The sequence below is a fragment of the Durio zibethinus genome, chromosome 11 (genome assembly GCF_047325235.1).
Source record: "Durio zibethinus cultivar Kanyao isolate XHJ-2024 chromosome 11, ASM4732523v1, whole genome shotgun sequence".
In the NCBI taxonomy this organism is placed as follows: Eukaryota; Viridiplantae; Streptophyta; class Magnoliopsida; order Malvales; family Malvaceae; genus Durio; species Durio zibethinus.
In genome coordinates, this window is record NC_143172.1 from 26829897 (window position 1) to 27376456 (window position 546560).

The 546560-nt window shown below is 34.0% G+C and overlaps 79 protein-coding genes, 5 non-coding genes and 13 pseudogenes across 191 annotated transcripts in view; 54 read left to right on the forward strand and 43 right to left on the reverse strand.

Moving 5' to 3' along the window:
- Positions 1-5822: 5822 nt before the first annotated feature.
- On the forward strand, positions 5823-14429 carry LOC111289271 (protein MEI2-like 4). 2 transcript variants are annotated; one of them, XM_022880171.2, is made up of 15 exons: positions 5823-6796; positions 7112-7283; positions 7450-7558; positions 8703-8990; positions 9475-9899; positions 10030-10188; positions 10347-10463; positions 10552-10700; positions 11028-11110; positions 11215-11610; positions 11876-12527; positions 13001-13085; positions 13209-13277; positions 13394-13573; positions 13729-14429. In XM_022880171.2, exons 2-15 carry the CDS (start codon positions 7206-7208, stop codon positions 13891-13893), a joined length of 2955 nt encoding a protein of 984 aa, XP_022735906.2. In that variant the 5' UTR covers positions 5823-6796; positions 7112-7205; the 3' UTR covers positions 13894-14429. The 2 variants fall into 2 exon arrangements, with proteins under 2 accessions (XP_022735906.2, XP_022735905.2); XM_022880170.2 differs by having other exon boundaries at positions 5823-6277.
- A 65-nt stretch (positions 14430-14494) lies between these two features.
- APO3 (APO RNA-binding protein (DUF794)) lies at positions 14495-17417 on the forward strand. Its single transcript, XM_022880180.2, has 4 exons — positions 14495-14772; positions 15676-16148; positions 16296-17161; positions 17273-17417. The coding sequence occupies exons 1-3, from the start codon at positions 14641-14643 to the stop codon at positions 17140-17142; spliced, it is 1452 nt and encodes a 483-aa protein (XP_022735915.2). The 5' UTR covers positions 14495-14640; the 3' UTR covers positions 17143-17161; positions 17273-17417.
- Positions 17418-18523: 1106 nt separating this feature from the next.
- LOC149516238 (DCD domain-containing protein NRP-like) lies at positions 18524-19348 on the forward strand. The gene is made up of 2 exons (XM_089768562.1): positions 18524-19000; positions 19169-19348. Exons 1-2 carry the CDS (start codon positions 18665-18667, stop codon positions 19175-19177), a joined length of 345 nt encoding a protein of 114 aa, XP_089624688.1. The 5' UTR covers positions 18524-18664; the 3' UTR covers positions 19178-19348.
- Positions 19349-21934: 2586 nt separating this feature from the next.
- On the forward strand, positions 21935-28323 carry LOC111289272 (protein BONZAI 1-like). 5 transcript variants are annotated; one of them, XM_022880175.2, is made up of 16 exons: positions 21935-22238; positions 22524-22571; positions 23499-23647; positions 23738-23786; positions 24113-24169; positions 24360-24548; positions 24645-24779; positions 25092-25153; positions 25233-25335; positions 25420-25534; positions 26817-26893; positions 26967-27104; positions 27190-27354; positions 27629-27742; positions 27871-27967; positions 28070-28323. In XM_022880175.2, exons 1-16 carry the CDS (start codon positions 22095-22097, stop codon positions 28162-28164), a joined length of 1737 nt encoding a protein of 578 aa, XP_022735910.2. In that variant the 5' UTR covers positions 21935-22094; the 3' UTR covers positions 28165-28323. The 5 variants fall into 5 exon arrangements, with proteins under 5 accessions (XP_022735910.2, XP_022735909.2, XP_022735912.2 ...); XM_022880174.2 differs by having other exon boundaries at positions 24360-24779; XM_022880177.2 differs by lacking the exon at positions 24113-24169.
- Positions 28324-31685: 3362 nt separating this feature from the next.
- LOC111290393 (ethylene-responsive transcription factor ERF113-like) lies at positions 31686-33686 on the forward strand. The gene is made up of 2 exons (XM_022881682.2): positions 31686-32073; positions 32983-33686. Exons 1-2 carry the CDS (start codon positions 31929-31931, stop codon positions 33564-33566), a joined length of 729 nt encoding a protein of 242 aa, XP_022737417.2. The 5' UTR covers positions 31686-31928; the 3' UTR covers positions 33567-33686.
- Positions 33687-38805: 5119 nt separating this feature from the next.
- LOC111291302 (mitochondrial import inner membrane translocase subunit PAM16 like 2-like) lies at positions 38806-40913 on the reverse strand. Its single transcript, XM_022882959.2, has 5 exons — positions 40807-40913; positions 40655-40708; positions 39678-39765; positions 39399-39529; positions 38806-39303 (listed from the first exon to the last, which is right to left on the reverse strand). Exons 2-5 carry the CDS (start codon positions 40655-40657, stop codon positions 39175-39177), a joined length of 351 nt encoding a protein of 116 aa, XP_022738694.1. The 5' UTR covers positions 40658-40708; positions 40807-40913; the 3' UTR covers positions 38806-39174.
- Positions 40914-41776: 863 nt separating this feature from the next.
- LOC111290337 (E3 ubiquitin-protein ligase ORTHRUS 2-like) lies at positions 41777-46882 on the reverse strand. Its single transcript, XM_022881626.2, has 9 exons — positions 46206-46882; positions 45091-45626; positions 43783-43908; positions 43470-43569; positions 43317-43378; positions 43135-43237; positions 42737-42881; positions 42386-42600; positions 41777-42282 (listed from the first exon to the last, which is right to left on the reverse strand). The coding sequence occupies exons 1-9, from the start codon at positions 46848-46850 to the stop codon at positions 41977-41979; spliced, it is 2238 nt and encodes a 745-aa protein (XP_022737361.2). The 5' UTR covers positions 46851-46882; the 3' UTR covers positions 41777-41976.
- A 2871-nt stretch (positions 46883-49753) lies between these two features.
- Positions 49754-52693, reverse strand: LOC111289786 (uncharacterized). The gene is made up of 5 exons (XM_022881104.2): positions 52478-52693; positions 52232-52351; positions 51991-52074; positions 50773-51393; positions 49754-50277 (listed from the first exon to the last, which is right to left on the reverse strand). Exons 1-5 carry the CDS (start codon positions 52622-52624, stop codon positions 49957-49959), a joined length of 1293 nt encoding a protein of 430 aa, XP_022736839.2. The 5' UTR covers positions 52625-52693; the 3' UTR covers positions 49754-49956.
- A 93-nt stretch (positions 52694-52786) lies between these two features.
- LOC111290338 (glycine--tRNA ligase, mitochondrial 1-like) lies at positions 52787-56724 on the forward strand (annotated as a pseudogene). Its single transcript, XR_016346610.1, has 9 exons — positions 52787-53120; positions 53299-53668; positions 53748-53850; positions 54273-54466; positions 54549-54775; positions 54990-55049; positions 55126-55206; positions 55576-55981; positions 56150-56724. The product of XR_016346610.1 is annotated as a glycine--tRNA ligase, mitochondrial 1-like (transcript).
- An 8-nt stretch (positions 56725-56732) lies between these two features.
- Positions 56733-59603, reverse strand: LFY (floral meristem identity control protein LEAFY). The gene is made up of 3 exons (XM_022881105.2): positions 58697-59603; positions 57842-58203; positions 56733-57115 (listed from the first exon to the last, which is right to left on the reverse strand). The coding sequence occupies exons 1-3, from the start codon at positions 59163-59165 to the stop codon at positions 56753-56755; spliced, it is 1194 nt and encodes a 397-aa protein (XP_022736840.1). The 5' UTR covers positions 59166-59603; the 3' UTR covers positions 56733-56752.
- Positions 59604-61895: 2292 nt separating this feature from the next.
- On the reverse strand, positions 61896-64332 carry LOC111290850 (uncharacterized). Its single transcript, XM_022882345.2, has 6 exons — positions 64099-64332; positions 63183-63441; positions 63035-63071; positions 62709-62814; positions 62440-62550; positions 61896-62291 (listed from the first exon to the last, which is right to left on the reverse strand). The coding sequence occupies exons 1-6, from the start codon at positions 64228-64230 to the stop codon at positions 62175-62177; spliced, it is 762 nt and encodes a 253-aa protein (XP_022738080.2). The 5' UTR covers positions 64231-64332; the 3' UTR covers positions 61896-62174.
- A 3210-nt stretch (positions 64333-67542) lies between these two features.
- On the forward strand, positions 67543-71552 carry LOC111290988 (putative beta-1,4-xylosyltransferase IRX10L). Its single transcript, XM_022882511.2, has 4 exons — positions 67543-68138; positions 69677-70065; positions 70287-70528; positions 70875-71552. The coding sequence occupies exons 1-4, from the start codon at positions 68030-68032 to the stop codon at positions 71386-71388; spliced, it is 1254 nt and encodes a 417-aa protein (XP_022738246.2). The 5' UTR covers positions 67543-68029; the 3' UTR covers positions 71389-71552.
- A 143-nt stretch (positions 71553-71695) lies between these two features.
- LOC111290993 (Rubredoxin-like superfamily protein) lies at positions 71696-73356 on the forward strand. Its single transcript, XM_022882519.2, has 4 exons — positions 71696-72265; positions 72364-72422; positions 72751-72868; positions 73042-73356. The coding sequence occupies exons 1-4, from the start codon at positions 72036-72038 to the stop codon at positions 73124-73126; spliced, it is 492 nt and encodes a 163-aa protein (XP_022738254.2). The 5' UTR covers positions 71696-72035; the 3' UTR covers positions 73127-73356.
- Positions 73357-73479: 123 nt separating this feature from the next.
- Positions 73480-76405, reverse strand: CRL (crumpled leaf). 2 transcript variants are annotated; one of them, XM_022882516.2, is made up of 9 exons: positions 75845-76405; positions 75713-75762; positions 75333-75393; positions 75202-75237; positions 74970-75020; positions 74606-74698; positions 74160-74264; positions 73915-74007; positions 73480-73820 (listed from the first exon to the last, which is right to left on the reverse strand). In XM_022882516.2, exons 1-9 carry the CDS (start codon positions 76022-76024, stop codon positions 73680-73682), a joined length of 810 nt encoding a protein of 269 aa, XP_022738251.2. In that variant the 5' UTR covers positions 76025-76405; the 3' UTR covers positions 73480-73679. The 2 variants fall into 2 exon arrangements, with proteins under 2 accessions (XP_022738251.2, XP_089624692.1); XM_089768566.1 differs by lacking the exon at positions 74970-75020.
- A 421-nt stretch (positions 76406-76826) lies between these two features.
- Positions 76827-78147, reverse strand: LOC111290991 (uncharacterized protein At4g14100-like). Its single transcript, XM_089768567.1, has 2 exons — positions 77249-78147; positions 76827-77109 (listed from the first exon to the last, which is right to left on the reverse strand). The coding sequence occupies exons 1-2, from the start codon at positions 77705-77707 to the stop codon at positions 76909-76911; spliced, it is 660 nt and encodes a 219-aa protein (XP_089624693.1). The 5' UTR covers positions 77708-78147; the 3' UTR covers positions 76827-76908.
- A 152-nt stretch (positions 78148-78299) lies between these two features.
- SDHAF2 (succinate dehydrogenase assembly factor) lies at positions 78300-80303 on the reverse strand. Its single transcript, XM_022882518.2, has 5 exons — positions 80141-80303; positions 79957-80064; positions 79750-79876; positions 78700-78768; positions 78300-78616 (listed from the first exon to the last, which is right to left on the reverse strand). The coding sequence occupies exons 1-5, from the start codon at positions 80224-80226 to the stop codon at positions 78470-78472; spliced, it is 537 nt and encodes a 178-aa protein (XP_022738253.2). The 5' UTR covers positions 80227-80303; the 3' UTR covers positions 78300-78469.
- A 387-nt stretch (positions 80304-80690) lies between these two features.
- Positions 80691-83651, reverse strand: LOC111290989 (short-chain dehydrogenase/reductase 2-like). Its single transcript, XM_022882515.2, has 4 exons — positions 83276-83651; positions 82550-82808; positions 82177-82371; positions 80691-81462 (listed from the first exon to the last, which is right to left on the reverse strand). Exons 1-4 carry the CDS (start codon positions 83368-83370, stop codon positions 81067-81069), a joined length of 945 nt encoding a protein of 314 aa, XP_022738250.2. The 5' UTR covers positions 83371-83651; the 3' UTR covers positions 80691-81066.
- Positions 83652-85715: 2064 nt separating this feature from the next.
- On the forward strand, positions 85716-90869 carry LOC111289476 (uncharacterized). 3 transcript variants are annotated; one of them, XM_089768564.1, is made up of 5 exons: positions 85716-85786; positions 86489-87338; positions 87428-87586; positions 88147-88401; positions 90543-90869. In XM_089768564.1, the coding sequence occupies exons 1-5, from the start codon at positions 85779-85781 to the stop codon at positions 90561-90563; spliced, it is 1293 nt and encodes a 430-aa protein (XP_089624690.1). In that variant the 5' UTR covers positions 85716-85778; the 3' UTR covers positions 90564-90869. The 3 variants fall into 3 exon arrangements, with proteins under 3 accessions (XP_089624690.1, XP_089624689.1, XP_089624691.1); XM_089768563.1 differs by lacking the exon at positions 90543-90869 and adding an exon at positions 88587-88838; XM_089768565.1 differs by lacking the exon at positions 90543-90869 and adding an exon at positions 88487-88504.
- On the forward strand, positions 90575-94602 carry LOC111289475 (calcium-dependent mitochondrial ATP-magnesium/phosphate carrier protein 2-like). The gene is made up of 4 exons (XM_022880550.2): positions 90575-90974; positions 92992-93777; positions 93921-94011; positions 94155-94602. Exons 1-4 carry the CDS (start codon positions 90575-90577, stop codon positions 94345-94347), a joined length of 1470 nt encoding a protein of 489 aa, XP_022736285.2. The 3' UTR covers positions 94348-94602.
- Positions 94603-96235: 1633 nt separating this feature from the next.
- On the forward strand, positions 96236-98861 carry LOC111289477 (NFU1 iron-sulfur cluster protein). Its single transcript, XM_022880558.2, has 2 exons — positions 96236-97996; positions 98093-98861. The coding sequence occupies exons 1-2, from the start codon at positions 97979-97981 to the stop codon at positions 98576-98578; spliced, it is 504 nt and encodes a 167-aa protein (XP_022736293.1). The 5' UTR covers positions 96236-97978; the 3' UTR covers positions 98579-98861.
- On the forward strand, positions 97241-97322 carry TRNAS-AGA (transfer RNA serine (anticodon AGA)). The gene has a single exon. It is a non-coding gene; the product is annotated as a tRNA-Ser (tRNA).
- A 5796-nt stretch (positions 98862-104657) lies between the features above and the next one.
- Positions 104658-107491, forward strand: LOC111289474 (Calreticulin family protein). Its single transcript, XM_022880549.2, has 6 exons — positions 104658-104805; positions 104902-104971; positions 105509-106635; positions 106719-106790; positions 106875-106988; positions 107078-107491. Exons 1-6 carry the CDS (start codon positions 104722-104724, stop codon positions 107204-107206), a joined length of 1596 nt encoding a protein of 531 aa, XP_022736284.2. The 5' UTR covers positions 104658-104721; the 3' UTR covers positions 107207-107491.
- A 1157-nt stretch (positions 107492-108648) lies between these two features.
- Positions 108649-115268, reverse strand: TUDOR1 (TUDOR-SN protein 1). 2 transcript variants are annotated; one of them, XM_022880390.2, is made up of 17 exons: positions 115151-115268; positions 114387-114558; positions 114027-114101; positions 113816-113929; positions 113609-113713; positions 113292-113498; positions 112971-113186; positions 112784-112891; positions 111827-111997; positions 111522-111719; positions 111084-111440; positions 110754-110984; positions 110485-110673; positions 110309-110389; positions 110042-110236; positions 109203-109580; positions 108649-109113 (listed from the first exon to the last, which is right to left on the reverse strand). In XM_022880390.2, exons 2-17 carry the CDS (start codon positions 114540-114542, stop codon positions 108919-108921), a joined length of 2976 nt encoding a protein of 991 aa, XP_022736125.2. In that variant the 5' UTR covers positions 114543-114558; positions 115151-115268; the 3' UTR covers positions 108649-108918. The 2 variants fall into 2 exon arrangements, with proteins under 2 accessions (XP_022736125.2, XP_022736123.2); XM_022880388.2 differs by lacking the exon at positions 115151-115268 and adding an exon at positions 114943-115090.
- A 1590-nt stretch (positions 115269-116858) lies between these two features.
- On the reverse strand, positions 116859-121654 carry LOC111290604 (Amidase family protein). The gene is given in 14 exon segments (XM_089768569.1): positions 116859-117102; positions 117219-117631; positions 117634-117763; positions 117934-118104; positions 118214-118323; positions 118567-118721; positions 118816-118939; positions 119316-119416; positions 119507-119589; positions 119671-119699; positions 119702-119785; positions 119788-119894; positions 119992-120092; positions 120968-121654. Coding segments are annotated over 14 exon segments (1863 nt in total). The 5' UTR covers positions 121091-121654; the 3' UTR covers positions 116859-116970.
- A 388-nt stretch (positions 121655-122042) lies between these two features.
- LOC111291280 (inositol polyphosphate multikinase beta-like) lies at positions 122043-124208 on the forward strand. Its single transcript, XM_022882924.2, has 2 exons — positions 122043-122178; positions 123098-124208. The coding sequence occupies exon 2, from the start codon at positions 123116-123118 to the stop codon at positions 124001-124003; it is 888 nt and encodes a 295-aa protein (XP_022738659.1). The 5' UTR covers positions 122043-122178; positions 123098-123115; the 3' UTR covers positions 124004-124208.
- A 685-nt stretch (positions 124209-124893) lies between these two features.
- LOC111289299 (uncharacterized) lies at positions 124894-130956 on the forward strand. Of its 3 annotated transcripts, none has more exons than XM_022880228.2 (12): positions 124894-125259; positions 125342-125464; positions 125545-125668; positions 125914-126047; positions 126135-126279; positions 126895-127073; positions 127880-128120; positions 128257-128355; positions 128574-128719; positions 128916-129023; positions 129509-129597; positions 130311-130956. In XM_022880228.2, the coding sequence occupies exons 1-12, from the start codon at positions 125191-125193 to the stop codon at positions 130831-130833; spliced, it is 1980 nt and encodes a 659-aa protein (XP_022735963.1). In that variant the 5' UTR covers positions 124894-125190; the 3' UTR covers positions 130834-130956. The 3 variants fall into 3 exon arrangements, with proteins under 3 accessions (XP_022735963.1, XP_022735962.1, XP_089624696.1); XM_022880227.2 differs by having other exon boundaries at positions 125058-125259; positions 125911-126047; XM_089768570.1 differs by having other exon boundaries at positions 125058-125259; positions 125911-126047; positions 128583-128719.
- A 122-nt stretch (positions 130957-131078) lies between these two features.
- On the reverse strand, positions 131079-137094 carry LOC111289298 (respiratory burst oxidase homolog protein C-like). The gene is made up of 12 exons (XM_022880224.2): positions 136326-137094; positions 136070-136226; positions 135917-135965; positions 135718-135831; positions 135201-135626; positions 134732-135115; positions 134547-134642; positions 134324-134439; positions 134089-134191; positions 133855-133928; positions 132161-132702; positions 131079-131380 (listed from the first exon to the last, which is right to left on the reverse strand). The coding sequence occupies exons 1-12, from the start codon at positions 136891-136893 to the stop codon at positions 131271-131273; spliced, it is 2739 nt and encodes a 912-aa protein (XP_022735959.2). The 5' UTR covers positions 136894-137094; the 3' UTR covers positions 131079-131270.
- Positions 137095-140432: 3338 nt separating this feature from the next.
- On the forward strand, positions 140433-147749 carry LOC111289853 (forkhead-associated domain-containing protein / FHA domain-containing protein). Of its 2 annotated transcripts, XM_022881206.2 has the most exons (12): positions 140433-142153; positions 142448-142582; positions 142670-142814; positions 143444-143716; positions 144011-144272; positions 144687-144853; positions 144981-145091; positions 145642-145693; positions 145772-145881; positions 145989-146117; positions 146537-146626; positions 147013-147749. In XM_022881206.2, the coding sequence occupies exons 1-12, from the start codon at positions 140772-140774 to the stop codon at positions 147529-147531; spliced, it is 3375 nt and encodes a 1124-aa protein (XP_022736941.2). In that variant the 5' UTR covers positions 140433-140771; the 3' UTR covers positions 147532-147749. The 2 variants fall into 2 exon arrangements, with proteins under 2 accessions (XP_022736941.2, XP_089624697.1); XM_089768571.1 differs by lacking the exon at positions 146537-146626.
- On the forward strand, positions 147625-149860 carry LOC149516239 (pentatricopeptide repeat-containing protein At1g08070, chloroplastic-like; annotated as a pseudogene).
- A 671-nt stretch (positions 149861-150531) lies between these two features.
- Positions 150532-156376, forward strand: LOC111289854 (chaperone protein ClpD, chloroplastic-like). Its single transcript, XM_022881207.2, has 12 exons — positions 150532-151426; positions 151902-152062; positions 152149-152378; positions 152516-152624; positions 152707-152837; positions 153427-153528; positions 153614-153895; positions 153975-154078; positions 154198-154489; positions 155001-155234; positions 155418-155651; positions 155905-156376. Exons 1-12 carry the CDS (start codon positions 150765-150767, stop codon positions 156214-156216), a joined length of 2853 nt encoding a protein of 950 aa, XP_022736942.2. The 5' UTR covers positions 150532-150764; the 3' UTR covers positions 156217-156376.
- Positions 156377-156683: 307 nt separating this feature from the next.
- On the forward strand, positions 156684-160255 carry LOC111291415 (protein FRIGIDA-like). Its single transcript, XM_022883135.2, has 3 exons — positions 156684-157828; positions 159009-159184; positions 159277-160255. Exons 1-3 carry the CDS (start codon positions 156826-156828, stop codon positions 160114-160116), a joined length of 2019 nt encoding a protein of 672 aa, XP_022738870.2. The 5' UTR covers positions 156684-156825; the 3' UTR covers positions 160117-160255.
- On the forward strand, positions 160154-160675 carry LOC149516240 (uncharacterized). Its single transcript, XM_089768575.1, has 2 exons — positions 160154-160286; positions 160427-160675. Exons 1-2 carry the CDS (start codon positions 160224-160226, stop codon positions 160673-160675), a joined length of 312 nt encoding a protein of 103 aa, XP_089624701.1. The 5' UTR covers positions 160154-160223.
- A 46-nt stretch (positions 160676-160721) lies between these two features.
- On the forward strand, positions 160722-163442 carry LOC111291416 (cell division cycle 20.5, cofactor of APC complex-like; annotated as a pseudogene). The gene is made up of 8 exons (XR_016346611.1): positions 160722-160849; positions 160964-161069; positions 161392-161537; positions 161846-162106; positions 162210-162312; positions 162424-162737; positions 162805-162966; positions 163056-163442. The product of XR_016346611.1 is annotated as a cell division cycle 20.5, cofactor of APC complex-like (transcript).
- LOC111291418 (Transcriptional coactivator/pterin dehydratase) lies at positions 162629-165606 on the reverse strand. 2 transcript variants are annotated; one of them, XM_089768574.1, is made up of 4 exons: positions 165089-165599; positions 163969-164161; positions 163682-163799; positions 162629-163185 (listed from the first exon to the last, which is right to left on the reverse strand). In XM_089768574.1, the coding sequence occupies exons 1-3, from the start codon at positions 165443-165445 to the stop codon at positions 163708-163710; spliced, it is 642 nt and encodes a 213-aa protein (XP_089624700.1). In that variant the 5' UTR covers positions 165446-165599; the 3' UTR covers positions 162629-163185; positions 163682-163707. The 2 variants fall into 2 exon arrangements, with proteins under 2 accessions (XP_089624700.1, XP_022738872.2); XM_022883137.2 differs by lacking the exon at positions 162629-163185 and having other exon boundaries at positions 163484-163799; positions 165089-165606.
- Positions 165607-165791: 185 nt separating this feature from the next.
- On the forward strand, positions 165792-167165 carry LOC149516241 (uncharacterized). The gene is made up of 2 exons (XM_089768573.1): positions 165792-166671; positions 166788-167165. Exons 1-2 carry the CDS (start codon positions 165982-165984, stop codon positions 166911-166913), a joined length of 816 nt encoding a protein of 271 aa, XP_089624699.1. The 5' UTR covers positions 165792-165981; the 3' UTR covers positions 166914-167165.
- Positions 167166-167267: 102 nt separating this feature from the next.
- Positions 167268-170064, reverse strand: LOC111291417 (metacaspase-1-like). The gene is made up of 5 exons (XM_089768572.1): positions 169511-170064; positions 168197-168527; positions 167953-168073; positions 167638-167841; positions 167268-167500 (listed from the first exon to the last, which is right to left on the reverse strand). The coding sequence occupies exons 1-5, from the start codon at positions 169875-169877 to the stop codon at positions 167441-167443; spliced, it is 1083 nt and encodes a 360-aa protein (XP_089624698.1). The 5' UTR covers positions 169878-170064; the 3' UTR covers positions 167268-167440.
- Positions 170065-173606: 3542 nt separating this feature from the next.
- Positions 173607-175440, forward strand: LOC111291154 (putative pectinesterase 63). The gene is made up of 4 exons (XM_022882775.2): positions 173607-174113; positions 174220-174426; positions 174525-174766; positions 174922-175440. Exons 1-4 carry the CDS (start codon positions 173616-173618, stop codon positions 175079-175081), a joined length of 1107 nt encoding a protein of 368 aa, XP_022738510.2. The 5' UTR covers positions 173607-173615; the 3' UTR covers positions 175082-175440.
- Positions 175441-177399: 1959 nt separating this feature from the next.
- On the forward strand, positions 177400-178129 carry LOC111290680 (uncharacterized). Its single transcript, XM_022882096.2, has 2 exons — positions 177400-177801; positions 177936-178129. The coding sequence occupies exons 1-2, from the start codon at positions 177486-177488 to the stop codon at positions 177950-177952; spliced, it is 333 nt and encodes a 110-aa protein (XP_022737831.1). The 5' UTR covers positions 177400-177485; the 3' UTR covers positions 177953-178129.
- Positions 178130-179621: 1492 nt separating this feature from the next.
- On the forward strand, positions 179622-182537 carry LOC111291127 (polyadenylate-binding protein 1-like). 5 transcript variants are annotated; one of them, XM_089768577.1, is made up of 7 exons: positions 179629-179825; positions 179919-180021; positions 180231-180350; positions 180640-180709; positions 181359-181566; positions 181673-181758; positions 182108-182537. In XM_089768577.1, exons 4-7 carry the CDS (start codon positions 180704-180706, stop codon positions 182135-182137), a joined length of 330 nt encoding a protein of 109 aa, XP_089624703.1. In that variant the 5' UTR covers positions 179629-179825; positions 179919-180021; positions 180231-180350; positions 180640-180703; the 3' UTR covers positions 182138-182537. The 5 variants fall into 5 exon arrangements, 3 of the variants coding, with proteins under 3 accessions (XP_089624703.1, XP_089624702.1, XP_089624704.1); XR_016346613.1 differs by having other exon boundaries at positions 179622-179825; positions 179919-180350; positions 180640-180719; XR_016346612.1 differs by having other exon boundaries at positions 179626-179825; positions 179919-180350; positions 180640-180714.
- Positions 182538-183689: 1152 nt separating this feature from the next.
- MED31 (SOH1 family protein) lies at positions 183690-186425 on the forward strand. 4 transcript variants are annotated; one of them, XR_002690316.2, is made up of 8 exons: positions 183690-184077; positions 184179-184276; positions 184540-184636; positions 184771-184849; positions 185295-185582; positions 185705-185765; positions 186078-186132; positions 186215-186425. XR_002690316.2 is itself a non-coding variant. In XM_022882407.2 (7 exons), exons 1-6 carry the CDS (start codon positions 184031-184033, stop codon positions 185714-185716), a joined length of 621 nt encoding a protein of 206 aa, XP_022738142.2. In that variant the 5' UTR covers positions 183690-184030; the 3' UTR covers positions 185717-185765; positions 186106-186425. The 4 variants fall into 4 exon arrangements, 2 of the variants coding, with proteins under 2 accessions (XP_022738142.2, XP_022738141.2); XR_002690315.2 differs by having other exon boundaries at positions 186106-186132; XM_022882407.2 differs by having other exon boundaries at positions 186106-186425.
- Positions 186426-188259: 1834 nt separating this feature from the next.
- Positions 188260-192386, forward strand: LOC111290328 (glutamate dehydrogenase A-like). The gene is made up of 9 exons (XM_022881620.2): positions 188260-188765; positions 188899-189012; positions 189715-189936; positions 190047-190121; positions 190224-190340; positions 190432-190682; positions 191358-191433; positions 191509-191595; positions 191921-192386. Exons 1-9 carry the CDS (start codon positions 188658-188660, stop codon positions 192104-192106), a joined length of 1236 nt encoding a protein of 411 aa, XP_022737355.2. The 5' UTR covers positions 188260-188657; the 3' UTR covers positions 192107-192386.
- A 437-nt stretch (positions 192387-192823) lies between these two features.
- On the forward strand, positions 192824-194039 carry LOC111290533 (light-harvesting complex-like protein 3 isotype 1, chloroplastic; annotated as a pseudogene). The gene is made up of 3 exons (XR_016346615.1): positions 192824-193255; positions 193435-193564; positions 193668-194039. The product of XR_016346615.1 is annotated as a light-harvesting complex-like protein 3 isotype 1, chloroplastic (transcript).
- A 369-nt stretch (positions 194040-194408) lies between these two features.
- LOC111289776 (uncharacterized) lies at positions 194409-198673 on the forward strand. Of its 3 annotated transcripts, XR_002690234.2 has the most exons (9): positions 194496-194976; positions 195314-195453; positions 195635-195734; positions 195835-195933; positions 196413-196760; positions 197331-197423; positions 197514-197720; positions 197908-198067; positions 198135-198351. XR_002690234.2 is itself a non-coding variant. In XM_022881090.2 (8 exons), exons 1-8 carry the CDS (start codon positions 194662-194664, stop codon positions 198396-198398), a joined length of 1566 nt encoding a protein of 521 aa, XP_022736825.2. In that variant the 5' UTR covers positions 194409-194661; the 3' UTR covers positions 198399-198673. The 3 variants fall into 3 exon arrangements, 2 of the variants coding, with proteins under 2 accessions (XP_022736825.2, XP_022736826.2); XM_022881090.2 differs by lacking the exon at positions 197908-198067 and having other exon boundaries at positions 194409-194976; positions 198135-198673; XM_022881091.2 differs by lacking the exons at positions 197331-197423; positions 197514-197720; positions 197908-198067 and having other exon boundaries at positions 198135-198496.
- Positions 198674-198976: 303 nt separating this feature from the next.
- LOC111289992 (DNA (cytosine-5)-methyltransferase CMT3-like) lies at positions 198977-206810 on the reverse strand. 2 transcript variants are annotated; one of them, XM_022881375.2, is made up of 21 exons: positions 206001-206810; positions 205873-205907; positions 205332-205431; positions 204349-204453; positions 204148-204267; positions 203966-204065; positions 203669-203850; positions 203502-203567; positions 203159-203413; positions 202543-202601; positions 202398-202464; positions 201180-201509; positions 201041-201109; positions 200877-200963; positions 200682-200769; positions 200153-200277; positions 199924-200025; positions 199782-199825; positions 199635-199704; positions 199450-199553; positions 198977-199275 (listed from the first exon to the last, which is right to left on the reverse strand). In XM_022881375.2, exons 1-21 carry the CDS (start codon positions 206448-206450, stop codon positions 199107-199109), a joined length of 2727 nt encoding a protein of 908 aa, XP_022737110.2. In that variant the 5' UTR covers positions 206451-206810; the 3' UTR covers positions 198977-199106. The 2 variants fall into 2 exon arrangements, 1 of the variants encoding a protein (XP_022737110.2); XR_016346614.1 differs by lacking the exon at positions 200682-200769 and having other exon boundaries at positions 199044-199275; positions 206001-206715.
- Positions 206811-208007: 1197 nt separating this feature from the next.
- Positions 208008-211037, reverse strand: LOC111289993 (protein ORANGE, chloroplastic-like). Of its 2 annotated transcripts, XM_022881376.2 has the most exons (8): positions 210546-211037; positions 210127-210241; positions 209780-209896; positions 209601-209687; positions 209194-209270; positions 208689-208816; positions 208470-208606; positions 208008-208283 (listed from the first exon to the last, which is right to left on the reverse strand). In XM_022881376.2, the coding sequence occupies exons 1-8, from the start codon at positions 210746-210748 to the stop codon at positions 208206-208208; spliced, it is 942 nt and encodes a 313-aa protein (XP_022737111.1). In that variant the 5' UTR covers positions 210749-211037; the 3' UTR covers positions 208008-208205. The 2 variants fall into 2 exon arrangements, with proteins under 2 accessions (XP_022737111.1, XP_022737112.1); XM_022881377.2 differs by lacking the exon at positions 209601-209687 and having other exon boundaries at positions 210546-210907.
- A 1287-nt stretch (positions 211038-212324) lies between these two features.
- Positions 212325-212429, forward strand: LOC149516242 (small nucleolar RNA Z107/R87). Its single transcript, XR_016346744.1, has one exon. It is a non-coding gene; the product is annotated as a small nucleolar RNA Z107/R87 (small nucleolar RNA).
- A 91-nt stretch (positions 212430-212520) lies between these two features.
- LOC149516243 (small nucleolar RNA R30/Z108) lies at positions 212521-212622 on the forward strand. Its single transcript, XR_016346739.1, has one exon. It is a non-coding gene; the product is annotated as a small nucleolar RNA R30/Z108 (small nucleolar RNA).
- Positions 212623-212680: 58 nt separating this feature from the next.
- Positions 212681-212776, forward strand: LOC149516244 (small nucleolar RNA snoR31). The gene has a single exon (XR_016346743.1). It is a non-coding gene; the product is annotated as a small nucleolar RNA snoR31 (small nucleolar RNA).
- Positions 212777-212894: 118 nt separating this feature from the next.
- On the forward strand, positions 212895-212997 carry LOC149516245 (small nucleolar RNA snoR31/Z110/Z27). The gene has a single exon (XR_016346734.1). It is a non-coding gene; the product is annotated as a small nucleolar RNA snoR31/Z110/Z27 (small nucleolar RNA).
- A 2930-nt stretch (positions 212998-215927) lies between these two features.
- On the forward strand, positions 215928-216644 carry LOC111290358 (uncharacterized). Its single transcript, XM_089768582.1, has one exon. The coding sequence runs from the start codon at positions 215999-216001 to the stop codon at positions 216482-216484; it is 486 nt and encodes a 161-aa protein (XP_089624708.1). The 5' UTR covers positions 215928-215998; the 3' UTR covers positions 216485-216644.
- Positions 216645-217069: 425 nt separating this feature from the next.
- LOC111291470 (histone-lysine N-methyltransferase, H3 lysine-9 specific SUVH5-like) lies at positions 217070-220656 on the reverse strand. Of its 2 annotated transcripts, XM_089768580.1 has the most exons (4): positions 220231-220655; positions 219294-219698; positions 218978-219151; positions 217070-218846 (listed from the first exon to the last, which is right to left on the reverse strand). In XM_089768580.1, exons 2-4 carry the CDS (start codon positions 219688-219690, stop codon positions 217132-217134), a joined length of 2286 nt encoding a protein of 761 aa, XP_089624706.1. In that variant the 5' UTR covers positions 219691-219698; positions 220231-220655; the 3' UTR covers positions 217070-217131. The 2 variants fall into 2 exon arrangements, with proteins under 2 accessions (XP_089624706.1, XP_089624707.1); XM_089768581.1 differs by having other exon boundaries at positions 219294-220656.
- A 618-nt stretch (positions 220657-221274) lies between these two features.
- LOC111290596 (cyclin-U4-1-like) lies at positions 221275-223223 on the reverse strand. Its single transcript, XM_022881969.2, has 2 exons — positions 222698-223223; positions 221275-221829 (listed from the first exon to the last, which is right to left on the reverse strand). The coding sequence occupies exons 1-2, from the start codon at positions 223042-223044 to the stop codon at positions 221556-221558; spliced, it is 621 nt and encodes a 206-aa protein (XP_022737704.2). The 5' UTR covers positions 223045-223223; the 3' UTR covers positions 221275-221555.
- A 5315-nt stretch (positions 223224-228538) lies between these two features.
- Positions 228539-230695, forward strand: LOC111291334 (nucleoside diphosphate kinase B-like). The gene is made up of 4 exons (XM_022883010.2): positions 228539-228676; positions 229753-229801; positions 229922-230153; positions 230255-230695. Exons 1-4 carry the CDS (start codon positions 228626-228628, stop codon positions 230367-230369), a joined length of 447 nt encoding a protein of 148 aa, XP_022738745.1. The 5' UTR covers positions 228539-228625; the 3' UTR covers positions 230370-230695.
- A 1002-nt stretch (positions 230696-231697) lies between these two features.
- On the reverse strand, positions 231698-233780 carry LOC111291333 (peptide methionine sulfoxide reductase A1-like). Its single transcript, XM_022883009.2, has 2 exons — positions 233192-233780; positions 231698-232172 (listed from the first exon to the last, which is right to left on the reverse strand). Exons 1-2 carry the CDS (start codon positions 233711-233713, stop codon positions 231921-231923), a joined length of 774 nt encoding a protein of 257 aa, XP_022738744.2. The 5' UTR covers positions 233714-233780; the 3' UTR covers positions 231698-231920.
- An 835-nt stretch (positions 233781-234615) lies between these two features.
- Positions 234616-238602, reverse strand: LOC111291332 (putative disease resistance protein At1g50180). The gene is made up of 2 exons (XM_089768592.1): positions 236502-238602; positions 234616-236309 (listed from the first exon to the last, which is right to left on the reverse strand). Exons 1-2 carry the CDS (start codon positions 237594-237596, stop codon positions 234729-234731), a joined length of 2676 nt encoding a protein of 891 aa, XP_089624718.1. The 5' UTR covers positions 237597-238602; the 3' UTR covers positions 234616-234728.
- On the forward strand, positions 238393-244439 carry LOC111291330 (uncharacterized). Of its 6 annotated transcripts, XM_022883003.2 has the most exons (7): positions 238393-238674; positions 238939-239151; positions 239242-239313; positions 239397-239468; positions 240765-242741; positions 242838-243767; positions 243864-244439. In XM_022883003.2, exons 2-7 carry the CDS (start codon positions 239067-239069, stop codon positions 244211-244213), a joined length of 3486 nt encoding a protein of 1161 aa, XP_022738738.2. In that variant the 5' UTR covers positions 238393-238674; positions 238939-239066; the 3' UTR covers positions 244214-244439. The 6 variants fall into 6 exon arrangements, with proteins under 6 accessions (XP_022738738.2, XP_022738737.2, XP_089624712.1 ...); XM_022883002.2 differs by having other exon boundaries at positions 238553-239151; XM_089768586.1 differs by having other exon boundaries at positions 238553-239151; positions 243943-244439.
- A 350-nt stretch (positions 244440-244789) lies between these two features.
- LOC111290341 (uclacyanin 1-like) lies at positions 244790-246382 on the reverse strand. Its single transcript, XM_089768595.1, has 3 exons — positions 245894-246382; positions 245418-245521; positions 244790-245276 (listed from the first exon to the last, which is right to left on the reverse strand). The coding sequence occupies exons 1-3, from the start codon at positions 246088-246090 to the stop codon at positions 244885-244887; spliced, it is 693 nt and encodes a 230-aa protein (XP_089624721.1). The 5' UTR covers positions 246091-246382; the 3' UTR covers positions 244790-244884.
- Positions 246383-247188: 806 nt separating this feature from the next.
- On the reverse strand, positions 247189-251148 carry LOC149516246 (putative disease resistance protein At1g50180). The gene has a single exon (XM_089768594.1). It carries the CDS (start codon positions 249907-249909, stop codon positions 247240-247242), a length of 2670 nt encoding a protein of 889 aa, XP_089624720.1. The 5' UTR covers positions 249910-251148; the 3' UTR covers positions 247189-247239.
- Positions 251149-251164: 16 nt separating this feature from the next.
- On the forward strand, positions 251165-256697 carry LOC149516247 (uncharacterized). 5 transcript variants are annotated; one of them, XM_089768588.1, is made up of 7 exons: positions 251165-251566; positions 251831-252043; positions 252135-252206; positions 252290-252361; positions 253023-254999; positions 255096-256025; positions 256122-256697. In XM_089768588.1, exons 2-7 carry the CDS (start codon positions 251959-251961, stop codon positions 256469-256471), a joined length of 3486 nt encoding a protein of 1161 aa, XP_089624714.1. In that variant the 5' UTR covers positions 251165-251566; positions 251831-251958; the 3' UTR covers positions 256472-256697. The 5 variants fall into 5 exon arrangements, with proteins under 5 accessions (XP_089624714.1, XP_089624717.1, XP_089624713.1 ...); XM_089768591.1 differs by having other exon boundaries at positions 256201-256697; XM_089768587.1 differs by having other exon boundaries at positions 251165-252043.
- A 379-nt stretch (positions 256698-257076) lies between these two features.
- On the reverse strand, positions 257077-258640 carry LOC149516248 (mavicyanin-like). Of its 3 annotated transcripts, none has more exons than XM_089768598.1 (3): positions 258159-258603; positions 257715-257781; positions 257077-257534 (listed from the first exon to the last, which is right to left on the reverse strand). In XM_089768598.1, exons 2-3 carry the CDS (start codon positions 257716-257718, stop codon positions 257143-257145), a joined length of 396 nt encoding a protein of 131 aa, XP_089624724.1. In that variant the 5' UTR covers positions 257719-257781; positions 258159-258603; the 3' UTR covers positions 257077-257142. The 3 variants fall into 3 exon arrangements, with proteins under 3 accessions (XP_089624724.1, XP_089624723.1, XP_089624722.1); XM_089768597.1 differs by having other exon boundaries at positions 257894-258603; XM_089768596.1 differs by having other exon boundaries at positions 257678-258640.
- LOC149516249 (peptide methionine sulfoxide reductase A4, chloroplastic pseudogene) lies at positions 258147-258512 on the reverse strand (annotated as a pseudogene).
- A 791-nt stretch (positions 258641-259431) lies between the features above and the next one.
- LOC111291331 (putative disease resistance protein At1g50180) lies at positions 259432-262886 on the reverse strand. The gene is made up of 2 exons (XM_089768593.1): positions 262475-262886; positions 259432-262204 (listed from the first exon to the last, which is right to left on the reverse strand). Exon 2 carries the CDS (start codon positions 262172-262174, stop codon positions 259502-259504), a length of 2673 nt encoding a protein of 890 aa, XP_089624719.1. The 5' UTR covers positions 262175-262204; positions 262475-262886; the 3' UTR covers positions 259432-259501.
- Positions 262887-274052: 11166 nt separating this feature from the next.
- On the forward strand, positions 274053-280898 carry LOC111291328 (uncharacterized). Of its 3 annotated transcripts, XM_022883000.2 has the most exons (7): positions 274082-274170; positions 274359-275432; positions 276382-276453; positions 276542-276613; positions 277275-279251; positions 279348-280265; positions 280354-280898. In XM_022883000.2, the coding sequence occupies exons 2-7, from the start codon at positions 274607-274609 to the stop codon at positions 280701-280703; spliced, it is 4215 nt and encodes a 1404-aa protein (XP_022738735.2). In that variant the 5' UTR covers positions 274082-274170; positions 274359-274606; the 3' UTR covers positions 280704-280898. The 3 variants fall into 3 exon arrangements, with proteins under 3 accessions (XP_022738734.2, XP_022738735.2, XP_089624725.1); XM_022882999.2 differs by having other exon boundaries at positions 274053-275432; XM_089768599.1 differs by having other exon boundaries at positions 274139-275432; positions 277419-279251.
- Positions 280899-281077: 179 nt separating this feature from the next.
- Positions 281078-282432, reverse strand: LOC111291335 (mavicyanin-like). Its single transcript, XM_022883011.2, has 2 exons — positions 281876-282432; positions 281078-281747 (listed from the first exon to the last, which is right to left on the reverse strand). The coding sequence occupies exons 1-2, from the start codon at positions 282078-282080 to the stop codon at positions 281356-281358; spliced, it is 597 nt and encodes a 198-aa protein (XP_022738746.1). The 5' UTR covers positions 282081-282432; the 3' UTR covers positions 281078-281355.
- Positions 282433-282867: 435 nt separating this feature from the next.
- Positions 282868-284887, forward strand: LOC111291281 (uncharacterized). Its single transcript, XM_022882925.2, has 2 exons — positions 282868-283789; positions 284551-284887. The coding sequence occupies exons 1-2, from the start codon at positions 283546-283548 to the stop codon at positions 284778-284780; spliced, it is 474 nt and encodes a 157-aa protein (XP_022738660.2). The 5' UTR covers positions 282868-283545; the 3' UTR covers positions 284781-284887.
- Positions 284888-285943: 1056 nt separating this feature from the next.
- LOC111290939 (GTP-binding protein YPTM2-like) lies at positions 285944-289147 on the forward strand. 4 transcript variants are annotated; one of them, XM_089768602.1, is made up of 9 exons: positions 286028-286205; positions 286806-286897; positions 287012-287084; positions 287434-287481; positions 287566-287613; positions 288092-288163; positions 288277-288432; positions 288504-288607; positions 288823-289147. In XM_089768602.1, the coding sequence occupies exons 2-9, from the start codon at positions 286881-286883 to the stop codon at positions 288917-288919; spliced, it is 615 nt and encodes a 204-aa protein (XP_089624728.1). In that variant the 5' UTR covers positions 286028-286205; positions 286806-286880; the 3' UTR covers positions 288920-289147. The 4 variants fall into 4 exon arrangements, with proteins under 4 accessions (XP_022738197.1, XP_089624728.1, XP_089624727.1 ...); XM_089768601.1 differs by having other exon boundaries at positions 286069-286205; positions 286806-286878; XM_089768600.1 differs by having other exon boundaries at positions 286069-286205; positions 286806-286874.
- Positions 289148-292280: 3133 nt separating this feature from the next.
- Positions 292281-301615, forward strand: LOC111290342 (polycomb group protein EMBRYONIC FLOWER 2-like). 27 transcript variants are annotated; one of them, XM_089768603.1, is made up of 18 exons: positions 292281-292430; positions 292622-292749; positions 293058-293205; positions 293455-293510; positions 293966-294080; positions 294207-294366; positions 294510-294646; positions 295400-295462; positions 295570-295691; positions 296777-296841; positions 297995-298043; positions 298139-298260; positions 298823-299039; positions 299561-299609; positions 300022-300105; positions 300643-300722; positions 300900-300989; positions 301287-301615. In XM_089768603.1, the coding sequence occupies exons 13-18, from the start codon at positions 299017-299019 to the stop codon at positions 301408-301410; spliced, it is 450 nt and encodes a 149-aa protein (XP_089624729.1). In that variant the 5' UTR covers positions 292281-292430; positions 292622-292749; positions 293058-293205; positions 293455-293510; positions 293966-294080; positions 294207-294366; positions 294510-294646; positions 295400-295462; positions 295570-295691; positions 296777-296841; positions 297995-298043; positions 298139-298260; positions 298823-299016; the 3' UTR covers positions 301411-301615. The 27 variants fall into 27 exon arrangements, with proteins under 27 accessions (XP_089624729.1, XP_089624730.1, XP_089624739.1 ...); XM_089768604.1 differs by having other exon boundaries at positions 294234-294366; XM_089768613.1 differs by lacking the exons at positions 300022-300105; positions 300643-300722; positions 300900-300989; positions 301287-301615 and adding exons at positions 297212-297264; positions 297377-297430; positions 299202-299286.
- Positions 301616-302265: 650 nt separating this feature from the next.
- On the forward strand, positions 302266-307524 carry PEI1 (Zinc finger C-x8-C-x5-C-x3-H type family protein). 4 transcript variants are annotated; one of them, XM_089768831.1, is made up of 4 exons: positions 302266-302518; positions 303266-303450; positions 305979-306116; positions 306588-307524. In XM_089768831.1, the coding sequence occupies exons 3-4, from the start codon at positions 306113-306115 to the stop codon at positions 307301-307303; spliced, it is 720 nt and encodes a 239-aa protein (XP_089624957.1). In that variant the 5' UTR covers positions 302266-302518; positions 303266-303450; positions 305979-306112; the 3' UTR covers positions 307304-307524. The 4 variants fall into 4 exon arrangements, with proteins under 4 accessions (XP_089624957.1, XP_089624958.1, XP_089624956.1 ...); XM_089768832.1 differs by having other exon boundaries at positions 303325-303450; XM_089768830.1 differs by lacking the exon at positions 302266-302518 and having other exon boundaries at positions 303055-303450.
- Positions 307525-310124: 2600 nt separating this feature from the next.
- On the reverse strand, positions 310125-320108 carry LOC111290448 (receptor-like protein EIX1; annotated as a pseudogene).
- A 4122-nt stretch (positions 320109-324230) lies between these two features.
- LOC111289817 (oleosin L-like) lies at positions 324231-325034 on the reverse strand. Its single transcript, XM_022881151.2, has 2 exons — positions 324670-325034; positions 324231-324580 (listed from the first exon to the last, which is right to left on the reverse strand). Exons 1-2 carry the CDS (start codon positions 324966-324968, stop codon positions 324457-324459), a joined length of 423 nt encoding a protein of 140 aa, XP_022736886.2. The 5' UTR covers positions 324969-325034; the 3' UTR covers positions 324231-324456.
- A 7327-nt stretch (positions 325035-332361) lies between these two features.
- LOC111291204 (ethylene-responsive transcription factor 2-like) lies at positions 332362-333398 on the reverse strand. Its single transcript, XM_022882835.2, has one exon. The coding sequence runs from the start codon at positions 333245-333247 to the stop codon at positions 332450-332452; it is 798 nt and encodes a 265-aa protein (XP_022738570.1). The 5' UTR covers positions 333248-333398; the 3' UTR covers positions 332362-332449.
- A 26305-nt stretch (positions 333399-359703) lies between these two features.
- On the forward strand, positions 359704-361075 carry LOC111289891 (ethylene-responsive transcription factor ERF105 pseudogene; annotated as a pseudogene). The gene has a single exon (XR_016346617.1). The product of XR_016346617.1 is annotated as an ethylene-responsive transcription factor ERF105 pseudogene (transcript).
- A 2042-nt stretch (positions 361076-363117) lies between these two features.
- LOC111290490 (ethylene-responsive transcription factor ERF106-like) lies at positions 363118-364008 on the forward strand. Its single transcript, XM_022881819.2, has one exon. The coding sequence runs from the start codon at positions 363244-363246 to the stop codon at positions 363880-363882; it is 639 nt and encodes a 212-aa protein (XP_022737554.1). The 5' UTR covers positions 363118-363243; the 3' UTR covers positions 363883-364008.
- Positions 364009-365379: 1371 nt separating this feature from the next.
- Positions 365380-372531, reverse strand: PFK4 (phosphofructokinase 4). 3 transcript variants are annotated; one of them, XM_022880115.2, is made up of 15 exons: positions 372150-372531; positions 371468-371514; positions 371318-371357; positions 371092-371154; positions 370878-371015; positions 370286-370444; positions 370118-370171; positions 369934-370002; positions 368990-369119; positions 368797-368837; positions 368327-368551; positions 367633-367681; positions 366601-366755; positions 366218-366331; positions 365380-365652 (listed from the first exon to the last, which is right to left on the reverse strand). In XM_022880115.2, exons 1-15 carry the CDS (start codon positions 372390-372392, stop codon positions 365593-365595), a joined length of 1587 nt encoding a protein of 528 aa, XP_022735850.1. In that variant the 5' UTR covers positions 372393-372531; the 3' UTR covers positions 365380-365592. The 3 variants fall into 3 exon arrangements, with proteins under 3 accessions (XP_022735850.1, XP_089624759.1, XP_089624758.1); XM_089768633.1 differs by having other exon boundaries at positions 365447-365652; positions 366133-366331; XM_089768632.1 differs by lacking the exon at positions 365380-365652 and having other exon boundaries at positions 365823-366331.
- Positions 372532-373044: 513 nt separating this feature from the next.
- LOC111289247 (lipid droplet phospholipase 1-like) lies at positions 373045-377518 on the reverse strand. 4 transcript variants are annotated; one of them, XM_022880118.2, is made up of 11 exons: positions 377478-377501; positions 377072-377292; positions 376580-376647; positions 376197-376267; positions 375833-376075; positions 374904-375067; positions 374733-374788; positions 374571-374623; positions 374353-374476; positions 373776-373873; positions 373191-373504 (listed from the first exon to the last, which is right to left on the reverse strand). In XM_022880118.2, the coding sequence occupies exons 2-11, from the start codon at positions 377206-377208 to the stop codon at positions 373433-373435; spliced, it is 1086 nt and encodes a 361-aa protein (XP_022735853.2). In that variant the 5' UTR covers positions 377209-377292; positions 377478-377501; the 3' UTR covers positions 373191-373432. The 4 variants fall into 4 exon arrangements, with proteins under 4 accessions (XP_022735852.2, XP_022735854.2, XP_022735853.2 ...); XM_022880117.2 differs by lacking the exon at positions 377478-377501 and having other exon boundaries at positions 373045-373504; positions 377072-377462; XM_089768635.1 differs by lacking the exon at positions 376580-376647 and having other exon boundaries at positions 377478-377518.
- Positions 377519-380586: 3068 nt separating this feature from the next.
- LOC111291278 (protein ARABIDILLO 1-like) lies at positions 380587-388818 on the reverse strand. Of its 3 annotated transcripts, XR_016346618.1 has the most exons (13): positions 388784-388818; positions 386934-388306; positions 386537-386737; positions 386185-386316; positions 385606-385733; positions 385290-385377; positions 384567-384661; positions 384047-384110; positions 383350-383525; positions 382790-383011; positions 381772-381961; positions 381297-381381; positions 380587-381181 (listed from the first exon to the last, which is right to left on the reverse strand). XR_016346618.1 is itself a non-coding variant. In XM_089768637.1 (12 exons), exons 3-12 carry the CDS (start codon positions 386699-386701, stop codon positions 381008-381010), a joined length of 1329 nt encoding a protein of 442 aa, XP_089624763.1. In that variant the 5' UTR covers positions 386702-386737; positions 386934-388306; positions 388784-388818; the 3' UTR covers positions 380587-381007. The 3 variants fall into 3 exon arrangements, 2 of the variants coding, with proteins under 2 accessions (XP_089624763.1, XP_089624762.1); XM_089768637.1 differs by lacking the exon at positions 381772-381961; XM_089768636.1 differs by lacking the exon at positions 381772-381961 and having other exon boundaries at positions 386185-386461.
- Positions 386721-388818, reverse strand: LOC149516250 (protein ARABIDILLO 2 pseudogene; annotated as a pseudogene). Its single transcript, XR_016346619.1, has 2 exons — positions 388784-388818; positions 386721-388306 (listed from the first exon to the last, which is right to left on the reverse strand). The product of XR_016346619.1 is annotated as a protein ARABIDILLO 2 pseudogene (transcript).
- Positions 388819-390432: 1614 nt separating this feature from the next.
- Positions 390433-412686, forward strand: LOC111289440 (ARM repeat superfamily protein). Of its 8 annotated transcripts, none has more exons than XM_022880483.2 (39): positions 390433-390682; positions 390779-390992; positions 391075-391170; positions 391244-391361; positions 391443-391616; positions 391755-391925; positions 392498-392553; positions 392660-392749; positions 392832-392980; positions 393231-393313; positions 393409-393534; positions 393635-393709; positions 394213-394381; positions 394909-395048; positions 395146-395238; positions 396875-397118; positions 397609-397703; positions 397796-397948; positions 398037-398214; positions 398920-399053; positions 399182-399263; positions 399350-399512; positions 399929-400004; positions 400142-400315; positions 400477-400545; positions 400631-400735; positions 405570-405659; positions 406226-406437; positions 406613-406823; positions 406937-407119; positions 407392-407487; positions 407572-407639; positions 407717-408062; positions 408966-409181; positions 409443-410093; positions 410218-410627; positions 411062-411314; positions 411822-411992; positions 412228-412686. In XM_022880483.2, the coding sequence occupies exons 1-39, from the start codon at positions 390523-390525 to the stop codon at positions 412456-412458; spliced, it is 6525 nt and encodes a 2174-aa protein (XP_022736218.2). In that variant the 5' UTR covers positions 390433-390522; the 3' UTR covers positions 412459-412686. The 8 variants fall into 8 exon arrangements, with proteins under 8 accessions (XP_022736218.2, XP_022736219.2, XP_089624765.1 ...); XM_022880484.2 differs by having other exon boundaries at positions 396881-397118; XM_089768639.1 differs by having other exon boundaries at positions 390433-390677.
- A 5013-nt stretch (positions 412687-417699) lies between these two features.
- On the forward strand, positions 417700-419509 carry LOC111290343 (F-box protein At5g07610-like). Its single transcript, XM_089768643.1, has one exon. It carries the CDS (start codon positions 418066-418068, stop codon positions 419257-419259), a length of 1194 nt encoding a protein of 397 aa, XP_089624769.1. The 5' UTR covers positions 417700-418065; the 3' UTR covers positions 419260-419509.
- A 188-nt stretch (positions 419510-419697) lies between these two features.
- LOC111290589 (putative kinase-like protein TMKL1) lies at positions 419698-423786 on the reverse strand. Of its 3 annotated transcripts, none has more exons than XR_016346620.1 (3): positions 422754-423786; positions 420383-421570; positions 419698-420069 (listed from the first exon to the last, which is right to left on the reverse strand). XR_016346620.1 is itself a non-coding variant. In XM_022881960.2 (2 exons), exons 1-2 carry the CDS (start codon positions 423241-423243, stop codon positions 420978-420980), a joined length of 1083 nt encoding a protein of 360 aa, XP_022737695.2. In that variant the 5' UTR covers positions 423244-423786; the 3' UTR covers positions 420101-420977. The 3 variants fall into 3 exon arrangements, 1 of the variants encoding a protein (XP_022737695.2); XR_016346621.1 differs by having other exon boundaries at positions 419698-420080; XM_022881960.2 differs by lacking the exon at positions 419698-420069 and having other exon boundaries at positions 420101-421570.
- A 3821-nt stretch (positions 423787-427607) lies between these two features.
- Positions 427608-434562, reverse strand: LOC111291163 (U-box domain-containing protein 35-like). 5 transcript variants are annotated; one of them, XM_089768647.1, is made up of 11 exons: positions 433756-433856; positions 433414-433625; positions 433096-433329; positions 432596-432717; positions 432394-432515; positions 431791-431990; positions 430804-431165; positions 430164-430265; positions 429245-429673; positions 428199-428951; positions 427608-428034 (listed from the first exon to the last, which is right to left on the reverse strand). In XM_089768647.1, exons 3-11 carry the CDS (start codon positions 433295-433297, stop codon positions 427852-427854), a joined length of 2475 nt encoding a protein of 824 aa, XP_089624773.1. In that variant the 5' UTR covers positions 433298-433329; positions 433414-433625; positions 433756-433856; the 3' UTR covers positions 427608-427851. The 5 variants fall into 5 exon arrangements, with proteins under 5 accessions (XP_089624773.1, XP_089624771.1, XP_089624775.1 ...); XM_089768645.1 differs by lacking the exon at positions 433414-433625 and having other exon boundaries at positions 433756-434562; XM_089768649.1 differs by lacking the exon at positions 433414-433625 and having other exon boundaries at positions 432285-432515; positions 433756-434472.
- A 1035-nt stretch (positions 434563-435597) lies between these two features.
- Positions 435598-444849, reverse strand: LOC111290345 (derlin-1.1-like; annotated as a pseudogene). The gene is made up of 7 exons (XR_016346622.1): positions 444833-444849; positions 444570-444707; positions 437484-437552; positions 437189-437284; positions 436896-437024; positions 436524-436684; positions 435598-436221 (listed from the first exon to the last, which is right to left on the reverse strand). The product of XR_016346622.1 is annotated as a derlin-1.1-like (transcript).
- A 979-nt stretch (positions 444850-445828) lies between these two features.
- LOC111290446 (ceramide kinase-like) lies at positions 445829-451509 on the reverse strand. Of its 3 annotated transcripts, XM_089768652.1 has the most exons (14): positions 451165-451280; positions 450862-450973; positions 450591-450755; positions 450341-450508; positions 450137-450229; positions 449838-449930; positions 449274-449496; positions 449158-449184; positions 448937-449021; positions 447903-448052; positions 447489-447590; positions 446558-446935; positions 446301-446367; positions 445829-446218 (listed from the first exon to the last, which is right to left on the reverse strand). In XM_089768652.1, exons 3-14 carry the CDS (start codon positions 450657-450659, stop codon positions 446081-446083), a joined length of 1593 nt encoding a protein of 530 aa, XP_089624778.1. In that variant the 5' UTR covers positions 450660-450755; positions 450862-450973; positions 451165-451280; the 3' UTR covers positions 445829-446080. The 3 variants fall into 3 exon arrangements, with proteins under 3 accessions (XP_089624778.1, XP_022737486.1, XP_089624777.1); XM_022881751.2 differs by lacking the exon at positions 450862-450973 and having other exon boundaries at positions 451165-451509; XM_089768651.1 differs by lacking the exon at positions 450862-450973 and having other exon boundaries at positions 445829-446240; positions 451165-451507.
- Positions 451510-454200: 2691 nt separating this feature from the next.
- Positions 454201-455760, forward strand: LOC111290346 (transcription factor DUO1-like). Its single transcript, XM_022881633.2, has 2 exons — positions 454201-454789; positions 454918-455760. Exons 1-2 carry the CDS (start codon positions 454544-454546, stop codon positions 455431-455433), a joined length of 762 nt encoding a protein of 253 aa, XP_022737368.2. The 5' UTR covers positions 454201-454543; the 3' UTR covers positions 455434-455760.
- An 83-nt stretch (positions 455761-455843) lies between these two features.
- LOC111290055 (putative Rho GTPase-activating protein At5g61530) lies at positions 455844-460371 on the reverse strand. 3 transcript variants are annotated; one of them, XM_022881455.2, is made up of 10 exons: positions 460233-460371; positions 459892-460005; positions 459513-459775; positions 458913-458975; positions 458781-458799; positions 457910-458008; positions 457727-457804; positions 457396-457640; positions 456754-456916; positions 455844-456259 (listed from the first exon to the last, which is right to left on the reverse strand). In XM_022881455.2, the coding sequence occupies exons 2-10, from the start codon at positions 459950-459952 to the stop codon at positions 456114-456116; spliced, it is 1137 nt and encodes a 378-aa protein (XP_022737190.2). In that variant the 5' UTR covers positions 459953-460005; positions 460233-460371; the 3' UTR covers positions 455844-456113. The 3 variants fall into 3 exon arrangements, with proteins under 3 accessions (XP_022737190.2, XP_089624779.1, XP_022737191.2); XM_089768653.1 differs by having other exon boundaries at positions 455844-456330; XM_022881456.2 differs by having other exon boundaries at positions 459892-459961; positions 460233-460328.
- Positions 460372-462039: 1668 nt separating this feature from the next.
- Positions 462040-469470, reverse strand: LOC111290347 (hexose carrier protein HEX6-like; annotated as a pseudogene). Its single transcript, XR_016346664.1, has 4 exons — positions 468385-469470; positions 468038-468104; positions 463220-463464; positions 462040-463132 (listed from the first exon to the last, which is right to left on the reverse strand). The product of XR_016346664.1 is annotated as a hexose carrier protein HEX6-like (transcript).
- A 507-nt stretch (positions 469471-469977) lies between these two features.
- LOC111290814 (hexose carrier protein HEX6-like) lies at positions 469978-475250 on the reverse strand. 2 transcript variants are annotated; one of them, XM_022882296.2, is made up of 4 exons: positions 474976-475250; positions 472164-472319; positions 471687-472009; positions 469978-471149 (listed from the first exon to the last, which is right to left on the reverse strand). In XM_022882296.2, the coding sequence occupies exons 1-4, from the start codon at positions 475103-475105 to the stop codon at positions 470205-470207; spliced, it is 1554 nt and encodes a 517-aa protein (XP_022738031.2). In that variant the 5' UTR covers positions 475106-475250; the 3' UTR covers positions 469978-470204. The 2 variants fall into 2 exon arrangements, with proteins under 2 accessions (XP_022738031.2, XP_022738032.2); XM_022882297.2 differs by lacking the exon at positions 474976-475250 and adding an exon at positions 473331-473473.
- LOC149516251 (hexose carrier protein HEX6 pseudogene) lies at positions 473531-474183 on the reverse strand (annotated as a pseudogene).
- A 1385-nt stretch (positions 475251-476635) lies between the features above and the next one.
- On the reverse strand, positions 476636-481187 carry LOC149516252 (uncharacterized). Its single transcript, XM_089768751.1, has 10 exons — positions 481179-481187; positions 479572-479775; positions 479224-479459; positions 478981-479107; positions 478720-478896; positions 478384-478455; positions 477779-478251; positions 477031-477729; positions 476783-476792; positions 476636-476719 (listed from the first exon to the last, which is right to left on the reverse strand). Exons 1-10 carry the CDS (start codon positions 481185-481187, stop codon positions 476636-476638), a joined length of 2091 nt encoding a protein of 696 aa, XP_089624877.1.
- A 2745-nt stretch (positions 481188-483932) lies between these two features.
- On the forward strand, positions 483933-484875 carry LOC149516253 (pyrophosphate-energized vacuolar membrane proton pump-like). The gene is made up of 4 exons (XM_089768752.1): positions 483933-483982; positions 484096-484185; positions 484348-484484; positions 484526-484875. Exons 1-4 carry the CDS (start codon positions 483933-483935, stop codon positions 484873-484875), a joined length of 627 nt encoding a protein of 208 aa, XP_089624878.1.
- An 8410-nt stretch (positions 484876-493285) lies between these two features.
- Positions 493286-496683, forward strand: LOC111290549 (uncharacterized). Its single transcript, XM_022881895.2, has 5 exons — positions 493286-493680; positions 494056-494197; positions 495152-495378; positions 495562-495819; positions 496182-496683. The coding sequence occupies exons 1-5, from the start codon at positions 493423-493425 to the stop codon at positions 496485-496487; spliced, it is 1191 nt and encodes a 396-aa protein (XP_022737630.1). The 5' UTR covers positions 493286-493422; the 3' UTR covers positions 496488-496683.
- Positions 496684-497153: 470 nt separating this feature from the next.
- LOC111290551 (putative GEM-like protein 8) lies at positions 497154-498755 on the forward strand. The gene is made up of 4 exons (XM_022881896.2): positions 497154-497623; positions 497711-497791; positions 497870-498147; positions 498216-498755. Exons 1-4 carry the CDS (start codon positions 497479-497481, stop codon positions 498390-498392), a joined length of 681 nt encoding a protein of 226 aa, XP_022737631.2. The 5' UTR covers positions 497154-497478; the 3' UTR covers positions 498393-498755.
- Positions 498756-501925: 3170 nt separating this feature from the next.
- Positions 501926-505795, forward strand: LOC111290348 (protein DYAD-like). The gene is made up of 8 exons (XM_089768833.1): positions 501926-502216; positions 502379-502479; positions 502594-503273; positions 503362-503745; positions 503891-504002; positions 504081-504164; positions 504272-505009; positions 505114-505795. Exons 1-8 carry the CDS (start codon positions 501979-501981, stop codon positions 505285-505287), a joined length of 2511 nt encoding a protein of 836 aa, XP_089624959.1. The 5' UTR covers positions 501926-501978; the 3' UTR covers positions 505288-505795.
- Positions 505796-506166: 371 nt separating this feature from the next.
- On the reverse strand, positions 506167-510398 carry LOC111290504 (8-amino-7-oxononanoate synthase-like). The gene is made up of 11 exons (XM_022881841.2): positions 510067-510398; positions 508795-508934; positions 508594-508701; positions 507938-508176; positions 507796-507837; positions 507605-507692; positions 507332-507465; positions 507151-507239; positions 506872-507022; positions 506715-506783; positions 506167-506450 (listed from the first exon to the last, which is right to left on the reverse strand). The coding sequence occupies exons 1-11, from the start codon at positions 510314-510316 to the stop codon at positions 506330-506332; spliced, it is 1431 nt and encodes a 476-aa protein (XP_022737576.1). The 5' UTR covers positions 510317-510398; the 3' UTR covers positions 506167-506329.
- Positions 510399-526128: 15730 nt separating this feature from the next.
- Positions 526129-527484, forward strand: LOC111291148 (gibberellin 20-oxidase-like protein). The gene is made up of 2 exons (XM_022882768.2): positions 526129-526506; positions 526712-527484. Exons 1-2 carry the CDS (start codon positions 526142-526144, stop codon positions 527307-527309), a joined length of 963 nt encoding a protein of 320 aa, XP_022738503.2. The 5' UTR covers positions 526129-526141; the 3' UTR covers positions 527310-527484.
- A 6277-nt stretch (positions 527485-533761) lies between these two features.
- LOC111291046 (ethylene-responsive transcription factor ERF039 pseudogene) lies at positions 533762-535066 on the forward strand (annotated as a pseudogene).
- A 5687-nt stretch (positions 535067-540753) lies between these two features.
- LOC111291490 (splicing factor-like protein 1 pseudogene) overlaps positions 540754-546560 on the forward strand; it is a 6075-nt pseudogene continuing 268 nt past the window's right edge. The window contains exons 1-3 of one of the 5 annotated variants that reach the window (XR_002690399.2): positions 540754-543291; positions 544583-544835; positions 546486-546560. The exon at positions 546486-546560 is cut by the window's right edge and continues 268 nt beyond it. The product of XR_002690399.2 is annotated as a splicing factor-like protein 1 pseudogene, transcript variant X2 (transcript). Of the gene's footprint in view, positions 543292-543526; positions 543874-544164; positions 544518-544582; positions 544836-546485 lie in introns of those variants that run through there. The other 4 variants (XR_002690400.2, XR_016346624.1, XR_016346623.1 and 1 more) reach the window with 4 other exon arrangements.

Sequence of the window (546560 nt, forward strand, 5' to 3'; positions counted from 1 at the left end):
CATTATCACATGAATCGTGTTAATCATTATATATTATAGTACCTGCTTAGCGTGTGAGACCCACCCAGCGCTTCCTGATTTAGGTCTTCTCCAAAATTTTGTATCCCTACACTTTGGGAGCCCGTGGCTCATGTCAAAACTATACCATTAGCTTCTTTTTTTTCTTTTTTTTTTTCAAAGACATGACACATCATTAATTTTAAAATCGGTTATTTTTTGTTAATGTGAAATTTCATATAAACACAAACGCACTTAAAACTTTTTCGATGTAAGAAGGTTTATCCATGCGAGACAGAGGCTTAAACCCACTTACTCGGGAAGTTTCGACATGCCACATTTGATAAGGTCATGAAGGTACCTCGATGGAGCCACACATACGCACGCATAGGTATGACTCTTTTTATTTAGAGACATGATACGTCATTAATTTAAAAACCAATTATATTTTATTAATGCAAAATTTTATATAAACGTAGATACACCCCAAAACTATACTATTAGTTAAGTCTGTTTGTACAATAATTCTATTTTATGTCAAAAAGTATAGAATTTTAAAATAAATCTATAATTATTTTTTTTAACCAATGCATAACCTTCCATTCCATCTTTGAAGTCAATGTATCAGAATATTTTATATTCTAATTGAATATCCAAATAATTAGTTTGATTTTTCTCAATTACACTTTTAATTTTAGCTTAATTAGTTATGTTTTTTATTGCTGAGAGAAATTTCCTTTTATTTTTCTTTTTTTAATAGAATTTAAAAAATTTATTTTTATTAAAATAAAAAAATTTTATGTATCAAAATATTTTATTTAAAAAATAATAATAAGATTGAAATATCTTATTTTCAAATTAAAAATTGAAACTTTACAAATTATGATAAAAAATGTAGGCTAAAAATAAAAATAATAATAGTAATAAAAATAAAAAAAACAAAAACTGGGGAGAGTGGTGGTTAGTGGTGACTGACGACTGACTGCCAACTTTCAATTGAAAACTGAGAGCACTGTTTATGTTTTAGTTAAAAAAAAACCTGACCGGCCTGATTTGAACCGTGGGTCCCACGTAAATGACTATAATTTAAAATAAAAACTAAATAATTTAAATTTAATATATATTTAATATCTAAAATTAATTTAAATTAAATATTATAATTTCACATCATTTTTTTTTTCTTAAATTTTTCACCCCTCTTAGCTTAGCTCGCGCCTTCAAATAGTAGCCTTTTGACTCTGAGATTGTTTGATTTTGTAAATATTTTATTAGTTTGAAATTGTCGACAAATGTTTGATAAGTATAACGAATATTAAAAACTGATAATTATTTAATTTTAGTAAAAAAATGTGATTATATACCTTACGATTAATAATATTTACACTTGAGAGGCTCGAACATTTGATTAATTAATTTCAACGAAATAATAAAAATTATGATAATTATTTAATTTTAATTCAACCTTTTATATTTAAACTTTAAGAACTTAACAATGTGATTATATATCAAATGAATATTTTTAATTAAGATTGTGGATTCGATTAATTTCTTACAAAAAAAAAATCATGGTTTGAAATAAAAAATTATATAAATTTAAATTTAAAATTTTGACTTATTAAATGTTATTTTTAAAAATAATTTAAGTTGAAAATTGATCAATTTGATTACTTAAAAATCGATAAATTTTTTTTCATTTATTTAGTATTGTAAAAAAAATTACTACTTAAATATGATAAATATACTCAAATTCACGAATTTCAATCCAAATTTATAAAATTGATTTTTTTTAAATTAAATTTTTTGTCAGATCTAATTTAAAAAAAAAAATCAAGATTGGATTTTTAGTTTAGACGATCAAATCTACCTAGTATATATATATAATATTTTATATTTATATATTATATTAATAAATTATTATGTAATACTTTAATTTAATATGTTAACTTAATAAAATATTATATTTATATATAATTAAGATACATTTTATATTAAATTTAAAATATTAAATTAATTTCAAATCAGATTCCACTTTTAAATATATGTGAATTTGATTTAATATAAAAATATAATATTTCAATATCAAATTAAATCAAAATAAATATTATTTTATAAAATTGAATCAAAACATATAAAAACCCATCTGCCATTGCCATCACTAATACTATTACTACTGTTACTTAACCAACGAGTCTTTATTTCCATTAAATCACTTCTCAACAACCAAAGTTAAGCCAACTTAACATTTATTTATATTGCACAGGAAGTGTCTACTATTTGTATAAATACTTGATATCAACGTGATAATTTAAAATATAATATGATAATATAATATATAATTTAAAATATGATACGATAATATGATATAAATATAATATGAATATAAGACATAAAAATAACATGATTTAAAATTTTAAAAATAATTACATATAAATTTAATAAAAATATATATATATTTTATATTTTTATATCGATATAAATTATAACATATAATTTTTATTTATAATATAATATAAATACATAAATTTTAATATTTTATATGATATAAATATACAAATAATTATATCTATAATTTTTTGTGAGAAGATAAATGGTTTCATATGGCCAAAGAAAGAAATGATAAAGTAATAGAAATTGGTTGGCTTGCCTTCAAATTCTGTAATATTTTTAATTTGAACTGAGTTTAGTATTTTTTTTTTCAAAGACAAGCACACAGTTTATTAAAATCATGACAATTTTAACCAACGTGAAATTTTATATAATTAATATTTACTTATTTAATTTGTTTGGAATTGAATTTAGTTCAAAATCCAAAAAATAAAAAAAAAATTAATGACAGCATGTGTTAATATTATAAATTTACATGTCTTCTTCCATATATTATAGATATTTTATAATTTTTTAATATTAGAGATTCATAAAAAAATAAAAAATTAATATTTTATTAATTCTACCAACAGATCCTACTATGGTTAACAAATTCTTTATAATTTTTAATTCACTCATAAAAAAAAGAAAAAAAATATAAGTATTATTGATTTAAGTGGGTAAACCAATACATTAAATAATGAGGTGTAAGTCCAAAGTTTTACCGTTTTGGTACGTTACTTATTTTTTATTTTTTAAAATCCCTTGCTTACTTTCTAGTACATAATCATTAATAAATAATAATAATAATATTATTATTTGGGTTATTGAATAAAAATAAAAAAGGTCAACTCTCAACCGTAAATATTGCACATTGATTGGTATACGTTTTAATTTTAATTAAAGGGGCGCCACTAGTAATGCATTTTTGTGCTCAAACATGAAATGGAACAATGGAAAGGAAATTTGCCCAACTTGCTTAAACGTACAACTACTAATTACTTAGCATTGATTAGAAAATTAAAAAGTTAATACTAGTAGTATTTAAATTTGTTCACGAGTTTTTGATTGATCTTGAATCAGTTTATATATTTTTAGAATTGATGTTTAAAAATTTATACATTTAATGCTATTTTAAATCAAATAAATATAAAAATAAAAATATTAAAGATAGATTAAGATTTTCAAAAAAAATTATTCATAAGTTAGAATGGATAAAGTTTGATTATTTTTTAAAAATCCGATTTTGTTTCGCTCAATAGGTTAATAAAGTTTTTATAAAATTATTAAAATATTAATATTTTTGAATTAAATTTAAAATTTAAAAATATACTAATAGTTCAATATCTAAACTAAATTTAAGTTAGAAGATTCATATTAATTCAATACTCAGAACATAAATATGATAATTTATGTATTTTTATTATATAAAATATTAATAATTAATAATTATATTTTATTTTATATAAAAATTATATGTTATAATTTATATTTATATAAAAATATAAAATTTTTATTTTATTGATTTTATTTATAATTTTTATTAAAATTTTAAATTATATTATTTTTATATTTTTATCTGTATTATATTATATTTTAAATTATTAAATCAACTTAAGGAACCGAAGCCGGAGGGCCAGCGAGGAACCCGGTTGGCAGGTTTAGTGGTATTATTATATTACAATAGATAAGATGGAGGATCTTATCTTATCGTTTTTTTGTTTTGGGCATTAAATAACAAAAAAACCAGATAAAATCCAAATGACATATCGTACACGACAATCATTTCGACCAGTTCTCATGCATGAATAACCTGTTAGCACGATGCTTCGCATGCAATCCACAAATATACCAAAATTTGTCTAAAAATTTAAACTAATTTTTTGTATCAATTTTCCTAACGAATGTTAAAATTAATAAAATTAAAATAAATGATATCATAATATAATGAAATATTTGGTTTTTAAAATAAATTTTTAAAAATTATTTCTCAAATTACAATCATCTATCACTAAAATACATATACATTTGCTTAGTATATGATTTTATTACCAACTTGTAAATTATAAAAATACATTAAAAAATGTAATTAACATAGATTGTTCGAGTTGAAAAAAATTAAATTTATTTTTAGTTATCAATAAATTTTTCGATGAAATATAAACTGTGATTTATATTTATAATATATTTTAATTTTTATCTTCTCTCATAAAAAATATACATTTTATAAAAATAGAAAAACAAAAAAAAATGTATGTTTTAATGTCAATTATTGGAATTGTGAGATTATTTAAAAATTGAAAAGATCAAATGTTAAAAGATTTTAACAGTTGAGTTATAGTATTGAAATTGAATAATTAATATTTATAATTAGTTTATTAAATACAAATGAGTTCATAAAAAACAGTTCCTTAATTAACACATAATAGTAACTCATAATTAATTGTAACAATTACCAATGAATATCTAAATACAATAACTAATAAATGCATTATTAAAAAAATTATGCAGATTAAACTATCATTATTATTTTCATTTTCAAATTAAGAGCAGCATTAAATAAAACAAACTTCTTCCAAACTCTACTCCAAAAAAAAAAAAAAAAGATCCTCTCCATATTTAATTTATGGAAAACCCAAAATTTCCAACTCATCCTCAATCTCTTCTTACAAAACATCATAAATTTAGGCCACATTAAATTAATAAATCCTCTAATAAAAAAAGCCAGCTCATCAAACACATAATTTTTTGCAATGTTTTTAAGAATATCTATAATTTTACACATGATATAATTATATAATAAAAAATATAAAAAATATATTTTTAAATTAAAAAATTATATATAATTTTGATAAAAATTAATATATATATTTTATTTATCATATTTATATAAATTATAATATAATAATTTTTTTATTTTATATATATTTAAAAAATAATGTTGAACTGGACTTTAAATCAAATTAAAACAATTAATAGAGATTGATGTAACTGGTTAATGTCTAAGATTTTGATATAAAGTACTTAAATTTAAATTTTTACAATATTTTGTTGATAAAAAATTTGTAAATTCAAAAAATTTAAAAAAATTTGAAAAAATATTTATAAATCCTTTTGTGATTTTCTTGAAAAAAAAAATCAAATTAAAAGGTGTCTCAAAGCACAACAAAAAAAAGAATCAGCTGAAACTCCGCACCCGTCACAAACCGAGCCGTAACGCCGTTATTAACCAACAAAATTTCCTAAAAAAAAAGAAAAAGAAAAAAAGACAGATTTTTTATTGTCTGAATCAAAAGCGGTCGTGTTTAAAGCAAGCGGTCCGATTTTATTATCCACAAGACAAAAAAAAAAAAAAAAACCCCCGCGCCTATTTTTTTTATTTTCTGTTTTGTTTTGTTTTATTTTTTTAATTTTTTTACTTTTTACTTTCTTTTAATTTTTCAAAACCAACTAACAACAACGAAACACAACCCAACATCTTATTTTTCTCTGATTCTCTTTAAAAAAAACGCATCGGTGAGCGACCGGCGAGAAGCCAAATCTCGCCGGAATTTCGATTTCTTGGTCGCTTTGTCTTCCTTTGTTTCGTCACCTTCCCGGAATCAAGCTGCCACAAAAAGGGAGAATAAAATTCCATTTTTATTTTTTTAAAAATTCGTGTTAAATAATTCTGTAATTATGGTTTTGTAGAAGAAAACAAAAAAAAAAGGAAAAATATTCTTTCTCGTGTGGTGAGTAATGGCTTGCAATGCAGGGCAAAAGATGCTGAGATCCCTTGCTCTATCTTCTTCCTTCGAGCTTTGATTTTTTTTTTCTCTCTCTCAAATTCTTTTAATATTTAAATAACTGTTGCTTTCACCTTGGGCATCAATTCGTGAAAAAGGTTGCATAATTTTCAGGATTTTTGGTTCAAAAGGTAAGGCTTGGTTTCTGTTTTATTTAGGTCAAACTTTGACAAATTTGGGGGTTTTTACCTCAATTTTATCAGTAAAGTTTCAGAATTTAGGCTGTTTTCATAATTCAATTCCCTGATCTGATCAGGGATTTTGTAGAATTTGTTCTTTGATAGGTAGGAAAAAAGGGTAATTTTGAAGTAAAAAAAATTATTTTGAGAAATGCAAGGTTGGGTTTCAACTGATCTGGTAGTTAACAAATTTCTTTTTAGGGTTGAAGTTGCAAAGATCATTTCTTTTTTTATTTTTTGCTGCTTAGAAAAGCGTGGGATAGGAAAAAGGGAAACATGAATTTGAATACTGGAATTTAGTTTTTTTTTTTCTTTTTTGGAAATGGAAAGTTCACCTTAATTCAGCAACATATATGTTTTTTTATTCACAGTTTACTCATGTTCATAATTTAGGATTTAGGATTTTATTTTTAAAATTTTCTTACCTATTCTGGGAAACCAAACGGGGCAAAATTTTTTGGTCGTGGGTAGGTAAGTGGCTTTCCTTTTCATGGTACATCTGTTTCAACCTGTTTGAATTATTATAAAGTAAAAACCAGTCCTCTGTGTTTCCTTCAAAAGTCCTTTTAAGTTGCCGATTTTTGAAGAAAGTAGCTAGCTTTTGTGTCATCTTCACATGCTTCTTTGATTTTTGATATATTAAAACAAAATGGTTTAGAATTTAAATTAATGGATTAATGTTTCTTCAATATTTGTAACTTTCTCTTGCATTTCTGAAGCTATTTTTATTTTATGTAACATACAAGTTTACTGACTAGAGACTGGTGATTGTTGAATGCTTTCCAGGGTAGAAGTTCATTAAGTCAGGACCGAGCCACGGGTGACAAATTTCGAGGGTTTGTTTTAAGTTTTTGAGATTTTGTGGTGTCTAAGCTGAACAATGCCATTTGAGATCATGGATCAAAGGAATGCATCAGCATCGTCTAACTTTTTTGAAGACATTTGTTTCCCAGCTGAGGTACTCTATGGCATAATAATACAACCAATTTTGATAATGTCGTTTATATTTTGCGTATACAGACTGGGATTTTATTTGTTGTTTTAGTCGATATCTTGCAGGATTCTTCTTTGTGCACCTTTTAAAATTGTGATCATTATTTTTTTTTTTTGTTGAAACTTTTAAGTCCCCAGTTCCAGAAAACAGTAATTCGTTCCATCTTGCTTTAATGTCAACTTCTGTTGGGCAAAGACAAGTTGGATTTTGGAAGCCAAATACCATGTCTGATAATCAAGGTGAGAATAGTGCTATGGACAACTGAACTGCTGGTTCTATCTGCTGCTAATTGGTTTATTTAACTGCATTGACCATTTAAGCTGGCTGTCAATTTCTTGTTAGTAGGCATAGATCATAAAAACGGAAATTTGAGCTTTTGTCATCGTTAAATTTAATAAATTATCATTTGGGTCTCTTGATTACTATGAGAAGCAGTGGCCCCTGACTTAGTGATGATATGTGGGATGTACTTAAGAACCATAATTAACCTTTACGATTTAGTGAATAATCCAAAAAGATTGATCTAACAACTGGGTGTTTCCAACCGTTATGTTTTGTCCATATGAAAAGGATTTCTGAGTGCATCAGTCAGAATGGTAAACATAATTACAATTTTTGTTTCCAGTTCAGGCCATATTATTGTATAACAGAAGGCTGTAGTCACTGCAAAATCTGTCATGGAAATTTGGGGTATCTGCTTTGAATGATTTGTCAAAAGAATGCAGCAATCAGCTTGATTTATTGATGAAATACTTGACCATTGATGGTTCTTCTGAAGTACCTTATCTGCATGAAGCACTAAATTATCAGTGGGAGAGCTTGTCATCTATATTGATGAAGTTTTTTTCGATTGTGCTAAATTAGTAGATGTCAGTTTCATGTGAGAAATGATTTTGTTTGTTGCTGCAGATATATTATAGATTGACTTCCGTACAATTAATTTCAAAAGTTCCTGAAATACCTTAGTTTAGTTAAGGGCCAAAAGTTGGTGTCCATTTTAGTTTTTTCCCCCTTTTGAAAATGCTGGATTTATTGTCAGAATTCACCCCTTTAGAGCATGGGATTGTCCCTTGTGATAGGATACATGCATATTAACCTTGATTAATTTAACGTCCCCTATTTTGCATATTATTTTTAGAGATATGTTTCTTGCTTTGTGGAATTTTTGTTGATGTCATTTAAAACTTTGGAATTCGTTCCTAACATTTTCCTTTCTGACAAATTTGAAATGCCTTATAGCAGATAAGTGAAGTGGTTTGCATTTAATAATGTGTTGCACAGAAATTCTCAGATCTTTTAAATGAAAACTTTTACGTGCTTTTCTGTGCAAAACTTGTGCATGTTTATCTTCCCACCTTTCCGTGTAACTTCTTGTCTTTGCAGACAAGATGGTTGGTTCATCTACATTGGAAAAACTGCCTGCTGACTGCATAGAACTTCCTCCATCAAATCCGGCGAGAGATCAAGAAGAAAAGTTAGACATTGGTTGGAAGGGAACTAGCAATTTGTCTGAACCTTCATGGAATTCTGTGAATCACCATCCAAAATCACTGTCAAATCTGTATATGCAACCAGCAGTGAACTTTAATAGAAACAGCACCAATGTCAATATTATCCAGCATGAAAGTAGTCTGTTTTCAAGTTCATTGTCTGAAATATTCAGTAGAAAGTGTAAGTTTCTTTATCTATGCCTATCAAGCTTATGTACATGCATATGGGTGTCTGTAATTGTGCGTTAGCGTGTACATGCATTCCATGTTTGCACCATTTCTCTCCTGCTTTTCTAATATCAGATACTTTAATTAAGATAGCATTTTATGGTTTGATTGATGACTATTAATTTCCTACCATATCATGCAAACATAATTCTAAAAGAAGGTATGAAACTGTTTTATAATTAATCATGCCATAATCATCCATTTTATAAATCTGTTCACGTATATATTTCTCTATTCTCCCTTTTCTCTACTGGAGTTTCTTCCAAGTAATTTGGACATTTCCCTTCAAATGGATTGGAAATTAGAGCTAATATCTATCTTCATAGTGCTGCAATTTTATTCAGTTTTTTCCGGTTACTCACTGCCTTTTTTTATTAAATTTGCATACAATTGATAAATTTCCATCTGTGTTTTACTTTTCTTTTATCCTTATGCAGTGAGATTATTGGGGAATGATCTATCTTTCCAACATGTCAGTAATGCCACTTCACACCATGAGGAAGAACCTTTAAAATCTATGGAAGAAATAGAGGCACAGACTATTGGAAATCTCCTCCCTGATGAAGATGATCTCTTCTCTGGAGTGATTGATGAATTGGGGCTTAATAGTCATGCCAGTAAAGGAGATGAATTGGAAGATTTTGACCTATTCAGCAGTGGTGGAGGAATGGAATTGGAAGGGGATGATCATGTATCCATGGGTCCAAGGAATTCAGATCTCGTTGGAGTATTCAATGGTCAAGGGGGTTCCAGTGGCTCAATTGTTGGTGAACATCCATATGGTGAACATCCTTCTAGGACACTTTTTGTCAGGAACATTAATAGCAATGTGGAAGACTCAGAGTTAAAGGCACTCTTTGAGGTTTGTGTTCCTTTCCATCTGTTACACAGTTTATTGAGACTTTGTACAAGCAATTTTCCTCCATCGACTCTCCTTTTAAAGGGGACATGTTCAGTTAAGTTAAATTGACCAACCTGTTTTCTTCTGTCAGCAATATGGAGATATCCGAACTCTCTATACTGCCTGCAAGCATCGTGGGTTTGTTATGATTTCTTATTATGATATAAGGGCAGCCCGAAATGCAATGAAGGCTTTGCAAAATAAGCCATTGAGGCGTAGGAAACTTGATATACATTATTCAATTCCAAAGGTGTGGCTTCAACCATTTTGTTCTGAATGGTTACTGTCTACTATGTTGTTGTTACCCTCTCTGCTGTTACAACCTTTCTTTTGTTCAATTTGCAGAAGCATCTTCGTGTTCCATATTACTTCTTTATTTATTTATTTTTCAAAATTTTGTGACCTCAGGACAATCCATCTGGAAAAGATGTAAACCAAGGGACGCTGGTGGTTTTTAACCTCGATTCTTCTGTTTCAACTGATGAGCTTCATCGAATATTTGGTGCTTTTGGAGAAATTAAAGAAGTAAAGGATTCATTCAATTTCTTTCAGCTTCACAATTCCTTTTATTTAGGATGCTAAATGTCTAAATTGTGTGGTTGATTTGTGACAGATCTGTGAGACTCTACACAAGCATGACCACAAATTCATCGAGTTTTATGATGTTAGAGCTGCAGAAGCTGCTCTTTATGCACTGAATAGGAGTGACATTGCTGGGAAACAGATCAAACTTGAACCAAGCCGTCCGGGCGGTGTTAGGCGGTAATATCATCAACTTGTGCTGCTTTCTTCAACTTCTTTTTAAACTTTTTTAGATTAATCTTAGCTTCTGAAGGGAATCTGGGACCTGAACCTGGCTCCATAAAAGTGGGAAAATTTTTATTGCTTTTTACATGATGGTTCTGTGACTTGTTACTTCTGCTACTCTTCACTGTGAGTATGGAGTTGGCAAATGATGTGCAATCAATTTTTTGGATGCCTCATATGCTTTTTGTGCATCTAAGTTGTATTTCATTCCTTATTGCTTTTTTTTTTTTTGTTTTGTTTTCTGTGCATCTAAGTGGTGGTAAATTGAACTTTCATTTGCAGTTTTATGCAACAGTCTGAGCAGGAGCAAGATGAACCTAACCTATGCGAAAGCCCTTTTGATGAGTTATCATCAGGACACATTGGTATGCTTTTGCCTTTAAATTCTGCCATCTGGTCAATTCATTATAGGCTGTTGTTTCAGAGCATATGTATCTGTTGGTTCATACATTATGATTCATTGTGACAGTTTCTCCCGGAGTAATTGCATCTAGCTGCATGGATAATGGGTCTACCCAGGTTGTTGCACCTGTGAATACATTTGTTGAACCTCATCAAAATTCTAGTGTTCCAATAAACTTATCCCCTCCAGCAAGACTGGCACCTATAGGCAAACAATTAAGCCTTCGGGAGCCCAACCACTCTGTGGATGAAATGAAGTTTGCTAACCAAGGTGTACCAAGTTTCCATCCTCGTTCCTTTCCTGAGTATCATGATGACTTAGCCAGTGGTATTCCATTCAACTCCTCCAGCACCATAACAGACATGGCTAGCAGTGTTGGTCCCATGATGGCTGAAGGACTTGATAATAGGCACATTCGGTGTACAAGTTCGAATGGTCATCTGATGGAACCTAATGCAGGGGGTAAGTTCAGTTGATTATGATAGATATCCAATATTAATTGAAAAATATTTTCCCGCATCTTTGTTGCATTCTGTTGTAGATTCAGAGGAAATTTCATAATTCATTATGTTAATATTTTTGATAAAATTCAGGATTCACTATGTTAAATTTTTTATTAAATTTAATTCTACTTTATTCTTTAATTGAATTCTGTTTCGTATGCGTTGGATTTTACTCTCACGTTGCTTTTCTCTCTAACATTGTGTTGCTAAAAAAATCTCTCTAGTTTTTGGGTCGTCTGGAAATGGAAGCTTGTCACTTAATGGAAATCATTACATGTGGAACAACTCCAACTCACACCAGCAACATCCATCAAGTGCCATGATTTGGCCAAATTCGCCATCATTTGTTAATGGGATTCATGCTAAACGCCTTCCACACGTCCCTGCATTTCCCAGGGCTCCTTCTGTAATGTTGAATGTGGGATCACCTGTACACCACCACATTGGCTCAGCACCAGTTAATTCTGCATTCTGGGACAGGCGGCATCCCTATGCTGGGGAGTCTCCTGAAACTTCAGGTTTTCACCTTGGATCTCTTGGAAGTGTGGGTTTTCCTGGTAGTTCGGCATCACGTCCTGTGGAAATTGCTTCCCACAACATTTTTTCTCATGTTGGTGGAAATTGTATGGATTTGATGAAAAATGGTGGGGTACACTCTCTTCAGCAGATGTGCCACCTTTTCCCTGGCAGGAACCCTATGATTTCAATGCCAGCATCTGTTGATTCTCACAATGTTTGTGTTAGAAACCCCTCATATCGTAGAAATGAGTCAAATTCTAGTAATGCTGATAAGAAGCAATATGAACTTGACATTGACCGCATTATACGTGGGGATGACAGCAGAACAACACTTATGATTAAAAACATACCCAACAAGTATGTGAACTTCACCTCATGCAAATTCCAGTCATTTTATTCTTTATTTCTTGTGTCTTTAGTTGTTTTTTTTTATACTATTAAAATAATTTTGTTACCTAGTATTTTCTATCCGCTTAAACTTCCTTATACTTGAACAAAATTGCTTGGTGAATGAAATTAAAGTCATAAACATCCTGATGATGGTGAGCAGCACTTTACCTTCAAAATCTCATTATTGCTCCAAAACGGAGTAATTATTGATGGACCACCATTTTTGCAATGTTGTTTATATCGGACTTCTTGAGTAATATAGTTGAAGTGAGTTAGTAGAGGTGGTGTATACTTAAATAATCTGATGTGATGTTCTGCTAGTGTTCATTCTTCAGATTTATTGATTGCATCCAAAATTATAGCTCATTTCCATTTAGTAAATATTCCTTCCTTTCAAATGATTATAACCTTAAAAAAAAGTTAAATTGTGATTTTCGCAGGTATACCTCAAAGATGCTTCTGGCAGCCATTGATGAGCACTGTCGAGGAACTTATGATTTTATTTATTTGCCAATTGACTTCAAGGCAAGTAACTTAAGTGGTTGATCAACCATTTTCCAACCTTGACACACTGATTCATGCTTGGATATGCTACATGCACTTGTTGAATGTGTTACTAACCCTAAATTTTACAAATATTTTCTGCAGAACAAATGCAATGTGGGCTATGCGTTCATCAACATGATCGATCCACAACAGATCATTCCTTTCTATAAGGTTTGATAAATGGATGATATGTCACACTAATAGCTCTATTATCTGCATGTGGTGTTGTGTACACTTTTATCTTGATAATTTAAAACTAATTGGGTTGAACCAATGTAATTTTTCAGGCATTCAATGGCAAAAAATGGGAAAAGTTCAACAGTGAAAAGGTGGCATCTCTTGCATATGCTAGGATTCAGGGAAAGGCTGCTCTTATTGCACATTTCCAGAATTCAAGCTTGATGAATGAAGATAAACGTTGCCGCCCTATTCTTTTTCATACCGATGGCCCAAATGCTGGTGATCAGGTAGGTTATCTTGACAAAACGTAAACAAGCTCAACGATTTCTTTTTTCCTTGTTTTCTGAGATTTCTTATGTAGTTCTTCTTGTGCGACTTTCCCTACTGTTATATCTGTAACAGAGGAAGTTTTGAGCATTTAACTCATTTCTTGTTTATGTAGGAGCCCTTTCCTATGGGTACCAATATTCGATCAAGACCAGCGAGGCCTCGAACAACTGGCAACGAGGAGAACCACCGCCCAGGTAGTTCTTCAACTTTACCTGATGGGGAGGAATTTTCCAATGGGACAGACTCGTTGTTGGGTTCTTCCAAGGATTCTGATTGAGCAGTCAGCTTATCCAGCTCTAACTTTAAATACCATTTCAAAGTACTAGAACCTTATCCACCCTAGGGTGGCCTGATGACTCCTTTTTTGCTATAGAGAAGCAGTTTTGGGAACTGAGATGCATAACCGAAACTAAGTGGTACTTTTCTTGACAAATTTTGTCATTCTATGGAAACTTTTGTTTGAATCAAAAACCCATTATGAGTAGAGACTGGCATAATGGAGGCTTCAAATTTTGGATAGTCTTTGACTGAACAGCATCACGATGTATAGAAGTTCCTGGGCTTATGCATGACTTTAGGTATCCTTTTGTTTTTTCAGTTTTCTATCCCAAGTTATGTGAATTTCATTTTTGTCCCCAAGGTTTTGGAATCAAGTCTCGCATTTGGTCTAGATGGGGAATGATTGCTCAAAGAGAGAGAGAGAGAGAGAGAGAGAGAGAGAGAGAAACAGACTGCATGTATAAGTATTCTAGTTGTGGAATTTTGAACTTCTTTCCTTTACCTTCAATGTAATACATTCTTTTTGTTTTGTCTCTTTAAACCTTATAACCTCCTCTCTTATTGCTTAAGCATAGAGAGTCTGAAACTGACAACTTAGATGAATGCTTTGTGATGGATTTGGTTTGAAACAAGAGAATTATTATCTATATAATTTGTGTTTCAATGTGAGATTGAACCATTAAAAGGGCTTTTAGGAGGGTGTAGATAATGAGATTTTCGACAGTGAGCTGATGGCAGATGTTTCATGAACAAAAGGAACCTGTTCTTGCATATGGTCATGTTCATAAGTTTCTCTGTTTGCAGAAGTTGGTTCCTGCCTTTTATCCAAGTTGTCTGTTTCAAACTCTGGATTTTGGAGGATTCTTTGGTTAATTTGGTATGAACTATGAAGTTACTTCCTACAGTTTTTTCAGTTTATGAATTAACAAACTTGAGTTTTACCTTTATTTTTTATTTTTTAATGAGGGGGTTGATTCATGGACTTGAATTTTAAGTTTATTAAATATTATTTTTAAATTATATAAATCAATTAATTAAATTTTGAGTTTTTTACTTTGAATTAACGGAATATCACATCAATCTTGCATAATTAGTCAATTAGATGACAATGATTGTTTCTTCAAGAAATTTCAAGTCATGCATTTCAATCTTAATATTTTATGAACAAATTTTGATCTATGGATTTCGAAGTTCTTAGGCAAATGGTGTTTTTAGTTTATTTATGTATCTATCCCGAAGAAAAGAGAGTCAATTAGACCCTCAAACGATGCTACCTTAATTGAATTGAGTTGAATCGATATCGTAAAAAATTTAATTATGAGTTAGATTTAATATTTGTTGTTTGAATTTTGATTTGATTTTTATTGAGTTTTAATTTTTAAATTTAAATTTAATTCGAGATAAAAATTAAATTATTTAAATTTATTTGATTAAAAACGTTTAATAAAAAATAAATTCATGTGTTTAAATTTGAGTTAAACTTAAAATAATATATATAAAAAAATATATTTTAATTAAAATAATAAAAATATATTAAAAATTTAAAATTTAATTAAACTTATTAAATATTAAAATATGATTCATTTTGATAAATATAATTATTTAAATTTAAATTTAATTCGATAATTAATAAATCAAATTCAAATTTTATTCAAAATTAATTAAAAAATATTAATATATTATTTATACCATACTTTTTATTTTTTCTCAGCTTCTCATCTCATACCCTGATAGCTAGGCCGCTTAGCTTTCCTTTTCTTTTCTCCTACTCCTGACACAGCTTGTCCACTGCTCGCTGCCTACTCCTCACTCACATTCGCTGTTATTACAAATTTCTAGTACGAGGTACCCACTGGAAATGCAGAGAAAGTCGCTGTTATTACAAATCTCTCAGCTCAACAAACTCCGTTGCCTATTCTATCAAAGCTCCTTCTTCTCATCTGAAAAGACCCAAACTTTCCCTTTATTCCCCGACAAAAATGACGATCCTCTGTACTCAGACGTGCCCAAACCACGCACAGACAAGTCCGAGAGGAAACCGTACCCGACACCCATGAAAGAACTGATTAAAAGAGCCAAACAAGAGAAAGAATTGAGAAATGCCCAACCTTGTAGATTGCTCGAACATCCACCCGACAATGGGTTGTTGGTTCCTGAACTCGTCGACGTCGCTCACCGAGTTTACCGAGCTCATGAATTCCTCCTCTCTGGTTTGTCCAAACTCGTTCAAGTCATCGCGGTTCAACGCTGCAGGTAACTGGACATGCCTTTGTTTTTTTCCCTTTCTTTTGTTGATTACTTGATTGGATAGCTTGTTAATTTTGGATAGTAAAAAATGTGTAAAATTTTGAAAGAACAAAGGAGTTAGATAAGACATTGATTTTTTTTTTTTTGGGTTAGATTTTGTTACGAGGTTCATATTGGAAACATGGGTCATGAAATCCGTACTTGTTTTGGTCTGAAAAGCGGTTTGAGAAGTGCGACTCATGTCTGGAGGAAGGGAGGGGTGGTTGATGTTGTTTTTTTCCCCAAATGTTTCCATCTCTATGACCGAGTTGGGAAACCAAGGGTTGTTCATGATGAGAGGCACAGTGTCCCCCAAATCCCCGCAATCTTAGAGCTTTGTATCCAAGCTGGTTTAGACATTGAAAAGTACCCTTCAAAGAGAAGAACAAAGCCTGTATACTCTATTGAAGGTAGAATTGTAGATTTTGAGTCAGTTTCCGGGATGAATGATATGGAGAGCAACTTGTTTTTGAAGAATCTTGATGGCTCCAAAGTTGGTGGATTGACAAGTGATTCAAATTTGGAGCTAAATGATGAAGAAAACAACTTAACAGAGTTAAGTACAAGGACGTTGGATTCATGGTTTGAAATGATAGGAGGTGTGAAAAAGATCACGGAGAAGTACAGTGTGTGGACATGTGGCTATTGTCCTGAGGTTCAGGTTGGTCCGAAGGGGCATAAAGTTAGAATGTGCAAAGCATCAAAGCACCAGTCTCGAAATGGTTTGCATGCGTGGCAAGAAGCAACTACTGATGATCTTGTTGGGCCTAATTATGTCTGGCATGTTCTTGATTTGAATGGTCCTCCTCTGCGTAATGATTTGAAGAGATATTATGGTAAAGCCCCAGCTGTGGTGGAGCTATGTGTTCAGGCTGGTGCACCTGTTCCAGATCAGTATAGAAGCATGATGAGATTAGATGTGGTTCCTCCTGATCGAGATGAAGTTGATCTTGTGGCCTGAATTGCTCTTTTATGCAGAGGTATTCCATGTATCAACCAAAGAGCTCCTGACAGCACCATTTGGTGCTGGGTTTTACAGTTCTGTTGGATTGCATTTGCAACTAACTGAGCCTTAACAACTTGGTCTTCAGGTTTCAAAATTGAGAAGCGGCATCTGGCAGCTCAGTTCAAGTTGCAAATGGGTTATTTTTGTCCCAATGCTGAAATTTCAATTCTTGATGTTCTTACGATAGCTCATTCTTTTAGCTGACCATTTGATAAAAGAATTTGCAAGCAAAGCCTACTAGAGTTTTATTAGCTGGTTGATAATGAGGCTGCTAATGGATCAGAATCTTGGTGAAAAATTTTAAAAGACATTACTGCTAGTACTAAAGGCTTAAGGTCTACTACTAAGGTTTCTTGATTCAGAAAATCAGTTTTTTTTTTCCCCTTGATATCGAATGGGCTTAGAAGAGGATTTTGTTTTGAATGTAAGATCGATTGATTCTCATTCAATAATGTTTGAATGAGAATTAAACATGTTTGAAATTGACCTTTTTGTTTTGAAAGATTTAACCTTTGAAATGTAAAATTCTTTTATTAAAAGGAAAATTTTTTTTTCTTACATCTCGAGTAGTGAAAATTAAAGAATCTAACTTTTTTTATGTTTTTGCTTTGCAAGCAAAAAGCCAAAAGGTGGGTTATATTACTAAAGCTGTAAGCTGTAAAATATATGAAAAGTCCTTCGGAATGGATTGTGAATTTATGTTTGCTATGAATGTGAGCTTATGTGTGGCTACCATAATCACTTTTGTGTTATGAAGTTCACAGTTTTGTCCATCTTCCTCAAGTTATCATTTTCACATTGTCCCACTTTTACGCTTTTGTTTATTGGGAGCTGTTACAGTGATTGAGATCAACTAAATGGAACTAATTTCTTGAATTTTGACAGCCCTGTACCTGAATAGAGAAGAGGCAAGAAGTTCATGAATGAATTACAGACCATGCCTCCACTAGATGCGAATAAAATGGCATTAGAGAGCCAAGCATCTCATTCTATTGTCCCTGTGTCACAGTCATAGGGAGGAGCTATGAATTTTACATCGGCTGTGTATTAGAGTTGGTCATGAAATATAAGGATTTACACTAAGGGGGGTTAAAGTGGACAATACTTCGTAAGGATGTGAACCGTAATAGTTAGGTTGATTTGGGACGTCGGATGAGTTCATGCCTAGGTCCTAGAGCCTCACGAGCTTGGAGGTTGAGTCTTGATCCGTGACAAGTGGTATCAAAGCCAGTATTAGGGGTACTAGCGATGTGTCACTGAGGACGATGGGCCTTCGTTGGAGTGGGAGATATAAGAATTCACACCATCACCTCCTTGTGAGGGCCTTTTTTGGGGATAAAACCGTGAGGTTAAGGGGGATCGAAGTGGATAATACCTCACAAGGTTGTGAACCGTGACAGTTAAGTTGATCTGAGATGTGGATGAATTCATGTCCTGATCTTAGAGCCATACGAGCTTGAAAGTTGAATCTCGACTCATGACACCTGCGCATACTTGTCTTACTTGTCTTTCTGATTCTGCTGCTCATTGCAATGGTACTGCCATACAGGAAAAAGAAATTGATGTGTGTGACCAGGAACAGCTTTTGGGCTTTATATTTATGTGCAATGGAAGAACAAAACCACAGTGCTATAGGTATCGTGTTTTTGGTCTTCCTGTCGGAAAATTGGGGCCTGTTGAGAAAATCAAGCCAGGCATGAAGCTTATTCTGTATGATTTTGAGTTGAAGCTTCTCTATGGTACGTGCGTGGCGACCTCTGTTGGAACATTGGACCTGGAACAATCTGCTTTCAGTGGGAGGTTTCCTACCCAGGCAAGTCACCTTGTCGTTTAACATGGCTTTAATTGTTCTAACGATGGGGATGTTGATAGTCTGTCACTTTATTATGATATGAACTTGTAAATACCCAAAATTGATGATAAAGGAAAACTTTTGAGCTTCAACCGAAAGCCTAATTTTGGTTGATTGGTAATGTACTAGGATAAATGATGCATTCAACTGTATGGTAAAGTGGAGGGATGTGATCTGTATCCAGCATTAGAAAGAAAGATTCAAGTGGCAAAATGCTGACTACCTTGGTTATTTTGATGCAAATATCATTGCGGATGAATATTGGAGCATCTATTGCAGGTTGATCTTGACTAAGACCCACCAACTTGGTATAGATTTCCTTGTCACAAGTGTGAAATCTTTGGTCCTTGGGCTGTTGGGACCTCACTCTATTTAGTAATCCAATTTTTGATTGCCATAAATTTCAAAGTGGATTGATATGGAATCAGATTATTACTATATGTGATTGTTTTCAGCAAGCTAAGGTGTCTTACCTGAAGTGAAGGGTAGCAAGTAGATAATTGGCATTTGTATATATTTGCATGTCTGCATCTACTTCCACTCCACTACTCCACCACCATTATTACTCTAGTGGTTGACCTCTTGGCCTTCGTGCCCGTTGACTCCATGACTTTTTTTATGGAACATCACAACATAATCTCTTTGGAATTGGCTGGCTCTCATGTCATGCCTCTAGTAGAGTTTATTCTAGCTTGAAAATGTACTAGTACTTGCTCTCCACTACTCTTGGCTCTTGATTTGCTAGACGGCTCTTGGATTCCGAGTGCTGCACCATGAACCCATGATGGGTTTCCTTGCTTTGTCTCTCTTTCACAGCACCCAAGGGCTCCTTGCATCTGAGTGACTGAGACGTGGTCTCCCAAGCACACTAACTCTTCTTTTGAACTCCAAAACATCTTGCAGGAAACAAAAAAGAAAAAGCAAAAAAAGATAAAAGTGGGGCCATGATAAAACATCATTTGTTCCCCAGGATCAGTGCTTTTGATTCAAGATTTGATACCCACTTTTCAACACTATGTAACGCAGGCCATTGCAAACTTTGCAAGTACGTGGGTTTGGGTTCTATTAATTATGCTTTGCTAACAGTGAACAAGCCGCCGACTGGTTACTAATTATGCCGCTGTACTCCAGTCCCATTGTCAACTTTGCTTTGTCTTTCACTATTTCGCCATGAATGATGTTCCGGCCTTTCTTATGCTGTTCAGATCTAATATATTGACTTCAGGGAAAAGGAAACTTGAGTACTTTCTCTCTCTCAATAGGTTGTAGGCGCCTAAAGTTTTATTCACTTAAAATCTCTTTTTCAAAGAATTTTAAAGATGCATGTAGGATTTTATTGTTCCAATACTTTTATAAAGATCGAATTTATATTAATCAATTAAATTAAGTTTTAAAATTTATTTAATTTTAGGTATAGCATTTTATTTGGTTTTTAAATTATTATAATTATTTAAAGTGATATTTAAATTAAAAAAAATTTTAATCATGTACTTAAAACTTTAATTTCACTTGTGAAATTGTCAACTTTTTAACACCTTAAAAATTACGTTGACGTGGTATTTAGTTCTAATATAGATGATATATGATTATCATTCGATAATAATATAGTTGTTATGTGTTATTTTTAAAAAATAAAAAAATAAATTTTTTTATTTTATTTATTTATTTATTTTTTCAAATGGCATTTGATAATTACGTTTTAAATCATATGATAATTATATTTTATTTACATCAACATTTAAATATCATATCAATATTATTTCAACGATGTTAAGGAGTTGGATAATTTAATATACCAAAATGAAGTTTATGTACTTAATTAAATTTTTTTATTTAAGTATCATATTAAAAAAGTACAATAATTAATATTATCTCTTAATCTTACTACCAATACTTGAGAAACATTGGGTCCCAAATCCCACTTTCAACGTTGCAGCCATTGCCAATGACAAGTGCTTCTTTAATTGGCTAAAAGTTTTAAAGTTATACATAACGTTTACATGAAGAAAACTACATTTAGATTTTATGATTGCTTAATCACACTCCGTTGGTTTCAATTATGTCAACCTATTCTACCTTTCTTTCCTTCTTCTTCATATTCTTTTCCGTAAGTTTTAGTTTTATTGATGCTTTTATTATATTCCAATCTATCATATTACGTGACGTAAATTTGATTAAAATTTAAAAATATTAATAGCGTGTTTATTAATAAAATACTAAAATTTTAATTTTAATTATTAAAATTAAAAATTTGAGATTTCAAATATTAAAAGAAACAAAAAAAAATATACATTTATGTTCTTTCTAATATCGTAATCAGTGAAAAGAAAACTTCACCGTCAATAATTATGTGATGTTTTTAAAAGTGGATCAAATATTTTTTCTGTTTTATTTTTTTTATCTATATATATATTTTGAAATATTTCAAAAATATATATTTTTTATATCGAAAATTTTTATTTTTTATATTATAAAATTACTTTTAATTATTTTTATTTTTTGATATTAAAAATTATTTAATTTAATGAAAAAATTTATTTTAATATTTAATATATTAAAATTTAATTTTTTTAAAAAAATTGTGTGAAAATCAATCCCGTTTAAATGATTTGAGACGAAAAAAATATTAAAATTTTACAAACATCAAACGCCTTTTCGCTAAAATGAACTGAAATTGATTTGAAGTTACTTTATAACGATCCAAAACGCGCTTTGCATTAACGCGTTTTCCGTCGCTGATTGGATCTTGTAAACGGACATACGGACGCAGACTGACACACAAAAAAAAAAAACAAAACAAAACAAAAATGGAAAAGTGGGCCATTTCCTTACATTGTCGAACGAACTTGAGATGAAAGCTCACTATAAAATGATTTGAGGCTCCATAATTTTTTTATTTTCCATTTCTCAAAAAAAAAAAAAAAGGAAAAAAACTCCATCTCTCTCTCTCTCTCTCTTGAAATTTGTTTTGTTTTGTTTTTGTTTTTTGTTTTTGCTCATGCATATATATCGTTTACCGAATTGAAAAACAGAGACCGCGCGAGTATAGTTAGAGATGGGAAATTGCTGCTCGGACGTCGGCGGCGGTATGACTGCTGTGGGTGGAACCTCCCCCTCCGCCACCACTGGCAACCAAAACGACGCTGTCGACTTGTACTTGAAGTCTCGTGGTATCCACGGCCATTTCTCTCAGATCGAGGTTTTTTTTTTCCCTCTCTTCAGTTACTTTATAATGACTAAACTGCCTAGTTCTGGATGTTAATGAACGGAAGAATTTACTTCGTTACCGAGTAGATGATTGGCTAATCGATTCAACGCAGCTTTTTACGTCTTAATTTGATGGAAAATTATTTATCTGATTTAAAAATTAGGAATTTCTAGGTTTATTAGTGTTTAGATTTGAAATCTTTGATTTTGATCAGTGTTGACTACATAAGCTGGTTTCCGTTGCATTGACTCTTCTATGTGAAACAATGTTATGCAGTTATCATTTTCAGCTACAAGTTTGCGAGACCGGGATTTGTTCTCCAAGGTATGTAGTACGCAGATGAATATATGCAAAGACAGACCCTAGCTTATTTGCCCTACAAGCAATGATGTAGTTATGAAATTCAGGACCGTAATTTTGCATTACCAGATTTGACTTTGTTGTTGAAATTAAAGTTTCAGTAAAACCTAATTATGAAAAGTTCTAAGTGTAAGGGTGATGCGTGGTTGCATTAGTTGATAACTGCTATTGGAATTTGTGGAGGATCCTTCTGGTGTGGGGTGACCTAATGAATGATGCCTTTGAATAAGTGGAATTTGGGAAATAAGAATTCGGTGGTAGGAATTAGGAAGTTGAAGGTGAGAAGTCACACTGTGTGGTTAAATTGAAACTTAGATGCCATATAGATAGGTTAAATGGTGCATTTAAGCAACCAATGAAGGCATGCTAGCTCATCTTGTAGCGAATAAGGGATGATGTGTTCTTGTGTGAGTGGCTGTAAGAATTGTAGTGCGACAGAAGGATATGGCTCTTGCCAGGTTTCAAGGATAAAATATGTGAGGCACTCACATAATCTGAAGTACTTAAAAACTCCTTTATTAACCCCATATCCAAACTGCTAAAGTAAAGGCTCTTAAAAATTCTATGAATACGAGCTTAATGAATCCAAGAATCATGCACTCACTCTAGGGTTACTCCTATCATCTTGATTGAATCTTAGGTTGCAACATAATACTACAAGAAAAATTCTGAGGTAAGGACAGATCGGTAAATCTATCATAAATGAAAAGTATGCTTCTCTTTAGCTTTAGTTTGAATGCTCAGTGGGCTCTTAAAACCTTCAGTTGCAGTTCTTGTATCACCTAGTTATATTTATGTACCTTACTGCCACACATTATTCTTTGGTCACGAGAATTGTGCTTTTGTTGCAGAAAACTTAGCCTGATATCTCATAAGTTTTGTTTGCTTTAGAGTGATCCGATGCTGGTGGTTTATATAAAAGAAAGAGATGGAACAATTACCGAAGTATTTCGTACTGAAGTAGTTCTCAATTCATTGAATCCTACATGGATTGCAAAGTATACAATTACTTATCAATTTGAGGTTGTCCAAACCTTGTTGTAAGTTCTGGTCTTCCATTTTTTTATCAGCAAAATGATGATTTGATTTGTTTCATATCATTTAATTTGCTGGAATTTACTTGATCACAGGTTTCATGTCTTTGATGTTGATACTCAGTTTCACAATGTTGAAGTAAAGGTATATTTGAGTAATTCTGCCGTTTCTTGTTCCTCCCCCTCACTCTGCCTCCCTTTTTAAATAGTTTAATTTGCAAACTGACAAACTTGGAGGAAATATATATACTTTTTTTGTGATATATGATGTATTTATATTTGTTTTAGTTGTGTAGGATTTGTTTTTTCTGAAGTCATAGTTTATTACTATGCTTATTTACATTTCTGTTATTTGGAAATATGATTTGACTTTGTTAATGAACAAGATGTAGAACAATTTCTTCTCATGTCATTCTCACAATAGATAATACAAACATGAAATCTTTAATTGATGCTTTCACTTCTACACAGATGCTTAAGCTGGAGGAGCAGCAATCTCTTGGTGAGGCAAGTTGTGCATTATCAGAGGTATAGCATAAATATCCGAATGCAAAGATGTAATATAATGCAAATGAGCTGGAATGCCTTATGTTAGTTCAAAACACTTGGATTTAAAATAAAACTGAGGGATCTTTACCTGCTGTTTTGCTTTACTTCATTTAGTTAGTTTATAAATTCTGATATAGTTACTCATCAAATAATTGTTTCCATCTTACAGATTGTAACCAAACCAAACAGGTTGTTAATCTTAGATCTTGCCCGTAGAGAGGATTCTGTCTCATCAACACATTCCCAGCACCGTGGGAAGCTTACTGTGCATGCTGAGGAATGCTTTAGCTCAAAGACTACAGCAGAGATAACATTAAGGTGTTTAGATTTGGAATCTAAGGATCTCTTCTCAAAAAGTGTATGTACTTTTGATTTCATATTCTCTTACATTTTGTTCATACTTTTATCAGGAATATTAGTTATCTTTTGGTACACTTCTGAACTTGTCTTGCAGGACCCCTTTTTGGTCATATCAAAACTTGTGGAGAGTGGGATTTCTATTCCTGTATGTAAAACTGAAGTCATAAAGAATGATCTCAACCCAACATGGAAGCCAGTGTTTCTGAATCTTCAACATGTTGGAAGCAAGGTATAACTACTATTTCTTTGATTCCTTACATGGCAGTGCAAGTTTGGACTAATATTGACCTGGCCTTATGGGAAAACAACCATTTTCCTTTCCATCAGTTTGTTCATTCTTCGTGTTAGTAATCCTGAATTCCTGATGGTGCTCAAAAGTCAGAGCTCTTTAGCCAAGGAATTGGTTATTAGTACTGAGCTGTCTGCTCAACATGAGTAGATGGTTTCTTCATTGATGTTGAGCATTTGTTTATAAGTCAGCCTTTATCGATTTTGTTTCTTGCTTGCTTTCTGAAGTTTCATTCTCTAAATAAATTTGCAGGATAGTCCATTAGTTATAGAGTGCTTTAACTTCAACAGCAATGGCAAGCACGATCTGATTGGGTAATTGTAGATCTTATTTTCTTTTTCCTTTTTCCTTTGGATACTTGCTGATGTAGCTTCCTTTTGTGGGTTTTATCAGAAAAGTCCAGAAGACACTAGCAGATTTGGAAAAGCTTCATTTTGGAAGGGAAGGAGAAAATTTATTTTTGCCAACTTTGGTTGGGCAAGATTACTACAACAAGGTTTAACTATATGAACTGGAATTAATTGCGTAATGGATTTTTTTTACTTAGCTTTGTTTAATCAATTTGCTAACTTTGATGCAGATGTTAAAAAGCAAGCTTTTTGTGGACAAATTCTCTGAGACTGTCCAACATACCTTCCTGGATTACCTGGCTGGGGGTTTTGAACTGAACTTTATGGTGGCTATTGATTTCACTGGTACTTTCCTGTTTACTTCTAGACTTGACATAATTTTTCTTATGGACCTGTTTACTCTCTTTCTAACAATTTTTAGGAGGTTAAAGCATCAAGTCAGGTTGTCGGTCATGCCATGTATGGAATTCATTTTATTTGTCTTGGTCTTGCTTCATATTTGCATTTGAGTTACACCCATCTTATTAGTATGTCAACTTTTGATGCTGAAAGATTAATTTTTGATAATCTGTCACGCATACTTATATGCATGCCATGCACTTGGATACAGGACTCTCATTGCGTTCACTGCATCTTGCAACTTGGAGAATTTTACCATATTTATGTTAAAAATTTCACAGATCTTTTTCTGGCCTTTTTCATTGTGTCTTTGTTTTATTCCTTATTATAAGTTTTTATTATATGCTCAGTTGGAAGAGTGACTGGCATGTTCTTATTTTAGGAATTGTTCATTTCAACTCTTGTATCATCATCGCATCATTCTCGATGGGGATGGTGGCACTAGTGGTCTTTGTACTTTTAGCAATTGTTCAACTCAATCCTTGTATAATCATCACCATCATCATGAATAGTCCCTATAATCCATGTCATCTGAACAAGGCCTCAACACCTAATTTTCAAATTTCAGATTGATCTCACAGTTAATTGTTTTGATAATAAGCCATGTTTTTCTGTTTAAGTTTATATGAGATTGGAATGTGATATGGCTAATATTTGATAAATAGGAGTCCCACTGGCCTAATTACAGTGAGATACAAATGTTTTATTTACCTGAAGTACTTCTTGTTAAATATAGGCCCCACTAAAATTCGGCCAAATTGCAGTCCTTTATGTTAACTATTAGCCATGTCTCTTTTTCGGTCTTTTCTTATAAAGTTTAACAACAAAAGATAGCCCACATCTTCAATGAAGTTAATTGAGAGACCTATATGAACATTAAATCTGGACTAGGCTAAACTTTTTGGATTAAAAATAGTATAGTGAATTAAATAAACAATTTTTAAGAGTACAAAGATTATTACTGCTATTATCCCTTCTTGTTTCTCGCTGTTTCCTTTTCCCCCTAGTTTAACAAACTGTTCAGGATGAATCACCTCAAAATAGGTCTTTGGTTTTAATGATGCTGCAGTTCTGCATCTTAAGACCTTAGAACTTGCTTATATAAATCTGAAACTGTTAAAGGCCATATGAATAAATGTGGAAGGTATCATGCTGCATGTGCAATTTTGCAAAAGTACAATAGGTTATATATATTCTGACATTTTAATTCTTAATTCTGGTGTATCAGCTTCAAATGGAAATCCCCGCCTCCCTGATTCCTTGCATTACATTGATCCATCAGGACGGATGAATGCATACCAGAAAGTAAGAAATGGATTTCTTCAATAGTTTCCTTTTTTTCTGGGTACCCAAGAAAATCTCATCATCTTTTACCCAGGCAATCTACGAGGTTGGAGAGGTATTGCAGTTTTATGATGCAGATAAGCGCTTTCCTGCCTGGGGATTTGGAGCACGGCCCATTGATGGTCCAGTTTCTCATTGTTTCAACTTGAATGGAAGCAGTAGCAACTGTGAGGTGAGCAGTTCGATTTCAGTACCTTGTATGCTCTTATCTCTTACTCTTTGTGTCCTGATATTAACTAAATTTCATTATCTCTCAGGTTGAAGGAATCCGAGGAATTATGATGGCATATACCAGTGCCCTTTTTAATGTTTCTCTTGCAGGGCCAACACTATTTGGACATGTGATTAACAGAGCTGCACTAATTGCCAGCCAATCTCTTGCCGATGATGCTCAAAAATACTTCGTTTTGTTGATAATCACGGTAAGATGTAGAAAAGAAAGGGATGGCTTTTCCTACCAGCCAGCTGATGTTTATGTACACATTTGTGAACATATATGTCAACATTCATACCTTTTTATTTTACTTTTAGTGGGTCTTTTTCTGGATTTCTCATTTTTAGGGACACATATCGTACTAATGTACCTAAATTAAAAATTATATCCTTTCTCATAACAATAGGTCTTCTATTCTTTAATAGAAAAGGGTTACTTATTCTTGCACTGCTTCTAATAGTTGTTAATATATATTGCTTTAGGATGGGGTAGTAACTGATCTCCAGGAAACCAAAGATGCCCTCGTAAAAGCATCAGATCTCCCATTGTCAATCCTCATTGTTGGAGTTGGAGGAGCCGACTTCAAAGAAATGGAGGTATTTATTACTTATACCCTCTTATATATCCATTTGAGGGAGAAGGATCTCTTCTAAGTCATTCTTTTTGTTGCTGGTACTTGACTTGAAGATTCAACCGGTTTATCTTGTAATGAAATCTTTTACAGATTTTAGATGCAGACAAGGGGGAAAGACTTGAAAGCTCAACCGGACGTGTTGCTTCACGTGATATTGTTCAGTTCGTTCCATTTAGGGATGTACAGAGTAAGCCTATCTACTCGCTACGATGGTATTATGTGAAAGAAGATTAAAATAATTCGGAAAGGAGTCGTAGTTTTGGATATAACAATCCTTTTCACCTTGCAGGCGGAGAGATTTCTATCGTTCAAGCGCTCCTAGCAGAATTGCCAACACAATTTTTAACCTACATGCGAAGCAGAGATATTAAACCAAGCACTTGATTTTATAAAGCATTGTACATGTCAAAATTATTCTGTTTTTCGTTTTCACGTCGAGAATGCCTCTTGTCAATGCCACAATGGTTGTATCCAAGTCGTGCATCATGTCTCTTCGGAGACAACAGAACAGATAGATATATTCCATTATCACGTTGGATTGAAGATTGATCCAGGTACCATTGCTGACTGTCCTACTGGCTTTGTTCAGCGGACAGCATATTCTTTGTCATCTCCAGTGTCGACAATGGGTCCTTGCCCCCACCAAAATCCTTTAAAAACATTTTGGTAGCAATTATGTAACTATTACAAGTTGAAGCTAAGTTTTAATGTTGCATATCTACCTAATAATAAAGAAAATTTTTAAAAATTAAAATTTCTCCACGGGGCTGGGTGTAAAAGAATCATCAAGAATCAGTTGTAGACTAATATGAACAACATTTATTTTCAGTTTCCTCTTGAAGACCTTTTCCCCCTTTCTGGGGTCACGCGAACATATGCAGACATTTGGTGTGTTTATCAATGAGACTAATTGCCGGACCCATATGGCCGAATGTTTTGAAATTCTGTCTTCAACGGTTAGTTGATGAGCAAGTGTCATTTTGACCTTCATAGCAAAATTGACAAGAGAAGGATAACAGCCCCCTCTTAGATGTTAGAAATTCAAAAATTTCATTTCCTTTTTTTTTTTTTGTGTGTTTTAAGGTTAATAATTCGACAGTCAATCTAATCCAATTGGTATATATTTAACTTGTTAAAACTTCCATTTGAGGTCAATATCAACGGTACCTTTACCCATTTAACAGCTAACAAAGTAATCTGAGCCAAAAAAATAGTGAAAAAAAATAAGAATCGAGATTTGGATTTTATCGTACATTTAATATAGTGTAGTTGATCTTTTCATATCACCAATTAAATATAAATATAAACTCTAACAAAATTCATTCAACATAAATTTTTTAGAATTTTTTTAATCGTAATAATAATAATAATTATTATTATTTTTAATTTCTCTTAAACCAATTTCATGGCATTAGAAAACGTATTTGAACTTCGAAGAGTAGACTTTGACGATGGAGTGGGCCTGAAATGTGTGTTAGTGTTTCTTTGTTTAGTTGGGCTTAATAGCAGAAAACAAATTCCACACGATTGTCTTAACCCTGTTTTTCAACTTCCAAGTCAACACCTGGTCCCCCTCATTTCGAGGGACCATGATTTTTAACGTGATTCGTTAACCAATCATACAGAAGGGGTACGTTTTTCTATAACTCAAAATTTAGAGCTTACGATTCTTTTCGAAGAATGAAATTTAAGAAATAAATGTGGACTCTCTTGTTATAACATATATTAACAAGAAATCATCAATGAGATTGATTAAATTGATAAAAATTAAACATTTAATTTATAAATTTTAAATTTAATTCTTGTCGTTAGTAATTTTTTTTATGAGCGATTTATAAATTTAATGTAATAATTTTGAGATAAATGAGATGAAATTTATGAAATAAACATGAGTCTTTTATTATGAAATATACTAAGAAGAAATCGTTAATATAATTAATTAAATTGATAAAAATTAAATATTTAATTTGTAAAATTTAAATTCAATTTTCGTTATTAATATTTTTTTAAAAATTATTTATAAATACAATGCAAGTCTCCATTGAAATCAACGATATGTCTTATCCCGGAAATGAAGTAGGCTCCCTAATCTAAACTTTTAAATACCAATATTAAGAAGAAATTTACAAAATGGGTTTTAGTCAAGAAATATAACATTAATTAGAAGACGATAGTGACTCTTATCAGCCATCTAGCACCCCAACCACTTCCAAAATCAAAGCTTTTGTTCACAATAATGGGCCTTACGGTTCCATATTTATTGGTTTTCATTCAAGTCAAGTGTCTGAACAACCAAATTTTCATTTGAGTTGACCAACAAGTGGGGCATTTGACAGACCTTAAAGGGTGGGTTAAATAAAGTAATATATAGATCATAGTTTTGTCTATAAAAATTTTAATAGCAAATGTAAAAACTTGATTCTTTCATTGTTAGAGAGAACTGTGTTGGTTTGAAAAGAATTCAAAGTTCCATTACTTTTGCCTTCTAGAATCGTCAAAGAGTAAGGTTACACCTACACGCCATCAATTTAAAATTTTATATTATTATTTTTTTCATTTTATCTCTTTTAATTGTTCCTAAGAGTTCAACTAATCTATGGCTTAATTCAATTAATATATGTAATTATTTTTCAAAAATAAGATTTAAATTTTAATATCTGTAATAATTTTTTTATTTTAAATTATTGTTTCTTTTATATATAAATATTTCAATAAGTGAAACCCTTTATCTAATTCAATTTTTTTTTCTTTTTTTCGTTTTTCAGATTCAAATATGAGATTGAAAATCTTAAATTCCTTCATTCTTTTTGAGCTACAACCCTAAACCATTAATATGAGTTTATCTAATCACTTTGATTAATCCTGCTATATATAGGTTGGGTGACTCTATAGTTTATGCATTTACACCTATATTAATATTTATATTCTGTTTACTTATAAAACACTTAATTAAGAACTTCATTGTTGATTGAGGGAAGTGATGCATGGTTCTTTAAGTAAAAAGTAATTAGGCCCCTAACTCTCTCATTAAGTTTAAATCCCACTAATGTACTCTCTCATTTAGAAATTGTCTTTCAAAGTTCCTTTTTTTTGTGTGTGTGTGCGTGTATATATAATTAATTGCATGTGTTATGAGAGAGGAAAAAAAATCCATGTAGATATCTATCAAAGAATTAATGTGTTATGTATGTATGTATGTATGTATGTATGTGTATATATATACATATGTATGTATGTGTGTGTATATATACAAATGTATTTATGTATATGTGTATGTGTATATATATATATATATATATACATATGTATGTATGTATGTATGGTTAAACTTAAAAAATTCTAGCTTGCTTTAGTGAAGAAGATGCCACAACTATAGGTTACAATGTGGTCATTAACGAAGCTATTTTATGCACTTACATACATAAAACAAGTCTAAAGGTCTTTCTTCTTACATATTTAGAGGATTGACATGCATTTATATTTATTGTTTGATATATTTTTATATTTTCTAGGTGGTTGGACAAAAAAAAAAATTCTAATACATTATCAGTGAAAATTTTAAATTTTATCGTCGAAATAAAAAAAATTCATATATTCTATTAGATATATTTTAAAAAATTAATAAATAATATAATACCAATTTTATACTTTGTCATGTACTGAACTGTTGACAATGATAGTTTTATAATTTTATTTTATAAAAAATTATAAAAAAAAAGAAAAAAGGTCTAAAAATTAAACTGGGATGGATAGGGGGTTTCAACATTTTCAGCTATCTTCATACCTTGTTCACACTTCTGTTAAAGCACATATAAGTCCTTATCTACACCACAAATTTTCCTTTCTCCACTCTTCACATCTACCCGCTGCCTCATATTTTCCTTCTTTTTCCCAGCATTTTTCCTGTTAATTTCAGTTTCGAATTAATTTTCTTAACTTCCATGTTTAATATTGCTTTGGTTAGGCTGAGAAAACTATATGTTCTTCGCTTTGTTGCTGTTGCATGATACATAAAGGGGGAGCCCTCAAAGATTTATAAAGTGGATCGAAGACAAGGGAAGAGGCCACTTCCATCCGATGAAGCGGAAGAGAAAGAGGAAGAAGCTGACCATATCTTTCCTGTCTACTCAGCTAGGTCTCAACAAGACATGAACGCTATGGTTCAAGCCCTAGCTCAAGTTATTGGAAACAACAACAATAACCCACTTCTTCAACTTCATGACCATCATCAAAACCCAACTCATCAAGTACAAAACCAATCTCATGATCAACAAGCTCAAGCTCAAGATCAAGGTATATATATATATATTTTGGGGTTTTTTTTTTTAACCATTTGGGTCTCTCTTAATTATTAAAGCTTTTCTTTTGGCAATTATATATTGTTTTGATTTATATTTTTCTTCATAAAAAACAACAAGGACTAATGATTGAGAAGGATATCATATGATTGCATGTATTCCTTTTTTTTTTTTTTTTTTAAGGATGTTTGCATGCGTTCTAAAAGGTATTCTCTTTCACTTCCAAAGTTCCACAATATATTTATTTCTTGCTTTGTTTTTATTTTTAATTTTTTTTCCTTCCAAACCAAGATTTAGAAATTATGAATGTTAATTTGTGCCCACGAATTTAAAGATGATAAAGTCTAAATACTATAGATTCACTTCTACCACAATTTGTGGGATTTTATGTTGTAAATTAACTTATATATATTAGCCCATTAATGCTTACTTAAGCTCCCTCCCTTACTCTAACAAAAAATTCCTATAATTTCAGCATTTTCAATGACATTATATATATAGTTAATATTTAAAGAAATATTAATTTTACAAAGGAAGCTATAGGAATAAGGGAAGAAATTGTAAGTGTTCTTAGTGTTGAAATTCAAGTTTAAATGCCCATAAATCACTGTAGAAATTAATTGAGCTAACCTTTGGATTTATATAATTAAAAAAACGTTTTGAATATGATATGTCATTGCCCTTTTGAACTCTTCCTTTTTCCCTTTGCGGCCTGGTTGGCTGAAGATTTCAGATTAGAGTCGTTGTTGGTGTTCTAACTTAGCATATTATCTTTTCTTTTTCCATGTAAATGCGTGAATTTGAAGTTATTCTTTGATTTTTTTTATTACAAACAAAAAAAGAAAAAGAAAAGCAAAAGTTATCGTCTGATTGATATTAACCTTTTTTTTTTTTTTGTGGGAAGGAAATGTGAGGAGAAGACACTATAGAGGAGTAAGGCAAAGGCCATGGGGGAAATGGGCAGCTGAAATAAGAGATCCAAAGAAGGCTGCTCGGGTTTGGCTTGGCACGTTTGAAACAGCTGAAGCAGCTGCCTTAGCTTATGATGAAGCAGCTCTTAGGTTTAAAGGAAGCAAAGCAAAGCTTAACTTCCCGGAAAGGGTTCAAGGAAGATCCGAATCAGGTTATCTAACAACTCGCCGAGAAGTGGAAAGAGCGGCGCCGCCCACACTACCTCCTCCTCCACTTCCTTTTCAACCAACATATCCCAATCTTTCTCATTACGCGCAGCTTCTTAGGGGAGGATCAGGCAATGCTTTAAACTATCCTTTGCCAGCTGCTGCCTATGGGGCACCAGCCAGGCCAGCTTTTACTTCACACACTACTCTATCTTCATCTTCATCTTCATCTTCTACAACGTTAACATCTCAACAACAACAAGAAGAAGAGTACTTCGGTGGATTTTCTCTGCAGTTCGGTGGTTCATCTCCAAGTTCAGATCCTCCTAAGAATAGGAGAGATTATGATTATTACTATTCCAAAGAATAGGTAATCGACATGTTTGCTTTGGTTTTTTTTAACCAAAGACAGAACACATCATTTGATGCATGTTTTGGGTTTTTCTTTTTGATTGCATTTCTTTTCCTTAATGCTTGTTTAAAACCCTCATCAACTTTTTGTGTTCAAGTTTTTTGGTAATTCAAGAACGTTCGTTTGATCAAATTTACAGGTGTTTCCAGTTATATTATTCATGCATGTTCTAAGTTTTCCAAAATCCCAACCTCTTTAAAAAGATAAAAAGGGAAATAACACGAGCTACGTTAATTAGAATTTAGACAAAAATGTAGTGAAAATAGGAAGAGCAGTGCATTAGCTTTAGTTTCTTCACATGCAAGAAATCTTTAGGGATACACATATTCTTGTGGCCAAACTATGTTTAGTGAGATCATCGCTCATGTAAACAAATTAGGGTTTAAAATTCAATTACTATATATATATATATATATATATATGAAGAATAAATTAGAGAGTAGAGATTCCTTACGCATTGGCTCATGTAATCTCTTTATAAAATGTCAATCCACTAAATTTAATATTTAAATTTCGATACTTGAAATGTGACTTTTTTTATAAAAAATTATAAACTAAAGAGTAGATAGTACTTCCTTCCGCATTCAAATTAATTGAATTATAATACTTGCTTTTAAAAGTTTGGCATTGCTTTGGTGTTCCCTTATCTGAAACATTAGAGAGGTAGGTTTACGAATTATATATAGATAAAAAAAATAAAGATGATCAGCTAGGGTTCCAAGTACCTAGTATATCTTTTTTTTTTTTTTTATTTCAAAGGGGTAGAACTCTACAACAATAGAGAGGGGAGAGGTTGGGCTCGAATCCTAGCCTTATATCTTCTTAAGGCTTGATAAAAAATTAGGCTAAGAAGCTGAAGACAAGTACTTAGTATATTAACTCCTATTAAGTACATCTAACAAGATATCAAATGTAAGGGATGATAGAAGATTATCTTATATTATGTTATATTACATGTATAAAGAAAGAAGCAAGCATGCAAAAAATTACTATAAATGAGAAGGATAAATAATAGTATATAGTAAAAGCCATACTTTAATGGTACGATGATGATTTTGGCAAAAGAAACTGGTATGAAGATGAGATTATGTTGAAGTCTAAGGAACAATTTTATGAAGATCTTTGAGATAGAAAATCTGGTTTTATCTTGATTGTTCATGCAGTAATTTTAAGGGGTGATACCTAATAGATTTAGAATTGAAATTTTTACACAATCAATCCTTTTTTTAGGTTGCGGTATCTTTTATATAAAAAAAAATTAAATTTTTTTTATGCAAAATTAGAGTATATATCATGGGGAAAACTTATGTGAAGTTTTTAGGTGAAATTTGTAAATTTTTAAAACAAATTATTTAATAAAAATTTTAATAAAAATAAAAATTGATAGATTAATGAAGTTCAATGAAAAGTAAAGATGATAACAGTTCAATTTGGATCGAATTTAATTTGATTTTTTTAGATATTATATAATATTATGAAAATTTAAAATCTAATATGAACTTTTATTAGATCCGAATTGAACCAAATTAAATTTTATCGGTTTGATTTGGTTTATCAACTTTTAAATTTTTAATTTTATTTTAATATATTTAAGTAGATTTTGATATATAAAAACTAATAAAAATATATAATTCGATTAGGTTTTTTTCGATTTTATATTTTTTGATCTAACTCTAATATATATATTTAATATCCGTACTTGATTTGAATCGAATAAAAAAAATTGATTTGAACGAACCGAATATTATGGTTTTGAATTAATTTTTTTATTTTTTTTCACTTATAATGAGAAAATCAATAACATATAAAAAATATTTATTAAAAATGTCATTTGTCATTAAATTTATTAATTTTATTTAATGATAAAAATTTTATCAAAATTTTTACTAAAAATACTTTTCTAAAAGATAATCAAAATTTATTAAAATCTTTTTAAAATTTACATATTTGATCTAGAAAATAAGAGTTTTTAATCTATCACTTTTAATTTTTATTTAATCTATTTTAATAAAAAATTTTATGAACTTAACCTCACGTAAATCTTTCTCGCACACCATATAGGCAAAGGGTTTTTTTTTTTTTTTTTTTGCCAATTTTAAGTATAAGGGATGAATGAGGCTACAAAGGTGGAGATTTTGAGCTGATATTTTATTAAATCAGAAAGGGCTAGAAATCGTCAAACTATGAAATGCATTTAAAAGTGTGTAGGTCACACAATTCGGCCGAGATTGAAATCGGTGTACAAAGTAGCTGTGGGCTTAGGATGGTTCGATCAACACGGTTTCGGGCGGCGACCTTACCTGCTAAGAAAGTTTCAGTCCCGACAAATAGTGTCCTATATACCTTGTCAAAATCAATTACATTTTCTTAAGGAATTAATATTTCAATGAATTTGACTACATATATCTCATTACCCACAATCACTCTAAATGTGATCTCATTTCCAATCTTGACAATTATAGAAAGTGAAATTTCTGTAATTTTTTTAATAAAAAAATCATAACTTAAAAATAAAAATAAAAATTATAAGTATGAAAATTTGAATGTTAATTTGTCATAACTGAAAATACAATTTTTTTTTTATATAAAAAGTGTTTGGAGGTATTGGACCCATGCAATGCCACGAGTAATCCCATGATATAAGTTTGCAAATAAAATTTTAAATTTTGTCAAAATTGTGATATTTTAATTTCATATCGAGATATTTTAAAAATCTATTATAATATATAAATAAAGGGTTAAAGTCAAACTTGTAAAATATTTTTTATAAAATCTTTAAATTAAAATAAATAATATCTCATAAATTAAATACGAATTTTTATAAAAATAAAACTAAAGCTTGAATATGATTAAGTCAGTTATTATGAGTTTATATATATATATATATATATTTTTTTTTTTCCATTTTCCATCTTAATTATTATGGAATATTTTTTGGCATTTTGGCACCGTCCTTTTGAAAAAGGGGAAATAAGTTATGGACAGAAACCTAACAATATTATTCTCCCAATATGTATTTCACATTCTTAATTTTATATATATTTCTTTTCCAGTTGAAACTAACATCCAAAAGGTGAAATATTAGTGGGCTGAATCATTAGGACAATATGTCTTCACTTTACTTCCAAGGAATACTAATTCAAAAGAAAAGCATCATTTCAACAAAACAATAATTATTTGCAACATCTCCCCCTCCACATGAGAATTTAGAAAATTAAGGAAAGTTTACCGACTATATTCTAATAAAAATATATATGTTATTTTGAAATCCGAAGCTTCAAGATAAAAAATAAGAAATTAAAAGTGTTAAGAATCGAACTTCAATTTTATAACGAAATATTTAAATTAAATTATAGATGCTTTCAAATTTCAAGATAACATTTTTTTGAGGCGAAATTTCTTTCAAGGTAACAAAAACATGAACAAGAGCAGGAATAATTGACATTTGAAGACCTTGTTTTACTGGCTATTGGTATAAAACAAGAATAAACTAAAAGAATTAAGGTGTTATAAGGCATAAGCCAATGGTTAAATGAGATTCCAATGAGCCAGGTGAAGTGAGCAGCAAAGACTGAGCAGTGACCGGGTATCCCACTCTCCACGGCGCAATTGCGCGTGAGGGCAGAGCTGAGAAAGAAACAAGAGCAAAATCAACTTGATGAATGATGACTCGTGCCACCGCTGCGCCACTCATAGCCGAATTCTCGAGTCTTGCTGTCGGATTTTCCTGTCAAACTTTGCGGCAATTGCTTCATATTCCTGCGTATGATTTATTCTTTGTTTTGCTCGTTGACTTAACATCCAATTGCAATACAAGTCTACATCTACATTAAGCTCCTTTCATATGTATATATATATATATATATATATATATATGTATATGTATGTATGTATATAATTTGAAGTAACATATTCTGAACTCATTTTTTAAATTGAAAAAGCCAAGCTACTCTGGTTTACCACAGAAAAATACCCACATCAAGCTTTTGACTAATTATTAAATTTGATTTGATATTTTGTCTTTTTAAATTAGAGGGCAATTTTGTTTGAGAAAAAGTTAATGAATTATTAAACATGAATGTTTTTTTTTTTTTTGGTGAGCAAATTCTCAGATTTTTACACTACTTTACAAGTTACAAGTAACTTTCAGTAATTTCCAAAGTGGGATCATATGCATGTGTAGACAATTGATTCTAGAAACATTGAAATACTGATCACTCAGGTCTACCAATGGAAACATGTAATATATATGCAGCTATTGATTAACAAATCCATGTCATCATGTTCTCACCAGGGCATCATGATAACTTTTGTCACTTTTGTTGTCAGGCGACGCGTGTCTGAAAATGTTTTGGTGTATCCATCTTTACCAGAAAGTCCTAGGCAAATGTCATCGTCTACCAGCCAGCGCTCCAAGGGAAACCAAAATTCATGTCCAAAACCAGAATTTAAATCATCAAGGATAAACTTTAAGAGTTTCTCTGCAGGATCAAGTTCCAAAACCCCAGTCTGGTCGTTGACGATTTTGTGGATTGACCAGACTTGGCACCTACTGGGAATAATAGATTAGAAATATATGTTATATGAATATGAAGATGGAGGCCTTCCCAGGTCGGGAAGGTTTGGGTGTGGAAAGGTTTGAAGTGTAAGGGCGTTTATAGAGGAGTTAACTCAAAATAACCAATTTTAAAATTAATGATGTGTTCGTCTCTTAACAAAAAAATCATGTTTTTAAGTGTGTTATGTACAGCTCCACCGAGGCACCCTCAAGGACTCACCAAAGATGGCATGTCGAGATTTTCCCGATAAGTGGGTTTGAACCTCCATCTAGCGTGAAGCAAACCTTCCCAAGTCGAAAAGTTTATAAGAGATTCTGCATTAACCAAAAAAGATGGAAGAAAAGAAATGACCCCATCCAGACCTAACCGAACAATAAACATATTGGTGCAAAGTTACCTTTGTCCCTGACTTCCTGGAAACAAAGCATTCTTGTTCCCCTTCCCCTTTTTTGCTTGAAAAGAGAGATTTACCAACAGGTAACAACAGAGAGTTTATTTATAAGCCTGCCAGAACAAAAAATAAAGGCTACAGCCTATGTTAGCCTATATCATCTTTATTTCAATCCACAATCCACAATCCACAATCCACCAGATTCCTTTCGATGGCCATCATGATAAACACAAAGTGAAGGAAAATGTACAGAAATGCTCCAATTACATTCAAAATAAATGTTATGTAGGGAATAATGTCGCATGTTCAACATATGCTGTCAGCACGCTTGGCTTCATACTGCTTTCCTGCAATAAACTCAAACTACCTAGCTGACTTCCGAGAAGTTATATGCTATTGCTATCATTTCATTGATTGGATGGATTACAGGAAATGGTTGCAATGCAACATCTGATATAGACTATAATTAATCTATTTGAGTACTGCATATCAGCATTCAGCACAGTGCCAGCACAAGAGGTGAAAAAAAATCCTGATTTCTTTGAGCTCATGGAGATCACAAAGTATTAGGATAGCTGAATTGAGCGATCAGCATGAGAGTAACGACTTCCACTAGTTATATATCTGGGGTACCCTGAGCTTTCTTTTGGTAGACTGCTTCTAAACATTCTTTAGCTCGATGAACCTTTGACTGAAGGTAAAAGCTTCCATTCTTAGCATTTTGCTCAAACAAGTTGTCATATTTCTGCACACAGCTCATGGAAAAACTTTAATCAAAAACTTCGTAGAAAAGAGGGCATAATAAATCAAAGAATAATGAGTAAACTTATTTAGAAAAACCTTCAAGATTTCCTCCCATGATGAATGCTCTGTGACCCCTAAAATCTGCCTAGCCTCTGGTTCAGCCATAATTTTGCTAGCTCTCCTGATATTCTGCAGTGTTTCTTGAGCTACACCAGATTTTGAAGCATCTGAAATCAAGAAAAAGTTATAAATGGTCAAGTCAGGGATTTCAAACAGAGTAAACAAATTTCATAAATGCAAGATTATAATGATAATTAAAAAAAAAAAAAAAAGAAACAGAGAACTTCCAAGCACTGACACAGAGGAAAAACATACTTGCAAGAGCCTGGCGGTATGCCTGAAATACAGCCCTTCCCAATATTCCAGAGCCCATTACAATCAAGTTTGCAAGAATTCTCGCAGCCTGTACAAACACATCAAAAAATTAACTGACAATCTAATAGTCTTTTCCAGTTATTTATTTATTAAGGTTTCCCATTTTCTTAAGGGTGTATGAACAAGTATAGCAAATATTGTACTACATAATAGATCCATTGAACATAACCAAATTTTCGTTAAAGAATACAGGTGATTAAAAATACCATCACGAGACACAAGAAATGTTTTTTTTTAAGGTTTTCAACAAACAATTTTAGTTTCTTGGACAATGTGGTAAAAGTTCCTAAACTATCAAAATGACAACATAAAAAGAAAGGTGAGTCCATCCCATCATAATCAAAGTGTCAAAATCACAAGACTCGTACTTTGATAATGCAATAGCAATAAAAAAGTTCCCGCTGTGAGATTGTCAAGAAAACCAATATCTTTGTGCCCAAGAATTGTAGCCGTATTACCAAGAAGTGCTTGCCAACACAAATTCCTAGTAACACAACTCAAGCAAGCATAACACTAACATGACCGCATAAAATGAATAACTTTCAAACATCTTTGAGGATATTTAAACAGTCATTTCCAAGGAGACAACATAATTAGCCACATCCGACAACATTCCCTCAATGACAAGCACTTCAAGGACATGAACAAGCGACTCCCAACATAACACACCAATTTTAAACTTGTCTAATCTTTTCTAGCATATGAAACACATGGTTTTACAAACAACATAGCATAAAAAAACCCTAAAAAATTTACAATCAACAAAGCACCCAAGGGCCCTATAGACCACATTATTGCCTTTAAAGTGCTTGTGAAAATGACATATTCCGGTGAAAACTTTAACACAAAATCAACAAAGCAAAGCGAATAACCTCAAGAAAAAGAACTACGAAAATTGGGTTCAGAGTTAAACTTACCATTTGCTCAAGACTTGAAGTCACTGTTGAAGAAAAATTGAGAATCTCCTAATCCTACAATGGCAAGAATCAATAATGTTAATATAATCAAATGTGAAAAAAATTAAAAATCGATCGTAAATCAGATGAGGAAGAAGAGTAAATATCATTACTTGCAGAAGGAGATGTCGAATTAGAAACTGAAACTGAGGGGGGTTTCGGCTGATGATTTTTAGGGTTTTGAACTGAGCGGAATTAGAACTTGATGTGGGAACTGAAGCCCATTTGGTCTGGGCCTATGATTAAAACTAAAGTGTGGGTTTGAGAAGTTAGGGATGAAAAGGGTAAAATAGAGATTTTGGGCTTTGAATTTTATATTAATAGGGGTTGGCCTAGCATTGTGATCCAAAATCTCCAAAAGATCAAATTTTCTTTTTATTTTTCTTTAGTTTCTAATCTTTAAATTATTTTATTTGGATCTTTAATCTTAGTTTTATTTTTATCTTTTCATTATATTATTTCATTGATAATGAAGAAAAATATCAAAAATTTTTATGACAAGATTAAAATTAAATATAATAATTCGTGTTTTCATATTATATTTGTACTTAATTAAACACATATGAAACATGAAAATTATTATATTGAATTTATATCGACATGTTAAACATGAAATTTTTTTTTTTATCAAATTCATATATAATTTTTATTAAAAATTTAAATTGTATTATTTTTCGTATACTTTTTGTATCATTTTTACGTGGTATTACTATATCATATTTAAAATTATCAGGGCTAATTAAAATATAACTAATTTTAATAAAGAGATTAAAATATGAGTTTATATTTGATACATAGTATATAAATTTTATATATTATCAATTAATCAAATGATATCACTTTATTAATGAGTAAGTATCAAACTTTAAAATAAATATATAAAAGTTAATTTAAAAAAAAAAACTTACTTAGTAGCATCATCTAATTCATTTCATTAATGATATGACATCATCCAATTTATTAACAGTGTATAGAATTTATATACTGATAGTATATTAAATATAAATCTTTAAAATATAACTATTTTAAAAAGTTGAAGATTAAAATAAAATCAGTCTAAAAATTTAAAAGGAATTTATCCTTATCCAAAACATCAATATTGTCACCGCTGACTACTATTTGTTTAGAAAGTCACTTGAGCCAAATGCTCAAATGCAGAAACATTTTATTTGCAAAATATAAAAATGTACTGAGAATTTAAAGATGTTCAACTGGAATATAGCTGATCAGATTGAAGAAAGGACTTATGTCATCCAAGAGGAGCTGATGAATTGATAGATCATTCATTTCTCAAGGCAATCATCTTTGGTTTCCTTTAATTCATTGCAAGGTTTCTCTTCAGTAACTTGGGAAGCCTCGCCAACATCAACTTTCCTTTGCTTACAAGGCTTCTCCGGTTTGAGTTCCATTTCAGGGTCCGGTGAACCATCATCCACATCTGCTTCATCAGAATTTTCTTCATGATTTTCTTTGGTTCCAGACAAATCCTCCTCAGCGCAAATGGTTCCTTTCTCACGGGGTGCCTTATCAGCTGAATCCTTAATCTCTGCAATCTGCTTGGCAATTAGGTTCTGCAGCTCCATGTTTACCTGTTAGAACTCATCATGTTTAATAACATTATATGGTTCTCCAATCGTCCAGTAGAGCATGTAACTAAGAACTAAATGGCATTTCAACCATGCAATCCAATACCTGTAAGTTGTTCAAATAGTCAGATAAATCAGTGGGGCAAGTAGGGCAATTCATGACATTTCTTTGTGACCGGAGCGCCCTTCCACCTACATTTCTCTCCCTTACAAGTGACTGACCAGCATATGCACCTTCTAAGCAAGACTTGCAAAAGTTATGACCACAAGGTGTTGTTACTGGCATAACCAGAACTTCCCGACAGATGAGGCAACCAAATTCTACAAAGAAAAGTTTCAAATTGAACATTAAAGTTTAGAACTACAACTACAAATGAAAAATGTAAACTATACTACATCAGGTCAATCAGCGAATCGAAAGGACTCTCAAACTAGATGGCATGAAGAAAAAACTAACCTTTTTTAAGCCTCTTTCTAGCAGCTGCACTTTTTCGTTGCTTAACTATTCTCTTTGACACCTTCCTGACGTTAGAATCGCCATGATTTTCCTTTTGCTTGCTCATCGGAGGTGGTTTAATCCACTTCCAGCAACCATTAGCCTCCTGAAAAGAAAAATTAAAAGCCAAGGCATACAAAGAAGAGCAAGCATGTGAATTGAAATCTAAACAGCAGTATTTTTTCGACTTATAAATGATGCATTTAAATCCATATCAGCCTGTTCCAACCAAAAGAAAACAAAAGCACGAACACACATAAATAAGCCTTTGGTTCATTACCATTTTCCTATTGGGTTTGAAGCCACCAACAATAAGCCCTGTGTAATTCAAGTTTATGGAAGAAATTAAAAATACTCACATCAAAGCCCCACCATGGGCTTTCCTTTCTCTCTGCTACATTCGATGCCCTTTCCAGTTCTTCGATGACCGGCAAAAGTCTAGGGTGATCCCCATGCACGTCACTACAGTCAATTAAACATGCAAAACTTAGCGAAAACAATTATATCCAAAAGCTTATCAGCAAAGAAACTAGGCACGAACCTGGTCCATGGTGCAGGATGGTTGTCACACCTAACAAATAAGTATCGGCAAACCTTGAAGCCCTATACAGGAAAGCATTTATCATTATAATAAAAAAAATTATTTTGCAAAAGAAGAACCAAATTGGAAATATCTGTCTTGGAGAGCAAGTACTTGGACTCCAACATTTCGCCAGCATTTTTCGACTCGATAAATTCCATCGTAACGTAACCCTTTTTCTGGAGCATATGAAGAATGCTTGTCCTTGTAAGACCTGTTCATCACAAGGGGGAAATATTAATCGGTTTATACTAAGGAACAAATATCAGGAGAAGATATATATGAACTCATTGAACGATCAAAATTCTCAGACAGCTGAACTTGATTCTTTCAAGAACGACATTTCTATGGATTCATGACTAAACATTATTGTATATCAAGCTACTTCAATAAGGTTGAAAGAGAAATTTTAGACATTGGAATTTACCGAATAACACGAACGGGGTAACCATTTTTGCAACTGAGACGAAGGGACTCATTCCCACTCTTAAAATCTTGATCAAAAGATTGGTCCTTATTAGTCCTTTTGTTCCCACTCAGGTCTCTGCCCCCACTGCATTTTGTCCAAGCAAACCAGTAAATTTCAATGGATCACAGTAGTTAAATTCAATGCCATACATTTTATAGATGGTGCCAAACAAATAGCAGAAGAATCGAGGTGCATAAGAAAACATGAATACGAAGGATTGAGAGAGAAGATATTTGATATTTCTAATTACATGATGATACCTTATATGTAACACAAACGTAAGTTACTTTATATGCAACACAAACGTAAGTTAAAGGCATGGGCTAACACTTTGTCTATCTCATCTGATGCTATTATTGTAAACCTAATAGATATACTAGTTTAAATTATACAGGCAAAGTCAAACCTGTAAATAGCCCATTGGAAGCAGGGAATTCACCAATCAGGTGCTCCAGGTATACATTAAAAGGACATAATTCATAAATTATAAATGATCATATATAACACTATTACATGTGCCTTTGAACATAACTAAGTAATAGCTGATCTTAAATCATAAGCAAATAGTTGTAAAGAATTATGTGAAATGTTCTTTTTCAATCAAGATTCAATCCTTGTGGGGAGCGTATACATATTTTGAGAGTATAAAATGTTAGAAAAAATAAATAAGAAAAGAGAAATAATAAAAAAAAATTTTGACTTTGAGACGTGAAAAACATTTTTTTAAAGGCGATTATGGGTTTAAAATACAATAAAGCTTTAAACTTTACAACCAAAATCAGTGAAAATAATTATACTGAAAGATTTATTTATAATGAATGAACAAATATAAATTTTTATTTAGATAGTTATGACCTTCTGTATAATCATAATTTTTATGATTAATAATTTATTTATATTCAAATAATTATAATCATTTGTCACATGATAATTGTTTCTGTTCAAACATAATTATTTAAAATATGAATAAAATTAATACAAAAATTAATTTTATTTATCAATAATTAAATCTTGCTATCCAACGTGAGATGTATCACATTCTAAACTACCAACATAAAATCTTTAATGCACATGTTCATACGGATAAATATGCTATTAACATCATCTAAAGAGAAGGGATTAAATCCAAATAAAACCTGAGATACCACTGATAATATTATAAAAAAGAAATGTGTAACAGGAATAATAAACGAAGCAGCAGATAATTTCGGGGCTGTATCGTCAACAAAACAGGAAGATGAAGCAGTAGCCATTTAAAAAACGTACCTTCCAGTGTAAAGGAACCACTCGCCATGGTCCTCATCATCTTTGTAACCTCCAGAGAGTATGACTGACTGTGCACCATGATCTTTTTGGCCTGCAATGCCTTTAATAGGAGGAAAGTGAGCACCCCATTGCCGGCATTCCAACCTATCTTCCCAAGTATCTCCAACCAGCACTCCTCGGTTCCTCTCAGGATCATGTTCAGGCAGGATAGGACCAAAATGATCCGTTGGCACAGTCACAAATATCCTGCCACTTGAAGCATTAGCCTTCCCGCTCTTCTTTGCCCGGTCTGTAGTAAACGCCTTATCAGGCCTATCTTGATTGTGAACATACTCATAAACCTTTGAAGACCCTTCACCAGAACCATTTGATTTCGACAACTTTGCCGATCGGATGGCAAACACCAGCGCAAGGTTGATACGAGGCTGATTTGCCATTGCTGGAGGTATTTGCTTACGGCATAAGGGACATTTTCGATTCCCTTGTCGAATCGATTGCTTGAAACATCTGAGGCAAAAATTGTGCCCGCATGGCGTCTGAAAAAGGACAGTAATCCATTTGTTTTAATTACTTTGAAATGAAAAAGAAAGAAGAATTGGCTGCTCCATTTTACATAAATTGATGGTGGAAAAACCCACATTATGAAACAGGAAACTAGTTACTTGTTAATAAGCAGTTCAAACAAAGAAAGATGTTTGCAACAATTAAATTTATTTGACACCAAAATCCATTTTAACTCTCCATCATGCACATAAATGAACCATAATTTAAATTAACAAATCTTTTTTAGATAAAAAATTGTAATTCTTGAGAAATAATTTTATGAAGTCGTTCAACGTGACGTAATTTAAAACCCTTTATTGTTTTAAAAAAATTATTAAATCAATCATATGATTTAGTAATGTTAAAACTTAAATATTATTATGATAATTAAATGTTTTCATTTTAAAAAATTTAAGATAATTCGTTATCGAATTTAACAATCATGTATCATACAATTAAAAGGAACTCAAAATAAATTTCAACATTGCAAAACTTCGTCCACTGCAAAATATAAAATTTTAGTGTATAAAGGAAGATAACAGAAAGAGTGAAAGATCGAAGCTAAAGCTCACCGAAACAGGTCTGTCGAGCATGTTCAAACAAATGGAGCAGTTGAAGCTCTCATCAGAAGCCTCCGAAGCCTGATATTCAGGCTCCACCCTAGTCTTCTCTTTCCCTTTCCACTTCCCTTTACTCTTGTTTTTCTCGCCATCTGCTTCCTCAGTTTCAACAGCTTTCCCGCTGACCAACTCCTGCCTCTTCCTCGCCTTCTCCTCCTCCGTCAGCGACTTGTCAGCCTGGATTGCCAGAATCTTCGCGATCATAGTGTTTTCACCGGGAGAATGAGAAGAAGAAGAAGCACCCTCCTTCTTACTCATGGTCATGGAGGAGAAGATGACGATTCCTTCGTCGTCGTCTTTAATGCGCTTGTCGCACTCAGGGCAAAACCAGTAATCATCCGGGTAGGCAAGGGATTGGCGAGTGAGAATGAGACAATCCATATGCCAAGGGGCTTCGCAGAAAATGCAAGGCATGAAATTCTCTCCTGGATTTATCTTGGTTTTGCATGACATGCAAAGGTCATCATCATCAGGCTGCTGCGGCTGCTGCTGTTGCTGCTCAACATCATGCGCTGCCATTGGTGTTTGATAGAAAATACTACGGAGAGAGTGAAGTGAGGGTTGAAGGATTTTGGGGTAGTGGGAAAACAATGGCATCTGGCTTTTATATGGGGTTGGTGCGATGGATTCGAGAGGTGGTTTTTTGGGAATAATTGGCTGCGTAAACTTTTTCCATTTACGGGGAAAAATGATGATTCATGCAACAGTGGAGAAAAGTAGTAGAAAACAGAAGAATTGCAAGTCAAATGACAAGATTGCCCTAGGCCTTTTTCTTTTGCTAGGTATAGGTAAAATATTTTTCAATTTTGATTTATATCACTATTATAGTGGTAACATTTTTTTTTCTCATTTGTTTGTATTGTGAAGATATAAAAAAGTGGTGCTAAATATGGTGCAATACAAAATTATAACATTCATGTAATTTTTTTTATATAAAAGAGATCGTAAGTTAAAAATAAAAAATATAATATTATAATTGATATGCTTATTTTAACATAATAAAATATAATTTTCATCTTTACTAAGATTATTAATTACAATAAAATTTTAAATAGATTCTTATAACTAAATTAACGACTATAACTAATTACATTATTTAAAAGTAAAACAAGATCTTATAAGGTTACTTATACGTCATTAACGAAATTAACGATTTTTATTAATTAATATGATGTTGAGTTTGTAAACAACATATATTATGGTCACCCACATGTCATTAACAAAATTAACGGTTTTTATTAATTAGTATGATACTTAATTTCTAAATCTTTTTATGTGTACACATGCCTTTTTTTATGTTTGTGCACACATTTATTTATTAGCGTGAAACAAATAACAAATTCATAGTCAATATATTAAATAATGGCATTCATATGCAAATTAAAACACTTGCAACTTTTTTTTTTTTAATCCTTAAAACTACAACTATTTTTGTAAAAAAAATTAATATTATTTTTTAATTATACTTAAACCTATAATATTTACTAGTAACTTTTTTTTTAAATAGAAAATACCAAGAATTTAAGATTGAAATTTTTTGCAATAATCAATCAAATAATTTTTTTATGACTAGAGGTGCAAATTATGCTTTCAAATGTTCAATATATTTCATTGCCATCTTAGTAGGGAAAGGAAAATATTACATGAGTGGAGCAAGTCCAAATTGTTATCTAAAAAAAAAAGGTATTTAAAAAAAATTAAAATGACAAAAATATCGGAATTTGGAAAGGGTAAATAAGTAAAAAAGAAAATGTCACTAATGATATTTTGAGATTCATGGATAGGCAATATGGGGAAGCCACCAATACATTCCTTTTTCTCCTTGAACGTTACATATTTCTTGTCTTTTACTAATTTAATCTTGTTATTTTTTCCATATATTCTTTTCCAATTTGAAAATTTTAATAGGTTACTTAAAAAGCATAGATTTTTTTTGAGAGAGAAGTGAAAAAAATGTATAGATGTATCATTTAATTAATATTTAAATATAAAAATTAGTTTTGGTATATATTTAAATTAAATCAAATATTTAAATACAAAAAATATATATATTTATAAGGCAAGTGAATCCAAAAGAATCCAATTTTTTTTTATTAGGCAATTAATGATGGTTAGCTGGATTATTACCTTTTAATAGTTTCTTAAATGGATAAAATTATTGATAATTAATTTTGATAACTTTTGAAAACCGTTAAATCCATTATTTTATTTGAAAATTTTATATTTACATATGATTTTTTAATATTTATATATATTTGATATAAAATAAATATAAAATGTAAAAATAAATTATTAAATACATTGACGACAAAATATTTTAATTTCAGAGTTAAAATTAAAATGATGATATATATCTTTTATGTATTTAAAATATATATATATCATCATCTTATCTCTATTTATAAAATTAAATAATTTTACTATTAATTTATCAAATAATTTCTCTAATACAAATATACGAATAAATACGAATAGTTTTTCTCTTCTCCACTGCCAAAATTTTTCTCTCGGGACTAAAAACCAGTTTGCCATGTGCTGGTTTTCGAGCGTTTGATTGCTAAGAATCTGAGTGGTTCTTGGCTGTTTCTTAATTACTAAGAAAATAGTTAAATGGGTTCCCAAATTTGGCAAAATATAAGCCAGCAATATTACCACTTAAAGTTTTTTTTTCCCAAAAAAATTGAGTCTCTTAATTAAAAGTTATAGCATAACCATTAAAAAATTAAACAAAAAATTTTAAAAAAATTTTAAAAATTTAAATAAAAGTACAAAATTTCAATTGCATGTATTAAGAATTTAGGCAAGACAAATAAGGTAGTTTCAAAAACAATATCATTCTCAATTAGTAATTTTACCTTTTTTGGTTGGTGAAAATAGGTTATTTCACTCTCTTCTACAGGCGCGTGCATAAACACATGCTTTTGATCAATTTAGATTATTTGCAGACTCTTTTGAACAAATAAATTTAATTTTTTTTAACTTCTTAATTTATCTTTAAATCTCAAAATTTTTATCTTTTTTGTTATATAACGATCAGTTCTATTTAATTATTATTTTGATTTTTTAAAAATTATTATTTAACCTTTTTTTTATTAATTTTTTACCTTCACTTCTCTCTGATTCTATAATTTTTAAGCATCAACTTTAATAACATGAGAATCGATTCACGGCTAAGTTAAAAAGCAAAGTTATTTTTATTAATCTTATTAAATTCAAACTTAATTTTATTAATCTTATCAAATTCATACCTCTAAGAGTTACCATTTTTGGCAAAAAGAAAGTAACCATTTGTGTTAATACTTATCTTTTATGCACGTTGAAACATGAAAATCGATCAAATGTTTCTTTAACTGCTTGGATTAAATGGTTCCCGGTCATTTTGAGCTCGTGTACTTAAAAGTCATTTAAAGATCATATGAAAGGACAGAGTTCGTTATTGTTTGATATACTGTAAAATTCTGATTCATTTCATCAAGAAACTGGGAAATTAGAGTCAGAAATGATCAATAAAGAATCATCCATGCCAATTGCCAAACTATTGAATGTTAGGGGTCGAGAATGGAGAATAGTTTGCCAGTTTCCGAAGCCAAAAAAAAAAAAGAAAACACAGAACAAATAGGATAATAGCACAGGTATTTTTGGTCATTGGAGAAGTACCATAGTTCTTTCCATCCCTGAAAATGCCAACACGTATTATTAATCATCAAGGGTTCCGCGGACAGGGGCTGATGCGCTTGCGCGAAACCACTCGTTGAATTGCCGGTGAAGGTGATAAACCCAAGGGAATCCGAGTGTCCAGACATGGGGTTTCTGGACCCAGAGATTGCAAATGACTTCCAATGACTAGCCTGTGATATGATGAAGGCCTTTCCCTTGTAGATTGATGGTGCTTCTTGTTGCTCTCAAAGTACAGAAGCTCTTTAGGCCCCATGGGACTCCTCGGTGTTCGAAACTTCCTCATCTTCCTCCGTAGTTCCCATGCTAGCTTGTTTTGGTTTGCTTCAGTTTCCTCCATGCCTAAGAACTTTACAGAAGTAAAACAGTAAGAGAAGTTTCCCAACACTGTCCAACAGTCTCCAGAATTTGAGTTTTTAAGTGATTCACCCACCCACCGACATGTTTTAATGCAACTGCTTACACATCAAAAGCAAACACTATGTATAGCTCACATGTATTGTTTCCAGTGCTTCATGCTGAATGCATTGACTTCTATGTGCCTATTGATTTTTGACAGACATAACAACACTAAGTAAATCAAAGAGGTAAGTTGGTTACTAAAAAGAATCCACTGGCATATTGCACTGACTGCTAACTGATTAATAAATCACCACTTGGTGCTTTTCTTAGCTGTGAGTGGAAGCCCTTAAGCTATACCAGTGCTCCTTTCTGGACTACAAAAGTTAGGGGTTCGTACTTGCGACTGAATAGTTATAGAGAAATCTTCTTATGTCAGGTCATCATTACATCAGACTGAAATATTGAACCACAACTACAGTGCAAAAAGCAAAGAATAATGTACCTTTTGTGAAACAAGATGTTCAATATGCTCTTTTTGGATTTCACCATGGAATTCGTGGTATTCCTTCATTCTCCTTACTTTTTCTTCCGTCTCTTTTAACTTGCACAATGCCTTGATCCTCCCCTCCTCTGCTACTCTGACCCTCTTTCTTGCTTCCTCTAACTCAATCGTACCACTTCTCATAGATCTTTCCATCTCATCCACAATAGCTAGCAAACGTGCACATGTTCCAATCTTCAAGTCAGCTTTCAGGCCTTTGACATACTCGACCATTGGGTCACACATTCGTTCAGCTAAATCTTGCATTAGACCCTCCATACCATCCTCTACCGAGTTAAGGACTGCATCTGTTTTATCAAATATTAGTTGAAAGAGCTTCAGTGTGATCAGGAAGGTGTCATGGTTTTGATTGTGAAAAGCGGAAATATAATAAATTGCTTTCCGGAAAAGTTTCTGGAGGAAGTCCCTTTCTGTGGCAAGGCTCTGAAGAATGTCATCTTGGTGAGAATTGACTCCGTTTTCCACTTGTCTAAGCAGGCGCACAAGCTGCATCAACTGCGTTTGTTGCTTCTCAAAAAATTCTTTCCCTGCTACTATGGCCTTGGAAGCACAGCTTTCTTTCTGCAAGGTTGAAAATCTAGGTTAATGGATCTGTAAGATAAATAACACCATATGTTTTCTTCGGATATGGAATGCCAGGGCAAAATCTCCAACTGCAATCAATTTAAAAGTAAGAGAAAGTAGTGGGAGTAAGAGAATCTTCATGGAATTTGAAGGTAATCTACGAAGCCAGTTTTTTATTAAAACATCACCCATAAACCCAATATTCTAGGCCAATGTTTTCTCAAGAATTGAGCGACAATTTGGAAATCATGGATTCTGTCAAACTTGGGTTACTATTAGGGTCTGAATTTTGATCTTTATTTCTAACTTTGTTCATGTAAAAATTCTGTGAATGAATGGTTTAAGATGAGAGGAGAGTCCAGGGCTGAATTAAGGTACTAAAAATGGATCCTGCTACCCCTAACATAACTGATAAGAAGTTAAACAAAGACTAGAGTCTTGAACTTGATATAATGTGCTTTGCAAATTCAAAATAAACTGAATTAAGTACTAAAAATGGATACTACTATCCCTAACATAACTGATAATAAGCTAAACAAAGACTAGAGTCTTGAACTTGATATAATGCGCTTTGCAAATTCAAAATAAAACTACCTTTCTCTGATTGTTCCATTCTCCTCCACTGCTAGATGGTGATATCAATGGTGATTGAGGTGTGGGACCATTCCTATGGAATCCCTGCCATGAAATCAAATTAAAATTTGAAACCTGATATTTTAGAAGTGGTAATTTTTTTTCGCCGATTTATAATATCTTTTCAGTTGAAATTTAAAAAAAAAAAATTAAAAATGAAGGACGAGTATAATGCGTGAATTTAGGTTTTTGAGTTGATTACACAAGAGAAATCATCATCGACGAAGATCGTGGTGAATCGTCCTTCTTCAGCCATTTCCTCTGTTTTCAAACCAACCAGCTTCATCAACGGAATCGCCAAGGAAGCGAACACCTCCTCCGCCTGGAAATTAAGAGAAAAAAAGAAATCAACGACGATTCCTCGTTTAAATGTCTCAAAAACACGAAATCAAATCGAAGCAAAACGAGAAAAATCACGATTAGTAAGAGAAAAAAATCGAAGCAATACTTCAGCCAAACCGATTTTGATCTGCGATTTTAGTTGGTGATAAGCGATCTTCACTTGTTCCTGCCGTGAAACAAGTATGGTAAGCTTGACGCCAATCCAATCCATTGATTCAGACTCCGAGATCTGCAATCTCCATCGATTCTCCATTTCTGGTGGGAAATAATCCGACGGCAAGGAAACCTATACTCTAACAAGAAAAGACTTAAGCCTTCTATTAATTTGAAATTTTTGAAAACTGACGAGTTTATATATGGTTAGAGTTGTCAAAAACGTCACCGTTTCTATCATGGAACCGGAAATATCTAATTCGACCGCACGGTTGGAATCTTCTGGTGATGAAAACGACGGAGAGGTCGAAAAAATCCGAAGAAAATATCCTAATCGTTAAAGCACTTTCGTGTGTCTCAACTTGAACGGCGTCGAAGCAAAAGGGGAACGGCGACGAAACCCAACAGCCATGGTGAGCAACGGTTACAGTAATGTCATTAACCGGGATGCTTTCCGTCAAGCCGTTGTTAGCACCCTCGAACGGCATCTATTCTACGTACCGTCGTTTAAGATTTACGGTGGTGTTGCTGGGCTTTACGATTCTGGCCACCTGGCAGCGCCAGTCAAGTCTAACATCCTAGCGCTCTGGCGTCAGGTTAGCCTTTTCTTTCATTTCTAAAGGACTCAAACTTGCTATCGAACATGTGAAGAATTTGGTTCACTGATTGAAACTGTTAATCCAAATTTAAAGCTTTTTGTAACCATGGAAAGAGTTATAAGGAATTTGGGGATTCGAACCTTGAATCTTGTGAATTGTTCAAGTTTCATTACAGCATTTTGTGTTGGAAGTGGACTGCCCGTGCGTGACACCAGAAATTGTTTGAAAGCTTCGGGTCATGTGGATAAATTCACTGACCTCATGGTGAAAGATGAAAAAACTGGAACTTGTTACCGAGCCGACCATTTGTTGAAGGATTTTTGCAAAGATAAGCTTGAGAAGATGGATATCAACATCACAGCTGACAAGGCTGCTGAGCTGAAGCATGTTCAGGCTGTATTGGATGACCTTTCAGCTGTAGAATTGGGTGAAAAAATTAGGTAGTATTGCATAGTTGCTCTTGATACTAAGAACCCACTTTCTGATCCTTACCCTTCTAATCTTACGTTCCAAACTTCAATCGGGCCATCTGGGTTGAGCCCTGGGTAAGCTTGTGATTCTGATTTAGTGCATACACTTTTTTATTGGGATAAATTTTTTATTTAAGTGATTTGAAACATGCAGGTTTATGCGCCGCTTCCTGAGACAGCTCAAGGTATATTGTTAACTTCAAGGACCTCTATTACTATAATGGGAACAAGCTCCCTGTCAGGCGTTTAGAAATGAGGTATAAAACTCTACAAATTGCAATTTTCTCTTTCATGTAGTTGATTTCACTCTATACTCTGTTTCTTGTTCATTTTCTAGGCGTTGATAATATTGCTTCTTGTTCATATTCCTTGCATGCATTGATGTCTCTGTTTCCAACATCATTCCCATTGTCGTAATTGACTAGGAGAGGGAGGATTGGAACTTGGAAGGATCTATCTCGTTTGAGAATTCTGCACAACTGAGCCTCAACTCTACCCTATCAAATCTTATGGAAAACTTTCTGGGTTTCCCAGCAAAGGCATTCTAGAATATGGTACCATTTCCTTCTGACCACCATGATGCTAGTTAATTGTTAAAATGATCCTAGAGGTCTTTCGTGCGGTTATATTGTGCTGAATTTGGGGAATTTAAGTATAATCTGGCAAATTCAAACCACAGATATCTCCCCGCCAAGGTTTCCTAAGAGTTTGGGAATTTACACTGGCTGAGATTGAGCATTTTGTGGATCCTGACAACAAGTCAAACCCAATATTTTCTGAAGTTTCCGATTTGGGATTCTTAATGTTCCCAAAGGAAAAATAAGTGTCCGACAACCAGCAAAAAGAATGTATCTTGGTGAAGCAGTTTCAAAGGCTTGCTAGTCTCTGTCCAATTTAATTTCAGCTTTTCGTCATTGATTTTGTCACAATCTATTATTTGCTCGTAACTGATCAGGCCATTGTCAACAATGAGACACTGCGCTATTTCATTTGGAAGGGTGTATCTTTTCTTGACATATCTGGGTATTAATAAAGATAGATTATGTTTTAGGCAGCATCTGGCCAATGAGATGGCCCATTATGCTGCAGACTGTTAGGATGCTGAAATAGAATGCTCTTATGGCTGGATTGAGTGTTGTTGGTATTGCAGATAGATCTGCATGTGATTTGCCAGCTCACACAGTAAGTGAACGATAAAACCCAACTTGAATGTCCGACTTCATAAATGTTTTAACCTTGTCACTTTCCTTCTTAAATATTTCAAAAGAGAGAAAAAGGAAAACAGGTAAAATAACACTTATGTCTATCCACCTTTTCTTTGGCTGATATCAATTAATATGCGAACGGGTACAAATTTACTGATGTATTCATGAATGTTTCTTGCACTCTCTAATAGGATGAGAGTGGTGTTCCCCTTGTGGCACATGAAAAATTTGCAGAACCAAGGGAAGTAGAGGTAAGTCTCTGTTTTTTATCAATTATGAATAGTTGCATGGTTGTTTAATGACTTTTTGGCTGTTGTGTGATTTCAGAAACTTGTTATTGCACCAGTTAAGAAGGAGCTGGGCCTTGCATTCAAGGGTGACCAAAGGATGGTCTGTGAAGCACTGGAGGTAAATAAAATAAATTAATTTGTGATGGGTGTGTGATGGACACATGGGTGTGAAAGAGAAAATAGAGGTTGGAAGGTTAGGGCCTTGCTTATTGCTGAAATATCCAAGCCCTAGTCTTCCACATGGGGAGCATATCACTTATAAATTCTTTTACTACAATTTTACAGTTGTCCAATCACAATAAATAATTATATAGGAGTTTACCACTTATAAGTATAAGCTCCACATAAAATTTTGATGGACTCCAAACAATTCTAAATTGTGATTGGTTAATTGTACTACAATGATTGTAGGTGATATGCTCCTTTCCACAAGAAGTATATTAGAACAAAATTTAGTGAATTGTGCTGATTTCCTGTTTGGGAGCAGGTCATGAGTGAAAAAGAAGCTATCGAAATGAAGGCTACTTTGGAGCCCAAGGGGGAAATGGAATTCCACGTATGCCCTCTTGCTAAAGATGTTACCATAAAGAAGAATATGGTGAAAATCTCCAAGGAAAAGAAGAAGGAACATCAGAGGGTTTTCACTCCATCAGTTATTGAGCCATCTTTTGGTATTGGACGGATAATCTACTGTCTTTATGAGCATTCATTCTACACAAGGCCTAGCAAGACTGGTGATGAGCGGTTAAATGTTTTTCCGTTTCCCTCCTCTTGTGGCACCAATCAAATGCACTGTGTTCCCACTCGTGCAAAACCAGCAATATGAGAAAGTTGCTAAACATATTGCCCAATATTAACTGCCGCTGGGATATCATATAAAATTGATATGACAGGTATGCACCCAAGAAAATTTTAAACTGCTTATTGCTTTTGGTTCTGAATAGTTACTAGCATACTCTTTAGCGGAGATGTAAACATGGCAACTGATACTAACAGCAATCGTAAACTCTCGATTAAGCCAGATGAATTTAGATTCGCTTGTTTGTATCTTTCCATCTCAGGTACATCTATGGGGAAGAGATATGCTCGAACAGATGAACTTGGTGTACCATTTGCCATAACAGTAGATTCAATTTCCTGAGTGACAATCCAGGAGAGGGACAGCAAAGTTCAGATTGGTGTTAATATGGAGGAGGTGGCAAGTGTAGTGAAAGGTCACAGCACTTGGAATGGTATGTTTTCAAAATACAATGCTCCCTCACTGCTGAATGATGAATGGTCCCACGAGGTTTTAATTCGGCTAGTTGTATGCGAATTGATTCTTTTATCCCTCAGCAAATTACACGGGAAAGGTTATCCTTGTGGTTTTTTCTTGTTCAGTTTTTGTCTTGTTAAATAAGCATCATGCTGCTACTATATCTGATATTGGCATACAGTGAGATTTGCAACAAATATATACTATTTGTAGTCAGTTTCTGCTTAAGTAAAAATTAAAGACTCAATTACTACATTAATTGTCATCGTTTGTGATTCAAATCATGCTTACCATACATAATCTAACACAAGACTTCTTCCTTCATTCAAACTTGTGCCTAACTAGTTATCTCTCTTTCTTTCATTCTCAATATAAACCCAATTACAGAATTGGTTGTGGAATCAAAGGTTCAGAAGGCAATATGATCAGGTCCGCCAGAAACGGAGCTACAGGCTGCGGCACTGTTACGTTCGGCATGACAAAGTTGTCGAAGCTTGGTGGGCACATACCAAATAACAAGACGAGGATGTGCATTGAAAATTGCATCAATGTCCCAACCCTGGCTCGCAGCTAAGGCCACGAGAGGCTTGTAGCAAGCCTGTCTCCATGCCCCAACATTCTCTCCTCTCTCCTTGAAAGCTCTCCTCAGCGCATTCGATGCCTCCTCGTCAAGGCAATGCAGCGCATAGCAGTGCACGTAATGTCGCATTTTGGGCTTGTTAATGTAGCTCGCCCCGGCCTTCTTAGCATACCTGAAAACTTGATTGGTCACCTGTATAAAAATTTTCAGCCCATAAACTCAAAAAAAAAAAAAAGGAGATTCAAATATAGAAAACCGTGAAGATTTGATGCCTTTTTTATGGTAAATTTAAACGAAGAAACCAACGTATGATTGTGTGGATGACTGGGGGCTAGTACAAAAGCAAATTAAAGAATTAGTCTAGGCTTTAGAGTTTATTTCTTGGGGCAGGAGAGGAAGAGAGAGAGCATCATAGAATGGTGTAGGAGCAAAGTAAGTTAGGATCCAAAATGCAAAGGACTTGGTTCTGAAAACGTCGTTAAAAAATGGTGCGGCTGTCACATGGGGGTCATGCCACCTCCAACCCATCAGGAAAATAATGCCAAAAGACAGTAATTTATTCAAGACAAAGTACCCATTCGGGGACCCTACCCTGCAACATTTCAACGCACATTTCCCGGACCCCACTCCTCCCCGTACCTGACTTGTCACATTTTGTTTAGAACAGCTGGCTAGTAACCCGTAGCTTTATTGGGAGGGAACAATTCCAAGATTCTAACAGAGCCATTGTTTTACAGCTAGTCACGTGTCAAGCTTTGTGCAGTATGCAAAATTGCACAAATGTGAAAACAATTTCGAAGAGTTCTATTTCTCGTTGGATTAAAAGCCTCTTGTTTGAATAACTTTCTCTTTTCAACTTCTGCGTTTAATTCTTCTTGTTTGATTGTGTAAAAGAGACAAAGAGTACTGATTTGTTACCTTGGTGGGGCATTTTTCACCACGCTCCTTGGCGATGTTTTGGACTTGAATCAAGAACTCCCGGCACTGCTCGTAGAGATGGAAAAGGTAATCAAGACCATTCTTTTTGCCTCGTGCTACCTCACCAGGTTCAGTGACAATGAAAGGGTGCTCTCGCTGTCTCTCGTAGCCTTCACCATCACCATTTTCATCATCGTCACCACCCTCTAATCCATCTTCATGACCAACTTCTACAACCACCTTCTTCTGCCCCTTCCTGCGCCGCTGCTTCTTCCTCCCCCCAGCTACTACCACATCCCACGCCCCCCCTCCTCCGCTCCCTGCTGCCTCTTTCTCTTGCTGCACTGGTTCCTCTGACAACCCTGTCAATCACACTCTTTTCAACCCCCCCAAAACAAAGAATATAGAAATAAAAAAAAAAACAAAAGAATACTACTACTACTTAAGAAGATATTGTTGCACCTGCAGAAAATATAAAATCAAGAGCTACACGTTCATTTTTACAATATCAAAATTCATAACTATCCGTGAAATTTATACAGCTAGCTTGCCAACAATTTTCTCATTCATGTCAAACCAACTTTAATATATATAAAACTATAACGATCAAGTTTTTGCATTGAAAGATGAGATTGTTCGAAAATTCAAAAACATCTGCTCAACATTTACGTGTTATAGTATCTGTCATAAAATGAACATCGAATATGTATTTTACCAAAGAAAGAAAAAGAACAAAAAACTGTCATTGGGATAAGATAGTAATAGATAGTACTCCTTTTTCAATTCTTATCTAGATTCCATTACGTCAGGCGAGCGAGCAATTGTAAATATATCAACAAAACAAGTAAAACTAACCTTCCTGGGAGAGGGCATCAAGAGCGTTGGTGGTATCACCTGAAACCAGGTGTCGCCGCCTTGAATCCTCTTCTTCAAGCCTTCTCCTTTCAGCTCTAACAGCAGCTTTAACACCATACCTCTCACCAACTAGCAGCTCCCACCTGAATATCTGCGACACACTATTCATCATCTCATCTAACTCTTCTTCCTTCATGCCTAAAAGGGTACTCACAGTGAACCCTAACTCAGCTATCTTAGCTGCAGTGTAGTATCTGATCCCGTAAGCTTGAAACAACTCCTCTATTCCTCCAAGCTCCCTTGGCCTCCCCATGTAAGCAGCCGCAACTGCAGCAGCAGCAGCAGCAGCAGCAGTCGTATGTGGCTGAGGCGACGCCACTGCTTCCATCAAACGCGCCGGCATGGGGGCCATGACTCCTCTTGGGTCCCATTTGAAGAAGCTCCCAGTAGCGAAAGCCTCAGGATCCATGTCTTTCTCAAGCTTTTTTCTCTTTTTTCCCAAGAAATGAAGTACAAAAAAAAAAATCTTTGTTCTTTATGTTTACGTTGGATTGGTTGGCGAGGGAAGCTGTCGGTTGCTATAAAGACAGGAACTTCGGAATCCCCAAACTACCCTTGCATGGCTTGTTTCTTTGCATTGTAAGACGGAAACCAAACTTGACAGTTGGAACCTAACCAGAAACTAATGAGAGACACAGTCAATTGGCTTCCCCTCCCCTTCCCTGACCGGTTAACGTTTCCTTTGCATCGGTTTTTGTGTAATAAACCAATAGAAACATGACACGTCATGCAAGCAAAATGATTAGACTTTTCACGTTACCTGACTGATCCCCGTAAAAGGGTGGCAGATATTGGTGATTTAGATGAGGTTTAGGATTTTAATGTTGGAATGTTTTGAGCCATCTGATTGGTGATTAGAGAGATCCGCAGGGTAATTTTGATGCATCTGAGGAGTGCCAGATCATGTTTCCTTTGACTTTTCTCGTTGAGCATGGGTTTTCGATTTAAACTTTCGTTGGAGTTGCCTGGTCTGATTTCGTTGAGCAATAAAATGCATGAAAATACCCCTCGAATTTTGGGAAAAATATTGTTGTCCCTTTCTCTTTTTTAAAGAAATAAATATTTTCTTTTCTTGCAAGAATCTTTTTATATTCTCTTTGCATGCAAGGAAAAATTATTTTATATTGAAAATAAAAGATTCAAATTTAACTCATAGCTTGCAGGATCTTAGTTCAATTCTTTAAAATTATATATATATATTTTTTATTTATTTATTTATAAAAATCTTTGGCATTATTATGAAATTTCCATAACAATTTATTTATTTTTTAAAATTTTATTATAAGTTTTTGCTAACAAATACTTTCGATACGCTCTTTAAAATTAGTTAACATACCTTTTAAGGTAACAATTACTATAAATAAAATACTTAATTGAGTTTAATAGAAGGAATTTAATATTATATTTGATTTGTGTTGGTGTATTTTTGGATTTGGTGAGGACGAAATTAGTTAAAAATTAAGTTAGTGAACATGTTAAAAAAAAAAGTCAATGTAAAAATTAAGACTTGAAATGTATTTCGATATTCAAATTAATTGTTTGAAAAAAAAAAAAAGTAACGGAGAATATGACTTGACTGATAAGATGTCAATGATGGAACTACTAAAGTGTGTGTAATAATTTTTTTTATTAAAATTTTTTTGGTCTTTTTTTTTATTTTAATTTTCAATTCATTTTTTTACCTTTTAATTTTCATTTTTTTCTATTAATTGCATAAAACAAAAATTTCTTGTGAATATATTACATTAACATGGAAAAAAAAAAGAAGATAATAAGTACATTTCTACATTAACTTGGAAAAAAAGGCAGCCAAGCCAAAGGCAGCCAAGCCAAAGAGAGGATTGTGGACTTGCGGTTGTAAGGGGTAGAATGGAGCCCTCTGAAAAGGGTTTCTGCACTGCAATTCTGAAACCTGGGGCCTGGAATTAAGACAGACAAGTTTGGGAAAGGCCAACTCAGTAATTTCAAACAAAATTTAAATTACTATTTATTTTATTTATTAATTAAGTTGTTATATATATACTATTCATTGGCAATGCAAAACTGCAGAGAAGTTCAGGACAATTGTCAGTTGTTTCAGCTAAACCCTGTTGTCGAAGCTCTCTCTGAAAAGACTGTTTCATTTGTACTTTCAAAGACAACACCACTTCTTAAAGCCATGATCTGATGTTTTTCTTCTTGTCTGCTCCCATCATCAAGACCAACATGATTGGTCCAAACACATGAAACTCCCCAGTCTACGGACAGGTGTTCACATGTCATTGGTTGTCTTTATTTTTCTGGTTCCAAGTTCTAGTGTTTTTTGGATTAAGGAAACAAACATGGGAAAGAAATGAGAGATCTTTTATCTTCTTTTTCAGAATTAATTAATATGGAAGCTTGGTCAACCTAAGGGTCACTTTCAGTTTGACCAATGGAAACATGACACGTCATGGATCTGCTGGATGCTAACAATTCGTCCCATGACTGAGTCAGTTGGCTTTGGCTTTCATATATAATCATATATATAATATATATTTTCAGGGGCTCAATAGAGCTTCACTCAGCAACAACAGTACTCTTCCTTTTACCACTTTGTTTGTTCTTTCTTTCCTTTCTCTCTCGCTGATGCCCAAAATCTTTTTGTTTTGTTTTTTATTTTGTTCTGTTCTGTTATGCCTTCCATCAGTTTTGGGTTTTCTTCTTACTGTGCAGGCCTCACCCTGTAACTAAGTTCCTGTTAGTGCTCCCCAATTAAAATAGTTTAAAATCTTTAATACCACAACTTATTAGAAGATTCATTGGTTTTCGAATTTGTTATAAAACCTTTCATTAGTCCAATATATGCATACTCATGTTCAAATCAATTTGAAGTTTTTAATAGCAAAAATGGATCATATTGTATATTATTATTACACAATGATTCAGTTTCAGGATGAGACTTTCATGTCAATTGTCATTGGTTTCCATGTTTATATGGCTATGACTAAATCCAAATTTTCTTCTTCTTATTGAATGATTATATACTTTTCATTGGTGCCCGTTAGCCTTTTATTGAATGTTAGAGCAGTTTGAGGAATCTAACGAGTTTGGTTGTTAAAGCAGTATTGCCTGAGAAAAATGGGGGAAAAGAAACAAGTATTCATATGAAGCCCAAAAATTGTAACATTAACTCAGTGATGCACACGAGTTAGTATTGTCATATGACTCATATTATCAAACTTGATATCTGGTACCGTGCTTGTCATCTTATTCAATGGGCATCACGAAATAAATAAGGATAAATTATTGTAGAATTCTAGTGAATAAGGATAAATCATACATCCCATTATAGTCTATTAACAGACTTCCCAAATTCTATTGGTAAGAGTCTTTAAACAGACTTGGGACTCCATTTTCAGCAGCACTTCATGTATGCTGGTTATTGAAAAATATATGCTTAGCTGTCATGAATTGGAACCAATGGCAGTGTGCCACCCAATGTTTCAGGGAGCTGGCTTTCGTCTATTTCTTCAAGCAGAGTTGTTTTGAGCCTTTTGTTCTCAACGAATACTATCTGTAAAAAGCACACAAAATTTTCATGTCAATCTACCAATAAAGTGATAGCTAAACGGCTAAAATACGGTGCATACAATTTGCATGCAACGGTTGAGTAGTAGTACATAAAGGAATTTGATGTCAAGAATTCAAAACTCTTATGGTACCTTCTTCCTGGTTTTGTGGTCGATCAAAGGGTAAACAATTTTCCATGCTGTCATGAAAATGTATGGTGCATGAACTACGAACAGCTTTTCTAGTCTTTCGGGGTAATAGTCCTGCCATTTCCAGGGAAGAAATTAAAATAAGGCAGCTACTCTTAAGACAGAACCTACCATTTTCCCCTGATCGTTTGAGCAGGAAAGAAGATGAAAATAGAAAGATATATATTGTACTGGGCAGTTTTCCTACCATAGGTTGAATCAAATTACTAAACCTGCACGAGAGATAAAGCTCCAAGGTAAGCACGGATGTCGCTGTTTGCATATCCCCAACCTTCAAGATCTCCAATGATGATGAATTTCTCTTGTCCTGGAGGCAACCTGGCACAATTAAGAGGTTGCATCAAATATATATATATTCAAATACAACCTACAGAATAGGTGCCATAATCCCAAAATTTCCATACTTCTTCGGCCTCATCCCTGATGAGCATGTAATTCTGTTTGTACCACGCACTATGGTGCTGTGTGTGCAAGTAAATAGAAATGTATCCTCAAGAACAATTAATTGGTTGATCTATAAAGATTGAAAAAAGATTACCTTGAGAATATTTTGTCGAAAATGTAGACTATAAAACCTGTACATTGACATGGTAGATTAAAATATAAATAATAAAAAAAATACACGGTGGGTCCAACTCAAAATTGTCAGCCAGACTTCTGAGAAATGAGTTGGAAAAGTAACGTACGCTTGAATTCTTCCACACCCCCTTTATGTTGGAAATGTCTTGCAGCAAGAAGAACTGCTATGGGTCGTCCTTTCTTGTCTGATCCTTGCAGAGACATCTTATTCTGTTCAATTTCATGGGTGACTTCGGATGGAGAAATGGAACCGTTGGGAACAAAGTTTCGTTTCCAGTTCAGGTACTTGAGGAACATGGCAGATGCTTTCTCTACATCTAAATCACGAGCTCGCAGAAATCTTCTGAATGTAAAATCATCTACTTCCTGCAAAACCCAAATTCATGGTGAAATATAGAACTACAAGCAAATCATCTATATTTTCCAATAATGGTTTAGGTCCTAGATTTCAACTTTCTTCTACTTTGCAACAATTGATAAAGTTAAGCAATAGTTTTCATGCCAGAGGAATATTTTGAATGTAACATATATAATCAAGAAAATTTATTCAAATTTTGCCATAGTTTTGTTAATTTTTTAAGAGAATTGTACAAGAAATGCATGGTAGGCACATGAACATCAGTGGGGAAGGACTGATAGCCTCCAGGCCCAGGATCTGAGGCATGTATATTGCTGATAATCACGTTAATAGGAAATGAAGTGTTCTTGATGATCCATACAAACTTGGCTGGGCCATAAGAGTTCCCTTCTTGCTATCAGGAAAAATCAAAGAAAATATGTATCTTGGAAAAGAGTTAAGGCTTCAAGTTCATTAAATACTCTGTGATTCATCAAGAATTCAGCTTTGACGAAGGAAACAGCAAAAAACCCATGTCAGGGAAAAGAACGAAAGAAAAAGAGAGAAAGAAACAACAATGACAAACAATCAAAGAAGCAAATCCTCTCATGTTCTGCAGATGGAAAGCTGCAATAATCACAACTAAACAAGAAGAGAAAAGAAAGAACAGAAGAAACAAGGCAGACCTTGGAAGAGGGATCTTGTCTTTCAACCAAGGTTCTCATACGACTTATTTTAGTCTTCTCAAACTCATTGCTTTCCATGCTTTCTTCTTCTGTTTCCATGGAGTTGTCCATTTTATCAGAACTCGTCATCATTATAATTCTCTGTTCCCCTTCTTCTGTCTGTCAGATATAAACATATAAATGCCGGGCCTATACTTTTTTTCCACCCATGGACTAATCTTTCTCTCTTGCCATTTAATTTAAGCTCGCCGGTTTGTGGCTTAGACAGTGGGAAGTTAACTACACATTGAAAACGTTACCGTTGGGTAGTTTAGCTAGGCCATGGATCCCAACCTTTAATTAACATTCCCTGTTTATCATAAATAATGTTCCAATTTTATTTTTTATGGTAAATTTTTTTAACTTTAATTTCATTTTACTCAAAATATATTAATAATTAAAATATGAAAAAAAATTACTTTTCAAAAACTTTGAACAAAAAAGTCTTCAAATATATTTTTATAATTGAAGAAAATTTTAACTAAGAAAAATCAACCCCAACATTATTTGAGGCCAAGAAGATAATAAGATTTGAGGTTATTTTTTCTTTTTCATTTTTCTTCCATATTGACTTGATCATCAGAAAATTTTCAAAATATAAATTAAGATTTTTTTGGAATTATATAAATCTTCTAAATCTTTCAATAGACAAACAGATTTTGACCTAGAGATTATAATTAATCCGAGGTAGCTTCATCCAACATGTTTTACCCGGTTTGAGATGGCTAAAGACTCACTCGATGGTTGATAAAAGTCATAGGGGGCTTTTCATTTATTGCAAACATAAAGAGTTTGGTTGCTGACATTGACGACCTTGAACTGCAACATCAATATTGTATGGACATATTATCATTAACTTGATGATAGAAAATTGGCATTTGAAATAGGATTAGAAGGGTCGTCGGACGGAGCCAGGGTTCCTAGTCAAACACAGCCAGGTCGACTTAACCCAAATCTGCATCATCCAGGTCAATTCAACTCTCATCCAATTCTTCATTTGAAAAAAAAAAAGCATCAAACTCTAAAACTCTAAGTTCTAATAAATTTCATATCAACCAGCTGAATCATTTATTATTTTGCCTTTTTATGGTAATGAATGAATGATCGTTGATGCTGACTTATTAAGGGTTAATTTAGTATTATTGTTCTAATTGAAAAAAATTTTAATCCTATTTCAATTTAATTTAGTATATATATATGAGTACAGAAAATTTTGTAGATTGAATGAAATCAACTGATTAAAGATATGAATTGATTGATATATAATAATAGATCTCTATTGTCAATTGTAAGCTATAAAAGATAATTAAATTTCAAAATTTTAATAAAATTAATTGATATTAAAAAAATTTTATATTTGAGATTATTAAAAATTTACTTTTAATCATTGAAATGAAAATAAGCATATTGTCAATTCTTGTTAAGACTATTGTATCTCCCAACAAACTTTTTTAATACCAACACAACAGCTCATAAATTTTTACTTTCGTGTGTCAACATCAATTTTTTTTTCCTTTTATAAATGACTTAATTTTACTCATAAAGGTAAGCAATAAATTCATGTAGTTGTAAATCATTTTCTGCACTTAATATTGCAACGTGCGTAAATTGTTGTAATTAAGAATTCTAAAATTTGTTAACATTTTTGGAAAGTTTATTTTTGATAAATTATTCTTACATGTTAATATCACGAATAGTTTTTAAATCAGAATAAAATATTTAATTTAATATTTAAATTTTAAAATTTTTTAATATAATACATAAATTATGAGTCAATTAATTAATGTGATACTCAACTCTAATGTGATTAATTTCATATAATAATATATAACGAATAAATAATTTTTCAAGTATTACATTAGTTAATATATTTAAAATTTAAATATCACATTAAAAATTTTTAAATTCAGATATTACGTTGAATATTTTATTATAATTTAAAGACTATTTATGATATTAATCCTTCTCTTATTGTTAATGAGATCTTAACTTAAAAATAAAGAGGAGACTCTAAAACTTTAAGATTTTAAGTTCAAATTTTAATATGTGTAGATGTGGGTTTGATTGTTTAATTATATTCTAATTTATTAACTGATTATTAAGCGATATATAATATACGGATATAATAATAATAATTGATTATAATTGTAATTTAAAAAAATTTATTTTCTTAATTGTGATATATATTTATATACTTGTATTTTTGGATATAAAAAAGTTGTAATGAAAAAAAAAAGCAAATATTTAAATTTGAATATTAATTTAGCTGGCTATCCATTTCCCAAAAAACCAACTAAGATAAAATTGAAAATACTTGCCTGAGGTTTTTTGTCCACATTTAACTTACAATGTTCTACCATCATAAACCCACCAATTAAGCCAAGAATCTCCTCCCTAACTGCCGCTGGAAAATGGTTTCCCAGAGATCAATTACAATTTACAAGTAATGGTGTTGACTGACTGATAGAAGTTTCTGATTTATGAAATTGTCAAGATTGGGTGGATGAACATAGGTTAAATATAAAATTCTAAAATTTCCAGTTATGACCAGAAAAACCATGACTAGTGATGGTCTATGGTGGCTTTTACCCATTCATTTTAAGGTTGCTTTCTTTATATTTTTGACCTATACATTTTGGTTTTATATTTGTAATTGTAAACGCTAATGGAATGTCTTAGGCTTACCTTGTCAATTTTGAATGTAAGTCTTCGCTCTTGTTTTGTCATATTTATAAGCTCAGTTATTTGTTTAAAATTTATAATCGAATTTTAAATAAAAATTTAATTTAAATTAAATTTTTATTATTTAATTAAATTTTGTATTCATATTTAATTTAATTTTAAAATATATTTAAAATATTAATATTAAAGTAAATTTTTAATATTATAATATTATTTTAACTAATCAACAAATCTAATGAGTCAATGGACGGACTAGATGGACTGGGACGAAGCCTTAAAAGTGTATGATTAAACAAACATATAATAATAAATATAAAGTTAATATTTTATGCCGTTATAAAATTTTAATTACATAAATGGTATTAAAAATATGATATATATCTATTTTTTAATTAATTAATTAATTAATTAATTAATTTTTAAAATATACTTCAAAAAATAAATATCATTCTGTTAACTTTCGTTTATATAATTAAAATTTTACATTTATAAAATATCCAATACTAACTCATAAATATAATCATCATTTCAGTCCCATGAAAGGGGTTTACAGGTATCTTCAGTTGAGTTTGATCTATCTTCATTTTTTCAGCTAAAAAAACCTGGAAATGATAAAAATACTGAGAAAATGGTCAAACTAAATCATTTGGTGTCGGCAACAACACATTATGTTTGTTTTAAATGTTAAAATAAATAATTAAATAATTAAGAAAAAATAGTTCTGTATATATAAAATAGAAAAAAAGAACGCAGTGCGAAGGTTGATGGCAATGGTTGGGTTCTGCCTTCCTGTATTTCTCATCAAATCATATATGTAATAGAAAAACAACCCTCCTTTATTTTTCTCTGTCAAGAAGACATTTTTATTAGAAAAAAAGAAGAAAAAAAGGAAATAAGAATTTTGTTGAAGCAAAATTTGTTTATCCTTCTCTGTCTAAATCTCTTGCTCTTTCTTTGTCAACCTAACAAGAGAAAGGAAAGAAAACCCATTTCTTTGATGCTGTTGAAATTCTGGAATTCTTAAGAAACCTTAACTACTTGTTCTTGTGACGTCACAGCTGTTTTGCTTTTCTTATTCTTTGTTTTTCTTTCTCTTTGGGAGGTGGTGGAGGTGCAGCTGTGTCTTGCGGTTGTTCTTTTGAGCTGTGATTCTTTGCTAGATTTGAGAGAATTTTTCTTAGTCTTGAAGGAGTAAAGCTCGGAAGAGAAAATGGAGATTTGGAGATGGGCATTTATTGGAATTCTCTTTCTTGCCGCTTTTGTTGTCAAGATTGAGGCTTTCAAGCTGGGTCGTAGTCAACCTACTGAAAGAATTTCAGGTAAGATTCATCCCTTTCACTATATTTAACTCTAAAAAAAAAAAAAAAACTCAGGGTTCATGTAGCTGAGTTTGAGGAATATAGTTTTTATATTTTTGTTGGATTTTCTTTACTTATTAAGAAATAATTTAGTGAAGAATTTTTCTGATCTGCTTAAAGTTTAAACTGGATTAGACATTTGCTTGGTCGTTTCTGACTTTGAATTGGTTCCGTTGGTAGTAGAATGTTTTGTAATTAACAATCAGGCAATCCAGTTGAGCATTCCTCACCAAAAAAAGGTGCCCTTTTTCATGTAAAAATATAACGTTGTCAAGGTGGATACAGTTCCTAAATCCTAAGGTCTAAAAATTAGTTAATCTCAATGATAACTGGGATAGAATTGCCTATTAGTACCTTAGAAGAAATGTGGGCATTGATGAACTTTTGTTTGGAGTATTAATCTATGTAGTTGCTAAAACTGAGGCAACATTGTTTGACTAGAAGCTTCATAGCATATCCTGACTGTAATATTGATCTTAGTTGAGTCAACCAGATCCGATGTTTTAGTATGATCTTTGGTTTAAGGTTTAGTTTGTCTTAAAATGGTGTCTTATGCATAATTGCATTGCATATGTGTGATAATAGCTGGCAGAAAAGCAATCAGAAATATGATGATCAAAATTCTAACTGACAATTGCTTAGGGCTGTTTTAAGTGGAATTATCAAGGCTTTGTTTGGTGGCTGCTTCTGTTTTTTGCCTTTTGCTGTGTGTCCATTGTTTTTAGTTCATTTTATATATATATTTTTTTCATTTTCTATTGGAAAAAGAAAAAAGGCAAAAGCACCAACCAAACAGAGCCTAAGGGATTCTTTCTAAGCAAATTGGTCTAGGACACTGTATAAGTTTGGAGATTTTATAATTTACAAATATGGCATGATCTGCTTATAAGGGAACATTTTTTTACTTTTAAGGCTTTCCTAGCTTAGTTATTTACCTTATTTCATTCATTAGATATAGAGTGAAAGAGGAGATGGAATGTGTAAAACATTTTTCAAATTTACACATTCCCATAACTTCTCCCCCATGCTAATTTATGGATGAGTTTGCACTTAAAGAGATTGAAGAATATGAAAAGTTCCCATTCTTGGCCAGAAGAATTTATGTTGGGAACCTTTGCCATGTCTTTGTCGGTGGCTTGTATATATTATCAAAACAGCGTAGGAAGTTCAATTTAGGAGCTGAGCTCCTATTTTTTGAAGTGGGATGCAAGGCATATACTTTTTCAGATATCTACCAGCAAATCAAGGCCTACTTATTCCTCTTAAAGAGTTGCATACCTAGATATTCTGTCTATTACTATATCATTTTTCTTTTTCTCCATTTCTGCTTCACTCCTACTCCTTAGGAATTGCCGTTCTGACATTCTTCACAATTGGCTTGTTGTGATTCTCCTATTAGATCACAAATCGTAAAAGTTTTCTACTAAAACAATCAAATCTCTTGTGCAATCAAATTTGAAGCATTACATTTCTAATTTGACATGGTTTCATGATTGCAGGCAGTGCCGGTGATGTCTTGGAAGATGATCCAGTTGGAAGGTTGAAAGTTTTTGTTTATGAGCTTCCTAGCAAATACAACAAGAAGATTTTGCAGAAGGACCCAAGATGCCTCAACCACATGTTTGCTGCTGAGATTTACATGCATAGGTTTCTTCTATCTAGCCCTGTTCGAACCCTCAACCCTGAGGAGGCTGATTGGTTTTACACACCCATATACACTACATGTGACCTAACACCAAATGGCCTCCCTTTGCCATTTAAGTCACCACGAATGATGAGAAGTGCAATACAGCTTATTTCTTCAAATTGGCCTTATTGGAACTGGACAGAAGGGGCTGATCACTTCTTTCTAGTGCCACATGACTTTGGAGCATGCTTCCATTATCAAGTATTACTCCTTAACCTACTTTCTTGTCAATTTCTTGTGCTATGATGTTTGTAATTGATACATTTTTCAACTGATTGTTATTATGATTTCGTGTAGTGCCCCACTGGATTTTAGTCTTTAGGGTTTGTCTGAATATAATTGGGTCTTGTTTTCTGGAAAATGATTTTCTCCTTATTTTTTATTTGGAATAGATCATTACTTATTCACATATGTTATTGCAGGAGGAGAAAGCCATTGCAAGAGGAATTCTCCCCTTGCTCCAACGTGCCACATTGGTTCAGACTTTTGGACAGCGGAATCACGCTTGCCTGAAAGAGGGCTCAATCACAATTCCACCTTATGCTCCACCCCAGAAAATGCAAACACACCTGATTCCTGCAAAAACTCCTAGATCCATTTTTGTTTACTTCCGTGGTCTGTTTTATGATGTTGGAAATGATCCTGAAGGTGGTTATTATGCGAGGTATGTTTCAGTAAGCTGACTTGTAAATAGACTGGTGTTTAAACATTCGAGAGTCTTTATTTTTCTTATGAGATCTAAACAAAAGAGAAGTGATTGGGATAAAATATGGTTGCTAGAACATGTTGATGAGAGATTTTATGCCATGGAAATTATGGCAATGGAATAGAGGGCCTGCTTTCATGTTGCTTAAGAAGCACTACATAGAACCATGTAGAGATTTCCCTATGTCAAATGGAAAATTAATGAAAGAAAATTCTCTTCAATGCTGTGTAGTTATTTATGGATGCTTGTTGTAAGACAAAGTTGATCCTAGATACCTGAGTTCAATTGTTCAACAATTTTGCAGAGGAGCTAGAGCAGCAGTATGGGAGAACTTTAAGGACAATCCACTCTTTGACATTTCAACTGAGCACCCAACCACCTACTATGAGGACATGCAACGAGCAGTGTTTTGTTTGTGTCCTCTTGGCTGGGCACCTTGGAGCCCTAGATTGGTTGAAGCTGTGATATTTGGATGCATTCCTGTTATTATAGCAGATGACATTGTTCTACCCTTTGCTGATGCAATTCCATGGGAAGAAATTGGAGTTTTTGTCAATGAGAAGGATGTTCCCAACTTGGACACGATACTCACATCAATCCCCCCTGAAGTAATATTAAGAAAGCAGAGATTGCTTGCCAACCCTTCAATGAAGCAGGCAATGTTATTCCCCCAACCTGCCCAACCAGGAGATGCTTTCCATCAAGTTTTGAATGGACTTGCACGTAAGTTGCCCCATGACAAGAGTGCCTACTTGAAGCATGGTGAAAGGGTCTTGAATTGGACTGCTGGCCCCATTGGAGACTTGAAACCTTGGTAGAAGCTGTAACATTAAGTTCCTAAAACCTTCCAGCATTTTCTGCCCAGCAGACGTACCTCTGAACATTCTGAGGGTTTATCTGTGTAATTGAGCCACAGATACAAAATGTAAATCTTAATTCTGGCAAAAATGCATTAGATATTCAGTCTCTTTTTACAGCTTTAGCGATGTGAGTTGTGACTGTTCCTTGTATGTTTTCTCAGAACTCAGGACTGCCCAATCTTTAATTCATTCCGTTAACTGCATCATTATAGGATAATAATCATCTATGTGTGGGTAAACTTTGATGTCAACTTTTCTAGGCTGCAAAATCTTTTTTTTTTTTGCAAGGCAATGTAAATAATCACACATGAACTTTTGCAGTTACTTCTTCGAATGTTTACTCTCATTTCCAGCATTCATCAAATCTTGATTTCTTCAACTCAATGCTCGTAATGCTGGGGCAAAGCTGGAATTTCACTTGTGGGTAGAGAAAAGCTTGTGTGGGGAACATGAAAGCCACGTTTCCACATGTTTTTTCAGACTCCGCAAATTTACCACTCTATTATCTTCTCGACTCTCCTTTTCCATTGTATTCTGTTCCTTACCACACAAAGCAGCAGCTGCTAGCAAAGAGAAAGCAAAAAAAGTAATTATAGGCATAGCAAATGGCCCTTCAGGCTCCCACAAAATCCTTAAGACCAGGCTCTCCACTTGCTCCCACTGGCAATGCTGGCCTGCGGGCACCCTCGGATCGTTTTGCTCTGAAATCAGCTTTCTTTTCTTCATCACTTCACCTATTACTTCCTTCTCGTCAGCAGTTTCCCTCTGCTTCTACTGCACCAAGGTTTTTCATGCGTGTGGCCTCCAAGCAAGCCTATATTTGCCGTGATTGCGGGTACCTCATCATCTTCTTTGTTTCTTAGTTGTTGCTTTACACTATTTACAACTTGAAATGGAGGGGATCTCAAATTTATTCTTGGGTAATTGTTGCAGGTATATATATAATGAGAGGACTCCCTTTGAGAAAGTACCTGACAGTTATTTTTGTCCTGGTAATCATCTTCACTCTTTTGTTAATGCATTCGATTTCTTTCTCTTCCATATTTACCTGTAACGAAGAGAAGTTGGTCTGCTATGAAACTTAAAGTACTTTGTTTCCTCATATAATTTGGTCTTGCAAGAGCAATGCCTTTCTCCTGAAGCCTTTTCCCTGTTTTGGATGAATTATCCTGTTAAGATTCTAGTTCAGTTGGAACAATTCTTGGACATTAATTCTTAGAATAACAAACTCACTTGAAATAAAATGAGTTTGAGAACAACATATTTTTGGTGGCAAATTTGATCAAGGATAGAACCATTGTTTTGAATGACATGTTGCAGTTTGTGGTGCTCCTAAGAGGAGATTCAGGCCATATCAGCCTGCGGTGGCAAGAAATTCGAATGACACGGACGTTAGAAAGGCAAGAAAAGAACAAATGAAAAGAGATGAAGCTGTTGGGTAAATCACACTCCTTCACATCTTTAATCCTACACCACTTGTTTGATTTCATTTGTTTTCCTCCTTTTTCTTTTTTTGGTCTTTTTCCAAAAAAAAAAAAAAAAAAAAAACCCCATAAACCACTTGTTTTCATGTCCACCACTCATCCTTTGATTTCATGATGAACTATGTAGGAGTGCATTGCCAATTGCAATTGTGGTTGGAATCGCAGCACTTGCTGGTTTGTACTTCTACCTCAACAATACCATCGTAGGATGAATGACAGCGAGTAATTGTGTGAATGTTCCGAAGTTTGCAGGACCAATCTTGTAATTTTGTTCTATTTGTGTTGAATTTCCTTTTAATCCACTTTTTTTTTTTTTTTTTTAACTTTATTGGATTCCAAGAGCTGAAACCGCAATATCGACATTATTTTTACTGAAAATACAGCACGTATAAACCACACATATCAATTGATAAGCAATGAATCTGAACTGTTGATTTATCCATATTCTTCAGCCGAACATGTGCATGCATCAACTCAATTCTGCAGGGAAAAAAATGAAATTTTTGTTGGAAAAGTGACTTTGGTTGCTTCTTGCCGTCACTTTCCAACGTGGAACTCTTGAATCCTGCATTGCCAAATTCATGTGCCTCCTCACCAGAGGTTTCATTGTGTACTGCCTAATCTTTCTTGTATAGAATTGTATCTATGATTACTTGACAAAAACTTTGACAAAATCTAACAGTAAAGCCAGAGGACTTCACTCAAGCTTATACAAAGCAGTTCAAATTTACAGGCTATAAAATATATGTAACAAGTGACAACCAATTATTCTTGCAAGACAAACGAACCCTCTATCCTTTTCTCCATGGGCTGTGAAGCCGGGAAACTTAGAGGAGAAAACATGCCATTGAAACTAGAGGCAGGTGCAGGCTTGAACTCGTAAGGACCTGCCTTCACTCCCCACACCTGTTAACAAACAAGTTAACACATTTAGTAGAGGCTTTCGCATCATTGTTATATAAAATAAGTTGGAATGAAAACCAAGAACATGAAACGTGACCTGATTTCCATCATCATCATAACCCCTATCCCAGGGTTGTATTTCATTATTCTTCAAAATTGTAAGTTCTGAAGTGCAGTATGTTGCTCCATTCTGGACGAAATGCGAAAAAAAAAAACTTGTTAGTAAAATATCATCCATTTCAATATTGAACATAATGTCAATATCCTGGTCCCAACATTGCAAGGTTGGCAATAAAGTAAATTAAGGAAATGACAACATGATTGACAGGGAGAGGAATATACCCACGAATTTGGGAATCCACCTGGTGGAGTTGAACCTTCATATAAACAGCGTTTCCCTCTTTCACAGCGTTTGAGATATATAGTCGTCAGATGTTCTGCAATATCCTGTTCATACAATGTAATTTAACTAAATGCTAAATTACCACTGCGCAAAAGGCTAAATCCAGGCCTTCAACTCAAATTTATGCAGCAAAATTGTTATTGCCAAATTACTAATGATTATCAACCACTTTCTGGATATAAAAAGCAAAAGAAAAGAAAATTGTTTTAGGATTTAAAAAAGAAACAAGAAACTAAGCATAATAAGCTATGACAAGATAGAAACAGCAAACATAAGCAACATGAACATTGAAAACTTGGAATATCTACAAATTGCAAAAGAAAAATTGAAGGAATCATATACATGGATGGATGAAAAAAAAAAAGAACTATGTGAAAAGGCTTACACCAATAACTTCTTCAGGCTGTGGACGTTGATCCCTAGGGCGATCACAGAAATTCTTATACTCCTCCACATCTCTAATTGCATATGAACTTACCTGTGCTGGTAAAATACATGTTAGAAATCTGAATGCCAGCTAGCTCCAAAGACATCATATGAAGGCAATAGATGATCAAAGAAATGTGAATATACTCAAATAATAATTGTAGAGCAGATTCGCATTGGTTTCAGAATGCATTAATTATAAACCTCTCAAACATAAGTGAGATTGTTTACGGGCGTGCTTATTTTTCTCTTCTTAAATCCTAGACACAATATGATTCAACAGCAAAGCAAGCTCTTGTCATAAATCAGTGGCAGAAACAAACCTCAACATCACATTTCAGATCTTTTGGACAAGGCTTCACCATGAGAAACCTCTGCAACCAAAAAACTGTCAGAACTGTATGAGGTGAAGGTGTTCTCCAGAGACACAGTTAAGAGCTCAAAAGAAACCGCAAATAAAAGCACAAATTTTAACTTCAGGGTTTTCTATTATTCAGTAAAAGTTCAATTATCATAGATTGTCAGATCTATATATCTTTTTGCAACGTAACTTACCTGCCGAAAGGGTTTCTGAGGAGTCCTCCAAAAAGCCTAGCCAATAAAAAGTGAAAACCACTAAATTGGTACATATTAACCGCAAATTTCAAAACAAAAAATATTGAATGGGCAGTGAGTTGAACAAAAACCTGTTCGAAATATAAAACCTTTGAACCATCCACCATCTCTGTTGCTGGACAAGTAAGTGTTCTGCAATGATCAAAATCTCTTAAATTTAACTGTTTCTAAAGCATCAGCCGAATACCCATCGCGGGAAATAACATGAATCATAACAAACTGGGCAAGTAGGTGTTCTGCAATGATCAAAATTTCTTAAGTTTAACTGTTTCTAAAGCATCAGCCGAACACCCATTGCAGGAAATAACATGAATCATAACAAAAACAGAGAAATGATGGCTTATTTCTTCTAAAAATGTATGCTTTGAGTAATATCAAGCTCAATCAACAACCATATGAACTGAAATTAACTTCTTTTTTATCCTATGTACAATAAATAAACAAATAGTACCTGATGTTGAAGTAATTATCTGGATCTCTAGAGGCTTGCTCCCTCGAGAACTACCATCAAACACGAAAAAATGAAATAAAATAAAAACTCAAAAAGAATCAAAAAAAAAAAAAAAGAGAAAAAATGAAGTACCTTTTCGCCGCTAAGAGAACGAGCAACGATTCTTGCATGGTCCCAACGAGTGGTGGATTTGGTGAACCTCTTGAGCAAAATGGCACCGCCAATAAGCACCAGAGTCTTCACTACCAAACCTCGAGCTCGGCTCCATCCATTCGAGTCCGGTTCCGACTCCGACTCCGAACCCCTTCCCATATATATTTATATAATTCCCCAATCTTCTTACCTCATCCAAACACCCACCATCTTATTATTATCACTCAATCTTCGGTTTTTCCTTTGCAAAAATATCTGAGAAAAAAATTTTTTTTTCCTTTTTTGATTTCTCCAGAAATGAAAGGAGAGCCAAAAATGAAGACTTTGGGATAAAGCAGGATGGGTTCGACACTTTTTTTGAATCCAAATAGAGGGTTCGGAGTTTCGGGTGTCGGGCACAATGGTGTTGTCAGTGTTTGCCACGTAACCCATCCATTTTTCACGGTTTACCTTCAGCCTGTCCTGTAAGAAACATATACTAGTACTTTATTAGGGTTGGCTTGGTTGGATTAATGGCTGTTATTTTTTGTTTTTGTTTTTTCTTGATTTTAAGGGTAGTAAAATTTAAAATTACTAAATTCCCTTATTTGTTAAAGGAAAACTTTGGTATCCATTTCCTATCACAGCCAGGGGTTTCCTCTTTCAAAGAAAAAGAACAAAAAAAAAAAGAAAAGAGAGAGAGAGAAAAGTGCCCTCTTTACTCAATTATTAGGCTGCATTGTTTTCACATAATTGTCCTGTTGGGAGAGCCAACATGGCAAAGACCCAAGTTCCAAATCAATTTCTAAAGGAGAATGACAATCAATGGCGAAAACTGATAAGATAGATTTTGTGCCAACGGGGTTGCTCAGTTATTAAGGATTAAGATTTATATTTGATTTCCGTTGTCACTAATTTTTGGCTGACAGATCATTATAAATATGTAAGTTTAATATAAATCTTCGTTGAAGTTTGCTGTGGATAAATGTAACCAAGAAGAAGACATTCTTATAACGAAACTAGACACACTGTTATAGCAAGATGGTACTACTTGGGAACAAAAATCAGAGTGTCATAGAGACACTGGAAATCCCTCTCATCAGGTTCCCCTGGTGATTATCACTCCATCCCAAAGATTCAATCACAGCTTCTTTTTTTCTCTTCTCTTCACCTTCATTGAAACAGTAAACAGGCGCCTGCCACTGCGAATCCTCTAGAATGGCTCCCACTTCAAATGTCATCACATGAGCTGTGTACCCTACACTCCATAAACATTTCCAAAATATTTCAGATTTTGCCTTCATTTAATCTCTTCTCCTGATAATGTACCTACAGGATTGTACTTTGATTGACAAGAAAAACCAAACAAAATAGAATGAAGTAGAGTGGAAAAAATACCTGTGTGAAGGCCCAGAAAACTGGTCTCTTAGTGATGACATCTTCAAAGTACCAGATGAAGTCGACCTTCTCCCACACATTGCATAGGAAGCCATCTTTTTCTTGTTGGCCTAAATAATTGGCTCCATCCAGCCAATTCGGGCGGAGAATACCCACATCAAAATGCAAGACTCTGCACTCTTTGTTGGAGTCCAGAGTGTAGATATAGGAGGTGCCGTTGTCCCATTCCAGGTCATAAGTGAGCTTGCCCAGCTGGTTCTGGATAATGTTGAAATTGCGGCCGTTGGGCCAGTCGTACCAAAGGTCTACTTTCTGGAGGGTACCGCTGTTGTTCATGAAGAGAATTGAATGGAATTGGAGAGGCCATACTGCTGGAGTTGTGTCCTTCGTTTTTGATGCTATCAGGGAGAGATGGAATGAGATGTACGCAAGAAAGATGAATATGGGTTTAACTGCAGAAGCCATTAAAAGCTGAAAGAGGAACAAACAGCCGCAGACAAAAACACACGCGTTGCTAGAGAGAGAGGATCAGAAATTTGAGGTTGATATTTACCCTTGCAAGTTCTTCGGCCTTATATATGGGGTGTAAGGATTGAAAATCGTTGCAATTTCACTCCATCTCCAAACCTTGACTTCAGTAGTGAAAGGTATTTTTCATCTTAGCATTAATTGCGGCTATTGAAGCCATCAAATGGGCCATTTTAGTGGTGTAATGCATCTGGGCCTCATTGTTCAAATTTATGAAATTAGCCACTCAGCCAATGACCTTTTATCATGTGAGCTCAAAACTATGGAGGGTACCTAGTACATGGTTCAAAGATCCACTACGAACCGAAGTTCAGGTCATGAGCTTTGAATGAGGAATGGAGGAGAGGAAGTAATTGTAGTCTAATGATTGACCGGAAAGGAATTTATGAAACAAGTTTTCAACATTTGGCTGAAAGATAAGAAGAAAGTGGAACGTTTAATTTTAAATACAACCATTTGAGAAAGCAGAGAGAAGGGCAGATCAATTTGAGTGACAATTTTTATGTTATGGATCAACTCACGAAAGATCTATGCCAAACAGAGCCAGGGCTTACTTATATCTCCAGCTTCACTGCAGCAGTGCAGCCATCCTTATTTTCATAATCTTGTATATAACAGTGAAGAAATACATATTATGCACCTTAATTTGTTACAAAATAACTGTCTTCTGAAGCTGCTGTCTTTAAAAGAATAGAAAAGCTACTGGTTTCCTGTGATAGGGCTATCAGGACCTTTCTTGATATCATCCCACCCTCTCACCCATGGCTGGCCAGGTGTTGCTCGGGTCTCGGGAGCAGAATGGTTGTTGAGGTTTTTCAAGACCTTCTCTTGCACTGAAGAGAAGACCTATCCAACCAAAAGATCATATAAGAAAGCAAAGAAATAAAAGAAACAAGAGTGAAACTTTTACAGTTTAGATCATTTCTTACAGGATTAACGCTCACTGCTTCAGGTGGTTGTTCTTGACCAGTTAACCATTTCCAGAGATCGGGGTTTTCCTGCAGAAGAGAAACAAAATATTGCAACAAAAGGCAACGAGAAGGCATGTTTTGAATTCTTGCAATAAAACCAAAAATTAACAATTCTGATGGAGAAAAAGCATTTATAAAGGGTTTTCACTAGATATTTTCATACGACTTTATGGTTAGACATCCATGGTTCACCATTGTTGTTAATATGTTCGGCAATAGGCAAGGTTTTTTTATGTGAACATGTGCTGGAAAGGACATTGCCAGTGTCTCTAATATCTGCTATGAATTTCCGGGTGCCAACATCAAAATCTTATCAGTGACAAGAAAAGAGGGGTGTTCGCAACAAGCCAAAGTTTAACTTGATGTGTGCAGGTCAATAGCTAACAGGTCAAGCTTAATAAAGACAAGCGAAGAATTACAACGGAAAGCCATACTAGTTGCTGATAAGCCTAGATGGAATTGCAACAGGCCATAATTGGTAAAAAGCAAAGATCAATGACTGATCGAACAAACTTAGCAAAGTAAAGGCTTATTGGCAACAGGATAAGATTAACAAACATGAAGCTGGAAGTTTGTTGGATCAAATTTGTATGTGGATAATCTTACATGTTCACCCAAAGAATCCATAATCATTAGAAGACATTAAAGACTTAAAAATCATAATTGTCTGTCTATAGATTCTAAATTTAAATCAATTATGGGAAGGCAATAAAAAACAATAACAAGTAACCTACACTCAAAAGCCTACTTAAATTGAGCAGGAAAAAAAAGCATGAATGCTCAGGCGCGCTTCAAATTGACAGGAGTCAGACATAGCTCTGGGCTAAGCATTACAACCCCAAAACTCTTTAATTCTATTATATTACTCACATGATCATCCACTATGGTTTAATATAAGCAACACCAACTAAAACCATGAAACAAATAAGAGAGTAATTTGAACTAAAACGCATGTAAATTTGGCTAATAAGCAACCAACAACAAACTTTTTCAAGAGAAGAAGAATACCAAATCAAGGACATGAACAAGAGCTTTAATTCCAGTTTCGTCCATGGAATAGATATGTTCCTCCACCCATTTTCCCAGAACCAAATCCAGTTCCAAAAACCCCCTTTGTTTGCTCCTATACAACAATCTATAACAAAGAAAACCCAAAAAAGGAACCCATCAAAACACATCAGAAAAGTATCCAAAAGAAAAATGATGAAAGATAACCTGTTAAACAGACGCCTTTTGCCTTCTTCAGTTGAGAGATCAATGTCTAATGGCTGAGTGTTGCTAATATTACTGTAAGAAAATCTTGAAATCCAACCATATTGTGGCCTGACAAGAAAACGATAATGTTTCAAGCAAAACTAACAAAAGCAAAGAAAGGTGAAAACAAAAGGTTGATGGGTACCTGAAAAAGGTCGTTGTCCGATTGGGAACGGTGGAAGAATTAAGGACTCGATGGGCGTTAAGAAGAGCTTTTCTGAGGGTGGCCATCGGCTTAACGAAGGCGATTCAGGACTCTGAAGACCGAAGAAATGAAACGATGGTGGGGTGAAAATCGTGGCCTTTTTAAAAGGGGAGTTGGCCCTGAAAGGCTAGTCATGGATGGCATCGCGGCCTTCTTGGATCCACATGGAATTTCAAGTCCACGATCCAATGCTTGCAAGCAAGTTGGACGGTTCATGATTTAAACCCAAAATAATCCGATTACCCAAGTTAATTAGTTTGAATTAATGACATATCTTATTTCTGAAAAAACAAAAAACCATTTGCCACTTCAAGGTAAAATGTTAACTTCGCTTTTGATTGGATTACAGACTCAATTTGCTTTTTGAGTTGAGAGTTTTTTCAACTAAAATTTGCTTAAGTCAAAAAGAAGATTTATGTTTATTGTTATTCTTACATTATATAGAAGGAAATAGTAAACAAGCTTTAAAAGAATAAGGAGCTAACTAGGATAGTCCCAACATCAACATCAAAGAAGTCTTCATTCTGAAAGATGAAATACAAAAGAACCCAAAAAAAAAAAATGATGAGCTTTAAACAAACTATAGCTAGATTGAGCAATAAACATATTTTTCACTTACAAGAAATTATCATGGAGTTTGAAGTACTGTTTACTCTGTTAAATGTGTGACTATAATACTTTGAAGGTTGAAAAGATAGCACCAAATAACAGGTGCTAGCTCTCAGCCTTCAGTAGTTACCGCGAGGCAATTCATTTTTGCATAATGCAGGGCAGGCAAACCTTCTCAAACAAGTTACTTTCAGCAGTTTTAATACATGAAAGCTTCTAATAGATTACTAATCCTTGCAATAGTAAGCTTTGTTGCCTCAGAAGTTTATTTCCCGTCTCTCTGCAAAAAATTTCCCTGTTACTGCCTCGTCTGGAAGAAGGGCAAGCCAGACGCCAGTATCAGCCCCATGCTCAGTTGAAATATTGCCAGCCCAACCTGTCATAGCAGTCTTCACCCATCCTGGGCAGTAACAGTTGATATATATCTTTTCACCTTCTTGTCGATCAGAGAGTTCTTTTGCCACTAGCCTAGTGTAAGCATTAACAGCAAGTTTAGATAATGAGTAGTCGGTGAATGTCTGAGGCCATCCACCTGATTGCCAAGTGTCGTCTTCAACTTGTTGTCGGAAAGTAGACAATGTCCTATCAATCAGTTCCTCAGAGAGAGTTTCCAAATCCATTAGTTCTTCTCTCAAAGCTGCATCTTGAATTCTCTATAAGAAAAAGCCGAAATTTAGTTTGCATACGAAAAAATAATATTTTATGAGGTGACATAAGGAAAATAAATGATAATAGAAATGGAGATCTCCAGAAAATTATGAATATAAAAGGCAATTTAAAGTAGATGACCTTCAGCAATGTGTTGTATAAATAATTAATATCAAATAGATGGCCAGGAGTCTAAGTTTTCTATTCCATCATTCCCTCCCAGGTTACAACTTCAACTTAAAAGACACAATGCAAATGCTATAGCCACGTAACAAGGACATAGCAACCCTTGCCTCTTACCGATCGATTAGAAGAATAGACATGCCTCTTCCTGAACATGTGCATGAACACATTGCTATGCTAGAAGGCATAGATGATGCACTATATCCTCCCTTGAGCAAAGAAGCGGGCCAGAGCCAGAACCAAAAGATGTTAAATAAATTGATACAGAATTTATTTTGCATATGCAAAAAAGGTACAGCGCCTATATGATAGAAGGAGAGACTTGTTTCATTTATAAACAGAAGAGAAGGAGAAACTGTAACAAGAAAAAGATTCAGGGAAGGAAGTGACCATGATTTACTCACAGTAAAGAACCACAAATCATAGCATTAAGAAAGCAAAAATGAAAGTACTCCAAAAGAGAAGAGAAATGAGAGAACTTCGTTAAAAAAAAGAGGGTCGAGTCTGTGGATAAAGGTAGAGAATCCTTTACTTACATTGCGCCGGCCATTTAGTTTTCCAAGCCGTGAGCTCACATTAACAATACGAGCACCAGCAGCAGAAGGTCTCATTAATGGTATCATTGCTTTAATCATATTTTTGGTGCCATAATAATTGGTATCAATGACTTGCCGTGCGAATTCCACAGAATTATCAGACCCAAGATTGTAGTTAACACCTGCGTTATTTACCTGCAAAATATAAGATTGCATGAAAAACATCAAAAGAAACACAAAAGGTTGGGCAATGGGCAAAGCAGTAAGCTAAGCTAATTGCTCAATGAAAGAGAAACCGATCAAGAAGTAAAAATTAACACCAAGCTGAATTCCCAAAATGAGTGGACAAATGATTGATGAATTTTTATCTTACCAGAATATCAATGCCACCATATTTTTCTTTTATCCATTCAATAAACGCTGAAATTGATTCACCATCCAAGACATCGAGCTGGTGGACATCCACATTGAAACCCCCTTCTTGTAAGACCTTGGCTGCTTCAATGCCAACACTAGTGTCCCTTGATGTTAGTATTACTGTCAATCCATGCCCAGCAAGTTGTCTCGCAATCTCAAACCCAATTCCTCTATTAGCACCAGTTACTACAGCAATAGTTTCTTCTGACCACCACCTATAATAAGGAAACTAAAAGTAAATCTTTGCAAGATTTTTTGTATAGAATGTGAAATGAATCCGGCACATCTCCAACTCTTATGTATAGGCTATCCATATTCTGCTATTATAATTGATATTATTCCAACTTCCAAGTAATAATCGCAAACTAAAAATGATTATGACAAGAAATTCCTTTAGAGAAGATCACCGAGCAAGAAAAATAATATCAAACTAACCGCCTTAATATTAAAAGCATTACCAAGCTAACTGCATCAACATTTGTAATGATTAATGAACATATCTCAAGAAAACAATCCCATTAATAATAATAATAACAAAATCCCAAATGTCATAGGGTGACATATCCTCTAGAATTTCCAAATCTACAAACACATTCCCTTGTTTTTCCCTTATCTGTCGAAATACCAATTACCAAAATCAAAGAAAAAGAACGGAAATTCTCCAAGGGAAGCAAGAAAATACCTCTGATGATCAGAATAAGGAATGGTCCCGAGAAGGGCAATCTCTTGCAGTCTCTTTTCCCTTCTCTCCTTGGATTTTTCCTTTTTCCCTGTCATCTCCTAGTAGTTCTTGCTCTTGGTTTCAGATTTTGGGAGGAAGGCATAAAACAAGACAGAAGCAAGTAAATCTAAGTATGTAGCCGAGACACAACAATGAAAGACATGGGGTGAAACCTGGTTGCAACAGCTGCTGCTTCGCTGTCCGGTCTCTCTAAACTTTGCAGATAGGTGGTCAAACGTTTGAAGGCTTATTTTTAGGTAAAATTTCCAAATTTTATGCCTTTAGAAAAGTGAGATATCGTTGCTGATTTCTTTTGCACCCGTTATTTCCGATCTTTAAATTATGGCTTTAATTTTACCAAAAAATAAAAAATAAAAATTAAGGCTTTAGGGGTTCTTTTTATACATCTGCTTATAATTACAAATAAAAAAAATTATTTGATAAAATGTTAAATTTTTTATTTTAATAATAAACTTTACATTTTTAATAAATAAAAAAATTATTAAGTGAATAACCTACTCACTTATATAAAAAAAAAAAAACTCAAATACTCGATAAATATAAAAATATATTCAAAACCAATTGGTCCTAAGACAGACCATGTTTCATACTAAAATTATTATTTTATATTTTATAAATATAAAATGTCAATTCAAATCAGAATTAATTATATAATATTTTTAATTGAACTTATCTTACTTGAGAGTTGATTATCATTTTTAAGGCTTAATTTTATATCTCAAAAATTATTTATAACTTGTATTTGAATAAATTTGACTTGAAATTTAATTTAATGATTTTATTTTAGTATAATATTTATTAAAAAAAGTTTAAATATAAATTACATTTTAATCAAATATAAATATATTATATTATCAAGTTAATTTTTTAAATTAATACATTAAATATTAAATTTATTAATAAAATATGAAACAAATTAAATAAAAAAAAAATCGGCCTCTATCATATTAGGATAAACCAACAGATTCCGATTGCTTATATGCCTCATGTTTATTATCATTTTACAATACTGGACAGATGTCAAAATATTATTTTTTAAAAATTTTAACATATTTTTTACATGTTAGATTATTTTATTTTGATTAAAGGATAAAATATTATTTTATAATGTTAAAAAGAATAAAATGATTATTTTACAATACTAGACAGATATCATAATATAATGCGTTTGGGTAATTTAATTTTTTATATTAGTATTGTTAATTATTTTATTTTTTTAATGGATAAAATGATTATTTTATAATATTAGGATAAATATTACTCTCTAATCCCTTTGAAATTCTTTTAATAAAGAGTTATAAATTATAAATATTTAATTTATTTTTTATTTTAACTAAAGATAAAAATTAATAAAAAAATTAATAATTTGGACAAATGTAAAAAAAAAAAAAAAAAATCCCTTGGAAGATAATTTTAATATATAGCATAAATCTTCAGCAAAGACTATAGCTTGTAAAGTCAATTCGGCAACATTTAGAGGGATCAAAAGCCGCTAATGGGCTCAGTGGCGATGGTTCCGTGGGCAACTGAAAGAGCTCGATGGCATTCACGTTGGCGCATCTGTCCAAAACAGATACGCCACTATAGTCGCAGTTATTATTATCGCCATGGAAGTTGTGAGAAGAGAGTGTAGTGGGAAACGGAACATTTTCTACTGTTGTATGGTTTCGACTTGTCTTCCTCTTCTTAACCATTCAGTTTTTGGGCCCCGAACATATGTTTTGTCCTTTCGACGTGAATTCAATGGACAACATCAATTGATAACGTTTGGGTTTCGATTGAATTCGATTTAATATTAATTATGTAAGATTTTAATATATTTAAATAAATTTTGATATAAAATTATTATTTTTATTTTATAAAAAATTATAAAAAATATAAATTAAAATATATATGATTTGATTAGATTTGATTGTTTTTAATTTTTTTAATTAAAAATTTAATTTAAATTTAATATATATTTATATTTAAATTTAATTTAAATTTAATAAAAAATCAATCTGAATTAAATTAAATATTATGTTTTTAAATGAATTTTTAATTTTTCAAAAAAATTTTCATCCTTAAAAATAACATAAAAACAAAAAAAAGCAATGACGTTACTTGCTAAACAAGTAGCAGTCAATGGAAATTTAAGTTTTGTTAACAAATGAATACCAAAGTCAAATTACTTTCAGATTGGCGTCATGGCTTATGTTTTTGCATCCCGTCTTTTCCCGTATTGACAAAATTATCATATTCATGAAAATGTTTTCTCGGATATGGCGTAAATAGCTAAGCCTAAGCCAATGCTCTCGTAAAAACACGTGGCAAATCCTCTATTTGTCTCATATATCTATATATATATTCAACTATTAGAGTTTGAAATTTCTCTTTCCGTAGGAACGTTCAAGACAAGTGGTGCAGGACTGCAAGGACTGGTGGGTGAAGACGTAATCTCAGAATGCTTAGGTACGTAGCTTTTGCCTTGTTTTTTTCCCGTTCTTTTCCAGTTGCGTTAATTTTCTTTATCTTTGCTAATCCTATACAAGATTTAGCTTCTTTTTTTTTTTTCTGGGATTTCTTTTGTTTGGATTGCTTTTGCCGTGGAATTGATAATTCCCTGGCTGTGTATTTTCACCGCAGATTGCACTTGTAGTTTGATAAAATCCAAGTGGGAAATTTTCACTGCTGTGTTTGGGACGTTGAATCTTGGGTTTTGTTTTTCTTAATAATCAAACATGAATAATTATTTATATCTTCATCATGAATCCATGCACCGAGGAGTGTCAATTTCTGAAAATATATCGTTTTCATGGGGGAAAATGGTACTTGAAACCCATCAAAATAAAGTGGCTAAAGGTGAATAATTGAGAATGACCTTTTTCAAATTTTAAAAGAAATCACTGTTCAGTAGTAATTTTGCTGTTTTCACAGTTGTGCTTCAGAGTTGCATCATATAGTCATTTATACTGGTTTGAGTGGTTCCTATAGTATTCAAGCATCTATTTGAATTGTCTATACATAATCTTATCATTTTGCAGATGATTTATACCCTCCCCATACCAGTAACTGTCTTCTTATTTGATTTCATTTTTGAATTTTGATTCCATTGAAATATATGGTTAGCTCAGAAGATATTATATGGTTTGACTCAAGATTTTGAAATGGCAGGGAGATGAAAAGCTATAATCCAGGATGGTTACTTTTGGTTGGGATTTTGGTGACACTAACGTTACCATATTCACAAGGCTTTTGGGGAAATGAAAATAAGATAAAAACTGCTGTTTTTCTATCACCTGAGTTTGTTCTCGGACCAGGATCAGTGGAAGATAGATTCTATTACAATATCGATTTTCCAAAAGGTCATATTGCCTTGAAAAGTTTTGATGCAGAAGTGATTGATGAGGCTGGGAATCCTGTTCCCCTGCATGAGACTTATCTCCATCATTGGGTTGTTGTAAGATACTATGCACGTAAAGGTGTGGAATTATCTGAGTTTAAAGAGAATAAAAAATCTAACAGTTCAGATTATATTTCTGCGAGAAATAGTGGGATTTGTCAGAATCTTGGTCAGTTCTTTGGCCTTGGTTCTGAGACACGAAAAACTGCAACTCATGTTCCTGATCCATATGGAATAGAAGTTGGTAATCCTGCTGAGATTCCTCCTGGGTTTGAGGAGATGTGGATGCTTAATGTTCATGCCATTGATACAAGGGGTGTGGAAGATAAGTTGGGATGCACTGAGTGCAGGTGTGATCTGTATAATGTTACGGAGGACAGACATGGAAGACATTTGAGGCCAGACTACAAAGGGGGTTTGTTATGTTGCTATGATCACACACAATGCAGGGTGAATCAAGGGTTTGAGGGCATTAGAAGAACCCTTTACCTTAAATACACTGTGACATGGGTCGATATGGATAGCTCTGTTGTGCCTGTTAAAATTTATATATTCGACATTACTGATAATTGGAAAAGGTCTAGCAATTCAACAGGGAATATTGCTGAGCACGATTGCAAGGTAGATGAACTGTTTATGTGCTGCAGCAAATCTTTTTGTCAAATAAAATTTCTTCTGAGATATCAGGTTGCTGAATAGCTTTGATGCAGGTGGAATATAATATTGAATCTTGCCAAGGCAGTGGATTGGCTGATGATGGGTGCATTGACACCAAACGGATAAGCCTTGATATGCCGTTTGGTGGTTATGTGATATATGGTGTTGCACACCAACATTCAGGGGGCTCTGGTTCTGCTCTCTATAGGGAGGTATTGAAACGTCTTATTTCTACTTTGCACGTCTATGTTATTTTTTCCCTACATCTTTTGTCTTCAGCAAAGTTGCTTGTTATTTACACACACACACACACACACACACACATATATATGTACATAGATGAAGTAGATTGTGCATTTGCAACACCATTTTTTATACTTATCCCATTGGTTTGAATTGTTTTTCAAATGCGTGATGCAGTTTTCATCCTAGTTTTACATAATATTTATGTTTCTTGCCAATTTTCTTTTATTTAGAAGGATGACATAATGGAGAGTGGTCAGTGTGCAATTTTCAGTCAGCCTGCCCATGTTAACCTTATAACTCTATCTGCAACAATGGATCCTAGTATTTAGAAACTAGGCTTGTTTTAGGATTGAGATAGGTACTTTGACATCTCTTCTATAAAGGGCACTTACTATCCCTAAGCAACAGAAAGGCTCATTTATGTTAAAAGAAATTTAGATGTTTAATGTGATCATTTGGTGAACTCCAGTAATGTGATGCCTTCTTCTGATGATGATTTGTGCCTGTTTGCATGTGCCGAATTCAGGATGGCCAACTTCTGTGTTCTTCAATGCCACTGTATGGGGTGGGTGAGGAAGCAGGGAATGAAGCTGGTTATATTGTAGGAATGTCCACCTGCTATCCTCAACCAGGTACTGTCAAGATATCCGTGGGGGAAACTCTCATTCTGGAGTCTAATTACAGTAGTGTCCAACATCATTACGGAGTCATGGGGCTATTCTACATCTTGGTTGCAGAACAATTGCCCAATCCAATGCACACCTTACAGACTGTTGTTCAAGTAAGTTTCTAATTCTCAAATGGTAAATATTGATGAAGAAAATCCACTAATCCAATGAAAGCTTCTTTTTTTTTTTTTGTTTAAGTAATAGGTGAGAGTATAGTTGCAATGAGGCTTCTTGATTATCAACAACTTAGCTATAAACCTCTGTTGTTTTTTTTTTATGAAATCATGATCTCATGCAGACACAGGACAGTATTCTACTGTTAACCATCCTTTGGGCAGCGGTAGCTTTGATGGGTTTGGTAACAGTTATTGCTGTTGCCATTCGATATCGGCTTAAACATGAGAGAGATGGCTATGAAGCAATTATGATGTGAATATGTTCTCATGAGCTTTAGCGTGTATTGCATCTAAGATCTCCAGTAATATCGTTGTCATGTTAGTGACATATAGCCATTGAATAATGCAACTCTATAGCAGTTTGAAGCTTTTAATATCAGAGTCTTTTCCGCTCCAAATTTTATGAACTTTTTAAACGTTATATATATGTCATGGTAGCCATTTGTGATCATGGGTAAGGAGTATGAGTGGTCCAAATAGGATTTGGCAAGGGCTCATCCTTCTGCATTGGCAAATCCTGCAAAGATAGGCCAAGTGGATTCATGACAGTGTCAACGAGCCCTCTCTCGACAAATTTTATTTATATTTAGTATATTCATTGTTAAGTGTTAAAATAATCCGAATTTGAAAACTTGAACTTGAACTTGATCCCATTTGACAAAAATTAAAAGATTTAAATTTAAATTAATTTGAATGTAAATAATATGAACTTAAAAAACTCAAAATTCAAATTTGATATAAATTCAAAAAACATGATCCAAAATTTATATCTTTAATAAGATCTAAAAAATAATTAAATTAACTCTAATCTAATTCTGAATCAATTTAAATAAAAAAATTTTATTTAATTAAAATAGTTGGAATGTAATATAATTCGAATCCGTATGCCATGCTACTTGACATTTATGAGTTATAATGGGTGAAAAAAAATACAGTAAATCAATTGCTATCACCTCTTATAAATTTCTAAAAAAAATTATAAACTAAAGATTTTTATTATCTCATAGTGTAATAACAAATCCATGGGAATATGCTTAACAACCTTAGTTGAAATTTCCTCCAATTCTATAATTAAGCGCTAAGAAAAGGATTGAAAAAATGAAAAAAGTATAAGAAAACTGCCATATTCCCAAAGAAGACAGAGGAAATGAGAATCACGTGAGCACAACTGGCCCGGCCCCTGCCACAAGGAAAAAAAAAGGAGTTCCATAATTGCGGAATTTAAAGGTTAAAAACAAAAGCATATTAACATTCGAAAGTATCTGTTTTTATTTCTGACAGCCTCTTCTTCCTTCAATCCCTGTCCCTGTGGTAGATAGAGAGAGGAAAGGAAAGGAAAGTCATAAGGTAAAAGCAAAAACAAAACCCAGAACTCAGATTTTTTAATCTCTGTATCTGATTCTGACTCGAGGATCTCAAAGCCCACAAAAGGAACGAGCAATTTGGAAGGTGTAGAGCTGTGGGGGGGCCAATACGTGTTATCTCATTGTCAGGACGTTGGCACCACTACTCTTTCTTCTACCTTAAATAATCTCGCACGTGTATATTCCCAATTTGTAATAACTCTTTCTCTCTCCGTTAGCTTCTTTTTTTTTTTCACCTGCTTTTTCTTTGATTGGAACAACCCGTTTTCCCTTTTCCTTTTCTTCTTTCAATCTGCTGTAATGTTGTTTCTTTGATTGATTTTGATCTTAGACGAAAACCCATTAAGAAGACATGGAATTTATCTCATTTTTTTTTATGTACTAAGCCTGTTGCTTTTGAATTTTGACTCTATTTTTCCTTCTTTTTGACCTCCTCTCTCCTTCAACAGTCTGCATCTTTTGTCTTATTTCTCCCACTAATTCGAGTCAAATTTTTGGATCCTTTCTTTGATTGATTCTTTGGGTATATTATTATTACTTTCCCTCAAGAAAAAAAAAGGTCCTCTTTTTTGTTCTTCGTTTCCAATTTTATAAAACAGATCTCTTTCTTTCCAAACCTCCATGCTTGGGACAACATTCACATAAACAGAGGTGAAATTTGCTAAGGTAATTAAAAACGTTGTCGTTTTGTTGTTTTTATGTCTGGGGCAGCAGGGCAGGGTGTGGAGCATGTAGGCTTGCCTAAAATGGAGGCAAAATCCAGACCCGGATGTTGCAACCCGGTCAAACAATCCGGACCTGTCTCAATGGATCATGTTCTTTTAGCATTAAGGGAGACCAAGGAAGAAAGGGATTTAAGGATTCGGAGTTTGTTCAATTTTTTTGATGCAGCCAATGTGGGATTCTTGGATTATGCTCAGATCGAAAAGGGTCTCTCAGCTTTGCAGATTCCGGCTGAGTATAAGTACGCCAACGATCTGTTGAAAGTTTGTGATGCTAACAGAGATGGGCGTGTGGATTATCAAGAGTTCAAGAGGTATATGGATGATAAGGAGCTTGAACTTTATAGGATTTTTCAAGCTATTGATGTGGAACATAATGGATGCATTTTGCCTGAGGAGCTTTGGGATGCGCTTGTTAAGGCTGGTATGCTATGCTCTCTTTATTATTATTTTATAATAAGTGAGTATTTTTAGCTTTGTTTCTCTTACCTTGATATTTTTCATTGGTTTGGTGAGATAGTTGCATTGATTGGGGTTGATAGTGAAATCATTAGAAAGTTTGAACAACTCGAGGTTATTTGCTTATAAATGGAGAAGCTGTGATCTTTTTAATGTCCCTTTCATTAGAAGCACTTGCAATCTTGGTATGTAATTTGAATTCTTACTGCATGTTTTTGCCAGAGAATTTGTGGTGTGGTTTCTTGTTTGCAACTAAAAGCAGATAGAGTAATTAAACACTAGAATTTTTTCTTGCTTTCTATAAAATCTTTTAATAATTTTCCAATTGGGCTAACTTTCCTTGGGGACTAATTGAAGTGATTAAAACAACTATAAAAAAACTGCTGTACTCAATGATGGATCGTTATAGAAGCACATTGTTTTTTTGTTGGTGATAGATTGCTTTCATTTTGTGATATTTTGGTGCCTAAAATCTTTTTTTTTTTTTTTTTTGGGGGGGGGGGGGGGGTGTGGTTTGATAAGCATGTATAACTTTTCCCATTATTTGAGATTTTGGCGTGGGTGCCTAGATAACAAGCTTGAATGAGACAGTCTTCAGGCCAGAGAAATGCTGTTAATCTTAGGTAAAATTTGTGAAATAATTTATGCTAACTGGACTGAATCATACATTTTACCTGGTGTGACTTACTTCTTTTAATACTTTATGTGATGTACTCTCAAAACTTATCTGTAACGGAAATTTAATTGAATGTCTTACGCTTGCTGTCAGATGTCAGTGTGTTTTGACAGCTTTGTCTTTTGCCCATTGGAGTGGCAAATGGCAGTAAAGAAAGATAAACCTTGACCTTGGAGATCATTATAGAGCTTAACAAGAGCTGTATTTTGATTGGTAATGAAGAGTTGTGGGTATGTATTGTCTACTTCAAATTTCTATAGGAATTTGGTATAGGCTATATTTAGGTGTTTGGAAGCTCCTCCACCAGTTTGCTATGCAAAGCCTTTGTTTGAAATTATCTTGAGGGAAGATTATGAGAGGTTGTAAGGCTTCGCATGCCAGATTAGTTTCCTGTTGTGAGGTTATATTTAACTTTTCTTATCTCAGTTCTTAAATCAACAAAAGAATGAGGGACATTGGATGTATTTTTGAATCTGGTGTTCTTTTGTTGTTGTTAAAAAGTGTGTTCTTTTAGATTCTAACTTTTCTGAAACCAAAGTATTGGTGAGCAGAAATCTGAACTATAGATTCGTTCTGTTTTAGAGGGGTTGCTAATGAGTGTTTTCTTTTCTCTAAAATCTATGTTAAATGTGAATCTTTGATTTTTAACATTACTTTTATAAATGCGTCTTTATTTGTTGAGGTACCTCAATGAATCCTATAGTTTGGCAATGAAGGTTCTATGTGAGCTTTTTAGGGATGTTTGCCGCCATTTAAGGAATCTGTTTGTTTGGCTTGACATTTGACATAGTTTCTTTTTTGTATACTCATGTGTTAGTTTTTTTGGCTTGATAGTCAAGATAGTGTCTTCTCTGTATAAAAATTATGTGCCAATTTGTTTTGCTGGATGTTTGAGACAGTTTCTTCTTGGAATATATAATTTAGGTATCTTTTGGTGTTCTTACATAATGAGTAAACATGTTACAGACTTGGACTTGTGCGTGTTATTGATGAGTCTGTGCTTGCTTTTTACCCTCCATGATTTATACCTCTAAGCTTTTTGGAATCATAATTTGGGATTTACAGAGACTCTGAAACTGTGGGTTTGCTTCTAATATACTTGATCTATGGTGTACTGTGTGGGTTTCTGGAAGTGCTTCCTTCTTGAATTCACTGTATCCAATGAAAATACATAATAGTTCCTGTGCATCATGATTTCACATATTTAATTCTTATAAATGCTTCATGTGGATGGGCTGGTAGTTCCCGTGGATGCAATTAAACGGTTGTTTTCATCTTATAAGCCCTGGCAGTTTGTATTTTGCAGGGATTCAAATTGATGATGAGGAGCTTGCTCGATTTGTAGAGCATGTTGATAAGGACAATAATGGAATCATAACATTTGAAGAATGGAGAGATTTCCTTCTACTCTATCCTCATGAAGCTACTATTGAGAACATCTATCATCATTGGGAAAGGGTTTGCCATGTAGATATTGGAGAGCATGCTGTTATTCCGCAAGGCATCAGTAAACATGTTAAGAGAAGCCAATATTTTATTGCAGGAGGAATAGCAGGAGCAGCTTCTCGCACTGCAACTGCTCCTCTCGATCGCTTGAAGGTGGTTTTGCAAGTGCAGACTACACGTGCTAGTATTCTGCCAGCTGTAAAGAAGATATGGAAGGAAGATGGTGTTTTGGGGTTTTTCCGAGGTAATGGGTTAAATGTTATGAAGGTTGCACCTGAAAGTGCTATCAAGTTCTATGCATATGAAATGCTAAAAAATGTAATAGGAGACAGTATGGGGGATAAGAAGGGTGATATAGGTGCCAGTGGGAGACTTATTGCCGGTGGCGTAGCAGGTGCAGTGGCACAATCTGTTATCTACCCAATGGATCTTGTAAAAACTCGGTTACAGACTTGTGCTTCTGAAGGTGGGAGGGCTCCAAATCTGGGGAAACTAACCAAGGATATATGGGTTCAGGAGGGACCTCGAGCATTTTATAAAGGTCTTGTGCCATCTCTTCTTGGGATTATCCCATATGCTGGCATTGACCTTGCTGTCTATGAGACCTTGAAAGATTTTTCAAGGACATATATTCTTCAAGATACTGGTACTTTTCTGTCCGCTTCCTGTGTTTTGGGCTTGCTTCTTGTTTTTTTGTCTTTTTTGGTTCTTTACTTTTTTTTAACTTGGGAGTTTCTTCTGGATTTCTTACTCAAATTGCTTTCTGATGACTCTTTCTTGTTTTTGTAGAACCTGGTCCTCTTCTGCAACTAGGCTGTGGAACAATTTCTGGAGGTTTAGGGGCAACATGCGTTTATCCTTTGCAGGTTATTAGAACGAGGTATGATTATAATGTGTAAAAGTCCCCCTTCTCTGGTAATTTGGGTTCATCCGCATTATCATATACAGGTTTTGGTATTTTTTTCCACATTTTTGTTATATTTGCTTACTGCCTAGGTTTGTTTTTTTTTTTTGTTCTCCCAGAATGCAAGCTCAACGTACTACTTCTGATGCTGCATATAAGGGAATGTCTGATGTATTTTCGAGAACCTTTCAGAATGAAGGTTATAGAGGTTTCTATAAGGGACTCTTTCCTAATCTTCTCAAGGTTGTCCCAGCTGCAAGCATTACGTATTTGGTTTATGAGGCTATGAAAAAGAGTTTAGATTTGGGCTAGAGAAGTTCTGTAGTCAGGTCTAGTGGCCTCACATTTATTCCTGAAAAGGAAAGTAGAGTTGATGACGAATATAACGATAATAAGATAATTAAACAAGTAGCATGATTATTTCAGTTATATAATAGGTGATAATTCCCCTTCAGAGAATGGGGAGCATAGTTTTGCAGTAAAAATATTTTTTTCCACAGGCTTATCTGAACAAAATGTTGAGAATTGGGTTTATAATATGACATAATGATGTCATTATGCTATTCATTTTTTCTTCTTTTGCCTGTCTTTCTTGTTCATAATGTCTTTTGAGTCAGATATAAGAGATGAAGGATTTCTCATAGATGCTGATTTACTAAAGTTATAGGTTATAAAAAAGATTGATCTGCATTTGATATATATTCTGTTTATGGTGAAAGTGCTCAGTAACTGAGGACTAAGTAATGGTTCTTTGTTAAGGGCAATGCTTTTTATTAATGGGATTGTTGATAATATGAAGACAAGATACATGGAGAACTTTACAGGATTCTGTTGATTGTGCTGAAGTGTCAAATACAACATGCCCATATGTTTTGACTTCTGCATTTACCTGTTTGTGCAGTAGCAAACATTACTTTTTTTTTCTTTTCTTTTCAGAAACACCTTTCTAAGCTTGAATAGAAAGGCAAGGAGGAAAACAAAATTGCATGTCTTGCTCATATGAGTGACATTTGCGATAATGAGCTACTGAAGTTTCCTTGTTATTCATGTCTTTGGTTGACTTTCTTTTTGGGTGAAAAACTTGAGATTTTATGTTGCACTTTAGAGCAGCCATGGATATATGCAAATATACTTTGAGACATGGAAGTGCCAAGAATTACCAGCAAAAATCCGTGTGCATAAACTTGGTTTAGAGACTAAACGAATTACTGTGAAACTGAGAATTGTGTGTACAATAGCATGTCGATGAAGAACAATTTATTTATAAGTCATAACCTGAAACAAGCCCAAGGTTATCCTACAGCCCATTTCATAATCCCACGTTCGTCAGCTGAGGAAATCCTGGCAATATTGAAGCAACAAATCAGGTAACCCTTTTCACAGGGTCAATCTTTTCGTATTGTTTTAGCAGCTACGACAGATGAGTTTGAAACATTTTTGAACAAAGGGAAAATGGAAAGAGCAGAATATAATGGCAAAGATAACATTACAAGCAACCATTTTTGTTGAACAAATAGTGAAAATCAAACAACTTGGAACAACTCAATCTGCTAATATTTGAACTTTCTTGGCGTATTTTTTTGGATCTGAACCTCTGACTCTGAGTTGAGAATTGAGATGCAGATGAAACATGGTAAGAAAAATAAAATCCGGAAGAAAGGCATGGCCTTCCCTTTGCCTCAATGACTTGCCTTTTGCCCCTTCAATTCCCCTAGGAGGAAGAAGAGGGTAGTAGTATTATCCAAGACATGCAGTAGTATTCCATAGCTGTATCCTCCTTCTTCTTCTTCTTTTTTCTCCACATATTTGGCAGGAAACTTAAGCTCAGAGCTCAGATAGAAGGAATAAGAACAACAGATTGAATTGCATTGTCCTTGTTTATGCAACACCCTGCTTATATAAAGAGATTTGGACACTGTTAGACAGGTGTCAAAGGCTTAAATTTTCAGGTTTTTCTAAAGAATTAGGGAAAAAGACAAAGAAAACAGATCAGCCAAGAGTGTCAAATTTGCACCGGTCCCATCGTATTATTCTCCCATTGGGTCATCTTATCTTCCACCCAGAATATTATTATTCTTTTGCTTTTCCATTAATCATCATAGCCTGGTACTTAATATTACTTGCATGCATAGACTCATTGATTTTACTTATCTCATTGGGTAAATTGTACCATTAGTCTTTGATCAATGTTTCTAAAAACTCAAAATTTTCATTTACAAACCTTTAGATTTATTCTAAACCCATCCATTTGTCTATTCTAAACCCAATAGTAATAAACTCTAGCTAAGGAGAGTGGGAGGAGACCTAGTCATGACACGTGGAGAAAAAATAAAGCCAAAGCCATGATGAAGAACAGGAGGAAAAGATTACATAACAGATGGAGGGTTCCCTCTCCAAACAAGAGAAAGAAACCATAAACAAAAGGAAAGGTAGTTAAAGCAAGTCATGGCAAGAAAGGAAAGAAAATATTATAGTAGTCTAAAGGGGAAGGAGATATGCCCTTTCCTTTTCATATATTGGGGGTACACACGCTTTGCACCGTCCACTTATTAGTTTTACTCTAACCCCATTTTAGAAAATGGGAAGGGTGTGAGAATCTATGTGTCAATTGGCACTAATCCAAGATTAGTGGCAGATATTAGGGAGGGCTAAATGTGGAAAGACTGTAGCATAAACCATACAAAAAACACTTTGTCTTGATCGTGGAGTGATTAATTAAGTTAATTGGTTCCTTGGAATAATTGAAGTTTGATGAAGATATATTCTTGTCTTTTTTGTTCAAAGTTTGAGACAGGTGGTATGGGTTATGGAACACTAAAATCCAAGGAGTTTTATCTTTAATTTATGCAAAGTTGAAAATTGGTGATTGATAGAGGTGGTACGGGGGAAAAGAGATTGTTCTACTTATATTACATAAATGTTTGATACCATAAAATATTTATCGATTCAGATGAAAGGATCATCTCATCAATTTCCTGAGAGTTAATATATTTATTTAACAAGCCAAGCTTAAATCACATTTATGAGTTGAAGTTTAAATGAACATGCAAACGAAGCAGTCAAGTGGCAATCACCGTCAAGGTCGGTTGGCATGGCTGACACTTCCAGCATTACTAATCAGGTCTTTCCCAGCCTTGCGGAAGTGGGGGCAAATCAGATTATTAAACAAGATTTATTTCTAACTAAAGCTGTTAATCTTAATCAGGTGGACGTGCCGGAGTGGTTATCGGGCATGACTAGAAATCATGTGGGCTCAGCCCGCGCAGGTTCGAATCCTGCCGTTCACGTATTTTTTACTCCAACAGGCCCAACCCAACATGTCGTGCCTCCTGCAGATGTTTTTGCTTACAAACCTCGTACTCAGACTAAATCACCTCCATGCTGATGTCCCTTTTTGGGGTTCTTTTCCTTTTTCCCTTCTCCACTCTGTCCCTTACAAAACGATGGAAGTCACGAGACTCTGGATGCAATGTAATGAAGCCTGGAAACCACAAGTACTATGGAAAAGATAATTCTTATTCAGAGGTGAACTGGGGAATGTGTTGTGGACTACGTCTATGTAGCCAACGAGCTTCATTTGGGTTGGGTCAAAGACAAATTAACAATTTAGGATCAGGTCTTGTATCTTATTGGCCCCAATGATAAAACCAAATGGAAACAGATAAACGAACAGAAAAAACAGAAATTGTAGTTGAATGCCATGCGCCCATGCCCCTTCAGGAGGCTTCTACGCTAAAGGTGTACCCTTGAAAATCTTGACCGATGTCACTTCAGTTCTCTGTTGTGGTACAGGGCTGATGGCTCCAGAAATCTCTCCAGCTATCTGCATCCTGCTATAAATCCCCAGGATTCCTAACTTGTCTCTGCACCAGTAAGTCATCAGTTAAAAAAGAGTTTCATTATCAGTTCCTAATACAATACAATCGAGCAACAGTGAAGAATCATGGTTTTTAGATCAACTGTAAGTATTTTGTTTGTATAGCACTTTTTTTCATGTTTTCACTTTGATTTTCTTCTTTGGGTTCTTATTAAAATTTGCTCCATATGATTATTGCAGGGTTATTTGAAGCAGTTAGCAAATCACTTGCGAGGAAAGGCCACATATGCGACCTCAACGTCACCAAAAATGAAGTCATACGCACCAACAGCCGATTTTGGGTATGCTCAAGATGTCAAGCCACCAAAGAAAGTGAGGGGTGACTTCGTGCCTGTCTACGTAGCAATTGGCATGATGGCGCTGTCAACTACCATGGGGCTGTACACGGCACTTCACCAGCTGAAGAACTCACCTCAAGTGCGAGTAAACAAGAAGAGAAGGGAGACTTTACCGGAGGTGGAGGAGCCTGATCGCGTGCTGGATGAAGCTGATAGGTTAATCAAGCAATCGTTTTTTAGGAAAGTTGCCCATGTTCAGGAAAATGATGATGACTATGCCATTCATGATCCCACACGTGGTGATGTTTTCGCTCATAGGCCAACGCCTCGGGCTGAAACCCTGAAATCAGCTGGTGTTAATCCCAAGTTTCCTGGTCTAGATGGTTAATTAGCATGCATAACGAGGTTGTTTTTCTGCCTTTTTTGATGAGGGAAAGGGGAAATTTCTAGATCCACCTAGCTAGTGGCTCATGTCCTGATGTAACTGTACAGTAATATAATGGGGATATTTGGTTTGGCAATTTTGTCTTGTAGTGTATATAGATGAAGTTGTTGCTTCACTTTGTTTGGAGGCTGGTGTCTTTTTGATGTCGGTTTCAAGCTTTGATGGTTAAGGATGGACTATTGAGAATGGAAATATATGTTTTATATTTGTCTCATTGCCAGTTGAGGAGTAGTCTTTCGCTCCACTCTCCCTAAAGAATTGGGAGCATAGAGGATGCATTGCACACACTTAAAATGCAAAAAGTTTGCCAAAAAAAGAACCAGAAATTTTCCCAAATATAACTCATTAAAATCAGTTAAATTAATAAACTGTAGATGTGGTCTGATTGTCAAGGGGGTAAATGTTCGACTTTAGAAATAAATAAAAAGTGGTTAATATATCTATATTTAATTTCTTCAATAGAAGCAAAGGTAAAAGTAAGTAGCAGCAATTTACAAGCTAATTTCAAGCTTGAGGATAAGGATGGCCTTTGCAGCGGATGTTCCAAGTCAACTTAGTCATTCACTAGGGAGCAAAGCAACAGAACTTGATGAGATTAAAGATCATTTTTTTTTTCTTTATCTCGCTTTACTTGGTTAAAACATTGTTCACACCACATGGACCAAACTGCATTGCGGAATAAGAACAGGAAAGCATAGGCATTCCAAATTTTCAAGTCTTCAACAAAACAGAAGCACGGTGTTCACTCTTCATTGCCTAAATATGCAAATCCGAGGTAATATTTGATACCACTACACCGGATTCGTGTGGGAAATTATAACCAAATTTCATGGCTGTCTGATTATTATTTTTTTTCCAGGCAGTTGATCGTAAAAAGAACTTAATTAGGTGAAGTTGTTTATAGTTTCTCAGTGCAGTTTTGCAGCCTCTTTATGGCAGAAGCATGAAGTTTTAATGATGTTTATATATCCAAAAGAAAGAAGAGATGAGATTAAATTGATGCTCGAATTGTTCAAGCTGTAAAATTTTCTTTCTGTCCTGAAGATCCAATTATGCCATGAAACAATGATAAGATTTTGTTTATTCTGCTTTTCTTATTTCTCTCCTTAATTGCCACTTGATCTCACTACAAAGAACCTTGACATTATGATACCAAGACAGTAATGATTTTGGTTCAATCTTCAGTTCATTGATTCATCTATTCTTCTTTTCCCGCTATTTATACAATAATTCAACAAGAGCGTGCAATCTGGTTGGATTATAAGATCCCCACGTCGTTTGCAGCTGAGCAACATCCTATTCCTCTTTATCCACACCCTGCTCTTTTAAACTCTTTATCCAATCATTCAAACAATTTCCATGTCTGTTGTAAACCCTTCAAGGAATTATATATGAATCATGAAACAGACAATGTTTGATATTTGGTTCCATCGTAACAAAGTGTTCAAGTTTTCCAGCTCCAACCTTCTTTATGCAGACACTACAAATTTCCAGTCTTCAATAAAGCTCTCTTAAATGACGCTTGTATGTAGTGAGGCTGTCTGTTCATATTTTATAAAAGCAATTGTAAAGAAATATGTGGACAGGTTTGAGTTTGACAATTAGTGAGTGATCCTTACTGTTGAAATATGTATTGATTGATACCCATTTATTCAAGACAAGGCGGATTTTTAACATCTTGAGAATCCATTCCTTAGCTAGTGTCTCCATTACGCCTATATATTCCTTCCACTACGTTCTGCCACCAACCTTATCATCCTAAGAGCCAATAATGTCGATTCCAGGAAGATTACAAGGTAAAGAAACTATTAGATTCTTCAAGATTAATTTTATATGGTTTGATTTGTGATTTTGCAGATTTCAGGATAGATGCCGACTACAAAATGGTAGTTCAGGGAAAATCCTTTCTTCATGTTTACTCCATTGATTTTTTGGACACTGGGTACTTGTTCGGCCCATAATTGGCTGGGCAAGTTCATTTGATCTATGAAAAATTGTGTATTCCAGCCAAGTTTTCCTCCATTTTGCATGTTGTTGTTACTTACATTTTGACTTTCGAGGGTGATGGCCTTTTTCCTCAGCTGGCAGTCAGGGTAAGGATTCCATGAGTACAGTGAGAGGTATATATACAGTTCTAGTGGTGTCACTTTTTTCTTCTAGATAGGGACATGATTTATATTATTGCAGAATAACTTCATACCTACCATCCAGTTAGGTGGTCCTGCAAAAGAAAAGTATGAGATATTCACTTGACTCTTGAAATATGGGGTGAGTCAATTAACTAAGATCAACCTTTTATTCTGTATAGATTTGAAGGCTACTGATCCCAGAAGTTGACACAAAATACTTCGACAGATCATGAGCAAAAGCCAGATAATTATTCGCTTACAAGAGTCAATGGAGCCAGATAGTTATTCGCTTACAGGAGTCAATGGAGTAATGTAGAAGGATGTAGTAGTTGATGTTCCATCATGCATGTAGGATATGACACAATTTTCACAGCAAATAGGGGCAATTTTCTCTATATAAACCCACCAGAGGTTATGATAGGCATAAGCAACTAAGCATACATAGGAATTCGTCGAGTAGTTTTTGAAGAAATAGGAGAAGGTTCCAGGCTCCCTCAAAGGCTTCCAACATCGTTGGAAACCTGCGGGGGTGACTGAAGGCTTAATCCTCATGAATTGCACCATGTAAACAACTAAGCATACTTAGTAATTTGGCGAGTGATTTTTTGAAGAAATCGGAGAAGGTTCCAGTTTCCCTCAAAGGCTTCCAATATCCCTTGTTGGACCCTGCGAGGGAAACTGAAGGCTTACTCCTCATGAATTGCACCATATAGGTGAATGAAGGCAGTGCTTTTACTTCGCCTCCTGTCCATAGCAGGATCACCATCCTGTCTGCAGGTAATTAATCTGTTTAAGAATAGAGTTAAAAGGTAGAGTAATGATCACCACTAGCAATAAAATTGATAATATCATATAGTAATAAATTTGTTTTAACCAGCTTGTTCATTCATATCCACCTGCCAATTTATTAATAACACATGTTTTTTTTTATAAATAGCAGTAACTCATGCTGCCTTTTGTGTACTAATTGATTTGTCAATCCCAAGGTTTCACTGATGAAGGTTATGCTAACTTCGGTCACAGGGTAGTTGTTTAGGGGACCTTAACCCCAACCTATAATAAGTGGGACGTTCTGCATCAAGGTTAATCTCGGTAAAATCATCAATGGCTGTATCAGTCAAGTTAGTTGCTGCAATCACAAAAGGTTATAGGGAGTTTGGCATTGAACTCATGGTGAAGACCCCCAAATTCCAAATGCAAACACAGACAAAAGAGGAATCCTTGTGCAAAATGGTGGATTTGTCATTATATGTGGTTGGCCTTTCCTACAATTATTTCTTACACCAAACGAACATGGAAATATAACCTGGAAAGTTTCGGAGCCAAAACAGGTAGCATAAACCCAACTTTGACATACTCACTAACAGTAGTTGCAGTTTAGTGGGGGCTGCGACGTTGAGAAGTGGAACATCTGTTTTCTGGTATTTGTAGAATTGTTCATGGACCCTTAGAACGGAGTTTCTTGAGGCCCTTGAGATTGTTAAAGGCCATTTTCACCATTGTACATGACATACTGGCATTTCTCATTAGTTTTTTGAAGATTTCGTGTCGATAAGCTCCCAGCTGTGACATTTGAGTATATAATATTTTCAGAAACATCATTGGGCAACAAGAGCAAAATCTCTGAAATTAATTACTCATTGAGATTGAGTTCTTGTTGTCGTTTTGTTTTTTAGAACTTTTGATTGAATCCAAATGATTTGGCACTAACTAAGCCCATAATCTACTAAAACGTCAACGGTTGTTCCAATTTCATAGGATGTTACCAAAGACACTGCATTAAACAAAAATTTATATTCTTCCAACATCTTGGAGTTTCATAACATGTCAGAAAATAACAAGAAGTTTCATTGTAAGTTGCTTTCATCGGCTAAAACTGTCTGCAACCTTAAGAGTCTCGTCTATATCATTTATATATTAACCAAATACAACAAGAAAAGAGGCAAAAAAGTACCCAAAAAAAAAAGATATAGGGACAAATTTTCTCGAGTGTTTATAAATAAATCTCACAACTCTTTCTTATCACCTGCTTTTTAATTTCCTTTCTCTTTGCAAGCGAAGAAACCGGGGACCCAACTGTCTCTAACTCTCTCCCTCAACGGCTCTTCTGCTGTTATCCCAGGAGAGATCCATTGATTTGAGGGCGTTAGAGAATGTTGGCTCTCAGTCTATCAGCATCAGCAAAGGCTACTGATGTGATCAGCAGAAGATCGACTATGTACCCTGGATCCCTGATGGCTATGCTGGAAACCAGGTAGCTTTTTATCTAGTTCAGCTCAGCTACACAGTTTGCTGATGCATATAACATGAAAATTTTATACTGGTTTGTATTAAACAGTGCCTGGTTATAAATTTATCAGTTGCTAAAATGCATGCAGCAGTTCTCATCTCTATATTATGAAATTGTCTTTGTAAAAATCAAACGCAACACTCCTAATTTTCTCAGTTGTAACAAGTACTGATTTTGGACGGCTTGGAAGTTCATGCTGAAAGTGTATAACTAGCTATATCGAAGTTTGTAATATTATCGTCTATATATGGATTCCCTCAAATGCACATGCTTAATTTGAAAGCTTGGAGTCACAACAATGGCTTATATATTCAACAAAGATCAATTAATAAAGAAAGGTTACCTTATTATGCTAACAAGCTGGCTGGCAACTAAGGCTTGGGACGTGATGACACGATGAAAATCGCTTCTCACCGAAAATTCAACTAAAGCATGGGAGCATGAGACAGACATAATTAGTTTCATGCATATGAAAACTGGTTTTTAACATTAGTGAAATTCATTAATTTTGAGCATTTCCATCTCAGGATTTTGCAACTGATGTTTTAACTGAGTTCATTAAAGTTGAAAACTTGAGCATTAGTTAGTAGTTACTGCTATAAGCAAAGGATCTCATACATGCATAGAAGCTCTAATTTTCTCAACCTTGGAAGCTGGATCACCCTTCCATTTACTTTTATTTCAACTAGTAAATTGAAAAGGAAAGTGAATTTTGTGAACATTAATATATTTCAATCACATCTGTATATAATATATTTACAAATGTGAACATTAATAGATTAACATGAATAAATCGAATTGAAAAAACTCAAAATAAACATCAAATTTAACTTATTATTGATCCTAAACAACCTCATATATAATTCTAGAACTTATTTTATCAATGATATAATATATATATATATAAAATAATAATAATAATAACAATAATATGAATAAAAAATTTCAAAATTTAATTCATATGATTTAACAAACTGCTCTAAAAAGTAAATTCCGTGATCTCTAACTTAGACCTTATAATTTAAAATATGATATAATGATATGGTATAAATATAATACAAAAACAAAATATAAAAATGATACGACTTAAAATTTTGATAATAATTATATATAAATTTAATCAAATAAAAAATATATAATTTATTTTTTTGACATAAATTATAATATATAGTTTTGATATAAAATATAATGTAAATATATTTTAATATTTTACAAAATATAAATATTAAAAACTTACTCCAAATCTTGCAATTTTTCTGACCTAATCCCTAAGCAGCAACTTTCCTTGTAAAATATAAGAAAAGGAAGACTTTGCTAATGGGCCACTTTCCGGTCCAATCAGCATCCGCCAAACGGGCCATGACCGAACCATTTCCTACTTTAGACTGGGTCAAGCCTGGCAAAGAAATAAGCAAAGGAAAAAAAGAAGGTTTCCAACGTAAGAAAATCATGTACTAATATTGTACATAAGCGAAGTTGCTGGATCTGCTTACGTGGCAAACTAGTATTGGTTAATTTCACGTGGCAAATTATCTTGGGAGAAACAAGTCGACGCCAGTGTCACCCAGATCTATAAAAGTCCACGACGTACAGTTGCAGCTTTGATTTAGCTTTAGATCCAGATCAAAAAATTTTGAATCATCATCAGAGCTAGGGTTCTTTGATTGATGATGATGGGGCGTTTCGCTCTTGTTCTCCTCTTAGCTTTCACGTCGCTGCAGCTCCTATGCTTCGCCGCCGATGATGATGCGGTAATTTAAAATTTTTTTAACCTCGAATTGCTAAATTTTTTTTTTAATCTGTGAAATTGAAAATGAGAAATTTCTTTTTTGGGATTGTTTTTTCAGGTATTTTATGATTCATTTGAAGAGTCATTTGATGGGCGATGGGTGGTTTCTGATAAAGATGATTATAAAGGTGAGGTTTTTTTTTTTTTTAATTTTTATTATAAATATATGAAATTAAAGAAACAAAATATGCATAGAAGCAATCTGCAAAGATGAGATCTTTGGTAAAGTGGAAGTAATGATAAGATTTATGATGTTATCCACCATTTCTTTGATCCTGACCTGATGTGAAATGATGGTTTTAGTTTTCAAGTTCATTGCTTTGCTTACGTTGTGATGCATTAGAAAGTTTGATGATCTTGTTGAGTTCCATCATTGGGTTCTTTTTGTTTATCAATCTTCTGATGAGGGATTAGCTGCCCTGGAAATTTGTGGACTTTGTGTCTCTTTTCCATTTGATTTACCTCATTCTACGTTTGCATTCATGATAACTTCAAGTTTTAGATGATGAAGTTTGAGGTAGTCTTGACAGTTGTAAAGTATCAAAAGCTTTTTTTATTTTTGTTTGAATTGTTATATGATAACCATAGGCTTATTAGATGTTTTAGGGAGTTGAAGAATATATATATATATATATATATATTTTGATGTGGTTCGGGGGTTGCAGGTGTATGGAAGCATTCAAAGAGCGAAGGGCATGATGACTATGGGCTTCTTGTGAGTGAGAAGGCACGGAAGTATGCAATAGTGAATGAGCTTGATGAGCCACTGAGTCTCAAGGATGGAACCACTGTGCTTCAATTTGAGACTCGCCTCCAGAATGGACTTGAATGTGGTGGTGCATATCTGAAATACCTTCGTCCTCAAGAGGCTGGGTGGAAGCCTAAGGAATTTGACAATGAATGCCCTTACTCTATCATGTTTGGACCTGACAAATGTGGGGCCACAAACAAGGTGCACTTCATCTTGAAGCATAAGAATCCTAAAAGTGGGGAATTCGTTGAACACCATCTTAAATACCCACTCTCTGTCCCTTCTGACAAGCTTACTCATGTGTACACTGCCATCTTGAAACCTGACAATGAGGTTAGAATTATGATTGATGGAGAGGAGAAGAAGAAGGCAAACTTCCTCTCAGCTGAAGATTTTGAGCCTCCACTTATCCCTGCCAAGACAATTCCCGATCCAGATGATAAGAAACCTGAGGACTGGGATGAGAGAGCAAGGATTCCTGATCCAAATGCAGTGAAGCCAGATGATTGGGATGAGGATGCACCCATGGAAATTGAAGATGAGGAGGCTGTGAAACCAGAAGGATGGTTAGATGATGAGCCTGAGGAGATAGATGATCCTGAGGCAACCAAGCCAGAAGATTGGGATGATGAAGAGGATGGTGAGTGGGAAGCTCCAAAAATTGAAAACCCAAAGTGTGAGGCGGCCCCTGGTTGTGGTGAATGGAAGAGACCAATGAAGAGGAATCCAGCTTACAAGGGAAAATGGTCTCCTCCACTAATTGACAACCCCAATTACAAGGGTATTTGGAAGCCTCAGGAGATTCCAAACCCCAACTATTTTGAGCTTGACAAGCCTGACTTTGAGCCTATTGCTGCCATTGGTATTGAGATTTGGACTATGCAAGATGGTATATTGTTTGACAATATTTTGATAGCTAAAAATGAGAAGGTTGCTGAGTCATACCGGGAGACCACATGGAAGCCCAAATTTGAGGTTGAGAACGAAAAACAGAAGGCTGAGGATGAAGCTGCTGGTTCAGACGGGCTTGCAGGCTTCCAGGTAAATGCACTGGCAATCTTACTTGCTATTGTTATTCTTATTCATACCATATAACTTAAAAGTTGGTAATATCTCTCCTGCAGAAGAAGGTCTTTGATGTCCTATACAAGGTTGCTGATATTCCTTTCTTAAGTGAATACAAGCTTCAAATTATCGTAAGTTCTCTTAATATGCTCTTTTATTTGCAAATTGATAATTCATTGGTGGATTTCATCTGAAACTTTGAGTTTCTCTTATAGGACCTCATTGAGAAGGCTGAGAAACAACCAAACCTCACAATTGGTGTCCTAGTCTCTATTCTGGTGATTATCCTCACAGTTTTCGTCAAGCTCATATTTGGTGGGAAGAAGCAAGTAAGTTTTTTGAACCCCTTCTGTCAGTTTGTCTTTCTGTTCTGTCTTCTGCCTCTGTTTGTCTTACTCCATTGGTTAACTGTGTGTAGCCAAGAGTAGAGAAGAAACCAGAGGTTGCTGAGACATCAAATGATAAAGGAAGCAGTGGAGAAAAGGCTGAAGAGGAAGAAAAAGAAGAAACTGCTGCTGCTCCTCGCCGAAGGAGGCGCGACACTTAGTGGCTGGTGATTATCAGTTTCGCATTGGACAAATTTTTGCGCTTTAGGTGTTTTTCATAGCTGAAACATTCTTGGTACTTCTGAATATTAGATGTATGAATTGAAGAGTGTAAATGAGACAGTTTTCTGCCTCAAAAAGCAAAAACCAAGTAGACTTGGAGTTTGAGGATTTGATGTTTTATGATGTGCTGCTAAAGCATATGGTTGTCACTTTGAACTTTAGATCATGACTTTTGAAACCCCGATGGGGCCAATGAATGGTAGAACATGTAGAACTTTGTTACACTTTTGCTGTCAAAAAATCTGAGTTAATTATGTCGGAAGATTATTCTTATGAATTTATCCATTAAAATGGGGCAAAAGTTATCAATCTGGCAGTTGTAAGTGAGATGAACGGCATCTACATCCCCTTTTTCCCTTCTATTCGAATGGATATATCCATACACTTTCGAATGAAAACGATTATGGTTATATTTACAGACGAGAGGGATGGCGATTTATCCCAGCTTACGTCCTGCCTCCATAGGGTGGGGTTCTCTTTGAAAATTCGGGATTGAAACCGGGTTGAGTCGGTTTAAAAATAAAAAAATGGGGATTTGATTCAGAATGTTCCGTCTATTCTTGGGATATATGGAAAAGATAAGGTATTTTATTTTTTTATGTATGTTATATTAATAAATTATTATTTAATATTGTTAAAGAGATTAATTTAATAATATAATAACATACTTAAAATGAGTTAACATGCATGACATTAAAATAATATATAAAATAAATTTGAGTCGATACAGATGTAGATTATATATATATATATATTTTCAGATCAAGATTTGGTATTAAAACCAATTTAATGTTAAGGTGGTATATAGTCGGATCGAAATAGGCAAAAGTTCCTTCCCGTCCCGAGCGGTCGTAAGTAGTAACCCTAACTTCCAATGAATGTTTATATTCATTAAAAAAGTTATATTTTAGAGCAAATTCCAGTCATAGTTCACATTTCCCAACCATTTTACATGTACTATTTTCATCAATGAGCTAATATAATTGACGTTGTGATCTTCTAAAAGTTCTATCAACCATCTTTTTAAAAGTTTATCATATTAATTTGGTGCAACGTTAAAAAAGCAGTGAGCGATGTTTTACAAATGGGAGAAATTAGTTGAACAATTATTAGGTGAAATGTAGCATAGAAACCTCATTATACATAGCAAGGATATATGCAGATACTGAATTCAATTTTCAATACTAAACAGATCAATTTCAAACCATTGAAACGTGGGTAATCATAACATTATCAAATATTCAGTATAAATTTCAATGAAATCCATTATTTGGATTAAAAAGCATTCCCACTTGTCAAAAAGTTTCAAAGTAAAATCTTTTTTTTAAAAGAAAATTAAAAGAAATTTCAGCAGATAACTAAAATTTTTCTCAAAAAAATATACAACCAAAACAAAAAAGATAATTGAAAATTTCTATCCAACGGGAAAAATGTTTCTGATGTTGGCAGCATTTCTGCTATAGTCCACCTTATTTAAACATGTCTAAAAAAAATTGTTCCCTCACTACGAAGAACAAAAAAAAAAAAAGCCAAAATTTAAGCAAAGTTTAGGTTCTGAACTCTTGAAATGAGAATGATCCGACACCTATACTCATTTGGTGTAACCCCAAGTGACTTTAGGGGTACCCAAAGTGATTAATATTATTACATTCTATCGCCGGCCACCAGTTTTCTTACCTGCAACTGGAGGAAGTGTATCCTCATCATCCGACTCCACGTCTCCGTACTGCCAAATTCCACGCCTAGTAGTTTTCGCCTCCTTCTGAAAGCTCTCTAAGATATCAAGCGCAGTCTTTCTCTCCTTGGATTCCCATCTCTTCCTTTTCTCCAACCTAGCAAGTCCCTCCTGAAAATAGTGCCCAAAATTAGATAGGGAAATGAAAATGTACAAAAAAAAAAAAAAAACCTGCAAAGGGATTGTTTTATCGTTCAAACCTGCAGCATTGTAGCATTAATGCTAAGGTCCGATTTCTCAGCAAGGAGAGTTGCGATGAGAACATTGCCAGTTCCCTGTCCCTTGACTTTTCCGCCAGAGGTATCCCTTTCCTCTATGACAGCCGTAAACTGCAGAGAGCTCCCTAATGTCTGCTCGCTTAAAAACTGGGCAGCCTCAGTACCGAATTCATCATCAAGGGTTGGAACTTTAAGAAATGCAAGACTGCATAACTGAGCTAGTCCAGGAGTGACTGATACTGAAGGATCAAGAGGCCTTAATTGACTGTATGGAACCTCCTCTTGATTCCCGTAATCAAGATAAAACACTTCAAACTTGTCATTCGGAGATTCAACTCCTCCTCGAGGTGTGTTGACAATCTTCACAATACAAACCAAGATGCATTCATAAATAAAAGAGAAGTGAAATGTGTCAAGTGGCATACAAAGATGGTCAACAGGTGAGCATGAAATAAAACCCCACAAAAATACAAAATATAACCATGCTTCCTAACATCTGGTAGATAGAGAACCTTGAGCTTTTTCACAATATCTCCCATCAACTTTGAATATATTACAAAACAAGGCTCGTTCTTTAGCATTTAAATCTTATTACAGGGTTATAGCCGTAGATTTTAAGTGATCGTTGCCTATTTTGGAACAGGACTGATGCTATTTAACTCACCCACCCCCACCGTTATCCCAACAATCACAAGAAGCAAAGTATGGACCCAGTTGCCACAAGACACTTCAGCGTCAAAACCATACAAAGTCACAAGGAAGAAGAGGAAAAACAAAAACAAAAAGCTGTAAGGATTCAAAATTATGTACATAGAACTAACCAGTGCCCGGTTCCAGGAATTATCCATACTAAACAGAGCAAGGACAATGTCGCCCTTCTTTGGATTAAAAGCACCAATCACAGGAGCTTCTTGAATATTTAAAGATGCAAGCTGTTTCTGAATAGATGATACTCTTTGATCTCCAACCGTCTGGACGTAAAATTTTCCACCACCCAATACTTCTGTAACAACAACCTGAAAATAACAAGAAAAGTAATTAACCAGTTCATGACAGTCAGATAGCATTATTTAATTTTCCTAGAGCACCTGTAGCATTTCTTTTTGTTTGTTATCAACAGTGGCTGATCCATCGGAAACTTCCTCTCCTTCAACATAGTTCTCCCAAATCTAGAAATAAAAATTTAAAGATAAATAAAGGCAAAAAATATTCAACTAGCATTACCGAAAGAACAATGGTGATAAAAGATATTACTACTTCTTACTTTCAATTTCTGCCTCTTGGCAGACTGCTCTGCCTGTTCAAGAAGATGAGCATCAGAAATCCTGTCAGCACCAAATGAAGTTTGTAGCTTTGCCAGGCCAGCCTCAAGGAGTGTTACAGCCATATTGGTTCTTGACTCCCACAAAGACCCCAAAAATGTTCCAGTTCTATCGACAGTTTCCACTTCAATCTATGTAGAAAAACATACATTTGTAAAAAAGAAAAACAACTAAATGGCAGACAAGCAGTTTGAAGAGAAAAGACCTATACCTCCACATCTCTTTGCATGATCTTTCGTCTCATCAGTGCTATGGCCTCATCTGAATAGGGCTCATCACGACCAGGACATCTAACACCAGAAAATGAAAAGGCAATGCTACAAGTCTCTTTAGGGATCAACAACTTAAAACGATGACCACTTAGGACATATTCCACAACAGCTGGAACCCTCTTGCCCCGATGCAGAAATGGCATGAACTCTCTAGCTCTCTTGGCTGATGCCTGTAAGTAGACAAAGACAGTATATGAAAATTAGAATTCAGATAAGAAATAGAAATATACCAGTAAGCAAATAATTAACATAAAGGACAGATTGCTGACTGTTGTAAGGTCTGTTATGTGCATGACTGGAGGATCCTTAGCAGAATGAATTCCTTTCTTCCCAGAAATTGCACGAGATTCAGCAGCCAAAAGGGCATCATAATAGTTTGACCTTTCCTCAAAATCCCTATGTCTTATCACCGTGCCAAAGCCACGTCCAACCACCAACTCGGCGACATTCAAGCCAGGCTGCTGGCTACCAGCTACGGATGGGGCTGCTGCAGAAGCATCGTCACCATCACCCTTAACAGGGGACATGAGGAAGACAGAGCCAAAATCCATTACCCTTGAATCTGCAGGTACCATAGCTCCATCTGCCATGGTGACCTTCCGGGAATATTCCATTTGTACATTCACCTGACAAAAGTATGTTGACAGATTATAAATAAAGGTTTCTAACACTACCAAAATAAGATCATAAAGAAAAGGAATTCAAACCTGCTTTCCAACAAGGCGTGTTCTTAAAAACTCCCTTGCTTCCCGGGCATAAGCAGCTGGCTTTTCATCTCTACGAGGATTTCCCATTTTTGGACATCTAATGCTTGAAAGATTGACTCGGCGCTCTGCAAGAGGACTGCCATATGGGACAGAATCATCAGCCACAACAATGCAGTCCCCGCTAACAACCTCCACAACCTAAGAAAAAACCATACTATTATAACTAATCACAAAACCAAGAACTTGATATTAGTGATCCAAGACAATGACATGAAAATTTTATTAAAAAATACTGTTGCTATTACCTTTCCTGTGAAGTTTTGATCACGAATTGCCTTTGAGTTTGTAGCTGGAGGTACATAGTTTGTCCAGATCCTTAACCGAGTCTTCTTGGCTTGAAGCTCTGCAGCCTTCAACCGCCGCTTGGCATCATCTTCCATCATATTGGCACTCCATTCAACATATTTTGCTAGACCCTTTATTTTGAGAAGAAATGGTTAGGTTGAGAGAAGAGGGAAGGCAAGGGGGCAAGAGAGTATTCAGAATATATCAACACAAATTCAAGAAAAGAAGAATGTTTTATAAAAATATTGGCATGAAAAAGTATCTGCTAAGCAAAGAAATAAAACCCAAGGCATCAATAACATAGCATCTAAAACCAGTCACAATTACATAAAAAATTAAGATATGGGTACATATGGCACATAACATTAAATTGCCAATTTTGCATAGTGGTAAGGAAAGAGAAGGTAAGCTAGAGATCTAAAGCAGACCATTGGAAAAGCAGCTAAAAATATTTAAGAGAAGGAAATTACAGATTAAAGGAACATAAAAAACCAGCCTTGTTAAATTTCTGCATTTAAGGGAGGAAATGCTACTTTTACCAATAAAATATGATAAACAAAATGAGACAAAAGGCACGAAAATCATCAAGTTTCTTACACAAACACCACTATGATACTGCTTCCATACCATTTGCAAACATAAGGAATCTTTACATAGGATTTCTTTTACAAATTAAAAAGACCTTCTAAAGATGGTCCAAATGTACAAAATTCTCTTGGAAGGAAAATTTTTCATATTATTATCAAGAAGAACCTAATGCTTTTGAGGGTGTAAAAAATTTTACAAGCAAAAGCAGAACAAAAAACTTAAGTCTAAAACATGAATACTACAAACTATAATTCAGTAATAATTCAGTGTTGATATCATTTATTAAAACATAAGTCAGGCATTCAGCAAAACAAGATACAATAACATACATTTTCCACAAGCTCCAAAGCAAGGTCTTTTGCTGTTTCACCTTCAGGATAATAAACTGAACCAATCAAATTGCTAAATTTGTCAACACCTTCAAGGACAATGCGCACCTACAAAATCAACATTGAATTTAGACTATCTATACATAATGCATCCACATGAGTCAATTTAAAGTATTCATTCACTCACATCTCTGTTCAAGCAGCGAATTTCTGTAAAATATTTAGCTTCTCGTCCAAATGGATCGGGGGAAACTTCAGCAGAAGCTGTTGATGAGGCAGTAAGCCTCTGTGCAGATGTTAAGGGAGCCCGTGGCTCAGCCGAAACATCTCCATTTTGTTCACCAGAGGTCAAATCCGTTTCAACAGCAGTCTCTGCAGCAGCCCTTCTACCCATTGAAGGGGCCTAAATAAACAGAAAATTTATAGATATTTTAAAAGAAAAACTCAAATGATGAATGGAAATTAAAAAAAAAAAAAATGTCGCTGAACCAAAGTGTAGAACTTGTACCTGGATACCAGCAACAAACACTTGCACAAACTGAAAATCCGGAAGTAAATAGATTCGAACAGTACTACCATCACGAACCTGCTCAACAATACCTTCCATTGACCTACCCTTATTTGCAGCTAGAAGACCCATGGCATCCAAGTTACTAGGGTCACCAATGGCAGATGGAGGTAAATTCCGGATAGAAGCCTCAGCAGCACCCGGTACCTACAACCACAATTACAAAAACCATGATCATTTAAAAACTACTCTCTACTAGGTCACTAAGACAGCCATTTTTATAATGGACTGCTAGCTACAAAGGGGAAAGTGATTACCTTGCTCCATCGACCCAGACCTTGTTGTTTGGCTTGTTCTTCAAGACGTAGCAATTCAGCAAGAAAAGGACTTGCTTCCCCTTTTTGCTGCCCTTGCTCCCTAACCTGTACAAACCTGGCTCAGTTAAAGTAAATACAAAAGAAAAAGAGAAAAAAAAAATTAAATCACCCTTCCACAGTATTATGACAAACTGAAAAGCAAATTACCTTTGCCCAGCCTTCAGAGACAGCCAACATTGCAACATTTTGGTTGCCAAGGTAAACAGAGCCAAATTCTCGGCCTATGCTTGGTACAGCATAGTCGATTCTGAAAGTAATTTCCTGAGTAAAGAGGAGATTAATTTAGATCACTCTCATTCTAAACAACCCAATGTCCTCTATAACAACAATGACCCAAAAAATCCAAAAGGAGCAGCACCTTTCCTATGCAGAGCTTCCTCAAATATTCTCTGCTTTCCCAGGCAAATGGCTCATCAACACCTCCTCTACGGGCCTATTAATAAGTTGAGGGAAAAAAAGGGAAAAAAACACAAAACAAAAGCATCAGCTAAGTTTGACTGAAACAACAAGCATCCAAAATTTTTATCATAGACCTTGGAAATTATACAATCAAAACAATAACCAAGTATAAACTCTAGAGAATAACTCTCACTCAACAAAATCATTATCCAAACAAATACTAAATTGATCAACAAGAAAATGTCCAAACAAACATGCAAATCATTAAATTTGACAACGATCAAAGCCAAATGCAAAAGCATATTCAAGTGAGCGTTACCAGTCTAGGAGCAATGAGAGATGACAAGGTAATGGTTTTCTCAGGCAGAGGTCCAGGCCTGTCGGAGTTGGCCGTTACCACCAAGCAATCTCCCGATGGAACTGCTTTGACTTTCGCTTTGTACCATTGCGTGCCCCCAGCTGTTGGTGCCGCCATTCTCAACAGCTAAGATCTACATCAAAAATTACCAAACACTTCATTTTCGACGTCATTATCTCAATAAATAACCAAAAATCTTAGTAACATTCTATATAACAGAATTCAAAACAAAAAAAAAAAAATCCAGATCTGTAACATCGGATTCATCGCAACTTCAAAACGACCAATAATTCAACGTTTAATCTTATAAAACGCTACATGCATCGACGAAACATTGAATTATTAATAACAGAGTAGGTTTAAAACGTCTTGATCTGTTACTTTGACCCAACAACGGCTATCAATAAATAAACAAATAAAATTGTAATTAAAATTATTTCATGCAAAATCAGATTATATCAATGCAAACAAAAGAGATTTAATACCAAAAATATCGAAAATTATCCAATTTTTTTACCTGGATCAGCTGAGGAAAACCGAAACTTTATTGGATCTAAAGAAAAACGAATATTGAAAGATATTAATTTGGCTCCGTTTTACTATTGAAAAATTTTATTATTTTGGAGAATAAAAATATATTATTAAAAAATTAAAACACAAAGGACAAGAAAGAGACGGCAACCAGAGAGAGATTAAAGATGGTGTCGAAGAGTGCAAATACATACAGGGAGAGGTAAGCGAGGTGGGGAATGAATATACCCTTAGTTTTGAGAAAAATTACATTAAATGCCACGATTTTGATAGTCGTGACGACGATTTCTGATTTTTTGGGGTTTAAGGTTTAGATTTTGTCCATTGGCATCTATCTTTATCTAAAAGCCACCTCGTTTCCATCTATATCTAAAACTACCTCGTTTTGACATCCAATACGGCCGACTTAACCGGTCCAATCAATGACGAGTTAAAAAATTAGTTGAATTTTTAAAGTTTATAATTTAATTTACTACTGAAATTGAATGTGACATTTGTGAATTGCATCAATTTTTGTGCAGCTGTTATTTTATTTTTTATTAAATGTTAAAAAAAAATAAATGTATTAGATTCATAACTGGATGAACTTAAATTAATAAAATAATTAAAAATATTTAGAGCTAAGATGATTTATCTATACCACCAATCAATAAATTAAAAAAATCTTTAGAGAATTAATCAAAATTAACTCACTCATTAAGTAATTTAAACAAAAAATAAATAAAATAAACAAAAAACTATTAAAGAAATATGTAACTTTTTTACACGTTTAATTATATATTTATGTTAAAATAATAATAATATGAAATTGCAAAAGTAGGTGGAGTAATTAATTTCAACTTCTATCATTAGTTAGAAAGTCTGTTTTAAACCGATCCAAACAGTAAAAAAGATGGGGATAGATTTGAAATGACACAGATCGTACAGCATCTATCAACTTAGTTTCATGAGTTTCACATCCTCATCGTCTTCTTACTATTTACTACGACTGCAGGAAATGCAGTAATAACTAACGTATAAATGAACACAATTAAATTATCTGACAATTACGCTTTTTTTTACATCTTGGCTGCAGGGGTCAGGGATTCGTCGGTTCGATTTAAAAAATTAATAATTAAATTAATTGATTTTTATTTAATAAATAATTAAATTAATCAAAAAATTTTAAATAATTGATCATAAATTTGATCGATTTGATTAAGTAATTAATTTTTTATTTTTTATTATAAATAATTATTTAATTTAATAAAATTTAAATTTACATATTATTAAATTAAATTATTAACAAAATTAATAATTTTAATAATATTTTATAACAAAAATATATAAAAATACTCATTTCAATTCTTTTACATTTAACTTAATTCTTTAATTTATTAAAAAGTTAATTAATTTGATCAATTCAATTATTAATTTTAAGAATAGAAAATCAATCGATTTAATTAATTTAATTAATTTTAAAAATAAAAAATTAATCGATTTAATCAATTTAATCGATCCAAAAAATTAATTTTAACTAAAATTGAATAAATTAAATTGATTATTTTTTGTCAATTTTAATTGATTAAATTGATTTAAATTAATTTCTACTCACCCCTAGCACTTTCACTTGATTTAGCATTAGCCTTGTCTTTTCTTGCTATCAAAGGAATTAAGGTAAAATTTGTATTGCATTATGATAATATTAAATTTTATATTACGAAATTTAAATTTTTTTGAATTTTTTAATTGTATATATTCTTATTTGGTCAATTTTTTCTATTATTTTTTTTTATTTTCAAATGTGGTAGATTACAACTTTTAATAACATAATCCCATGTTTTTATTGGGATTGCCCTATTTCGTTTTTGATTCATTAATTAATTATCTAACATACAAGCTGAGAAAATAAGAAAGTATTGATAAAGATAATATAAAAATATGATTGCATAAAAATGGAGGTTGTACTAGGTTGACTGTTGGAGCTGGCTTGAGAAAGCAATAAGTTACTTTATATCAGTTAAAGATGTAAGCGTCAAGGAGGGATGGTAACTGTGGGGGGGGGGGGGGGACTGGGGATTGTGTTATTTGGTCCAAGATCATCAATGGGAGGGCGTTGCTTATGGTGATTTGTGACCGACTGGTAAGCCATTGCCAATGCTAATGCCTGCATTGAAGAAACGACAACAAGAAGAAGAGACACAAGACAGTTAGATTTCTGATGTAATTTCTATCGTCTACCAGGCGTTTCAACCCACAATGGCCATTGAATTGGGAGCTTACAATGTGATCATGGTTAGGAGGAGCATAAATGCCTGTGTTGACGGTGGTTCTTCTACGAGTACCGTTAGGAGGCGGATTAGATACGTTCGTGAACCAGGTCGGAATAACCATTACAGGCAAACCTACAAGATTTCCCATGCATTCTCGCTCCCAATCAGTTGCATTTCCAATCAATGCGTCAACAGTAAAACTTTCTTTTACTTCATGGATTAACTTTCCCCGAGCTCTTTGTGCCTGTGATCATACGTACAAATACTGAATTTATATATATATATATATATATATTTATATCAATTAATAATCAAAGAGCAAACAACAATCCTGCATGTAGTCTATAGCTGAAACTACACGTGCACGACGTAACTCAAGGGGCCATTGATCTTAAGCTTAATATTCATCATCCTTCCCAGAACTTGCCATTCATCAAAGTGGGCCAACATGTCTACATCCATTGTGAAATTTAGGATGCCTTGAACAGAGTCGACAGTATAGCTCAGTTTGAAAGGGACCACCTTAACACCTTTCGATTCAAGCACATGAACAACCTGGTTTTAGAAAAGTTGTCTCTAAGCAAAAATATAATGTTGCAATTCAATCAAATAGGAAAAAAAAAATTCAACTCATAGCAATCATGACCTATGCTATTTTTATTTATTTATTAAGCATCCGTTGTCTAACAAACTCAAGATTTAGACACATCTGTGTGAAATAGCACCTCCTTGTCAGCATCTTCAAGATAACCAACTATAAGCTTTGTGATGTCAACTAAGAATGGGCCACCAAAGGGAATGTCTCTTGATGAATGATCATCTGGATCTTTTCCTCTGATGGCATCCAGACTAACCGCACAATCAGCTGCCTATCTACAGAATGGACCAAGCTTGTCCTGTTAATGAGAGAGATAGAAAGTTACTGAAATGTCACTCCCAGATCAGAAAGTGGTGGCTGGATACTACTTTCACTCAAAGGAGATGTCTTCTATATCATGATATTACCAAGCTTTCTGATAGGCTCATTACACAGGCTCGTCCTACCGTGCCAAAAATTGGCTGCAATGCTGTCACTCCACACCGAGATGCAGGGTAAGTAATGGAGCCAGCAGTTTCTGAACCAATTGCAAATGGAACCATACCAGTAATGTGAATTTAATTTCTTAGATGAAGCAATGTACAGCTGGTATAGGTAGTACTTCTCATATGAGATCAACATTTTTGGTTGTTTTGATTGTGGGAAAGATTGTTATACCTACAAATGCTATAGCCTGTTTCTATAACATCATCTGATCATCTCATGCTTATTATAATTCCGTCTAAGATGTATAATAAATGGAGCTAAAAATCAAGAATACCAGCTGAGGTGCAGGCAGCAGGTCCAGCTGATGAGCCTGTAGATAATTCCTCAATGTTCCATGGGTTCCTAGTCCTACCACCAAACCAGATGTCATCAGAGGCCAGTGATCCAGAAAAAAGCTTTGCAACAAGAACTGCCCCTGCTGATTTTAACCTGCATTGAGAATTCATAAGAGTGACTAAGATAATCTGACTAAAAAAAATACTTTCTTAATGTAGTTCACAATGATTTCAATGATATATAATACCTCTTATATACCCAGGCTTCAATATTAAGCACTTGATTTTTGAAAGTTGTTGAACCCCAAGTTGTCTTGTAACGAGGTACTGAGATTATATCCTTCAACCCCTAAGGGATGCCATGGAGAGGCCCTAAAACACCAACTGACTTTTAGCTCTTGAACCATGTGGCAATTTGACAATAAACCAATACATAAAGAGCTAATTCGTTAACTTCGTTATGCAGACAAGCATTTTCTACCACTCTACAAGGTTGGATAAATAATGTAGCCAGAACAACAATAAAATGTGAGCAGAATCCAAGCAGCAAAAAGAAGAGTAGAACGGTGGCTGGAAGGAGGACAATGAAGAAAAAACAGTTTGTGAATTTTCGAAGTAAAAAGTGAAGATTAAGATAAATACAAATCTGCAAATATTACAAATATATTCTAACAAAAAGTTATTAATGTTAAGGGCAAGGTTGATGGTTATTCCTAGATTATAATGCAGCAAATTGTTTAAGAGGTACCTAAATACACTCCTTTGGAGAACAACTTGTCAGTTTCTTTTGCTTGCTCGTAAGCTAAATCTTCAGTATAAGTAACCACAGCTTCGAGTACTGGATTGTACCTTGTCTTTTAGCAGTAAGGAATCGCTCATTGGACAAATAGAGCATAGACAGCATACATGATAAACATCACCAGATATTTTTATTTCTACCTTTTTAATCTCTTCAGAAAAATTCTTGTAAGTTCCTCTGAAGTAATCTGTTTTGTCATAATGAGTTGTCCTAACTCAAGAACCTGATAAAAAACAGGAAAGGTCACTTACAAAATTAGATCATTGACAATGATGCAGTTTTATAGCAGCATCATTTAACTCACGCTCATAAAAGCAATATCTTCTTCTTCTTTGGCCTTCCAATGCCTAAATTCGAAGGATGATTAAACCTGCTGGCTATGCCTTGTGATTTCTCCTTGTTCCACTCAGGATTAAAACCAAAGGAGAAGGATTATGCAACCTTCCATTAACCGAAGCAACTAACTTCCTGTTAGCTCTTATTATGGGAACATTGAATTGTTTTGCAGCCTTTGCAATCTCCAGTACCAAAGAGAAATTAAATTGAAGACAATAAAATTAGTTACAACCATAGCCACTTCGAGATGGATTATCGAAAATAAATCCATAGTGCCAAATTCATCACCTTAGTTTCATTAAAGAAATCAGCATCCATTAATGTCAATGCACGTCTAATTTGTGAAGCTTCAACAACCCTTTTTGAACATTCACTTCCATTTTTACTGTCCTGGCCAAAGCACAGAGTAATGTCTTGACAAAATAAGGTTATCAGATAAAATGGATAGCCGGCTCCTTGCATTGCTTCTGATGTTTTATTAACTTGGTAAAATGAATCATAACTTTCTGACAGAACATATCCGAGAATTTTTTATAAGTTTTCACCTGTTTTATAATGTTAGCTAAAAGGGGAAAATATATCCTATAAAGAAAGTAACTGAAGGAAAAAAAGAAAAAAAGAAAGAAAAAAGGATTGCATATCTGATCCTGATGTGCTTTCCGAGTATCAAAAGGTCTAAAGCACATGTTATCCTGTCTAGGTTGCATATCGGTGTCGCATTCAAGGACATGCTAACATGAGAAAAAAGGCAGTATAAAGGCATGAAGTTAACTTCAGCTTCTTCTAAAGTTATCTTCAGGATGGAGAACCACAAGTTGGGGAAAAGGTAAAAAGAGAAAAAAAAGTTGATTCCATTGAGACATGCACCACTCAACACACATTGGGATGGGCTAAGGTTCTGACTGTTTATGCTCTTACAAAAGAAGATTCTGACAGCAACTATAGTTTCTCCAAAATCATGAGTTATGATCAACCATATCCAGATAAAAGTATCAGACGGAAGATTCTGACACTAGTCCTAAACAATCTTGCATGGCAGCTCTTATCATATTGCAAGTGGGAACAACGGCATATCTGCCGTGACCAAAGTTCTGTATTAGCCTACAAATTGGACCCTTTGTCATTTTATCACATATTTTATCAAATGACCTCTCTTTTACAAGTTGCTAGTCAATTTCCTCAAGAGAAATACGAGACAGAGGCCAACAATCGTGTGATCTGTTGATCCAGATTCAAAAACCGAGACAAAAAGAGAGACATTGTACCATTTTTTGGCAAGTGCTAGGTAGAAGACGATGTGAAGCTGGTAAAACAGGCGACTGGTTGCTGTTGTTGGCGAAATCTTGCTGAGGTTGTAACTCTGACAAGAAAGCAGAACAAATCGCCATGGAAGAGAAGGGTGCAAAACAAGCGTGTCATCCGAGATGACATGTTCGGACACATGTCAAGAAACCAAGTTGCCATATTGCTGGAGAGTATTAGTCTTGGTCCCTCTTCACCACCTTGCAATTCCAATTAAAGTTGGTCGAATTTTTGTGTCTGGGTATCTCGCCATTTTTGGTCCATCATCGCCTAAATGAAGCTAACAGTAGTAGCAGCAGCGTGAAGGCATCTAATTCTGGATCAATTAATTAATTCATTGACCTGCCTACCATGTTCCTGGACCACATTGGGCATCGAAATTCAAGCCACCAAGCATTATTTTAGCATGCATGGTATAGCCCAGGAAAGAATCAGCTTCTTCAAAGAAGCCAGCTACCATTCGTCTGCTCTTTTTGGAAGAATCTCGTTTCTGGGGAATAATTACAGATAAAAAAAAATGATTTCAATCGATTGCAATGATTTCTAACAAATTTAAACTAAAATCCCTATATATGTAATTTTTTTATATATAAATTCAAACCTATAAATGTTTTTATAAAAAACCGTCTTTTTTTTTTAAATTGAAATCTTAGCAGCTTTCTCAAGTAAAAAGTTATTTTAAGGAAAAACAAAGTTTAAGTGAACTCTTTTTGGACGTCATTGATACGATGATTTATATATTTATATCATATAAAATATTAAAATATATATTTATATTATATTTTATTAAAAAAATTAAATTTTATAATTAATATTCATAAAAAAATATAAAATATAAAATATATATCTTTTAATTTCGCATTTTATTTTTTAATCATATTATATGGTATGATTTTATAATATTTTACATCAATAAGCTGAAACAGGGAGTGAAGGAAAACTTAAAAAGGAGGATGAAGTCATGATCAAGCCTGTTGACTTTGAAGTTTGACCAACTGTGTCTTTTTTACAATCTTCCCTGCACCTTCACGCACTAGATTACTTCAAAAAATGGTTCAAATCCCCATATCGACAACGGCCTGCATCGCTCCTATTTTCATCTTGGATTCTCTTTTAAACCTCCACCCCCCGCATCGTATTTCAACCTCTGCAAAGCTCCATCACTCTTTCAACTGTAAGTTCATCTTTGTTCTATTGATCTCTTTCAGTTGTTCAGATTTTTTGTTCAGATTTTCATTTACTTGTAAAATTTATTTTGGGTTCGTTTGACATTCTTGGTGTTTGATGTTTAGATAAAGTTTCCAGGTTTTCGATTGGTGTGTTAGATTCTTGGATTGGGATTTCTTGAAAAAAAAAAAAAAAGAGAGTAATTTGGATATTGCTATTGATTTTCTTGTTGAAAAGGGAAATTTTGGGATACTACTATTGAAAAGTTTACTTTTTTGAATTGAGTGAAAATCACAAAGCAACATAAGGCTAAAGAACAATGTCACTTGGCCAATTATAATTGGGTTAATTTGATATTTGATGCTGTTTTTGGTTAATTGTATACTGACTTTTAGCAGGGGTGCTTGTTGAGCACGGAGATGAATTTTTAGGGTTTCATTGTAGGTCAAAGTTTAAACCTTTGTGTTTGCTAAAAATAAGAAGTGAACTTGTTCAAACTATTTATTTTCCTTGTGCCCTTTTATGTTTTGTTTTAAGAATTTGGGGATGTTTTCCTGAATATTTCTGTTTGCATTTTTGTTTTATAAAATAGGGAATTATTGGTTATGCCTTGTTTTGTTGACATGAAGAAGATAATGTTCTCTTAGGGGTTGGGATTAGGTTGTTTGCTGCCTTTTCCATTTTATCTAGATTACTTGTCTGAACTACAGTCTGTAAATATTACAAAATGTGTTTTCTCTCTCTTTGATGAGTATAACTTATTTCTTGAGTTTGTGATTTTCAAAAGATTTTGTCTTAAAGTGGCTTTGAGGGCTGGGCCCCTAATTTCTTAAGAATCAGAACCTTTCATATTCTGATGGTGTTGTGTAATTGACTGCTGAAAAAGAAGCAAATATTGAGTGAAAAAATTTTGTCTTTGTTATCAGGTCATCAGTTTCTACACCATGCTTAAGGTTCCAAAGCATCAGGTTGCAGGTCACCAAGCCATTGATGGAAAACTTGGCCCCCTCATAGATGATTCAGGACGTTTCTACAAGCCTCTCCAGGATGCTGAACGTGGCACCAAGGAGCTGACCTTCTATAAATCATTCTCTTCCGATACACAGGTTCCAGACCACATCCGCAGATTTTTTCCTGTTTTCTATGGCAGTCAACTTTTGGAAGCATCTGACGGTTCTGGCTTGCTCCCCCACCTTGTCTTGCAAGATTTAACCTCAAATTGCCTTAATCCATCTATCATGGATGTTAAGATTGGTTCCAGGACATGGTACCCTGAAGCATCTGACAACTACATCCAAAAGTGCCTTGAGAAGGATAGAAGAACCACAACCGTGTCCCTAGGTTTCAGAATAGCTGGATTGCGGATATATGAGAGTAAGGAATCGGGATGCTGGAAGCCAGGAAAGAAGGAAGTCCAGAGTTTTACTGCTGATAATGTTAGATCAGTTTTGAGAAAGTTTGTTTCATCAAATTCTTCTATTGGTTCAAATGTGAACCCAGATTGTTCTTTTGCTTCTATCGTATATGGTGGTTCTGCTGGGATTTTGGAACAATTATTGGAGCTGAAAGAATGGTTTGAGGAGCAAACTATTTACCATTTTCATTCATGTTCACTTCTTATCTTGTTTGATAGGGAATCGGTTTTGAAAGGAAGGACTCCAGTTGCTGAAGTTAAACTTATAGATTTCGCTCATGTTGTGGAAGGCAAAGGTGTTATTGATCATAATTTCCTGGGTGGACTCTGCTCCTTGATAAAGTTTGTGTCTGAGGTTCTTTCCAATTCGAAGGAATCCTCAATCAACACTTGTTTTCTGGAGTCTGAGAAGAAATGAATATTTACTGATGATGGCAATTGCCAATAGAGTTAAAAAAATAAATACGCATTTCCAGAGTTCTTAGCTTCCTTTCTGCTTTGTCAGACTGTTGCTTACTTCCAGGCAAATTGAGAAGTATTTTGATTCTTTTGGGTTTGTAGAGAGAGATTGTTATTTCTGTTTCAATAAAAATTTTCAGTAATGAAGAAATCTTTCTCTGCAATTGTATCGTTTTTATCATAGTACTAGAGTTTCAATTTGTTTCTCATGGCAGATGCAACAACAATGCATGCTTGCTCATGCGTGATATAGGGAATTGACAGTTAACAGTAAAGTGGCTTACGATAAAACTTTCTCTCGTGGAAAGGCTTAAAACTGATAGATGCTTCACTGTCAAATCATGAGGGAATTCTGTCAAATCATGCAACAAGAATGCATGCTTGATCATGGGATGCTTTTGTTTTGTAATTTAGTAATTGATTATTATAATTATTTTTAAAAATAATTTAATTATTGTATTATTTTATTTTATAACTTAATAATTGATTATTGTAATTGTATTTTAAAATTATCAATTATTGCAATACTTTGTTTAATAAGATATTAATTGATCATTGAAATTGCATTATTTGTTTATTATTTTATTAAAAAATTATTATATTTTTTATTTAGTAAAAGACATTATAATAAAAATATAAGATTATGTAATCTCATATTCTCTTTAATCTAATACAGTAATTAAAAAACGGAATGCATGAAAAATTGCATTTTTTTAAAAATTATATATATTTTTTAAAATTTAAGATTTTATAAATCAAATATCTGTAATATAATAAATCATAATTATGACATCATATAAAAAGTTGGAATGTTTGGTTAACATATATTCGCACTGCTTGATTGGAAGTGTGTCGTAAAATATCCCTATTTTAATATATGTTCTCACCTTTTTTTTCTTCAATTAATTTTCACACCAACTAAATAAACAAATTCAAAAATAAACCCAAAAAAATAGAGAGGAAATACGTAGATTTAAGAAGTAGGAGAGCCATCTTTATAAAATCAACAAGTACAGGGGCGAAACAGAAGTATTGTCTCATCTATATAAACCAAATTTTCAAATCGGCATTTCATCAAACAATACCGCGCCAAGCGACACCTTCCAAAATCGACTGACGTATGGACTGAAACGATAGAAAAAAAATATGGTTCTCCTTTGCTTCTTGCTGGATCTACGTAGCCTCTCGCCTCCATTGCTCAGAGACCTAAAGCAGGTAAGCGATTTCAAAACGCGGAGATCAAATTTGCCACAAATTCCGATTGATAAATTGAGAAATTTGGTTGCGAATTTCGCAGTCAATGTTACAGCTCGCTAATTTCTACACTGTTTCGTCGAATTGGAGGAGTAAATCGGGTCCTCTCAGAGATCGAATCGGTTTGTGCTACGTCATCAAAAACCGCATTTCTTCTTCCGACGAGGTAACTCCTTTTGATTTAGTCGGAGATTTCCGATAGATGAGATGTGTTTTTTACTTGAAATCTGTTGTATTTGAAAACAGCTGAAGGTGGCGTATGGTCCGAGAGGAGACTTCAGTCTTCGTGATTTCCACCACGCTGTTAACAGTTTGCCAACCGATTCGTATTCTCCTGAGATCAACGATTCTGGATCGCTCCCTTGCCATGGTCTCTCTCTCGCTCTCGAGCAACGTTTTTGCTTTGAAAATTGAAAGCGAAATGTAAAATCAATTAGGTTTAGATATAAATGCCAAACAACATTTCTGAAGAGTTAAAAATACAACTTTAATTTTAATTTTATATGTAACAAATATATTGAAATTAGTGTTTCATGTTATTTGTTTATTCATTTTTAATCAATTATAATTTTTTGTTGAGTTTGATTGAATGTTTCTTTTGATTATATTTAGCAGATATGAAACTTGCAAGTGTTTTGAGTGATGAAGTTTTGTACTCGTGGGGAGGAAAAGATATTGTGCGAAAAGTGATTGTCTTGAGTTCATTTTTACCTGAAAATATAGACTCTGCCTTGAAAGAAACACTTATGGTGAGCTATATATTACCCAAGTTTGGATTTTGTATCTCTTTGGGTTTGTAGAAATTTAAATAACCCTCAAGCTCTGTTTTCTCACAGGATGCCGCAGATAAATGTGTTTCAGTGGAGTTCATTTTGCTTGAACAAAGATCTAACCATCTTAGTGACATAAGGGAGAATATCAACACTTTTTCCAGATGTATTTCTGATCTTGACAACTGCTCCTTTCAATCTTACCTTCCAGGTTTCAACCGTCCCCTGCATGTACTTTAGAACAGAAGCTTTAAAGTTTAAGAAGTCTTAACATTTATGAGCAGCTTTAAAGTTCAAGGAGTCTTAACATTTATGATAACCGATAACTATGTACATTTCAAACTGTTTAGCTCAAGTTACTGGGCATTTTGCATTAATGAATAGCAGAAACCACAAATATAATTATAATATATTCACTTTGATGCAGAAAACTAACTAGTTGTAACATTTAGGCAATAAATCTGCTTGATATAAATTATAGACAATATGGGATTTTTATCCTAGTGAGTTGCTTGTATCATTGCTATGCTTGTTAGGTTGAAATAGAATCTTGAGTTGGGAGGTGCATGTGCCCTTCAAATTCTTGATCAGGTTTCACAGAAATAATAGAATCCTGAAAACTAAAGTAGGATTTCCTTCCAGACACTTTCATTATTGTTGAGCTATTTACATCCTGTGCTTAGGCTCGGATCTCTAAGAATTGCATGCTGTTGTTAACAATTGCTTGCTATGTTTCAATCAAATGTTTAGTATTTTGAGCCAACTGAGACGCAAGATTATCTATAAATATGGAAGCCTTTTTGTAATATTCTAGCAACTGTGACAGAGGTCAAAGTATTTCATGGCCTGGTGAAACAATGGTTACAAGATCTAAGGGATGACATGGAAGAGCCATTGCAGGCTCATTTTATCTTTAATAGTATCCTTGCAGGCTCTTTGAAGCAGATATCCTGCAATTTATCTGCTTCTGTCAATCTTATAATTGATGGATTCAACACCTGTAAGGTATTCAACGTGTATCTTAATTTAGCTACAATTTAGTGTATTCTTATTGTTGATTGACTAGTTTGAAATTTATTCAAAAAGATAATTTTTTAAGTTAACAAAAAATCTACCTAGCTTCTATATATATTGAAGTGCTCCATGTATTAGGCATCTCAAAAGATCAAATGGTAACCATGAATAGAAATTCCTGAGTAACTGGAAAATAAACTTATAATCATATATTTTAGTCTTTTTTCACTCTCATTCTCATCAGTCTTCTATATAGGCCTTAAAGCTTGGTGATTTAGGATCTTATATTCTTTAGAGGATTCCTATATCTCTCTTCATATGATATCTTATGGATCATTATTTATGATTAATTTGCAAGTTATAGCTTGTTCCACCAATACTATGGGCTGCTACTTCTTCTCTAAAGATCTTTTCAAAATCATTGAAACGAAATAATTTTACTAAAGTTTTCAGACCTTCAAGTGAATCAATGCTGATGGCTTAGGTTAGGTAAATTTTGTATGATATAGCAGTTTTGAATCTGGTATAGTCAAGATCTTTTGACTGAAGTGGCTATTGTGTTCTTCCAGTAGTAATATTAAGATTTTTTTATCTACTGTCCTTGCTTCCATGCCTATTTCCCACTCTCATGCTTATATTCCAGTAGTAATACGTGCCACTGCCTTTCTGCTCTTACATTCCTACATGCATGAAGGCAATATTCCTGTTTGATTGTACCATATTTTGTTTCCTTTTGCAAGCAGAATTTTGTTTCCTTTTGCAAGCAGAATAATAATCCTTGGATCCACTACCTATAGACATGCAGGTGCCATGGTGTTCCATTGGGCAATGCGGTAAAAAGTAGGATTGAAAGGCCTTCTTGTCAAGTCACTTGCCATGAACTTGGAGCATTTGATGTGATTGACAATTCTGTGAAGGTTGGAGAAAACACAATCCTGTTTATGCCCTCTTTTGAAAGTTCCATGAAACTTCAAAAGGCTTCTTCACCTGTCGAATTCAATATAATAGAGCGGACCAACCTACGGTCTCTAAGTGAAGGTAAATCTCGAAATGAAGCTCCATTTTTGACGTCTTAGTGGATATCTTGCAGTCATTGCATCTTTTAAAATGCTGCTACTATCTTATTCGAACTTATGGCTTGGCTCATATACTCCTTGATTGGCATTTCTCACAGGAGTTTTATTTGGGAATCCCTATTTTGTAACTCCATCGACTTCCTCAGATATAGAAGCTGCCTCAGATGAAGTGGATCAGTTAGAATTAAATGCTCAATGTGCGTGGAAGTCCTTTTGCCTGCTATTGTTCTGCAATATGAATGTTTAATGAGGCAGTTAATCTAGGATTTCTGACAATTGAAAACTATCTCGAGTATTAATAAAATTATGTTTATATACAATTGTGAGAAATTTTTCTGTGAAACCTGTTCTTCCTTTTCTTTTTTTTTTCCTCTTTTTATTATTGCATTTTCATAATCCAGATATAATTTTTCAGTCTTCAAAGGGCTTTGCAGTGCTCTACATTCATTGGACCAAGGCTTGGTGTGCTCTTCAAATTGCAATGTAGAAACCATGAGGGAGGCAACATTCAATTGCTATTATATTCTTCAACCTTCAGAGAATGGACCAATGCTTCTCAGGGTGATTATTAAGCTACTTCATTATTAGCTGTTGATCTATATGTTCATTGCTAAATAATATTTCCAGTCAAGTGTCTTCCTTGTAATCCACCCATCCAACAGAATGTTATGCTTCTATTTTAGGTCCAGTTTTTCTAGCTGATGGGGTTAAGATCAGTTGGTAAACCTGTGTTATTTGATTGTTTTAAAACTTGCAGCGCCTTGCAGGATCAGAGGAAGTCTTGCCTTTTTCTGATGTCAATCGGTTCATTGATCATTCAGTGCCTAAAGAGATTGAGATTTCCATTCAGTCCTCCTTATTAAAGGTTAGAAGTTTTTCTTTGTAGTTTCTTTATCTGTTCCCATTCTATTATTTTTGTCTAGTTTCACATTTGATCAAAATCAATGTTTTCTTTTACCAGCTCCATCTTGTCCTTTTATCACCTTCTTATTACTACAAGGGACTATTGTGTTCTCCTTTAAAAACTACTGTATATATTGTCCAAACCTTGCATTGTATAATATAGTTGGTTGTAAGGGGCTGCAAGCTGTATAAATTAACTAACTAAAATTATTGGAATCAGAGATGTGAAAATATTCCATATACACATCGAGTCATGCCACTTGGTCTTGGTATGGAAGTTCTAAATTACATACGATCTATGCACTAAAGCTGTACTCGCATATGCATTAACCGCATATTTTCCCCCCAGAAAGTATCTCTTTTTTGTTCTTACTGTTGCATGGTTAATTTTGAAGGTTGACATATTCATATTTTGCTCCAATTCCACTCTTTATGAATTTGTGGCAGTTGGACTCAAGGGACTACAATCCAATCCTGTATGATAGAGGCTTCCATCAAAAACTTAACTTGCTTGTAAAGGAGAGCTTACAATTTGGGTAACCATACTCACTATCTGCTTTGAAACTGTCCAAATGCATACCCATTAAAAACAGTTAACTGTGCATGCTTTTTTCTGCACTTTGTGGAGTCAAGATCTTTTCTTTTCTTTTCTTTTTCTCCCCTAAAAGAGCATATTTATGTTAGTTGAATATTTCTTACAATCTAAGAGTTGATGGCGAGTAGTTTTCAAAGCCTATTAATGGTAAAGATCATTGCTGTAAACATCTCAGCTCATAAAGTTCAGAAAGCATAATGCCATATGTTAGACTGGTTTTGTTACAAGGGAATTAGGGAAAGGAAAAGAAGTGGGGGGAGATAAGTGGGATTTGAGGCCCTTTTATTCATAGATTAGTGGAACTTTACTTCTTGTCATCAAATGAATGAATCCAGTTTATATCCATTGAACTGTGAAGTGATAAGAGATGCTACTTAGCTGATTGACAGATTCTCAAGCACGTTATCACATTATTTAGTTTTTATTTGTTCTCTATTATAGAGCATTATATGAGTTTATAGGATTAGGATTTCATAACATATCCTAATATGCTATTATCTCCAGATTAGGCTTCTTTGTACCAAAAAAAATATGTTATTTCTTTTAACCTGGCCTCATTTTTCATGAGTTTAGAGCTCAGCTTTTTCGACTCATCATGTCAGCAATGTTGAATGCTTTCTGATATTTGCCACCTTGATGAGATGAATATTTCAGGTCTGTACCACCTAAACTGAATGAGGCAACATCTAAACCAGACTCAACCAACCCTGACTCCACCCAATCGATTGCACAATCAACTTCATCAGTCGGTGCCATGGTTGTAGATGAGGAAACGTCACAGCTAGATCAGACAGTTGGAGAAGACAAAACCACAGCTTCTATTGCTGAAGAATGGGAGCGACTGGTTGTTAATGAAATCCCCGTGAAATATTCTCCCACTTGTACACCCAAGCCCAAGTCAGATCAATCAGTTCTACTTCTATCCCCACCAGACAACAGCAGGCAGCTAGATATAAATACTACAAGGATACTAGAGAGGCTGGAGGTGCCAAGACAGTTAAAATCAAAAGCAGCACTCTCTCCCAGCTTTATCAGCAGCAAAATCCCAGATGTAGGAAACATGGCAATGAAGAAACCCCTTATCCCTTTCCAACCCAATCAGGCTGCGGATCAAGGCGTGACCTCAACCCAACTAATCAAGCCCAGTTTCCCAAGGTTAAAACGGAAACATAAATGAAAGGTCAGGATTCAGGAGGCCTGTCTTTGCGTTTTATGGCTAACTGTCAAATCCAACTTTTCATTCCACTTAAACCTGTTGGACTAAATTAGAACGTGCGCACTCACGCTTGCGTATTTCTCATCTAACAGACTAAAAGCAAAATCTCTTTTTGGTGGGCTACCATGGCCTCCCAAATCCTCCCAATCAACCAACGCACCATCTTTTTTTACTCAATTATTTACCAATTTTTGTGCAGAAAAGACTTGGATAAATAATAAAACCATTATAATTTATACAATTACAAAAAAAAAAAAAAAAACAACCCACGTTGTAAGAAGTGAAGAAAACGGGGCCAAGGTCTTTGTACAATTGAGACAGAGTTGGATCAAGGTGGATGGAACATGCACTAAGTGAGCTGTAGGCTGTTCTTTAGCGTATCCTTATGCGAACGTGGATTAAAAATTCTCTTTATGGAAATCAAACTTAGTGGACGTCTTGTGAGAGAAATCTGAAGCTAGGTGGCGTAGCTCCTTCGTCAGCGCCTGTGCCCCACAATAAAACACCCCTGCCATTCAACAAACAATATTTGTCCCACATTGGTTATTACTTCAAATTAATTTATCATCATCATCGTCATCATCAAAACCACTAAAACTTTTTCTTAAATCAATATATGAAATTTCTGTGAGATTCTTTCCTCCATAACTATAAAATGGTCTCTCTTATATTCTTACAAGAAAGACCTGGGAATTGAAGTTGGGTTTTACATATTAATTACTCCCATGTTAACCTAAGAAGTTTCTAACGGTAATTACTTAAAATAAATTGGAAAACGTTTATTTTTTAAACAATACTAAGTATTACAACATTATTGTCGTAATTAAAAACACTGCATTTTTTAATGATATTTTTTTTATTAAAAATCGTTGTAATTACGTGATGAAAAATATTTTTATCATCTTGTGAATATCGTTTTATGGACCGAATCTTTAAGAGTTCAATTATTTTCAACACTAATAATGACGTGACGAGAGTTTCTATCAAACACACAACCTAATTAATTATCTTTTCTTTCCTTTTCACCAAAAAGACAGACCCAATAAATAAAGCTTAGAAGTATTGCTTTCCTGAACACTTAAAGCCATATAAAGAAGATAATGGAGCACTTGAAGTTAACAGGAACTACTCTTAAGTTTATCACTCATTTTTTTAATCTAAAAGCATATATGATTGAAGGCATTAGAATTGTCACATTCTATAATTAAATTTCAAGTTGAATAGTCTTACGAAGGAAATTAAAATAACCAAAAAGAAAAAAAAAGAAAGGACAGTTGAGTGAACATACCAACTCGAGTGTTGTTGTGGTTAACAGCAATTTGCTTGTAGACATTGCGCCAATTAGGCTTAGCGAAGTGCGATTTTACTCTAGTACCAGAAACAATGTCGACGCCATTTTTGGCATGATTTAGAGACTGAAGCATGGTAATGAGAGCAGAGCGAGCATCACCTTCTTCATATACACTTGTGCAGTAATTGTGGAGCTCGATTACATGGTTATGGTCCATTTCAGCTACCTCGTTCATTATACCTTTGAACCAATCAAAGGAGCCTTGTTCCCTTGTCACCCAATAAAAGTATGCCCTTCTTGTCTTGAAATTCTCTTTTCTTTTGGAATTTGGTGGACTCTTTTTATTAATGCCAACCCTATTTCCATTCTCCATGGCACTCTCTTCCTCCTCCATAGCCCTCATGTTGTTCACTATGTCCTTCACAATGCTGATCATGGGGGTTGCTCCAATCCCCAGCCCCACTAGCAAAACCACTTCATATTTCTTGTAGTCTTGTGCTGGTGCCCCATACGGCCCATCGACTAGAACTCTTGGGAAACTGTCCAACCACCAATATCCCATCGAAGAAAACATTATTAGCACATCATTTGTCTTATGAAACTCATTTTTTTCCTTTCAGGAAAAAATGATATGCCTGAAGGAATCTACAACTAAACATGAAAACGACATTTTGCGCTTTCTTTTGTGTTTGTGGCACCCACTTCCATCTAGGAAGAATTGTGAACACTTGCCATAGGCCATTCTGAAGCTGACTAGACCATGTTCCCAAAATTTCATCATTTGCATGTTTGTATTGTTCAGTCGGGTTTTGCAACCAATAATTTAGTTCATGAATCAAGATTTTGAAATTATTGTTTATAACTATCTAAGCAACCCAATTTTCTATGGCCGGACAAACACAACATAGTGATTGAAAGATATATAATTCCTACTTATTTTCAAGATCGTGATGCTATGTTTTTTGTCTTCTTGCTTAGAGGACGCTGACAGACATAAAAAAGAGATCAACTCATGAAATTTAGAAGTAATTTCTAATTTCAAATTACTTAGACCTTAGGGATTGCATATGGCATCACATGACAAGGAGAAATGATAAACAAAGAAAATGACATTTCTATAGCAGCCAATTGCATGCTCTAACCAGGACACCATTCCATGGTCAAATTTGCAATCATGAAGACAGAGATAAACTAGGGAGTAGAATTTCCTTACCGTAGAATATCTTTTATGCTATCAGAAAAAGATAAGGGTCCATGCTCTAAAATATGTATAGCATTATGAAATGGTGGACCAGGTCGGTCCTGATGGGGACTTTCATCAATGTGGCTTATCTTTGGCGTATCTTTTACGCTATCATACGGGAGATTGCCAATCTCATTTCTTCTCCACTCCTCTATTTATGTTTCCACAGTTCATCACTTAGGACCTGAGTTTACCAATTATAATGCTATGATTCTTGCTCTCCTTCAGTCATACAAGCATTTATTAAAGTTTTATATGCGTCTAAAGAATCATAAGTTGGTGTCATGCATGATGCTCCAAATAAAGTATAACAGAGTTATATAGAACAGCTCTATTTCATTTCACATTAAATTGGCAGGGTTTGACCCAAGGGTAATGCTTGTCACGTATGCCGCATGAACCACTAATCAAGCCTAGAGAAAATGTTGATGGAGTTATCATGACTTACTCTGGGTTGTTAGTTCCCTGCAAGCAATCGGCGCTAAGGAGGCCACTTTTCCCATTAGTAGGTTGTTGACAAACCTGGAAGAACAAATTGAATGTAAATCTCGGCAGCCTTGACAACATTTTCCAAGATTAAAAATCTTATGTTTTAGTCAGAATATCAACTATGCTAGCTAATCAGATGGTTAAGCCGTCAATTTTGAAAAACGAGAAACTACGGTTTAGCGATTTTATGCACCTCTGAGAATACGGTCCTGAGTTGTCGTGTCCAGTCACCGAGTGTCCTAATATGAACACTGATATAGTCATCTCCGGGGGCGGAAGTAATAGAAAATGGGTGCCTGTATGTTCCCATGTGATCAGCAATCATTTTCATGTTAAAAAGAAAAGTATACCTTTGACAGTGTTTGGTTAAAAAACCCAATTACAGGATATGTCGGACCCATATTTTGAATCTGATCGCTAAGGCTTACCATTCGAATGGAGACACTGCAGCGCAATTGACAAACATGTATTGTCCACTCTTGTATCTGAATCCATGGGGCCTTGACATGTGAAGTGATAGTACATTTCCGGGATAAACAGCAACCTAAACATTGCAATGATAGAAATAGAAATCCGGATGAATTTCATTTTTCTTTTTACCCTAGGGAGTTAAATATTGCATTGGATTACGTCAAGTGACAAATTGCTTACCTTCTCCATCGTAACTGCCTTGATGCTTGATCTAAGCAGCCTGGTCAATCTTTCACAAGAATAAAGGATAACTGGAACTGCCAAGTACATCCATGTCTGTCATTTCCAAAAGAATCAAGTTAACATGGATGTTTAATATATATAGTATTGAATTGTTGGAATTTGATTTTGTGATCATTGCTTACCGTTTTCTTGTACCATTTGTGGGTCAGGAAGAGCTTAATTCCATGCACAATGAGGAGAGTGTAAACAATGACAAATAGATGGTGAGAGTACCAAAAGGCGTTGAAGCCAGTTAGCTTCTTGAGAGGCTTGGGGAGGTTCATCCTACCCCGCCTGAAGCAAGGCGCAGCTAACGTGAAAGCTATGGCCATTAACACCATCATTACAATCCCAGTTACTCCTTCCGTATGCTTCACAAAATGCCAGTAGCTCTTGGGTTGTTCTCCAAAATATTTTATCATTGGTTCATACTTATCAGGAGTGGCATGAAGCAGGCGGGGAAAATCACATGCCAAATGGGAAATTGCGTGTATGCCAACCCCAATTGAAATTCCAATTGCAATCACCTGTAATCAAGTAATCAAATAAACCCCATTAATGAATTTAAAAGCTTATAATTCTTAACATATACGAAGACATGTTCTCTGTTACCTTGTGGAAGTTGACGTTGTCATCAAAGGGAACGACAACACCTAATTTTGTCTTGTTCCTTAACCAGGTGATGGTGTTACGGCACATTGTTAGCAAAATCAGAGCCATATTCAATTTAAGTGTCTCAGCTGCACCTTTGGCAAAGCAAACACAATGCCCCATCACTTCAAATACGTCTTCCCTTCGTTGATATTCCACAAATTTATATGTAAATAGGCCACCCATAACCCCAATCCACAGAGCCATCACCCACGCTCTCTGCCAGTTATCTTGCAAGAAATATATGGTGTTCCGGTAGAATCTCCCCGCTGGGTTGTTGTCATATGTAGGCTTAAGCTTCTGGCTTAGCATTCGACTCAGGTTCCGGCTTTCTTCTCTTACAGATTGGCTTGGTGCTTGTAGCAGAAGCATTTCCAGATAGTTTATCTGTTTAAAATATAAGAATTCTGGTCATTGAATTGAAGCAAAAAGTAGACATAGAGCCAACAACAATAGTAAAAGAAATGCTTCAATTTACCATGATGTATCCTAGATGGTCTGGGTCTAATTCTTCCATAATAAAGGCTGCATATTCCTCAGCTTGTTTCTGGATATTGGAGAGTTTGTTTGCGGCGGCACTGAGGCTGATAATCTGTAAAAGCACATCAACAGTGAGATAAATTATGACTAAAAAATATGTCAGAAAAATCTGACTACAAATCACATGCTTGATCTACCTCTTTGACTTCCTCTTCAGTTATTCTTCCATCTGCATCTTTATCCACCCTGCATTTTGTTAACCACATGATTTAAGATCAAGCTCTGAAGGCAAAGCAAGGTGTATAGCTTATTGATAAACAATTAGTCTAAGAAAACATGAGCAAATTTACATGTCAAAGAAAGTTCGAAGCCTGGCATCGAAGCTTTGATTCGAGATTTGATCCCAAAACTCTTTCAGGTAATTCTTATCAATTGAATCACCTTGAATGTTTCGTCTTCGAGCAAGTGCATCAAACAACTGCCCTGCAAACTCCTTTGACTCCATTCCTGCCATGACAAGGATTCACAAAATTCTCACTTAATAAAACATCTGCAACTCCTTACTCTAAAAGCCATAGTTTAGATTTGGTATTATTTCAAACATACCTATGCATTCGCCAAACTTTGAACGAGGCAAAACTCCATTGTTTGAAGCAGTAATTTCATCAAACTGCTTCTCCACAGCAGGCCATCCATGTACACCATCAGTCTTGCTAATAAACTTGAGTCCCTTCAGAGCATGAGCTGCTGCAGACTTAGTCCTATCAAAGCGAGCAGGTTTCTTGGAGAACGATGTTAAGCGCTTAAGTTCATGCCCCACCTGCCTAATTCTTGCAGAAGCATTCCTCACCATAGATGATCCCACCGTAGATCTCTTCTCAAGACCTTTGGCCAACAAAGTTAGCTCTTGATCTTCTTGCAAACCACCTCCATTTGCAGCCTTTACACTGTGAACCGCAACGGAGTCATCACGAACATCCAGGGTAATCTCAACATAACCATCATCTTTTGAAGAGCTCGAGTCCGGAACGTTAAACCGGGCACTCTTCCTTCCTACTCTTTTGTTTAAAGGCCCACTCAATGGACCACTATGAGGCACTCTGTCGGTTCCTAAAACCTCGGTATCAGAATGATAATGCTGATGATGGTAACGATCTCCATCCTCCGAACTCATCTTCTGCTTGTAGTTTGATTCCACTCCTCTCCAAGAAATTGCTTTCCAAGCTAGCTATAAAAAAAAGATTCGTTAACAATGCAAACCAAGTTTGAAAACTAGAAGAAAACAAAGACAATATTTAACAATTTTTTTGCTCAGCCTGTTCTGATAAGAACAATATATCTCTTGGATTTCTTATACTCCTAGTTTTCTCTCTACAAGTTGAAGAGCAACTGCGTTTTGTCCATTTATAGACAGCTTTCAGATAAAATATTCACCGCGGTAGAGAAATGAAGGTTGGACCAGTAACTTACCGTGTTGTCGGTTATAATCATTCGGCAATGGGTCTTGCGTTTGCTTGAAACACCAGGTAAAACCCGACTAAAAAAAACTTTTTCTTTTACTTTTTGTTTTTACATTTTTCAGGGAACTCATTTGAAGTTTCCTATTCTCTTTTTTCTTCCACGTGCATCATACAATCCTTCAGTTCAGATTAGCCTTAATGACTTTGCTTTGCTTTGCCTTACTTTCTTTGAATGTGAATTTGAAATTACTGTAACAAACCATGTTAACATGATCAGATAAGCTTCACTTGGCTCCTATAGCTGTCCCAGAACTTGAACTTTAGTCGAAATTGATTAGCAAATTGCAGCGAAAAAAGCCATACAATGTGTATTTGGTGTTGATAATTGTAGACATGATGCTAACAAATGTTGGAAACTATTCAGCTTTGGGAAAGAAAAAGTTGCAGATATTTATGATTAAACTTTTGGTTCTGATGTAACTAATAGATAAAATTGGATTTAGCCAATTTTTTTTATCATCAATTTCTTGTAATTAACTAAGCCAATAATCAATTACTACTTATAAATTCATTTAATTAATTTCAAGCAATGAAAATATATGTTGGCTTCAGGATTCTCTTGCAAAGATTTAATCTTGTCTCCCTAACAGGCTAATACCATAAAATTCCTGACATAATCATTTTATGAAATGATTACACCAAGGTTTTTTATTTTTATTTTTATAAATGTCTTATGAAATATATTAGGCAACCTATAACTGACAATATTAATTGTTATGATTTTTTGTTTTGGCAAAAGCCACCATATGAATCTTAACAAAATGGGTTTTTTTTTTTTTTTTTTGTTTATGTTCTCTTTTGAAATTAATTTGAATGCCAGTGAGAATCTATATTTACAAATCTTAAGCTCAAGTTTATCACACATTTCTGTTTGTAATAAAATACTAACAAATTCCAAAGAGTTTCACCGTCACATTCCCTTTCTTTTGCTTTTTTTGCCTTTTGTTGCTTTGGTTGTTGAAGTCAGTGAATTTTCCATTTTCACGAGTAGTGCTCTGTTAGGTGAAGCAGCACCCAAATTTGAGCCATTGACCTTAGCACCATAAATTCTTATATTTTTTAATGCAATCAACGGGAAGCACCTCTCAAAAGTTTGTAACAGATTTACCGGCGGTGATTTATTTAGCCAACACTGTTTGACTTTTGGCTTGAATTGTACTCTGACTCACTGACTCTTCCACCTTCCCGGAACTCAGCAGCAGCAGCTGGCATCTCGAGTTGGCAGTCGCGCACTTACTCAATTGGGAATTGCCTGGCGCCTCGATCGGTCACTTGTTGTAAAAAAAAATATATTAAATACACACATGCTACATTCATGGAAAAAAACATAATTATTTTGTCAATACTTTTGTTAAGAGTGAAGTTGACAGGTTCTAACTAACATGGATTGTCTCAATTATTATCTGTATTCATGTAAAAGTTTTGTATTCAAATCAATAATGACCTTTTATTTTGATTACTTTTAATGTATGATTTTTAATTATTATTTGAATTAAGTTTTAAATTTTTAATTATTTTATTTTATATTTATAAGTAAATTTTATAATTTTAATTATGATACAATGAGACGATATGAAAATAATTTCAATAAAAAATATAAAAATAATATAATTTAAAATTTTAATAAAAATTATTAATAAATTAATAAAATATATTTTATATTTTTATGTTGATACAAATTGTAACACATAATTTTCATATAAAATAAAATATGAATATATAAATTATTAATATTTTATATAATATAAATACAAAAATTATTAAATTTATTTGTAAGGAACTATTGATTAACAATTAATTAACTGCTTTGGATGATCAAATGATGAAACAATATATTTAAAACAAGAAGGTTAAAGTGTTTTTTAACATATATTAAGGAGGGTTTTTGGATTTTATTGCTAAAGGAACACACATTTGGGATTATTTTATAAGCCCGACTTGGAAAATCTTGGACTATATGATAAAATTATTATATCTATTTCACTAAGCCCCAAATTTTTTTTACATAAAAAAAAAAGAAAAAGAAAAAGAAAAACAAAACGGCTACAGGAAACAAGGAAATAACAAAAGCACAACGTTTAGTCGATTACTTAGGTTATTTTATTTTATTTTTAATTATTAATTTAAATTAAATGGAATCATTGTTCTATGAATAAATAATAATAATCAGTGATGGGTCTATAAATATTATCTTATTAAATAAATAAATAAAAATCATCGATATTTATTGATTTGAGTGATAAAGAATTCGATTTTTTTAAATAAAATTTTAATTTTAAATATTATGAATGAAAAAAATAAATTTGAAAAAGCTTACTCTCTTTAACCCAATTTGATTTCGGATTAATTAAAATTCAAAATGATTGATAAATAAAAACCAAGTGAAACCATAACAAGAATCAAATGGATGTTTTCAAATTATGTTTATTTAAAAATTAAAAAAAAAAAACCTGTTATTCATCACGATTAAAAGGCCTTATTTGTTATTGTATCTAAAATATTACGTTCATTTAAAAAATATTTCACATTAACTAATTTTTTATATAAAAAAACCGAAACCCGCATTAATTAATTTTCGTTGTTATTTTCACGCGCTTCTCTCTATATATTAGTAATTATAATTATAATAAAAAAATTATTAAATATATTGATAACTAAATTTTTAATTTTATAAGTAAGATTAATAGGATGATATATATATATTTATTATATATATATAAAAAATAAAAAATTAATTTAAAAAATTAAAATATGTTTCATCTTATTAATTTCGCTTATAAAATTAAAAAATTTTACTAATAATATATTCCTATAATATATTAGAAGATGATTGGAAAGCTTAATGGTGGACTATATTTATATTTATTCACATTGTCTTACTTAACAACCAATAAATTAAATTTATAATAATAAAATAAAAAAAAACCCTTTTTGTTTTCTTTTTTTTAATTAAAATATATGTGATTAATTAATTTTATTTATAAAAATTAATTTGTCTAATAAAATAATTTAAATGAAAAGTGCTACATTATTATCTAATAAAAATAATAAGCTAGAGTTGAAGGGGATTGGGTTTGGGTTAAAAACTTTTAGCCTAAGCCCTAATTGGAAATGGCTGGGCTTTGCGGGCTTTGGGCAATTCTAAACCTTAACGATATAAAAGCCAATGGCCCGCTTAGCTCCCCCGCAATCTCAAACATATAAAATTTGGAGGGCATCAACTGTCATCCCCTATTTTGTTCACTTCAAATTCCAATTCTTTTATTCATAATTGTTTCAATCGTTGTTTTTTTCCTTAATTTTTTTTTTATTTTGTGAAAGACTCGATTTTTTCTTTGGCAAACAGAAATAAGAAGAGAATCCCAATTTTCCTCACGAAAAACCCAAAATCCTAAAAAAGTCAGCATTCATCTTATTCTTAGGAAAGAATCTATTTTTTCTTTGACAAACAGAAATAAGGAGAGACTTCAAGAGAATCCCAATTTCCCTCAAAAAACCCAAAACCCTAAAAATCAGCATTCATCTTATTCTTATGAAAGACTTGATTTTTTATTTGCCAAACAGAAATAAGAAGAGAATCGAAGAGAATCCCAATTTTCCTCACAAAAAACCCAAAACCCTACAAAAATCAGCATTCATCGAACTCAACACCTTCGATTTCCCTCTGCTTTCTCCCTCCACCGGTTTGCCTATTGTCTTGCTCCGCCTCGAACCGGACCGGCCCTACACCATCGGTCGAGACAATGCTTCCTGCGACTTCACGTTCGGCAATCGGTTCGTAAGTAAACAACATTGCCAGATTTTATATGACAGCGTTGACCGTAAAATTTTTATTCTCGATGGAGCAATTTTTTCGGATGATTTTGGTTTTATTGTTAGGGAATTTCGGAGAAGATTTTCGTTGTCTGATGATAAATTGGAAGAGAAAGAGAAAGAGGTTTTAGGGTTTTCTAGTGTTAGGGTTTCTTTGAATGGGGTTTATGTGAATGGGGTAAGGGTTAAAAGGGGTATGGTTGGGGAATTGTTTGCTGGTGATGAGGTTTTACTTGTTTGTGGGAATGAAAATGACTGTAGTTTACTTGTTCGAGTTGGGTTTGTGATTCAAGGAATTGTGTTTAAGGAGGAAATGGTTTCTGAGTTGGATGAGGCTACTGGTGTGAGGCCTTGGTCGCTTGGCACAATGCTTTCATCAAGAAATTCCCAAGGAACGGTGTCAAGTGGGAAGAGGAACAAAAGGGTTTTTGCTATCCCAGCTAATGAGATGACCATAGGTTGTGACTTCTCTGAATTGAAATCTGGTGATTTAATGGGGAGAGCCAAGTTTATTTTAAGTCAGTGCCGGAGTATATTGCACAGTGATGACCCCATATCTTGCATTAGGCAATTTGATAATTTAGCTTCTGGACACCACAGATTTCTGGGGTTGACAGTAAGTAATAGGATGAAATTTGCAATAGGCAGTGACGAAGAGGTGAGTAGCATCTTTCCTCTTTGCAGGCAAGAACCACAATCATCTGATAAAAAGGACAACCCTATGCAGCCCAGTTCATTTAGAAAAGTGGCAACTTCAGAGGCAAACGACAGCTTAATTGGAGATCTTTTACCTAGTGATCTTCCATGTGGAAAGGGCACTGTTCAAGGCAGTGGTGAGGATGCTACGGCCATTGACATGCCTGGGATGTCATTATTAAATTATGCTGAGAAGGAAAATGCTCCTGACATTGAAGGTGTTGGGACAAGCAAGATTACTACAAACTCTTGTTCAGCACCTGGGAAGATGTTTTACCTCAATCGCCTTGCTTATTTGGACTGTGGTTCATCAACTGACCCTGTTATTTCCTTGCAAGAACTTCTGTATCCTGTTGAAAGCATTTCACAGATATTCATTGCTACATTTACAAGTGACATTTTATGGTAAAGTTATTTCTTCTCTTTATGCTCTCCTTAAATAAAAGTCTCCACCGGAAAATGTTCTTAGAGGATCCCTTAGAGCTTCTATAATTACACAATTTTCTGTAGAAAGTATTTTTCATGATTACTTTTACATCTTACATGTATTCATTGCTATGACAAAAAATTGGTTAATTCTGTTTAGCATTAAAATTGTGATAAATTGAATTACATATGTCTTTCCTTTCTCAATATTGCAATCTTACATACTCTTTATCATTTTTTCTGTATTCATATCTAATGGAGTCTTTTTGGTAGGTTTGTATCGCACTGTGAAATTCCTTGCCATCTGCCTGTAACAGTTGCTTGTCATAATGCTGAGAGATGTTGGAGCTCAAGCTCTGATGCAAGAAGCTCCATGCCTTTCCCTGATTATCCAAACTTGGTTGTAGTGTAAGTATTTTACTTAATTGATCATATTAAAAGTTATAATTGCTGATATAGGCATCATTTTTTAATTGTAATACAATTTTGTATTAGGTTTCCCCCATTCCCTGATGTTATTGCTTTTGGTAATGACCCCAAGAAACGAGGAATTGCTTGCCATCACCCAAAGTTGCTTGTGTTGCAAAGAGACGATAGTATCCGTATCATCATTACTTCTGCTAATTTAGTTGCAAAACAGGTGATTAAATTTTTTTATGTCTCATGATTTTTTTTACTATGTTTTTGCTGTACGTTAAATAACACATGGCTGATTTGTGCGTAATTAAGTTTTGATTTCATAATTTGGTTACCTCAATGTTTTTTTAATCAGAGTTCTTTATCCTGATGTTTTAAACAGTGGTAGATACTATTTGATTTTATGTCCTCTATGCTGATGAAGCCTCTCTATCTCTTTGTCTCTTTCTCTCCATGCCTGTATGTCTTATGCATATGTTTTTCTTTCTATCCAAAGTACCTAATTGCTGAAGTTTGATGATGCAGTTCGGGTTTTTATTCAGTATCCCACGTTAGTCCTTATTGTTTGTGATAACCTTTTAGACTAACCGTTTTCCTCTTGTTTCTTTCTTCTTCTTCCTTTTTTTTTTCTAAGTTTTCAAGTTGTCGGTTAAATTTGCTCCCAGCTACACTAGTATATTTGCCTCAAAGGATGTTTATGTTTGATTTGTCTATCAAAATGCTGGCTGTTATTTATTGATTTATTTTGCTCAGAAAAATGCTAGCTGTTATTTTTTTCTTGTTTAGCTAAAGAATATGTTTATATTGTTCTTGTTTACTTGTTATTTTGATTAGCTCTTTCCAATATTGCAGTGGGAGAGTGTGACCAACACCATTTGGTGGCAAGATTTTCCTTGCAGAAAGGAACCTGATTATTTGTCTCTTTTTTCACTTTCTCATGGAGAGATGATTCAAGATTCAAGATCTGACTTCGCTGCTCAGCTAGCTGGCTTTATGGCATCTCTTATTGTTGATGTACCTAGTCAGGCACACTGGATTATTGAGTTGACCAAGTATGACTTTACCAGTGCTATGGGACACCTGGTAGCTTCCTTACCTGGAATACATTCTGACAGAGCACTGAAGGTATCATAATCCATACATTTCATACTCATCATGCTTTTTATCGCCGGTTCTTATGTTCCTCTGTGAAATAGACTCTTGAATTCTAAGCTGGCTTACTGTTTTTATTATTGTTCTGACCATTTTCTCGAATAATAAATGACTTGAAATATGTAGCATTCAGAAAGTATTGCCACAACCTTAAGATGGAGGTAGGTTTTCGGTGTTTATGTGAGCAACTAGGCCTTGGTGTTTTACATGTATTTTATATTAGGTTAGATGACAGGAAGGAATCTTATTAAGTTTCCATTATTTCAGGCCAATCAGTTTATGCCCTCATCATTTGATGTGAAATTCCTTGGTCTGGTTGAAACATCTGTGGTTGGTTTGAGTCACCTTTTTCGTACTGCAGCAGACAGAAATGGTGTACAACTTAAGAAACTGGCATTATTTCTTGGCAAAACTTGTGAAAATGCAAATGGGATGTTGAATGTTATTCTGAGAAGAAACAAAAATAACCCTGTGGATGAGAATGCTGTGAGCGTTCATGTTGCTAACCCTGATAAACTCTCTGAACGAGGTAAAATTCTGATAATTTGATTTAGAATTTAGACAAATTTAAACGTTAGTATTACATGCCTTAGAAATTGTTTAAAACAGTATGGATGTGTCAGTAGTTACTGGAAAAATAACTTCTGTTAAACTTAACTGCTCCGGATGTGGGATCATCTTTATTTATCAGAAACCTTCTGCATTTGGAAGTTATGTTGCAAACATTTTCCTTGTTTGCTGAGAATTGGTATTTTTGTTGACTTTAAATTTCTTCATAGTGACCATCATCATGGATTTGTAAGATTGTTTATCATGGTTTAAAATTAAGGAGCTATTTGATGTTAATGCCTTTGTCCCCTTAATCGATAATATGTTATGAGTTGGACATCTTCTTGCTTTTAGCTATGCTGACAATTATGTTTCCTTTTTCTGGCTAGCATAGATCACATTCAACTTGGTTTTCTTCCTAGAAATGTTGCAAAATGGGTTTCTCCTTTATGGGATATGGGATTCTTTGAATTCCATGGATATGTATATCATGAAGAAGCCCTTAAAGCTTCTTTTGAGGGGAACAACAAGAAAGTGCGGTTGATACTGCATGTGTCACAGGCATGGTATTTCTGCTATTTATTCTAGATGTTATCATGTTATACAGCTTGTGGCTCAATTATTAAATTTCATCTGTTCATATTTTTAATGAACCTATTTAAAGCATATCATGTGTTGATTTATGCAGGGTCCAAGTTTCTTAGATATGTCAAAAACGATGCAAGCCGAAAACATTGCTGCATTATGCTCTCTCATTGCTGCAGTTCAGAGGTGTACAGGCCTCTGGCGACTTCAAGAGGTAAGGAACTTAATGGCTTCAATCCAAAATTTACTCATGTTTCTATGAATTTCATTTTGTGCATTATTGTGATACTAGGCTGCTGGTGTTATTTATGTGTCATAATGTCTTATTAATGCAACGTCTGTTTATCAAAAGTAAGGTTTTATGTTGTATTTGTATGTTAAAATCTCTACAATGGCCACTAGCATTTAGAGTTTCTTGTTTCTCAACAATCTTCAAGCTCTATTTGATAATTTTGACCTTTTAAAATTGTGATTGTATAGATTTGTAAAATCATTTATCAAGTGCTTAATTTTTTTTACCATTAAACACAGCCTAGCAAGGCATTTGAAAGCCATATCAAGGTTTTTAAGCAGTTGGAATCTGTAGCAACATGATTTCTTGCAATTATTGAATCTGCATTTATGGTTAGTGTCTGAAACAAAAAAATTTCCTGCATTTTGGTTGATATGGAATTGAAACAATTAATGATCATGGTGTATCTATATCTGTTACATGACTTGTAAAGATACTATAATCATCTTAAAATCTCCTTTCTCTTCTCCAGGTTTTAGGTCGATACAAGTGGCCCGAATCAGAAGAATCTGACTTTGTTTATGGTGAGTTTTTCTTTTTCTCCAAATGTTAGCTACCAACTTTTCTTATTAGTTTTGATTGATATATGTTCTGTTTTCAAGGTGCATCCTCAATTGGCTCATCTGTCAGTGCACAGTTTCTAGCTGCTTTTGCAGCATCTGTTGGAAAGAAGTCATCACAGATTTTTGATTCAGAGGAGTCTGATCCGGAGGTAACATACATACTTTGATTTGGCATTATGTCTGAAATGTTGAACATCATGCTTTTAAATATATATATATATATATATACACACAGTGATATGGTGTTGCTTGTCAGTGGGGATGCTGGACTGCTAGTCAAGAATTGAGAAATCCATCCATTAGAATTATTTTTCCTACTATCGAGCAGGTGAAAAATGCATGTAATGGCATCTCTCCTTCAAGGCGAATTCTTTGCTTTGCAGAGGTAAGGTCTCTGTTACTGTGACCATCATAATGAGCGATTGTTTTTGACACTTTGTTATAGATCCTAAGTTGAACAAAAGAACCATGATTCATCTCCCAACTTTATGTGAAATGCATGAGTGAAGATCATGCTTGTGGAAACATATGTATCTTCTTTCCTAGAGTGCAAAGGCCTACCAAAACACAGATTAGAGCTCGGTACAAAATAAATGATCTAAATGGTTGGGAAAAGTTTGTAGACCATTGGACTACAAACTGATGGTCCTATAAATAGGAATATGGTAGTTTTCAAGAAGGTAATTTGGATCAAGTTGTAACCATACGCTTATGGTCTGTCTCAACTTGTACTTGTGCATAATGGTTGTAATACCCTGTATTATTCTTTTCACACTTTTGTTAATCTTACATTTCTTTGCTCAGAAAACATGGCAAAGGTTGAGAAATTTGGACATCCTTCACAATGCAATTCCTTCTCCCTGCAATAGAGTAGGACATCCAATGCATGTTAAGGTAATATACCTGCTTTTTGAATGATCAGAAAATTTCTTGAACAAACAATTCATGAATCTCGAGTCTTGTTTGAATTAAGATTTCTAGTTCCACATGTGCATTATCTATAGTCTCAAGTAAACTGCCTAAAGCATGTCAAGTTTAGTGGATTGTTTGTGAACTATGTCCCTGTTTGAGCTGTCATTATTTTTGCTTTCAGGATATAACATTTAAGTCTAGTTTGACTTACCCCATAAATCTTTGACTGTATGTCTTATTTGTGCTCATATTGTTGCTTTTGTAACTTTGAGCGTTGTTTTTTCATGTTGCCAAATGCTTGTAGAGTTCATGGTTATTTTTCTTTAAAAAAAAAAAAACTTAACAAACAAAATGCAAATGCCAACCAGGTTGCACGGAGGCGCTTCTGGTCCAAGACAGATTCATCTTCATTTGGTTGGGTTTACTGTGGGTCTCATAATTTTAGTGCAGCTGCCTGGGGAAGGCCTATTTCCAGTTCAGTTGGGATAAAACCAAGTAGACTTAATGAAACCGACTCTTTTATGAGGCTTCACATCTGTAACTATGAACTTGGGATCATTTTTGTGTTTCCTCCAATGGAGACAAAGGGCATTGCTAATCAAAGTAGCCCAAAGTTGGATGATATTGCCTTGCCATTTGTTATGCCTGCACCAAAATATGGGCCAAGGGACAGACCAGCAACAGCACAGGCTATGAGGGAGGCATTAACTGAACTTTCACAACGTGAGACAAAGAGCCTTGTAGAAGTAGAAAATACAGAAAATATGATGGAAGAGGTCCCAGATGAAGACGAGGAGGTACGTGAGTCAACTAATTATATTGCAGAGGAGAAAGAAGAGGATAAAACTTACGCTGAGAAGCTCTGGAGCCAGGCTGACTCTTCTTAGAGTTGTTGATCTAGCATCTGCACCTAATTTTTAGCCTGTAATAGACTTTATGGTGGATTTTCTTTGATCGATGTAGGTAACTTGAAGCCTGAAATGGAGACATCCAGCTATGAGATCCCTTTATTATTATTATTTTGGCCAAGAGGACCCTTTAGTTTAATTCGTTATGTATCATATATGCTGTTCATTCATTAAACACCAACTATGCCTTTAGTTCATTTCTTGGCTTAACAGAGAACGTGTGCAATAGACTGCTTAATTCATTGGCTTCACTCAAACAGTTACTCTTCACATGCTGCTTCAGGCATTATCAATTAGCTCTCATTTGGGTGCCCAAATTATCATCAAATTTGGAGACCACGACATGCTTGCTCGGTGTTCGATGCCATCCACGGTGACAAACCCAATTCCCTTCTTTGGAATACAATGATTCGGGCATATGCAAATGGTGGTTGCCACGTTTAAACATTGGAGTTGTATTCTTTTATGCCTGAAACTGGTATTTCCCCTAATAACTACACTTTCCCTTTTGTTCTGAAAGCATGTGCTTTGAAATCATTGATTATTGAGGGGAAAGTTCGTCATGAGGATGCTACAAGGATTGGGTTTGATTTGGATTTGTATGTTGAGGCTGCTTTAGTTGACATGCATGCAAAAGGGGACAAACTATTGAGGGTTTTAAGATATTTGATAAAATGCCAATGAGGGATCTTGTTTGCTGGACTGCCTTGATCACGACCTATGAACAAGCTGAACAGCCCCATAAGGCACATCTGTTCCAAAAAATGCAACTTGATGACTGTTTTGGCAGATACCATGGCCATTGTAAGTGATGCCTCCGCTGTTGGTCAGTTGGGGCATACCACGAGAGCTAAAATAATTCATGCTTGCGCCATTCGTAATAGGTTTTCGGAGGATATCTCTATTGGGAATGCAATTATTACCGTGTTTCTTTTTGAGGGGTTGCTGGATTCTGGCTGTAAGCCTAACCCAGTTACGGTGTTGATCATGGTATCTACCTGTGCATATTTGGGCTTTCAACATCTGGGAAGGAAACTCCATGATTTTATGATTGATTAAAAGATTAAAATTGATTCAACTCTTATATTTATGCTAAATGTGGGGATTTAGACACTGCTACCAGGATTTTTAATGATATCCATCCGAGGGAAAGGAATACCACTTCATGAAATGTGCTGGATGTGGCATGCATGGATATGGGAAAGAAGGATTGAATCTTTTCTCACAAATTCAACGTGCAGGCATTAAGCCAGACCATATTACTTTTTAAGTTTTACCTCTCTCCTTTCTGCCTGTAGTCGTGCAGATCTTATTGATGAGGGTAGGAAATGTTTTGCAGATATTAAAAAGCACTCTGTTACACCCCAGGCAAAACACTATGCTTGCAAGGTTTGCATGGTTGTCATGCCAGGCAGAGTTGGACTCCTGCATGAAGCTTTTGATATGGTTCAACAGATGCCAATAACACAAACTGATGGTGATTGGGAGGCTTTGCTTTTGGCTTGCAGAATCCCTGGGGATACTGAATTGGAAGAAATTGCAGCAAGAAGCTTATTCGAACCTGAACCAGAGCATGCTGGATACTATGTGCTAATGTCAAACTTATATGCGGCTTCTAACAGATGGAAAGAAGTGGGGAAGTTGAAGCAAGACATGAAGGATAGGTGATTGAGAAAGCCTTCAGCATTCAGTGTGATTGAGTTTGGTAAAGAGGCTCATGGCTTCCATACAGCTGATCGAGTGAACCCATACCTGCAGAAGCTTTATAGGAAGTAAAGAGCCTGAGAAATGAGATTAAGATGGTAGGATATATGCCAAACCTTTCATGTGTCCTCGTGATATGGGAGAGGAAGACAAGGAGCACAGTTTAAACTATCACAGTGAAAAGCTTGCTGTCGCCTTCGGAATCATGAAGATTGATCCAGAAATATCAATTCAGGTTACAGATTATCTGCATATTTGCAATGATCGCCACTCAGCATTCAAATTTGTCTCGTATGTTTATGGGCGGAAGGTTTGTTGTTAGAGATGCAAATCAGCTCCGTCACTTTCAAGATGGAACCTGCTCATGCAATGATTATTGGTAGCCGCCGAAGCTGAACCTTGTATATCTAATCTTGGAGAGGATGAAGTGGTGGAGCTGAATTCATCACTACTTTTACCAACAATGCCACATTTAGAAACCCATTTTGATGCTTATGATAGGTAGGCCACAAAGACATAGCCTGTTTAATTAGTATGCAGCAATTATGATTCTTTTCCAGGTATGTATATCTTTGTTCTTATGAGCGTGGCAATTTCTAGAGGTTCATGAGTGTTTTAGATACAAGTGCAACAACTTTTACAGTAAATAACTTCTTGAAAAATACTATAAAATGTCATGACAGCTTAAAACTAATAAAAAGAATGTAATATATTCTAACTATTTAGTTGTGTAACTTTCACATGGTAAAATTTCTATTAGAATGCATGCATTTTTCCTGATTTTTGCGTTCATATTCATTGATCATGGATAGGCTGACAAAGTCTTAGTCGAATTTGAAGACACTAGAGTTGATATGGATGGGTTCTTGACTTTGCAGTTCATGTCTATTGCTTTTCCATATTGGTTTACTATACTTTCATAATTACCATTCTTAGGCATAGTGGCAGCTCAAAACTTGTGAGATTGAGACAGCATTGATTTAGAAGAAAACACATCCGTGGCTCGAAATGCAAATGCTCATGCAAAATCAACCTCGAAGGAAGATTCTAAGCTCCGACCAAGACCAACCATGGAACCGAAACTTAAACGTGCGGCTCCAGCCAATCTGGACGGTACCATAAATTTTGGCTTTGTCAGGCAGGGACTTGGCACTTTTGGCTCGACAAAAACCTTGTAAGATTATTCTTTGCTTGTTTTACTTCCGTGTGCGACTTGTTCAAAATCCCAATGCTTTGAGCAAAAAGTAAGACTTACTCTCTTTTTTGTCACAACACAACAAAAAGGTTGTGGCTTGACTTGTCAATCCTACTCTTCTACTCCAACCCTTTCTTCTTCCTCTCTTTCCTTCACCCGATAGCCGAACCAAAAAAACAATCCTTTAAATTCCATTGGACATCAGCTCAACCTCAGACTATATTTTCTCCTTTCTTATGCTCCTTGCATCCTTGATGAAAACTCGTAACTAAAAAAAAAAAAACCCAAAACATAAAATTTTATCCCGAAAAACATGGAAGTTTTATGTTCTTCTTCGTCTTCTTCTTTACCAATCCATTGCCATTCACGTTGCCTATTTTCCCATCCTTCATCACCTCCACGTTTACCTTTCCATTTCCATCGAAATAACAATAGTTCAATTTCTTCTTCAAATTCTTCTTGTTTTGGTCTCTCAATCTCTCGTTACAATAACTTTGTTCACGTTAAACACTCCCATTCTCGTAAAAGAAGAAAACCCGTTCAAATTTCTGCAGTTTTCGAGCGTTTTACAGAGCGAGCGATCAAAGCCGTGATCCTTTCTCAAAGAGAAGCTAAATCTCTGGGCAAGGACATGGTTTTTACCCAGCATCTTTTGCTGGGTTTGATAGGTGAAGATCGTGACCCCAATGGTTTTTTGGGGTTAGGCTTAAAGATTGATAAGGCTCGAGAGGTTGTTCGTAGCATTTGGCAAAGTAGTAATCATGATTCTGGTGAGGGTTCGGGTTCTGCGTCGGGTAAACAAGAAGGGTCTATTGTTTCTTCAACGGATGTGCCGTTTTCAATAAGCACGAAACGGGTTTTTGAGGCTGCTGTGGAGTATTCGAGAACTATGGGTCATAATTTTATTGCACCCGAGCATATTGCTATTGGTTTGTTAACCGTTGATGATGGAAGTGCTGGTCGGGTCCTTAAAAGGTAAAATTTTCTTTTCTTCCGCAAATTTGTTTCCTTTTTGCTGGTGGAACAAGGAACACTTTATAGAACATTAACATGGGCTGTCTTGTTTTGTTTTGAATTATCTGGCATTTGAAGTTATTGGATAGTTAATTAAGAAGCACATGAGGAAGCGTGATTTTTGTTGTTTCGTTATGATTCTTTCTGTGATGTAAAGTGCTTTTACTTTGCATTGCATGTAGTCATGCAAAGAGGGGCAGGAAGGAAAATAATGTACTACAATTTAAAGGAATTTAGCATTTGAATCTATGTTAGATTTTTTATGTCATTAATTTTATATAGAGACCAAGTAACAATTTAAAGTTAACATGTGACTGTAGAGATAAGTGATTCACTTGGTCTCTCTGCCAAGTGATTCACATTTGCATAACCAACTAGGTCTGAAGCACATACTATGCAAGTTTCATGTCATTAATTTTTGTGTTGAAAATATCAGATTGGGAGCAAATGTAAATCACTTAGCAGATGCAGCATTCACCAGACTGCAAGGGGAGCTAGCAAAAGACGGTAGGGAACCTTCAATGTCATCAAAAAAGATGCGTGAAAAATCTCTTTCTGGTAATGCTGCTGTTTTGAAATCCTCTGACAAGGCAAGAGGTAGAAATTTGACTTCCTTCTCTTTCTTTATAATTCTTTTTTAGACCAACAGAGGGTAATTGGTTGTACCTCTATGTGGTTGTTAGGGAAAAGTGCTTTGGCTCAATTCTGTGTGGATCTTACAGCTCGTGCAAGTGAAGGACTTATTGATCCTGTTATTGGCAGAGAGACTGAAGTTCAAAGAATTGTTCAGATACTTTGTCGCAGGACAAAGAAAAACCCTATTCTTCTTGGTGAAAGTGGGGTTGGTAAAACAGCCATTGCTGAAGGAATTGCGATTAGTATTGCGCAGGCAGAAATCCCAGCATTTCTCCTGGTCTGTCTCTTCACATGCCAATGATGTTCTAGATAGTATAACTGGTTCCTTTTTACTCGATCTAACTGCCAATAGTTATACTTCTCATGAGGTTTTATCTCCAAATTTATTAGTTTGTTGCTTGTTTCTTTGCACAGAATAAAAAAATAATGTCCTTGGACATAGGACTGCTAATGGCTGGTGCAAAGGAGAGGGGAGAATTAGAGGCACGTGTTACTGCTTTGCTAAGCGAGACAATAAAATCAGGTGCCTACATTGAGGAGTTGCTCTTTTGAGAGCTGAAGTATGAAATCTGTTGTTTCTCATACTTGATGTACTTGTTCTGCAGGTGATGTCATTCTTTTTATTGATGAAGTTCACACACTTATTGGATCTGGTACAGTTAGCCGAGGAAGTAAGGGATCTGGTCTTGACATTGCCAATCTATTGAAGCCTGCACTTGGGAGGGGTGAATTACAGGTAAATGTTTACTGAAATTTCAAAAACATAGGCATGCTGTTAACTGCAGTCATTGAGGATGACATTTAGAAATTAAAGAATAACAACATCAATACATCTGAATTACCTCTTGGAATTAACAGGTGGCAACCTTGTTCCTTCTAATTGAGACCAATTTTCCCCCCTACAAAGCTTTTTTAAATGGGTTGAAGTTGGCACCTTTTGTGCATTTTTTATATTCTTCCACCTACTTGCAGCAGAAAGGAAAAGAAGATTTTACTGATGGAAGATAAAAATAGTTTTGAAACATAGAGAGGTAGGTGTCAGATCTTTAATGGGCAAATTTTGTTTGAAGAGAGGGAGCAAAGAGAGAAAAAGGAGAAGCCCTAGCTGGGGGAAGTCTGGGTCATTCAATTTTTTTTGAAAGAGTCCTAGTCTGCAAAGGGACCAATTTGGGGGCTGCCTTAATATTTTAGTATAGATGCTGCAATTCTTCTTCTTCTTATTATTGTCAAACCCTGATATATGCACTTTCGAGGAACTAAAGTCTGTTCATTGACCAAGCTCTTTTTGTGCATTTTTATCGGACATTAATATTACATCATTGCAGTGTATCGCATCAACAACTATAGGGGAATATAGGACTCAATTTGAAAAGGATAAAGCATTAGCACGAAGATTCCAGCCAGTGTGGATAAATGAGCCAAGCCAGGTTGTTTTTAATACTTTTTTTGTATATTTAGATCATTGTCTATTTTCCTCTTTTTCTTATTTGGATTTGATGTTATTACTTACAGGAGGATGCAGTTGGGATACTGCTTGGTCTGCGTGAAAAATATGAGTCTCATCACCACTGCAGATACACTCTGGAAGCAATAAATGCTGCTGTATACCTGTCAGCAAGATACATTCCTGACAGGTATCTTCCAGATAAAGCGATAGATCTCATTGATGAGGCTGGGAGTCGAGCTCGTATTGAGGCATTTAGGAGGAAAAGAGAGCAGGAAACTGGTATTCTTTCAAAGGCACCTGATGATTATTGGGAAGAAATCAGAACTGTTAAGGCCATGCATGAAGTGGTAATATCTTTTCTCCTGTGATGTACTTTAGTTTTTTGATTTGCTGTTAACCTCCTTTTGGTTCTTCTATCATTATTAGGTCATGACCAGTAGGATGAAACATGATGATGGTGCTTCCAATGTTGATGATTCTAGTGAACTCCTTTTGGAATCCCTTTTGCCTTCCACTTCAGATAATGATGAGTATGTATTTTTTTTTTTTTTTTTTGCTTTAAGTCATGTTGAAGAATACATCCATTAGATTCTTGGTCCTCTTGGCTCTGTCTGGTTTGTAACTAAATTTCTTGTGGTGGTTCTTTCAGACCCGTAGTGGGACCTGAAGAGATTGCAACAGTTGCTTCAGTTTGGTCAGGGATCCCAGTGCAGCAGATCACTGCAGATGAAAGAATGCTTCTAGTTGGCCTTGATGAGCAGCTTAAGAAAAGGGTTGTTGGTCAGGATGAGGCTGTTGCTGCCATTTCTCGAGCCGTTAAGAGATCTCGTGTTGGCCTGAAGGATCCTGATAGACCAATTGCTGCAATGATCTTTTGCGGTCCAACTGGGGTTGGCAAAACTGAATTAACAAAAGCTTTAGCAGCGTGCTATTTTGGGTCGGTAAGGCTTTATGCTATTATTCATGCCTTTTCTCTTTTTGAAACCAGTTTTAAAGTTTCGCCTTTCAGTAGTATATATTCTTATATGGTTAGACTTATTACAAAATACTAAAACTTCAGTTCTGGCAAAATTTTACTTCTATGGGTCTTTAATCAGGAGCACTGTATCACTTTTCTCTTCTTTTTTTTTTTTTTTTTTCTGTTCATGTGTGGAGGGAGGGAATTAGATATTTTCAACCCAAACAAATTATCATGCATGATAAATATTATATAATTTTAGACCACAAAATATGGCTATTTATTTGTGTGCTTTCTTGTATAATTTTGACATATCCAAGATATGCTTTGTTGAAGGAGAGAACATTTTACTTTTGGCAAGAAAGAAAACTCTATTCGAAAAAAGTAATACTTGAGCAGCCAAATGTTTAAGGTTTGTTTTTTGGTGTATGTCTCCTTTAACACTTTTTTAATCTTGCTATATTTTTTTTTGTCCTTTAATACCATTATTACAGGAGGATGCCATGCTTAGATTGGACATGAGTGAATATATGGAGCGGCATACAGTGAGTAAATTAATAGGATCACCCCCAGGTTATGTTGGTTATGAAGAGGGGGGTATGCTTACGGAAGCTATTAGAAGACGACCGTTTACATTGTTATTGCTTGATGAAATAGAGAAAGCCCATCCGGATATATTCAACATCCTTCTCCAATTGTTTGAAGATGGTCACCTCACAGATTCACAGGTTTGTATGTTGTGAAGTGCACTCATCTAAGATGCTAGTACTGATGAAAATAATAATTGGTGCTTTTCACTTTTGAGACATTTAAAGATAAATAATCATCATCTATACAAAGTAACATTCAATTACTTTGATTGATATTAGTTGATTATCGGTGTCTCTTATTAGAGATTTTGTTGATATCAGGGTCGAAGAGTATCTTTCAAGAATGCATTGCTGGTGATGACTTCGAATGTGGGTTCTTCTGCCATTGCAAAAGGTAGACGTGGCTTCATTGGTTTCTTGCCCGAGGACGATGACTCAACTTCATATGCTGGAATGAAGGCTCTGGTAACGGAAGAACTCAAGGCATATTTCCGTCCAGAGTTACTCAACAGAATTGATGAAGTAGTTGTATTTCGATCTCTGGAGACATCTCAGGTTTGTAACTTTCTGTTGATTCATTAAACAATAGCCACTTTTGTGTCATCCCTTGGGAGGTTCTCTTATATTCTTTTTGTCCCTGGAATCTGTCCGAAACAACCTCTCTTTGCTAAGTTCTCCGTTTCCAAGGCTTGAAACTTGAAAAATTACTGAGATTTGGAATAGGAAAAAGTAATTCAAGGCTTTAAAGTCTGTTCATCTAGGATTATGTTATACTGAAACACTTTCGATCACATACACCTGTTTTCAGATGCTTGAGATTGTAAACCTGATGTTGCAAGAGGTTAAGGCAAGGCTCATGTCTCTCGGAATTGGTTTAGAGGTGTCTGAATCAATCAAGGAACTCATCTGTCAACAAGGCTACGACCAAACCTATGGTGCTCGACCCCTTAGGAGGGCAGTTACCTCAATAGTTGAAGATCCCTTGAGTGAAGCACTCCTGGCAGGAGATTACAGGCCTGGTGAAACGGTTGTTATCGATCTGGATGCTTCAGGAAGCCCCATTGTTACAAGTCGATCAGACAGGAACATCAGCTTGTCTGATACAGCACCCATCTTCTAGTTACTTATTCCTAGTCATGATGTAACCCTATGCCTGTAAATGGTACAGGATTGTTTTTTGGGTAGTTTAGAGTTTATATTAATTTATTCAAGTGTATATATACAAGTAAAGCTTTTAAGTTATAAAATAATACAATACCAGTATATATTTCATTTTCTCATTTCTCCTATGCTGAATTTCTTCTATTTTACTTGTCAAACAATAAATATGCATTTATTTTATGATGATAACTTATAAATAAATTAATAAATTTGATAATTTTAAATACCATATAAAATAATAAAAAAATAAAAATGACATTTTTTTTAAAATTTTGATAAAAATCATATTTAAGTAAAATGGTAAAATAAAGATAATAACTTATTTCAATGTAATAAAAATATAAAAATTTATTTAAGTAAAACAGTAAAGTTTTTTTTTTTTAATAAAATTTTTTTTAAGTTTTAATTCTTATAAATACACAAAAAGTCTAAAAAAAAGTCTGAATTTGTATAATTACGTGTCTGGCTTCATTCAAGTGCGAATACCCTGCCTTGACCGGAAATTCAGACGCTAGCTTCTGCGGCTTAGTTCTCCATTAAAATCGATCTGCTCTCATCTTGGGTAGTCATGGCCGAGCCTTCCATGCCTTTGATCAAACTCAATACCTCCGACACCACTCTTGTGTCCGTCAAGCGAGAACCACTTCAATCTCCGCTGTCTTTACCACGCCCGGACCCCATTCCGCTAACGTTAGCGGTTGTCAAAACTGAACCCGAACAACTCGAACTACAGCAACCACTACCACTACCACAACCACAGCAACCGCAACCAGAAGAAGAACAACGGAAGCGAGAACCCCAATTCTTAAAATCCATTAACGACCTCGCCTCCCTCTCCTCTGCAATCCACGCTTTCAAATGCAGATTCGACGAACTAACAAAGCACCTCGATTTCATCAACCAAGCCATCGAATCCAAATTCAATGAACAACAACACCCACAAATTGAAACCCAACCCCTTTACAAACCAACGGAAACCGATAGTAAAACGGAAAAAAGGGGACCCGACATGGCTTCTCCCCCGAAATCCTCGCGTTCCGAAATTCAAAGCCTCTGCGAGATGATGTGCAGCAAAGGACTACGTCGATACATTGTCACCCATTTATCAAACGTCCCGAAGCTTCGAGAAGAAGTCCCTGCGGCTCTAAAGCTTGCCCCAAAACCCGACAAATTGGTTTTAGATTGCATTGGGAGGTTCTTTCTACAAGGCATAAAGGCTTATACGAAGGACTCGCCCATGATTCCGGCAAGGCAAGCCTCTGTTTTGGTGTTGGAGTTTTTCCTTTTGATGATGGGTGGTTTCCACGGTGAGGGTAAGGTTGAGATTGCGGCAGACCTTAAGGTAGAAGCTGAGAAAGGAGCCGTTGCGTGGCGAAAGAGGTTGATTGCTGAGGGTGGTTTGGCTAAGGCAAGTGAAGTTGACGCTAGGGGTTTGTTGCTGTTCGTTGCTTGCTTTGGGATTCCAAAAGTGTTCCGGAGTGAGGATTTGGGGAATTTGCTGCGTTTGTGTAATCTCAGGGCTATTTTGGATGCGTTAAAGGGCTCTCCTGTGCTTCCTGATAAAATGCCACGTAATTGCATTTTGGGTTCCTTAGCTTACGCTATATGAATTGCTTATAAATTTGTGATTTTGTTGGATTTTACCAATGTCATTTATGAGTATGAAGTGTCACTGTTCTTATATAGTAGTTAAAAATGTGTTTTGATGGCTGCCATTTAATTTTTCAGTGTAAAGGCCTTAACCTGTTCAAGGAATTTGAAAATTGCCATAGCTTTCATGCAGATTATAACCGTATAGATTAGTATTGAAGTTGAGTTTTTAACAAATGAGTTTATTTGCTACCATTTTAACTATAAATAAGGAAATCAACATTGATTGTTTACTTGACATGTGACACTCGGCCTCTATCTGAAAAGTGGAATGCTTTAGAGAGGGTGGTCAATTCTTTCTGGTAACAAGAAAGTGGAAAAAACCACGCCAGCTCTGTGATACCCGGGGATTTTGTTATATTCCTGCCTGGAGATAAGTAAATTACTCAAGCATTGAGATGGTATTTGGTCTTAGAAGATTAATTGCTGAACTCAATGTAGGAAGAGGAAATATAGGTAAATATTTGGTCTGTAAATAAAGTGCAATGGTACTATAGCAAACTGGTCATCTATTTTAATGATTAGAGATTATTAAATGTTTGGAGGAAGTTAGCTGCTATTTTGGGATTCTCATTTAATAGTTGATTCTAGAAGTTACATTCATAAATATTTAGGTCAAAAGGTCAAGAAGATGGAAGAAATGGTGGGTTTTACAAAGATGTTGTCCAGAGAAAGAGGCTTTCTTGGTGCATACAGATTAGGATCTGTAGACTTTTATGCGCTCATGAATTCTCTGTTGTTGTAGTGCGAGATTTCCTTGTTTGAATCTCCTTGATTTTAAGAGATTTCATGATATTGAGGGAGGGGCAGGGTTGTGTGTGCAATGGCAGTTTCTTGTAGAAAAAAGAGTCTGGAAGACTGTAATCAACCTTTTGAAAAAGTTGTTGAGTTCTGCCTCACTTTGAAAGTACCCATAACGAGTATTCTCATAGAAATTGGACATCTTTTGCTTTACCATATCAAGGCTATGGTGAGCTAAATATGGCTGCATCTGATTTATTATTATTATTTTTTGGGGGGTGGGGTGGTTGTTGCATTTAGATTTTTGATTGGTCATTGCTACAACTTGAGCCTTATGCATAATGCTTTTGTCTAGTACAGATATCATAGAGGCTATGGTGAAGAATGGAATGCATGTCGAAGCTGTTGATGTTGCTTTTATCTTTGGGCTTGAGGATAAATGCTCCCCTAAGACAATTTTGACTTTATTCTTGCAAGAGTCTACAAAAGCATTCATGAGGGCAAAACAGGAAGCACAAAATTCCCCCATGGCACTGGTATGGTCCTTTTTAATCTGCTGTCACACTATGATCTTATATACTTTTATCATTCTTTAATATTGCATTTACCTTATCATGTCTTTTTGCAGCGAAAGGCTAATGAACAACATTTAGATGCTCTGAAATCCTTAGTCCAGAATTTGGAAGATCGCAGTAGTGATATAGCAAAGCTTCTAGGTTCATGGCAAATTGAAGGGAAGATAGTCAAGTTGGAAGAAGAAATTACTGACCTAACTAAAAGGATTGAGGACAAGAAAATGATACCAAAGAGAAAACTGGATGAAATGGGTTCCTCGAGTTGGGCTAAGAGTCAAGAAATGAAGCGTTCACAGTTTGCCGCTAAAGGGACACCCTTGCCAAAATCTTCTCATGTGAATGGGTTGCATGAGCAATGGACTGCTACTCTTACTGAAGGCGTGAGGCCATATGATGGTTTGGTGCCAAACTCTTATGACACTGCTATTTCTGGTCATGTCACCAATTATCCTGCTGCCTCAGCTGTACCCCATGGATCAACTATAAGTTCCTTACCTGAAAATGGAGTTGCCCAGATGGTGGGAATCAATGGTGTTGGGAGCACTGGTATGGTGACAAGCATAGGTGTCTTCTCAGCAAGTTCTTATTCTGGGGTTCGTGGCGAGATTGAAGTTGATAAGGCTGGGCAAATGATGAGTAGCAGCGGTCTGCCATATGGATGGCGACAAGGCTCTGTTGGGCAATCTGCACCCATGACGTTTGGTGGTTTGTTTGGGTCAGCACTATCAATAGAAGGTTTTGTTGGTCTGCCTGATACTACTGAGAGGACATCAGCAGATCTATATCGGTTTGCTGATTCTATAGGGGAAAATGAGTCTTATAGCAGTAGCTCTCGCAGGACTGGCGCCTGGCCAACTGTTGCGCCTGTCCGTCATACGTCCTATATGTATTAATGAATTAATAGTGTACCTAGTTGTGTCCATTTGACTTCATAGATAGTTTCTGACAGGGAGAAGATGAAAACCTTCTATGTTTTTCTTTTGAACGAGGAGAATACTTTATGGCATCTGCAAACTTTCAGGTGCTTCATCAGATTTTACCTGTTTATATGATCGCAATGAAGGTAATTTGTTTCAGTTTAAAAGCTATTCTCCAAGTTAAAGCTTCTCTTTTCCTCTTATACTGCACTACTTGACACCAAGGTCAACAAACGAACTATTTGGGGTCTTGATTTCTAAGTGGCGTTATATACTGAAATATCAGGCCATTTGTTACACGTCGAAGTATTTCAAAAGTTTGCAACGAAACCAAATTGATGTAGATAAGCATCATAGACAAGCCAATCCTTTTCAAGTTAGGCTCAAATCGATTACTAGTCATAGAACGATAGGCCAGAAAAACCCGATAACTTGGGCCCTGAACCCAGGACAAGTACATAGGACTCGAACCGACTGTTTGAACGATAACAACGGTTGGTCCTCTTGGCGGGAGAGAGATCAAAGTTCCCTGTAGTTTGTTGTAATCCATTTTCCGTCTTTCTTTCTTACTTTCTTCACAAAGAAAGCAAAGACTCCAGAGTTGTTTTGGAACCTCAAAATGGATCAAAGCAATAGGTGGAGACTCCTGGAATCGGATTGGTACTCTCCAAGACGACTCCACGACAGTTCCACTCAATACGATTTGCCGGTGCCAGTGATCTTTTCCCTTTTGTTTTCCCATTGAATGTTTTGTGAGTATTGATTAATAACTACTTTCTTGAATTTATTTGTTTTTCCTTTTGGGTGTACATGCAATGCAAAGGGGGATCGCTTTTTACCCAACAGAGGTTTGATGGATCTTGATGAAGCCCAGAGTCTATTGACCAACAGGAGTCAGGACCAAAGAGTTGAACACTTCAAATTGCAATGTACGTTTCACCATTTGGTCCCCTCTAGTTTGTTGTTTCCTTGTTGAATTCTGAATTTTATGGATATTCTTCATGCTTTCGGCCTATGGATATACATATATTGGTTCTTGTGTTTCTCCTGGTTTTGGATATCCAGGTCTTTGTTTTTTTTTTTAACATGAATTAGGGGTTAAAATTCTCATCCTGGTATCTTGTTCATTTGGACATATTGATTTGGACACGGTAGAAATCTTGAGAAGAGAACTGACAGTTGGTTTATAAATTTCTCTTGATTGCTGGGAGCAAGCATATCGACAGAAACTGATTGAGAGTCTGTCTTTAGATTCTGAAGGAAGAAGGATTATGGTTTTCAGAGGAAGCCGAAAATCGAGTAGAAAGTCAATTCGTTTTGTTGATAAGATGAGACAAGAAGAGGCAGCGATATTTGATAATAAGATCAAACATACTCAATATCGGTGCATCCCCAAGGTATTCAATATCAGTGTCACTATGTCGTGTTTAAAATTGTTTCAATTGCCCGTCTAAAACATTCCAAAAATGGGATTAATCAAAGCTGTTGGTTCGATTTTGATGAACTTTTGAGTTAAAGGTTGCTTAGATTCTCCATTAAAATTCTTCCTTTAAACAGTGAAGCAGAAAAAAGAACCAAATTATCTCTAATAAATTTAGACAGTATCCTTCATGAAATGACAGGACTGCACATTCTTTGTTATTCATCTAATATCAAAAGGAAGCTTATACTGTTCATTGATCGATAGTGTGAAATGTGGGTGCAGGAAGAAAAGAGGGTTTTGGATACACCAGGGCTTAGAAATGACTACTATTTGAACATCATGAATTGGGGTAAAAACGCTGTTGCTTTGGGTCCAAAACTGTACTTATGGAACTCAGAGGACCAGGGTGTACAGATGTTGCTGCAAGTTCAAGGTGAGAATGATTGGCCTACAAGTGTAACCTGGTCCGAGGATGCCAGAACTCTAGCTGTTGGATATATGAGCTCCAAACTTCAGCTCTAGGATGCTCAGTCTTCCAAACTTGTATGTCTCTTTCTTGCCTTCTCTCTTTGAGATCAATTTGTTGTTTTGAGGGCTCTTCCAATGTTGGCTTGGAAGCATCAATTATTTATCTGTTTACATACAGATTAGAGACCTTCAAGGTCACAGTGGAAGGATAGCATCCACCGCATGGAATGGCCACATTTTAACATCAGGAAGCGGTGACAAATCCATTATTATTCATGATGGTATTCGAATCATATTCTTTCACTGCTAATTATTCTAATCACTGAGCACCAATTGAGTTTGATATTCCAACAGTCTTACGAAATTTCTCTCATGTATTATCTCATTTGCAGTTAGAGCAGACAATTTGACTTCCTGCATAAAAAAGCACGCTGATGAAGTGTGCGGTTTGAAATGGTCAACTGAAGGCCATAGATTGGCAAGTGGAGGCAATGACAATCTGTTATACATATGGGAAGCTTCCAAAATGAATTCATCCAAGTTTCTACATCGACCCAGAGATCATTGTGCGGCAGTCAAGGCCCTTGCTTGGTGCCCTTCTCAACAGAACGTGCTTGCCTCAGGAGGTGGCTTGCATGATGGTTGTATTAAGATATAGAGTACACAAAAAGGAATCTGCATTAACAGCATAGAAACCAATGCACAGGTAAATCTAATATTTGGTTTTTTTTTTATTTAACTATTACTATTAGTAATTTGATGTAAATGAGCAGATTTGTGGGCTTGAGTGGAACAGACACCACAAGGAGATTTTGAGTGGCCATGGCTACAGCACAAGGGAGATCCAAAACAAACTATGCCTGTGGAGGTACCCTTCCATGACCAAAGTTCGGGAGTTGGGGAATCCCAGATCCAGAATTATCAACCTATGCCAGGTTTAACTATTCAAACTTAAGTTCAGAACCCAGTAGAATATTTGCAAAATACATGAAAATTTGAAGTTTCCCGCATTTGTTTGCTGTAGAGCCCTGATGGAGTAACTGTGGTATCTGCTGGGGCAGATGAGACTCTTCGCTTTTGGGACGTTTTTGGACACCCTACTACTGGAAATTCAATGGTTTCAGATCTTCGAGGTCTTTTGTCTTTGAAGACATCTGCAATAAGATAATAGCATGTGGAGTAATCGTTCACAACATGCTAGTATCCTTCTTTGTAACTTATTCGGTTATTGTATAGATATTCAGAGCATGCTTGCCATTTTTGACCTCTTAAAATCACTGGAATGTTGTACTGTAACTTTTACGGCTCTCACTAGGTAAATTTGTTCATGGAACTACCACTTGGGGAATTTCTCAAAATGGTAGTACTTTGTTGATTCATTACTTGACTATATTCATGGTCTTATTCCTTCAATGTTAGATAACTCAAACCAGGCCAAAGTAAAAGATAACATTGAAGGGTTAAAAAATGACCTTTACTGATTGGCAATAAAATCATTAAATGATCCATATGCACAAGCTTAAAGATGGATAAAGAGCATATATAACAAATATGTTGAATCTCTCATCAACTGCATTGCAGTATCATGAGTCTTTCTACTGATTGAGTTGCAACGATGACTTCTTAGTCATCAAATTAGTCCAGTTTTACCTTAAGAAAGAAAAATGGTGCTTCAATCATGCCCAAATTCTTTTTCGGGGAGCAAGATCTGATGTTTTTATTTCATCTATCTTGGCAGCCACAATGAAATCATTCATGCTCAAGCCTCCTGCAATTTGATTAAACACTCCTGTCAGGGCTATGGTGGACCAAGCCTGATACAAGATCGTAGCATAGAGCACTCTGCTATTTTGCAGTAGGATAAAATGCATATTGCAACTGCTGGAAGGGGATTTTTGTAGGCAATTAGAGGAGAAATGCTAAGTTGGAAAGTTTACCGATGGAAGCAGTCCACAGTTCAGCTCTGACTTGATTTGGCTCTTCCAAGTGGAGATTTGGGAAATGCCCGGTGGCTTCTGTAACCTTGTAAATCCTATTGATCAGTTCAACTCCACTTTTGAAATCTCTCAATTTCCACAAACACTGCAGTTTAAGTCTCCCTTCTTCATCCAACAGCCTCCAACCAACAACCTACAAGCAAAAAACTCTAATTTTCAACAAGAATACTCACAAATATATGACTTTATCAAGCAAAGGTTTTCAATGCAGATTTGCATATAGCTATCTAAGAATAACCATTACATCACAATAACTGAAAACACTTCTACAAGACGTTATCAGTAACATCTTTGCTTCGTGCATGGGCTTAAAACTTGCTTTAAAAGGATGCGTGATCCATCTCGGTGAAAATTTTCATTTAATTGAATTCTTATTTCTTAGAAACTAGCAGGAGCTTTGCAACTCTGGAAAACTTGTTAGGCCCCACCCTCCAAATTAGAAATCATCAAATATGGTTTATAAGAAACATCGACAATTAACACTATATAAAACTTCTAAGCTTGTAGGACATGAACACACAAAACTTGACAAAACAGGGAAACATTGTGCCATGCTAGTAATAACCTCTAAAACATGATAAAACCAACAGCAACCTTGCAACCATAATGGCCCATCAATTATTGTATTTGCACAGCCTAAATTTGAATTTCTAAAACAGATTGCCTAAAATGTCTTCCTTTGCTAACTAGTGAAGGAAAAATAATTTCCGATTTGGAGACTGGGGACTAAAACATAATCAAAGCTGATAACAAAACAGATTACCAACATCAACTTCCAATAGAGGAACAAAAATAAGTCCCCAAGTTCCACCTTTCCACAGTTTAAAGACAAAATTTGGGCATATAAAGTTGGAAATTTTGACAGTGCAATTACCGCCAATAGCCAAATAAAAAGATACACCAAAACAAGCGCAATTAAGTTCCATTTCCGAGAAACTAGAGTAAAGTAATTCAATGATTTCAATCCCATTAACCTCAATTCAGAAACATAATCATCATAAGCCTTTGTGTCAAATATATTGGGGAACGAAGAGAAAAAAATGGGTATTTGCCAAATTACCTTCTTCAATAGAGCCTTAGCATCATCAACTGACATGGGAGCCTGCAAAGGAGAAACAGGAGAGCAGTCTTGTTGAGCAAGAGAGAGAGCTGAGGCTTTAGGAATAAGAATCTTGTGCTCTGTGTCAACATTTCCCAACACTTTCTCCGCAAACCCACTCTCCAATTCTTCTGGGAAAGGGTCTCTGGCCCCAAAATCACCCAATAAGTCAGGGCCCAACGCCCGAATTCTGAGGGAGAGTCGACTCTGAGTTGGAGAGGAAAACCCCGTGACTAGGTGGTGATGGCGGTGCTGACGTGGAGAAAGGAGGGGAGGGAGGACAAGACCGAGGGAAACGGGTGTGGTGGTGGACGCCATGGGATGTTGGCTGAAGCCTGTGTGGCTGTTTTGTTTTAACTTTGGTTCTAAAATGAGCTAAGAAGCAGAGTTTCGTCTTGCAGGCTTATCCGGTGGTTGAAACTTGAAACTGAAAGTGCTATCGAAACTTTGGAGGCTGAACCGTCGAACTTGTTGGGAACCAGTCAATATGCTAGAGCCTGTGGTCACTGTGGCTTAGAGACCCACCTCTTTTGTTGTTTTTTACATTTTTTGTCAATTAACAAGTAAAACCAAATTTAAAAGTAAAAAACCTTGCTTCAATTTGATCAAGCAAATGGTCAAAAAGTACTAGTATTTTCCTTTATTACACTCGACTCGACGGTTGCCATCTGTTTTTTTTGCGCCTGCGAAGAGGCGTGTAAAAGGCCAATGGATGCAATTCTTTTCTTGCAACAACATTGCTACTTTTTAATAATCAAAACGGCCCTTTTCCATTCAATTACTGCAACAAAATCTTTATTCTCTTTTTGCGTTCTTATAATTCAAGTTCAAGCAATATTCGAAATTCGTCTGCAATGGCAGAGAACGTGGATTCGGAAGAAATCCCACAAATAACAGTAACACCCCCATCAACTCCAATGTCTTCCATGCCTTTGCAGTTGTCTGGTTTTCTCAGTGGAGACACCATTCAGGTTGAAGGTGACTCTGGGAATTTGCATTTCTCTGTCAAATTCAATATCCATAACAAATATTTGCCCAAGAATGACAGCAACTTTCACTTTCCGAGTTTGAATTCCCTGGAGAATAACGTCTCTTGTCGGAATTCAAGTTTCTCTTCCTATTTGACTCCCAAAAGTACTCAAGAAATAGAAAATCAGATTGTGGATTCAGAGCCATTAACGCTTGAGAATCATGAGATTGAAATTGAAATCATGGCAAAGCCTGAAACAAGTAAGAGAGGGGCTATAATGACGAGGCTAAGGAGTGGGGCTATATCTCAGGTTAAATATCATCCTGGAATTTCCAGGGAGGAAAGCAGGGATTTAAGTTCTTGTAGGACAATGAAAATGAAGAGGAAAAAGAGGAAAAGGGGAGACATTGCATGGGAGAAGTTGATTCAAAGGCGTAGTTGTCCTATTAGACCATGCAGTTCCTATGGCTTCTTTGTCATGGCCAGTTGGGGTTCGGTTAAGTCTTCTTCCTTTGGTGAGGCAAGCAAAAGACTGAGCCAGATGTGGTGCAAACTGCCCCGTAAAGACAAGAAGGTTATGCTTTTACAATATCTCTCAAACTGTCATATGATTTTATCTTGTTTCCCCCTGAATTTCAATGAAAATTTTGTGCTGTGTATCTTGAAAAAAAACATAAACATTAACTGCAGATATACGAGGACATCGCTCTAAAGGATAGTGCAAGGTATAAGAGGCAATGCATGCTTTTGAATTACAAAAACCAGGACCTGTCTACCAATGAGAATAGCATTATCGATGCACATTCAGCAGTTTAGCTGTCTGCACAGCAATTACAAACAGACTATATGTATCAATTAACTACAAGTATAATTTTTTGTCATTAGATGACTTAAAAAATTGGACGAGATTAGAAAGTTGTATAGATTCTTGACATTTATAAGTGTTATAACAAGACAGTTCAAAATGTTAGTAGCTTTTCGCATCTCTTACGTAGAAATAAATGGTCTTCTGATCTTTGTTTTCATGGCAAGAGCAATTTCTTTCTCCTTTCTTCTCTTATGTTTAATCTGTGTACAAACATAGATAATCATTTTCTTTCAAAAAATGATCCAATGGATTGGATCTACTTCAAGATAAAGGCAAAGGTATCATGTATCAGTTCTCATTGCTAGAATTAAATGAAGATAAATATGACTACCTCAGAGAGAACATAAAAACATTTATGACTATAAGTGAATGATCAAAAGAAGATGAATTTGTTTCTTTTTTCTCAATAATTGTACAAAGTTCAGGGGCTTCCTCAAAGGAATGGAGTAAAGGTATGCCCTAATATGTTTACCAATTATATGGAAAAAGGTTTTCTGTACACATCAAATGCCTCATTGGCAGTTAATTGTGGTTCCTGCAACAAAGTTTAAACAAATCTAAGATCAGTATTGTACAAGAGATCTGATGATCAAGTTTATAATACCTAACACATGATTATAGATGCAATATGCATAGTAGCAGATACTTTTAGGCGTTGAGAAAAGGAGATACCTGTCTCAGTCCACCACCTAGACTCCCACCTGTTAAGAGCATTGTGAGAAGAGTTGTAACAAAACCACCCTCCTGCTCATCTGTGTTACGAATGGTAGACCGCATTGCATTTAGCATGTTACCATAAGTAGTTGCATGCCCACGTTCAATGGCTTGGATGAAGGAGTAAGTCATTGCACCAGTAGAAGTAATCCTTGATAGGGCCTGTTCACATGGCATCAACTGAACGTTTTAGACTCCATATCTAACTTAGATTACGTAGTTGGTATTCTAGTAAGATTAAAAGTACAAATATATATAACCCTATGCCATTACTGAAGTGTCTGCAGAGGTTTGATCATCATCACAGCCACTAAAGGAAATGACTTCCCCACCATTAGTTCCTTTCCACATTCCTGACCTAGGGCGATGGTCCTCCCAGACATATCTCCCCTGCCTACATCCAAATGAAAGCATATACAGTTGTAGATTGCAAAATTAGAATCGTAGGGAAAGCAAGGAATTTGGAATCATATGAAAAGGCAACAATTATGTGTATCTTGTGGACTTCTCCCCTAACCTGTCCATTCTACAGAGGAATGGTAAGTCTAATACAGTGCCACTATGGCAAGCATCGATGATTGCATGAAGCTTAACCCCATGAGGTAAAGGCCTAACAATTGTTGCATTGATTTCATCATCAACAATCATTCCCTGAGATTCAAAATCTGACGGACAAAGTGTTTCATCGTAACCATCCACCTCATCTCCAGTGTAGTTCCTTTGCTGTGAGCCATGACCAGAATAATGGAATACCAAGGAATCTCCTGGCTGACAACCTTGGACAAGCCAATACAATGCCATTCTTATGTTGAGTTTAGTTGGGCGCTTGAAAGGATCAGTTTCTTCTTCTGCAAATCATTTGTACAAATTGTCAAACAATATAAGTTTTATCTGTTAAGCCAAAGAAGCCATGGGAGTATGTAGTCTTAAACAATGCACCATTGCTGCATCCTGATACAAGGAATTGTCGCAAGAAGTGAGACATTGTTTTGGTAGCAAGAAATGTCAAAATGCATATCAAAATAAGACAGAGATTAAATTTAACTTGTTGAGTGAAATCTAAAATTCAATTTCCAATTCATTTAAAACAAATTGACCCACTATTGGGGCATAAATATGTTAACATTCAAAGTTAGTTGGCTCAAGTACGAGGTCAATTGCTTATATCAGACATAGTCAAAACCTTTCAAAAGTTAATCAGGATTGATAAGAACAAAATCAGAAGTTTTCCCAGCCAGCTTGTACTCCACTAACTGACCCAAATTTGACCAATGGACATTTGGAATAATTCAAGAAGTTTACCGGCAAACCCATAGTACTTTCAAGTCAAATACCGGAGAACAAAACTACCAATAAAGAGAGATTACAAGCGCGTTCATCTCATAAATTTCTGAATGATTCGAGCATTTCTTATATGAAGTTAAAAGTATAATAGAAGTTACAATCGTCAGCAAAGATTACATCATATAAGAAATTATTGTATTAAATCAAATTAACAAAGCAACCCATAATGAATCCAAAGCTTAACTTCGTATAACCACTTTAAAAAGTGTGATGATCTTTCTCCATGACAATAAGCTAAGCTCTCATAGGCAATGATGCAAGGATTTTAAGTAATGGACAGACTTATGGCTGAAAGCAGCCAGACTAATTAAATATATATTCTTGATTTTTTTTTTTCATTTGGATTAATTCAACGCATGAAATAGATAAAATTAATTTGGAGCGAATGTGAGAGAAAAGAAAAAGTCAAATAACTCAGCGTGAAAGAATTAATACTACGTTACAATAATTGTTATTTCAAGAAAGAAAAGGAGAGAAAAATCTTTACCTGTAAGCGTAATGATGGATGACTCGGGAAAGTTGAAGCGATTAACCAACAGAAACTTCATGCAATTGGCATCGTTAATACAACCTTTTAGTTCGTACCGGGTGTTCTTATACGACACGCCGCATATCACGGCGCGCTTGCTGCCGTGAGCCTGTGGTGGCGGTCCGGATGGCGCATGGGTGTAAGGAGACTGTGGCGGATATTGTTGGTAGTGATTGTGGCCGCTGGAGGAGGCAGATGGAGGGGGTACGGAGCGAGGGTCTGCTATAACGGTGACAGCTTGGCATAGGACGCAGCGGATGGAATTTGCACCCGGCGGAAGCTGCAGTGGAGTATGGCAGTTTGAACAGTTGACAAGCGTTAACATGGCTGATGATGATGAAGAAGAAAGACCTGAAAGACCTGAAAGACAGAGAAAGAGAGTTTTTGGTTGACATATAAAGAAACGTATTAGTTATAATATATATTTAGAATGGAAGCTAGCATTTGATTGTTGATTAGAAAAAAAAATAAAGGTGGGAGCCATGGGTGGAAAGGAAAGCAAGGTGGGGACCAAGGTGAAGGTGAAGGTGAAAGTGAGGGAGGGAAAACAGGGATTTCTACTTAGACTTAGCGTTGCATGTTCCTCAAAATGGAAACATTCCATATTACATATGGAACTGATCAAATTGATTCATTAATAATAATAGTTTTTGTGGTTATAATTATAGATTATTACTTGAAAAAATTGTCAAAAAAAGAATATATAAATATATTTTTAAATATACCATTTCTTAAGTATATATTAACGAAGTTGCTAATAAAGCTTTGTGTTTAAAAATGACAAAAAAATCAAATTAAATTTAAATATTTTGAATTTAAATCATATCAATTTTAATTATTTTAAATTTAAATAATTTCATATTCGAAAATTATTTTTGGTACGTTGTTTTAAATTTAGATTATTTTGTCTCCAATTCAAAAGGACACCAATAATTTTGTTTTAAAGATTCCTACCAATAATTTTTCTTACCAAAATGATACCAAGGCTGATGTTAGGCATCCATACTCCTCACGAGGCATCCTCGAGTTCAAGTTGCCACGGCGGCATAACCAGATTAGGTTAGACTTTAGACTTTAGCCGTGGGCGAAGTGGGTGGAGTGGGTGAAGGGTAGTTTAAGGATTTCCCATTAAAAATAAATAGTCTTTGCCATTTTAATACCAAAATATCTAATCATATTAGAATTATGTATTTTTATTTGAAATTATAAAAAATTAAATTTTAATCATTAAAATTAAAATTCTAACATTTTGTCTATTGATCACACTATTATTGCTTATTCATAAAATATTTTTGATTCACATCTGATTAATTAATTGATAATAATAATATAATATTATATCCGAATATTTAATTTTGTGGTTAATGCTTAAATCTGATTTAATACAAAAATAATATATTATTTTTTAAATAAAAAATAGTATACTATTATTTATTTATAGTGATGAAAAAAAATTAGATCCATTAAATTAAAAATTAAATTTATTAAGATATTTAACAATTTAAAATATAACAATATAAATAAATAAACAAAAATAATATAATTTAAATTTTTTAAAAAATTATAAATAAATTTAATGAAATTTTAAAAAATTATATTTTATATTTTTTTATTCACACAAATTATAATTCATGATTTTTATATAAAATACAATACGAATATAATATTTTTTATAACAAATTATTATATATTAAAAACTAAAAAAAAAAAGTCAAATCAGTTCAACATTGAACTGATTTTGAACACTTTTTATTAGTTAATGTTTTTTTGGGGATATTAATATTTTCCCCTATTAATCTTTTATTAATGGTCAAACCACTAACTCCAAAGCGTGCTTTTGTTAAACATGCATATTTAATACAAAGCTAATGTTTTCAACAACAAAGCTTTCGTTTGATTGAATCGATTGAATCAACAACTGACAATCCCAATGATTCAACCTCAAGCCAAATTTTATAAACATTGTTTGCTTATTGCAATTAGCATGCTCATAAATATAATTTAATATTTGACTAATGGTAATTTCATTGAAGCTACGTTAAAGTTGCGGGAACGGGAAGGACTCAACATTTTTACACTTATAATTTCGAACTCCATTTGACTAATTCATCACGTTTTTTATTTGATTTCGGGCTCAAAAAAAATAAAACTATGTCTGTCAAATTGTGGGTGCTGGAAAAAATTAAGTGAAGGACTCGTTCGGCAGAGAAGTGCACTCGGAAATCGTATCTTCGACGAAAATTGGGTCTTACGTATGATTGGTTTGACTTGGACAGGACAGGATTGGTCCATGGCTGCTACGCGGAGATTACCGCAACAATTATATTGTATATATATGGGGTTAATATAATTGGGCCAACAGTGATCAACAAAATCAAGCAGAGGCCTCCATTATAGATGGACTAATATATTGGGCCATCAGTCTCATCAGTTTCAGAGTGAGGCCTCTTTTCCACATCAAAGGTTTCCTTCCCTGGCTGGTAACCGTGGTTCCGGTAACAACAAATCAACTTTTTTTTTAGTTCAAAGAGGGCCTGAAATGGGTTTCGAATCCCAAAGTTGTTAGATGCTACTATTAATGATACCTGCATGAACTAATTGAGATAAAGATGGGTTCAAATCAACAATCTTTCAACATTCAAAAATTTACCATCACAATTACTTGCAATTAATTAATGGCGATGCTCATTGAAGTGGTTGGATCAAAGAAAATTATACTGCATATGGAAGGAACTCAACAATATTTAGCACACCTTGATGAGGGATGACATTAGAACGTACTTTTTGATCCACTGGTCAGGTTCTCTTCTGTTAAGAGCGTTGCCAGAAAAGACAGTGCAGCGCAACAACCTTCTCCTTCGTCATCTTGTGACGGTAGCTAGGTTGCGAGAGATCATTGCTCGCATTGCATGTAACAGGTTCCCATAAGTTGTTCCATGTCCATGTAAAATGGCTAGGATGATCAAGAAACAAGCTGTCATAACACCGGTTGAAGCAATATTCCTTGACTGTTTGATCAATGTTCATTAAATTTTAGCCTCGGCTTCAATAATATTCATTAACTTGGCATCATGAATGCAACCGTCTACCCCGTACACAGAGTTCTTATATAACACACCACATATCACGGCTGGCTTGCTGCTATGGACCTGAGATGGCGGTCCTGACAGAGCATGGTTGTAAGGCGACATAGCCTGAGGTGGAGATGGAAGCACTTTTACAAAGGTAACAGCCTTGCAGAAGGTACAGCGGATGGACTTTCAGCCCAGTGTCCGAATCTGCAGTGTTGGTGCGTGGCACCTTGAACACTTAACAATCGTTAACATAATTGTTAATTCAAGGATTGTTGTACTCTTTTCCACTATGAAGTATCATCAAGAAATCAAGAGAAAAGAACAGAGTGTTTGAATTTCATTGAAATTAAATAATAGAAGGGTTTTTTCTTTTTAATTTATTCTGGATATATATAATGAAGTTAGACTAATATGTCATATTATCATTTTTTTATGTCAGATTTATTAAACCAAATAGGAAAACTAATATGATGATATGATATAATATTATTGGATGGGCTTCCGACCACGACATGATAGAAAGAATTTATATAATAATTTCTTGGGACGTACACAGAAAAAGCAAATTAAGGTGTTGCCTGCGGGAAGAACAAAAAAACAATCATTAATTAAGTGTTAATTAAGACTAAAAATGAATTTGGACATAGATTTTGTTTATAGAGTTTTATAATTCATGATTTAGGTTTTACTCTCAGGAATCTTTAAGTCCCTGAAGTCGATGGTTTGAAATCATTCCCAAATTATTAAAAGTCAACAGATAGTTTCTATTAATTAGGCAACAATTATATTCATCACAACTCATTAATGGCTTTTACCGAAATGGTCGGCTGCATTTGGTATCAAAGCTTCATGCAGAAACCAAAAATGAATGGCAAAGCGAGGAACCCTCCAAATCTCATGGTTATAGACTTTTCCTTGACCAATTGTCTTATAAATTGGAGCCCCTTCAGTTCTCAAAAATCAGTCAGAAACTCAAACAACAGTAAAAAATGACAGGAAGAAGAATCGGAAATGTTAAAGTTGGTGCAGCAATCTGCTCAATTCTCCTCTTTGCTCCAGTAGTTCTCTCGCAGAATTCACTACAGATACCAGCAGATAAATCCCAAGTGAATGCTTGGTTTAACGCCAATATCAAGCCTGCCTCAGCTAGGGCTGGCACCCTAGATCCTGCTCTTGCTCGGGCTGAGGCTGAACCTAAAATCATAAAGGTAAGCAAAGGTGGCGGTGGAGATTTCGATACCATAACCAAAGCCATTGCGAGCATTCCATCAGGGAACACGAAACGTGTGATTATATCGATTGGACCTGGATCTTATAGCGAGAAAATCAAAATTGAGCGAACTAAACCATTCATTACATTGTACGGGGATCCCAAAAACATGCCAAATTTGGCATTTGATGGTACGGCAAAGCAGTATGGAACAGTAGACAGCGCCACTCTTATTGTTGAGTCTGATTACTTTGTTGCTGCTAATCTCGTTATAACGGTAAGCATTAGACATCTGTCAATGAATATATGTTTTTCTTTTTTTCTTTTTTTGGTTCTTTCTTTCTACTATTAATTTTGCTGAATATATATTTCTTGGCATATAGAACACTGCTCCGAAGCCAGACGGAAAAAGGGTGGGAGCACAAGCGGTTTCCTTAAGAATCTCTGGCGACAAGGCGGCTTTCTATAACTGCAAGCTTGTTGGTTTCCAGGATACTTTGTGTGATGACAGGGGCAACCATTTCTTTAAGGATTGCTATATTCGAGGCACTGTTGATTTCATTTTTCGAAGCGGAAAATCTTTGTATCTGGTATTCTTTCTTACTTCGAAGAACTCATGCAAATTTTGCATGACAAATGACATCAAACCATATTTGATTGGAAATGTATGAATGAAATTTCCATGCAGGGCACGGAATTATTCGTGGACGGGGATAATGGACTTACGGTAATTACAGCACAAGCCAGGGAAAGTTCATCGGAGAACACTGGTTATTCCTTCGTGCATTGCAGCATTACTGGGACAGCGAGCGGCACATATCTGGGCAGGGCCTGGAAGACCAGTCCTAGAGTTGTGTATGCCTATACTGACATGAGCAGCGTCGTCAATCCTGCTGGATGGTCTGATAATTTACAACCTGAGCGTGCCAAGTAAGCTTTCTTTTTTCTCGATCGATTGTATACAATTCTTTTGCTGGATGAAAATTCTACCAAGTTTCAAATACCCTCCAAATTTAATCTTGTGCTTTTTTTTTTGGTACACTAATTAGATAAGCTGACAAGGATTTCATTGGGTTAATTTCCAGAACTGTTTTCTATGGAGAATTCAAGTGCACAGGAAAAGGGGCAGATCCCAGTGGACGGGTGGCATTCGCCAAGCAGCTAAGTGAGGCGGAAGCCCAACCTTTCCTGGTTCTTGGCTACATTGATGGCACCAAATGGCTGCTTCCTGCTCCAAAGATCTAAACCAATTGTTAATATATATATATATATATATATATAGATAGATAGATAGATAGATAGATAGATAGGCTGCTACTGTACTAGGAAAGTACAGGTATATATAGTTCGCCTGTGAATCAAGAAGCATGTACTTGGTGCATGCAGAGCCTCGTCTCGTTGCTCTCCTTTTTTCCCTTTCGGTTTCTTAGTTAAAACTATTCTCTCAGGCGGCTGCAGACTGCATTTTTTTGCATTTCATTTTCTTTCTATTGCTTGGAAACACCATATGGTGTAGGTAAAGAAGGATAATGTACATATACCAGTGCTATTGCACAATTTGCTGTACAAAGAAGCGAATGCAGTAAGCTATAGAAAATTTTGTTCTACTTACGAAATTTTGCCAAGTTTAAGAATCTTTAATTCATGATCTTTAAAATTGAGGGGTAATTTAAGCTTTTGTAGACCACCAATCATGAATGCAATTGTGTAACCTTTCACCATTATATATGTTTTTTTTTTATTATTATTATTTGAGATTGCTAGATATTGAATTTTGATTATTAAAATTAAAATTTTAATATTTTAGGTAATGATTAATTTTAATTAATTTCTCTATTTCTTCTATGATTAATATTAATTTGACCTGTTTATTTTTTAACATGCCCATTAAACTTTTATCTGGTTCTCTAAAAGATATATATTTTTAACTTTGCATTATTTCAAAATGTTATTTATTTTCATATCTAAACATGCTTTTATTCTTATTTTAAAAAGATAAAAAAATAATAATAAAACAAAGCAGTCAAAAGTAGAGCCTAAAAATGGATTTGTAAATATTTGTTCTATTAGACTGATCTGTACAGTTCAATTATCTACAATCTTTTGAATGTTGTACTTAATTAAATCCTTAAAGTCTTACTTTTATTTAATTAAATCCTTAATTTTAAGTACCAAAAAATGGATTCTGAAAGAAAAATACATAATTTTGGTTTCAAACTGGGAAATGGGATTGTGAGAATACTAAAAATTAAACCCGCCAGAAAATTTTCCGATAGCAAAAGTTCCCAAAATTGGAGAAAACTTATTTATAAAGGTTTCTCGCATTTTTTTTTTCTTCTTTTTAAGTCAAGAAAGATGCAATAGTGACAATAACAAATTTGTTTTAATTAAGCTTTATACAATTAATTATCTCATTATTAACAGAACTTTGGAATTATATATATGAAAACAGATCAAATTATATTGTTATAAATTTAATAATTATACATATTTTATAATTTTATGTGAGATTAACTTTTTACTAAATCGGTCATTGAATTTAACAATATAATCATACATGTCATAGATGCAAATTAATCCAAAATATATAAGGATGGAGAATAGTTTTAACTTTAACATATACTTGATTACTGTATATATATATATATATATATATGTGTGTGTGTGTGTGTGTCTGTATGTGCGCGTGAGTGTGTGTGTATGGCAATTTGGCAATTTGCTCATTGCTTTTCCTGTCTCAAATTATTTTGGGCAGACTATATGGACTCTATACATAAAAACAATAAGCAAATTGCCATATATATAGTCTTTACAGTTGGCCTTAATTAGTAGACTATTTTGTTTTTTGCAAAATTTCAATCAGAACAGCCTGTGCTTTCCTGACACTCTCCCTCTTTCTCCATTTTTTTATGATGCATTCCTGCCTAACCAACTACTACTTTTCTCAACCATGCATCTAACAGTCTTTAGACCAAGCTATCTGATGGTCCATAGTTTCATTTGTTTAACACGAGGTTTAATTAGGTAGCCAACTTTATGCTACTTGCAAATTTATTTACAAAGAAATCAATAACCATTAGCTGGCACCAAGCTCCAGCCCACTGTTTCTCTGGATTCAAAGTAGCTAGTAAAAATAATTATCGTAGTAAAACACAGGATATTCAGTCAAAGTCTCAAGATTTTGCATGTTCGATTTTTTATATATGATCAAGATATTCTTATGCAATTTTATGAACACACTTCGAATAAGAAATTCTGATTAAACAGTATCTGAAACTACTAATTATACATGTAAAAGTTTGTGAATTTTCAAGAGAAAATGCTTTTTTTAAATCAAAATTTTATGCAAAGTTCGTCAAGTTGTAACTATTGGTATATTTCTTGGTAAAAATATTATTTTCACATGCAATCAATGCAATTGTAAGGATTTTCTAAAGTCTACGTTCATCTTGACCTGAAGTCAATGACAATAATATATACGGAACTCCATTAATTATTATCTCATCAAAGAAAAAGAATAAAGCCACTACTATATTTGGAATATTATATATGTATATCAATGAATGCTAGAGTTTCATCCCTCTATAAAAAGGCGTGTGTGTGCATCCAGCGATAGAGCAACAAAAGAAGAAAAAAAACAAGAAGGGCTATGATGGCAAGCTCATGGGCTGGCATGTTTATTTTGGTAGTTGTGGTAATAGTAGGTGTTTTTGAGGTTCCTATGGCAAGGGCTGTGAGTCCTAGCGAGTGCAAAGAGGAGCAGAGGCTCCTTGTGCTTGAATGCAAGCCAGTCATACTCGGCCGCAGCCCATCAGCCAACTGCTGCCAACGTATTAGGGTCACCCACTGGGAGTGCGTGTGCCCTTCTGTTACTCCAAAGTTGGCAGCCTTAATCGGAGTGGAACGCACCATTAAGCAAATTGAAGGCTGTGGACGGAGCGTTCCTCACCACTTCAAGTGTGGAAGTAAGTCCTTAGCAATAATTATAAATTGATCATTGAATCAAATGTTGGGCGCTAACAATGATAAACCCATTTCTAATGATCTTTGAATTATTAAATTTTCTTCTATAATTTGTTTATATATTTGATTTTTGCAGGTATTACTACTCCATGAGAAAGGAATCACTAGGATGATATATAACTATTTCTTGAACATTTTATCTCTTGTAACTCTTCATTTGTGCTGATATGCATGTGTGAAAGAAAGAGATGTTCTACAGTATGGTATCATTGTCTACTTATTTGAGAATAATAATAATAATAAAGTTGAGTTGAGCTTTTTCTTTCTCAATTTCTAGCTAATTTCTTCATCTCCGATCTATACAAAATGGCATGAGAAAAATATTTTTTTGTTGGGCGTTCTTTCTTTCCTTCTTTCGTCCTCTCCACCACTCACATGGAAGGAAGATACCGAGTAAAAGCCAGGACGACCTTGATGAGTTGATTCTTGAATGAGCAATCAGCCATCCCATCCATTTTACCCAAAAAAGGCACACAAATTGAAAAAGAAAAAAGAAAGTCAGCTTTTTATGGTCAAATCCTTTAGGCCCAGCCGCAAGTTTTGACGGTCTACATTGGGTCATATTAAAAAAAAAAAAAAAAAAGTAGAATTGTAACGAATAAAAAATTATTTGTAGTTCGTTCATTTATTTTTAAAAGTGATCGAGTTTGGTTTATATTTGATGAAAATTTTATTTTTTTATTCGAATTTATTTCATTTAAATGGTTAAATATATTTTATTCAATTAAATTAAATAAATTCATTCGTTAATATTAAATAAATATTTTTATAAATATATAAAAATATTATATTCATAAATAATAAATAAATCATAACTAAATAAATTTAAATAAATAAATCTTAAACAAATATAAATAAACTTTAAAATAAAATTAAGATAAAAAATAAAAACATAATTTTATTAATTTTATTATAAATAAATAACAAATGAATAATAAATAAATAAATTTTAAATAAATTTTAAACAAATTTACTTATAAATATAAACGAATTAAATAAATTCTATTCATATTTAATTCGTTTAATAAATAAATATAAATATATTATTTAAAATTATTTATTAAATTTAATAAATAAATATAAATAAACAAAAATTAAATTTATTCACAAATAATTAATCAAACACTCTGTTTATTTATACCCTTAAAAAAAAAAACTTTATGGGGATCCATCCTTTTAAATTATGAACTCCAAACATTTAATTTAATATCATTTGAATTCTCCAATTCTAAAATTTAAAAAATATATAGAGAATTAAAAGACCTTGCTGAAACTAAAGCTAAATTAATTGATCCTGCGATATGTCACCGAAGCATAAGTTTTATATTTTTAAGTGTTTGATAATGGACTTATTAAATTTGATATATATTAACTTGTTACACTTCAAAAAGGATCATTACAATGAATGAATCAATCAATGTAACTTATAAACATACTATGTGTATGATTAGGCAATTATAAGTAAATAAAAAATTATTTTATTTAATAAATTTTAATTGTTAAGTATAATTTATTATATTTGGCTAACAAAGTATAATTTTTATAAAACGAGGAGAAATCATATAAGATAACTAACAATTTTGCATATTTTTCCAAATAAAAGAAAAAAAAAAGTAAAATTTGGGCCTTAAGCCCCAAATCATGTACTCGAAATAAATTCTGGGCCTGATCTAGATCTTGAATTGGGCTGGGCTTGAAAACCCAAAACTACCCCCAACGATTCGAAATAACTACAAATTTCACCTTCTGCTGCCAATCCCATTCACATCCACAGATCTGCTCCTACCTCCCCGAGTCACAGGCCGAGAGAATGGAGCAACATGAAAAGCAATAGCACGAGGTGTACGGAGGGGAGATTCCTGACGAGGAAGGAGAGATGGAAGCTGACGTGGGCATGTCTGGTGGAGCTGAAGATTACCAAGGCAACGACCGTGAGCTTGAGCATGATCCCGATTCCAACTCCCAGGTTGCCCCATTTTCTTCGTTTTTTTAATTATTTTTTTATTTTAGCTTTTGTCTGATGAAAAACATGTTTTTTTTTTTTTTTTGAAAAATTTAGGACTTGGAGGACATGAAAAAGAGACTTAAGGAGATCAAGGAAGAGGCTGGGGCTTTACGTGAAATGCAAGCTCAAGTCGAGAAGGAGATGGGAGCTGTCCAAGGTTCTTCTTTTTTTTTTTTTTCTCTTTTTATTTATTTTATTTTTGGGTTTGTATCTGATCTGAGTTTTTGGCTATATTTTTTTAACAAATTTGACTTAAATTCGAATTTACTTGTGTCTTACATTGAGAAAGAAAATATCTTGTCAAATTTGAGTAGGAAATTAAACTTCTTTATTATTGATTTGAATATTTATTTTTGAGTTATGGAGTATTGTATGTGTAAATTGACTTGGAGGACATGAAAAAGAGACTTAAGGAGATCAAGGAAGAGGCTGGGGCTTTACGTGAAATGCAAGCTCAAGTCGAGAAGGAGATGGGAGCTGTCCAAGGTTCTTCTTTTTTTTTTTTTCTCTTTTTATTTATTTTATTTTTGGGTTTGTATCTGATCTGAGTTTTTGGCTATATTTTTTTAACAAATTTGACTTAAATTCGAATTTACTTGTGTCTTACATTGAGAAAGAAAATATCTTGTCAAATTTGAGTAGGAAATTAAACTTCTTTATTATTGATTTGAATATTTATTTTTGAGTTATGGGGTATTGTATGAGTAAATTGTTACGTTCTACTAAACTTATTTTGTTTTTTTTTTTTTTTTAATTTTGTTTCCTTGATGTATAGGAAGATTCCTCAAGTGTTTCTGCAACCGAAGCTAAAAAGGAAGAAGTGGATTCCCGCTCCATTTATGTTGGTAATGTGAGGTTTATCAACCCTTTCCTATACCTCTTTTTTTCTGAACCTTATTTGTTTCTTTATTTGGCTTAATTGTCGCATTTATGTTATCTGCTGTTGGATTAATATATTGATGATAAAAAATTCACTTACAAGTAAAGCTGAAATTATGATTCTGCTTTTAGTTTGCCGATAAGGATGTAGGACGAGTTTCAGCATTTGATTGCTTCAATGTGGCTTGAAAATGTCTTGTAGCGTGCAAGTGCATCAAAATTCACTTACAAGTAGAGCTGAAACTATGATTCTGCTTTTAGTTTGGCCGATAAGGATGTAGGAAGAGTTTCAGCATTTGATTGCTTCAATTTGGCTTGAAAATGTCTTGTTACGTGCATGTGCATGGAAAATCAAATCTTAGCTTGTACAGATGTCATGTGATTCTAAACAGTTTGACACATAATAACTCATTCAGAAGAAATATCAATGTAGTTTGTTGTATGCTGTTTTACGATGTTCAGCTTCTTTAGGTAACTTCTAGACTGTTTAGCTGTACAATTAATAAATGATCTCAATTTGGTGTAGTGTAACTAAATGACTTCTTAAGTGTTTGTGAACAAATGATCTAGATGTGGGCTAACTCTTTTTTTCTTTATATATCTTTGTAACAACAGGTAGACTACGCATGTACACCTGAGGAAGTTCAGCAGCATTTTCAATCCTGTGGAACAGTGAACAGAGTGACAATTTTGACCGACAAGTTTGGTCAACCTAAAGGATTTGCCTACGTTGAATTTGTTGAAATTGATGCTGTTCAAAATGCTCTACTGTTAAATGAATCAGAATTGCATGGTCGTCCGTTGAAGGTTTATAACTTCTTATGTATGTGGATTATTACTTCATGAATATAAACTACATGATAATAAAAGTGTGTTTAGTTTATTCACGGGTGTCTGCAAAACGAACTAATATTCCTGGAATGAAACAGTATCGAGGAAGGGAACCCAACCCTTATTTCCGCACCCAAAGTTCTTTCATGCCTGGTCCTGCTTTCTATCCTCCATATGGCTATGGGTAAGCATGGAAATATGTTTGCTTTATTTGGTTGCTGGATACAAAGAAAAGGATAACTTGATATGTTTTGGTTTCTCTATATGTTCAGTTGTTTATTTGTTTCTTCCGAATTAGATGTATGAAAGTGGAAAAGATCCAACTGTGCTCAGAAATTATATGTATAATGATCTCTGCTATAAGCATTTGTTATGCCTATAACATTTAATCTTTTCGCAATCATGCCTCCAGACCCTGGTCCTGTGAAGTAATTTGATTTGTTTTACGCTCATTCTTGAAAGAATTGAATGTGATATTTTCTGTGTACTAACCTTCTTATAGAATGTATTAACTCGGTTGACCTCATTTTCAGGAGGGTTCCAAGGTTCAGCCGGCCCATTAGATACAGGCCATATTAAGACAGATCTCACATTTTCAGAAGCTGCAACTTTGAGAAGACCATTGATTATAGTTTATAATGGTCATATTGTTGTTCTGTATAACATAGAGGGAGAAAGTTGAACTGCAATTTGCTTGCCAAAGGGCCGGCCGGATTTGTTCTCCAATTGTGAGCTTGCAGGAGTGTTATGGATCCATTAATCTGAGCTTACCTGTACTTTGCTTAGAAGGGGATAAATGAGGCAGAGATGCAATTGTTGTAGTGAAGTATTATATAAGAATTCCTGGTCGTAGATTGATACTTCAATTTTCTCAGTGTAAATGAGTTTAAAATGTTGGGGATTCATGTTTGATAAAGTGAAGACTTTCTCTTAAATCATAATGCATTGAAGGTTAGCTTTCCAGATGTTTTTTGGGGACAATTTCACTTGTAAATTTTTTTACTACAATTTTGCAATTAATCAATTACATAAAGAATGTAATTGATTAATTGTAAAATTGTAGTAAAAAAAGTAAAAAATTTGAGTTCGGGCTTGATTCAAAATTCGTTGCTCGAAATTTGACTCAAATTTGATCGAATTTTATATTTTAAGTTCAAACTTAATTCAATATAAAAATCAAATTATTCGAATTCATTCGATTAAATTCGTTTAATAAAAAATTAAAAATAAATTTGATTCTCATACTCACTTGATTATATATTTGAATTTAAGTTCAAGCACAATTTGATGTATATAAAAATAAAATAATAAATTTTTAATTAAAATAATAAAAATATATTAAAATTTAAAAGCTCAAGTAAATTCGTTAATAATTTGAATTAGGTATTAAAATGTTCGAATTCGATTTATTCAATAAATTAAGTTATTTGTATTCGATTTGACAATGATCAAATCAAATTTTAATTTTATTTGAATCGAATCTAATTAATTTACAATAAATGTTAATTATCATTTTCAACCCTATTCACTATCATCCAAAACTAACCAATAGCTTATAGGGATGATAATGTTTTGGTTTAGATCGAATTTAATTTAATTTATTTTTTTAATATTATATAATATTATGAAAAATTTAAAGTTTGAACCGAACTGAACTAAATTTTATTGGTTCAATTTGATTTACTGATTTATAATTTATAATTTTTTTAATTTTTATATATTATTTTAATATAAAATTTTAATATATTTAAGTAGATCTTAATATAAAATTTTTATTTTTATTTTATAAAAATATAAAATATATATAATTAAGAGAAATATATAATTTAGTTTGATTTAATTTTTTTTAACTTTTCATCTCTCATTTTAAAATTTAATTCAAATTTAATATATATATATATATATTTAATATTTAAATTTAATCCAAACCGAATAAAAAAAAAATCGAAACTAAACATCCCGAGTTAAATCGATTTTCGGATTTCAGGATTTTTATTCTTACATCTAGCGGCTGATTTCTCAAAATATAGTGGGCCTGGACTTGATGGTCCTCGCCAAGGCTTGCCCAGATCCAGTTGCAACCCAAAAAAATAAATAACGAAATTAGGGTTCCTGCCACAAGTAAGACCCGCCTTGGCGACACCAAATTTCTGTAACCACTCTGCTCAAGCATTTCTCTTTTTTGAGAGCGGAATTGTTCCACTTGCAAATTCTGAAAGGACCCATTATCTTTTTTTGTCCCTTAGCTTCCTTCCTCTTCCATAATCTCCAATGCCTTTTTAACCCATCTTCTGAGCCAATTCTATTGACTCTTTGGAATTTTGAGGATTTTGTGTTTTTCTTATATCTAGGGTTTGGGGGTTTTGGAGCTATTAAAGATTCATTGGATTTAACCGTTAATTGCAACCAAAAATCACCCGTTTTATCCATTTTTTTTATGTTGAGTTAAAGGTTCAATGGCTTCCACAAAAGAGAGTGACAATGCTTCCAATTCTCCTTCCTCGTAAGATTCTCTTTCTTGCTTTCATTTCCCCTTTTCTTGATTAAAATTCTGAAAGGAATATATAAAATTCCCAGCTTTTTTTTTTTAAATTTAAATTTCAGGCCAAAAAATGTTTACAAGGATTCAGATGATGGGCGACAAAGATTCTTACTCGAATTAGAATTCGTGCAGTGCCTCGCCAACCCTACTTACATCCATTGTAATTGCTCAATTCCTCGTGACTTTTAGGGTTTTACTGCTACTTTGTCAAATGAATTTCAAAGGGGAATCGAACTCTCGCAAATTGGATAAATTTTGCTATTCATTGTGTCAAAATTTGCTTATCTTATTCATTCCTTGTCTTGTTCTTCACGAATTCGTTCTTTTTGACTTGCTTGGTATTGATTTGTTGAATTTGCAAAAGGGTTTTTTCCCTGTGCACATTTTCTTCATTAAAACTTGCTCGTTAAATTTCTGGTGCAGATTTGGCTCAAAATCGCTATTTTGAAGATGAGGCCTTTATTGGATACTTGAAATATCTTCAGTACTGGCAGCGACCAGAGTACATAAAATTTATCATGTCAGTAACTTGAAAGCTAGCCATCTAATACTTTGGTCTTGAATTCCTTAAAACTAACATCTGTTATCCTTTATAGCTCTCTTCTTTGGGGTTTGTTATGTGATACATGATCTGAAGTAGAAAGATGATTGCAGGTATCCTCATTGCCTATATTTCCTTGAACTTCTTCAAAATGCAAATTTCCGCAATGCAATGGCACATCCTGCCAACAAGGTTTGGTGCTAATGTTTCTTGCTGATCCTGTTGTCCTGATTAATGTTATCGCTCATTTGAATTCTTGGTTCTTTAAATCTCCTTTGTAACAAAGATCTTGGGGATCCCCTAGCTGTGACCATGACCTCATGCAACATATTTGGTATTGGCCTGATGGTGATAGTTATAATCAGAAAGCTGATGTGGTTTCTTTTAAAGGTTCTATAGTTAGTTGTTTTTAGATGCTTTGCCAATTGCCAGTTTCCCTGTAGCATCAGACCGAGTAGTATTTGTTAAGAGGATATTTTCAGGCATAACACAAAAATAGCACTGGATTGTCTGGATATTGGCAAGGAAAATATCTTCATGGTCACTAAATGAAATATGTATTCTTATTTGATATCAATATAATTTTTTTTTTACTTTTGGGATATCTTTTTCATTTGTTGTTACCTGAAACTTATAGGAATTGGCACATAGACAACAATTCTTCTTCTGGAAGAACTATCGAAACAATCGGTTGAAGTTCATTTTGCCTAAACCTCCTCCTGAACCAGTTGCTGCACCTGCACTCCCACCCCCTGCAGCTGTTCCACCTCAGCCACCTATGCCAGCTACCACTGTTGCTCTGACAACTGCTCCTCCTGCTCCTGCTTCAGCACTTTCTCCAATGCCATACGGTCTCTCCTCAGGATCTGCTCTTGCAAAAAATGATATGAGGAATAGTGGAATTGATCGAAGAAAAAGGAAGCTTGTAAGTTTTCTACCCAACAAAAATTGCAACTTACAAGTTAGGTGTTTATATTTATAGTGTTATCCTTTCCTGAAGGATCTTAAAGTCCATGATTCTGATAAATATCACTTTGATCATGACAGGAAAGAAATTAACTTGACCAACCATCTACATTGAAAGTAGTAGGGATGTGTATTTCATGAGGTAACATCTTTTGTAATGAAACTCAATACCCACCAATCTCATGTTCTTAAATGTTGCTTTTTAATAGCATTGCAGCCATGAAGTCAAAGTCCTACTGTGCTGATTTATATCTAAATTATGTTGTAGTGGACTTAGTAGCATTCACATCTTCTTGATCTATGTTCTGAGCCTTCTGTATTGATCAAGCAGTTTGTATGGACTTTACACCAAGGACTTATTCATTTTGCATACAAAAATCACATGTCACTTGATCATTTCTGATCCACTCTCTGAATGATAAAATGATTTTGATCACTGATAATGACAAGGTAGTTGCTGAATGCCATACGTTTAAATTTAGGGGCGAACATGAGGACTTCAATTCGTGGTGGACCTCTTTTCTTGCTTCTTTTTTTCGCTTCTGTCATGGGGCGGTTGTCTAAAAGGACATTTGATTTCTTCTTACATAGGTTGTGTATCACCTGTCATTAGAGCAACGAGAAATGTGCTGGCCAGAGCAGAGGAAGTTCAACCATGGTAACCTAACCGAGGGCACTTCCTTGTAATAGGATGAACCTGATTCACGTTTAAAATTTCATATTTCACTACATAATTACTATCCCTTATTACAATGCAAATTTCATATAATTAAATAATATATGATTTGAATTTTGGGGATCATATTTCTCGAGTTTTATTATTAATTTTGTGTTCAAAGCTCGCATTGTTAAGAAGAGGATTAGGTCACTGCTTACATAAGCAGACTAAAGCAAGACCTACCTGGCATATGATCTCATTTTGATATCATCAACACATCTAGTGGTGTAATGGAAGTCATGGATTTTACTGTTATAATATTTAATTTCATTTATAATAATTATGGTTATAGTATTTAATTTTATTTATAATTACTTTTATTATTATTATTATTTTTAATCTAATCAAAATTAAATTGATCCTCTGTCCAAATCATCCTTGTCAAATGACTAATTACATTATTATTGCAAATTTTTCGAGGATAAGAACGCAATGTCTGACGTTGCAATTAGCAGCCTCGCCGGCTTATGCATATGCTATTATATACCAAAATAATATTAATTAATTAACGAAAAGAGTATGTTTTAAATCAATTTTCCACCTTTTCCGGAAATAAAAAATCAAAGTCCACGTCATGAGCGTGGACGCGGCGAGACGCGGCGCCTTAACCAGTCAATCACTCCACTTTGGGTTTAACCTCAACAAATTCAATTCAAACTGTCTAACTAAAAGACTACTTTTTTTTTTTTTATTGGCGTGTCGTGACTACAGTCGCTCAATGTCAGCGCTGAGGATGCGAAAGCAAGGATGGATATTGGTACACTGGTATATGCTTTAGATTATTCTAACTGGACAGCTCAGATTTTCTTTAAATTAAGAAAAACAAAAGAGGGGGTCCCACGAATTATCCATTCCCCTCCAACATGGACGCCACATCATTGATCATATCATGATTCATGCAGAGGGAATTCACGTGGAAATTATCTGCCTCCGATTTTTTGCACTTTTTTCAACCACGGTGGCTTGCTTTCTTCAATTGACTGGTTTTTTTTTCTGTTATAATTTCAATCGACCTTTATTCTCAATCTCTATCTATTTAATTTATATTAAAAAATTATGCATTAAATATTTTCAAACTTTTTTTGGACTGTAAAATTTTCAAACCTTAACCAACATTGGTAAATAAAGATGTCAATGTCCTAATTGAAAAATAAAATGACCAAAGTTTGATGTTGGAGAGTGGTAAGAGTTCTCACTGCGTTGTAGCCATCATTGTCTCAATAACTACTTGAGAGTGAAACGTGCAAAATGACACTTTTATTAATGAATTTTTTAAAATATTTTAAAGTAATATACAAAGTAATATTTCATAGGATACATTGAAAATTATCAAATAAAACAGTTAATTATTGCATTTAATACGATATAAATTTTATTATCGAATGCTCTGAAAATATTCTTTAAAATTATTATTTTAATATAATATATTTTTTAATAGATTATAATTCATGAAATTAAATATCAATTATTGTGTTTAATACAAAAATATTACTTTAAATATTTTAGCATTTGTTTATTATTAATTAGAAATATTTTTCTCAATTTTTTTTAAGATTTAGAGATTATTTACTTCTTTTCTAAATCAAAATATCCCTATTTTTTTAGGCATAATTTGAACCCTTGGAGTCGAGGACCCATTGTGTTTCTCGTGTTGTAAGGTAACTTCAGCATCAAGCCATCAACCTAATAAGAGAGCACCATCGATGGCTCTTATCCATTCCATGGACACTATTGTAAATTCGAGACAATAAAGAACCAAGTGGGAATTTAGGTTATATTTTGATGGACGGTTAGATTGATTATGATAAAATTAAAAATAATTATAAAATTTATTGTAACTGTAATTAAAAAAAATTTTAATAAAAAAATTTATATTAATTTGATCTTATTGTAGTTGAATTTGGATTCAACAGGAGGTGCGATGAATTTAATCGTACTGCACCGACAGTATGGTGAAATCCAAATGGAGCCTTAGCCTTTTTTTTTTTTCCTAGGAGCTTTAACAAAAAAACCATTAAGGTTGCTAGATTTTGGAGCAACTCTTTCTTATGGCAACTCTGATTACCCTTAGCTCAATTCACGCAACATTACAGTTGTCTTGTTTCCATTTGCTTTTTTCTGTTATACCTTCCTTACATATACCCTTTCTCTCCCTTTAAAAGATACTCTTTTCTTCCACTTCCTTTGATCATAAACCAATCAACTTGTTCTCTTTACAGTTCCCTGTTTTAAGTCTCAAAGCTGCTGTTTTTCTTGATCTTTTGATCATTCCCGTTTCTGGGTATTTCTTGTTTTTTGAGGTTTTAATTGTTAGCCATGAATGCTCTTGCTGCAACTAACCGCAATTTCCGGCTGGCCTCTCGTTTACTTGGGTTAGACTCTAAGCTTGAGAAGAGTCTTCTGATCCCTTTTAGAGAGATCAAGGTATTGCAAGAAAGTTCTCTTCTTTTTTTTTTTTTTGGGGGGGGGGGGGGGGGCGGTGTAGTTTCATAGAAAAGCTTTTCATATGTCTTGATCTTGAATTGTTATGTTTTGATTGGTGTCTCTTTCTTATCAGGTGGAGTGCACTATTCCCAAGGACGATGGAACCTTGGCGTCGTACGTTGGATTTAGAGTACAACATGATAATGCTCGTGGTCCCATGAAAGGAGGAATCAGATATCATCCTGAGGTGATCACTTTTCTTCCTTTGTTTTTTTTCTGTTAGGAGTTTTGTCTTTTGTTGTTTTTGTTTTATGATTTTGATTGTTTCTTTAGTCTTCATTGATCGTCATTGGCTTTACTTTAGAGGGTAGTAGGATATAGGCATACTTTCCTGTAGAAAGAAAAGATAAACACTTTCTTTAATGATCTTTCAATTTGGTTGATTGGGAAATCGTAGTTTGTTAAATCAACTTCACAGCTTTTTTTAATGTCCTGTAGAATTAGAGTAATCTAATCTTTGTTTTCCTGTTAGAGATTTTATGATAGATTCTACTGAACCCAGAAAAAGGGTAACCTTTTCAGTCCACTAGACTCTAATTTGAATGCCATGATGATAATAATAATGGAAATGCTAAATCTTGGCCTCTTAGGAATTACAGGAAACTATCAATTAAGCAATTCATTTTACCAAATAGTCCCTGCTCTTCCAGATCCCTACTTTTGATGAAATTTATTGAAGAATTTTGGATCTTGGGCAGCTGGATTTAAGCAAAAGCCCACTTTTTTACTCTGTTTCATGTTTTGAGTCTAATGTGCCCTTTATATTTGTTCCCCTGCTCTAAATTTCAACGTGCAGTTTCAGTGGGGCATATCTGTGCTGATCTTACAGCATAGAAGTGTAGAAAAATCCTTGGACTTGACAATCAATGTTTGTTAATTTTGGTTAAAGGTTGACCCTGATGAAGTAAATGCCTTGGCTCAACTAATGACCTGGAAGACTGCTGTAGCAGACATTCCTTATGGGGGTGCAAAGGGTGGCATTGGATGCAATCCTGGGGATTTAAGTAAGAGTGAATTGGAACGCCTAACTCGCGTCTTCACTCAAAAGATCCATGATCTTATTGGCATACATACAGATGTTCCTGCCCCAGACATGGGAACCAATGCACAGGTTATACGGTCCTCACTGAGTTATTTTTTGTTTTTCGTGAACTTTCTTTTGGTTTCTGGAGTACAAAATTGTTTCAATTTCATTTAGTTTACTTTCTTAAATATCTGCAGACCATGGCATGGATTTTGGATGAATACTCTAAGTTTCATGGACATTCGCCAGCTGTTGTTACAGGAAAGCCAATAGTAAGGGCTAGACTGACATTTTAAAGCTTGTAATGTTTGAGAAAAGTATCAATAACTGGACCAAATAACAAAATGTAAATATACTTGTATTGGGAATTTTAGGATCTTGGTGGATCGCTAGGCAGGGAGGCTGCAACTGGACGTGGTGTTGTATATGCAACTGAAGCTTTACTTGCTGAATATGGGAAGTCAATTGAGGGTTTGACCTTTGTGATTCAGGTATAGACAGCATGAATTCATACACGGTCAAAATGATTATTTCCTTCAAAACTTCCTATTCTAATGTTTATATTATTAATTCTTTTCCTAGGGTTTTGGTAATGTGGGGTCTTGGGCATCAAGGCTCATACATGAAAGGGGTGGTAAGATTATTGCAGTGAGTGACATCACTGGTGCTGTAAAGAATCCAAATGGAATTGATATACCTGAGCTGCTAAAGCATAAAGAAGCTACTGGCAGTTTGAAAAGCTTCAGTGGTGGAGATTCCATGGATCCAAATGAACTGCTTGTACATGAATGTGATGTTCTTGTCCCATGTGCTTTAGGTGGAGTCCTGAACAGGTTAGGTCCATTGCCAAACATCTTGATCCTCATGTTTCCGTGTAAACTGTTGGATGTTCTGCTGTATGTTACCATAACTAGCTTTTCTATTATATGTTTATTTCATCAAAACTGTTGTCGTAAAAAGTTTTCCCTATTCTATTAAAAAATTTATTGGCGTCGTAATGGCTCAATAATATGCATTTGGCTTCTTAATCACAGTAGGTTAGAGGTTGAAACACTAAGCAACACCAGCTTTAGAACTTGTGTGCTTATATAGATTAATAATACAGGCTGGAATCAAACATGCGCAAAGTTGTATTTGTACTAATTTTTCGTGTCACCCAAAGCTAAGGATTTAATTAGTTCTTAAGTGTCACATGACCAATTTCTTTCATCTCATCAGGACAACTCATATGTTCTATATTGGATACAGTGTAAGGATATGTTGCCCTTGCTGTTAAAATTTCAGCTTTATTTAGAGCTGACCTAACATTGTTTTATCCCTCCACTGAGAAGGTTCCATTATTAAAGTGGTATATTTGATCAGTTGAACGAACTTGTGGCTCGTTTGCAATCTGTTTGGGAATTAGCTTTTCTTTTGCTGTATCTTACTTAGGGTCATCTTATATTTCCATCAATCGCTTCAAATATGGATTGTCTCACATATTGTTTTCATCATTTTCTCCTTTAAAGGGAAAATGCTGCTGATGTGAAGGCCAAGTTCATAATAGAGGCAGCAAACCATCCCACCGATCCAGAAGCAGATGAGGTAAATAATTTTGCCCCTTGTTTTCTGCTCCTAAAGTTGGAAGCAAAACTCTGACATGAGATTTTAATATTGCAGATTTTATCAAAGAAAGGAGTAATAATACTACCTGACATCTATGCAAATGCAGGAGGAGTGACTGTCAGCTACTTTGAGTGGGTTCAGGTAATAGATTTTAGCTTGAAAAATGGGAAAAACATTCTGTTCTTCTCTGTTTGGATGCATCTTATGTTTTTAACTTAAAGAATTGCAACAACTTATTGATGCTTTGGTGCAAGGAAACTAAACACCACAACATTGTTTCAGAAAATTTTATTTCTGCACTGCTTTCTTCATCTGTAATGGTTAATTCAACAGGCACATAACGCAGTCAAAAATTGAGATATTCAATCATTTTAAATTTGAACCACCGGCATCAAGATAACTAGTTAAGTAATGGTCCTAGTGGAAGATATTTTAGCATGTACTAAATTTTCATCTGATTTTGCAGAACATTCAAGGTTTCATGTGGGATGAAGAGAAAGTGAACGAGGAGCTGAAGAGGTACATGACTCAAGCTTATTATAACATCAAGAACATGTGCCAGTCACACAATTGCAATCTCCGGATGGGTGCCTTTACACTTGGGGTAAACCGTGTGGCTCGTGCAACTACCTTGAGAGGATGGGAAGCATAAATGGCTCCCCTCCCCCTTTTTGTTTCTCTTTCTTTCCCCATTTTGGTTTCTAGTATCCATTGAAAAGCTTAAGCAATAGCTTTGCATTCTTAGCTCCCCCTAAAGTTTTGAACTTGTTCTCCCATTTACTATCCTTCATGAAATTCTACACAAACTTCAAATAATGTTTATTGGGGGTATTTCTTAAATTTCATTTTTTACCAACTTTGTATTGGAACAATGCTTCCAGTGTGTTCAATATTCTTTCAGCTTTGAGATTGAATTCATTGCAACTTCTTTATGATTTTTGTCATTGCATTGCAAGTTTTGAAGATCTAATTTTCACACCGATCTATGGGAATTGAGAAAAGGAAATTTCCAAGGGCTAGAGATCGAACGCAAATTACGAGAATTTACTTATTATTATTTTTTCTTTTGGCACAAAGGAGTAAATCCTCTAATAAGATATTAGTATATATTTCTGACAAAAGAACGTTCTTATAAATCTATAGAATCAGCCTCGGTGAGCAGATTGAATACTGGACAAGTTATATGGTCCCAACATTCATGCTTGATTTTGGTCGTACGATCTCGCCTTTGGCTAACTCTTTAAACTATAAACTATACAAAAGGAAAAATAGACGAAATAATTAAAAAAAAAAGGATAAAAAATTTGCCCATAATTCTTGACGGGAAGTTGTGGAAAGATAATCTTGTTTATTAAGAAGCATGGGCAAATTGTCTACTTCCCAGTTCCCATCCCCACAAGAGCTTTAGAGAAGAGCAAAGAAGCAAAGAAAGAATACTCCCTTTGTACAACAATGGCTTCCATTGCCATTTCTACCTCATTGCAAAGAGCTTGGAGCTCACATCACGTCACTAGGAAGCAACAGGCACAAGCCAAACCGGCTTGTTCTTACGGGAAAAAGCAAGTGATGAATGCTGTCACCCTAGATGTGGAAGGCCCAAAAAGCTTTAAGATCGATGAAAAAGAGAAACCGAATTCACAAATAAATAAGTCGAAGGATCCTGAAGATAAATTGACAGACAACTTGGAGACAGAATCTTCTGCTCCAAAGTTCAGGGACGAACGCTGGAAGAATGGAACATGGTAATTGAATATGTTTGTTACAAATGGTAGGATGGATTGGGATGGGGTGATTGTAGCAGGTAAGTGCTCTAGCATTCCATAGTCCCTTACAATAATATTCATAGCTGAAATTCATCCTTCCAGCATTTTGAAAAGGCAACAAATGATTTCTTGAATATCTAATGACATCTAGGTATATGCTACCAGATTGAAAAATTGATCAGACTCCATAACATCAATTTTTACTGGTCTTCTGCAGAAGCAAGGAGGAGAAAGTTCCTGGAGATGCAACCTGAAGCTACTTCAAACCAAGAACCTGTCCAACTCAATCATACCCTGGTGGGCATGGCTGATGAGAACGTATCTCCCGGAGGCTGAACTGCTCAATGGTTAATTATACCTCTCACTCACTGCAAGCGCAACTTCTAATATTTTTTGTTACTTTCAGATTTATAACCTCTCAGCTGCGATGCAATATATCAATCTTGGCAGGTCGAGCTGCAATGATAGGATTCTTCATAGCTTATGTTGTTGATGCTTTAAAGGGGTTGGATGTAGTCCGCCAGACAGGCAAGTTCATTTGCACGTCAGGGTTGTTTGTGACAGTCATCGGGCGAACCCAAGATTTTGATAACCTAAGAAAGCTTGCTGATGAGGTTACCTACTATGACAAACAATGGCAAGCATCCTGGAAAGATCAAAATGAAACTCCTGCTTCTTCCGAGAAAATCGGAAATTCTTAAAAATTTATGATTAAGTTTATTTTTTTTAAATTCGAGATTGTGAGAATTGATTCATAATCATTGATTCATCGCTTATTATCAATGAAAGTCAATATATTTATTAAGAAAACGAAAACATGGCAAAAACGTGCAAAAACAATTATATCTTGGATCCATACATCTTTAAACACAACTATATCATGAAACTCATCCAAATTTTGATGATTTTTTTTTTCTTTTTTTAATACAAAAATGAAAAAGCTTGGGTCTAAAACTTTAATTCTAAGGTAATATATGGGAGAATCATTTGATCAAAATCTTCGTTGATTTGCAATTTTTTTAATTTAAAAAATAAAATTTTAAAGTTAATAATAATATGATGTATTTATGAAATGATATCTTTTAATTTTAGTGATAGAAATTGAATTTTCGACCATTTTAAATTAAAAAAATAAAATTTTTAATTATGGTAAGGAAAAGCTAAGGGGGCATCACACTTATTTCCAACTTTGTTAACAAAATTTCCTAAATCCAAAGCAATCAAATTACCAAAATCAGCACAAAATAAAAATAGTAAAAAACAAAAACGAAAAAGAAAGAAAGAAAAAAAGAAACTTTAACTTAAAACTGAAAAGAGTGAAAATTCAGTATTTATTACTCTATCCTTCCGTCACTTCTTACTTTTTTTTATTTTTTTATTTTTTTTTTCTTATTTTCTCTTAGTTTTCAGATGCAATAGAGACAACGGCGACATCGAATCCAAAATGCCCGGTCTCTCAAAAAACACGAATTCCTCAGCGCGGTTGTCGGCGGACAGCGCGGAGGCGGAGCGACGGTTGCGTGAGGCGGAGGAGCGATTGAGGGAGGCCATAGAGGAGCTCCAGAGGCGTCAGAGGACGGCGGCTAGTGGCGATGAGCCGCCGTGCAACCACGCTGATAACTCCTGCGTGGCCAACGCTATTGGCAATCTTTGCCAAAGCTTTCTACTTTCTTATGGTGTTAGAGTAGGGATCGGGATTCTTCTTCGCGCTTTCAAGCTCGCCAGAGGACAGTCTTATTCTTCGCTTCTTGATCTCAAGGTTAGGGTTTTGTTTATGGCAATTTCTTAAAATGTTTTACTTTGACTTGATTGTTTTGTAAATTTTGACATAAAATGATTGATTAGATTGTTTTAATGCTTGATTATGAAAACTGTCTCCTTTGAAGATTTGAAGTTTGTTACTGTCATGTTCTTAATGAGTAGATAAAAATGAACTCTTTCTTGAGGCTATTTATTGCAAAATTAGTTTAGATGATTGTTTGACAAATTTGCTATTTTTGGGTTTTATTTATTTGGCTTTGCAAGGAATTATCATGTAAGAATATAAAGAAATGTGATATTAACGGATGTTTGAATGTCTTAATTATGTTTTTCAGCAACTTGTCTCAGAGAAAGATTTGATTGTGAGAGAGGAAGCATGCCGCATTGGTTTACTTTTTGGTGGCTTCACAGGAGCATACCATGCGCTTAGATGTTTGCTAAGAAAGCTTAGAAAGAAAGAGACTCCAGTGAACGCGTAAGTTTGCTATATAAAGCCTCACGTTGGCTTTTTTGTTTTGTTTTTTAAATGGCCGATTTCCATTAGGTGCATATCTCATTGTGGTTCATGGTAAATGATTAGTTGAATGGTTAAAATTTTGATGCATGCTTGAGCCTGTTCCTTATCTTTAACATTGTTTAAGGTGGTGATGGAACAGGATTTTAGCAGGTTCAATAGCAGGGTTGTCTATTTTAGCTTTGGATGATTCAAACCGAAGGCGTACACTTGCACTATATCTTTTGGCTAGAGTAGCTCAGGTACATGAATGCATTTTTAAATAGTAAATTTGCAAAGCTATTTGAAATCGTAGATACCAGTTCTCTGATTTGCAGTATAATATTTTGCTTTACTCTTCAGTGCGCTTATAATTCTGCAAAATCAAAAAATAAGTTTCACTTATGGGGAAGTCATTGGAGGCATGGTGACTCTTTGCTCTTTGCTTTAGCATGTGCTCAGGTAATATAAAGCTCATATTGATTTTTTTGGCTAGATGTTTGCTTTGTACGTTTGGACTAGTCATTTTATCTCTGTACATCAGTTGATGATAGTGGAACATTCATAACATTAGAAATAGCATAGTTTGTTGAGTAAAGGTGTCACATAGAAGATTAGGCTAAATTTTAGATATAAATACTACAAGACATTACTCTTTTATAGGTGATGTTCTGGAAATGTAACTAATTTTATTTTGTTCCTGTGTGATTGTGAATTTTACCTCCAATTTATTTGCTTCTGTCTATGTTTTAAAAATAGATATTTAGTGAAGGTTGTTTTTGTCTAACTAATTGGAGTTTGCTTCTGACGTTAACAAATGATTGGAAATTTTCTTGTAGTCTCATATCTGCCTTTCACTTACTAGGTTTAGTTTGATGTATTTTTCATCATCCTTGTTTGGTTTTACTTTATCCCATTTTACTGACTGATGTTCATACCAGGTTATGTATGCCTTCGTGATGCGTCCCGAAAGCTTGCCAAAATCATATCAAGATTTTATTCAGAAGACTGGTCCCGTTGCAGCTCCTGTATATAAGGCTGTAAGGGAGAACTGTAGGGGTGGTCCAGTGAATTTTGCATCTTTGTCAGCCTACTTATATGGCCGAGGGAAGTCCAATAATGTGATGTTGGAAGAGTTCCCATCTATTATTCCTTGTTCTGTTATTCATCCAGACACAAGTTCTTGTCTGGGCCACAATGCTAAGGCAGCTTCGGCTACATTCAGGAAAACATTTCCTCTATACTTCTCTTTGACTTTTGTGCCATTTGTCGTTCTGCACCTACAAAAGGTACATCTTGCATAACTTATTGGTTTTCCTTTCTGCATCTGTGTGTGTGGAAGGACCTTGGAGTTGGTTTTGCTTTCGAACTTTCCCATCATATTCTTCTGCTTATAAGAAAGAAGTAAACTAGACAATAACCGTCTTAAAGCATTTTGAGCTCTACAAAAGGTCTGCATGGGCTTGCCCTTTTGCATATGCTTTACCAAAATTGAAACAGTTTTTTGAAAGATGAAATAGCAAATCTGATTTAGTAAATGCTGCATTAGTAATGTTGGGTAAGTGGAATGGGAATGATGGCTTTTATTATATAGTTGAGTAAAATCTTCCTATAGTTGAGTAAAACCACTTACACCTTTAAAGCAAAAGAACCAATAGACAGTTCGCCCATTTGTAACTGAGACAAAATCTGTTTTAGTTGATTTTGCAGATTTCTTTTGGTCCACTTTGAGCTGCAATTATATATTTTTTTTCTAGCTACCTGTAGATGGCATGACAATGAAATTTCATTTTGGAATTGATTCTTCTCTTTTTTTTTTTTTTTTTGGTTTATTTTGCATTATCATGATACACTTCTAGTTCATGGATACCCCTGCTCGTACTTGTTGGCTAGCTGTTAAAGGTGCTGTTCAATCAACATCTTTCTTGTCTGCATTTGTTGGAATTTTTCAGGTAGCTGGTTTCTCATTTATCTTTCACTTTTTTTCTGTTGCTAAAATCAGCATGAATATGTTCTTTACTATTTTTGTTGTGCAATTCAAGGCGGTTATATGCATGCATAGAAAGATTGCATCAAAGGACCACAAGCTGGTATATTGGGTTGCTGGTGCTTTAGCAGCTCTTTCTGTATTACTGGAGAAAAAACCTAGACGCAGTGAACTCGCTCTATATGTTCTTCCACGAGCTGGAGAATCCTTGTGGTATATTTTAGTAAACCGGCAACTGCTTCCTGATGTTAAAAATGCTGAGGTATGTTATAATGTTAAAACAATGGCTCCTAATTTTCTTTCTCATCCGAGCTTCTTTGTTGGTCTAAGTGAAAATTACGCCCATAGTTAGAGATAGATAACCAAGTTTGTTCTTGATATTTCTGGGGCCAAATCACCTTGGTTTAGGTCCTTATGTTGAAGTCATGAATTTTGTTCGCATGAATTAGGTGGCTTATCCTACAATGTGCTATTGTTTGTTATGAAGTACTTTCCCAGCAATGAATTCTAATGGAGATGTATTGAGACTGTTAATTTATGCTGACTGCTACTGCAAATCCATGATTCATCCAAGCACATAATTTGAGACAGAAAGATGGTTTCATTTAGGTATTATGTTTATCGGTTGTTTTCTTATAAATTTGGCTTCTGAATTGATGCTTCTTAACTGACACAGGTGGCCTTATTTTGTGCATGCATGGGAGGAATCATGTACTATCTAGAATATGAGCCAGACACCATGGCCCCATTCCTTAGGGGTTTAATCCGTCGCTTCCTTTCTAGCAAAATAAGCAATTCTGGCCCTTCAGCTAATGGGACAGCTTCCTACAACTACTTGCAGACTCTTGATGCAATGAAGAAGACAAAACTACTGGACAACCGAGAAGTTGAAACTACAACTCCTAAACAATACAACCTTGAATCTATACAGGGGCTCTAAGCTTGTTATTGTTGCTTATTATATCAGTCAATCATCCATTCATTGCAATTTTTATATTAACTTTGTTGCTAAAAATATATTAGTAGAACATTACATGAGGGGATTAGTGATGATTCAGTGCCTCTAAAGGCAAATAACTCAAATAGAGGGATTTATTTGCAGTCCTGGTGTAGGATCTTGCAACATTTTGTGTATTCGGTACTCCCCAGCGGGAAGAAATGATATGATGATAAAAAGTAAAGCTTTTATGCAAAGGATGTGCCTTTTCTAAGTAACATCAGTTGCATTCTATTCTATGGTTCATTAGGTATGGCAATGTATATATTTATTTCATATTTATTTTTATGTCATAACATGTGTTCATGAGGCCCTAAAACAGGTTCTCTATCTGAAACAGGTTCTCTATCTTAACTTTCATTAAAATCAGCACATAAAGTAACTTAAACTAAGATGACTATACCACATGAGGTTGAAGGGATTTCATCATTTAAAATACTTTAAAATTTTAATAAAAAATCTCACAAAATTGCAAATGCATTTTCTTAACTCTAAATCAAGTGTGAATACTACTTTTTTTAGAAAAAAGTTATCATTGAAAATTATAAACTACTTTTAAATATTTTGAATAACAAAAATAAATGTTTTCAAATTTTTGATCTAATTATTAAAAATTTTGGTTCAATTTGATAGAGTAATAGTACAATTTCATCAATGATCTTCAGATGATTCAGAAGAAAACTTATCCACAATATTTAAAAATTTTGGAGGAAGTTTCATTAAAGGTTCATCACTTGAAAGACCTTGATAAGCTAACCCCAATACATAACCCAGAGCTCGAGAAACAGGCACAGCTACCGCGTTTCCAACTTGAATGTACCTTTAGAAAACGAAAATAAATCATTATTAAAAAAATAATAATAAGTCTCAGTTTGATTAATGCTTTTTGATTACTGCAAAGTTTGACATAATGCAAAGACAAAACAATAAGTCATAGTAAAGTTCCATTGCTGTTAACAATTGCATGAAATATAGTAACAGGGCCAAAAAGTACCTTTCCTTAACCGGGCCAAAAAGCTTGTAGTAATCAGGGAAGCCTTGTAATCTGGCATTTTCACGAATTGTGAGGACACGATCTTCTTCAGGGTGCAAAATTGCCTGTTGAGAAACACAAAACATTGCAGCTCAGGAAATGTTTGTAAATGAGCTTTTAATAAATATATTTGCATAAATCATAACCTGATTATGAGGTTCCGCTCTTGTAACCACTGTTGGTACAGTTTCATCCCACCATAGACGAGCAAATGGTCTACAAATTTTCTGATAGTCAGGTTATTTGGTTCAAATAAATTATCAGAGAAATACCTCACAAACAAGAATACTCACTTGGATGATGATCCACCAACAAAAGTCATGGCATAATCAGGGACCTGTCATTGTTTATGAAAATCTTATATAGTGAAACAAAAAGATATTGAGAAGAGAGAGATAAGTAGAGAATCAACAAGAAATAAAATGAAAAGATTACCAAAGGTTTCCCTGACTCCAAATAAACCCTCTCCACATTAGGATCCCATTCAACCTTTTTACCATTAACTAGAACACCTGGTAAGTCTCTGAAATTTGCTCCCTAAGTCAACAAAATGGGAAAGACAAATAAATTTAACAAGTGAAGATTCATCCAAGGGAATACCTAATAACAATAATAAAAAAACAGGTTATGCATGGCCAATTAGATTGAGGTGGAAAAGTGATACCTTCCTTTTGGGAATCTGGCAAACACGCTGGTAATCATCCGTATTGAGTTGAAGTGGCCGATGATCGTACAGCAAATGTTTTGCTGGTTTTGCCGGTTTTGCCTTTGATAAAGAGCCAGGCATCTCTACAAGACAAATAAGAAAATAAGCTTGCAGTTTGTCCAGCTTCATGAAGTTGTAGAATGCAGGTCATAGGTCATAATGTCACAAACCAAGCCTTTTTTGCATAAAAAAGTAACACCATTGTATAAGAAATAAAAGGGAAAGCAACAATGTATCCAAAAATTTGGTTGCAAAGTTCTGAAGAAAAAATGTACACGAGTTGCTGAGAAAAGTAATAGAACCATTAGTAGATACAACTTCTTGCTAACAATGAAGAAAAAGGCAACGCACTTTCCATATGCACAGCGTAAAGCTGAGTAAAAGTCAAACTACGACACACACATAATACTAATCCAAATATGGTTCTATGACAATGGAATTCAAATTATGTAAACAAATAAATAGCAAATGTGACAAATCTACCTACCCTCCTCTCTTAATCTAATGAACTTCTGAAACTCTGTTTGAGGATCCTTGTCACAGTCCATTTCATCTTGATTCTCATAATTTCCAACCTAAATGCATAATTGAGTCAACTACATGTATCACAAGTAAAATGATAAATGAACTAGCAAATAATGAGGGAGGCAAAAAAAAAAAATCTAGAAGTCATAAAGCATACTGCAGGAAGGTCTGAAATTGCATCTTTTAGTAGAAGTTTTTTTTCCAAATCTACTTGTTGTCCTTCATCCCAGCCTACAGTGTTCATCTGCATTCATTAAGTATTGTAAGAATTATGAATGTGGAAGCATTTGAAAATCAAATAAAAGACTCAAGTTCTTGCACCTCAAACTCAAGGGGGATGACACCTCTTACTACAACATCATGTGTTGGAAGTGGATATTGTGGCAATTTCTGAGAACAGTGAACATCTGATTAAACCACAGTTTCAACCTTTTGTATTTATAGAGATAAAAAAACTCACTTCAGTTGGATGAGCCCCCCAAAAGAAAACACGCATACGAAATTGGGGAAGACCATAAGCACCAGCTGCCATCATTCCCATTCGGACTTGGTAGTTTAAATGAATTAGTTGACTTAAGGCATATCGTCCAAGAAATCCCTCAGAGAACTTTACAATGTCAACAACATTCTCCATCAAAACAAACTTTGGCTTCAAGTACTCCACTATCTCCATGAAAACCTGAAGTTGTTTGTTCTTTTCATCTTGCAAAGGATTATCCTTATTTCTAAACCTATTAAAGCCACTGATACCTTGGCATGGGGGCCCTCCACATATCACATCAACATCACCCTATAGGACCAGAAGAAAAATACGAAGCAGACTAAGAATTTGTGGTACTAACAAAAGCAAGGAAAATTTTTCCTGTGAATTCAGAAAGTTCCCAACATTTGTTTTTAACAAAACTAACTTTAAAGGTTGGACTAGGCTATAGCAACTATGTTGTATTGAAGTACTGAATGGTAAATTAAACTAGAAGAAACAGATTTGGCAAAGTATCCTAAGCTACTTTTGCAACTACTGCCCAATGAATTTGTATGGAGAAACAACAGTCTATTCAGGGTAAAAGAAAGGATTGGAGTGCAATTTTTGAGCCAATTGCTGAATAAGTACATAGAATAAAGTCTATGTTACCCTATCATATCTGTGTCAAACACTTATTCAATATTTTAATTTATGCAGGTAAGGGGATTGAGAAATCAAAACTAATGTAAAGAAAATTACTAAAAACACAACCAGTTAGACAACAGATTCCACTTGCGAGTGTAGATTTTGTAGAAAAAAGGTGGGAATGCTAAGGACAGCTGGTTTAGAAAAAGTGCATCCTGTACCGACTTTCTTAGTTCTTGACTTACACAATGTAGAAGATACACAATAGTAGATTCTCACGAGTATAGGTACTTTCAAGATTTTGCTCTTTTCCTTCCTTAGTAAGAGATTGAAGCTTGCCAAATACTAAGCAACAAATGATAGCAACATGTATAGGAAATATCCTCAATAAAAAGTGGTTCTAGGTGGTATAATTCTTTAGAGGATTATGTTTTACTACATCCTTGTCATTCCCTAGAGAAATTAGTTTGTTGTTTAAGAAAGCAAGGGCTAATGTTACAGGTAAGTTCCTTTTAATGAAATTCATTCAGGAGAAAAAAAGTAGCATAGGAAAGTATAAAAGAAGCTTACTGGCAAAGGTAGTATTTTTGAGTTAAAGCCACGTGTAACAAAGTCCTTCAAGCATTCTTGACAATCACTGTTAAAAAGAGGTTAAATGTCAAAAAAAAGTTTGTGCATGTAGTATGAAATACAATCATAAATACTGACTACATACCCCAATCCTTCTAATGGCTCCCATGTATCTTCTTCAGGCCCATAATTCTTCCAACGAACCTAAAAGAAGAGATACAGGAAGTCACGTTGGAGTAACCCAATGTATATGGACACAACTAATGTCTATAATGAACATAAAGCCAAACTAAGGATTAGAGAACAACGTTCTTAACAATATAAATAAAGGAATAAAGAAAAAGGCCTGGCTAAATGAGCTAAAGTAGGAGCTTCCCGCAGAGCCCATAAACTGATAATGACTCAATAACAACTAGATGAAGAAACAGGAAATGTCATTCTCAGACCAACATCCATTCGGCAAGAAAATATTACTGCATGCTTTACAAAACCAACAATCCATCTCTATTACCAAAAAAAAAAGATGCTTTTATCATTTACACAGACAAAAAGTCCAAAATTACAGACAAACATGCCAAGTAATGCGTTCATTTCACCCCTAAAATTGCTTCAAATAACTGACCAATCATTATATGAGTTACCAAAGTAAAGAAGGATTTATGTCCTAGTACTAATAATCAACTAGAGCTTAAAGAATTGAAAGTTTTATGACACGATCATTAATTATATTAAAAGTAAGCATAGTTATAAAGCCCATATACCAGGAAATATAACCCCCGTTCCTTTTTCTCCTTTGGATCACCGTAACATATGTTGAGAATTTTTTCAACTTCAAAAACTTCCCCTTCAGTCTCACTATCTTCACTGTCAACTTCATCATTCTCATCATTTTCCAAACCAAAAGAACGGAAGGATTGCTTCTCCAAATTCTCAGATTTTGACAATGAAAATGAGGCACACAAACGTTCCCACTCTTTCAATAATGCTAAAAAATCTTCAGCAGATTCATTCCTAACCTGATATACCAAGTATTTCACTAAAAAACTATTAGATATTACATATAATAACAATAAATGAAATAATAAATTATAAAGAATATTTTACCGCAGTTTCTTGATGATTCCACTGGAGACTTTCACAAGCATATTTATTTAAATCCACAGCCCATCTCTAGAAACATTCAACAAAAACTCAAGAAATTACTAAACCCCTATAAACATGTATGAATTGCTTAAAATGCATACTTATTTAAATTTTGTAAAATAACTCACAGTCACAAGTTTTAATCCAGCCATATTTGCTCCAAGACACAAACCAGTTGACATTGCACCACAACCAGAATACAAGTCTAACAATGAAGCGTCCTCATGACTAGTGTTTGCACCAATAACACTTGTTATGTTGTCACTAGAAATTGTTGATGAAGCTTCTTCACTGACATTTGTTTTTTCATCTATGGTTTAAAGAGAAAAGAAAACATAAGAAGTTGAAGCAAATGAGTAATTTTTAAATGTTCATTGATATCTGCTCAAATAAACAAAGATAGGGGAATAAGAAAGATCAACTACCTCGAGGTAAGTTAGTGAAAGAAGAATATGGCAAACGATATAACATGTCACAGTAATAATCACAACGTGGTATCATTTTCTTCTTTGCCTCCAAATCAACCTAAAAATAGAATATATAATTTGTGAAATGATGAAGATATGATGAAAACAAAATAAAAAATAAAAGAAATAAAAAAGCATACATTCAATGAGACTTCTACAATATTAAGCTTTTCAATAAGACAATCCAATGGATTGTCATCTCGAATCTCTGAAAGGAATACACGCTTTTTATCAATAAGGTGGCCTAACTTTTTCATTACCTGGAAAAAGAAAACAAATTAGACATAATATTAAACTAAAAGTTAGAAAAGAATAGAAATCAAATAAAAGAATTATCTTACAGTGTCTTGAGCTCTATAAAACCATTGAGCTGTAAAATACAAAGTTCCATCAGTTGCCTCAAACATCTCTACAATTTTACATATGTAGTAATCCGCTCCTTCAGCCTATACATATATAAACAGGTAATATAATTACTTTACTTTTAAGAATTAACCAAGTAAACATATTTATAAAACTTATTGATAAAATTCTCCTAAATCCAACATAAATAACACACTCAAACCTTAATGAAACAACTAAAAATATTTGTCATAAGAAAAAGCATACTCTTAGCTCAAGTCTACAACAATTTTCTTTCTACATAGCCCATTTTATTATAAAATGATTAATCAACAATGTCTATGAATAAACCCATATAGTTTTAACTCAACTTTCTATCCGTTTGTTAAAAATAATTCATAATAAACAAGACAAATGCTAAAAATCCTAAACATTGGATGCATAAACGAATAAATCCATATGGTTTTAACTCAAGTTTCTATCCGTTTATTAAAAATAATTCATAATTAACAAGACAAATGCTAAAAATCCTAAACATTGGATGCATACCAGTGATTGAATATCACCTACCATCTTGCACAGGGATATATATATAAAAAAAAATGTTGATCATCTTGTTTTTTTCTATTAATTCTTCACATCATTACTTATTAAGAGAAAACAAAGGGTTTTTTATTCTAAAAATAAATATATTTTCAACCAAATGTTACAGGGTCACAGACTCACAATAATTCTCTGAAACAAATAAAACGCATATTAAATCCTAATACAAAACGCATTTACAACACATAACATTCTCACACATTTACCCCCTAATATAACCTAAACAATAGCCACATCAGGGGCTGATATAATCTTGACCAAATTTGTCAACAATCAAATGAATAAAAAGATGGTGAAAGAAAATCTAAGAATCAATCCAACAAATGCACAAAACCAACAATTTTAAATATGGTAAATGCATAAATAAAATTATACTGACTTTGACATGGGCACAATCATCAAGATTAAACGCCACACAACCATCCACTTTCGCTTGTGTGTAGTGCCATCTAGCTTGAATAACCTCTGAATCAGCCTCACTGTACCAAATAAATTGAAAAACTAAGGATATATCTTTTGAAGACCACAACAAAAATTCTACTTAGTGCCATACATATTTAAAAAAGAAATCTAAAATGTTGAAAAAAAATAGTTATTGACATTCATGTTTCCTCAAAAACAGTAACTTTCACACACACACACACACACAAAAAAGCCAAATGCTTCTATTTTGCATTTATGTAATGTTGAATTCAGACCTCTAACCCCTTCACATTATTCCTACCCCCTCATTCAGTGACTCCCTTTCCACCATGTCCTTTAAAATTACATAAATGCAAAATCTTGAAAATACAACAAAAAATGTTATAAGATTGAAAACAATAACAAAGAGCCTCTAATTAAATTACATAATAAATGCCATATAAATAAACAAAAAAAAAAGAAACAAAATTGATTTATGGATAAATTTATTTACTTACTCTGTGGAACTCCCTGAGACAGCTCGTGTTTGCTCCTAATAAAAAAAAAGGAAATAAGGAAATATTTAAATATTTAAATAAAATGAAAGATTTTATTTGCCAAAAAAGAAAACAAAGGATATGCATACCTTTCCTTGATAGCGTTTCGGCCATCGCCGTCGTGCTTCCTTATCAGCTATGGGCTCGCCAATGAACTTGGTTTCCTGCTTCTCATCTTCATCAACCACAGCTCTTCTCGTCTTTTTCGACGTTACCGGCGTCTTTTTGCTGCGGCTCTCATTGTTGTCAAGTAGCGGAGCGTCTTCATTTTCTGATTTCAACGGCGTCGTTTTCGACCATGGTTCTGCTAGGCTTCGTTTTGACTTCTTGGAGGTAGTAGCAGCTCCAGAGGCAGAACTTTCCTTGCGCTTACCTCTGCTGGAGACTTCACTGCTCTCTTCTTCCTGAGGAACAGCGACGGCTTCCTCATTTTCCGGCTTCAACGTCGTCGTTCGATTTCTCTGGCTCCGTCGAACCTGAACCGTGGACGAGCCAGCCTCCTTCATAGGAGATAAAGAAGGTTCCCGCTTAGTCGACATGATAGATCTGGACAATGGCTTCCGAATCCTTGAGGAAAACGGAGCCGTCTGGTATTTTTAAAGGTCTCGACTAATCCCCGATAACTATCCTGTCTGCAGGAGAGCTAGTCCGGCGGCGAGACCGATCCTCAGAAGATTGTCAGTCTTCCGGGAGACAGGTGTCGGGAAGCAGGGTTCACCGGACAGTTGCGTCGGTCGTCTTATGCTTAAAGACGAGTACGTCAGATTTCAACGGCGGCAGATATATTTTTAGCAAGGAGGGAATAATAAGGAAAGGGGAAATGAAGGGTTTAATGTGTTGAATTTCCAAAATAAAAGGGGGAAAATGGGATCTTTGAAATAATGGAATAAGCGGGAAACGGAAATTTTCTCGGGAATTCGTGAATCTTTGTAATTCCTCGGAAGCCCAATGTATGTTATTTTACATTCGGTCAAAACCAATACCCAAGGCCCACAAATTGAACGAGGCTTTGTTGTAGGTTTTCGTTATAGTTTTCTTGCTTCTGCCCAAAATAGTTGGTAGTTCGTGTAAATGTGGCTGTTTATTTTTTGTAAAATATAAAAATTAGTATGTTATAATTTTCGTTGAGGTGTTAAATATAATTTTTTTTTTTTTAATTTTAACAAACTCATAAACTATATTTGTTAAATTTTAAAATCCGAAGTAGTGAAAAAAAAAAACTTCGAATCTTTGACCCGAAATCATTTTCGTTTTTTTTTTTTTTTAATATAATGTTACTTTATCATATTTAAAATTGTCACACACTCTTTTTCAGATTTTAGAAACATTAGTGTAATTGGTCAAAGACGACGTTCCAACACTCGAAATTTTATGAAACCATGTTAACTCATTTTTATCATTCAAAATCAGATACCTACTTTTATAACTTACCTAATATCAGCCATAAAAAATAAAAAAAAAAAAAAAACAAAACAAAATTTAGCTTTTGAAAAGATGAAACCATCTTAACAAGTAATTGATTTTAAATTATAAAAGTGAACTGACAAAATTTCATAAAATTTCGAGTGTAGTTGGACGGTTGTTTTTTCAAGTGGCTGTTGTATTCCTCTCCAGAATTTAGGTTTTTGTTGTAGTTGTCTGGCTTCTGCACAAAATATAGAGCATATTGTTAAGATGGATTCAAATTTCAATAATTTGTTCATCATCCTTTGTACTTTTATTTTATTTTTTTCTGATGAAACTGAAGCTACTTTTTCATATTCCAGGAGCATTTCCAGAAACAAAAGGATGGAGAATTCGATGGGTTCATCAGCAGCAACGTCGAAACTCGTTTGTCCGAAATCTTCCATTTTATTCGATGGGGGTGCTGATGTGGGTTCCTTCCCCCAGTCAACCATAACCAGGTGAAACTTTGCTGCTCCAATAGCCACTTGCAGTGGCATATGAAACTCGAAAGTGACCATTTAACTCAAAATGAGTTGAATCCTGGACTATGGAACGTAAAATCATATCATCTGAAGAGACCATTTCATCATCGTTGTCATGATTCATGACAGTGATTGGAAGCAGGGAACCGCCAATCGTATGGCATCAGATTGCCAAATAAGGATTGAAGTTTTTCATTTCAAAAGCATGGATTGTCTTAGTAAATAGCACAAATAATTATTGATTTTCAACTAGCCCTTTATGCGCATGCGATATTTGTAAGTACAAAGATCAGTTATCTTGTCACAAACAGATATCGACAGGAGCTCTACATTTGAATACAAGAATGGAAGGGTGAGAATGCAACTCTAATCAAATGGGTCAATTCGTGGGTCATGTTCACTTGCCATTGCCATTCCAGTGCAAAGACATGTGGGGCACATGACCTGCCAAAGCTCCAAAAAAAAGAATATGAGAGGTAAAAAATGAAAACCATTAAATCTAACCGTGAAATTCTACACTTGCATAAAGAAGTTGAATAAGCAAATATTCTTCCGTTCATTAAAAATTCCCAGTTGATATGCACCGGTAAAAAACAAACTATAGAGACTACCTATTTTTAGAAGGCATACCTTTCCAGATCCTGAACAGTTTGAACATCTTTCTGTTTTCGGGGCTGATAAAGGCCGGTTTCCACCGATGACTGTCGAGACTGGTTCAATAAGAACAAGTGATCCAGTATTTGAGCAGCGAGCACAAGCAAGATATCCTGCATTTACCATCGACTTGGATAAAATACAGTATCTGGAATAGAGCAGAGATGAAAGCACAGGAAAGTTTCAGGGATATACCAGTTCCAAGACAATACTTGCATCTTTTATGCTCCTGCTGTTTAACATTGTTTATTTCAACTACCATCAAGGCTGAGATAACCCCGACTGCTCCTCCAGAGAATGATGCCACTATAGGATCAACCTGACTGCATTTACCACCAATGGAACTGTGTTTAATACTACATTGAAACAAAATTGCCTGCACGGTATACCAAATTGATAACAAATAACAGATGCCTCTTCTTTCTAGAAGCAATCTTGTATGAGCAATAAATTCACCATTAATATTCCTAAAGTATTTTTTTTCATAAAGCTTGCTTGCAACAATTGCAGCTGTCAATTCTTTACTTAGCAACTGTCAGAAAAGACTATGCCATTATCTAGAAGTATGCCTGATACAAGTGTAATAAGGAAACCAAAAGCACACCAACATCGTCATGGAAAAATGGAAGCAATCAAGCAACTAAACTCAATTATTGCCAAATAATAAACATCCATTACAAACCAAGAGGATTGGCCATACCTCAGCTGCATTGGCAGATGCATGCTACGGATGAAATCTGCATATGATGTGCCTCCTAGTCCTAGCTTAAGCTCCAGCTATGATATGGGAAGAAAATGAAAAAAGATGAGCAAGAAAAAGAAGTTATGATTCCACAAAACCATATATGTATTTTCATATTAATATCATGTATCCTGTCCACTGGCAAATTACTAATAGGGAAGTTGTTGCTTCAGCAAAATGAGGCAAACATTGTCATCCCCTTGCTTGTTTTCCTATATATAATTGATTATTTCCCTTCAAATGCTTTATCCTCTCAAAAGAAAACACATTCCTCTTATTCTGTTCCTAAAAGCACGATAACTCACTCACCCATTGACATGAAAGTAAAGACTAGGTTATGAGAGTTGAGAGCAAAAGTGCCTCACAGTGGGTGCTAGAAGTCCACCAAAAAGGATAATCCCAGCAATAAGAGAATAACAAGTGGCATAATAAACCTTGAGATTTGCTGATGTCTGTAAGCAACATGTAAATAGATTAACTTTAATTAATAAGAACAAAACTGCCCAATTATGGGAAAAATAATTCAATGAAAGAATTATCTCACCAGTGGAGGCAGGAATGGGATGAATGATGGAAAATTAGGAAGTTCATTTTCTCGCTCTTCCTTTAAAATACCAAGTTCGGCACTTTTAATCCTTTGTTGTATCCTTAGCCTCCGAACCTACAAAAAACCCCCGTGGGGGGGAGAGGTTTAGGTTGTCATATGATTCTTTTCAGTAAGCATTTCTACTTGATGAGCATATGTAGAAACTTCCACTATGGATATCCAAACTCAAAGGAAATCAAAACTTTCTACTTGATGAGCGTATGCAGAAACTTCCCCTATTGATATCGATTATTGAAAACCCAATGAAAAAAATAAAAACATGGAAATGAAATCAGTGGGGTCACCTCTTCCATTTGGAGAAAGATTTTATTCCTTCGACTTCGAATATTATCCTGAATTTCTTGCAGCTCCATCTTGGCAAAATCCTGGACTGTTTCAGGCCCTTCTATGATGCAAAATCTGCACTTTTTTTTTTATCAAAAACACATAGTTATAAATAACAAGGCAAAGGGTAAATATAAATTTCCAAGCTTTCTATCTCAAAACCTATAATTTTCTATAATCAGACAGGCAAAATTAGCAACAAAAATAACATGAATGAAAACCTTAAATTTCCAACATAAACACATAACAAGGCAAAGGGTAAAAATAAATTTCCAAGCTTTCTATTTCACAACCCACTTTCTGTAATCAGAAAGGCAAAATTAGCAACAAAAACAACATGAATGAAAGCCTTAATTAAAGACAGAAAGTGAGAGATTACCCGGCGGCAGTTTTATCGGGGGAAGCATTGGAATCAATAGAAGGAGCGAAGGAAGAAGAGTCAGGTTCAGAAGCCATGGATCGCCATTTAGAACCCAATCTGGGTTTGGCGTGAAGAAATCTAGAGCTCAAAGAACAAGGTTTATAAGGAACCGACGGTTTGACCATACATGAAACCACCAAGGCTCGGCTCAAACAAACCATCCTCACAATTCCTCTTCCGGTCAATCAAAACTCCTGCAATTTATTGCTTGATGCCAAAGCTAATCAATCAACCAATCTTCTTTTTTTTTTTTTTTTTTTTTTTGTGTAGTTTGTTAGGAACAGAGGGAGAGAGGAAAGGTAGGGACTGGGGAGAGTGACGACAAGGCTTAAGCATTAATTTTTGATGCAAATGTGAATGGCAGGTATCTTTTTAACCCGGTGATACTTCCAATTAAGTGGAACCATAATGCTACCCGCCTTTTTTTTTGTAGAGTATTTTGTTCTTCCTGAATGTGACTTCCATTTTTGTAAGCCTGTTGAAGTTAGTGCTGGATTTTTCAAATAAAGGATAAGATGAAATGAAAACATTATCCAATTACTTATAATTTTACTTATAGAGATGTAAATAGTGGTGTAATTGAATGAATTAAATTGATATAATAAAAATTTTAAATTTAAATTTGATTTAAAATTTATTATTTAAAATTTAACTCAAATTTAGTCAAATTAATTTGATATAGTAAAAAATTTAAAATTTAAAATTAATTTAAAATTTATTATTCGAAATTTAACTCAAGCTCAAATCAAAATAAAAATCAAATTATTCAAATTGGCTCAATTAGATTCGTTTAATAAAAATAAATTTGATTGTCATACTTGATTTCAAATTTGTATTTAAAATTGAGTTCTTTTATATATATATATATATATATATGTATATATATATATATATACATATAAATAAAATAATAAAAATTATTAAAATTTAAAACTTCGGATTTGGCTCATGTGCTATTCAAATAAGATATTAAGATATTCAAATTTAATTCGTTCAATAAATCAAATTATTCGAATTTAATTCAATAATAATAAAATTAAATTCGAATTTTATCTAAATCAAAATTGAATAATTTATTAATATTAATAAATTTTTTATACTTATAAATATAAACAAGTTATGTTATTCAATTTTATCCTATGAATACTTAATTTTTTATTTATTCATTATTAAATTAAATTTAAATTCAAATTATTTAAATAATGAATAAATCGAACTAAAATAAATATAAAAAACGGTGGATAGGAGCAAGTTGTAGGTAGAAAACAGCCGACAAATATATATCTTGCCTTAAACACATGATCTCAGGTTAAAAACAACATTACATACAATACGAATAATGTAAGAAGGAAAGATCTAGGTTAAATTTACTATCAATTTTGTATTAAAAATTATTAAATAAAATAAAAGTTCCGTAAAATAACATTGGGCCGTTGTTTTTTAAGAAGGGTTATAAACATTGGACTTAGATTTTTTTAAGTCCAAAAAATAAAAGGTCAATTCGGGCCGGATCAAGGAACCAAATGGTTTAGACGGGCTTAATTTGTCCAATTCTTAGGTTCAGATTTTCCTCTCTAAAACCCTAATTTTTATTCCTATAAATATATAGCCACTACTGTTTTGTTTCCTCACAGCTACGGTTGCGAGGGTCTGTTATTTTCACTTCGATTTTTATTTTGGTTTTTGTGTCTTAGATTTATTTGATTTTTTTTTTTGTTAATCGGAGAAATTGAAGAAGATCGCAGTGATGACCTCATGAAATTCAAGCTCAACAGACCGGAATGCAGGCTTCTCTTCTTTTGGGAAATTTGCGTGTCGACCATCCCGCTGAACTGAGCGATCTTTATCTTTGTTTTTTTTTTTTTTTTGGTTTTTTATTTTCATTTTAAATTCCATTTTTAATAAAAAAAGTGGTTTTTTTTTGTGAGAAATTGGAGATTTCGATGAGGATTCACAGCTCCCTCTTCCGATTAATGTCGTTGAAGAAATCAGCTGGCAGAATCGAACCTATGACTTTGTCGCCACCACTGAGCAATCTCTTATTTTTCACTTAATTTTAAAATTTTTTTTGAAATGGGATTGGGTTTTAGAAATGGATGAGGATGAAGCGAAAATATGTATATAATCCAACACTTGATCTGATATAATTCATAATCTAGTGATGTTCAAATCATTGCTTCTGAATCTACTTGATATGATTTTTAAGATTTAGGGTTTTGAAATAACCCTAATTCATGGTTTAGGTTTGTGATTTAAATTAAGAATCTAATATTCCTGTTTACCTTGGAGGCTGGGACAAGTCCAAGAGTCATCAAGTGATGAAATTGGGAAAAAATCTTAGGACACCTTCCTACATAGCTTTAATGTTAAAAGCTATGGATGAGAATACCATTTCCTTTCTGATGATGACAACAATGTCTATAAATCATTTTACCTTCAATTCTTCTGTTTTTTTTAACAGAATTTGACCAAAAAAATTAATATAATTTAAAAGAAAACTTTGCTCAATCGGTTGGATGAGATTGTAGTTTTGTGCTTAACGGAGTTGTGGAGTGATTTACCCTTGCTAAGACTTGGGCCACTTGGCTATTGATAGTTGAAACACACGGCATTTTGGTTTTATGTTCAAACAATCATCAACCCCAATAGAAAATAAAGAAAAAAAATCAAGATTTGAATAAATAGTGTTGAATTTGGATTGATATGTTTTATTTAATTCGGATTAAATTTGAATATTAAATGAATATAATATTATATTTGGATCAAATTTAAAATCAAGAAAGAAATTTTTTTAAAAATTAAAAATTATATATTTTAAGTCTTTATAAAATAATTTAATCCAATTGATAGAATTTAATTCTAATTAGATGGATAGATTTAAATTTTTATAATTTTATGTATTATTTAAAAAAATTAAATCAAATTTGATATCATTTAAACAATTATTATCCCTAAAAATAATGAATTTAGGTAATATGCAATTCAATCTGGTAACCTGATGAAAACATATTCCATGTAGATCTTGGCAATATCTGTTTCCATCCTGTGTCATTTGGCATGAAATCGGGAATTTCAAAGAACTTAATTGATCAAATATCTTCCTGTAAGCTGAAAAGAGTTTTAAATTCCCTTTTTCCTCCTTTAAGATAACGCTCAAACTCATTCAAATCAGCTTTCCACGTCGGGTTAGGGAACGATGGGCTTCTATCCTTTCACAGAATTGCTATCCACTTGCTCATGATCACGAAGAATTATCAATATTTAAAAATTTAAAAATTAAAATTTCAATATTTATAATTATAATTAAATAGTTAATATTGATGTTATATAAAAATATCTATCCCATGAAAGTATTTCAGCTTTTAAATCATTAGCAAATCGAATCAAATACATCTACCATCTGATTGTTTCAGTGATGGGTCAATTCTGCACCACAAGGGGAACAAAATATAGTATTGACTTGAAATTAAAAAAAAAAATGGTAAAAGAAAAAAAAGATTCAATACAATAAATAGCAAAAGAATTGGGCCTAAAGGGTACTCAAATTTTCGCGTTGGCTCCAATTTGAGAGACAATTTGGATTGGGAAACGGTAACCACTTGTCAGGTGGTGCAAGCCTGTGCCCACACGGAATGAACCAGTTGACGCTCAAGTTGAACTTTGTAGATCTGGGTCCAATTCGGTATGGGGTTTAGTTACCTTTCCTCCTTGATTAACTGTGCACAGGGTGTCCCATAGGAAGGCAAAATATTCTGTTTCTGGAACCAGCTCTTGTGTCCTGGATTCTAGACAGGTCCACAATAAGTTAGGTCCCTGGTTAATTAATCTGTTCCACTATGATGGGTTTGCCAGTGTCTACCGCAATCTGAAAACCTGAAATCAAGCTTTATTTTCCACTCCAACTGGTTAAGCAATCATTTATGAACAAATATCTATCACATACAAGTATGATATTTACTTTAAAAAAGGAAAAAAATATTGCATACGTTAAAATTTAAACTTTGTATTTGTTGAATGTAATTTTTTAATGATAATTACATAGATAAATTAAATTAAATTTTTAATTCAATTTTACTTAATTACTATAATTTTTTACAATTATAATATTATTTCGATGTGATTATATGCTTATTTTTACTAATTCAATACACCTGCGTTTTTATTTTTTATTTTTATAATTTGGGAAAGATGATATTCCAACATGATCTATGACTGAGAGATTATGCATCTTTGTACCGAAGTGGATTATTTTTGTGCTTTTCTTTTAGCAACTTTGGCCTTACAAAAAAAAAATCTTATCTAGCAAAAGTTGCAGTGATTGAGCTATAACTTTCATGAGTTAAAATGGCACAATGATCCTACTATATTGGGTGCGTTTTCAAAAGTAAGGCATCTGTGAAGTGAAATGTGGTCCAAAAACACAAGCTCCCCAGATTTTTTTTCTCACAATGCCGACTTATCCCCTCTCCTTCCCACAGTTCCCACAACCAAAAACAAAAGAAAAGAAGGGAAGATCATGAAAAAAAGGCATCTCACATGTCAAGATCATGTCACTTTCGTGAAAGGGATTAAAATTTTAGATCCCACAATAAAATCCGAAATTGTGGAAGTCAAAAGGTGTTATCCTCCCACTACATTACAGCACAAGCAAAAAGGAGCTTTTCCTGAAGCAACCAACAACTACTGCTACTAATACCCATTATCATCATGGGTTAAAGGGGAGAGCTTGGATAGTCACTATTTGGCATGCATTGCTTACGTCTCCATGTGTCCTAGGTGGCTTGGCCAGTTAAAGCTACGTCCAGTCTACCACTCATATTGCCTGTACCACCAGCTTTCCATTGTATCAGCCAGCCCCATGCCTCCCTCAGTTGATAACTTGATATGCATCCATGAAATCAAAAACCTAAAATATCTGTTCAATAGCCCGAAATATCTTCCTGCTATTGCTTTTGCAATGAGGTATCAAGAAAACTGGTAACAGATTGAATGCAGGTTAAAAGTTTATGACTCAAGCTTAGAAGTCAAAACACTGACATAATCATGAAATTTCTTGTGATAAAAAGAACAAAGTTTGTGGCTTTGGACTTTATTTCTAGTTTCCTCTATTTTGTTAGGCGTGAAGATAATGAAACATGGCATGAGTCAAAACAGATTTACATTCAAGCATGTTTAATTTAGTTGAAGGGCGGTGGTGCGATTCAGGCGTGGTAGTGCTTCTTCTTTGTGGGTAAATTCGAACACTTGGAGATATATGCACCCATATATAAAAAGTAAATACTGTCACGAGTGGGCTTATGTCACAATCATCCCCCATTATAAATACCCACTTACATGGACCAAATCTTGATGCACATCAACAATTCACAACTCTAAATTTGCCTAGAAAAAGCTTTGAAACTTCAAATATAATGGCGAAGAAAATGCAACTTAACTTTCTGTATTTCGCCTTCTTCCTTCTTTTCTTATTGGGTGCATTCAGTGTAGCTGGTGCTCGTGGTCATAGGAAACAACTGACCTCTTCCGAAATATCTATGGAGCCCAATGCCCCAAGCGGGGGCTCCAATGGTGCTAGTGGTTCAGGCCATGGGCCCAACTGGGACTATAATTGGGGATGGGGATCAAGCCCTGGCAGTGGATGGGGTTATGGTTCAGGCTCGGGCAGGTCACCTAATGGGTTTGGAAGGGGTTATGGATTTGGGTTTGGATCTGGGACTGGGTCAGGTTCAGGGTATGGTTATGGGACTGGAGGCGGTGGTGCTCATGGTGGTGGCTATGGGGCTGGAAGTGGACAAGGCAATTCTGGTGGCAGCGGCTACGGTGGAGGAAGCGGGGGTTCAAGCGCAAGCGGCAACTGCAACAGCTGGCCCTCAAGTAACAAAAACCATCATGGTTAAAGGAAGTTCTATAGGCTTGCTTGCCAGGAAAGTACGGTTAGTATGTGTGTAAGTAAGAAGATATATAGTTTTGAGTCCCTTAAGTACAATATTGCAATGTTAATTTTTCAAGTTAAAACTATCTTTATGTAACGATTATATAGTTTGAGCTTGTCTCCTATTTGCCTGATTGCCTTGATAATCTGCTGCATGTTCGGCAACCAGAGCCACAAGTTTTTACAGTTTTCAAGTAACAAGCGGGGAGAAATGGCCATACCCGCTAGTTTCCATGCGAAGAAAATCCTTCATCTTCTTCTTAACAAAACATATCCTGTTAACCAGTTATTTCCGCTTTTGGTTACAATTCACAGGACATTAATTGCTGCAGTTCAGATACATTCCGTACATATGAACAGGGATATGCAAAACTACATATATTTTTAATTCAGTCCAAATGATTCACCCTCCTCCTAAGAAATTCCTACAATGGCATCAACTTTCAAAGCTTAACTACTTGCCCTATCATCAGCCTATGAACCAGTATGCAATTCCAAATGAATAAATTTCAAGGGGAGACATAACTAGAAGAAAATAAATATAAACTGGTTTGGAAAAAATTAATATATTTCATTAAATACTCAAAGGAACAAAATAAGAATACATCTTCACTAGTACATCCTCCCAGTACACTCACTAGAGCCACAATAACAATTCTTCATCTTGATATTACCATTTGCATCACAAACTTCGCCTATCTTATAATTATAATCATAGGTTAACTCCTCCAAAGGAGGTATATCTTCCATAGCAAATAGCATAACGTGTGGCATACTTTTGTTATCATGATCAAAGAGAACATCCTGAGTAAAAAGATTGGGAGAGCAACCATGATTGATGAATCGTCCCACATTGCCAACTTGAGCAGCATCAATGGTGAAACATTCATTTCCCTCAGAAGAGCCGAGAGTATTTGTATCTCGCAAAGAATGATCACCATAGCTATTTCCTATATCAAACAAGTACTCATCCTTACCTATCCTTCGTTCACTTTCCTTATCTGGAATGATTTCACCTGTATACTCACAAATAAAACTTCCACATGGGATCCAAGATCGTGATCTAACACCCCATCCTTTTGTTTTAGTCTTAAAAATTTCTAAAGGAAAACGAATTCCACGTTGACTTACTCTATTAATACAAGAAGTGAAGCACTTACAACAAGGCCCACACTCGATGACAAGGGGCTTTGCCTTCATAATGCATTGTTCATAATTGTATGTTGATCCCCCACTCTTGATGATGCAAGGGCAATCCTCAGAGTCCGAGCATCCATCACTACAATCACAACCATCTTCAATCATGGAAGGATGATAGGACTCCGAATATGTCATAGAGGTTACATAATTAAAAATAGGAGGCTTCTCGTCGTCCAATGCATTCAATGCACGAATAGGTATCATCTCTTTACCTTGAGAAATATCATTCACACAAACAAGCTTTTTCCTTACAAATTTTGTCCAATCAACTTTTGGTTGCCCGGGAAATCTCTTCAACATGAACTTAAAAACGAGCTTACCAGATGATGCTCTTTCTTGTCGATAACTATCAACAAAATACAACCCATCATAAACAAATTTGCGGTATATAGTCTTCCCACTACTAGCAACAAAGGAAACCTTACGAATAACCCTTATAGGGGTTTTAACCTCCGAGCTATTCTTTAATGCAAGGTTTCCTCGTTCTAGTTTTTGGTCATCTATAGATTTTGTACTTTGAACCTTTGGATTTGCACCTTCACCTGAATAAATTAGGGTATCTGGAAACTCTTGTTCTTCATTTGACTTCAAAACATTGTCATATCGACCAGAGTCCACAACGCTTGTTGCTAGTATTCTCCCATCCAACTCCATATAATCTATGCCGTGAAAATGTTGACGATGGAGGCCAATTATGTTTAATTCAGCCCTCCAGTCAAAGTAGTCACCTACTTCAATTCCTGGGATAGGGCCTAAACGCCTATTCATGTTGATCCACTTTTGCTGCTTGTGAAGAATTGAAGCAGCTTCTAGAGTAAGACTTCCTTTTTGTTTCCTTCCCTTATCATCTAAGAGTTTAGAGTGAACCTCTTGAAAAAGATTTATAACCTCTTTCACCTTGTCACAATTAATTCTCATGCTAAGACCAACTTGAGAATTATTTACATCCACAAAAGTGGCTGCTTTAACACCTTCATCACTAAATGCTGCTTGGTAATCATTCGCATCAAATAGGGCATCTGAACATTGCTCTTCGTCATTAACGGCTGCTTGGTAATCATGCTCCTCAAATAGGGCATCTGAACATTGCTCATCCCTAACAACCACTGATAAGCTCCCTTTAACACCTGTGCATGCAAAAACATTAGTTGCAATAGAAACATCCACCAAATGGATCCTTTTACATCTGTGCACACATAACCTTTAGTTAAAATAGAAACATCCATAAGTTTGCAATCCTTAAAGACCATGAACATACCATCTTCTTTAGGTTCTACAAAGGCACGAATATCATGAACATTTGTGGCATTAGGAATATTAGATGGCTTGGAGTCCCGAACATCAGGGCACGCATAAACATTATTTGCAATAGAAACATCCCCTTCATATTGCTCATCCCCAACAACCATTGACAAGCTGGATTCTCTAACATCTGTACAAAGAATAGAACCATCCATCAGTTTGCAATCCCTAAAGACCATAGACATAGATCTCTTCCTGTAATTTTATGCACGCATGAATATCACAAACATTATTAGCATTAGGAGCATTAGATGGCTTGGAGTGCCTAATACCTGACAAGTTGCCCTGTTTAGCATCCATGAACACATGAACATTAGTTGCATCAAAACCATCCGATCTTTTGTAATCTGCCACAGACATCTCATTAGCTGGATTACTCCCCTTGGAATCAGATATCTGGTCTCTCAAAACAGCAGGAGCATTCGGCTTGACAGGAAAATCCCGTGTGATAGGTATCCTTTTCCGAATTTTAGGAGGAGGATACTTTCTTAAAACAGGTCGGCAAGTGCAAAGGTGGACATTAGCAATCTCTTCTCGTCCTTTTCTCAGCTTCACGCTAGGGTCCAACATTCCACACTCTCTAGGATAGTCACGAAAAGCAGAGACTCTTGGTCGCTTAAAATTTGACGAAGATCCATAATTCTTTTGACTTAACATAACATCAATCATGATCAATTCTGATATTAATTGCATAAATATTAGTTAATCATCAAGTCTTAAGAAACTCAATCCCATAACCAATACCCACAAATTCAAGAAAACAGTTTGCAAGCAGATAACTACCATTGTTTTGTTAAATTCAACTGATTACATCAACCATGATAAATTCTGATATTAATTGTGTAAACATTAGTTAATGATCAAGTCTTAAGAAACTCAATCTTAAAACCAAAACCCACAATTTCAATAACAAAACAACTTGCAACAATCTTAGACAAAAGTGACAACCATCAAAGCAACAAAGAATCAAACTTCAGAACAATTTCAATGAGCATTATCAAACAAGAGTATACAATGGAAAAGTCAATAATGGATCAAAATATTGTTTAAAGACACTAACTTTCACAACCAATCTGAGTACTTAAACAAGAAAATACACAAAAAAAAAAAAAATTGAAAGCAAATAAAGGAGAGAAGGAAATCAAAAGACATACAAATGCAGAGCCGCTCCTGCGGAATAATGGTAAATAGAAAAGATGGGAGACCTACCACTTTATATAGGCAAAAAAGTCAACTTCTTTTTCCTAGTTGAAAGGGAAACTGAAAAGGAACTCAATTTCTTCCAACGTTTCGGATTTTTTGGCGGAAATCACTCTTTTGTACTTACCGTAACACTCTCAGTGTCCCTTTCTTGCCTTAGTTCTTCCGTGTTTCTTAACGTACTGAAATCAAATCATTCGTGATCAATATTAACGTACTGAAATAAATTGCAGAAATTTTGGGATTGTGACTGTGGATGATTAACCGCTCTGATCCTTTGTTAAAATACAGAGAGTTAGACTGTAATTATATCTGATTAACTTCTATTTTCTTTAATTCCCGAGGTTTTAGCGGTATTTAAAAACCGAAACTTTCGTGCAAAGTAATCTTTTTTATCATAAAAAGAAAATAAAGAGTTAAACTATTTATTTGTATTCTTAATTTGATCATTTTTTAGGTTAATTTATTGAAAAATATTTTACAATAATTATTATTATAAGTGATTTTTTTGTACCATTGATTCGAATAAAAAATATTAAATTAAGTTAAATTTGAATTTGATTCTATCTTAATTATGATTTGAGAAATTGATTTATAATAATAAAACCGGTATCCATATAAATAAAAAATTTATATTTGGCAAAAAAATCATAAAGTGGTTGCTAATCCATTTACTTCAGCCCAAAAAAATTCCTGTCAGAGAAATCCGGCCTGACCCACACCTTAAGGGCCTGAACTCAAAAGTAGAAGATCCAGTCGTCCAGCCCACTAAAACAGCAGTCCTGCTGAAATGATGAAGCAACCTTAGCAATTATGCCATGACATGCCCTTGCTGTCTTGCATTCCTTCAATTATTGGATTCGGACATGAAAGACTCAACTTTCAACCAGAGTTCTTATGTTCCTACAGAGCATGAATCTGGTTTCTTCAACTGATAATGATGCCTTTTAAAGTAAACAATTTATAGTTGTTCTTTGCATGGTTGGAACCAGGGAGTAAACTGAGTGACCCACTTGAAACAATCTTATGGCAAGATCATGTCAGCCCAGACTGTAAAGAGAAAATGCTCATCTGTACATCTCATTCCACTATCCAGAGTTGGGTACAAGGAAAAAACAAAATTAGGTAGCACTACAACAAAAAAAAGAAGAAGAAGGGAAATTGAATTTTGGACGTGTTCTTACAGCACAATAGCACATTGACACACAAAAGAATGAAAGCCAGATGAGATTTTGACTTCCAGATGTCTGAAATCAATGTGCATTTTACACCATGTCAGAACTTTTCTTCTTTGGGGTTTTAATACACAAAATCATTGCCCTTGTAGACAATGCTTAAACAGCAAGTTGCTGCTGGTGGGTGGATTCATCTTCATTGAAACAGCAGTGGATCTTTGGGGGTCTCCCAATGTTTACAGAAGGCTCTGCCAAATGCTGCAAAGGGGATTGCATCCACATTTCTGTTTGGAGAAAAGAACAGTAGGTGTGGAAGGTGGCAGGTGTCACATTCAATTGGAAGCCCAAACCAAATAAGAAATCCACCTCAAGAATATTCATCTCTACTGTGCTAATTCCTCCCACTTTTGCATAATAGGCATTGTTGTAATACCTGAAAATCCCAATTAAAGATTAAAAAAATGATTAATCTGAATGGTGAAAATTTATTTCACTTATGTCAAATTTAGATTTTGTTGCTCACAAAAATGGAAAATTTGTAATATTTACTTATTGCTTATGAGTAAAGTTAAAAAGTTAGTTGCTGCTATTAAAAAAAATGACTGTCAAACAACTGCTATGATTGCTGTAAAATCAGGAAGGTGTTGAGCCAATAATTAAATACTAAACACAGCCAAGTGGATATTTTTGCTTTTTAACAGAATGCATGGCCCTGATTGAGCTGTCATTAGCTCTAATTATGACATCCACTGTCAATTTTACAATTTTATTGCAGCTTTTGGGAATTTACAGGCGTGCCTTGATAGACAGAGACAATACCAGCACATCTAAGGTAGGGCTGTCTGGTCAGAGATTGGTGGTTTTTCACATGGTTTTATTTTTTCTTTTGGCTGTACTTGTTTGAAAAACAGTGTGATTTGTGTTGTATGGAGATTTTTCTAAAATCTTTCCACGAAAAGAGAGTGGGGAAAAGCAAATATCAGCAGAGAGAAGGCCTGGAAGCTTAAATCAAAGTTAAATATTTTCCTCAAACATTGAAATTCAGATGATTTTTGAAGTTGAAAATTGAAGATCATGACGTATAGAAAAGGTTTTATCCTACAAATTATTGCACTATCAATCAAGAATCAGAAAGAACCCATTTGGTTGAAAAGATTGTAACAACAAGTCAAACAACACAGGGAGGAAAAAGAATGACCATATGTTCATGAAGATCAAATCCAGGTGAGCAAAGAAAATCCCAGATAGTTATATCCAAGAATCACAAATTTAAGCAAAGGAAAAAAAAAAAAAAAACTTACATGTCATCCATGAACTTGGCAGAAACCAAAACACTGGTTATAAGCAGCCTATGCACATTGAAAGAATTGATAGGCAAAGACGGCTGCATCTGCACAAACCTATCAAGATAAACATAGGCAACCACGAAACAGGATGGGCTGCAATTTGCATACTTAAAGATCCTCTCTAGATAGCTTCTAATGGATAAAGTTGGCCTGGTAAGGCCATGAAAAACTGAGATCTTCTGGGACTGAAACCGGCGGCTGTGATCATTAGACTCAGCTACTCTTTGCAGCAAAGAAGACATGAAAGTTATGACCTTCGGAACAGTTTGTTGCTCGAGGCCGTTGATCTCTGGTTCTGCCATTTTTGTTTGTTGGGTTGGTATGTCTTTTGAGTTTGTTTTTCTTTTTGTATTAGCTTGGCTGCGTCTTATAAGACACGGTGGAGAGGAGTTCACATAATTTCAAAGGTTTTTGCCGTTTCATTCCCTCGTGGGGTTCAATAGGAGAGCATGTTATTAGGAACATGGGTTGGAACTAATTGAATGTAATAGACATGTTTGTCTTTGCTTTCCAAATAATGTCTTGAGGTTAAATTTATTTCAACATATTTTATATTACATTTACGAGTCCATATGCAATTTTGTTATTATACTTCAATTTCATTGAATTTCATCACTTGCCTTAATAGAATATTTTATGAAATATTTTGATTACCGATATTTTTTATTCAAAAATTAATAAAATTAAAAGTACAATGTTAAAATTTAATAAAATTATACTGATAAATTTTAATATTTGAATAAATTTCATTATTTTCGTAATAATATTATTAAACCAATGACCTTAAAATCCATTTATTTGTTTAAGCTCTTAATATACATCATTTGACAATAAAGGTGATATAAAAAACTTCAAATTCAAAAAAGTTGTATTCATCCAAATTTAATTCTATTATAAGGGTTTAAGAAATGGGAATAATTTCTTCTGCAGTATAAAATAGTACATTTGAAAAAATTTCGTCAGTAATTTTCTGTCGCTGAAAAGGCTGTTTTTTTTTTAGTGAGTGTATAAATAAATTGGTTCAAAAGTTGGCAATTCTCAATCTAGATTGAAATTGAAATTGTATAGATCATCATAAGGTGTATTTTGGGGAAACTACACATAGAGGTGAATCAAGTAGCTTGGGCTAGGCCATAATGGGAGGTTTCTTTTCTTATGAATGAATTTAGCTTCTCAATCCCAATGAATTATGAAATCAAAGTACAGGTGGGCATTTAGTGAGGCCAATAACTTGACTTCTAAAAGAAGAAAAGATGTAATATTTATTTTGTTTTTCCATCAAGGCAAAATTTTTATTCTGCTGCAATGTTTCTATCCAACAACTTTAAAAAGGTAAAAGAGAACATAGATTAAAAAAAAAAAAAGGGACATTGCCTTTTGGTAGGGTTTGCATTGACCATCTTTTTTATGATCCCTTTCTTAGTACTTCAACGTTTTCATAAATCAAAATAACATTTTTCATGATTTTGAATTTAGCTTTATAACTGGTATGGATCTTGGGATTATATATGCTAGCTGCTGTGCTATCTTGGCTGGAATTAGCCGAACAATTATCTAACATTTACTTTTCTTTCCGTACAACGAAATTGCAAACTGAAAATAAGAAAAGTAGTTACATATATTAAAATTTTAATTCAAACATGTTTGATGTTATATAAAAAAATTATTGTAAAAACTAACTGAATTAAGTCTTTAGTTCGATCTTTTTTTTTTAAGTAAGATTGATTTAACATTTAAAAAAAATTTTATATTTGATTTACTATCAGTATGTAAATTTTATACACTGTTAGTAAATAAGATGATACTATCTTATTAATAAAATGAATCAAATGATATCACTTCATTAATGAGTAAATTTTTTTAAAAATATTTATTTTAATGATTGATATTTATTAATTAATAAGATGACATAATCTAATTTATTAATATTATATAAATTTTATAAATTGATAATGTATTAAATATAAATTTTTTAAAAAATGAAAATGAGTCCTTAAAGCACACTTTCAGATCTGATCTACAGATCAATTTATGGTGTAATTAATTATTTGACTTCTGTTTAATGATGTGGAAAAATGAAGATATGCCGTGATTTCAAGTGAATTCTAAAGTAAAAATTTTTATCATCTTGTTCTTTTTATTTTCAGTGCACGTTGACTACTTATACAATAATATCCAGACTTGGCCAGCTTTTTTCTTCCTTTGTGACCCCATTACTGCAACATTCGTGTGCTTATAGTGCTCTCAGCTGTGGCAGACTTTTGCCTACACACTTGCTGATTTAGTACCATAAGGTCCACAGGCGACAGCTTTTCCTTGTAACAATTCCAATCTCTTTAATTTTCAAACAAGCCAGCCACTTTCAAGCAACTTATTACTCGAAATGATTAAGATTTGAGCTTTGATTATTGAAATTAAAATTTTAACATTTTATTAATAAATTTTATGACTGTTTATAGGCATCCGTTAAATATATGTTTATTATCATTATTATAATCATTTACAAATGTCAAAGGTAAATTAATAAAGAGGTTAAGTATATGTATTGATTAATTCCCTGAAACATGCCAGTTGCTTGGCAAACCAAAACTAATAAAACTCTATTCTCCACCTCTTCGTCTAATGGTTAAGAAAATTTTATGAGAATATAAAAATTTTAATTTCGAATTAAATTTTTTTTTAAGGATTATATCCTAAAAAATCAAAAATAAAACTCTGATTCAGAGGGAAATGCATGCTGTTCACAGCTGTTTTCCACTGAAAAAAATTCTAGTTCGATTATGATGGATCGTGATGAAAAATTTTTCTTGGTGGATAACAAATATATATATATATATATATTTATATTTATATATTGAGAGAGAGTTGGTTTTGTTAGGATCAAATTGGTTAACCACCAAACTAATTATTGCACCCCGTGTTGTCTTTTCTTTCTTTCTTGTAGACTACCCCAACGAATGTATACCAAAATTTTATTAATTGGGACTTTGGGAGAGATGCATACTTTTGGGGAAAATAAAATACAAGCAAATCCTCGTAAGATGCATTTCGGAAATAAAATCTTAAATATAGTAATTTTCAAAGACTTAGGAGCTCATGTCCCCTTTCATCTTCCTTAGCACAAGAGATTAGGCTCAAATAAATTGTATTAAAAAAAACAAGCAAATCAAGTTAAATAAGAATATTTGCTTTAGTTCAATTAGTTAATGTAATTATTTTAAAAATAAAATATCTAATAAATTTTAATATTTGCAGCGCAGCGCACTTCCTTCTTCTATTTTTATATTATAGTTGTGATATTTTTTCACCAAAAAAATAAAAACAAAATTTATTAACATAATTAATTAATTAAGTAAACACGCAACTATACCGGGAGAAGTCAAATTATTCATGCTCATCAACTTGTTGGAAATGGACAATACAGTTTTGTTGCGGGTATACTGGCCGGCAGCATTAAAATTAATTATTGATGTTAACCTTATTATTTTTATTGAGTTACTGGCAATTAATGCTAGATAAATTATCAAATATAATGACAGTTCATAACTAAAGTTGAAGAGAATGACACATATATTTTAAAATAGATTTAAAAAAATAAAAAAATAATTAAAAATAAAAATAAAATATGTTAATCTTTTAATACCGCTTGTGAAATTAAAAATTTATATTAACGTTTTATCAAATACTAAGATATAATTAGTTGATTAATCCACTAACGTTTGTTTATTTATAAGCTTTAAAATAAGGAAATGACTTTTTTTTTTCTCCAAAAGTCAATCGATATAGGTATCTTAATTCAACATTCCATTGTGTCCTCATTCAATGGTTCTCCTTTTTATTTATTTATTTTAATTAAGGAAGATGTTTCAACTTACCAGCACATAGATTATTTGATTCTTGGAGAATTAGGGAAATTTGTTTGATTAGCTTGACTTTATATATATATATATAATCTAAATTTCAAATTTATTAGATATTATATTTTAAAAATGATGATTATATAAATCTAACTGATTTAAATTTCGGGTTCTAATTAACTTAAATTTAGATCCTCATATTTTACACATCTAAATATTCAAATTGTGTTATGGAATAAAAACATGATATTGCTACATATTATGTGCTTAGGTTAGAGGAGATTTATGCTATATGTTAGGGACCAAGAAAATCACCATAAACATCCGTCAGTGCTTCTAGGGGAAAATTGAAGATCTTGATTACTAATTAATGCTTTTAGTTACCCTATATTAGAGAATCAAAACCAAAGGAAAAAAAAAATGGGTAACCCTTCTGCTTAATACATGGGCTTTGTGTATAAAATTGTATTGTAAATAAACGGTTGTAACCCTAAAAATAAAATTTAAAACCATTTGTTCCAAAATTGTTATGGTACCAGACTTAGACTTCGATCGTATGACTATTCGAAGATGCAGTTTCAGAAATAGAGTAAGAAAAATTGAAAAACGTGGCTGAAACATAGTTTTTTGAGTAGCAAGTGGCAAGGACAAAGCAGTGTGGTCCTGCTGCAATTTGAGATACTTTGATCTGCTAATGTAGTAGAATTAAGTGTTCCATGTGCCTTTAACATGAAGAACAGTTAATTTACTCTATAAAAAAAAAAAAAAAATTGATCCAGCGGAATTAGGACACGACAGTGCCACCGGCGATCATGAATAAGTTAGACGGATCATGGTTTAATGCTACACGCGTTATTGTGTTATGGCGGTGCATGTTCTGTTTCAATCTTCTCCCTTACTTCTTTCCTTTTTCTTTTCTTTTTTCGTTTTTTAATATAAATTGTTAAGATTGATCATCAATATGGCAATTCATAAATTGTGTGAAATTTAATTACTATTTTGACGTTAATTATTTTTATATAAGCAAATTAATCTTATACTCTTTTTAAAATAAAATTCAAAATTCGATTTTTATTAAAAAAATTTCCATATGAACACATGGAACTGGAGTCCTTTAGCCTGTGTGGGAAGCAGTGGCTGCACGTACGACAACAAAGGACACCTCTCAACCTTGATTCCATGCCTGATGGTTTGATGGGTCAAAATTGTATATGTGCCACTAAAGCTGCTAAAGTCAAGAATACCTAACTGAACTGACAATAGAGAAGAATATTTAACAAAAACAAAGAGATGGATACCTGAAGTAGTCCAAAGAGTGCAATAATTGTTGACAATGAAGTGACCAAAAATGGTATATATAACTCTAAAATTTGAAGGTCAATAATTATATGATCAAATATTAAACTTTTAATTTTAATAATGAAATTTAATTTATGATCATCTTTTCCATTAAAAGGAATTGGTTTTCTCGTAATTGGAACTTTCAGAACCATAAAATTTGTTAATTGAAACGACATTTTAAGTAAACATCTGATGAGATTTTGAAAGGAATCACTCTTTGGAAAGCATAATAAAATGAAAGTTATAAATCATTAATCTTTATGATAAAATCAAAGATAATAATTTATTTTAAAGGAATAATAACGGTTGGAATCGATTTGTAAGTACTTTCCTAACGAGAACTAGTACTATGATTTACATTAATTTTTACCTTTAAAAGTCCAGTAGTCCAATGAGTACCAAATTTCCATATCTCTGAGTTCCAAACTCATTACCCACTTAATGAGTAATGCAATTGATGGGCCTCATTAAGGCTCACAACAGCAACAAAAGCCCAAAAAAGCCCATAATCCTTTCTTTTGGGTGCATAAGAACATGGCTTTAAAACCCATAAATTTAGCTTCATATTTTACATATTTCCCGAAGTTCGTGTTTGAGTAAGAAAGAACCTGCCCAAGTGCTAGTCCCTTTTTTTTCAACTGCTGAAAAATCAAGTCAAGCAGTCTAGGGTTTTCCGTCACTGAAAATGGAGCAAACTTTCATTATGATCAAACCTGATGGTGTTCAAAGAGGCCTGGTTTGTCTCTCTCTTTCTTTCTTTTGCTTTTAGATTCGTTTCTTACTGCTTTTTGGGACATGTAAATGAGAAAGTACTATGAAGGAATAAATTGAAACGAAGAAAGTGAAGCATAGAAGTAACTTCCTTTCCTTGATGCTGTAAATCCATTATTCTTATCTAAACTGTTGTTGGGTTGCTTTTATAATCGAGCTTTGATACTGTAGTTGATAACTTAGTGCTTTAAAAGATTGATGCATATGAAAAGGAACAAACTTTTTTTTGTATGTTTCCCTTTTCTATGATAACAAGTGTGGAAGTTTGTTTCTTGGACCTTTTCTTTCAATGGGTTGTTTCAGTTTTGTATGTTTAAGCTTTGAATATCAATCATCTTTAACTGTCGAAAATTTTATGAAATAGAAGTGAAAATTAACATGGTGGGGGGTTGAGTCTGTTGTCCTAAGATTTCAATTTTTCATCTTGTTGATATGATGGCCAAGATGGTTATTATGGAATATGAAATTTTACAGAGACCCAATGTTTGATATGAGAATATTGCATTCAATGCTCTTGGAGAAAAAAGCTTTGGCGGAGCCAGTAATGGTTAAAATTTTCGCCTAACATGAAAATATTTTGAGCTTGTTTTATTAATGAAACGCTCTTTAAGGATTCTTTGGATTCAGTGGTTTTCTTCCTTTTTAATCCTTTTCTCTGTTTAAAGCGTTGTTTTAAAATCAATATCGAGGTCATGAATATCATTACAAACACACTATCTGCTAAGCACTAATAGATCTAAGAGCCTATTTCTTCTGTGAGAAAAGAAGGTATTTTAGTGAACCAGAAGCTATTGCTCTTGTCTGCATTTGTAAATTTAAATGCTTAAAATTAATGAAGACCATCTGCATTTAGGAAAAGAAAGCTAGGATGGTTTTAGGAATTATTGTAGATGTTGTGTTGTCAAATTTCATTCTTTGATCAGGTTAGTTTTATTGGTTTTATTCCTTTCAGAAAAAGCTGAATGGTATTACATTCAGCAACAAATTGAAGGTTGGCTTTCTTTGAGTTGTTATGTCTGATTATTTGATTTCCTCATTCAGGTTGGTGAGATCATTAGCAGGTTTGAGAAAAAAGGTTTTTTCTTGAAAGGTAATGGTTGAAATCTAATTATGTGTTTTATTTTTTTTTCTTTCTGTATAGGTGGTGGAGGAATACTACTTTTTTAATGTGATTTGCCTTTATTTTTTTTTTTTTTTTTTTTGAGATTAGGAATGAAACTTGTGATTGTCGATCGTGCTTTTGCTGAGAAGCATTATGCGGATTTATCTGCAAAGCCTTTCTTCGATGGCCTAGTTGAGTATATCACCTCTGGTCCAGTAGTTGCAATGATATGGGAAGGAAAGAATGTTGTTACAACTGGTCGCAAAATTATTGGAGCCACTAATCCATCAGAGTCGGCTCCTGGAACCATCCGTGGGGATTTTGCTGTTGAAATTGGGAGGTACACTGTTTTCACATAGTGTGTCAATTATTTATTCATTTTTCTTTTTGTACCCGAGTCTAGATTTCTCATTTGTATGACCTGTCATAATCCTTTTGCAGGAATGTCATTCATGGAAGTGATTCAGTTGAGAGTGCTAGGAAAGAGATAGCATTGTGGTTCCCAGATGGTGCTGAAAACTGGGAGAGCAGCCTTCACCCATGGATCTATGAGTAAGATAGTTCCATAGTTGAATGGCACCTGATAGCTATGTTGTCCGATAAGTGCTGTTTTATTAAAACTCCTCTTGGCCTAGATCATACTTATCTTGCCTATTGGATATCATGTAAATGTGAAGGAACATTGAGACTTTATGAAATATAGTTTTATAGCCAACAGCAACGTGATCTGTTGGTAGAGTGCTAAAGTCATAGTTCCAATGATCAGGATTTAAATCCTGGTAACTTCAAATAATAAAAAAAAGAAATACACTTTTATACTATCAATGTACTGGATATATAGAATGTGGTGGCATTTTCTTCTATTCATAATCCTTTATTGAATGCTTGGTTGTCTTTGCTTGTGGTAGTGCATGCTTATGAAGTTTGCATTGATTCCTGCCTGTATGTATACTTGGAGGTCAAACCAAACTGCCTTGTTCAGAATTTCCTAGGACTGCTCGGATAAATTTGTGCATGCATTATATCTACTAGTTTTACTATCAGATTTGGCAATGCCGACATTTATCTTGCAGAGTGTGGCAACTAAAATTTTTGTTACAGAATTTGATGCTTGGCATCCCAAATTTCTGGTTCAGTTCCGTTCTCTTTGATGATTGCTTCTTCAGCGTTTAGCGTGATTTCTGCTAGAACTAAAAGCCTTAATGGCATCAGAGAGTCGCATCTCACCAGCATTCCGCGTTTCCTGTTAAACGTGTTGAAAGGTGTGGTTGCCTGGTGCGTCGGAAGACTCTTGACTCATGGTTTTCGTGTCTAAGCACAAAGAGATGCATAAATGGTTTGAACAAAACTGCTTAATGGATCCGGGGATTACGAAAAGTGTCGACTCTTAATTGTGATGACAACAAGAAAAACGTGGCAGAAGATTCGCTATGTCTAAAGCCTAAAAGAGCTGATGTTCCATACCGCTTTCGTACAGACGGTTTCCTAAAAATGTCGTTGCTTCAGCATTAAGTTTTTTCAATTTTTTTCTTCTGTTGCTTGAGCAATAACAAGAAGATAAAAACATAATAATAAAGAAAAAGCAAGCACCGGTCAGACGAGAGACAACCCCGCAGAAGAGAATCAAACCAATATACAACCACCTAAATTTGCTCAATTCCAATTCTGCCTCCGACTGATTCAAGTGAGAATACAGTTCTTCTTATGGCTGAAAATTCTCGACTATCAAAGGAAAGGCGAAATGCAAGGGAAAATGCCGTAATCATCCTATTGTCTGTCTCTAGGCTTTAGGTGACTACATTGGCTTTCTAAAAGAATGGAAGAAACCTCCTCCATCACAGATTCACAATGGTATTATTTAAGTATTAACACATAATCGCCACATTGACGTTAAACATGATATCATCTAAATTTAGGGATACAAAATATAGATGCTGGACTGGGGACTGTAAATAGTTACAAATCCATGTTCAGTAACTACATAAATAAGCAGTCATTCATTCCTCATCAAAAAAGGGTGTTTAGAAGTATAATACGCTAGTGACAGACAAAAACAGAAAACTATAACAATCATAAGCTTAAGAACTGCATATTGAAAGGTGGCAACTTAGCCATAGCATCGGATTGGATCATTGCACCCTTTCTCAGAAGATTGTTTAAAACCAAATCGACCTCCTTTCGCAAGGTACTGCTGGTGATATTCCTCTGCTCTATAGAACTTCCTGGCGGGTAGAATCTCAGTAACAATCTTTCTGTTCAAGAGTTTCTGCTGTTTTTCCATGGACTCCTTTGCCGCCAACTCCTGCTCAGGGATGTAAAAGTATATACCAGATCTGTATTGTGTTCCCACATCATTCCCCTGCCACATGATTTACAACCTATTAGAACGGCAAGATTATAGTGCAGATGCAGTTCCACCAACATGATCAACAAAGATTATCCTGCCTCAGATCTATCACTCTGGGAAAACTGACATGCTTTTGTCGTTATATATTAGCAATATCTATGAGGGTAAACAAGAAAAACAAAGAACATTTCCCCCCAAAGGGAGTGAAGTTGTAATTAAAATCCGAGATCATATTCGCGAATCACAATGAACCAATTGACCAACATGGAAGACAAACAAAACAATATACATAATCCAATAAAGTGCAGCATGAAAGCTAATTCCATAACTTCTGCTATTTCATAGTTCTACCCTGACAATTCAAGAACTCAGAAAAAACACTAATACTGGAGAAAGAAAATACTTGTAACTTCAGAGAAAATGATCACAAATCACCTAGCAAGCAGCATGCCAAATTCACAACTATCAATTCATTCGAAAAAACTGAACTTTTGCCAGAGTGAGATATCCTATTAGTTATCCACCCTTTTGAAGTGAAGAATGAGCAAAACAAAGACACAATACAAGGCAGAAAAGAACTGAAGCACCCGAAAACAACTCCTCAAATGCATAACACTGAATATTTTGACAAGCAAAAGTACAAATTCCTTAAACAGGTTAGATACCACAAATACATTAAAAAAACAAAAAGAAAAGCACACAAATTATCACCTAGAAATCAATTCAATCAAACAAACCAGGAACACTCTAAAATTACCAAGTAATCATAGATGATAGAACCCCAAAAAATTACCTCAAAAGTATCACTAGAATAAGACAATAATTCATAATTGTGATAGTCAAGCGCAAAATCCACCTCCAAACAACCACCAAAACCCCAAGATTACACATGGATCCACCCACATGGAGCACCCCGGAATGACAAAAGCAAGACAATTTACAAACTTATCATATATAACACTGTCCATCTCTAAAAACCCACCTCAAAACAACAATTAAAAACCCGAAATTTCCACATCATAAAAACCCACCTGGCGATTGAGGGTGGTAGGATCATGGCGAGCCCAAAAGACATCAAGTAAAGTGTCAAAGCTACACTCTTTAGGGTCATACTGAACCCTCACAACTTCATTATGGTTCGTAGTCCCCGAACACACGTCTTCATAGCATGGATTATGCATGAACCCTTGGCTATACCCAACCTCCGTTTTGGTCACCCCTGGAACTCTCTGGAACGCCAGTTCAACGCCCCAAAAACACCCCGCACCGAACTGAGCAAACTGCTGACCAGGAGCCGGGACGTCGTCGTCCGTACCCTGAGCTATAGCGGAGTTTTCCATTGACGGCGTTGGCTTGTTGTTGGCTCCGAAGCCGAGGTTTTTCAGGATGTTCATGGGGGATTTGTAGACGAAAATGGATCGTTTGGCTTGAGGGAAAGGGAGAGAAACTCGAGAGAAAGAGAAGGGAAATTTTTGAGAGATTGAAAAGAAAGGTTTAGAAATGAGGGAAGAAGAAGAAGAAGAAGAAGTGGCAAGCGTAAGACTTCGTAGCATTGTTCTTATGAGTTAGGATTTGGGTATTGGACTTGGAAAGAACAACAATGCTGACAATTTTTTTGCTTTTTTTTATTTTTTTATTTTTTTGGGATTCTTTCTAATTTTTCATTTTTAAAAAATAAATTATTTATTATGGTGGTTTGTTTTTTTTTTGTAAAATGTCAACAACAAAATTGCTTTGTCTTTTAAAAAATGGGTGTAAATTAGATTTTTTAAATTAATTTTTAGTATATATTACTTTATTAATTTTATATGTGAAATTTAAAAAAGTAAAAATAGTTTTTTACTGAGAATGGATGCTCTATTAGATAAGAATAGATGACTATGAGTATGATTCTTTTGGCAATGGAATTAAAATTGGGGATGATGATGGTTACTTTTGTACTCTTTCGGGGTTTATCTATTTTTTTTTTTCTTTTTTGGCGTTGAATGGAATGTGGTGGAGGGGGAAGTTGTTGCTGGCCTTCGAAAGAAGAGTCTAGAATAGTAGCCAAGTGTGGTAACAAACGTCAACAAATGTGTGGCCATGCCATGCCAGCCACACTGTGCAATTTCAGTGGGTTTTTGGGCCTTTTTCATCTCATGAAGAAACGAGCTCGGCCCACTGTATCATAATTAATCAGGTCAAAACTTTGCTTTGGAGTTGGGACATTGATTTCAGACATATGAACAAGTGATCCAATCTGTTACATGTTCCTTCGACAATGCAGTTTCTAGCAGCCACCGACAGAATCTGTCATCAACCTTCATACATTACTATAAAAACATTTTAAATGTGTTAATCTTTCAACGTTTGAATAGGACGACGGAGTGATTGCTTTTCTTCCCAGTGAATTCTCTTACATGAAATTGAATCTGGTGTGAGCTTGGAGGGTTAGATCAGGAAGAAGGGACATAAATCACAACAAAAAGTTTCAGATGTATGATTGCGAGATCCAAATCTGTATGAAGCCATGAATAGTTTATGGTTTAAGGTATTGCAATTTGCTACAATCTTTATTGAAACTGCAAATTAAACAAACAAGATAGAGGGAACATGTTGCACTTTGTAAAAATCTTCACCTCGAATCCTATCCACGATTGATTTCCGCATCTCTTCGATGTCCAACTCACGTAGGGCACTAAGGGATCTTGTCCCTTCAGGGAGCATCTTCAAGTTTCCACAATTGATGATCCGGAAACTCCTAAGCCTTACAACTGCACATTCTTCAAGATTTAACTCTTCCAAGGATTCCAAGGAGTGAAACTCCAGGAACTCAAGTTGAGGAAAGCCACTGACAGATATTGCCATTTTGTCTCCATCATAGGAACGTGCTTTTAGTCTCAGAATCAATAATCTTGGCAAGTTCTCAAGTATCCCTACTGAAGCTTGCTTGAGATGAGTATGTTCTAATGTCAACTGAGACAGGTTTGGTGGGAATTCCTGCGAGCTAGGTAACTGCCTTATCGTTCCTCTCATATGCAACTTGACTAGATTTTGAAGAGCAGAAAATTGTGTGAGCAATGGAAAATCAGCACCTTCGGTACGCAGGTACAGGGACTGAACTTGTACAAGTGCCACAATGGAGTTGAATATTTCATTAGCTTGCAAGCTGAAGTTTCCTCTGATTCCCAATTTCCGCAGGCTGGTTAAATTTGCAGAGTTGTTTTGCATCCATTTTTTGACATTTATCTCTGATAGAGTTTGGAGATGCTGTAGTGTGTCAATTCGCATTGGCCCCTCATATTTATGCCTACACATATAAAGAGATCGTAATTTTGTTAGCTTCCATATTACATTGGGAATTGTTTTCAGATGAAGATTTGCTGCTACATCAAGAGTCTGCAGGTTTCGCAAAGAACCTATGGCTGATGAAAGCTCCTGTAGGTTCGTCTCCTTTAGCCCCAAGTACTTCAAATGAATAAGTAACCCAATTATGCTTGGAATGGTAGTACATGGTATACCCTCCAACTCCAGAATTCTGAGCAGTTTGAAATTTTTGCCAACATAATCTAAATCGCTGCCTTCTATCTTATAAGGATCATTTCTATAATATTTAACCTGGTTTTTGTGATGATCAACTCTAAAGAAGAGAAGCGAGTGCAGATGGGGATTTGGATGCTTGCATTGTCCCCAATTGAAGGTAGAATAGATGGCATGACGACGACATCTAGCTGAAGGATGTGTATTTTGACTCCCTTGAATTTCATGAAAACTCTCAGCTTCGGCGTTCGAGATGGAGAGGTCTCGTAGTAGATCATGAAGACAACATTGTTTAACTCTGTCGTTGACACTCAATTTGGCCACTTGAACCATGTTTCTCTCAATTAACTCATTCAAGTAATCCTCTGCTACGTCCTCCATCCTTTCATCTTGCTCTGGTATCAAACTCTCTGCAATCCATAGCCTAAACAATTTATGCGTGGGAATGGGGTGGTCTTCAGGGAACTGTCTGAGATGGAGAAAACAAGATTTGAGGTAATATGGCAAATCGTTGTAACTCAAAGCCAGTATAGCTGATACCCCATTTGGGTCTTGAGCAAAGAACGAGCTCATATTGGAAAGAACCCTTTTCCATTCTCCCACATTTCTTTTTCTTGAAAGCAATCCTCCCTCACAATGATGGCTAGTGGTAAACCAGCACATTTTTCAACAATCTCTCCCCAATTTCCTCCAACTGTGGGGAACGATGGGCATCAGTGCTATCAATGAAAGCTTTCTTGCAGAACAACATCCAGCCATTTTCTTCGCTCAGAAAATGCAAGTCGTAGGGAACGCTTCTAGCATCAGCTTTGATGGCAATACTCCTGTTATCACAATGATGGCTAGTGGTAAACCAGCACATTTTTCAACAATCTCCTCCCCAATTTCCTCCAACTGTGGGGAACGATGGGCATCAGCGCTATCAATGAAAGCTTTCTTGCAGAACAACATCCAGCCATTTTCTTCGCTCAGAAAATGCAAGTCGTAGGGAACGCTTCTAGCATCAGCTTTGATGGCAATACTCCTGTTGCGAGTCGTAAGCATCACTCTGCTTCCATTACTTCTGTGTGGAAAGGCCTCAGACAGAGAACTCCATGCTTCTATGCTCCATACATCATCCAAGACCACCAAATACCGTTTTTTTCGAAGGTGGTCATAGAGAACTTCTTCCAATTCTTCTTCCCGCAAAGATTCCAACTTTCGTCCTGTTGTCGCCACTTGCTTTATAATTGCCTGAAGTATGTCTCTGGTACTGAATTCCTGGGATACATAGACCCATGCTCGGGTAGGAAAACGAGCCTGGATTTCACCATGATTGTAGACCTTTTTGGCAAGAGTGGTCTTGCCAATGCCTCCCATTCCGACTATTGAAATTGCATGCCATTGGTCCTCAGTTTGGACAAGTTGTGTCACCAGCTTAGCTATATCTTCGTCCAGGCCAACAATATCCTTTTCTTCACCGCGAGGAGATGATCTTCTCTGCTTCCGGAGCCTCTTCCTTGCAGTGCTCCCATCTCCAATGTTCTTGATACCATACTTTTCACGACTCTCAGATATATCAGGGATTCTTCCCTGGATGGCCATGAGCTCCTTCGCAATCTTGGAGCGATGTTTCCAATCTAGGAAAATGGAAGCACACCTTCTGATGGGGTTCTTTTTCTTGACGGAATCAATTCTGAGGATGAATGTGTCAATGATATCCTCAACATCATAAGCTACATTTCTAATATCCGAAACCCAGTTGCGCACTCTCTCATCATCATCTTGCTTTGCATCTGCATCCCTCAAGAAACATCGCATCCGCATCAATTCATCTTGTAGACGCACAACTTCATCTAGAACATTTTTTTTAAAATCAATCTCTTCGAGTATGTAAACTAGCCTTTCTACCACAATGGAAACAGCAGCTTCAGCCATGCCAAAACACTTTAATATCTTCTAATTGATCTGAAAGGCGTTTGTCCCGAATAAAGGAACTACAATTCAATTCAGTTTACTCTTACATTCAAACCCAGAAGAAGCTTTGGTGTTTATCAAAGATGCAGGAGTCAACATCAACAGAAATCCACCCTCTCTTTTACCTCAAAAGTCATCAAACCCACACTTTCATCTCACTATATCCGCTTGTATACTCTTAGATCTAGCATACTATCTATGGAGGTTAATTTCTTGTAGATCTAGTTTGATAGAGAAAAAAAAGAAGACAACTCAGTAAAAACTTAACTTTTCTCATAGCTTATCATAGTCATAGAAGTGTTCAGATCTCATCTTTTGGAGGGGGCAGTGGAACTGTGGAAAGTGTTCCAGTCCAGGCTTTGTAGCTTCAGCAGCTTGTAAATATCGCCAAAAAGGTTTCCCAGTACAAGCCGAGTTGCTCCAGCTTGTGGATGTTGTTGTAATCCATCTTCCAGGTGCAAACATGGACTTGTTTGCTTGTCTTGTTAGCTGGGTCACTTTTGAAGTTAGATCCAAGTTTCTGTCTGGATTGAAGTTCTGATGTAAAGTCTCTTATCAATCCGCGTATGGTTTAGCACGTTGTAAGTAAACGCCGTATTGTAACTCTTCTGCAGCAATAATGATATAAGGTTTTGGCGTTTTACTTTGTTTTGGTTTACAACAGCTTTAAGTCAATAATAATGACCCTTTCGAGAAAGGTTGCTTTGGTTCGCAACGGCTTTAAGTCAATGATAATCGACCCTTTCTAGAAAGAGGCAATGAAGGGTTTTAGGTGTGAACTGAAATGAAAGCAGACCTTTTTTCTACTAATTGAAAGATGAAAAACAGCGATTTGTTTCGCATCTTGTATTCTCTCTTTGCGCCGCCCTATCTCACCAGACAACCTTGTTCATCTCTTACTCTCCCTCTATCAGTTTTTTTCTCTGTTCTTCCTAGTCTCGATCTGATTGAAGTTTGACGGCTGCTTGGAAATCTGTATGATCATGTCGTACAAAGGAACAGAACCTGCAGCATAGCCCATTAGGCCTCCATTAGAGGGGTAAGGCAGTAAAATCCCGTCTACTTATGGTCAGCCCTCCAATTTCCATTCTGACTCTGTACATCCTCCTATTGTTGGGGCCATTAGATTTTCAGTTTTGTATCATTTCTCTTCCTCCATTGTCATAAGCGTCCATTTTCAATCTTACATTCATGGAGATTTCTTGCTTTCATAGTTTGGTGTTGTTAGTTCACTTCTTTATATTGTGCATAACCCGTCTTCACTCATTAATCACTGATCAATCTGCGCTTCTGGCCTTGAAAGCCCATATCAATCCCGAAACTCAAAATATCTTGGCAAACAATTGGACAACAGATGCTTCTGTTTGCAATTGGATTGGTATTACTTGCGGTGGCCAACCCCAGAGGGTCATAGCCTGGAATATTTCTTCCATGGATCTAGAGGGCACCATCCCTCCACACATTGGAAACTTATCTTCCCTACAAATAATTGATCTCAGCTTTAATAGACTATCTGGTAGACTTTTCTTTTTCTTTTTTTTTTTTCAACTTTTTAATAAACAAATTGTTCATGAGGTGATCTATCTTGATGATAATGTCTTTGTAGGTACAATTCCTGGGGAAATAGGTTATCTAACCAATGTAAAGAATCTGAACATTTCATATAACCACCTTACAGGTGCAATTTTATTTGCCTTTTTTAATATTTGCCAAGATATGCCATCATACTTTTTAGTGTTTGAACTGCTTGAATTTATCCAGGTCACATACCAAGCAGTATTGGAAACTGTACATTGCTCGAGGAAATAAACTTCAGTGAAAACAACTTGACAGGTACTTTATGCTTTTGTAGTTACAGCATTATCAGGCTGTTTGCTTAGGTCCCAACTCCTCAAACAAACTCCATCTTGAAAAGGTTTGAGTTTGCCGCTGGATCTGTACTGGTGCTGGTTGATTAGATGGATCTTGGCATAAAATGGACTGTGGGGAAAGACGCTCCGGTGAGAGGGGGGTTGGATGATTTGTGTACTCTTAGTTAAGTCTCACGGATCTAAGGGAGAGTCTTGAATCCCACATCGAACATAATAGGAGGGTTCTTGGGATATAAAAGGGTTCACACCATCTTCGTCTTGTGAGGCGTTTTTTGTAGGATAAAACCGTGAGGCCAGAGGAGCCAGAGCGGACAATACTTCATAAGGGTGTGAACCGTGGCGATCAGGCTGATCTGGGACCCCGGAAGGGTGAATGCCCGGGTCCCGGAACCGCGCGGGTTCGGAGCTTAAGTCTCGACCCGTGACAAGTGGTATCAGAGCCAGCCTTAAACCGTTCGATCCACGCTAAGCACCTCGAGGGAGATAGGTAGGGTGGCCGGCCTCCGTGACGAAAGCGTCACGAGATTGGGTGTGAGAGAATGTCACGGACCTAAAGGGGAGTCCTGAATCTCACATCGAACATAATAGGAGGGTCTCTGGGGTATAAAATGATTCACATCATCTCTGCTTTGTGAGGCGTCTTTTGTAGGACAAAACCGTGAGGCCAGGGGGGGCCAGAGCGGACAATACCTCACAAGGGTGTGAACCGTGACGATCAGGCTGATCTGGGACGCCGGAAGGGTGAATGTCCGGGTCTCAGAACCACGCGAATTCGGAGCTTAAGTCTCGACCCGTGAGACTGAGCCTGTGTATACAATGTCCTGTCATGGAGGTAGTGTTATGGCTGTGATAATGTTGCATTACAAAGAAATACCCTGCATTACTAGGAGCCATCAACACTAAATGAAAATTGCGCAGCTCTATACCTCATTTCTTTAGGAGATAGAAATATAGTATGGAATCAAGTAGGATAGCGTAGCATGTGAACTTTTTGTCATACAGAAGGACAGATCATAGCATCTTTTCTGGAGCTAGAATCCACCATTGCGTATTTTAGGGAGGTTGCTTTATATTGTCCATTATAAGTTCATGTTTATTTATTTCCTTCTGTAGCTAGGCTTGATCTGGAAACAACCTTCTTGAAAGATTACATTTCTTCCTCTTTGTACTTCTTAATGCAATAATTGTTAAGAATTGTGAGTAGAAACAGCAGAATCAAATTGCTGAAGTAAATATTGGTGGTTTCCGCTTTGTCCAGGTGCACTACCACCGGAGATTGGAAATCTTTCCAACCTAAAGGCATTGAGAGTTAATAATAACTTCTTAAGGGGCATTATTCCGTCAACAATCTTCAATATCTCAGCATTACAAGTTGTCTTGCTATATGAAAACTCTCTTTCAGGAAACCTTCCATCAAGTATAGGCTTCTTCCTTCCAAATCTTGCCGAGCTTCACCTTCGGGGAAATGAACTTCAGGGAATAATACCTTGCTCCATCTCTAATGCATCCAAGCTCACTCTCTTGGACTTGACAGATAACTTCCTTACTGGCAGAATTCCTAATTCTATTGGTAATCTGAGAAATCTCCAGAAACTTGAATTAGCCCTTAATAACTTAACCAGTGGATCCTCCACGGTGGGATCAAATTTTATTTCTTCATTGACAGATAACAGGCATTTGAGAAGGATTGTGCTATCAGGCAATCCTCTCGGTTCCATCCTCCCCATGTCCATTGGTAATCTCTCCACTTTTCTTGAATACTTTTTGGTTACTGATTGCAAACTTAAGGGCTTCATTCCTGCTGAACTTGGCAATTTAAGCAGCTTGATAGCCTTAGAGCTGGGAAAAAATGGATTGACTGGTAATATTCCAAAGACAATTGGAAGACTACAAAAGCTGCAAGGTTTACACCTTCAAAGCAATAGATTGCAAGGAACCATCTTGTCTGAACTTTGTCAATTGGGCAGCTTGGTGCACTTATCCTTAGGTGGTAATGAGCTTTCTGGATCAATACCAGAATGCTTGGGTAATCTTAAAGCTCTAAGAAATATCAGCTTAGGCTTTAACAGGTTAACTTCCATGATACCCTCAAGCTTGTGGAGCCTAAATGATATCCTGGCCATAGACTTGTCATCAAATTCTCTACAGGGGTCTCTTCCATTAGAAATTGAAAATTTGAAGGTTGTGACTGAAATTGATTTGTCAAATAATCAGTTATCAGGTTACATTCCTAACAGCATTGGGAATCTCAAAATGCTTGTGTATCTTTCTTTAGCAGAAAATAAATTACAAGGCTCTATTCCAGAATCTTTTAGTGGTTCTATAAGCTTAGAGTTCTTGGATCTTTCTGTTAACAACCTCTCTGGAGTAATTCCTATGTCCTTGGTAAAGCTCCTTTATCTTCAATATTTTAATGTGTCTTCTAATGAACTCCAAGGAGAAATTCCCAGTGAAGGACCCTTTGCTAATTTCTTAGCCCAATCATATGTGATGAATAAAGCACTTTGTGGTGCAGCACGATTGCAAGTTCCACCATGCAAAACTGGTACCTCCAAAGGAACACGGAGAACTCTTTTTCTATTTCTCAAGATTTTTTTTCCAATGATTGCATTATGTTGTATGCTATTACTGATCCATGTGTTGGTAAAACAGTACTTCCAAAAAGGGATGATAGCTGTTCTTCCAACAAAAAGAAGAACAATTTTGTACCAAGAAATTGCGCTAGCAACAGATGGATTTAGTGAAAGTAACCTACTTGGCACTGGGGGGTTTGGTTCTGTTTACAAGGGAACAATGATAGAGGAGAAGAATGTTGCAATAAAGGTTTTCAATATGCATACAGAAAGAGCATTAAGGAGTTTTGAGGATGAATCCAAGTTATTGTCCATTATTCATCATCCTAATATTGTCAAACTGATTAACAGTTGCCGTGATGATGATTTCAAAGCCTTGGTGCTAGAATACATGCCTAACGGGACCTTGGACAAGTGGCTTTACACTCATAATTATTTTCTGAATCTCTTGCAAAGACTTGACGTAATGATAGAAGTTGCATCAGCTATGCTTTACCTTCATGCAAGACATGTTGTTCACTGTGATTTGAAACCTAGCAATATCCTGCTAGACGAAGATATGGTCGCTCATGTTAGTGATTTCAGCATTGCCAAAATCTTAGATGAGCAGAAGGCTGTAAAACAAACCTCAACCATGTCCACTGTTGGGTATATGGCACCAGGTAATGTTTCTATTTTGATTTATATTTGCATTATATAATTCATGTATGCATGTAATTTTTCTTTATCTGAATAATGCATTTCTATCTTATATATAGAGTATGGATCAAGTGGAATTATATCTGAAAAAACAGATGTGTATAGCTTTGGTAATCTACTGATGGAAACATTTACCAGAAAGAAACCCACAGATGAAATGTTTGATGGAGAAATGAACTTGAGGCGCTGGGTATGTGAGTCATTACCTCGTGCAGTAGATAGAATAACAGATGCAACTTTACTTGAGGCTGATCAGGAAGCCATAGCTGCCAAAAGAAAATGTATACTATCAATCATGAAAGTGGCGAGGTTTTGCACTGCAGAGTTGTCCGTTGAGAGGAAGACTATGACAGAAGTTGAAGAAGAGCTCCAGAGGATCAAAAAAAATTATTTAAGAGACACTGAATGGTCAGACCAAAGGGAAATATATCCAAGTATTTCACGGCAAGAACTTCTATTAGCAACGGATGGCTTTAATGAAAGTCAAATAGTTCAGTATGGGGAATTTGGTGTCTTGTACAAAGGAAAAATGCCATCACCATATGGGCATGATGTATACAGAGCAATAAAGGTTTTTAATCGAAAAAAAAGAAGGCGGGAGAGTTTTGCAGTTGAATCTGAAGCACTGTCCTTTATTCGCCATCGGAATGTTGTCAAAATCTTGAAGATGTGCAATGAAGTTGATTTTAAAGCATTGGTTCTGGAGTACATGCCCTATGGATCTCTGGAACAATGGCTTCATTACAATGATGATGACAGCCCCTTAAGGAATATCTTGACAATGCTTAATACAATGATAGATGTGGCATCAGCTTTGTGCTACCTCCATACAATGTGTGTCATTCACTGCAATTTAAGACCTAGCAATGTTCTACTAGATAATGACATGGTTGCACATGTTAGTGATTTTAGCATTGCCAAACGCGTAAGTGAAAGAACTGCAGCAACAAAAACCGCGACTAAGGCCACTGCTGGATATATGGCTCCAGGTGATGTTTCTCATCATGTTCAACTACAAAATATCATAACATCATGCATTATATTGGATTTTTTATACTTAATGCATTGATACTATTTTGATGTAGAGTATGAATCAACTGGAACTGTTTCTGAAAAAACTGATGTTTATAGCTTTGGTATTCTACTGATGGAAACATTTACCAGAAAGAAGCCCACAGATGAAATATTTAACGGTGAAATGAACCTCAGGCATTGGGTATGCTCTTCATTACCTCATGCAGTTGAGAGTATTGTAGATTTCACTTCGCTGCAATCTTGTTGGAGAGACTTAGCTGCTGATAGGACATGTATATTATCAATCATGGAAGTGGCCTGTGGTTGTACTGCAGAGTCGCCCGATGATAGAATGACTATGACAGTAGTTGCAAACAAGCTCGTGAGGATCAAAAAAGAGTATCTAAGTGGGAGGAGATAGCTTTAATATGACACCACAGATTTTTTTTCCTTTTACTTCTTTTACTTTTTCCTCTCTTCTCTTGTTCCTGCTTTTCTAAATTAAGGGGTAACAGATTGTTCCTGTCAGAAACAGGGCGCAGAAGAGTGCTTTAGTGATTCATCACATGATAAAACATGTTTTTCTTGTATGATTGTGTTCATTAATTCAGAACCAATATACATCTCTACCCTTTTTAAATTAAAAATATACGTCTCTCCTTTAGCATTGCTGTAGGACAATTTAAAAACTAACCAGACTAAAACTGCGGAAATAATAGCCTTATTGTTATCAAACTTGATTACAGGTTTGTTACCTTTTCGACTAAGGTGCAAAGTGACTCCAAGATTTTTGTTTTGACATTTCATGAACTTTTCTTTGATCAACTCGTAGTGAAAAATTGCTACAGTGGTTGAGTAGGATCCTCATTGATCACAGTGCAAAAACCATTTGACTTGGCAATGAAGGGAGAAAATTTATTCATCAGTGTAAGTAGAATCTGTTTTTCATATAAAATCACGATATTGAAAATCGACATAAAACGTATTTGCCTAAAGGTAAAAGAAAAAGAAAGAACTCTTCATTGGTTTTCAACAATGCAAAATAACTTTGATATTATATGGAGTAATAGTGCTTGGCTACGAATATTTTTCTCAAGTCTGGAACAGAAACAACATTGTAGCCGTCAAACATAGCAAGGCTATTATAAGACTTTGAATTCCACCAATGATATACCCACTTGAAGTGGGAATAACAATTGAAGGATTGTTGTTCTTCGACGCAGGCTGCGGAAGTGTAGTTCCAGGCTGTGCTTCAGGGGCACCAACAGTCGAAGATGTTTGATCACCTTCGACGTTTACTTGAAGCTTCATGCCTCCAAGACAATGCAACCTGTTACCATAAACGAAATATCTGGCACCAACATTTGACAATGTAACAGTTGTGTTCCCATTGGAAAATGTTCTCAGAGTATCCGTTGTGTTGCAAGTTTTGAAACTTTTTTTGGTTACCTCGCTTACACTGTGATATGATGAGTATTGGAACACTACAAGAAACAGAAAACAAATGAAATTTGTCACTAAACTCAACAGAAGAAAGGATATTAGGGTTCCTTAATTGCTTGTGACATGAACAAAAAAAAAAAAAAAACTCGTTATCTTTTCTAAGATGGCAACAAGACACTTACATAGAACATCACCAACACTGAATCTCTTGTCACTAACCCATGAATCAATGTCAGTACTTATGTCCCAGCCGGATGTGTCCCCAACCACGTACGTTGTAGCATCACTTGTTAATGCAAAGCAGAAAATAACAAGAAAACAAAGCAGAATCAGCTTGGCCATGAATGAGAGATTAATTGATGTTTTTGAGATGATGAAATTCGGCATTGTATATGTACCTCAGGGTTGCTTATTATTAGATGACCTACCTTTAGAACTGCAAATATCCTTTTGTTTGTTGTGTCATATATATGTATTATTTTTTAATGATTGACATTGAGTGAACAACTAAGAAAGATATCTAATTATTAGCCAGGCCCTTTTGGACCTTTCCTTTTCCATTGTTTTTGTTGCAATTGGAAAACAAGTGGTTAAAATTTGTTGGGTTACATTAATATGGCTGCTTTGCTGTAAATCTAGTTAAATCACTAGTTAATACCCAACCTCCGTTTTGGTCACCCCTGGAACTCTCTGGAACGCCAGTTCAACGCCCCAAAAACACCCCGCACCGAACTGAGCAAACCGCTGACCAGGAGCCGGGACGTCGTCGTCCGGACCCTGAGCGATGGCGGAGTTTTCCATTGACGGGGTTGGCTTGTTGTTGGCTCCGAAGCCGAGGTTTTTCAGGATGTTCATGGGGGATTTGTAAACGAAAATGGATCGTTTGGCTTGAGGGAAAGGGAAAGAAAGTCGAGAGAAAGAGAAGGGAAGTTTTGGAGAGATCGAAAAGAAAGGTTTAGAAATGAGAGAAGAAGAAGAAGAAAAAGAAGTGGCAAGTGTAAGACTCCGTAACACTGTTCTTGGGTATTGGAGTTGGAAAGAACAAAAACGGTGAAAATTATTTTGCTTTTAAAAATTGTTTTTTTTTGGGATTCTTTCTAATTTTCATTTTTAAAAAATAAATTATTTATTATGGTGGTTTGTTTTTTTGGTAAAATGTCAACAACAAAATTGCTTTATCTTTTAAAAAATGGGTGTAAATTAGATTTTTTTAAATTAATTTTTAGTATATATTACCTTATTAATTTTGTATGTGAAATTTAAAAAAGTAAAAATAATTTTTTAGTGAGAATAGATACTCTGTTAGATAAGAATGGATGACTGTGAGTATGATTCTTTTGACAACGCAATTAAAATTGGCGGATGATGATGGTTACTTTTGTACTCTTTCGGGGTTTATCTATTTTTTTTACTTTTTTGGCGTTGAATGGAATGTGGTGGAGGGGGAAGTTGTTACTGGCCTTCGAAAGAAGAGTCTGGAACAGTAGCCATGTGTGGTAACAAACGTCAACAAGTGTGTGGCCATGCCAGCCACACTGTGCAATTTCAGTGGGTTTTTGGGCCTTTTTCATCTTAAAGAAACGAGCTCGGCCCACTGTATCATAATTAATCAGGTCAAAACTTCGGACTTTGCAATTGGGACATTGGTTTCAGACATATGAACAAGTGATCCAATCTGTTACATGTTCCTTCGACAATGCAGTTTCTAGCAGCCACCGACAGAATCTGTCATCAACCTTCATAAATTACTATAGCAACATTCTACATGTGTTAATCTTTCAACGTTTGAATAGGACGACGGAGTGATTGCTCTTCTTCCCAGTGAATTCTCTTACATGAAATTGAATCTGGTGTGACCTTGGAGGGTTAGGTCAGGAACAAGGTACATAAATCACAACAAAAAGTTTCAGTTGTAAGACTACGAGATCCAAATCTGTATGAAGCCATGAATAGTTTATGGTTTAAGGTATTGCCATTTGCTACAATCTTTATTGAAACTGCAAATTAAACAAACAAGATAGAGGGAACATGTTGCACTTTGTAAAAATCTTCACCTCGAATCCTATCCACGAATGATTTTGGCATTTCTTCAATGTCCAACTCACGTAGGGCACTAAGGGATCTTGTTCCTTCAGGGAGCATCTTGAAGTTTCCACAATTGATGATCCGGAAACTCCTAAGCCTTACAACTGCACTTTCTTCAAGATTTAACTCTTCCAAGGATTCCAAGGAGTGAAACTCCAGGAACTCAAGTTGAGGAAAGCCACTGACAGATAGTGCCATTTTGTCTCCATCATAGGAACGTGCTTTTAGTCTCAGAATCAATAATCTTGGCAAGTTCTCGAGTATCCCCACTGAAGCTTGCTTGAGATGAGTATGTGCTAATCTCAACTGAGACAGGTTTGGTGGGAATTCCTGCGAGCTAGGTAATTGCCTTATCGTTCCTCTCATATGCAACTTGACTAGATTTTGAAGAGCAGAAAATTGTGTGAACAATGGAAAATCAGCATCTTCGGTAAGCAGGTACAGGGACTGAAGTTGTACAAGTGCCACAATGGAGTTGAATATTTCATTAGCTTGCAAGCTGAAGTTTCCTCTGATTCCCAATTTCCACAGGCTGGTTAAATTTGCAGAGTTGTTTTGCATCCATTTTTTGACATTTATCTCTGATAGAGCTTGGAGATGCTGTAGTGTGTCAATTCGCATTGGCCCCTCATATTTATGCCTACACATATAAAGAGATCGTAATTTTGTTAGCTTCCATATTACATTGGGAATTGTTTTCAGATGAAGATTTGCTGCTACATCAAGAGTCTGCAGGTTTCGCAAAGAACCTATGGCTGATGAAAGCTCCTGTAGGTTCGTCTCCTTTAGCCCCAAGTACTTCAAATGAATAAGTAACCCAATTATGCTTGGAATGGTAGTACATGGTATACCCTCCAACTCCAGAATTCTGAGCAGTTTGAAATTTTTGCCAACATAATCTAAATCGCTGCCTTCTATCTTATAAGGATCATTTCTATAATATTTAACCTGGTTTTTGTGATGATCAACTCTAAAGAAGAGAAGCGAGCGCAGATGGGGATTTGGATGCTTGCATTGTCCCCAATTGAAGGTAGAATAGATGGCATGACGACGACATCTAGCTGAAGGATGTGTATTTTGACTCCCTTGAATTTCATGAAAACTCTCAGCTTCGGCGTTCGAGATGGAGAGGTCTCTTAGTAGATCATGAAGACAACATTGTTTAACTCTGTCGTTGACACTCAATTTGGCCACTTGAACCATGTTTCTCTCAATTAACTCATTCAAGTAATCCTCTGCTACGTCCTCCATCCTTTCATCTTGCTCTGGTATCAAACTCTCTGCAATCCATAGCCTAAACAATTTATGCGTGGGAATGGGGTGGTCTTCAGGGAACTGTCTGAGATGGAGAAAACAAGATTTGAGGTAATATGGCAAATCGTTGCAACTCAAAGCCAGTATAGCTGATACCCCATTTGGGTCTTGAGCAAAGAACGAGCTCATATTGGAAAGAACCCTTTTCCATTCTCCCACATTTCTTTTTCTTGAAAGCAATCCTCCCATCACAATGATGGCTAGTGGTAAACCAGCACATTTTTCAACAATCTCCTCCCCAATTTCCTCCAACTGTGGGGAACGATGGGCATCAGCGCTATCAATGAAAGCTTTCTTGCAGAACAACATCCAGCCATTTTCTTCGCTCAGAAAATGCAAGTCGTAGGGAACGCTTCTAGCATCAGCTTTGATGGCAATACTCCTGTTGCGAGTCGTAAGCATCACTCTGCTTCCATTACTTCTGTGTGGAAAGGCCTCAGACAGAGAATTCCATGCTTCTATGCTCCATACATCATCCAAGACCACCAAATACCGTTTTTTTCGAAGGTGGTCATAGAGAACTTCTTCCAATTCTTCTTCCCGCAAAGATTCCAACTTTCGTCCTGTTGTCGCCACTTGCTTTATAATTGCCTGAAGTATGTCTCTGGTACTGAATTCCTGGGATACATAGACCCATGCTCGGGTAGGAAAACGAGCCTGGATTTCACCATGATTGTAAACCTTTTTGGCAAGAGTGGTCTTGCCAATGCCTCCCATTCCGACTATTGAAATTGCATGCCATTGGTCCTCAGTTTGGACATGTTGTGTCTCCAGCTTAGCTATATCTTCGTCCAGGCCAACAATATCCTTTTCTTCACCGCGAGGAGATGATCTTCTCTGCTTCCGGAGCCTCTTCCTTGCAGTGCTCCCCTCTCCAATGTTCTTGATACCATACTTTTCACGACTCTCAGATATATCAGGGATTCTTCCCTGGATGGCCATGAGCTCCTTCGCAATCTTGGAGCGATGTTTCCAATCTAGGAAAATGGAAGCACACCTTCTGATGGGGTTCTTTTTCTTGACGGAATCAATTCTGAGGATGAATGTGTCAATGATATCCTCAACATCATAAGCAACATTTCTAATGTCCGAAACCCAGTTGCGCACTCTCTCATCATCATCTTGCTTTGCATCTGCATCCCTCAAGAAACATCGCATCCGCATCAATTCATCTTGTAGACGCACAACTTCATCTAGAACATTTTTTTTAAAATCAATCTCTTCGAGTATGTAAACTAGCCTTTCTACCACAATGGAAACAGCAGCTTCAGCCATGCCAAAACACTTTAATATCTTCTAATTGATCTGAAATGCGTTTGTCCATTCAGTTTACTCTTACATTCAAACCCAGAAGAAGCTTTGGTGTTTATCAAAGATGCAGGAGTCAACATCAACAGAAATCCACCCTCTCTTTTACCTCAAAAGTCATCAAACCCACACTTTCATCTCACTATATCCGCTTATATACTCTTAGATCTAGCATACTATCTATGGAGGTTAATTTCTTGTAGATCTAGTTTGATAGAGAAAAAAAAGAAGACAACTCAGTAAAACCTTAACTTTTCTCATAGCTTATCATAGTCATAGAAGTGTTCAGATCTCATCTTTTGGAGGGGGCAGTGGAAATGTGGAAGGTGTTCCAGTCCAGGCTTTGTAGCTTCAGCAGCTTGTAAATATCGCCAAAAAGGTTTCCCAGTACAAGCCGAGTTGCTCCAGCTTGTGGATGTTGTTGTAATCCATCTTCCAGGTGCAAACATGGACTTGTTTGTGTTAGAAAAATGGGTCCAGTCCCATGTAAGTGGTTTTGGACCAAGTAAAAGTCATGGGCTTTGATATTTTATTTTACACAGAACCCTAACTACTTAATAAAAAAGAGGTGGGATTGTTTTATGTGTGTGTCGACAACCAAACAGAGAAAGAAGAAAAGCCAGGAAAAACAGAGAGAGAAAAAGGAGAAGGGAGAGTTGGTTAAACGGAAGTCGATCCGTGGTCCGATTGAGTTGGAACCTTGTAAGGAGGTTTATGATTCAGAGTTATACATTTTGAACGGTGAAGATCGAGTTTGAAGCTCTCTAGGAACAAATCCAGGGTGTATTTATTGAGTCACTTATTTGGTAAGATTTCTTCAATTATTTCTTTAGTTTTTGATTAGCTCTAGTTTTAGCTAGAGAAGAATTTTGTATAACTATTATTTGATAGTGAAGATTTTTTTGGTGGTCCGTGATTTTTCCCTCTACACTGAAGGATTTTTCACGTAAATCTTGATGTGTTTTATTTTTCCTGCGCATTTGATTATTGATTGTTGTCTATTGCTTCTGTATTATTGTGAATATTGCTTCAGACGCAACAGTTTGCTTGTCTTGTTAGCTGGGTCACTTTTGAAGTTAGATCTAAGTTTCTGTCTGGATTGAAGTTCTGATGTAAAGTCTCTTATCAATCCGCGTATGGTTTAGCACGTTGTAAGTAAACGCGGTATTGTAACTCTTCTGCAGCAATAATGATATAAGGTTTTGGCGTTTTACTTTGTTTTGGTTCACAACGGCTTTAAGTCACTAATAATGACCCTTTCGAGAAAGGTTGCTTTGGTTCGCAATGGCTTTAAGTCAATGATAATCGACCCTTTCTAGAAAGAGGCAATGAAGGGTTTTAGGTGTGAACTGAAATGCCCCCGGTATGGCACAAAGCAGACCTTTTTTCTACTAATTGAAAGATGAAAAACAGCGATTTGTTTCGCACCTTGTATTCTCTCTTTGCGCCGCCCTATCTCACCAGACAACCTTGTTCATCTCTTACTCTCCCTCTATCAGTTTTTTTCTCTGTTCTTCCTAGTATCGATCTGATTGAAGTTTGACGGCTGCTTGGAAATCTGTATGATCATGTCGTACAAAGGAACAGAACCTGCAGCATAGCCCATTAGGCCTCCATTAGAGGGGTAAGGCAGTAAAATCCCGTCTACTTATGGTCAGCCCTCCAATTTCCATTCTGACTCTGTACATTCTCCTATTGTTGGGGCCATTAGATTTTCAGTTTTGTATCATTTCTCTTCCTCCATTGTCATAAGCGTCCATTTTCAATCTTACGGTCATGGAGATTTCTTGCTTTCATAGTTTGGTGTTGTTAGTTCACTTCTTTATATTGTGCACAACCCGTCTTCACTCATTAATCACTGATCAATCTGCGCTTCTGGCCTTGAAAGCCCATATCAATCCCGAAACTCAAAATATCTTGGCAAACAATTGGACAACAGCTACTTCTGTTTGCAATTGGATTGGTATTACTTGCGGTGGCCAACCCCAGAGGGTCATAGCCTTGAATATTTCTTCCATGGATCTAGAGGGCACCATTCCTCCACACATTGGAAACTTATCTTCCCTACAAATAATTGATCTCAGCTTTAATAGACTATCTGGTAGACTTTTCTTTTTCTTTTTTTTTTTCTCAACCTTTTAATAAACAAATTGTTCATGAGGTGATCTATCTTGATGATAATGTCTTTGTAGGTACAATTCCTGGGGAAATAGGTTATCTAACCAATGTAAAGAATCTGAACATTTCATATAACCACCTTACAGGTGCAATTTTATTTGCCTTTTTTAATATTTGCCAAGATATGCCATCATACTTTTTAGTGTTTGAACTGCTTGAATTTATCCAGGTCACATACCAAGCCGTATTGGAAACTGTACATTGCTCGAGGAAATAAACTTCAGTGAAAACAACTTGACAGGTACTTTATGCTTTTGTAGTTACAGCATTATCAGGCTGTTTGCTTAGGTCCCAACTCCTCAAACAAACTCCATATTGAAAAGGTTTGAGTTTGCCGCTGGATCTGTACTGGTGCTGGTTGATTAGATGGATCTTGGCATAAAATGGACTGTGGGGAAAGACGCTCCGGTGAGAGGGGGGTTGGATGATTTGTGTACTCTTAGCTGAGCCTGTGTATACAATGTCCTGTCATGGAGGTAGTGTTATGGCTGTGATAATATTGCATTACAAAGAAATACCCTGCATTACTAGGAGCCATCAACACTAAATGAAAATTGTGCAGCTCCATACCTCATTTCTTTAGGAGATAGAAATATAGTATGGAATCAAGTAGGATAGCGTAGCGTGTGAACTTTTTGTCATACAGAAGGACAGATCATAGCATCTTTTCTGGAGCTAGAATCCACCATTGCGTATTTTAGGGAGGTTGCTTTATATTGTCCATTATAAGTTCATGTTTATTTATTTCCTTCTGTAGCTAGGCTTGATCTGGAAACAACCTTCTTGAAAGATTACATTTCTTCTTCTTTGTACTTCTTAATGCAATAATTGTTAAGAATTGTGAGTAGAAACAGCAGAATTAAAATGCTGAAGTAAATATTGGTGGTTTCCGCTTTGTCCAGGTGCACTACCACCGGAGATTGGAAATCTTTCCAACCTAAAGGCATTGAGAGTTAATAATAACTTCTTAAGGGGCATTATTCCGTCAACAATCTTCAATATCTCAGCATTACAAGTTGTCTTGCTATATGAAAACTCTCTTTCAGGAAACCTTCCATCAAGTATAGGCTTCTTCCTTCCAAATCTTGCCGAGCTTCACCTTCGGGGAAATGAACTTCAAGGAATAATTCCTAGCTCCATCTCTAATGCATCAAAACTCACTCTCTTGGACTTGACAGATAACTTCTTTACTGGCAGTATTCCTAATTCTATTGGTAATCTGAGAAATCTCCAGAAACTTGAATTAGCCCAGAATAACTTAACCAGTGAATCCTCCATGGTGGAATCAAATTTTATTTCTTCATTGACACAAAACAGCCATTTGAGAAGGATTGTGCTATCAGGCAATCCTCTTGGTTCCATCCTCCCCATGTCCGTTGGTAATCTCTCAGCTTTTCTTGAATACTTTTTGGTGTCTGATTGCAAACTTAAGGGCTTCATTCCTGCTGAACTTGGCAATTTAAGCAGCTTGATAGCCTTAGAGCTGGGAAAAAATGAACTGACTGGTATTATTCCAAATACAATTGGAAAACTACAAAAGCTGCAAGGTTTGCACCTTCAAAGCAATAGATTGCAAGGAACCATCTTGTATGATCTTTGTCAATTGAGCAGCTTGGTGGAATTATTCTTAGGTGGTAATGAGCTTTCTGGATCAATACCAGAATGCTTGGGTAATCTTAAAGCTCTAAGAAATATCAGCTTAGGCTTTAACAGGTTAACTTCCATGATACCCTCAAGCTTGTGGAGCCTAAATGATATCCTGGCCATAGACTTGTCATCAAATTCTCTACAGGGGTCTCTTCCATTAGAAATTGAAAATTTGAAGGTTGTGACTGAAATTGATTTGTCAAATAATCAGTTATCAGGTTACATTCCTAACAGCATTGGGAATCTCAAAATGCTTGTGTATCTTTCTTTAGCAGAAAATAAATTACAAGGCTCTATTCCAGAATCTTTTAGTGGTTCTATAAGCTTAGAGTTCTTGGATCTTTCTGTTAACAACCTCTCTGGAGTAATTCCTATGTCCTTGGTAAAGCTCCTTTATCTTCAATATTTTAATGTGTCTTCTAATGAACTCCAAGGAGAAATTCCCAGTGAAGGACCCTTTGCTAATTTCTTAGCCCAATCATATGTGATGAATAAAGCACTTTGTGGTGCAGCACGATTGCAAGTTCCACCATGCAAAACTGGTACCTCCAAAGGAACACGGAGAACTCTTTTTCTATTTCTCAAGATTTTTTTTCCAATGATTGCATTATGTTGTATGCTATTACTGATCCATGTGTTGGTAAAACAGTACTTCCAAAAAGGGATGATAGCTGTTCTTCCAACAAAAAGAAGAACAATTTTGTACCAAGAAATTGCGCTAGCAACAGATGGATTTAGTGAAAGTAACCTACTTGGCACTGGGGGTTTTGGTTCTGTTTACAAGGGAACAATGAAAGAGGAGAAGAATGTTGCAATAAAGGTTTTCAATATGCATACAGAAAGAGCAATAAGGAGTTTTGAGGATGAATCCAAGTTATTGTCCATTATTCATCATCCTAATATTGTCAAACTGATTAACAGTTGCCGTGATGATGATTTCAAAGCCTTGGTGCTAGAATACATGCCTAACGGGACCTTGGACAAGTGGCTTTACACTCATAATTATTTTCTGAATCTCTTGCAAAGACTTGACGTAATGATAGAAGTTGCATCAGCAATGCTTTACCTTCATGCAAGACATGCTGTTCACTTTGATTTGAAACCTAGCAATATCCTGCTAGACGAAGATATGGTCGCTCATGTTAGTGATTTCAGCATTGCCAAAATCTTAGATGAGCAGAAGGCTGTAAAACAAACCTCAACCTTGTCCACTGTTGGGTATATGGCACCAGGTAATGTTTCTATTTTGATTTATATTTGCATTATATAATTCATGTATGCATGTAATTTTTCTTTATCTGAATAATGCATTTCTATCTTACATATAGAGTATGGATCAAGTGGAATTATATCTGAAAAAACAGATGTGTATAGCTTTGGTATTCTACTGATGGAAACATTTACCAGAAAGAAACCCACAGATGAAATGTTTGATGGAGAAATGAACTTGAGGCGCTGGGTATGTGAGTCATTACCTCGTGCGGTAGATAGAATAACAGATGTAGCTTTACTTGAGGCTGATCAGGAAGCCATATCTGCCAAAAGAAAATGTATACTATCAATCATGAAAGTGGCTAGGTTTTGCACTGCAGAGTTGTCTGTTGAGAGGAAGACTATGAGAGAAGTTGAAGAAGAGCTCCAGAGGATCAAAAAAAATTATTTAAGAGACAGTGAATGTCAAGTCCAAAGAGAAATATATCCAAGTATTTCACGGCAAGAACTTCTATTAGCAACGGATGGCTTTAATGAAAGTCAAATAGTTCAGTATGGGGAATTTGGTGTCTTGTACAAAGGAAAAATGCCATCACCATATGGGCATGATGTATACAGAGCAATAAAGGTTTTTAATCGAATAAAAAGAGGGCGGGAGAGTTTTGCAGTTGAATCTGAAGCACTGTCCTTTATTCGCCATCGGAATGTTGTCAAAATCTTGAAGATGTGCAATGAAGTTGATTTTAAAGCATTGGTTCTGGAGTACATGCCCTATGGATCTCTGGAACAATGGCTTCATTACAATGATGATGACAGCCCCTTAAGGAATATCTTGACAATGCTTAATACAATGATAGATGTGGCATCAGCTTTGTGCTACCTCCATACAATGTGTGTCATTCACTGCAATTTAAGACCTAGCAACGTTCTACTAGATAATGACATGGTTGCACATGTTAGTGATTTTAGCATTGCCAAACGCGTAAGTGAAAGAACTGCAGCAACAAAAACCGCGACTAAGGCCACTGCTGGATATATGGCTCCAGGTGACGTTTCTCATCATGTTCAACTACAAAATATCATAACATCATGCATTATATTGGATTTTTTATACTTAATGCATTGATACTGTTTTGATGTAGAGTATGAATCAACTGGAACTGTTTCTGAAAAAACTGATGTTTATAGCTTTGGTATTCTACTGATGGAAACATTTACCAGAAAGAAGCCCACAGATGAAATATTTAACGGTGAAATGAACCTCAGGCATTGGGTATGCTCTTCATTACCTCATGCAGTTGAGAGTATTGTAGATTTCACTTCGCTGCAATCTTGTTGGAGAGACTTAGCTGCTGATAGGACATGTATATTATCAATCATGGAAGTGGCCTGTGGTTGTACTGCAGAGTCGCCCGATGATAGAATGACTATGACAGTAGTTGCAACCAAGCTCGTGAGGATCAAAAAAGAGTATCTAAGTGGGAGGAGATAGCTTTAATATGACACCACAGATTTTTTTTCCTTTTACTTCTTTTACTTTTTCCTCTCTTCTCTTGTTCCTGCTTTTCTAAATTAAGGGGTAACAGGTTGTTCCTGTCAGAAACAGGGCGCAGAAGGGTGCTTTAGTGATTCATCACATGATAAAACATGTTTTTCTTGTATGATTTTGTTCATTAATTCAGAACCAATATACATCTCTACCCTTTTTAAATTAAAAATATACGTCTCTCCTTTAGCATTGCTGTAGGACAATTTAAAAACTAACCAGACTAAAACTGCGGAAATAATAGCCTTATTGTTATCAAACTTGATTACAGGTTTGTTACCTTTTCGACTAAGGTGCAAAGTGACTCCAAGATTTTTGTTTTGACATTTCATGAACTTTTCTTTGATCAACTCGTAGTGAAAAATTGCTACAGTGGTTGAGTAGGATCCTCATTGATCACAGTGCAAAATCCTTTTGACTTGGCAATGAAGGGAGAAAATTTATTCATCAGTGTAAGTAGAATCTGTTTTTCATATAAAATCACGATATTGAAAATCCACATAAAACGTATTTGCCTAAAAGTAAAAGAAAAAGAAAGAACTCTTCATTGGTTTCCAACAATGCAAAACAACTTTGATATTATATGGAGTAATAGTGCTTGGCTACGAATATTTTTCTCAAGTCTGGAACAGAAACAACATTGTAGCCGTCAAACATAGCAAGGCTATTATAAGACATTGAATTCCACCAATGATATACCCACTTGAAGTGGGAATAACAATTGAAGGATTGTTGTTCTTCGACGCAGGCTGCGGAAGTGTAGTTCCAGGCTGTGCTTCAGGGGCACCAACAGTCGAAGATGTTTGATCACCTTCGACGTTTACTTGAAGCTTCATGCCTCCAAGACAATGCAACCTGTTACCATAAACGAAATATCTGGCACCAACATTTGACAATGTAACAGTTGTGTTCCCATTGGAAAATGTTCTCAGAGTATCCGTTGTGTTGCAAGTTTTGAAACTTTTTTTGGTTACCTCGCTTACACTGTGATATGATGAGTGTTGGAACACTACAAGAAACAGAAAACAAATGAAATTTGTCACTAAACTCAACAGAAGAAAGGATATTAGGGTTCCTTAATTGCTTGTGACATGAACAAAAAAAAAAAAAGAAAACTCGTTATCTTTTCTAAGATGGCAACAAGACACTTGCATAGAACATCACCAACATTGAATCTCTTGTCACTAACCCATGAATCAATGTCAGTACTTATGTCCCAGCCGGATGTGTCCCCAACCACGTACGTTGTAGCATCACTTGTTAATGCAAAGCAGAAAAGAACAAGAAAACAAAGCAGAATCAGCTTGGCCATGAATGAGAGATTAATTGATGTTTTTGAGATGATGAAATTTGGCATTGTATATGTACCTCAGGGTTGCTTATTATTAGATGACCTACCTTTAGAACTGCAAATATCCTTTTGTTTGTTGTGTCATATATATTTATTATTTTTTAATGATTGACATTGAGTGAAGAACTAAGAAAGATATCTAATTATTAGCCAGGCCCTTTTGGACCTTTCCTTTTCCATTGTTTTTGTTGCAATTGGAAAACAAGTGGTTAAAATTTGTTGGGTTACATTAATATGGCTGCTTTGCTGTAAATCTAGTTAAATCACTAGTTAATACCCAACCTCCGTTTTGGTCACCCCTGGAACTCTCTGTAACGCCAGTTCAACGCCCCAAAACCAGCCCGCACCGAACTGAGCAAACTGCTGACCAGGAGCCGGGACGTCGTCGTCCGGACCCTGAGCGATGGCGGAGTTTTCCATTGACGGCGTTGGCTTGTTGTTGGCTCCGAAGCCGAGGTTTTTCAGGATGTTCATGCGGGATTTGTAGACGAAAATGGATCGTTTGGCTTGAGGGAAAGGGAAAGAAAGTCGAGAGAAAGAGAAGGGAAGTTTTGGAGAGATCGAAAAGAAAGGTTTAGAAATGAGAGAAGAAGAAGAAGAAGAAAAAGAAGTGGCAAGTGTAAGACTCCGTAGCATTGTTCTTGGGTATTGGAGTTGGAAAGAACAACAACGGTGACAATTATTTTGCTTGTAAAAAAAATTTTTTTTTGGGGATTCTTTCTAATTTTTCATTTTAAAAAAATAAATTATTTATTATGGTGGTTTGCTTTTTCGGTAAAATGTCAACAACAAGATTGCTTTATCTTTTAAAAAGTGGGTGTAAATTAGATTTTTTTAATTAATTTTTAGTATATATTACCTTATTAATTTTGTATGTAAAATTTAAAAAAGTAAAAATAATTTCTTAGTGAGAATAGATAAACTACTAGATAAGAATGGATGACTGTGAGTATGATTCTTTTGACAATGGAATTAAAATTGGGGGATGATGATGGTTACTTTTGTACTCTTTCGGGGTTTATCTATTTTTTTACTTTTTTGGCGTTGAATGGAATGTGGTGGAGGGGGCAGTTGTTACTGACCTTCGAAAGAAGAGTCTAGAACAGTAGCAAGTGTGGTAACAAACGTCAACAAATGTGTGGCCATGCCAGCCACACTGTGCAATTTCAGTGGGTTTTTGGGCCTTTTTCATCTCATGAAGAAACGAGCTCGGCCCACTCTATCATAATTAATCAGGTCAAAACTTTACTTTGGAGTTGGGACATTGATTTCAGACATATGAACAAGTGATCCAATCTGTTACATGTTCCTTCGACAATGTAGTTTCTAGCTGCCACCGACAGAATCTGTCATCAACCTTCATAAATTACTATAGCAACATTTTAAATGTGTTAATCTTTCAACGTTTGAATAGGACGACGGAGTGATTGCTCTTCTTCCCAGTGAATTCTCTTACATGAAATTGAATCTGGTGTGACCTTGGAGGGTTAGGTCAGGAACAAGGTACATAAATCACAACAAAAAGTTTCAGTTGTAAGACTAAGAGATCCAAATCTGTATGAAGCCATGAATAGTTTATGGTTTAAGGTATTGCCATTTGCTACAATCTTTATTGAAACTGCAAATTAAACAAACAAGATAGAGGGAACATGTTGCACTTTGTAAAAATCTTCACCTCGAATCCTATCCACGAATGATTTTGGCATTTCTTCAATGTCCAACTCACGTAGGGCACTAAGGGATCTTGTTCCTTCAGGGAGCATCTTTAAGTTTCCACAATTGATGATCCGGAAACTCCTAAGCCTTACAACTGCACCTTCTTCAAGATTTAACTCTTCCAAGGATTCCAAGGAGTGAAACTCCAGGAACTCAAGTTGAGGAAAGCCACTGACAGATATTGCCATTTTGTCTCCATCATAGGAACGTGCTTTTAGTCTCAGAATCAATAATCTTGGCAAGTTCTCTAGTATCCCCACTGAAGCTTGCTTGAGATGAGTATGTGCTAATGTCAACTGAGACAGATTTGGTGGGAATTCCTGCGAGCTAGGTAATTGCCTTATCGTTCCTCTCATATGCAACTTGACTAGATTTTGAAGAGCAGAAAATTGTGTGAACAACGGAAAATCAGCATCTTCGGTACGCAGGTACAGGGACTGAAGTTGTACAAGTGCCACAATGGAGTTGAATATTTCATTAGCTTGCAAGCTGAAGTTTCCTCTGATTCCCAATTTCCGCAGGCTGGTTAAATTTGCAGAGTTGTTTTGCATCCATTTTTCGACATTTATCTCTGATAAAGCTTGGAGATGCTGTAGTGTGTCAATTCGCATTGGCCCCCCATATTTATGCCCACACATATAAAGAGATCGTAATTTTGTTAGCTTCCATATTACATTGGGAATTGTTTTCAGATGAAGATTTGCAGCTACATCAAGAGTCTGTAGGTTTCGCAAAGAACCTATGGCTGATGAAAGCTCCTGTAGGTTCGTCTCCTTTAGCCCCAAGTACTTCAAATGAATGAGTAACCCAATTACGCTCGGAATGGTAGTACATGGTATACCCTCCAACTCCAGAATTCTGAGCAATTTGAAATTTTTGCCAACATAATCTAAATCGCTGCCTTCCATCTTGTAAGGATCATTTCTATAATACTTAACCTGGTTTTTGTGATGATCAACTCTAAAGAAGAGAAGGGTGCGGAGATGGGGATTTGTATGCTTGCATTGTCGCCAATTGAAGGTAGAGTAGATGGCATGACGACGACATCTAGCTGAAGGATGTGTATTTTGACTCCCTTGAATTTCATGAAAGCTCTCAGCTTTGGCCTTCGAGATGGAGAGGTCTCGTAGTAGATCATGAAGACGACATTGTTTAACTCTGTCGCTGACACTCAATTTGGCTACTTGAACCATGTTTCTCTCAATTAACTCATTCAAGTAATCCTCTGCTACATCCTCCATCCTTTCACCTTGCTCTGGTATCAAACCCTCCGCAATCCATAGCCTAAACAATTTATGCGAGGGAATGGGGTGGTCTTCAGGGAACTGTCCGAGATGGAGGAAACAAGATTTGAGGTAATATGGCAAATCGTTGTAACTCAAAGCCAGTATAGCTGATACCCCATTTGGGTCTTGAGCAAAGAATGAGCTCATATTGGAAAGAACCCTTTTCCATTCTCCCACATTTCTTTTTCTTGAAAGCAATCCTCCCATCACAAGGATGGCTAGTGGTAAACCAGCACATTTTTCAACAATCTCCTTCCCAATTTCCTCCAACTGTGGGGAACGATGGGCGTCAGCGCTATCAATGAAAGCTTTCTTGCAGAACAACAGCCAACCATTTTCTTCGCTCAGAAAATGCAAATCATGGGGAATGCTTCTAGCATCAGCTTTGAGGGCAATACTCCTGTTGCGAGTAGTAAGCATCACTCTGCTTCCATTACTTCTGTCTGGAAAGGCCTCAGACAGAGAATTCCATGCTTCTATGCTCCATACATCATCCAGGACCACCAAATACCGTTTTTTTCGAAGGTGGTCATATAGAACTTCTTCCAGTTCTTCTTCCCGCAACGATTCCAACTTTCGTCCTGTTGTCGCCACTTGCTTTATAATTGCCTGAAGTATGTCTCTAGTACTGAATTCCTGGGATACATAGACCCATGCTCGGGTAGGAAAACGGGCCTGGATATCATCATGATTGTAAACCTTTTTGGCAAGAGTGGTCTTGCCAATGCCCCCCATTCCGACTATTGAAATCGCATGCCACTGGTCCTCAGTTTGGACAAGTTGTGTCACCAGCTTAGCTATATCTTCGTCCAGGCCAACAATATCCTTTTCTTCACCGCGAGGAGATGATCTTCTCTGCTTCCGGAGCCTCTCCCTCGCAGTGCTAATCCCCTCTCCAATGTTCTTGATACCATACTTTTCACGACTCTCAGATATATCAAGGATTCTTCCCTGGATGGCCATGAGCTCCTTCGCAATCTTGGAGCGATGTTTCCAATCTACGAAAATGGAAGCATACCTTCTCATGGGTTTCTTTTTCTTGACGGAATCAATTCTGAGGATGAATGTGTCAATGATATCCTCAACATCATAAGCAACATTTCTAATATCGGAAACCCAGTTCCGCACTCTCTCATCATCATCTTGCTTTGCATCCGCATCCCTCAAGAAACATCGCATCCGCATCAATTCATCTTGTAGACGCACAACTTCATCTCGAACATTTGTTTTAAAATCAATCTCTTCGAGTATGTAAGCTAGCCTTTCTACCACAACGGAAACAGCAGCTTCAGCCATGCCAAAACACTTTAATATCTTCTAATTGATCTGGAATGCGTTTGACCGGAATAAAGGAACCACAATTCAGTTCAATTTACTCTTACATTGAAACCCAGAAGAAGCTCTGATGTTTATCAAAGATGCAGGGAGTCAACATCAATAGAAATCCACCCTCTCTTTTACCTCAAACCCACACTTTCATCTCACTAGATCCGCTCATATACTCTATCTAGCATAGAAGGTTAGTTTCTAGTAGATCTAGCCTGATAGAGAATCAGTAAAAACTTATCATAGTCATAGAAGTGTTCAGATCCTAACTTTTGGAGGGGGCAGTGGAACTGTTGAAGGTGTTCCCGTCCAGGCTTTGTAGCTTCAGCAGCTTGTAAGCGCCAATCTCCTTCCAGTCCGAATATGCACTTATATTAGAAGATTTCCCAGTCCAAGCTTAGCTGCTCCAGCTTGGGGATGTTGTTGTAATCTGTCTTCCAGGTGCAAATATTAACTCGTTTGCTTGTCTGGTTAGCTTGCTTACTTGTGAAGTTAGATCTAGGTTTCTGTCAGGATTGAAGTTTAGTCTCTTATCAATCCGCTTATGGTTTAGCACGTTGCAAGTAAAAGTGGTATTGTAACTCTTTTGTACCAATAGTGGTACAGGTTTTGGCGTTTTGCTTTGTTTGCGTTGAGAACGCCTTTTTTAAGTTAATAATTGATCCTTCCAGGGAAGGTTGCAAGCAAATAAAAAAAAAGTCAATGAAGGATATTCTTCGGATTCGTTTTCGGGAAGAAAAGAATTAGAGATATATAATGGTAAAAAAAAAATATAATAATTTTTTTTCTTTTTTAGTCTTTAACAAATAATTAGGAATATCTTAATTATTTATATCGATTTGATATATTATATTAGTATGATATCTTTAGTGTCACTTCAGCTCGATCTTATCTTAATTATTCAATTTTTATCTCTTTCAATTTATTTATAAATATGAAGATTTAAACACCATGAAATTAGATTTATCCTATTTATCTCTTTCTCTCTTTCCTACTTTCTCACTTCATTTCCAACCTGACCATTTTTAACTTGTGCGTCTGCGTGTAAACGTAGGGAACATTTCCTATCTTTACCTCTAATTATTCTTTCCTTTTGCATTTACAGGAATACTTTTAGGTCGGAGCTAGATACCAACATTTGGTACTTCAGGTACGAGCACATTTCAAATCAGTCAAGCACAAAATAATGTCACTAAGAAAAAAAACCCAAGAAGAAGGAAAGACAGTCGTCTGGACTAGAACAAAAACTTACAAGGCTAGCATTCTATCTGTTTAGCTCGACTATAGGTAGGACTAACTATGAAACAATTTTAAGCCCTGATCGAACAAATACAAGCTCTCAATCAGATGTTGCAAACCATAACCCCACCATAAGTTTCTAAAGTGCATGACTTAATCATACCAGGTCGAGAAGCTGTCGTTGGGCAACCGAGCTACGAAGAGGCTTTTGCCTCTTTGGCCTCCAAAGAATAAAAACACACAAACCCAACTCATTCAGCCACAATTTCACACATGTTATAACCTAAAAATCCAAACAAATAGACCATGAACCCCAATTGAACAGAGATTTGAAAGCTCGGAGGTAGGCCATAGAGAAAAAACTAAAAATGAAAGCAGTGGCATTTGAGGATGAGCTCAAGTTCCTGGAGACCTCACCCTTTGCTAAAGAGATTGATAGTCATACCTCTCAAGGGATTTAAAATGCCAACCTTTGAGACATATGACGGTACTTCTGACCCTTTGATCATTTGAAACTTTATATAACTAACATGATAATACTTGAGATAGATGAGGCTTTGATGTGCAAAGGTTTAGCCATTACGTTGAAAGACGTAACTCGATCTTGGTATAACAATCTGGAGTCAAGGTCGATCTCTACATTTAAAGAGCTCAGCCACTTATTCCTATCCAAATTTGTAAAGAGTCAAAGAGCTAAGAAAATGACTTTGAGCCTAATATCGATTCATCAAATGTGGAATGAAACTTTAAAAAGCTATATCAAACGTTTTAACGTAGAAGCTTTACAGGTTAAAAACCTAGAATAAACGACCACTATTGTTGCACTGATTAGTGGACTCAATGATAAAGAGTGTCACTTAAAAATAACATTGTCACTAAAATCACCCAAATCTCTAGCCGATGTCCTGCTAATAGCAGAAAAATATATCAACGTTGAAGCTACAATGAAAATAAACCAAAGTGAGAGAGGTTTATCCCCCCTCTTTGCTCATAAAAAAGGTAAAAAAATTTACGATCTTACCTTAAAAGAGAGACAATAAAGGGCTAGAAGTCCTAGTAGAGAAAGAAACTACATTGTACTAAATACCTCTTAAGAGAAGATTTTGATGTAATTGAAAAAAATTTTGAACTCAAATAGCCTAAGCTACTGAGATAAAACATAAGACGGGATCCAATAAAAAGAGTGCCTTCTACCAAGACATTGACCGTAATATCGAAGACTGTGTCGACTTAAAAAATAAGATTGAAACTCTGAGAAGGTAAGGTCAGTTGAAAATATTTGTGGGACAAAGAAGACCAGACTAATTTAGAAGAGACTACAGAAATGATCACAGAGCACCCACTCAAGGCAGAGATGAAAGATCAAATCAGGAAAAAAAAGATACTTAAAGAAAAAAGCTGAATAAAAAAAAGGTCGAGCTAACAATAGTACGCCAATCACCGAGGTGATTAACATAATGACATGAGATAGCTTTACCTCGATAAAAAAAAAGTTTAACCTAGGCATGGTAATGGCAATAGGCACTTCGGCTAAGAAAGAAATATTGGAGAGATGAGTCAATCTTGTTCAGCTTGAAAGATTTGAAGATAATCCAACACTTACATGATGATGTCATAGTGATCACAACCTTGGTGTACAACTATGTAGTCAAAAAAATCCTATTTAACAATGAAAGCTTGACCGATGTTATGTACTATGGCTATTTCAAGAAAATAAAAATTGGCAAAACCAATCACCATAACGTTAATGGGGTTTGAAAACGGATAAGTGCCAGTAAGAGAAACTATCAAGCTTTCAATCTTTTTGAGGAAAAAGCTAAAGATAATTACCTCGATCGTGGAGTTCATGGTAGTAGATATCCTATCTACCTATAATATGATATTAGACCGACCTAGCTAGTATGTTATGCGGCTCATAAGTTCAGCTTCTCACTTGAAAATGAAATTCCCAACATTTACAGGGGTTGAAAAAGTTTGAAAAGACCAGTCCATAGCACGATAATGTTATGTCACAATGATAAATGGTAAGACTAAGAAGCAGACAAGTAGCTCGATCGATACCGAGATACAAAACAAAGAGGAATCGACATAGAGAATTGACAAAGAGTATGAAACTATTGATAAGAACATAGAATGTAAGATCGATCTAGGAGAAGCATGCTTTTAAGCCGCTCTTAGCTTCTAAGCTCTACAAAAGTTTAATTTTTTTATTTTTTATATTTTTTGGGCAATAATAAAAATGATCGAGCTCTTAAGTCAGTATAAAAATTTTGAGGTTACATAGATCGAGCTAACACGTTGGTCAAAATACAATATTAAATGAAAAACATAATTCACTTTTACTAATACATTCAACAAGTCATTCAATATACTAATCCTCATGTCCAGATCTATTTTTGTAGGAAATGATCTTGACCTAATGGACCAAAAAGAGATAATCGATCAAAGATTAAACTCAAATATAAATTGACTCAAGTTGATTGAAAACCTCATGATAATTCTATTTTGGAGCAAAATTATTCAAAAATACATGTAGATCGAAGCTAAGCTCTAGCATAAAGACTAACTGATTCAACTCATAAAAGATAATATCAACTTGTTTGTTTGGACATCATTTGATATGCCTGAAATTGATACTAAAGTGATGGTCTACAGATTACATACTAATCCTGAGGTCAAACCAGGTTAGTAAAAAAAAAAAAACTTTTGCCCCTAAAAGACAACAAGCCATTGAGAAAGAGGTTGACAAATTATTACGAGCTGACTTTATCAGAGAGGTCTACTACATCGAGTAGAAAGCTAATGTGATCATAGTAAAAAATCACAGTGAAAAATAAAAAATGTGCATGGACTTTATCAACTTGAATAAAGTCTATCTAAAAGATAACTTCTCTCTCCCTATCATAGATCGGCTAGTAGATAATAGTGTCGAGCATGATTTTTTTATCTTTATGGATTCTTATTTCGGCTATAATAAGATCAAAATATTAAAAAAAATAAGGATAAAATAACTTTTATTGTTAAGAAAAGCTTTTACTATTATAAGGTCATGCTTTTTAGATTAAAAAATATAAGGGTGATCTACCAAAAGCTGGTCAACAAAGTATTTAAAAACTAGATTGATTACAATATGAAAGTGGATGTGAATGATATGATAGTAAAAAATAAGAGTTTGACCAAGCATCTAAAAGACCTCAAAAAAACTTTCAACATTTTGAAAAAGTATAATTTGAGGTTTAACCTAAAAAAAATATGCTTTTAGGGTTACTTAAGGGTAAGTTCCTCAACTACATGATCAATTAAATGGGGATAAAGGTGAACCTCGAGAAGGTTTAGGCAATCCTAGAAATGAAAACACTAACCTCGGTAAAAGAGGTGCAAAGGTTAACAAGTAGAATAATTGCACTTAGCCAATCAATATCTAAATCGATAGAATGATGTCTACTATTCTTCAAAACTCTCAAGAATGTTTCTGACTTCAAAAAGACTCTTCAATGTTAAAAAGCTTCTGATGAACTCAAAGAGTTCTTATCTTCCCAGCTTATCTTATTTAAATCAAGGATCGAAAAAACATTGTACTTATATTTGGCCAACATAAATCAGGTTGTTAGCTTGATTTTAGTCTTAAAAAAAGAAAAAAAATGACAATCGATCTATTTCATGAGTAAAGTATTGACAGGGCTTGAAGTTAACTACGATAGTATAGAAAACTTCGCCTATGCCATGGTTACCTCGATCAGAAAACTCAGACTATACTTCAAGCTCACACGATCCATGTCGAGTAAAGCGTACCTCAATATAATTAAAAGGATAACTTGAGAAAAAAAAATTTAGATAAGGATGACTAAAAGCTCTATGTTGACGGATTTGTTAAAAGTTAAGATGGATGAGTCGATCTCATTCTAATTAGTTCGAAAGGGCTATAGTACCTATATATTTTGACATTAAGTTTAGGGCATCTAATAATAAAGTGAATTACGAGACATTGATAGCCGCTTTAAGGTTGGCAACCAAGCTGAATGTTCAATACATAATCATTTATAGTGATTCTCAATTGATGGTCAATGAGTAAATATGGAGTTCAAAGCTCAGAAAGATAGAATTCAAAAGTATCTCTATAAAACACTAGCCTTGATAGATAGTTTCAAAAAAATTGACGTGATACTAAAGTTAAAAAATTCAATAGTAAACTCTTTGTTTAAGTTGACTTCAAGAGGAGCAATGGAAAGCTTAAACCAAGTTCTAATAGATGAACTAGTGCATAATAGCATTGAAAATAAGCTTGTGGGACATGTCATAAAGAAAGAAACCTAGATGACACCAATTAAAGCATATCTGACCACAAAAGTGTTACTCGATGAAAAAGTTTAAGCTAATGCACTGATGAAAAAGGTTTTTCGGTACACAATGATCAAAGAAAAATTATATAAGAGATCTTTTAACCTATCCTACTTGAGATATGTTGATGAAAAAGAGGCGGAGTATGTACTGAAAGAAATACATGAAGGAATATATGAAAATCACCTTCGACCTTAGCCTTTGGCTTATAAAGTGCTGAGATAGGGTTATTACTAGCCTATCATAAAAAAGGATGTAACTGAACTGGTGAAAAAATATGATAAATGTAAAAAATTTACCCATGTGTAACATCTCTTCAACTGAGTTCACTCCTATCATCAGCTTATGACCATTCATGCAATACTTGGTGGACATTCTTAGACCATTCACCCTAACCACTGGTCAGAAAATATTTGTCTTATGATAATAGATTACTTTACAAAATAGTTAAAAGCCAAAGCCCTAGCCACTACCATGAAAGCACAAGTTAAGAAGTTTATGTGAAAAAACATAGTTTGTAGATTTAGACTACCTTAATCTATAATAACAGATAATGACAACTAATTTGATAATCTGAGGTCCAATGAATGGTGCCAAACCTTCACATCGATCTCAGGCTGACGTCAATTACCCGTTTTCAGTTTAACAAATAGATTAAAGCTACAAATAAAATAATATTGAAGCTATAAAAAAAGTTCGATGCAACAAATAGGCTGACGAACTACTAGGAGTTATGTGAGCCTTGAAAACAACCATGAAGATGGCCACTGGTGAAACTCTCATTCATTTGGCATTTGGAATAGAGGCAGTAATGCTGGTTGAGATCTACTGGCTAAGCTTAAGAGTCGAATTTGCATCGAAAAAAAAATAAAAAGACGCTTAGAGTCGACCTTGACTTTGTCGAAAAACAAAAAGATATAGCCCTGACTTGGATCACGGTCTACCAACAGAAGGTAGCCAATTATTATAATGAAAGGGTCCATCGTAAACATATCAAGAAGGGTGACTTGATACTTCAAAAAATTAAAGCCTCAAGGGTAGATGATTGAGGTGGTAAGTTGGCCTCAATGTAAGAAGGACTTTATATTGTTAAAAAGGTCATCTATAATGCAACCTACAAATTACAAAATCTAAATGATGACATTATCCCAAGGACGTGGAATACAGACAACTTAAAGATTTATTATCAGTAGCTCAATTTTAATTGAGCTCGTACTTCTATTATTTTATCCTGAGGATATGAAATGCAAATAAAGATCTATTATTATTAGATTGTTTCTAACCAAGCTCACACATGAAATTATCTTCAGTAAGCTTATGTATAAGTGATTTAAAGTCATTTGAAAAAATTCGACCTAGAACTTGTAACTACGTTAATCTAATCTAAAGTAATTATGCAAGTTTGTAGTCCAATTATTTATGTTTGGATCGATAAATTGCTCTCGAACTAATGCAAATAAAAAAAGATAGTAAAATTGAGCTAAAACTTAAAATTTTTTTTTCTATTTTTAATGTAATAAAGTACATCAATTGAAGTATGTGAGGTTTTTATAAAAACCTTATTTCAAAGTTAAAAAGTTTACAAAATAAAAAATAAAAATCATCAAATTCAGTCATCAGCGATAGTAACACCAGTGGGAAGAGTACTTTCACCAACAATAGAGAAAATAACGACCTCAGCTTCAATGACCTCTATGTTTTCTTTCTTTATCCTTATGGTGACCTTCAGTTCTTTCTTCAAGGCCTCATCTTCATTTTTTTCCTCTTTTTTCTCATCTTTTTTAGGCTGATTTTGAACAAGCTTCTATATAATATTACTGATATCAATAACAGAAAGATCAAGGTTGAGAGAAGAGAATTTGAATTGCATCTCTTTTTTGGCTAGCTGAAAGGCACCAAGAACATTATTCTTGAAGAATTTTATATTTGCTCAGAGATATTCATTGGAGGCTTTATACTTTTTCATGGCTTTCATCTTTAACTCTTTTTTTCTCTTGTCTCGAGCCTCTAACTTGGACTTTAACCTTGTAATTTCAGCCTGAGAATCATTTAGTTTCAGTTTGGCTTATTCTTTTATCGATTTAGCTAAGGCATTGTCCACCGAGATGATTTTTAACTTTGTTACCAGGTCATTTACTTTTCTCTTCAATTTTGTCTTCTTCTTGTGAGATGTAGTGAAAATCGATCTGATACTACCCAATGCTTTTGAGCTCTTTTTATGCTCATTGATAAGGGTAGCCATATTTTTCTCAACCTTAAGCATATGCCCCATAGCCAAATAAGCATAATAGAGGGCCTGATTACTGTTTTCTACAAGCTAAGGGGGAAATTTTATTTTAGACTGCACAAAAAGAGCTTAGACTTAAAAAAATAAAAATAAAAATAATAGTTAAAAATCGAGCTAAGGTCGAGAGATACTTATCAAAAGGAGAAATCGTAACTTTACATAATCTTCTAGCAACATCGAAGTTGGAGATAGTGTCATCCATTATAGCAAACTCCAACCCAATGGTTATTCTTTCCATACTAGGTGTTAACACCTTAGTCTCGGGGTTCTTAGGATCAGAGGATAACATCTCTACCTATGGTTTTTTAACTGAAAAGGGTGATGTCGAGGCTGATGTGAAGGATAGGTCCTGACCTATCTTAGCTTTTGATTTTCGACCTGGAGGAGTATGGGGTATAACTTTACTGACTACTTTATCTCCCTCACTCAACGAGGCCCTAAGTTGGATTTTCTTTTTTTTTTTCTTGGGCCTCAAGGCACATTGATATAGGGTAACGTTAAAGTCTTCCTCAATTTTAGCCATATTTACAAAACTGAGCTAACAATTAGATGAAAAATTAACTTAAAATAAAACTTGATGAGGTTACCTCAAACTTATCCCAATGTTTTGTCTTGTTTATTACTTCTAAAGAGGTCAGGTCGTTAACGTCAATAATAAGCTCTTTCTTATATATAAAATCTAAAATTTTATCCTGATTTGATAGATCAGGGATGAAAAAGGCCACTAGCGCATCCATAGAGGAGTCGGGTGTACTTTTTATTTTTCAAGCCTTAACTTCGAGGTTCACCATCTTTATTGACCTTTTATTTCTCAAGGCATAAGAAGATTAGCTTTCAATTTTTCATTGAGTTCAGGTAATCGATAAGAATATTTTTATTTGGTTGAGCTATGATATAAAATCACATACTATCATTATGATGTTTTTTAAGAAAAAAACTCCTTAAATAGAGAGAAAATGAAGAATATTTAAATGTTAACAAAAAATAATAAAAGAGACTATATACCAAATAGAATTTGGGATAAGTTGAGAATGGTTAAATTATAAGAATTAAAAATTAAAATGAATAAAAGATGAAGTGAAACCGTAGACTGGTCACGAAAGAATTCCAATATACATAAAGCCAATGTGGCTCTAGTCTATCAGTGACCTAGTCTGAAAAGTTTGACATTATTATACTGTATCCCTCTCTAAAAAAAAGAAAAATGATATCCATAGCTCAAATGTGATTAGCTAAGCAAATGTTGATATAGTTTTTTATATTTGCTCTGCCCTTTAACTTACTCGTCACGTCCTTAGAGATCACGCTGACGTCACACGAAGTTTATATAGAAAACTTTGGTGAGTTTATCCTGTTTTACAAGACTCTTTCCTTTGTTATCATTTTTTTTTGCTGAGGTATTACCTTTCTCTTATCCCTTATTGAAACCTTCTTTGTCAAAAAAATTTGACTCTTAGGTGAGAGATAGATTCTAAAGAAGAATAGTGGATGAAAATAACTTGATCCCAAAGAAAGAAGGATAAGATGAAGACCCTTCACGAGAGAACAAGATATAAAAAAAATTGATTAAGAAAAGAGAGTATAAGTGGTAAGAGATGGAGAAGATTGAACCCTAAAAGGAGGAATACCTGAAAAGGAAGGAATGTCAGTTATAGAAGATGGATAGACCTTAAAGATAAAAAAAGTAGGTGGATTTTAAAGTTCAAAGTTGATTTGAGTATGCAGCTTTTCAGTGCTTAAAACTTGCTCGTCTATTGCCTGAGCATGCTCTCCATTGCACCATTTCATTCCTCAAACATCAAATTAATCTAATAGGTTGTTTTTGTATAGTTATGGCCTTTAATAATAGGGGGATCAGGTCGTTATCTTATTGCTCTTATTGATCTCCCCTCGATTTTACCCTATAACTTTTAACTCTTCTAGAACTTATACTAGAAGACATGATTAGAAATACATATCAAAGTAGGTGTAGACTTAAAAGGTTGGAAAGCTATTAAGATTAAAAATTTTAGGTTGGATTAAGAGCAAATAAAATAAAAGGTGAAAGGCTAAAGCCCTACTAGCTCATATATATAGACGTGCTACAAACCAGATAAATGACATGATCCTTACCACATGTCAAAGTATGGATGGGTAGATGTCTTTTCATCTTTTTTACTGTAAATCTTTTCGTTCAAACTGTCTTCTTCATTTAATGTTGTCAGACTAACCTAATTAGATGAATCTTAGATTGGATTGGCTGAACCAGATAGCCTTGAGGGATAAACATAAAGCCTAATTCACTTTCAAAGTTTAAAATAGAGACTCAAGTCCAAATTTTTAAAAGAAAACATAAATTTCACCATGGCCATATGAATTCTAGCAATAATATCAAATCACCCTCGATAATTATCACTTCCGTAACTTTTAAATATATTATACACTCATCTTGAAACACATGCACAAGATCGGATAACTATTAGGTCGGATTGTGGCTTAAAGCTAGTCGTCATCCAAAAATTGACCTCTCTTTGCAATGTTGATCTTTGATGAAATATGCAGCCATTTACTCCATACCGAAGATGTCGATAACAAATTTGATAATTTGATACTCAAACCGCTTGATGAAGGGACAAAGTGTTAGGGGCATAGAATGGTTAAAAAGACATAGTGGTATTTTTTCCTCTCTCAATCTTCAGCAGGCAACTAGGGGTACCTTGGTCATTTGTGTGATCTGACATGTTAGGTCAGTCTGACATCTCTAGTGCCACATCAGCTCAGTCCTATCCTAATTATTTTTTTTTTTGGCATTTTTAGTTTACCTGTAAATATGGAGACTCAGACACCACGAAGCCAAGTTTATCCTATTCATCTTTTTCTATTCTTCTTACTTTCTCACTTCTTTTTTGACATGACCTTTTATGACTTGCACTTCAAAATGTAAACGCAAAGAACATCTGTCTTTACCTTTAATCGTTTTTCCCTTCTGCATTTATAGGAACACTTTCAAGTCGAAGCTTGATACCAACAAAAAAATATGAAATGCCTTTACTATGGCCAAAAACAGATCTTTTTCTATTAATTAAAGGATTAAAAATAATGATTTATTCACACTTTGTATTCTTTCTTTGTGCCTTTCTCACTCACCAGACAACCTTGTTCATCTCTAACTCTCATTCTGTTAGTTTTTTCTCTACTTTTCCTAGTATTGATTTGATTGAGGGTTGATGATTACTAAGAAATCTGTATGGCTAGGTCATACAAAAGAAGAGAACTTCTAGCATAATTGTTTAGGCCTTCATTAGATGCTAAGGTAGTAAAATCTAGTTTACTTGTATCAACCCTCATAATAGAGGGAAAAAAACCATGAATTTATAAAAAAATTTTAACTATCAAATAATAAATATATAAATTTTTTTAAAATTAAAATTAGAGTTAAACAATAATTAAAGAAATAATTAAATAAATTTACTAAATAAATAACTCAAAAATATATATTTGATTTGTTTATAGAGTCAACAAATATATTTTTTATTTGTTTTTAGAGAGTTTCAATTTGGATTTTTGTCATTCAAGATGTAAAACATTAAGACTCCATTTAAATGGACTGTAAAATTAACTCCGATATAATAATAAAATTACTGTAATTATGATTAAAAAAATTTTAATAAAAAATTTATACTAAATAAATCTCACTAAAATTAATATTTAGATTTAATTGATAGTACAATAAATTCAATCACATCAAAATTCAAATGGGCACTAAATCTTGAAGGCTTTGGCAAAATTCAATTTTGATCAAACTAACAACCCTCTCTTTTCCTTTTTCCCCTTTTTATCTTTCCATTTTTTTTTCCCTTTTTTCTCTCGAGTGGCTCACTCTTTTTAAGCCATTCTAAAAACGGACTTGACATCTTTATTTAACGTGAGGCTTTCGATTGCAATAAAAAAATGCTTTGGCTTTTAAGACAATTTAAGATTTTAACATTTTGCTTCGTGTGGGTTTCGCAATGTCTCTAGGTCAAAAATTGATCCTTCCAGGTAAGGAGGCAAGGAAATAATAATAATAATAAAAAAAAAGACAATGAATGATATTCATCCGGTTCATTTCCGGGAAGAAAAGGTATGAACTGAAATGCCCCTGTTATGGTCCAAAGCAGTCCTTTTTCTACTAATTGAAGGATTAAAAACAGTGATTTGTTTTACAGATTGTATTCTCCCTTTGAGCCTCTCTAGCTCACCGAACAACTTTGTTCATCTATAACTCTCCCTCTGTCGGTTTTTTTTTTTTTTTTTTTTTGTTCTTCCTAGTGATCTGATTGAGATTTGACGGTTGCTGGAAAATCTATACGGTCATTTTGCACAAAGGAACGGAACCTCCAACGTAACGCCTTTTGGCCTCCATTAGAGGGGTAAGGAAGAAAAATCCAGTCTAACGGGCAACCCTCCAATTTAAAAGATTCTGTACATCCTGCTATAATTGGGGTCATTTATTTTCCAGTTTTGTCTCATTTCTCTTCCTCCATTGTCATAAGCGTCCATTTCTCAATCTTACGGTCATGGAGATTTCTTGCTTTCATAGTTTGGTGTTGTTAGTTCACTTCTTTATATTGTGTATACCCCGTCTTCACTCATTAACCACTGATCAATTTGCGCTTCTGGCCTTGAAAGCCCATATCAATCCCGAAACTCAAAATATCTTGGCAAACAATTGGACAACAGCTACTTCTGTTTGCAATTGGATTGGTATTACTTGCGGTGGCCAACCCCAGAGGGTCATAGCCTTGAATATTTCTTCCATGGGTCTAAAGGGCACCATCCCTCCACACATTGGAAACTTATCTTCCCTCTCTCTGCTATCAATAAAAAACAACAGCTTTTATGGTTCTTTGCCCAACGAGTTAGCTCATTTGCGCAGCTTGAAAACTGTGGACTTTGGACTCAACTTCTTTACTGGAGAGATTCCGCCATGGTTCTGGTCCCTTCCTGAACTTGAGAACTTGGTTCTAAATGATAACAATTTTCTGGGTGCGGTTCCATCATCTTTAAGCAACATAACGTCATTGAAGAAGATTGATCTGAGTTACAATCAGCTATCGGGTTCTATTTCCTCCAACTTTTTTAATGCGTCTTCCCTACGAATAATTGATCTTAGCTTTAATAGACTATCTGGTAGACTTTCAATAGATATGGTCCTTCCAGACTTGCAGGAGCTCTATTTGTCTGGGAATCAACTCTATGGACAGATCCCAAGTAGTTTATTCAACTACAGACAGCTAAAAGTACTATCCTTGTCTTCCAACAATTTCAGAGGAGCCATACCAACAGAACTTGGGAACTTAACCATGCTCAATAAGTTGTGTCTTAGCCATAACAACTTGGAAGGTACGAAAAATGTCACTCGGACCATTTTTACTCGTAGAGATGTTTTCAGTCTCAACCTCCCAATGTATGTCCATATAGCTTTGGTAGAAAATGAGAGGAACCGTATCATGAACATTAGAGCAAAATGCTTACTATAAAATCCAGAAAGTATGTATCAAGGATAAAAGCGAGATGACACCTTCATTGTTACATGTCATTTCTTTTTTTTTTCTTTTCATTTATTTATCATTAGGTATCAGTAATGTGATACTTGCCAAATAGAATTTGGTTTATTTCACCATCTTAATTTGTTATATATGTCTGGTATGCCAGTCAGGATTTGACTTCAGTAATTCTTATACTAAGACTGTTCTGGATAGATGTTTTCATGAGTAGGTAGAATTCAATTTGAAACTGTGGTTCTTGCTAAAAGCCATTTAGGTTGGCCTTTGAAATGTAGCAAGCTCGAGATCTGCCATCACATAAACACCTTTCATTCAAAAGCTTTAATTTAAATTCTCATTATAAAATTGGTTGCTAGATGATTGATTTTGGCTACTATCATATTCATCTTATATTTGGTAAATACGTTTGGTAAATATTCATCTTACATTTGAAGGGTAGACTGGTAATGGCTAAAAAAATATAAGCCTGCGATGGTGGTGATTTGGATTGGAAAATCACTAAACTAAAATGATAGCAATTGTACATGATCTCTATGATACTTTCATGTTAAAACCTTGAATTTGACATTGCATCTGCAATCTAGGCCTCATTGAAGAAGGTTTCACTTGTAGGTATTTGAGAATTATAGTGCAGTTTACTGTTGAATGAAATGGTAAATGCATTATAGAACACGTTGTCGTAATCTTTTCTTTTCTTTTTTTAAAAATTTTTTCAGTTAATGGATTCTAAGGCAATAAACAAAGTGTTCATGAGGTGATTTATCTTGATGATAATGTTTTTGTAGGAACAATTCCTTGGGAAATAGGTTATCTAACCAATGTAAAGAATCTGAGCATTTCATATAACCACCTTACAGGTGCAATTTTATTTGCCTTTTTTTTTTTTTATTTTCCTTGATATGCCATCATATTTTTTAAATGTTTGAACTGCTTGAATTTATCCAGGTTGCATACCGAGCAGTGTCGGAAACTGTACATTGCTTGAGGAAATAAACTTCAGTGGAAACAAGTTGACAGGTACTTTATACTTTTGTAGTTACTGCATTATCAGGCTGTTTGCTTAGGTCCCAACTTCTCAAACAAACTCCATCTTGAAAAGGTTTGAGTTTGCTGCTGGATCTGTACTGGTGCTGGTTGACTAGATAGATCTTGGCATAAAATGGACCATGGGGAAAGATGCTTTGGTGAGAGGGGGATTAGATAATTTGTGTGCTCTTAACTGAGCCTGAGTATACAATGTCCTGTCTTGGAGGTAGTGTTATGGCTGTGATAATATTGCATTACAAAAAAATCCCCTGCATTACTTGGAGCCATCGACACTAAATTAAAATTGCGAGGCTCAATACCTCATTTCTTTAGGAGATAGAAATATAGGTTGGAATCAAGTAGGATAACTTAGTATGTGAACCTTTTGTCATACAGAAGGACAGATCATGGCATCTTTTCCGGAGTTAGATTCCACCATTGCCCCTTTTAGGGAGGTTGCTTTATGTTGTCCATTATCAGTTCATATTTTTTTATTTTCTTCTGTAGGTAGGCTTGATCTGGCAACATCCTCATTGAATGATTACATTTCTTCCTCTTCATACTTCTTAATGCAATAATTGTTAAGAAATGAGAGTAGAAACTGCAGAATTCAATTGTTAAAGTAAATGTTGGTGGTTTCCGCTTTTTGTAGGTGAACTATCACCAGAGATTGGAAATCTTTCCAACCTAGAGGCATTGAGAGTTAATAATAACATCTTAAGGGGCATTATTCCATCAACAGTCTTCAATATCTCAGCGTTACAAGTTGTCTTGCTCTATGAAAACTCTCTTTCAGGAAACCTTCCATCAAGTATAGGCTTCTTCCTTCCAAATCTTGTTGAGCTTCACCTTCAGGGAAATGAACTTCAAGGAATAATTCCTAGCTCCATCTCTAATGCATCAAAACTCACTCTCTTGGACTTGACAGATAACTTCTTTACTGGCAGTATTCCTAATTCTATCGGTAATCTGAGAAATCTCCAGAAACTTGAATTAGCCCAGAATAACTTAACCAGTGAATCCTCCACGGTGGAATCAAATTTTATTTCTTCATTGACACAAAACAGCCATTTGAGAAGGATTGTGCTATCAGGCAATCCTCTCGGTTCCATCCTCCCCATGTCCATTGGTAATCTCTCAGCTTTTCTTGAATACTTTTTGGTGTCTGATTGCAAACTTAAGGGCTTCATTCCTGCTGAACTTGGCAATTTAAGCAGCTTGATAGCCTTAGAGCTGGGAAAAAATGAACTGACTGGTATTATTCCAAATACAATTGGAAAACTACAAAAGCTGCAAGGTTTGCACCTTCAAAGCAATAGATTGCAAGGAACCATCTTGTATGATCTTTGTCAATTGAGCAGCTTGGTGGAATTATTCTTAGGTGGTAATGAGCTTTCTGGATCAATACCAGAATGCTTAGGTAATCTTACTGCTGTAAGAAATATCAGCTTAGGCTTTAACAGATTAACTTCCATGATACCCTCAAGCTTGTGGAGCCTTAAGGATATCCTGGCCATAGACATGTCATCAAATTCTCTACAGGGGTCTCTTCCATTAGAAATTGGAAATTTGAGGGTTGTGACTGAAATTGATTTGTCTAAGAATCAGTTATCAGGTTACATTCCCAGCGGCATTGGGAATCTCCAAAGTCTTGTGTATCTTTCTTTAGCAGAAAATAAATTACAAGGCTCTATTCCAGAATCTTTTAATGGTTCTATAAGCTTAGAGTTCTTGGATCTTTCTGTTAACAACATCTCTGGAGTAATTCCTGTGTCCTTGGTAGAGCTCTTTTATCTTCAATATTTTAATGTGTCTTCTAATGAACTCCAAGGAGAAATTCCCAGTGGAGGACCCTTTGCTAATTTCTCAGCCCAATCATATATGATGAATAAAGCACTTTGTGGTGCAGCACGATTGCAAGTTCCACCCTGCAAAACTGGCACCTCCAAAGGAACGTGGAGAACTCTTTTTCTTCTTCTCAAGATTCTTTTGCCATCGATTGCATTCTATTATATGCTATTACTGATCCATGTGTTGGTAAAGCAGTACTTCCAAAAAAGGATGATAGCTGTTCTTGCAACAAAAAGAAGAACAATTTTGTACCTAGAAATTGCGCTAGCAACAGATGGATTTAGTGAAAGTAACCTACTTGGCACTGGGGGTTTTGGTTCTGTTTACAAGGGAACAATGAAAGAGGAGAAGAATGTTGCAATAAAGGTTTTCAATATGCATACAGAAAGAGCATTAAGGAGTTTTGAGGATGAATCCAAGTTATTGTCCATTATTCATCATCCTAATATTGTCAAACTCATTAACAGTTGCCGTGATGATGATTTCAAAGCCTTGGTGCTAGAATACATGCCTAACGGGACCTTGGACAAGTGGCTTTACACTCATAATTATTTTCTGAATCTCTTGCAAAGACTTGACGTAATGATAGAAGTTGCATCAGCTATGCTTTACCTTCATGCAAGACATGTTGTTCACTGTGATTTGAAACCTAGCAATATCCTGCTAGACGAAGATATGGTCGCTCATGTTAGTGATTTCAGCATTGCCAAAATCTTAGATGAGCAGAAGGCTGTAAAACAAACCTCAACCATGTCCACTGTTGGGTATATGGCACCAGGTAATGTTTCTATTTTGATTTATATTTGCATTATATAATTCATGTATGCATGTAATTTTTCTTTATCTGAATAATGCATTTCTATCTTATATATAGAGTATGGATCAAGTGGAATTATATCTGAAAAAACAGATGTGTATAGCTTTGGTATTCTACTGATGGAAACATTTACCAGAAAGAAACCCACAGATGAAATGTTTGATGGAGAAATGAACTTGAGGCGCTGGGTATGTGAGTCATTACCTCGTGCAGTAGATCGAATAACAGATGCAACTTTACTTGAGGCTGATCAGGAAGCCATAGCTGCCAAAAGAAAATGTATACTATCAATCATGAAAGTGGCGAGGTTTTGCACTGCAGAGTTGTCCATTGAGAGGAAGACGATGACAGAAGTTGAAGAAGAGCTCCAGAGGATCAAAAAAAATTATTTAAGAGACACTGAATGGTCAGACCAAAGGGAAATATATCCAAGTATTTCACGCCAAGAACTTCTGTTAGCAACAGATGGCTTTAACGAAAGTAAAATAGTTCAGTATGGGGAATTTGGTGTCTTGTACAAAGGACAACTGCCACATTATGGTGTAGACGCAGCAATAAAGGTTTTTAATCGAAAAAAAAGAGGGCGGGAGAGTTTTGCAGTTGAATCTGAAGTGCTGTCGTTTATTCGCCATCGGAATGTTGTCAAAATCTTGATGATGTGCAATGAAGTTGATTTTAAAGCCTTGGTTCTAGAGTACATTCCCTATGGATCTCTGGAAAAATGGCTTCATTACATTGATGACAACTCTTCAAGGAATATCTTTACAATGCTTAATACAATGATAGATGTGGCATCAGCTTTGTGCTACCTCCATTCAATGCGTGTCATTCACTGCAATTTAAAACCTAGCAACATTCTGCTAGATGATGACATGGTTGCACATGTTAGTGATTTTAGCATTGCCAAACGCATAGGTGAAAGAATTGCTGCGACAAAAACAGCGACTAAGGCCACTGCTGGATATATGGCTCCAGGTGATGTTTCTCATCATGATCAAGTACAGAACATCATTCATTATGTTGGATGTGTTATACTTAATGCATTGTTACTATTTTGATGTAGAGTATGAATCAACTGGAACTGTTTCTGAAAAAACTGATGTTTATAGCTTCGGTATTCTACTGATGGAAACATTTACCAGAAAGAAGCCAACGGATGAAATATTTAATGGCAAAATGAACCTCAGGCGATGGGTATGCTCTTCCTTACCTCATGCAGTAGAGAGTATTGTAGATTTCACTTCGCTGCAATCCTTTCGGAGAGACTTAGCTGTTGATAGGACATGTATATTATCAATCATGGAAGTGGCCTGTGGTTGTACTGCAGAGTCTTCCGATGATAGAATGACTATGACAGTAGTTGAAACCAAGCTCGTGAGGATCAAAAAAGAGTATCTAAGTGGGAGGAGATAGCTTTAATATGAAACCACAGATTTTTTTTCCTTTTCTTTCTTTTTCATTTTTCTTTCTTCTGTTGTTCCTGCTTTTCTAAATTAAGGGGTAACAGGTTGTTCCTGTCAGAAACAGGGCGCAGAAGGGTGCTTTTGTGATTCATCACATGATAAACATGTTTTTCTTATATGATTTTGTTCATTAATTCAGAACCAATATACATCTCTACCCCTTTATATATAGAAAATGCACATCTCTCCTTAAGCATTGCTGTAGGACAATTTAAAAACTAACCAGATTAAAACTGCGGAAATAATAAACCTTACTCTTATCAAACTCGGTTATCGGTTTGTTACCTTTCGACTAAGATGCAAAGTGACTCCAAGATTTTTGTTTTGACATTTCATGAACTTTTCTTTGATCAACTTGTAGCCAAAAACTACTACAGTGGTTGAGTACGAGCCTCATTGATCACAGTGCAATGAGGGGAGAGAATTTATTCATCAATGCAAGTAGAATCTGTTGTTCATATAAGATCACAATATTGAAAAATCTACATAAAACGAATTTCCTAAAAGTAAAAGAAAAAGAATGAACTCTTCATTGGTGTTCAACAATGCGAAACAACTCTGATATTATATGGAGTAATAGTGCTTGGCTACGAATATTTTTCTCAAGTCTGGAACAGAAGCAACATTGTAGCCGTCAAACATAGGAAGGCTATTATAAGAGATTGAATTCCACCAATGATATACCCACTTGAAGTGGGAATAACTGTTGTAGGATTGTTGGTCTTCGAAGCAGGCTGCTGAAGTGTAGTTCCAGGCTGTGCTTCAGGGGCACCAACAGTCGAAGATGTTTGATCACCTTCGACGTTTACTTGAAGCCTCATGCCCCCAAGACAATGCAACTTGTTACCACAAACGAAATATGCGGCACCAGCATTTGACAATGTAACAGTTGTGTTCCCATTGGAAAATGTTCTCAGAGTATCCGTTGTGTTGCAAGTTTTGAAACTTTTTTTGGTTACCTCGCTTACACTGTGATATGATGAGTATTGGAACACTACAAGAAACAGAAACAAAATGAAACTTGTCACTAAACTCAACAAACAAAAGGATATTAGGGTTCCTTAATTGCTTGTAACATGAACAAAAAAAAACTCAAATCTAAGATGGCAACAAGACACTTACATAGAACATCACCAACACTGAATCCCTTGTCACTAACCCATGAATCAATGTCAGTGCTTATGTCCCAGCCGGATGTGTCCCCAACCACGTACGTTGTGGCATCACTTGTTAATGCAAAGCAGAAAACAGCAAGAAAACAAAGTAGAATCAGCTTGGCCATGAATGAGAGATTAACTGATGCTTTTGAGATGATGAAATTTGGCATTGTATATGTACCTCAGGGTTGCTTATTATTAGATGACCTACCTTTAGAACTGCAAATGTCCTTTTGTTTCTTGTGCCATATATATTTATTATTTTTTATTGATTGACATTGAGTGAAGAAGTAAGAAAGATATCTAATTAATAACCAGGCCCTTTTGGACCTTTCCATTTCCGTTGTTTTTGTTGCAATTGGAAAAAAAGTGATTAAAATTTGTTGGGTTACATTAATATGGCTGCTTTGCCGTAAATCTAGTTAAATCACTAGCTCTTAAGGCAATAAAAGTGTTTAAGCTCAAATGTTGTCTTCGATAATATGCAAAAATCATGAAGCTAATTCAAAACTAATCGCAATTTGCTCTGGCTTGAGCACAATTAATTTAAAGTATTCCCTGCACCTCAGAGTGGCTTGCAGCTCAGGATTTGATGACTGAAGCTAATCCTCTCGCTTCATTGGTCACCAAGTTTACCTGTTGCAATTTGTTGTTGGGAGCATGGAATTTTTACTCTTGATTTGGTTCAAGCAAATGCCAGATCTTTCTTGTAAGACTGCACAATCTCGTTGCCCAAGTCAAAAGGAAGGGTTTTTGCGCTGTGAGGGAGGGGTTTATCCGCCTCACCAGCAAACTTCACCCTCACCCACTCCTCACCAACTTTGTTGGCTGCAGCCCATAAGCATTGGAAGGCGGTTTCTGTATGTGTGTGTGTGTGTATATGTATATATAGGCTTCATTTTTTTCCCTCAATTGAGTATAGGGTAGACAAGGAGATATATATATATATATATATATATATATATTTGACTTGCTTCGTACAAGGGCTTTTCTTTGCTCAAGATTGTTGACGAGGAAAAGTAAAACAAATGAGGGCAATGGCCCTTTTGCATTTGTATATTCCTGGCCCGATCCTAAATGTCCCCCTTTGCCTGTAAATTCTTGGATTTCTGTAATTGGTGGAGTAGATGGGGATGATTGGAGAAATCATGAGACTGATAAATGAAGTAGGGTTTGAATCCAATATGCAAAGTTTGGGCCCCTAAATGGTCGCAGCCTGGCAATTACGTTACACTTGTCTAAACCCATTTGTTCAATTACTTATTCACATTCAACGTTGATGCTCAATTGCATGACAGCGCTCTGAGGAAATGGGTGAAAATAGGAACCGATTCAATCATTCAACTATATAAAAATATTAAGAGAGTGACAACTAAAGAATCAGACAAAGTCTAAACGAGCAAGCAGCCAAAATACTCGGTCTTAAATCCGATGACCGTGACAAAGTTCAGTTTCAGGCATACAGAGGAGACGCTATCCAGTCTAGAATTTAAAAGACATGCCAAATCCAACAATCTGATGCATGTAGAGAAAACAAAGGGCCAAGTGATCTCCAGAAAATGACATAAAAATTCTTGTTCTTTTCCCTCCCATTCTTTAGTTCATGCTTTTTTGATACGGCCGGAGCAAAAAAATATGTATAGATCAGCAAGCTGGAGCCGAGTTCCGGATGACTATTATTCTTCCCCCAAGGCCGGGACAGGTATGACCAGAATGTCATCATCTCTGGAAGACAATAATGAACTGCCCATGTATGATCCAGCAATGGAGATAGCTAAGAAAGACAAGTCACGGGCTAAGTTTGCTGAGAATGCTGTGCATCTAATTCCTTTGGTGCTGCTTGTTTGTGCCTTGATTCTCTGGTTCTTTTCCAATCCAGGTAAAGTTGACATTTGGCAGCTTGATCTTTGAGTCTTCATTTCTGTCAGCATTGAATCCTAATTATTAAAATTATGAGTTTTATTTTATCAACAAATCACGAAATTGTTGATAAAATACAATCAATAAGATCCTTCTATTGATTCTTTGTATGCAAGTAAAATTGATTCACCGCCATATTTGGATGATTCTTGTTTTTCATTATCTTTTTATCCAAAACATGTATAAATTTATGAGTGAAAAATCATTAAGAAAAATAAAAATTGATTTAGATTCGTAACGTGTGATTCAATTTAGATTGATTTTTTTTATTGAATCAAAATTGTAATGATAAAATCGAGATGTAAAAAATAAATAAAAACAAACATGTCAAATTATATATTTTTATTAATTTATATATATATTAAATTTTTATAAAATAAAATAATATTTTATAAGTAAATTTATTTAAATAAATTAAAAATTTTATTAAAATAATATATAAAAAATTTTATAAAAATTTAAAAACTATTAAAACGAATTCACATTAAATTTGTTTTTTAAAAAAATTAGTTCGAATTTAGATTATATTTTTAAAATATATAATATTATACATTTTTTAAAAAATTAAATTGAATAAAAATTGATCTCATCTAAACCCTTAGTCATGAAAAAAAAAAAAATGATCAGTAAAGGCTTCATCTTTTACTACCAGTACAACAGTTTTATTAAATGATGTTCTAAAAATAAAACCCTTTTTATATTTCTTGTTTTGGAATGCAGATGTGGTAGTGGGAACCAAAACGGAAACAGCTGCAGGAAGGATTGAAGGATTGACAATCGATGGAGACATTGATACTGACAGCGATGGTACTCAAACAGGGTTTTTGCCAATGGCGGATTTGAGGGACACTGACAGACGTAAAAAGCCTAAGCCTCAAAAACCTTCAAGGAAACTGATGAATTACGATCCCAATTACCAAATGGTTGATTCCCTTCTTATTTTCTTTTGAGAGATCAATGAAATGAAGACAAAAAGCAGCATCAACTCCCCATTGCCAATTTTCTGAAGGACACGAGAAATGAAATTATTGTAATAATCGCTAACAATAATATGATTTATTCGGATTTTGAATTTTAAATCTTAATAATCATAATTTAATTTTTGGGAATTTAAAGTATACAAAAATGAAATTATTTTAATAACCAACTCAACTTTTGTCGGAGACAGGAAATGGGAAAAAGAAAAAAAAAAATTTTTTTGGGTGCCCTGTTTAAGTGTAATTTTGTTCATGTGGTCATTGGAAGGACATTTTCAATTCCCCCTTTTTCACAAGTGTAGCTGTGAATGGAGCAGATTGTAATTTGCAGATAGGAATTTATTAGGAATTCAAGTGAAAAATCAAGTTTATAAATAAAGTTTTTTTGGTAATCTTTTAACTAACATCTAAAACAGTTGGTGAATGATAAACTATTGAGTGCAACAACAATAGCATGTTGTTAATTGTTGGCCTACCTTAAAATTGGTCTGATGGCCTCTTAGTTAAGATTCATCTTGTATGATGGAAGAGGCCTTATATTAAAAGAAAAAAAGAAATAATAGTTACCGAAATTAGTTGAATTGATAAAAATTAAATATTCTACTTGTAAAACTTAAGTTGAGTTAAATAAATTTTGATCTCAATTAACATGTAAAATCAATTTTATTACTATGAGAGATATTAACCAATATTTTTAGTTAATTTAAAGCTCTACTATAAGAAGATATCATATTTTATTTTATTTTTATTTGGTGCGTAACAATTTAAGTTATGAAATATTATATCATTTCAAAATTAAGACAAATTTGTAGATTTTAAGATTAATTACATTAGATTTATATATTGTTGTTTTAAAATAAAAATAAAAATAAAAATTAAATGTAATTAATATTAATAAATAATAAGTTAAGTTATAAAAACATAATTTTCTTAAATAAAAGAAAAAAAATTAAAATCTTAATAAGCCGATATTCAATTAACTTATCTCATTTTCGTTTTTTTCTTAAAAGGTATAATTATATAAATTAAATTTCTTAATGCTTTAAAATTAATAAAATCACATTCATTTATAACAAAATTAAAAAATTTGTTATTTTTTTCTATAAAATAAAATATTTGGAACTGGGCTCAGATTTGACTTGGAAACTTTAAGGATGCCACCATAACATGCAAGCCTTTCGGAGGTGTTGTTAAAGCAACTTCTTCTCTCTTACTTGTCTGGTCTTCAGTTCCAAACTGAAACAAAAAATCTCTTCCCTCTCTCTCTCTCTCTCAAGAACAAACAATAAGAACAAAGCTCAAAAATTTCTTTGCCTTTCCTGTCAGAACCCGGTCCCATTCCTCCACAAACGGACCGGTCCGATACTCTGCCGAACCAACAATCATGAATCCTGAATAGTAAGCTCCCTGATCAGTGATCACCCTTTGATTTTTTTTCTTTGATTTATATTGTTTTCGACAATGGTTTTTTTTTTTTTTTTTCACTCCAATGATTTTTCTCTGTTTGCTTAAGATCCGTAATGATGGGTTCCGTTGTAAAGGTTCTTTTTGTATGGATCTGTTTTTATAGCTTTTTAATTATGGGTTTTATTGGTAAATTTCTTTTTAAATTCTATTTCTAATTTTTTTTTTTGGGTAGATCTGTAACAATTATCCTTTTGAAGGAAGTGGATGTGTGTTACTTATGCTAAATTTTACAACTTTTTGATAAAAGTTATTGCTGCATCAGAATTTAATCTATTTTAATTATAAAAAAAAAAAAGCTGAATTGTGGGTGTTGATTATTGAATTCTGATCAAGAATATGAAGCAAAGCATTGTTGAGTTCAGGTTTTGAAGTACTCTATGTCTGCTTTTTTGTATGCTTTTGTCTTCATCACTACTAAATGATGAGTTGATGGCCTTATTATGGACGGATAATCTAAAGTAGATTTCATTGTGTTATGATCCTATCATGTGTCATGGCAACGATGCTTCTGCTTTTTGTCATTGATTGTAGAGATGGGGTAAGGCTTAGTTTGTGCCTTATGCGATCTTTCAATGTTGGAGGGAATGTTAGTGTTCGTGTGTAAGTATGTCCCGAATTTTCGTGTAAGTTCATATTGATTAATTTTGTTGGACAAATAAAGAATTTTAGGTTTGTGATGGATTTTTTTTTGAGATGTGGTTTAGTTGAAATGTTAAAGGTTTTGAATTTTTGTGCAGTGACTATTTGTTCAAGCTTTTGCTAATTGGAGACTCTGGAGTTGGCAAATCGTGTCTTCTCCTGAGATTTGCTGTAAGCTTCCACTATAACAATTAATTTAATTGTCCTGATTTCCTTCTAATTTACGTTGCTTATCTTTTATCTGAAAATCGCGAATGGTAGTTCCTAATCAAATTGCACGTATTTATTAAGCGTAAAATATACTTTCTCCAAAGCATTGATTTTAAAAGTTTTGAGTAGTGTCCAAGAAGAATTCAGTGTTTATTGCGCTGTTTTGAAAGAACCAGGTATCATTATTTAAAAATTAAAAGTATTCTGCTGGGAAGTTTGCTGAGACTTAATACAATAGAATTGACTTTTTGAAGCTTGGTTCGGATATGATCTTTGTAATCTGACTACATCTCCTATCGCTCAAATGCAGGATGATTCTTATCTGGACAGCTATATAAGCACAATTGGCGTGGACTTTGTGAGCATTTCTGGCCTGTAGTTTCAAGTAATTGTTCTTCTTATTTGAATTTTGTGAATTATATGTTTGTTTTCTGTTCTACAGAAAATACGAACTGTGGAGCAAGATGGGAAGACTATAAAACTTCAAATTGTGAGAATCTTTCCCTTATTTATTTGCTTTTATTTCAGTTCATTGAATTAAACTAGCAGATGGCATCTATTTGTTTGATAGCCATGCAAGTCGTATTGATCAAACATCTCCCCCTCTTGGCTGTTGAGTCTCACGGCCTGGTTCTAGTTTGATTCCTTGTTTTCCTGGATTTATTATTATTTTTTATTTGTTGTGATGTACACTTTTTATTTTTCTTGATTGAACATTTTAATGTGACACGTGTTTGTTGGCTGTTGCTGACCTGTAAGCCCTTATGCAGAACTTTTTACTGTGATTATGGCTTTATTCTTTAAATATCATAGATGTTTTGGCTTGGTCTTGGTCTGTATTCATTATGTTCTTTACCATAATACCTCCCATTCATTATTTTTGGGTGGTATCTTCTGTTTTGCTGTGCTAAAGTAGCTACTGAAGCACATCTACCTCTGTTTTCTTTTCTCCCCTGAAAAACATGCAGTGGGATACTGCAGGCCAAGAACGGTTCAGGACAATCACTAGCAGCTACTACCGAGGGGCACATGGCATTATAGTAAGTTTTCTCTCCATGTGTGTACATTCCTTATTTCTTCACCGTCATCATCTTTTTGTTACGACAATTTATTTGTTATGAACAAGTTTGTAACATTTTTCCACATCTGGCAGATAGTTTATGATGTAACTGACCAAGAGAGCTTCAACAATGTTAAGCAATGGTTGAATGAAATTGATCGGTACGCAAGTGAGAATGTGAACAAGCTTCTGGTTGGAAACAAGTGTGACCTAACTGCTAAAAAAGTTGTTTCTTACGAAACAGCCAAGGTAAAAGTGGTTCAATTTTCATGAACTATTTTGAAAACTAAACAGTCCAATTGATATTGTTCTGTTAATAGGCATTTGCAGATGAAATTGGCATTCCATTTATGGAGACTAGTGCAAAAAGTGCTACTAACGTTGAACAGGCTTTTATGGCAATGGCAGCTGATATTAAGAACAGGTACTTGTGTAAAATTGTGACTCATTGTAAAATTTTTATACTAAATGTCCTGACTAGCAGTCAGGAATATGACATTAATTAGTATTTTATCATTGGACTTGTTAAAAGAGAATGTTGAAGAAACAGATTCAATTAGTGTTACTTTCATCTCATTGGCAGAAATACATAATCCTTGTGATTGCCATTCCCATTTAATTTTTCTCCTTTTACTGCAGGATGGCAAGTCAGCCAGCATCCAATAATGCAAGGCCACCAATGGTGCAGATACGAGGACAACCTGTTAACCAGAAGAGTGGTTGCTGCTCTTCCTAGTTGATTTTACCAATTGCCAGCCTTATGGATGCATGTGAGAATAGCTTTCTTAATTCTGCTCTCAAGAAAGGAAAACTATGCTACCATGTAGAATTATATATTTATTCACCTTTTCAATTGTTTGCAGACTGTTCTGAAATTTAACTCTTTTACAGTTCATTATTAATGGCCTGTGCAAATTGTGTTGCTTGAGAGTAGTAACATTAATTTTATTATTTGTTGGCCATAGTTCCTCACTTTTGATTGTGTTGCTTGAGAGTAGTAACATTAATTTTATTATTTGTTGGCCATAGTTCCTCACTTTTGATTTTTTCCATGGAAGCCATAGAAACTCTTTCTTCAATTCTGCGAATCTCAGTTTCAGAAGAAGTTTAAATCATGTATATTGTTAAATGATTGGAATCTTGAATAACCCGATGATCTAACATCTGCTTTAGCAAGAGGCTGGAAGAGTTGTGTCAAACTGGACATTAGAACTGTAGCTTTGAAGATTGTTGATGAAATAAATATTGAGTGAAGTTATTTCTAATTGGACTCAGCTTGGTGCTAAAAATGAATAAATCAACAACACATGACAGTTGTTTTTTCAAGTCACCCTAATAGATGCCTGAGATGGCAGACTTGTATTGTTTGATGATTGAGGGGGCCCGATCTTAAGCTCCCAAAGATCTTTTTCCGTTAATGAAGCAACAGGGCCAGCTCGAAACATGTTGTGCTGTACTAACCTTGGTAAAGGTATACCAGAAGGGTGAGCAGCTGGCGCGCAGGCAGCTACATTCCCAAGGCCTCTAGCCATGTAATAATAACGCAGTCCGGCATAATTCATTGTAAGCAGATACGGCAGAGATGGCATCATTGTAGCTTCTGGTAAGCCTTGTCCATTGGGAACTCCTCCTGCCTGTTTAAACTTTGATTATTGATGAAGTTTTTCTATATTTGGTTTGGCATTTTCAGAGGAAAATATTGTATTGCAAATAGGTTCTTACCATGGGTTGAATCCTGTTATAATAAGTTGGAAAATTATGAGATGCCGCCATCGACATGACCGGACGTTCATCCAAGCAAAGATGTGGAAATCGGTTTACAATGTGAGATGGTGCATTAACCTGACATGAATTTCTAGCAGTAGTTTTTCCTGCCCGAAGGAGTTGCATTCTGTTGATTAAAACCACGAGCTCTGGTCATGTACATGAACAAACTAACTATATATTGTTGTTCTTTTTCAAAAGTAAGAGAGGGATTAAGAGATATAACGGATTCGGATTCTTGAAAAGCCATGTCAAATAGGCTTGGTCTACGAATCTTCTTATCATTCCCTGCCTGCCTCGGAAAATATTTTTGTGCATGGCTTGCAACTTGCGTTGGGGTCCTAGTGGTTACATAATTCTTTGAAATTCCTCTCCGATCACCTTTACCCAGCTCTCTCAAACCTGCTAAGAAGATTCTATGCTCCTCTTCCGTCCATGGCTTCCCTGAGCAAAAACAGAATTTCCAGAAACATGGAATAACTCGATAACTTTTTCCTAGATTGGCCTGCTTCGTGCTCAGTACGCTTTTATTGATGCTTCATTCAATCTGTTTTGATCTTAAAAATAATATTCAATAATGAGGATTAACATTCAATCGTTGATAGTGATAATCAGGTTCCATAACATAAATTTCGATCTTAAAAATTGCTTCTCTATATCAGATTATATCATAAATATACATATGTGATTAAAAAAATTTACAGGTTGGAGGCTGACAGACGATAAGAATAACAAAAACATAGTATTGAGTACCCTTTTTTCTTTCATGGACTGTTTTGTTTTTCTTAGAAACATGAATCTGTCCATCAGACAAATAACCATCGTCCTTGACAACACCATTGTTGTTTTCAACATGAGACTGCAGATTTCCGATGCTAAAACTTTTCTTCACGAAATTTTCTTGCTTTTGATCCATGCCAGCTCTATTCACACCAAAAAGCTTGACACAACCTCCCTTGCTATTGCAAGTTCTCGAATTTTGGCCATTATGTCCACAATGAGAACATTTTCTCCCCGGTTCTTTCACCATAATCTCTTTTTTCTTTGCCTGAAACTTTTCTCTCCTGGAAAAGTGAAGAAAACCCTTGTTTTTCGCTAGAAACCAAGCTCTCCTACAACATTTATAGCAGATTTATTGTGCCAAAATCCTGAACAAGGCAAGATTTGATTTCTGAATAAAACAGTCAAAGATATCCAAATTTGTTTTGGAACATTCTATTTACAGTTGAGATTTTACTAGCTTTATTAATTCAGGGGCCAACTTGGTTTCCAAGCATTTGGATTAAAACTAGCTTATCTTCAAGACTGAAAGATTGTTTTGTTTTATCAAATAAAAATAACCTTTGCTAAAGGCCAGGTACGCGTCCCTTAAAGCTATAATTAACTGTTATCGTGCATTAATTTTTCCCTCGTAAAAATTGGTCAAATAAATCCAAGTTTGGCTGTTAATTACTATTGAAGGTAAATCAAATTACAGATAATTTTTCATTAAAAAAATTTGACACATCCGAAGATATTTGCTCTGTATTTCTATCTTCAAATTATGATTTTTTTTTAAAATCATTAATCATAATCTAACTTATATTAACATATTTCTTGATATACTTATATCCATAAAGTCTTTTCTTGATAAACAATGAACTGAAATTCTCCATTAAAAAGACAGAAAAAAAAAAGAAGATAATGAGAAATTCAATTAAAAATTATTCAATTAGCTGGCTTATTATAGATTATTTGTTTTAACTATAATTGAATCACTTTGGGCATGTGATAAGTTTTTATAATATAAATGATACTAATATTGACCATGAATAACCTGAACAATTAGAAGGAAAAGAAGGTTAATGATATAGAGATGATTATTATTTTTTATTACCAAAGATGTCATAATTTGAAAATAAAAAGAATTGTAAGGTAAATTTAAATTTTTTTTACAAAATCATTATATCTTTGATAAAGTTTACTACTATTGACGTATTTTAATTAAAATCAACAACATGCCAAAAAAAAATTAAAAAAATACATGAAAATTCATTTAACAAATTGAAAGCTTAAATTTTATTTCATTTAATTTATTAATTATGAATTATACATAATAATGCATGTTTTACAATATGATAAAAAATATCCTGAAGTTTTGAATAGAAATTTTATAACCCAACTTGGATTACAATTTGAATAGAAGTTTTCAAGCCCAAGTCCAAGCGCAAGCCCAAGCTCAAACCGAAAATTTGAGTAACGACTAAATTAATAGGCTACACCTAACCACAGCGAAGTGAAACTCTCTCTTAGAACAAAAAAATAAGCTTCGAAAATAGTGAGCAAGGGAAGCCATACTCAAAACGCACAAAAACTCACGCGCTTCTCTGCTGCTTTCTGTATAACGATTTCTCCTTGAAAAAGGTTCGATTGCGTTTCCAAAATTTAAAAATTTATCTTCCAATTTTCCCAAACTCCCAATTAAGGTTCGTACTTTCTCAAAGGTCAGTTCATCTTCTTCTCTGAATTCCCTTTCATCACATTGGAGAGATTGACGAATGTCTTTAATCTTTAATTGAAATAATTTAATCTGATTTATATGTTATGAATTGTTGAGTTTTTTTGGTTATTATAAACATCTAAAATTGAAATTAATTACTTTTTTTTTTAACAAGGTTGGTTTCTGCTTTTGCAGGTTTTGGGTGGTGAATTTATAAGATACTTTGAAGTGGAAAAAGGTTGAGAGAAAGCTATGATACTAAGCTTAAGCATTGCCCAGTAAAGAATGCCGGGCATTCCTTTAGTGGCTCGTGTAACCTCCTCGTATGTTCTGTCTGATTAAACACATTTCTTATGTTTTGCCTATTCATCATTGCCAATGTTGCGTTTATGTTTGGTATTTCAGTCTCGCGTAATTTCTAATCATGTCATTTTAACTTGTTCATTGTTTTATGTTAATGCGAACTTTGTTCTTTTCAAGGGCGTTGTGAGAGTGTTTTGTGCTGAGTCCTATGTTTGATGATTGTTGTTTGGTTATGGAATTTTAGTTTGTTGTAATGAAGTATGATTTGGAATATGGCTATTTGGATAAGTTTGTGAGTAGGGGTTCTTGTTTGTGTTTCTTTTTCCAGCTATTTAAGAAGCACAGATCAGATGTGCCGAGAAGAGTCCCGTCTGCATTTATCTGTAGAAGAGGAAATTGCTGCTGAAGAAAGTTTCTCTATTTATTGCAAGCCTGTAGAACTCTATAACATTCTTCAAAGACGTGCTGTAAGAAATGTAATATTTCTGATTCTTGTTGCATTAACCATTTTATGTTTTTATTTAGATTGACAGTCTTGTGTTCTCTTCCAGATATGGTGTCATTTGGCATTGCAGTCAGTTAATTCTGCTTGCTGCTTTGAACCATCTTTGTTTTCTTTTAATTGGAAAAGATTTTTCTTTTATCTTTAACATTCACATTTGCTGATTTTATTCTACCTATTGTTTGTGGCCATCTTTCAATGATTTTTAAAAATTTATTTGCAGCCATCATTTCTTCAAAGATGTTTGTGGTACAAAATTCAGGCAAAACACAAGATGAGGTAATATTTTAATCTGGTAATTGGAACTACTATACGAGGTTATGGTTGCAAGTGCTTACTGTAACATTCCCCCTTTCTTTGCCATTATAGTGGATCAATGGGAGAACTTAAAGGCCATACAGCCTTCATTGGCTCTTTTTGGTGGAAGAAGTTTAGGGATTTTGGAGATAAATATCGATGTCTTTTAGGATAGGCAAATCTGTTATATATATTCTTATGTTTGACAATGCATATGCTTGTTGGAATTAGCATCAGTTAGGGAGCAATGAGAAGCTTCTTTTCTTAGAATGGGATTAATTTTTATCTTTTTTTGTGTGATTACGAATGAATTTGTTAAGTAAAATTTTGATGATGATCATTAGTTACTTAGTGTTGCTTGTTAATAGTGTGCTGTCTTTTTTGCTATGTATAGGTAAATTTGAGTTATTAACCGCATTTTTTTGGTTGATACATAGAATACAAACAACACTATCCATATCAGGGATTGTGAATGAAGTTGTGCTAACTCAAAGTCTTTTTCCTCTATACATCTTGTTGGCGAGGCTAGTTTCTGATGTTGCGGTTCCAGAGGTAGGATGTGTCATGTGTGGATGTTCAAGCTAAATTCATTAGTCATTTTATATTCTCTTCGGGTATCATTGTACGTTTTTTGTACTTCATTTATGATATATTTACTTTTTGAATCCCACAATGAAGTATTCTGCAGTTTATCGTTTTTGTCAGGCATGTATCTTGACTAGCTTCGCTGGCATTGAGGGCAGTAATCAGGCTCAAGCAAATTTTATTTTCCCTGAGATTAATAAGCTAGCTATGGAGGCCAAATCTGGCTCGCTTGCCATTTTGCTTGTTAGCTTTGGTATGTATTTCATAGATCCTTTACATGCAGATGCATTAATTGGATCCTTTATAATAGCTTAATTTTATTGAATTGTATATAAACTCTTGAGTGTTACTTTGCCATTTTTTTTCTTTAATTCACATTCAATTTTATTCTGAAAGCAAATGGAGGATGCTGCCTATGGGGTAGGATACCATTGGAATCACTCTATTTTTCATTGGAGAAATCCCCAAACTTGAGTTTGGGACAAAGAGCTGAGATGATATTACCTGTTGACATGCATTCTTGTTTATTGAAGGTGTGGTATCAGAGCTTGCTGGTTATAAATTTTTTTGTTCTAGAGTACTGTGCTAGTATATACTTAGCTACTATTTCAGTCAATATTATTGCAAAGTGTTGTCCAAGACTCCATGAAAGTCTTTTCTTGTAGTTTTGTATTGATGGCTAAGTCATTAATGTATCACTCCTAGGGCAGTGCTCAAATTCTTCTTCTGGAACAATTTTATTGTGCATATGCTGTAACATTATTCATGTTACAGCTGACTCCAGAGTTATGGGATATAAGGCTTAGTTTGTTGTTATTGTTGAAGGGATATCTTGAACTCCTCCCATGTACATGTATGAGTGCTTCAAAGAAAATTTTGACTGCAGATTAGAAGTTGCTAGAAATGGAGAAATATTTTTACAACAGTATCAAAGGAGGTAGTGGTTGACAGAAATGCTATGCAAGTAGCATAGTGCTCTATGTTTTTGGGTTGTCTGTTCTGTTGCTAAAGCATTCTGAAGTTCAATCAGGTTCCCCTGTGCTTATCTGGTTTTTTCGTAAGTGATTAAATAAAGAAGTGAATGGGCCAGAGCACATTGTCATGAGTAGTTTTGTTGCTTCAATTGTTGCTGACTGCTAGGGAAATGACACTTTAGCCATGTTGTCAACTTTCTTTAGATGCCTCATTATAATCAATGCAGAAAATGGCAATGAATGTTCAAGCAGTGATGATTGAAACTTATATAAATATCTGAATTGCGGTTACTTTTTTTGTTCCTGCTGCAGTTGAATTGTTTGAATGAGGACAATTGCATCTTAATCCAAAGTTCCAGCAATTCTTTGTCAATGGTATTTCATTGCTTTCATTTTTTTTTCATTTAAAATAGACATTTCTGGTTTGTCTTATAAAAATATTTTGCTTATGGTATTTAATTTGGCTGTTTGTGCTCCAAAAGAACCAATCACTGCAGCTGCAGGTCATCATTTCTGCTGAGGAAGTTGGGGCAAAGGAAAAATCTCCCTATAATTCATACACATTCAATGGCATTTCTTCTTCATCACTGTCTCATATTATTTGGTAATCCTCATAATAATAATAATATAATAATAATTATTATTAAATTTAGCTTTGCTGTTCTAATCAAACCCATTCCCTTTTCTATGTCCTGAAAAAATTAATGTTACCCAATTGTGCCTGTTGTGAATATGTGTATGAAAATAACCTTGTCCTTTCTTTAACTAGCTCATCACTCCTCTCCATCATTCAGTCTATGTTCTCTCTCAATTTAACTTAAAAGTTATAATATTGGAGATCCATTTATTCTCGTACTAACCTTTGGCAGTCCAAGGAAAGTTATTTTACAAGAATGTGGTGACCTGACAGAACTAGACAGTCTGAACCTAAGTCTAACATTTATGATTTGTTTGTGATAAAATCATGATAATTATTTTTGCCTGACTGCCTTAATTTATCATTAAAGTTCTAATAGCCATGGATTGTACTTCAGAGTCTGCTACTTTATTTCATGCAGCAAGAAGTCTGGTGCTAAGAACTAGGTTTGTGATTCTGGGATTTGAATGTGCTTTTTTCTCTATAAAGGGCATTTCAATTAACTAATTCACTATTTATGTACACGTTGCAACCAGTGTTGCCTGCCTATGCCTACATTGGAACAGGGTGATTTGCTTAACCTTGATTGCAGAATCCACTCAGCTCTGTGCTTTATGCATTGCTTCTCTTTAAAACTTATGAGATTCAATCTCTGATATAATTGAAATGCCTTGGGATTTTAATATATGGGACAAGAACAAAGAGTATAGCATAAGGGAAAATATCACGCCCAGCAATTCTCTAAATGAGCTACATGTTACATATTAGCTAAGAGAGGGAGATGTGGCATTAGTGAATCTTTTGGATGCTTTGATGTTTAATTTGATTTACTGCCCACCTAAACATATGTATATTTGAGTTCTTGTATAATATATAATTTTTTCTTTCAAACCTAGTCCCCCCACCCTCCCCCCCCCCCCCAAAAAAAAAAAAAAAAAAAACAGTTGGAAGAAAAAAGGATTGTTCATTTGCATGATGTGATTTCCTCTTGAACCATACCATAGTCTCTGTGTCTCATTCTAAGACTAAAATTTTGCTGCTTTTTGTTCTAGGTTGAGAGCAGGGAATGTCATCTTTAATTATAGATATTACAACAACAAGTTACAGAGGACTGAAGGTATTATTTCTTAGTTCTTGTAATCAAATACATGTTGTGCTTTACTTGCCTTTTAACTATTTGAAGTGGGGGAGAGGATGTGACTATAAAGCTGCAGTCTGAAATTAAAGTTACTACTTTTGGTTGGTAAAGCTGTTGGCATTAATTAGAATCCGACTCAATTTTTTGTGATATTTGATCCTTTTCTTTAGCTGCTAGTTCACTCGAGAAAAGGATTATTTAACTTCAGACTTTTTGGTTCTTCTCTCCTGGTGTGGTAGACACTTTTAGTTAACTAGTTAATCATTAACAACTGGTTTTGGAATTTTATATAATTTATGCATTGTACTCATCTTATTGATTTAATGTCATAAATTCTATTTATTTGCAGTAACTGAAGACTTCTCTTGTCCATTCTGCTTGGTAAAATGTGCAAGCTTTAAGGTTGTTCTTTTTGCTTCTATTTTTACTTCTATATCATTTTGATTGAAATGGACTTGAATTCATATTGCTTAGACATTTATGGTTGATGCTTAATTTTTGCTTTTTAATATAGGGTCTGAGGCATCACTTGCCAGCATCCCATGATCTCTTCAATTTTGAATTCGGGGTTGGTAAACTTCAGGAATCTATGTTGGCATTTTGATAATTGATGCTTGCATGCCAAAATTTCTAATACATAGATACTTTGTAGGTAAATGAAGAGTATCAAGCTGTTAATGTGTCAGTTAAAACTGATATTTGGAGATCTGAAGTCAGAGCATTTTCTTGCCAAGGCTTGCAGTACCATATTTGTTAACTGATTTCTGTTTTTATTTTTCTTCTAATAACCAAATTAAAACCAGGTCCTAAATGACCTGATTTGGAACTGTGTTAACGGTTCAGGCTAGACCTTTTTAAAATTAATACTGATTCCTATAACTTTACAGGGAAAAGTACACTGAAATACTTCAAAGTTTAAATTTTACATTCTTTTGGGATTAAGGGGAAATTTGCCACTATAGTATGACTTTATCGAATTTGCCACTGTACTTCAATTGAGTTAAACGGTGCATAACGGTGCTAGCTTCTGTCTTCAGATAGGAGAATGGGAACCATGCACATATAACTAGTTTCCACATAGATTGTCCTTTTTGTTTGTCTTGTAATTTATATGTGGATATATTCTATTGAGATTGTTCCAGATGGTGTGTTGATCCTAAGCAACAGACCTTTTTCTTTTGGTAAGTTGTTTAATTTGCCATTTTATGTGCTCGTGAGTTTCTTTGCCTCATGTTATTTCGATGAAATGAAGTTGGTAGCTCATATGTATGCACAGCTCCAAGCAATTAAGGCGTAGATGACTGAAGAGCCTAGTTCAAAATGCAAGGCATGTACATCCTGTTTTCTTAGAGTCAAATCTGCTGGCAGGAGGCTGTCAGCTTCTTGACAAGGCTCATGGTATGGAGTTTTATTTATAATTGCATACTTATTAACTTTTTATTAAAAAAAATGTTTGTTTAACCAAAATTATTGTATTCTTTAAGAAGTGGAAGGTTGTCTAGGCACTCCCAGATGAGGAAAAGTGAAACTAAGGTTGTGGGATTAAAAATGAACATAACAAGCCCAGCTTTGGCTAAAAATAAGCTTCTTCCTGGTAATCCTTCTAAATAGGTTGAGCATAGGAGTTTGAAGTTGATACCTATTTCTGGTATGGCCAATTATGTTTCTCCAAATATTCCAAGCTAAATACTTTCAAGAAGCATGTTCTGGGGCCACAAATCTAATGCATGAAAGATGGAACTCTATGGTGCTCGACTCAAGTCCTTGGAAATGCAAAAGATGCCCAACAACTAGCAATGGATGATAGAGTTATAAAATTTTATAAGTATATTGTTGTCAACACTTGTCATAACCTATGCACATAATTCTAATCTGAAACTCTCTAGATTGAGCTGATCAGCTGTAGGAATCATGTTTATCACTTTAGCTTGTTCAAGTATTGACAAAAGGCTCATCTCAGGCGGAAACTTTTTACAAAATGCCAGAGTTGGTGCTTTGGAGTGTGCGCAGCATCTTCCATCCAGTTTCAATGTTGCAGGCGTTTCAGGTGCTGGAGGACAATCATATTCTGATTCTGAACGTTTTCTGTCAGTGTCTGGAAACAATCTTGCACCCCCTGCCTTGTTGCAATTTGCAAAGACAAGAAAAATATCGATGGAACAATCTGATCCCAGGAAGTATGTCTTTTTGTTTTTTGTCTAGACATTCAGTGTGATCTTAATTCATTCCAAAGCTGTGCAATGATAAAATGCTTTGTTTTTATTGGAACATTGCTGGTGGAGCTAGTTCTGTGAATTTAAAGGCATTGCCTAGTCAATTTTTGTACCTTTCTACGGTAGGTATTTTCTGGTACAAGTGATAAAAACTACTGTTGGATGATTGTTTTGCTAGAGAATGTTGATCTCGAATTATAGGGGGTGGGAGGTATTTTATCCACTTCCCTATGTGTCAAGCAGCTACAGCCTTCCCTGATTCAAGCATAAATGTTCTAAATCCTTTATTCATCATTTCCCTCCCAGTTTGTTAATAGAACTAAGAAGAATAGCTGCAACTTACTAGTTAAAAGATGGAACTTCCCTATGTCTCTTGTTTAGATAATTTGCTTCGCTCTCCACCCTGCCCCATTTTCGCCTATGACAAAGGGTTTGTTGTTGAACCATGAATATGGGTTTGATTTGTTTCCTTTCTGTCTTTCCAGCTGTACAATCCTTCAGAAGCGACAGTTTTTTCACTCACACAAAGCACAGGTGACTGACAACTTTGCAATTTGTGTTTGTTATTTGGTTCTGGAAAATGCGGTGAGCTCCATAATCTGTACAGTGTGAAGGGAAGAGGAGAGAGAAAGTGAGGAAAAAGAAAAATATTGCCTTCTGTTGCTTACACTTATCCCACCCACACATTAGAACTGTTAAGAGTGTGGATCTAATTTATGATTTGTGGCTTAGCTAGCTGTCTGTGGTGGGCATATGAAATGGAGTGGGGACTGTGGTTCTGGTTTTCCCTTTGAGATATGTTGCCTGGCACACTTAATATGCCTTTGCATTAGTTTTTGTCAAGAGATATTATGAAACTTAGTAATAGTCAACTATTAAATCTGTGACTAATGTCACTTACATTTTGTACGTCAAAATCTCTGAAACTGTACATCTCTGCTTGAAGCCAATGGCAATAGATCAAGTAATGTCTGACAGAGAAAGTGAGGATGAGGTTGATGATGATGTTGCAGATTTTGAAGATCGAAGGGTATGTTTTTGTTTATGTATTTATTTGTTTATTCTTTCTTTCATAATCTTGCAATTCTGATGCTTATTTGGAAGGACATACTGTTTTGGGCTTCAGTCAGTGGCTAGCTAAGAATTGAAGGGTGATGTAGGTATCAACAAGCACCACTTTAGAGGCATAGTCTTTAAACTAAAGTACTGCAAAATCCGAAGCATAGTGACCATTTTGATAGATTTGTTTCCAAGGAATATATAAAGGGTAATTTATGAAAAGATTTTTAATCTCATGAAAATGCTTTTGGGAAAACGTAAATTGAATTTGTGACTCAATTACCTGCAATGTGGACAAGCTAGGAACTGAAATCCGTGAGCATATGAATTGTAATGAGATATAAATCAGTAATTACTAATGTTCTCGAACCATTACAAAAATGAACTCATGATGCTCTGAATGCCTGCAACGCTTGGGTTGGGTAGTTAGGGCACTTGAATGGATTGCATCTTGGTGAGCTGTTTTTGCATTTATAAGATTGCATTAATATGCTCTAGCATGTTGCAGATGCTTGATGACTTCGTAGATGTAACCAAACATGAGAAGCAAATAATGCATTTCTGGAACTCGTTTGTGAGGAAGCAAAGGTAATCTTGTCTTTCTATTTTCTTTGGTTTTTGCTTTTCTCTATTTCTTTCACCTTTCTTTATTTGTTTGACTGATTTGGTTGACTATTTGCAAAGCAGTGTTGCGGTGCCTTCCGAAAGAAAATTTAATGTTGTGGTTATTCATTTGTTTTTAATATTATGTTTTCATCATGGCAGGGTGTTGGCAGATGGTCATATACCATGGGCGTGTGAAGCATTTTCAAAATTACATGGGCGTGACCTTGTCAAAGCCCCAGCTCTCATCTGGTAGACCGCCTCTGTTTTGTTTTTGATTAAAATTATTGCTATCTTCATTCTGGCATTGACCTTCTACTTTTCTATACCCCCATCACTGGTAGTTTCATTTTCTTCTTTTGGTATGCATATGCTTGTCTGATTATATTATACTTGTTACGAGCGTTTCTGATTAGCTGATGTATAAAATCATGTTCATAACAATGTCTTTTCTGCATGAAATTGCTGTTTTGCTGACCCATATTTGATGTACATTGGATGTATGATTTAATGTAATTCATAATTAACAACCATTTGTTGTATCGGCAGGTGTTGGAGATTATTCATGATAAAGCTGTGGAATCACGGTCTCCTCGATGCGCGAACCATGAATAATTGTAATATCATTCTGGAACAATACCAAAAGCAGGATTCGGATTCTATAAAAGGCTGAAGGCAGGTAATTTTTTGCTTCTTTTTTGGTAAATAGGCAGTTGGAATGCAGAAATGCCACTCAACCCCAATTTGCATAATGGTTGTTGGTGACACTTACATACCATCATGCCAACTGTTTTGCTGTAGTTTTGTACAATCAACTGGTATAATTCATACATTTCTGTGTATTTTTAATTCTTACAAAAAGCAATATTTTTTCCTACCTCTCTTTGTTTGCTGTAGTTTTGCAATGTTCTATTCAATTCAATTCAAACTAATTATCCCATGTACTTATCCATGAACAAAAATGGTCAATACACCTGTCCATGGGCCTGGTGAACACTCAGGTCAGACTTGCTCTTGAGCAGGAATTTCTAAGTTTGGACTCCATTTGGAATATTATTTTTTGTTAATAAACAATTATTTTTATTTAATTTTAATTTTAGAATATTTAATATTAGTACAAAAATAATTCATTTTATTATTTTAAATATAATCAAGTTTAAAATAGGTAGACCTGGACGAACTAAGTTTTTCTTATCTTGACAGTATTTTTTTTTCTGTTAAATACATAAATCCTTTTACCATAACCATAGGTTTTTAAGGTAGTTTTGATACCATGCACAATTTCATCTCCCTAACTCTTTTGGACATTCTCAAATTAGATAAATAAATTTTCTTGATTTTTTATATTTCAATTTATTCTTAAAATTTATTTATTTAATTTATGCAAGCAATTTTAATAAATGATATTTAACAAATGATATTTAACAAATATGAAATTTAAATTTCAATACATATGATTTTTTTATTTTTATATTACAATCTCATTTGTAAATATATATATATATATATATATATATATAAAGATGAACACTAATTTCCTTTGTAATTTGTATTATGAAACAACTTAAACTTGAATTAAATAAACAAATTTGTATTAGTTTTGTTTAATGAGCCTTATTTTATGGTTCTCCTTAAAAAAACGTGCAGCAAAAGAAAATTAGGAGGGGCCAACAATTTTAATTTTTAAATGAAAATGAGGTCAGCAAGTTGGGAGACATTAGTTACGATTCTTTTGTCATTTCGTCACCGAAAACACAAAAGTAACGCTCACGGAAAATAAGGTAAATGTGTCTAATTCCTTCTTCACCGACAAAGAAAAGAGACAGAAAAATCAGTTTCATTACGGAAGCCTTTTGTCATTACTAAAAGCTGCCACCCTTTCCAATCCACCACCTTCAACTTTTCTTAATTTTTAGGTTTTTCTTTCCTCCTTTTTTTTTCTTTTTTAATTTACTACATCAGCTATTGGATATATAATAAGAGAACATTGCCTGTAAATTTCTAGTAATTAATATATCATAATTACTATAATAAGATCAGAGACAACAATATTTTAAAAATTCACAACTTAAAACTATTTACTTCAAGTTTGGAGAAAAGGCACTAAACAAATGGAAAAGGATAGAGAAAAAATATATATAGAAAAGCTATTTAATTTAAGTAGAGGGGATAACTAACCTAGCCAGCTTAGGATATTAAAGTTTTTGAGAAAATAGAATTGAAATTAGAAAAATTACATGTGTATGTGTGTGTGTGTGTATATATATATTTTATGTCGATTTACCTACGTCGATTGTCACATAGTAAAAAATTTCTATTTAAAAATACTCTAAACTATTTTCATTGAGTATTGAATTTATATTATTAGTATTTTCGATTGAGTAGTTTTTAATCAGACAATCATATTCATCGGAGAACAAAAATGAATTTCGATTCAATGAATTCAATTCATACTTCAAAGGCTCCTCAATTGTTTTGTTATTATCATACAAAACTTACATTGAAAATTAAGGTTTCAATGTGTCTAGTCAGATAGTATATTCCGATGAGTGTGTCGTTGATAGCAAAACTCAATGCCGATATTTAGGGTTTTGCAATGTCAAGTTTCAAGAGATGCTTGTTTGCGAGCACGTTTGTGTAAGCAAAGTGATAACTTTGCATATCAACATCAAAGGTGTACATGATTCATTTGCTTAAAGATCTTCAAATTTAGGTATGTTTTACATCTTGAGATTGATTTTGCATAATTGCATCTTTTTCTTTAATGTGATCTTTTATAAACAAGTTGAAATCATTTTAAATGATGAAGAATTCTAAGCTCTAATCTTTAATTTGATTCTACATTATATGAATAGCATTCATCATGCAAAATTTAAATTGAGTTGTATATTAATGTGTTATAATATTTGTATCTCAAGTACTTCTCTTATTTATTGATGGATTCATATAAAAGTTGTGTTCTTTCTTCCTACCTTCTAAAAGTTTTTCTTTGTTTGGTAGAAAGTGAATAAAAATAGTAAACTAAGACAGGAGCCAAGGTTTTTTTTTTTTTTTTTCTTGACCTTTCATATATATGAAATCCAATCTTTTTAGATATGGAAAAGAAATGAAATAAAGGGCATTAATATTCATCCATTAAAGTAAATATATTTAAATTATTAATACAATATTTGGCTCTTATTTCCTCAAATCTTCTTCCCTTTCCATGTCTCTCTCTATTTATGCTCTTCTTTCTTCTTTTTAATGTTAAAGTAGTATATAAATGTAAATGTCCAATTCTCAATATCTCCATTTACCCTCAATCCAAAAAGCTTCTTAATCTTCTAAGGGTGTATTTGAGTTAGAATTTTTGAAATTTTAAAAATTTAAAAATGTAAGTATTTTAAAATGCATCAATTTAAAATATTAACATTTGTAATTATAATGTTTGAATAAATTTTTTTAGATAACATTTTGAACATTAGAATTTAATGAGATAAAAAATAATTATAATAAGAAATAATGATGTTAGAGATGGATTAAGATAGGTGTCAAAAAAAAGTAATATGGGTATTATTGAATTTGTAAAAATATGTAAATATTACTAATAACATGAAAAAAAAAATATTGAAATGAGTTTTGTAGTTAGAGTTAAGAAAAATTAAAGTTGCATAAAATTAAAAAAGAAATATAATAAATATTGATATCTTATGAAAAAACCAAACAATATTTCCAATTTTACCTTTTCAAGTGAAATTCAAAAAGGGAAATTAAATCTTCTAAAATCCCTATTTCAAATTCGAAAATATTTTGACAATTTTAGTTAATATTTTGTCCAATAAGATAATTTCACTTTAAAATTTTCCATTGAAATCAATTGCTCTAGATTAGATGCCAATTTTTTTGGTTTAATTTTGCATTTGTTTTTTCCCCAGAGAATTAAAGTTAAGTTTGTTTGTTTTGTCACATAGTTACCAAACCACAAAAGGACACGGTTTGCCAAATTTACAAAAACACATAAAATAATCTGAGTCTGAACAGCCTGATGTGATGAGTATGTGTCTTCATGATCGGAACACGTGTTCCACAGAATCTCACTTTACTTTTAGTCCTTATATAAGTGCACGGACTTATCACCAACATCTGTGCCTGTCCATGTCATCATTTACTATTTTTAACCCACACTTAATTGTAGCTAACACGTGACGTGGTAATGAAAATCCTTTTTCATTGAAGCATTTATTAGGGAGATTTCAACTTGTATACTTCTTTTTTTCACAAACAAGTAAAATTTTTTTTGTTATATTAGTAGGATAAAATCTTAATATAAGTAAGAGAAAGATGAGAGGTTTAGTTTAAAATCAAATTTTTGATATTTTTTCAAACATATTTAATTACTAAACTAAAAATTAAAAAACGTAACTTTTTGAATAAATTTTAATTATCACATAGGTTATTGTTTAATTTAAACCTTAATTTAATCACATAGGTTTTTTTTAATTTAATTTAATCCTTAATTATTAAGAGACTTGACACCAATTTGTTATTACTTACTACCATGGAGCCCAAGATGAACCTAGCCAGGTAAAATATGAATTTAATTATCCAAAAAAAAATCTTGTTATTGGCATAACTATTACTACATGCTATTGCAATGCAAAAGTGCTTGTATGGATGAGCAAATTTTTAATATTCTTTTTGGTAATACAATTAGGGTATTTTTTTTAATTTTTTTTGGATCTAAATTTTTTATTAAATGATCTTAATTTAATGTATTCAAGATTTTAATTTCAAAATACTATCCACAAAAATCAAATGTCAATTGACAAAAAAAAGTTTTTATTTTTTTAATTGGATTAGCACTTAGGAGTCTAAAACAACACAAGAAAATAAGATAAGAATTCGTCTAAATCTACCCTAGATATATATCTGAAACTGAAAAAACCTCGATTAATATAAAAAGGAAAACAATATTTGCACGCTCTTGATGCACACTTCATGCTTATTTAATGAATGAGAAGGTGCAAATATATATGTTCTATTTATATACCTTTTGCCCTGTCTAGGTGGACATGGTATGTGCATAAGATGTGCAAATAAATAACATTGTTCATTTAAAAAAAATCCTAAATAGCTAGGTTCATGATGTTCATTAGAGAAGTTAATTAAAGAAAATCATGACAACAACACTTGTAAAAATGGCCAACCAGAAATAGGCACATAATATTAAATGCTGCTACTGGCTAAACATATGCTTAACAGGAGCAACAATGTCCTCCCAATGGGCGAAGCACCAGCAGCCAAGAGCCTTCAGTTCAGACTTTCAGAGCACCCCAGAAGACGTACGTTACCGTTAGGTGAAAGGTCAGATTGTGGAGTTCAATAGTAACTCTCCCATGGGTTAGTTTTTAACTCTACTTCTCTCTATAAATGCAAACCCTTTCCCCATTGGTTCTCCTTCACCTACAACCTTAAATTATTTGTCTCTTAGGTTTCTGTAAAACCAGTAATGGGTTTTCCCTTTGTTTCCTTTCTCTTCATATTTTCTTTCCCCAGCATCCTATTCAAATTAATTCTCCTCTAATTATCACGATACTTTTACATTCTTTACAGGCAGATGTTATTATATATGAAAAAATCATTCAAGCTCTAAGACATTGATGTTTCTTCCAAAGTTTTTCTTGAATTTTCATCTATGTATACAAATATTTCATTGGGGTCGACGTCTTTGAATAAGATAAATTTTTGTATAAAAAAAATCCTATTGTTTTTGTTGCTGCATTTGGTTTTGGATTCTTTGTTCATTAATTTCCCGTTAATCTCGAGAAATGTTGAAAGGTGTCAATCCCAATAATTTCTACGATTTCGCAGAGCAACAATTCATCTCGGGCCTTAACATTACCCAGGCTCAATACAACGATGCCATTGATGAAGCAATCTACGGCTCTGATGAATTCCGTATGTACGCTTACAAGATCAAACGGTGCACCAGGATGCGTAGCCACGACTGGACCGAGTGCCCCTACGCCCATCGTGGCGAGAAGGCTCAACGCCGAGACCCTCGTAAGGTACCCTACACCGCCATTGCGTGCCATGCCTTCCGCAACGGAAAATGCCACAAAGGCGACGCCTGTGAGTTCGCTCATGGGGTTTTCGAGTACTGGCTACACCCTGCCAGGTATCGTACGCGTGCATGCAATGCTGGGAGATTTTGCCAACGTAAGGTTTGTTTCTTTGCCCATACACCTGACCAGCTCAGGTCCGAGTCCAAATACAAGTGCCATTTTGCATACAAGGGAAGGATGATGAACTGTGGGGATCATCAGCTGATGGTGGGGAGTCCATCAAGTGGCGGAGAGGGTTCCACCTCAATGCAGCCAGGTCATGTCGCCCCATCATCACCTTTCTCACCAATGATGAACAGGGAGAGCTGCAGCTGCGAAGGGGTATCAGATTTCCTGAAGAGTTTGAGGGCATTGAAGATCAGGGAAGATGAGGAAAGGGAAAGAAACAATATTGGCGGTGGGTTTGAGGTGGCGGATTCGGATTTGCCACATCTTGACTGGATTTCGGAGCTCTTGAAATAAATGCTCAGGGAAAAAAGCTGAAAAGATGGAGTAGCAGCTTTTGAAAGAGTTTTTTGGGAGTAAAGAAGAGGGGTTTAATTAATGTAGTTCCGTTTTTATGTAAAGATTGTTTAATGTTTATGTGAGTGTATGTGTTGAGTTCCTTTTAAGTTCAAATAATTTTCAATTTTTGATTTGCTTCCTGTTGGACTCTGCATGAAAGAGTTAAGAAATTAGCATATTACATATGTCATTGCCTGTTATATTTATGTATCATGTGGGGCTAAACAAGTCAATTATTATAGTAACAAATCAATGGTTCTTAACAATGAACTGGCAATTCAGTGGTACTTAAGTTGGCTTTAAGATTAATTAAAGATTTCGAATTTGAATTCCAAAATAATAATAATAAAAAAAACTCAATGGTTCTTGATATTTAATTGACTGTCTAGGTCATAAGGTTACTCTATTACCAAGTTTGACATTATGATCATGGTGAGGTGCATGTGTCAGGGGCTTGTGACAGGTGGTATAATCAGCTAGAGATATTAATAATGTGCTATTGAGAACGGTGGGCACTTGTTGGAATGGGGGAGAATGTCACGGTCCTGAAGTGAAGTAAGGAATCCCACATTGGTTGAGTACTGGAGTTAGTAATGAGATATAAGGGTTCACACTGTCTCCTCCTTATGAAGTATTTTTTGTAGGATAAAATTGTGAGATCAGATGGATTAAAGTGTATAACACCTCATAAAAATATAAACCGTGGTAGATAGGTTGATCTGATACGTCAGATAAGTGTATGCTTGAGTTATAAAGTCGCACGAACCTAGAAGTTGAATCTCGATCCCGTGACACATGCATTATCTTTGATGTTGGAAAACATGGGTTTAAATCCCTTTTCCTCCAAAATTGCATCTTTGATCACCAAACTATATAATTTCATTGCAATATTTGTGTAGATGCAATTCATCAAAAATAAAACAAGATATTTGGTACTATAAATTATGACAAGCCATGAGTACTATGCATTAAGGCTTAGGGGGAAGGAATCCCATTATTGCATACAATATGGAGAATTATTTGAGGGAGTCAATATGCGCGTAATAAGAGATCCATAGATTTTAAAAATATTTTTAATAATTTTCTCTTAAAATGGAAAGTAAATTCATGGAAATCTCATAATTATTAAGGGGATACTACAAGAATAATAACCCCAGATTTATGAGAATGATGAAGTTTATGGGGCTGGCGGAATCCATTTTTTAATTAAAGTTTGGTGTTATACTGCAAAGTTGATTTATAACAAACCTTTTCGGGATTCCTCAATTCTTAAATTTTAATTTTCGTTTTTATACATTTACACTGAAATTTTTTAATTTCATGAAGGTAAAAAGGCTGCCACATGTTTATAGAGTATAAAAATTTGGCTATCAATAAATATGATGATTTCCCTTACAATATTCGACAACCTGTTTAAATACGCAAAGCTTAATTACAAGCATGCCTCTCTAATTCTCTCTCTCTCTTTTTTTTTTTTTCTTATATTTTGGTTTTAGCCAATTTAATGACGTCATTTTAACACATTGAATTTTAGCTTTTCAATTTAAATCTTCTATCTAGGGTTTTTTGTTTCCATACCTAGGTTAGTTCACAATGCTAAGAATTTATTCTAAAGATATTAATGAATTCGTTTCAAGTCAGGTTAATTATAGCATGTGTTTACCAAATATTTAAGAAGCGAATTAATCTTGGCTATTTAGTCCAACAGCCAGGAATTTAGACAGATTGTTGTACCCCAATTTAAGACTTGTTGCCAAGTACTCTTTCTTTCGTCAATCTTATGAGGCAAGAAGAGAGGAATGGTTCAGAAATTGAGTAGTTAGAATTAAAAAAAAAAAAAAACAAAGGTTTGGGAAATGGATTTGGGTGCTTGGTTTTGAATAAAGAAAATATCAAAGGTAAAATTGGAAAACACCAACCGCAACATGCATGCTAATAATGTTGATTCTGCCACTATGGAGGTTCTCTGTAAGACCATATCATTTTCCAATAGAAAATTTTCAAGTTCTTTTGCCTCACAACATTTTCTGCAAGACAAGAAATTCAGAGAATGATTCATGGTTAATTCTATCCCTGGAGTGAGGCATGCTCACCATTTGATTGGTGATCATTCTTTTGTTTTATTGAGAGCCAGTCAACAAGTCACCCTCTCAAGAATTTCCAATCCTATTAGTCTATATTGCATGTCTCTCTCAATCCATGCCTGCTCTATAACAATTGGCTAGAACAATCCTAACGGAGCACAATCAGGCAGAGGGTCCTCCACCAGTTGAATTCCATCATTTGGTTGCCTCCATCAATTTTTTTCCTAATAATCATTATTTTGTACCAAAAGTTTACAATTATAATATTATTGATCTGAAATTAATCTCATCGTATATCCTCAAACATGGTACATTGTGCCTTCCAATTCTGAATTCCCATATTCTTCTCTTCTTTTTAAGAATATACTGTGAATTAATTAGTAAGACTTTTACTTTTGATGAAAAAGACAAAATTTTGATTGAACTGTAAAGTTCTGATAACGGGAATTGTGGTGATTTAGTCTGTTTTCTGAAAATTCAAGTTGATGTTACCTGCATAAACAATACAAAATGGCCATGAAATGATATTAAGAGATTGGAAATTTTGGAAGAGTGTACGAAATTGGGCATTAGTTTCTTATATAATTCATTATCGCTTGCGCTTAACTTAATTAGCAAAGTTTAGATGGAAGTGTGAGTAGAAATCTTAGGCATGAACTTTAACAATTCCCTCTTTTTGAGATTATCGGGTATTGAATCTTAATTATTAGAATTAGCAATCTAATCTAACATTTTATCAACAAACCATCGCTATTAAAAATAATATGATCTCATTTGTAAAAAAAAGATATTACTAAAAATTATTTATCTTCTATCTGAAGATTTATTACATGCAACATATTTCACTGTTCGCAGAAGGAAATTGCTTAACCAAAATCTGCTGAATGTATGACCCTAGCGATGATTGGTAGTAACTGACCTGATTTTGTGCCTCACTCTGTTCAGTAAGAGGAAATAAGCAAGTCGCCAGGACTTACTGAACAGCAAAGGACCCATGACAATCCAAAAGCCCACAACACATCCGAGAGGCATACTTACATAAAACCAAAACCAATCCACTCCAAATTCATCAGCTTTACTCCCTCTATTATTATCAACAAGTGTTGTGGCATCTGGGCTGCAAGTCTTAAACAATGGAGGCCCGCAGAGATCATTTCACCATAGCTGGAAATATCGAAGCTCTGAAGTTGAGTGCTTAATGGAAATTTTCCTTTCAGGTTGTTATGTGATAAGTTTAAGTAACTCAAGAAGGTTAAAGCAGACATGCTAGGAGGGATTTGGTTCCAAGATAAGTCAATAGATTCTAGCAACCGCATATTGACTATATTCTTGGGGAGCATTCCTGTCAAATGGTTGTGGGACAAGTTCAAGAACCGCAAGACCAAAAGATTAGCTATTTCTGCTGGGATCTCACCAGATAAATTGTTGTCTGAAAGGTCCATGCTCGTTACTAGTTGAAGAGTGCTACTGTATTCAAGCAATATTCCTTTGATCATCAATAGCATGGTCTCCAAGGAAGTGCCAAAATGACCAAAATGATAAGAAATAGGGGCACTTGAGTTCTCATTTGCGGCCATGGCGCTGAAGTTCATGAAACATTTTGGTAGGCTTCCAGAGAGATTGTCATGTGAAAGGTCTAGGATTGTCAAGTAACCTTCAAAACTATTTGAATGAAGGCTGATAATAATGATATCTGAGAGCCGCTCACCAATCCAACGAGGAATATTTCCCACAAAATTATTTTCACCAAGGTCAATAGCCAATAGCATAGTGCAATTTTGCAGTGATGAGGGCAAAACTCCAGAAAGGTTGTTCTTGCTAAGGTACAATGACTGAAGAAGGCTCAATGATCCCATGGAGTTACCAGAAAGATTATTGCGCTTTAAATCTACTGAAACCAAGTTTGGCCAGTTCATCCAGCAATCAGGAATTTCTCCTGATAAATTGTTAGTGGTTGAAGCATGCTAGTATTGAAGCATGTTAGTGTGTTAGTGGTTGAAGCAAGTTAGTATGGCATTTCTGCTGAAACTTTCTGGCAGCAGATTAGTTTAGGTAAAATGATGGGTCTGTGCATGGTGACCCATGCTGTTAGGCCAACAACTTTTGTATTTTTCAAGCCTATAAATTAATGAAATGAAGCTCATGATCAAATGAGCCAATTTACTTCAAGTGACAGATTAGTTTCTGTTGTCTTTGTTTGTTCTTCCTCTGCTCTAAATCCTTCAATTGGTATCAGAGCATTCTTTAAGTTCTTAGAGGATCTGTGAGTTCCAAAAATTGAGTGAAAGCCATCAAACACTTTCCAGCCAGCCTTTGTCAACCTTAAATGGCCTCAAGCAATTGCTCCTTACCTCCACCTCTTATTTTTTCTGGTGAGAACTACCAGATATGGGCTGTCAAAATAAAGACTTATTTGAGTGCTTTTGATTTGTGGGAAGTGGTGGAAAATGAGAAGGAACCACCACAACTTCCTGCAAATCCAACAGTAACTCAAATGAAAAATTATAGTGAAGAAAAGGCAAAGAGGTATAAGGCTAAAAGCTGTATTGAGTCTTCAGTTTCTGATGACATATTCATTAGAATCATGACTTGTGAAACTGCAAAACAAGCTTGGGATGTGCTCAAGGAAGAGTTTCAAAGCAGTGACAAGACAAGACAAATGCAAGTGTTGAATCTTAGAAGAGAGTTTGAAGTCTTAAAGATGAAGGAGTCTGAAAATTTAAAGGAGTACAATGACAGACTCATGAAGATAGTAAACAAGATTAGATTACTTGGTGAGGAACTGTCAGACAAAAGAATTGTAGAGAAAGTTCTTGTTAGCTTACCAGAGAGGTTTGAGTCAAAAATCTCATCCCTTGAAGACTCTAAGGACCTGACCAAGATAACTCCAGCAGAATTGTTCAATGCTCTATAAGCTCAAGAGCAAAGAAGGGCTATCAGACAAGAGAATTCAACAGAAGGTGCTTTTACAGCCAAGGAGAAAGGTAAGATGCAAACAGAAAGCAAAGGCAGAAAACAAAGAGACCAAAGAAACCAAGGTTCTAGAAACAGTGAAAAGAAAAGAAAATTTCCACCATGCTCTCACTGCAAAAAGACTACTCACTTGGAGAAATATTACTGGTACAGACCTAACATACAATGTAGGTACTGTAAGCAACTTGGTCACATGGAGAAGGTATGTAAAAGCAAAAAACAGCAGCAGCCAGATCAACAAGCCAGAGTTGCTGACAATCAACAACAGCTAGAAAAGCAAGTTTTTGTTGCAATTTGCTATGAAACCAGAACCTCCTCCAGTGCATAGCTCATTGACAGTGGCTGCACACACCATATGGCATCTGATATCAACATATTCAAAGAACTAGACAAGACCTGCACCTCTAAAGTCAGAATAAGTAATGGTGATTTCATAGAAGTCAAAGGAAAATGAGTAGTGGCAGTTGAGACACTAACAGGTACCAAACTCATTTCAGATGTGTTATTTGTGCCCAAAATAGATCAAAACCTGTTAAGTGTAGGACAATTGCTAGAAAATAACTACTCTTTAGTCTTCAAAGACAAGGCATGCATAATTCATGATCCCACTGGCCATGAACTCTTTACTGTTAATATGAAAGGAAAATGTTTTTCCTTGAATTGGCATGAAGCAAACTCCTCTGCATATGCTACTTCACATGATGAATCTTCTTTATGGCATAAAAGGATGGGACATTTCAACTACAATGCATTGAATTTCATGCATAAAAATGATCTTGTATTAAACATGCCTACTGTTGAAGTCAGTGCTGGAGTGTGTGAAGTCTGTCAACTAGGAAAACAAAGTAAGTTGCCATTTGCAATTAACAAAGCATGGAGGGCAACTGAAAGATTACAACTTGTTCATACTGATGTTTGTGGTCCTATGAGAACCTTGTCCTTGAATGGCAGTAGATATTTCATTGCTTTTATAGATGACTTTACTAGAATGTGTTGGATTTACTTCATGAAACAAAAGTCTGAAGTTACAAATGTATTTTGAAAGTTCAAGGCTTGGATTGAGAATCAAAGTGGCTGCAAAATCAAGATCATAAGGTCAGACAATGGTACTGAATACACATCTGACAGATTTAATGAGTTTTGTGAAGTTGCAGGAATTGAACACCAACTGACAGCAACTTACACTCCACAACAAAATGGAGTCAGTGAAAGGAAGAATAGAACAATCATGGAGATGGCAAGATGCATGCTGTTTGAGAAGAATCTTCCAAAGAAATTCTGGGCAGAGGTAGTCAATACCTCTGTCTACTTGCTCAACAGGCTGTCCACAAAAGCTTTGAAGGGAAACACTCCTTTTGAAGCCTGGAATGGAAGCAAACCATCAGTGCACCACCTTAAAATTTTTGGTAGCATCTGTTATGTGTTCGTTCCTGATATCAAAAGGGACAAGCTTGATCAAAAAGCAGAAATATGTATTTTTCTGGGCTATAGCAACATCACCAAAAGCTATAGGACTTACAATCCACTTACAGGCAAGATGATTGTAAGTAGGAATGTGAGATTTAATAAGCAAGCTGCCTGGAATTGAGAAAAATCAAAGGGAGAATCAATCAAGCAAATTGCTGCAGACATGATAAGCTTCCAAGATCAAGAAGATTATATGTTTGAAAATAAAATTATTGATCATGAACCAGTGAGAGGAATCAGACCACTCACAGATATTTATCAAAGATCAAAGGTTGCCATTCTTGAACCTGCAAGCTTTGAAGAAGCTGTCAAATTTTCAGAGTGGAGAAATGCCATGAAGGAGGAGATTCAAATGATTGAGAAAAATCAAACATGGATGCTGGTTGACAGACCAAATAACAAAAACATCATTGGTGTCAAATGGATTTTCAGAACAAAGTTGAATGCTGATGGTTCCATCAACAAACTTAAAGCTAGATTGGTAGCTAAAGGCTACTCCCAACAGCTTGGTGTTAATTTTTCAGAGACATTTGCTCCAGTTGCAAGGTTGGACACTATAAGGCTGTTATTAGCCTTAGCAACTCAACAAAGTTGGAAAATATACCAACTTGATGTCAAATCTGCCTTCTTGAATGGTTATCTTGAGGAGGAGATCTACATTGAACAACCTGATGGTTTTGTTGCCAAGGGACATGAAGGCAAAGTCTATCTACTCAAGAAGGCTTTGTATGGATTAAAACAAGCTCCCAGAGTGTGGAATTCCAGAATTGATGATCATTTACTGAAGTTAGGATTCAAGAAAAGCCTCAGTGAAGCAACATTGTACATTAAAGTTTTTAACAGTAATGATCTGTTGATTGTTTCTTTGTATGTTGATGATCTTTTGGTGACAGGTAGCAAATCAGCTCTTGTGGAAGATTTTAAGCTCCAAATGCAGGAAATTTTTGAGATGACAGACATGGGAGAAATGTCTTATTTTCTTGGAATGGAGATTCATCAAGACCAGCAAGGAATCTTCATTTGTTAAAGAAAATATGCAAATGAAATCCTGAATAAGTTTGGGATGGAAAATTGCAAACCAGTCAACACTCCTTTTGCTCAAAATGAGAAACTTGTTAAGGAAGATGGAGCTAACAAAGTTGATGGCTCTATTTATAGAAGCTTGGTTGGTTGCTTATTGTATTTGACAGCAACCAGGCCAGACATCATGTATGCTGTAAATTTACTCTCTAGGTTCATGCAAAATCCTAGTGAGTTACATTTTAAGGCTGCAAAAAGAGTGTTGAGATATGTCAAAGGAACCAATGAACTTGGAATTTGGTTCAAGAAGAATGACAGTTCAAGATTGGTAGGATTCACAAACAGTGACTGGGCTGGCTCTCATGAAGACATGAAAAGCACTTCAGGCTATGTGTTTTTCATTGGATTAAATGTGTTCAGCTGGAATTCAAAGAAACAAGGAACAGTGGCTCAATCAACAGCAGAAGTAGAGTATATAGTTGCTGCAGCTGCTGTTAATCAAGCAATTTGGCTAAGGAAAATTCTGTTGGATTTGAGTCAAAAGCAAGATAATCCAACAGAAATTTTTTGTGATAATCAGTCAGCAGTTGCAATGGTCAAGAACCCTGTGTTTCATGGAAGAACTAAGCATATTAAGATCAAGTATCACTTTATTAGAGAAGTTGAAGCTGAGAATGAAGTGAAACTGGTGCATTGCAAGTCAGAAGATCAGATTGCAGATATTCTGACCAAAGCCTTACCAAAGGCAATGTTTGAAACATTAAGGAAAGGTCTTGGTGTTTCCAGCAGAAATACCAAGGAGGAGTGTTAGTGGTTGAAGCATGCTAGTACTGAAGCATGTTAGTGTGTTAGTGGTTGAAGCAAGTTAGTATGGCATTTCTGCTGAAACTTTCTGGCAGCAGATTAGTTTAGGTAAAATGATGGGTCTGTGCATGGTGACCCATGCTGTTAGGCCAACAACTTTTGTATTTTTCAAGCCTATAAATTAATGAAATGAAGCTCATGATCAAATGAGCCAATTTACTTCAAGTGACAGATTAGTTTCTGCTGTCTTTGTTTGTTCTTCCTCTACTCTAAATCCTTCATAAATGGTTGTCTGCCAAGTGAAGAATTTCCAACCACTCCATTTTGCAACACAAAAGGTTAGAACTGGGTCCTGAAAATGAGTTGTTTGAAAGATCTAGTGTATTAAACTTGGACGACAAACAGGGTACTGGACCATCGAAGTAATTAGAATTGAGATCAATATATACAGGTTCACCAAGAAGAGGAGAAGAAGCAATGTAACCAGGAACTTTAACGAAAAAAACATGGTGGACAAATTCCAAAACCAGTTGGGAATGGTATCTATGATTCCTGTAAGAGAAATGTCCAAGTAAACAAAATCCTTTTGGGATCTAAGCCAGGAAGGAAATTTTGGAACTAAATGCCATGATGAGAATGCCATAACCCCGAGATGGAACGGGGGAACCCATTGAGGACTTACTTTCAAAACTAAAGGGTTTCCAGATGCCTGAAATATGCGGAGATCTACACGGCTCAGATCAAGGTGTTTCAGCTTCACAAGATTGGAAAGCCATTGAAGGTTTTCAACATAGAGAAGAGATGAAAAATCATGGAGATCAAGAAAACGGAGATTTGTGAGATTTCCAAGTTGAAGTGGAACCAGTCCCTCAAATCCTGCTGCAGAGAGATTGAGATATCTTAGTGCCTGCAAGGAAGTGAGGAACTAGGGAATTCGCATCCAACAGGGAATAACATTCAATTCAGAGAGTGGTACGAAATAACCAACAAAGAAATCGTTGTTCATGGCAAAATAGATCATAAAAATCTCCTTAATTTATGAATTGCCCTCAACAGGATCCATTTATAGGTGGTACCAAAAAAATAAAAATAAAGCTGCCACACGGCCGGTCACACATGTGATGCTTTTTGTTGCAAATTTGCAGCATTTATATATAAGACATCTACAATTGCAAGGAATGAGCTAAGAAACGGGAATAAAATATCAATAAAGGGATAGTTGTTCTGGGTGATTTACGGACATATTTACTACCACTATAAAACCATAGATAAAAAAAAAAAAAAAAAAAAAAAAAAAGAAGAGAATAACATTTAACTCGTGCTAGAGAGTGGTACGGATAACCAACAAAGAGATCGCTGTTCATGGCAATTCACAAAATAAAAAGAGCATGAAAGTCAAATTAATTTATGAATCGCCCTGAACAGGATCCTTTCATTAGAAATCAACAAATGAAATAAGTATTTATGTTTTTTTTTTTTGGCATAAAACAACTATATAAAGAGATCATTGTTCATGGCAATTCACCAACAAAGAGAGAGACAAACGCTTATTGATGAAATGCCATAAACACGAGCCCGTTATGTTGTTTTTCAAGAGGAGCAAAAGAGATGAAAAATCCATGTCTACCATCTACTGGTATTTATAGCATCTTCAAGTCTACCAAACGTTTAATTGCATTAAACACGTGATCTTATTTTGGAAATCTTGAAACCTTTTTCCTCACGTTTCTTAAATTAGTTTTGAAAATGGGATACACGTATCTAAAATTCATGGTAGTTGAGATTTGTTTCCATATTCTTTCTTTTTTATTTTTACAAATTATTATTGCCAAAAGCGGAATTCAAACAACTTCCGTAATTTTTGTAATTCAGCTCAATTTGGGCACAATTCCTCGACCAATATTTGTCCAAATAAATCTTAATTACATGCAAACAATAAGATAATTTACAAATTTGAAATAAAATCTCAGCTATTTTTCTCCTATCTTCTAACAAATAAAGGAAAAAAAAAAAAGTTAGCCAATATTTTTCTCTTATCTTCCAAAAAATAAAAGTAAAAAAAAAAATGATATCGGGACAGGTGTGCCATTGACTATGGACCCTGCAGCCCATCTCTGATTGGGTATAGCAACGGTTGAATTAAGATGAATCTTCCTTGACTCGATTGTGATCTGATCTTAACATTTATATCTGATTCTAACCCAACATTAAATATTATTTTTTAATATAAATTAAAATTTAATTATATATAAATATAATATTTTTATTAAGTTAATATTTTAAATTAAAATATTAAATAATAATTTTATTAATATAATATATAAATAAATAATTAAATAAATAAAAAAAATATTTTTTTTATGTATACTCAAATCAATGCAATTTGAAATACAACTCCGACTGACCGACATTCGACTTTAAATTCAATTTGAAAAATAATATATTTTATATTTACTTGAATTGATGTAATTTAAAATTCGATTTGGATTGGAATATGACATTAAAAAAAATCAACTAACATTTAACTTAAACTTCAATTTCAAAAATAAAATTCAAATTTATTAAATTGAAACAAATCAAAATCTGCTAAATATAAATTATTTTACTATCTTTATTTTTTTATTATTTTTTTTATAAGAGAAATTTGATGATAGATAAATTATTCAATCTCTTAGATCATGATAAAATATATCATACTTGACATCTTAAGACAGATAACTGTAAATCGTGTATTCGAAATTGTCTAAACAAATAATCACAAATAAAATTCGAATCTAAAATTTCATCATCGAAAAAGACAAACCTAATCGATTGAACCAATCACTTGTTGATCCATCTTTATTTTTTATCATCTCTATCTCTTACACTAAACTTTCTAACTATCACTTCTAATAAACTCTATTGGAACTCATTGTATATAAATTATTATATTTATCTCTACCTAAATTTTTTTTATTATTTTTATCTAAAAAAATCTCAATTAAAACTCATAGTATTCGAATACGAATTATTTTATGATTTATGACATTAAATTTTTTCATTATACTTAAATATTTTTTTTTAATTAATAGTTTAAATTAAAATATTAAATAATTATTATATTAAAATAAATAATAAAAATATATTTTAACATAAACTCAAATTGGACAAGGCGATACAACTTGTAACTTGATTCCGACTTAAAGAAACCAGCTCATCTCTATTTGATCTCAATTTTTTTTAAAAAAAATTAAAACTTATCAGATTGAGGCAAGGGCAAATCAGGACAAATCAAAATCCATTTTTTAGATCTTATCATATCTAAATTCGTATGATAAAAATTAAATCTGATTAAATCTGGACAAATGAAAAAATTAAATCTTATCAAATCGAAAATTTTGATCTTATCAAATCATATTGAAACCGTATGATAAAAATTATTCTTCCTTAGCAGATTATTAAGACTGAGATATCTAAGAGAGCCGAAGTTTCGGAGACCATCGGGAAGTGGGCCTTCAAAATTATTAAGACTGAGATCAAGGGATACCAGAGAGTTAAGCCTAAAAATCCACCTAGGAGTCAAAGGGTTGTCAAATGAATTGGAAGATAGATCAAGTATGGAGAGAGATGAGAAATTAACAATATTAGCTTGTGGAGAAAAATGATCAAGTTGGCAACCTGATAAGTGTATTTCTACCAATGAAGGGAGTGCATTTGTCACCTGAAACCAATCAGAGGCTTTGCTGAGATCTACACGGCTCAGATCAAGGTGTTGCAGCTTCACAAGATTGGAAAGCCATTGAAGGTTTTCAACATAGAGAAGAGATGAAAAATCATGGAGATCAAGAAAACGGAGATTTGTGAGATTTCCAAGTTGAGGTGGAACCAGTCCCTCAAATCCTGCTGCAGAGAGATTGAGATATCTTAGTGTCTGCCTGGAAGCGAGGAAGTTGGGAATCTGCGTCCCTCCAAAATTACTTCCACTGAGGTCCAAGTACCTTAAATGCTTTAAATCCAGTAAAGAAGGATTGATCTTGCCACCAAACCATACCTTTGCATAATCCTCACTCGGAATGTAAAAACCTGTGTAAGGATCTAAAGGATTTCTAAGGCGAAGCTCAAGAACATGGCCAGTTAAGTTATCACAGACAACTCCAGTCCAGTTGCAGCAGTTCAGGTTATCGCCCCAAGAGGCAAGTCGACCTGAAGGATCTGTAGGGTCTTGCTTGAATTTGAGAAGAGCTTGTCTCTTAATTTCTTGGCAGCAGGTCACATTCGTGTTTGCAGCACAAAATTTTTCAACATTAGTTGCTAGGATGAGCAGCAGAACTAAGAAAAAAGATGTGACAACTCTCATGGAACCAACCATGATCCCAACAAAGACACAAAACGCATCCAAAATTTAACAACCGATGAAAATAAAAGAGACAAGTTGATGAACCATGGAACATAGCTGCGATGGGAGAGCGCTGTTATATACTAATAAAATGTATAGCCCAAACTACACTTCACGTTAGCATAGCGAACTCTGATTTTTTGTCAACAGTGATGGGTGACTTTTCAGCTCTTTATTCAACAGAGCGTCATTGAAGATGGAGTCAACTTTTTGTACTCTTTAATTTATATTTCTTTGTCAATGCTGGTTTAAGTTTCATGAAAAATAGAAGTATGATATGCCACGAACAGTTCATATATATATTTCTAGCAGGTTTTTCACTCTCCCAAGAATATTTGAATAAAGAGAAATTCAATGCAATGAAGTTTCCTAAGTATTTTCTGTCAAATAGAAAAACTCAAATTACCTAATTCTTCCTTCAGGGTTTATCCCCACTTGGCCGTTCTTTAGTCTTCTTTCTTGTGTATTTTTCATGGTTTACTAATTGATCTCATTGTATTCTGGCACAAGCAATCCTCGTCTGCCTTTCAATGCAATTTTTGTCCAACAATCTGCTGCTAGTAATATGAAGGGACCAATGACTCAAAGAGCAATGGAAGTAGAACAAATAGAGAGAAGAGACAGAATATAGAGGGAAATTTAGAGATAGACAAATTATAGAGGAACAAAGGAAAATCTTTTCACCGAGGAGAAACCAGAATAATCAATGGGAGGAAAATTCTGAATTTCAAAATCTCAATTACTAATCCAAATAGACTATTTATTTGTGTGACGAAAAACCTTAAAATGGAGAAAAAGACGAAAAGCAAAAACAAACAAAAAAAAAAAAAAACAATAAGAAAATTGAATTTGCTTATTGACGAATTTTTATAAAAAAATTTATATTATAAATTAAAAAATAAAGCTAAATTATCCAAAAAAAAAATCAAAATTTTCTGGATACGAAATTAACACATATACTAATATAATTTTTTTAAAAATATCAATTCAAAAAAAGAAAAAAATAAAAAATCAAACATATATTTTTAATAATAATATCAAGTGCCCCATATTAAAAAAATCAAAATATAAAAAAAATTAAATATTTAAAAAGTTAATAAAAAAATAAAAAAAAAATAAAAAAGCAAATGACATGACATGTATATAATTGATATAAAGTGGGTCTAACAAAACTATTAAACAAAAAAAATATCTATCAATTATGTAAAAAATAAAAAAAGAAAAAGTTTTTAAAAAGGAAAAAAATAAACATGTCATGTACCCTTGATAGCAAGTGAATTTTAAAATAAAATTAAAATAAAAAAATAATTTTAAAAAAAATTAAAAAAGGAAGAACTAAAAAAATTTTTTTTAAATAGTATAAATGAGTCCCCAAAAATCTAAAAATATATATTTTAAAAATATTGAATATAATAAAAAAATAAAAATGGGTGAAAAAATAAAATCAAAAGATAAATTTAAAAAATTAGACCCCACACCTTAAAAAAATTATAATAACATGTGGGTCCTACCAATTAAAAAAACATAAAACCAAAAGATAAAGGAACTGGTTGAGAAAAAAATTGGATCCCACAACTTTGAAATAAAAAAAAAAAAAAGATGTGAGCCCCTCATACTTTCAAAAAAATGTAAAAGGAAAAATAGGTGGGGACTAAAAAAATAAATATGAGACTACCACATGACAGGCCACACAATTGACATGTAGTGCTCTCTACTACAAATTTACTGCATTTATATGTAGGATATCTGTAATTGCAAGAAAAGAGCCAAAGAAACAGGAGAGTAAAATCTCGATAAAGGGATAGTTCTTCTGGGTGATTTATCGACATATATACTACCATTACAATAAAACCATAGATAACTCGCCCTGAGCAGCATCTTTTTTGTGAGAATTTATATGTAAAGGGTTTTCAGAAATTAAGATAGGCATAATGGCATTCAACTCGTATTGGAGAATGGCACGAAATAACCAATAAAGAGATCGTTGTTTATAACAATTCACAAAATTAATAGATCTTAAAAGTCTCTTTAATTTATGAACCACCCTGAACAGGATCTATTTGTTAGAAATCAACAAATGAAATCAAATTTTATGTTTTTTTTTTTCTTTTTGGCATAAAATAATTATACGAAGAGATCACTGTTCATGATGTTTCACCAACAAGGAGAGAGACAAATGCTTATTGATGAAATGCCATAAACATGAGCCCTTTATGTTTTTTTTTTATGAGAATTTATATTTGAAGGGCTTTCACAAATCAAGAAAGGCATAATAGCATTCAACTTGTGCTGGAGAATGGCACGAAATAACCAACAAAGAGAACGTTATTCATGGCAATTCACAAAATAAACAGATAATTAAAGTCTCTCCTTAATTTATGAATCGCCCTGTAATGGATGCATTTGTTAGAACTAAAATTTATGTTTTTCTTTTTGGCATGAAACAACTATACAAAGTGATCATTGTTCATGGCATTTCACCAACAAGAAGAGATACAAACGCTTATTGATGAAATGCTATAAACACTAGCCCTTTATGTTGTTTTCCAGAAGCAGCAAAAAAGGTGAAAATTCCTTGTTTGCCATCTACTGGTATTTATAGCATCTTTAAGGCTACCAAACACTTAATTGGATTAAACAAGTGACCTTGTTTTGGAAATCTTAAAATTTTTTTCCTCACGTTTCTTAAATTAGTAAGAAGAATTTGTAAGAATCAAAATAAAAGAATATGGAAAAAAATCTCAATTACCAATGTAAAATAAAATCTAAGCCAATATTTTTCTTCTATCTTCTAAGAAATAAAGGTAAAAAAAATTAGCTAATATTTTTCTCCCATCTTCCAAAAAACAAAGGTAAAAAAATTTGATCATAGGACAGGTGTGCCATTTACTATGGACCCTGCAGCCCATCTCTAATTAGGGATGGCGACGGTCTAATTGAGATGAGTTCTTCTTGACTCGACTCTATTGACTCTATTTTAATCCGACTCTTTGATGTTCACATCCGACTCCAACTCGACATCAAATATTATTTTTTAATATAAATTAAATTATAATTATATATAAATATAATATTTTATTAAGTTAATATTTAAATTAAAATATTAAATAATAATTTTATTAATATAATATATAAAATTAAAATTAAAATATATATTTTCATATTGATGCTATTTAAAATCAAACTCTAATCAAATTTAACTTTTAAAAAAATTGATTTAGATTCGACTTAAAATTTTATTTTAAAAATAATATTTTTTTAAAATATACTCAAATCGATAGAATTTAAAATTCGACTTTAACCCTAATTCAACTTTTAAAAAGATTAATTTGTTTTCGATCCGATATTCAATTTTAGAAAAAACAAACCCACATTTGACTTAATTTTAATTTTAAAAATAAAATTCATTCCTAACACAAATCAAAATCTATAAAATACATATTATTTTTTCATTTTTATCTTTGACACTAAACCTTTTAGCTATCACTTCCAAAAACTCAATTGAATTCATCGAAAAACTCTTTGAATACGATTATTTTATCATTTATGACATTAAACTTTCTCATTATACATAAATATAATATTTTTAAATTAATATCTTAAATTAAAATATTAAATAATAATTTTATTAAGTACAATAAATATAAATAAAATTAAATAAATAATAAAAATATATTTTTATATAAACTCAAATTAGACAGGACGATATAATTTAACTTAAAAAAACCTGACTCCAACTAGAAAAGCCCAATTCTTCTCGATTTGATCTCCAATTTCAAAGGAAAATAAAATCTTATTACATTAGAGTAAATCAGGACAAATCGATATCCGTATAATAAAATTTAGATCTTATTAAATATGATAAAAATTAAATCTTATCGAATCCGGACAAATTGGAAAATTAGATCTTATCAAATCGAAATTCTATGATAAAAATTATTTTTCCTTAAGCAGATTATTCTGGCATGCCAGACTATTTTGCCTCCCTCACCGGATTATTTTAGCATCCCTATTACTCTGACTTTAAGCTTTCTAGTATCACTTCGAGGAAACCTGTTTTAAGTTTGGACATGCAATTTAAACATGATTCCATAAGAGAATTTACCAAAATCGAAATCGAACCATACAGAAAAGGATTGAAAAGAAACCCAAATCACAGGACTGACAACAACAACAACAACAACTTATGATAATCAATTACTTAAGTTTCAACAGAAACCGACGGCCAGACCCCAAAGTTTTTTTATGGTGCTTTAAAATGTAGAACATTGTCGTAGAAATAGTAGGAACAACATAAATGACTTAAAGAGAAGGACTGGTATATATGATAGCCGTTTGATCCTAGCTAGGCAGAGATCAATTGCAAACTGCAAAGCAGTAGAAATTAACTAAGAAGCCGCCGCACCGGTGAGCTCCTCAGCCTTATCCTTTATCTCCCGAGCCGTGCTAGCCAGCTTCATAAGCGCGTATTCCAACTGAGCCACTCCTGGTGGGTTTCTTCCTGTAAGATACCTATAATCATTGAAAAACAAAAATGTCGATTTTCTATCATTAAAAGAAAAAATAAAGAATAACTTGTTTTAATTAATTTGTAAATGCACCTATAAATCCAGGACAGCACAAAAATAGCAGCAACACTGAAACCACCGGAAGCCACGAAACCTGTCACTAGGAGAGCTGCTGCAATGATAGAAGGGACAAGAACAGGACTGAATATGATGAAAAGTGGAGTAACTATGGTGAGTCCAATAACCGTGGCAGCCAGGGTCAAACCAGAGAGGACTAGGAGGGACCCCCCGGCCGTGACAGCAGTAGCCGTTTTCATCACCTTCTGAGACCTTGGTCGAGAGTTCCGTTGGTTTTCTTGTTCTTGCTGCTGGCCGTTATACTGATCAGCCATTGACGCAAAAATTCAAAACGTTTCTTTGAAGAATAAAAATTGTTGTATTAATCAATTGACTGATGCAGCTATTAGCTTGAGGGAGAGCTTGGTTTATATAGGGGGAAAAGAGGGGGCACGTGTTGGAAGAAGGCAAGGCACGTGTTGAGGATGCTTTCATGCGGGGGCTGCATGCAAGAAAGTGGCTTGGTTTTAGGACCCGTAGATTTCTGTTGGATTTGAGGTTAGTTGAAAATAGAGCGTAGAGAAATAAAGACAAAAGTTTGTAAGTATTCAAGGGTGATCATTGTCATTGAGTGCCTTCGGATATCGGAGGCTGTCAATGGCGGATTCAAAATTCCTTTTTAGATGTTTATTTAGAAATTATATAAAAAATTACGAATTTATTAATTTTATCAACTAAAAAATATGAAGAAAAATTAAAAAATTATTTATTATTTATTTTTTAATCTTTTGAGGTGTTCATAAATATCCTACTTCAAAGGATGATCTACCACTGCATGGCGCTGAGTATTACTCAACAATAGTTAACTGATTGTTACTAGTATTACTATATTTTTAACTCTTTCTATTTACAAAATTTTAAAACCATTTTTTAAAGAATAAACATATTTTTAGTTTGTCAATAACAATAAGTAAACAAAAACACTTTAAAACCAAAACTTTTAATAATTTCTTTAACTTATTTAACAAGATAAATTAAAGAATTTGTCAATTGCCAATTCAATATATTTGATACGTGGGATTTTCCTTTATCATCATTTTAATACTCTCATTCATATGCAGGGATAATGAACTTATTATGTGATATGAACTTCATGAATAAAAACAATGCCTATGAATGGAGGCAACGTTTGCTTTGATTATTATGATAAATTTTACATGAATAAAAGTGGTTTTTGTTATATTTATATATCCAAAATACCTTCAATTACTTTTATCATCACTCTAATAGTGCCACAAATTAATAAGTTGAAAAAGAAAAAGGGATTTTTGTTTTTTTTTTTGAGATGAGATCAATTTCAAGTTTTAAACTTTCTTGAGATAAGGAATGGTTATTAATTAGACGATGCTTCCATTTAGTAATTTGTTTCAGTTTGAACTTTAATTCTTGGATCTTATAATACATTGACATAATCATCTTAACCACCTCATATGCTTTAGCTAGGTAGTTTTAAGTGTAAAAATTGAAAAAAAAAAAAAAAAAAAAGACTACTACTTTTACATACTTTAAAGCTTCAATTTCAAATAAAATCCAACCTATATTTCTATAATTCTTGTATTTAACAAGTTACACGCATCTCATTCACTGAGAATTTAAAAATATAAGACACAAATTGGTTATCCTATTTTTAGTTACTCCTCTAAAGCTAGAAAAAAAATCATATGTTGTATTTTTTTTAAAATTTGAAGTAAAAAATATCTATGTATTCTTTAGATAAAGGTGAATTTTTTCATTGTATTACTAGTCAAAATTTTATTGATTTTTATTGCGATATTTTTAATTTTGTTGATTTTTAGATTTGAAATAACGAAAATGATGAAAACTTTTCATTTTCATGAACACAGTAATCTATGAAATAATCTAATTTTATTTTTTTAATTAAAAATCAACGAAATTAATAGTAAAATAATAAAAACTATCATTTGCATTAGCAAAATTTTTTGTAAAATATTTCGATTTCGTTACTTTTTGTCCAACAATCAATGAATTAAAAATACAATAATAAAATATTATAAAATTAAAATTACAGAAGCAAAATTGAAAAAATAATGAAATTAAATTAAGTACCATGACAAATTTTATTAACGTATGCTAATTAATTCACCTTTGCTCCCTCTATAGTTTAAGGAATTTGATGAAATCGAGGACATATAGGAAGCACAGCTGTAAACTCAAACCCAGTAGGCCAAATACCTTAATTTCATGAAAGTGAGTCACCACTGAAGTTGATTAATTAATTGAGATGCTGATAAAATTAATAAAACTCCAACACTCTTAACAATTTATCTTAGCTAACTCCTAATTAATTCCTAATCCAACCACCTTTTTTTCTTTTTTAATTTTTTTTCTTGTTTGTGGTGATTATAGGTAATCTAAGTTGGAAGACAAAAAGAAATATGTTTAAGTGTTTGCAACTACAATTAATTTTTAAAAAAGATAAAAAGATTAAATTAATTAATATACTTAACAACTTAAGCACATTAAAGTTTGCTGTGGTACACTCAACGTTTAGAGCTTAAATTTCCAATTTAAAATCTTGAATTTTGGTCTTGAATTCAAATTATGAGATGAAAATGATTATTAATATATGTTACCAAATAGACGATAGATTATATTTTTTCTTTTTCTTTTTTTTAATTAAATGAGAAAATTTGCTAGAAATCTTGAAATACGGGCCATGTCTTGATTAAGATTTGATCCAAAGCGGTCAACATTCAGCTACCTAAATGTAATATGCATACACATATAATTTTTTTTTAGAATTTAGTATTCTCCTTGATAATAAAATTTTTTAGACTCTATAAACAAGATTATTAGGTCTCTTAAGGTATAATTAAAAAAGGAGATATGTAATAATATCTTTTAATTTTTTGAAGTTAAAATAATTTTATTGTTAGTGTATAAAACATAAATTTATTTTTTTATAAAAAAATAATCTGAAAAAAAAAATTACAAATTCTAAAATTTGAACTCCAAAACATATATACGCATACGTTAAATGAATATTTATGTAAATATGTTGGAAACCATATTTGAAAACTTTGCTTAACCCATTGAAAGAGATATGTACGTGATTCCAAATTTGAAGATTAGATTCCATTAACACTCGATTGCCCAAGTTCTACTATTTCTTTGGGAAGGAAAAATAAAAATTATCGATTTATAAAATATATTAGTAATTATAAAATCTTTTGAATTATTTTGGGTTTGGATTCGAACATTCTAGATGGATTGAGGGCAAACACCAATTGGGCTTAGAATCAACACTGCTTTCAAGCTTGACCCAATTCAGTTTAGTTCTATTAAATCCTTAAGATTGCCCAAGTTGGACCTTTTTTTGTTTTCTTCAAGTCCGAAGCTAGCACACTATCATTCTGTTGCCGCCATGCCATGAATCCTGTTATTTCTCTCTAGCCAGATAAAATAAAGAAAGGCGCACCAAGTTACTTAGCGCAACTGCAAATAATTAGTGTTTTTCCTTAAAAAAATCTTTGCTGCACCGAATTAAACTCATAACATCAATCCCCAAGCTGCATGCCTATGAATGCAACGCTACTACTGGAGCTAAAGCTGCTTTGAGAAGGTACAAGATGAAAATAAAACGATTTCTAGTCTCCAGCACCTCATCACACAATAACTCAATTACTGTTAACAATGAACAATTCCCACCAAGAAATCCTTTGTTTAGTAGGTAGCCAACCAAGAATTACCATCCAGGCTAGAATGGCATACGAATGAGTGGAAAACGTTTTTGCTTTTTATTTTATTTTATTTTATAAAAATTAATGAATGGAAAGAACCTATCGGTAGTATCTTTTTATTTTTTTATTCTTTTTGGTAGGAAAATGGGTAGAATTTGTCATGTTATGGATTTTTGAAAGCCTACGCTGCTGACTTTTGGCTAGGGTTGGCATCGGGTCGGGTTCAGGGCGGGTTTTGCTCGCCCCGAACCCGACTCGATTTAAGCTTTATTAAACCCGAACTCGATTCTACCCGAAATTTTTTTTTGATTTTTCATACCCAAATCCGACCCGACCCCCGACACCACGCAACCGTACCCGATCCGATCCGACCCGAAATTAATAAAATATTATTTTTTTAAATATAAAATATTATTTTTTAAATATAAATATTTAAAAATATCATTATATAAATATATATAAAATAAAAAATTAAATAATTAATTAAAAAATAATTTTTTATATAATATCGGGTCGGGTCGGGTTTTAAGTAAACCCGACCCGACCCCGAAACCCGAATTTCAAAAAAAAAACCCGACCCCGTGAGGTCGGGTCGGGCCGGAACCCGTCGGGGACGGGTTAACTCGCCATCCCTACTTTTGGCTTCGGTAATCATATACGTACAACGTACCTTAGTTTGAACCTAGACAGAAGAGTTTTCAGATTCGATTACACGTCAAGTCTTCAGCTTCTTCCGACTCCAGGTATATTTCTTAGCTATTTCCTAGTAAACAGAATATATATATATATATATATATATATATCTTGAATTTTTTATACTAGTACATACGAACGAGGAGACTTTCAATTTTGTGGATGTCATATCAATACATGGGTGATGGATTAGGGAGCACTCAGTACTGCAAAAATTTCCTTGAACTTTAATCTCTTTATTTTTTGGCATTATGAATCCTAATGAGGGCTTTTCGAAGTCAATGTCGATTTTAAAATGTGAAAAAAGCCAATTCCTTTGAGAACTGAAAAGTTATTTGTTTGATATGAGTGTGAATCCAAGATTTATTGTAGCTTATTCCTTTCATATTTGCTTACCAGTTCCAGTTCCAGCCTTTTCACTTGTAAATATTAAAGCCTATATAGTAAATATATATCCATCCATGTTCAGATAATAAACAAAGGTGATCCAAAATCTTGATTTCAAACATTTTGATAAAGTGTTTAACTAAAATTAAAGATGAATTTTTTTCCTCACTTTTAACAAATTCAACTCATAATAAAACATTACAAAAACGTTAGGTCAAGAACCATTGCAAATGATAACCTTTCTGATTAGGTGCAATTAGGTTTGATGCTGTCTTGTCCCAGCCATTGGGGTTAGGCAAAAAGAAAAGAAAAAAAATTGTTGTCGTCACTAACTCTGAACCAAGCAGAGTAAAGCTGTGACTATTTTATTAGGCAATTGATATTATTAATGATAACTCAATATGTGTCACCCAACTACTAGCAGCAAGGTTTTATGATTGGGCTATAGTCATTAAGCTTTTTCATCATGTGTTGAGATGGACTCACTCGCTGTCGTCTGAAGTTAAATTTGCCAAACATAAGAAATCATAATATCTTTAGATTGAGGTTGGTTCTCCTCGACGAAAATGTTTTGGATTCGAGTTCTATCGGTGATTATTTATTGGGATCGTCTCGAATGCATGATTTGAAATTACTTATCTTAAACTATCAGATACAATATATTTTATTATAATCTAAAAGACTGAACAACTTACTTACCTTCAAATTTTTGATGTAACAATAATAATAATAATAATAATAATGATATCTTTAGGTTAGCCTTGACGTTAAGAACACTATAAGGTTTTCGTTGAATCAAGTTCGTGAAAAAGCCACTAATCTCTTTAAATTCATTGCATTCGAAAGTAGGTAGGACTTGACAAATACTGAAGATTAATCATCCATCATTAATTAATCTTATTCAGGTCAAATACATTAAAATATTCTTGGTTTTACATCTGAAAAAAAAAAAGGAAAAAGCAAAAGTTTAGATGGAAATTCAACTAATTGTAGGAAAGGACATGCCTTAATAATGTTTTAAATGTTTTCTTTTAAATCTTTAACGTGGTGGGTAGATATGAAAAAGAGAAGAGGAAAAAGGATGTAAACTTAAAGTTAAACTGAACAGATTTCCAATCCAAGTTTTGGAAATTTTCAACTTATTTTGTTGAATATGCAGAGACAGGAATGTGTAATTGACAATTATTGATGATGATATATAGTTGAATTTATTTGATTTTTCCATGTTTTTGTTTTGTCAGATTTTATTCCTTTCATATATATTATTATTATTTGCTTACTTTCATGGTTTACTGCAACTTAAATAATTAATCTAGGTTTTTGGCAAAGTCTTCCTCTCTCAATATCACCCTTATTTCCAAAAGCCAGGAAGAAATTTTGGGTATCTTTTCTAGCTGTACATTCATTCATTGATTGAGTAACAACAATTACCATTTTTAGTTTAAAGGCAAGATATTCAATTTACTTTTTGAATATCTTCTTCCTATTGTAATAAAAAAAAATAGCATTGCCCTAATTAAATCAGATGAAAAAGAATTAAAATCTCTTCCAATCAATCCATTAATTAATGCTTGGGAAATATGAGGTAGTTAATTAATTAGGATTCATTGATACCAGGTCCATCTAATGGATAAAATTTTGATAAAGTTAAAAACAAATGTAAATGAATATATATATATATATATTCTCGTAAATTACTTGAGATTGATCCAAATAATTTTTTAAAATTTAATTTGATTTTAAGTGATTTGTTTTTTCAAAAAAACAAAATTCATCATTGGCTTTAAAGAATTTCTATATCCCCGCCCCTTGTCTACGCAACTTTCGAAATTGACCTCACAATTATGCTTAATTCATGACATAAGGATCCAATGACACATTACTAGAATTGGTTCATTATCATTTTCAACCACCAATTAATATGCCTATGCTAGAATCTTATAATAGGTTCCTTCATTGGCCTAATCACAAAGATTAGGTTTAATATTGGCCTAATGTTGAGTCTATCTAGTAACAAAATGGATCATTATGACATTATGGCACTAAATCAATTTATAACGAATTAATTGAAATATCACGCATCAACATTGAATTATTTATTAATTATTTTAATTTAATAGTCAAGTATATTATATTTTTTTAAAGAAATTTTTTTTTAGTTTTGAAATTTAACTCAAATTATTCATCTAATTTTTACCAAAAAAAAAATTAATTTTAGTAAAGTTGGGATTAAATTTCTTGCACTTGCAAATTCTCTTTCCTCAGTGTCTCTACACCTTGATTTCTTTTATAAAAAGAATTTTTTTTCAATAAAAATTGTCGACAGATTAAATTCTAATAATTGAAATTAAAAAATTAAAATTCTATTAATAGACTAAATATTTATTGATTTAAAAAAAAATCTTTATAAATTTGAACTTGACTCTTACTTTAAAAAAGTATATCCGGCCGATCCTAAATTGAAAAAAACAAAATAGATTACATTATTTATATTATATATGTTGATAAAATCTACTTGTGATTAATGTGGTATGTAATTGTCACCTTTTGGTTTGGGGTGATTCACACATGTTAACTAATAAAGCATAAAGCTAGCTAGAAGTGGCTCGGATATTTTACCCATTGCCACTAATTGGTAAATTATGATAATGCTCCACTTTACCCATCCAAACTAAAATGCATGTAACCGGTCATACATACATTCCTTTTTTCTTTATCTCAAAGATAACACTTGACCACAGGCTCTAGCCTCTAAGCCTTTGATGTGTGTGGTCAGGCCCCTTTGGGGTGGCAATCGCATAGGGTTCAAGCCCCACCAAAGCCTACTTCCCATTCTCCAAATGTGAGCAAAAGCAAAGAAAAAGTAAGAGTGATACATACTCAAAACTCAAAAGTTAAAGCTGACTGAGTCCATTTTCTTTCGATTCATACCATCATCGTACAAGAAACAAACAAACAGGGAAAATAGAAGACATTTAATTCACCAATAACTGTTCTCCAACTGGCATTATCCCCAATTGAAACACAGTCAACCCCATGTCTCTCTCTGACTTGGCTTGGTCTGTGGCCAAGCTTCTCCTTCTCTTAGGAGAGGGACTATCGTACAACGAAGCTGACTGATCATGTTCCCGACGCTTAGCCGTGACTCTAACGGGCTCAGGCTCATTGTTGCCAATCCTGTCTGGGAAATTAAGCAAAGCCCTGGACCCACGCATTTTATAAGCAGCTCGATCATAAGCCAAGGCAGCTTCCTCAGCAGTGTGGTAGGTGCCTAGCCAAACTCTTGCCCCACTCTTAGCCGGGTCTCTGATCTCCGCCGCGAACTTTCCCCACGGCCTTTGCCTAACTCCCCTGTAATGTCTCCGTTTAACAACTTTTTTATGCCCATTTCGGAAGCACTCTTCGTGTTTTCCCATCAAAAAATAACTTCCATGTTCGCTATTTATTCCCATGAAAGCACTTCCAAATAACATTTGAGTTGCAGCAGTAGTAGCTACAGGTAATTGAGTCAACCCCGTTGGTTTCACTTCCATAACCGGTGTCATCACCTCAGGCTCGACTTTAACGGCCGCTGCAACAGTTGAATCCGAGGGAGACCAACCACAGTTGAGAGCTTCGTGAAGGGAGTTGTAGATGATCATGTCCTCAGAGTCATCAACCTTCAAAGGTAAATCACCCCAGTGTTCCGTCAAGCATGAGTTAAGACAGGTAAAGCTTGAAGTTCGAGGATATTGATGAGAAAAGCTCAACTCCAACATACTAACCTCGTTCATTCTATGCAACTTATGGTTTTAGCTTTAATCAATGGTATTAAAGCAATGAAAAACCAAAGAGAAAAAATGAAGAAGAAAGAGATTATGAATTGACACAATTTAGAGAGAGCTAAAGGGTATTTATAGAAGGGAAAGAAAAATAAAAATTAAAAAATTGGGGAGATTATAATTAATTGGGTTGATTTTAGAGTCGCTATGAAATTTGTGAAATGCAAGTGGGCAAATTGGGAGGGGCCGTGTGACACGTGATGGATAATGGATGAGGGTCCGACAGTTTTCGGAAATTATAATCTAAAATATGATATAAAAACAAAATATAAAAATAATATATTTATAAATTTTAATAATAATTATATATAAATTTAATAAAATAAAAAATATTTTCTATTTTTATATTGATATATAATTATTTTATAAAATATAATATAAAATATATAAATTTTAATATTTTATTCTACACATATATTTGGATCATCATATATAATTTCTGATGTATTGTAGAAACCTGACATCAGCTTATGCATAATCATAGGGCGCATAAGGACAAGGCCACTTTTACGTTACCTGCGGGGTGGTGTTGGCAATTAATGAATAATGATCAACTTGCACCAATGACTTACACCTACACCGATACCATTAATTAAGGCTATTATTTTTTTAATATAATTTTGATTATTATTCATAATTATTATTTTTAAATTTACGATTGATCCTAGATATATAACTGATGATGATTAATATATTTTGAAGAAAAACACTTACTTGACTTTTTAATTTTTGTTTTTTTTTGCTTTATTCCTCATGGTTTTTCTATTGCTTATTTCTTTAATTTGAAATTTATGCGTTTATACTTAGAAATAGAAAATTATAATTAAAAATAGATTGATATCTAAACACAAGGGAAACGAGCATACTCTTTCGTATAAAAAAATTAAAGAGATTTTAATTTGAAACAAAGGAGGTGAACATTTTCTTCATATTAGGAAAAGACAAAAAGCATGTTGATCCAAAATCCCTGACATTAAAATTTTATCCAATAAAATATAGCCTCCTATTTGTTGTAATTAATTAAGAAGTCCAAGAGGGAAGCTAAAATATGAAAAATACTTCACAAATATTTTATTTTTGTCTTTTTCTTGGTTAGTACAGAAAATTATTATTATTATTATTATCTATTTGTAGTATTTTTTTTAATTACATAATTATAAAGATCTTTATCTCATATACTGCATAAATCATGGATGGGAATCATCTTCCAATATTAAACAATAGTGACTTTGGCCATAAAAAATGCTTTAGCAACATGCTTTAAGAGAGAAATATTAATTACTTTCTATTTAAGTGAGGTTTATTAATTTATTTAATTAATAATGTATCCCCCTTCCTTTTTTAATAGTTTATGCCGTGGTCAGTTTGGTTATCTAAAGATAAATGATAGAAAATTTATTAAAACACAAACAACAAATAAAAAGGTTAGACAAGGATATCTTTATCTTATACCATTGAATCAAATACTCAAATTTAAAAAAAAAAAAAATCAAATTCCAAAATACTAATCAAAGGAGTTCTAATATTTTAAAAAAATTAGCTAAACAAATTATTATAATTTTTATTAATACAATAATTATAATAAAGGATCACGACACGATTGTTATATCTTTATCTTGATTCTCTCTTTTCAAACATAATAAAATATTAAAGCTGTTTAGAATAATTCTGCCTCCCGCAAAGGCATATATATCAACCTTATTTGGAATTGTTTTCCTCAATTGCTCAACAAGATTTAAAGCTTTCAAGGCTATAATCAGTTCCATTATTGTGGTTGGGTATTAGAAGTTTAATCAACCAAAAAGAGAAAAGGACTCGAAAAAGAAACAACAATTATCAAAAATATGAAAGCAAAAACCAATCAAAGATCTAATAAAAATGGAATAGATACAAATAAAATTGTGAAAAGTAGTAGGTGTAGGACCCTTTTTTTTCATAGATGCAAGTGCTTTTCATGCTTTTTTTCCTTGTACGTTACAAATGTAACTTGTCAACAGAATAAATAATAGGTAGTTGCTTTAATTAATTTTGTGATAGGACTCATGGCAATTAAAATTTACACTGAGGACGGTTTCTCTATTAAATTCATCAGCCCTGCTCAATTTCTTGGCATCTATTAATTTTACATACATTTTCCAACTAAAGTCAATTTTATCTGATTAAATCAATTAGTTAATTCGAATTTTTTTATTCAAGATTATCAATGATAAACCTTATTGACTAAGATTAAAATTTTAAAAAATTTTTAATACCAATAAATTACATGAATTTGGGCAATTAATTCGGGTTTTATTACTGTTTCCCATTATGAACAAGAAGTTATCAGGTGCGTTGTTGTAAATAAGGTATTGAAAGAACTATATATTGATGACTTTAAAAGAAAATCTTCTCTCAATGCTCGTTGCAAGTTGTTGCAATTTTTTTGATATACTAGTATTAGGCAATTTGGCGTACTTTTTCTTTCTTTTACATACGTGAACTTCTTTTCATCCACAAGAATCAATCTAGTGGATAAGGAGAGGAATCTCAATCTTTTATGAAAAATATTTTGATAATAAAATTTTAAATGAACCAAATTGATATGAGTAAAGATGATAGTTCAATTTGTTTATGATAAATTTTGATCTTACTTGATTTTTTAAGGTTGATTTTTTTTTTTTAAATTAGGCTTTAGGTTAGGTTAGATTGGGTAATAGTAAAAAAAAAATTGAAATTGAATTTTAGATAAATTCGATTTTATCAGACCTGATATATAAAAAAATTATTTTTTTAATTAATTATTTAATTTTATATATTTATTTAATTTTATATTTATATTTATATTTAAAAATAATATTTTATTAATTTCGAGTCGAATCGAGTGGTTTATATAATATTAAATCTAGTATAAAAAATAAAAAAATTATTAAATTAAATTGGGTTCAAATATTATAAGTATAAAGTCGAATCAAATTTAAGATGAGAAAAACCCACTTCAACCTGACTCATTATCATCTTTAGATATGAGTGAATCATAAATATATCTTTAAAATCATCGAAATAAATAATTATGTTTAAATAAAACTTAAAATATCACTAATTATAGCATAACAGATATAATTATGTTTAGACAAAACCTAAAATATCACTAATTATAGTATAGCAATTGTAAAATTTTTATCAATTGTTAATTATAACATTAGTTAATCATAATTTTACTCTCCACCTCTAAGTCCAACCAAAAAAATCATTGATCCTGTATTTTGCAACAACATCGTTAATTTAAGCTCCATGGGTAATTTTTTATGATCAGATAGATTTGTCATGAACTGATGACATCTTCTTCTGTCTTAATATATAGTAGGATTAATGGTACTTTCCTTTTGGAAAAAGTGAAGAAATGAAATACTATTCTCCCTTTTTTTTTTTTTTCCACAATCATTAGTTTCACATTTCCACATGGAGGGAAAATGGTGGATGGTTTCCAAATCTAAGCTGTTGCTTTGTCATTAGAGAGAGAGAGAGAGAGAGAGAGAGAGAGAATGGTATGAAAGTGATGGTGATATGGCCTGTAGATCTGTTGTATTTGGAAAACCTTTCATAAAGCAATGTAAGAAGCGTGTTTGTATTCTTCCAAAACACTCCAATAAATCCTCCATTAATTTTTTGTTTTAATTTGTCTAAATTGAAGGGTTTGGAAAATAAAGGAAGGAAATTTAACCTTATAAAAGATATATAACTATAAAGATTGTAATTAAAAAAAAATATTTCCTTCCTTTTCGTAAATATTTTTTAAATATATAAAACGTCATAATTTTAAAATAAAAAAATTATAAATATTAAATTTTAAATTTTAAATCTATTAAATATTATTTTTTAAAAGTAATTGTATGAATTAATTAAATTAAATTATAAATTTTTTTCTTAAATAACCTTTTGCTAAATCATAATTGCTATGTAAAATATCTAACCTTTTCTTAATCAATCTAAAAAAAGCATATTCCCTTTTTGCCCTTTCTCCATTTCCTCCACCCACTCACTTTCTTTACTATCCCTTCCTAATTCTTAAAATTATCTATTTTTTCTTTGCACTATGAATTCTATTGATGCTCTTTCAACAATTTTTAATTTACTATTTATGATAATGTTTTATATTAAATATAATAATTAATAGTTAATTTGATAAATTTTAATGCAATAAAAATAGTAATTTACCTAATATTATAATTTTAAAAACTATTCTTAAGGCACTCAATTAATAAAATCATTTAAATTACAAGGGAAAGAGAGATTTGGGATGAAAGATTTTACATATTTATTTGAACTTTTAAGACATTGTCGTAATGGTTTTGTATTTATCCGACGAATTTGAAAACAAAATAAAAATATAACAGAGTCGCCACCAATCTTTTTTGTCTAGGTGCAATTGATCACTTATTAAAATTTATCCTTTTAATAAAATTTATTAAAATTTATTAAAAATATAATTTTATGGTCTGCGAAACAGTCTGAGTTCAGGAGTCGGTTACGTTTTGGGAAGGATTAGTACCCCACAGCACCTGTTTAGAAATGGTACCACTTAACTACGTGTTATCCTATGATTTTAATAAAAACAGTCTTATTTCTTATTTTTTTATTTATTAAAAATTAGTTTTTTTTTAGTGCTCGAATTTTATTTGAGAAAAATAACTTAGAACCTTTTTATTGAAATAATTCTTAAAATGTTCTAATACATTGGTAACATTAGAAGAACCTTTTCTCACCTAAAAATTTCTTAAGCATCACTTCTCGGAATACCTTAGAATCTTATTCTTGGGAGTTCAAATTTACTTTTCGTTAAAAACTATGTCATGCATGCAATACAGAATGTTACCATGTTGATGCACACATTTTATTTTCTTTTTTAAAAATTTTTATTAATTGTTTTATTAATCTTTTCATTTAAAACTTTGAAAAAAATGAAAATTTTATTATATTGAAGTTTTCTATAAATATTTCTGTAGACACCCAATTTGGTCCAGGCCCGGATCAATTGAGTTTGATCGAAATGGGTAAGCCCGTTTTATTTTTTTTTATTCTGGTATTTTTATTTTTTTGTATCTTAGTTACTTATTATTTATTATTACTATCTATTAATATATATATATTATTTTCATTTTTATTATTTATCTGTTGATATACATATTATTATTTATCTATTATTAATATTTATCTATTAATAGTTTTATTTATCTAATTTTTTTTGTTATCTATTAATATATTTATCTTTTTATTTTGATTAATTTTTGGTTAAGATTAGGATAAAAAATTTGGAATGAATTTGGCTGTGATTTGAGAATTGGTAGAATTAGGATTGGATTCAAAGATTGAATTCAAATCCCAGAAAGAGTTAGGATTGATCAGAAGAGTTTCTGATCAATCCCTATAAATAGGTGCTGAAAGAACAAAAGAAAACACACAGAAAAAAAGCAGACACAGAGAAGAAACAGAAGCTAAAAAAGGGTTTTGGTGTGTTAGAATCCCGAGCTGAGTCTCCGAGCTGTTTTTCTTCCTCGAGCCGAGCCGAGCCGTTCCCAAGTTATTTATTTATTATTATTATATTATGATTGTTTAATATTTTTATTTTTTTATTTTCGTTTTTTATTTTTATTTTTATTTTTTTATTATTATATTATAATTATTTAATATTTTTATTTTTTTTATTTTCGTTTTTTATTTTTATTTATTTTATTTTCTTTAAATAAAGTTAAAAAAAATATTTTTCCTTAAAAATAAATTTTCAAAAAAAAAAAAAGGGTTTTGAGGAAAAGTTGAAAGTATCAATTTTCTTCGAAATTAAAAGTTTTCAAAAAATATTTTTGGAAAAAAATTGAAAGTATCAATTTTCCTCGAAATTAAAGTTTTCAAAAAATATTTTTGGAGAAAAGTTGAAAGTATCAATTTTCCTTAAAAATAAATTTTCAAAAAAAAAGATTTTGAGGAAAAGTTGAAAGTATCAATTTTCATCGAAATTAAAGTTTTCAAAAAATATTTTTGGGGAAAAGTTGAAAGTATCAATTTTCCTTAAAGATAAATTTTCAAAGGGATTTTTGAGGAAAAGTTGAAAGTATTAAATTTCCTTGAAAATAAGCTTTCCACAAAAAAAATATTTTTGGGAGAAAAGTTGAAAGTATCAATTTTCCTTAAAAATAAGTTTTCAAAAATGAATTTTTGAGGAAAAGTTGAAAGTATCAATTTTTTCTGCACAAAAACAATCATTTTTTTTTATTTTTTAATGTTAAATAATCCGACGATGGAGCCTCTACAAGTGAAACAATAGTTTTCTTGCATACTCTTGAGGTGAGAAAATTTTTTTAATTTTTTGCTAAAAGTATTAGAGTCAATTGAGAATAATTTTTAATAGTTAATTACTTGGTAAAATTTTAAAGCTTATTGGATAACACAAAATTAAGCTGGTACCATCTTTTGATGGGCGTTATGAGGGTGTTATAACCTTCCTCACACGTAACCGAACTCTCGAACCCTGTTTCGGTTAGTAGACCTGAACCTATTCTTTTAAGGACCCTTAAACTTAGGTGTTCTCTGAAAAGACAGATTCTTTAGGTGACCAATCGCACCTAGATAAAAAAAAGATTGGTGGTGACTCCTTCAAGTCAATGTCTAGTGATAGATCTCCGGATCTAGACGTTATGATAGCTTAACGACTCCACTGGAGACATCCGAGAGTCAGGCCAACAAATAAATTTGTGTTATCCAAAAGCCTAATAAAATTAAACTTTTTGTATAGATTTTTTATTCATTCATGCTATTTACTTTATTAATTATGTCATTCATGTGCATATACATAACATGAGCTCTATACCCGAGCTTCATCCCTCTAGGAGGGAGTAAAGTACCTATTACTTTCGTGAGGTTTAATGCCTCCGTAGTGGCTAGCGAAATACTCTCATTCAAATTGAACATTTTCCGCTTGTAACTTGTAATGGGTGAAGATTAGGGTGCCTTACTAGTCTGTGATGGACAATGATGTAAGGAGTAATCTGGAAACCTTTAGACTTTAACCTTGAACCACATATAGTGAACCTTAGAAGTGCCTAACCCTAAGATAGAGCCACCCAATGATAGATATACCCTGAAATTAAGACACAAAAGGGGTGTTTATCTAATCATTTTGATTGTTTAACTTTGTGCCTCATTTTCATTATCATATGTAACATTATACATCAGCATCACTTTCATTTCATCCATGAAACTAACTATATTGTTTGTTTGATTGTATGCATCTGCATTACTTTCATGATCATGTTTTAACACAATCATTTGCATCCATTTCATATTAAATTTCATTCAAGAAAATGTACATTTCATTTGTGCATTAAAGCATCATACATAAAGCATAGCATAACATTTCTAATCATAATTGTGATGCTAAAGGTTCAAGGATAGCTCCATCTAGTGAGAACCCTACCCATCGATACAACACAAGATCCAGAGCCAGACAAATAGAGCAAAAAAATTCTCACAGATTTGAAAATATAAAAAAAGCACAAGAAAAGATTGAAAGTGAGTTAAGCAAGATTTTGGATGCTCTTAATAAGCTGAATAAGAAAAAAGGAGTTGAAGATGATACAAGCCAACAAGTTCCCTCATTGTAAGAAGTGGCTGACCCTTTGTATCCTCTAGGTTTTGGCCCACATCAAGCCTAGTCTGCACAAAAAGTTCTACCACAACACTTAGCATATCCAACATATCTTGGAATGCCATTAGCTTCCAACCCAGGGTATTATCATAGCTATGTAAATCTTGTCTTTACTGAAAAGGTAGTTGAACCAATTTTTGACCTAGATGATTTGAAAAAAAAAGAGAAAAAAAAGATAAGGGTGGAAACTCAAGAAAGCTCCAAGATTAATATGCTAGAATAAAGGCTACGAGCTGTGGAAAGATTTGGTTTCTATGGTTCAATTGATGCTGCTGGGCTCTGCTTAGTCCCTGATGTGATCATTCTCATAAGTTCAAAGTACCAAAATTTAAAAAATATGATGGTACGAAATGCCTCAAAACTCACATCACCATGTATTACCGAAAAATGGTAGCTTATGCTCATGATGAAAAACTCTTGATGCATGTCTTTCAGGACAACCTTACAGGTTCAGCGGCCAGATGATATGTTCAGCTGGATAGAACTTGCATTCGCTCTTGGAGTGATATGGCTCATGATTTCATCAGTCAATATCGACATATTATCGATTTGGCCCCTGATCGTTTGTCTTTACAGAACCTGAAAAAAAGGTAAATGAGTCTTTTAAAGAGTATGCCCAGAGGTAGAGAGATATTGCTTCTCAAGTAAAGCCTCCTCTAACTAAAAAAAAAACTACAGTGTTATTTTTTAGCACTTTGAAGTCTTTCTATTATGAAAAAATGATAAGAAATGCAACAAAAAATTTTATCGACATGGTGATCTCTGGAGAAATTATTGAAAGTGCCATAAAAATGGTAAGTTGAAAAGAGAAAAAACCAAGAAGGCATCAAAAAAGAAAGAAGCTCAAGCTGTGAACTTTGATAGACAACAATTTAGGGGTTATCAACCCTATCCACCCCAAGGTTACTCTTCATACTATCCTGCTGTGAATAATGCATCATCCTACCCATACCAGCTAGCTTCACAACCACCTTATTCATCCACATACCGATCAATTTTTAGCCCTCAAGATCTTACATATAACTTTAACATTCAAGCTCCTGCAAGAACCCAAATTCACCCTACTAATCCAGTAAGTGGTTCACGAGAATAACGAACTACTCGAAAAAAACTTGTATTTGATCCAATCTCTATGACTTATACGGAGTTATATCGAAAATTCTATAATAGCCATTTGATTGCCCCCAGCCATGTGGAGCCGCTTAAGCCACTCTATCCTAAGTAGTATAATCCTACAGCCCACTGCAACTACCACTATGGAATTACTAACCATTCTACTAAAAATTACACTGCTTTAAAGTATAAGATGCAACGGTTGATCAATGATGGAATGGTAAGTTTTGATCAAGGAAAAGTAACAACACCTAATGTTAACGCTCTGAGTGAAAGTCAAGAACAGAAAGGGTCCGGAGAGTCACAATGAATTGAGAGGTAAGATGTCAATAGAGATTCTGCATATGATCGTATAGGGGGATAATTTTGAAGAATGGAGATAAGGCTGATTGAAGGTTTCTTTTGTCATTTTAAGATTTTTTTTTTAGTAATGTTAGATTTCTTTTTGCAATATGACTTCACTTGTTATCATTTTGATAAAGGCAAGTTAATGCATTTCATTACATTTTCTCTTTCACTCTACCATTACTCTATGCTCTGCTACTTTTTATAAATTTATATTCCCATTTTTAAATTTTAGATGATGAATATTTAGACAATGATAATAATAATTCTGAGATTTAATTTTGAAAACTCATCCATATTAATATGAGAAGATGATTTGAGCAAAAAAATAAGCTGTTACCAGAGGTGAAATATATATGTCTTGAAGATGTGTAATCTTTCATATAGGTTCATGAGCTTTGTTCAATAAATGATGCTCAAGAAAAATATTCACAATTGAGATGAAAAATGGCCATATTTCTTTTACCATTCGAAAAACCATTCATTGCTACCCCTTTGAGCCTATTATGATTTTTTTTTCTAAAGAACCCCAACCAAGGATCACCCTCTACACTGAAAGGCAATTTAAAAAAAAATATACACAAAAGGTCTCAAAGATGGAAAAAGAAAGAAAAGAAAAAGATAAAATAAAAGTCACACATGATTTGGGGTAAAATATTGAGAATCTTTTGTGTGAAGAAAAAAAGTAGTGAAATGATGTGGGGGTAAAATACCAAGTTACATCAAATGATCTTTTGGTCTTTAACTTTTCTAATACATGTTTTGAGCTTATTATATCCATTTCTTTTATGACTCCTCACCTTAACACACATTACAACCATTGAAAAGTTCATTTGGATCAAGTGTGAATGTTCAACTTGAATGATCATATGTTGGGCGAAGGCATGGAATCATGCTACATTGCTATAAAGTTTGATGTATGAAAAGATATCAATAATGGATGAAAAATGAGAAAAAGAAAAAAAGATGATGAAAAAAATAGAGAAAAAAAGAAAGAAAAAAATGAAAAAATGAAAAAAAGATTCAAATTGAACCTGAAAAGGTGATTTGGGTAGAAAAAGATCATGCCAAATGGTTCACACGGGTGAAAGATCAAAGACATATGAAGATTCCTCAAAGACTGGGACAAAGTTCGTCAAGCTCAAAATGATTTCAATAGTAAATGGAATGAGTTTTTTTAAAAAAATCCTAGATTAATGTTGAGATTGTTTGGATATTCATCGTTTGGACATACCATTCATCCCAATGACATGTAGCCAATTTATTCCTTTCTCATTTATTTTGTACCAAAATAAATCTTCATTGATTATCTTTACCATAATTCACCTTGTGTTCTCTTATTGTTACATCCCTAGAATAAATCAAAAAAATGTATGAGTGCATTATATTTGTCAAGAATTAAAATGATGATGAATGAATGACAACTGTATAAAAAAAATCTTGCATTCTTTTGAAAAGAAATCTAAGATGATGGTGGTAACAAAATGAAAAAATAGTAGAAACCTAAAAAAGATAATTTGGAAGGATATATGATGTGACCAAATGAAGAATATGATGATGGATTGGACAATAAAGTGAAGATAGGGCAAATCTGAAAAAATGGTATAACCAAGTGATGAGTACAAAGATGAATTGGTCGATATGACTTACAAGTTATGATTGAATGATGAAAATAATAGGTGGACAAAGTTTGTTTTGGAATGGTTAATGCTGAGACATCTATGAGTAATGACCTAGTGATGATGGATGAAACTTGTTCTAAAATTTGTTAGTGCTGAGAAGTCCATGAATGGTGGTTAAGTGATGATCGATTGATGAAACTTGTTTCGAAGTATTGAGAAATTGAACAAGAAAGACATGCGAAATGGTAGAGTTTTGAGAGCTATATTACCATAATTATTTAGAAATTTATGACATAGACGTCTGCATTACATGCATCATGGAGGCATCATTGCTTGAATAATACATGCACATAATTCGATTGGACATGCATGGCACTATGAGAATATAGGTTACCGTATTTGCATCATTAAGAAGGCATTTGCATTTTTGGTCATAACATTTATTCATGCAAATTTTTGAGTCATTTGAAAAAAATTGGGAATATTTTGATGAAAAATTTTGAGAACTCAAATGAGAATCTTTAAGTTTCAAAATAAGAATCTTTGAGGAGTGAAACCCTAAAGTTCGTCGAATGTGAATCTTCGAACTAGAATGAAAAGTTTTAAACTTTTGGATGTGAATCTCCAAAATACAAAACTTCAACTTTTTGGATATAAATCTCTAAATTTTTTTTTTAATGAAAACCTTTGAACTTAGATGTGAAACTCTAAGTTTTATTACTGAGCCTTTGAACTCAAATGAGAAGCTTTGAATTTTTAGATGAGAATCCCAAGCTTGCCAAATGTGAACCTTTAAAAAGCTTTGAACTTTTGGATGTGAGCCTCCAAAATTCAAATGAGGATCTTTGATGCGAGTCTTGCGAGTTGCAAATGCAAATCTTGAGATCTTGCAAATTTGAACGAAACTAAAATTTTAAGAATCAAATTTCAGTAAATTCTTATGAAGTTAGAAGGTTCTTGCGAATCTGAACCTCTGAATGTTGAACTCAAATTGTGAATCTTTGAGTTCCCATTACAAAATTCCTTCAATCACGATCTATAACTCTTTTGGACATGATTGTCAATAAGTAATTTATTTTCCAAAGTTCCGTTCCTCTGTTTAGAGGAGCAATTTACATTTCAAAGTCATGGTGCCTTTGTTTAGATGAGCAATTTATTTTTCAAAGTTTCATTACCTCTGTTTAGAGGAGCAATTTACTTTTCAAAGTCGTGGTGTCTTTATTTAGAGGAGCAATTTATTTTTCAAAGTCGTGGTGCCTCTATTTAAAGGAGCAATTTATTTTCTAAAGTAGTGGTTGCCTCTATTTAGAGGAGCAATTTACTTTTCAAAGTTGTGGTGCCTCTGTTTAGAGGAGTATTTATTTTTGAAGTCATGGTGTTTCTGCTTAGAGAATTTGTTTATTTTTCGAAGTAGTTGAGCCTCTGCTTAGAGGAGCTTTGATCAATTTAAAAAAAAAAACAAAAAAAAAATAAAAAATTTACCTCTGATTAGAGGAGCCTTTTATTTTCCAAAAGTCGTTGAGCCTCTGATTAGAGGAGCCATTTATTTTCCAAAAAGTCGTTGAGCCTCTGATTAGAATAGTTTTGTTTATTTTTCAAAAGTATTTGAGCCTCTGATCAGAGAAGTTTTGTTTATGTTCTTTAAAGTCGTTAAGCCTCTGCTTAGAGGAGTTTTGATTAAATTTTAATGAAAATAAAAAATAAAAAAAATGGGTCGAGTAGAGCCTTGAATGAGTGTCTACGTGTTTACACAATTTCTGTTTCACAGAAAATGTGCAAAGAGGGGGTAGCTGTAGACACCCAATTTGGTCCAGGCCCAGATTAATTGAGCCTGGTCCAAATGGGTAGGCCCGTTTTATTTTTTTTTATTCTGGTATTTTTATTTTTTATATCTTAGTTACTTATTATTTATTATTACTATCTATTAATATATATATTTTATTTTCATTTTTATTATTTATCTGTTGATATACATATTATTATTTATCTATTATTATTATTATTATTATTTATCTATTAATAGTTTTATTTATCTAATTATTTTTTTTGGTTATCTATTAATATATTTATCTTTTTATTTTGATTAATTTTTTTTAAGATTAGGATAAAAAATTTGAAATAAATTTGGCTATGATTTAGGAATTGGTAGAGTTTGGATTGAATTCAAAGATTGAATCCAAATCTCAAAAAGAGTTGGGATTGATCAAAAACTCTTCTGATCAATCCTTATAAATAAGTGCTGGAAGAACAGAAGAAAACACACAGAAAAAAAGTAGACACAAAGAAGAAACAGAAGCTAAAAAAGGGTTTTGATGTGTTAGAATCCCGAGCTGAGCCTCTGAGTTATTTTTCTTCCTCAAGCCAAGCCGAGCCATTCCCAGGTTTTTTATTTATTTATTTATTTATTATTATTATTATATTAGGATTGTTTAATTTTTTTATTTTTTATTTTTATTTTTATTTTTATTTATTTTTTATTATTATATTAGAATTGTTTAATATTTTTTTTTTATTTTTTTTATTTTCGTTTTTTATTTTTTATTTTTATTTATTTTATTTTCTTTAAATAAAGTTAAAAAAATATTTTTCCTTAAAAATAAATTTAAAAAAAAAGGGTTTTGAGGAAAAGTTGAAAGTATCAATTTTTTTCGAAATTAAAAGTTTTCAAAAAATATTTTTGGAGAAAAGTTAAAAGTATCAATTTTCCTTAAAAATAAATTTTCAAAAAAGGTTTTTTTTTAGGAAAAGTTGAAAGTATCAATTTTTCTCGAAATTAAAGTGTCAAAAAAATATTTTTGGGGAAAAGTTGAAAGTATCAATTTTCCTCAAAATTAAAAGTTTCCAAAAAATATTTTTGGAAAAAAGTTTAAAGTATCAATTTTCCTTAAAAATAAATTTTCAAAAAAAAAAAGATTTTGAAAAAAAGTTAAAAGTATCAGTTTTTCTCGAAATTAAAGTTTTCAAAAAATATTTTTGGGAAAAAGTTGAAAGTATCAATTTTTCTTAAAAATAAGTTTTCAAAAATGAATTTTTGAGGAAAAGTTGAAAGTATCAATTTTTCTCGAAATTAAAGTTTCAAAAGTATATTTTTAGGAAAAAATTGAAAGTATCAATTTTCCTGCACAAAAACAATCATTTTTTTCTTTTTATTTTTTAATGTTAAATAATCCGACGATGGAGTCTTTACAAGTGAAACAGTAGTTTTGTTGCATACTCTTGAGGTGAGAGAATTTTTTTAATTTTTTGCTAAAAGTATTAGAATCAATTGAGAATAATTTTTAATAGTTAATTACTTGATAAAATTTTAAAGCTTATTAGATAACACAAAATTAAGCAGGTACCATCTTTTGATGGGCGTTGTGAGGGTGCTATAACCTTCTTCACATGTAACCGAACTCCCGAACCCTGTTCTGGTTAGTAAACCTGAACCTATTCTTTTAGGGACCCTTAAACTTAGGTGTTCCCTTAAAGGACAGATTCTTTAGGTGACTAATTACACCTAGATAAAAAAAGATTGCTGGTGACTCCTTCAAGTCAATGTCTAGCGATAGATCTCCGGATCTAGACGTTATGACAATTTCAATACACTAGTAATATTTTTAAAAAATTTTCTCACTTAGAGATTTCTTAAAGCATCTCTACTCAGAATACTTTTAGAATTTTATCATCGAATAAAATTTTTTTCTCATTTTTATTACTTATTCTTAATTTATTAATTAATTTTTATTATTTTATTAAAGAAAAGAAAATTTTTTATTGTATTTAAAACTTTTTATAGATACTCCAATACACTGGCAGTATTTAAAAAAAAAATTTTCACTTAGAGATTTCGTAGGTATCACTACTTAGAGTACCTTTGAATCTCATCGTCGAATAAAAATTTTTTTTTTCTTATTTTTTATTAATTTTGTATTATTTTTATTTAATTATCCATATCAAAAAATTTTATTATAAATTTTATTATTTATTATTAATAATTATTATTATAAAATAATAAAAATTTATTTTGGTAAATTTAAACATTTTTATATACATAAATATTAATAACAAAATTTAAAATAAAAAATAATATTAAAAAATTAAAAAAAAGTCTTTTTTACCTGAATCGGATCGATCAACGGTCCGGTCAACATCGGTATGTGTCGGTCTGATCTGTTTTACTGTTCAACGCTGATTTGGTCCGATCTAGGCCAGTTCGATTGGACTGGTCATGGGTTAAAAGAAAGACATGTATTCAGGTTGGGCGCACGAACTTCAAGTCGGATCTTGGGTCGATCTGTGGATCTTCTGGTGTTAAAACGACATCATTTGCTTCTTGTCTAAACGACATCATTTTGAAGGCCTATTTAAAGGCCAAACTAGCCTTTTTTTCAGTTTTCTTTTTTTTTCTCTTTTTCTCTCAGACGCTCCATTTTCTCTCTCTAAAACCTAAAATTCGATGATTGTTCCATCGTATCGACCGCCTTCTGTCAGTCGTCGAAAAAATTTAAAATCTCTTAGAATATTTTCTTCACCCCTTAAATACGAATCCTAGCTTAGTTTCGTAAAAAGAGACCTTGAATTGTGTAAATATGGCATGAAAAATTCAACCAAAATGGCTTTTTTTATTTTTTTTATTTTTTTTACAGGCTAGTGCTGTGGTTCCATTCTAGGGACTGTGATTATCAAATTGCTAACAAGTTGTTCCACATATTCAACAAAAGTATTGTAAGACACATATGCTTAATTTAGCACATTCAGCAAAGCATTACGATGTGACTCTGAACTGAGCAATAATGACAATAGCAAAATCTTAGCTAGCATCTTATTCAGCTGTTCTACCACGGTATACTCACTATATTTTATTAACTTTAAGAATTCACAAGCTTTATGCTCAGAGACTAACTTTTGACATTCTTTTCCTGAAGTTGCAATAGGATTACTTTATTATTTTTTCTTTTCATTCTTTTACTTTCTTCTTTCTAGCTTTTTCTAGAGCCTTTGGGGTATAACACCTCTTACTTCGAGTCATGCCTCCTACGCCTGTTATATTCACAGTATCTGAGTTGATTACGACATCATAATCATACTTTTATGGTACTATTTTATCATTCGAATATGAAAAAAGACTAAGAACTTTAATTGTCACTACTGGTCGAAAAATGAGCTTTTCTAGCTTCAGTATGAGCTTCTTATCATAATAAATAGTTATCGGTCTACGCATAAACTTATTTTTTGAATCAATGATAGACACTTCAGCTTTCATCAACTCTTTTTTTTCTTCAAAAAATTCTATCTGACCCATATCCATCATTTTTTATACTTCTTGATGAAATTGGTCATAATTCTTGATAAAATGTCCCAAAGCACCCTTGTGGTAATTGCACTTCTCAATTGAATTGACCGTTCTGAAATGATCTTGAAGCTCTATTCATTTTAACATATTCGCTTTAACTAAGGCTTCAAACACATTAGCTATCAGAGTTTTGACTTTCTCTATCTCTTTCTTCATATAGCTTGCTTGCCAATCAATTAAAGCATTTATTTATGGTCTAGTATGATTTGGTAAAGGGTTTCCATTAACATTTGGAGTTTCTCGTTGGTTGGTCTCAAAATTTAACACCCCTTCATTGATTAATCCTTACACTTTATGCTCTAAGATAGTATAATTCTTAGTAAAATGGCCTGAGTTTTCATAATGATAATCACAATGTGCATTAGGATCATACCATTTAGGAAACAAAGGTTTCAAAGGCTCAATAATAACAGGGGTTAGTAAATGTTTCTCGATAAGTTGATGGTATAAATCAGTATATGTCATAAAAATATGGTCAAAAGTGATTTTTTTTTTTGGTAGTTCTTGGGGCTCTCGGACCACTATTAAGATTAGACCTTTATTTTGGTTTGTTGGGTGCAGCAAAATAGTTGTAGGTAGGCGTCTGAAAAGATAGCTAAAAATGAGATGAATAAGTTGGTGATTGTAGTGGCTAGTATGGTTGATATGGATGAGAGATGGATGTAACACTGTTTACGAGAGGGTAATGGGTTTGGTAAACTGATGCAAGGTAGGGTGTGAAACCTTTAAACTATTGCCCCGCATAGTTTACTGCTTGGGGCTTCATTCTTTTTTTTTTTTTAAAGTTTTACCTTTTTTTGCTCCACTTATCTTTCATGTATCGAGCTTGCCATTCTTTATGACATTTTTAATGATCTCACTTGATATCACCATATCTACCAAGTTTTTGACTGCATTGCTATTAGCTTTTTATAACACGATACTTTTAGAGTACTCACAAATAAGACAGTTGTCTCTTTCTCGGTAAAAAGAGGTTGGACTTGTGCAGCCATATCTCTCTATCTTTGTACATACTCCTTGAAGCTCTTAGTTATTTTCTTTTTCATACGTTACAAAGATAGATGATCTGGAGCTAGATCCCTGACATGCTAATATTATGTAAGGAATGCCCTTGTAAGTTCTTACCAGAAACGAATACGGGTAATATCTAATTGAACATGCCATCTAGCTATAGAACCTGTAAGGTTATCTTAAAATATATGCATTAACAACTTTTCATCACAAGCATCTACTGTCATTTTTTAACAGTACATGGTGATATGGGTCATCAAATATTTTGTGCCATCATATTTTTTAAATTCAAAATTTTTAAATTTAGTCAGAATAACCACATCAGGGACTAAACAAAGCTTGGTTGCATTTGTGAAACCATAAAAATTCATTCATTCCACTATTCTAAGCCTTTCTTCTAATAGCTTCATCTTTTTCTGGGCACTAGTATCTTTCACTTCTTCGGTATCTTTATCCCTAACTTTTCTCTTTCTTTGGGATCATCCAAATCAAGAACCACGATTGGCTCGGGTGCTTTTTTCATTATAACAGGAACAAAAAAAATTTGAAACTGTCTTAGAACAGGTGCTGATGTCATTCTTGGATAAAGATTGAAATATCCACTTGGAGTAGAAATTTGTTCTCTGATTCTTTGAAAATGTTGGGTTGGCTATGGCTCGAATCCTACAGGGTATGTAGGATCTGCTATATCTGGTGATTGCTCTTGGAAGCTAGAATTTTCTTTCACTATTTTTCCTTTGTTAAGTTTTCTGAGCATATCCATTATTGTACTGAGATCTCCTCTTAGTTGTTCTTAAACTTTTTAAATTCTCTCAAATCGACTGACCTGTTCTTGTTCCATGATTCTTGTCTAAGTCCTGGTGTTGTATGAATGAAGAGTGGGTTGAGTTAAAATTTTTGAAGAGCGAGCTATTCTTGAACCTTTATTTTCATAAAAAAATTTTAGAAAAATTAGAATGCAATGTGTCAAAAAATTTATTTTTTGAAAGAGAATAAAAATGATACAGATGATGCATGAATGCAAGTGGGAGATATTTTCTGTTAGATAAATTTCAACACTAATTTTGAGTACATGGGATATATCATCCTATAATTATATCCATATAAGCGTTTGACTTGCTTATAACGGTCCTTCATCTCATCTAAAAAGTTTACTAGACGCTGTCCATATTCTCCTATGGGATTGACTTTTTGTCTTAACGCTTTTACCTTTTCAACCATCTCTCATGCCTTTTTTACTGCCTTATTAACTTGACTGGTTATGTGCTCTATGTAATGTTGCCTCCTTAAATTTTTTACTTTTCATATCATACGAGCATATCTTTCTGAATCATATGTGAAGATCTAATTTTTTTACCTTCTCTACTACTCATCTATTATTACTAAAATATCGTTCTTGTGGTCTTACAATTGTAGCTCTAACCCTTGGATCATCTGGTGAAGTGATTCTTTCTCATTCAGTACTTTTAGGTGCTTTTTTCTCTCTTTCGCGATTATGGCCTTTAACCTTTCCTTTTCTTTCTGACATTCCATCAACCTTGCTGAAGTCGTATTATACAACCCTTTCCAATTCTGGCATTCTTGAGAGATTCTGGTGGCCTTCTTTTGCTTTTCTTGAGCTTTACCCTTTCATTGCTTCATTTTTTCTTGGAGCTCATCCACTTCACGTTATCGACTAACATAAGACTTAGTGAGCTTTTTCAGTCTTGAATTAAACTCGTAACCTCTTATTTTTCTGGTGTAGATCTTTCAAATCATTATTGATCACATCTCGTTCTTTTATAGCTTTTTCAATCTGCTCTTTTGTATCTCTGCTTCATATTTTAATTGTCTCACCTTCTCGAGAAGTTTCAAATTTTCTTTTCTTATTTCTTATTTTTCAGCTTCTAATTTTTTCTTCACAAGCTCAATTTTTTGATAATTGCATTTATTCTAAAAGATTAGTTGATCGATGTAAGCTGTCACCAAGATGAAGTATTATATCTTTAGGCCACTTTGCTTTCCAAATTTGATAATCGGGGGTGACTTTATCGAAGAGAGGCCCCAATCTCATTCTTCGTATTTTCATTTATGCTTGGATCAACTGCTCTGAAGTTCTTTGTGGACTCGACTCCCCGTAAATGAATTCTACTTGGGCCAGGCTGTGAGTGGCAAGAACAAACTACTTTGTACCAAATTAACTAAACACCATTAACAGAGCATAACTTACAACGCCCCATAGCCCTAATAACAGCATCAATGGCTCATTTCCTCCATAATACAATAAGGGACACGGGGTATCCAAGGCATCATCCATTCGATTTCATCCCCAGTAAGCATTCATAAGAAAATAACCCACTCCTCCTTAGTCTTTAATGTTGGCCATTGGCTTTTACGAAACTTTTTGATTGGTGCCTTATTTCGAAGATACGATTTCAAAAAAGCACTCTTTTCACACTTAAAATGACTTTTAACCCACACATACAATAGAGGTGCACACCTTATAAACCGTCTTTTTCCATTTTATCCACAAAAATTCAATAACCTGATGGTTTCGACTAGGACTACTAGTGAAGGATTAATTGCTTGGGTTTTAATTTGCTCAAAAAAGTCTACCATAGTTATCTCAATGTAACCCAAAGTTTTCAAAAAGATTACCATACCATATAATGCTAAAGCAAACACAGTTAAGCCTTGATCATCATTCAAATGCCCTTGAATGAAATTTTAGAGAAAGTCCTAACAGATGCCAAGATGTTCACCTTTAGGCTTCACGAAAGAATCTATGATTTTTACTTTTACCCCTATAAGCTTGGCCAACTTTTTACGATAACCTAATTTTGACTTTTGAGTAAACACTTTATCTGAACACTGTAATTCTATCCTAAGCAAAATCGAATACTCCTCAACAATTTACACTAAATTCTCTTGATTAAAAGTAAAGCATCTATAAGATGGATCCCAAAACTATATAGCTACCTTGACCAACTATTCATCAATCACTATTGAAATGAGACATGTAATCTGCCCATATTTTTTACAAAAGCTTTTTTTTCTTTCTTCACTTAAATGACCTCAAATAATGACTAAGTCTTCTAAATCGTTTTGTGTGAGATCCAAGTGCGCATTTTCGAGTAATTCAGACACATAACTGGTAGGCAAGCAGTCTCTACTCTTTTGTTGGGGTTTTTTTGACTAAACATATACTTCATTATACGGTTCACATGAGACACTAACTGAGGATGAGTAAATCTGTAGTTCTATGAGATCCATAAAGACTCCTTAGGAGAAAGTTGTCTTAGAGCAAATATCTCAATGCAGAACTGTATGATATGATTAATGTAAAAAAGAAAAACAAAACAAAATTGAGTTAGTGTAAGGATGTGGTTTAGAAAAAAAAAACCTTTTTTTTTAGTTTTGAGATTTTTGAGTTTTGTTTTGTTTTTGTATTATACATAACTTTTATTCCTACATACTTTGATAATTTTTTAAAAAGGTGGGAGAAACTCTACCTAAGGTTGGCTTTTTACGGCTTATTACATATTGGGTTTGGGTTGATATGCGTCTAAAGGTTTTCAAATTATTTCTTATTGTTGTCTACGCTGGACTAGTAAGGCACCCCGATCCTCACCCATTACAGGCTACGAATGAAAATGGTTCAATTCGAGTGAAAGTATTTCGCTTGTCATTGCGGAGGTTATCACCTCACGAGAGCATAGGTACTTTACTTCCCCTATAAGGGACGAAATCCGGGTATAGAGCTCAGGCATGAGATGCATTAAGTCATTGTGTGTGTATATGTTTCCTAATTTATCAAGAGTAATATATACAAGAAAAATAAAAGCATAAAAGATATAGTAAAAGAAATGTGTGAAATGTGTGTGAATTTTTCGTTTTCAATTTTTTTTTGGCTTTTTCTTATTGAAAGTGGAAAATAAAAATTTAAGAAAATAATTAGGACTATTTAAATCAAAATTTAAGGATAAAACATAGTTAATTTTGGCCTGACTCTTGGATGGCAATCCTTAGTGGAGTCGCCAAGCTGTCGTAACAGTTTTGTGTCCGTCCGACGAATTTGGAAACAAAATAAAAATATAACGGAGTCGTCACCAATCTTTTTTGGCTAGGTGCGATTGGCTACCTATTAAAATTTATTTTTTTAATAAAATTAATTAAAATTTATTAAAAAGATAATTTTATGATCTGCCAAAACAATCTGGGTTCGAGAGTTGGTTACGTGTGGGGAAAGATTAACACCCCCACAGCGCCCGTTTAGAAACGGTACCACTTAACTACGTGTTATCCTATTATTTTAATAAAAATTGTCTTATTTTCGGTGTTTGAGAAATAATTTTTTTATTTTTTTTATTTATTGGAAATTAGTTTTTTTTTTAGTGCTCGAATTTTATTCTAGAAAAATAAATTAGAACCCTTTTTATTAAAATAATTCTTAAAATATTTCAGTACATTGGTAACATTAGAAGAACCTTTTTTCACTTAGAGATTTCTTAGGCATAATTTTTCGGAATACCCTAGAATCTTATCATTGGGGGCTCAAATTTACTTTTCGTTAAAAACTATTCATACATGCAATACATAATGTTACTATATTGATACACACATTTTTTTTTTTTTTTAGAAAATTTTATTAATTTTTTTATTAATCTTTTCATTTAAAACTTTAAAGAAAATTGAATTTTTATTGTATTGAAGATTTTCTATAAATATTTTAATACACTGATAATATTTTTAAAAAAATCTTCTCACCTAAGGATTTCTTAAAGTATCTCTACTCGAAATACTTTTAGAATCCTATCATCGGATAAAACTTTCTTTTTTCTCATTTTTATTACTTATTCTTAATTTATTAATTAATTTTTATTATTTTATTGAAGAAAAAAAATTTATTGTATTAAAAACTTTTTATAAATACTCCAATACATTGGTAGTATTTAAAAAAAATTTTATCACCTAGATATTTCGTAGGTATCACTATTTCGAGTACCTTTAAATCTCATCGTCGAACAAAAATTTCTTTTTTCTTATTTTTTATTAATTTTGTTTTATTTTATTTAATTATACTTATAAAAAACTTTTATTATAAATTTTATTACTTATTATTATTAATTATTATAAAATAATAAAAAATTATTTTAGTAAATTTAAATATTTTTATATGCATAAATATTAATAATAAAATTTAAAATAAAAAAAATTAAAAAAAAGTTTTTTTACCTGAACTGGATCGGTCAACGGTTTGGTCTGGGTTGATCTAGTCTGTTTAGTGGTTCGACGTCGGTTAGGTCCGGTCTGAGCCGATTCGACTAGACCGATTAGGGGTTAAAGGAAATACGGGTATTCGAGTTGGACGCGCGGACTTCGAGTTAGATCTCGGGTCGACGCGTAAATCTTCTGGTTTTAAAACGACGTCGTTTGCTTCTTGCCTAAACGACGTCGTTTTGAAGGCCTATTTAAAGGTCAAACCAGTCTTTTTTTTCAGTTTTTTTCTTTTTTCTCTCTCTTCCTCTTAGAGGCTCCCTTTCTCTCTCTAAAACTCAGAATTTGGTGACTGCTCTGCCTCATCGACCGTCGTCAGTGGTCGCTGGCCGCCGTCTATTAATCGTCAAAAAAATTTAAAATCTCCCAAAATCTTCTCTTCACCCCCTAAACACGAATTCGAGCTTAGTTTCATAAAAGAGGGCCTTGAACCACGTAAATCTAGCCTGAAAGATTTGATAAAAGTGACTTTTTTTTTTTTTTTTATAAATTGGCGTTGTAGTTCCCGTTCCAGGGATTATGATTTTGCTTGTGTTTTGGTGCTTGATTTTTTTTGCATGAAGCTTCTTCTTTTTTAAACCTGGTAGTGTTTTTTTTTATCTATTTTTTTGTTATTTTTTTTGCAGGGTCTCTGGGCTTCTCTACCTTCTTTTCCATCAGTTTCATTACTCTATTTATAGAGCAAAAAGAAAACAGTATTAGGGTGGCCATTGGTTGTCAAAACGGCTACTGGTGACTGTCAGGGCTGAGGTGACTTACAAGCTACTGGTAGTGCGACTGCTGACGGTCGACAGAAAAGCTGACAGAAAGAAAAAAATAAATAAAATGGTTTCAACAGACATAATAATAACAAAAATCAAATAATAAAAACAAAATTAAAAGATTAATAACAAAACTCAAATAATAAAAACACAATTAAAAGATTTAAGGCATGAAAAGGAATAAAAAAAAAATATTACTGTCGAAAGTTGAAACTTGAGTTGAGATTGAATACAAACACATGCTTTGGTCAATGATTTAGGTCGCCAACAAGCTTGTTTAATAGTTGGCGTGCGCTCTCGGTCTCGGCCACGGCCACCGCCACGGCTTTGTCTTGCGTACCTTCGACGACCCTTACGAGTCATGGCTTTGATTAGTATGCCACTGCTCACCGCAAATTGTTTTTTGTCAAGCCACTGCACGACAATTAAATATTTATTTTTTTCACAAATTATACAGTATTATAATTATAATATAATCACAAACCTGGTGAAAATTCAAAATTTTAGTAATATTGTTCAAAATTTACCATCTTTATTGTTTACAATTTTTTTTTACATAAATAGATTATTAGAAAAATAAAAAGATTTAAAAAATAATCGACACACAAATAATATATATATATATATATATATATGTTTATATATTTGATCCAATGATGAATGTATATAAGCCAATAATTGTATGATAATTTATTAATAAAATGTTAAAATTTTTATTTTCAGCAATCAAAATATAATTTTTTTTAATATCTGATGTAATAAAAGTAATAAATGTATACAAAATATAGCTCTCACTTAAAGAGTTAGCCTGAAAAATAAGATGGATAATAGTAAAAAAAACCTAAAAGAAATAAAACTATTTTTTTTCTTTAAAGAACATATTTGATTAATTACGCGTCGCACTAACGAAATTAAATCATTAGGTACTTGTTGATATAGAAAAAATTATTAAGTTCATACTGTTATGTACACATATATATTTGCTTTCATTAATTGAGATAATATAATAATATATATATATATATATATATATATATATATATCCAAGTTTGGAGAAATCTCGCAAGCATTGTCGGCCCGGTTCCACCGTTGTCAATCTTTGTTTGTTTGTTTCTTTCAAGTGATCATCTTGAAATTAAAAGAAAATAAAAATCAAGTGATAGTTGGACAAAACTTATATAAAATTTATGAAATTTTTTTTAAAAAAAAATTTAATAAAAAATCTAAACCGATAAATTAATAAATTTAATGTAAAAATTAATAATATATAAAAAAAATTGTTAAAAATATTATTTATAGTTTAAATTTAATTGTACTTATTTAATAATAAAAATTATGTTATCATTTTTATTAAAAATATCTTTTTAAAAGTATATATCAAAATTTATTAAAAATTTTAAAAATTTTATATACTTAATTTATATAACAAAATTTTTTAATTTATCAATTTTAATTTTAGTTTTTAATTTTTATTTAATCTTCTAGTAAATAGCTTCACGAAATTGATTTAAATATAAAAAAGGTTAAACCCTGGTGATCACGTACGTTTGATTTGCTTTGGGTGGAAAATCCATGGCGCCCACCGTGTATGGATTGCTGTGCTCTACCATCAGGATTTTTAGAACGAGATGATAGAAATGCAAAGCAGGTTCGTTTGATCGCCTGTAGATTATAATTGGTTTGCATAATTTTCTGTCTCGAAGGCTCCATTAGTCAACAATTCAAACCACATGGATTTTGAATTCAGTCTCTAAAGTCAAGACGCAAGATTAAAAGTTCCAGTTAAACAAGGCATGACCTCCGGGCCGGAAGTGGGTACCTTCATCGTATAAATTGATACCTTATAATCTATTTAATATTATTTTTATTTTATTTTAGTAAAAAATTAAGGTCTAGGAAATATTAACAAAAAGAAAATTATAATTATACGAGAATTCCTGTTTTTAAGAGAGTTAAATTTATGAATTATTTAAATTAAATTTCATATTCATCATCATTTTTAATTAATTTATACGTTACAAAAAGCAATAAATTAATAAATCTACTAATTAATTTGATAATAAGCCTTATTTTTAACATTGTTAAATGAGAAATTAAGGCTTGTTCATAAAATAAATCATATAATTGCATTAATTTACAAGGTTTTCCTCAATCATTTTGTTTAACTTAATCCACAGTCTGAAAATTCTATGAACGAACATGAATAAATGAAATATAGCGGGCCACTCCGATTCCATTTATGGTCGGCATGGAAGACAAATGAGTTTGAGACTAATAGTTTTTTTCACATTTTTTGGGACAGGGAAAACAAACAAACAAACCTACCTACTATGTGAAAAATATGTGAGTTTGAATTTTATTTTTCACAAAAAATATATGAAAAATAATAGATTTTAAATTTTAACAATTTTAAATATAAAAAAATAAAAATCCCAATAGCAACTTCTTTCTCAATCTCCTATATTTATGTATATATATATATATATATATATATATATATATATATATATATATATATATATATATAAACGAAACCCTTACAGTGAAAACCTTAAATTGGTATCGCCAAATTATGTTCAAATTAAATTATTTTTAGATTGATTAACAAGGAAAAGGTGATGTACAATTATATTTCAGTGGACTAGCATGATCATCAAAATTTTTTCTGTTAAGAACATTGCTATGGTTTTTATTTTTGGATAATTAAGATTTATTTATCCAAAATAAAAGGAGGGAAAACCTTGTATAAAAAGGAAAAAACAATTAAATAAGCTGAACAACAAACAAATTGGCTTAGCCAAAATGTTTCGGTACTTCTCAAACTCCTACAAGTTGCTTGTTGACTGGTTTATTAACTAATTACATTTGAAAAACGTGTTAATTAAAAAAGTCTACATACATTGAAACCAGTAATTAATAATTTCTTTTTTCTTTTTTTCTTTTTTTCTAATGATCACCAAAGTCAAAAAGATTTCCAAGCTGAACTTTCAACATTTCTTAGTAAAATATACATCTATATCCGAAAATTCAAAAATATGAATCTTTGAAATCTATGGCACATGAAAAAATTAAACATAATTTATATATTTGTATTGTATTTATTTTATATTAAATATATATCATCAAAGACTTTGCCGTCGCCCGTTTCTACTTAAACTAATCTTGGAGGCTAAAACATCCCAACAGGAAAAAATTACTATATCGATTAGGCTATAGTATTCTTCATTTCTAATCATAGAGCCCAGAATCTATATTATTAGAACTTCTTTAAGGGTTCCAGGCAGGAGAAGCATCCTGGAAACAGAGTTTGTAAAAATTATTATGGCTATGTGGGACCCTCCTGGAATATAAAATTTCAACAACAATGACAAAAAGAGTCCAATTTACTCAGCCTTGGACCCAGGATGTTTCCTGCGGCTATCCTGGAAGCTGGTCTGAAATCTCCTCCTCAACTGCAACTAATTTTTCTTTCCTTTATATACTAACCACCACACTCCCTCCTTTCCACTCAAAATCAGCTTCCTCATTTCTCTTCAACCACCAATTTTCAATTTAATTTCTAACTCGGAAACGTTATAGCCTTTCCCAAATGGCATCTTCTGAAGAAACATCAGCCTTGGAACTCATCAGGCAGCACCTACTTACTGACTTTGCTTCCATTGAAACCTTTGTTTCCAATCTTGATCACTGTACTTCCAGGGTCTCCACCCCTGAAATCCCACAATTCCCTGAAGTATCCAAGCCATCTCAGCTCAACCCAACTCAAGTCTGTAGCCCAAACCAGCTAAAACAATCTACTCTTAGCCAACGTCGTCCTTCTATAAACGTCACAATCCCACCAGCAAAAGTTGACATAAGCTCCAAGCCGCCGGCTGCGGTTGAATCGTTGGACCCTAACGAGAAAAGGCACTACAGGGGTGTCAGGAGACGACCATGGGGCAAATTCGCAGCTGAAATCAGAGACCCTAACAGAAAAGGCGCAAGGGTTTGGCTTGGAACCTTTGAAACCGCCATAGAAGCTGCTAAAGCTTATGACAGAGCTGCCTTTAAGCTACGAGGAAGTAAAGCCATACTGAATTTCCCTCTTGAAGCTGGGAAATCAAATTCCTCAGAGTCTGAATTAAACGAGGATTCATTTTCTAGGAAAAGGAGAAGAGAGGAAGAGGAACAAGAAGAACAGAGCCAGGAGAGTAAGGTAGTGAAAAGGGAGGAGGAGGAGGAGGAGGAGGAGGAGGAGGAGAAGCTAACGGAGGAAAAGGTGACGGCGACGGTGATGGAAAACGTAACGCCGGCGGTATGTTTAACGCCGTCAAGTTGGACGGGGTTTTGGGATAGCGAAGACATGAAGGGAATATTCAGTATCCCTCCGTTATCTCCGTTATCGCCACATCCTTCGTTTGGGTATGCAAGGCTTGCAGTAATGTAAGACGTAAGTGATAATGCCTTTGACGGGCTCCAGCCGCCGTTTACTAAATTAGGAAAAGTTGCTGACGTGGCTGGATGAATTATCCAAAATGCGTCTTCTATTTTTAGTGTATTCAGGGTACCGCATCCAAAGGGAATGCCTGCCCAGTCCTAAGCCTTTTTGTTGAATTATATAATTGTATTTGTTCTTTAATTTTTTTTATTTAATGAAATTGTCTTTTGAAATCATTAAAAGTTCCTTTTTCTATGCTTATAGAAATTAGAGTTTAGGAGTTTATGTCAAATTTCAATGATAAGTTCTACAACTCATCAGGAATTATTAATTTATTTTTCACTAATATATGATTATTAATGCAATTAAATGTAAGCTTACTTAATTTTAATCCTATCGTGGATAGAGTCGGATCAAATTTGATTAGCTTTTCAAAAGATCTATCATCTATGCATGGTTTGGCTTAATTTAGCTCGTATTAGATATCTTAATTTTAAAAAAATAAATAAATTGCTATATTAAAAGTACAAAAATATTAATATTTTTCAATATATTTTAAAACTAAAATTAAAAAAATTTATAAATAAAAAAAAATTTAAATCTAATTGGATTTAAATTTTAAAACCCATAAGTTCTAGAATTCTTAGGTTCTAGAATTCTTATTCAAAACTTGATTCAAAGGCAAATTAAACCTGTGGACCAAACAAATAACTTAATCCATAAATAAATCTATTTAATTTTAATATCCTGTATGAAAAAAAATATATATATATATATATATAGCTTTATCAAATCCCAAACAAATTAATTACACAATCTCATTTCATTAGGATTAGAGAAATCTTTAATATAAACTAAAAAAATGATGATATAAAAAGATTTATTAGGTCTTAAACTTTTTCCCTTTTTTTTTTCTTGATGAAAGTAGTATCATTTTCATTTAAGCATCCCATGAAAATTTTAAAAATTTTATTGACAGTTTATTGGATAATTTTCCATGCCTTCAATTAAAAAATGAAGCAAACTAATCTGACTCAATTGAAAATTTTCTTTGGATTGCTTTTTTCACCTTAAGCCAGTGCTTCAATTACCATTGTTTCTGCTAATGGTAAAGTGTTTGTGGCAGCAGCATTGGCCAAAAAAGATTTGGAAAACTACTGGTTTTTACATGAATATTGCATGACTCTTGTTTATAGAAAAAAAAAAAAAAAAAAAAGGTCCTGACAACTTTTATCAAATTCATGACAATTTTTTGTCAGATTATATGAAATCTGATAAAATCTGTTTTGTAACTATCTAGTCACCTTGATAAGTCCAATTATCAAGACAAAAAAGGGTTAAGCTTTATCTTTGATAGTCCCTATCCAAGTAGGATAACCATCATGGGCATTATCCCACGAGTTCAGCCAATATGATATTCAGAATTTTTTATGTTCATGTTAATATTTGATAAAATTAAGAAGTGGGCAAATAGGTGGATTAAGTTTCATATCGTTTTTAGATCGATTCACTTTTGACTTATTCTCTTTCATGTTTGCATTGGTTTCAAATCATTTTAAACGTTAAGCAAGGCATAATAATTTTAACATAAATTTTAGATTCGAATAATTTTAAATTCAAATTAATTTAAATTATGATAATTTCAAATTCAAATAATCTCAAATTTAAGTTATTAAGTGACAGTTTCAAGTGAATTTGCTTAACAACATATGATAGTTTTTATAGCCATTTAGCATTTAACATCCATGTCAACCTCGCAAGAAGATCATGCATGTACGATGATTTGGGCAGGGTCCTCTGCAAGTAGCAGAGCGACTTTTTTCCTTGGGATGAAGCAGAGCAGCTTCACATTGCTACGCATCTGGTCATTTTACACAATCCATGATGAAGCTGCCAAATCATATGACAAGAATCTTTACGAGTTGTTGCCTGTGGAGCCCTCCAATTAATCCAAACCTTTATGAGTGCACCCATACTCACCACAGCCGCTCCACCTCACCTATGTGGATGCCTTGCGCAAGTTGGGAGGTCCCAGCTCAGGACAAAAGATAAAACATGGACAATCTTTTTCACTTCTGCCTAGTACCAACTTGTAACTCCCCTTAAGGTGTCCCCATTTTTGCCTTATTAATGTCAAGAGGATAAGATCATCCAATTTCCAGCACATAACTTTGGGGGTGAAAACCGTGTGCAGAAAGATCAGATCAGATCAGAAGATCCTTTGTCCAAGCACTGTAGGCAAACCAAAACAACAATAAATTTCAGGTGAGTCCCACGGTAGAAAGTAAAGTAAAGGGTCGTCAATTTCCAGGGCCATTGGCAATATTTTCTTACCTGTATAAATATCCCAACTCACTCCCACTTCCAACTTCATATCCGTTTTCATAAATTCCTGAAGACTCTAATAAAAATGGCTACCCTGGAAGAATCAACAACACTTGAGTTCATTCGACAACACCTTCTCGGAGACTTTGCCTCCACAGATGCTTTTATAACTAGCCTTGATTTTGGTCTCTCTCAACTACAACCCATCATCAAATCCCAAAACCAAATTCCTAAACTAGAACTTGACTCCCCCGTATCCGACCCAAATTACCAAATCCCTGAAATCTTCAGCTATGACTTAAAACCTGAAGTTCTTGATATGGAATCTCCAAGTTCCAACAATTCAGGGTCAAAACTGGAGCCAAAGGTGTCACTTTGTGAAGAGAGAAGGCATTACAGAGGGGTCCGGAGAAGGCCATGGGGCAAGTTTGCTGCAGAGATTCGAGACCCGAACAGGAAGGGAAGTCGGGTCTGGTTAGGTACTTTTGATAGTGATGTTGACGCTGCCAAGGCTTATGATTGTGCAGCATTTAAAATGAGGGGTCACAAAGCAATATTAAATTTTCCACTAGAAGCCGGAGATGCTAGCCCACCTGCCACTACAGGTAGGAAAAGGAGAAGAAAGAAGAGAATTCAGATGCAGGAAAGTGACGTCACGTCACTGGATAGTGGTGAGCTGGCTTGGGAGGTGAAGGAAGAAGAAGATGAGCTTGATCACGCTTAGAATCAACTGTCACCATACTAGAAACATGATAGATAATGCGAGTTAAGGATAAGCCGTAATGTGAGGCCTATGACTAATGTCCAAATAACATTGAAGATAAATGCACTAATTATATTTTGTATCTAATTATTGGTTCCTTGCAAGTTCATTTTGAGTTCGATTAGTGATTACTATGAGTGAAAACTTGAATTGAAATATGTTAAATTAGAGTTCTAATGTTTGCATTTTTTGTTAAAAAAAATGAATAACTAAGATGTTTTAGATTAAGTTATCAAGAATTCATGTAATCTATTAATAAAATATTAAATTTTTAATCTCAATAATCAAAGTTTCAATCCTAATAACTTTCCGTACATGACAAAGAATGGTTTACCCTAAGTTAAGAGAAAATGAAACATTTATGTTCTTAGGATCATGGAATGATGTAAGAGCAGGACCTTCTTGTACATAAATTGTATAAAAAATTGCAGTTAAAATTTTGTGGAGAGGAATGTGGCACAATGTTGTTCTTGAGTCTAGACTTATCTGCTTTACCGATATTTATGTTATGTTTTTTCTTTCATTGTTTTTTTTTTTTTTGGGAGGGTTGTGGGGGGGGGGGGGGGGGGTGAAGAAATTTGTTTTCTTTTGTTGGAATAGTATACCATCAATGGATGCTAGTACTACAAAATGATGTCAGGATATGCAGGAATTTCAATGCAAATTCATTTCCAACTTAAATCATATTCAACTGAGGAAATGAATAACGAATGAAGTCTAGATATGGGCTATATTTTGCTTACTCAAAAGACTGAAATCAGGCTCATAAATGGTTTTTGACTTCAAACCAAAGTTTCAACGTTCTATCTAATCAAATTATCTGCATGAACATGTCCAGTTTCACAAATGGATTTCCATGTACATTTATTTGCTCGAAGGATGTTACTGACAAAAGCTCAACATTCTCACAAAAAGAAAAAAAACTTACCTCAAACCCCAAAACTGCCTTTGACAAATCAGGGTGAAGACAAAACCAAGTCAAGCCAAGCATTCGGTTGAAATTGAAAACCACCTTGATGTCGAGATCAGACCATGGCCCGCATCTTCTCCATCTCAGTTCGTTGTATATAAAAAACTATTGACAGCCGCAGCTTAGGGGTACGTTTTGCATCAACCAATTCTCAATCAGAAAAGGATAGAACTCAGCCAACAAGCTGCAGCAAAGGGGGCCTCCTAATGAATCTAGTTGCCAGAGTTTTGTCTCCTTGTTCCGTACGTTTCCATTTCCAATTCGATGGTGCATTCACAGGTTGTAAATGATAGAGAAAGACAAATGCCCCAAAGCAACTTGCGGAGGAAAACTTTGTAGCAAAGATATAAGAGATATTATTATAATGATCGTCATCCAACCCTTGTTCACATGATCTCATGAACATTTAATAATTGATCTCAATTTTCAAATTTAAAGGTTGGCAATTTGCTGTAGTGTAGATGGGTAGGGACCAGAGATGCCAAAGGTGAACCGAATTTTTTTTTTTTTAAAGGACCACTCAAACAGTTACAACTCAATTTAACAATTTGAATCTATCGTGTTCAACCCAAACTTGAAACAATTTAAATCCAAATTTAGAACGGATTCAGACTCGAAAGATCCAAAAATTTAATAAAAAATAACTTAAAATTAGCCAAAGTGACCCGACTAACCCACTCAATTGACACATCTAGCTGGGGCTATTTCCCTTCGGTATCTAAAACAGAAAATAATCCTCCTCGAACTTCCAAATATACATCCTGAAAACATACCAAGGAACAAAAAAGTTTAGTTTCAGAAATTAATTCGACAGGGAAAGCATGCAAGCAACAAGCCAACAACCACATAGCATCGCAACGGCACAACCTGGATTTTTTTAGGGGTTATACAGACAGAGATTAGAGTCCAGATATATGCTCTTGGAGCAAGCTTATGAGTATAACAATCATTGTCATATTATGTGGATGCATTTGCTGTTCCAACATAAATTTATCAATAATCCAATTTTCGTTCAATATAATTTACAAATATATTGGCAATGTGTCATGATGATAGCAAATTCTAGAGACAATCCAATTTGAGAACAAATATGTAGCGACCAAGCTATGAGCTAAATGACAGACGGTAAATCTACCCAATAAGAGGGCGTCTAAGATCAATCTGTCATGGCCATTCTTCTGTATCGAGGTTGAATAGATTTTGCCAAAATTATTAGAAGCAAGAGAAGAAGCAGCACTGACTTGTTTGCACCTGAGCTTACACCCATCAAATCTAAATAGAAGTAATCTTCATGTTGTTGATCAAGTCAATAGTGTCTTTACACACCTTTCCCCCTATTGATTCCGCACAGTTCAGGAAACTGGGTTGATTCGTCGAAGCAAGAAGTCTAGCCCACATCCTATCTGTCAACTTCACTGTGTTTTGAGTTTCAGTAACATGCTGAAACAGGAACACCATACCACGCCATTCAAAGTTAGACATCAACTCAAATATGGTACCAAAACTTGGTAAATTTGCTACTAGGCCACAACAAAAGTGTTTGTCTCCATTTTCTGAGGTCTTATAGGTAAAGAAAGAACTAGTTGAATTTCAAATAACTTAGTTCATGGAGAACTTTTTAACTTCAAAAATTAAATGCAATTAGGTATGAAGCACAAGTTGTTAGATTTCAAAATAAAGCTAAAAGCGTTGACGGCTCTGAAGCTTACAGAAATTGGAATATAGGCGTGTCTGCTGTTCACAGGTCCAACTGTGAACCCCGTATACCCAGCCATGGCCCCATGCACGGCACTTTGAGCAAGAAGAGTGCAGTAAATGTTGTCTGATGCATTACTTGGAATAGCTCTTATCATGTATGTTGGATCTGGGGGATAAAAAATAAATAAGTTTAGTTTTATAGCATGAAATAAAAGAACAAGTAGTTCTAATATAGAAGAGAATTAAAATTTGTCGACCAACTTCCACATCAAAACTCAAGCAAAGGTTCTTGAAAAGCAAAGATGTCTCATGAAATTTGGTCTTCATTCAGGTAGAGGATTTCAAACTAGTTGTTTTTATGATAACACTTATTATACTGAAATTTTGGTACATGACATTGATAGAAAAATAGGTATCCAGGAGGCCTGCAGTAAAACATTCAGCTCATGGTTTCATGAACTATAATACTGAACTTGTCATCTAAAACCTGCATTAGCTAGCCTTCCTTTTTGGCCATAGTACCTGCTAAACCACAAGGCATCATTTAAAGTACTAAGCATAAGTTAAGAGACAGAAGCATCTCTATTGCATAAGGGAAGCACAAGTGCATGCCCCATCAATTAGTTGTCTGGATGTGCTTATACATCCAGAATTCCTTCTTGGCAAATCTTAAATCAAATAGAAATTGTGAGACTCTCAGATGCTCGTCATCAAGTGATTCCTGCACCAACCATCATATACATAACATTTTGCAAAATATGGCTTATGCATATCTAGGGATTTTCTTGAGGTAAATTAGCATGACAAAATACCCAAATCTTTTAGCCAGGATTATCTTTAATATAAAAATGACTGATCAAAAGATATTGCACTAGTCACAAGGACAAGCGGGGGGAGGGAAGGATGTCAAAAGTATTTTATGGATGTTTTATAACTCATCCTCATGGGATATAACTAGATGTAGAGCTAAGGCCTAAAAGTCATTGCTTTCCTGAGGGCAAAGCGAAATGTAAGAACAAAAATGATACCGTGTTGGAACTTACCGATGTATTTCATATTTATTGCCATCTTCCGCTCCTTTGTAAAATGATCCTACATGAAGTAGTATTCAATTAAGGAGAAATGATAAAGGCACAGGCAAGAAGAACAAAAGGAAGGATTAATTACCAAAGACCCTTGGTAACAAAGTATAATTACAATTTCCTCCAAATTTTGAGAATTATACACATCACCATAAGACATCATGTTAATGCGCTAAAACCCTTCAATATTGGATCTCGAGAAAAATTGCCCCAATAAGAAATCATTCGGCAGCCAATAGAAAATTTTCAATCCAAACAAAAATGTTAGATAAAACATACTAGAATATTCTTGGCGTGAATCACTAAGTTTTTGTTTCATCTCATGGTATATAGTTCAGAACTGCATGAAAGAACACCTTTTTTTTTCCTTTTTCTGATTTTTCTAATCCATGGATGCTTCTATTTCTAAACTTCCATTAACATATTATAATTATATAAAATGAAATTAAACACAGAATCCACGAAAAGGAATATTAATTACAATTATCATCCACTTCAATACTTACTTTCATAGTCCAAAAACCCTTTGGAAAAAGGTTGCTTAAGGGAAGGTGAAATCAAAAACTTTTTTTTTTCCTTAAGGTATTGTTGAGAATATAATACCATTATGTACTGAAATTAAAAATCACAAGCTGATAGAATTTATGCACTCCACCTTGATATTTTGAGTTAACCAGAGACCAACATCAAGGAGAAGCCTGTTTCCAGATGCATCTTTCTCATCAATTCCATGCATACTCTGAGCAACATATTCCTGCCCAGCCCCTTCAGCAACAACAATAACTATATGTCCATTCTCTTTTAGCCGCTCTTCAATAAACTCAAAGAGTCCACCTTTGCCTTCCAGGTAGAATGGAGATTCTGGAATCAAGCAGCAATCCTGTTGCATGTCAAATATTATGACATTGTCAGTGACATCAGTAAAGCAAAGATGAAGTTGAACCAACATACTATTCTTTACTCTTTACTCTAATTGAATGAATTCAAGGGAGACTTAAATAGGGGAAAAATAAATAATAATAACAAAAAAGACAAGAAAGAATACAGTCTTCTAAAATTCAGAGTAATTCAAGAGGTATTTATCCTAAGAAGTTGGTTGTATACAAAATGGGACCAAGACCTTACCACATCTCGACTTGCCAGTGTTGCAAACATACCAATGAAACCTGCATGATTAATAGTTAAGAAGTATGCCAGCAACACACACACACACACACACACATTATATGTATTACCTCAATATATAATAAATAGATATGCTGAAAGTCCCCTAAATAAATATTTACCATGTAGTTTGTATAAGGTTCAAAACACTAACCGCTGTATCTTCCCATGAGTTTGACAATTCCAATGCCATTTTCCACACTTTCTACCTCCACATGTGCAGCATTAACGGCCCTCTGAGCTTCTTCAACAGCAGTATCAAAACCAAAAGATTTATCGATCACCTAAAATCAGGCACAATTATAATTCCTCAGTCTAAACAGAAGATTGCCATCTTCAAAATTGTATATGACAAACATGTTTCTATAAGAGCATTCAGAACAATGTACTCCATCATGGTAAAAAAAAAAAAGGGCTTTTAATGAACATAGAAAATATAATAGAGAGAAAGAGAAGAAAGATATAAAATTTGGCTGTCAATACTTAGAATAGGAGGCCCTCTCCTTGACTAAACGTTTTAGATGCTTTACACTCCAATCATTCTACAAACTGCAGATACCAAAAATAAATCTTTGTGTTCACCCAGGAGTACAACCCTCTTTGAATAGAAGTATTTACAAAATAGAGAAGTCATTGAGATAGGACCATCTAAACCCAAATGAAAGGTGCATACATACAGTTAAAATACTTAAAAGTAAAACATACTTTATTTCTTTTTACCATACCCAACAGTTACTACAAGAAAGTTGTAAAGTGGCTTGGACATTTTTGAAGCACAAACCCACCCTAAGCCCCTTGCATCTTCATGTTATTCTGAAACCGTACATATATGTAGATTTGAAGATGTAATCATAAAGAGCATGCAAGTAAATCTCAAAACTTGGAAGAGGGTCCTCCATTACTGTATAAATAGCATTTTAAGGAGACTCCATTTTCTGGACAATGCAGCAAGAAAATGCACTTATTTTTTTCCAACATTTTTTGAGAGAAATTTTCTTAAACATTTGTAGAGTCAATAAATTTGGTAATCATATGGCTACTGCAAAATACTACCTATTTTCACTCTTTCAAATATTATAATATTGTGGTAGAACTTACTGCAATATCATTATCAATTGTCTTGGGTATGCCAGCAACTGCTACTTGAAGACCACGTTTCTCAACTTCCTTAAAGAAAACGCCCATAAGCAACCGCAGAAAGGAAGAAATAAAAAAATTACAAAAAGTTCCTAATGGATACACCTAAGAAATAGGAATAATCTTAAACTGGAAGATAAATTACCTCATAAATCCGAGCTGCTCCCCGCTGGGTTCCATCTCCTCCAATAATGTAAACCTGAAATCCATAGAGAGATCAGCCTATCTACTCTTTCTTTTCCTTTGAAGAAGATTTTCAGAAGCTACCCACAAGTGAAGAGAAGCTTATATGGACAAGAAAGCAACTGTTTACCTGATTGATTCCCCTGTCCTGGATGTTATCAACAATCTTTTGGGTATCATGACCCCCTCGTGAAGTGAGAAGAAAGGTACCACCACGTTTGTGTATATCATTCACAACTTTAGGTGTTAATTTCAAGGTATTTTTAGAGTAAAAGCCTCTATATCCTCCCTGGAAGTTTCAACAGTATCATGATGAAACAAAGTTTCAACCAACTAAAACTAATACAAGCATTGGAAAAGAATGTAAACTAAGTTTAAGAGAACCAAGACACATAAGTAGAAAAAGAAGAGGAACTATCTCAAAGTAAACTGTGCCTACTCTGGAATCTAGAAAGCTAGAACTCTTCTTTACGCTCTTTTCACAATCAGAGTCCCATTACTCATGAGTATCATTTAAAGGAGCCACCTAAAAAGATTTTTAAATAAAAAAATCATGCGCCGAAAACGGATGCACTAATCAATGGTTCTTCCAGTTGCCAAGGAGCCAGTATTTATCCAAGGATAAATACTGTAGAATGAAGTAAGAAATATGAACAGTAGATGTCTTCGAAGAAAAAGAGAAACCACTTGAGCAAAGAACATAGAGTGTCGAATGAAATCACCTGAATGCCAAGTATATCATCGACACCATACATATAGTTCAAGCCACATACTATCTCCCGAATGACTGTATTGATCCCTGGGCACAAACCACCACAAGTTACTATGCAAGCACGCACTTCCTCTGATTTGAAATAGACCTACAACCAAAAACGCATTAAATAGGATAATGTTCCCATGTCAAGAGTATGAAGATGTCTTTGAAAGAAAATACACCTTTTCTCGTGGCCCTGCACGCCGGAAATGTACTCCTCGGGAACTATCCTTCTGAACAACAATCTAAACAAGAGAAACGCAATTACCAAAGAAAGGAAACAGATAAGCCATTACCCCAGTGACAATTTTACCATTGTGGGATCAGAATCAAATAGATAAACTTTTAAGTCAAATTTTGGGGTTGTGTTTTTCTTTGTTTTGTTCTTATTCTTTTTTGGTTACTTACCTTCTGAGCAACCACATCTTCGGGACCAACAAAAGTTTGCCTGGCAAGACAGAAGATGAAAGTATAACAACAATGAAATATAAACTAACTGACCACAATGACGTTATATGGTAATATAAAGAAAATTTCACCAAAAATAAATGGTCTTACTTGACAATAGCATATGCTTGGCTATTTTGCAAAGGATTTGGGTACGACTGAAGGAAAAAAACAAAAAGATACAATTTATGTAAAGGAAAAAAATATAAAACCAAGAAATTGGAGGAACTTGAACACTGTCAAAACCCTTAACCCAAGTAAAGAATCAAAGCAGGGATATCAACAACTTGGGCAGCAGAATGATATTTAGAGATAACTAATTAAACAAGTAAAGTCAAAAGAATTGCAAGGTAAGATTTTAGATGACATCATCTCTTGTAATGCATTCCTAAATCTCTACAAAAAGTGAACGATTTTTAGAAAGAAATGACACTACATACTGATACTTTTCTTATTTAAATACTTTCCAAGTTCTTAAATTCACTGTTTCGAGAGCAATCCAATTATCATTCAATTCTTTTTTTTTATAAGGAGAATTCATTACAAACTCCAAAGAAGCAGGGAATGGACTGCAAAGCCAATTGTATTTCAGCTTCAAAACTATTTTTTTTCTTTTCTATTTTCTCTTCCAATTTCTCTATTATAAGCAAACAATTGGAGTCCAAAATTCCTAATCAATATAAGAATCATTTTCTCTACACTACTTAACATAATCAACATAAACTAATTATTAAAATCAGGAAAGTAAAAAAAATATATATATATATAGTAGCTTAAAAGATGCATTAATTACATGCAAATCAGGGAGGAAATTAGTCAAGTGAGGGACGTCATCGAGGACAAAGCCGTCATCCGCCGTCTGATCCAAAACCTGAGCTCTGATTCGAAGGTTTAGGCAGGAAATCAAGGGGGTTTTGGGGTAGGAGTTTCGAGACTTGAAATTCAAGGAGTGGAGAACTGGAGATCGTGGTTTGAAGAGGAATGTTGGAATAGGAGGGGAAGATTTGGAGAAAGGAGAGGAAATCGATAAATCCATGGAATATATGTTCACAAGATTTTTCCAAGATTTTACTAACAAATTGTAGTGAATTTTAACCGTCGGGAGATTTTCAAGACACTAAAAAGTAAGAAATGGAGGAGCTGTCGTACGGGACTCAGCTCGTTAACTTGGCTTTGACTTTGACCTTTTATATGTGTAATGTAATAGCCGTAAGTTAAAGTCGTTGACAGTTAAAATATGGACTGTGTTTGGCAAAAAATTAAAAGAACACTTGGATTTTTTTATCTGTTCTTATACAAATAGTAATGGACTCTCTTTTTAATTATTAGTATTTTTTTTTTCTTCCGTGCACTATGATTTTTTTTAATTACCAGAGCTAACCCTGCATGACTAACAAAATAATTTTAATTTAATATAATAATTTTGAGTTTTGTCAAATTCCATTTAAGTGATTTTAAATACATTTCCAATTTATATGTATATGTTATATTTATTTCGTATTAAATACATGTAAAATATTAAAATTATTATATCACAATTCATATTAATACATTAAACACGAAATATATTTTTTATTTTTATTAAAATTTTAAATCATATTATTATTTTTTTTAATATCGTATCATTATTTTAAATTGTTAGATTTAATTTTGAGCATGAATAATTCTAGCCAAATAAACAAAAAAAATACTTATAATGACTATCCATGGCATTTTCTTTTATAAATGAGCAAAACACAAATTATCAAGGCTCATCGTTACATGAAAAAATTAGAAAGTAGAGCCTTCCATGAAAATTGTAAATTACTGAATAATTTCTTTACAACACATAACAGAAAAAGAAGTAACACAATTATATATTATTGGGATATATTGCTGAACGTGCACATGTATGCAACATAAAATGATCAATGAATGAACAAAATTTTCTTCATGACTGCTAAATTAATCAAAGTGCCGATCACCAACCGGAGCATTGATCCTTTCGACTGCAACCAATGGGGATTTCAGGCACTGACTTACCTAGGAGAATATTGTATCTGCGTATATGATGTGTATTTCTAAAATCAAAAGCTTTCAAGTAAGAAAATGGTCGATCATATGTTGGATGACATCTGCACCTTCTATATGCATAACTTCATCTTTAACCTGAAAAATGTGCATACTGGGAACTTACTCCTTCAAAAGAAGTAAAAAAGTTGCTTTGGATCTACATGAATGATCTCATGCAAGGTATATTAACTTTTCTTAGGCTTTGCTTGTAGGAAGGATGAAAATGGGTAAAGATGAAAACTTGTTAATCTAATGGTTAAGCTATAAATTAGGAAAGCAATTATGAATTTTAATCATTGGATTAACAAGTCTTTCATCTTTAGCGCCAAATAAATGGATAGATAAATAAAGAGAAAGAGAGAGATACCTGTATGACACTATGAGCAGCAAATCTCAGTCTACTTGTGTGAAAACTAACATCTATTTTTTCCCATGAAACTCGAGATAGACCTCTTACCAGTTCCTCTGCACACCATTACCCAATTAATGGAGTTGTACAATTTGGAAACACTAAAGAAAGGAATATGGGGGGGGGGGGGGGTGGAAATTCATTAAGAACAACAAAGACCATTTAGATGCAATGGCAATTAAATTCATAAGAATAAAGCAAGGAATTTGAAAATAGTCAGACAGAAGAAAGAGAAACACAATTTTTTTTTTGGTACAAAGGAGGCCAAAGCCTAAAGGGAATTGGGGAAGGAGCATTTGCAAGTGTTGGAGATCGAAACTCAGCCTTGACGGGATCCACCCCCTAAGAGAGGTGATTGAACCATTTGGGCTAAGACCCAGGTTCAAAGAAACAATATAATACGGAATAGAGATGCAAAATGTACTTTGGGCAAGCAAACTAGTGAACTTGGAATGCGGAAGACAACCAACAAAAACATAACTAAACTTAGCAAAAGTACAGTTCCTTCTCAAGCCAGAAAAGTAAGTTTGTATACCTTCTAGCTTGTCAGATGAGCCATCATACTCTGTTGAAATAGTTTCATATTGATCAGCATCACAGGCCTTGCAGTGTTCTTCATACACGATATGTGGATACATTTCATTTAGAGACTCCTTCCACTAATAACGAGACAGATGTTCTGGTCATCAACTACTAACCAAAAGTGCTACAAACATGAAGTCAAATGAAAAATGTTCACAAAGATTATAATACCTTTGGCAGTTCACTATTCCTTCTTATTGATGATGTTCTCCATCCCACAATATCTTTACAATATTTCATTAACAAAAACAAATACAATCAAATTTAACACAAATCAGGAACAGGCAAAATTAAAAAAAAATAAATAAAAAACTGATCATGGAGAAAGGATACGGTCATAGCCCACATTGGAATACAGCACCCGACGTTTGAATAAACGCAATGCAGACCTGCATAGAGGAATTTACTACTATTTCAATCGTTTTACAAATCCAGACCTAAAAGTAAGACATCTCAAGTAACTCTACAAAGAAAGCAATTTATACAAAGGTGAAAGTTGCACACATGAAGTAAAACTCATCATGGTCTTCCAACATCCGCTTAAGCAGTGGAGGCTTCCCTTCATCATCATCAGTAAGAAAAAGGTGCCGACCTGTTCTCCTAAATATCCAATGAATAACACGACTTGCAGCTTTCTCAAAAGCAGTTACCCCAAAAAGAAATGGTACCTAGAAACAAACATTTTACTATGACAATAAGTAAAGATAATCCAACAATGGCTAAAATCCAATGAATAAAAAAACAGACTGGAGGTTGAACCGATGAGGGCACCAATTCCCGGTTCAACCAGCCGACCCAATGTAAAAGAGATTTTAATATTAAATACTTTATTTTAACATTAAATAAGTATTAAATATAGCAAATGGTTAACAAAAAATCCATTTGGCTTAAGGGTATGATCTTTACTATAGAATTGAGAGGTTAAAGGTAAATCCCACTACTTATAAATAAATTTTGAATAATAAAACAATAAAATACATATAAAACTGGTTTAATCAGGTTTTCGCCAGTTCAATATATGTTATTGGAACGGACAGGCCACCGTTTCAATCGGGCCGACCAGCCAGTCCAGTCCCTTTTTTTATTCACTGGTGAAATCCTTGATATACATGAGAGAGATATACATATGCCACATAACAAGCAAAGTAAGTCATGGTAAAACAAAAGTATGTTTTGTTAAAATCAATAAACTACTCAAGCAAACAAAAACCCATCTACTAAAATAACAACCTTTCAGAAGCAACTAAGTTGGGGAATACCCTTTGTAATCACAATATACAAAAGTCAGAGATGTTACTATAATTCCTTGGAATAGCGATCTTTGTGTGTGTCCAACATGCCCACATAAGAGAGAGAGAGAGAGAGAGAAAGAGAGAAAAATAATGTGTTTTGGCTATTTCATTCAGAAACATTTGTTAATACAAAGAAGCTACCTGCTTATTGCCCCTTGAACCAAGATGAGGAGATGCAACAGTGATGAAGTTAACAGCCTCCAAGCCACCAATTGTACCCCTTGGTTCCTCCTTGCATCCATTACTAGATATATCCTCTTTAACTTCTTCCTTAGGTGGTCTATAGAGTCTCCCAATTGCATATCTAGCCACAAGTCCTCCCACAGAATGTGCAACAAAGGAGATATTGCGTAAATTAGGCTTTTGTTGAATAACATCAAGGACCTAGCATTCATACATTTGTTGATAACAAATCAGAATATGCAATCGATACTCTTATATTAAAACTCATAAATTTCATCGATTATGACAACTTAATTAGGGTCATTATCAATTATGCGCTAACCTCCTTTGTCAAACGTTCACCCATTACATCCACGCCATCTAAAGTCAGCTTAGACATATTCCGTTCACTGCCTGTTGATCACGTTAATCAACCAAGTAAAATCAAGAAATATTCCAGTCAGAAACTTAAACATCAACATTGCTAACCTCAAAAACTTCAATACGTAATAGCTTACTAAAAAATAAAAATCTTGTTTAAAAGAATGGCTTTTGATCAACGCAGAAATCAAATTAATGACTTTTTATACCACTATGAATGAATTGATGGTTCCATCATCCCCTAGAATCTAAAGAAGATATGAACAAGTAACAAACACACGAGAGCAGCACCAAACGCTAGCAAAACGGGAAAGCCTTAATGGTGCCTAAACAATTGCTACTTACAATGGACAAATACTTTATCGGGTAGCCTTTTAACAAATTGCTCAGCTCCAAACTTCCAATCTGAAGAACTGCACAAGCAAGCATACGACCAATGCCAAAACTATTTTCAGGATAATTTTTAATAATATTCATAATAATAATAAATCCCATGAAAATTGTTAATAAGATTTAACACCACAGAATTGAAATTTTCCATGTGAATTGGAAATGATGCAATGCAATGATCAAACCTAGCATATTTTCAGCTCAAATCACGTATTTATGGAGTTAATCATAGAATCAAATTATAATTTAATTACTTCAAATTAAACCGATTATCATTAAACAAAGCATAAAATATGAGTGCAATTATGACACAATAATAACTAATTAACCATAACATACCAAACTAAATCAAAGCATCCAAAATCCAATTGAAAAAAAACTGAAATAATTTAATTAAATTAAATATCTCAAAATTCTTTTAAGAAAGATTTGAAAGAGAAAACGGACCTGCCGAGGATTCCATGGACCATGATAACAAGATGATCAGCTGATAAAGAATCAGAATCTTTACAACTCCAAACATCGCGACTCCCATTCACGGACTCCGACAAGCAAACTCCGTTCGTCGCGACGCCGTTTCGCATTCTTAATTTCTTAAATTATATATATTCTCAGTGCCGTTCAACGTCACCTAATAGTATGTAATACTAACAACGACAAACATGAATCTGAAATTGTATAGAAAGAAAATGAAACAATTGTGTTAGAGATGATCGAAGATTCTCGAGAATAAATTAAAAGGGGAGAGAGAAAGCCTGAGAAAAATCAGATGACAGGTGTGAGAGTTAGTTGGAGCTGTGAAATAAAAGAAAAAAGAAAAGTATAAGAAAATGAAGGGAGAGAAGGGAAAAACCCGATAGCGAAGGAAACTAAGTGTAATCCAGTCGAGACCATGTAAAAAAAATTTTAATTTTAATTTTAAATTTAAATTTGCAATTTATTATTTAAAATTTAATTTTTAAATTTAAATTTAATTCGAAATAAAAATTAAATTATTTACATTTATTATAAAACAAAAAAAAATAATTTTTATACTCAATTTTTAATTTACCTATTTATATTTAAATTCAAATTCGAATTAAAATTAATAAATATATAAATAAAATAATAATTTTAATTAAAATATATTAAAATATAAAAATTTAATTAAATTTATAAATTATTTAAATTAAATATTATAATATTTAAATTCAATTTATTCAATAAATCGAATCTAAATAATTTTTGAGGTTTTATACATCATTTTGGATCTTAAAAAGGTCCTAACAAATAGAAAATTTTTTAAAATTAACGAATGAAAATCGGAAAACTAATCTGAAAGAAAAAAAAAAAATCTAATTTTGCTTTAATTGGTAGTCGAGGTAACAGAACGTGAAATCTTAAGCGCGTAAGCGTTACTCGCCTTCGGGTGTGTTTCTTTGTTGTGGATAGAGGTGACGTGGAAAAAAATTAAAGCCTACTCGCTGCTTTTGACCGACAAAAAATATTTTAAACAATTTTGAAATTATGAGTACATGAATAATTTTTTTTACTTAATTAAATAAAACTAAAATTACCTATATAAATTTTTTTGACTTGGGATAAATGATTGTGGGGGTGATTAACTAAATTTTAAAATGATGGAGTTTGTGTTAATTTGACCTCTAAGCTAAATAAATATATTTTTAAATAATGACATAGCAGCTTAAGGATTTTTTAAATAAATATTTTCCTCCATTAAAATAAAAAAGACTAGGATTAATTGGCCTATATGAATGTGATGTTAAGTTATTACAAAAAATTATAAAGTTATTAGGACAATAAAGTTTCAATATTTTGATGCATTAGAGCATAGTTTTTTTATTAATTATTGTAATAGTGATGAATTAAGAAGATTAAGAATAATATCCAAATAATTAACTCAATGATTAACAGATAATTATTATTCAAAGAAAATAATTTAATTTTTTTTAAATAAAAAACAATTTGCAACATAAATATTAATTGAAATGATATTGAAAGATTGCGATAAATTTATTATATTTAAAATAAAAAATATATTCAAATTGAATTGAAAAATATATATTGAATGAAATTAATTTTTTTAATTAATTTTTTTTCATTTTATATAAATTTGGTGAACTTCCATGGGAACGTTGTTTTTATCTTTTTTTTTTTCTTACAATAAGTCACTAAATTTTGAAAAAAAAAAAAAAGGCCAAACATCTAAAATTTTCCATATCCATACAAATTCCCTTCACTAGGACAACCATAAGAAGACATTTGCTTGATTGCGTTGTACCAAAAAGTAGGTCCAAAAATCATCTTTATGCTATATACCATAATTTAATATTCTTTTTTTGAGTAATTATTCAAATTATCATCCACATGATATTTGGAGCAACATAGAAGTATTTATTTGCCAAACAACACCTAACAAAAAGACATTCAACAACAACAAAAAAAAATTTGTGCAAAAATTTATCAGATAGCACAATTATTTAACCTAATTTATTGTCATTTTGCCTCTGTTATTATCTACACACTCAGTTCATTGTCCCCCTGTTTTGGCCCCTACCATAAATATATATATATATATATATATATATATATATTATAAAGGTTCTCTGGCATAAATGGATAAGATAGAAACTCCTCCATTCCTAATTCAATGGAGTTTATCACCAACATCTTTGTTAGTTTTGTAATGAAAGCCACTAAAATAAAAGCAACAATTGTCTGATGATTATATTTTTGGAAACAAAATACTGGTATTTAGAAATTACTAAATCTAAAAAATAAAAATTTTAGCAAATGAATGATAATTAAGGACATCACAATATCATAAAAATTAATTGTAATAAATAAATCTTAGAATTCGACAATTTCTTAATACAAACTAATCTTGCAAGAATCATCTATCCATGTTGTTATACATTGCTTCAAAATTTTGCAAACTACAGCATTATTGGAAGTAACATGAAACGATCAGATAGAAATATATCAAACAAATTGATGTGGGTCACATGCATTAATTATTTTGTAATAGTTTAGATAGGAATGTCGAAAAATCTTTTGGCACTATTGTTCTGACTTGTATTTGCCACGAAAATGATTTCCTTTTTGTCCCCAGAGCTGGTCATGAACTGGTGCTCCACTAACCTTTGTGGAGAATAGCGACTTCAGAAGCAAAAATGAAGCCCACTAGAGAATTTGGAGGCAAGTCCCCCCCCCCCCCCTCCCCCTCTTCCACATTGTGCATATTTCCTTTCAGCAAACAAGTGAAGAAATCTGTAATCTAAAACAATCAGCAAGACGAATCTTTTTGACCATAGCAAAGTTGGTCCTCATCTAATGGTCTGATGCTCCACTTCACTAGCCTTGTGCTGGGATTGCAAGCAAAGTGAATAGACCACTATGTAGATATTGGTGTTTTTCATCAGCATTTTTCAGAAAGTTGTTACAAAGATTATTAGATTGCATCCATTATAATATATTATCCGCTTTAAGACCTTGAGATATCTTTTTTCATAATTTTATCTTTTAAGGAAAGATATTTTGATAAATAAGAGTAAATTATTACTTGTAAGTCACGATCAAATCATTCGGTATTAGATGTGAGATCCTTTTTCCTTCAACAACTTTCAGAAAAAGCCATGCCATAGTGACAATCAAGGGTATGCAATCTGAAATCAAGGAATCCAAGATGAATCCCAAACGAAAACAATGCAGATGATTAACCCTGAAAGATGGCAAACATAGCCTGACAGTTGCCTTTACTAGTTATATTCATTATCTTAGATGCTGGTACGTCTTTCGTGGGTGTATCCACTAAAAGAACGAAAGAAGGGTACAGTTACATCAGGAGCACGTATGCTAACCAAAGCATGCTCTGAAGAAGGCTTGCACGCAAAAACACAGGCTGGAAAAGCAACCTGGAAATTGGGAACAAGTAGCCAGTCTAGCCTTGCACGTTTCCAATCTCAGCAAACTCTGGTTTTGGTATGTCAATTAACTTTGAGATACAAAACACATTGAGTTGTAAAAGTTGACACAGAGCGTGTCCTTTTTTCAGAAGAAATAAAAAAAGTGGTGGTTTGTTAAAGGGAAAAGAAAAAAAAATCCTTCCTATTCTGCTAGACCTCATTTAACATATCAGTTTAATGATCTCCATGAACATGCAGGCCTTGTTTTCATTTTCTTATCACAAGTAATCGAGGAGGTATGAGTTGGTGCCTAGTTTTGAGCCTTGGAGACTAATACAAGTGAAAAAAATGGGTTGTCGTTAAGGGAAGGGGGATGAGGTAGCCTGTTCCAGCCTCCTGGTTCAACTCTGAAGAAGATTGTGCTTTTTTGGGGACGACAATCTCCGAGTGGGGAGTTCAGAAGAAACTGTCCTCACAACTAACTTGAGAATTCATGGTGGTACTCAAGGTTCCGAAGCACAATTTTTGCATAAATTTTGGCTTGAATAGGGGCTGTTGATGCAGCAGCAACAGCACGTAAGATCCTTGGTGCACCTGCATTTTGAAGGAGGCCTGAATGGTGCATTGCATGCCGTCCTCCAGGCATGGTAAACTGCAAGACAAAAATTCTTAAGGTGTCGTAGCATTGTGGTTAATTGAATTTCAAAATGAAAACTAAACAAATATAAACATTTTTAATAGATAGAAGTGAGAGAACATGAGCTTGCCTGCAAAAGAGCAAATGCAGTACAGGACTTTAGCATAGAAGAAGGTTCTCTTAACATTCTGAGAAATCTGTCAATCTCAGCTCCACTGGAAAGACAAATAAAGAGAAAAGAATCGAAACATATTAAAATGCAGAGATGAATCCTGAAGGTAATAACCATGAACATGAAACTTGTGGGAATGTCATTTACTGAGAAAAGGGTGGTATATTGAAACAATCTTGCAGAAAACATATAACATAGTACCACACAATAGAGGAATGTCAACTAACTTTTTGATGCAAACCTCACATGTATTTATAAACATGCAAGTGGAAATGGATGCTAAAATTTACAACAGCTTCAACATTTTTGCACCATAAATTCACTGCCTAGAGCTGGATATTGCTGGAACCCCTCAAAGAGCTCTTTCGCATTTGCAACCATACTGATCAGAGCTGTATGAGCAAGCACGCCATTAAGGAGGATCAAGACTAACCTGGTGTAAGACTGACAGCTTTTTCACCCTCATATACTTTTTTTTCCCATCGATTCCTTTTTCCAAGCCAAAAGTTTAAAGCCCCGCAAATGTGCCATCTATACAGCCTCCTGTATTTGACTTAGGATTTTCCCCTAATTTTAACTTTTTGTCTGGAAACTCCTTTTACAAGCAGAAGTGCCAAGCATGACTGCAATAGGTATAAATGCATGATCAACTCAGAACTTACCTATTGCCATGCACCGTTTACAAGAAAAGGTGCTAGTGTCTAACTGTCGACTTGCTAAAGGCATTTCCTACAAAGTATTTGGGAGTAGACATATTGCATTTCATACAAAAAGGACAGAACAATGTTCACATAAGTTGGTCTCACCTACAGAAAGTCTGGAGTGGTGTTTGAGTCACTTCCTGATCAAGTGTAAGTACTAACTTTTACTACAAAAAGTTTGGGGTGGTCTATTGGTTATTTGTGTTTACTACAAAGTTTGAAGTGTAGTGAGAGATGCATACTATGCTAGAGGTAAAAATTGAGGATTGAAGAGATCAGAGCCACGAAAACACAATGTTTATCCATGGGTGTTTCATAAAAAAGTCAGGTGTAATAGAGTCACAGGTACAAACATCAGTGTTTCAAAAATAATAAGGGCCAATATAAGTCTCACATCAACAAAGTCTGAGGTCTTAGAATAGTTTATAAAATTCAACAGGCTACCCTCCTGTCAAGCAATTGCCGTGTAAGACCCATTGCTCTTACCTATTGTGTTGGTTTTCTTTGATTATTAAGAGGGAGAGACGAATGAGACAGACAGAGACAGACCACAGGAAGTGGCAAGTGCATGCAAATATCATGTTCGCCACAAGAAGTGCGGAATGGTGTTAGAGACTTGGTTAACTCATTAAATAGATTAATACAAAATGCAATTTGCAAAAACACTAGCCATTGCTTCTTAAATTTTATAACCATAAATACATATGAATTTACTAGTTGGTTATCAAATGCTATCGCCAAAATATTAACCTGCATCTTAGATGTCCCGCTTCTGGTATTCTTATGGCTTCTGCCATCTGTGCCAAAGCTGTGGGGACTAATGATGCAGCAGCAGTATAAAAGTTTTGTGGATCATAAAATGAGATCACAAATTCTTCGACATGCTTCAAGGCCATCCTCCCAACCCCATCCATGTTTAGAGTCTTTGAACTGTCCTGTGATGAAGGCCCCACCGGAATAGCTGCGTCTATTCTGTAAATAGTGGAGCTAAAAGTTACATCTCAAAGAAAATTTTAGAATCATTTTACCAGTCCATGCCACATTTACCAAAGCTTAAATATGATTCTTTTCTCTTCTTATTTTCTTCTCTTCAAAGCAGTATCAAAAGGTTTCCTAAAGTTGGTTTTGCAACAATTATACTTGCCTTCATATGTGTGGTTATCTATCCATGATAACTTGCAGAAAATACTTTTTTATTTATATATTTGAGGCTGTTAGGGATTGAACCATACTCATTGGATCTAAGAATTCAATACTCTACCAATAGACCACACGACTGTTGCCAACTTGCAGAAAATAGTTTGACATACCTCCCATCAAACATGTAAACCAAGGCTAATGCAGCCATAAAACGTGCAATTTTTGAGATTGACAAAGAGCAGAGATGAACAAGGGGTTGAACTCCACCATCTTGTACTATACGGAGAGCACTATCATGATAAAAGGCCAAATTCCAAAGTGCTTCAGCAGCAGTCTCGTGGACATCCTGAAAATCAAACAAATACCAAAACCTCAGCTTACAGTTAAGTTAGAAAATTTATGAATGAGCAAATTATCAGTCCAGTGGAATGCATATTACAAATACCAAAACTGCTGATAGGAACTGTTATATTTATTTTCTATTAAAAGGTCCAGTCTTAGGGATTGGACTGAGATTTCATATTCATTCATACCAAACAAAAAAAAAAGAAAAAATCTTTGATATTATACAGTGAGATTCAATATTTATATTGTTTGTTGCATTGGAAAGATTTCAGGTTGAGTGCCCCAAAAGTAGGTTTTATTCTCTAAATCCCCCCTAGTGGCCAAAACCTAACAATAATATAATCTGAACTTTTACATCAACTTTAAATTCATAGAAATTAGGACCAATGCAAATGGACTAACACTAAAAGTAGATAAAGAATACATAAAAGGATTACAAGCATGTTGAATGTAAAGAAAAACATCTTAAACCAATTTTGAGAATAAGGACTCATTTGAGCAAGCTAGGAGTGAAAAACTTACTTCAATATCTGAGCAAGCTAATGCAATAAGTGGAGCTATACCACCTTGTCTTCCAATAGCAATGCTACATTAATAGAAAATACAGCAATATGTACCATAAATTGCTAAGAGATGCATCCATTAAGAAAAATCAATATATATTGAATAGTATATATTAAAAAGGCCATTTATAACGAACAAAAATTCAAAAAGAAAAGAAGATTGAGTCTTTCAGTTTGACAATATTACACAACTGAAGACTAATTAATTTTAGATAAAACCTTCTGTCGAGACATGGAACAGTGAAGATGAATTACGTCTAGAGTTTAAGGTTTACACCAATGTATTAAATGCTTGAAACTTTACACTAAATAGCTTGAACAAGGCCACTGTTGCTTGCATTTGGTTTACATGAAAAGACCTTGATGTAATGTATACAGTACCAAAGCAAAGGAGAACTTTCACCTAAGAACTTGTTCACAAATATTATTGCATAAGGTGAAACATTGAAAAAATACAGCAAAGAAATTTCCTCAAATACCTGTTAGTTTCTGATACTGACAATCCCCAAAGGGCACCTGCAGCTCTTTCTTGAAGACCTTGGGAAGCACTTGAGCTAGATTGAGCCAGGGCAACCTAATAATGCAAAATATGAATAAAAAGTTTCAACATGCAATGAAGCTGATAGCCAAATAATACAAATCTTTGTGCAAAACCACAACCAAGGTTTAGGTTTAGCTTCTCTGGGGAAATAGCAAAGCAGCAATCAAGGAGACTCATATCATTACCTTATTTTTTATGTTTGAAAGTACACATTTTGAGCCTATTTTAATTGATTCAGTTCATGAATCTTTAAAATAAGTCAAAATAAAATAAGAATAAGGAGAAAAGAAAGGCAAATGAGAAAAATTTTGTGAACGTTGAAAAGGTGGTTGCATCAGGAGAGAATACTGAGCTTACAAGCAATTGCTGCCTGAAAGACCTATGTATCATCAACCATAGTAACAAGTGGATCATATTGTTAGTATAAAAGTAACCATAACTGCAAACTACACAGGAATTACCAAGGGCATCCTCCTAGCCATGGTATGATCAAATTAAGACCAAGATAAGAAGCATGATAGAAATCATTTAATAGTTATCTAACAAGTAACAAAATACTTGAGATAATTTCACATTTGATGCATCAGATGTAAAATAAAGTCACAATAATAATTACTCAAAAAGAATGAAATAATAAGGTTTAACATGCAATTCATCATACTAGTGCCTCAAAACCACCGGCTGCTGCAATGGCTTCTCGACTTTTGTCATCAAATGACAAATTCCACAAAGCACCAGCTGCTTCCTGCCTGCTTGCGAGTAGATATGAATAAATAAAATGGCATTTCGAAAGATGGGCTTATGAGTCAGAACATAGCTTAATAGATGCAATTACTCTCTGGAACATTTAAGGTGAAATCCCAAGATTCAAAGTAGTAATAAATGTTTAAAAAATATGAGATGTATTGCCATCTACTTAAGTTTTGCTCTAGAAGTGGCTATTATTACTTTAGGTGGTATGAAGTAAAATAGATTACCTTACGCCTTCATTTTGAGAATAAGTAAGTTGTACCAATGCTTCCAACGCACCTGCCTCTTGTCCAATAGCAGCATTATTGCTGTTGCTATTCCCATGAGCAGCCAAATTAGCCAAGGCACAAGCAGCCTAGCCAAGAGGAGAAGAAAGTCCTATTTAGCAAAAAAGTCAAAAACTATTTGCTGGAACATTTATGTGCATATAAATGCATAATTCAACTGATACTGCTCAAGCTCCATGTTGGATAATCATAGGGTAGAAGGAGCTATAGTCTTTAGGAATTCTGCGTGAGAATATTAGATACACATTCCATGGTAAATGCAAATGTACTCTGTAGTTCAGTGTCTTAGTATATCACCCTAGTATGGAAGATATGAATAGTCTTGGTCAATTCTTTCATCGCCTCGTAGTTATCACAGATGTAGAACCATAGTCTTCTCAAAAAGACTTCTAAGATATCTATTCATTATCCTAAACAAATTATACTGATCAATAAGAAAGTAACAAAAAGAAAACCATCATCATCTCCAAAATGATTGTTGTCATTCTCAATGTACAAAAGAAAGTAAAAACCAAGTACCTGCTCTTGCACTCCTTCAAATTTGCAAGTTTGAGCAAGCATCACCAAAGCATGGATACCACCAGCCACAGCCACCTCCAAGCTGCATTTCTCATCAGCTCCCAAATTTGCCAGTGCTCCAGTTGTGCGTTCCTAACATTTGGCAAAGGTTCACAATTTAGCTCCAACAAGATTGCAAATATGAATGGGAAGGAACAGGTAATCCATCAGTGCTGGAAGGCCATTTGAATATAAGGTCAACTAAAGCTTGTATACCACCTGCCTCTGCAATGGCACCCTGAAAAAGAACAGTGTTGAATAAAGATGGAAAATTTGAAGATAACCATCAATAAAATTCTTCAGTTTTCACAACCTGATGCTCATCCCCAACAGAAAGATTCCACAGCCCCCCTGCAGCCTCTTCAGCTACTAATCTGTTCATTGATTTTGCTAAATTGGCAAGAATATTGATTCCTTCACTTTTAGCAATGGCTTTTGCAACGTTTGAATCTATGGACAAGTTTGCTATAGTCTGCATCCCATCAATAAAATGGACTAGTGTCCAGTGTCCAAGCTACTCGTAAAACAAATTCCAAGGTGGATTATTAGAGCATAACTTCTAAAATGGAATTTAAAAAATGTTTAACATCTAAGTTCAGTCGTAGTGACTTAATATTGCCTATATTTCATGAAATTGTAAGAGTTTTTTTAATATTATTATGAATAGGACTGGTATTTAGTATATTCTCAGAAAATGAGGCAATCCGTACTTTAGCTGCTTCAGACTGAAGCCCCTCCAGACAAGATCTTGCAAGGTTCAAAAGCAGCTGTGTTCCATCTCCCCATAAAATTGCCTCAGCTCTCTGGCAATCAACAGTAGCATTTTCATCATCAATGACTACAAAGGTTGCAACAGCAGCTGCTGCTCTTTCTTGAACTTCCTCCTGTGAACTTTGCAATAAACTGAGTAGTACTACTGCCCCTTGTGTGAGCCAGAAATCATCAAACTCCTTCAGGTTATTTTCTGCAATACGCAAAAGTGAATGCGAAAGGACCCATTCAATCCAAACAAAAATCTCATCCAAGTTTTTATCTCTATTCTTTAATCTCCTCCAATACTGAAACACATTAGTAACATTTTTGGAATTGTCGGCAAATTATGATGCCACTCCCTTGAACATGTCACTCAGAAAAGTAAGCAATATTCCACCTTTTTGATTATGCATTGTGTTACTGTCAAATTCACGCTCAAAAACTGGGCAATTCAAGGCGAACGATACTTTCAAATTTTGGGATCATGACAAAAATCTTGTAACAGCGCTCAGATTTACATCAGTTCTACAAACATCTCAACACACCAAGTAAGGCAATCTACTCCAAACTTGTGCTGCAGATCCCCAATTCAAGTTTCTAGTCCCTGCAACTGATAAAAATTTAATGGACTTCAAGTTTCCAAGAGCCACTTCATCAATGTTGTCTGATTCCACAAACCCAACATCCTTTAACTGCCTACAATGCTTAGCCAAAGCATTTATAGCATCTTCACTAACTTCCCTAACACCTGACACCCAAAACCTCCTCAACCTTGGGCAGCAATATGCAAGTGCTTTGATTGCATCACTGCTGATTCTCTCACAAGCATCTGGGCCAAGATGAACACTCTCAAACATCTCATGTCTTGCTGCTATCACTGAAAGTGCAGCATCACTAATGTCCCGACAGAAATCACCACTAATTTCTCGAAGTGCCCTCGCTTGAAGACTAACTATTGCATCTATTGAGCCTGCTGCATGAAATTTAAGTCTCTGGAGATTCTTGCATCGTGGGGAGAGTGAGACTGCAGCTGCTGTGTCAAATTTGTAAGAACGGAGGTCCAGTGACCCCCGTAAACAGGGGGAAGAACCTAAGAGCCTAAATGTTCGACAAGTTGATGCCAATCTAGCTCGGTCTCGATAGTTTAAATAAGAAAAGAGTTGAATAACTGTATCATCAGGCAAGGTTGTCCAATCAACTCCACAAATAGTAGCTGAATTCAAACATCCACTATCAAGGGTCTCCGAACTAATGCTTCTCCTATCTTTTTTCTGACTATGTGAACATTTCTGCATCACTCTTCGACTCATATCCTATGAGTTCTTGAGCACTGCAAACGAAGAAGTAATATGACAAAATCTCAGTGATCAATCATCAAAACTCCAAATTCTTAAAAAAAAAAAAAAGCTTAAACTTCAATTGAAGAAACCAAATAAAAATTTCAATAAACATTCTTTATTTTTTCAAAAACTACAGACCCAGTAAAGAAGAATCTCAATTTTCAATTTACATATTACAAACAATCCCATTTTCCCAAGAACTATAGACTAAGCAATGAACATAACGATCAATCTTGAATTTCAGTAAACAAACAAATATCCAATCAAACAAGCTTCATTTTTTCCCCAACTCAAAACTAAACCCCATTAATTAAAAAAATCCTCAAATTTAATCAACATTCAATCAAACAAGCTTCGTTTCTTCCATTCCTAGACACCCAGAAAGTCAATTCTAAAAGAAACTCAATAACTCCAGTGAGGAAAAGAAAAAAAATCACAGTTTAAACATAAAGAAGCAATGAATGTACCTTCAAGGAGGCAGAGGATTGGCGCAACGGAAGATACTTTGAAACTGAGGACAAGCTTAATATATATAAAGGGTAAGTAAAGCTCTGTGGCGGTTAAAATGTAAAAGCAGCAGTTAAAGCCAACCGAAAAAAAAAAATCACTTAAAAACAAGCTGTTTCTGACACTGTTAATACTTTTAGCTTTGACGGTTGCAAACCAAGGCAGGATATGTGCTTGGTCTTTTGGACTACGATGTGGGTGTTTTTTTCTTATGTTTCCTTGATTCTCCCTTTTTTAATAGTACTAATAATCATAGTTTTGTGGTGTTTTCACATTTGTATTTTGGAAATATTTTGGAGAGTTTAGTGCCACTGCTAAGTACATTGTGTTGGGTTAAAGAAACGTTCACTTTGTGGGGACTAATCCAGCTTCATGAGGTTGAAAGTTGCTTTAAAAATTCAAGTGGTAATAGATGACAAGATGTTGAAAGTTTCAGACTTTCTCCAGAGATTCAGGAAAGGTTAAAACAGTTTTGCGCACTTTGACATGTGATAATAAAAATGTGCTTCAGCCTGTTACTATGTTACTCAAGTTTAGCCTTACACGACTTACTTATTCCAGAGGAAGTCCATTTCCTTCTCTTTCATTGTTTCATTTTCATGAGAAAAATCCTAACAAAATTTATGGACATCCCAGGTTTAAACTTTACCATAATTGATTTTGTGAGTATGGGTTCAAGAAAAAAACTGTTTGACCCATTCTTTTTTAATTGAAGCAACTTGGGTTGGAAAATTATGCTTCTGGTTATCAACATCATAGTAGCAATTTTTTATCCTCAGGAAATCTACCAAGCACTTCCTTCATTTGAATAAAACTATTGAAATCACTGTTGGGTGTCAATGGAGTTTTCTATGGTGTCTGAGATCCTGCAAACGGTTTATTAATTAAAAACACTTGCCTGCAGTAGCATTATTTGAACATACATTTTCTAGCTTCTTGGACAGTAGTAGGATACTATAGATTCTTGATTCGGTTTGATCCAAAGAGTTGAAGGCAATTGTCTGCAAATCAGCCGCTTCATGCTAGAGTGAAGCTAAAACTGATATTGGAAGTACCCTGAAGTCAAACAAGATGGGACAGATGCAAACAGCCCTATAGATGATCTCAATCTATATTCATATTCATTCTCATTTCCTTCGTCGTTGGCACTGTCAGCCGAAACTTGAAGACACTAGATGATCTCAATCTTCCTGGTAGTTGTTTGTCGATTGGAACAAAGAAGTGATAATATCATGAAGAATTCATAAATCAAACAAACACTAATGGAAGATACTGTAGTCTTAAGGGGTGAACATTTTTTTTTCCGACAATACAAGCTTTTTGACTGTGAAAATGGAAGCCCGGTTCGGATCATTGATGGACCGAACCGGATCTTTGAGATTTTGGGTTTGGGTTTGGATTTTTTGAATTTAGAAACGGCCCAAAATGTAAATAAATTTTGGGTTGAGCCCACTTCTTTATTTTTAAGTCGGTGAAAGAGCACCTCTTCCCCCATGTAAAAAGACTAAGTTAACCCCACGATATTTTTCAATTTACAAAGGTGGGTTTAAACAAACAAAGGCTAGGGTTTTAGTCTTTTAAGCCACTCCCTGTTCTTTCTTCGTTTTTTGTTACCGTTATAGCGTCAAAGAGAAAAATTGAAGATCGTTTCTCTCTCTCTTCACAATCCTCAAATCTCCTTCCTTAGTTCAAGAAAGAGATGGGGAGTTCAATAGCTTCGCAGTTACAGGCGATTAAATCGTTTATCCAAGCCGACTCCGAACCTCAAAAGCGACCTTTCACTCGCCCTTCCATTCTGTTTAACCCCAAAGAAGCCGCCGACATCGACATCGATACGATTCTAAACATCGCATGGTCAGGTCTGTTCCACTTTTCCAATCCTCAATTTCCAGAGGAAAAATTTCTGTTTGGTTCGTTCCTTTTCTTTTTAAACTGTCGTTTCCTGTTGTTTTTAGGGCTAGAGGTTTTGGGAGGCGTGGATGAAAGATTTAGAGACTACAAAAACTATTTGTTCAGTCACAGGAGTAAAGAATTGGATAGAGAATTAATGGGAGTAGATGATAATAATCAAATTAATGCTTCGGTAAGTTCGTATTTGCGGTTACTCTCGGGGCATCTTCAACTTCCTGCATCTCTTAAAACACTTGAGTACTTGATACGTCGATACAAGTAAGTGATTTAGTTACTTACCTTTTGAGACCTTACCATTGGAATTGTGATAATGTTTATGTGGTTGGGGTTGAATTTTCAGGATTCATGTTTACAATATTGAGGATTTCGTTCTATGTGTGCTGCCATACCATGACACGCATGCTTTTGTTCGTATGGTTCAGTTAATCAACGCAGGGTAAGGAGAGAATGAATGTTTTTTTTGTGTGGTTATTATGTATAGGTGTTTTTATTGTTCTTGATTGGTACAGGAATAGTAAATGGAAATTTTTGGATGGTGTAAAAGTCTCCGGTGCGCCACTTCCTAGGTCTGTCATAGTGCAACAATGCATTCGAGATATGGGGGTTTTGGAGGCCTTGTGCAACTATGTGAGTCATTGCTCTGTAAATTTATGGGTCATTAGGTTGCTATCTCCCTGTGAGTCTCACATGAATTACTGTCCGCTGCAGGCATCTGCAACAAAGAAGTTTCAGGCTTCAAGACCTGTGATTAGCTTTTGTACGGCCGTTATTATTGAGGTTTTGGGTTGTGTTGCAACTATTGAAAGTGACATTGTGAAGAGAATCCATCCTTTTGTAGCTTCTGGTCTTCATACTGGTACAAAAGGAGGTTCTGATCAAAAGGTGAGTAAGGCATACGTGTGATTATTTGCAAATTTGTTTTTGCTATTGTATTATCTTGTTATATGGATTCTTTCCATTGCATTTAGGTTGCTGATTGCAATGTGGAGTTAGTACAATTATATGCATCTTTTTATGTAGGCTGGTGCTTTGATGATTGTCGGATTACTAGCAAATAAAGCAGCATTGTCTCCCAAACTTATAAATAGTTTGATTCGAACAGTTGCTGATGTTGCTAGGGAAGATGTAAAAGAGTCAACTGATTTGCAATGGTTTCGGTTGTCACTTATGGCAATAATAAATCTTGTTCAGGTAATAGCATATCCTGCACTTGCTGATTATTGTCATTATGCAATTTTATCCTAAAATTCTATCATTTATAGTTTTTTATTTTATCATTCTCTATTAATGTTGTTTGGCATTTTTCGTTAGAAGTTTTCATTCATATCACTTGTGAATTTGATTTCCATAATTTTCTACTTTAGTTACATGCTTGACCACAGAGGCTTGGCTTCGCTCTCATCATTTTGTATGTTTCAACTGTTGATGCATATAATCATCAGGGCTGTGATAGTTAGTGTTCTATGTTCTTAAAATTATATTAGCTCAATCCAAATTCTCATTTGGTGGGCGTTATAGCCATGTTATCTCTTCTAAATTACTAATTCGAGATTGTGCTTAATACTTTTTTATTTCAATTTTACCAAGTGCTTTTCTTTTGATGTATCGGCTCATATGATTAAAGGGTTGCTTTTGACTAGGTGCTTGATTTTGCCTTTCTTAAAAAATGAAGTATAGTTGCCCTTGCAGTAAATGTTAGGTTCTATGTTATAAGCTTTGTCATGTTTCTATTTTTCTTACTTTAGTTTGTATGAAATTTGTAGTCACAGTCTGTTGATACATTCCCAAAGAAGGCATTGGAAATTTTAAGGGATATCGGGTAACTCCTTATTTTTCTAATATTGTTCAGAACTATTTAATGCAATACTACAAGTGTATTGTCAGTGGTTGTATTTTCTAACTGATCTCTTTGCATGCTTTTAAAGGGATATTGCTGGGATTCTTCTGGAACTATCTAAAGATTTTAATATTGATAGATTCCTTGCTATACTGTTGGAAGCACTGGTTGATCAAAGGTGTGAAGCTGCTTAGTTTTTTTCTACTTGTCCTACTTTTTTGGGTACTAACCACTTCTAAACTGGTTCTTGTCTATTGCAGTTCTTCTGATGACTCATATCATGTTGCTTTAATATCAATAATAGATAAAATTCCACTGAGGAATTTAGTGGATCTTATTGTCTCAAAAATTCTACTATCCTGCCTAAAATTATCTGAGAGGGATGGCAATTTGGCATCCTCTGAATCAGGTATGTCTCATAATTTATTGGTTTTTTTTTTCTTTCAATTCAAAATTTGCTTCATGGGTGCACATAGTACTATTTATTTACTTTGATATTTTTATTTTTATTACTTTGAACATCATTAGTTTGCTGTATATTGCAGGTTAAAAAAATAAATTTGCGCATCTTTTGAACTAGATAACTGTACAGCTACTTATAGTATAATATCAGTGTTAATTATGTTATATTTCTGAGTTATATTTGAACTATTTGGCAGGAACCTGGGCCAAGAAGGTTTTAGCTGCTATTAATACGAATTATCCATCTCAATTTCAAGGAGCAGTTCTAAAGTTCCTAGAAGTCTGTTTAACTATTACTCTATATCTATCTTTGCTTTTCTGTATTTTTTTCATACTTCTGGTCTTATTTTTTTATCCTTCTTCCTCTTCTACTAGGATACTAAAGTACAATCCAAGAAAGAGCACAAAGTGTGTGAGTTCTTGAGCAAAATATTGGATGGGAATTTGGATTTACCAGTCTTCGCAGAGTCCAAAATATGGTTTTCATCACACCATCCAAAGGTAGTATGCAGTACTAAATTATTAGGAAATCATTGTTTTCTTCGCTTCTTCCTTTTCAATATATGTTCAAGACTTCTTATGCTTTGGTGCTGTGACATAGCCCGAGGTTCGACGTGCTACATTTTCAGGGCTAAACCGATCTGTTATTCTGAAAATTAAGTCCCTTGATGCAAAGGTAATTCATGTGCACTTATAAATGTCTTTGTTTTTATCATTTTTGTAAAATTTTTGGTTTTGTACTTCAAGCCTTTGGATTGATTTAACAATGTTGTATTTCATATTTGAGGATGGCATTTCTTAAATTTTTTAAGTTTCTCTGGGGTTGCCTTGGTCTACCTGAATTTCTCTGCCTCTGAGTTTTTTTATACCTTCTTGAAGCAAAGTTCATTTGCCTTTTTTCCTTATTGGCTTTTTCTTCGTTCGATTTCCTCAAATCACAGCTTCTTCTTCTTTTGTGCTTTTTTTAATTAGGATGGCACTTTCCAACTGTTCTTTCCCTTGTATCCGAAATACCCTTCTAATATGACTTTGGTGTTTTATTAGTATTGCGGTCTTATTAGATTGATTGGTTGGAAAGTATATTATCTGTGTTTTGCACTTTTTTCGCATGTAAATTACATGCACATAAGAGTATCTCATTTCTTGACTGATATTTTAGATCCTCTCTTCTGTTGTCAGAGGCTTGTAACCATTAAGGATGCTGTATTGCGCCAGCTTCATGATGATGATTTAACTGTTGTTCGTGCTGCTCTTTCTTTGGATGGATTGACTGAAATAATAAGTCCTTTAGATCTTCTTGAAGCATTGCGTGATGTGCTTAAGAGATGTCTAAGCTTAATGACTTCAGGTCAGTATAAATATGAAATCTTTGCTGTCACCACTCTTGCATCTAAACCCTTCAAAACAAACAGAATGGTTTCTATTTTTCTAATTTACATTTATTGCAAAAAATAATGGTTCAAAGGAGGAAAAAGATACCTAGGTGGTTGTTCTGAACAATTATTTATAATCCTTCTGATTTTATGTTGGACTGAATTGCCATCGACTCAATGGTTTTGATGCATTCCATTCTAGAGTTCTTTTGTTTTAGATATGCCAATATTGGTATATGCTAGGTGCACTATGGTTGACCTTAAGCAGATTCTAAGGTGTTCAAAATTGGAGGAAGCTCTTTGAATGGAAGTTCTTGAATAAAATCCTGCAATATAGGTCTCTGAGGTTTATTAATCTTGCTTTTGAATTAAATGAAAAGTTATGTTAAATTATTGCTAGAACAGTTTGCTAATAGTTTTTTTCTATTGGTTGGAAATTGTCACCAAGAGCTTAGCACACCCGGGCTTGCATGGGCTTCATTATCATGCTCTTCATTTTCAGGTTCATCAGTTAATTCTACTTTATCTTGTGACGTTGCTGTTTCATTCCTAAAGATTGCTGTGTCCAGCTTCCATGATCAGCTAGATTATTCGAAAGAAGTTGCTTCTATGATATTCCCGCTACTACTAATTCTGTCAGAGGTGCTTAAATGACTTCATTTCTTAAGTTTTCATCTTTACACCAATTAAGCTATACTTCTGTTTTTTGTTGATGTGTCATTATATTATCTGTATACAGACTCAGAGGTTGAGCTTAAAGGTTTTGGATTTAGCCAAGGAAATAAAGTGGCCACTTTTCCAGACTCTTGCATCTGTGCCTGACAAGGAGGCGGTGAGTCCTTCCTTTTTTAGTTTTTTTCTTCTTCCTTTTAAAAGCTGGTTGATGTTTTGGTATTCAGGCTTCCTGTATTTGCTTTATTGTGGATAATAATAATCATAATAATAATAATAATAATAATAATAATAATAATAATAATAATATAAGGTCCATGAATACATGAAATGCTAGGATGAAATGCTTTTAATTCTAAAAATGCATGAAAAACATGGACCTTTTGGCTGTAACAGTATTCTTTGCTCTTTTTTTTTTTTTTTTGGTGTGTGTGTCACTGTAATTTGTGAACATCCATGGCGCTGAATTTTCTGTTCTTTACTGAAAAGTGTTGCCGGATGTGAAGATCTAGTTTGATTGTCCTTTGTGGAATGGAGAAGGATGAAAATAAGGAATGAGATGCCAATGAGAGTTACCAAAGATATAGATATAGGAGTCATCTGCAGTGCTGTTGATTCTATGCCTTGATGAGCTGTCTCTTATCTGTCTATTGTTTTCTTCTGGTAGAAAAGATGCATAATTGCAGATGACTTGAGAGGATATTCTAGATAGACTATAAGAGAGAGTCCTTGAGAACATATTGCTTTCCTAGGAAGCAAGAAATTTCATAATATTCTTTGAAGGAGTCTCAATTGATTATTTTATGCGTGTAGATCAACTTTATGAATTATTATTGGGGTTCCTAAATGCAGCTCACTTCTTCCAGAGCTTGGAGTAGTTGAGAAGGATTGTGGATAACAATTCTCTGACTTGGTCTATTGTTTTTTATTTGCATAGCTGGTTGTAATAGAGTCAATCACTCAATCTGTTGGTCAGTCAACGACTTGGCTTTAAACTAATCGCTTTCCTTGCATACGTGATGTGCACATGAATAACTATTATATATATATATATATAAAATAGTTTAAAGTAGCCTTGGTCAATCACTCAATCCCATTGGTCAGTTGACGACTTGGCTTTAAACTAATCTCTTTCCTTGCCTACGTGATGTGCACATGAATAACTATTATATATATATATATATATATATAAATAGAAGTAGTATGCTAAATAGTTCAAGTAGCCATACCTGTCTCTGCTTTTTAGGACGAAAGCAATCCAATCAATGAATCTTTCTTTGGTATCAGTGTATTAGTGCTTCAGTCTTCTAAACTTACGGGACATCTTCCCCACTCCCTCTTTCTTTAAGTGATTGAGCATTTCTAGTTCAATATGTAGAACATGATTAGTTTTTCCTTCAGGAGTATAAAAGAGTTGCTAAAAGGTTATGATTGTAAGTTTTTTTTTTTCCTTCTATTTTTTTTCTCTTCAAGTTATCTGTCTGGGATTCGTTTTATATAGGGTCATTACATCACTTGTGGCTTAAATGTAAAATTTGAAACTGCAGCAATCTCTCTCTAGTAGATTGTAAAGATCTTCTAATATTATTTGAAGTCAATATACATTTGGCCTTTGGGGATCAATAACTGCTGTCAAAATTTTAGGGGGATTAGTGACATTTAGGTGGAAGCCTAAGGTGGTAAACTATTATTGGCCCTAGTCTTGTTCTTGCCTTCAAATTTTATCTATTTATTATAGTTGTTTACTGATTAATTTTATGTTATATAAATAATTAATAATGTTGTAATTGTAAAAGTTGCAGAAATTGCTTTCTGGATCTTCAGTTGGTGAGGAGGCTGTTAGCAGATTTGAAAAGAAAATGCAGAAGCGTGGAAATACATCTACGGTTAATGTAGAAATTGTTAGAAGTTTATCAGAAGAATTCTTGAGGCACCCTAATGAGTACATGCCTTGGCTCACCGAAAGTTGCAGTGATTTGAAGTCATCAAAGACTCTTTTCTTTTTGGTTCTGATGCAGTCATTTTCAATGTCCAAAAATAGTATGCTTCTTAACTGTTTTATAAAATGCAGTCCTGTGGTTTTCTGCTGTTTTGGATAATTTAATATGCTAATTTTTCCTTTCCATGTTGCCTTCTATTTTTATGCAATACCAAGCCTTGGATTAGAATTTCTTGCTAAGGAATTATTTTTAATTAGACTGTTAGAGGACCATGCCGATTGTTCTCTGATTTGCATGGTGTCAATCAACAGGTTAGCTGAGCCCTTCAGACTGAAGCAAAATATATTGTTTAGCTGGGTTTTTTTATTTTCTTTTTCTTTTGATACTGCTTCTATGTGCTATGGAATATTTGTTATCTTTTTGTGGGTGATTTAATGTTAAATTTATTTGTTGGTGAAGAAATGTTGTTTATCTATCTTGTTGAACTATTTGCTTCGGATCTCCTCAGAATTTCCCTGATGTTTTCTTGTGCCTTGCTATATTGGTTTTTGCACCTATAAGAGTTTGTTCTGTATGTTTTCATCTATTAGATGGCAAATTTTTGGTGCTTTTCGAAGCTTGCTTTCCAGTTCTGAAGTCTGAGTGGGAAGCTTTTGGCTCTGTAATTGATGTTTCCGTACAAGAGGTTAAAAACAATTTAGCTGTTATTGTTTCGTTATAAATTGCTAATATTTTCTTGTCCAAATTATTCAATATTGTCATCTTCTGTACTGACAGTTCAATGAAGAGATGCTTGATTGGGATTGCAGAAAGTTCCTAGATCAGCTGTTTGTTGCTGATATTTATTCACTGAATGCATGTATCCTTATATGCATATTTTGGAGGTTACTTGAGGCATTTATTTCAACATCCTCTACTGAAGTCTTTTTGGTCAGTGATGCTATTTCTTTTTCTTGCTTTCTATTGCTGCTTTGCTGGTCAAGTTGCATGATCTTTACCATTTTTTTGTCTCTTTTAGGATGATAGTGAGGTAATTAACAGAGTTCAGGATTTCTTCATCTTTGTTGCGGTTTCTAGTTTGAAGAATGCATTCAAGAAACACCTTAAAGAACTTGTTGAGAAACATCTTCCTGACTTTCTTACAAAGTACAAGATTTCACCAGTTCGATTTCTGTCTAGCTTTTTTACAGATGAGGGTACTTTTCTGGCTTCTCCTTTTTCTATTTCTCCTATTTTATTTACTTTTTCTTCCTTAATTTTAAAGGCTGACTTATGCATTATACCTTAATTTTAAAGGCTGACTTATGCATTATACCTGCCTTAGTTGGGATGTTGATGAGTGGGATTGCATCAAAATGAATATGTTTTGATTTTCTTTCAGAGCCTAGGTTTCATACTGGAAATCAAGGAATCTGGCTTGGTTGCTAAATGCAGCCCACGTATTGGGGAAGTGGGAATTGCAAGTGCTGGGATTAGAACCCCAGCCTTGTAGGGATCCACCACCTAAGAGAGGTGGGTGAACCATCCATGGCAAGCCCCAGATTCAAATGCAGCCTCCCTTGATGTTAAGTCTCAAAAAGCAATAAGTTAATTTTATTGATAATCTAGAGATGAGAGGTTTCTTTACAATGTTGTTACAGTCAATACTTTAAAAGCTACATTCCTTAAACTGTCATGATAATTAAGTTCTTAACTGTTAAATTCAGCAAATTCTAACAGTCCAAAGTAACAATCTAAAATGAATCTAAAGAGACATAAACCTCTGATTAATCTGCCAGTTTTGAGAGGCTGCTTATCTATGAATTGAACCTTAATGATTGATATACTGATGAACTGTCATTGTTCGGCCGAAGGATCAATTAGCAGTTGCTCATTCTTATGCCAGACATTTGATTTTGCAGATGTTCCTGTTGCAGTTCAAGTGGAGAGTCTTCATTGTTTCTCATTTCTTTGTTCTCAGCAAGATGATAGACTACCATTTGAACTATTGGCTGAATTTCCCTCACTTCTTGTTCCAATCGCTAGTGAGAATCAGGTTTCACCATTTTTCACTTTCTTAAATGTTGTTTTAGCATTTATTTTTTAATTTGTTTTGGGCGTTCATGATTGTCTTCTTTTTGAGCTCTTTATTTATGTGTATAAAGATTTGAATTCTGTTTTCAGGCTACTAGGATTGCTGCCATGGACTGTATTGAAAAGCTACATAAATTATGGTGTCAAGTTGATTTTTCTAGCAAGAAAAATGGTATGATGTATGATATTTTTGTTTCATATATGGTTATGTTTATTTGCATTTGTGTATTACTATAAATGGAGTTGGCTTATTAACAGGAAACACTGCAATTTGGAGCCATTTTCTTGATGAACTGTTGGGATTGATGGTTCAACAAAAGAGGCTTATATTGTCAGACAAAAATTTCCTCCCTTCTTTTTTGACATGTTTGCTTAGCTCGTCCTGTGATAGCATTTTAGTGTCTCCGAACATTGAGCAGAGGTATTGACATGTTTTGTTTCTCTTCTAATAATTTATCATTGCTGTCCCATTGGTGACTGTTCTTTCTAATCACTTAAAAATAGCTGTTTTTTTTTTTTTTTTTTTGCTAAAAATGATATTCCTTCAGTTTTTTGTTCAATGGAATAACCTGTTTGCCATTGTAAGTATACTTTGCAGTTGCCAGATTTTGCTCCTTGCTTTATATGAATTCTGTTATAATAATATCAATATATGAAATTGATTATTCTGTTGTCTTTAGCTAAAGTGGTTTCTGCTGGCCTCATATATTTTTCTTAATCTGTGTTAGGGGTGTAATATTCTTAAGAGATGATCATTTCCTTTGATATTGGTTTGTGAAATTCTATATTCATGAATGAGGATATAAGCTCTTTTCTCCCTTTAAACATTCAATTCAGATTTGATCAATCCACAAAGGAGAAGATGCTTGCTTTCATATTGAGTTCTGCTCTAAAGCTTTCTGAATCTGGCAAGGTTTGCCCTTTTCTTCTGTTTTTTATTTTCTCTTCCCTTTTAAGCAAATTTATTATCCTGGGGATTCTTGTTATTTTCATGTGCAACCAAGTGATAATGACAGGAAAAAATGTTGGATGGATTGATCTTATTGGCAGCTAAAGGTTCTATCTTTGCTCAAAGGATTAGGCAATGCAATATTTCTTGTTAAAGAGGTTGAGTCGTTGTTATCTCTGCTTCTGGGAAAACACAGTAAATGCTATTTTGACCTGGAAAAGTTATCTGAGAAATTGTCAGAAACTGAAATCAGGATTCTTTGCTTGCTTTTGGAGGTAAGGTTTTATAGTTGCTTTTGTTTTATGTGGTGGTAAAATACGTATGCTTCTCTCTCTCTCTCTCTCTCTCCTCCTTTCTCTTTTATTATTTAATTAATTATGGTTTTTAATAATGCTCATAATTATTTAATGATGATTTTATTCTCTGCTTGTCTTAGATGTGTACTATGCCCTCATCGTCTATTGGTGGACAAATTTCTGAAGATCATGTGTTCAAGGCATTGCAAGTAAGAACCTCCTTGCAACTTGTATCTGTGTACTGGGATTTTGGGTCTTCAATGCTGAACTTTTATGTTTCTGCTTTGGCTTCAGTTGGATTCTAAGTCTCCGGAAGACCCTGCCATTACAGAACCCTGTGTTATGGTTTTGCAAAAGCTAAACAGTGAATTCTACAGTGGCTTGTCAACTGAGTCACAGGTTAAAATTATCAACTTCTAGTATATCTTCTGGAATGCTTTATTTTAAATTTCAATGTTTTACCTAATTAATGGATGGTCGAAATAGATCTTTAAAAGAAAAAACACAACCATCTGTGTTCCTATAAATTACATACCATAGTAACACAAGCCTCATGGATCTTATTATGTGTCAAGTGTAAGTGTTTGACTAGATGTTAGATTGACAATCTGAGCTAGGGAAATACCGTGGGTGCTATGCATTCTGATCATTGTTGGATAAAACTAGATTCTTAGTGTGGAAAAACTAAGAAATAAATCAGTGTGGAAACTGAATGTATATTGAAAAACTGCTCATTAAGAATTATACAAGAACTTTAGGTTTATTATATACAACTAACTAGGGGTTAAACTAGGAAACTAAATCTTCCTAAAAAAGTAATCCTATAATTGAGGGATTGTCTATCCTAATTTTTTTTGTTCTTAATTCTAGGGATATAAATACTTAATTCTAGAGATACAAATATAAATATACAGATTACAAGATTACAACCAGCTGTAAATAAGTGTTTTCCCACACTCCCCCTCAAGCTGGTGAATAGGTGTTTTCTATTCCCAGCTTGAAAATAATTTCTTGAAATGTTGCACTGCTGAGACCTTTAGTCAACACATCCGCAAGTTGACCCTTGGTTGATATATAAGGTGTACAAATCAACCCACTGTCTAGTTTCTCCTTTATGAAATGCCGGTCTATTTCAATGTGTTTTGTTCTGTCATGTTGCACAGGATTGTATGCAATGCTTATTGCAGACTTGTTATCACAGTAGAGTCTCATTGGTCCATCCCTTTTGATCTTCAAGTCTTCTAAAATAATCTTTAACCATAGTAGTTCACAAATTCCTTGAGCAGTTGCTCTGAACTCTGCTTCAGCACTTAATCTTGCCGCCACAATTTGTTTTTTACTCCTCCAAGTCACAAGATTACCACGTAAGAAAGTGCAGTAGCGTGAGGTGGATCTTCTATCAGTTATTGAACCTGCATAATCAACATCTGTATATGCTTCTAGAATTAGCTCCGAATTTCTTTTGAATAAGATACCTCTCCCAGGATTAACCTTCAAATAGTGCAATATACGGTAGACAGCCTGCAGGTGTACTTTTTTAGGACTATGCATAAATTGACTTACCACACTCACATCATATGCTATATCAGGTCTAGTATGTGGGAGATAAATGAGTCTTCCCACTAATCTTTGGTACATCTCTCTATTTACAGCAGCATCTTCATTAGTTTCTCCAATTTTATGATTAGGATCTATAGGGGTATTTGTAGGTTTACATGCGAGCTTCCCAGTTTCCTTCCATCACATATTTCTGTTGTGTGATGAAGATACCATCCCGTGAGTGAGCTACTTCAATTTCTAGGAAGTACTTCAATCTCCCTAGCTCTTTAATCTCAAATTCTCTAGCCAAACACTGTTTTAGAGATTCTCTCTCTTTTTCATCATCTCCAGTTACAATTATATCATCCACATACACTAATAGAACTGTGACTCTCCTTGAATCAGAGTGCTTGATAAACAATGTGTGATCTCCTTGACTCTGTTTATATCTCATTGCTAGCATCACTTTGGCAAAGTTCCCGAACCAAGCCCTAGGAGACTGTTTAAGGCCATATAAAGCCTTTTTCAGCCTGCATACTTTGTTTGCTTCTAGATGACCTCTAAATCCTGGTGGAACCTTCATCTATATTTCTTCTTCCAAATCACCATGTAGAAAAGCATTCTTTACATCAAATTGTTAAAGCTGTCAATTGTAATTTGCAGCCAATGATAACAAAATCCTAACTGTATTCATCTTGGCAACCGGAGTAAAGGTTTCTTGATAGTCCACTCCATAGGTTTGAGTGTAGCTCTTAGCCACTAACCTGGCTTTCTACCTTTCAACAGTACCATCTGCCTTGTATTTTACAGTGAAAACCCATTTACATCCCACTGGATTTTTTCCTTTAGGCAACTCTACCAGTTCCCATGTCTGATTTTTTTCTAAGGCCTCCATCTCTATTTTCATGGCTTGCCTCCATTTCTCACTGGATAATGCCTCAGATAATGTAGTTGGAACAGAAATAGTGTTTAGGCTGAAAATTTCTATGGGATGGTGAGAATTTTTCAAATGACACAAAATTAGAGATTGGGTATAGTGAATGCTTAGTACATTCTCTGGTTCCTTTCCTAATGGCAATAGGCAGATCATAATCACTAGTTATAGTTTTAGGAGATTCATGCTCATTTTGAGAAATAGAGTCACCTCATTTCCAGAGTTAGGATCAGGTTCTTGGATTGGCATTGGTTCAGGATCTGAAATTTTTCTTCTTGAGTCCTCTTGTAATTCCTTCATAGAATCAAGAACAATATTATCCTTTGTCACATCTTTTGTATTTGGAATGGGTTTAGACTCAAATTCAGTGTTTGACTTGAGCTCAGCGGAAACACGTTTTGACTCAAAAGAATTAATGGGTGTAAATGTTGAAGAAGGGGACAAATCAAGCAAAAAGAAGTCTTTATCCTTATCTTCCATGAATGAAGTCTCCCCTTGAAGATAAGGTTGAGTAAAAAATGGTTTACTTTTTTTAAAAGTGACATTTGCAGACATATAGAATTTTTTGGTAGGAGGATGATAGCACTTATATCCTTTTTGAGTTGAGGAATACCCCACAAAAATACACTTAATCGCTCTTGGATCCAATTTTCCCCTGTTATGACTGTGAACATGAACAAATGATGTACAACCAAATATCCTAGGTGTGAGATTGTTTGTGGTATTGAGGTTGGGATAAAATTGTGAGAGTAGTTCCATAGGAGTTTAAATCTCAAAACCCTTGAAGGTAACCTATTTATAATGTGTGTGGCAGTAAGAACAGCTTCCCTCTAATAAGATTTAGGTATATTTGCTTGAAAAAGAAAGGCTCGGGTTGTGGCTAGTAAATGGTTGTTTTTCCTTTCTGCCACTCCATTTTGCTGTGGAGTATTAACACAAGATGACTCATGGATAATCCCCTCTTTTTGGAAATAAGGGGATAGACTCTGGTTGAAGTAGTCTCTTGCATTATCAGACCTAAATCTCTTGATTCTCACTCCAAATTGATTTTGGATCATGTTTTGGAAGCTTAAAAACACACTATTCACATCTGATTTGGATTTAAGTAAAAAAACTAAGAGACGTTGGTACAATCATCTATGAATGAAACAAACCATCTTGCACCAGAAATATTAGGAATTGTAGAGGGACCCCAAATGTCATTATGAATCAAATAAAAGGGAATAGAACTTCTTTTGTTACTAATTGGAAAAGAGACACGTCTATGCTTTGCAAGTTCGCAAACATCACAATGAAAATCTTCGACATTTAATCCTTTGAACAAAGAAGGAAATATGTTTCTCAAAGTTCCAAAAGAAGGATGTCCAAGACGAAAATGATAAAGTTAGATTTTGTCTTTATTGAAAGATTTTTCAGAAAGAAATGACCAAGGTAAACTATTCTTGATATTACTTGTGTAATTTGATGTCTCAAGATAGTATAGTCCATCTTTCTCCTTGGCAAGTCCAATCATTTTTCCCGAACTCTGGTCCTGAAATTCACAATAAGAGGGATAAAATGTCACTTTGCAATTCATATATCTGGTACATTTTTGTATAGATATCAGATTAGTAGACAATCCGGGAACATGAAGAACATTTTTGAGAACAAACGAGGGATTAACTTGAATATCTCCTAATCCTACCACTGTAGTAAGTGAACCATCTGCAACAACAATTTTCTTATTACTAGGACACGGTATATGTACTAAACTTTTGTGAGGAATGTGTCATATGGTCTGTGGCTCTTGAGTCAATGACCTAAGAACTCGTAATAGGCTTAACCGAGATATTTAATCCGTGAGAACTAGAAGCTTTACCTGAATTAGAGACCTTACCCAAATAACATACCACAGTAGGCTTTTCAAGGATTTTCAATAAGTTTCTCAGCTTTTTAATCTCTTCCCTGTCGAACTCTCCTTGTTTCCGAGACATCTGTAGTACTCTAGTGATTTTTTCAGTTGACATTTCCTCAAATTGGGTGGTAGTGATATCTTTCTTTGAAAGGTTTTGGCAATAAAGGCCTAAATAGAATTCGGCAATGAAGGCCTAAAATAGAAGTTAGCAATGAAGTCTGAAAAATTTTGCTTCCCAAGAAGAGCTTAAAGCTCTGATACCATGTGAAAAAACTAAGAAATAAATCAGTGTGGAAATTGAATGTATATTGAAAAACTGCTCATTAAGAATTATACAAGAACCTTAGGTTTATATACAACTAACTAGGGGTTAAACTAGGAAATTAAATCTTCCTAAAAAGATACAAATATAAATATACAGATTACAAGATTACAATCAGCTGTAAATAAGTGTTTTCTCACACTTGGCAGATCCTTTTTGGGAAAATTTTTGCATACAAAAACATTTTCGATCTGTTTGCTGCAGTTAATTTCAGATGATCCAACATGCCGTATGCATGTATTTTGTTTTGGGCCTTTTTCTTTGGTCCGGAAATGATACTTTTCTATACCTGTCCATCCCTTTTATTGTTTTATGAGTTCTTTGTATCTACCTACGGTGGATGGTTGTTGCTGGTCTATCATGTAAAGCAGATGGTCGTCATCTATCTACTTAAATAAGGTGGATCGTTGTTGTCAATCTGTTTACATAATGGTTGAAGGTTACGGTTGTCATTGATAAATTCAATTCAATATGATTCTAAAATGTGAAGTCCATCATGTGTGAATGGTTTTTCATTAATTTTCTTTTTTTTTTTTTCTATTAGGGTCATCTCTTTCGACAGCTAGTATGTTTGTTTCGGAACAGTAATGCTGATATTCAGAGTGCAACCAGAGATGCTTTGCTGCGTTTAAATGTTTGTTTCTCTCTCTCTCTCTCTCACGCGTGCACGCCTCTACAGTTTCACTTTCTTTTCTCTTTTGATGAACCATATTAATTTTGCTTGAATGTTATATATATTCAGTGCAAGCTTATTTGCTTATCTGCTGATCTTATAGTCAACATTTTGTATATCTGAAGGTTAAAAAAGAATAGGAAAACTAGAAGCAAATCTACATGTTTGTTAAAATTATGTATGAAAGAGATTTAATGAACTGTTCTATAGTTCTGTCCTTAGCATGAGGAATTTTGATTATGAGCAATAAGTTCATGTTTTTGCATGGTAACAATGATATAATCAATAATATAGTGTAAAGTTTTCAAAACAAACATGATGAACTATGTATATTTTTAATTGTTTGAGAGGTTTTGGTTAAAATATCATGTAATTTGGAACTTTTATGGCCACCAAGGTAAGTGTGAGATGTGCTATGTTTCTTTCATGTCTTAGCTTCTAAGTTAGACATTAAGTTCCTCTTGGAGTTATTTTTTGTTGTATAAAGACAACTGTAATAATCAACTGCACTCTTTTGGATGCCATAGATTGCTTCATCTACAGTAGGTCTGATGCTTGATCTTGCATTGAAAGAGGATCCACTTGTAAATGGTTCAGCTTATGGAAAGAAGAGAAAGAAATCAGCTGAGAATTTAAAGCCTGATTATCACTATGATGTAGTTTCGAAAGGAGAACAGGCACTTTATTTTCTTTGCTCCCTTCTGGATGTGTTACTTTTGAAGAAAGACATAGCAAACAGGTCTGCATTCATAAGTGATACTTCTCTATTTATTTGCATCAATGTGTTTCTTGTTCTGGATGAATTTCTGTGAAATTTGTTGAATAATTAAAGCTGAAATAATTAAAGCCTTGTCATTTCCAATCAAGTCTAGGTTTCCGTCCACGAAATAACTGTATTTCGTTAAATGGTTTAGGCTGTCTCTTGTGGGTCCCTTATTTAAGCTTCTTGGAAAAGTTTTCTCTGATGAATGGGGACACGGTGCTCTCACTCAAGATGAAAGGTGGATACAAACTTCTGGTACTCCTCAGTCAATGTCTACTGCTATGTGTTATGTTCAACAGACATTATTGTTAATTCTGGAAGATGTTTTTGATTCATTCATGAATTCAAATACTCACCTAAAGGTATGCATCGTGTTGTGGAGTTGAAAATGTTGTATAACATGTCTCTTTATCTGGTGCCTCTTTCTTTGTTTCCTTTTCTTTATTGATTTTATATGACACCTCTATCATGGCAGGATGACATAATAAATAAAATTGATGTCAAATTGTTGGTTGATTGTGCTCGTTTTACCAAGGATGGAGTAACCCGTAACCATGTTTTTAGACTGTTATCTTCGGTGGCAAAGTTAGTTCCAAATAGAATATTGGAGCACATACTGGATATACTTGTTGTCATTGGAGAATCAGCAGTTTCACAGGTTTATTAAACTATCTGTTGGCTTTTATATGTATCAGAATGCACTCAATTAGTCAATTCTCTCTTTGTAAATACAGTATATTTATTAAATTTTTTATGAGAAATCCTGGACAATTTCTTGAAAGCGATTGGTTTTTTTTCTCCTACATCAGTTTAAACTCATCTTGTTTTAGATATGTCTTATTACAAAGTTTAAAAAGCTAGTTTAGCATTCTGAAGTGTTTATTCATTTTTTATTTACTAATTACTCTGATTTTGAACATCACTCTACAGATTGATAGCCATTCGCAACATGTGTTTGAAGATCTTCTATCTGCCATTGTTCCTGGTTGGCTGTCTAAGACCAACAATATTGAAAAATTACTTCAGGTAATTTTATCTTAAAAATTTTCGTTCTTATGTGTTGCTGGATGTGGTTGTTTCTAATTGAGTAATCCTATTTGGCTTGTTTAGATTTTTATAAATGTATTTCCTCAAGTTGCTGAGCATAGAAGGCTGTCAATTGTTGTATTCCTATTGAGGTATCACCTAGACTTGGAACTTGATTACTCCAGCTGGTTTTTCAGTGTTATGCTTGAATTAACTTTCTTTTCTGCAGGATTTTGGGGGAGAGTAATAGTTTGGCTTCATTCCTTGTTCTCCTTTTCCGTTTGTTAGTATCACGAAAAGGACTGTCTTGCCTTAAAATGTACACGTCAGATAGTATTTTGTATTCTGCGCGGAAAGACTGGGAGTATGCCTTTGCAGTGCAAATATGTGGGCAGTACTCATGCCTGATATGGCTTCCTTCTCTAGTAATGATTCTTCAATTAATGGGACAGGATGATCTCTCTCAAGAACTGGGTATGCAATTGTTGTTTGCTATGGATTTTGTTTTGAACAAATTGCAAGACCCAGAATTTGCATTGAAGCTTGAATCAAGGGAGAATTCAGATATCATCCAGGTATAAATCCATATGTTTTTTAGAATTTCTCATGCTTTATAATTAGACCAATATATAGCAGGTTGGACATGAGTATTCGGAACTTTTTTTTATGTGCATTTACAATGATATGCATACCTAACTTTATTCTTTTTGTACACTGGAAAATGTTAGGATTATTTTATTTTTTATTTTTGACAAAGTTGCATGAACCTATCTATAAGTTTTATGTATGTAATTGTATATGAGTTGTGAACAGATTGAAGTAGGGGCATATTGAGCTAAACTGATAAAGTGCTAGACTTGAGCTCAACCAAGCTTTATTGTCGCATTTGAGCTAGGCTCTGTTTAATTTGATTATCATCGACTCAATTAAGAGGCTCAAATCCCATACTCACGCATATATATCAGACCAACATTCATGCTTGAGTCAAGTATAAAATACTAGACCTCCAGCTTGGCTCAATAATGAACAAATTGAGCTCAATTATTAACCCAGTTGAGGTCCCTTAGCTTGAGTAGATTGATGTTTATGCCCCTTTTTATGAACCTTTTTTCAACAATTCAATGACATAGTCTTGCAGCCCTGCTCCTTTTATACACATTTAAGGTAGGTTGGATTTTGCACACATTTTTCTCATCACAACTTAGAATCTATATAATATGATAGTAGGCTATTTAAGTTGCAGTGACTTACTATAGAATATACTTCATTTTATTTAGTTTGGTTGCAATCATTCCTGATCTCTTGCCTTATTTTCTTTAGTCTTATATTGCAAAACTTTAAATTATCATCTTTTTAAGCTTTTCTGGTAAATTGTTGGGCTTGCCAATTGGCTGATTGTATTTGTTTTTTGATTTCTCATTTTATTCTTATAGTAGTCAAGCTTTATATAATATTAATATTGTTTTTACTAATTGCAGAGAAAACTTGGAGAACTTATGGAGCAGGTTGTCTCTCTTTTACAACTTGTTGATGTGAGAAGAAAGCAAATAGGTATTCCAGTTGCAATTTGGAAAGAATTTAAGGCATGTGTGCACGCTATCTTGAAGACTATTATAATGAGCATGATGCCTTCTGCATGCTTTGCATGCATCAGTAAATTACTTGGCAATGCGGATAGCAGTGTGAGAAAGAAGGTATATGCTTACTGACTCCAGTATATTCTTTTATCCTGGTTTTCTATTCCTTGTTATCTTCTTTACATTAAATTTGGGGCTGAAATTTCTATCATTATGAGGTTCAAATTTGTGTTTTATTGCTAAAATTTTGTAGGATTAGGATGCTGCAATGTTAGACTCTACCATGAAATGTGTTGTTTGTTATGGGTCATATTTATACAGTACTAGATTCTTAATGATAAGCTTATTGTTTAACAAATAAAGTTGTACTTGCAACAGGCTCTTGGGATATTATGTGAAACAGTGAAGAAGCATGACTCAGTTAAATCAAAGCGCAAGGAAAAAAGAAATCCAGACCTGAATTCAAATAGCTATGAGCTCCATTTGGATGGTACTGCTGTGGAATGTTTTCAGAAGATGTGTGCAGAAATTGTTCAGATAGTTGATTTTAGTGAAGAATCAAATGATTCGTTGAAACTGGCTGCACTTTCAACACTTGAAATCCTGGCACAGAGGTTTTCTAATTATTCAGTCTTTAGCATGTGCCTTGCATCAGTTACAAAAGGCATTAGTTCAGAGAACTTGGCTGTCTCTTCCAGCTGCCTGAGGACAACTTGTGCTTTGGTTAATGTTCTAGGACCTAGGGCACTGGCTGAGCTTCCTTGTATAATGGAAAATGTTATAAAGAAGTCTCGTGAAATTTCTCTGAGTTCCGATTTAGAAAGCAGAAGTGATGAAAATACTTCCATTGCGCTGTCTATTCTTTTCACATTGGAGGCAGTTGTTGACAAGCTTGGTGGCTTTTTAAACCCGTATCTTGGAGATATCATAGAACTTATGGTGCTTCGTCCTGCATATGTGTCAGGATCAGATCTAAAGCTGAAAATGAGAGCTGATTTAGTGCGAAAGCTCTTGACTGATAAGATCCCTGTAAGTCTTCTAATTAGTTATTATTTATTTAGTTTTTGTTTTCCTCCCTTTCTCTCTATCTGGAAATTCTTCCACTTACTCAGTCAGCTAATCCTTATTATATTTACTGTGACTTTTTTGCCAGGTTCGACTTAGTCTGCAGCCTTTGCTGAAAGTATACTCAGGTGCCGTTAAATCTGGAGATTCAAGCTTGGTGATTGCTTTTGAAATGTTAGCAGACCTAGTTAGTAAACTGGATAGAGCATCAGTTAGTGGTTACCATGGAAAGATTTTTGACCAATGTATGCTGGCTCTCGATCTTCGCCGACAGCACCCTGTTACAGTTCAAACTGTTGATGTTGTAGAAAAAAGTGTCATCAATGCAATAATCTCACTTACAATGAAACTTACAGAGAATATGTTTAAACCTCTTTTTGCCAAGAGTATCGAGTGGGTTGAGACAGAGGCTCAAGATGTTGCTGGTAGTGGAAGCATAAATATTGATAGGGCTATATCATTCTATAGCCTGGTAAATAAACTTGTGGAGAATCATAGGTGAGTAATTGTTTCTTAAGTTTCTTATTATATTTGGTGCAAAGTTATGTTTAGCTTTTGACCTTTTTTTTTTTTAAGTGGTACATTCACCTTTATCTTCCTCAATTCCAATCCCCAGAGATTTGCCCTTCAAATTCTTTTTGTCATCTACTTCATTTACCTATACTTTTGCTATTGAAGATTTGTGGTCCTAGACAAGTCTGACGTATGCATTTTGAAAAGGGATGCATGAATTTATCAAATTTATGAATTTGATTGAGGATTTATTCTATGCTGGAGTTTTGGTAATATCATGCATGGAATTTTTTGTGATAACAATGCTGCAATAGTAGTTCATTTGTTGCTTAGATGATTTTTTGTTTTTTAGGTATTTATTTATTATGTAATTATCTTTTTTTTAAATTATCCTAGCTATGTTGCTCTTCCAAATGCAGGTCTTTATTTGTCCCCTACTTCAAGTACTTGGTCAAGGGTTGTATACAGCTGCTTAATGATTCTGGAGATTTTAAAGCTTCTAATTTAGTTTGGAAGAAGAAAAAACCGAAGGTTCAGGAGAACGGGAATTTGGGAAACAGTGTCTTATCACTTAAAAGCTGGCATCTTAGGGCATTGATCTTATCATCACTACACAAATGTTTTCTCCATGACACTGGGAGACAAAAGTTTCTCGACTCATCAAATTTTCAGGCTAGTAAATCTTATTTTTCTGAATTGCAGATTTTCAAATGCATGGAGTGATTCTAATTAAGTATGAATTATGGCTATTTAATTATTCATTAAACTGGAATGGAACCCAAGATATATATTTTGCTCAATCTCACATCTAGGCAAGGCTAGGAGCAGCAGATAATGGCATTGCCTTTATTGTTTCTAGGGACTTCTTCCTCGAAATATTTCTTAAGTACCTCACCCGGTTTGTGATGATCATAAGAGATTCACATTGTTCAGATACCTGCACTTCCATTGTCTTGTATATGTGCATTCCAAGTATTTATTGAGTCCTATGCTATTGTGTTCTAGAAACCATGAAATGGCTCTATACTTGTTATCAAGAGTCTTTATTTTGTTTAACATCTCACCTAGAAACCATAGGCAATAAATGGTAGTTAAATGGACTTGTATAGTACTTTGGTTACGTTAGCTTATCCTGTTTATGATTGCTTTAATTGATGAAACGTTTGGATGCATATGCAGGTTTTATTGAAACCCATTGCTTCTCAGCTTGTCATTGAGCCACCAACTTCAATTGAAGAACATCCAGATATACCGTCAGTGAAGGAAGTAGATGACTTGTTAGTCGTTTGCATTGGTCAGATGGCTGTTACTGCCGGAACTGACCTCCTGTGGAAGCCCCTGAACCACGAGGTGGTTTTCTATCTATGGTGTTTGCATTGAAGTGTTTTACCTTTTGAGCTCGGAATTGCAGTTTTTTCGGTATTTAAATCCATTGCAAAGCATTGACCTGAATTTGCCCAAACATGCATATGGTCATCTTATTTCTTAAAGAACTTATCATTTCAAAACTTGGATAATAGTTTTCCTTGTTAACTTACTGCAAAGTTTAGTTTCATATTTCTTGTGTATTTTAAAAATATTTCAGGTGTTGATGCAAACCCGGAGTGAGAAGATGCGAGCACGAGTTGTAGGCCTGAGAATAGTGAAGCAGTTTCTGGATAATCTGAAAGAAGAATATTTGGTACTCCTAGCTGAAACCATCCCATTCCTTGGTGAATTGCTGGAGGATGCGGAGTTACCCGTTAAATCTTTGGCACAAGATATTGTGAAGGAGATGGAGACCATGAGCGGTGAAAGCCTTCATCAATACCTCTGATGTTTGTGTATGACATACTAGGACATGATACATTATCCGGGAAAACGAAGGGTTGATGCAAAGCCAGTGAGTTTCTTCTTCCAACAGGAAGTGTAAATTTTAGGTTTAAAAAGAGTTTAGGTCAAGCAATGGCCCTAAGCTTGGATGTTTAGAGCAAGGGCTGCCAAATTTTGTATGCCTTGGCCAACGTTATTTAATATATATCCAAGTTGTAAAATTATGCCCGTATGTTTCTCTCTTAAACTCATCATGGTTCAAAATATTGTCTCTTCTCATCATCTCCAAAGCTATGCAGCTGTAGCACCTGCTGCTGCTGATTCCCTCGAGAAATCTTTCCCTACTAAATCATCAGTAAAATTTTCTTTCAAAACTACCCAATGCGAGTTTATCCTAATATAATTAAGTTTCCGTTTTTGGGTAGCTGATGATCCTGGTTAATTTTTATTAACAGGCTAATTAGGATAAAATATTTGGGTCTAAGCCTTGTTCATTGGCTTTGGCCCCAGACTCTGCCCTCGGAGTGGAAGACCTAGAGTACGAAGGCATCAAGCGTATTATTCTCAAGATGATGCTTTTCTATAATAAACAAAGCAAGTTCATTCGAGGGGCAAACGTGATGTATTGGCGTGTCCTTCAACAAGTTGACAAACCTGCCATTTATATGTGAAGGTCTATCTGCTTCATATATATATATATATATATATATATATAAGCTTTTGTTAAATTTCATGATTTTGCTTTATTGACTGCCGTAGTAGCATTGGCTTCATGATTGATGTAAATTAAAACCCATATCTTTGTTGATTTGGACTTTGGAGAAGACCTTCAAAATGACATTTTGCTTTGTTCTTCATACGTGGCTTTGCTTACGCCGCTTGAAAGCTGAAAAGATGGAGTTGAATTAGGACAGTACCTTTATGAGCACAACCACCCATGGTCACTCTCAATTTCATAGACATTGAACTCGGTAGTGAGAGGTCCATATATTTCAATGAGATGGAAATGGCCTCGAGACTCCCCAAAGTATCTACACCTCCTGGGGTCTTCCCAATCGTCCGGAATTGGAGCCATCGACAGTTCTTTAAGTTTCTCCTCCTCCACATTGAAATATGGAGAAGTACTACCCCATCCATTGAGCCAGTGAATGGGCACCATTACAAAAGACCCCACCATTAAATTCTGTGTTGAGTTGGGCAATGAAAGGATTACCAGACAATCTCCAGGATCGAGTCTGAGTTGAGTATATCTCAATCTGTTGGGTAACATAGCTTGAATCTGGATCATTCCAAACGTCTAGCTATGGGTCAGGATATCGGACACAAACAACTTGATAGTGAGATGATTTGGTAGGATCAAATGCTAACTAAAACTATACGTAATTCATGTATTCTGGGTAGAGGAAGGGTAACAAATTGTTTGGTCGTATGATTGTAAATATAAAAATCGTAATTGAAATTATAATCACGGTAACTACTACATTATAGTAATCCATGGCATGATTGCACAACTATCAAGCCTGAAGGGTGGTTAATGAAAGTGAGGAACTTCAAGGGAGCATCAGTTGATGACTTGTCTTCAAGAGGAATGAATTCATGTTCAGGATTAGTGAGTGAAGAATTAATGTTCTGCATGACAAGGCCTGATATGTCAGGAAAAAGGCGGCCAGAGAATTTGGAATCAGAGATGAGAGACCAGACTTTAGAAACAGATTTGAATCGAAGAAGAGATTTAACAGGTAAGCAAACAAGAATTTCGTTTAGTAGATCGTAGTATCGGCAATGGCCTCAGCATTTCAACTCTGACTCTGAGTATATCTGTTGGATCTTCGGACAATTCGTATTCCAGGCCTCTTACTGGAAAGCATATTTAGAGGAAATCTGAATACAGTAATCAATTGTTTCCTGTATGCATCGTATCAGCCCTTTCTATTAACATATACAAATATGTGTATATATATATTTATATATATATTCATGTAAAAATATGATAAAACACTTTCTCCTGTTTAGGCCTTTTGGGCTTTTGGCCTTCAGCAGGGAAAAGAAAATTACATTGAAGATACCTGGGTACGTCAGGAATCGTTGACTTGCAAGGATTACGAAAAAGGGTAAAAATTGCGCGGTTGCTCGTATAAAAAACCAAAAAATCCATTATTAGTATATCCGTACTTAATTTATTAAGTATTATTCATTTTGATATGAAAAATTTATGATTTAAATTTTTACATATATATTATGATACAGGTTAATATCTTCGAAATATTTTTAGATATTATATATATATATCATTATACGAGATATTTGGATTTAAATTTTTATATATATATATATACACACGACGGGATATTACATATGTATTTACATATATATAAGGACGTGAGATATTTAGATTTAAATCTTTACATATATATGACAGGATATCATAACAGATCTTTAAAACATCTCGAGACATTATAAATTTTACTGTTAAAGGTTGACGTCATCATCAAATTCAATATATTCACCTAACATTGTTAAGTTTAACACAAAACACACACAAATCATAGTTCAACATATTTACCTAATACCATCAAGTCTCACACAAAGTACACATAAATCACATGATCACACTAGACGTTAGGATTCTAAATGTGTCAAATGACATTTTAGTCAAAGTCAATACAAAACATACACAGATCACAGTCTCCTATTAAAGCTTGACATCCCCTTCAAGTCCAACATATTCACCTACAGGTTCACATCAAACATTAGGATTTTAAAGGTGTCAAATGACGTTTTCATCAAGCCCAACATAAAGCATACACAAATCACAAGATTATATAAGACGTTAAGATTTTAAAAGCCAACACAAAACACACAGATCACATAATCACATTAGATGTTAGGATTCTAAAAGTGTTAACACAAAGCACACATAGATCACAGGATAATACTAGACGTTAAGATTCTAAAAGCCAACACAAAGTTCTAAAAGTGTCAATACAAATCACACATAATACACACAAATCACAAGATCACACTAGATGTTAAATTCTAAAAGCCAATACAAAACACACAAGGATCACAAGATCATACCAGACGTTAGAATTCTAAAAGTTAACATAAAATACACACAGATCATATGATCAAACTAAACATTAAGATTCTAAAAGTGTTAACACAAATCATATACATCACACATAAATCACAAGATCATACCAGACATTAAGATTCTAAAGGTATCAACACAAAGTACACATAGATCACAGAATCACACTAGACGTTAAGATTCTAAAGGCCAATAATACAAAGCACACACATATCATAAGATTATACCAGATGTTAGGATTCTAAATGTGGCTCTCATCGTGTAACATTTAGCTTATATCTGATTAGTGATCGCTCTAATACCATTTATAAGGATTCTAAAGGTGACTCTCATCGTGTAACATTTAGCTCATGTCCAACTAATAATCATTTTAATACTATTTGTGGAGATTCTAAAGGTGGCTCTCATCATGTAACATTTAGCTTCTGTCCGACTAGTGACCGCTCTAATACCATTTGTGGAGACTCACACCCAACTTACAAGATGACGTCCTCGTCAAGCCTAACATAAAACACATAGAGATCACAGGGTATTTAGCTCTTGTCCGATTAGTGACCGCTCTAATACTATTTGTGGAGACTCACACCCAACTTACAAGATAATGTTCTTGTCAAGTTCAACACGAAACACATGTAGATCACATGATTATACCAATCACAGGATTACACAAGACGTTAGGATTCTAAAGGTGACTCTTGTTATGTAGCATTTAGGTCCTGTTCAACTAATGACTACTCTAATATCATTTGTGAAGACTCACACCCAATTTATAAGGTATTGTCTATTTTGACTTGACTACTCTAATATCATTTGTGAAAACTCACATCCAACTTATAATGTATTATCTATTTTGACTCGAAGGTTTATGATTTTATCTCACAAAAAATATCTCACATATTTGGATTTAAGCTTCTACATATATATCATAACAAAATCTCGAATCATTTCGATATGGAATTGGGACATTACAATTATAAATAAAAATCTGAATCTTAAAGTTTTAATTTATAGATAATATGAACTTAACTAAAGTAAAAAATTAGACCACGTGATCAAGTGAGATTTTTAATTCTAGTGATTATGGTTCAAATTTTGACAATATCAAATAATAAAAAAAAAAAAAAACAGAAAATTAGCTAGGATTCCATCCAAAAACTATTCATCATTACTTAATATAAATTTTGACAAAATTAATTAATGCAATCCTTGGGGATCAATCCATCACAATTGTCATTGGAGGATGTTCCAACCTACAATGGTTCTTACCAATCCAAATCACTGAGATTACCCTGGAGGCCTTCGTTGTGCTTTTGCTGCACCAAATAATGTGCAATTCAAAAATGGTATTTTCTGGAATGGCGCTACTCGCTGGCTAAGTGACGGGGGAGATTCACTATGCTTTGATGTTGAAGAAGAGCAAATCAGAGATATGCCAATGCCCTCTGTCATTGGAGATGTTCGGCTATATAGATATTTTGGAGAATCCGAGGCCATCTGCATCTTATCAAAGTTTATGGTTCAGACAGTTTACAGTTTGATGAGTCTGAGATGAAGAGAGACCACTCTGGCTGGTTTATGAAGTACAAAGTTGATCTTAATCCAATTGCAGCAACATTTCCTGAGATGACTAAGGGCTATATTGATCCAATAAACTTGCATTCTTATGCATTTTTGGTTTTGCACTTGCCTAATGAAGCCATAAGATACAATTTCGAGGACAATAGTTTTAAAAGCTTCATGATTTTGCTCCACTTTGGACTATAGCTGAGGGCCATAGATCTCGTTGGAATTCGAATGTTTTGATGCTTATCAATTCTATGTTGGAAAATTTTGAAGTCCAATTATTGTTTTCGACTACTAAAAGTTTTTGTAGCTGTTTGGTATGGCTCAGTTTCTGAGAAAATGTAACCAGTGATTGGCGTTTGATTAGTAAAATATGATATTTGATTGGTATTGACAAATTTCTTTGATCAACTGAAAGCGGTCCAATCTGAAATTTCTGAGTTGCTGACATGAAAGTGCTCAATAATTTCATAGCCAATTTAACCAGGTTTCCCTTGAAAATTGTAAAGGAATAATTTAATTGGTCAAAATATTACATAAGATTTGAGTCCAACATTTCTTGCCAAAGAAAACACTGGTAACGAGGCAGATGGGTGGCTTGTCATCCAAACAAAACTGCGTCTATTGAGCCAAATCTTTTCTTTGTATTATAACGTGTCAGATAAACTTTTAGCTGATGTTAGGTCCCCATTTTCATATTAACTCGATTGCTGAAATTTATGCCGGTTTTCATGTAAGAAACTCATGGTCAAATGATGCTATGAATGGTAAGGCTTTTTTTTTTTTTTAATGCATACCAAGTTGCTATGTAATCCTCCAAGAATTGCTTGGCAATTGCAGAACAACTTACGATGACTTTTTGTCGCGCTAAACATATCCATAAGAAACCAAGTCAGACAGCATATAAATGATATTGTGAGAATTTCTACGTCTACTACTTCTGAAGCTGTATCAGAAATGATCTCCATGGAAATACAACATGTTTCAAATTCAAGTACCAAATCAGCTGAAATGATAGGCAACAACGACGATATTCTCATTAACATTCTTGTTCGTCTCCCATTAAAATCTCTCCTGAGATTCAGAAACGTGTCAAAACACTGGCTCTCTCTGATTTCTAGCCCCTACTTCTGCCTCTGCCTTAATGAGAGATCAATATTTCCCTCTGCCCTCTTATTGCGGAAGTCGGCTTCTTCAAACAAGCCCGAATTCTACTTCCTTTGGCTAGATGGAAAGCCGGTTCACGAACCATTGATTAGATCTCTCACTTTTATTGATGACTCTGCAGGCATCAAGATTTCACAATCTTGCAATGGCTTGTTGTTGTGCTGCAGCAACAGCAGGAATGGAGAACCCAACCGGAACTACTACATTTACAATCCTACAACCAACCAATACACTACCCTTCCCAAGCCTGGTAACAGAATCCCAAACACCATTTTTGGTGTTATTTTAGCTTTTGATCCCTCGAAATCGCCCCACTACAAAGTTGTTTTTGTTCGGAGTTCAAAGACTTCCCCTGATCTGTATCAGTTGGAGATATACTCATCTGAAACTCACCTTTGGAGTTTCTCTAGGGAAATTCCAAAGTTTAAGTACCGTCAAGGGGTCTATTGTTCTGGTGCCATTCACTGGATTAGCAACTATGAGTCTTTGCTATGTTTTGATGTTGATCAAGAAAGGTTTCAAGAGATGCCAATGCCTGAAATTCCTGATGATTGGAACCAAAGCTTCAAGTGCAGATACTTCAGGGAATTCGGAGGCCGCCTGCATCTTATTTCTACAAATGGCAGGCACAGTACCAGGCAGTTTGATGTTTATGAGATGGAAAAAGACTCTTCTAGGTGGTTTGTGAAGTACCAAGTCGACCTCAATGCACTTATATCGACATATCCCGAGATGACTCGTAGCAACTCTCACCCAGCAGATTGGGATTATCATGCATTTAGAGTTCTAGCTGTCGTTTGCAAAGAAAGGGAAGGGTCATTCATGGTGTTACATATACCTGGTAAGATCATCTCTTACAGTTTCAAAGATAAAACTTCAACTTTGCTCCATGATTTTGCTCCTGGTTGCACAGCCATTGACGGTTGTATAGTGTTCAAAGAAGACGATGCTTATCCCTATACTGGAACTTTCGCCATTGTATGAAGTTAGATTTCAGAAAGCTTTTTGTTTCCAGCTAACTGGAGGTCTGCCTTTCTTTTTTCAATTTCTGCTTTTTTTTGTTGTTCTGTATTTTAATTAAATTATATATGTAAATATGGTTGAATTTCAGGGCTAACTGTTTTACCAATCAGTGCATGATTAATAATCAGTTTTTACTAGCAAATATGCCAACTACAACTTTAAATCACTTTCACTAGCTATGTGAAATTCAGAGTGAAAAAAATGTTTCTATTCAATGGATAGATCAGAAGAAGCACTTTATCAACAAAAGTCAAAGATACTTGTGGGAGATGAAGATGATGCTCTTTACCGGTGTTTGCGGCACTTATTTTGCGAAGGTACTCAAAGGATTTATGCTTGATGCAAAATAAAAAAGTTGATATTCCAAAAAAGACAGATATTGAAAGGTCACAAGCTGAGACAAAATTGTTAAAGCTGTGAATGCAAACTGGCAAAACATAAAAAAGTGAGTCCAGCTTGACTTCTTCAAACCACAAGCAACCAAAAAAACTGACAAATCTGAATCTAATGCTATATATATTTCTAATATGTTGGAACAACCAAAGGCTGCTTGTACAGAACAATGTGTTTTGCACATAGGCATTAACCATTTGAGCCAAGGCAACTTGCAGATTGTCTTATTGTTTGGTTAGAAAAGGAATCCGCAAAATTTTATATCTAACAAATGTGACAATCTAAAAAGGTGGTTGTAGCCTTTTCGGGTAAAAGTTGAATGAATCTCCATCACGGCTCAACTATATATTCTGCTTTTCCAATCAGATTCATTTTCACCTGCCCAGCACCTATTGGTCATTAACTTCTGTTCCAGCTAAAGAATAGGAAAACTACAACACACACAAATACGCAATAAAAAATTCGATTGAATGTAAATTAGCCTATAGAGCTAGTTGAATACACAATTAGGATATGAGTTTATCAATGAGACCATATTTTTTTATATAAATAAAATGGGGAAAATCTAGTCAACTATCACAATGACAATGGTGTTGCTGTCCTATGAAAGAGCCAAAGAATGAACTAGCCAACAACATGGGATTAAATATTTGTGTCCACCATATCATTCTTGGAAAGGTTGGAAACTAACCTGAAGAACATGGGGACTGACCAGAAATCACCCATAGTAGCTGACAAACTCCTAGCTTCATTCCAACATTTCTGTTGCTCTTGGCACCACTTCAACAAACTGAAATATCTTCACTTGATGGTTAAAGGTCATTACCCAAAAATCCAAAGACATCTAACTATGCGGATATTAGGAGTGGTATAACATTTTTTGCAAGATTACATGCCTTTGTCTCTCTTAACAGGCACCGGTTTGTCATATGATAAAGAAATTCAGCAATCTGACAAAACCAACTGCAAATTCTACAATCCTCGTTGGATGGCTGGAACTTACACTTTTGCTTCATGGGAGCACCCTGAGAAGAAACTTTCTCCATAAATGTCAACATCACCAATTATAAAACCCTTGTCATGTAGCAAATATTCAACCTTTTTGCTTCAAGACATTACCCATTTATGCTATTCCGATACACATCAATGTTGTTATTGTCACCACTATTACTGTGACTGTCAAAGGCGATCATCGAAATCTAAATTTAGAAATTTAGCATGACACCAATAGAATAATGAACCACTACCATTGCCACTGCTTATATTTCTGCAAAATGCACCAGTTCCTACTTTCCAATTTCTTCAAGCTTCAAGAGTACTTGTCTGCTATTGGGTCTAAGAGAAGGAGAAGGAGAACAACAAGCCATGGCAAGCTGAAAGAATTTAAGAATGGATTCTTCAGTAACTGGATTTCCCTGATCATTGCTATTCCTCAGAAGTATGTCTGGATGATACAGATCGCTAATTCGATGATCAATAACTGCATTTCGCATAAAGTTTGGCAGATAAAAATCCTCATCAGGTGTTGGCTTTTCATTTATTGGTTCCTTTCCTGAAATTAGTTCAAGAAAGATCACCCCAAGACTGTATATATCAGTCTCTTCACTTGCATCCCTCATTTTGATTAGCTCAGGAGCTTTATAGCCCTCAACTGCTGAAGCTTCAAGCATTTCTTGGCCAGAAGTAGGATTCAAGAGTAGATATAGTCCAAAATCCGAGACATATGGCTGGTAATTGCGATCCAAAATTATGTTCTTAGACTTAATATTTCCATGGACTATTGGCTTTTGCAATCCAGTGTGCAGATGATCTAATCCTCTGGCCATACCAATGGAAATCCTATAAATTATGGTCCATCTATGAGACTCCCCATTCCCATCTGCCCAAAAGAAACAGTGAATTTCAGTCTCTTACAGATCCTAACTAAAAGTTACCATGAAGAAAAAGAAGATTTTAACTTTTACTTTGCTATTCCAATGTGAAGCTAAAGAGTGATTTTGGTTGTTGAAACATTATCAGCTAAGATGGGTAAGAGGGAAGGAAATATAGCAAAGTAAACTCAAATCATCATTCACATGGAGATAGAATTATGGAAAGGTAAGGGAAAAGGACAGAGGTAGGTGCAATGCCGACAGATAAAATTTTGCAGCAAAGAAAGTAATTATGCTAGGCAATATGTATATAGGGGATGTATATTCTACAGACAAAATTAAGTTAATCCACAATCTGATTCCAGGTTAAGACTTCTTGGTAAAGCAACCTGCTTCCTTCAATTAAAGAATAATAAATATAGACCTTTTCTTTACAAAAACCATTGTCTCAAAATTGGAAAATCAAGCTGAAAGACCAAAACTTATGGACAAAAGTTAAACAATTTGGTCATTCTTTTATCATTTTTTTAATTTTGGAAAATGTACAAACATATATAATTAACCCCTCAACCAACCATTTTCAATTTCATAGCGTCATAGAAACAAAACAAAAATGTCAAACCTAAAATTGGAAAAATCAGTACCAAATAAACAACAAGTGAAAGAACCCAGAGTTTGAACTGGAAAGTCATAAACATTTCCATGAGATAGAAAAAAGTTGCAAAAAACAAACGGAAAGCTTTCAATACTCCTTAAATTGAAATCATTAATTTGCTCTACTTCAAATCTAGAATTACAGTGAAGCAATTTAGTTAGTTATTTTTTATGTGAGTTAAATCCTGCATTTTATTAGGCTCCCATGACTGGTTCCTATTACATCAAATTTTCCTTTGAGATTTTCTGCTTTGGGGGAATCAAAAGGAGAACTTTTCCTCCCTTTCTCATAGAAAATGATAAAACTTGACCAAAGAAACAAATAATTAAAAAAAAAAACTTGTTTGAATGAAAGGAGACCAGAGAAATAAATTGAATCTTGAGCTTCAAAAGATATGAAGCTCAAGCCAACTAGGCTAAGTAACTGAATTTAACCTCAGATGTTCAATCAATGTCTTTACTTTTTTTTTCTGCATTTGCTTCCAAACCAAGCACAAAATAAAATGAAACAGAACCGGGGAAAATAAAAAAACTTACCTCTGATTAACTGGGCCAGATTGCCATGCCTGTAAAAAGGATGAACAAGAAGCTTCTCTCCTCTGGACCCAGCATAAAATCCCAAAAGAGGCACCAAATTGGGATGTCTAATGCACCCCAACTGCTGAACCACATCACCAAACTCTTCACCTCTCAAGGTACACACTGGCCTCAAAAAACGAAGCATTCTGACCTTATTGCTCCTCTGCAACAAGGCCTTGTACAAGGTTCCATAGTTGGACTTCCCAATTACTTCACCAGGAGCATCGAGAATGTCACAGATGGTGAGCTCTTCTCCACTACTAAAAGTGACCAAGTCCTCCATTTCTGACTCATCTTCTTCATGCTTCTGCTCTTTGCTTTCTATGTCACCCAGCTGGTAATTTCTAGCTATCCTCTTACGGTAAAAGAAGATGACAAGTATGAGAACGAACAAGAAAGCTGCTAAAGATAATGCGAGAACAAGTTTTAACATGTGGGTGTTTTTCATTGCATCAAAATTTCAAGTTTTTTAAGGTTTTTACAAAGAACGTTCGCAGCTTGCTAGAGAATATTGAAGATCCAGGTAATGCAGTGTCTAGATATCGAAAATAGAAAGTTGGGTTTTTTTCGGTGGAAATTTCTTTTGTTAGGGACAGGGTGGATATAGAAGACAAGAAAGTATATATAGATTTGAAACTTTGTGTTTTGTGGGGGATTGTGGAACTATTTTTGAGGACAAAAATTTAACTCAAAAAGACAATTTGGATTGAGAAATAGAAATAGAGAGAAGAGAGGGGCTGCTAATGCATCTGCAGAGTCAAAAAATGGTGGCAGAAGAGAGAGCAACTGCCATGTGAAAGCTTTATTATCTTATTTTTGTCAGCCTGTTGTTGTAAAATTAGCTCAACTGCCCCATATGCCATTGTTGCTCTTCAAAGTTTTACTGTAAAACTTGTTGTATTGGTTTTTCAATGGAGTCTTATGTATTAATAATGCACCATGAATATACTTTTATTAGTAATATTAAACATGCAATAACTATAATAAATGTACACTTTAGTTGCAACTTACAACACTATTAGATAATTAAGATAATGGCAATACAAATAGTTTGGCAAATAATTCAAATTAGAGGTTAAAAAAAAAATTTTGTTTGGATCATTTACCTCCAATCTTCTTGCTGATAAACTTAAAAGCAGCAAAATAGCCTTGCATTAGCCTAAACTTTGAAGGGCCCTTTACCCTATTTAAAAGGGTAGCTTAGATTATTGGGTTCTTTTGGGATATAAGGACCCTTGAAATCACAATTTAAAAATTAAAAAAAAAAAAACTATAAATGTTAATATCTGAATTAAATATAAAATTTTCCCCTTTGTTACCTACAAAAGCGGCTTTCAATAAATTTTTTTTAGCATTTCTTTCTAAAAATTGAAAAGCAAAAGATGTGACTGGGATTGTAAAAGGGAAATGGAAACGTAGGGCTTAAAATGCTGGACCATACCTTACTTTTCTTCAAATACTTTGATTGATATGCTTAAAAAAAAATTGAATGTCAGAATTTCATAATCTACACCAGTAACTTTATTTTTTAAAAATAAAATAGAATTCATTTTTTTAATTTTTAATTTTTTAAAACATAAACAAAAAATTATGAAAAATTATGTTTCCTTTTTTTAAAAAATAAGAATAATAAATGTAGGAAAGGTTTCTTTATAAAAAATTTTTATCTATCTTTAAAGTTTTATCATATTATTTATTAAATTAAAAAAATTATATATATAATTTTTTTAAAATCCGTAATCTCATATTTAAATGATATGTGATATAAAAAATAGTCAAAAAAATTTATTTTGTTATCGGAAGAAATAGTAGTCTAATTGACTAAATTTTATACACTTTCAACTTTCCTTTTTTTTTCAACTATTATTTGGGTAAAGATCCTTTTCCTTTTGTTTTTTTTTATCCACCAAAAATTCAAACCTAGAATGATTTTATTCCGTTGGTGGCCCATTTCCATATTGGTTATAAAAATTAAAACTCTCAATTGCACTGGGGACCAAAGGTGGTCCATAATTTTTTTATTGCCTTCTGAGTCACCTTTGTCCAATTATCTTGTCCAAAAATCACCATCAAGTGGATAATTCATCACCACAAATTCAACTATAAAAGAAAATAAAATTGAAAATGTTAAAATTTTAATTTTTAATTTTAATAATCAAAATTTAATTTCTAATAATTTAAAATAAAAAATTAAAACATTAATTTGATCCTTTTACAATTGTAAAAAATAATGATAACATCAATTTAACTAGAATGTAATGATGATGCCAATTATAAAAAATTTAAGGTAATTAAAAGGTTGTGCTATAAAATTTTTAATTTAAATAATTCATGCAAAATAATTTCATGTGTTTTAATATCATATTTATTACATTTTAAATAAAAATAACGACAAATACAAATATATATTAAGATTAATTTAGTTGATAAGATAATTATTTTTTTTATCAATGCGATTTGATTTTTATAAGAGTCACTTTGGAAATAAAATTTTAAACACATAACAATATAAAAATGTGGATTTTAAAATCGATGTAGAAAAAAAAATTAGTCTCAAATAATTTTTATTGATATCATAATTGTATTAAAAAAATAATGCAAAAAGATTATTTTATAAATTTTATATTTTTCTTATTATGTCAATGTAATCAAATAGTGTGGCCATGCAATGAAAACTTATAGATGAAAACTTAATTGAGCTTGTTATACCTTTAAAGCATGATTTTATGAAGTTATTTTAATTGAAAATAAAATAAAAATACTCGGAATTTTGGAAAAGTTGTAAACATTTTTGCGGCTATATATAAATTGAAACTGACACGTGTAAACGTAATGGAACGCCTAGACTTTGAAGAGGTGATGTGTATATAGTTAGTTGGTGGTAGTTGAGTCAGACATCAGAATGTAAATCAAAGGCGCAGATTGATGAGTAGTTTTGGGACCCACATATAGTCAAGATAGGATAGCCTGGAAAATCATACCATATGAAAATAATATAAAAAATATAAAAATAATATGATTTAAAATTTAATAAAAATTATATATAAATTTAATAAAATAAAATTTATGTGTTTTATATATTTTTTATTAATATAAATTATAATAAATAATTTTTATATAAAATATAATATAAATATATAAATAATTAAAATTTTATTTGATATCAGTGCAAAACAAAACAGCAGTTGTGATTTTACTGAAAATTAGGATGATAATTTCATTATTAATTTAACTATGTAGATTGGAGTTTTGTCGAGTGATATGATTAAAAATAGTGAAAACAATATGATTAAAAAAATGTAGTAGCACATGTGCTTAATGGGACATTATAATTCTCTTCAACAATTAAGGAAACCTTCCAAATCCGACTCATATTTTGTTTAGTATTTTCTGTGATCAACGGCACAATTTCATAGAATAACATCACAAGTGGTAAACCCACGCTAAAAAACAAAAAAAAAAAGGGGGGGGGGAGGGAAATTGAATTGTTCAAAAGCTGGTTTGAAATGTCTAATTTTTGTAATTTACTTTGATGAATTTTTATTTTTAATGATTAAAAATTTAATCTGTAATACTCTCAAATATTTAAAAAAATTATATTTTATTAAAAATCACATGGTTTTGATCAAAAACTGTTCAAATATTAAAAATATGATCATTAATATGATATGACCTTACATGATACTAATTTATTATTGTTGCCTTATCAGCAGCGCAGGGCAGCACTCTCCATTAAAACATGCAGCTCCAATGAGAAAAGTAGAAAGTAAATAATACTACAATGATGAAAAAAGAGGATAGAGAAATTTTCGTCTAAGGTTTGGTGGCTTTCAATTATAAATATCAGGCAGGGACCAATGAGCCAACCCCCTTAGTGAATGCTAAAGCAAAGGGTGGCATTGGTGTTAGATGTGGTCCGTCCTGTTGAAATAATGGAGTGGTAGACGCATGCAAGAATCAGCATTGACTTCTGCTAATGCCAAACATCGCATCATTTTCATGGGGAAGGATTAGGAAACTGTGTCTTTAGGTTGAGGTCACTGTCTTAATGGGAAATTTACATTTGATAATTGATGCTATAAGTGAAGTTTGAGGATGAAAATGGAGATCACCATCACCACATACAGAACAGATTGAGGAAATTGATTGAATGAGAGGAAAACAGATTCTAACCCAAGAACAAGATTGATGATGTAAGAATTTTGTTGCACATAAAACAGCAGCTGTCCAGTGTTATCTAGAACTAAATAAAAAATAAAAAAAAGCTGGATATGGAAACAATATAATAGAAAAATTGACAAGAAAAGACACCTAAAGAATGAAAGAAAACAACAGATCTTTAGAGAGAACAGATGATCACTTGCTTCTACTTGTCAACAAATTAGGTAGGAAAACAATGGCGGATTTACATGTATTTATAAGTTAGAAGAATAATTCTAGTCCATCAAAAAAAAAATAATACTTCTGTTAGATGGACAAGAATTATTCAGACATGGTTAATGAAACAAAGGTTAATAGAACTCTAGCCAACAGCTGTGAGGTTGTTTCATATAAAAATATATCAGATTAACATATAAATATATATATATATATATACATACAGACATACATACATTTTAAGGCCTAGTTCTTTTACACTCGGAGATTAGCAATGGCTCAAACGAATCCCAAGGACTTGGCTTGCTTGGAGGCATATATGGGGAGAATTGAACCTAATGTTGTTGAAATGGGAATATAGGATGAATTCTATACCTGTCGACATAGCTGGGGATTTTGTTAAAAAGGAATGAATTATAAAAGAAAGATGGGAAATTGCTCTGAAATAATGCTTAAAGCTTGCATTAATACTTATAATGGAAGTTTGGAACCATTTCAATAAGCAATGTACCTAGCTTCTTCATACAATTGCATTTCTTCATACTGACAAACCTATCTTTTACACCTGAACTGCACATAAAGCTGAAAGAATTTGTAAAAAAATAGTAGATTGTGCAATACTACCAAAGACGACATTTCTAGTAGTGATTAGGCCAAAGAACGTATGGGGAGTAAAAATTCATTGTTTTCCGGACTTCCACTCTGCAATTGCAGAAAGAAGAGTGTAATTTGGTAGCAGATTCTTATTTGACAAAGGTAAGTTTGTCATTGGTGATTTATCATTGCTTTCAAGCCATTTCTCGATTGCTTTTCTGTCGTAAGTGTAACCATCTGCAGCAACACGTGGTTCATCCATTACATCCTGTAAAATACACCAGTTCCAATTAGACAAATGAATTGCAGGATAGAAAAGACAGTGAAAAATGCATTTGCATATACTCAAGCTGATATCCTATTAGATTAGCAATCTTCTAATATAAATCCTTGTTATGTCCTGTTAGAATAGCAGAGATTATATTGGCATACCTTCAATATTGGGCAAATGAAGTGGTTAGGAGGTGCAGACTGCACATGGGAAATTGAAACGCGAGCCCTATTTGCTACTTCCTTCATTCTCTCTAGTACAGGAAGTACTTGATCTTTCAAACCGGGTCTGTCTTTACGACGAAGCTCTGCACAGCTCAGTCCCAATATAACTAATTCCTTTGTTTCTTCAACTGGCCAATTTCCGGCCTCTGAATCTAAAATCCCTTCTAAGTTATCATCATCAATTGCTGTTTCCACCAGATGAGTCAGTGCTATTGCTGGCTTTGCAGTTAGCAACTGCAGTATTACCATCCCAAAAGCATAAACATCGGATTTTGGAGATATCAACCCAGTTCTTTGATACTCAGGATCTATATAGCAGAGTGTTCCAACAGGTCCTGTGTCCTTGTACACGGTGGATGTAGAGGAAGGATCAGCAGTTAGCATCGTGGAGAGTCCAACATCACCAATTTTGCTCACAAAGTTATGATCAAGCAATATGTTTGCTGGCTTTAGATCACGATCAATGATTGGTTCTGGCTTTGAGTTGTGGAGGAAAACAAGAGCCGAGGCTACTTCCCAAGCAATTCTGTATCTCTCAAACCATGGGATGGGTGTGGTATTGCTCTTCCGGAGCAGTCTCTCCTCCAAGCTACCATTCTCCATGTACTCATAAACTAGGCAACCATGATCAGGGCATGCACCAAGAAGGAGAAGCAAATGTGGATGACGAAATTTGCTCAAGATTTCTAGCTGAAACAGAAAAGAAAGACTAAGTATTTAGTTGCAATTTTTTTGGGTGAGATCAACTCAGGATCACATATTGTCCTAAAACAATAGCATTACACTTACACCGGAGGCATAAGGTTGTATGCCATTCACACTAAATCATAACAGGTTTCACTCTGCCCACATTCAGAGAGTGGACACACAATTTTCATTTGATTATTGAAAGACCAAAACATAAGGCATATGAAATTTCACTTCAATTTTCTTTCATTATCTATGAACTATTATGGTTAGGTTTTATCCAAGAAATTTCATACCTCCTGCTGGAATTGCTTAGTTCTACTATTCTCTTTTGAGTGGAGAACTTTCACTGCAGCAGCTGTATGATGGAATTTGCATTTATAGACAGTTCCATATGCTCCCATCCCAACTCTAAGATCTTCTGAGAATGACGATGTAGCAGACACAATCTCTTCCCAAGTGAACATTTGGTATTGCTGGAAGGGACCTGTGAGAGCATTCTTGAGCTTATCTTTTTCTTTAGCATCGTGAAAGGCTTTCATCTCTGCTTCTTGCCTCAGCGAGGCTTCTCTGTCAGCACATTCCTTCACATGCTCAACTTCTCTTCTTGCAGCTTCATGCTTCCCCTTCTCTTCTCTAGCTAATTCTTTAGCTCGCTCCTGCTTAAAACTTATCTCCTTAAGCTTCATTGCTTCCTCTAGCTGCCGTTTGCTTAGAATATTCAACTAACAAAACATAGTGATGAAGCCCATTAGTTTTGACAGTGAGAGAATTGAATAAGTCTGTAAACCCGAATACCCTTTCTTGACTGCACACACTACTAGAGGGTTATTACTTAGTTCTTAAAAAGAGAATTGGACCATAATGTGAAATTCACACTCAATTAGAATACACAGACCATTATATCAGTTAATGTATTCATTATAACTTGACAATATTTTCACTACCATAAAGTTTATGCATTCAGATTAGAAAGTAAAGAAGCTCAGCAGCCACTAGACTTGAAAAATACTCAAAAAAATTCTTGGAAATAAAACATCAGGAAATATGGCTGAAAACTTTGTTGAGGACCAATGATGCTAAATGGCAGCAAAGGTGTGATTTTGTTTGAAGTACCTTGAATTCATTGAAACTTCAACCACAAAGAAAAAAAATGATTAATTTACTCCACAAATAGTTTCAGGAAGAAGGCAAAATTGATATTATCCAACTAACCTTCTGAGATGCATCAATTGTCTCACTTTGAGCTATTGCATACATCCCTCGAACGTGTCTGAGTTCAATTCTCAGTTTTTCGAGCTCAAAGTTAACATTTACCTGCATATATGATTGAAACCAAAACTTAACTACAATAATATGTGTAAGTGTCATATTGACCTCCAAAAATAAACCAAAAGGAACTATGCTTTTCTAGTAAAATCACATTTGTCCTTGCTGAAGCATCTCCTTGAAGTTAAGTTGCAGCTTAATTATCAATAGAAACGCATTTTCACAAATTTGAAGATGGTCATGACAAGTTGCTGAACAAGTGAGTTACTAAGCAGAAATCATTTAAGCACTGCACAAATTCAGGAATTCAGCTAGCATATTTAACTGAGCAACTGATCACACAAATTAATGAAATACCTTATTCCTTTTTCTTTTTTTTTGAGAATGAAATACCTTATTCTTAAGGCTATGATCATGCATAATTTTGCAAATGTTAAAAACTATTGTTAGTAAAAGATCTAATTCCTGAATGAAGAAAAAGCACAATTGAGGTATCAATCTAAGCTATGCCAATTATGATCTCATTGATTGTACCACTCAGATGCATCAGTGCAACCTATTTTTGAACAATAAAGGCATAGCCCACCTGACATTCAGATGATGAATAGTCTGTCAGCACATCTGAGGTAGAAATTTTATCTGATAACCACAATTGTTGATCTGTTGGCAAGCTTATGCAACTAGAAGTGCGACTGACTGCTTGTCTAGTTTCTGAACTGCTAGGACAAGAGCTCATATCATCTGTCACAATGTCAATAGAAAGGCATCTAGAATGGTTGATATCAGGAGATCTAGAGCGGGTGGATTCAAGCAATCTGGACCGGTTAATATCACGAGAACTTGTTCTTGTATGTAAAAATGTCCGATTTATATTTGAAAGTGCCTGACATTGCTGAATTGGCAGGGAAGGAGAACGGAAAGAAGCACAGGATGCCACTGAGCCCAATTCTACAATTACAAAAACAGAAATGGAGGTTGGTTATTGGTTTTACTGACTAAAGGAATGTCACTTGGTGAAGTTTTCTATCACACAAGGAGAGAAAGGCTGCCAGAGGATGAGGCTGAGGATAAATGAAATAGTTTTAATAAAATTCAACACTTAAAATCAAAATGCTTCACTACACAGGTTTTTAAATTTATACTAATACAGGTATGTATTTCTAATCTTAAAATACCGGATCATAAGCAACATTTGCAAAAGGTTAACCAGAGCAGAAAGAACAGGAATGATATATGAGGTTATCTTGCTTAAAGTGCATGGACTGCAGGCAGTTTATATTCTTTACAGTGACTATCCTTTATTTTCGGAGTATATGGCAATTAATCAAATTGGCAAGGAAATAACAGTTTGCATTCTTAATCATCAACTTTTTTTTTTCTTTTTCAAATTGTTAGAGACAACAAAAGTTGCGTTGATGCAAAAAATTTTTCATCCCTTGTTCATATTCTACAACAACTCAACAAGGAAAACAGTCCTTGTTTTCGACAACAAACATTAGCATGCTTATTGTTCCATCATTTGACATTGAGCAGTTGTGTCTCAACTCTCAACCTCTAAGTGAAGTATAAGTACCTGTTTGTGAACTAAAACTGTAACTTGATGAGCTTTTGGAAGAAAAACTTGTTTCACTACTGTCATCCTTAATGCTTCCATTTATCTCCGAATTAGATGGTCGAATAGATGTTAACTTTCCTTTTGAAACAGCATAGACTGTACAAAAGCTCGGAGTGCCAACTGAGATTCTTGAGGACATTTTCTTTTTCTTAAGCTTCCTACAAATATCATCATTTTAACAAGATTATTGGTGAAGCCAGTGCAAAACTCCAAATAGACAGCACATAAGCAAACAGAAATGCAAGATGTTCACTCTCATTTTCCTAAGACAAACAGGAAAAATCTGATATGCTCGCTCAATAATGAAGAAATGAAAAAACTGATCATTTCTAAAAATATGAAAATCAATTTATCTAACCAGTTTTTTATTTTGAACTAGTAGATCCTGGGCAACTGATTCATAGGATTGTCAAAAACTCCCTTGTATCCTACAAGGTTTAGTTGCTTGTTACCTGTTTGGTTGTCAATAACCATAATTTTATATAAGACCCGTTTGCCAGGCTACTAGATCAGTCATGGTCAGCATTGCAATTTCCTTTTTCCACTATGTCGTGAAAATACCTTGTAAACATCCCACGAGATGAAGTGCCTATAACAAGCTTAGTGATAGTGCTCTTGGCAACCTCCTCTGCTATTGCATTTGCCACCTCATCCGATACAATGATTAGAACATCAAGTTGCACCTAGATTCAGATATTAAGCAAATTTAATCCACTTTTTCAGGATACACACACGATAAGATTCAGTAAGAAAAAGAAGGCACCTTTTTTTGAGCACACATTTTCTTGTAAGGAAGAAGCATTTTGTTTGTCTGCCACGCCACTTTCTTCTTATAAGCAGCAGCTACATCATCTCGTACTTGTGAAATTGGTAGGAAGTTTCCCACTAGACGCAATAGGATTTTAGTCAATTAACATTAATTCTCAGTGTTTTATCAGCTTGAAATAGTTTTTCTGAAATTGTTTACCGAGAAATCAACCCTTAAATACTAGTCCACTTTGTAAAAGACATTTCTCCATATGTTTGTCAACATATTGGCAAATTGAAAACATTAGATGGCCAACGAAAAGTTCAAAATTGATAAACAAAATTTTCATTTTGAACACCATTCATACTAATTATGTGCAATTCCAATGACCTCGAACAAATACTTGAGAGACATATCTAAAGGTTATGCACAATTACCAAGTTCTGAAGGGTTATGAAGATACAAGTTAACTTATCATCCCTGAACAGAAATCATCTCTAGGAACCTTGACTTACTTGGTGTAGGAACCGCAGTAATCTTCGGACGCACATGTAACAACTTGAACATGACGTTTTCCTCAGGAATGAATTTATCCAATGCCCATTTGACCATAAACTTGCTTTTTCTACTTCCATTGATGGCTATTCCAATAGTTAAAGTTGGCGAAGGTGGCAACACCAGTTCACCTACTGCTTCTTCTATTTCTTTCTTCTCCATTATTCTGCCACTTCCTTATAAGACCGAATTCTCTGCAGCTTTACAGAAAATACCATGTTAGAATATTTATGAATGGATGGATTGATCAGTTATTCATTGTTCATTAGTAACGGCACCTGACTGGAATATCAGAAAAGAACCTGCAAATTTAGGATTCTTTTGGCATGTCATGGATTGAGAAATATACAAACCATAGTTACATATAAAATTTCTGTTTTCCATTGGAAAACGAAACTAATTTCTGGATTCTAGGATATTAAATTTCCCAACCCGAAACGTAGACTTTGAAACCAAAGGTGCTTAAGCTTTGAAGAACCCGATTGTGGAACTGTCAAAACCAGACATACATGAAAAACTGAACCCAAAACTCAGACAACTGCTAGAAACCCATAAAAGGAATACAAATATCAAATCAAAAGAGAACCTGGAAAACAAAATAAAGTAAACTAAAAACGTACCAACTTCGTCTGCAACTTGAAACCTTCAAGCTACCTCTAGTTCGAAACCCACCATGTTTTTACTTCAAGGTTGGGAGTCAAACCAAGGCAATGAAACAAGTTTAGTTTCCCATATCTATACCAAACTATACTACATGACTATGGTGTTAGCTTTGAAGATGACCCAAAGCAGACTGTCCCCACAAGCACATTCAGATTTCAAAGGCAACTATCCCGTGCAGCATTTACCATTTCTGATAACAACAATTTATGTAATTTTTAATCTGCTTTCAGATTTCAAAGGCAACTGTGCCGTGCAGGATTTACCAGATAAAACAATTTCTGTAATTTTTAATTCGCTATCCAAACTGCTACTTGGGTTGGGTTTAGATTATATGTTTATAAAAGTATCTGTTTGTCCTCTGCGTATACTTTTCAAAGAGAGTGTGTTTTGTTCTTGTTAAGCAGACAGCCAATTATTGGTTGCTTCTAACTAGAATAAATTGCAAAAATTTAGTTTCTTCCTTCCTAGTAAATCATCAAAAATTGATCAAATTTGGTAAGACTTCAAAACGTTTGAGTCGTTGCTGAAGCTGGCATGTTTGTTGGGCATTAAGTTTTCATCTTTAAAGAGTTGTTGATAGAAGAAGTTTCCTAGTACCAAACAGATGGAAACAAATGGCTAAAAAAAAAAATGGCGCTTAATTTCTTGGACCTCTTCCTTCCAAAGTCATTTTCAGTGTGAAATGGTGAAATACAAGCTCACATGAATCTCTCACTCGCCTTTCTTTGAACGGTGAGTTAAAGCTTTGTCATGCAGGAGAGGACATGTGAAAGTGATGCTATCGAACAAAGGACAAAAAGGCAACAAATCCCATCAAACGCGCTTTTCCTTGGAAAAAAAGATTTTGTACGGGTGAAGAAAAGAGATGAAATTGAAGCGAGTAACTTCCTGTTTATTTTGCAGAAAATAATTTTTAAAATTAATTTTTAAACAATATTTATATTTTTTGAATTGAAAATTCTTTTTATTATTTGAATGAATTAATAAAAAATATTTTTTGCTATATAATTATTTTTTGAAAAATTTATTTTTTAAATAATATTAATATAATTATTAAAATATTAAAAAATTATTTATTATTAAAATTATTAAAATTAAAAATAATTATATTTTAATAATATTCAATATTAAAATATTATGTCAATATAAAAAGTAATTAAAATAAAACTATTTATTATTCTTTATATTATTTAATAATATATTATAATATTATTATTCATAATATTTATTAATATATTATATTAATAGAATATTATTTATTATTAATATATTGCTTATTAATATATTATTATAATATTTATTTATTAAATTAATATTATTTAATATAATATTAATAAATAATATTATAATATTTATTTGTAATAATATTTATTGATATAATAATATTTATTTATTAATATAATATTATTTATAAGTAAAATTATATTGAAAAGTATTGATAAATAATTTTACTAATAGATAAATTTTTTTTTAAATGTATTCTCTTTTCAAATTCTTAAGACAATTTTAAAAAAAATATATTATTTTTTATTAATCAGTGAGTCATTAACCAGTTAATTTTTTACTAAACAAATACTTGAACATATGAAAATCGTTTTTGAAAAATCATTTTTTTGAAATAAAATCTTATTATTTTTTTATTTTCTTTTATTATAATAAACTTTGAAGTTGACTTGCTATATTAAATTTTACTATTCTTTTGATGCCTGTTCATGGTGTAAACATTGGCCATACGGTGAGACAGATGAACTTGAGGGATGGTCTCCGACTCTCAGTGGCTTTCTCTTCATTGACAAGACACAAAGATGTTGGTGTTTGAGGAGGATATCGGGAAATATTTGATCTTCTAATGAAAAATCAAACATGTTGTCAGACACAAGATTCATGAACAACTATCCTGGAAAGAAAACCTGACCACTTTTCAAGGGTTGTAGTGTATCAAGGGAAACGATATACTATTGTTTTCTGATCATCATGATGAACACGAAAAAAGAGTCAACCACCTCATGAATCGATTTGCTTGATATGTGTTAGAGAGATCATACAAAGGCTGCAAATGCATCGTAATTCATATCTTAAAAAAGATGCAGAATTATTAGAGGTTAAAATTACAGGATTGCAATTCTTTTAAATATATGACATATATTAAGGCTGCAAATGCATCGTAATTCATGTCTTAAAACCATGCATAAGATATTAGTACACCTTTTACCCCGGAAGGCAACACCATTACCTGAATTGGTCTGCCTTGCTGAACTGTTTGTTTGATTCTGCTGCTCCTGCTCTGATGATGGCGTGCTGTTTGCGTTGGATTACCATTTAGTCGATAGCTTCTTCCTCTCAAAGCGACTCCAGCAGATGGATCACGCTGCACTGGAGAGTTTACCTGGATTCCCTCCCCCCAATAAGCTACTAGTTTGTGACTGGAAAAGCTGATTAAGGACTACAACTGTTCATAACTCAAGTAACATTCTCAACTATGTCTTAAACAATTAGCCAAATCTTCTGTTGCCCCTAGGACTTGTCTTAAAAGAAAGAAAAACGTGCTCAAGACAATTTTATCTCCAGTAGCATATTAAAATTGAGGGAAAAAAGCTCGAGATTTAACATAATTGATTCATATAATTACTCAAAGAAAAAGGCTTTGACATTCGGGTTCAGCAACTTAAAGAATGATGTTGATGCATATATAATTAAACCGAGCAACAAACAAAAGAAAGGATACGCCCAAATAGGAGTCTTGAAAACGTACTTCCCACCAGCAAGAGGATGAAGTACTGTTAAAAAGTAATAAAGATGCCCTGCAACCATCCCAATGATGTCTTCGTTTAAAGAGGCTCCAATTATCAAATCCAAAGCCAGCAATGCCCAAGGTAGATAAAATCCCTGCATGCACATGATCCTACAGTTAGATTCTGATTAATTGACTTTGGAAGAAGAGTTTCTAAAGATATACACTTGAGATAACACCAGAAGTAGATGAGGCTAAGCTGACAAGCAGCAGCCTCCCACTAAAACCGACAATAGGTGGAAAAGTCCAGGGAAAAAAAACTCAAAACCCCTCGTGTGACAAACTATAGGGAGAAAATCAACATACCTTCAATGTCACTACATCATAGATGCTGATTTGCGCATTTGGGAACTCACGGCTCCATACATAGACAATCATGAAAACCAATGAACCTGCCATGAAAGGTGTCCATAGAAATGGAATAGCGGCCATAACCTAGAATCAATCAGAAGCATGGCATTATTTTCATTTTATGTAGGTTATGGTTATAAAATGTAGTTTCTGGGAATTGGGGTTGAATATTGCTGGCTATAGAAATAAAGATCAAAGAAAATAAAAATGGTATGATGATTCATTTAACTATTTCTTTTATTACTCACCAAAAGTGACAGTGCTCCAAAGATTAACATCCAGAGATAGTCTGCTTTTCTGTTGTCAAAGGGCACTTTCTCTAGTAAGACACCATACCTTGCTCTGTGCAATTGAACTCGAAATGTTAAGCAAACATAAACCCCATCTTTCAAAGTAGAGTCTTACATCATGGTGTTGCAAATTTATCTCCCTCCCCTTTCCCTCCTCTGCTCCCCAAATGACCAAAAATGAAAGGAAAAGAAATACTAAAAAACTTCAATTCTCGAAACCATTAAAAGATTCGGAAGAGTCAGCTTCTCATATCATGATAAGACGGATGGCGAAAAAGAGTGAAAATGGCCCAAGGAAGAAGTTGGTAATGAGCCTCCAAACCTGCAGCAGAAGAATAATATCAATGATCAACCACAAAATGCTCTTCTATTTGTAAATTGGATATTATATATATATATATATATATATATATATAAATGTGAACTCTAATGAACGACATAAATACCCTTATAAATTTTAAAAAATAATAAATTTACTTTTAAATTTCTAGCATTATTTATTTATTTAATAATAATTATTTGTCATTAAATGTATAGCTTTCATTAGTTAGTTATTTAAATTTAAATCTAAAAGTGTTAAAAATAAATAATATAAATATCTTTATAAATTTTAAAAAATAACAAATTTATATTTCAATTTCCAGCATTTTTTATTTATTTAATAAAGATTATTTGTCATTAAAAATATAGCTTTTTATTTGTTAGTTATTTAAATTTAAATCAATTAAAAATTTACAAATAAAATTTATATCAAATTAAACTATATTAAAAAATTATTTGTGGGATATGATGGGCCTGTTGTCCAAAATTAAAATTCTTTTGTTAAATTTCATAGGTAATAATTCAATCAAATTAATATAAAACACATTATCATCCTATGGGTTGTGATATACTATGAATTCGTGATATTGAACAAAATATAGATAATTTTTTTTCCTATTTCTCAATTACTAATTGTTTTAGCCTAATTTATTAGAACATAATGTGTATACCCCAAAACATTTAACTTTATCTTAAGTAAAGCATATAATTTTCATTTTAAAGATATAATCTAATTTACTCTTGTTCTTTTTTAATGGCACATATCATGAGTCTTTAAATATATTTATATTTTTTGTTTATTTATTTTAAATTAATTGAAATTAAAGTTCATACAAAATTATAAATTAAATTATAAAAAAATTATTCAAAAACAGTAATACGTGTATTATGGTAAATTTATATGTTTGATTATTTTTATTTTTATGATAAATATAAATTTTTATGTTTAATGATTGAAATGATTGATTATAATATTTCTAATTACTCTATGCAATCACACCTTAACATTATAATGCTTAAATGAATGTTTATTTTATGAACAGAATCTCATGTACCTTTGAATTGTTATTAAACTTAGTTTTTATTTTATCTTCTATAAATTGATTCTATACTACACCTAAGTTAATTTTGGTATATCCTTAATTTTTTATAGTTAATGTCAAATATTTAGTACTTAAGATATTTTTATGAAACCAAAGTCAATATTGCTAAGAAACATTAATCTTGAAGAAATGAAATTATTTTATATATTGTTAGTTGAATTTTTTTTTTTTTATCTTCACAAGCGGGTTAAGAAATTAACACATCACTCATTTTTTTTAATTTATTTTTTTAATATACTCTAAAGCCTAAAATGTATATGTCACGTTGCTAACTTCATTTGTGAAATTTAAAATTTATATTATTAATATATTTTATGATTTTTTCTTGAAAAATATAAATTTATTTTTTTCAATTAAGAATACTCTAACATATTTTTGTGTTTTGATAGTAAAAAATATTGATTAATTGTGTGCATTTTGTTGAATGATCAAAGCTTTGTTAGTTCTCCAAATAATATTAAAAGTGATTTTTTTAATTTGGTATACTCTTATTAATAATACACTACATGCCAATCATGCATATTTAACTAATTCTTCAATTCATAAAGAAAGGAAGACTTATAATTGAACTCATTAATTGCATGATAAAAAATTTGAATTATGAAAATGCGAAATAAAATATATTTACTTATATAGTCTTATAATTAAGATAAAAAATTAACTCAATTGATAAAATTAAATTATATATATATATATAAATAAGATAAATGAATCAATTAATATTTCATATAGATCCTAAGATTACTAAATTAGTCTTTTTATTACTCAATAGGTCAATATATCATAATATATATGAAAATGAAAAAAAAAAAATAGATTATAGATGATAGCAAGAACTTTGATTTTTTTTTCAATTAATGTGTAGAAGGTACTCCATTTGAAATTTAGCCAACTTTACTATATGTAGTTATTTAAATTTTAGCTAAAAATTTATAATAATGACAAACATTTGCATACTTTAGATTTTATAACCTATTTTAAATAGGAAATTTTATAATTAAGAAGATGCTTAATATATATCTATATTATATATAAAATGTGATAATCTATTGAATTATCTCTTCTTATTTTTATTTAATATTTTTTAGCAAATTAAAATATTATCTACTTTTTATTTATTTTTTTATTAAAATATCTTAGTTAAGTCATTCATGCCCCATTTAACATAAGCAATATGGCTGGAAGATTTAAAATAGTTTTTCTATATATGAATATTTTAGTGTTTGTAACACATTTTACCTATTAATGTGTTTTATACAATTAAATTAATTATAGAGGATTTAGTGGTAAATAAATTATAACATAGTAGTAAATGTATAATATTCCCTCTATCTTATTTTTTTGTCTATCTTTTCTTTTTGGGATGTCCCAAAATTTTGTTTATTTTTTGTTTTAAATATCTAAAACTCTTACTTTTTTATATTTTAAATTATTTTTTATGATTTTTTTTTTACTTTTTAACATTAAAAATCATAAAACTTTAATTTTATAAAAAAATTAATTTTAATTTTAAATACATTAAAGTCAAAACTTTTTTTTTAACTTCATAAAAGTCAATACAAGACAAAGAAATAAAGACGGAAAGAGTAATATAGTAGCAAATTATTAATAGTTTTATTGTAAATTAGTGATAATTTAGACAACATTAGTATTAACTTTATATTTAATCAATGATAACTGTATATTAAATTATGAAAAACTTAATAATAAATAAATAATAATTTAGTAGTAAATAATTGATAAGATAATTGTATGCCAATGATAACATAATAATAAATACATAATAATATAGTGGTAAATAATAAATAACTTAATGGTAAATTATTTATACATAATTGTAAATATATAATAATACAATAGTAAATTAAGGATAATTTAATAAAAATAAGTGATAACTTAATAGTAAAGTAATGATGACTTAGGTGTAAATTAATAATAATTTAATAGTAAATAAGATTCAGTTTAATACTTTCTTCATCCCAGTAAAATTGTCACATTTTTATTTTTGTTGGTTAATTTTTTAACTTTAATAACTTCTTATTTTATATTTATTATTGATAAAAATATGAAAACAATATATTTTTAAAACTTTAAATAAAGTGGTTTCTAAATATATGTTTTATAAATTTTGATTTATTAAAATATTTAAAATAATAGATGTCAAAATTAAAAATTTTTAATAAAAAAAAATCAACTGTGACAATTTAACTGGGATAGATAGAGGGAATAGTAATTAATTGACAAATTTAGTGCTAAATCATAAAGAACTTAATAATAAATTAATGATAATTTAGTAGTAAATAATTTAGAACTTAGTACTAATTAATAATTGAAAAATTAAAAGTAAATCAATATAACCTAATAGTAATCATCGATAAATTAACAGTTAATTAGTGATAATTCTGTATAGTAAATTAGTGATAACTTAATAATATATCAATAATAATTTAATAGTAAATAATTGATAACTTAGTAGTAAATCAATAAAATATAATAGTAAATGCATAATAACTTAATAGTAAATCAATTATAACATAATTGTAAATGCAAAATAGTATAGTAGTAAATCAATGATAACTTAATAGAAAAATAAATGATAACTTAATAGTTAATCATTGATAATTTAATAGTAAATCAATGAAAATTTAGTAATAAATTACAAATAACTTAATAGTAAATTTGTTTTAGTTTAATAGTAATTAAATTATAAACTTAGCAGTAAATCATAAATAACTTAGAAATAAATCAATGATAATTTAGTAGTTAATCACTAAAACTCAATAATAAATCAATGACAACATGGTAGCAAATGCATAATAGTATATAGTAAATCATTGATAATTTTATAGTAAATTATTGACAATTTAGTAGTAAATCACTAACAATGTTATAATAAATTATTGATAACTTAGCTGTAAATCAGTAACAATTTAGTATAAATTAATAATGATTTAATTGTAAATTAGTTAATTATTAACAACTTCTTAGTAAACCGTCAATAACTTTATAGTAAATTAGTAATAATTTTATCATAAATTATAGTAAATTAGAAAAACTTTATAATAAAAGTATCTATAACTTAATAGTAAATTATCAATAATTTAGTAATAAATCGTTTATAACTTACTAATAAATCATCTATAACTTAGTGATAAATTAATGATAATTTAGAAGTAATCAGTGATAAGATAGTAATATGTAATTGATAACTTATTTGTTAATTAGTGATAACATTTTTCTATACTTGAAGTTACATGTGATTGAATCTTGGTTACTAGAAAGAGCAAAGCTAGAACTTTCATCATTAGGAACTAGAATAAATCTACCATGTACTTATTCATTAAAAAAATTTAGTAAAAAAAATTCTAAATTTGAATGAAACAATGATGTTATTATATAAAAAAAAATTATCTCATATATTGTAATTTATTGATAAATTAATAGTAAATCATAAATAACTTAGTAGTAATTCAATTGATAACTTGTAGTAAATAATTAATAACTTAACAGCTAATTATTAAAAAGTTAGTAATTGATCAATGGTAATTAGTAAATGCATACTAATATAGTAATAAATCATTGAATTTAGTAGTAAATCACTAATGACATACTAATAAATCATTTATAATTTAGTTGTATATCAATGATAATTTAGTAATAAATTAGTTAATTTTTGATAATTTTATAGTAAATCATTTATAACTTCATAGAAAATTAGTTATAACTTTATAATAAATTATTAATAACTTAGTAATAAATCATTCATAACTTAATAGTAATCATTAATAATTTAATAATAAATAATTAATAACATAATAATAAATTAGTTATAATAATATATCAGTGTTAATTTAGTTATAATTTATTGATAACTTAATGATAAATAAGTTATAATTAAGTTTTAAATCAATGGTAACAATAAATTAATGATAATTTATAATAAATCAATTTTAGCTTAGTAGTAAAGTATGAATAACTTAATAATAAACTATTCATATTTTAATAGTAAATTAGTAATATAATTTAGTAGTAAATTGTTGATAATATATAGTAGTAAATCATTGCTAACTTATTATTATTATTATTTTGTTTTGGTTGAATATTAATATGGAGCTATATTTTTTTAATATGTGTAACATATTTGATTCATTTAAAAATTTATATTTATTGCCATTTAATACTAAGGTATTGAATTACAAATATTTGTGGATATTGTACACATATATAAATGATTAAAACAATATTCATATACCAATTACTATAACAACATAATTTTATTGAAAAAAATAAATTTTTAAAGTGAAAATTTGGAATGACTTTATCTAAATTTGTATGTCATGATTGTCTACTTGATAATAAATTAATAGTAACTAGAGTAATGCTATATCTTTACTAAAAATAAAATTGTTGTGTTATGTGGTCTCCTTTATAAAACTAATAGCAATTATATAAAAAATTATTATCTTTAAAGATATTTTTAAAATGAAAGAAAGAAATAATGAGTCTAAACTTATTAGAAAACACCATAGAAAAATTACGTATAAGTTATTTTTTCAAGTACATAATATTTTAAATTAAAATACTTGATTTAATAATATTAATAATAGTATGAATTCTATAAATTATAATTTTATAATAATATCGGTTAAATGAGGAATTTTTTGTATGACTTATACTAAATATATGATTAAGTATTCGTCAAATAAAGAAATTACTCTATTTTAAATAGAAAAGTGTTCAAATATTAAAAATATATTCATTATCAATTTTAAAGTCAAGATTTAAAACATAGTTTACCTTCTAAATATAATAATATGTTTTGATATTTATCTACAATAGGTCATATCTTATTAATTTTAGAATTCTTATATTTTGTTATTTAATAAACAATAACAATATTAAACCAAATTCATTGAGAAGAGTATTTCAATATTTAAAGAATAACATAAAAATACCATTTGATTATGATAAGATATATCTTTAAGTAAAATGTGTTATTTAAACTTTTATTATAACATATTTTAGTAAGTTATACATATTTGTGGCTTTTTAAGAAACCAATATTCAATATTAAAAGTAGTTTTAGTCAATATCCCTTGTAAATACATAAATAAACATTATTGATGATTACATCGAGATATTAATAATTCTGGATTGCTTCAAATCTTTTTTTTTAGAATATGTTTATGTAATATTTTTTAATTAGTAAAATTCATGTAAGTATGCAATTTTTTACTATAAAATTAAACTACAAAATAATTTATATGATATAATTAAGTACATATCAAAATCAGAGGTAAGTGATCATGAAAAAGAAAATATCATATATTTACTTTATTTCAAGCAACAAAAACTTTATAACAAAAATACTTCAAATCAAAATAAAGAATTTAAATTTTAATTAGCAAATAGATGAAAAACAAGAGTTTAAATGAATTCAACAATAATCGATTGCCTCAAAAATTTATAAAATTGAAAATAAAAATTCATTACAAAAAAAGTTTAAAAAAAAGAGCTTGAGAAAAAGCATAAAATAGAGAATAAAGGAAAGTACAAAATCAGATTTGATTGTGATAGAAGATAATTTTTTGAAAAAATTAAAAAAAAAAGAAAAATATATAAAAAAAATGAATGAAGATAATAATCTAAAAACAAAAGACTTAAAAAAAGTCAAAATAGAGAAAGATTAAATATTTATTTTTTTTTGAAATTTTAATTTAAAATTTTTGTTATATTTATTTTTTTTCAAACTTAAATTTATATTTTCAATTTAATTTAGTATGATGATAGTTATTTTAATTTAATTACTATAAAAGTAATAAAATTATTTTATTATATTAAAATTATAATTTGGTTAATAATTACGTGCATAACAGGTGAAAGAAAATTAGTATATATAAAGCTAACAAGTTAACCGGGAAACGTTTAAATACATCTTGGTAGGAGAGTGCTATGTTCCAGGGATTATAAAGAGACTAAGATGCAAAGCGGATGTGGTCATCAGACAGGCCACTCCATAGAACTTGGTCACAGGCGGTAAAGATTGATAATATCTGATCAAATTTGAAACTTAAAACAATTAGAGCAAAATTACAAAACTGATCAAATATTCAGGAATCGTTAAAGTAAATTGTATCATGATAAAAACATGTAATCCAGACAAAGGGAGGAAGGTTACTGTGCTGGTGTAGACATTGCAAGAACTTAGAGCCTTTGGTTGTGCAAGAGTGAAAGATCATATGTTTAACGGATAGAATCGTGAATGGACTTGAGTTTCTTGTCTTGAAAGGTGGCAGTGGAAATAGTAAAGACGTCAGCTTTGAGTTTGAGGCAATGATAAGTCAAGGGAAAACCATATTATTCCAAGTCTGCCCTTTCAATGGTGTCGGTTCATTGGACCATCCATTGCCATTGCGATTAAATGTGATGTGACCTGTTATTAGAATCACTTTGGTCGGTTAAGCGTTCGAAAATTTCTTCGTCTCCCAAGTTGACTTGACAACGACACTCATTGTAAACCAAAATGGAAGTCTTGGCTAATTGAAGAGGGTGCCTCCCACTCCCACCTCCAAAGTTTCATTTTAGACAAGTGCTCAGAATAAACAGCACTATGTGAAAATACAACAAAAAGAAAATTTGATCTCAAGATTTTACTTCATGCTTGTAATCACTTTTAAAAAATGATATCCAACAATTTTAGAACTCACTGAAACCCTTATTTTATTTTTTTATTTCATACCGTGACCTTTGTTATAAAAAAGAAAAAAACCTCCATAAAATGCATCTATAGATTATAGTGTTGTCCATATTAATTTAATCAAATTAGTTAAATTCATATTTTCAATGTTACAATTGCACTGATTACCGTTCAATGGATAATTTCCTAATCTTCCTATTAGTATTTACATACAACTGATACAAGCACATGATTAAACCATATGAAAATTTTATTTGAATCCAAGCAATAAACAACATACGGTAAAGTATATGGTATTGATGAAGAAACTTGTCTTGCAATATCAAGAAAATTAGGGTGAAAATTATAAAGATGATCAAACGACTTGGACTAAAATTGATCTTGAAGTTTAGGCTAAACCGCTGAAGGCGTGACATGGACACAGCCATGATTCTTTGTGGTCTTCAATGGTGGTGATGAAAATCAGTAAGAAATAACTTTGAGGTCATCCATGCTAAAGCAACAAAATTCATACATAAAGTAAAATGCTGTATCAGTGTCACACCTCCATCGTAATTTCTTGTACTATGTGGTTTCATCTAACTGTGATGACCTTTTTAAGGCCACCTTATATGCCTTGTTGATGTGTATCATCAATTACTAGATTGCATTTTTGTTGATACAAAACTGTGTTGGTATAAAGTTAATTACTTGACTGCTTTGATGAGACCTTCACTCCTATGTCTCCGACTAAACTTCAGGACCAGATGCAAATAGGCAAACCAGGCCTCGAAACACTTGTGCTGAAAGTTTGTGTGCTTGAAAAAGCTCACCATCCAGATTCCAGACGCTCTCATTGCCGAAGGAAGTGAATGTAAAGGCTGGGGTCTGGAAATAACATAAACAATGGCTACAAAAGAGATTGTGGGAACACTAGAAAGACAAGACAAGACATGGCAAGAAACTATACCTTATAATGTTCCACAAAGTTGAAATCTAGGGGGTTTCCGCCTTTCCTTGCTAGCTGCGTAAGGTGCCTGTAGGTATTGATCATGAGTCATCACTGAAAACAGTTTTCTTAAGGATGAAGAACTATGCAGAAACACAAGAAAATTGGCAAATGCACTGATATGAAGGGAAATAAAAAGTTAAAAATGAGATCCCTGGATTCCAAAAATTTTAATATGATAAGGGAGAGAGAGAAAAAAGGTGAATGCTTCATATTACCAAAGGTATAATGCGTGAGGGCAGTCTTTAATTAATAGAAGATGCAGGAAACCATCTGAAAGGTGTGCATCAGCCACCAAACCATCAGGTGCCCTTTCATTTCGGTTAGACATTACGGCTGCCCCAACACTAAGGAAACGCCCTTTAGATTTCAACCATCTTTTTTCTTGTGAAATCATGTCAGGTGTTGCAGAGGGGCATCTTGTGGAAGAATAAACTGGCTGTGTATTACACACATTGCAATTGGCTCGGCAAATAATTCTTTCACATTTTTTTCTTTTCAAGCTTCGCACCTTACCAAACATCCTACTTCCATCTGGAATTGAACTCTTTTTTTCAGATTCAACTTCCAGGTATGCTACTTCTGCTTCATATGACCTTAATGAAGAAAAAAGGTTACCATAACATAGCATGGTGGGCTAACTATCATATATTAACAAGCAGCATTTGCAAGAATTGATGTTGCTAAGACATGCCCTTGGGAAGGGAAATCACAAGCTTAAAATTACTGACAAACATTAACAAGCTGAAAGAAAAATACTACCTCCGAAAAGAAAAACTTGTTCAATGTAGGCAGTTTAATAGGTATTTATATTGAAGACTTGAAGTCAAATAATAGTATCTGAATCCAGCTAACAGTTTCTTACTTAGAAGGGGATAAAAAGCTCTTTTTTGTCCTAAAGCAAAGAAAGGAGCTGAAGGAAAAATTCTTCCCAAATGCATTATGATACGAACAAAGAGAAACCCGCTTCAAAGGCTTCCTATAACTGAAGGGGAACTTATCATTCCAAATTTCAGACTTAACTGAGGTTCTTCTATAATTCTAAACTACAAGAAATGCTTGAAGCTGACCATAAATTCCTTATTGAATGCTACCAAATTCTAACTTCATTGGTCTACAGACTCATTAAGTAAATATGGAGACAAATACCTGTGTCTCAAAAACACTTTTGTTCCTGCATAGTCATAACGTTTGGGGCCCATCCACCGGTATTTTTCACTCTCTGTAATGACATCTCCATAAAATCCATACCTGATAAATTTCACTAATGAGTTGCGAAGAGACCATGAGGTTAATTCAGTAATTCTATATAGCACAACAAAAGAACATGAGCACACTAGGAAGCATCTCAATTAAGTTGACCATGCTTAAATATCATGACCATACTTGAAAGGTTATTAATTAGCAAACACATGCATTCAGTGACATGTCTACATGTGTACAGACATATCTATAATTGTAAATTGAACAAAAAATAGTTAAATGGCACCAATTTCTGGACCCAGAATATTTATTCACTAATACTCTTATGGATACATGACATTAGTTTTAACAAGAAACTACCCAGCAAAAGAAGCCGCATAGCGTACACAAGGTTCAACCTTTGAGGTAGATGTAGTTTTCCATCTTACAACTTGAACAACATCAAGGCACACCCTCTTACCCAGGGCAATGTGTAATGCAGATGTTATAGGATCTCGAGCCCCAGTGGTGCTGCAAGAAAGAAATCAACAAAACTGTAGAATTAAACAAAGGATGATATCCAGGATTAGCTCCATTGTTTTTCAGTCAGATATTATGTTGCAAGCACATCAACAGTAGAAGTCACCAACCATTTCCTTAAAGAGATATGAAATGTAATGAAAATATTATTACTAGCTATAATTATACCAAAGCAAGGTATACTAATCCTAACATTTAGTATTTAGCATATGTAGCAGCTCCTAAGACTTATATCCTTAGCATAAGTGGCAGGTTTTAAGACTTAGACCCATGGATGTATTTGTCCGCCCAAGACATAAACCACTGCATTGGACAATGGGCCCTATATTTGTGTACAATGCACTTAGATGAGTTAACATGCAAGGCATAGGATACAAAAAGCAGAAAGAAACCAGGAGAGCAAAGAACTTTTTCAAATGCTACAGATTCTGTATTCCATCTACATCATGTTAAACATCAAATCCAAAATATAAAATGAAAAGGGAAAAGAGACTTGTAGAAGGCATTCAGTTAAATATGAGTATCTGACAGAAAGAGGCCTTTTGATAGAAATCAATATAGACTGGACTCATCCAGTCAATAGTCATTATCTTCAGTGACTGTTCTTCCCTCCCAGTTCATCACCATTTGCCTCTGTGACCAGCCACTTAATGCAAAAATGTCAAAGCTTTGGGCAGTATCCGTATCACAAGGAGATTTTAAAGTTAGGCACTGACATTTGGACTGTATTTTGAGTAACAAACATTAAAACAAGCCACCTAAAAAGCCTGCTACATGCATCCAAATGCTCAGTTACAGTCGTGACCTTAATATTTTGAGTCTAAAAATAAGAGAGAACATAAAGAAGGAAAAATCAATAGGATGGAAGAATATACCATATCACAATGGCATCTGTTGAACCAGCAGGAATTATTCCAAATCTAAACCTCTGATTAGGAAGCAGATACTCAATTTCCTGATCTGCATATTTATAAAAATTTGTTCAGGTTTAAAGCATTAACATATATAGATAATCAATAAACACCACCACTAACTGAGGTACAAACAACAGAGTTCCATTATCACTGTACTTTGTAAAGATATGGTAAAAACTAACCTATGGAGTGAGATCCATCATCAGTTCCTGTAAATAGTTGCAAACATGGTTATACAGATAAAAAAGAACCACCACAAAGTTGACACTTATGGAAATAAAGTTTATATGATACACACCCAAAGGAGATAATCCCAATTCATTATGTGCCGAACTTGGGAGAAGAGGATCACTCTCTTTGTTGTAATGAGTCTCAGAACATGCTACATTTGAAGCGTAATCTAAGGAGTTGACATCATTCCTCAGAGTGTCAAGAAAATCTGATGGGGCAGGCGGGAAAGGAGCTTTATGCCTTGAAGAAAGAAAACCATTAAGAATTTCATTGAAGAAACCATCACCACCCTGCAATTAAAAGAAAAAAAAAGCAAAATTCATACATATTTATATATGGAAAATGCCATAACCTTGTCACCGTGTACAAACAGATTAAAGATTAAAAAACAGCAAACAGAACCAAGCCTGCCAAAAAATGAGGTATAAAATTCCAGAAACTAGGTCAATTGGTACGGTTACAACCTACAAAAACCTTGAACTATATGTAGTACCACTTCTCTGAAAACATGAACCTGAAATTGACAATATTTTATCATTTCCATCAACTTAGCAACTTATATATTATGAAGTACATTTAGCATAGGGGAGATATATATGAAATCATGACATGCAGGCATCCAATCACTTACAACAGCTATAACACCATCATATGAATTCAGCTCTTCGTTTGTAGTAGATTTCATCACATCAAATGCATGCCCTGCCCTCTGTGTTACAATCACCTGAAATGGAAACAGTGGTTATTGTAAGATAGCTAGGCATGCTTGACTTACTAAAAGGTATTGTGGGACCTTTATAATTTGGATTAATGTGTTTGATTTCCATGATAAGAAAAATGAAAATTAAGGAAGAAAATATGACATTTCAACAAACTACCACAATGCTTATAAAGCAAGAAACATCTTCTGCACTCAGTATGTAAGCTTACCTTCGTGTTTATTTTAGCACGTGCAAATATAGGAGCCACATGTTCCCAAGTCCTCCGGCCATTTGCTTTCCCACTCATTGGATGAACAAATACCTAGTTAAGGAAAAACAAAACAAAATGTCAAGCTTCTAGATTCTCTTCAATTTGTCACTAGATATATATCTTGAAACACAAAACTCTTGACAACCTATAGAAGACATATACCAGAAGATTCCTTGGTCTCCCAACTTCCTTATTTAGAGAATCATTAATTTTATTCACCCACATCTGACAAGTCTGCAAGTCCTTGTGACCAAAACTGTACATGGCCACGATCCAAAGGCAAGCCTGAGACTTAGACTTCTGAAAAGAATGTATTATAAAGTGGTTCATCTGCATCAGCAAGGAAGATGGATCACTGAAAAATTATCATTGTATGAAATGGGAACAAAGAAGAACAGAAACAAAAACAAACCTCAGAATCATGAGATTCATTCCCCAAGAAACATTCTCCAACACTAGTAAGATTTGATTCTTGAATCATACCACTGTCGGCTACCTCTACAGCATAGATATCAGAGAATTTTACCTCTGTTGGGATATCAGGAACAAGTTTAATCCCCAAACAAGTTGATCCACCCTGTTCCAGTAAACGTGAAGAAGCCATCAGAAGCCAAACATAACACCATACTCTTTCTGTAAAACCCAGCTCAAAGAAGCAGAAAATATTGGAGGGAGCATCATACATTTAATCAAAACCAACCCATCTTAACCCATAATTCAATGTATTTTCTCAACAAATCAAAGGGTATCCCAGCTCATACACATCAAGAAGGGAAATGGCAAAGAGACAAAACCCTATTTCATATCATGCAAAATAAATACAAAATTAATAAACTTTAAAAAGACAAAAAAAAAAAAGATCAGCGAAAACAAAACTGCATAACACAACAATCAGAAATAAACGTTAAAGAGATATAATAATATGGAAATATCAAAATTTACAATAATCCGTGTACATGAAAATATACAAGATCAAAAAATCTTACATTATCGCCGGAATCAAGCGATTTCCAAGACAACCCATCTGAATTAAGAGTGAGAGTAACCTCTCCAACGTGATTTAAGGATACTTTCGAACTCAAAACGGATGTTTCAGCTTGGGATTTATCCCCAGAATTACAATCACCTCCATTTATTTCCATTTTATTAGATTAACAAGTACTAGTACATAAAATTTATATAAAAATGGGATCTTTGAGATAAAAGTCACCCGATTTTTTTTAGTTGTGTTGGAATTAAAGGCCCTAAACCGGGTTTCCAGTTAACAAGATACCCAGTTCAGAGACAAGAAGCAAAGTTTTTTTTTTTTTTTTTTGTTTAAGTTTTGATGAAACGCAAAGTTTGGCAATTCAACATTTCTAAAGGTCCGAATTAAGAGACCGGGTCAGGAACATTCGGGTTAGGTCCACACCAAACCCGAACATCAACTTTGACTCTTAGAGGCCTTGCAGCCGTCGAAAAATGGCGCTTTTGTTTTTTCATGTATTGTCTTTTTTTTGCTACTTTTCCAAACATTAGGTTGTAACAAGAAAGTTTAGAACAGCAACATTTCCAAAAATCAATCGGATTTTTCTTTAAAAAAAGAGTACTAAAAGTAATTGTTGAAACATCAGAAATTCTCTTACGACGAATATTCGTTGGTAATATAAAACACTACATGTCCTTGGATGAATCGTTGAAACATTTATGGTGATAAATGCTAATTTTCTTAGTGCAGAGGCAGAAGCAACTTCGGGGCAGCACAGTGAAAACCTTAACATTGTCCATATCTGGGTTTCTGACCGAGTATTGAAATGCCCATCCATGACAACCACCGACACGTATCACGGTTTTGAAGTGAAGTTAGAAATTTCGTATCGGTTTAATATTAGAATTGATCTTAATATATAAGAGTTTACATTATTTTTTTTAAAATATTTTTTGTAAGATAAAATTATAAGATAAAAAAATCAAAATGAATAATATATTATAAGGATTATGAACTGTGATTAATAGATTGATCTGAAATACTAGATGAATGGATATTTAGATCCTAAAATCACACGAGCCTGAAACTTAAATCTCAACATGTAATAAGTGGTATCAGAGTTAGCTTTGAAGGTATTAACGATATATCACTGAAGACAGTAGGCTTTCATTGGAGTTGGGAAGGATGTCACGATCTTGAAATGAAGCAAAAAATCTTATATCGGTTGAGTACGAGAATTGATTTTGAGATATAAAAGTTTACATCACTTTTTTTTTGTGAGATATCTTTTATATGATAAAATCATGAAATAAAAAAATTAAAACAAATAATATTTTATAAGAGTGTGAACCCTAATAAATAGATTAATTTAAGACGTGGATGAATAAATATTAGGATCCTATAATCGTACGAGCTAGAGCTTAAGTTTCGTCACTTGAGACATGCACAGCATTCTTATCGGTAGCAATGACAGCTCTCATTAAATCCGGAAATTTTCTTGCAATTCGTGATATTGCATCATCGGCAGCAAGCTTGGGTTCCATTCCCTGTCTCGTGCTCTCCACAACTTTATTAATGAAAACACATAAAAGCGTTATGTCTTATGTGTGAATCAGATGAGGTTTGCACGTAGCACATCAGAGTAGTTGAGATCAGTTGCAAAAGGTGAATTGAGAAACGAAACAACGGAGCAAACAGGATGGATCGAGATGGTTTTTGAGGGTAAAAGATTTGCCATCATGAATAACATGCTAACTAAGCACAACACCAAAAACAATGCTTACATACCATGGAAGGAAGCGCATAATGATGACACAATCTACAGTTGCACCACAAGCTACAACTTCATCATCAGCATGTGCAGAAGATCCAGCAATAGGTCCATCACCCCCTCTCCCTCCCCTCCAATAAAAAATGGAAAATACTTATGAAAACTAAAGCAAAACGTCATTTGGAAAATTTAAGAAAAGAAAAAAATATTGTCCATGTTGCTTTACAGGCAAATTTAAAAATTCTTAACCCCTTCATGTCCTCCTGTCATCTGCTAACCTCTATAATATGTATGATTCCATAGAAATAACAGAAAAAAAAAAAATATATATATATATATATATATCATTGATTGAAAAAGGGGTAACAAAAGGTCCAAAACCCACATCATAAAAATCAAGAAAACAAGAAGTTTTTTCAATACTTACCAAGACAAGTGAGATGGCACGTTCCTGGAGACATTTGAGACTGAAGATTTGAGGAACCTGTTTCTAGATCATGAAATTTGATCTCATGTTCCCAATAACACGAGTGGACTTGTAGATGTTCCTTGGCCACGTACGGGTGACAGAACAATAAAAGATCTCGTGAGTGATTTCAGTGGTGCCCATTTGGGGTTTTATGTTATTTTGAGGATAAAAGCAGGGGTTTTTTGTGATTTTCATTACGTGATTTGAAATGTAGGGAAAAGAGGCGGGGTTTAGTGGATAATGGAGACTACCACTAACCGTCTTAACCGTCACTTGAAAAAAGAGTGGGAGGATGGATCCTCTCAACTTCCAGTTCTGTAAATCCACAAGGGTGTATTCTGACATGTCATTCTTTGAGAGGTTGAAAGGAATGTTGTTGCTGACTTGGGAAAGCTACATTGGTGGCTGCATTTTTCATCCATGAATCTCCTCGAGCAAAATCAAAGAACAAATAAATTAGAAAAAAGAAAAAAAAACATTGAACATTGAACATTCTCCGGGTTTCATTTGCCAAAAAAGCAGATAATTTAAGTGGATTAGTGACTTGGGTTTTGAATTTGTGATTTAAGTAACAAATAAAGAGAAAAATCTTGAAATGGAAAGACAAAGTGATGGAACATACGTAAAGAAAGGACCATGGACTGCTGAGGAGGATGAAGTCTTAATGAACTACGTGAAAAAATATGGTCCAAGAGGCTGGAGCTCCATTCGATCCATGGGACTTTTACCAAGAACCGGAAAATCTTGTCGTCTTAGATGGGTTAACAAGCTTAGACCCAACTTGAAGACGTAAGTTTCTCATCACTCATCTTCTTACTTCTTAGGGTTCATCTTACTTTGTTACATTTGTGACAAAAAGGTATATTGATATGTTCTTAATAAGTAAAATGTGTTCCTTTTTATTTTTTTATTTTTAAATTTCTTTGTTGGGGTTTCTTTGTTTTGAAGAAAACTGTTGCTCATGTAATTGTAGCAGCTGGTAGGTAAGAAAATGATTGCTTTATCTCTCAATGTTGCAAAATTTGTGCTTTTCTGGATGGTGGGTTGTCAGGATTAGGACAAAAATGGTTTTTTCTTTGCTGCATGGTCTGTTTATTACGTGATTAGGTTAAATCTAAAGCAGCATATTAATCATTTTTTTTTTCTGGGAAAAACATTATGCAAATGCCTAGTGGATGCAAATTTTCAGCAGAGGAAGAGAGGGTGGTGATAGAATTGCAAGCGGAGTTTGGTAACAGGTGGGCCAAGATTGCTAGTTATTTGCCAGGAAGAACAGATAATGATGTGAAGAATTTCTGGAGTGCTAGACGAAAGCGGCTGGAGAGAATTTTGCAGACACCTATATCGAAGTCACAGAAAAACAAAGGGAAGGATCCTGTTCTCCATGGAATGCCAATGGTGGAGGTAAGGAATTCAGCAGAAAATCAATGCAGGCTAACAAGAATGCTTTCATTTTCTTCTATGATACATGAAATTTGCATTTCCCACAGCATGTCAGGTGATGTGTTGGATACTTTGTAATATGTTTTCAGGTTCCTCTTGGCAACTGCATCCCACTGGAGCAAGGATCATCATCTCATGAGAATCAGTCTAAACGTCCTTCCTTTTCAGGAAACTCCAAAGAATTCAGGATGATGCAACTACCTGATCTAATTAAGCCAGATTTACTAAACTTGGAAACATGTCTTCCCATACTAGACATCGAGCCCGTTCATATGATACAATCCATGGAGCCCCCCTTGAACTACCCTGCTTCTATACTACCGCAACTACAACTGGACCTCCCAATCTTGCCAGAATGCCAGGACCTTACCCCGGAGCCCATCGATTTTAATTTTGTGAGCATGTTCCAGAATCAGGAGGCTTCTGAATCTAAAACTAAACCAAAATCATTGACCAGGTTTCCCTCAGATGGAATAAAGGGCAGTGCTCAAATTGGAAAGAAGGAAGACAGAGTAAACCCTGCAACTCCTGAAAGCTTCTTTGATGAATTTCCAACCGACATGTTTGACTACCTTGAACCGCTTCCAAGCTCATCAGAATGGTAACCGTATGCAGTTGGAACAGCTGTGGTTGCGTTTATAGTTCTAACTCGTGAGACTCTCCTACTTTACAACCAATTCATTGGTAAACTGCCATGTGCCAACTATACTAGCTAGTTCGGCAACTCTGGGGGTGAAACAATGACAGTTGATATCTTTTAATTAATGTTATAACTGATATTGAATCTATGTCAATTGATATTGATAAATGAAAATTAATCTGACAAGCTCTCAGAGGACTTTAGAGATTGAGATCTTTGTTCTGGTCTCTAAAGCTTCATACAGCCTTAAAACCACCATCCTCTATAGAGGACCATTAGAGTCCAATCCGGTGGATCAAATCCAGAGTGCATTTGCCTACTATATTCACTTACTGAATGTCCAATGGACATTCCCCCTAGTAATAAAGCTGTAGATAACAAACCAGAACTTCCATTCAAAGCAGTTGCTCTAGGGTTAGTCATTTCCACAAAATAGACAATATTTCTCCAAATACTAGTGTACTAGAAAGAAACTCCCTAATGTCTAAAATGTACAGTCACACATGCAAGTGTGTTCCCAGGTTTGGCAGCCAACAAAATATCCACTACTGCATAACAATCATCTGGACCAAAATTTTGAAATTTCATCCCAAGAGATAATTGATTTCGCTGGGCACGCGGCATAAGGATAGAGGTTCAACTCGATCATCTCCAGACTGTCTCATTAGCATCTGTAAATATGGGATTGTGTTGTTCTATGAGGCATTGAATAACCTCAATGGCACCAAAATCAACTAGCATCCCATCATCCAAAGGAATGGGGGAGGAAGCATCCATATCTTCTCCATCATCTATAGCCATAAAATAGATGAAGGAAAATTAGAAACTCCTAGTTGTTTGAAAACATATTTAGTAACCATTTCTTCAGAAGAAGCATAAGTTGATGCAGCAGTATCCAATTAAATAGAAGGGCAAAGCAACAGAGAGAACTGTTAGTAACAGAAAACACAAAAATATATTGGGAAAATTTTGGAATTCAGAGTAGGTTTTGAGACCCAAGAAATGGAATGAAGAGAAAGCAAGAAAGAAAGGGGGGAAAAGAAGGAAGGAAGTTCATGCTCTTTTTTAAATATCTAAAACAATATCGTAACATCTTTCACCTAGTTTTCCACTATCTCCAGTCCTGTGATTAAGAAATAGTTTCCATCAGCACAGACTATATTCTATCAAGTAAATTACCATCCCTGAATGACATGGAGTCAAGAGTCATATTGGCATGAAATTATAATTTCACATGCACAATGTAGTGATATATGGGCAGATTGTAGCAGAAAGGAAAAGTTACCAGCAAGCATGTCCCATGCACTATAAGCAGGGGTCGAATCCATGCTACCCTTGGAAGGACTTTTGGTTGGATGACTCCAGTATTTCCTATAAGATTCTGGTTTCTGACCCTTCTGCCACATAATAACAGGTGCCATTTCCATGGCAAGGCTTCGGGCATCCATCTGTTGCAAGATAAACAACAATTAAACGTTGTTAATAGGTACTACTTATCTATTAGATAACAACTTTATGAACGACTGCAAGTCAATTGTTTGGAGTGACGGGGGTGAGAAGGAGAGGACCATTATGAAAGAACCAAGTAAGAGCTTTACATAGGCATTTTATTCACAATGACCAAAAATGAACAAGCTAAAAACGAACTCAAAGAAATAAATTATCCATGAAAACTTCAGTGGAGATCATTTTGACCATCAAGTTGGCTGTAGCCCATCAGTGGTGCATAGGAGTAACCAAACTATTGCTCAATACAAGGTAAACTATTAAAGTTCGCAAGATCTCAACAATAAATTTCACATATGTGGAGAATTATAAGCTTTCACAATTATATTCAACCTTACTTAAAACCACCTTATACAGGCAATGAATGCATGTATGCATTAGTGTATGGACATGGATGTAGAGAGAAAGAGATAACTCCTACCTTGTTAAGGACTGATTTCTGGCTAACACGAAGCAGCAATGCAGTGATGAACTCAAGAGTCATGTAGTTTACACTAGGAAGCTTCTTTAATACGTTTCTCATAGCATGAATGCTAGAACGGGCACCTTTGATCTCATTATAAAGCTCAAAGGTAGTGAGTGGCACAGGAAGACTAGCAATGTAATATTTGGTTAAAGCTGCTAGATCAATTGGATTCACACCCTCAGGTATTGAGACATTGAAATCTGTCATATACATATGACAACAAATTATGATGCAATCCAAATAGAATAACTGCAGGTCAAATTTCAGAAGATAACATGCGAGATACCTTGGTTGTATGCAGAAACCAATAGCTCAATGACCTTTTTATCTCCTTCAGCTTTAAACAAGTATTGAGAATTTAGACCTAAAAGTCAAAACAAATATGTTACTTTCTGGAAAAGAATGTATATTGCAGTAACATTTGCTAAATAAGTGCGAATATTTTTCATCTCATTTTCATCCGAGTCACCTGATAATACGAGAAAATCTGCACATTTCACCAATATAAGAGGAATGGGCTTGCTGGATTGTTGCCGTTGCACAGTAACCTCAATAGGAACTCCAAACACTGAGGACAAAGAAAAAATAAGGGGCTAGCACTGTGCATTGCTGGAAATATCCATAAAATACTTGACTTGAGTAATTAATTAAATCATCAGTATGTCATAGTCTATCAGTCAATAAGCAAGCATGGAAAGAAAAATACAAAAGCCTTTGCCTTGTAATTAGCTAAATCAATCAGAAACTATGATACCAAAACCAATTTAAAGTAAATTTTAATTTCAGAGCAAATGCTAATTAGTGAAGCATCAAACTCAGACATACAGAAGAACTGAAACCAAAGACAATCATAGAGCAATGGAATGCAATAAAAACAAACCTTTGGCACCAAAAATTTGTAAAAATGATAAAAAGTAATGCATTTTAAAACTTATAGTAGTTGAAATCAGAAGTATTTTGACAAGATGAGTAGGGATTAAGAGCTGCAAGAGTGCTAGGGCAATAAGAAACAAGAATTACAATTCAAAGCAGTTCCCTACACCTAAATATAAAAAATCAAAGATTTTATCACTTGATAGATGCCTTTAAACTGTGTCAGATGCTCCTGATGCTAGGCAATGATTTACAGGGAAATTCAAATTCAATAGTTGGCTCTTAATGTATAAATTTATTGGCAAACCAAACATGAAATTCACATATGTTCTTCAACGACAGACAAATGCTGAAAGAATAATTATAACCAAAGTTTCGAAATTTCAGAAAGAGAGGAGGCAAATGAAAAGGATCCCCCAAAAAAGTCACCATTTGGAAAATGCACTGGCCAAGATAAAGAAACTCACCATCAGTGCTAGCAACACCCTGCAAATGGAAAACACATTATAAGAATTGAGAACCTTGAAAGTACATGTAAGAAGACAAAAAAATATAATAGCAAACAACAAAAAGTAAAAGTAATCCGCACAATACTATACCTTCTGCCATCGTTCTATGTCAGACAAAATTATCTTGCTTTTCTGTGCAGTCTTTTTTGCCACCTGTAACAAATTCACCATTACACATATATATGTCATTCTTGACCATACCTTTTGTAGAAGCCAAGACTAGCCTAGTCTGTGACAATTAAAAATGACAATCAAGCATCAATAGATTGCATTTCAACTACACGCCATCATCAAAAACAATAATACCATATAAAAGCACCAAAAACCAAAATTAACCAGTTACTTGAAGTTTTTGCAAAAACAGAATCAATCCCCTATTGCAAAACAAACAAGCAACCAATACCCTTTCAGTAGGGTACAGAAAAGATAGCACTCTAGCATGACATAAATTTTGATAATTACACAAAGTTTAACTATCAGAGTAAAGAAGAGAGCAAAGGGCGATCTACAAAGTGGAGAGTGAGGCAAGAAATGATCAATTAAAACAAATGATCAATTATTCTTGAAGACAGGCTCTCTCACGCAGTGTAGTTTAAGCTTTAAACATTGAACAAGACATTTAATAATAAGTAAGAAAATTAACAAAACTAAAAAGTTTTCAATTAAATTAATTTTAGAGCTAAAATTTACCTCTTCAACTTTTGTTTTCCCAACAACAACCTTATCTTTAGTCCCGGTGATGCCTTTCCTCAGAAAGGTTCCAGTCGTTGCAGCAGCCGTTATAAGACTCTCCTGTACAGCATGTCTAGTCGCCGGCTGCCGGAGAATCGCCCATCGGCTTTTGACCATGGAACCGACTCGTTCCGCCACGTCAGCAACGTTGCCTTTGGCATCCTTGGCAACTTCTCCGACAAACGTTCCGGCCGTTTGGCTAGCTTCCTTCAGCTTCACCCCTGAGATCAAATTTCAAAAAATAAATTAAACAAATAATTCGCCGATGCGGCAACAATAGAAAAAAAATAAAAAGAAAAAAAAGAAAATAATGAAGAAATAATCGATTAAAAGGAACCTGACGAAGAAATGAAACCGCTAGCCTTCTCTTGCCACTGCTGCGACGCGGCTGAAGGCATCGCTTCCGACTAACGTAAACCGGAAATTAATTAATAACGAAATATCAAAGGAACTGCAAAAAAAAAAAATAATAATAATAGAAAATTAATTGATAGTGATAAATAATCATTTTTTAAGAGAAAATAGACAATCTGATGCTCTGATTTAAAAAGAAGGAAAACTTCGTATGACTAATAGTAATACTGTTTGGATATCAAAGCCTTTTCGGTGATCATCGAAATCAATGAATCGGCGCATAACCCTAATTTTGACGGGAAAAAAAAAAAGGAAAAATTTTACCTTTAGATGTAGCTTAAACGAAGCGACGATCAAAGACGAGCTTTTCTTATTGCAAGTTGAATCGCTGGAGGTGATGGCGAAAGTCGAAAGTGGAGTACTCTTTTATTTATTTATTTGAGAGCAAGAAAAGTCATTGTTGTAAAGGTCACTGGGGATTGGTCAGTGATTTTTAGTTGACTGTTTGAACAAATAAGAATATGCCACGTGGTAAGTTTCACGGCTAATGCGCGAACTTGCTTCTGGATGGTTCCAACGATTATAACGGCACTTCTCTGAAACTCAGTTGCATGATCGAATGTTGGCTTGAATATTAAATTGTTTGTTTATTAATTTTAATTTTTTATAAAAATATCTTTGTTGGAAATTTTATTCCTTGGACACAATGTTGATTTTTAAACTGATAATTTTTTATTTAAAATATGTTTATTCATAAAAATATATTTGTGAGACCTATAAATAATTTTATTAGTTTTTATATTAATATATCTTTATATATAATTTTTCGAAATCATTTCATTTGTTCAAACGTATCGAAAAAATTTATGAAAAACAAATTGGAATTTCTTCAATTCAAATATTATACTATGAAGATTATATTTTTAAGAATTTATTTGCACTGGAAAATCTTCTTTAATTAAGCTTTCTAAAAAGCATTATTTAAGTTTTTTTTTTCTTCAAATTAGATTGAATTAATCAAACTCAAATACAATAATTTAATAATATTACACAACAATATTTATTTATAAAATTTTTATTTGTTAACTTGTATGATTTATATTATTATTAAAGTTTTTTTTATTGAGTTTAGTGTCACTTTATTCATATTAATATAATATTTTCTTTTGATTGATAAAAATATTTTCCTTTCCATTATACTGGAATAAGAAATAAAATTAAATTTAAATGAAACAATTTTTTGGTCAAAAATGAAACAATTTATTTTTGTTCGTAAAAGATTTTCGTTTCATGTTGTCAAATTTTTTTATTATATTTATCCTCTTAAAAAAATTAAGAGTTGTATTAAAGAATTTTTTTTTCGACTTTATGTATTTAATAATTTGGAAGTTTAATACTTGGCCGTCCATATGAAAGAGTAATAATAGAACTAATTAATAGCGACAAACATCGTGTTGATGGTTTCATATTTTGCTTCAGTTAATCAATGAGATTGACAAATACCTACCTTTCATTACAAAGTCTTCTGAATTAAATATAAAAATAAAATTAATTTTATACTTTAATGTTACATTACATGTGAAAATATTTGTAAATAAGATCAAATCGAATTAAGTTCAATTAATATTTTAAAAATTTATGTAAGATTCTATCCAATTAGATTGGTTTACATGACTTGAAATTTTTAAAAAAATTCAATTTATTGAAATTATTAAATATTAATATTTTAAAATTAAAATTAAATTAAAAATATTTTAATTAATTGTTTAATACTTTAAATTTAACTAAATTAAACTTTGAGTTAAGCTCTCCAGCTGTGGACAAATCTAAATAATTAACCAAAGTATTTTTGTGGGGTCTAAGGATGATAGTCAGATTATTATTATTATTATTATTATTATTATTATTATTATTGTTGAATGGTCTAAAATGGTGTGTAGAACTCCATTGCTGCTGTACACCTTTTAAAATTTTAAAGTCAATCAACATATAAATAAATAAATTGAAGCATGTAATATTATGACTCTACCATTTTATATACATTTTTCAAAAAAAATTTTAATCTTCACAATCGAAATAAAATATTATTACATGTATTTTTTTTATTTATCATTTTAATTTATTAATTATTTTAAATATATTTTAATAGGATATGTGACATCATGGTTCCATCCCCATACTCCAAAAATCTTCTCCAAAACCAGTGCTCCCTCCACACTTTATCCATTCGTTCAATAGGCTGATTCTTGGTCTCCGGCAACAGGAAGTGCACGAATGCAGTCATCACCGCCACCCATCCCCCGAAAAGAAAAAAATCCCTGACTTCATATGGCAAAGCATAGCTAGAAAAGTTTGTCCAACAAGGAAACATAACAGAAAGCCCATTGCAACTGTTATACTTTGCCCAGCTGATCGAATCTCTAATGGATAAATCTCACTAGGGATCAACCATCCCAAGGGACCCCATGACAGTGAAAACCCGGCTACATATATGCATATCAGGATCAAAACCAGGTAAGCACAGCCTTTGCTAAGGGCACCTTGATCACCTAGCAATGCTACCATAATTCCTCCCACCACTAATTGTGACGCCAACATTAGGGCTCCACCAATCATAAACAAAGCTCTTCTTCCAAATTTATCTACTACAAGCATGGATATCAATACAGAGGCCAATACCACCAGGCCAATCACTACTGCTGAGAGTAGTGAAGCACTTTCACCAAGGCCAATAGTCCTAAAAAGTATTGGAGCGTAGAATGTGATGACATTGATTCCAGTCACTTGCTGGAAAAATGGTATAGCTATTGACATTACAAATTGAGGCCTGTACTTTCTCTGTATGATTTTCTTAAATGGGTTTTCGATGGTTTTCGAGATTGAGCTTGCTTTGATGAGATCTTCGAGTTCTGCTTGGACATCAGTGGTGCCTCGTATACGTTGCAGCACATGTTCTGCCTTTTGGTGATGATTAATGCTTTGCTGGTGCTGGATTAAGCAGTTGGGTGTTTCTGGGAGAAAAAGCGTGCTTAGTGTTACAATTGACGCTGGGACTGCTGCCATGGCTAGGGAAATACGCCAGCCCCAACCGCCTTTGATCTTTTCGGTGCCAAAATTAGTAAGGTTAGCTACAAGTACTCCAATGCCAACACCAACCTCGAAACCAATATTCAATGCTCCTCTGTTCTTGGAAGCGCCATCTCAGAGATATATAAAGGTACTGCCTATGGAACAAACAAATTTAAGATTAAAGCAAGAACATTATGATTAGAAAAAAGCATAATTCAGTGGTAATTAATTGATAGTTCCACCTGGTTGGTGAATCCGATCCCAACTCCAAGCAAGACACGGCCAAATATTAGCATGTAGATGTCAAAAGCTGCACCGCCAAGGGCTGAACCAGCTAGGAATGTAGCTCCCCCTACCAGGATTGATGGCTTGCGGCCAAAGGCTCTAGTCACAGGTGATGCAAAGAAAGAAGCAATGAGGCCAGCTATGTACAGGGAAGGTTAACAGTTGGCTATCAAATTTGCAGTAATTGCTAATTTTGGTGTCAACTAAGTATGACATCTCTATTGCAACTTTTGCAACATGTTCTGCCATCTTATCAGTTTAGGTAGCATGATGGATCTGTGTATAGTGATCTATATTGTTAGACAAATAACTTTTATAGTAGTTAAACAAACTTTTGTATTTTTGAAGCCTATAAATTAATGAAATGAAGCTCATAATCTGATAGAGCCAATTTACTGCAATTGACAAATTAGTTTCCTCATTTTTTACTTTGTTCTTTCTCTGCTCTAAATCATTCAGTTGGTATCAAAGCTTTTTTAAGGTCTTAGAGGACTTATGAGCTCTTGAAATTAAGTAAAAAGCCATCAAACACTTACCAGCCAGCTTTTGTCAACCTTAAATAGCCTCAAGCAGTTGTTCCTTACCTCTACTTCTTATTTTTTCTAGTGAGAACTACCAGATATGGGCTATCAAAATGAAGTTCTATTTGAGTGCTTTCGATTTGTGGGAAATGGTGAAAAATGAGAAGGAACCACCACAACTTCTAGCAAATCCACAGTAACTTAAATGAAAAATTATAGTAAAGAAAAAGCAAAGAGATACAAGGCTAAAAGCTGTGTTGAGTCTTCAGTTTCTGATAACATATTCATCAGAATCATGATTTGTGAAACTGCAAAACAAGCTTGGGATATGCTTAAAGAAGAATTTCAAGGTAGTGACAAGACAAGACAAATGCAAGTGTTGAATCTTAGAAGAGAGTTTGAAGTCTTAAAGATGAAGGAGTCTGAAAATTTAAAAGAGTACAATGACAAACTCATGAAGATAATAAACAAGATTAGATTACTTGGTGAGGAGTTGTCAGACAAAAGAATTGTGGAGAAGGTTTTTGTCAGCTTACTAGAGAGGTTTGAGTCAAAAATTTCATCCTTTGAAAACTCCAAAGACCTGACCAAAATAACTCCAGCAGAGTTGTTCAATGCTTTGCAAGCTTAAGAGTAAATAAAGGCTATCAGATAAGAGGATTTAACAAAAGGTGCTTTTACAGTCAAGGAGAAAAGTAAGATGTAAACAGAAAGCAAAGGCAGAAAACAAGGAGATCGAAAAAAAAAAAAAAGGTTCTGGAAACAATGAAAAGAAAAAAAAATTTTCACCTTGCTCTCACTACAAAAAGATCACTCATTTGGAGAAATATTGTTGATACAGACCTGACATACAATGTAAGTACTATAAACAGCTTGGTCACATGAAGAAAGTATGCAAAAACAAAAAACAACAATAGTTAGCTCAACAAGCCAGAGTTGCTAAGAACTAACAATAGCTAGAAAAGCAGGTTTTTGTTGCAACCTGTTATACAACCAGAACCCCCTCAAGTGTATGGTTAATTGAGAGTGGTTGCACATACCATATGGCATCTAATATCAACATGTTTAAAGAATTAGACAAAACCTGTATCTCTAAAGTCAGAATAGGTAATGGTAATTTCAAGAAGTCAAAGGAAAATGAGTAATGGTTGTTGAGACAATAACAGATACCAAACTCATTTCAGATGTGTTATTTGTGCCTAAAATAGATTAAAACCTATTAAGTGTATGACAGTTACTAGAAAAGAACTACTATTTAGTTTTCAAAAATAAGGCATGCATAATTCATGATCCCACTAGCCATGAACTCTTTATTATTAATATGAAAGGAAAATGTGTTTCCTTAAACTGGCATGAAGCAAACTCCTCTGCATATACTAGTTCACATGATGAATCTTCTTTATGGCATAAAAAAGATGGGACATTTTCAACTACAATGCATTGAATTTCATGCATAAAAATGATCTTGTATTAAACATGCCTACTATTGAAGTCAGTGTTGGAGTTTGTGAAGTCTGTCAGCTAGGAAAACAAAGTAAGTTGCCATTTGTAATTAACAAAGCATGAAGGGTAACTAAAAAACTAAAGCTTGTTCATACTGATGTTTATGGTCCTATAAGAACCTTGTCCTTGAATGGCAGTAGATTTTTCATTATTTTTATAGATGATTTTAGCAGAATGTGTTGGATTTACTTCATGAAACAAAAGTCTGAAATTATAGATGTATTTTGAAAGTTCAAGGCTTGGATTGATAATCAAAGTGGCTACAAAATCAAGATCATAAGATCAGATAATGGTACTGAATACACATCTGACAAATTTAATGTGTTTTATAAAGTTACAGAAATTGAATACCAACTCACAGTAACTTACACTCCATAACAAAATGGAGTCAGTGAAAGGAAGAATAGAACAATCATGGAGATGGCAAGATGCATGCTGTTTGAAAAAAATATTCCTAAAAAGTTTTGGGCAAAGGTAGTCAATACCTCTATCTACTTGTTCAATAGGCTACCTACAAAAGCTTTGAAGGGAAAAACTCCATTCGAAGCCTGGTATGGAAGCAAACCATCAGTGCAGCATCTAAGAGTTTTTGGCAGCATTTGTTATGTGTTTGTTCTTGATATCAAAAGGGATAAACTTGATCAGAAAGCAAAAATTTGTATTTTTTTGGGCTATAGCAACATCACCAAAGGCTATAGGACTTACAATCCACTTACAGGCAATGTGATTGTAAGTAGGAATGTGAGATTTAATGAGCAAGTTGCCTAAAATTAGAAAAAATCAAAAGGAGAATCAGTCAAGCAAACTGCTACAGACATGATAAGCTTTCAAGATCAAGAAGATTATATGTTTGAAAATGAAATCATTGATCATGAACCAGTGAGAGGAATCAGACCACTCACAGATATTTATCAGAGATCAAATGTTACCATTCTTGAACCTACAAGCTTTGAAAAAGCTGTCAAATTTTTAGAGTGGATGAATGCCATGAAGAAGGAGATTCATATGATTGAGAAAAATCAAACATGGATTCTAGTTGAAAGACTAAGCAACAAAAACATCATTGGTGTTAAATGGATTTTCAAAACGAAGTTGAATGCTGATGGTTTCATCAACAAACTTAAAGCTAGATTGGTAGCTAAAGGCTACTCCCAACAGCTTGGTGTTGATTTTTCAAAGACATTTGCTCCAGTTGCAAAGTTGGACACCATAAGGCTGCTATTAGCTTTAGCAACTCAACAAAGTTAGAAAATATACCAACTTGATGTCAAATCTGCCTTCCTGAATGGCTATCTTGAAGAAGAGATTTACATTGAACAACCTGATGGTTTTGTTACCAAAGGAGATGAGGGCAAAGTCTATCTACTCAAAAAGGCTTTTGTATGGATTAAAACAAGCTCCAAGAGCTTGGAATTCCAGAATTGATGATCATTTGCTAAACTTAGGATTCAAAAAAAGCCTTAGTGAAACAATATTGTACATTAAGGTTTTTAATAGTAATGATTTATTGACTGTTTCTTTGTATGTTGATGATTTTTTTGTGACAGGTAGCAAATCAGCTCTTGTGGAAGATTTTAAACTCCAAATGCAGAAAGTTTTTGAGATGACAGATATTGGAGAAATGTCTTATTTTTTTGGAATGGAGATTCATTAAGACCAGTAAAGAATCTTCATTTGTCAAAGAAAATATGCAAATGAAATCCTGAAAAAGTTTGGGATGAAAAATTGTAAACCAGTCAACACCCTTTTGGCTCAAAATGAGAAACTCATTAAAGAAGATGGAGCTAACAAAGTTGATTGTTCTATTTATAGAAACTTGGTTGGTTACTTATTGTATTTGATAGCAACAAGGCCAAACATCATGTATGCTGTAAATTTACTCTCTAGGTTCATGCAAAGTCTAAGTAAGTTGCATTTTAAGGCTGCTAAAAGAGTGTTGAGATATGTCAAAGGAACCAATGAACTTGGAATTTAGTTCAAGAAGAATGAAAGTTCAAGACTGGTTGAATTCACAGACAGTGACTGGGTTGACTCTCATGAAGACATGACAAGCACTTCAGGTTATATGTTTTTCATTGGATTAAATGTGTTTAGCTGAAATTCAAAGAAACAAGGAACTGTGGCTCAATCAACAACAGAAGCAGAGTATATAGCTGTAATAGCTGCTATTAATCAAGCAATTTGGCTAAGAAAAATTTTGATGGATTTAAGTCAAAAGCAAGATAATCCAATAGAAATTTTTTGTGATAATCAGTTAGCAATTGCAATGGTCAAGAACCCTATGTTTCATGGAAAAACTTAGCACATTAAGATCAAGTATCACTTTATTAGAGAAGTTGAAGCTAAGAATGAAGTAAAACTGGTGCATTGCAAGTCAAAAGATTAAATTGCAGATATTCTAACCAAGGCCTTACCAAAGGCAAGGTTTGAAATGTTAAGGAACAGTCTTGGTGTTTCCAATAGAAATGCCAAGGAGGAGTGTTAGTGGTTGAAGCAACTAGGTATGGCATCTCTACTACAACTTTTGCAACATGTCCTGCCATCTTATCAGTTTAGGTAGCATGATGAATCTATGTATGGTGATCCATATTGTTAGGCAAACAACTTTTGTAGTAGTTAAACAAACTTTTGTATTTTTGAAGCCTATAAATTAATGAAATGAAGCTCATGATTTGATAGAGCCAATTTACTGCAATTGACAGATTAGTTTCCCATTTTTTCCGTTGTTCTTTCTTTGCTCTAAATCCTTCATCTTTCATTTTTTTGTACACCTTTGGGAAGAATTCCTTGAGAAATGGCTCCATAGAGGTCACCCCACCTTCACAGTTACACAAAACAGATAATCTCAATTCTCTTTAGAAACAAACAACAATACAAGATTTTTGCAAAAGTAATATGCAACAGTCAAAGTCTGTCATACCATGATTATAAGAAAAAGTAACTGCAGTTATGTGCAAACAGCATAAAATTATTGCCAAAAAGTCTATACAGCTATGTTACTCGGATTCGGGAGTGACGTCGGATATGAATATGAATCATAATTTATTCTGCAGATTAGACGAGGGAAAAGTATATAAAAATGATCATATGAAACAAACCTGAAATTCCAAGATCATAACCAAATAGAACTCCTCCTGTGGCAGCCATCAAACATGAGAGAACTACAAGCAGGGTGATCCTGCCATTGTATTGCCGGCCTCCACTTGTGATTTGAAGCGGAGTCACCATGTCTTAGCCTGCTCCAAATCTAAATAGCATAAACAGGTGAGAGAGGAAGAGAAAGATGGATTAAAGTTAAAAGTTACAGATAATACTAGAAGATTAAAAAGGAAGCATTGTTTACTTGACTGGTACAGAACATCCATTTTCTTGTGGACTGTATGCAAGCATGTGAGGTTGAAACCTTTTAGAAGGAAGTGTATGTTTAATGTCATTGAGACTTCACTATCTGTTAATTACTACTAGTAGCTAGCAATTATGATATGAATATGTAAATAATGGTCCTTTTTTCTCTTTGCAAATGCTAGCTTAATTTGATGATACGAAAAGATAGTATTTCATTTATAATTATTCCATCACCGTAAAAAAATTATGTAAGAGTCCATTACATGTAAGTGTGAGCTTCATGTAATACAAGAAAGCAGTTGACAAGGGGTGCGACTGCAATTGCAGCATGACTGCATGACCACCTTATTTATTTTCTTTTTCTAAGGGAAAATTAGGGTTGAGAAGGGTAGAAGTAGAAGCCCGGTGAACCGGATGGGGGATCCAATGGGTGACCACACAGGCCAAGAGCTGAGTTATAACGAGGCTCCAAGATCATAGCCAAAAATAAGTCCTCATGTTGCAGCCATCACACATGACAGAACCTGTTATTGTCGACGCCATTGCTCAGACCTTCCAGCTGATCATTACTTATCTCGATTAAACGAGCGAGCAAAACTAGTATAAAGTTATAGATAATACTAATAGATGATCTAGAAACATTGGAAGAGTATTTATTGTTGACTCATGATCAGTCATGACTGATGCGAAACTTCAATATCCATTTAGGCCTAGCAATTATGATATGATGGCGCTTTGCTTTGCATTAAGTGGGAGCTTTGATGCTTGAGAAAGGAACTTTGCAGAAAACATCGAAAAGCAGTGAACTGAATTTATGATATAAGAGCCTGTTTCTACTTTTTTTAGGCCAATGAGTTTGTTTCTACTTTTTTTAGGCCAATGAGTTTGTTTCTACTTTAATGATCTGCTTCTTACGCTGAGCATTAGCTAATAGCTAGCAATGCTGCCTAACACATTAATTGGGTTACGAGAGAAAAAATAATCAAATATGCCAACAAAATTTCGAGGGAAAGGCAAGAAACCTCAGAACTTGGAATCTTGAATGAATCAGGAAATATTACAAGTAGTGAAATCATAAAAAAAAAGTCCAGAATTAATTAATTTTGTTAACATAAATTCGTTGAATTCCAAGTTAGTGATGACATTGAATGACAACATCATCCTAGTCATTTCCCACCAAGAGTCTATGGTCCACTATTCCAATTTCATCGCACCTTTTTAAAAAGAAAACAGCAATAATGAAATTCATTCAACTTCTTACTTTTTACAAAAGCTTTTCCTAGTTCCGTTTGGCCACTCATCGACCATAAATAAGTCATATATATATAAGAGGTGGAAAGTTTGATTAAATTCTAAAGTAGGAAGTTCATGTTATTTGTATTCATGTCTTTCAAGTTTTATTCAGTAAGCACTCTCTTACAAGAAAGCCAAATGGCTTCAAATCTAAGGTTACAACTTACAACCAATACCTTATGTATCAAAGCTGTGTGCATATTAATGGCTATCTTGACTAATCAAACAGAAACTAGTTCTATATCCCTTCTTGCAAAACAAGATTAAAACTTGTTTCAAATTATACCTTATCATGTGCCACCCATCCACCAAAAAAGAAGAAAATCCCTGCCTTCATGTGGCAAAGCATAGATAGAAAAGTTTGTCCAACAAGGAAACAGAAGAAAAAGCTGACTGATACTGTAATACTTTGCCCTGTGGACCGGATCTCTAATGGATAAATCTCACTAGGGACTAACCATCCCAAAGGACCCCAAGATAATCCAAACCCAGAAATGTATATACATATCAAAACTAAAACCAAGTAAGCACTTGCCTTGCTCAATGCTCCATGATCCCCTAACAAAGCTGTCATAAAACCTCCTATTGTTATTTGTGTTGCAAGCATTTGAATTCCCCCAATCATAAACAGTACTCTTCGGCCATGCTTATCCACTACAAACATAGATACAAATGTACATGCAACATTGAAACAACGAATCACAACTGCAGACAAGAGTGAAGAACTTTCATGTAGGCCAATTGTCCTGAATAGTATAGGAGCATAGAATGTGATGACATTAATCCCTGTCATTTGTGCAAAAAATGGTATAGCTGCTGCCATAACCAGTTGAGGCCTATGCTTTCTTTGCATAATTTTCTTAAATGGGGATTTGATTGTTTTTGAGATTGAGGTTGCTGTGACTAGATCATTAAATTCAGCTTGGACATCACTGGTGCCTCTTATCCGCTGAAGCACACGTTTGGCCTTTTCATGGTTATTGGTATAGTGAATCAAACTGTTTGGTGAGTCTGGGAGAATAATTGCACCTAGTGTCAGGATTGATGCTGGGACTGCTGCCAGGGATAGGGAGATACGCCAGCCCCAACCGCCCTCAATCTTTTCAGTGCAAAAGTTGATGATGTTAGCTATGAGTACTCCAATGCCAACTCCACCATCAAAGACGATATTCATAGCTCCTCTGTATGTGGGTGGTGCCATTTCAGAGATATATAGTGGGACTGACTGCAGAGCAAATAAATTGGAGCATAAAAACCTAGTAGATATATAGACCCATGTAAAACTTATTATTGAACATGTTTTAGCACTAATTCTGTCAAAATCTTCAATTAACAGAAATTGATCATTTGGCATGCTTGAAGTAGTGTTTCTGGAGCTTTATGGTCAGGCTAGTGTTACAATTAATTGGTCTTTCCCTCATTATTGGGCTAGATATACCAGGGAGGAAATCCTAAGGTCTTGGCAATCGATACAATTACCTTATTAGTTAAAACAATAACTAATAAAAACTATAAGTTTGTAAGTGATGACAAGATTTATTGTCTTCGGTAAAGCATTCTTCTTTCCTTCACCAAGTCAATGAAAGATTTTCTTAACTGCTATTACTTCATTTTTACTCCTTTCTACCCTCCTTATTGTAGGGTTTACTTTGAATTTAGCATGTAAATTTGCTACCAAACTTGAGATTCAAGTCCATTTCGCAGAAGATTTTGCAATAGAAAGAAGAAATAACGAAAGAAGGCAGAAATAGATTCAAGTAACCTGGTTTCCAAATCCAAGTCCAATGCCAAGAAAAATACGACCAAATACAAGCATGTACACATTGGAAGCAGCACCACCAAGGGCTGAACCAACAAGGACAGCAACCCCTGCTACAAGCATCGATGCCTTTCTTCCAAAGGCTCTGGTCACAAATGATGCAAAGAAAGAAGAAATAAGGCCAGCTATGTAGAGTGAAGATGTAAACAAGGTCAACAGTTGGCTATCAAATTTGCAGTAATTGCTAATCTTGGTATTTTCTTTCATCCTTCGATACACATCTGGGAAGAACTTCTTGAGAAAAGGGTCCATAGAGGTTACTCCCCCTTAAATCAAAGTTACATAAATATTGTTAATGGCAATTAAATACATGAGAGATAATCTGAAACTTAAGAATGAAGAACTAACTTATTCTTCAAATACCCATAGCCCTAAACTTGGATGGAAAATTAGAAAGAAGGATATACTGATGAGACAGACCTGAAACTCCAAGATCATAGCCAAAGATAAGTCCTCCGGAGGCAGCTACTACACATGAAAGAACAAGTAGCCCCGTAATCCTGCCATTGTATTGCCCTCCTTCACCTGTTATTCCCCTTGCAGCCGCCATAGCTAAGAGTAACCTCCAGCTGAGCACTAATCTCAATTAAACAAAAGAGAGAAATTGGTTCATACTTTATAGACAATACTAACAGTAGTGGGTTACTTTAAAAAAAGAGGAGCATATTTTGGTTGACTATAGTGGAAATCTTTTGCGACAGAATATCTAAATTTACGTGTGGACCAAAATGAAGCATGTGATCACGGAGTTTCACTGTTAAGTTACAAAGGGATTCTAGATTTTAATATCACAGCTAAATGCATAGATCAAAGTTGGTTTGTGTCAACTCCTGGGGACGAACTAAGAAATTGAAGCCTAATATTTGAATATTGCATCTTTTGCTTTTTCTTTGGTCATTTAAAGATTTTGCACTGACAACCTTTAAGAAACTGTGGACCTCTACGCTAGACTTTTGACAGTCTTCACATTGGTTTTAGTTAATAAGTTCAGGGTTTCTCAAGCACGTGTTTGCGTCTTTACATGCATAGAAGAAATTTCATATTAGTTTGATTTGATAGCTAAAAAGACTTGAAAATGAAGGCTAAATTTGGATCACAAGTTCATCACTTAAGTCATCTACAACAAACACTGCCTTCAAATATCTCCAGCTAAGTCAAATTGTACATTTATCTAGCTAAATGGGTTAAGCATTGAAGGCAATAAAATAAAATCAAAAGCTGTCTAAAATTATAACTAATTGAAGCACAAGGGGTCTCTTTGCAACTTTTGTGAGTTTCTCTAGCAATTCAGTAACACCATTGTAGGCAGAGACTCTGAATTTCAGTTCATATATTTCACATTTTCGTGTGAAAACAGAAAAACAATTTTGATGTAAAACATAATATCAGGAATTTTAATATTTTAAACAATATGAATACACGAATAAGTAGATCTGAAATTGGATAAAAATTTTATAAAAAGAAAACAAGTTAACCAGTAATAAACTATGAAGCAAGGAGTCCTCTCCCATTTGTACAGGCGGGCTGCCCGTGTTGGATAGAAAGAGGAATAATAGAAGAAAAGGAAGGGCAGAGAACAAAACTGACCTGGGTGTCGTTGGGCTGTTGTCGTTTTTTAGACAGAGAGGAAAGATGTCGGATTTGAAAAGAGAAACGAGGATAAGTCGGTTGCTGTGGAGAAGAAGAAGGGGCACTTGGTGTAATAAATAGACTGTATTTTGGTTAGTGTTTTAACAGATTTTGAAGATTAATTTGGATGATTAAATTGTAATTTTGTAATTATTAAAATTTGACATTTATATAAAATATTTTTATTATTGCCGGATCTTATTTGTGTTGGGTGTCGGATCCGAATCGGTGCTTGTGCTCACAAATATTTGAATTCCCCAAGTCATAAACAAAACCTTTCGGCCAAAGCTTATCGATACAAGCTTTGATATGAACGTAGCAGTGGAACCAACAAGGCCAGGACTCACGACTGCAGATACGAGTGAAGCGCTTTCACCTTGGCCAATTGTCCTGAATAGTTTTGGAGCATAGAATGTAATGACATTCAAGCCTGTTACCTGTTGAAAAAATGGTATAGCTATTGCCATTACCATTTGAGGCCAATATTTTCTTTGTATAATTTTCTGAAATGGGTAGTTGATTGTTTTTGAAATTGAGCTTGCTTTGATGAGATCGTCCACTTCTGCTTGGACATCATTGGTGCCTCATATTGCTAGTCTGGATTAAGCTGTTGGGTGTTTCAGGGAGAAGAAGTGCTCCTGTTGTCAGGATTGAGGCCCGGAGCGCTTCCAGTGCCGGGGATTTACGCCAATCACATCGATCTTCAATCTTTTCAGAGGCAAAATTTATAATATTAGCTGAAAGCACTCCATTGCCAACACCCGCATTGGAAGCCAATGTTCATTGCTCCTCTGTGTCTGGGAAGTGCATTTCAGAGATATATAATGGGACTGACCGTAAAGCAAATGCATTATAGCATAAAAGAGGGAGAGGAATAATCTAAAGAGAATTTATTTTGCATAACTGGTTTGCAAATCCAACACCGACACCAAGCAAGACACGATCTGATATCAACATGTACACGTTAAAAGCTGCACCACCAAGGGCTGAACCAGCATGGAATGCAGCTCCTCCTATAAGGATGGATGGCTTGCGTCCGAAGGCGCTGGTCACCGGTGATCCGAAGAAAGAAGATGTAAATAAAATCAAGAGTTGGCTGTCAAATTTGCAGTAATTGCTAATCTGTAAACTTTTTGAAAGAACTTGAGAAATGGCTCAATAGAGGTCACTCCACCTTTACAATTGCATACGTACTTAATGAGATAATTTGAATTATCTCTAGCTGAAGTATCAATTTATTTTTCAAACTCTAATTTAACCAATTATGAAGTTGTTCCAAACATTCTATAATTCACGAAAAAAAGGTTAGTTTCTAGAAGAAGATAGACCTTAGCCTACTGAGGTGTTTCCGTACCAGTAGGCCGGTACACCGTACACCAGCTAGCTAGCGAAGATGATTTGTCAACGTTTTATTTGTAGGACAAAAGAGACCAAGTAAACGGCAAAAACATTATCCAAATCTTACTAGAAAAAGCTAAACTATTTTTGCATGCTTGAATCCAAAATTGACTAAAAATTTATAATTGGTAAGATTAATACTGTGGATGACTAGATGAGAAAAACATAACGTATATTATGATGAAACAGAAAATAGGTAGAAAACCTGAAATTCCAAGATCATTACTAAAGATAATTCCTTCCGTACGCAGCATCATACTTGACAGAACAACAAGCAAAGTCATCCCTGCCGTTGTATTCCCACCTTCGCATGTTATAGCTAACCCAACTGCCATAGCTCAATCCACCAAGCTCGTTTCCGAACAAAAGTGAGAGACAGATTTTTTTTTTTCTGTCTTTTGGGTCACAACTTGAGTTCGAACTTGAGACCTTTGATCATGAAATCAGTTCCAATATCCTTAAATTAACAGCTCATCGATAATATATTTTATTTTTAAGATTCTAGATAATGGAAAGGCATAAAATAGTTTATTTTTAAGATTCTAGAATCTAGATAACGGAAAGGCTTCAAATGAGCAGTCTTCCTTGACTAGCAGAGTGCATCTAGATAGCTTTTAAAGAGAAAGTGTCTCATGAAATATACCGTTTTCTTTGAATTTTGGAGGAGCATGAGTAGTTTGAAAGCTCGAACTTGGAGTAACATAATATGGACTGTAGGAACCACCCATCATCCGTGTATGACCCGCAAGTTGGATATGATGGACGTTTGACCTTTGCTTTGCACAAATACAAGATTTTTCTGTCAAGCGTAACCCAAAAATTAAACCACTACATCCAAGCTGTTACCCTAGAGTATTATTTATCTTATTTTAGGTAAACATAGGTTTTTTTTTTTGGAGAAATTCATGGATTTAATTTCCTTCTGCATATTTGTTGGTATAGCATTAAACTCTTAATTTAGTAATAAGGGTTCAAATCTTGACATCATAAAAAAAATAAAAAAACTCTGTATGCAGACTTTTGCCAAAATTGGATTATGATATTTTTCGTAGAGAATCGAGAAACTACGTATCCTAAGCTCTTGATATTCTAACGGAACAACAACCAAGTATAACAGTCATGCATACAAGTGATCTAAGGTCATGACGTGTTTGAGGTTAGAATGCTTGCCACAGAGACCTCAACCAAACCAAACGCCGAGGCCCTTTAATTGTCGTAAATGCGATTGCATTTTTATCATCTTTAAGAAAATTAACAGCCTTTGCAAACTCAGCATCATCCAATCCTTCCATGTCCTGCAACTCCTCCAGGCACTTTTGATACAAGGTTGTCTCATTGGATGATTCCCTTTGTGTAGTGAACTTGAATCCTGAAGACATTTCATCAAGGGTATTCTGTTTCTTCTCTGCTGCATTATAGCTTATTCGTTTCTCACGAGCAGAAGCTCTTGAAGCAACATATTTTCTCTTCTTTGGCTGTCCATCATTTACATGAAATACTAAATCGAAGTTAACAGGACGCTTGACTACTGATCCATGTAAGTTAGTGGGCTCTGCAGGCTGCACTTTGTCCTGTGAAGCAGAAATCTGGCCTCTGGCAACAATGGTGCAAGAGGTAGTCAAGATTAAAGAACATAAATGCAAGGATCCACAAATTTCAGCAGTTATTCTGAGTTTTTCTTTAGAATTGTTGAATCAAGACTCTGTCAGTAGTATAGAAATAAGTCCAACGTTTATTCACATGAGAAGATTGGTTGCAGAAGCTATGCGGAGGTTGAATGTGAAAAAAGCATATAAACATAATGAAAATTAAATTTGGCGTCATAGAGTTGTAATATATAAAGAAGGAAATCTAGAAACTAATATTTATACTTTAATCTGATCTTTCGGCCAACAGACTTTGACTTTCAAACCAACCAGATTCTCACCATAATCTATAGAAACTGATGCCTGCCAAAGAATTATTAGGAAAGCAAGAAGTTAGTAGTCCTCAACCTAACTAGAAGAAAATACAGAACAATTCCTTCAACATGTCAAGACAAGAAATCAAAAGGAAAAATAGCAAAGACAAAGGACACAGGTTTGAAGGCAATCAAAACGATAACAATTGAATAAGTAGAAAGCATGGAAACAAAATGTTCATAATAATTCATAAATAACATAAACAAAAGATTCCTTTAATTAAACAATCTAGACAACAAAATCAACATGCCAGAACATCAACTGAACAGCTAAAATTACAATTTAAACGCCCAAAGTACCTTGTCGCCATTCCTGGCTGAAGATTTTGTTCCATCCTTTCAGAAATACATTTTACTTGAGCTCTCTTTTTCTTAAGTTCCAGCTGCTTTGAAGACAATCCATCCATTTTGCTGCTGGCACCTAACTTCTTTAATGACTGCTTTAGTGATGTTGCCTTTGGGGCAGTTGCAGTGTCATTTTCTTTCTCAATTTCTTCTATTTCTGCAGGATTTTTATCGTCCTTGGAAACCGTAGCAGACACCTGTTCTTCAGGGCATTTATTTCCTTTTGCTTCTGAATCTCTTGTTCCTTCAGATGCCTTTCTTAAGGCATTATCAACCACAGGAGTGATCTCCTTAATTATGCTGTCTTTCCTCCGGGGCTGAGCATCAGGGACAATCCCACTAAGTATTGAGAAAGTAAGACCGGTCACTTCATCCTCGTTTGCTTTAGGTGAGGGAGGTTGAATAACCGTATCTTCGTCATTTTGCAAGGATACAGCCTCATTAATCGACAAATCTTCGTGCAAAGAATCAGGGCCATCCTTGCTGTCCTTTTCATGGTCTAATAGGGTCTCAACTTCCTTCTCATAAATATAAATATTTTCAGAAGGTTTTGTAGATTCCAAAGTTGGTTGAATACCTGTCTCTTTTTCATTTTGCAAGGATACAGCCCCATTAACGGGCAGGTGCTCATGTGATGCACCAGAGGCATCCTTGCTGCCCTTTTTATGGTTGGAAGGATCTCAACTTCCTTGGTACAATATACAGATTTTCAGAAGGTTTTGTAGATTCCATATTAGAAGGTTGAATACCTGTCCATTTCAGATTCTGCAAAGATACAGTCCCATCCATGAACAAGTCCTCATCCAATGAACCAGGGAGATCCTTGCTGTCCTTTTTTTGGTCTGGAACAGTCTCAACTTCCTTCTCAAAAATATACAAATTTTCAGAAGGTTCTGTAGATTCCAAATTAGATTTTGTCAATCTGTTATAGGCATCTGACTCAAATTCAGAATTGACCACCTTCTCAGTTCCCAAATCATCTGCTCCAGCAATGCTTAATGAATCAACATTTATGGGCTTATCAGCAAGATGGTCATGCTCGCTCTTCTTTAGGGAGTTTGAATCTGCCTCCCTGATTTGCATAACTACATCACTAGCAACCAACTTTGGAGATTTATAATTTGCAAGATCAACTTGTTTAGTGGAAGCTGATTGTTTACGAATCTCTTTATCCTCCTGATAGAAAATTCAATCATTTATAAGCTTTCAACTCTAACAACAAATATTGATTAGCAGGAAGAAAAATAATCCCTGGAAACCAAAGGTAGATAGATATGTAATGGAGACCTAAATAGACAGATAGCTGACAATTGCATACAAGAACAAAATGCGCCAGGCTGCCTTATTCACAGATAACCCTCTAGGCTCGCTTTCATTAGCCTATGGCAATGTAATAAAATAAAGGGACAAAGTCTGCTCAAAACATTCCCATAAAGTAGCGGTAAGTAGATGTCGTCACCAGCCAACAACATAAGACGTTTTGATGAATAACACAGACAAGGTAATAAAATCAAGTGGTGCACAATTTATTTGCAACCCATGCAAAGTGGACGTGCATACAGAAACACTACAGCAAGTGATTAAAACAGTGTCCTCAAAAAAAAAAGATGCTTCAGATACTATTGATACTACTGAGATACTTACTTTTTTGTCATTATTAGCAGCATCAGAAGTCTCTTGGCATATAGAAGCAACTACTTTACTATAATAACATGGGGAAAAGCATGAGTTTTTTACAGCTTGCATTAGGCAAGGTTTGAGCTTTGACGTATAACTTGCAAGAACTCTGTCAACCAACTTCCAAGCTACAGGCAGAACTTCCTGTAAAACATTTTAGTACTCCATGAATGCAAGATAACCCAACAGAAGAGTAGAAGCTTACAGTTTAGTCAAATGCCAATGAACCTTATTGTCCTTTTTAACAATCAGAAAGATTGGGAAGGGTAGCTCCATAGAGATGTTTTCACTTTCTTTCAGGACATGGTCCATAATCATCTCCATGTAAAAAAAAACATTCTTCAGGTGATAATCCCTGAAAAACAAACAAACAAAATCATCAGAACATAATGATTTTGCTTGTACCGTACAGCATATCAAAACCATTTTTTTTTATAAATACAACAACAACAACAACCAAGCCTTTATCACTCTATTGGGTCAACCAGATGTCGAAAACTCTCAGATGATGACTTTAGTCTGTACCTCATTGCATTAACAAAATGCTGGAACATTTCAATGATGAGTGCATCACAATCAAGATCCAACATCACTAAACATAACCTGAGCATGGCAACATTTCTAAGAACGTAGGTCCTCTTAACATATGAGCGGCTGGACTTATGAGATAGATCTTTCAATGACGATACAATCACTTTAAAGACTTCCTACACACACACACACACATTAGTAGGGACAGACACATCATATAAAGGGAAAGCAGATTAAAAAAAATGTCTGGCAAAGCATCAAACAACGAATTAATCGAATTTAAAGCACCTTCATTCGGTGATCGTCATAAGGGGTATCTGGTGCAGTTATTCGGGTTAATTCACAGATGCAAGAAGCAACCGCAACTTTGACATCCTCGTTTGAATGTCCGAAAAGGTGTTTTGCAACCAATGCCTTCATTAATACGGACAGGGCATTTTGCATTGATTTGCTCAGCTTTGGATCCACTCTTGAAAGACAATTTTCAGGTTCCTAAGATTCATATAGAAAATCCCATTATTGGTACCAAAAGATCAGAAAAGTACATCAAATTAAAAAAAAATTAAACTACCTTTAACTATATATACATATAAAAAAGCTTAAAATTTATGAAAAAGGAATCAATTGCCTTTAAAATGAAAGAAGATGGGAATCTAAATTTGGGCTTACATCGAGAAGAGGGAGGAGGTGATCGGCATATAAAGGAGGGTTCATGTCATGCCCCGAGATCAAGACGTAACATGACCATATTATCTTGAAGAAAATCTCAAAATAATATGAAGCCTTCTTTTTTAAACATTTTAAAATTCTTCAATAAAATAATTAATTAAGTAAAATTCATATATTTAATTCAACTAATGATAAATCTTTATATATCCAAATACAAACCATATAAAATATAAAACTGCCTTTTAAAATCTCATTGGCCAACATATTCTCCGACGATTAAGTAATCTTACCCATTTCATCTTCTAGCTTCACACAAGACTAACCAAACTTATCACTTAGTCATTTGTGAAGAAAAAGTAAAAGAGGAATGAACAAACCATAACTCAGTAAGTATAGGCTCATATACCTTATCAGACCAAGCATTGTTTTCTTACACATCATATAGATTATTCAAAACATTCATCAAATCATAATATCAAAACGTTTCAAGATCATCGTTTTGTCAAATATTTCATAAATTCATAAATCCATGTTAAAATATGTCACTTCATAAATCATTGCAAAATATGCTATCATTCAAATATCATAATCAAACCAAATCATGGATCAATCATTAAAATCATCATATATCATCATTATCATTCATTTATAAACATACATATACACATAGATTCGAAAACAAGCAAAATGTGTGAGATTCTACTTACCTCCATTCGATTCCACCACTTAGTTTTTCCTCAAAATAATTAATGGCCTATCCAAGATCATTTCAACATATCATAATTTAATCAACCCTTTTTGAGACCATTTATACAAAAATCAACTAAGTTACACAAAGGGTTAACTTAACTAATTAATATTGACAGCCTGACCTCTTTTCATTAAAACAGTCATATCTTAATATATCCAAATCGGAATTATGATCTCTTTAATGCGTAAGAAACTAGACTTAATAAGCTTTCTAACCATATATGGCACACCTCGTAATTCCTTGTAGATTAATTATAACAATTTTTGAAATCCACATCATATATTGCTGCCAAACAACCTATATACCTTCTAATAAAAATTATATATTTATTCACAGGAAACTCCAAATTCAATTCCGCTTGTTTTATTGGAAAGTAGACTCAATAAGCTTTTCAAACATATATGGCTTAATCTGTAAATCCTTGTATACAAATTAAGAAAAATTTCGTAATTCAACCCTGATGTTGTTGTCTTACAGCCTGCATATCCTTAAGTTAAAATTAGAAAACTATTTATAAAAAACTCGGATTTGACTTTCGTTTGTTTCATTAGAAACTAGATTCAACATGCTTTCCAATGATATATAATAATCACAACAATAATCTATCCATTAATACAAAATTTTATTTCAATTCATTATTATAGATCACAACATCTCATCCAAAAATAGAATTTTTCCTTCAATCTTTAAAAACTCAAATCCTTACTTTTAACCTTCAAACTCCATTCAATAATCATCAATAAATCTTAAGAACATAAAATAAACAAAGCCCAGTAATTTACCCAAATAGATCATTAAGATTAATGAAAGATTTCATGATTTTTCTCTCAAAACTTCAACTCTAAATAATAGCAATCAACTTGATATTTCTTCTTAAATAAAAAGAGGACATGTACTCACCTTTAAGGGATTAACTTGATTGTAGCCTTTGATTGTGAATCTCCAACTTGATTTTTCATATTCTCTAACCCTAAGGAAGATGAAGAAGAAGAACTCTATTTTTTTTTCTGTTTCACGATAATTAGGTTTTCTTTCATCTAATACTTCAGCCCTTTTTCTTTTACTAAATAATATCTTAATAAACTGATGGGCTTTAGTATTAGTCTAGCCCAATTATTATTTGGGTTGGGGTATTACATTTCATGAGTTTCTGTCCCACTTCTACTAAACGTAATTCATGATTAACACTATCAGAGGCTGGCATGGCCAGTGCTTCCTCCGAAAATTTTTTCCAAAATCTCAACTTGCACTATTTTAAACTCTATAAACTGTTTTAAACCCTAGAAAACCCACGCCAAAACCATGGCTCACCAGTGGAGAAAGGATATTCTTGCGGTTGGGAGATAAGCCACACTTAAATGCCCACGAAAATTATATGGGCCAAACAGCACATTAAATTACAGCCATATGGTGTCATTGAGTCTATCTAACTAACCATGGACCTCAATTCTGGACTTAGAAAGGTTTCATTTCAGGCAATGCCTTAATAGTTTTATTTCAATTTTAATTAATTTTTTGGGATCATTAGAGTTAGTTGCTACTGGCATTCGATATTCTCGAGTTACAGTTTAAATTTATTAAAAGATTATAAAAAGAAAGTGAGAAAGGTATTGTAAACGATTTTATAGAGTAATATAAAAAAATATATTTTCTTCATATTTTTTACTTTTTTTTTCTTCTTCTTCTTCTTCTTCTTTTCTATTTTTCTTTTTGTTCTTCTTTCTTCTATTTTAGGATTTGAGATTCCAATAGGGTAAGCAAAAGCTCGTATCAGTGGCATCAAAGCCTCTTTTTGGCATTCTCAACAACCATGGTGGAAAGAATTACAACACAGGAGTTCAATTAGGTGTAACATGGTGTGACCTAAATGTCAGATGAGTCGTAGAAGCTAGATGCAAGGGGAGCCCAGTGATTTGAAAATTTTTGGGCTAAGTTTAGAGCATATCTTAATAAGCTATTTCAGATGGCCTTTGACCCCCTATCTAGACTAGTAAACTTAAAGCAGACCAGAACAGTGGATGAATATTCAAAGAATTTGATGAATTTTTTAAGTTTCAACAATTGGATAAAGAAAATGTTTTCAACTTCTTCATCAACAATCTGAAGTCTAACTTATCCAAATTAGTATGATTCTTTTGACCTAAATCCTTGACACACACTTTGAAAATATATAAGCATTTAGAATCTTGGTTTTATGATGTGCCTAAAACCCTTATTTATCAAACACTTCCCCTACCATTCAACTTAGTACCTAGCCTCAAATTGAACAGCCTCTATTACTTTCTTCTTTACATGTTGATGTGAATTCAATAATGACAAAACCATTTTTATCATTTCTAATAATGAGAATAATGATAAGTCTTATGTTTACTGTGTTGTTATGGGTAGCACTGTCAAACCTAAAGTTTCACACCCATTCACTTTGGTTTTTTATACACATCAACATCATAAATAAGAAAATATAGGTATAGTAATAGTGGATGATAATGTTTTAAAACCAATTAATAAGGTTGGTTTAGTATATGAAGTATGTAATGACCAAAGCTTACTGCAATATTTGGAAAAATGGTTATTGTACATGATAATATGTGTGGGATGGTTGAAATGGCTTATTTGATGGTGACTATGATTGATATAAGCTAAGGGTAGTTTATGATCCTTACGGGTTCAAGTTGTTAATAATAGAGATGAAGGATACAAATAAGGTTATTTGGGTTAGTGGGGAGGTAAATTATTATATAATTGGTAAAATGATTGGTGGTTTTATTGAAAGTGGTTTATATGAAGAAACTCAATTGTTGTTTTTATAAATAAATGGAAATTATGCCATAAGACTTGAGAGTGAGATTTTTGTAACTGTTGATACTTACATTGGTATGGGATTTTTTGGTCTTGTTAAGCATTTACATGTTCAAGTAATTGTGGATAGCTTGAAGTATGATAATTATGATGTTTAGTCTTATAACCTTATGGTTATTGGTCATATCTATATGGAGCAGTGGAGAAAATTTCAGCATAGGTTTTATGTAACACCTATCAAAGATAAAGCCTTATAAATTTTAGTAATTGATGTTTATTTGATTACTAACTCTGTTCGACAAAAAAATCCTGAAATGTAAAATTTTCAACTAATGGCCATTGTAGTGATTATTGGTTATCCGCCTCGAGGTTCATCCATGGTTTTTTTTTTTGTAGAATTTGTGTAGAGATTTTTACCAAATCGACAAATATGGGTATTAACAATGTTTGGGATAATATTGGTGTTATAACTAGAGTGGTGTTTGATTTTTTTTGTCTTATGTTGGATTATGTGTTGCCTTTGTTATTACTACACTTTCTTCCCTTGGCATCAATCATGAGTTGTCTCGAAGGTTATATCATTTCATCATCAGTTTTGTTGAGATCAAGACTGCTAAGAAAATAGAACCATCATTGCAGAAGCGATTTATCATTGCTACAATTTGCATGAAAGTTAGAATCTAGTTTGTTAGTGGGATGGTTCTTTCGTTTTCTTTTACCATTTTTAGTCTTAAAGATTAAGAAGATGTGATAAAGTGGCAATAATTCCCATGTGATACTGTTGGTTTTTGGGTTGGCGTAATTAATGGTTTTATAGTTGACTATCATATTAATAATACATATAGCCTTATACAAGATGTTGTCTATAGGGCCGACATTGCAAATATTGTCATTGTTGGCCTTGCGTTTGGCTACAAGTCTTGCATTATTCCTATATTTGCTTTTATAGCCAACATTTTTGTTTGTGTTAACTTTATTCTAAGTATGGCCTTATTATTGTCCTTGGAATGGTTAACACCATAGCTACTGGATTGTCTATTGATGTTTATGGTCCAATTAGCAACAGAATACAAAAGAGAATTAATGTTTTTGACGCTGAAAGAAATAACACTGCTGCTAATGGAGAAGGTTTTACCATTGGCTTAGCAGCCTTAGTGTTTTTTGTCCTCTTTGGTAGCTTTGTGAGCTATGTTTATGCTATTTTAACAATTGATAAAATGACCACTATAGTTTTTATTGGTTTGCTTGTTGGGGCAATGCTTCCTTATAGGTTATTTGTTTTTAGTCATGACTTTTCAGATTTTTCTAAAATGGCTGAAAGGATGAAGTCTTTGGCTGAATGTGATTATATAGTTATCTGTACCATTGAATAGTTGGGAGAGCACATTTTTGCTATTGCTAGAGAACTCCACCTTGAGTTTTATCTCATGCATTTACAAAAAGAATTTAAGGGCAGTGGTCAAATTATTATGGCTTATGTTGATGGTGCTTTGGTATATGCTTGCCACAAAATAATTAAAAAATTTGTTAACCTGGTAATAATAATAAAAACTCAGCTTGCTTATTCTAAATGATCAGTATATTGTAAATGATCAGTATCCATCTCACGAAGAAGTTATCATTATGTAAATTCTAAAGCTACAAATGCCTCTTTTGTTTTCCACTAATGTCATTACTACTGATAACTTTGCTGATAATGCTAATAGCATGGTGGTATTAGAAGGTGATGCAAGGAAGGTTCTGTTGAAATTGAAAAATAAATTTTTGCATTTGATCCTTGAAGACAATGATCATTTCTATGAGAAAGGTATTGGTAGGGGCCAAATAGTGCATTAAGCTATAGCCATATAGTATCATTGGGTCTATTTAAATAATATTGGACCTCAATTTTAAACTTATAAGAATGTTTCATTTCAGATAATGCTTTGGTAATTTTATTTCAATTTTAATTACTTTTTATGATTGTTAGAGATAGCTGCTGCTGGCATCTGATATTCTCGAATTACAACTTAAATATGTTAAAAGATTATAATAAATGGGTGAGAAGGAAATTGTAAAAGATTTTATGAAGTAATATCAGAAAATATTTTCTTTCCAAAATTTTTACTCTATTTTTCTTTTTTCTTTTTTTTGTTCTTCTTTCTTTTATTTCAGGATCTAAAATTCCAGTAAGCTAAGCAAAGAATCGTATCAAGGAGCACACCAAAAAGCTCATACATATATGATGGGTACTACTTGAATAAAAAGCTTAAGTTATTAGGTTTTTGAGTCATCTATGTATATATAAGACATCTCATTCAAATTTTTTAGTGATGTGAGATTCTTTACTCACATGTAAACTATATTCTAACAATCTTTTTCGTTCATTTATGAGTTTTGATCAAAGTCTCATCTTGATTCTCTTGTATGAGTAAGTCCTATCAATATCTCGTTTTGGGCCAGACAATCTCACATCTTAAATGGTCTTAATGCACCTTAGGCACGGAATTCAATCTTATCTCTTTGTGGGTTTAAGTTGTCTCAATGCCCCTCAAGCTTGAACTCAATTATAGCACACAATCTTGCCTCTCTATGGGTCTAATCTCAATGCCCTCAAGCTTGGACTCATGTCTTTGATGGTCTTAGCACACCTTAGGCCCAACATTCAACCTTACCTTTCTATAGCTCTAGGTTGTTTCAATGCCTCTCAAACTTGGATTTACTCATAGCACGCAATATTGCCTCTTTGTGGGTTTTGGTTGTCTCAATGACCTTCAAGCTTGGACTCAATCATAGCACATAACCTTACTACCTAAGTTATCTTAGTGCCTCTCAAGCTTGACTTCAATCATGACCTTAACCTTGTATTTTATCACAGATTGATTTAGTATATCACCTTTTTAGGTGTTTCGATTACACACATTCGCTACATTCAAGTCAAACTTTCAATTTTGATATAAATTGTTGGATAGATAAGTCACACTTGAAACTTACGGAAGCACATCAAAAAGCCTATAGATATATGTTTGATACCACTTGAACTCAAAATTTTAAATTATTAAATTTTTTGATATTTTATATATATATATAACATCTCATTTAAATTTTTTAGTTATATAAAATTTTTTATTGATACATGAATTATATCACAAACTTTGTTAGAGAGAAAGAAAGAAAGAGAGATAATACATTTGAATCATCCCACTTTGTGCTTCACACACTAGGTGTCACGGACTAAGCTTTCTCTTAATAAGCAATAGACCGTGTGACACTTGAATGGACACTTCCACCCAAGTCAGCCTTCAATGGTTCGATATCTAAACAAATAACCATAAGCCATGGTTAGTCCTAAGCATTCACAAAAAGACACATTATATAGAGATCAATCTCAAGCACACACAAGAAAGTACATTCACATCGAGAAAAAAAGAAAAATACATCGAGACAACATTCGAGACATTCAATCGAGGTGAATTTTATTATAATCGAGAACCATACATCAGGACTTCCCACTATCATCAGGGCCAAGGGGCAGCCCTTGGTGGATGGCCTAGGCCCTTATAGCAACCGGTGAGACAGCCCGACAGTACGCTGCCGGTTCACCCCCTCTAAAGAGCCTTAGAGATTTTAGAGCTATGCTACCAGTAACCATTATAATGTTTGAAATGGAGACACTTTTCTTAGCACAAGAGTTCTACTCGATCATGGCCCTATACATGGGTGGCTCATGACAACCTAAGCCCCGGTCATGGCCCTATACAAGGTTGGCTCATGACATCCTCCCTCACCTATTCTATCGACGTCATCGTTGACTTGCTGGCTTGAAACTCTTCGATCTTCCTGTTGAATCTCTGGAGGTCGTGCTCTCTTTCCTAGCTAGTTTCTTCTAGTCCTAATCCCTCTCACTTCACTAAGTATTCCCGAATAAGTCTTCGAGATATCTTGGTTTTCCTGTCGGCTAAGATCTCTTCAACTCAACGCTCTGAGGGTAGCTTCATGGTGATGGCGACTCTAGTTGGCTCTTTTCAGCTAGCATCTGTAGGGTCAGTATGAAAAGGTTTCAGGTTGCTCACATGAAATACTGGGTGCACCTTCATCTACTTTGGTGGGTCGAGTTTGTAAGAAGCATTCCCCACCTTGAAAAGGATCTTCACTAGACTCTCATATTTATGTACCAGTCTACAATCTCTCTTTCTCAAAAACTTGGTTTATTCAAGAACTAATCGAACAAAAATCAAATCATTGACTTGGAATTGTTGAGCCCTGCGACCTTTGTCTGCCCATTTCTTTATTCGCTTCGATGCTTTCTCCAAGTAGGCTTGTGCGATCTCCGTGTTTTGTTTCCACTCCTTGTCGAGGTTGAAGGCTCTCAGATTTTTCCCTTCATATTATTCCAAGAAAGTGTGGGGTAACCTTGGTGACTGTCCCGTGACCACCTCAAATGGGCTCTTGCTGGTGGAAGAGCTTTTATTGGAATTAAAGCAGAGTTAAGCAATGTCTAATAACGAAGGTTAGTTCTTCTGATTGGCTTGAATAAAATGCCTCAAATATTCTTCTAGCAATCCATTGAACCGTTCCGTTTGGCCGTCGGTTTGAGGGTGGTAGCTTGAGAAGATGTTGAGTTGGGATCTTAATATCTTGAAAAGTTCTCTCCAGAAAGATCCCGTGAATCTCGGATCTCTATCGCTGACAATATTTTGAGGGAGGCCCTAGTATTTGACATGTTTAAACAATAGTCGAGCTGTTCTTCTACTGTACAATACTTGTGAGCGGGAATGAATGTGGCATACTTAGAGAACCGATCAATCACTACCAAAATGGCTCTAAGATCACCAACCTTGGGTAGGCTTGAAATGAAATCGAGAGAGATGCTTTCCCATGGTCTGACGGGTACCAATAGTGGTTCAAGCAAGCCTGCAAGTTTTCTCTTTTCAACTTTGTCTTGTTGGTAAATGAGGCAGGTTTTTGTATAGTCCATTACATCTTATCGTATCTGAGATCAATAGTACCCATGTTTCAATAACATCAAAGTACGTTGCCAACCTGAATGACCCGCTCATGGGGTGTCATGACATTCCCTCATCAGCATCTGTCTCAGACCTCTTGCCCTTGGTACAAACAATCAAGGCCCCTTGATCCATAATACCCCATTTTCTTGTCAGAAGTACTTGGACTTTCCCTCTTCCACTAGTTTCATGATGGCATTGGCCTGCGGGTCTTTCCCTAAATGATCCTCAATCAACTTGCAAACGTTTGTCGTGGTTCTACTAGCATCCATTGGGGTAATTCTTTTAAGGGTCGCTAATCCTACTCTCCTGCTCAATGCATCGATCACTTGATTGGTTTTTCCAGCGGTGTGCTCAAAGTAAAAGTCGAACTCCGCTAAGAATTCCTGCCATCTAGCCTGTTTCACTGTAAGCCTTGGTTGGGTGAGGAAATGGCTAACAGCTGCATTGTCTGTCTTCACGACAAAGTGTGAACCCAACAAATAATGTCGCCAAGCCTTCAAGCAGTGAACTACCGCCAGGAGCTCTTTTCTTAGGTCGTATACTTCCTCTCAGCTTCACTTACCTTCCTACTTTCAAATGCTATCGGGTGATGTTATTGTAAAAACACTCCTCCAATAGCAAAATCAGATGCATCTGTTTAAACTTCGAAAGGCTTTTCAATATCAAAGAGAGCTAAGATGGGATCCTTCATAATAGCATTCTTCAATCCCTCAAAGGCCTCTTGGCACTCACTCGTCCAACACCATTTATGCTCCTTCTTCAACAGCTCCGTGAAAATCGTGGTCTTACGAGAGTACCCTTTCACAAACCTTCTATAATAGTTGGTCAGTCCAAAAAACGAACGGAGTTCACTAACATTCTTTGGTGTTGTCCACTCCTTGATGGCCCTAACCTTTTCCATGTCCATTCGAATATGGTCACGTTCAACAATGTGATCGAGAAAATGGATTTGGGTTTGAGCAAATACACACTTCTTTTTTTTTTACGTATAACTGGTGGTCCTGTAACCTTCGAAACACCTGGCGTAGGTGTTCTTGATGTTCTTCCAGGGTTGAGCTATATACCACTATGTCGTCTAAATAGATGACTACAAATTTGTCTAGGTAGTTATGGAACACCTGATTCATCAACGTACAAAATATGGCAGGAGCATTGGTCAGTCCAAAAGGCATAACAAGAAATTTAAATACACCATACCGTGTTACACAAGTGGTCTTTGGCTCATCTCTCTCAACGATTCTGATCTGATGGTAGCCAGATCTCAAGTCCAATTTGGAGAAGTACTTGGCTCGACTCAATTGATCAAACAAATCTACTATAAGAGGGATGGGATATTTATTTTTCACGGTGACTTTATTCAGGGCCCTGTAGTCAACACATAATCGTAAACTCCCATCATGCTTCTTCTGAAATAGCACTAGTACTCCGAAAAGGACCTTTGATGGTCTAATAAACCCGGCTTGTAGAAGCTCATCTAACTGTTTCCTTAGTTCGACCAACTCTGGCGGGGCCATACGATAAGGGGCTTTAGCAAGGAGTTTCATTCCTGGGAGGAGTTCAATTTCATGGTCCACTGTTCGTCGATGGGGTAGAACCTTAGGCAACATCTCTGGCATCACCTCTTCGAATTCTTCCAACACTTTTGCCATGCCATCGGGTATCGATTCCACTCCCGACCCTTCTTTGTAGATCGGCATGGCCACAAAGGAGGGTTCCCCTCTCTTTACCCCTTTTTTGAACTGTAAAGCTGAAATCATTTTCTTCCCACTCTTTGGTAAGATATTGGCCAACACCACACATGGGTGTTCCCCTAAAAACAACAAGCAGCTAGCGACGGAGATAGGGATCACCTGAGCTAACATCATGAAGTCCAATCCGAAGACGACATCAAAGTCATCCATGGGGGAAACTGTAAAGTCTACCTTCCCTTCCCATGGCCCCAATTTGGTTGTCACACTTTTGGAGCTTCCATTGATCGTAAAGAGTGGTGAATTGACTGCCTTCATTCGTCCACAGTCTTTGTTAACCTGGAGACCACACCTTTTTGCTTCTTCTGGTGTGATGAAAGTATCGGTTGCACCCGTATCTACCATGGCCTTGATGGCCTTCCCATTGATCACTAAGTTCACATACATTAGGCCTCTACTCTGTTCTTTCTTTATCGTGTTTAGTTGGGTGCGGAGGGCATTGAGGAACCTTATTGAACCCATCCTGGCTAGTTTCTCTTCAACTTCTTCGACGCTCTCTGGCACTTTTATGGACTCTTGAGACGAGGTCCTTAAAGCATTAAGGGCTCCTCTGTGTGGGCATTCGGCCACCCGATGCGACCCCTTGCAAAAGAAGCAAGCTAGCAGTTGCCTAGGCTTGAAAATCACTGCGTTGCTTGTCTTGGGTTGGGTGCTATCTCGACCAAAGGACCTCCTGTCTGGTCCCCCACTGAAGGGTCGGTCCAACCTGGTCATCTTTTCCCCATTCCCAAAGTTGAAGCTACTGCCAGCTGATGGAAGATTTTTTCATTTTAAGGAGCCATCATTATAATCGTGGAGACGTTCAGCTGCAGCCATGGCCGTGGCCATGTCTTGCACTTTTTGTCTTTGTAGTTCTGTCTTGACCCAAGGCTTGAGGCCCTCAAGAAAATAAAACATCTTGTCTTTTTCGGACATGTCTCGAATATCCAACATCATGGTAGAAAAACTCCTTACAAACTCTCGCACTGTTCCTGTTTGCACCAATTTTTGAAGTCTTTTTCGAGCCATATACTCCACATTCTCAAGAAAAAATTGGTTCTTCAGTTCTTGTTTCAGGTTCATCCAAGTTTTAATCAGACATTCGTCATTGACAAACTTGGAGCGCCACTATAGCTTAGCATCCCCTATGAGGTACGTCGATGCCATTGCTACCTTGTCTTCCTCTGAATCCGTGTGTACGGCTCGAAATTACTGCTTCATGTCAAATAAAAAATTTTTAAGCTCCTTAGCATCCCTTGCCCCTTCATAGCATCGTGACTTCGGCACCTTGGGTCTTTTTGCCCTTTCCACTGAGCTCGAACCCGATCTGGCCACAACCATTTGTAATATGCTCACCTGTGCTCTGAGCTCTTCAAACTCCTTTTGAAGAATATTCAAGGCATCTCTAGCCTCCTCGCTCACATTGTGAAGAGTATCGGACAACTCCCGCTGGATTGTCTCGATCTCTCTCACTCGATCTTTAGTCGCCATGTGAGTTTTCATTGCGACCACCGCGGTCTCAAGTTCCTCAATTCTTTATTGGTAATTGGGTCCACCACTTGTGGCCATCTCTTCTATTTTCTAGCACTTCTCAACCGTGCTCTGATATCACGTGTCATGGACTAAGCTTTCTTTCAATAAGCAATAGACCGTACGGCACTTGAATGGACGCTTCCACCCGCTCATATTGTGAAGAGTATCGGACAACTCCCGCTGGGTTGTCTCGATCTCCCTCACTCGATCTTTAGTCGCCATGTGAGTTTTCATTGCGGCCACCGCGGTCTCAAGTTCCTCAATTCTTTATTGATAATTGGGTCCACCACTTGTGGCCATCTTTTCTATTTTCTAGCACTTTTCAACCGTGCTCTGATATCACGTGTCACGGACTAAGCTTTCTCTCAATAAGCAATAAACCGTGCGGCACTTGAATGGACGCTTCCACTCAAGTCAGCCTTCAATGGTTCGATATCTGAACAAATAATCATAAGCCATGCTTAGTCCCAAGCATTCACAAAAAGACACATTATATCGAGATCAATCTCAAGCACACACAAGAAAGCATATTCACATCGAGAAAAAAAAAACACATCGAGGTAACATTCGGGACATTCAATCGGGGTGAATTTTATTATAATCGAAAATTATACATCGAGACTTCTCAGCCCGACAGTACGCTACCGACTCACCCTCCCTAAAGAGCCTTAGATAGCAACCGGTGAGATAACCCGACAGTACGCTACCGACTCACCCTCTCTAAAAAGCCTTAGAGATTTTAGAGCTATGCTACCAGTAACCATTACAATATTTGAAATAGGGACACTTTCCTAGCACAAGAGTTCTACCCGGTCATGGCCCTATACATGGGTGGCTCATAACAACCTAAGCCCCGGTCATGGCCCTATACAAGGTTGGCTCATGACACTAGATGTGCCTTATATAAGTCATAAGTAGCCTATAAGCCAACGGGTTACTCAGGAGGCAATAACTAGGCTGAGGGGCTTAGCCCATGAGTTAAATGTCAATCAACGTGTTACAGGTCGAGACTTAAGCTTCGACTCGTGCGACTCCGGGACCCGAACATTCATTCTTCCGGCGTCTCAGATCAGCCTACCTACCACGGTTCACACGATTTTGTCCTACAAAAAGCGTCTCACAAAAAAGATATGGTGTGAACCTTTTTATATCCCAGTGACCCTCCTATTATATTCGATGTGGGATTCATGACTTTTCCTTAGGTCCGTGACATTCTCCCTCACCCAATCTCGTGATGCTCTCATCACGGAGGCTGGCCACCCTGCCTACCTCCTTCTCTCGAGGTACTTGACGTGGATCGAACGATTTAGGGTTGATTCTGATACTACTTGTCAAAAGTTGAGACTTAAGTTTCGACTCGCGTGGCTCCGAGACCCGGACATTCACCGTTTCGGTGTCTCAAATCGGCCTATCTATCATGGTTCATATGCTTGTAAAGTATTGTCCACTCTGATCTTCCGATCTCATAATTTTATCTTACAAAAAGTACTTGTGTAAAATTTTTTATATCTCAATTACCCTTCTTTCGATGTGAAATTCAAAGCTTTTTCGGAGGTCCGTGACACAACGCCTGTGATTCAAAGAAGGAAAGACACGGCGCATCGTATTATTGGGACCCTGCTTTGAAGACGACGGATATTCTGGAAGGCGGACAAGTGAGAACCTAAACTGAATGGGCCTGTTAAAACTTGGGTTTCGGAATCAACACTTGCATTTGCTTCACTTCGTTCCCAAATCTTTCAATGCCTCAAAATCAACGTTTTGGGTACAAAATCGGACCAACGATAAGGGTACCAAACTCTCGGCTTTATCTGATACTCTCAGAAGTAATCTGGTAATAGCCAAGGCTCTGGGTACTGAAGCAGTAGCTATAGCAGAACCGACAAAAATGGTCAAAGCTATCAGGGTTCATGAATTGGGTGGACCTGAGGTCTTTCTTTCCCTTTCTAATGCTTGATTACTTTGCTCTTGTAATTTGTATATGTTTTGATTGAATAGTTATTTGGGTAAATAAAAATCTATGCTTTTGTCGATTTCATGCTTAGCCACTTTCAGTTTTGCCCTTTCTTTTATTTAATTTTGATTGAATTGTTCTGGGTTTTTAGAAAGTCAACTTTTTATAAAGCCGGATCATAATCCTATTGTTCATGTTCTTATATTTTTATAGGAGCTGTTTAGATTGGAGTGTTTACAGCTATGATTTGCTTGAATTGATTTCTTGACATTAGCTTACAACTATCTTGTTTTTCATAGCCAACCCATTTGTAAGCCATTTTTACTTGTACTCAATTGATGTTGATGATAGGTCCTTAAATGGGAGGATGTGGAACTTGAGGAACCCAAAGAGGGTGAGATACGTATTAAAAACAAAGCTATTGGACTCAATTTCATCGATGTCTATTTCCGCAAAGGAGTTTATAAGGCTGCTACCATGCCCTTCACCCCAGGTTTGTTTAAATTATCTCTAAGTTTAAAAGTAGAACAAGTTTTACATTATGGAAAGTGAAAAACTTTCCTGGATGATATGATATTTGATGTGTTTTGCTGACTAGATAGTGGGTTGTGTCAAAGTCTAGTATCAAGAAAGTCAATTCAGTCTTTTCTCATTGATCATTGTCTAAATACTACTCCTTTGACCATTTTGTCATCTTCAATTTTAGGGGTACTTTCATTGGACAAATTATGTGAATACCTAGAACTTCTGGAAAAATAGGGGAGTTAGATTTTAACAAGAGAGTCGCTTAGAAGTTTGTGAATTCAACTAAATTACTCTTATGGTAAATTATTGATACTTATTTCTATATCATACATTTCATTGTGTAATTTTAGCACTCATCTTACTTTACCATAGTTGTCAAAGTTTTATATGTTAGATCTTCAAGATAATGATCAGCACGATCAAATATATTCCATCTTTAAACCCGTTCTTATGTCTATCTTTTCTTTTTATTTTTGTGGATAAATGAAGGTCTTATGACTAACATAACCAGTGGCACTTTAGATCTCAGATGCAATCTGTATAAACTTGACATTAAAATCTGAATGAAGTAATTCTTTCTTGGTTCTTTTCAATAAGTGTTCCGTGTCTGCTTTTCCTTGAATGACTTGAATGTCCTGAAGTTTGTAGCACACTGAACTCAAATGGGATGAGAAATCATTATGTATTAGTTTTAGTTGTTGGCTAAAATTAATATGAAAGGCTTTCTGTGTTTTTGGATGCACAGGATGCATTGATATGGTGGTTTTCAATCCACTCCTGAATTGGTTGTGGGAGTTTTGTTTTTTATCACATATTAGCGATCGCCATGTATTAGGAAAAAGGCTATGTTTATTGTGTTAATATACATCTTTGCCAATGATAGTCATCGCAGAAATCATTTGCTTACCTTCTTTAATTACAGGTATGGAGGCTGTTGGAGAGGTGACAGCTGTGGGACCTGGACTAACCGACAGGAAGATTGGAGATGTTGTAGCTTATGCTGGTGGTCCTATGGGTTCATATGCCGAGGAGCAGATTCTTCCAGCGGACAAAGTTGTTCCGGTTCCTCCTTCTATTGACCCTGTTATTGCTGCATCCATCTTGCTGAAGGGTATGACCACCCAGTTTCTAGTACGTCGTTGCTTCAAGGTAGGTTGCATGGATACAAGTTGTTTCATAATTATAATCATAATATAGGTTTGGTGTCTTGGTTTTTTTTGTTTTCTTTCTCTTTATCCTGGCATTAATGCTCATTTGCTGATCTTATTTTAATTGAGAAACAGACTCTTAATTATATTAACAAAAGTTGTAATACAATGTCATGTAATACAGGTTGAATCTGGTCACACAGTTCTTGTTCATGCTGCAGCTGGCGGGGTTGGATCTTTATTATGCCAGTGGGCACATGCCCTTGGTGCCACTGTTGTTGGAACTGTCTCAACCAAAGAGAAGGCAGTTCAAGCAAAGGAAGATGGATGTCACCATGTCATAATTTATAAGGAAGAGGATTTTGTTTCCCGTGTCAATGAGATAACATCAGGCAAGGGGGTTGAAGTGGTATATGATTCTGTGGGGAAAGATACCTTTCAGGTAATGGCTGTTCTGTTTCCTTATTCTACTCATAATTGAATGGAATAGATCTCCATATTATAAGGTGTGCATTTGAACTTCTATTGGTACTTTGGAATGATGTCCTATCATCTAATTAGTTCTTTGCTTCTTATGTTCTTTCCTGCTGCAGACGATACACCTTACTTTAGAATGAATCTATATTATTGAACTTAAGCCATTAAAGAATTTAGGAAATCAACGAAAGGGCCAAATGATATGCGTAATTTCTGCAAACTTTGTGGACTGAAAATTTTAGTTTTTTTTGCACGGAGCCAGGTTTCTTTTTTGCACTCTTTAAACTTTGTTATGAAAGCATTCCTACTAAAAGTTATTTTTCTTAGGGCTCCTTGGCATGTTTAAAGCCTCGTGGGTATATGGTGAGTTTTGGGCAGTCTTCTGGTATACCAGATCCAGTTCCATTGCCTGCACTTGGAGCAAAATCTTTGTTCTTGACTAGGCCTTCCATGATGCAATACACATCAACTCGGGATGAGCTGCTGGAAACTGCAGGGGAGGTGTTTGCAAATGTTGCATCAGGCATTTTGCGGGTGCGTGTGAATCACCAGTACCCTTTGTCCCAAGCAGCACAGGCACATGAAGACCTTGAGAATCGTAGAACAGCTGGATCAGTTGTGCTTATTCCATGAGGCATCAGAAGAAATCTCTATTATATTCTAATTTGTCTATGAACTCTGTTTGCATGAAAAATAAGTTAGTTTATTGTAACATGTGTGGTTATGTGAGAACTTCAACTCCAGATATGACACTGTATGTTTGAAGGTTTGAAACTGATGTCCTCTTTGAGGAACTGTTATATACCTCACCTTATTTATGGTTGCTGCATTTCCCAAGAATCTCTTCGGAACTGATCTATGTGGTATTTGTAACCTAAGGTGCAGAGGTTTAGCCATTTGGGGCAATTGGGTTAAATACTTAAAATCTTAAGTCTATGCGGTGGCACACTTGATAATGGAATACTGTAATCTTTGAAAGGCCAAAAGGTTTTATGCTTTTGAATATACGTACGAAACATAAACTCTTACGGTTAAAAAAGAAAGTGAGTAAACGAATCCTATTTTCCTGTCATTTTCCTGTGGAAATTTATTAGCTCCTGGAAGAAAATGTGGCGTAGTTTAGCCATTTTTATTGACTTAGAACTTCTGGAGATGGAGAAAAAGTAAATTTGTTCATATATACCATCTAATTAAACCGAATTAAAAACTGAAACAAGCAGGAAATTTTATACCACTCCTAGAATTCCCATGTTTATTTAGTAAATAGTATCAATTTAACAATTTAGTAAGTAGTATCAATTTAACACAATGGGTAATGTACAATACTTGAATAACAGTTTTCTCGTTGGATAAAAATATTTAAGAGTTAAATTTATATAGTCAATGATAGAGCAGTGTTAAAGATAAGGACAATGCTGTATTTTCTCCAGATGATAAATTACTAGATAAGTATATACCTGGAACGGTGATTATGAGCAGAGATCAGATTGAATAGCCTTTTGGTTCCTATTCCTTGTGTTCATCCATAGAGGTAAGGCTTATGTTTTATGTATAGCTAAGTCGAAAGCCTGTCTGGTTTTTAAGAGAAAAAATCGTGGGTTTCTCCCTTTGGAGCTCGCAGAACATGGAGCGGTTGGCTGACAGGTTTATGGAAACTCCATCTAAAAAATCAAATTGGAAAACTCCATGGAAACATTTATTTCAATCTAAACCTCTCAGCTTAACCCAATTTCCCTCTTCTTCAGATGCATCTTCCTCCTTCAAATCCAGTAAGCACTATCAACTGATAATCTTTTGTAAATCCTTTCCTTCAATTCCTTCTTTATCTAAAAGATTGAACAACGTCAAATAAACAGGAGAAGATGTTTCGAGGACGGGTCATAACGAAAAGTTGAAAAAGAAAAGCAGCAATTTCGCATCCAGGATCATTGACCACGGTAACCATCTTCTTTGATTGTAATCAATGTAGAACAAATATACTATAAGGATTGTGCTGATGTTTAAGAATGTTGCAGTTAACATGGGGTCCAAGTTGTCTGAAACAGTGAAGGGAAAGCTGAGTTTAGGGGCAAGAATAATTCAAGAAGGAGGAAGGGATAATGTTTTCAAACAAATATTTGCCTTGAGAGAAGGAGAGGAGCTGCTAAAGGCTTCCCAATGCTATCTATCAACAACAAGCGGTCCTATTGCAGGACTCTTGTTTATCTCTACTGAAAAGGTTGCCTTCTGCAGTGAAAGATCAATCAATGTTACTTCTCCTGCCGGACAATTGATTGGAACAGTACCTTACAAGGTTAAACATTCTCCATTTTCTTTGTTTTACTTCAAATAAAAGTTCATAACAGTGAATTAATGCTGCAGGTTTTGATACCAATAAGGAAGATGAAAAGAGCTAACCAGAGTTGGAACGTAAACAATCCAGCACAAAAGTACATAGAAATAGTGACATGGGATGGTTTTGAGTTCTGGTTCATGGGTTTTTTAAGGTATGAGAAAGCCTTTAATAACATTCAAAAAGCCCTTTCTTTGGCCAGCTAAGTTCAGATTATTAAAAAGGGCTTTCATTCCTACTTGAAGATCGAAAAATCTCCAATTTTCCTTGGGAAAATTAACAGGTTAGGGAAATTAAGCTAAGGAGAAGTTTCTGATTATGCGAGTATACACATTTGTATTCACATTCTATCACAGAATAGTAAAGAAGAGTTTTCCTTTCTTTTTGTGCCGTCCAATGTTGACTGTGGATGATTTAAGAAAATTTTAGAAGAAAAGTTTGGACAGGCTCCATGTGCCCAAGAATGTGCCTAGGCACTGTCCAACACACAATATACCATCCGCCCATGTATTATTTTTTTTTTAATTAAGATTTATCACATCTGATCAAACATAACTAGTTAATATCGATTAATTTGTTAAAAATTGTATGTATTTCATTTATAAGATTAAGATTTGATTTTTGTTTTCAACAATTTTTTTAATGAATAATTTATGAGTTTAATATAAAATTTATGATATATCTTGATCCTGTAATACAATAATCTTTCTTCATTTAAATTTTTTAAAATCAAATGAAGAATATTTGAGAATATTAAGAAGTATTCCATCCAATTTTTCATATTATAACAACACTTATGTGATCTTGCAATATAATAATCTTTTCTCGCTTAAATTTTCAAATCAAATGATGAAACAGTTCACTTTATGAAATATTCAATTGTGTCATCCATATGTTATGAATTTTTAACCTCCAACCACACTCCACAGTTGAAAAATATAGACCATTGACGGATGGCATGGCAGATGTTGGGGTTCAGTCGTTCAGCATTAAGTAAATACCGGAAGCGGGTTCACTTAGATAAAAAAAACCTAGGCAGTGGGCCAAAGCTAACCATTGGTCCACTCCACGAGCCTTTGTAAAGTACTAGTAGACCAGGCGTTGGTTGACTGGACTAGAAGTGCAACAAAAGAATATTGTATGTATTTGTATCCTATGTAAGAGCATGTGGGGAACTAATAAATTTCAGCGCAATATTTAGTTCCTCATTTCTCATTACTCTGACTCTACCCTCTGGTGAAGTACTTTTTTACCCCCTCTATTTTTTTCACTAATAAAATTTGGTAAGAAAAGTAAATTATTAGTAATTTATAAAAATGATAAAAATAAATTCAAACTCAAATTAATTAAAATCAATATGATTGGAATTCATAATAAATTTAATATTAAAAATTAAAACTATAGAATTTTTATTTAAAATTTTGATTACCAATTTTCTTTTATCTCAAATTAAAATAATTTCCTTGTGAATTGAAAATCCAAAATTATCTTGAACCTCGTTTTAGCTTGCTTGCTTGCCACATCCAATAATTTGCTCCCTTTCATTGGGGGAAACGAATTGTAATCAAAGTCATAGTGGTGAATTTGAAAACGTTGTGCAAACAAGAACTGCATCCCCCAATACATAGTATTAGACGAAAATGCTCTGCTATTGGCAAAAAAAAAAAAAGAAGACAAAATTGCTCTGCTCAAATAAGCAATAAAATCATTCCATTAAACAAAAAATTTATAAATGAACAAATGATGCCAATTCAAAATACAAGTTATGTGTAGAATAATGAAATAATATAGGGGTGTAAATGAATAGAAGTTTTGATAAATTGTTCATAAACATGATCGGTTTTTAGTCGTTTATTAAAAATAACAAATGATTTTAAATAATATTTTTATATTTATTTATTAAATAAATCAAATATGAACAGAAGCTTGTTTCGTTCGTTTATATTCGTGAATAAATTTATTTAAAATTCGTTTAAAATTTATTTATTTATTATTTGTTTGTTATTCATTTATAATAATAATAACAAAATTATTTTTTTATTTTTTTATCTTAACCCTATTTTAAAATTCGTTTGTAATTTATTTGTTTAAATTTATTTGATTATAATTTATTTATTTTTCATAAATATATTTATTTATATATGTAAATGAATATGTTCATTTAATATTTACGAATGAACTCGTTTACAAATCGAACATGAATCAAATACGAATATTTTATTATTTAAATGAATCGAATTCAAATGAACAAATCAATTTTTTTACCAAATATGAACCGAACTTAAACAAATAAATTACATATATACATTCATTTATTTATATTTGTATTTGGTTTGTTTACAATCCTAAATGTGTAAGAATGATAATGCTAATAGAAATAGAAATAACTCTCTAGATTGCAATGCGAGAAGCATCCGAAATATAATTTAATTAATTTATGTATTTATGTAATTAATTTTTGGATTTGCTTTTTCGTAAAAAAATAAAAATTGAGGTAAAGAATGTAAAATAGTAAATTGGACCTAAACAGCTTTTCTTTTGGTGGGGGGAGAGATTCATGGAGGGGAAATAAAGCTCACGTGAGATACAACACGTCCGGCGCATTTAATCATAACCTTTCTGATCTCTCTCAATTCTCAAATGCTGCATTGCTTCCTTCCTTCCACTACTAACAGAAAATTCCCTTCACTCACTCTCTCCACACCTTCTTCCCTACCCAAACACCAGCTTCTCTTATATATTTCCTCTCTGCTTTCTTCATTTTTTATCCCAAATCTCATTTCAATCCAAACACTTAATTGCAGACAAGCTTTTGAGTTTAGATTCTTGAATCAGCTCTTCCACCCAACGTCAAATTTTATAATTTGATACCCAAAGGTACATTTTCCCCTCTCCCATATTTTATTCTTATTTCTGTTTTGATTTGTTACTTTGCTTTGCTGTTTGGTTCGCAAGCAATCGCGGGAAAGAAAAAAATAAGAGGAAGAAAATTTTAAGTAACTAGCTAGAGATTTTTGTACTCCGAATAATTAGTTCCATTCTAAAATTAGTAATGAACTCTACATGTTTCAGATTCAGCTCCATTAATTTTTTTTTTCTCTTTTCTTCTTTTGATCTTTGATCGGTGTTAAAGCTTCACTATCTTATTTAAGTATTTCTCAACCTTTTTTTTTTTTTTTATTTTCCTAAATTAGTAGTCGTAAATTGGAATCTTTTTCTTACAACACAGCCGCAATATTAATTTCATTACCATATTTAGAAATATGGTACTACGTATGTTCTTACATTTTCAGTCTTTCTCGGAAACCCTAACTCATCACTCCTCCATGCATCTTTATGTGTTCAAATTATTCTCTCAAACCAATTGTTTGATCCAACTTTTTTCTGTTTTCGGATTAATTCATGTTTTTTGTAATTTATTTATTTATTTGTAATTTGTAGATCTGAACGCATTGCATATCAATGGAGAAAAGGTGGCGTAAACTTGATGATGAAGCCGCAGCTGCTACGAAACTCACTGTAATCTGTCACTCTCTCTCTGTCTCATTTCATCGCACGCTTTTTCCTCCGCCTTCTGTTATTCCTTTGCTTTCTGTTACACTCCGATTCTCTTTGATTCTCTCTTCCCCCACACGGGCACGCATACTCAGGCGCCCTTATTCACACCAACTACACGCGTCATATATCAAAAGGGACGTTTTCAATTTGCCGCGAACAAGAGAAATCCTTCTGTCTACTACGCGCCCAACAAAAACGCGCATCGATACTCTACCTTACCTGCGTCGCTTTTTCATGTCTTTTTTTTTCATGAAAGCCTGTTTTCATGTACAAAAACTGATATCCAGATCGTATTTTTTTTATTATGATGTTAAGAGAGGAAGTTGGGACATGGGTAAGTGTGGGTACTGTTTGGAATGGCAGGAGATGATGTACTTGAAAAGGGAAGGGGGACAGTGCTCCGACGGCGACGCAATGAGGCTTTGTTTGGGCAGACAACTACTGCTGCCTTCTTCACCCGATTCTACCCTTGGTAAACTCAACCTTCTCTTTATGCACCATATCTGCCCTTTCTTCCTTTCTTTGTTTTTTTATGTTCCATTTATGGCCTTCTTTTTACTTCAAATTCACATTTTATGGTCTCCCTCTTCATTTTCTCCCACATGTCTGATCTTTATTTATTTATTTGATACAGACGCTGCAGCTCATATTAGAGTTGGGTCTTACTACGAACTTGATCACTCCAAGATTCCCATTAAAACCCCATACCAACTAAAGTTAGTTCGAGTTATCATGGTAACAAGCCCTCCCTCGAATGAATTAAAAGGATAAAGAAAGAAACACATTTGTTTTTCAGTTCGCGTTTTCAATCCTGGATTGGTGGTAACTGGTGTTGTTGTTGTTTGCCAGGTGAGCAAAAAGTCCAAGTGCAGCGTGTCATTAAGGTTTCCAAGCATGTATTCTCTCCGGGCACACTTCAGGAAGAGCAACCGAAGAAAACTGGAGGCAAAGATTTTACCCTTACTGGATGAACAGTATGCAATGGGATCGGAGCTAGCTGGAGATGTTTTATATCGTAGGATCCCACCACATGAAATTGCAGTGCAAAGGAATCAATGGGGCTTTTGGGTTGTGGATTATTCCGAGGAACAGAAAACAGGGAAGAGCCCAAGCCCAGCTATCATTACCAGCTATGTTAACGTGGTCTGTAAGAAAGGCTTGTGCTGGTCTGAACTGAAGTCCACAGGGATGGTCCAGTGGGGTCGGCGTAGGCAAGTTAGGTTTTTGGGTCACCACGTGGAGGAGACGCGGGAACGGAGTTTGTCAAGGAGTGTTAAAGGGCAAGAGGTAGAGAAGGGAAACAAAGACGATGAAGATGATGAAGGTGAGGAAGAAGAGAAAGAAAAAACCGTGAGTGATGACGAGAACACGGAGGCAGGCAGGATGAGCTCTAAGAGGAAGCTCCATGGACCAAGCTTCAGAACCCAGATGCCAAAGAAAATAAAGCATGAAGATCAACAAATTACTCTTTACAAGCCAACAAAGAGAAAAGAAATCAAGAACTCCATTGAAAGATGGTCTGTTCAGAGGTGAGCTGTAGTTATTTATTTCGTATAGCTTGTTGTATTAATTGCTTATAAAGCTAGTTTCTGATATTGATGAATGTATGTTATAAAGGTATAATTTAGCTGAGAAAAACATGTTGAAGATTATGAAGGAGAAGGGAGCACTGTTTGGGAACCCAATGCTCAGGCCAGCATTGAGAGCAGAGGCTAGGAAGCTGATTGGAGACACTGGTTTGTTGGATCATTTGCTGAAGCACATGGCTGGGAAGGTCGCTCCTGGAGGTGAAGAAAGATTCATGAGGCGGCATAATGCCGATGGGGCAATGGAGTATTGGTTGGAGAGTGCTGATTTAATGGATATCAGGAAGGATGCTGGGGTGCAGGATCCTTATTGGACTCCGCCTCCTGGTTGGAAGCTTGGTGATAACCCCACCCAGGATCCTGTTTGTGCCAGAGAGCTCAAGGAACTTAGGGAAGAGATAGCTAAACTGAAAAAGTATGGACCTTTCAGTCTTTTTAGTATTTTATAACACGGTTGCACAAATGTAATTTCTCCTTAGAAGTGATTTGTCCTCTACTGGTATTGGTCTTTATACGTGCCATATGATTCGAATTGCTTTCATTTCTGAATGTTCAAAAAGGGGAATGCTGGAGACCAAGAGTGAAGGAGATATTGCCCTAGTCACCACCCCAAATTCTTCTGTTGCAAGCCAAAACTTGGTTCATGATACCGCTATGTTACATCCATTGAAGGTAGATATTAAATCTTGAATTATTTTGTTTACCATCCCGTATATTCTTTTCTTAGCAATTTCTTGGATTGTTGCACAGGATAAGTACGTGAACTTGATGAATATGAAATCTAAACTAGAGGAGCAGCTGGCGGAAATTGCACAATCTTTGTGTACAATGGAGGTATTCATCAGGCAGTTTGGTTCCCCTGATTGAAGTTTATATATACTGTTACTTGAAAAAGCATTCTACATTATCTGATGATGACATGACATGAATGAATCATGCAGCAAGAGACGGGGAAGCTAAAATCTATAGTGGAAGATCCACTACTAATAATGGGATCAACGGCATCACCATTAGGCACTGAAAAAGAGGTAAATGAAATGGAGAAAAGTAACAAAACTGTACTGGTAATAGCAGATGAAGAAGAAAAAGATATTAACGCAGAAGGAAAGAACCAAGCAGTTCCGAGAAAAAGAAGAAACGCAGTGGCAACAACAGAGGACAAGGCAGCAAAAGTTGAAAGGCTAAAGAGTGGGTTCAGGATATGCAAACCACAGGGGACCTTCCTATGGCCAAACATGGCCTTGCCCCATCAGGTTGTTGTCCCAATCGATGACCTACTTGTGATCCCCCCTCCTCCCACTATCGGCTCTTCCACTACCACAGCGCCCCGCCTCGTCCCTAGCCCTCAAGAACATTGGCCTCAGCCAACTTCCACCATCAAACCATTGGCTGAGACGCGAAGTACTGCTGCTGTTAATTTCTCAGCCACGACTGTCAGCAGACACCCTCCTCCTATGCCTCCGGAGGACACCACCGCCCAATATGCAAATAATAGTATCATCTCCAACAAAACTAGTACGACTACCACCAAAACTACTCTCATCAATCTCAACGAAGTCCCTGGAAATCCCCATGACCTTGGATTTTGTGGGTCTTACAATCAAAGTCACACCTCACCGTGTCCTCTCACGTATCAGAGAAGACATCACAATTTGACAACCTCTGCTTCCATGCCACGAGTATGTTCCCGCAATATCCGTTTCACTAAAATTCGTTTATTTTGTGTATCTTAACAAAGCGTAAACTGACTTTTATGAACTCGAATTACCGCATTCTTGTACAGATGATACCTGCTAAGAAAGAGAACGAGATGAGTCAATGGGACGGAGGCAATCGCCAGCACCAAAGGGGATACTCCTCCTCACCCTCTTCTCATCGCATGTCAGTGGGAGCAGGAACTTGGTTGGCTCTGTCTACTCCTAGCTCTTCCATGGACAATATACCTAGAAGAGTCTAGAAGAACAGTCCTATTATTATCATCTACAATAAAACCTTTATACAGGGAATTTTTATTAAAAAAAATTTATATTGGAATTAGGGGAACTATATCAGTCTGACTGCGGGTTTTAACTTGTAGCCAAAATGTGGTGAAAATTTTCTTTGGGTACAAGGTACTCTAGCTAGCCTCCTGTTATGTCTATGTATAGCATAAAGATACAAGTACGAGAATAGGTGATCGATTGAACGGCTTTGGTTGAAATATATACATATATATATATATATATATATATAAAGGGCTCTTAAAGATCGAAGCAGTTTCAAAGATTCGAGCTTTGAAAGCGCTTCTCCAGTCCAACCCATTTGTCCCATAAGCTGCTCCACACCAAAGAAACTAAATGCGCTTTTGAGAGATAAGAGAAGGTATAAATTTGTGTGCAAAGAGGTGGGGCCGTTGGGAACCAGCAGCTGGCAGTAGTCAAAGACCTTTCGGACCATGCAATGGTTGCCTTCTGCTGATATCTTAGTTACGCTTCCGATTAAATCCAATGAGTATTTTGTTTTTTCAATAAAACTATTAAACTATGTCTCAGAATGGTTTGATTCAATATTCATAGATGTTAAATGAATAATTTTGAATTTTGATAATTTTGTATATGGAATCAAGAAATTTCATAACGATTATGCTAATTTTAATATGAAAATCCATTCATATATTCTGTTAATAAATTACTAAATTATTAATTTTAATGATCAAGATCTATACTTAATAGCTTCAAATAAAAGAATTCTAGCATGAAGGGAAAAAATTGATGTCAAAAAACGAATTTGTATTGAACGGAAAAGAAACTTGACGAAGATTTATATAATATCATGTAGAAAGGTACAAGGAAAGAAATACACAAACACAAAGCACTTGAGAAACTCAAATACAAGCATTTAGTGTCATAGCCATTCCTAACCAAATTAAAAGTGATACAGGAAATAATCACACCATTGTTATTTAGATAACAAACAATAATGGATCCATGTTTATTGTCCAAAGCTTTCTCTCACATTTTCTAAAGCCTGGCATATTGTAAATTGGAGCTGGGAACTTGAAAGTTAACGAAGTCAGATAATATTGCCACAAGCCTTTTTATATCCTCTGTTGTGTGTGCTGCAGTCAAAGTAACCCGTAACCTGAAAACAAAAAACAAAACCATTGAAAGGAACAATGGGGAAATTAAAGGATAAGAAAATGCCCATTGGTACAATTTCAATGCAAAACTATCAATGATGGAGATAATATTCTTGGCCTGAACCTAACTGATCTATAGCTCTTATATTGACCTCTTTCCAAGTTTGTAAATGTACATTTCTCTAAAATTATTGTTGGTGAGTAAACTTAATTAGTAATAATTAGGAAGAACATGGAGATAAAAAATAAGGACAAGGAAATGAAACCTTCCACTGTTGGGAGGAACTGCTGGGGGTCCGATTGCCACGACAAAGAAACCGGCTTCTAACAATACCCTAATTAATCAATAGCAATTGACACTGTTAGAAGCTGTATGGATAATGATAATTGGTGATAAAGAAAGAGGTTGATTAGAGAACAAACCGGGCCGCTTTGTAAGTTTTCTCTGTACTTCCTACTATAACGGATAGTATCTGACTTGTGACAGGGATTCCTGTTAGAGCTTGGAACTCTTGCATCCGTTTCCGAATTTCCATTCTTCGCCATGGTTCTTTTCTTGCCACTACCACCGAAGCTGATTCATATATTGTTTTCAACATAATCGGCAGCATAATATCAGTTGATCCCTTGCATAATATTTGATCATTTGTGCAACCCAATGTACTTATCGTTAAGGCAAAATCAAGGAGTTTTGAACTTTACCATATGACGCAGCAGTTAAGGGAATTGGTGCAATGGTTGAGAATATGAAAGAACGACCCCTTGATTGAAAGAATTGCTTCCAAATTTTGCTGTTCATGTAACATTCAGAGATAAAAAATTCGTATAAATTTTTTCCCATTATTTTAACTCTTGGTGTACTTGGAACATATACTGATGTTACCTGCATGTTATGAATCCTCCAAGAGAACCTGCTGCCTTACTCAGAGTGCCGATGCATATGTCAACATCGTTTTCACAGTTGAATTCCTCAGCTACTCCCCCACCATTTTTGCCCCAAACAAACGTCCCATGAGCCTGAAAAGTGAAAAGCTTTTAGCATGATTATTTTTTATCCTTGAGTCAACACAACAAGATCTTAGTCTATACACCAAATATGATATACCAACCTATTCTAATAATTTCCCTAAAGACTTGAATATTTAGAAGTACTTACATCATCAAGGACGAACAGAAATCCATGCTTCTTGCGAAGCTCAACCAGCTCAACCATGGGTGCAAAGTCTCCATCCATACTGAACAAGCTGTTAAAAGCAGAGAATATCAAATCTTGGTCCCCCATTTTCAAGATTAATTTATTTTAAATTTTGTCAGCTAAAACAGCAATGAAAAGTTAATATAGAATACCTATCTGTCACCACCACTTTTCTCTTCATTTTGCAATTTGTTCTGTGAAAGTAATTCATGTATGTGAAAGCTTGTTGAAATTAAAAAAAACCACAAAAAAAGGAGTATTGAAATGATAATGTTAAAAAAAGAATGAACGTACAAGAGAGCGTCGAGGTGAGACATGTCACAGTGTTTATACACAAAATATTCAATTCCTCCATGTCGTGCAGCGAGTTTAAGACCGTCAACAATCGATGCGTGGTTAAGTGAATCAGAAAATATGGCAAGTTTTTCTTCCTTAGTTGGCCTCCCTCCTGCAGACAACAACGGGGCAAGGCTTCCAAGTGCTACAATCACCGCCATATTGGCTTGAAACCCTGAAGGGCAAAGAAGACAGGCCTGGAACATGCATCTCAATGCCCCAAGCCAGTTATGTATATAGTTTATGATAGAAATTTCAATAATTTGAATATAAATGTTGAGAAAAGAATAAAGAATATAAAAAGACTATAAAAAAATACAATGAAAAAAAGAATTAAGTCAATTTTTTTATTGTATTTTTTATTATTAATTATTAATAATATTTATTATTTATTCTTAATTATTATTAATATTTTCTATTTTTATATGTTATTTTTTCTTGTTATTTTCTCTCCCAGATCCAAGCCATTGAAAAACCATGTTTTGTTTTCTTTTTCCTTAATAAAAATTATGAAGTGTATCAAATCCTTTGCTAAAAGTGTTCAAAAAAAAAAAAACCAATTTGTCCGATAAATAAAAATGTAAAAGCTAGCGCATATATATTCACATACATACCTTTTTATTCTTTAATTTGGCCAAGCTGGACTCTAGTGCTATGTGATAATCGGTGTATCCACAGATCAGTGGAGATCCCCTCGGCCCTGTTCCATGTTCCAATACCGCCTGAAAATAATAACAATAAAGCAACACATCAATTTTGTTTAATTTTACAAAAAAACAAAGGCAAAAAAATCAGTGATCATGATAGATACACACCTTGGCTGTAGCTTTTGCAATTGCCGGATGCCTACTCAAACCCAGGAAATCATTGCCAGCAAATAGAAGTAGCTTCCTGAATCGCTGCTGTGTCCAGCCTTCAGCATCTTCTAATTCATTTTTGCTGCAAATTTCGCCTTCTGCATGCAACAATCATATATGTAAGTACTCTCCAAAACAAAAACTCAACAATGCTTAGAATCGTTGTGAGATTTCTAAAATGAGATTTCTAATATATAATAACCTGTGTATTCCATAACTCAATAAGTCTTTGCTTTATAATTACGTATATAAATATTACATATTGTTATGATTGAATTAATATCACGAGTTAAGAGTCGTTGACTTAATGGGTGAATTGATAAAAATAAAAAAATAAAAATAAAAATTTATGTATTAATAAAGATATATTAGTATATTTTTTTCTTTTCATTTAAAATGGGATTTGAATTTACGTATTTTACAATTAAAATGATTTTGCCTATTTTTTCTTCTCTTTTAAATAACTGTAATATGTACTTAAGTTACTTTCATATTTTTCTCGTAATTTTTTTATTTGTCTGTCATTTGACATTTATTTAAATAAAAAAATTATTATTGTTTCACGCACATAGTTGATGTACGTAAATGACTAGTAACCTTAATTTTATTTGACAAATATACTATTAATATAGGGACTGATCGTTGGTGTAAAAATAATTAAATCATAGTAAAAATAGAAAATAAAGGATAAAAATATCATTTACTATGATTAATTAAAGGCACAAAGATGAAAAGAGCACTCAAATAAAAATTTAATAGTGATTTAAGCCTATAATATTTTATTACAATTAATTAAATTCTGAATCTTTTACTTTAAATCAATTGGGTCTTTAAATATTTATTTTTCTTTACCCAAATTTTTATACATTTATTTTCACTCAATTAACATTCAATTAGACAAAAATAATTGACAAATTTTCCTCTTAAAAAAACTCAATCGATAAAAATAAATATTTAAAAATTTAATTGATTGTAAAAAAATAACAAGAGCTTCAATGATTATTGAACTTTAATTTAAGGAGGTTTTTTTTTTTGCCCTTCAACCTTAATTAAATTATCTACACTTCAATTGAAAACATTTAGATAATATTTAATAGTTACGTAAGTTCTATTTGTCACATTATGTTTAATCGACATAATGGATGTGCCACATCATAGTAACATATATTTATGAATGTGAATATAGTAGTATAATTATGAATGTGAAGTCAATGGAGGAAAATGAGGTACCCTCAACCAATCGTTGAAAAAAAGTTTCAGGGATTGAGATTTGAACAGAGAGTCGATCCCAAGGCTGAATTCCCTGGAATGTCTCGTATTCGTCTTCGTCCAACTTGGGTGGAGCTGCCTCTTGTTCTTGTTTTACACTTGCCACACGCATTGGTCTCAGAGGCGTAAACAACCTGCCTGGCTCAAGCTTTAGAATTGCTTCTTCAATCAACAAATCCCATGAGCTCTTCCCCATTGTTAATTTCCCCATTTCAAATTCAAATCGTGTCTTTAATTTCGCAATGCGTTTGTAAAAGAGACAGGAAAGAGGAACTTTGTTTCAATTGCTCTAACGATATTCTTTAATTCTATCTATATTTAAAGTGATAGTCCCCTACCACATACATATTATTTTAATAATTGAAAATTCCAAAGCCACGTCCTTTAAATCCAACGTGATTTCTTTTCTATTTTGCACCACTCATGTTGGAATGTGATAGGATCCACTAGATATTATATATAAAAAACATGATAATTCTAAAATATATACATGATAAGTCTAAAATAATTCAGTGATAGGATGCACGTGAACTACTTTAAACCTGCCTAGTTGAAACTGTATGATAAGGCTTCATTTGATTGATTTTTTTTGTCAAAAGTTAAATAAATAAAATTAAAAAAATTAATTTATGTAAAAAAATGGAGCCAGTTCCATTTATTATTTTATTATGAAATATGAGATTGATCCGTTCTGTAATAAATATTCTCTTGTTCTATTGAGTGGATTTTTGCAATAAATTTGAGTTAATGATTGAAATTTTTCTTTTTTCCAATCTTGATTTTCGTAAAAAATTAGGTCAGGAATTATGGTTTTAATTGAATCGAAGAGATCTGAATTCATATCAGTGTCATAGAACATAAAATTTTTTAACTTAGATATCATATGATTGGATATCATGTATATAATTATATGAGAAATTATCCTATTCACTTATAAAAGAGTATTTAAATTTTACAACTATTAGGATGACATAAACCCTTACTACATATATATGTATGCATACATATACATATACATATACATATATATATATATAATTCTTGTCATAACATATATATTTGAAAATTTGTAACTAAATTTAACAAATGGAATCACCATTAATATTTTTTATTAAGTGTGATTGGTCACCTAAAGAATCTGTTCTCTTAAAAAGCTCTTAGACTTGACTAAAGGTCTTTAAAAAAATAGGTTCGGGTCTACAAACCAGAATATGGTTCGAAAGTTTTGTTACATGTGGGGAAGATTATAGCACCCTCATATGCTCATCCGAAAGATGGTACCATATTATTTTAAATTTATCCTAAAGTCCTTATTCTAATGGTTTTTAATTTTATATTGAATATTAAAAATAAATTTTAAGATTCTTCTATCAATCGGGTAGAACTCTTAAAAATATTTTCTCGCTTTAAGAATATTCAAGAATCTTATTTGATTTCTTGAAGAGATTACGTCACCGAAAAAAAAATTTAATTATTTTTATTTGTTGAAAATACATCTAATTATTCTACTAGGTCAAATTAGAAATATATATTTTTTAATTTTTAAATTCTCCACCATTTTGACCTATTTAGAAATTTCTTTTTATTTCTAATTTTTTTACCATTTAGTCATATTTAGAAATTTTATTTCTTTTTCTTTTTTTTTTTATCTTTGAAAAAAAATAATATGACAATTATTTTTATTGAAATTTCATATAAATTATTCCGTCATTTGGGATAAATTTAGACAAAATTTTTCACCTAAAAATTTTATAAAAATTTACCATTTGATTAAAAATTTTATTATTAGATAATTATTATTTATTCTCAAAATTTTATTTTATTAAGTTTTACATGTTTTATTTTTTCTAAATTTAATCATGCAAAAATACTATGAAAATAAATACAATAAATTAATAAAATAATAATAATAAAACCAAATAGGAAAACGACTTAGCTCAATAGCTAAAAAGCTCGACTTAGCTACAGGGAGGAAAGTTGGAATGATTCAAAAAGTGGCTCGGCTTAAGACAAAGATTGAAAAAAATCGTCAGAATCTGAGAATTTTTCAAATTTAAAAAAGAAATTCTTTTTTTTAAACCTCAAAAAATCTTCAAAAAATTTTCTTGATTGTTTTCTCTTATTTCTACCTCTCTGCTTAATTTTTTTGTGTGATCTATGTGTGCATGTATTTATAGGGATTTGTGTCTGAGAACTCCAATCCAGAAAGGAATCCCAATTTTTTTTAAATTCTAACTTTAAACCAAACTCCAACTTTACAAACTAGTTCCAACAATTTCACACAAACTCAACTACCTTTTTTTTTAATTTTATTTTAGCTTTTTTATTTTTCATTTTTGATTTTTTATAAGCAAAAATCACAAGTAGATTCTCGGACAAATTGGAGTATCTACAACTGCCTCTTTTTGCACATTTTTTGTGAAACAAGAATTGTGTAAAGACGTAGACAACCCAATCAACTGGGTACTTTTTTTTTTACTCAGACTCATTGAACAACATAAAACTCTCTAAACAAAGGCTTCCCAACTTTGAAAAAGTAAACAAAGCTTCTCTAAACAGAGCCTCAACGACTTTAGAAAAAATAAATCAAGCTCCTCTAATCAGAGGCTTAACAACTTTAAAAAATAAATAAGGTTCCTCTAAGTAGAGGCTCAACAACTTTGAAAAAATAAATAAGGCTCTTTTAAGCAGAGACTCAACAACTTTGAAAAATAGAGGCTCCTTTAAGCAAATGCTCAACAACTTTAAAAAAATAATAATAATAAAGCTATTTTAAATAGAGGCTCAATAACTTTAAAAAATAAATAAATAAAACTCCTCTAAGCAAAGGCTCAACAAATTTGAAAAATAAATAAAAGCTCCTCTAAGCAGAGGCACAATAACTTTTATAAAAAAAATAAAGCTCCTCTAAGCAGAGGCACAACAACTTTAAAAAATAAAAAGCTCCTCTAAATAGAGGTACAACAACTTTGAAAAATAAAAGCTCTTCTAAACAGAAGCACAACAACTTTGGAAAATAAAAGCTCCTCTAAACAGAGGCATAACAACTTTGAAAAATAAAAAGCTCATCGACAATCATTTCCAAATGAGTCATGTTTATGTCTGAAGAAAATTTGTAATGAAAACTCAAAGATTCACAATTTAAGTTCAAAATTCAAAGGTTCAAATTCACAAGAACCTTTCAACTTCGTAAGAATTTACTAAAATTTGATTCTCAAAATTTTAGTTTCATAAGAATTTGATTTGTAAAATTTCAATATGTAAGAATTCAATTTACAAAATTTCAAAATTCACATTTTTGAGATTCTCATCCAAAGTTTTAATTCACGGATTCGCATGTAAATTACAAGGTGCACATCTAGCATCTAAAGATTTTTATCTAAATTTTGGAGATTCACATCTAAAAGTTCACAGCTTCTTGTTCGAGTTCAAAGCTTCTTATTTGATAAATTGGGGTTCACATCCAAAAAGTTTAAAGCTTTTCATTCAGATTTTGGAGATTCACATCCAAAAGCTTCTCATTCGAGTTCAAAGGTTCACATTCAATAAATCTTAAAGTTTTACATCTAAAATCTCAAAGGTTCTCATTTGAAATTCAAAGATTTTCATTTGAAATTCAAAGACTCTCACTTGAGAATTCAAAAATTCAAAGCTTCTCATTTGAGGATTCACAATCTTGTCTTAAAAGACTTTATCAAAATATTCAAAACTCTTTTTCATATGACTTTCAAACTCTTATCAAAGTCCAAATTTTATATGTAATGAATGTCATGATCAATGATGCAATTGCTTTTTTAATGATGCAAATGCAACAATCTAAATCCTCACAATACTACAAATGTCATATTCTTAATTCTGATTCAAATGTTTACTACATAATGCAAGTGCATGGCCAAACTAAAGTTTTAAATATTCTCTAAACAACAATGCAAACGTAATGCATGTAATGTAGATGTCCATATCATGAAATTCAAATTACTGTGATAATATGGTTCTCAAGACCCCACCATCTTACAATTTTCCTTTTATAGCTCCTCAACACTTTAGAACAAGTTTCGTTAATCAATCCTTGTTATTTTTATCACTTGGTCACCATTCATAGGCTACTCAGCACTAACAATTCCAAAATAAGTTTCGTCCATTGCTTCATATCATTTAATCACAACTCACAGGCTTATCAGCACTAGCAATTTTAGAATAAATTTTGTCAATTGATCCATATTATATTCATCACTTAATTCATATTCACAGGCTTCTTAGCACTAGCCATTTCAGAATGAATTTTATCCACTAATCATCATCATTTGATCGTATCTCACAAGTTATATCGATCAATCAATCACCATATTCATCATTTGGTCACACCATGTGTCCTTTTAAATCATTTTTTTAAGTTTTTACCATCTCTTCATTTTTTATTTTGCCTTCTATCATCTTGAATTTTTTTTAAAGAATGTAAAAATCTTTTATGTATATTATCATTCATTCATTATCATTTTAAATCATGATAAATATAATGCATTCATACATTCTCGATTTATTTTAGGGATACCACAATAAGAAAGCACAAGGTGAATTGAAAAAAAGGTAATTAATGAGAAATGAGTCTGTTATAAAAACAAATGGACAAAAGAACGAATTCAATAGGTTAAATGGTATGACAATGTCTAAACAATGAATGAAAGTAAGTCTGGTACAAAAACAAATGGACAAAGGAATGAATTCAATAGGGATGGTATTAAATGGTATGACAATGTCCAAACAATGAATTCTTAGACAATTCTTAACATTAATCTAGAATTCTTTTTCAAAAACACATTCTATTGACTTTCAAAATTGTTTTGAGCTTATTGAACTTTGCCTCAACTTTAAGGGATCTTTAGATGTCTTGATCTTCCATCAATTTGAACTGTCTATCCAACCTTCAACTTAGAGATTTTTTTTCTCAAATCGTCCTTTCGGGTTTTCAATTTGAGTCTTTTTTTCTCTTTTTTTTATTTTTTTTTTATTTTTCTTTTTTCTCATACATTAACAATATCTTTCATAAATCAATCTCTAGAACAATGTAGCATGATTCTGTTGTTTCATCACAAGCATGCCTCAACCCAACATATGATCATTCAATTCGAGCACTCACATCTGACCTAAATGAACTTTTAAAGGTTGTAATATAAGCTATAGTGAGGGTTCATGAAAGAAATGGATAAAATAGGCTCAAAACATGTGTTTAAAGAGTTTAAAACTAAAGTATCATTCACCATTTAATGCAACTTGACATTTTACCCTATCATTTCACTATTTTTTTCTTTTTCATTTATCTCATTCCTCACAAAAAGATTCTTATTATTTTGTCCAAATCATATGTGGCATTCATTTTTCTCTTCTTTTTTTTTTGTTTTTCTCTTTTTCATTGAGATCTTTTTTTTTCAAAAATTATCCCCTAATGTGAAGGGTGATCTTTAATCGAGATTTTTTAGAAAAAGAATCATAATAGGCTTAAAAGAGATAACAATGAATGATTTTTCAAATGGTAAAAGAAATATGGCCATTTTTCCTCTCAAATGTAAATGCTTTATTTAAAAATCATCTATTGAACAAAAATAAGCTTATGGATCTTTATAAAAGACTGCATATCTTTAAGACATTAATTTTACATCTACTAGTAGCTGACTTTTTTGCTCAAATAGTCTCCTCTATCAATGTGAATGAGTTTTCAAAATTAAATCTCAGAATTATTATTATCATTGTCTAAACATTCATCATTGAGAATTTGAGAATGAGAATAAAAAGTTGTAACAAATAACAAAGCATGGAATAATGACTAGGATGAAAGAGAAAATATAATGAAATGTATTAACTTGTCTTTTATTGAAATGACAACAAATGAAATTCTATTACATAAAAGAAATCCAAATCATTACTTTAAAAAAAATCTCAAAATGACAAGCCATTTTCAATTAGCCTTAACATTTTTCTTAAAATTATGCCCTTATGCAATCAAGTGAAGGATTTTTCTTGATATCTGGCCCCTTGATTCATTGCAGCTCTCTGAGTTTTTCCAAATCACACTCGTTCTTAATCTTCACTCGAAACATTGACATTATAATTGGGTAATGGATTGCCATTAATATTAGGTGTTGTTATCCTTTTTGTATCAAAATTTATCATTTCATCATTGATCAATCGTTGCACCTTATGCTCAAAGTAGTACAATGTTTAGTGAAATGACCAACAATTTCATAGTGGTAGTCACAGTGGACTGTAGGATCATACCACTTGGGATAAGGTAGCTTAAGCAGCTCCAGACAACTGAGGGCAATCAAGTGATTATTATAGAGCTCTCGGTAAAATTTTGTATAAGTCATGAAGATTGGATCAAATACGAGTTTTTCTTAGGTAGTTCGTTGCTATCGTGAACCACTTTTTGAGTTAACAGGATGAACTTGAGGTCTTATAAGAGGTTAAATATTAAAGCTGTGTATAAGAATTTAAAGGCTAAAAATAGGTTAGTCAGTTGATGGATAAGATGGTAATAGGGCTGACTGGTATAGGTAAGATGAGGTATTGTTCATAGCTAGATAGTATAATGAATAACCTTATGGATAGGTTTGATATCCCTTAAATTATCTGTTAAAGCTCATGGCTTGGGTTTCAGTCTTTTTTTTCTTTGGTGTTTTCCTAGTTTTTCTTCTTTTCAACTTGCCATTTTTGGCATTCTCAATGATTTCTCTTGAGATCACCATATTGGTAAAATTTTTTGTTGCATTTCTTATCATTTTTTCATAATAGAAAGATTTTAAAGTGCTGATAAATAATGTTGTGATCTCTTTCTCGATCAGAGGAGGCTACACTTGAGAAGTAATATCTTTCCACCTTTTGGCGTATTCCTTGAGTGATTCAATCACTTTTTTTTCATATTTTGTAAAGATAGATGATAAGGGTTAAATTTATGATATGCTTGTATTGATTGATGAAGTCATTGGTCATACACTTCAAGAATGAGTGTAGGTCCTATCTAGTTAGGCATACCATCTAGCAGTAGAGCCAATAAGATTGTCTTAAAAATATACATTAACAATTTTTTATTGTGAGCATGGGCCATCATTTTTTAACAATACATAGTAATGTGAGTTTTTGGACACTTTGTGCTATCATAATTCTTGAACTTTGAAACCTTAAACTTCGAAGGAATAACTACATCTGGGACTAAACAGAGCCCAACAACATCCATTGAACCATAAAAACCTATTTCCTCTATGGCTCGTAATCTTTCCTCTAACAAGTTCATCTTCTGTTCAACTTTTGAGGCTTATAAAGTCTCATTCTCCTTAGGCCTCAGTTTTTTTTTCTCTTTTGGATCATCCAAGTTAGGAATTGGTATTGGTTCTATTATCTTCTCGGTAAAGACATGATTTACATAACTTTGGTACTGTGATGGATTTTAAGTTGATGATATTTTAGGGTATGTATACCTTACTAGATATGTGAACTGTTGTGATAGTGGATCTTGTATAGACTGAGCTTGTTGTAAGCCAAAACCAAGAGGGTACAAAGGGTTATTCACCTTTTGTGATGGATGGTCTTGCTTGCTAGTATTTTTTTCTATTTCTTTTCCCTTGTTTAACTTATTCAAAGCCTTCAAAATTTTACTCAACTCTCCTTTCAGCTTCTCTTGAGCTTTTTTTATCCTTTCAAGACAATTGAAATTTTATTGTTCCATTTGTTTAGCTCTAGCTCTTGTATTGTATTGATGAGTTGGGTTCTTACTTGGTAGAGCTATTATTGAACCTTGAGTACCATAATTATGATAAAAAATAGTATGCTTTTATGTGTAATGCATGTAACATACATTTTCATAGATGTAAGAATGAAATGTGACAAATATTCTTTATATGAAAATGATGCAAATGACAATGTTAAATATGATGATGAAAATTATGGATGAAATTAAATGATATGGAAATGCAAAATGGTTAGATGAGCAATATACAAGTTGTTCCTTCTTGTGTCCTAATTTTATGGTACATCTATTCGCATGTGAGAATGGCTCTATCCTAAGACCAGCCTCTTAAGTGTAAACTATATGTAGGGTTAGGTGACTTTGACTACTAAAGGTTCTCAAATCATTCTTTACATCATTATCCATCAAAGACTAGTAAAGCAGTCGAATCCTCACCCATTACAGGTTACCAACAAAAAAGATTCAATTTAAGTGGGAGTATTTTGCTAGCCATTACGGATATTATCATCTCACGAGAGCATAGGTATTTTACTCCTTCATAAGAGGGACGGAGTCAGGGTATAAAGCTCATATAATGCAAATGCATATGATAGTATGTGTGAAGGAACATATAGATTTCATACCCCAAAATAAAAGAAAAAAAGACAAAAATGTTAGTAAATAGATAACACAAATCATTACAATTTAAAACCATTAGACTAAAGAATATGATAAATTTAAAAGTTTATGGCTTGACTCTCTATAGCATCCTTAATGGAATCACCAAACTATTATAACATATAGATCCAAAAATCTATAGGTAGACTTAATAAATGGAGTTACCACCAATCTTTTTTTATTATGAATGATGGGTCACCTAAGGAATTTATCTTTTTAAAGAGCTCCTAGGCTTGACTAAGGGTCTTTAAAAGAATAGGTTTGAGTCTACAAATCAGAACAAAGTTCAAGAGTTTTGTTACATATGAGAAATGTTATAACACCCTCACATGCCCACCGAATGATGGTACCATAATATTTTATATTTATCCTAAAATCCTTATTCTAATGGTTTTAAATTTTATATTGAATATTGAAAATAAATTTTAAGATTCTTCCATCAATCTGGTAGAACTCTTAAAAATATTTTTTCACTTCAAAAATATTTAAGAATTCTATTTGTTTTCTTGAAGAGGCTCCGTCATTGAAAAAAGGTTTAATTATTTTTATTTGTTGAAACTACATCTAATTATTTTATCATTTGGGCCCAATTAGAAATTTTTTTTTTTAATTTCTAAATTCTCTACCATTTAGACATATTTAGAAATTCATTTTATTTCTCTTTTTTTCTTTTTTTACTTATAAACTTTCTACCATTTGGGCCTATTTAGAAATTTTATTTCTTTTTCTTTTGTTTTTTGTTTTTATCTTTGGAAAGAAAATTCTATGACAATTTTTTTATTGAAATTTTATCTAAAATTATTTCATAATTTGGGATAAATTTAGACAAAATTTTTCACATATGAATTTTATAAAAATTTACCATTTGAAATTTCTAAAAATTTCATCATTGGATAATTATTATTTATTCTCAATTTTTTATTTTATTAAGTTTTACATTTTTTGTTTTTTTTTTAATTTAATCATGCAAAAATACTATGAAAATAAATATAATAAATTAATAAAAATAATAAAAAAATAAACAGGAAAATGGCTTAGCTCAATGGCTAGAAGGCTCAGCTCGGCTATAAGAAGAAAAGTTGAAATGGTTCAAAAAGCAGCTCGACTTGACTTGGCTTGAGACAAATATTGAAAAAAATCATCGGAATCTGAGAATTTTTCAGATTTTTTCAAAAAAAAAATTTTTTTAACCCCAAAAAATCTTCAAAAAATTTTCTTAACTACTTTCTTCAATTTTTGCCTCTCTCCCTGATTCTTTTATGTGTGCTTGTGTGATCTGTGTGGGCATGTATTTATATGGTTTTAAATCTAAGAACTCCAATTCATAAAGGAATTCTAATTTCCTTTGAATTCTAACTTTAAACCTAACTCAAATTTTACAAATCAGTTCCAATAATTTCACACAAACTCAACTACTTGTTTTTTCATTTTATTTCAATTTTTTTATTTTTTTATTTTTTATTAGTAAAAATCACAAGTAAGCCTCTAGACAGATTGGGTGTCTACAACTCTAACTATATGAAAATGCCATAAATTTGCCGTTACTAGCTCACTATCTGAGAGAATAAAGCTTAAGATTTATTAAACACATCCCAACAACTGGACACAACTTGTCCAAAAGTGAGCATGGCATGAACTCAAAAACAAAATTGATATACAAAAGTCAACTATCTAAAACCAAACATGATCCGGTGGAATCTCAACATCATAAAATAAATAGATTAAAAAAAATTAATGTTAATAATATTTTTCTTCTTTTTTAGTTGATTACAATTTTAAAGTTACAAAAAAAATTACATAATAGTATAATAGAATTTATTTTCCATTAGAAAAAGCTGGTCAGCTAGAATAACATGACTTCATATCTTAAAAAAAAAAAAAAGGAATAACATGACACATACAATAGCATCGATTAACTCGATAATTGTTCTACAATAATCATTTGAGCTAAGTAGAGTCCTTTTGCATTATTAGATTATTTATTGATAACATTCAATGTTTTTTTTTTCGAATTATAATTCAACATTATAGTTAATGTTTCTAATTCTCCGAATTTGGTGGAAACAAGTCGGTCATCATTGACGTCAATGAACTCTTAGTTCAACAATAATAGAACTGATTATATATAATTTAATACTACTGAAATTGATTTCAGAACTGATAGTGTCAAGTTCAAACCTTAATTATAATTCAAAATATAAAAAGAAATCAACAATGCTTTATCTACGTTGTTTCTTTTAGGGGAAATTGATATTCAAATTTTTTTTAAAAAAAAATGGTTAACATTGATACAATCAACTCTTATCTACGCTAAAAACAACTATTTCATATAGATATCAGGTAGGCATATGGTTCATTTCTGCATTCTTATTTGCAAACATGTTGGATAAATTATAATTTTATTATTTAAGAAGCAGCAATCGTTGTTACCGTAAAATAATTTGTACAAGTTAATATAACTTCAATTATTTACTTTACAAACATTTTTCTAATTGGGTCACATCTCTCACACAATTCTTTATTAACATGATCCAATTTAACATGCTTTAATCCTGCCACTCTTAACCTAACTATCTCCTTAATCTATGTCCAGATCTGCTGACTATTGCTTTCCTCCGACTTGAATTACCTCTTGTTCCCGTTTGTTTTAATTTGATGTATGCTCCTTGAGTCAGTCTCAATATAACAAAGAGTAAAGCCTTCCCTCGGAGTCTGACAATTGCTCACTGAAATTTATTTTCCTAATCCTTAAGACCTGGCTCCACCACCTTAAATTAGCTACATGTCAAGAAAAAGTGATTCCTATAGACATTCACCATCCTGATTACACAACATACATGTTCCATTAACGCGACTTCTTACTTTTTTTTTTTTTTTGAAGGCCATTCGATGAAATTTTAAAATGATCACAAGATCCATAGGCGATGAATCTATATGATCTGAAAAGGCAATCAAAATTCTACAGCTTAGCAAGGAAATTAGAGTGACCGCTACAGTGCTGATATCTTGGAAATTGATGCAATTGGAGAGTGCTCTGACAAGTCTTTCTATGTCACCTGTTGTCTGTAATGCACTTCGAATCACTCGTCGCCTGACGAATTAGAAAGCGCACAATGATTCAATTGTCCATAATGAAGCTGATCACAATCAGATAAAACAACTACGGTATTTTTAGGACAAGCAACTAAATCTGATCAAACATAAGTGTATTTGGTGTTGATTATAATGCCATCTTGTAATTTACGGTCCATGTGCAATCCAACAAATGTGAATCCTTCGATTTGACAGCTTCTTTTTTTAGCTCAACCCCTTGATTGAATGAATTGCCCCCACTTATTGCCGTTCATGTGACATTCAAAATCATAAACAGATGCAACAGAATGTTACATGCTGATACTTTTGATACTTCGGCTATCCCGACCAGTACTTAGTTTTGGTCTTCAAAGACAGACATGAGGACGGCATGCTTCTTATCATCCCTGAAAAACAGCGGGCTTACTTCATCAATGACTAGCAAAAATTCAATGCTCCTTGCGAAGGTTAGCCAGCTCTAGCATCGGTGCAAAGTCTCCATCCATACAAAACAAGCTACAAACGACACAATTCAGATCTAACTATCAGTTTCTAAATCCTCAATCAATATATTTAATCTTCCCAGCTTCAAAAAAAGAAAAAAAAATGAATATAATGGCTATCGGAATCAGCATGAATAACCCTTCTGTCACCACAACTTTTTTCTTCAATTTGCAGCTTGTTCTGTTAAAAACCAAAAATCAGTGACATGGATAATATATGTATGAACACTTTTCAAAATAATTAATCCAGAACAAAGGTACGAAGTTCCAAATGTTAAATGAACCTACAAGAGTTCCTTGAGATGAGACATGTCACGGTGCCTATAGACCAAAAAAGTTCAACTCCTCCATGTCGTTCGGCAAGATAAATTCCTTCAATGATTGATATTTGGTTAAGTGCATCAGAAATATGGCAATTTTTTCATCCTTAGATGGCTTCTTTCCTGAAGCCAATAGAAGGGTAATGCTTCCAATTGCTACCATTAAGGCTGTATTAGCTGAATAGCCTGTAGGACAAAGAAGGCAGTCCTTGGACCATGAATTTGAAACAATAATGGATCAATACTCTAATTTCCGGTCTAAATTACCAGAATTGGTTATGCAAATGTCCATGGCGAACTAACTTTATATTTTCAATCCATAAAATTATCCTTCTTGACAAATTCAGCTGTTATGTTTTTAAATCAAAGCAAGCATATCTTAAGGCACTATATATACAAGCCTCTTTCTTCAATCCAAGCTAGATTCCAAAGATCTATGGTCGCAGAACACCTAGGGCCCATTCCATGTCCCTTAGCAGCCTGATTTCGTTTACACACAGAAGTTCTCAGAGATCACATCATCTGCTTATTATGAAGATTGAAGACGATGTTTCTTTTTTTTTTTTTTTTAGAAGTAACAATCAATTAACTATATGAACCTAAACTATACATTTGGGATTTTACTTAATGAATGATCAGATCGGTTAAGCTCAGGTGGTGACTCCCTTAGATCTTCACTACTAACCATGATTAAGCAGGAAAACCAAATTGCATTTTGGTTTGTAACTAAGAAAAAATTTTTAAAAAAAATGCATGAAGAAAATAACAAAAATGTATGAGATGACTCAAAAGCATCAAATGTGGTCCGAAGACAATATGCACTGTTACTTTGCGGAGAAAAAAATTATATAGGTGCCGTGAAGCCACTTCTGGCAAAAAGACTCTTGGGATTGAGACTTCAACAGAGGGTCGATTCCAGGGCCACAGTTCATGGAATACCTCGTATTCTTCATCGGCTGTTGTTTCTGTTTCGAATTGTTTTTGTTGGCTGAAGAGATGAATGTGCCGTCTAGGTCTAAGCAATTTGAGAGATTCAAGCTTTGCAAGTGCCTCTTCTACCCCAGAAATCCCATAAGCTCTTCTCCATTTCCATTTGAGAATTTTGCCTTTTGCCTTTGAGAGAGTGGCTGCTCAGGTATTGGTCTAGTTCATGCAGACAATAACCTTTAATCCTATCTCAGGTATTTATTCATTAATTACTTGCTAGTAGCTTAGATTCTTGGTTGATAATAATAATTGAGAGGACAATTGCTTTGTCTTGATGTCAAATACAAGCATGCACGGCTGCCCTACAGACATCAACCTGCTAGCTGCTGGCCTTTAAGTTTCAAATTTTGATCCCGACGATGCAGAATCGTGGATGGTAATAAGGAAGTTTTAGACAAAATTTAAAGTCACCACTGCGAAATTCTTCGCTAGTTAACACGCGCACATGATAAAAATGGGAAATTTGAGCATGCACCATGGATATTGAATTTTGATTGCGAGACTATTTCTGTTTCTTTCTGTGTACTAAGTTGGTAGACCTCATTATGCTGTTAGGTGATAAGCAAGTAGATAGACTTCATTATGCTGTTACGTAGTATTTTGATAGATTCCACATAGATCTAAAATGCGATTAATTAATTGTAGATGATATGCTCCGGAACTAAACCGCCAAGGTATGCTTAATGCTTCGTAGTAATGGATTGATCCCATCAGCCTAGGCTTATATACAAACTCTACTTGAACTTGGGTCCTTCCCATCGTCCGTACCAATTTCCTCCTTAAATTTTTTTTTTGATGTTGCAGCCGTGAGCCTTGTGCTTTGCTGTTGATTTGTTACCCATTCCTAATGAAAACAAGTAATTGCATAGGTTTAACAGCCCCGCCAACCATGCAAAAAAGTTAATCACAAACATACCGGACGATGGCAACGTCCATAAACTAAAGTTCTTAAACGCAGTCAATCAACCGCAATCTTAGATGCATTTGTTGAAAACACATTTGATGTAACCTTGTTTGACGTTGTCTTCAAGTCCAAGATAAGGTTTGGCGCCCAACTGCAAGGCTAAGCCGGGCTAAATTAAATTGTTAAGCTAATGTTGAAACCAATCTTTCAAACGGTAACAGATGAGAAAACTTTCAATCCTGATATATCTATCAATAAGTTATCTGTGATCACTCCTTATGTCACTTGTCCCATTTCTCCAATACCTTTCATTAATTGCCGTAGTTGTCCTAAAACTGATTTCAACGCTATTTTTATTTTATATATGTTCCTATGGAACCTGCAATTGTAAGACAAAAGATGCAGGTCCACTCGTAGTTTTTTCAAATAAGAGATGCCTTTGTTTTAAATGTTTCTTTTATTAATATTATTAGTAACTAGTAAGTTAGTCTGAAGCTGGCAAATGCATGCACAAGAAAGAAAGTAGAGCCACCATTTGTCCATGACTTTCAAATAAAGCAGCTGTTGCATGTTTTTGCTCTAGCTTTTCAAACGTAGCTGTCAAAGGAGTGAAAATGCAGGAATTCATCTACTACTATTTATTAAATTTGGGATATGCAGTTTTTTAATTTTTTTGTTGAAGAATTGTTTGCTCCTAGCAGTATAAAAATTGAGAAGAAGAAATTTAAAGAGTCTAAGGCATTTGTCTGCATACCATATAACACTGGAATCTCTATATGGGAGTTTCAATTTGCCATGGTTAGATAGTCACACTTCCTTCAAAAAATCTAAGCTCAGAAAAAGCTCATGCATTGGCAAAATTTGTCAAGTTACTGGTGACCAGCACATTGCCAACATTCCTGCATGCTGCCGCCTATTGGCTTGCATATGTGCAAAGCCAAGCCTCTCTGTAATTTATGACCTTATGCTCATTTGAAAAAATCCCACATTGCTTTCTTTCAAGAAAAGCCAAGCTGTTTCGTTGACCTTCACATTAACTTCAGTCAACTTTTATTTGGTCCCTGAATTTGGCATTTTGGCCTATGGGTTCTACTTGACAACTGTGAGTTTGTCCTTGTCCTGGTTAATTAACCATAATATACAAACAAAACTAGCACATATATATAGACTTTGACTTTTTATAATTTATGATAGGGTTGTATCCCCCAATATTTTAAATATCATTTTTGTCTAGATTTGTATGCATGTATTTCTGTTGATCTGAATAATTATAAATTGTTTCGGTTTCCCTATTCTTTGGCAGGCTGTTTCAGTTTTCCATGTAAATTAGAATAGTAATGTTGGAATCATTTTTCCTCCTGCTTGTTTTGACTTCTCTGGTTTCCTTCATTCGGGAAAGTGGTTGTATGGGCTCTCTTTAGAATTACTTCATCTTTGTTTCAAAGAACATATGCAAAGGACTACAAAGATTTCATCAACAAAAGCCCTTATGGACAAAAAAAAAAAAAAATCAGAATGAGTTTTGATTTCCTTTTAGACTGTAGCCTTGCTTGGCCTATATAATTCTGTTATATATTCGTATACAAATTTTAGGTACAAATGATCAAAGCCAAGGGAGTGAGATGATTTCAACTGTAGACTTGAGCTTTTATCGAGGACTAAGGCTGGGTTGTTTCCATTAAATAAATATGGTGTCAAGTAGGAGTAGGACCTAGAATCTTGGCATTGAATATTGTAAATACATCTGTCATATGCATTTGAATGTATATTTCTATCTCTAGGCAATTAGCTGTCTATAAGACCTCAACCCAACTGAACAAACTAACCCATTTTCATATGTCGAGATAAAATAATGCCTGAATCCAAGACTTCTGTAGAACTTCCTGTATTTGACATCTCCCAACCTTTGAGTGCATCCTCCCTCTCCTCCCTCTCCTCCCTCTATCTAGCCTGCAGAGAATGGGGCTTCTTCCGCATAACCAATCATGGAATCCCCAAAGATCTTTTTAGGAAGCTGTATTCCCTTTCAAATCATCTTTTTAGTCTCCCTAATGAGTACAAACTCAAGCTCGGTCCAACTTCATCCTTAAAAACCTACACCCCTCATTTCATTGCTTCCCCTTTCTATGAGAGTCTTCGAGTGTCTGGACCAGATTTCTTAGCTTCTGCACAAAGTTCAGTGGATGTTCTTTTCGACCAGCCAAATTCGGAGTTCAGGTAAGAACTAAATGAACTCTGTTGTAATAGCATTTCTTTGATCACTAGGTGGTAAAACTGACAAATGCGCTTTTCGTTTATCAATGTGGCAATTAGAGTTATAACTGACAGAATAATATTCACTGGTTATTTTGTTTTAATTTGACTGTTTGAATGACCTTGTTCTGGAATTTCATTTATGTTTTATTGCTCATTCTGTTGCTAGTGAGATATTGAATGAATATGGGACAATGATGACCAAGCTATCAAAGGCGATAGTAGAAGCTGTACTGAAAAACTTGGGAGACGATTTTGATAGGAAATTTGTTGAGTCTGAATTCAGCAACTGTCATGGTTATTTGAGAATAGGCAACTACACTCCCCCCAAGATCTTAATGAAAGAACAAGAAGTTGAAGGGCTAGGCATGCACACAGACATGAGCTGTGTAACAATTGTTTATCAAGATGACATTGGGGGACTTCAAGTGAGATCAAAGGAAGGGAAGTGGATGGACATAAACCCTTGTGAAGACACACTTGTTGTGAACATTGGGGACCTAATGCATGCATGGAGCAATGGGAAGTTAAGGTCATCAGAACATAGAGTTGTTTTAAAGAGAAATGTTAATCGCTTTTCTTTGGCTTTCTTTTGGTGCTTCGAAGATGAAAAAGTGATATTTGCACCTAAAGAAGTTGTGGGAGAAAATAGTTCGAGGATCTATAAGCCATTTGTTTGCGCAGATTATTTGAAATTTAGACAATTCAGTGACAAAGGCAGGTTTGAGAAGGTTAGATTCACTGTGAAAGACTTTGCAGGAACCTAGACGGTTTGTAAAAATTAATCGCATTAAAGAAAGTTAATGCTTTGTTGAAAAGCAAAGACATGTTGTGAATAAAGAATAGCATTTGAGTTTAATTTGAATGAGACGTGTGTTTAAGATTGGAAAACCACCTGTTTGCATTTCCTTTTTCTTTTGAAAAAAAATGGGATTTGTTGCCCTCAAGGCTTGATTATATGATTTGCATTGTGAATCTTAATACTGCTATTCTAGCATAGATATTGTTTGATGATTGTATTTGTAATACTCCAGTCCAAATAATAATTGGGCTAGACTAATACTAAAGCTCATCAGTTTATTAAGACATTATTTAGTAAAAGAAAAATTGTTAAAATATTAGATTAAAGAAAACCTAATTATTGTGAAACAGAAAAAAAATAGAGTTATTTTTTGTCATTTTTCTTAGGGTTAGAGAATATAAAAAATCAAGTTAGAGATTCACAATCAGAGGCTACAATCAAGTTAATCCCTTAAAGGTTAGTACATGCCCTCTTTTTATTTGAAAAGAAATATCAAGTTGATTGTTATTATTTGGAGTTGAAGTTTTGAGAGAAAAACCAAGAAAAATCAAGAAATCCTTCATTAATCTTGATGATCTAGTTGCGTAAATTACTGGATTTTGTTTATTTCATTTTCTTAAGATTTATTGATGATTATTGAATGGAGTTTGAAGGTTGAAAGTAAGGATTTGAGTTTTTAAAGATTGAAGGAAAAATTCTATTTTTGGATGAGATGTTATGATTTGTAATAATGAATTAAAATATAATTTTGCATTAATGGATAGATTATTGCTGTGATTATTATATATCATTGGAAAGCATGTTGAATCTAGTTTCTAATGAAACAAACAAAAGTCAAATCCGAGTTTTTTATGAAGAGTTGTCTAATTTTAACTTAAGGATATACAGGCTGTAAGACAACAGCATCAGGGTTGAATTACGAAATTCTTCTTAATTTGTATACAAGGATTTATAGATTAAGCCATATATTTTTGGAAAGCTCATTGAGTCTACTTTCCAATGAAATAAGCGAAATTGAATTTGGAGTTACCTATGAATAAATACGTAATTTTTATGAAAAGGTATACAGGCTGTCTGGCAGCAGCATATGATGTGGATATCAAAAATTGTTATAATTAATCCACAAAGAATCACGAGATGGACCATATATGGTTAGAAAGCTTGTCAAGTCTAATTTCTAATGCATTAAAGAGATCATAATTTCGATTTGGATATATTGAGATATGATTGTTTTAATGAAAAGAGGTCAGGCTGCTAGTATTAATTAGTTAAGTTAACCCTTTGTGTAACTTAGTTGATTTTTGTATAAATAGTCTCAAAAAGGGTTGATTAAATTCTGATCTATTGAAATGATCTTGGATAGGCCATTAATTATTTTGAGGGGAAAAACTAAGTGGTGGAATCGAATGGAGGTAAGTAGAATCTCACACACTTTACTTATTTTCGAATCTATGAATATATATATGTGTTTCTAAATGAAATAATGTTTTATTTCTTTATTTTCGATATATGAAAATAGGATCAAGCATATGATTATTTTGTGTTTCTCTATATAAATGATGGATCATGCTTATGAATGAAATGAGAAAATGATTTATGTTAAAGAATGATTTTATGATAGCTACGTTTTTATATCCCTGAGAAGTGAAATCATCAACACCAGAACTAGTTCTACGACCCAGGCTAACGGGTAATAGTAGTTAACAAAGACATGATCATACGACCCTGGCTAACGGGTAATAGTAGTTAGCGTAAGCCCTGGCTAACGGGTTATAATAGTTAGCAATGATCATGAGAATGAAATTATCGATACGACTAATGTCACGGGTTATAGTAGTGACCGTAGCTAACGATAAAAAAATGATAATGATGATTTATGATGATTTTAATGATTGATCCATGATTTGGTTTGCCTATGATATTTGAATGAAAGCATATTTTACAATGATTTATGAAGTGACATATTTTGACATTGATTTATGAATTTATGAAATATTTAACAAAATGATGATCTTGAAATGTTTTGATATTATGATTTAATGAATGTTTTGAATAATCTATATGATATGTAAGAAAACGATGCTTGATCTGGTAAGGTGTGTGAGCCTATACTTACTGGGCTGTGGTTTGCTCATTCCCTTTTTACTTTTTCTTTACAGATGATTAAGTAATAAGTTTGATTAGTCTTGTGTAAAGCTAAAAGATGAAATAGGTAAGATTACTTAATCGTCGGAGAATATATTAGCCAATGAGATTTTAAGAGGCAGTTTTGTATTTTATATGGTTTATATTTGGATATATAACGATGTATTATTAGTTGGATTAAAGATATAAATTTTGCTTGATAAATTATTTTATTAAAGAATTTTAGAATATTTAAAAAATGAGGCTTCGTATTACTTTAAAATTTTTTTTAAGATAATACGATTGTGTTATGCTCGATTCAGGGTGTGACAATATTATAGCAAAATTATATTATTTACGGATAAATAAAATTACAATTTATCCACACACAAAAATTGGGGGTAGTTTATACCATTTTATTATAGAAGTCTTCTTTCATAATGTAAAGGGAGAATGAAGACGCAAAGGCTAAGCTTCTAAGTTGGCAGAATTCTGTGTGCTCATAAGAAACAGAAACGAGTGTTGAGCAATGATTTTTGATGAACATGCAAGGCCACAAACACAAAGCTTACTTAATCATTTATTCCATAACCGATGGAAGAATCAAATGTTAAATAATTGGGATCAGGCCATTGACAGCTAACCTCAATGGTGCACCTTTGGGGGGGCTGCTAAAGCCCCACATAGGTCGAATTACACCTCAAATTTCCTGTCAGCTAGCTAGCCCCTGGAGCAATTTATGGCATATATTAATAGGTTATCCAATGTTGCAGGGCATGTTGAATCTGGGAAATCGCAGTAGAAGACTCCGGTACTTTTGTTTCTTTGTTTTTACATTTTATTAAATTAAAAAAAAAAGTAAAATCTAGATTTTTTAAATCTAGATTGGTTGATTGAAGATTGACTGCAAATATATAAATATACATAGGGGCTTAACGGGCTGTATATATCAGTTCCGGAGCATGTTTATCTATTCTTGTAAAAAGCCCATCCAGCTGGTCTAAATTGGGGCTGATATGTTCAATTATTATTTGCCATATGCCTACCTTGAAGTCTTAGCTAGACAAGAATATCATACTCTTTTTAATTCATGATAAATTTAAAAAATTAATTTTTTTTTAGATAATGTTTACTATTATAAAGGAAAATATACATTATAAAAAATTTTAAAAAAATCATTTGCATGATAAAGGCTTAATTATATATAGAATAGAAGGATTTTTTTTTTGAAGGAATAGATGGAAATTTAGTTTTCAAAAAAAAGATTGTACAATATCATTAATATTTAGATCTTAATTATTGGATTTATTTTAAAAAATACTAATAAAGTTTGGTATTGCAATTTTTTCAAAAACAAATCTTAATTATTAGAATAATCATCAGTCTGAACTATTTTATATATGATTTTGTCCTACTTTAATTTAATTATTTTTTTTATAAAAAAAATATAATTTAAGATAGAATAAGGGTTTTATGTACTGAAATTCGAATTCAAATTTAAGAATGTTATCTGATTATATAAAATCAACCAAGTTAAGCTTTAGATTCGTTGGGCAATATATAATTCTTTTCGTTGTGCCATCCTTAGCTAGTTGATTTTTGTCCTTGATAAAATCATCTCTTCCAATGAGACAATCAATTAGTTTATCTTTTCTGTTAAAATCTCTTTTATCAGAAAGATTGATGAATTCAACAGCAAGTGAAGAACAAGAGCATCAACAAGACAAGCTTTGATGAATTAGCCGATAGCCTGAAAGTAGATGTGTTCCGTAGCTTGAGGAAAACTTAGACGCATTTCTAAAGCATGGAGCCATCTGCTTTCCCATATACTCTGGACTCTTATACAAGAATGAACATAGAAATAAACCGCTTGGTGATCGGTTCTATTATTTGTCTTATGAACCTATTTCACCATGGGATGAATCCTCTTTCGACCGTTATTTCGCTCTTGATTTCTTACGTTTCCCTTTTGATCTGAGCAGAGAGTTTCAGGAAAGTTGCAATGGTTTGCTTTTGCTATGCCACAGTCACCATCAGACTTTGAACACCGACGTCAAGGAACATTAATGTACGATTTCTGACAGCATTATTTCATACTGCTACACAATTAACTGAAACTTATCAGGTAACTATACATGAATTGCTGCATTTGAAAAAAAAAAGAAGATATCATCAATGCATACGACGATATCACCGACCAATATATTAGTTATTACCAAGCCTAAGCCAAACTCTGGTGGATACAAGTACACGGCCTTGGCCTATCATGCAGCCAAGTCATCCCACTTCAAAATTTTTATGCATGTAATAATATTAGGTTACACAATGCGAGACAGTCCTTTCTATCTCATGAATTCCGTCTCATCCATCTCAAAATTCAAACTTCCAAAATGAAATCCTAAGCTTTTGGTGCTGTTTTCTTGAAGACGTAATGAAGTTGAATTGAATCAACAAGTAGAACATTTAGACCCATACCGCAAAACATGATCCTCAAACTCAATTATAAGTTTCAAGTTTTCAAACGAAGTTGTTTTAATCAGTCGATTAACTCAAACTTTGATTGTTTTTAGTGCATATAATTTTGGATTTACTTAATGAGAATTGACCCTCTTTTACTCAAAATTCATATTTACAACTTTCAAATTGGAATGACAAATAATAAATCATTGAGCTGCCCTCAAGGACAACTCAAACATTTTGTTTTATAATTCAACTCAATTTGTTTATGAGTAGAAATGAAATAACACGAAAATAAGGTGAGCAAATGAAGACGTAGTGCAACCCTCTAGGATTGGGTCAGGATTCGGGGAATAAGTGCAATGGGCTCTACACCTTTAGGCCCATGAAATTTGTGAAGTTGCTGCTGCCTGGTGCCTGCATGCAGAAACAAAAGAAGTGGGGCAATGGCGGGTTATTGCGCTTTTAATGAATGTCAACATTTTGTATGTGAGATCTTCAACAGTCTTTCAATGGCTTTCTTTCAACTAGAATATTCTTATATAGGGAATAAACAAATCAAAAAGAGTGTGTGTAGTATATGCATTGCTAGCCTCCAAAACGGGGTTTTCAAATTTGTAGCAGCAACCAAAAAATTTAGGCTTCTGTGGCCAGCATGGACAACTTGTCAGAGGACCACAGTTTTCATAGATAAATTATAAATAAAACACAAGGTGAGCCCATTACATTTTCATTAGAAAAAGGAACATTATCTACAGTTATCTAAAAGAAAACTGTCCATGGCATCAACAATGTTGAGTGGTGTATGTTATATATCTCACGTCTTTCATCTTCAAAATTAGTTTTTAACTTATTACCAATTATTGATTTTAAGCTCAAATATTTAATACTATATCAAAACTTAGATTTATTATTTTTGTTTTTTTTTTTCTTATGAATTCATTCACATAATAGCTAAGATTCCAGTGGTAAATTAATTACGTCGTGTTCCTGTTCGATACCATAATTATTACTAGTACATATGGTATGATTGCCAGAACTTGTCCTGCTTGAACGAAAAAGACAGTCCAAAAGCACAGATAGGAAAGGGTCACACCCAAAATTCAACGATTGCAAAATTCTAGACAGTGACAAATCACCCCTTACGTTTAGCGGGGCTTAACATCGCCATCCTAGAGTACAAGGGGTACAAAGATGCGAAAAAGATTTTTCTTCGTTACTCCATTAACTCCACCACCACCACCACCACCACCAACTTATTTGGAACGGGGACGGTTGATGAAAGTTAAAGATTTGCCATGGAAACAAATTCTTTAAAATCAGAATAGGTTTTTGTGGCTTTGGTTTTTGCAAGTGGGGATAACAGATTAAAGAAATCGGACCCCCAAAAGTGAGCTAACCATGTGAAATGCATGGTTTCAACGGGCCCATTTGGTTTTTAGTCCCTTGTATACATGTAATAATAAACAGGAAAAGAAAGCCATATGACTTATCTGATGTCAATAATGGGTAAAGTTTGAAATTCTATTTCTTTTTCGCATTTGACTGTCAGAAATTGAATTATGCTTAGTGAAATTGAGATTTCTTGATTTTCTTCGTAGGTTTCCATTCTATATAATCCAGAAGATGTCAAAGTAGCCAAGAGGGCTGAAGCAAAATTCAGGGATTGTACTGAGTGGCTCCTTTGACTGAAATTTGGCCGGTGTCTTCTACTTTATATATCGTATTCTTTTTACCTTCAAGGGCCCATTGAAGTGTATTAAAAGCACGCGGACTCTCCCAGTTTTGTTCATTGCCTTGCTCCAACTAGTACAAAAATTCAATAGCTCTTAATCACAGAAGACAGTCGTTATATTGTTCAAGTCTGGTTCAAGCTTAATTTTTCTCCTTCAGATTCTTGCTCGACCACCACCTTTGCGTCCCCTTCTTCAGTTTAGATTTATGGATTTGAACTACATAAAGCAATCTCTGAGGAAGAAAAGATCAAATCGAACAAAAGGGTTATTGATGGAAGGCAATGGGAGTGATCAGCAGAGTTATAAGAAAGGCAAAGCCTATAGGCACCCAACTTATCGTGGTGTCAGGATGCGAAGCTGGGGAAAATGGGTATCTGAAATACGCGAGCCAAGGAAGAAATCAAGAATTTGGCTTGGAACATTCCCGACAGCAGAAATGGCAGCTCGAGCCCATGATGTAGCCTCGATAGCAATAAAAGGTAGCTCGGCTTACCTGAATTTCCCTGAGTCAGCTCATGAACTTCCTAGGCCTGCTACCTCTTCTCGTAGAGACATTCAAGAAGCTGCTAATAAGGCAGCCTATGCCATGATTGATCAACAAGAAAGCTTCGAAGTTAAGGGGGAGCCAAGTCAGGATGCGATGCCAGTTCCTCATTCCCCGAGCTCCAACACAACGTCATCCCAAACTCAGGGTTCCCCATCTTCTCAATCAGTGAATACTGATCAGAGTATGTGGTTTGATCTTCCTGATCTCTCCGTGGAAGCAAATGCAAGTCATCGATTTGGTTACAGTTCCTGCTGGCAACAAGCAGGAATTGACACTGAATTCCAATTCGAGGAAACAATGCACTGGGATAAATAGCGGATATAGTCCTCAGGAGAAACCATTCGGGTCGTGAAATTGTGATCTCCAGCCCGTGGTTTGTTTCAAGAATTGGGGCTATGGATATCTTCCTTGACCAACTTTACCTGTATAAAGACCTTGATCCATACTCCAGAAACATACGTGTATTAATTCTGCGTACTAATGGAATAAAAGTGTAATCTGAAGATTTCCTTTTGTTCAGTGTCCAACGGATTCCAGTGCATCTGGCCCTAGATTTGATATTGCAATGAAACTTCCAAAATAAATACCTCATGATTGACAGACAGAGGTGCCAGTTCAAAGAATCTCTTTTCAGGGCGGGGGAAAGTTCTCTGTTGGCCAAATCAAGCTGTTATTAACATATGTGATTACTCTAAACATAGGGCATCACACTAATTAATACTACATATTTTACAAGTCCATTTCAGAAGAAAGATGAAAATTTTTTTCGTAACGTGATCTATAGTATCTTCAGATATTGTTTCAGCTTAATTCTCTCTCAGAACGATCTTGATAATTGAAATACTGCATGAAATAAAACAGCAATGACTTGGAATAGAAACATGTTAGAAATTCCAGTCAAGCCTTCTTCTTTATGCTTTCCTCAATAGTTCTAATTGGCTAAAGCAAACTAAATCTTCATTTCTTTGTGCTAGTATTTCATAAAGACAAGAGTCAAATCCGGCCTTTATCTAAAGGAGGATTCGGGCTTAATAATTTAGCCTACAACAACAAGACATGATCTTGATAAATAAACTACATGGAATTCACGTCTTTTCCATCTGGACAATAAAGCTCAATTTGACAAGGATAAAGAAAGCGACAAGTGATTACAGCCATACAGACTGGCTAACCGCACAGGCGACTTTCTTGTCTCCATCTCTATTTACTTTTTAGTCCAATTATTATCAACCTTTAAATATAGCCATCGACCTAGGCGGCCTAAAGGACCACAGCAATCCAATGTTTGACAACTGAGTACAACACTAAATGCAAGCAAATTTGTCACTATCATTCTCTGATTGAACAATTTGGTGGATAATTTACAGCATCTATAAGAATTCTTAGATTTTTTTTATTTGACTGTTTTATTAAAAAAAGAAAAACATTGACAGCAACATGAATCATTAATATTGGTCTGATCTGTTGGTGAATTAATGGCAATGAATTTTACCTTAGGATTGAGTAGGATCTGGCTTGCCATAAGTGTCTGAATAGATAAGATTATATATAAAATAATCCAGCTTGAATGCAAGGATGGTAAAAGAGAATGTGATGCATGTGCTTTGTGTTTACAGGGAGATTCAGATTAGGCAAAGAGAGTGCTGCTAATTAAAGGTCTACCTATCCTCTGCCTCTCAAGTTGGTCTGAGTCAGACAAGTGCATCAAATTCTTTGCATCTTGTTGTGAGAGATCAGATATATACTTGTATGCTTTTGATGCCTTGATTCTTTTCCTCTTTTTTGCTTTTCTTTCTTTTTTAATTCATTTTTCTTCTTGTTTCTTTTTCATCTGGGTTGTCTTCCAAATAAAGGGCCAATTGTTGAGTATATTTGCTTTTTGAATTTCATTCCTAGATCTTTTGTGCTTTAATTAATTCCTCCTGAAAAAAAAAAAGGTTAAATTGTCATAATTGGGGAAAAAAACACACACACATACCTGCAGAGTAATTTCAGTTATAATTCTACTTTGTTATATTAATTATAAGGTGGATTAAATAAGCTCATGTGGTCAGCTGTGACAATTGTGTAATCTATTGGTAAAAATCAAAATTTAATCTTTAATAGTTTCAAATATATATATATATATATGTATATATATATAAATTCTTCTTGGTTAATGGTATTGGCAGATTTCATTGGTATATATGGATTCAAGGAAAGGAATAAAATAATAAGATTATGCATCATATTCAAATACGGACATGTAATATGAATACGATATAAATATAAAAATATAATAATTTTTAAAAAATAAAGATATAGATATGACAAGACACGGTAATAAAAAAATTTTGTTTATATATTATAATCATTAATTAAAAATATATGATAGATATTAGATTAATTTTTAAAAGATATTTATCTTAAAAAAAAAAAAAAAAAACTTGATGGTAGACAAAACAATGAAAGACATATGGTATCATTATTCAGATTGAAAATTACTTTTTTCTTTCTCTTTATTGTATCTCTAATTAAATTTTACACGTATTTTGACATTTCGCAAGTGTCAATCTTAAATAAAAATTCGATAAAAGTATGTCAAGAATTCAAAATTGTTCGTGTTTCATAGTTATGCACTATATATTCTGCAATCTTCCTTTAAATTTTTCATAAATATATATCTTGAATGGATTCAAATACAAGAAATTTTTTTTGTAACATACAAGAAAAATATCTACATATATAGGAAACTAATTTGATTGTCTCATGCACTCTGTTTTCCTTGTGTACAAGCTTGCATCATCCCACAAGAAAGTGACATCTTCCGAAGAAATCAGCTGTTAAAACACTTATTTCTTAACTTGTTTTTATATATCAAGCTTTCTTAGTATACACATATGAAGCTGAATTTTTAATTATAATTACCCATTTTTTTCTTCGTTTTCAAATCAATGGTAATTGGAAATTTAAATTCAAACTTAAAATTTATGAACTATGTTTGACTTTAAAATTTTATATAGAAAGTCAAAACCAGATACAATATACGAAAGAAAGGAAATACCATACATTAGCATTAAACTGACTTAATAACTACTAACTTATATATTATTACATTAATATAAATAAAACCTAATAAATGTAAACAAAAATTAAGAATACAATGGTAATATTTGATATTTTTAAACTCTTTTATTTGATAATTAAAATTATCAATACTCATGTGATTTATTAATAAAGTGTTAAATTTTTATTTTTAATAATCGAAATTGTTAAGTACAAATAAAAATAAATTAATCAATGAATTCAAAATTACATATATAGTTACTAAATCAAAATTTTACAAATAATACTTGAACATCTAACTAATTCTTCAATTTAAAACTCCATAGAAGAGCAAACCCCCCTTGAAATTATGAAAAGGAGAGAGGATACAAAATGGACTGACAAATAGATTTATTAATCTAAAATATAAAATAATGATATTGTATGAATATAATATGAAAAGAATATAAAAATAATAAGATTTAAAATTTTAATAATAATTATATATAAATTTAATAAAATTAAAAAATATATTTTATATCAATACAATTTATAATATATAATTTATATATAAAATATAATATAAAAATATAAATTTTAATATTTTATGTAATAAATATATACGAATCATCGTATGTAAATAAAATAACCCTTAACGTGGCAATGAAAGCTTAGCAATCTCCCGCACCATGTCAATTAATATTGGACTTGTTTTGGTCCTTTGGTTAATACCAGAAGAAGACCCAACGTTCGGACTCGATTTGTTCCCAACTCTAAATATGTCCCAAAGGACATCCCTCCATAGCCACCAGCAAATTTGAGGCCTCTGACGAGCCGATGCATGCAAACAAAATCTGCCAGAGAACTGCATTTAATGCTTGGGCCATGAAAATCTGGCGAGAGGCTTCATATAATTTTATGGGAATGGAGCTGAGGTCACTCATGCCTCATGCCCATGTCAATCGAAACCCTTCGGCAAAAGCTGGTAATAAATGAGGGTTACAATAACTTATAGAATTGAGCAATGAGGTCAATAATGTCTCATGCTGACGTACAACATTTATTTGTTCAATGGTTTGTGATTTTGATTATTGTGAAGTAATTTTTGTTTATGGATTATTGTCCTTGTTGAGGTCAAATCAAGGAGGAAGGTTGGGCTGATTGAAAGCTTTCATGATTGCAAAAATGAGATTATCAGGGGTTTGATGGATTTTTTTCCAAATGATTATGTTCTTATTCTACCAACACACCATGATAACTGTCAAGAGTATGTGACACTTGCTTTTAGTCGCCATTTGTAATCCGAGTCGGAGAAAGGGGCATCATGAACCTTGATTGTTTGGGTTTGAGAGTTGAAACCCTTGTTATTTTATAAATCATTATCAACGTAGTTTTCGGTTCGAAGTAATTATTTTTGTTGATAGTGTTTTTGGACGTATTGTTAAAGGGATGCTGTCTGGAAATTCAGTGGAAGAAATTTTGAATTTCTAGCAATAAAGTATGGTTAAAGAATGCAGAATTGATTTTTCAAGATGTGTTTTAATGTTTAAATCAATAAAAATGTTTAAAATTTTGATGAGAAAGAAAGTAAAAAGAGAATATAAGAAAAGCTTCACGAGAAAGGATGTTTAATTTTTACATGTTTGGATTTCTTTTTGTTTTTTATATAAAAATAAATTAATGACATAATTAGGATAATTAACAATTGATGGTTACATGAAATTTGAAAAAAATTTACGTGGATTGTATTTAATAATTTTAAATAAACATAAATTTATTTAATAATTCTTAATAAAATCAGTTGCGTTATTATGAAATTGTGCCTTAATGAAATATTAGTAAAAATATCGGATAGGTCCTTTTTTAACGAGGTATTAGCTTGTGTTATAGTGAGAGTTTGGATGTCAACTCTTACTTATGTTGCCATGATAGTTGAATGTAGATTGATTAAATGATTAAGAGTATTAATTTTATTGACCGAATTGATAGATATAATAATTTTAAAATTTATGATAATTTTTATATAATAAATAAATTATTATGTATGATAAGTATTTGATGTCATTCGTAATAATGATTTTATTTTCCAATGCAAAATGATTGTGATTACACACACTTTCAATATGAAGATAGAATTGAATCATCAAAGCAGGGACAAACTCGAAGATCAGTGCAACTCTGTCTAGGTTATTCATTAGGCTGCTCTGTTTGGGTTTTAGAGCGCTAGACATGGGTCCTCGCAAGGCTTGCACCCAGACCGTGTTTTTTGTTGATCAATGGCTAGCTACTGATGCTCGGCCTTTCCAGTTGACGGTTGTTCTTGACAGGTGAAATACGCTGGCTGGGCCTCCCTAGCATAGGATAAATGGGCCTTTTGTTTAACCCCAAAAGATCTGCTTGGGAGGTTAGGCTTGAGATTTTTGGTGTTCAAAGAGTTTGTAACAATAATATGGCGGTGAGAGGTTAATTTTGGTCTTGTTGTTCGGGGATTTTGATGGATTTTTTGGATATGTTATAAATGCCTTCTTGTGTGGGAAATTTAAATCTAATAATTCATACATTTTTATCATATAAATTATTAAATTTTATATTTATATTTTATTTTATATAAAAATTATATATTATAAATCGTATTAATATAAAATATAAAATATTTTTTTGATTTTATTAAATTTATATATAATTATTATTAAAATTTTAAATTATGTTATTTTTATATATTATTTTTATATCATATTTGTATTGTTTTATCATATTATATTGTAAATTATCAAATTTAGCGAAAACCTTTGTTAAATAACAATTGTGATGACTAACGAGCAAAGAACTTTTAATTTAATGATATTGAAATATATTTTAAAATTGAGGGTTCGAATTTTGAATTTCAATTATAATTAAAGAAAAAAACAAAATTGATGCCTAATGCGATATTGATATTTTTGTGAGAAAAATGAGAAGTTAAAAATTCAATTTATGCATAGGCAAGAGCATAACCAAATGATAATCCAATACTATTTCTAAATTTTAATTTGTAATGAATTATGCAAGTTAGTAGAATTTGCATAAACAAGAAACATGTCATATAAACAAAGTTGGCTTTATTTCTTATTAATTTTATTAAAAAATTAATATATTGTGTTTATTTTTAAAAACTAATTAATAATATGGAAAATTTTCAACCTTAATTTAGGAATTTAAATGTATGATTAGTTAGTTATGAACTCATCGTCCAACATATGAAATTTCTTTTAAAAAAATTTCGTGATCGGCTAAAAGCATTAGGCATATATGATCGGTTGGGACCAAAGCGATGGCCCAGTAATTGTTGGGCTCGGGCGCTCCAATCCAATTAGACCAACATGGCTTGGATCCGACCCCGAAAGAACCAACCACTCATACTTTGATGGGTCGAACTCGAAAGCCACATTTCAGATCCGAATTCAACAAAAGAGACGCAGAGCGCGCTGCACCGCACCGCCTAATACCTATAAACTGACCAACCCGAACTCAGGTTTTACTTTACGGAAAAGCGTCTCCAGAAGTTTTCGTCTGTTCCTCTTCTTCTCTATCTAACTCAAACCCTAAGGCCCTCTCATCTCTTTGTTTGGCTTCTTTCCGATGGATTCTGTCGAAGCAAGCCCTAATGATCCCCAATCATTTTCTGCACAAACCCTAAATTTTTACAACCAAAACCCTCCTACGCCTCCCGAAACTTTAGCCCCCGATTACCCGCAGCCTCCACCGTCGTCGCAATCCGTCGACTCCGATTTTTCCAAAACCCTAGGATCCGACCCTGATCATGGCTACAACAATAACAACAACGATGTCCAGGTTGATCACGATGCCGATTCCAATACTATAAACAATAATTCTTCATCGAAGCCCGAGATCCAGAAGCCTCTACTGTCTGAAAATGGGTTAACTAACACTCATAGCGGCACCACTGACAGGGATTACTCTGGCGGAGAAGAGGAAACCACCAGCCGAAGGCGAAGGAGGAGCAGGTGGGACCCGCCTTCCGATTCGAACAACAACCAGAGCGGGAATGATGAGACGGGCGGTGGAACCAAGAAGAGGAAGTCCCGATGGGCAGATGATGAGCCGAAACAGGTAATTCAGCTCCCTGATTTCATGAAAGATTTCACTGGAGGTATCCAATTTGACCCTGAGATTCAAGCTTTGAATAGTAGGTTGCTAGAGATTAGTAGGATGTTGCAATCTGGATTGCCTTTGGATGATAGACCTGAGGGGGCTAGGTCTCCCTCTCCTGAACCAATATATGATAATATGGGAATTAGGATTAATACCAGGGAATATAGGGCAAGAGAGAGATTGACAAAAGAGCGACAAGAAATTATATCTCAGATTCTTAAGAAGAATCCAGCATTTAAGCCTCCAGCTGACTATAGGCCACCAAAGCTTCAGAAGAAGCTTTATATACCGATGAAAGAGTACCCGGGTTACAATTTTATCGGGTTAATTATTGGGCCAAGAGGGAATACACAAAAGAGGATGGAGAAGGATACGGGTGCAAAGATTGTAATTAGGGGTAAAGGTTCGGTGAAGGAAGGTAGGTTGCAGCAGAAGAGGGATTTGAAGCCTGATCCTTCAGAGAATGAGGACTTGCATGTTTTAGTTGAGGCTGAAACACAAGAATCACTTGATGCTGCTGCAGCAATGGTGGAAAAGCTCTTGCAGCCTGTTGATGAAGTATTAAATGAGCATAAGAGGCAACAGTTGAGGGAACTTGCTGCCTTGAATGGAACGATAAGAGATGAAGAGTATTGTAGGTTGTGTGGTGAGCCGGGACACCGTCAGTATGCTTGTCCTTCCCGTACTTCAACTTTTAAGAGTGATGTTTTATGTAAGATTTGTGGTGATGGTGGGCATCCAACAATCGATTGTCCAATGAAGGGAACAACTGGAAAGAAAATGGATGATGAATATCAGAATTTCTTGGCTGAGTTAGGAGGTACTGTTCCAGATTCCGCAAGCAAGCAAAACTCTTCAACTGTCAGTTCTGGAAGCGATCCTCCTTGGGCTAGTAACAATGGAAGTGCTGCAAGTGCACACCCTGGCTTAGGGTCCAATGCTATTAAGCCCCCCAAGGAATATGATGATACTAATTTGTACATTGGATACTTGCCTCCCAATCTTGATGATGATGCTTTGATAAGTTTGTTTTCATCTTATGGTGATATTGTGATGGCAAAGGTAATCAAGGACCGGATTATTGGACTGAGTAAAGGGTATGGTTTTGTGAAGTATGCCAATGTTGACATGGCGAACAATGCTATTAAGGGAATGAATGGTTATCGTCTAGAGGGGAGAACCATTGCTGTGAGAGTTGCTGGCAAGCCACAACAGCCTACTGTACCTCCTGGTCCTCCCACATCAACAATGTCCACTTACCCTGTTTCTAGTCAGCCAGTCGGTGCCTATCCATCACAGCAATTCACAACTGGAGGTCCCCTTCCTAATTCTGTTCCTGCTAGTTATGCAGGGAATCCAGTTCCATGGGGACCACCTGTTCCTCCTCCGTATGCTTCCTATGCCCCTCCTCCTCCGCCTCCTGGATCAACCATGTATCCTCCTGTTCCAGGTCAGCCAATGCCTCCTTATGGCTTGCAATTTCCCCCACAAATGCAGACAGTTCCCCCTGGTGTTCCACCTCCACCTGTTACTCCTAGTGAAACACCTCAAAGTTTCCCACCTGGAGTGCAATCTGAAAACAGTACCTCTGCCCCTGCTGTTCCTACAAATATCTATGGGAACTCAATGACTGCAATGCCACCAAACTCGCAAACTGCATACCAAACATCTTCATTAGGCTATTCTTCCTATTACAATGCAGTTCCTCCTCCCCTTACTCCAGCACGTACATCTTCAGTGGACCATTCCCAGAGCACTAATAATGTGCCTTGGGCACCAAATCCTCCTTTGCCTCCCACAGTCTCCTCTGCAGAGAAAACAACATATGGTGCAGATGCTGAGTATGAGAAGTTTATGGCAGAGATGAAGTGATGCAGATACTTCCATTGATAGTTATATGTGGAGAGGTAATATGTTAAACCTATTTGCTTCTTCTATAGCCATGTGTAGTTTACTAATTTTTTGTTTCATTTTTGATAAACAACCAATTAACCATCTGAAGATCCTTAGCAGTTTTCCATATGTCCTGGTCATGACTGTAAAAGCAAACTGCTCATTTGTACATGCTGCATTATTTTTTAAGTTTTGGTTTCTACTAAGAAAGGCCAACTGTCGTTTCTAATCTTGTTCTTTATGTGAAAGGAATACAAATGCACATATATCTTACGTAGGATCAAGAGCTTGAAAAGGGCAGAAGTTCAAGTTATGATTGAGAGTACTTTCTTTGTTTTATATTTTTTGTATTAAAGAAGAAACTGATCTAAAAGAAGGAAATTCTATCGGTACGTGATCAGATTAATGATAGGAGTTTTCAATTGGATTGTTTCTTAACTTTATATCCTTTACCATTGAACTTTGCTTTTTACCATCTTTACCATTTTATCTGGGTAATCTTACGTGACTGTTTCTATACTTGAAAAGGAAAGAAGTTTTCAAACCAGTCCTATTCTAATGACTTTCAATTGTTGGACGTCTTACTAAATATGAAAGGGTTTCAAGTGTTAACTTTTTTTAATGCTTTACTTTGCCAAAAAAAAAGTGATATCCCACAAATTTGTGACCATCTTTTTCATGATTAAGATTATAATTTGACATTATAGTGCAGTGATGGATTTGGTGATGCTTGGATCTTACGGTATCCACATATTTTCCTATGAGAAAATGCCTTCTGTATTTGGGTTTCTCACATGAATGCTACCAACTTTATCTTCCGAGTTTGCTGTTATTTTATGTTTGCATTTCTTAACCCTTTCCCTTGTTACTATTGTATAATTTTACAGGACTGATGTTTCTTGGAGCTCTTGTGAACCTGATTTCTTACCTCTTGCCATGACTTTGTTGGAAGTTTGGGACTCACATCTTTAACCTTGCTGTACTGTTATGAAATTTGCAGAGACTTGGATAAATGTTCAGTTCATGAAGTTGCATTCTGGAGAGGCCATTCAAATTTTATTAATATTAAATATTTCACTGCTCCTGTAGGACTTGGTTTTATTTTCTGTGAATTCTTATTGGCTTCTGTTTTATGTCTGATTGCTAATGTTCGACTATGGTTCCTTTTGTCAAGCTTTTTTCAACAACTGTTACTGACAATTTTTGTTATTACATTTTACTTCTCTGGGGGATTGTTTAACGGCTTTGTTAATTTGCCTAGCATACTATACTATTTTCTGGTTATAATACCCTTTTATTTGTAAGGATATTAAATTTGCCAAGTTTCCTTGCCTCGAAGCTTCCCTGGCAACCATTTCGTGTTTCGTTTTGTTGAAGGTAATTAAGGCTGCTGGAGTATGTGGATTCTCCCTCAATTAGGTATATATCTATTTGAATGTTTTCTGTGATTCCCTTTGTCTTCATGTTACACTGATGTATCTTCTAAGTTCAGATTTGGCAGGTGAAAGAAACCATTCATGTCTTTGTAGCCACCGGGTTTTCAATATTGTTTTTCTGGGTATTGAACTGAGAAAATTGCTTCTATGATTGCAGTTATTATGGGAAATTATTGTGAGGTGTTTGATTCATCAATCAAGGTTGAGCATGGTTCAACTTAAATTTGATAGGATAGTTGTAAATTTAGAGAGAATTTTGCTTTAGGTCATGAGAAAGAGTATGTATATGAGTATTGCGGGGCATTCATTCAGTTATTCATAAGTGGACTGGTTAGGAACAGATCAATCATTTGAGATAATAATACATCTTTAATAGGTTTTGATTGTTCTATTTGTCTGCTTAAGATAGAAATTGTACACTCTCAACAGCTATTAGGGCCTTGTAGAAAATTGATGTTTGGTATAATTTAGTTTGATACTTCATAAAGAATTGACAAGATGATTATAAAGCTTTGTTGGACTGAAGAATTGGTTACCCATTCTATGATCCACTATATAGGTAACCTTAATATGTTTATTTAGACCTTTGCTGCTGGAAACCATTCTTCTTAATTTATAACCACTTGTTTGTCAAGGTTATTTTGAATCAATACAACTACAAATGGTACAAGTTTCTCCTATGATATTTCTAAGATCATTTATTTAGACTATTAGAGGGTAGAATTCATTTCATATTCTTTTTTTAGTTTTAACTCTTTTTGAACAGCATGCAAGCTCCATGGCAACTATTTTTCACATGTCAAATCATGTCAATTATTGTGCTACATAGATATGTTTAAACTGTGTTTGGTGGAAGGGCCAGTGTTGCTTTTAAAATCATGCATTGCCTCAGAATAACAGTTATATATATTAGATGTAGTTTTTGTCTACTAGGGCAGAGTATTGCTTAGCTCCTTCCCCAGCTTTTAATAATTTAAATTTTGTTGTTGATGCTTTATTGATCTTAGTCTCTCTCTCTCTCTCTCTCTCTCTTATTTATCAAAAAATTTAGAATAGGAGCCTGGTTTTCAAGGATGAATTTTGGTGTCATATTATGAAAAGATGAAAATTATTGTTTGATCATGTTGCTTTTTTGAAGAATTTGCCCGTGATAAAAATTATTGAACAGGTAGCTGTCATTTCAGGTTTTATTGTGAATTTCGAAACAGCTCATTTTGGTGTGTTTATATCTGTGCCTAAACTGATTGACCACTTTGGCTTTCTTCTTTTGCTTGTTTGTTTTGCGCTTTGGCATATGTAAGGCTTGTAGTACTTTCAAACAAAGATTGATCTGCATATTTTTCCCAAGTCTTTATCTAATGCTGAAACAACCATACCATGGCTTTCTCTTGTCATGTGTTTCTCATTCTGTAATCCAAAGTTAAATGCTGAGGCAGAATCAGCCAGTTAGTGGCTTTCTTTTTCATAATTTTCTTTTTCAACTTTATCTGACCTTTTATGTACAAGTTGGTCGGGGCATTCCTCATTTGAGATAATAAGATATTTTTGCGAGGTGCAACAGCCACTGGCCTCCTAGATAGAATGGCCTTGCTCTCATGTTGTGAGTGAAGGAATGAGTGAGAAACGCTTCTTCCATTGGGAGAGGGGTTTGAACTCAAAGCATAATATAGTCTTTTGCTGATTGGATGGTTGTTATTTGATCATAGTTTTGTTCAATGGTAAAAAAAAAAACGTTTTGTGTGTGACATTTTATGAAAAGTTTACTATTGCAGGGGTGCCCAATTGTGGGTGTAAAAATGATGTGGCTTGACCTGTAAGATTTGGCTAACGTAAATTTTGGCGGGGCA

Excerpts from the sequence above, each read along its gene's own strand:
- LOC111289271 (XM_022880171.2), top strand. The coding sequence starts at position 7,206 with ATGCCATTTGAGATCATGGATCAAAGGAATGCATCAGCATCGTCTAAC. Across the intron at positions 9,900-10,029 it reads AGTTAAAGGCACTCTTTGAG|CAATATGGAGATATCCGAAC; the intron begins GTTTGTGTTCCT and ends TTCTTCTGTCAG. Across the intron at positions 11,611-11,875 it reads GATGGAACCTAATGCAGGGG|TTTTTGGGTCGTCTGGAAAT; the intron begins GTAAGTTCAGTT and ends AAATCTCTCTAG.
- APO3 (XM_022880180.2), top strand. The coding sequence starts at position 14,641 with ATGAACAAAAGGAACCTGTTCTTGCATATGGTCATGTTCATAAGTTTC. Across the intron at positions 14,773-15,675 it reads AGGATTCTTTGGTTAATTTG|CTTGTCCACTGCTCGCTGCC; the intron begins GTATGAACTATG and ends CTCCTGACACAG. Across the intron at positions 16,149-16,295 it reads ATCGCGGTTCAACGCTGCAG|ATTTTGTTACGAGGTTCATA; the intron begins GTAACTGGACAT and ends TTTTTGGGTTAG.
- LOC149516238 (XM_089768562.1), top strand. The coding sequence starts at position 18,665 with ATGACACCTGCGCATACTTGTCTTACTTGTCTTTCTGATTCTGCTGCT.
- LOC111289272 (XM_022880174.2), top strand. The coding sequence starts at position 22,095 with ATGGGAAATTGCTGCTCGGACGTCGGCGGCGGTATGACTGCTGTGGGT. Across the intron at positions 24,780-25,091 it reads TTCAACATGTTGGAAGCAAG|GATAGTCCATTAGTTATAGA; the intron begins GTATAACTACTA and ends ATAAATTTGCAG. Across the intron at positions 25,535-26,816 it reads GGTGGCTATTGATTTCACTG|CTTCAAATGGAAATCCCCGC; the intron begins GTACTTTCCTGT and ends CTGGTGTATCAG.
- LOC111290393 (XM_022881682.2), top strand. The coding sequence starts at position 31,929 with ATGAACGCTATGGTTCAAGCCCTAGCTCAAGTTATTGGAAACAACAAC. Across the intron at positions 32,074-32,982 it reads AGCTCAAGCTCAAGATCAAG|GAAATGTGAGGAGAAGACAC; the intron begins GTATATATATAT and ends TTTTGTGGGAAG.
- LOC111291302 (XM_022882959.2), bottom strand. Across the intron at positions 39,530-39,677 it reads ATACCGCCAGGCTCTTGCAA|ATGCTTCAAAATCTGGTGTA; the intron begins GTATGTTTTTCC and ends TCTTGATTTCAG. Across the intron at positions 39,304-39,398 it reads CATGGGAGGAAATCTTGAAG|AAATATGACAACTTGTTTGA; the intron begins GTTTTTCTAAAT and ends AGCTGTGTGCAG.
- LOC111290337 (XM_022881626.2), bottom strand. The coding sequence starts at position 46,850 with ATGCCATTGTTTTCCCACTACCCCAAAATCCTTCAACCCTCACTTCAC. Across the intron at positions 43,379-43,469 it reads GGCGAAATGTTGGAGTCCAA|GGCTTCAAGGTTTGCCGATA; the intron begins GTACTTGCTCTC and ends TTTCCTGTATAG. Across the intron at positions 42,882-43,134 it reads GCCCATGGTGGGGCTTTGAT|GAGGCTAATGGTTGCTGGAA; the intron begins GTGAGTATTTTT and ends TTTTCTTTTCAG.
- LOC111289786 (XM_022881104.2), bottom strand. The coding sequence starts at position 52,624 with ATGGAGAATCGATGGAGATTGCAGATCTCGGAGTCTGAATCAATGGAT. Across the intron at positions 52,352-52,477 it reads TCAAAATCGGTTTGGCTGAA|GCGGAGGAGGTGTTCGCTTC; the intron begins GTATTGCTTCGA and ends CTTAATTTCCAG. Across the intron at positions 52,075-52,231 it reads TCGATGATGATTTCTCTTGT|GGATTCCATAGGAATGGTCC; the intron begins GTAATCAACTCA and ends ATTTCATGGCAG.
- LFY (XM_022881105.2), bottom strand. The coding sequence starts at position 59,165 with ATGGATCCTGAGGCTTTCGCTACTGGGAGCTTCTTCAAATGGGACCCA. Across the intron at positions 58,204-58,696 it reads TGATGCCCTCTCCCAGGAAG|GGTTGTCAGAGGAACCAGTG; the intron begins GTTAGTTTTACT and ends TGTGATTGACAG. Across the intron at positions 57,116-57,841 it reads GTGAAAAATGCCCCACCAAG|GTGACCAATCAAGTTTTCAG; the intron begins GTAACAAATCAG and ends ATTTTTATACAG.
- LOC111290850 (XM_022882345.2), bottom strand. The coding sequence starts at position 64,230 with ATGATGACGAGTTCTGATAAAATGGACAACTCCATGGAAACAGAAGAA. Across the intron at positions 62,551-62,708 it reads GAGCTTTATCTCTCGTGCAG|GACTATTACCCCGAAAGACT; the intron begins GTTTAGTAATTT and ends TGGAAATGGCAG. Across the intron at positions 62,292-62,439 it reads ACCACAAAACCAGGAAGAAG|ATAGTATTCGTTGAGAACAA; the intron begins GTACCATAAGAG and ends TGCTTTTTACAG.
- LOC111290988 (XM_022882511.2), top strand. The coding sequence starts at position 68,030 with ATGGAGATTTGGAGATGGGCATTTATTGGAATTCTCTTTCTTGCCGCT. Across the intron at positions 68,139-69,676 it reads ACCTACTGAAAGAATTTCAG|GCAGTGCCGGTGATGTCTTG; the intron begins GTAAGATTCATC and ends TCATGATTGCAG. Across the intron at positions 70,529-70,874 it reads GAAGGTGGTTATTATGCGAG|AGGAGCTAGAGCAGCAGTAT; the intron begins GTATGTTTCAGT and ends ACAATTTTGCAG.
- LOC111290993 (XM_022882519.2), top strand. The coding sequence starts at position 72,036 with ATGGCCCTTCAGGCTCCCACAAAATCCTTAAGACCAGGCTCTCCACTT. Across the intron at positions 72,266-72,363 it reads TATATTTGCCGTGATTGCGG|GTATATATATAATGAGAGGA; the intron begins GTACCTCATCAT and ends TAATTGTTGCAG. Across the intron at positions 72,423-72,750 it reads TGACAGTTATTTTTGTCCTG|TTTGTGGTGCTCCTAAGAGG; the intron begins GTAATCATCTTC and ends GACATGTTGCAG.
- CRL (XM_022882516.2), bottom strand. The coding sequence starts at position 76,024 with ATGGGAAGGGGTTCGGAGTCGGAGTCGGAACCGGACTCGAATGGATGG. Across the intron at positions 75,763-75,844 it reads GTTCTCTTAGCGGCGAAAAG|TTCTCGAGGGAGCAAGCCTC; the intron begins GTACTTCATTTT and ends GTTTGATGGTAG. Across the intron at positions 75,021-75,201 it reads CTCAGAAACCCTTTCGGCAG|AGGTTTCTCATGGTGAAGCC; the intron begins GTAAGTTACGTT and ends TTTTGGTTGCAG.
- LOC111290991 (XM_089768567.1), bottom strand. The coding sequence starts at position 77,707 with ATGGCTTCTGCAGTTAAACCCATATTCATCTTTCTTGCGTACATCTCA. Across the intron at positions 77,110-77,248 it reads GACCAGTTTTCTGGGCCTTC|AGTGTAGGGTACACAGCTCA; the intron begins ACACAGGTATTT and ends AAATGTTTATGG.
- SDHAF2 (XM_022882518.2), bottom strand. The coding sequence starts at position 80,226 with ATGGCCACCCTCAGAAAAGCTCTTCTTAACGCCCATCGAGTCCTTAAT. Across the intron at positions 79,877-79,956 it reads AAAAGGCGTCTGTTTAACAG|ATTGTTGTATAGGAGCAAAC; the intron begins GTTATCTTTCAT and ends TCTTTGTTATAG. Across the intron at positions 78,769-79,749 it reads TTGTTCATGTCCTTGATTTG|GAAAACCCCGATCTCTGGAA; the intron begins GTATTCTTCTTC and ends TCTCTTCTGCAG.
- LOC111290989 (XM_022882515.2), bottom strand. The coding sequence starts at position 83,370 with ATGACAGGGAAAAAGGAAAAATCCAAGGAGAGAAGGGAAAAGAGACTG. Across the intron at positions 82,372-82,549 it reads ATGGTGGCATTGATATTCTG|GTAAATAACGCAGGTGTTAA; the intron begins GTAAGATAAAAA and ends TATATTTTGCAG. Across the intron at positions 81,463-82,176 it reads AACTAAATGGCCGGCGCAAT|AGAATTCAAGATGCAGCTTT; the intron begins GTAAGTAAAGGA and ends TTTTTCTTATAG.
- LOC111289476 (XM_089768563.1), top strand. Across the intron at positions 87,339-87,427 it reads TTGCTGAGCACGATTGCAAG|GTGGAATATAATATTGAATC; the intron begins GTAGATGAACTG and ends GCTTTGATGCAG. Across the intron at positions 87,587-88,146 it reads GTTCTGCTCTCTATAGGGAG|GATGGCCAACTTCTGTGTTC; the intron begins GTATTGAAACGT and ends TGCCGAATTCAG.
- LOC111289475 (XM_022880550.2), top strand. The coding sequence starts at position 90,575 with ATGGAGGCAAAATCCAGACCCGGATGTTGCAACCCGGTCAAACAATCC. Across the intron at positions 90,975-92,991 it reads GGATGCGCTTGTTAAGGCTG|GGATTCAAATTGATGATGAG; the intron begins GTATGCTATGCT and ends TGTATTTTGCAG. Across the intron at positions 94,012-94,154 it reads TTGCAGGTTATTAGAACGAG|AATGCAAGCTCAACGTACTA; the intron begins GTATGATTATAA and ends TTGTTCTCCCAG.
- LOC111289474 (XM_022880549.2), top strand. The coding sequence starts at position 104,722 with ATGATGATGGGGCGTTTCGCTCTTGTTCTCCTCTTAGCTTTCACGTCG. Across the intron at positions 106,636-106,718 it reads ACGGGCTTGCAGGCTTCCAG|AAGAAGGTCTTTGATGTCCT; the intron begins GTAAATGCACTG and ends TCTCTCCTGCAG. Across the intron at positions 106,791-106,874 it reads AATACAAGCTTCAAATTATC|GACCTCATTGAGAAGGCTGA; the intron begins GTAAGTTCTCTT and ends TTTCTCTTATAG.
- TUDOR1 (XM_022880390.2), bottom strand. The coding sequence starts at position 114,542 with ATGGCGGCACCAACAGCTGGGGGCACGCAATGGTACAAAGCGAAAGTC. Across the intron at positions 110,985-111,083 it reads ACATAACAGACCTTACAACA|GCATCAGCCAAGAGAGCTAG; the intron begins GTCAGCAATCTG and ends GTCTACTTACAG. Across the intron at positions 110,674-110,753 it reads TCATGCAAAGAGATGTGGAG|ATTGAAGTGGAAACTGTCGA; the intron begins GTATAGGTCTTT and ends TTTTCTACATAG.
- LOC111291280 (XM_022882924.2), top strand. The coding sequence starts at position 123,116 with ATGCTTAAGGTTCCAAAGCATCAGGTTGCAGGTCACCAAGCCATTGAT.
- LOC111289299 (XM_022880227.2), top strand. The coding sequence starts at position 125,191 with ATGGTTCTCCTTTGCTTCTTGCTGGATCTACGTAGCCTCTCGCCTCCA. Across the intron at positions 128,121-128,256 it reads CCTACGGTCTCTAAGTGAAG|GAGTTTTATTTGGGAATCCC; the intron begins GTAAATCTCGAA and ends CATTTCTCACAG. Across the intron at positions 129,024-129,508 it reads TTCAGTCCTCCTTATTAAAG|TTGGACTCAAGGGACTACAA; the intron begins GTTAGAAGTTTT and ends AATTTGTGGCAG.
- LOC111289298 (XM_022880224.2), bottom strand. The coding sequence starts at position 136,893 with ATGAGTTCGGAGGATGGAGATCGTTACCATCATCAGCATTATCATTCT. Across the intron at positions 134,643-134,731 it reads ACAAATGGTACAAGAAAACG|ACATGGATGTACTTGGCAGT; the intron begins GTAAGCAATGAT and ends TGGAAATGACAG. Across the intron at positions 134,440-134,546 it reads AGGCAGTTACGATGGAGAAG|GTTGCTGTTTATCCCGGAAA; the intron begins GTAAGCAATTTG and ends TGCAATGTTTAG.
- LOC111289853 (XM_022881206.2), top strand. The coding sequence starts at position 140,772 with ATGAAAGACTTGATTTTTTATTTGCCAAACAGAAATAAGAAGAGAATC. Across the intron at positions 142,815-143,443 it reads CTAATTTAGTTGCAAAACAG|TGGGAGAGTGTGACCAACAC; the intron begins GTGATTAAATTT and ends CCAATATTGCAG. Across the intron at positions 143,717-144,010 it reads ATTCTGACAGAGCACTGAAG|GCCAATCAGTTTATGCCCTC; the intron begins GTATCATAATCC and ends CCATTATTTCAG.
- LOC111289854 (XM_022881207.2), top strand. The coding sequence starts at position 150,765 with ATGGAAGTTTTATGTTCTTCTTCGTCTTCTTCTTTACCAATCCATTGC. Across the intron at positions 152,625-152,706 it reads AAGCGAGACAATAAAATCAG|GTGATGTCATTCTTTTTATT; the intron begins GTGCCTACATTG and ends CTTGTTCTGCAG. Across the intron at positions 155,235-155,417 it reads GTCACCTCACAGATTCACAG|GGTCGAAGAGTATCTTTCAA; the intron begins GTTTGTATGTTG and ends TGTTGATATCAG.
- LOC111291415 (XM_022883135.2), top strand. The coding sequence starts at position 156,826 with ATGGCCGAGCCTTCCATGCCTTTGATCAAACTCAATACCTCCGACACC. Across the intron at positions 157,829-159,008 it reads GCTTCCTGATAAAATGCCAC|ATATCATAGAGGCTATGGTG; the intron begins GTAATTGCATTT and ends TGTCTAGTACAG. Across the intron at positions 159,185-159,276 it reads AAAATTCCCCCATGGCACTG|CGAAAGGCTAATGAACAACA; the intron begins GTATGGTCCTTT and ends GTCTTTTTGCAG.
- LOC149516240 (XM_089768575.1), top strand. The coding sequence starts at position 160,224 with ATGGCATCTGCAAACTTTCAGGTGCTTCATCAGATTTTACCTGTTTAT. Across the intron at positions 160,287-160,426 it reads TTTATATGATCGCAATGAAG|GCCATTTGTTACACGTCGAA; the intron begins GTAATTTGTTTC and ends CTGAAATATCAG.
- LOC111291418 (XM_089768574.1), bottom strand. The coding sequence starts at position 165,445 with ATGGCGTCCACCACCACACCCGTTTCCCTCGGTCTTGTCCTCCCTCCC. Across the intron at positions 164,162-165,088 it reads CTAAGGCTCTATTGAAGAAG|GTTGTTGGTTGGAGGCTGTT; the intron begins GTAATTTGGCAA and ends TTTTGCTTGTAG. Across the intron at positions 163,800-163,968 it reads ACTGTGGACTGCTTCCATCG|GAGGCTTGAGCATGAATGAT; the intron begins GTAAACTTTCCA and ends ATCAAATTGCAG.
- LOC149516241 (XM_089768573.1), top strand. The coding sequence starts at position 165,982 with ATGGCAGAGAACGTGGATTCGGAAGAAATCCCACAAATAACAGTAACA. Across the intron at positions 166,672-166,787 it reads TGCCCCGTAAAGACAAGAAG|ATATACGAGGACATCGCTCT; the intron begins GTTATGCTTTTA and ends CATTAACTGCAG.
- LOC111291417 (XM_089768572.1), bottom strand. The coding sequence starts at position 169,877 with ATGTTAACGCTTGTCAACTGTTCAAACTGCCATACTCCACTGCAGCTT. Across the intron at positions 168,528-169,510 it reads ATCCATCATTACGCTTACAG|AAGAAGAAACTGATCCTTTC; the intron begins GTAAAGATTTTT and ends AATGATTTGCAG. Across the intron at positions 167,842-167,952 it reads AAACCTCTGCAGACACTTCA|GCCCTATCAAGGATTACTTC; the intron begins GTAATGGCATAG and ends CCATGTGAACAG.
- LOC111291154 (XM_022882775.2), top strand. The coding sequence starts at position 173,616 with ATGACAGGAAGAAGAATCGGAAATGTTAAAGTTGGTGCAGCAATCTGC. Across the intron at positions 174,114-174,219 it reads CTGCTAATCTCGTTATAACG|AACACTGCTCCGAAGCCAGA; the intron begins GTAAGCATTAGA and ends CTTGGCATATAG. Across the intron at positions 174,767-174,921 it reads TTACAACCTGAGCGTGCCAA|AACTGTTTTCTATGGAGAAT; the intron begins GTAAGCTTTCTT and ends GTTAATTTCCAG.
- LOC111290680 (XM_022882096.2), top strand. The coding sequence starts at position 177,486 with ATGATGGCAAGCTCATGGGCTGGCATGTTTATTTTGGTAGTTGTGGTA.
- LOC111291127 (XM_089768576.1), top strand. Across the intron at positions 181,567-181,672 it reads GAAGGTTTATAACTTCTTAT|TATCGAGGAAGGGAACCCAA; the intron begins GTATGTGGATTA and ends GGAATGAAACAG. Across the intron at positions 181,759-182,107 it reads TATCCTCCATATGGCTATGG|GAGGGTTCCAAGGTTCAGCC; the intron begins GTAAGCATGGAA and ends CCTCATTTTCAG.
- MED31 (XM_022882407.2), top strand. The coding sequence starts at position 184,031 with ATGGCTTCCACAAAAGAGAGTGACAATGCTTCCAATTCTCCTTCCTC. Across the intron at positions 184,078-184,178 it reads GCTTCCAATTCTCCTTCCTC|GCCAAAAAATGTTTACAAGG; the intron begins GTAAGATTCTCT and ends TTTAAATTTCAG. Across the intron at positions 184,277-184,539 it reads CAACCCTACTTACATCCATT|ATTTGGCTCAAAATCGCTAT; the intron begins GTAATTGCTCAA and ends TTTCTGGTGCAG.
- LOC111290328 (XM_022881620.2), top strand. The coding sequence starts at position 188,658 with ATGAATGCTCTTGCTGCAACTAACCGCAATTTCCGGCTGGCCTCTCGT. Across the intron at positions 190,122-190,223 it reads TTGTTACAGGAAAGCCAATA|GATCTTGGTGGATCGCTAGG; the intron begins GTAAGGGCTAGA and ends TGGGAATTTTAG. Across the intron at positions 190,683-191,357 it reads TTAGGTGGAGTCCTGAACAG|GGAAAATGCTGCTGATGTGA; the intron begins GTTAGGTCCATT and ends TCTCCTTTAAAG.
- LOC111289776 (XM_022881090.2), top strand. The coding sequence starts at position 194,662 with ATGCCCGGTCTCTCAAAAAACACGAATTCCTCAGCGCGGTTGTCGGCG. Across the intron at positions 195,454-195,634 it reads AAAGAGACTCCAGTGAACGC|GATTTTAGCAGGTTCAATAG; the intron begins GTAAGTTTGCTA and ends GTGATGGAACAG. Across the intron at positions 197,721-198,134 it reads CTGATGTTAAAAATGCTGAG|GTGGCCTTATTTTGTGCATG; the intron begins GTATGTTATAAT and ends TAACTGACACAG.
- LOC111289992 (XM_022881375.2), bottom strand. The coding sequence starts at position 206,450 with ATGTCGACTAAGCGGGAACCTTCTTTATCTCCTATGAAGGAGGCTGGC. Across the intron at positions 203,414-203,501 it reads GGAATCATCAAGAAACTGCG|GTTAGGAATGAATCTGCTGA; the intron begins GTAAAATATTCT and ends TTGGTATATCAG. Across the intron at positions 199,554-199,634 it reads GAGCGGAACCTCATAATCAG|GCAATTTTGCACCCTGAAGA; the intron begins GTTATGATTTAT and ends GTTTCTCAACAG.
- LOC111289993 (XM_022881376.2), bottom strand. The coding sequence starts at position 210,748 with ATGGTTTGTTTGAGCCGAGCCTTGGTGGTTTCATGTATGGTCAAACCG. Across the intron at positions 209,688-209,779 it reads TCCCATTCCTGCCTCCACTG|ACATCAGCAAATCTCAAGGT; the intron begins GTGAGATAATTC and ends TGTTGCTTACAG. Across the intron at positions 208,817-209,193 it reads CATCTGCCAATGCAGCTGAG|TCAGGTTGATCCTATAGTGG; the intron begins GTATGGCCAATC and ends TGGTAAATGCAG.
- LOC111290358 (XM_089768582.1), top strand. The coding sequence starts at position 215,999 with ATGGCGAAGAAAATGCAACTTAACTTTCTGTATTTCGCCTTCTTCCTT.
- LOC111291470 (XM_089768581.1), bottom strand. The coding sequence starts at position 219,714 with ATGCAATTAATATCAGAATTGATCATGATTGATGTTATGTTAAGTCAA. Across the intron at positions 219,152-219,293 it reads TAAACAGGGCAACTTGTCAG|ATGTTAGAGAATCCAGCTTG; the intron begins GTATTAGGCACT and ends TTCTTTGTACAG. Across the intron at positions 218,847-218,977 it reads TGTAGAACCTAAAGAAGATG|GTGTTAAAGGGAGCTTATCA; the intron begins GTATGTTCATGG and ends TTGCATGCACAG.
- LOC111290596 (XM_022881969.2), bottom strand. The coding sequence starts at position 223,044 with ATGGCAGAACCAGAGATCAACGGCCTCGAGCAACAAACTGTTCCGAAG. Across the intron at positions 221,830-222,697 it reads GCCAAGTTCATGGATGACAT|GTATTACAACAATGCCTATT; the intron begins GTAAGTTTTTTT and ends TGGGATTTTCAG.
- LOC111291334 (XM_022883010.2), top strand. The coding sequence starts at position 228,626 with ATGGAGCAAACTTTCATTATGATCAAACCTGATGGTGTTCAAAGAGGC. Across the intron at positions 228,677-229,752 it reads ATGGTGTTCAAAGAGGCCTG|GTTGGTGAGATCATTAGCAG; the intron begins GTTTGTCTCTCT and ends TTCCTCATTCAG. Across the intron at positions 229,802-229,921 it reads AAAAGGTTTTTTCTTGAAAG|GAATGAAACTTGTGATTGTC; the intron begins GTAATGGTTGAA and ends TTTTGAGATTAG.
- LOC111291333 (XM_022883009.2), bottom strand. The coding sequence starts at position 233,713 with ATGCTACGAAGTCTTACGCTTGCCACTTCTTCTTCTTCTTCTTCTTCC. Across the intron at positions 232,173-233,191 it reads CTACCACCCTCAATCGCCAG|GGGAATGATGTGGGAACACA; the intron begins GTGGGTTTTTAT and ends ATCATGTGGCAG.
- LOC111291332 (XM_089768592.1), bottom strand. The coding sequence starts at position 237,596 with ATGGCTGAAGCTGCTGTTTCCATTGTGGTAGAAAGGCTAGTTTACATA. Across the intron at positions 236,310-236,501 it reads CCATCATTGTGATAACAGGA|GGAGGATTGCTTTCAAGAAA; the intron begins GTATTGCCATCA and ends CATCATTGTGAG.
- LOC111291330 (XM_089768583.1), top strand. The coding sequence starts at position 238,827 with ATGGAGATTTCTTGCTTTCATAGTTTGGTGTTGTTAGTTCACTTCTTT. Across the intron at positions 242,742-242,837 it reads TGTTGGGTATATGGCACCAG|AGTATGGATCAAGTGGAATT; the intron begins GTAATGTTTCTA and ends TCTTATATATAG. Across the intron at positions 243,768-243,863 it reads TGCTGGATATATGGCTCCAG|AGTATGAATCAACTGGAACT; the intron begins GTGATGTTTCTC and ends ATTTTGATGTAG.
- LOC111290341 (XM_089768595.1), bottom strand. The coding sequence starts at position 246,090 with ATGAACATCCTGAAAAACCTCGGCTTCGGAGCCAACAACAAGCCAACC. Across the intron at positions 245,522-245,893 it reads GTGACCAAAACGGAGGTTGG|TGATGCTACAACGTACGTGG; the intron begins GTATTAACTAGT and ends TGCATTAACAAG. Across the intron at positions 245,277-245,417 it reads CAGTGTTGGTGATGTTCTAT|TGTTCCAATACTCATCATAT; the intron begins GTAAGTGTCTTG and ends TGTTTCTTGTAG.
- LOC149516246 (XM_089768594.1), bottom strand. The coding sequence starts at position 249,909 with ATGGCTGAAGCTGCTGTTTCCATTGTGGTAGAAAGGCTAGTTTACATA.
- LOC149516247 (XM_089768587.1), top strand. The coding sequence starts at position 251,719 with ATGGAGATTTCTTGCTTTCATAGTTTGGTGTTGTTAGTTCACTTCTTT. Across the intron at positions 252,207-252,289 it reads TTCATATAACCACCTTACAG|GTCACATACCAAGCCGTATT; the intron begins GTGCAATTTTAT and ends GAATTTATCCAG. Across the intron at positions 252,362-253,022 it reads CAGTGAAAACAACTTGACAG|GTGCACTACCACCGGAGATT; the intron begins GTACTTTATGCT and ends CGCTTTGTCCAG.
- LOC149516248 (XM_089768596.1), bottom strand. The coding sequence starts at position 257,882 with ATGCCAAATTTCATCATCTCAAAAACATCAATTAATCTCTCATTCATG. Across the intron at positions 257,535-257,677 it reads CAATGTTGGTGATGTTCTAT|TGTTCCAACACTCATCATAT; the intron begins GCAAGTGTCTTG and ends TGTTTCTTGTAG.
- LOC111291331 (XM_089768593.1), bottom strand. The coding sequence starts at position 262,174 with ATGGCTGAAGCTGCTGTTTCCGTTGTGGTAGAAAGGCTAGCTTACATA.
- LOC111291328 (XM_022882999.2), top strand. The coding sequence starts at position 274,607 with ATGGAGATTTCTTGCTTTCATAGTTTGGTGTTGTTAGTTCACTTCTTT. Across the intron at positions 276,454-276,541 it reads TTCATATAACCACCTTACAG|GTTGCATACCGAGCAGTGTC; the intron begins GTGCAATTTTAT and ends GAATTTATCCAG. Across the intron at positions 276,614-277,274 it reads CAGTGGAAACAAGTTGACAG|GTGAACTATCACCAGAGATT; the intron begins GTACTTTATACT and ends CGCTTTTTGTAG.
- LOC111291335 (XM_022883011.2), bottom strand. The coding sequence starts at position 282,080 with ATGCCAAATTTCATCATCTCAAAAGCATCAGTTAATCTCTCATTCATG. Across the intron at positions 281,748-281,875 it reads CAGTGTTGGTGATGTTCTAT|TGTTCCAATACTCATCATAT; the intron begins GTAAGTGTCTTG and ends TGTTTCTTGTAG.
- LOC111291281 (XM_022882925.2), top strand. The coding sequence starts at position 283,546 with ATGTATAGATCAGCAAGCTGGAGCCGAGTTCCGGATGACTATTATTCT. Across the intron at positions 283,790-284,550 it reads CTGGTTCTTTTCCAATCCAG|ATGTGGTAGTGGGAACCAAA; the intron begins GTAAAGTTGACA and ends TTTGGAATGCAG.
- LOC111290939 (XM_089768600.1), top strand. The coding sequence starts at position 286,834 with ATGCGATCTTTCAATGTTGGAGGGAATGTTAGTGTTCGTGT. Across the intron at positions 287,085-287,433 it reads GTCTTCTCCTGAGATTTGCT|GATGATTCTTATCTGGACAG; the intron begins GTAAGCTTCCAC and ends GCTCAAATGCAG. Across the intron at positions 287,482-287,565 it reads GCACAATTGGCGTGGACTTT|AAAATACGAACTGTGGAGCA; the intron begins GTGAGCATTTCT and ends TCTGTTCTACAG.
- LOC111290342 (XM_089768605.1), top strand. The coding sequence starts at position 292,712 with ATGCCGGGCATTCCTTTAGTGGCTCGTGTAACCTCCTC. Across the intron at positions 295,463-295,569 it reads CCAGCAATTCTTTGTCAATG|AACCAATCACTGCAGCTGCA; the intron begins GTATTTCATTGC and ends GTGCTCCAAAAG. Across the intron at positions 297,265-297,376 it reads TAAAATGTGCAAGCTTTAAG|GGTCTGAGGCATCACTTGCC; the intron begins GTTGTTCTTTTT and ends TTTTTAATATAG.
- PEI1 (XM_022882584.2), top strand. The coding sequence starts at position 306,545 with ATGTTGAAAGGTGTCAATCCCAATAATTTCTACGATTTCGCAGAGCAA.
- LOC111289817 (XM_022881151.2), bottom strand. The coding sequence starts at position 324,968 with ATGGCTGATCAGTATAACGGCCAGCAGCAAGAACAAGAAAACCAACGG. Across the intron at positions 324,581-324,669 it reads GTGCTGTCCTGGATTTATAG|GTATCTTACAGGAAGAAACC; the intron begins GTGCATTTACAA and ends CAATGATTATAG.
- LOC111291204 (XM_022882835.2), bottom strand. The coding sequence starts at position 333,247 with ATGAACGAGGTTAGTATGTTGGAGTTGAGCTTTTCTCATCAATATCCT.
- LOC111290490 (XM_022881819.2), top strand. The coding sequence starts at position 363,244 with ATGGCTACCCTGGAAGAATCAACAACACTTGAGTTCATTCGACAACAC.
- PFK4 (XM_022880115.2), bottom strand. The coding sequence starts at position 372,392 with ATGGATTTATCGATTTCCTCTCCTTTCTCCAAATCTTCCCCTCCTATT. Across the intron at positions 370,003-370,117 it reads GAGCAGCTCGGATTTATGAG|GAAGTTGAGAAACGTGGTCT; the intron begins GTAATTTATCTT and ends GTTTTCTTTAAG. Across the intron at positions 367,682-368,326 it reads GGTTAACTCAAAATATCAAG|GATCATTTTACAAAGGAGCG; the intron begins GTGGAGTGCATA and ends TACTTCATGTAG.
- LOC111289247 (XM_022880117.2), bottom strand. The coding sequence starts at position 377,208 with ATGCGAAACGGCGTCGCGACGAACGGAGTTTGCTTGTCGGAGTCCGTG. Across the intron at positions 376,076-376,196 it reads GTGAACGTTTGACAAAGGAG|GTCCTTGATGTTATTCAACA; the intron begins GTTAGCGCATAA and ends TATGAATGCTAG. Across the intron at positions 374,477-374,570 it reads GGAATAGTGAACTGCCAAAG|TGGAAGGAGTCTCTAAATGA; the intron begins GTATTATAATCT and ends TCTCGTTATTAG.
- LOC111291278 (XM_089768637.1), bottom strand. The coding sequence starts at position 386,701 with ATGCAGACTATAGCAAACTTGTCCATAGATTCAAACGTTGCAAAAGCC. Across the intron at positions 385,734-386,184 it reads TTGAAGGAGTGCAAGAGCAG|GCTGCTTGTGCCTTGGCTAA; the intron begins GTACTTGGTTTT and ends CCTCTTGGCTAG. Across the intron at positions 381,182-381,296 it reads CTGCATTTGCTCTTTTGCAG|TTTACCATGCCTGGAGGACG; the intron begins GCAAGCTCATGT and ends TTTGTCTTGCAG.
- LOC111289440 (XM_022880483.2), top strand. The coding sequence starts at position 390,523 with ATGGGGAGTTCAATAGCTTCGCAGTTACAGGCGATTAAATCGTTTATC. Across the intron at positions 392,554-392,659 it reads GAAATTTTAAGGGATATCGG|GGATATTGCTGGGATTCTTC; the intron begins GTAACTCCTTAT and ends ATGCTTTTAAAG. Across the intron at positions 392,750-392,831 it reads GAAGCACTGGTTGATCAAAG|TTCTTCTGATGACTCATATC; the intron begins GTGTGAAGCTGC and ends TGTCTATTGCAG.
- LOC111290343 (XM_089768643.1), top strand. The coding sequence starts at position 418,066 with ATGATCTCCATGGAAATACAACATGTTTCAAATTCAAGTACCAAATCA.
- LOC111290589 (XM_022881960.2), bottom strand. The coding sequence starts at position 423,243 with ATGAAAAACACCCACATGTTAAAACTTGTTCTCGCATTATCTTTAGCA. Across the intron at positions 421,571-422,753 it reads TCTGGCCCAGTTAATCAGAG|ATGGGAATGGGGAGTCTCAT; the intron begins GTAAGTTTTTTT and ends TCTTTTGGGCAG.
- LOC111291163 (XM_089768645.1), bottom strand. The coding sequence starts at position 433,297 with ATGGAGAAGAAAGAAATAGAAGAAGCAGTAGGTGAACTGGTGTTGCCA. Across the intron at positions 432,718-433,095 it reads TACTGCGGTTCCTACACCAA|TGGGAAACTTCCTACCAATT; the intron begins GTAAGTCAAGGT and ends TATTGCGTCTAG. Across the intron at positions 431,166-431,790 it reads CAGTTTTAGTTCACAAACAG|AATTGGGCTCAGTGGCATCC; the intron begins GTACTTATACTT and ends TTGTAATTGTAG.
- LOC111290446 (XM_022881751.2), bottom strand. The coding sequence starts at position 451,320 with ATGGAAATAAATGGAGGTGATTGTAATTCTGGGGATAAATCCCAAGCT. Across the intron at positions 450,756-451,164 it reads CGCTTGATTCCGGCGATAAT|GGTGGATCAACTTGTTTGGG; the intron begins GTAAGATTTTTT and ends TTACTGGAACAG. Across the intron at positions 449,931-450,136 it reads GTGCTAAAATAAACACGAAG|GTGATTGTAACACAGAGGGC; the intron begins GTAAGCTTACAT and ends TTTCCATTTCAG.
- LOC111290346 (XM_022881633.2), top strand. The coding sequence starts at position 454,544 with ATGCAAATGCCTAGTGGATGCAAATTTTCAGCAGAGGAAGAGAGGGTG. Across the intron at positions 454,790-454,917 it reads ATGGAATGCCAATGGTGGAG|GTTCCTCTTGGCAACTGCAT; the intron begins GTAAGGAATTCA and ends ATATGTTTTCAG.
- LOC111290055 (XM_022881455.2), bottom strand. The coding sequence starts at position 459,952 with ATGCCTTCAGCCGCGTCGCAGCAGTGGCAAGAGAAGGCTAGCGGTTTC. Across the intron at positions 457,641-457,726 it reads GGTTTCTGCATACAACCAAG|ATTTCAATGTCTCAATACCT; the intron begins GTATCTCGCATG and ends TGTATATGACAG. Across the intron at positions 456,260-456,753 it reads TGCATGGGACATGCTTGCTG|ATGATGGAGAAGATATGGAT; the intron begins GTAACTTTTCCT and ends TTATGGCTATAG.
- LOC111290814 (XM_022882296.2), bottom strand. The coding sequence starts at position 475,105 with ATGGCAGTTGGGTTAGCTATAACATGCGAAGGTGGGAATACAACGGCA. Across the intron at positions 472,320-474,975 it reads TAATGATCTTGGAATTTCAG|TGCTCAGCTGGAGGTTACTC; the intron begins GTTTTCTACCTA and ends AATTGAGATTAG. Across the intron at positions 471,150-471,686 it reads GACTTGGATTTGGAAACCAG|TCAGTCCCACTATATATCTC; the intron begins GTTACTTGAATC and ends TTTGCTCTGCAG.
- LOC149516252 (XM_089768751.1), bottom strand. Across the intron at positions 478,897-478,980 it reads TTGTTAAAAAGGACAATAAG|GAAGTTCTGCCTGTAGCTTG; the intron begins GTTCATTGGCAT and ends AATGTTTTACAG. Across the intron at positions 478,456-478,719 it reads CTGCTAATAATGACAAAAAA|GCTAATGAAAGCGAGCCTAG; the intron begins GTAAGTATCTCA and ends ACATTGCCATAG.
- LOC149516253 (XM_089768752.1), top strand. The coding sequence starts at position 483,933 with ATGGGTATTAACAATGTTTGGGATAATATTGGTGTTATAACTAGAGTG. Across the intron at positions 483,983-484,095 it reads GGTGTTATAACTAGAGTGGT|TTTTGTTGAGATCAAGACTG; the intron begins GTTTGATTTTTT and ends TTTCATCATCAG. Across the intron at positions 484,186-484,347 it reads TGCATGAAAGTTAGAATCTA|CCTTATACAAGATGTTGTCT; the intron begins GTTTGTTAGTGG and ends TAATACATATAG.
- LOC111290549 (XM_022881895.2), top strand. The coding sequence starts at position 493,423 with ATGGGCCTGTTAAAACTTGGGTTTCGGAATCAACACTTGCATTTGCTT. Across the intron at positions 493,681-494,055 it reads ATGAATTGGGTGGACCTGAG|GTCCTTAAATGGGAGGATGT; the intron begins GTCTTTCTTTCC and ends TGTTGATGATAG. Across the intron at positions 494,198-495,151 it reads TACCATGCCCTTCACCCCAG|GTATGGAGGCTGTTGGAGAG; the intron begins GTTTGTTTAAAT and ends CTTTAATTACAG.
- LOC111290551 (XM_022881896.2), top strand. The coding sequence starts at position 497,479 with ATGGAGCGGTTGGCTGACAGGTTTATGGAAACTCCATCTAAAAAATCA. Across the intron at positions 497,792-497,869 it reads ATCCAGGATCATTGACCACG|TTAACATGGGGTCCAAGTTG; the intron begins GTAACCATCTTC and ends AGAATGTTGCAG. Across the intron at positions 498,148-498,215 it reads TTGGAACAGTACCTTACAAG|GTTTTGATACCAATAAGGAA; the intron begins GTTAAACATTCT and ends TTAATGCTGCAG.
- LOC111290348 (XM_089768833.1), top strand. The coding sequence starts at position 501,979 with ATGTCTTTTTTTTTCATGAAAGCCTGTTTTCATGTACAAAAACTGATA. Across the intron at positions 502,480-502,593 it reads AGTTAGTTCGAGTTATCATG|GTGAGCAAAAAGTCCAAGTG; the intron begins GTAACAAGCCCT and ends GTTGTTTGCCAG. Across the intron at positions 503,274-503,361 it reads GAAAGATGGTCTGTTCAGAG|GTATAATTTAGCTGAGAAAA; the intron begins GTGAGCTGTAGT and ends TATGTTATAAAG.
- LOC111290504 (XM_022881841.2), bottom strand. The coding sequence starts at position 510,316 with ATGGGGAAATTAACAATGGGGAAGAGCTCATGGGATTTGTTGATTGAA. Across the intron at positions 507,838-507,937 it reads TCTCACCTCGACGCTCTCTT|AACAAATTGCAAAATGAAGA; the intron begins GTACGTTCATTC and ends TTACTTTCACAG. Across the intron at positions 507,466-507,604 it reads TTCTGTTCGTCCTTGATGAT|GCTCATGGGACGTTTGTTTG; the intron begins GTAAGTACTTCT and ends TTCACTTTTCAG.
- LOC111291148 (XM_022882768.2), top strand. The coding sequence starts at position 526,142 with ATGCCTGAATCCAAGACTTCTGTAGAACTTCCTGTATTTGACATCTCC. Across the intron at positions 526,507-526,711 it reads CAGCCAAATTCGGAGTTCAG|TGAGATATTGAATGAATATG; the intron begins GTAAGAACTAAA and ends TTCTGTTGCTAG.